The sequence below is a fragment of the Topomyia yanbarensis genome, chromosome 3 (assembly GCF_030247195.1).
Source record: "Topomyia yanbarensis strain Yona2022 chromosome 3, ASM3024719v1, whole genome shotgun sequence".
NCBI classification, from domain to species: Eukaryota; Metazoa; Arthropoda; class Insecta; order Diptera; family Culicidae; genus Topomyia; species Topomyia yanbarensis.
In genome coordinates, this window is record NC_080672.1 from 70732560 (window position 1) to 71309275 (window position 576716).

Consider the following 576716-nt stretch of genomic DNA (forward strand, 5'->3'; position numbering starts at 1 on the left):
ATCGTCAAACAGATCGTTTCATTTGCTACAGTTGTGGTCGAAGAGGCCATATTCAAAATAGCAGTGAGTGCCCAGCAAAGCGCACTAAATGTGCCAGTTGTGGAAGACCTGGCCACTGGGCCAAGAGATGCTACTCTCGTGTTGACACCCAGAAACGACGCCAACAATCACCTGGAAGAGGACCACCCCCGAAACGCATTCGTGCGATTGCCGAAGAAGTGAATAAACAGGGAACTACGAACTACATTTTTTACGCCATGGGTCGAAACGTATTCATGTTTAAAGTGGGTGGAGTTGATATACCGATGACTATAGACTCAGGGGCCGACGCGAACGTGATTACATACGACATTTGGGAACAGATGAAAGAAGCTGGAGTGGATGTTTTCGAGATGAAAAGAGAAGTTGACCGAACTCTTATTGCGTACGCATCAAACCAACCGATGAAGATAATGGGTATGTTCCATGCCGAGATCGAAGCAGGAGATCGACGAACTTGCTCGAAATTTTACGTCGTGGAAAATGGTCAACAGTGTTTGTTAGGTGACAAAACTGCAAAAGAACTACAAGTATTGAAGATCGGTTTCAATGTGAATTCAGTACATGCTAAACCAGTGCGTCCTTTTCCGAAAATTCGAGGCGTTACCGTCGAAATCCCGATTGACAACAACATTCAGCCTGTCCAGCAGCCCTACCGGCGCCCACCGATCGCTATGGGGGAAGGCATTGGAATGAAGCTTCGCACATTACTGGAACAAGATATTATTGAACGTGTTACAGAACCATCACCCTGGGTCTCACCAATGGTACCGGTGACAAAAGATTCAGGCGAAATACGCCTATGTATCGACATGCGCCAGGCAAACAAAGCAGTAGTACGCGAGACCCATCCTTTGCCGCTAATTGAAGAGCTTCTGGGGTCGGTAAATGGCGCCGTGCGATTTTCTAAGATAGACATAAAGGAAGCCTACCACCAGGTGGAAATTTCAGAGAGATCCCGTCCGATTACTACATTTATTACCAAATACGGACTTTTCAGGTAATATGGAACGGTTTATACAAGTTAAATTTTCACTTTTCAAAATGAATTGGATTTTGTTTTAGTTTTAAATAGAAGAACTTTTACCAAACCACTTTCGCTTATTTTGTTCTGTTTTTCTTTCTTTTTTTAAATACTATTATAATTTATTATACCAGATACAAACGTCTTATGTTTGGTGTAAGGTGCGCGCCAGAGCTATTCCAGAAAGTCATGGAATCAATTCTGGCAGGCCTAGAAGGAGTCGTTGTATATCTCGACGACGTGATGGTTTTTGGTACAAATCAAAACGAGCACGATAGAAGGTTGGCGGATACACTGAAAAGATTAACTGAATACGACATTATGCTAAACGATCAAAAGTGCGTCTATAACGTTGAATCACTAGAATTTCTTGGACATGTGCTATCTGCCAACGGTGTTCGACCGAAGGAAAGCAGGCTGGTTGCTATTCAACAGTTCCGGGAACCTCAAAACATATCGGAGCTGCGTAGCTTTTTGGGACTGGTATGTTACGTAGGTAGATTCATACCACACCTAGCTACCAAAACGAATTGTTTGAGACAATTGCTTCGTTCAGTAGTACCCTTCAAGTGGACGGAGAAAGAAAGTATGGCGTTTCAGTCAATAAAGTCGGCTATTTGCAAGATTGAAAATCTGGGATTTTTTAATCCAAAAGATCTCACGAAACCTGTAACAGATGCAAGTCCAACTGGTTTAGGAGCTGTGCTTCTACAAGTTGATAAGAACGGACATACAAGGGTAATTGCTCTTGCGAGTAAAGCCATGACGGACCTTGAAAGAAAGTACTTCCAGACCGAAAGGGAAGCGCTCTCTCTTGTATGGGGAGTCGAAAAGTTTCGACTATATCTACAAGGCACAAAATTCGTATTAATGACTGATTGTAAGGCACTTAAGTTTCTATTTAGCACCAGATCGAAACCCTGCGCAAGAATTGAGCGATGGGTCCTCCGATTACAAGCTTACACTTATGACGTGGAACACATTCCTGGAAGTGCCAATATCGCAGATGCAATCTCGAGACTGTCTACGTCTTCTGCTCAAGCCTTTGATCAGTCCACCGATATGTGCGTTCGACTTGTCGCTGAAAGTTCGGCACCAGTTGCAATAAAATATGACAAAATTATAGAGGAAACCAATAACGATGCGGTTATTCAAAAAGTTTTGACGAACTTACAATCAATGTCGATTGATGAGATCCCCAAAGAATTCAAACCATTTACAAATGAACTTTGTGGCCTTGATGGGGTTCTGCTTAGAGGAAATAAACTGGTGATTCCCTCATCTCTTCGAGAACGAGTTCTCGAATTAGCACACGAAGCACATCCTGGGATAGCTGCTATGAAACGAAGATTACGGCAAAAAGTGTGGTGGACAGGTATCGATAAAAATGCTGAAGATTTCGTGAAAAATTGCAAGCAATGTATATTGGTTGGTTCACTTGGAGTACCAGAGCCACTTCGTCGGACGAAAATGCCGGAAAAGCCGTGGACAGACATTGCAGTTGATTTTATGGGACCACTTACCTCCGGTCACTCAATATTTGTCATGGTCGACTACTACAGTAGGTTCACAGAGGCAGTAGTGATGAAGCAAACGACTACAAAACTAATGATTGAGGCACTACATGAAACCTTTTGTAGGTTCGGTATACCGGAAACTATTCGGTCTGACAATGGTCCACAATTTATAAGCGAAGAACTAAAATCATTTTGCGACCAATACGGCATAGAATTATTAAAAACGACACCATATTGGCCACAGGCAAATGGTGAGGTAGAGAGAGCGAACCGAACCATACTCAAACGTCTAAAAATCAGTAAATCTTCAGGATCTGCAGATTGGTTATGGGACTTGCGATCATTTCTTCTCATGTATAATTCGACTCCACATGCAACCACAGGCGTACCACCATCTCAACTGATGTTTGGCCGCATTTTGCGGGATAAGATTCCAGTTTTTAGAGAAAAGGCGGGACGCGTTGATGAAGAGGAAATACGAGACCGCGACTGGTCAAATAAGATTAAAGGAGCGGAATATACGGACACACGACGGAGAGCAAAACAATCTGTTTTCAAGGTAGGTGATATAGTTGTTTCAAAGCGCATGATAAAGGACAATAAGCTGTCCAGCACCTACGAACCTGAGGAATATGAGATTGTGAGTTTGGACGGTTCAGAAGCATCTTTGCGAGCTCTGAAAACAGGTAGAACTGCTAAACGAAACGTCGCTCATTTGAAAATTTTCCCCCACATTAAACAAGCAGAAGCAGCAATCACCAGTAACGGAAACGTTACGATAGAAAATATAACTCCTGGACAACTAGAGCAAACTGATCCAGATACTGTGCAGGACCGGCCAATACGCACTCACCGAAAGCCTATGTATCTAAACGAATATCGTACGTAAAAAGTGTTGTAGGATAGTAAAGTCAAGGGGGGATGTAGAGTCCTCAAAATTCATACGCCCTTTGCATTCGTTAGGAGTGGTAGCTTGATAGGTTGGCAACGCTGATGACAGGCCGGCTAGTAGAGATCCGTGTAGAGTTTTCGGTAGAGAGAAGACAAGCGAGAAGAGTGAGTGAACAGTGTGTTGAGCATCAGGAGGAACATAAACGGACTTGTAAATAAGAAAACGATATTTTGATTTGGATTCCGAAACCAGACTTTACACCGCCAAAGCGCATAGTCATGCAATTTCGAACAAAACATGAAATTCATTAACCGAGCGCATCGTTCTATCGACTCTCTCTCTCTACTTGTGGCGAGGTCCGAGTGCCGATAGCATGCAGCGCGAAAGGATCAAATTACAAGCCAAGCGCCTGGCTTAAAGTAAAACAACCCATAAGCTATTTATCACTCCAGTTATCTCATCTAAATATTAGGTATATTTGTATTGAACCATTACTATTGTATTGAATTCTTGAAGTGTATAAAAGGGAACGATGTTCAATGAATAAACATTTCTAATACTTCAGCCGATTAGATCACTCCTCTATTGGCTATCGACAAAGGTTGAAGACTCCCATATGTGATCCTAATGGTAATCTACTAGTCAGGCTATCACTATAACTATAGCTACAACGTGCGAGTATAGTGAAGATCGGCGAAGATGGTTTAATGTTATAATTATAATATCTCGCAAAGTATTTTAATATCCACTCCAAAATTTTCATGCAATCTTTTAGCCTGATTCTTAATACTTACTGGAAAAAAAAATAAAGAAAAATTTTAGTCCTAACTTAAAAAAATCAATTTGTTTATAAAAATGGCAGAATGCATAAGTTATATAACAAACAAAACTTCTTTCGTAGAGTTTTCCGGTAAAGTCAAGCAAAACGCAACTTTCTATTTAAAAAATTTTCATGCATCGAATAGTTTCCGAGTTATCACTAATTGAGAAATGTTCATTTTTATAAACTTCATAAAGTTCAAAAACTCATCACTTGAGAAATATCACGTTCAGCCAAGACAAAACATACGTGTCTATTATTTTTAGCTAAAGAATGCAAGAAGGAATTAAAATTTTGGTTGTAAATTTGACGTGGAATGACCCATTCATGATTGAGAAAGGCACAATTGCACCGCTAGGTGGATTAAAACAGATTTTTTAAGACTGCTCATACCGAGACGAAATTTTCGCCACTCTAACACGTGTTTTTTCAAAGCAAATCGCTATCACAAAATCCCCAATCCAAATACTAGATGTGCAGATACACAATAAAGAATGTGACGGTTAAAACCCCGAACAGACTATATAATTTTTTTGGTAAAAAAGCTTGTTAATAACTTTGCTGACACTGGAAGGAAATGATCAATTAAAATGATTGAAAAGTTACTTTCTCTCGGAATAAACTCGATCAGCAAAATGTTGAAAACTGTCTAGGTTTGAGACTAAAATGAAAGAAATTTGAGCTTAACTAAAGGACGCTTCCCTGAATCGTCGAAATTAAGCAGAGTGCGAAACATACCGTGAAGTGGTCTAGTAATTCCATATTTACTTTAGAAGCATAGGCCCGTACGCAAGGGGAGGGTTTTAGGAGTTCAAACCCCTCCCATGGGGTTTTGAATTACTTTCAAAATATTATAAACTTCCTGTTCAGGGATGAAATTATACAGCGAGCCGTGTCATTCAAGTTCGGTCACTCTAGAAACAAGTCGTTGAAAAAACCAAGGAAGAAACCTCGCGAAGCTGGCTGGTAAGGGGTGTAAGTTATGTTGGTCGGCATCTCTGGATCGGCTCATGTTTCGGCATGTTTCGATATTAGCACTAGTTGTGAGTAGATCAGCTTCACAGCAAAGGTCGGTCAGCGAACTAGCAAAGTGATCTACGGAAAAAGCATGATGTCAGAGAAAATCAAGATATCGTTATTATTATTTATTGCCGATGATCTCTCCATTGGAGTGACTGACAGCTAAATGGCCCGCGAAAATGGTCTTCGGTGTCGGGAGGAATACCGCCGCCGAAAAATTCTCAGCAGCAGCTAGCAAATAAATAGGAACGACTAACGCCAATAAGGATAAGAAACCCTGCGAAGGTGGTTGTAAAGAGATGTAAATCATTATGGTCGACATCTCTAGATCGGTTCATATCTTAACAGATGACGACATTTGCAGCAGATCTGAGCAGGGCAGATATACCGAGAAGGTTGGACAGCAAACAAGAAAAACCATCAATGGAAAAAAACATGAACGATTAACACAAAATTAAAAGAGCATGAGTACAACCCGAGCAAATATTCATGGGTTCAAAAACCACACAGCCCCTTCAAAAGACCTTAAACATGGTCCGTACAAAAATTTCCAACCATCAAGACACCATAAAATGGTCTCAATAACTCATAAATACACCGACATATGGTATTTTATATTGGATCTACCGGACCATGGTAATGGTGTTTTCATGGGTTGAACCCATTTCAAACACCCATGTCAAGCCCCATGAGCATGGGGGTATTATGAACTTTCCGTTTGCTTGAGAATCCCCACTGAAGTAGTGCCTACACGGAAAAAAATCCGATCATAAATCCATAAAAAAATTATCGCTATTCCGTGAACTGAACGATTTACGGAAACCGTGACCAAGTGCCTGAAATTTGGGGTAATAAACCTCGTATCCATGAAACAATTTGTGTTTCCACAAAACTAGATCGTCCCGACTATATACATGGCGTTACATTCAAATGTTTGGTTGGTTTACTGTTGTTCGCTGGACATGTTTAGATTATGTTATGAGTCTTGTTCATAATTTGGGAATACACATCCGATAGTCAAGCGATTTTGATGATTTGCGGAGCTAATCCCCGATTTTTGTGATTTCGTATGACGTTACCGTGCTATTTTATTCATGAGTTTACTATCCGATTTTTATGCCAGGGTAGCGAGATCTATGTCCATGATTTCATGTTCTTTGTCGCGATTTTTGTAATTTCTATTCACGTTATCGTGAGATTTCAGTCATGAGTAAAGTGATTCATGCTGATAATTTCAGGATCCTAGTAATGATTTTGAATATTTCATTAGCGAGTAATGGATTGATGTCCATGACTGCAGGAACTTTGTCATGGTTTTCATAATTTCTGTTCATATTGTCGTAATATTTTAGTCACGAGAAGGGATTCATTTGTATTTATGTTCATGATTTCAGGATCTTAGTGACAATATTTTTGTCACGAGTTGTGTGATTTATGGTTATAATTTCAAGACCTTAGTCACAATTTTTGTAATTTCTGTTTATCTTATCGTGATATTTTATTCTAGAGCTTACTTTCAAATTTGACACGTGGAGTAATGTGACATGATATCAGCAGTTTCATCGTGGTATTCGTAATTTCTTTTCGCTTTGTCTCGATCTGTTATTTTTTGGTTACTACCGGTTTTTTTACTCGTTGTAACGTGATACGGTGAACTGGATCATAAAAGTGTGACTGGCTCGCGGTATCTTGTTCTGTCATATATATTACGAACACGATTTGTGCGCTCAGCGCAGTTTTTGCTTTCTCTCCAGACATCAAACTGAACCGTATCAAATGAATAACGATGTTCGAGGTCCTAATATTTTTTGTATCTACAGCTTGTATCTATTCTTGGTCGCTAGCAGCTAGATATTTCATGAAAAGTGTGCGGAACAAGAATAATTCCACGACTAATACTCCAAATTTTGTGAAATTAGTTCACGTAAAAATTTCATTATACTAGAAAGCATGAACCAGTTCACTTATACATGAGTAATATGTAATGAACTTGGGACCCATTTCACGAGCACGGATATTGGATCGTGAGCAATATATTAGGAATCATGAACCTGTTTCCGATTACATGAATAATATTTGATGGATTTGTGAACTATTTCACAAGCACGAATGGTAACTTGTGACTATTATACTAGATAAAATGAACTAGTTCACGACATGAATAACATTTTATAATTTTGTGATTTATTTCACGGGTACACATGGTCAGTCGTAACTATTATACCAAGAATCACGAAAGAGTTCTCGAATACATGAATCATATTTCATGGTATTTTGAACTGTTTCAGGAGCACGAATGGTAAGTCTTGACTAATATATTAGGCACCACGAATTAGTAGACGAGGATTGAATGGATTCATGAATAAAATTCCGAGTTCCGCGAAATAGATCACGAGAAAATGTTCACAATGTTTTGATTTTTCGAACTAATGTGCCTAAATCTATGAATAACATCTTGAGTCAACTGAGTTTAATGATCATAATGTTGTGGACTAGCTCACGTACGGAAAATCGATTTGGTAATGACAAGGAAACCGTGACTGAATTTCACGAAACAAAAGCAAATATTTCCACTATTTCCGCGTTATGAGGGCATGATTTTTGGTTATAGTAGAAAAGTAAACGTAAAAACGTGAATATTACAGAATTCATGGTACTTTATTCACGATTTTAGGAACAATGTTTATACGGTTTAGCGGTGGCCCCGGATGGATGAGGATGGCAAGATACAGGAGGTTGTTTAATCGGTAGGATTAACTACTTCAAACCAATCAGACACTACCGCTAACCAGATAGCGATCATTTGCCAATCGTTGTTTCAATTAACAGTGAATTAGGCCTTACGAATTCAATCAATGTTCCTTATGACTTAACACGAAATATTGATTGGAAAACATACGAAACATTAATTTCCACTTCTCTTGCTTCGACAGAAGAGCTACCCCCTACCGAAGAATATGAATTCTTAGTGGGTTTAATTATTGAAGCAGCAGAACAAGCCCAAACGAAATGCAATCCTGGAATGACAATAAATAGACGACCCCCTAACCCTTGGTGGGACAAAGAGTGCTCTGATGCATATGAAGCTAAACAAGTTGCCTACAAAGAAATTATGAAACAGAAAGGGGGTATACGTGAGAACTTTGAAAATTATTTCATTTTGCAAAACAAATTTGACAGTATACGTCGTGCCAAAAAATCTAGTTATTGGAGACACTTCGTTAATGGCTTGTCAAGAGAAACATCAATGAGTACTCTTTGGAACACAGCCAGAAGAATGAGGAATCGAAACGTGACTAATGAAAGCGAAGATTTTTCGAATCGTTGGATATTTAATTTTGCCAAGAAAATTTGTCCCGATTCTGCTCCTGCGCAGAAAATCACTCGCGATGCTCCCACAAGTAACGATTTCATAGATTCGCCTTTGACAATGATGGAATTCTCAATTGCACTCCTCTCATGCAACAATAATGCTCCGGGACTAGACAGAATTAAATTCAACTTGGTGAAGAATCTGCCTGACCTAGCAAAAAGACGCTTGTTGAATTTATTCAATAAGCTTCTTGAGCAGAACATTGTCCCGCACGACTGGAAACAAGTGAGAGTTATCGCAATTCCAAAACCGGGAAAACCAGCCTCCGATCATAACTCGTATCGACCGATTGCAATGCTATCCTGCATCAGGAAATTGTTTGAAAAAATTATCCTACGACGTCTCGACAATTGGGTTGAGGCGAACGGCTTGCTATCAGATACCCAGTTTGGTTTTCGGAAGAGAAAGGGAACGAATGATTGTCTGGCGCTACTTTCGTCAGAAATCCAACTCGCTTACGCAAAAAAAGAACAAATGGCGTCTGTGTTCTTCGACATAAAAGGAGCATTCGACTCAGTCTCCATTGATGTTCTCTCGGAGAAGCTACATCAATGTGGTCTTTCACCGATATTAAATAATTATTTATACAATTTATTGTCAGAAAAGCACATGCATTTTTCATATGGCGATTTGGCGACACTCAGAATAAGTTACATGGGCCTCCCACAAGGCTCTTGTCTAAGCCCCCTTCTCTATAATTTTTACGTGAATGACATTGATAATTGTATTGTCAGCCCATGCACTTTAAGACAACTTGCAGATGATGGCGTGGTTTCTGTTACAGGACCAAAAGCTATAAATTTACAACAACCATTGCAAGATAGCTTGGATAATTTATCAATTTGGGCTTTAAAGCTGGGCATCGATTTCTCTACGGAGAAAACAGAGTTGGTCGTTTTCTCAAGGAAGCGTGATCCAGCTCAGCTTCAGCTTCAGTTGGTTGGTAGAACGATAGCCCAAGTCATGACCTTTAAATATCTCGGAATTTGGTTCGATTCTAAAGGTACATGGGGAGGCCACATTAGGTATCTGATAAAGAAGTGCCAACAAAGGATAAATTTTCTGCGAACAATAACTGGATCATGGTGGGGTTCTCATCCAAGTGACATGATAAGATTGTATCAAACAACAATACTTTCAGTAATGGAATATGGGTGCATCTGTTTCCGTTCAGCTGCGAACACTCACATTATTAAACTGGAACGGATACAGTATCGTTGTTTACGAATCGCCTTAGGTTGCATGCAGTCGACCCATACGATGAGTCTTGAAGTACTAGCGGGAGTTCTTCCTTTAAAAGACCGACTCTGGGATCTCTCCTCTCGTTTACTTATTCGATGTGAGGTTATGAACCCACTGGTAATTGAAAATTTTGAAAGACTTGTCGAGCTTCAACCCCAAACCAGATTCATGACAGTGTATTTCAATCACATGTCACAAGAAATAACGCCTGCTAGGTATGTTCCCACATACGTCAATATACTAGATATTCCTGAATCCACTTTATTCTTCGACACGTCCATGCAAGCAGAGATTCGTGGAATTCCGGATCAACTACGCTCGCGGGAGATCCCTAAAATATTCACAAGTAAATATCAACACATAGACTGCCTTAAAATGTTTTACACTGATGGGTCACGAATCAGTGAGGCCACTGGTTTCGGTATTTTCAACAATAATTTTTCAATTTCTCTCAAACTTGCAGAACCCGCCTCTGTTTATATAGCGGAACTAGCAGCAGTTCACTATAGTTTTCAAATAATTAATACTTTACCCCCGAACCATTACTTTATCCTCACTGATAGTCTCAGCACAATTGCAGCTCTACGCTCAAAGAGGATTGATAACCACGATCCATTCTTTTTGGGGAAGATACGAGAATCTCCGAGTAACCTGACAAGAAAATGTTATAAATTTACCCTAGTGTGGCTCCCCGCCCATTGCTCTATTGCGGGCAATGAGAAAGCTGATAATTTAGCCAAGATTGGTGCACTAGATGGTGAAATATATGAAAGACCCATCGCTTACAATGAATTTTATAGCGCTTCTCGACAGAGGACACTTGCTAGTTGGCAAACATCTTGGGACAATGGAGATATGGGACGATGGCTACACTCAATTATCCCTAAAGTATCAACGAAGGCATGGTTCAAAGAATTGGATGTAAGTCGGGACTTCATCCGTGTGATGTCTAGGCTCATGTCCAATCATTATACTTTAGATGCGCATCTCCGTCGTATTGGGCTCGCTGAGGGTAATCATTGTGCTTGTGGAGAAGGTTACCATGACATTGAGCATGTTGTTTGGTCCTGCACTGAATATCGTGAAGCCAGATCACAATTAGTAGATTCTTTACAAGTCCGAGGAAGACCAATCCATGTTCCTGTTAGAGACATCCTGGCGTATCGCGATCCTCTATACATGGAACTTATCTATCATTTTCTAAAAACAGCATCTGTCAAAATTTAATTAAATTCATCTCCTCATACTCTCATCCATGGCTAATCATTCACCAATTAAAGTGTCCTAGAATATTTAGTTTTTAAATTTAGACAATAACAGAAAAAAAGTAAATAAATACACCCGAAAATACTAGATCATTATGAAATACAACAATGTAAGGAAAAAAGCAAACAATAAAGTGATTTCAGTGTTAGTTTTAGACAAAGTACTAGTATAGTTAAAATTAGTCTTAAGGATTTTTGTAACGTGCTATGTAAAAAAAGAAACTGGCGTAAAAAGCTTTTGCAAATGCCGTGTCAAATAAACGTATGGAAAAAAAAACTACCGCTAACCAAATCCATTCCTTCTCGTTAATAGACATTTACCCAATTTGTTGAGTTGAGTCGATTGGTACACAATACTCGCCTTTCCAGGTCTCATTAAAAATCGTCATAGTTTACCCTTTCTTTTATAGGAAACGTAGAAAAATCAAAACCCTCCCCATGAGCATTTTCTGCGCAAGGGCCTGTGTCGCAATAACGGATATCCTGCATGCTACTACCTACACCTCTGACTTTAACACTACTACACAAAATTTACTTTACCTTCTTTTTATAGCGAAGATGCTACTTCAGAGTTTGGTTATCGAACTACGTCAAAAAAAATTTTTTTCACGATGAACCAAAATCAGAAACTTGACAATTGCATGCGCTCGATGATTTTTGTCTAATTTATCACATTTGCATTTCATAATACATGGTTATTCGTAATTTTAATTTTAGAGTGCATACACATAAATTTTCTTGATACGTTAATAGTTATATGTCTAAAATAACCATGCGTCCGTCTCCCAACTCCCGTCTTATCTACATATGCTCGCATTAATAAGGACCCTTCACTTTATTCCACTCCAGGGTCCTTGTGAAAGATGGCCTCGAAACAAATTTGAAAGCTGTCAATCTTAGACCTTTTTTGCCTCAATGATACCAACAGTGGCAAATTAGTTTAGTGAACGTCACAGCTCTCCAGGATTGAACATCATTCTCCACCATACAAACCACCAACGGTTTTTTCTTTGTCCCTCAGCAGGAATCATTCGGGAATCTCGAGCGGAACCAAACGCTTCCAGGCATCGCCAGCTAACCAACGACACAGGGTCTTCTCATTGCTTCATCAAAATTCATTAGCCTCCAGGAAGCGGCAATCGTCCCATTAGTCAACTATTTGTTTTGGTCGCCATCGCCGGTGACCTTTTCCATTGATTTGTACTTTTTTGTGTCTTCTTTCACGGAAGGGTCCCAAATCAAACACAAACTTTTAATTAAAAATCAACTTCTGTGTTAACCATCAGAAGCAACAACAGGCCGAACAACCAAAATCCGTTGCATGTTTTCCTACCTGATGCCGGCTAGGTAGATCTCTGGACATGGTTTTTTCACTCCATTCTGGCCGGACAAGACACAAGGGTCCTTTTCGGGGTCTCCGCACTGTATTTGCATTGCTGCGGCTGTCAAAAATTATTCCTGACATTGTCTTGTCACTCTGTCTTCAATGGTTTTTCCTTCCGCTCCGGTTGATAAATGAATCCACTGACTGACTGACTGACTGCGGAGAAACTGGAAGCGAGTCTTACCGGTCTCAGGTAACAAGGTGACCAAGTCACAGAGGACATGGCGACTCATTTGCATCCCAACCACTTCATGGATCATGTCCCGGGGAGGAATGATGTTTATTTGTTTGCTTAACTTTTGTGTGCACGCATGCAAACCAGCAGCGCTGGGAAATCAATCCGGTTCCGGGGCACACATCTGCGGACTTCAATGAAAACAAGAAATTAATCAAGTCGTTAGGCAGAATAATGGACACCGAAGTGTATTAGTTTCAATTCGGATGCCGAGGTCATCTATTCTTTTTTACGCGCCGGTAAAAAAGGGCTACGGGTCAAACGAGGTCCATTCATGGACGAAGGATCAGAGCAGATTATTGGTAATGGAGAAGGAGCGTGTGTGGATTTGTGGGAAATTGCGCCTCGTCATGGCTAATAAATTCCGTTGAATTTAGTATGAAATTTAAAAGGTTGTAATGCTCCCGTTAATGAATCATTAGGCAGTTCGTAAATAAGGTACGGCAGTCACATAAATTGCGATTCCTAAAAGGATGCGCTTCTTTGCAATAAGCCTTTCGCCTTCTTTGCACGATCGTTACTTTCTCGGAACCGGGTGATGCCCGTATCCTAATAAATTAGAAACAAAACAACTACCATTCAATTTGTGAGAATACGGAACTTCCTAGGAACCGAATGTGAAATAGTTATTATTTACGACGCACCTAAATTACACGCTAGGATGGAGAAAGCATCTGACTGCGCAAGCGAGAGTAATGTAGAGCAAACGAAAAAAAAAATCAGAGCCTGACCTGATCCTCGGCTATAATTAAATTAGGCTCAAACAAAGTACTAAAACAGTGAAGCTGTGAAAAAAATCTATTTTACACAAGGGTTGCAGCTCACACTTTAAAAACGAGGGATTGAGGGAAAACAAAAAAAAAATATAAAAACGACGCGTTCAAGTTTTTGATCCTCATCATCCTGATTTGCTACGGGTGTCTTAATGCATGCAACTATTACCTAGATTTCGCATTTGATGTGTTGTGTTTTTTTCGCGTCGAGGAAAATGTGAATTAGAAACACACCCAACTGTTTATTTGGCCATTATAGGGGATTTAGGAAATTGATTTGTTTTTTCTTGCGTTTACTGTGAGCTTCAGGTTGGTTTGGATACGGTTATATTGAGTATTAATCTGCTTTCTACCTTACTCGCTCTCATTCTGTAGATGCTATGAACTTCTCGCAGAATTATATTTGATGTCAAAAATATGCGAACTTCTGTGTTTGCCTTTCGGTCAAGCCAGTAGTTTAGGTTCTTGTGAGACAAATGAACTTTTGGATTTAGCGTCTAACTAGCACATATTTTTGCGATAGTTTAAATTTAGCATCTAACTGGTACCAAGAAGGTCCTAATTACTGATTAAGAGAATCTGAAACGCTAAATAGTAATGTCAAGGACGGGCTTAGGAGTAATTCAATTACAGCAAATTTTTCATAATAAAAATGAGTTTATCGGTGACGCGTGAAATGTGTGCTCACTTAATTTAAAAAATAATATATCGTAAGTCATCCTGAGGTTAAAACTGACTTCCAGCAAAAAAGGACAGAAGTTTGACATGAAAAAATATAAGTTTAAATGATGACGTTTTCAAAAAAAGAAAACTTCGAAATTCGCACAGGAATATACCATTTAGCAGGCAATCTGCACCTGTAGAAAGCAAAGGGATTTTTCATCACAACAGGCTCTTATGAATACTGATAACTGCGTACCAATCCATAATTGATCCAATATATTTTGAATGTTTTAATTTAATTTAGTGTATCAAAATACCTTGAACATTTGGTTTTCAGCCAACACAGGCCTAGTTTCTTTGTAGGTACGTGAATCTTTCACGTTTGCTAACAGTCAGTGAGTGAGGGGTCTGCTCTAAAGTCGCCGATTACTTCTAGGTTCTCTGCTGAACTTTACTGTAGCTGGTCCTTTTCCGGGTTTCGCGCTTCATGGCCAACCTATTTGGTTTGAGAAAATCGGTTCAGTCGTCGAAGAATCGATGTGACCGTAACTGGAGAATATGCCCGAAAACTTCCGGAATTGTAGACAGAGGGAAATATAATCAAAGAGTGAATGATTGGCAATCAGTGATCTAAACCTGCGAATCGATGTGATTTGGTAACCATTCCAATAGACTCTGACGTATTACGATTGTATCGTAAGTCAAAACCGAATGAAATTCAATAGCAGTTAATGAGATGTATCTTTCATTTAAAATAAAGTTTGTGAAAATCGATCTAGAACTCGCTGGGAAATAGGTGTGACATTAGTTTAGAAACTTGGCGAGTTCTTCGGGGGCATCAAGAACCGTTATAGGTGACCAATGTGTTCAAAGCTACTTTGATTGGTTATAAGTGATATGAATCTGTAAATCCAAGTAATGTTGCACCCGTTTTAATATGTATTACATCATTTAGGCATCACGATGTTACCAGTTCATATGGGAATTTGCTGCGTGACCGCGCTCTTCAACCCGTAACTCCAAAACTGGATCAACTAACAATTCAATAGCAGCATTTGAAACTAAGTTTGTGCAAATCGGTTCAGCCATCTCTGAGAAAAGTGTGTGAGTTTAAATGACACATACGCATACACATACACGCACACCCACACACATACACACTTTTTGGGGGCAGCAGGGGTAGGAAAGCAGTGTGTGGACGTGCAAGAGACACTGGAACACGTTGTATTTGAATGCTCTAGGTTCAAAGAAGTTCGTAGGAGTATGTCTGGAGTGACAGTGGACAATATCGTCGAAGAGATGTGCCACGACGAGCATATCTGGGACACTGTCAACAGAGGGATTAGAAATATACTCTCCGAGCTGCAGAGGCAGTGGCGAAGAGACCAACAAAGTAGCGCCATTTGCTAGAATGCCGCCGGGAAACCACAAATCGGGTTTCGGGAGAAATTCCGCCGCCAGGGAACTCTCCGATGGTGTAGACTAGGTCCATCGCCGGGGACCAGTTGAGTAGTACGCGACATAGCACCAGACTTGGGTCGTCGGGGCGCCAGTGAACCGGACGTCAGGCTTCACCGGAATCGTTGGATCGACCTCGAAACCCTACCGGGTAGCTCGTGAGTAGGCTAGATCTACCGCCGGGGATTGGACCGATTAGACCGTGTCGAAAAGCTAGCAGTGGGTCGTTGGGGCACCAGTGAACCAGAAGCTACCCTCCAATCGCTGGACGGACCTCAGCACATACTGGCTGGCCCGTTGAGTAGGCTAGGTCCACCTCCAGGGACTAGACCGTGTAGACGGAGCGGGGAGCTAAATGGCGCACAGAAAGATACATCGGTATCGGGAGCAATCTACCACCTGGGAACGCACGGTAGGGTAGATTCGCCGCCGTTGACTACCCGACAGAATCGTGATAAAAAGGGGAGCTAATTGGCTCACGAAACAAACATCGGTACCGAGAGAAACCCCGTTTGCCGGGGAACTCTCAGTCAGAGTAGGATAATATCCGAGTTGATCTCGATAAAGCTGTGAGCTAAATGGCTCAAGGAAGCGGGCATCGGTGTCAGGCGAAATTCCTCCGTCGGGGAACTATCGGTCGGAGTAGGGTGAGTTCGCCGTTAGGGACTATCCATGCAGATCGTGATAAAGCCGGGAGCTGAATGACTCACGGAAACATAAGCTAAATGTCTCAAGGAATTGGTACCTAATGGATGAAGACAAGAAGCGAGACAGGAGTCGAGAGTTGAATCAAAGCTCATAGGTCGAGCCACTCCATGAACCAAGTGAGGCTCCGAGATAGAGCAGAAGAAAGAAATGCGACGAAAGCACAACGATCCCCCCACGAAGTAATACCTTGTCGTAGTTCCGTGGAGAAGAAGTGCGTAAAAAGTAAGGATTGGGAGTCCCACACAGTGCCAATACATTACAGGCCAGGCTTTTGAAGCTTTTATAAGAAAAGGGTAGGAAGAACAGGGTCTAGGGGCTTAACTAACCCCCCCCCCCCCGGCTCTACTGCGCGTTGGGGAGTCTTGCTAGGATATGGTGGGGTTTGGATGAGCTCTGCTAAACCTCTGAAAAAGCCATAACTCCGAAAGCAGTTGCGATGAAGCGGGTCTGTGCTGCTTCTGCTAAGAACCTAAGATTCCAGTAATCTAAGATCTTAGCAATCAAAGCACCCTAGCCGAACCGGAGTACCAACCGGCACATCAGGATTGACAGCAGTAACATCCTGATAACGGCATACTGGCCATGGCAAACGTCAACGGACAGGACTCTGATTACGAATTGGACGACGGACTTTGGGCTGACAGGTGTGCTGTTCTACTCCCTGAGTAAGGAAGGATGATAACTACTTGAAATGACAAGTGGGCCACGCCAGTTTTCGTGACTCCTAAGTGGACAAGAACTTCGCCAGGAGACGGAAAGCCAGGCGGGCCCAAGAGGCAGACGCTTGTTGCCAAAGGAAAGGTCGTCACCCAACAGGGAGAAAGCTGGAGTACCGTTGTAGGTCGGAAGAAGAAACACGGGAAATAGCAAAAGCAGAAGGAAGAGCAAAAAGTACAACAGATGAGAAAAGTAAAACCTTCGGCTCGTCAGAAGGCGACAATAAGAGAAGCCGTGCTCGTCAAAGCCATTGGCCATTGACTCGACGACGTATGCAGCACTACTAGAGAAGGTTAGAGAGAACCCGGAACTGAAAGATTTAGAGGAACACGTGGTAAGAATCAGGCGTACCCAAAAAGGCGAGATACTCTTCGAGTTGATGAAGGATCCCACAACTATAGCTAGACCTTTCAGGAGACTATTACCAAATCGATGAGTGAAAAGGCAGAAGTTAAAGCCCTAAACCCGGAGATGGTGAGATGCCCATTGAGAGCCGCCCACGAGTAAATTAACAAGCGAAGAAATGTTTCAAGTGGTTGGGCTTTGGACATCTTGCAGGGGCGTGCAAGGGCCCGGATAGATCCGGGACATGCTGGAAATGCGGGGAGACGGGTGCGAGAGACTGCACGAGAGGGCCGATAATCCCTGGGGTGACGCGTATCGAGTCGTGAAGGCGAAAATGAAGGGCTCGCGACGCCAGCCGAAATGTGCCCGATTAAGCTGAAGATATTCGTCGAGGGTCGCTTCCCGAAGAACAAACACAGACGATGGGTAAGTGACTAAGGATGAGCTCGCGGAAAAGTCGAAGCGCCTGAAATCATAAAAAGCCCCCGGTCCGGATGGAATACCAAACAGGCAGACGAAATGCACGGAGGCGGAGCGCGGATTGTCCAAGATGTAGTTCGGATTTCGCAAATGAGTGTCAACAGTGGAGGCAATTCAGACAGGTAGACGCGAAGAGGAGATACTGCGCTGTGGTCACGATAGATGTGAAGAATGTATTTTACAGCTGGAACCCATCGCTGCGGTGCTGCAAAGAATCAGGGTTTTCGCCAATCTATGCCAGATCCTGAAGAGTTACTTCCAGAGCAGAGTGCTGCTGTTCGAGACGAGCGAAGGGTCAAAGCCATTGCGAGACACAGTAAGTGTTCTTTAGGGCTTCATTCTCGGTCTAACTCTTTGGAACGGGATGTACGATGGGGTCTTAACATTGCGGCTGTCCTGGAAAGTGAAAATCGTGGGTTTCGCGGACGGCGTGTCACTAACGGTGATGGGTGAGACACTTCAAGAAGTGGAGGTGTCGGTGACGGAGACAACAGACGCGATCGAGAGCTGGATGGGTGGGGTCAAGCTTGAAAAAGCTTACCACAAGACGGAGCTGTTTCTGGTCAGTACCATGTGATTGCATCGAAGCGTGAACTGAAGCAACTGGGTGTGATAATCGACGAAGACAACCAACGCAATAGCGAGAATCATGCCAAACATCGGCGTTCCGAGAAGCAGCATGAGCAGCATGGGGTGCGGCACTGAAACCAAGCGGAACCGCGAAAAGCTGTACAGAACGTTCCAGCTGGTGGTCGTACGATTGCGGACAAAATAATATCTTCGGAGGCAGTATGTGTTATCGCCGGTATGATCCCCATTTGCATCACCCCGGCGGAGTATATCGAGTGCTACAATCGGAGAAATACGAAAAGCGTGAGGAAGATGGTGATCGATTCGATGGCTAAGGAGCAGCAGAAATGGGACAGAACAGAAAATAGAAGAAAGACCAATGTTCATCCCAAATCTGTCGATGTGGGTCAATAGAAAGCACGAAAAGGTGAACTTTCACTTGACACAGCTCCTGTCGGGCCACGGCTGCTTCAGGAAGTATCTTCACCGGTTTGGGCACGCAGACATGCAGAGAGATGCTCGAAACATCAACCCGAATAATATTGTTTACAAAATGACAAGCGACCTGAACAAGTGAAACGCGGTCAACAGGGTGGTGGCGCAGATAATTACTGTCTTAGAGCAGAAAGTACGCGATGAGCAGCGAGTAACGGTTTCAGTAGAGCAATCACCAACGGGAAACTTTCCGCCAGAGTAGGCTAAATTCACTGCCGAAAAATAGTCGAGTAGACCGCGATAAAGCGTCGTGTATGTGTCGTCAGGGTGCCAGTGAACCGAACGCCACGCTCTACCCAGAATCGCTGGATCGACCACGTCACCCTACTGGTTGACCCGAGCGAAATATAACCTAAACCCAGAAGAATCAGATCGGGAGAACTTCTTTTGTCGAGAAACTCTCCGTCGGCGTAAGCTAGATTCACCGCAGGAGACTAGACTGAGAAGATCGCGACGGGACACCACCAGTATCGGGTACTAGCAAACCGGACGCTCTGCTCCACAGGAATCGCCGAACTGACCTCGACACCTGGTTGATTGGCTCGGTTTCAGGAGAACTTCTCTCGCCGGGGAATTCCCAGTCGAAGTAGGCTAGGTCCATCGTCGGGGACTAGACTGAGTAGTTCTCGAACAGGTCGGGGCACAAGAACTCCGTTAATTCGACAATCTGAAGTATACCGCCCAGATTGTCTTCCTAGGGGAAGAGTACTAAGTCTCATCCCAAAGCTAACTTTTCGACTACCATGTAGAAACTGCCAGTCTGTTTGGATGGTCGAGAACTGGTGGTGTGCCGAGGAATGGTGCTGTAACCCTACTGAAGGAGCTAACTATCAAGTAGTTGGATTAGTTGCTATGCACATAAAAATATCCCTCCTCGAAGTAATGCCGTAAGATAGTGCCAGGGAGGAAACAGGTTCTGGCCAAGATCAGTTGTTTTAGCAGATCGGGTGGCAACCCAAATCCGTTCCCTGAGACATTGCTTTTTAAACATTTTTTCCTGCTCAGGGCATTTTTGAAAGTTTTTCTGCTCTTAAAAACATACACACCTACTAATATACACAAACATTTTCCGATCTCGATGAACTGAGTCGAATGGTATATGACAATCCGCCCTCCGGGCCGGGATTACGTTAGCGATGTTCTGAGTGATTGCATAACCTTTCTAGATGAGAAAGGCAAAAGGTGAGTATTTTCGGAACAGAATTGACGAGTAGATGACGATAATCGTTATCTGAAGCCATTTTGTAATCCAAGATGGAGACATCCGGTTTAGATAAATTGTCTATAACCTCAACAACATGGGTATTTTCGGAATGGGGTTGACGAGTTGATGACGCAAATCGATGTCTGGAGTTATTTTCAAATTCAAAATGGCGACTTCCGGTTTGGAAAAATTTTCTGTAACCTCAACAAAGTGGATATTTTCGGAATGGGGTTGACAAGTAGATGACAAAAATGAATCTTTGAAGCCATTTTGAAGTCTAAGATTTGGTACTTCGGTTAAGATATCTCTATAATCTAAAAAATATTGGCATTTTCGAAATAAGATGATAATAGAGATAGGTATAATGATTAGTGGTGCGGATGACATGGTTAAAGAAAAATTTTCTCAACCGGAAGACGTTTTCTTGGCCTTTAAAATGGTGTCACTCATCGGTTTCTGTTATCTACTCGTCAAGCCTATTTCAAAATACGCTTATGGTTAGTGTTCTACAGAAATTGTCCGAAAAAAGTGCCAAGCTACCATTTCTATCATCTACTCGTCAAGTCAGTTCCAAAATTACTCATATTGTTAGTTATCGAGAATATTTTTCAACCGAAAGTCGCCATCTTGGATTTCGATATGTCACCAATCATCCATTTTTTATCCGCTCCTCATGAAGCTCGTTCCAAAGATACCCATATTTTTAGGGTTATCAAGAATATTGTTTACCTGGAAGTCACGTCTAACAAGTTATCGAGAATATTGTTCAATCGGAAGTCGCCAACGGATTTCGAAAAGGCGTCTAACATCCATTTTTATCTCCTACTCGTCAAATCCGTTCCAAAGATGCCCATATTGTTAGGGTTGTCGAGAATATTACTCAATAAAATGTAAAGCGAAGTGTATGTACTACTTCAAAGTATATGAAAGTACTTAATCCAATTAGAACAATTATTGTATTTGATTGATCATTTAATGAACTACAATAAACCAATGAATATTACAATAATACATTTGTTCTTCATGCTGATATGACTGCCGTGATTTCGTAACTGGTTGTCGATTCTTCTCGCGAATTGCCTATTCTCAATCCTCATACATGATTAATAAGTCATCATTCCACTCAGACAAGACCATGCGTATTCCCTATACAAACTAAATACCCAGTGGATTGGATTAATTCCCTAGTTGGCCAAATAAACACTAAACAAACAAAGAAATCAGTTTGCTCAGTCCAAAGAAATGTCTGCTCGATTTGCATAACCGGCAGATATGTGTTTTCTTACAGTGCCATCAAATCAATGAACATTTAAAATTACATAAGATATGTGCAATTCTGAATATAATAAATTGAAGGCTACTTAGTTATTAACAATAACAAAAGATCGGAAAACAGTTGCTTAACTAAAGATGACACTGTTGTTGCACTTAATAAAATTAGGTAATAAGGGACGGAGAAGAGAATGTGTCCACCACCAACACCAAATTGGCTTCGGAAATAGTTCGACTGAAAAATTCAAAATTTGCGAAATTACTTACAGGCCTGAATCTGTTTGGTTTATGGATGTAGTCATGTATCGGATTTCATAATCCTTCTAAATATTCCATTGCTGTGCAATGCTGTAGACTGAAGCAGTTTTGCAGCAAGATAGCATTTCCTCTTGCAATAAAAAGTATTTCCCAGCTTTGACCATAAAACACATTTATTTTCTGTAATACAACAATTAGGTATAGCATTGTGTCATAAATCTTATGGTTTGTAACATTTCAAAATAATGCTGAAAGCTAGGAATGTTTTAAAGAAACATGATAGGATTCGTTTATTTCTTTTATTTGTTTGTATTTTTTCTATTTTGATTATAGAGGTTTTTAACCTGAAGGTCATTCGCCTCTTCGAGTTAGAAAAATTTCTTAAGAAAAATCAATAACCCTATGTGCGAGGTTCGGACTCGAACCCAGGTGAGCTGTGTACTAGGCAATCGATTTACCAACTACGCTATGCCGACCCCATTATCTGTATTTGTATTTATATACTTATGAAGTTGAGATAAATCATTTTTAATTTCCACAACTGTGTGACTTATAATATTAAAATGTAAATTCTAATTCCCTCTGTTAATGCAGTCCATGCATTTTTCACGATAAATATGTAAAGTGCGAATACTTTTTATACCGACAGGTAGCTTATTTGTTTAAACGATTAATAAAAAATTAATATAGAACTTCCATTGAAAATTTTGAAGACGTATAGGCAGTATTATTTTAATTTGAGAAACGCACTAGAGTGCGCGTGAGTTTGACGAGATTTCATATTGTCGTTTTCCGTATAAACCATGCAAATAATTTTGTATGAGCTTAATTATTCAAAATTTATGGAACTTGGCCACAAATCCGATTTTTTCCCGATTTTGGAAATCGGTTGACATGTTTCAATTCTGTAGTTCATAAACCTTAGCTCCTAATTGAATAAAACCTCCTTACCATTATTATATATGAAAAGTATTTTTTCTGGCAAACGATACGTGACAGTTTCGAACTGTTAAACTTGAACAGGTAAAACATGACATCGTTCACCTCCAAAACAGTACGATCTAAACCCGTTACCGGGGTTGTTTGCATCAGAGAGTTACAAAAGCAATTCTCTGACATGGTTTACAACAAGCACACAACTATCCGAAACGGAGTAACAATAAAGTAATAATGAAATGAAACAATGATTCATGGATTCCCGCTGATCCTGCATTCTTATGCATCTCTTCCTCGTAAGACCATAAAATCAGCAAAAGAATCGAACCAAAATCAATTTTGTGGGAAAATATATATTTTTTTAGAAGTTCTTCTTGTTTCCATCAAGCAATCCCTTTTTTAAGCAAAAGAAAAAAAAACTTTATTGCTGTACAAATTTTGGTTCCCTTTCATGCTCGGCTCACGGACTCTTTATCTTTAATGGTGCAGTATTTATTTTTGGAAGTCCATCATTCCGAACACTGAAGAGGATATTTCATTCCTTCTGTTTAAACAAAGGGATCCGTTTCGGGAGGAAATGCATTTTTTCCGTTTCTATACCTTGAAACTTTGACCCTAAGTCCGAGGCTGAGGTGTTGTTTGACCATTCACAAGTTTTTTTACGCTCATACTAGACTACCTGACCAGAACGGACCCCGAAGGTGATCCCTCACCCGACAACTATGACGACGACTACGGCAACGAAGAGGTTAAACGGTAAGTTTCCTGCTGCTATCTCACTCGCTCCAGTGTACAGTGAGTGGGATCGTTTCACGTCAGGGTTTAGCCACAGCGGAGACGACACTTTGCATGTCTACGGGCTAGACATTGTGTCTGGACCGGGCCAGACTGCTTGTCGCCGATATCCCGCTGGGAGCCGAAAACCCATTTTCTCCAAATTCTCTTCGAGTGTTGGTCTTCGGGTCCAGTGTAGTGCTTTGTATTGGACAAAATAGATAGATTTCTCGCTTCATGGTATCGCCATTATTTAGGGCTGTTGTGGGTCCGTATATGGATGTCCAGTACTAAAGTGACTGGATAGTGGGATATGTGATGGAACGTGGTGGTCATGATTCTCATGGATTGCTAGCCTAGGTCTGAGAATTTTAAAATTGGAAAAACAATTCGTCGAATGAGTCGAAAAATAATCAAACAACAGAAACCAAACCATATCATTTTCTTTCACTGTGCAAAAATCGAAAAACATTTTTTCAACAGAATAGCTTTGTTTCCAGTCTACGCACTCAATAAAACGATTAGAAAGGAAGATTAAAAAAAACGACTTCAGATCAATACCTAGTACATACACACATACCTGAGCGTGAAAAAAGAGCGAACCTTTATGATTCGGCCAGCAGAAGAATGAGCAAAGGAATTTAATCGTCTTTAGTCCGGAACACAGGGCCAGGGTGACATACTCGCAGGCAGACAGCCGACGACTCACGCACGGCCAAAAAATCGATAGAAAGAGAAAGGCATTTGATCTTTGGAACTTTGAACAGAGATCAAAATCGTTTTTGTCATTTCCTACATAATCTAATGCCTCCATTCAGGGCCAAGATATCATCTATTATGGTGAGATTGTCATCCGATTGTTCCGATGGGGGTCCGCCTGTTGAGGGTGAGATGAAAAGCAGCACAAAGGCGGACTTATTTCACGGTTCATTTTCTTCGGGTAAGCTTTCGAACCAATTTATGCAAATCGCTGCAAACTGTTTTGTTAGATTTTTTTTTGGTTTTGAAAAAAGTTTCTGGAAACAGATTTTGCATTAGCAGTGTGTAACCATAGCAATCAATAATCTTATTGAAGTTCCGAACCGTTCGAACAATTCTGAAATATTAATCATGCTCGGTACATGCACCTAACCTCAATTTGGTGACAGCACAACCGATCCTCTCCCAGGGGAATCTTTTGCATGTCACCATTGATGAACGCAAATTTAATTTAAACTTAATCTACCGTGTAACTCAATTAAAATGTAAAACATGCTTCTTAAGAACGGTTCCGGGAAAGGGTCCCGCAAAGAAAAGCATCCTTCGCAAGAAAGCCTCAAACAATAATGTCACATAATCGGATCCCATTTTTTAACTGCTGCCGTCGCAAAAAAAACTGCAACTAACCCTTTGCCAATCACTGTGCTGGCATCCGAGAGCAAACAAATTGATTGATTTCCGAGATTAGCTGCGTCGTGAAGATCGGATCGATTGATCCTTGCTTGGGAGAAAAGTTCGCAACCCAGCTCGACTCGATTGAGCATAACGGATGAGTTTCACATTTTTTGTTGTTGTCGGCTGCCGTCGATACATCTTGAGATATGCAAAAATAATGAAAGGCGGGAGAAAGTGTTGTCGCCGAATTGCGGGTTCATGGAAATTAAATTTAATTAAGTTACATGTCAAGTCGATCCCCTGGTTGTTGAAATTTAAGATGTTTGTTCGAGAAATTGCATTTGCATTTGTCATTTTCCCCCTTCAGGATTGGCACTAGGTTGCATTCTATGGGATTGAAATCTAACCCTGTGAAAGGAATTTGACAAAGATAGCTAGGAAAATGGCGATTTACTACATGAGAAAATCATTGTACTGAAGAAGCAATTGTTATGTAACGCACTCTGTATGATGATAAATATTTTTGGAGCAAATAGATTAACTTGTTACGAATTATGAATGAGCATTTTTTTTTGTAATTTTACATATTTAGTGAACATGCATGAAAGTTATCATCGATGACGAAACTATTTTTCGTGAATGAAACGTACACACCAAAATATGGTTGTCGTTTTCAGCAATATTTTGCCGAATTTTCATCAGCTGAAAGTTTCAGTAATTTAATATGCTGAAACTTCAGCAATTTGAATTTAATCTTTGCTGAAAATTCAGAAATTCAAATTGTCAACTTGATAGCGCTAGTACCGAATTTGCAGTAATCCAGCCTGAAATACTGAGAAGTTGGTGATTGTGCTGCCAATTTGACAATCTCACTTGCTGATATTCGGGAAAGTGAATCTGTCAAATGGATTCAATACAAATCGCTGAACTTTCGACATCTCAGATTACCGAATCATTCAGCTGATGAAAATTCAACAAAAATCAAATGAAGCTTTTGAGGTTTTCAATTCCGGATTTGATATGAGTTTTACTGTTCATATTTATAGTTTGGAGTATTTTTGATCTGTCACTATAAAAGCAATTTCAAACTACAGGTCAGATTCAATTATTCACGAATATCCGGGTGTTTCGAAAACTTTTTTAACTTGAATCAGAGTTAACAGAAACTTTAACAGATATGTGACATCACTACCCAAGCAACAGATTTCGCATTGAAAAAAAAAAAAAATAACAACTAATTATAAAACCAAATTTTGAATTTGTTTGAATTTTTCATTTTTACGCTTATATTTTCAATGCGCCCTCAAATAAAATCAGAAATGGATGAAAATAGAACAATTAGATAGATGACGCAGTTTTCGATTTCGCCTACCAATATGCAATTCGAATATGGTGCAAAAATTTATGAAAGCATCATGGCTGCCTTCTCGTTGTGGCTGATTCGTTGATAGAAGCAAAACAACGAATACAGATGCATCGATGATGCCTTCTCGTTGTTGCAAATTTGTTTTGTTAAAGTGTCGGCAAGTATTTCACAAGTTTGCAAGTATTTTGTTCTTTATATGATACTTATTGCAAACAAAAACTGACAGCTGCTATTCACTATTGAGTTACTTTCCACCAAATACAAATTATTTGTATTAACATATTTGTATTTGCTTTCCACTAACAGTTATCAAACATAATAGGCTCCGCCTACTAATTATCATTTAGAGTCGGTGTTGTTAATTCGGAAATAATCCTTTTAGTCAACAAAACCACGTTTTACGGTTCGAGAAGCAGCAAAAAATTTGTTTGTGGTCTATTAGCAACAAACCATGGTCTGAAAAATGCTTTTATGCTTTGCTACAACTAATATTCAACCAAATAGGTAGAACAGTTTTCTTAGACTTGTTACATATGTTGCTTGGGATACTTAAATCAAACGGAAGCCAAGGAAAAGATGACCCCCAGCTTACTTACTTACATTTACTTATTTTTTCTAGAATAAGAATATGTAATCGAATCATTTACCCTGGAAAATTGAAGTTCCGCCTAATCTAGTTTGACCTAGTTAGCTCACAAAAATTATATTAATGATTATGTGCGCCTAGGTGCATCGCGAAGTACCGAAAGTTTTCAGAATCGCATTAAAATATAGTTTTTTTTAATTGCTCGATTTTTTTGGTAAAGCATGTATTGGTTGAATAGTTGGGACCTTTTAGAAGGCATTCTGATCATGAACACGGTCATCTCTAATTTCTAGAAATGGGAGTACCCCCTTAAGAAAAGTTAAAGTTCTAGCCGATTTATGAGCGGAATCAAGTTTCATGAAACTCAGCTGACGACACTTAATCACGAAAACATCAGAGGGATTAGATTCGAACGAAACTTTGCAGGTGTGTTCGGTGTATGAATCTCCATGATATGCTCTGGCAATTGGAATATTTTGATACAAGAGCAATTTTTCAAAAGGACGTAGACGTTTCTACGTGTACAAATTTCAATTTTTTTTTGTTCGTTCACTGTATTTTATACAGCAAAAGTTTCTGAGAACGAGTTACAGGGTATAAACACTTCTATCCAAAAAAAATATACACTGAAAAAAATGTTGTGTCATTTTCCAAAAAAACTAAAATTTATGTTAAAAATTTAAATTGCGAAAAAACCCATTTTTTAAATTTTTATATTTTGTTTGCGAAAACCTAAAGAGAAAAGAAACATTTTGAATGTGCTGCATGATGGAGAACTTATCGGTAAAAAAGTTTTTCTAACAATAACTTCATACATGTTTTAAAATTTCATACTAATTGACATACAAAATTGTAATTTTATCACAGAATATAATTCTAAGAATCATTTAAAATCAAAATGTATTTAACAAAAATCTTCCAAAATCCGATAGTTTTCGAGATATTTGGAATTTTGCCCCATCAAAAACAATTAACAATGTAATTATGCTCTTTTCAAAAGTTATTCGCGTTACCCCATCATAAAATGTCAAAAATCTAATGTTTATCGTTTTAAAGACGTAAAAGCAAATTTTTTAGTGTATTTGGAGCATGGAGAAGCTTTCAATAAAAAAGTTTTCTTAACAACAACTTTTGACATATTTTTATGATTCATACTATTTGCAGTCAAAAATACAATTTTCTTGTTGAATATGATTCTAAACGCCTTTTTAAATCGAAATGCTAATAACAAAAATTTTCTGTAATGTATTTCTCACGATATTTTAACTTTTGTTTTAACAACACAATTATTTTGTTTTATTACGACCTTTTCATAAGTTATTCGCGTTTCTCCATCAACAATATTAGGTTTTTCAAAAGGCCCATAAACTTTCCTATAACTTTTCCTTTGACATCAAGGCGATATTGTAAACCATTTGAAAGCTACATGAAAGTAACCAAAATATTATTTAACCATAGGGTCTGATGATTAAACTATATAGTTGAATCATATTTTGGTTGCTTTCATGTAACCTTCAAAAGATTTAAAATATCGCCTTGATGTCAAAGAAAAAATTGCATGAAAGTTTATGGGCCTTTTTAAAAACCTATTATTGTCGATGGAGAAACGCGAATAACTTATGAAAAGGTCGTAATAAAACAAAATAATTGTGTTGTTAGAACAAAAGTTAAAATATCTCGAGAACTACTACATTTCAGAAATTTTTTGTTATGAGCATTTAGATTTAAAATGGCGTATAGAACCATATTCAAAAAGAAAATTGTATTTTTGACTGCAAATAGTATAAATTATAAAAATATGTCAAAAGTTGTTGTTAGGAAATCCATGATCCAAATACACTGAAAAAGTTGCATTTACGTTTTTAAAACGGTAAACATTAGATTGTTGAGATTTTATGATTGGGTAACGCGTATAACTTTTAAAAAGAGCATAATTACACGAATTAATTGTTTTTGATGGAGCAAAATTCCAAATATCTCGAAAAATATCACATTTTGGAAGATTTTTGTTAAATTCACTTTGATTTTAAATTATGCTTATAATTATATTCTGTAATAAAATTACAGTTTTGTATGTCAATTAGTAGGAAATGTAAAAACATGTTTGAAGTTATTGTTAGAAAAACTTTTTTATCGATAAGTTCTCCATCATGCAATCACCTTCGAAATGTTTCCTTTCTCTTTAGGTTTTTGTTGACAAAATATAAAAATTTAAAAAATGGTTTTTTTCGCAATTTAATTTTTTAACAGAAATTTTTATTTTGTTGAAAAATGACACAACATTTTTTTCAGTATATATTTTTTTCGGACAGAAGTATTCATTCCCTGTAACTCGTTCTCAGATAGTTTTGCTGTATAAAATACGGTAATCGAACAAAAAAATTGAAATTCATACACGTGGGAACGTTTACGCCCTTTTGAAAAGATGCTCTTGAGTCAAAATAATCTTATTACCTGTAGAAAATGTTTAGTCTTCCATGCCGGTGAAATGTGTAAAGTTTCATCGGAATCTAAGATGGTCGGTCACGATTTTAAAGATTTTCGAACGGGTCTTCGTGGAATTCCTCATCAATGAGAACTAAAACATATTTTTGTTCATCATGTTTCAGTTTGGGAACACGGTGCGGCGTTTCACTCACACATGCGGCATCTCTTCAATGACCTTTTTTTGAAATGTTCGTGGAAATTTGATGATTTTTTTCATGTCAAAAACATTTCAGTGTATTTTAGATACTTGTCGTAATAGATTAAAACGATTGTATCAATTATTGTAGGGTTTACTTTGATGTAGGATTGTTTTTTAGAAATGTGTGGCATCTCTCCCCAAATTACCGTCCCGTAGGAAAACAAAGCGGGAGTAGGATTCGAGCGAACCACATTCATCTGAAAAATCGACCTGTCGTGATGCAGAATAATAATGTACATTTAAACTTTCTAACCAGTTTCAAAATATCGGCCAGCAAGGTAGCGTTAAAAATTTAACGTTAGTAAACCCCATTGTACAGAAAATAGTTCAAAATAATACTATGATTGGTTTCCGTTTTTTAATGTGTTTCAACAATGGTAACTTGTGGCAATAGTTAGGTCTATGTTTTATTTTTATGTTATATCTTTATCTATAAAAGAACGAACACCGACTTGAGTAGCTCTCCATTTTGGATTTGGAAGGTGAACGAATCGCATCGAATGAAGTGACATCGTCATGTGCTGTTAAGCGGGAAAGGTAAGAGCCACCAAAAAACTAAGATATATACAAAAATATAATGGAAAAATAAAATCGAAAAATCGCGAAGGAGCCGAGCAGGCAAGCTGTGCTCCTACATAAAACCGCTATAATAATTGCGCTATATTTAAATGTATTCGATTGGTGGTATAAGTGAAGCCCTAATTTATAACAAAGAATTTGTATCTAAAGTAACTGCGTTTTACTGACATACTTATATTTGTTATATACAGTAGGCTTTCGTGCATCTAGCAGCTCTCGTAAGTCACGGCGCTAAAAAAGGTGTATGATTCGAAGATATCTACTGAAAGGTGAGATCCAACATGGTTCGTTGACCAGAAAAGGGTTTGGGCATAATTTTGAAACTTCTTTTCCACTACAACGAGTTTCTTACTATTTGGAGAAAATATCTTCGTGTATTAGTACTTTACCGATATTATTGGTACTGAGGGGCTCAGTACCGCTGTACTGGTTCTCGCTAGAAAGAGGCGGTACTAATAACCCTAACTTACCCTTACTGGGGGCCAGTTAATCGCTTAATCCAAACAATCACAGGACTTGCGAGTGAATTCGGTGGTTTCAAGATGTTCTAAGTGTGTGATCTCATGCAAAATTTATCCCCTATAGGAAGTAAGTTGTGTATAGTGCTGGGTGCTTGATAACCAAGCTACTAACTAGAGTTTTTTTGCTTTCTCATCAGCTAATTGCTTTAGGCGTTCACATAAATTGTGTGAACTGTTTGTATTTAGTGTCTAACTGCTAGGTGCTTATCTGGCATGGTTGATGAACATGACTTTAAACACATTATAGAACACGAAGAATTATTTGGTATTTTGAGCAATGAAGCTCGAATAGTAAATTTTTATTTATTTAGTTACCCTTTGAACTACGCCTGGAAGTTGTCATTATTTGAGAGATAAGTTAGTACCATTCGAAGTACATATACAGGACATATACTGCTTCCAATGCTACCTGACGGAGTAACGCTGCATGCTGATGGAATAACGCAAGATACTTGATGATCAAACAGATTTGAAATCGTGTCGAAGCTTTGATGCAAACGTGTCGAAGCTTTCATGCAGTAGGTGTTGAAGTTGTAGAGATTGATAACATGTTCTCCACACCGGGTTTGAAGTGCGAAGACCTGTTGAAGTACGGGATTGACTGTTACAAGGTGAAGATTTTTGAATGCAAACAATTGTATTCAGCGAAAACTTCGGGGAATAAGACTAAAGGGTGCACCGAATCAAATCGCTGTAATTTTTTTTCAGTAGGCATTTTTATTGAAATTCAGGTTGTAATTAGTTCAATGTTTAATGTTTCCATTGCATATGAAATTGTGTAACCGTACAATGGCCGGAGGCCGGACAAAACATTTATTTCAAGTATTGATATTTTTTTATTTTTCCTAACTTTCTTATGTATTGAATAACATTTTCTCCAAATTTTGTGACCACTGAATGAGAATTAGATTTTGAATAGCAATTTAAACATTGTTGTGTCAGACAACTCTAATGAAATTCATTTTCAAAATCACAGTATCGAGCTTCACTTCAAAAACATGTTGCTCTGTCACTATCGATCCGATTTGAGCACAAATAGTTTCATTTTACATGGCATTTAAAGAACATTGTTGATCATTTCAACATGTTTGCCAAATTTGAATCTAACTATGTTTAATTATTACAAATATATCAATCTACTGCAAGCTGCATTTTTAAATGGTACGTTTGACCGTCGATAGGAAGGAAAAAACAGGCCAAAATAGATCCTGTATAGAGTAAACGATCAAAAGTAGTTTGTCAATGCTTTCAAGTTGAATCCCAATAGTTCGGTGAGAGAAGTTGCGAAAAAACTACATTTAAGCAACACTTTAGAAAAGCTAGTGAAAAGCTTGATAAAAGCCCAAAAGGCAGTTATTGGCACCGGTTCGTTGAAAGGTTAAAGTAAGAAATATTGATTAGCATTCTTTAAGGCGCGGTTTGACATATGAGAAATCGAGTCCTAACGAGAGCATGGAATATTCAAACCGCCAAGACGGTTTTCCCGGATTCCGCTCCGGACCAGAAGATCCACCGCACCGCGTCTCCTCACGACACCGCGAACGACCTACCGTTTCCTTCCTTTTTTAATGGTGAAGTGCTCACCTGCTCTGTTATCATGCACTCCAGGGTTGGACAGTATAAAGTTCAACTTGTTGAGGAATCTGCCTGACTCTGCGCACGGTGGACAAAACCTCAAAATTAGTTTAAAATGGCTGAAAATATCATCTAAGGGTAATTTTGGTGCGCTGAACTTGATTTTGATTAAATTAGGTTGCTAAAATGAAAATTTGACAGGCTAAGGTGTTTTAATTTCGCAAAATTTAACTTTATAAACTTTTCAAAACACCTTCTTCGTAAGTGAACAGAAACATTTTGATTTCCTAGGGTAGTCCTTAGTAATGATTTAGCTAGGGTGGTTCCTATTTATCGAAATCCGGTGAATAAAAATGTTGTACTTTTATACATTTGTTTGTAGATCTTCAGTCCGGTCTGAATACCATCGTTAAAAAAAATCATTTCTTCATAGCTCTTTAAGAGATAATCCTCATGTACTATTTTATGAACGTATGCGTTCAGAATATTTATTAAAGATAGCATATCTTAAGGTGTTTGATAGAATGCCTTAAATTCATGTTTTATTGGTTTATTTATTTACAGTTATTGATGACAGGTTTATTTTATTTTGATCACGGTAAGATATAATAATAGTTCCAGTTAGTTTGCATCGTTGGCTTCTATTTATTTGAATTTTTCTATACTGCAGATAACTGTGAAAATGTGGAAACACGTGCCATAGTTGCAAGGGGATAAGGCATACTTATATTTGAAACAAGTAAATCGCCCCAAACCCTGAATTTACAGGCAGCGTTCAGAAGAAGAAATCCACCAGTGAATAAAAATGCAAAACTTCATGAAACAAAAAAAACCATGCGTCTCCATGACTAGTTTTACCAATGATCAAATATCAACCTTCGGCGCAAAACGGCGCAAAATGAAACTATGATTTTTGAAAAATCGATATAATTCTACGTCAGTTGTACTAGATGGGGTCCTTCAACACGCTTTTACCGATAAAGAGATGACACTCTGAATGTAAATAAGTCCGCGTCAAACAACTTAGTTATATTGATTTCTGTTGGATTTTCGTCGGAGGAATAAGAACTTTCCAAGTATTTAAAGCCTTTATTGCAGTTGAATGGAAAGGTTTAGAAACTTCCTAAAACGGTCGAAAATTCATAGTATAGATTTAAGTTTTAGGTTATGTTCAATTTCACTTACGTTTAGTTTTCTTATTCCTTAATTCTTTTAACTTTGATCCAACTAAATGTTCCTTTTAGATTTACCATGTCTCTACAATTAGTCAAATAAGAATTCAGTTAGCCTTTTTTAGGCATTTTACGTTAGTCTTACCGGTAGGCGGAGATTAGCGTAAGCCACAACGAAACCTACACGTTCAGCAATCGCCTATCTTCCTAACCTGACTTTGCTGTAAACTATGGGTCGAATTCAGTATTTGTACAGCTAGTTACATTACATACATATACATTTACAGTATACTTTGTATTTCAAATACTTTAGGTTCACTGGGAAGGTGAGAAAATTTCGCATTGAGTGATGCCCTCACATGATTCAGCTAATGAGTTTAAGTAGCCTTTTCAAAGTAATTTAGTGAAAATTAAACAATTTTTATCGATTTTTCGTTCATTTCTTGAAAATCCTAATAGTTAACCTCATCATTTTTATAATCCAGATTGTTAGTCTTGAAGAGCTGCATAATTCGTTCTTTGACATGATACAGTTACCTTTTCTTATTTTCATGAGTTCAGGTTATTCAACTTGGATATTTTTATCTCATTTTCACTAATACCAGCTCTAATTGAAAAAGTATGGCACTTATTGTACTTTTTTTTCTTTTTATTCGAAAGCCAGGAAAATTTTAAAGAGAAAAATGTATTAATACCTTTCAGTTAAGTGAATTTAGTATTCTTTTAGAAGTAAATTAGTTTAGAGTTAGTGCTATTATTAGCACTTTCGTTAATTTTCTTAAAATAGTAAATAATAAACATCACCATTATTATCATGGAAATAGTGCATCTCAGCATGTTCTCCAGTTCTTTCTTTGACTCCATCCAATTATCTCTTTTGGTTTCGACGCAAAATCGTTTTTATCACATCGTTTCATATGCAAAAATAACGATTTCGAACCCACTAAATTTGTGGCGAACTCATGCTGTGTTAACTATTAAATAGCAGCAAAATGAAAAGAGATATAGACAAAGTGTCAAATAAAAAGATATAGAGAACGTTAAGGGGCATCAAATGAACAATAGTAACGAAAAATTTTGTTGATTAATAATTAGAATAATTAAAAAACTCTCCAAATAACACAAATTTTGAGTTATTTCGTTAGTAAAAAATCATTTAGTACACTTAACTAAAAGATATTTGTACATTCACTTATAAGACATTTTATCAGCTTTCCAATAAAATCTTGTAAATAACGATATAAAGCATATTTTCAGATTAGAGCCTTTTAAGCACTTGCAAGCCGGTTACAGGAAAAGTATAGTAATGAAATTACAAAGAATTGGGAAGAGATAGGAATATGTCGTTCAAGAACAAATTATGAATCGTCCTAAAACCCAAATTTTGGATAATGAACATTGCTATAATCATACTTCATTATTTCGAGAAAATTAGCAGAAAACTCCTCAAAAACACTAACTTTTAACTACAGCCTAAAGGTAATTAAAACTAATTAACTAAAAGATATGAGAACACCATTGAATAGGAAATTTTCTCACCTTTCGAATTGAACTAAAAGATTTAAAATACAAAGTATACTTTTAAAGTTAGAGGTATTTTAAGACAAATAAGTTTTTTACGCAAAAAGTTCAATAACTCTGTATCGGTTGAGATTTGATGGTATGTGTAGAACGATTTTTTTCTCCAAATAGGACAGTCTATCACCCCCCGAGAGGTTCTTAACCATGAACCAAACACCCTATATATACGCCAATATGGAAAATCGATGATGTTAAATGGGAAATATTTCTAGCCTAGCCTTGTCTGTTCTCCTTCAGTAACGATTGCTGTCATCAAATCGGGTTACCTACCAGTAACTGTTCTTTCAGTCTGTGGGGCCTCGCAAGGCGCGCGACCAAGGGGTCGCAACAATTTCATTGGTAACTTTTTTAAATATCATTATTTCTCAAATCAAAATACACCATGAATTCCTGAGATGATTTTCTATTAGAAACGCCTATATGTGTTGTTAAATTATCATTGTAGTACCTATTAGAGCGAGATGAATTAGAATGAACAAAATCTTTTCATCACAAATTTCCAAAACCTTGAACGGTTTAAAATATGTAGCACTTATATTTTTCAATCGATTGACTCAAAAATTTGGCGAATACAGCTTTAGGTATGGTACATTAAGGGAAAAAAATATAAAAGGTTCTGTTCGGCCTGGCCCCACTGTGCTGCGAAGAGGCGTTTATTAAATTTATTTAACAAGTTCCTTGAGGGCTATTGGCGACAAGTGAAGGTCATCACCCTCTCAAAACTATGGAAACCAGTCTCCGATCACAACTCGTATCGGCCGATAGTATGCTGTTCTGTATCCGGAAGTTATTCGAGGAAATGATCCAATTCATTACCTCTTGGGACGCGAACCGATCCGGAGATACAGACCATTATGACTTATGTCTTTACAAGATGGACTTCTATTATATTTGCAGGATTTCTTATCCTATTAATCTGCTAGTTGGTGCTGAGTTCCCAGGCACCAGAATATCTCCCGACACGGATGTCCGTTTTTAGCTCTAAGCCACTCTGACGGGGATCACCGGCGGTCAAATTTCTCTAGACAATTTTATCACGATTGTGTCCGACTGTATGTTGTTCTTTTTTATTTTTTAAAGATATTCAATCAGCTAGAGATTACTGGATAGGGAAAGTTCTGAAAATTTAGATCCACAGTAATCAAGTGAGAGCAAGGATGTGATGTATGCAGATCGGAAAACTAGAAGGCTTCATATCCTACAGGCTAGTCTTTTGTCTTCTGTTGGCAGGGGTCGAGCTTAGGCTGGGTAGTCGCTGTAGACACAACCACCACCTTACACAATGTAGCAAACCACCTACGACTGTAAGCGAAATGGCAATAGTCTAATAAAAATCTATCCCGGCATTCGAAAGGCAAACAAAGGTGAACAGTAGCAGTTTCATTGATGCTAATCGTCGACAGGTGTTCAGTAGTGATCTTACGTGTCTTTTCTTTTGCTGGTCCTCACGGTAAATAGGACCAAGTTTGTCTTTACCAGGAGGTATGTAGACTTGAGTGATTCATAGTTACGCTGCGTAAGCTCGACCCCTGCCAACAGAAGACAAAAGACTAGCCTGCAGTCTTTCTCTCCAGAAATTTCTTTCTGGATCCGCTTCTGGTAATAAACTTTGAAAATATTTCCCCAGTCGATCTTCTTCTAGGTTTATGGTGAACAAACCACCGAGAGAATATCGATGTGAGTTTCGGTACCAGAAGGGAATGAACGCATAATGCGGTCTCGAGTTCATAACTTTGCCAAGCTTTGATTAGTACTAAATAGATATAATAATAAATTCCGACAGGTGTCCAACAAAAGGTAGATGAATATGTTGAAATGAAAGGAAGTAATCATCTCATAATAACGATAACAATCAGCTCTCATGCACAAACCCGAAAAACAACTTGTTCCACATACGGTACGGACACACCTAATTAAGAGAGTGTTTCCTCCACCTAGCATACATACGATTTTAGATTGTTCGCCGTCATTGTGCACCGTCCAACTATCGGAGCAAATATGTGTAATTGTAGTGCACTTTACCGGAGCAAACCAATGCGTGCAGACAATGGTAGAATTATAAAACTGAAAAATAGACCCATATTGTTGCAAACAAAACAAAAAATAAACGCCGCTTCACGCCCACGCTGACCGGGAACTGAAAGGAACGGTAGGCTACTGCTGAATTGACTGATTCGGTCATCATCTGGTCGAACAATCCAAATTACATAGGCACAGGAGGCAAACATATTTAATTTTCTGTTGTTTGCGCATAGACATAAAAGTATCGAAATGCCGACAATAGAAGCAACAATAGGCACCGAACAATGACCGGCAAATTTATCGGATGAAACCGTTCATAATATTGTATAGGAAGAATCGGATGAATAAATGTTCTGGCAGCTCATGATGTGGAATTAGAGCTGTTGTAGAAGTGCTGGCGCAAACATGCGTGGCAAGCAGAATAAAAAATCGTTCCGCTACAGTAACAAAATATCACAATTTGGTTCTCTGCGTTGGTTGCATTAATCGCAAATAAAAAATGAGCCAATTCCCGACTTCCGGTATTAGATCAATTTCCGCTGTGGACGATTCAACACAACACAGATTCGCCAAAATTGTTTACGTTTACCTTGAAATAGAAAATTTAACCTGGAACTGAAAACCATGCCAAGAGGTGACCTCGAACAAAGACCGCTCGTCACTTGAGCTAAATTAAAAACACTTCACAAACTGCTCTCGAAGTAATCAGCCCTGCAGCGGCTAATTTCCAAAAAGTCCTCTCGAAAACCGAACTTATCCTTTATAGTTCCCGCCGAGGCAAACAGATTGGCCCACTGCTGGAACCCGACCGGTCTGAAGCTGCGCTCTACACCTAAATCAGACGAGAACAATACAGATCAGACTCATCCGGGGTGAAATTGTTCGAATCGGTTTCCTCCGTTGCTGAGGCTGCCGATAGGAAAAGGGTTTGGGATGAGCATTCTTGTACAATCGCAAAAAAAAATCGCATCTAATCAAAATCACTCCAGAAAAAGATACTCTCCCGGGTTCTGTCAGGATCACGACAGCGACGGCAGGGGCAAGACGACGCAACAGACAGAAATAATCATAGAACAATGGGAAAACTAGAACACTCGCTTTGCGAGGAGGGAAAATCAACCCTACTGCACCCGGACTGAATCGGGATCGGAATCTCTCGAACAATTGAACCCCTTTTGTGACCTCTTTTGTGGCGTATGGTGGCGCGCGGGGAAACTGCTAGCCAGGCAGGGGTTCCGAAGATTGTGCGTCAAATACACACAACACATTTTGGCTTGTTGTTGTTATTATTTGCTTGCGGATGATCGCTTTTGATGAGTTTTTTCTCTTTTCATTCGTTGTTTTCTGTCCCTCTTACTCCAAATCGGCGATTCGCATTATATGATCTGTTTAATAGATTATTACCTCCGAGTTCAATTTTTGCACTGGTGAAACTGTGCTTCGTCGTGCAGTGAACTGAACTTGATTACCTGTCGATTGGGAAAACGACGGGATTCGATTGATGTTTAGGGTGGTTGTATGTCCAATAAAGAATGTTTCAACCGTGGTTTAGTATTATTTAGAAAATTTATAATTTTTCTCGCGCATCTATCTATTACTGACTGGTAATGCGTTCATGAAAAAAGTTTGGACTTATTTATTGAAATATTTGTTTTTGATTATAGATCTAAACATTTTAGCTCTGGAGATGAGAGGTGTTAGCTCTACAGTGTATGAAATGACCCATTTCAAGAATGCCTTTTTAGAATCGTAAATTCTGAGGTAGCCTTCTTGTTTTTTTTGTGATGTATGGTAACAGTTCCCTAACTTAGTACCTCTGTTCATCCTACCTACCACTATTCAGCGTATTAGCTTGAATGGATGAATAAGAGTGCGTTGTATTCGACTTTTCACTTCGCTCAAGCGCGAGAATTTACATTTTCTAGGCCTGCTTAGTCATTGTATTGCTTGTTAGGAACGAAGCCTAGATGTTTAAACCTTTTTAAGCGCAATCTAGTGATAGTTGGCCGAGTTATCATCGAAATAGTGTGACATCTTGACTAATGTGATGAATGAGGGCTACCCTATATACTGGGTATTGAAATTTGGCCCAACACGGGCGATTGATTTCGGTTGGAAATACTTCGTTCGTAATATCCTTCTATTTATTTTTTTTGTATTCCGAGCAAATAGACTTCTGGAATTTTAGACCTTGAAGCTTCTTACATCGCAGTTCTTGCAAAAGAGTACCATTGCTGACTATTACTGGACAAAAAAGTTGTATAAATACCCCAAAATTTATTTTCAGATTGAAATAAAATGAATCATATATTTAAAATTAATCAAAGATTTACACATACTCACACACATACACGGGGTCAGCAGGGACAGAACTTCAGGGACTCCCTCTTCTGAGCTTACGGGAGTTGGGGAGTTTTGCTAGGATATAGTGAGGTATTGGCAGCATTGGGCTCTGTTAAACCACTATTCCGAACGCAGTCACAGAAGCTACCTAGCCTACCCGAAATGCCAACCGGTACATTAGGATCGACGCTAGTAACATTTCGATATGCCGGCATATTGGTCATAGCGAATGGACAGGACACCTATCACGAATTGGACGGCGACTTTGGGCTGACAGACGTGCTTTTCTACTTTCTGAAGGATGACACCGACTTGAAACGGTAAGTGACCTAACATCACGGCTACCTCTGTCCCCTTAAACCCTCGGCAGGTCTTCGAGTACGTTGAAAACTCGTTACCAATAGTTGGTGGTACTAGGTTCCGATGGATCATTCCTGATTTTACGTTGATCCGGATCTGAACGCTACTGGATAGTGTCAACTCTAGCATGACTTCCGTGCTTTCATCGATAACCATGGGTTCACAAGAGGCGACTACGTACAACGAGTGGAGAGAGCGGCCCAGAGTTGGTACCCAATAAAATGGAGAAAGAGCAAGAAACCCTCACATATGAGTAGGGGCGGCGAATTCCTTAGCCAAAAGTGGTTTAACACGGTCGCCACCTCGGCAAAGCCAACCAGTGTAACAACACGATTACGAGAAACAGAAGCAGCAGCTTCAACAACAGGAGCAGCCTCAACAGTAGTAGTGGCCGCACCTGCAGTTTCAACAGATGCAACTTCAACAGCAGAAGCTTCAACACAAGCTACCAAAGCAGGCGGACAGCGCCTAGTTGAAAGTACCGAGTTTGCCCACTAAAATAGCACTAAAAAACTGGAGGACTAACTGCGCAACTTTGTCGACAAAAAGAGTAATGTGTACAAGGACATCAAGACACTGGTCCTGAAGATGCAAGGAAACCTCGGATTGGCCGTTAAGGAGTGGAGGACCCTGGAGTAGACAGCGGAGTTATCCGAAAAGGAGTCGTCGGTGGCCATGAAGTCTTTGGAAATGGAAATTTACGTAGCGATAGATAAACCTCAGGCAACGGAAACCACGTCCTCCTCTACGCCGAACAGGCCAAGAGATGTGAGACCAGAAGGTTCCAAGAAACACAGGGAGGCACCGTGGTATGCGTTGCGAACGAAGTAGCCACTAACGTGGGTAAATGCACCCAATGGGAAGTCATTGGCAGCACTAAACTGAAGGCGAACAACAAGTATAGGTCCGAAAAGCGAAATCTCTTCAAGGGACAAAACAACGCAACCATAGTTAAAGCTGTGCGGATAAACCCGACACTCAAGGAGCTGGGCTCAGATATTCAAAAACCAGGCGCACCTGCACCGAAATCCAACAGCTCTGTTAATAAAGAGCTCACCGATAAAGCTATGGGCGACGCGGTGGAAGTGAGAGCCTTGTGCCCGGAGGTAGCCATCCAATGTAAGGACCTAAATGAAGTATCCTCGGAAGAAGAGTTAAGAGAAGCTCTGAAAGAACAGTGCAAGCTTGGAGAAGTGCAGAAGACGATCCAAATGAGCAAGGGACCTATCGGCATGCAAACGACTTCGGTTAGGCTTCCAGTCGAAGCAGTAAACAATTCGCTAGAAATCGGGAAGATCAAAGTAGGCTGGTCGGTATATCCACTGAGTGTCTCTCAACGACCGGAAGTGTGCTTCAATTGTTAAGAGCTCGGCCACCTGGCTAGAAACTGCAGTGGACATGACAGGAGCAAATTATGCAGAAGGGGCAGGGAAGAAGACCACAAGGCAAAAGACTGCCGACAGATGCCAAGATGTCTGCTCTGTGTAAATAAGGAAGATAACAACCACGTTGCGAGAGGCTCACGATGTCCAGCATTCAAACAAGCGACTGCAATGAAGTCACAATGCAAATCAAGTTTAACCACTGCCAAAGAGCACACGACGGGAAGTTATCCATTCCAGGATGTGGTTTATCGCGTAGATGAAGGTTTTGTAATCAATAGAGTTTTCTTCTGCAGCTATTACCAGTCCAGTCGCCGGGAATTTTAACGCTTGGGTAGTAGAATGGGCCAGCCACTCCATCAACTCAAGGGAGAGCAGTCTACTCGAGGCATTTGCAAAGCTGAATTTAGATGTTACAAATTATGGTACAACCAGTACTTACCACCACGAAGTTCGAGAATCAGTTATTGACGTTACCTTCAGCAGCCCCGCGCTTGCAGGAAGTTTGAATTGGAGAGTGTGCGAGGAGTACACCCACAGCGTCCACCAAGTGATCCGCTCCACTATCGAAAGCAATAAACAGTCGGAGGCGCATGTGGCTCAATCAAACGAGCGGACGTGGAACACAACGAAGTTTGACAAGAGAGTTTTTGTTGAAGCGTTGAAGCGAAGTTTGACAAGAGAGTCTTCGTTGAAGCGTTGCAATTACCTGTACATCAGTGCTGAAGAGTAAAATGCAGAGAGTTCACCACATCGCTGAAAGTGCAGCTCTAAGACCAGCGTATAAGGCGGCAAGAGCCGCACTTAACAGGGAAATGAAACTCAGTAAGAAAGCCTGTCTAGGGGAGCTTTACCGCAACGTCTGAAAGGAGAGAATCGAAAGCCTACTTGGAGTCAAGAAAACGAGACGTAGCTCTCTTATATCTTATGCCGTGAAAGCGAACGCATCGTTTTACCAACCAAGTCAAAGTTTTGCGCTAAGTACTTATTAGGGACGGCTAGATAGGCTGAGTGCCCCCTTCACCCTGCACTGGTAATCGTGGAGTTTAGTGAACACCGGATAAAGAGACTTCTCGCCATAATCGTGCTTTGTGTCGGAACGGCTAATACGAAAAGGAGACCGTCGTCGCAGGTCCCGGTGGTCAATTCCGCCACAACTTCCGCCTGCTAATCGCCAAGGACGAGGCGGTCTGCGGACCGCGGTAGACTGTGTCCCGGAAGTCGTTCAGAGCTCCGGAGGCCTACGAAGAAGAAGCTCGAGTAACCAACGAGGAGCTGATAGTGGTGGCAAAGCCTTGAGAACCAACATATCCCCGGGACCAGATGGTATCCCCAATCTGGCAATCCTAACGAGCTCTGATATGTTAAGGATATCGTTGGGAAAGTGTATCGACGATGGTAACTTCCCCGATATCTGAAAGCGACAAAAGCCCGGCAAGCCCCGTGGAGATCCTTCAGCACGCAGGTCGATATGCCTGTTGGATACAGTCGACTAAAAAGAGTAATCCTTCACAGGTTTCCAACATACACTTGACGAGTCCATAAGCGAACCCGATTTAATACCTTAAGCAAGTGGCAACATCAGTGGCTAACTCTGTAAACGGTACATGGATCAATCGACTAATTCCATGCCTATTGGTGTGGGCGAACAGAGTTTACGGCGAACTGAACTTCCACATGACGCATTTCTTGTGTGGTCGTGTATGTTTACAGAAGTATCTGAACAGGTTCGGTCAGGCGAGATCACCGTTCTGCATCGCGTGCGGTGATGCAAAGCGAACGCCCGAACACGTGGTCTTCGAATGTTCACGATTCGAGCACGAGCGAAACAAAATGAGAACCATTATCGGTAGGAGGTAAACATGAACAATAGCATTCCTAAAATGTGTACCGCTGAAGAAAAATGGAACGAGGTGAACAAAACAGTCGTCTGGATCATGTCAGCGTTACAACGAAGATGGCGAGAGGAGCAACGACTAGCAACGTTTCAGTACAGGGCTTTTGGGTCGTTGAAGTACCGATGAACCGGTAGTCACACTTCATCCGGAATCGACCGAGACACTCGACAACTCAGTCTACTGAAAAGAAATAAACCACCACCGGAGACTAAACTAAGCGTCACGAATCATCGACGATTGGTGGACGAATGAGAAATTGAAGTCATCCTCCACCTGGAATCACAGGTCTGACCTCGGCATCTGACCGACTAGCATCGAGATACCGATTTTGAGAGAACTTTCGAAGTCAGAAAATTTCTCCGTCGGGGTTTGCCCATAACCGAGGACTCCTTTGAGTAGATCGTGAAGTAGCGCCGGAAAATGGTCGTCGGAGCGCCTGTGAACTGGAAGTCACCGTCCACTCAAAATTGCTGTTCGATCTCAACATCTACACGGGTAGCATCGGTTTCGGAAAATCTTCCACTGCCGGGGAACAATTCGTCGGAGCAGGAAAGATGCACCGTCGTAGACTTTTCCGAGTATTTCGCAGTAAATCGCCGGCTTGAATCGTCGTGGTATATGAGAACCACAAGTCATTCTCGGCACTCTGTCGGAAGTATCTATGCAAGAATAACACGTCCGTCAACGTCAACGGATTCGAGAGACATTCTTTGTTCGGGGAACTCTCTGCCGAGGCAAGCTAGCTTCACCGTCTGAGACTGTGCCGAATAGCACCGAACATTGCCGTTGCAGATCCAGCGATTCCAGTTGGAGGGTGACTTTCGATTCACTGGTGTCCCGTTGGCCCAATACTGGTAGTTTGTCGTAAACTACCTGTATAGGGTAGTCGGGCCATCAGTGATGCGGAAGTCACCCTTCAATCGGGATCGCAAGATCACCAACGACATCCAATTAGTCAACGCAGAAAGGAGTGCATGTACAATATCATTCCGAATCAGCAGTGCAGCAGTAGTACTGATGGGGCGGTGAAAAGACCAGCAAACTAGTATGTCCAGCTAGATCTGGAATCAAGCAAAGTGCATTAACACCACACCGCCCCTCCCCCCCCCCCCCCCCCCCCGAAGCAGCCACTTCAAATGGAATGATGCAAATGTACGACTCTTGGTGGAGAAGTAGGGTTCAGAGTTATCTACTTTCTTCAGAATCCCTCACTATGGCACACTGTGAACGAAATCGGTAGTACGATCTATCTACTGAACTGTTGGAGCAGCCGTTCGTCGACAAGGCTGCATCGAGTCTGTGGCTCGAGCGAGGTGAACTCTCTTCAGTGATCGAGGTCGACATGATAGCCACCTAGGACCCAGGGTAATGCCGAACAAGGAATTGCAGGATGTATGTTTGGCACCGATACGTCCAGGATATATACCGGGTGTATCAATAGCCACACGAGCCACCTACCTTATGGCAATCTGCCGCGTTATAGCTAACGCAGCCTACATCGAGTGCCATAACAGCGTTGCTAAGATTTTGAACCAGCAAGAGTCGCTACAACGTGGTCTTTTTGAGGAGATTGTGGCGAACTACCGTTACCTTCCTGTAACTGGTCAAAAAATGCCCGCCTAGATATATTGGTATATGACAGGGGTCGACGCCAAGTCCCCATAATAGACGTCGCCGTTTCACTGGATTACAATTTAGTAAATACTCACGGTGTGCCAGATATCGTCCAATGATCGTAGAATTTAAATAAACGTGAAGATTGGACGAGGTTCCGAGAATTGCTCCTGTTGTGCATTCGACGACTGAAGTCGTTCTGAAGAAGCTATTAGAAGTATTGAAGGAGCTGAAGTCGGTGAAGGAGCTTGCTGCTGTCAGTGATACTCAGCACCTTCGCGATCGGCCGATTGAAGCTAGCATCGTTCTAATTACGGCATACTGGTAATGGCGAACGTCAACGGACGGGACACGGATCACGAATTGGACAGTGAATGAATAAGAAACGATGACACCAACTTGAAACGGCGAGTGGGCCAAAGGTGCGATTGCCTCCGTCCCGGTAAAACCCTGGCAGGTATTTAGGTATCTTCGAAGCTCTCCACCAGACCCAGTAGTAGTAGGATCAGCTCTAATATTCCAGATCTGGCTTTGGTCCCGATCCCCAATAAGGACCGTGTCCAACCCTCGACTGACTTCAATGCTTCTATAGACAACCAATGGATCACAATGGATAACTTACAACGGAGTGTTAACACTGGAACTCCCCAGAGGATCATGTCGAACATTGGAAGAACGAGATGCTGCAAGGGACGTACTCTAGCGGGTGTCTCATCCGCAATACTGAGGTATGGCGTTCCGGTCTGGCTTACTGCGTTAAATTCAAAGTGGAGCCGGGCGAAGCTAACGAGTATGTTTCGCCTAATGGTTGTTTGTGAAGAGAGTGCGTCCAGCACAATATCGTCGGAGTCAGTTTGCGTCGTTGCCAGGATGATTCCTATCTGCATAACTCTGTTGGAGGTGGAGTGCTACCAGCGGAGAAGTACACGGAGACTGGTCAGAACGTACTCGTTGGCTACGTGGCAGTACAATTGGGACAACGCGGTGAAAGGAAGGAACCGACTCATCCCAAATGAGTCATCGTGGGTGTATAAGAAGCATGGAGACGCAGTTTTGTCCACGTATGGATGCTTTCGAAAGTACTTGCAACAGTTTGGACATGCTTCGTCACTTCGTCAGAATAGTCACGCGGATACTCTCCAAACTACAGAGGAAATGATGAAGGAATCAGCAAAGTTGCGTCGACGGCTGGAAAGTCGCCGTGAAGCAACAAATTTGGTTGCGGAGCAATTTCATCGCTGGTGAATTCTCCGTCGGCGTAGACTAGATCCTCCGCCTGGAACCAGTTGAGCACTATGCGAGGTAGCACCGGTTTCGAATCGTCGAGGCGCCAGCAAACCGGAGGCCAGGCTCCACGAGAATCATCTGGCCTTCTTCGACAATCTACCGGTCGGCTCTTAGAGGATTCTACAGAGCAGCGAGGTATCGGTTTTGAGAGAACTTCCACCGCCAGTGAGCTCTTCGTCAGTGTAATCTAAGTCCATCGCCGGGAACTTGTTCGGTGGTTGCGTTGCGTTACGTTGTGACGATGATTTTGGCGGATTGCACACTGACTTCATCATGTATGACTGCTGATTATCTAATAAGAGTTGCTTAGGAAGTGATAAGTGGGAATTCATACCAATCCGACCCATATTAAAACCTCAACACATGATAGCCATCATTGCCGGCCGCCGCGGAGTTGGTGGTTTGGAAGGGTATAAGGTCTAGGATTCGCTCCAAGCTAGCGATGCGACCTGTAAAGAATATTTTATTATGTACTTGTTTAGTTAGTCTTCGAGTAAATGATCACTCGAAAAAGTAAAGATCTTGTTTAGTTTTTGGTTCTTTTTAAACTCTGGGCAGCCGGCTACCGAGAATATCCTTTGTTTCCTAAACAAAAGCAATTTGTACTCCACACAGCAAACCGTGGGAGTATTACCTAGAAAAGCTAATCTTATCTGCGTAATGGGCCAGATCACTATCTATTGTTACAGTATTTAGACGGAATTTGCTAGCGCGAGATGTTATAAATCAAGGTATGTATTTCCTATTTTACGTATCGGATGATTTGTAAAATACACGTATACGAGTGATAATAACGACCATTGAAGAGAAATACAAAAAAATTCCTGAAACACGGGCTGGTCAGCAATAACGGAACTTGAAATTAGATTCATAAAAAACAGACGCGGCGAATTTTCAGTACGTATTGACCCGCGATCATCGTTACTAGTCAGATTAAAGTTTTGTTGCGGCTGATTTCGATCAGATATTCATTTTTACGGTAGTGTTTCCTTGATTAGATCTGTTCGCACCCTCTCATTCTGCTACTATCGGCAGAAGGCTGATAGCACCCAGTCGTCGCCGGTCTAAGGACCAAATGTCATCAATAGACATAGACTCGCGTGGCGGCATGAGATAGGAGACTTGTGAGATCTAAAGAGATTAAAAAAAAAAACAAAGAAACGACGAATCCAAACTCAGCTATAAGCGGAACATGGCGTCTCCTTGCCATTCTAATCCCTTTAGTGAAGACTATGTTATCTCCACCGTTTGACGACCTCGGGGAACTTGTTCGGTGGTGTGAGAAGAAGTAGTGGTTTCGGATCGTCGGGATGCCGCAAGTTACGCTCCACATGGCATCGCCGTACTTACCTCGGCATCCTACCGGGAAGAGCGGAGTTTCAGGATAACAACGGACATCGTGCTGCAAGGACGAATGCGTTGGAGTTCTAGCAGGGCCCCGGTGAATAGAGTTACTCGCCTCAAGCGGTACAATGAGATGCCTTCAGGATGCTGTCTCCGTCGAGGTGAGTACAGCGAATGAGCGGCATTCGCTAGAGATTAGTACAAACGATGTGCAGGAGCACAGTACAGTTACGAGCTGGAAGGAAATCAGTGAGCTAGCAGCGATAGCTCGAGACTGAGTGTTGTCTCGGATGCTTCAGGAAGTATCCTTATCGCTCGCACCCTCACTCTGCTGTCTCTGCAGTGCAATGATGTGAAGGAATCGCTAGAGCACGTGGTCATTACCCCAAATTCGAGGAAGTGCGGAGCGAGTTGCCGGATCTATGCGCAGAGAATGTCGAGACAAGAGATATGTACAGAAGGACGGTCGTGGAATACCGTAAGTAGAGTGGTCATGCAGATATAAGTAGAGCTACAGGGAAACTGAAGAAGAGTGGTCTAGTCCAGTGTACCCTACCGATCGCCGTAACATAGGCTAGATCCAACTCCAACTTCAATTAGTTCACGTCGAAGCACCAGTTGTCAGTTGCCGCGGAGCCCGTGTACCAGACGCCACGATCAATCCGGAATCGCTGGACAGACCTCGACGCAGTACCGGGTAGCTCGTGATTAGGCTAGATTCACAGCTGGAAACTATAGCGAGTAGATCGCATCGAACAGCGAACGACGGGTCGTTGGAGCATCAGTTAGCCGGAGGCCACACTCCATCCGGGATCTCCGGGCAGCTCTTGGCCTGTACCGGTTGGCCCGTTGAGGAGACTAGGTTAATTGCCGAGGACTAGATCGAATAGATCGTGCCGAAGCAGGGAACTAATTAGTTCACGAAACAGACGTCGGTAGCGATTTACCGCTGGGGAATATTGGAGGGGAGTTCGGAGCTAAATGGGGAGGTATGCAGAGAATCTAAGCGGCGTAATAGATGGAGAGAATGTCGGAAAGCATAATGCGTACAAAATTTATTCACGCGTTTCCAATGAGTGTGACCAATACTTCCATCTTTGCCGCAACCAAACACACAACAAGGTCTACACTTTGAGGAGAAACTGTATAAAATTTGGTTAACTGTTATCCACTGAAGGAAAAAAAATTCTTTTAAAGTGCTAATCTTCAAACCAATCGATGCAATATACAACAACTAAATTCATGTTTTCCGATTCTATAAAACGTGGATAACACAACTAGTGCAACCATCTGAAAAACAATTTGCCGACCACCCTAGGTCCCAGTCACAATTTGCAATCAACAAACGCGCCAGCCACCGAAATAAATGCCTCTCTTTAGGGTCGTTTTAAAGGTTAGTTTAATTTTAAAACACCGCACGATCAGCCGTACCGGAAGGGAATGTCATCGTACTAACACATAAACGGACATACACATACACACCTAACGTTGGCACACCCATACTGGCGCGTAACCTGTATGACATCTCGCACAAAAAAGGTATTGAATACATTAGAATTGTTGGGTTGAACTCTTCCACCTTTTATTCAGGTTCCCACTTTCTGGCGTTGTTTTTGTACATTTTCTGTTTTTAGTTTTTTTTGTTGTTGCTGCAAGGTAGGTATTTCCTCTGTCAGTTCGTTCGTCGGCGAAATCAACTCATGTTGGCACGTAAACATAATTGCGAAATTCATTCATCAAAGCGGTCCCTTTCAGAACGACACAAAGAAAGGGGGAAATGATTTATATACTTTCAACTCTTTTCGATTCTGTTTTTTTTCATGCACAATATCTGTCGTAATTCCGCAAAAATAAAAGTCCACGGGCAGGTGAGACACGGTTCTGGCGTAAATTGCATGTGACATACGGCGTAGAAGCTAGCAATGATCGACCCAGTTTCGAATGTTTATAGCTAATACAGTATGGCGCTTGGCTTTTCTTCTTCGGGTGCGAGATGCTTCCGTTTTTTCAAGGTGATCAACTTCATTCTTTCTTTTTAGTGTTCTGCGTTTCGTTTTGCACGAAAAGCTTTTGTTACGCATTGGACAATCCTTTTCAATCGAGATGGTTTATTGTTTGAACACAATTGGTTGCACGATTAGTTATATAGTGGAAATATGGTTTGAAAATTTGTTTCAGCTGGAATTCGCCAGATTTAAAACGGGGCCACCATGAATATCACACTGTACCAACATTGGAAAAATTATTGCTCATTTTAATTAGATGGTTAAAAGGACAGGGAAGTTTAATTAATCCGTCAATGAAAATTTACGGTTTCTCATGATACCCTCCGAAAATCGCCTAGTGCATATCGTAATGAAATTCAGGCGAGCTCGTCATTAGAGTTTTAGGCGATCGCCTAAATGTAGAGACAACGTTCAACAGGTGGTTCCCCAGATAAATAATAACATAATATTTTCCACATCGCCAAAGTTTGTCTGTTATTTGGCGTTCATAGCATAGAATGTAAATCAAGTCCATAACACTGTATTCGACAAAGATTGACATTTTATTTTCGCTATTATGCGAGACTCACGTATGTGAAAATGTTTATGCATGAATATTGTCAGTGGCGGCGCCAGGGCAGGGCTAAATACTTCTGTCCCATCCCAGAAACCTAGGACCATATGAGTGACATTAACCCTCTTAGCAAAGTCACTCCCAACGATTTATCAAACCCCCATCAAATTGAAACGGTTGTGTAAGGTTGTCCACGTTTCTTCCTTATTCAAGGTTCAAAATAATCCGTTGATTAAATTATTCATTGAATGAATAATTTGATTGCCGTATTATTTTGAATCATCTTTATTTTGTACGCTGCACAGTTGGCCTGGCCGCTTTAATGCTTGTGTCATATTCAATATGTGCCACAAACATTAATAATGACAAGAAAAATTGTGGACGAACGTCTGCAATTTTCCAGGATTCCTACATGTATTGGCTGTGTGTAGACTAGACTAGACTAGAATATTGTCAGTGGCGGCGCGAGGTATTTTGCCGCCCGAGAAAGACTATTTAATTTGCTACGAACGCATTCAAAGAGTTTGATTATTTCTCACCTATTCATGTGTAACAAATATAAAGAACGGGTGCCTTTTAGCCAAATGCCGATTGACCGATTGCTGATTGACCAAACGCCATTTTGATGAATGAGTAATTAGGCTGAATACTATATAATTTATTCTTGTATTTTCAATATTTGTAGCTGTTGAATGCTAGGTGGATATTTTCCTTCCTTTCAACATGAGCTGTTCTTTTCATATATTCCTATAATACATGTCTAAAAGAAAATTGTGAAAATAGAGCTCGATAAAGCCTAATTTTGGCCACATTGTAGCGATTACATAACTTTTCTACACGAGAACGGCAAATTAAAAATAAAAAAACATCAATTTTTCGACAGCCGGGTCCACGCAGTTTGACAACTCACGCAATAAACATTTATCCCGGTTCGCTTCGGTTCCACGCGGAATCATGAAACCAGGTGAAATGAAAAAATAATACGACCCCACCACGCTAATATGCTGCATTATTATAGGTGTCAGAGTAGGGCATTCCAGTTTCGGAAATCGAAAAACATCAGAACCGCTGTTCAAGCTCATAAAGACTGTCCGAATTATGTATGGGCCAATCAACGCTGTTGCAAGGAAGCGCAAGGTAGAACTTGAACAATAGCCCACAGTCACTCGGGAGGAAATGAACGAAAGCATTCCGAAAGCCGCCTGGTCATGATAGTCTCTGAGGCCTCGTGGCGAGAGAGAAAAAAAAGAAAAGTTCAAAATCACGCTGTCCATTAGACAACAACATTCCTAATCGAGAGGTACCGCCTTGTAGTGTTTTTGGGCGGTTTCTTTCACACTCTCTCTCCGGACGGACGAACGGACGAAATGGACACCGGGTGGCTCCGTGCTGTCTGATAGATCTGGACGATCAGGAATTCCTCCCGGTTCGGAATTTACGTTTCATTCAGATTGAATTGAATTAGGGATAAAAAAGAGAGTTCTTATAATGTAAATAATATTGACAGCTTTTCTTTTGACCTGCTAAGTGCCCGTGAGTCATGATTTGAATGATTGTGGGCATTCTTCTATGACATGTGATTGTTGAGGGGGACCATTTCCGAGGATGTTGTATTTGAAACTTGTAACATGTTGCAGCTGGACAGTGTATTGAATCAGTTTTAGCAAGTTAATAATTTATGGTTTAATTTAGTGTGAACTTTTTTAGACGCTCACCTCTTTCATCTGAGTGACGTGACATCGTCCTAGTAACGTTACCCTTTCCGACTGCAACCTCTATTGTTGGCTGTTCGAGAACGGCAAAGTTTCTACATAATAAGTTCCCGTCCTCTCCGTATTGTCTCATCATCTCCGGCACCGACTGGTTCTGCATTTATGTTCATAATAGGCAAAAGGAGCACATTTTTGCACGCATAAAGCAGCATGGTGTAGAGTAGCACTTTTCCCTTGTCACATTGTGTCTTCCTGCTGAAACTATGCGGACCTTTTGCCGTTGTTTCCCACATTGTTTTGCGTTCAAGGTAAAAGTTCTGAACTTCTTTCATGGTGTCACGATACAAAGTTGCTCTGCTTTTGTTCGACACCGGTTCCGCGTGTCACTTTTTAAAAAGAACTAGTTCCAACTGCAATCTATGTTTTCGAGGAAAAAAGAAGATAAAGAAGTGTATGAGATACGCGTTTTGGAAAAGAAGGCAAACTGTCGTTATCATTTTGTCAGTACAGGGTAAGGAAGGACACGAGTACGATAACCCCATTTATTGACCATTGTCCGTAAATATTGCGTAAATTCTAAAGATGACACCAAACCAGGCTACTTTGTATAATATTTATTTATGGGGAACCTCAGCAATGCACTTTTAAAACGTGTTTTAATCCACCTAGTGGTGCAATCGTGCCTTTCACATTTCTCCGAATTATGATTCCATGGCTGGTTAAGTTCAATATAATTGTGGAAATGTCTATTACATTCTTAATTACATACTTCCCGCTAATTTATTTACGCATGCGGGGATGGGTGTGAGGAGGGTGAAAAACTCACGAACGAACCACTCAATAGCTGGATTTGGTATGCCTTGTGATGTAGTGGCGGTATAATGAAGATGGGGTTAGTAAAAACATGATGAGGGGGGGGGGGTATGAGAGATGGATGGGGTGGTGGTTTGTGGAGCTGTGTAAAGAGGGGTGATCTAAGGGAGGTTTAAAGAGGAGGAGGGTACCTCCTTTCCGTCCACCCTTAGCTACGCCCTTATCAAAATTCAGAAAACCTATGCCAGTTGTAAAAATTAGGGGGTTAGGATTAAGTTGACGATTTTCAGAGTGATTGCATAACCTTTCTATATGAGAAAGGCAAGAAGGTGCCAGAATCTAAAATTCGTTGTATTATTTTCGAGATTGCATGAAATCTCGACGTTCCACGCATTATTGGCGTCAAAAATAAAAATTAGTTGTGGGATACTATCGGCTAAATCAGTCATAAAAATCATCGAAAACGACAGTTTCGGTGACTTTATTTCACCTTTATGATATAAAGTCACTGAAACTGTCGGATAAAGAGACAACAAGTCGTTTTTGTTTATTTTTATAACAGATTTAGCCGATAACATCCCAAAATTAAAGTTCTACAGTCGTCAAATAGCTAAAAATAAAAATTAGGTTTGAACATTATTTAGTTCCTGGTTCCTAGGTGGCCCATGCGCTCAAAGCAACTTGGTTTGTCATTATTGATCTAGACTGACAAATCCAAGTGATTTTGCACCCTTTTTAAACATTTTGCCTCATGTTGATATCATAGTGGTTATAGATCGACACAAAATTCAATAGCAGCCGAGATGGGAAGGTTGTACCTTTAATTTAAGATTAAGTATGGGCAAATCGGTCCTGTCATCTATGAGAAAAATGAATGACCTTTTTGACAAAAATACACAGTCACGTGTGGTTACGAGTATAATTTCCGAGCTGCAAAGGAGGTGGCGAAGGGACCAACAAAGTAGAGTCATTTGCTAGAACCATATATCGGGTCTCGGGAGAAATTCCGCTGAGTGGCTCACGAAACAAACACCGGTACCGAGAGAAATTCCGTTGCCGGGGAACTCGCAGTCGGAGTAGGATAATCTCTAAGTTGATCTCGATAAAGCTGGGAGATAAATGGCTCAAGGAAGCGGCTTTCGGTGTCGGGCGAAATTTCTCCGTCGGGCAACTATTGGTCGGAGGATGGTGAGTTCACCGTTGGGGATTATCCAAGTAGATCGTGATAAGGCCGGGGGCTGAATGAGGCACGGAAACGTAAGCTAAACAACTCAAGGAATCAGCACCTAAACGGCTCACGTGGACGAGAGCTAAAAGATGACGTAATAGATGGAGACAAGAAGCAAGAGAAGAGATGAGAGTTAAATCAAAACTCATAGGTCGAGCCACTCCATGAACCAAGTGAGGCTCCGAGATAGAGTAAGTAAGGATTAGTTTAGAAGTAAGGATTGTTTTAGTAGTTAGGCACGAACGTCAGTCGTGAGTCCCACACAGCGCCAATACACTACAGGCCAGGCTTTTGAAGCTTTTTAAAACTAACTATAAAAACCAGATATTTTCCGATCTCGACGAACTGAGTCGAATGGTATAAGATATTGGGCCCTTAGGGTTAAAAAGACGGAATTCCGACCGATTGCATAACCTTTCTATATGAGAAAGACAAAACTGTGAATGGATTCATGGTTATTACTGATATTAAATTTGAATTATCACTTTATAGTTAGAATAATGACACAAATATATACACAACGTTCAAATAGCATTGAGACCATGATCTACGAGAGTTTTACTACTGATCAATAGTGGAGGAGCCGAGTGGAAAGTATGGTTTTTTGATGGTGAAGGAATTCAGAATGTTTAAAATTCAGTGAACAATTTTAACCTTTTATATGTCATTAAATGTTTGTGGAACAATTTTTTGATAAATTACGCAATAACTGTCAAATTGAGTGAACACAGTTGAGTTCCAGTCATTTATTTTTTATGTAAGATAAGTAACTTAAAAACAGACTAGCGAAAAAAAATTCGTGATCCATCCTGTTGATTAGTGAATGTAATGAATCATTCCGCTAAGACGCTCAAAATTTTTGTTTTAAAAATTAAAGAAAACGTAGTTTTCATATCAAGTAACCCAATAATGAATTTAATGTTCTAAATTAGTCAAAATCATCTTATTTGAACCGTACAAACTAAATTTCTGAAGCACCATAATGTGATGAGAATCAATTCGTTTCAATAATACTAAAATTACTGTTGAAATTATCGTGCTCAAAGACAAAATACTTACTTTTGAGCCACCTTAATAGATAGAAAGTAAATATTCCTTTAACAAAATTATGATCCAAAATAATTATTTTTGAGCCACCCTAATGTATAATGAAGGTTCTTTTTCGTGTTAACAATTCTGACGTTAGCGCCAATAGGAATATTTTTCAGGAAACCAATTTTTGTGTTTCGTGATGTTTTCAAAAGCTCGAATAATGTTTCAACTATCTGTTCTGTACAAAATGTGTAGTGGAAGTCCTAGTGAATACGGAATGCGCTACCCATGTTTGTGAAACATTTATACTTGAAGATACCTGCTATGCGGCACATTAACGATGGTCTGCAGACATGTAAAGTCATCCGGAAACACGCAGAAACTTTACAATTCATTCGGTGATTCCGGATTCCTTTTCAACAGACGAGTTTTTAAGTGAATATTCCTGTCACGCGGCACATCAAGGTGCACCAGCTCGGTTTTCTACGAACAATGCTATCACATGTGAAGTCTTCCGGGATGAAACGTTTTTGTTAAACATTTCTGTCATGCGACATATCAAATAATATCAACCCTATAATTTATGGACAGTGCAAATTCAATGTCAAATAGGGACACTTTATTAACAATTCTGGAACATGGAGGACCAAACAATTCTAGTAATTATTTCTGTCACGCGGCACATCAAATTCTGTGATCTGTGAAAAATATAATCCGATTTGAATTTTACAGTGTTCCACTTAACGACTGGTCGCGGTAATTTCGGTGTCCCGCTTCTTTGGAATTTTTTTAGTGAATATTCCTGATACACGGCACATCAAAATACATCATACAGGTTGTCTATAAACTATTCAAGCACATTTGAAGTCTTCCTAGCATACGGTTATTCTGGAGTTGGTCTTAATCTGATTGCATTTTTAGTAGATCAAGCGTTTCGAATAACAGGTGTATTCAGGTACAAACGTTTCACAGGTATGGGTTACTCATTTTGAATCCACAAAGTCTCTCAGATGGTTTCAAAATTAACTTAGAGCCTTTATATATACAATTTGTTAAGGTTCATGTTATATTAATACCAGTTTTCTTGCTATACTTTGAAAAATTAATGAAACTGGCTTAACATTGCCTCGGACTGACCCAATGAAATTTTAGAAGAAATTTGGAGCCGGATATGTCAACAGTTCAACTCACGGTTTTTTGAGACTTGAATAAATTCCATTTCATTTGCAGGTGTTTTGGTTGGAATTGGTTTTGAAATTTGGTTGGGTACCAATTGCTCACTAAAATGATGAAATTTAGAACAGCTGTCAAGGTTTTTAACAAAAGTTTTCACCAAGATACATTCGTACATTATTGTGGTATGAAAAATCCATGTTGAAAAAGACTAAGCTTGCTGCTTTAAAGAAACATTCGAACTTGCACAGGAGACTTCTTTATAAAATATAAATGGATAAAAAAAATATCGTGCTAAAAACTAATTTGAATACCACCCTAATTATAACACCACCCTGTCGCTGATCTCCCATTTGCGCGAAAGCTGCAAGTTTTACTCTTCTTTCCCTGTCACCATGTACGCCTTCTCTCCCTGCCCTTGATACAACTGCTGCTACACTGATGTGGAAATAAGCCCCCTTCTGAATATCTTGACCAAGTATAAGTCTTCGTCAAAAAAAATCAAATTTGTATTCTGTATTCCTAGTTTTAAGATAGCTGTAATTTTTACTCTTTATTGAAACTCTTGTCCTCCATCTTGTAAATAGAATTGTATCCCTAATCTGTAAAATTTCTTATAAATATTTGTTCCCCCTTTTGTGTACTAAACTATATTGTTAGTTTTAAGATAACTGTAAAATATTTCGTAGAATACTATTACTCCCCCTCTTGTATATCTAACTTAATTAAAAATCTTTTGGCCCTCTCTTGTATATAGAATCTTATTTCTAGTCTTAAGATAGCTGTACTTTTTTTTTTGTAAAAAAAAATATTTCAACATTGTAACCTCCTAGTTTTAAGATATCCAAAATGTAAAAACAAAAGAATTTGGCACCGCCAAGCTAACGCATTTGTGCCTATCAAATAAACGAAATGAATAAAAAAAACACCACCCTAGCCATTTAAATCACAAAATGGTGCTTATCTAGCTCCCAACATTACTTATGATATAACAGCTTAAGAATAAATTGTTTTTCCTTTGGCCCTATTCTGCGCGGCGTGCGACGGCTAATTTCACCTCACTCTATGTGACTTTTCTCACCCAATTCTGAAGAGTCACTTCGGGTGACGTGAGACGCCCATTTAACCGCAATGGTGAATCTCATCTCACCCGAGTCGACTCTTTGAATATGGTGAAAAAAGTCACGTAGAGTGAGGTGAGTTTAGTCACCTCACGTCAAGCGCCGCGCAAAAATAGGTCACTTGTTAAATATACCTTCAATACTATATTGCACCGGTACGTCACTTTGGTAAAAAATGGCGTCTACGTCACTTTGTTTTTCTCGTTTTAAAAGGCCATTTTGCATAATTTTGTAAAGACAATTATACTGAAAGACGTGCATTTTTGTGGAGAACTCAGAAATATGAAAAAATGAAATTTGACCTAAGTGGCGCTTACGTCACTTTTGCATACAAGGGCAGTTAATATCAAAAACGATTTAGCGCACCAAAATTAATATACAACATTTGTAAGAAGAATTTCAATGAAAGATATTTTTGAGACACTCTAATGAATAGTAAATGTTTACTTTCAATATGTTTTAATATCAAAATCAGTGTTCCAAAATTACATAAAACCGTCTTTTTGAACCGATTCGACCAAGTTTTGACTTTAGTCCATTTTTTGTTCTATGTCGTGCCACTGTGAATTGGCGCTAGTTAAACACTAAATTCCAAAAAGTCACGTCTTCCGTGAACACTGAACCACTGGCCAGTATCAAGTGATGTCTCGATAGCAAGCACAGAGGTTCTGTTTGCCGACGAGGAATGTGAATCGAAGTCGTCTTTTGCTTTTAGTACCATGCGCCTGAAACTATGCACATGCAGAGGTTTGATGACAATATACTTATTTGGAATAAGTCGAGGAGGATTTGGAAAGAGTTTAATTCAAAATTCTTCAATTTGTTTGTTTAACAGAATTCTGACAGAGAATCTATCATATATTATGAAACAAGCCCTAGAAAAAATGGAATCGAGTCGGTTCAATGATCAACTTATTGAACCGACTCAAGAATCTCAAAAATGCCATTTCTACAAAAAAATAATAACTCAAAAACTCGTGAACAGAAATTTTATTGGATTTGAAAAATTCGTTATTTAAACAGCGAATCATTCACCAACAATATCTATATAATAAGATAAAGTACTTGTGGACCATTTTTAAAAGCATGAAGGGTAGTATGAAGCAAATATAACTATCCTTCAAGCATTTCTTAGAGCAGTGAATTAGTGTAAGGAGGAATATATTTTTTTAAATTACTGACGAATATGAGTATTAACATTTTCCGTCCAATATTTACCATAAATTTTGAACCGCTTGTATTCAATATCTATTGATGAGTTTTCAACGTTAAAACTAAACTAAATCATTATATATTAAAATGGAGTACCGGTTATTAATACTAAACTGACACCATGTCTAATGTTTGCATCTATAGAGTAAAACCACAATATTTTTTTGTTTAAATGAAACCAATCTGTTAAATTTTTAATTGTAACTTTTGACGTTGTCAAAAAGTGCGCATATAAAATCTTATGAATCAATTGAAGAGTAATTTATGCAGTTTTTATCTAGTTATATAGCAGTTCGAAGTGGTTGTCAAAACTATCATACAGGGAAAAGGTTTTATATTTATGGTTCTAACAATTACGCGCGGAACGTAATATAACAATAATAAAACCATTACTCCTATGATGGTTGGCATATGAGGTTTTAATGATTGCAATAAATCGGGGTCACTTATCCATAACATGGTTTTAAAAGCAAGCCTCGGGAGGTTAATAGCACTATGCAGTTGTCAGATAAAGTTTTATGAATTGGTTTCATTGACTGCATTAAAGCTCCAATAAATCATTTTCTAACCCTTTCTTTTTCGCCAGAAATTCCAAAGATCGGTCGTCGATACTGTAAAAATACTGTTGTATTTTCTATGTTATCGACTTGGTTCTCAAATCATTCCAGCAAACTCTATATCTCTTTACCACACTGGGTAATTATCAATAGCAAATTTTTGAGTTTCAGCTCTCTGTACATAGGTTCATCTATATATGAAGAACCAAAAATCCGAATACGCAATTACATCACTGCTGGGCAGTTGCGTATCAAATAATATGAAGTTTCGTAATCGGATTCACAAAGATCACGCAAAAAAACTCAGCACGCTGAATAGTAGTCATGTGATGATTGAGTTTGCAATGTCTAGTCAGTGCCCTGGGAATTCAGCAAATTTTTTGACAATTTCGGAAAGCGAATCTTGTGCTTTATCCAACTTATCGACACTGGTGGAACTGGTTCTGGACCAACGAAGTCAGTCGCAGCACCAGCTCTAGCGAATTCGTCCGTCCATTCATTTACAGTAATACCGGAATTACTGGGTACCCATAGAACGTAGATAGCATTTCGAATGCTAAGTTCTTCGACTTGAGTTCGACGTGCGATTACTAATTTCGATCTTCCAAACTAAGTGCTTTCAGGGAAGCCTGACTGTCAGAGCCAAAAAATATTCTTTCACCGCAAATCAAACAGAAACCCATGGATTTCTACTTGAAATACGGTACAGTATCTACCACGCGAATCGGATTAGTCTAATTTCATTTCACGACAATAGACACCAGCACCGGCTAGCTCTCCAACAAAAAACCGCCACTGTAACAAACTACGTATTCTTCAAGTTCTCGCTCCATCCAGCCAGACAGCCATTCCTCGCGTGGGAAAATTCGTTCACTCGTGCGACTGTTGCCAACTGTGAATCACACAGTAGCCAACATTTTATGCTCACCAATTAACCAAGAACAATAGGGTATTTACCGCATCCATACCGCAAAATGAGCTTTTACCGCACGGTATTACCGTAACAGCACTTCAAATAATGGAGAAAGACTCACGTCTGCTTTAAAAAGTGGATTGAAACGAAAGCTTTTACCATTTGAGAAGGGCGCAACTAGATTTATTTCCTTAGCGATGCTTAGCAATTGCATTTTTACGAAAATCCCCCTGTCAGAACGTTCGAGTTTTACTTTTCACCCTACATTGTATTTCCAAAATTTCTATGCACTTGCTAATGATTTCAGAAGAAGTCCAAATATAACCTGCATTCGACCTATCGGTACTTGATTTTTTACATTTTTGTTATTCTAACGTGATAAACATACTACTGTTAAGAAAAACAATCTAGCTGTGTTAAAAATTGGGCAGTATTATTATTACGACATATATTGGACACTATTTATTTTATGCTTTCAAGTTAAACTTTTCAAAAAACCAAATACATAAAATGCATAATCCAAATAGAGACTTATTATTAGATCATTTAAAACAGTTAAATTGTACTATTAAATCCAATTTAAAAATGCATCACTTCTCCCGATTACCCTTGGCAATCGTGGAATTATGAATCGTTTTCGATGTCATTTATTTAACTGTAAATTTTGATTAATTTGAAGCACTTAGAGATGAACTAATGATGCTGAGACTTAAAAACAACCCAAAGAATGCAATTAGCCTCATCATACCAAATAGATTTGAAGGAATCGGCAAAAAAGGAAATGAAAATATGAAAAGCGTTCAAAATAAGGAGGGGTCGTTATTAGGCTGATTACCCTATCACTCGTTCTTCAAAATCATATTTCTATCTCTTATGATTTCTATGTAAATTCATTGTGAGTTTTTCAATTGTCCGTTTTATAAATCTCTTTTCCAAAAAAAAAATGCTACATAACTTTTTTTTGCGCACTCCCATTGGAAAGCTGCGAACATTTTCTACGAAATTAAGTCCTAATACTTTTCAGTTAAGTTTATTTTGTGACTTTGTTGAAATAAAGTTCGGAATCGTAGCGCTGCAGGAGGTGTGTTGGACAGGATCCATGGTGCGAACGTTTAGAGGTAATCATACCATCTACCAGAGCAGCGGCAACACACATGAGCTAGGGACAGCTTTTATTGTGATGGGCGATATTCAAAGGCGCGTGATCGGTTGGTGGCCAATCGACGAAAGAATGTGCAGGTTGAGGATCAAGAGCCGTTTCTTCAACATCAGCATAATAAACGTGCACAGCCTTCACTCCGGGAGCACCGATGATGACAAAGACGGTTTCTACGCGCAGCACAAACGAGAATACGATCGCTGGCCAAGCTACGACGTCAAGATCATCATTGGGGACTTAAACGCTCAGGTAGGCCAGGAGGAGGAATTCAGACCGACGATTGGAAAGTTCAGCGCTCACCAGCTGACGAATGAGAACGGCCTTCGACTCATTGATTTCGCCACAGCCTCCCTTATCGTTAGACCTGGAGATCACCTCTACAGACGGAATCGTTAATCGACCTCGTCCTGATCGATGGACGGCACTTCTCCGACATTATCGACGTCAGGACCTATCGCGGCGCTAACATAAACTCTGACCACTACCTGGTGATGGTTAAATTGCGCCCAAAACTATCCGTCATTAATCATGTACGGTATCAACGGCCACCTCAGTACGATCTGGAGCGACTGAAGCAACCAGATGTCGCCACTGCAGTGGACGAGGGAGAGCTCGACGTGGCCCCTCTAGAGGACTGCTGGAGAACAGTAAAAGCAGCCATCAACAACGTAGCTGAGGACATTGTCGGGTGCGAGAAACGGAGATGACGGAACGATTGGTTTGACGAGGAGTGCAGAGCGGTTTTGGAGGAGAAGAATGTAGCGCGAGCGGTCATGCTGCAGCATGGAACCCGACAGAATGTGGAACGATACAAACAGAAGCGGATGCAGCAGACACGCCTCTTCCGGGAGAAAAAACGCCGCCTGGAAGAAGCGGAGTGCGAGGAAATGGAACTGTTGTGCCGTTCTCAAGATACACGGAAGTTCTAGCAGAAGCTCTACGCATCCCGCAAAGGTTTCGTGCCGCAAGCCGAAATATGCAGGGATAAGGACGGGAGCCTGCTGACGGACAACCGTGAGGTGATCGAAAGGTCGAAGCAGCACTTCGACGAGCACCTGAACGACGAGGTGAATGTAGGTACAGATGACCTAGGCAACGGAGGATTTGACTACGTCAGTGCAGTTGAGGACGGGAATGAACCAACTCCCACGTTGAGGGAAGTTAAGGATGCCATCCAACAGCTCAAGAACAACAAAGCGGCTGGCAAAGATGGTATCGCAGCAGAATTCATCAAGTTGGGCCCGGAAAAGTTGGCCACTTGTCTGCACCGGATAGTAGTCAGGATTTGGGAAACCGAACAGCTACCAGAGGAGTGGAAAGAAGGGGTTATCTGCCCCATTCACAAGAAAGGCGACCATTTGGAGTATGAGAACTTCCGAGCGAGCACCATTTTGAATGTCGCCTACAAAGTGCAATCCCGGATCATCTTCCGACGTCTATCAGCTAAAGTAAATGAGTTCGTGAGAAGTTATCAAGCCGGCTTCATCGATGGTGGGTCGACAACGGACCAGATTTTCACCGTATGGCAAATCCTCCAGAAATGCCGTGAATACCAAGTCCCAACGCATCACCTGTTCATCGACTTCAAGGCGGCATATGACAGTATCGACCGCGTAGAACTATGGAAAATCATGGACGAAAACAGCTTTCCCGGGAAGCTGACTCGACTGATCATAGCAACCATGGGCTGGGCGGTGTACAAAACAGCGTAAGGATTTCGGGTGAACTTTCCAGTCCATTCGAATCTCGATGGGGACTGAGACAAGGTGATGGACTCTCGTGTCTACTATTCAACATCGCTCTGGAAGGTGTGATGCGATGAGCCGGGCTCAACAGCCGGGGCACGATCTTCACGAAATCCGGCCAATTTGTATGCTTCGCGGACGACATGGACATTATCGCCCGAACATTTGGAACGGTGGCAGACCTGTACACCCGCCTGAAACGCGAAGCAGCGAAGGTCGGACTGGTGGTAAATGCGTCCAAAACAAAGGATATGCTGGTAGGCGGAACCGAAAACGACAGGATCCGGCTAGGAAACAGCGTTACGATGGACGGTGATACCTTCGAGGTAGTGGAGGATTTTGTCTACCTAGGATCCTTATTAACGGCTGACAATAACGTGAGCCGTGAAATCCGAAGACGCATCATCAGTGGAAGTCGGGCCTACTAAGATTCACCCCCGCACCAAATGCACCATGTACAAAACGCTTATAAGACCGGTGGTTATCTACGGGCACGAGACTTGGACCATGCTCGAGGAGGACCTGCAAGCGCTAGGAGTTTTCGAGCGACGGGTGTTAAGGACGATCTTCGGCGGCGTGCAAGAGAACGGTGTGTGGCAGCGAAGGTTGAACAACGAGCTCGCTGAACTCTATGGCGAACCCAGTATCCAAAAGGTGGCCAAAGCTGGAAGGATACGGTGGGCAGGGCATGTTGCAAGAATGCCGAACAACAATCCTGCAAAGATGGTGTTCGCTAATGATCCGGTTGGTACAAGAAGGCGAGGAGCGCAGAGAGCACAATGGGCGGACCAGGTGGAACGTGATTTGGCGAGTGTTGGGCGTAACCGACGTTGGAGAGTTGCAGCTGCAAGTCGAGTATTATGGAGGCAAATTGTTGATTCAGTGTTATCATGAAATTGATGTTGAACTAAATAAATGAAATGTATTTGGGTTTGAGTCCCCAAGATTTGCCAAAAGTCGGCAAAAGGCCATGCAGGTTTTCTAGAACCTGAAATCGATGCGAGATGATCAGTTAAGTTTTGAATTAAGAATTACTCTAACGTACTTAACTTGATTTACGATAATAATTTCAGAGTCAAAGCAACGGACGAGCTCCGGTTGTAATCCTTCGTTGCGTGAAAAGTTGCAATTTACCAACATGAAGACACCATTGCTCAACAACACATAAGGCTGCTTGTTGCATCAAATAAAAAAATGTGTTAATGCAAATGCCATTATATTATATCAATCGGTGAAACCATATGTCGGAAGGCCAAGCTAAGTTTCTTCAACAAGCCATCGGTGACACGGTTCTATATAGAAGTGGTGACAGCACATCATTTTGAGTACATCCACAGACACTCAGTTTCCTAAACGCTACAGATGCTCGTTGCTAAGCATTGCGTGTATCTAGTTCATGACATATAAAGGTACTCCATGACCTCGTGTTGCTTCCAAAATGGATTCGAAAGACACGCTGTCAAAAGCTTTTGCGAGAAAGACAGGTAGACAACATTGTGCAACAGGTTGAAAGTAGCTTTATTGATGACTCTCTAATTCTATTCGTGACAGTATCGGTTACAGCACAATCAAAGGACTTTTAACACCTGATGTTTAGATAAATTTATTTACTTTGCTAACTCAATTAAATTATTTCGATCATTCAGTGCAGTCCACCACAGCCATTGCCATTTATGCCACAAACTTCGACCGAATGATTAATAACTACCAAACCTAAAGCACACGAGCAAAACATTCCCCATTACATGTACATGTGTGGCTTCACGAATTATCTCACAAAGCGCTAAATCTTTCTCGACTACAATCAACCGAGATTGACAACGAAAATGGCACAGATGCTGGATTTGTCAAGCTTCCCGCGGCTGAAGTTGGCAACGGTTTCTCAATTAATCCGTTGCGTTTTCTCACGGCACCTAATTCGGCTGACTTCTTTTCCGTTAATTAAAAATTCATATCTTGCAAGCCAGGTTTGGCAGGAATACGCATAAATCGCAAAAAAAAATTAAATGAAAGCAAAAGAATTTGGATCACCCCTTTCCGCTCTGAATGTCATTGATTTCTTACAATTTTCATTTATGAAATCCGTTTCTTTCGATCCATTATTGTGATTGTACCAAAAATTCCGGGTGGAGGGAAAGAGGAATGTCACTTGGCTGGGTTCGAAACATAAAAAAAATCGCAGAAAACGGCAAAGGAGTAAGGGGCTGCATCTCGGGGCGCTTTGCGTGAGTGCAAATTCGAATGACAATCGAATCAAGATTAAGATTCAATTTGAAAGGAATTGTTCATTTCGTTACAGTTATTTTTTATGTGTCGCTTCAGGTCCGTGAAGTGAAGGGAGTTGGTCCCGGAATTTGCTACAGATTCAACATATTTTTTCCACCAACTTCCCAACCATTAAACGATCTATCGATCCTAATGGGGTGAAAATGTCTCTTCGCTGGTGAAAGCAATTGCGAACAAAACACAAATTTAAATTATTTATGATGTTTCCGAACGGGGTTTCACCTTTTTAAATCAATATTTTTATGCTAACATTTATGAGGGTCCGCAAAAAAAAGAAACGGAACACTGGCTGAAATCGAACGACATTTCTTGACTTCTGTGCGTGACGATGAGTTGAATTGAAATAGAAAGGTGGAACGAGCCAACATAAAAACTGCATTTGAACGCCCAGCAAAAAAAAAACCGAGTCGAACATTTTGGGAGGCGTTTCGCGAACCTTTGCAATAGTTCGGTTGCAACAGCGGGAGAAAGTCGCAAAAAGGGGTTAAATTTAATATCACATATGCTAATTTATAAATCAATCCTTTGTTGTCCCACTGAAATCAGTTCGATCCGTTTTGGTGTACAGAATAGTTTCACCGATGGTTGTGGCACAATTGCATACTTTTAGAACCCTTTCTCGGGGTGAAATCATAACGCGAATTAGGACACTGCCAACAGTGGGATTAGTTTTGTAAATTCGGGGCGTTGACTGATTTTATGGTTTCCGGCGCCGAATTTTATTCGAGTTTTTGGGATCATTTTTCATCGGTAAATTGAGTTGTTAAAATGCGCTAATAGGTTTAAAATTAATTTGGCAACATTTAATGTGCTGCACAACTGTTCGTGTTTTATATTTGCGAAAGGCTGAAGATCATTATTACTGGTTAAAAAATAAACTTTAGACTCTGCAAAGCGAGGTATAAAGGGCAGTCGTTCAATTTGCACCTAAACTAGAATCAACGGTGATCTGTATCCAGTTTTTAATGATCTTTCTTTCGATTCGAACACCCCCCAGTCCAGCGCTGCCGGGGACAAATGGTCACACCGGAATCAAAATAAACTATTCTCGCGAGCAATTTTCTCCAGTCTGTCATCCTTTTCAACGTGTAAATTCCACTTTATGTTATTCCCTCCAACAACCGCCGAAGGGATACTGTTTTCTTTCTCTGGTCAGGATTTATTAAAACGATGCCTTCTCTCGTCACACGTTACCATAGCTCGGATATCGCCTCGCCAGTCCGACAACCGGTCCGATGGAAAAAGGATGGCGGAAAGAGTTCGCCACCCATCAGGCTAATTCCAATTTATGGGCTAATATTACAGTTTTATTTTATTGACTTGATGGCCCATAGAAACATTGTTATATATCTTATTCACTTGTCGGATTAAGAAAATTGAGTATGGTTTATGTTCGGTCCAACGTTCGTCCAGTCACTTGGCTGGTTCACCGTCAATCCGTGTGTCCATCTTGTGGTCCAGCTCGTTGCCGCACTGACTGAAGCTGACTGGGGCAGATCAATATCATCGATATACGATTTGATTCGATACCTACCCGAGCAAATAGGATTAAGTCACCCTCTCGTGCTGGAGATGGCAGTCGCTTGATGTGGAAACCCGTAAGATGAAACATAAAAAAATCATAATTTTATTGTGTTTACGATTGTTGTTTCTATCATGATGAGTATTTTTATTTGCCCGATATTGATGTTCAACTGAAGTCTGTGCCATAATACGGTAACAAATTGCCGGCCGACAAACAAACAACCAGACTCTGTCTCTCGCATGTGCGTATATGGGAATGCAGCCTTATTCCTGTGGGGTCCAAAATGAAAGTCCTTTAGGGCAATGTACCATGGTGTTCGGCCCGGCAGGCAAGAAACAACTCGGTGTGTGTATGGCTGGAGAAATTAAGTGCACATAAGCCAGTTGCCAAACAAATCACTAATTTGTTGGGTCGATAATCTACCTTTGCGCTTTTGAAGGTCTGCTTTAGGCTGAAAGCAGAGCTTCGGAATGATCCCTCGAAGTTATTTTTTGAGCATGAAAATCGCCAATATTGAGGACTTGCTTACTTTGTTGTGGGAGAAATTGAGAAAACTTTGGATTTTTATAAAGGTATGTAGCAATGATTATGTGACATCAAAGTTATAGTGTTTCGATAGTTCATTTTTCAATGAAAAATTTTTTTTCTGAAAAAATATCGATATTTTATGAAATGCTGTCTCTTTCTCCAAAACTCTCTTTTTCGAAGAAGCTTGCAGTGATCAATATCAAGAATTTGATTAGTAATTGGGACACTCGTAGATATTTTTTTTCGGGCCTTGCCCTATTGGAACTGTAGAGCTAAGCTCTCGGAAGAGCTCCCCGTCTGAATTACACACTACAATTGCAGACGAGACGGGAAATATCACCCACTAAAACACTGCTTAACCCTTTGCAGTGGGACGTATACTTCTCCTATGTTTTTATTGGATTTCTAGTTAGCGTAGCCATATAAATACGAATTCTTCCTTTTAATCAACTCTTAGGGAGGAGTACAACTAGCACAAAAGATAATGTGAATTTGTTAATTACTTATTAGTTATAAACTATTCAAACTCGAAAATCTCGTTTTTTTACAATAAAGTCGGGTGTGTCTGAACTAAAAGTCCTAAAGATCTGAAACTTGTTTTGCAGGTATCTCAAACATTGAACTAAATAGCAGATTTTTTGCAGATTTTTTCGTAGGTCAGTTTTTTCGAAAAAAATTAACAAAATATGCAAAAATGGAGTTTAGTATTATGTTGGTCTATAAAAGGTTCTAAGAGACAGGGATAACTTCTCAGCTAGCATGTGGTTTTTGAGGTCGCTGATTACGATTCTGATGTCAGAAAACTCCATTTTGAGTGGTAACCATTTTGCACGAAATTGGCAAATTTGGTTACAGTCAGTATAAAACTAATAAAGTCGCTATATTGGATTAGCTATCACGAAATTTGCAGTTTTAACGTCATCATCGTGATCAGCGATCTCAAAAAACCCGCTAGTAGACGTTATAGGTCAATATAAAAACATGAAATTTAGCCAGACCCGCCGCCATATTAGATCCGCCATTTTTAATTTAACGATTCTAAAGTCAGAATCAAAATTAGCGACCCCGAAAACCCCCTTGTAAGACGTTTTGAGCCAATATAAAAACATGAAATTTAGCCAAGCATAGTCGCCATATTGGGTACGCCATTTTGAATTTTTAATTTTCAACGTCAGAATCAGGATCAGTGACCCCGAAAACCGCGTTACAAGACGTTTTAGGCCAATATAAAAAACATGAAATTTAACCAAGCACAGTCGCCATATTGGATCCGCCATTTTGAATTTTACATTTTCCACGTCAGAATCAAAATGACCCCGAAAAACCCCTTGTAAAACGTTTTGAGCCAATATAAAAAGCATGAAATTTAGCCAAGCACAGTCGCCATATTGGATCCGCCATTTTTAATTTTACATTTTTGACGTCAGAATCAGAATCAGTCACTCCGAAAACCCCCTTATAAGACGTTTATGGCCAATATAAAAAGCATAAAATTTAGCCAAGCACAGTCCTAGTAACAATTGAAGTTTTATGGTACTCTTGATACCTTCCATAAAACTTAGATTGCACTTGGAACGTGCAATAAAACTAGAAATGCTACTTGGGAGCCGCCATATTGGATCCGCTATTTTTAATGTTACATTTTTGACGTCAGAATCAGAAGCAATGACTCCGAAAACTCCCTTGTAAGACGCTTTAGGTCAATGTAAAAAAATGAAATTTAGACAAGAAAAATCGCCATATTGGATACGCTATTTTGAATTTTACATTTTCGACGTCCATAAAGAAGAAGAATCAATGACTCCGAAAATCTATAAACAGCTAAAAATAACAGTATTAACAATGAAAAAAAATCGCTTCGCAAAAGGTTAAGGCCATTGTACGGTTCAGACGTGTGCGAGCGCAGGGACTTCCCAATCGCGTGTATCATCGCGAAGGGCTCGAGCGTTTGTACGTTACCGTGTTCGATCGCGTGTGCGTTTGTATGTCGCGTGCGCCAACGTGTACGTAACTTTGGCTTTCAATCTGATACTTAATTTTTGGTGCACGGTTCAGATGCTAGAAGAGAGTTCTATCATATCACCAGCGTTGAATATGTGAATATGAGTGTAATTTTTTATTAGTCTATCTGAAGGCATGGACCTAGGCTACTAAGTCCGACGAAAGAGATTTCCAGACATGGCCAATGCATTATCGCGTAAACATGGGCGTTTGTAGGTTCCCGCTTGAGACCGCGTTGATAAGATTATTAGTGCTAAAACATTCACTTAATCACCGGGGTGTTTTCATGGTTGCGAGATCACGAGCTTTGGTGTGCGTAGCTGATCGCGAATGTCTTAAACGTTTGTATGTTAACGTGCTGAATGCTATAAGAGAGTGAAATTCCCCATATCACTAAAGTTCCCGGTCATGCAACGAGTTGTTTAGTGCAGTGATTCTCAACCTGGGGTCCGCGGACCCCTAGGGAGCCGTGAAGTCGTTGCTGGGGGTCCGCGAAGAAAAATATATTTTCCAAGCGCAGATTGAAATGTTAAGTCTTGTTTCCTACCAAACTAAAAATAACATATTGATAGCACACGAAATCAATGTTTATCCGTAGGGGTCCGATGCAACCCAGGGTCCTGTCCTGAGGGGTCCGTGGTATGAAGAAGGTTGAGAACCGCTGGTTTAGTGGATATGAGCGTCATTTTATAGATTGACTCAACTGAAGGCATGGACCAATGCTACTAGGGTAAGGAATTTTTGAGAGCGATTCACGATCGCGCGAACACATGTGTTTGTAGGTTAGCGCTTGAGACCGCGTTTATGAGTTTATAAGTGCTAAATCGATCACTTTATCAGCGGGGTGTGTTGATGTTTGTGAGATCGCGGGTTTAGTTGCGCATAGACGAAGCTCAAGCGTTCGTATGTTAACGTGCTTGTCGCGTCTGCTGGTGTGTATGTAACTTTGTGTGGGTAAATTCGATTTTATAATCGTGTGGTCATTCGCGTATGTTCTTGAATGATCGCGGAGATCGTAACTCTGATGCCTAATTTTCACTATACGGTTCAGATACTAGAAGCAAGTTCCCTACCTCACTACTGCTTCCGGTCATGTTCTCTAGACAACACGTTGGTTAAGTCTGAGTTAATGCTTGAGATCGCGTTTGTAAATTTATAAATGCGAAAACTTTCACTTAGCTACTGGAGTGTTTTATTGTTGACATGAACGCGGGCATAAGTATGTGTGAATGATTGCTATTTCATGTCCGCATTTGTGATCAGGTTTGTGTTATCGCGAAGGCCACGAGCATTTGCAGGTTTGTAATGGGAGAGGAGAATATGTATAAGAGAATATGTAACTGATTGTGTGAAGAGTTGGGGTAAAACGGGTACACCAGCTCTGTGCGGTCATTTTAACTATCTTCAATCGATTCTCCAGATTTTTTAACATAAGAAATACTACTTTTGATCACCCACATTCAGCCTTTTTCTGAAATGTTGAGCCAGGATTAACTTTACACTTGAGTTATGTGAGGAATCGGGGTAAAACTGCTGCAAACGTTTCGGGTGGTCAATCTAATTATATTCAAACGATAACCTGGACTTCTATACATAAAAATTTTGATCGGCCGCTTATAGCCGAATTCGCGAAGAATTGGGGTATAATGGGTGTATACGTTTCTTGATTTTCGTGCCGCTGATCAAAAGTAGTGTTTCTTATGCAAAAAAGTCCAAGGAAACGAGAATGACCGTGCGGAACAGATGAACTCCTTTTACGCCAATTTTCCTTAAAACTCTACATGGCAATATATTTACGAAAAAGTTATGTAATAAGGTCTAGGGAATCAGGTATATGGTCAAGGCTCCGAAAATGGCAACCACAGGCGAAATTTTTGTAACAAATTTTGCGTCAAACTGTTTGTTTTCCGTATGTATATAACCTCTAATATTAAAAAATATGAATGGTAAGCACAGAAAAAAATTCCATGTCTGTCATTTATAAAAGTTTGTTGATGCTACTTGCATGACCTGAAAATGACTAAAAGACCGTAAGGAGATAAAAATGTACACAAAATCCATATTTTCAATTTTTTGCTTGGAACCACATTTTTCCATCGCAGTCTAATTTAAATTTGATGATATTACTTTAAAAATGGATAAATGCTTATTTTCAATTGTGAAGTAATGGAAACCATATAACTTGTAACGTGACAGATCAAAAATTCGAAAAAGTTTTGTGGACCACACTAAAAGCATGCATACAATGTCTAACCTATATTTTTTATTACTACTTTGAGTCTACCTTTTGAAATTGTATTGTGAAAACCTTAAAGTTTTATTCATTTTTGAGAAAACACAGTTGATCTTATGGAACGTTTTGTGCTGTGAAGCAATTCCATCAAGTTTGATTCAAGTACGTCAAAATTGGTGACCATCTTCGATTCTGATGAAACCTTTTACGTTTCATCTTTATGGGAGACTAAGTATTTTGCATTATTAAACAAACAATTTTTATTCAAGAGTAATATTTGAAAAGGGCGTATCAGATCTGAATGCACTACTTTCAAAATATATTGTTCGAAATTCGCCATTAGTGCAGCAAAACTATATGATAGCAAGTTCTAGGGAATCAATTCTTCCTTGTTAATATTTTTTGTGAAATTTTTCAATAAGAAAACAACAAAATGTTAAAAAATGCAATTACAAAAAAACAATGATTTTTTTGTTAACGAAAACCTAAAAACTGAAGAAACTGTAATTACATTATTAGGAAGTTACAAGTAAGGAAGCATTTTTAACTTCAAGTATGCTTCAAAATTTCTTAGTATTGGCCAGTCATAAATATACTTTTCTTATACAATACTAATACTAAATATAATTTCAAAGCAAAATGCTCTTGAGAAAAATTTTTCGTTATTTTTTTTTTCTTCAACAAAAATATCTAGTAGTGAAAATACGCCCTTTTAAACATAACACGTTTAAAATTTAATTTCAAATTAAAAACGTTTAAAATATAATTGTATTGTGGTGAAAATAACAATAAAAGGTTTTAACATATTTCATAAATTCTTTTAATTTTTAATTTTTAATTTTTATATTTTAAACAATTTTTTTTCTTGAAATAATTTAGTTATAAAATGTATTTCAAAATGGTTTTTCAATTCAAAATTCTCATGAAAAATTGTGCTTCAAAATGCAGATGTTTTTAAGTTATTTTAGATTTTTTTCGATATAATATATTACTTCGTGAAATTACGACCTTTTCATAAATTATTCACGTTTCTTCATCAAAACCAATATGCTTTTCTAAATAAACATGAAATTTACCGTTAATACTCAGTTTCCAGATCAAGCATGATTTGTGCACGACTGTCTCGATATGCTTGCTTTAATAAAAATATAGAACTGTAACGTGACAGATTCTGGTTGTAACGTGACAGATCATTGAGAATGCTCCATAAAATCGAAAACAAAGTTTTTATGCAGGAAAACTATATTTCAAACTCTTCCTTGTTTTCCAAGCTTCAACTTAAAACTGTGTTCATGCAAATTTGGGAGCCAACGGAACAGACTTTTTTAATTTAGTCGGACAACCTCCAAACTCACTGCGAAAATTGTGTAACGTGACAGACGTATTAAAATGACAATAACACAAAAACCGTTCATGAGTAGTAGTAACCGTAACCGTAATAATGTGCAGTTGGGATAGAATCTGATTTCATTGTTTTTGCTGACATATCTTATGAAATATGCGTAAAAATGTAACGTGACAGACAGAAGCCTTGACCATATACGTTTCGGGATATTTGATATTTGCTAAGAGTGTCTGTTGGCTCTCTGTGGACCCCAGTATCGATTTTAGTTGGCAATTTCTACTACTGAAAACAAGATCCATACCAAACATTTTTAATTAGGTTCTGAGTGGATAAGTCATATTTTTTGTTGAAATCTACTGTTATCCTTTTTAAACTTTCAGTTGTTGGGGTAAAGGTTGTGGGAGCTTGCTTGTTAAACATATTGTTTTACATTTCTTATAAAAGAAATGTATAGAATTCGCTCAAACTTTCAAGATTTTTTCCGAGGCCCGGAGGGCCGAGTCTTATACACCAATCGACTCAGCTCGATTTGGGACAATGTCTGTGTGTGTGTGTGTGTGTCTGTGTGTGTGTGTATGTAACGGACAAATTCTCATTCGTGTTTCTCAGCAATGGCTGAACCGATCTTATCCAAACTAATTTTAAATGAAAGAACTAAAAAACAGTATGAACGCTATTAATTTGTTTTTGATTCTGATGTTTAGTTTTTAAGATATGAATGTTTGAATGCGTAAAAATGGCGTTTTTTGCAGTTTTTTTAAATTATCTGCCGGAATTGACAATATAGACTAACAATTTATATGTTTTTAGACAGCTTAAATGAATACCTTTCGAACAAGCTATAGATTGTTGAAATCGGACTATTATCAAAAGAGATATTTAATATTAAATGCGGACGAAAGATTTCTATCATTTCCCATTGCCAGAAATATGACCAAAAACATGTAATCTATTATTAACGCCAAAACGGCTTATTTTAGGTCAATAGTATATTCGGAGAATTTAATAGAGGTAATATGCTCTCTCTTTTGGTATTGTGCTTTTGCTGATTAATCCCCCTATGAGTGAGATATTTTCACAAATTTTCTTGGAAGTGATTATAACGAAATGATGCCTTCAGCAAATTTGTAGCTCTTACTTTTGCGAATAACTTTACTGAAGACTTCAAATATCTATTTTGAATACTTTAAAAGTTATGGCTTGTTGTTTGTGGATTACTCTTCGTCGCCTATTTATTGTTCAATATAGTAATAATCCATTGAAATAAGCCAAACATTATTTCGATAAATCGAATTTTGTATTTCATTTTTCTATCTACAACGGCTAGAAATAATCACCGAACACTTCCAAGTTGTCTGGAAGGAACTTGATAACTTGCAAATCAAAATCAGTGCAAAAATGTTCATTTGTGCGAACCTTCTGACTGCAATTTTTCTAACTTATGACCATCGGATTGATCTGAAACCTTTCGGAAAATGAAAAGCGAAATAAATAACTCCAAGCAACGGCGTAGCCAAGAGAAGGTTTTAACACCATACAGCCCCCCCCCCACCACACAAAGAAAAATATTGGATTGGAGTTGAAAATTTATTGATGCAAACTGATTTAATTCAATATTACAATAACATTATCTGATCCGTAGATTGATAACCTGTTGTTGTAAACATCATGAGGACTTTTGATAAATTGTCGGAATGGGGTCCTGATATGTAACTGATCTATTGGTCTTGATTTCACAGTTTTCTAAATTAGACAACTGTGAAATCAAGACTATTATTAAATAGCATCAATATCAAATTCATGCCTGAAAACATTCCAATAGAAAATTCCAGAGTTCTGTAATCAATCATAATCCTCAGATTTCTTTTCAAATTCTCAGCTTTTTTCCTACACAATATTACGAAAGCTTATTACCCAATTTTTCCTAATAGGTTTGTGAAAATTATAAACTATTTGAAATTTTATTTTTATTATTTATTTTATTTTTTATTTAACCGTGATTTTTTAATAAATAGTGATCATCGCTTCACAACGTAGTCTATTTTTCATGGTTTGCGGTGAGCACGATCTCTCGAATTGCTGAACAGAAAATTATGGAATAGAAATTAATTTTTAGTATTCTTTACAGACCCGCTGGTGCCCTAAGACGATTTCGCTAGAGTTTTAGAGCACTGTGCACCCAGTGCATTAACGCAAGTGACGGAAGGTTATCGAAAAGTTTCGTGAAAATGAAAGTTCCAGTAATGATGATGATTTTCCCAAACGGTTCGTTTTCGTGAGGTTTTTATTTATTCTTTGGCATTAGGATTAGCGATAATAATTCAAATCAAGAATACTACTGGGAAGTCACCTTTAGAAAAAGTCGATGTGGAAGTAAAATTTGAAACTATGCACGCATGTACTTCAGAGATAGCGTGATACCAGGAGCTGCGATTTTATTTCAACGCTTTTTTTGTGAAAAGGGCGATACTTACAAATGTAAACATAGGGCTTTTTTCTTACATGCGAATGAGGGCTTTGAAACGTAACAAATTAACCTAAAAATTTTGATTCTACGATATTGCTTTCTTAAACTACAGCAAAAAATACAATGGGCGAAACTGTATTTTTGTTTGTTTATTTAAAGTTTCGCCCTCCACTCTCCATGCAAACAAACAGGGCGATACTTTTTTGCTAGCAGTTTAGAGGCGAAACTGTTATTTTCGTATTTTTTAGGATTATCAGACTGATACCAGCTGTAAATAGTAACAATGATCTCTATTGAAAAAACCCGGACGAAATCGGTGGTGTAAAACGGTAGTTATTGTAAAAAAACGTAAGGGCGATACTTCAATGCTGATAGATGGGACCGAAAAAGTAAACAATCGCCAAAGGGGCGATACTATCATTTTGTCAATTTCAATAGCAAAAACAAATTTTAATTTAATAATTTCAAATACTTTATGAAGTTTTGGGTTTCGATCACTGAATCATGCAAGCTAGGATGTCAAAAAACACAATAGTTCTTAAATAGGAAATAAAACCAAGTCTGGAAATATTCACTGTTGATTTTCTTTGAATGGTATCACTGCTAGTATCGCCCTTTTCAAGAAAAAGCGTTGATTTCTTAGTTCTCAGTCGCGTTGGAAATTTGAGTAAAATATAAACTTCAAATCGATTAAAAAAAACGTTTTTTTTGTTTCAGTACAATATATAACCCCTTTAGGAAAATTCAGTTTTCCCACCACAATATAGATATTTTATTAACAGAGTGTTAGCAATAATTCGTTGGTATGTCTATTTTATGGGCCATTTTTTCGCTTTCCCATTGATTTTGTTTGAGATTTCTAGCACTGATGTTGTCCTATGCTGATTTGAGCGATTCTCTGAGTCCTGCCACTATCCCATGTAGTATATGTTATCAAAAACATCGCGAAGCATCAAGTTCTAAATGCTCTCAAACGATATAATATCCGAAGAGAGTGATAAGAGTTATAAGAAATGTCTCATCACACTGTTAGGTGGATTAAACACGTTTTTTTTTGTGAATTATTGATTGGATGGTTCGCTCTGGATACCCGTTGAGCCTGCCTATTTTTAAAATAATTTCTTTAATTTTGACTTCTTCCCCTGAAGCCAAACTGCGTACGAACTATATGATGAAAAGCGGTTATTTATGCTGGTAAGAATGGTTTGAATTATTTGGTATAATTGTTTCAGTATTCGTATGTTTCCTATATATATTTTGAAAGTCAAGGATCCTCCCTCTCTCTCTCTACCAGGACATTCAGAAAGGGCAATTTGTTATCTTTCTCTTCCTCATGTGTTACCTTGATATTACAGGTTTAACTTCTTATCTAACTAAACGAAACCGACTCGCCTCCTGAAGTAACTTTACGGTCGTACTGGAATCAGTTAAACTTTTGAAGGGAAAACTACCCAATTTGCATATTCCTAAACATAATTCATGTTTTTCTTTCATTTTATGAGCACCTTTGTAGTATGGATCGGATCAATTCCCTTACAACTAGCACAGTTTCAATCGACTGACATTGTAACTAGGGTTCGTCGCGGTTGCGGTAATTACCGCAACCGCGCGGTATTTACCGCACCCGCACCGCAAAAACTGCGGTGCGGAGAGTCACTTTTTCCCGCGGTTGCGGTGCGGGAAATGAGCTTTCACCGCGCGGTATTACCGCAACCGCACTTCAAAAAATAAATGAAAAAGTCTGCATGAAAAAGTGAATTAAAACTATGACTTTTACCATTTGAGAAGGACGCAACTAGATTTATTTTCTTAACGAATGCTTAGCAATGTCATTATTAGGAAAATCTCTCTGTCAGAACGTTCTACTTTTACTTATTACCCTACAATAGAGAAACGTGATAAACATTTGATTGCTCTAATTTCCATAGACTTGACAATGATTTGAAAAGAAATCCGAATACAATCTGTATTAGACCTATCGCTACTTGATTTTTTACATTTTGGTTATGTATTTGTGTTTGTTACTGTTCCTAAGAAATGAAATCTATAAGCTGTGTCCAATATAATTTCCACCATTATTTTTACGACATATTTTGAACACTATTTATTTTATATTTTTAATTTTTTTTATTTTTGACTACAGAGGTTTTAACCTTAGGGTCATTCGCCTCTTTTCGGGATAGAGAAAACTCTTTTGGAAAATCTCTAACCCTATGTGCGGGGTTAGGAAAGAAACACAGGTGGGCTCCGTACAAGGCAATCGATTTACCAACTACACTATGCCCGTCCCCCTATTATTTTATACTTCAAAGTAACACTTTACTAACGAATCTTTTCAATTACATAAAACGCACAATCCAATCATTGAAAAAACAATTGAATTGTACTGTCAAATCCAATTAAAAATGCCTCATTTCTCCCGATTTTTCTAGGCAATTGTAGAATTATGAATCTTTTTTGTGACATCTTCTCAACTGTAAATTTCGATTAATTTGGATAACTTAAAGATAAACTTATAATACTGCGACTTAAAAACAACCCAAAGAATGTAATAATCATCATCAAATCAAACGAATTTGGAGGAATTGGCAGTAAAGGAGATAAAAGTATGAAAAGCGTCCAAAATAAGGAGGGGTCCAAATTAGGCCTATTACCTTATTATTCGTTAATCAACACCGTATTTGTATCTCTTTTGATTTCTGTGTAAATTCGCAATGAATTTTTCTGCAGTCCGTTTTATAAGACTCCTTCTCAAAAAGTATTCTACATAACTTTTTTTTCGCGTACGTCCATTGTGCGTCCAACTGGGGATATTTTCTACCGAATTAACAATGAATATTTTTCAGTTAGGAAGTAGTTTTGTAACTTTTTGAAAGTAAACTTTCGATGTTAGTAGGGTATTGCGATTTTTATTTTTCTCAAGTGCCAAAGTTAGCCCAGATAGCAAATTTTGCACAGTTTGGACAATTTTTGACCCCTGCCAACTTCAATTGAAGTTCTTGCCGTTTCTTGAAAAATGCGAAATTAGGTTTTTGGGGTATTTTGTTCCTAAAATCTCCTATTTGTAATAATATTTCTGCTGTATGCTGTAAATCATACATCTTTTGCAGGTTTTTTTAAAGGTTCGACAACTCTATACCGGTTGAGATGAGATGGATTCCTGATTTTTTGTCAAATATGGCGACGTTCTTATTGATGAAATTCAACATGTTTTATATCACTGTATTGGGATAATATATAGAAGTACTGGTGTTTTTCCTTGAATTTTTTGTGAATTTCTTTTAAGAGTTAATACGAAAAACGTTCATTTCATTTTCATGTGGCAAAGTCATTGAAAATATAAAAATTAAAAGAAAAAAATATACAACTTTATTATTCCATTTTTTCAAATAACTAGAAGGATATAATATAAAAGCTTTTCTATTAATTGCTGCGGAAGAACAGTTTTGAATGAATAATGATGCAATACAGCTACATTTCATAGGACTTCAGTGCCATGCTAATAATTAGAGAAATGAGAATGTTTACCCTGTTTCGAAAGTATTTGTCTAAACATGTACGGCATTTTATTAATAAAACTTGCAAATTTGAATTTTTTCATAAATGTTACATTCTGAGGAGTCCATCAAAATTAATTTTCGTGTAAATAAGAATAACATTTTATTATATATGCTTATACAAAATAAATGAATAATTTTTTAACACAATTTTTAAAAAACATTATATTTACCGCATTTACCGCATTACCGCGCGGTGCGGTGCGGTAAATGCAGTGCGGTTGCGGTAAGCGGTGCGGTTTTATTATTTTTTTGCGGTTGCGGTGCGGACTATCCATTTACCGCCCACATCCGCACCGCGACGAACCCTAATTGTAACAGAAAAGTATCGATTTCAAAAAATAAAAATTAAAATAAAAATTAAAAGTCTGCTAGTCCATCGCGGCCGCATCGGCAATTTTCGTTCCCTTCCAGCTTTAACTCAAACGTGTTTCCCAATTGTTATCTCAATTGATTCCAACCCTTTGCACAAAACTCAAGACGCTCGCTCGACTGATCCAGTTCCCATAAATCTTAGATTTGCATTTCGCTATCGTAGTGCGCAACGAAAATTAGCCAGGGTGCAGGGGAAACGGAACTAAATATCAACGTTTGCCACTCTTGGAGATCCTCGATAAATCCAATTGAGCGAATTTTCTAGCCATCCATTGAACATTAAGACTGATAATGAGGAAAGCAAATCTTATGATTCGAACGCAAACACACGCGTGATATTTTCCTCTTGATTGGGAAAGTGATTTTAGAAAACTTCTGGAAACGGAATTTTAATTCGATTAATTCCTTGAGCTTGTTCAGCTTAGAAAAGCCGTTTCTTAAGGCAATTAATTGTAATTAAGGAATAAAAGAAAAGCAATTCTGATGTTAGCACGTAACCAAAATAGATACACTATGTGTGAACAGAGATGCATGTATCTGACTTCAAAGAATGACGTTAGTATAAAATACTATCGAAAATGTACCATTTCCATAAAAAAAATTCTGTTTGATATTAGTTCCGTTCTGGGAGTTTAGCAGAAAACCGACTAACATCAACCGCGAGCAGCTCTAATTGGTCTAATTGCTTGATTTTTAAATTACAACAAGTGCACTTCTCATTCAATTTCATGACCTTTTGAGCATTATTGCTTTTCTTCTCTGAAAAAATAGCCCCGCTCGTTTGTTCCTTGGCATTCACACACACACGACCCCATTATTTGATGTTTATTGTCGACGACTGTTTGTCAAAGCTCCGCAAGGAAAAAAAAACTTTAGAATCTCACATAGAGAAGGTTTTTCATTTTTCCCTACTGACGTCTTCAGAACCGGCGGTAGTCCTTTATATTTGAACGTTTGCGTCTTTGTTGCGTGCTCATTTAGCGGAAACGAATCGGCATTATTTGCATGCATAGAGCGCGTACTGGCTAAAGCTGGCGAAAAATGCTTTGTTAGTGTCAGCGGAAAAAAGTGAAAAAAAAGAAATGCCACCTTGCTGCTCGCGCCGCCACGTTGGATTCCGGAATGACGTTCCCGATTTTCGGAAGCATTCCGGTATCTTGGATACACTCATGCACGCGTACGCAATGGCGCTTTTATTGCCTCTTCTCAGCCGCACTCCAACAATGACTTCAAAGTCTTCTTTGTGCGATTCGAAATCTTTCGGTAATGCTTCTTAGGAATCAAAAAAAGGAATCAATGTTCGAAATTGTTCGGTATAAGTATTATGGGGTTCGCGGCTACGAAAGAGCTAAGTTACTTGATCGATTCTTAAAGAGTTATTGGTGAACACGTTGGGACGGTTCCAGAATATTGTTTTAATTGAGAATGGAGCGCTGTAATAAAAAATACATATACCACACCAAAGCAACACACAGACTTCACAGACATCTTCAGTTGAATCACAATCTATTGCTCAACCAGTAACGAAAGATTCATTAATATCGACTACTTCCAGTATCTTCGAAGTACCAACCAGCATCACCATACTTCAGAGTTGAAAGAAGAATATTTTTTTCAGATCACTAATATTTTCGAGCGTTGCTTGTAGCTGTACAATAATTTCAGATTGGTTCTGAATTATGCAAAAATACAATTTTTCATGCAAATTAACCCCACCAAGCGTTTTTCAACCCGGTCTACAACTACAGTTATCAAACAATGCAAAATGTGACTCACACAAAAAAAAATCTAGCAAATGAAAATGAAATATTAACGCCAATAAATTTGTATTATCAATTCGCAGGTGACAAAATATTATAAACTGCTTTTGTTGGCTACATATACATACCACCAGTTACGATGCACGTAGGTACCCATGGGTGTATCGAAATTCCCGAAGAACTGCCCATTGCGCTGCCGTTTTCGGTCAATTGAATCCTGGTGCCCCGTTTTTCACACTGCTGCGGCTGCTGCTGTTGCTGCCAGCCAACGTCGACAAACCGACGTTCAAATTGGTCAAGACTCGAAGAAATTTATTACACGTTGTAATGTGCCGTTCGGTTCCGTTCCTCCGCCGAACGCACGGGCGCGAGTTGGCCTTCCCGCGAGCTGATTTCAGTTAGCGTACGATTATTTATCTGTTTGCAATTTTCCCTGATTATCCTTTGCCGTTGAGTTAACTTACCTTTCTTACGGGCAATTATTTGTTTGTAACTGAATGGAAATACAAAATAGGAAGTAAAATGTCTGGTAAGTGATTCAATCACGATCCCGCGCTCGAACGAGGGGGAGCTGCGTTGCGTGAAAATATTTGTTTTTCATACACTGCAAAGTGAGCATAATTCGCATTTATTTACGTTCGAATGTTATGATTTGTGGCGGTGAACTCGCTCGTTTGTTGACCCTCGCTTCTTTCGCCCCTTAAAGATGGGCAAATCGGTCCGTGTGCGGGCTTTCGTCTTACCAATGCATGGTTACCCGGTCAGCTCGGATGGGGCTGAGGCGAACGGGGTTTGATATTTCACCTAATTGGAAGATAATCGGTTGAGAATGCAGAATGGAATTTTTAACTTCCCCCGCCTAATGGCAGATGCGTTTTTCACTCTTAATCTCTTAACAATGTGGCGTAGTCGACTGGAATCAGCCACATTCGCGTGGTCGGAACGGCCAAAGTGGTAATTTTTGTTGGTTATCGAAATTATTTTGTGCATAATTTCAGATCTGCGACTCGCTTGAGACAACGGCAAATCGGATGTTGAGCGGGATGCCAGATAACGAGAAAGGATAGTAAATTGACTTAATCCGGAACATCTAGCGGATGATTTTGTGCTTGATATCAAACAAATTAGTGGAATACACTTGATACACTTGATTGGACATAACTGCCTGAACAAAACAGAAAGATGGTGTCTTCAACAAAGTTGTAGAACGGGTTATTTTAAGTATAAATTTTGAAGATACGGACTTTGTAGGTCCTACAGATTGTAGGTATATATTTGGTAGATTTCTTAGAGTAATATTTTTTCTCAAAACATGCTTATTTTTAATCTAATATTATTTAAATTCTTAGCGTATTTCTTCGCTATGTCCTTATTCAGCAGTTTTCAATTAAACTAAATTAGTTAACACTACAGACACTTTATACGCAGACTAGCGAAGTGACAAAAAGTACTGCCAAACGAGCATGAGTGTTTTGGGAGAGGAAGTAGAGGAGAAAGTCCATGCAAAGCTTATGCGATCTTCCATGATACCAGTTTAGATCCATGGTTGCTAGGTTTACTGTTTTTGTCTTCGCAAGTTAGTGTCTATAGTTGACTTTAATCTGTTCTTTACCGTCATTACTGTTTATTTTTAATTAGTTCAAGTTTTTTTTCAATCACCATCAAGATTGGAAGAGATGCAAGACTTCATGAAGAAAGCTGCACTCCAAAAAAATCTGAATTTTATCGTTGACGCAATTCCAAACTTGCCAGGGCCGGCGTTACACTTTTAGCCCGAGTGGGTAGTAAGCATAGGGTGAGGGTAATAGAATAGGGATTTGTCTCATTTTCGCAATACACATGCTTGCATTACCTTTACATTAAATCACTTGCGGTGCGATTGTGCAAATGGAATTGCCGTACATCGATATTTTCAAATGTGTGCCCGAGATACTTACGTGGCAGATTTCAAATTTATGAAAAAGTCCAAAATTTCGAGTGGGTAATTACCCACTCGGTTATTTTCGAGTGGGTAGTACTACCCACGCTACCCGCCGGCCCTGAAACTTGCAACAATCTAACAAACCGTAATTCTCGAAATGACGAAATATAACAGTGTTCTGCTTAATTTTTCATGGAAGATGTACTTTCCATACGCAGTGCCATAAAATTACACTCTTCAAAATTTTAAACAAAAGCCATATGTTAAGTAAAATTACGTGACTCGCAGAATTCAACGACATGTAAAATAAAAATCAAACGTAAAACTGTGTCATTTTTGATGCTCGTATATGTCATGGTAAGGAGACGTAAATTTACACTATTTTTTTCTAGGTGTGTGTAATGCTTTTTTATTACAGGTTTGTTTTACCAAAATTTGGGAAACAATTTCAATTAAAGTTGTTGCACTTAACGTTGAACATTATGCGGGCAACGAAGACGTAAACTGCATTAAAAAATGCCATTTTATTGAAACCGAATTCAACCGAACAAAAAACAGCCCAAGAAACTGCCATATACTGAAGACATAAAATCGAAATTATTGGACTCTAAAATTCAGCCAGTCCCAACGTTTTAGTCGCAATAGTGTTTTAATACGAAACAAATTCCTCGCCTGAAGATGAAATTAAGTGCCAATGAGAAAATGATATTGCATTAGAATGACGCGAAAATAAAAACTGTCGTTTCGACTTTATCGTTTTCAGTAAATTGAAATATTTTTTTGCCGAATATGCTTGAATGTGATGACTAGTATTTATACTAAAAGTATAGAGTGCACAGGCTTAATAAAGAAATTCAAATTGGGTACAAGTCAAACACTTGTCATTTAAATTTAAAATAGAGTTGGTAATCTCGAGTACTACATCTGAGTTTTGTTAGTTTTGTCACCTGCAATGAAGTGTTCACTTTTGCAGAGTTTTAGTGCTCAGTCGTCCCTAAAACTTCTTCTACTTTTTTTTTAAATTATTCGGAGCAGTAGTTCTTTTATCTATTTCTATCTATTTCCAACAATAAAAATAATAAAACGAGTTTTAATGGTTGTCCAGCAGATCTCGCCTAAGCTCTGCACCCTGGTTGCTTCCTTTATGTTCGTGAACATCTGATTTCTTCCTTGCTTGTTGCCTTTACATGTGTTAATTTCGTCAATGATTGTGCTGGCTGTAGATTTTGAGATACTTGACGCAGATTTTTCTGTTGTCAATATTACCTGAACAGGTGCCAGAAATTTGGTAGTTATTTGTTTTCAGCTGTTTCTGATCAGGGTATACCGTAATGTGTCTTTTTTCACAGAACTGAAACGTACTAGTTTGTCCTTGATATGTGCCAAGAATACTATGTGTAATTGTAATATCGCATTATGTTTTGGACTGCATTTCTCCCAAATGTGACATGTATCTGAAAGTAAGCGGTATACGATCTTATAATTCAACATTCTCTCGCCGTCTATTTATATGAAGCTCTTAATTATAGCATTGACACACGCAACTATACGTTTTAAATTATTCAAAATGAATGGTTTCGCATGGTTTGTATAGTATAGGAGACAAATATATGAAAAGCGTCCTAAGCATGGAAGGGTCCAAATTAGGCTGATTACTCTATCATTCGTTCTTCAACATCGTGATTCTATTAATTTGGATTTCTGTGATAACTCATTGTGAATTTTTCTGCAGCCCATTTTATAAGATTCTATATCAAAAAGTATACTACATAACGTTTTTTTTTCACGGACTTCTATAGCTGGGAAAACTTTCTACCAAATTAATCCCTATTATTTTTCAGTTAAGAGTATTTTGTGACTTTTTTTTACGTAACGACATTTGAAGTGATTTTATGGTATAGGGCATAGCGGCATTTTGTAATTCTCAAAGTCCCCTTCGTATTGTGACAAGTGTCAAAGTTAACTCAAATGCCAAATTTCATATAGTTTGGAAAATGTTTGACTCCCGCTCACTTCAGTTGAAATTTTTGCTATGGGAGCTATGGGAAATTATTGGGGAAAATATATTAAATGCTAGAATTTTCGAACTAGTGTTTAGAAAATCACTGTTCATACATTTTTTAAATCTTAGTATTCGATTGAGGAAAATTTCATATATTGAAAAATACGGAAGCTGGTGTTTTGGGATATTTTGTCCTTAAAATCTTCTATTTTTAAAAACATTTCTGCTGTATGCCACAAATATTACATTTTTTGCAATTCTTCTAATGTTCAAGAACTCTGTACTGGTGGAGATAGGATAGATTCCAGATTAGATGTTAGGTGTTATTTTTTTCGTCAAATATGGCGTTGTTCATATTGATGAAATTCAACTTGTTTTTCAACATCACTGTACTGCCCATGATCGCAAATCAGTCCCATAAAGATAGGAAATCACATAGAAAACGGGACAAATATGTTATCATGGGCAGTGTATTGGGATATATGCGCTACTATACAAAAGTGCCTTTGTTTCACCCGTATTTTTTTTAGTTAAATTACTTTAAGAATGAAAGGTGATTTTCACTACGCAAATGCTGGAAATATCCATTTCTTTTTCATGTGTCAAAATCATTGAAAATGTTAAAAGTCAAAGAAAAATATTCATATTCATTACTCATTAAACTCCTTAAACTTTTTATGCCTTTTTTTCAATTACTCGGACAGAAGCGTAAATCACAGTTTTGTGACCATTATTTTTGGTAGTAGGAAATATCTTTTTCTCAATAATTTGGTAACACAAAACGAGCCACAAAATTACGCTGATAATTACGTTTCTTTTTAAATTTAGTTTTAAAAATTTCGGAGGGGCCTCAGTCCCCTAGCTTGGTTTTTTTCGATTTTGGCACATTTTTGCGGTTCTCATACAGAAAGGTTATGCGATCACTTTGTAAATCATCAACCTAATCCTGGCCAATTTTTTTAAGCAACTAAAATAGGGCTTTTAACAGGAACAAAGCTAGGGGTGTACGCTGAGACTTCAAATGTTTCAACGTCGTCACTTGGCTCATCCAGTTCGTGGTATAATACAGTGGCGTAGCCAAGGGGGGGTTTTGGGGGTTAAAACCCCCTCCAAACCAAAATATTTGAATTAAAGAAAAAAAAGTTTGATGCTGATTAGTTTATTAAATATTCAAATAATAATTTTGGAAGTTTATTATCTATTCATTACATTGAGAACCTAATGTTTCAAACGTTATTGGGACTTTTTGTAAATTGTGAGAATGGGATCTTGTAACTAATATTTTAGTGAGGATCCTATAGTTGATAAATCATGTAAATATCAAGCAAAATAGCTCAAGGAAAACGCCTACATAGAAACTGATGAAAATGGCGTTTTAAGCTTGTCTCTATCAGGTCGGAATCGGTTTTTATGTGCATTTATATAAAGTGTCACTAGCTAAAATTGGAAATAAAAAAATTGAAAAAATTTCACGTTTTTCGCTATTTATGATGTACATTTGGGTATCGAATTTAATGGTGCAAAGATTCCATAATTTGGAAATCCTCAGCTTTTGGAGGTTTAGTATTTAGCAGCATAATTTTTTTGATTAATTTTTCCAGTTGGATGCATTACTAATTCCAATCAAATTTAGGTCGAGACTTAGTGTCTTCAGCAAAGTTTTCAAGAATGTTATTGCAAATAGCTTGGTTGAAGATATGAATGCAACCCGTGTTTGTGCATTATAGGCCATATTGCACTACGAATTCCTTTACTAACGGTTATAGGCGGGGAGAACACCTTGTAGATGACGTTTACTATCCTAGTATGTAAAAGTGACTTCAACGCCACTTTGGTAAAATTTAACTTTTTCGTATTTTTAAGTTCACTACAAAAATTCGCATCTTTTAGTGCAAACGACTTCAAATGAAAATAAAAAGTTACCTGTTGAAATGCGAAAAGCAAAGTGGCGAAAGCATGCTTTTACCCGCACTATGCAATATTTGAAAATTGATTTCCTGAAAAATATACTGGATGGCGTTTACGTCACCTTTGCATTCAAGGGCAGTTCAGTAATGTGATTAATCGGTAATTAGTTGCAAAAATCCCGCTTAACACCATTTTTATAGATGGAACATACTATTCCCTACCTCCTATACTTCGGTGAAATCTCCTCCTTCCAGATCTTCAAAAGCACACAGTGGAGTGCTCTAGCCAATTCCTCTACTCTGTGTTTGAGCAGCTCACATGACAGTTGATCATTGTCAGCGGTTCAACCGTCCTATTTTTTCATGAATATTAGGCAGATCCGGAATCTGTCGTCGACTGCGCGCGTCTCCAAGCTGGTTCTTGCAATACTCTTGTCGTCTACTGCTTCGCTATTTAGGTGTTCGTCATAATATACTTATCAATCGTGAGAATTTCTGCACATTATTTATAAAGTGTACAGACTATCCTATGCGATAACCGGTTTATACAACACCCCCGACCTATCAGGATGTTTATGTCACCGATGACGAGCTTAACATTCCGCCATAGGCAGCTATCATAGACATGCTCCAGCTACGCATAAAATGTATCTTTCTCGGCTTCATGAGGTCAGTGCACATTGATAATGCTCTAGTCGAAGAAATGGCCTTTGATCCACACTACACACATCCATTCGCTGATCGTCTGCCACTTGATCACGCGTTGGTGCATTTTGCTCAGCTCTTGCGCCGTCGCTCGATCCCCGCATTTCCACACCTTCTGCCCGTCTATCAAAGCTCCTCCAATGCTACGGTTTCGAAGTAGCGAGTTTTCAGCTCATGCTTTTGTTAGTAAAGTGGTGTTTTGGGCCACTCGTTGAACTTGACCTAACCTGTCTCGTAGTCCGCCACCCAACATAACTGACACCTGCGACAGGTATTTAGTTCTGCCTACGGTAGGGTTATAGCGCCCATGCCCGCGCACACCGTCCCATTTCGCTATTACTGCAGAACACGGTAGTACCCAGTCGATCGCGGCCTACAGATTAAATGTCATCAATAGACCAGCCAACATTTTTGAAAAATCTAAGATTTTCGTCAAAACCCCCTCCAAACCAAATTTCTGGCTACGCCACTGGTATAGTAAGAATGTAATAGACATTTCCACAATTATATTGAACATGGTATCACAGTATGGAGAAATGAGAAAGGCGCAATTGCATCAGTAGGTGGAATAAATCAGTTTTTTTCAATTTTCTTCGCAATGTAATTTTTTTGTTCTCCATTCATCAGTTCTGAAATTAGTGCTTTTCTTTTGTATGGATTTTTTTTTCAATATTCTCTCATTTTTCTATATTCTTATGTTTCATTACCTTTTGCATTTTCCATTTTTACCAAATTATAAAATTTTGAATTTCCCAATATTTAATTTTGATCTTTTTGCGTTTTGTGCATATTTTCTGTTTTCAATTTCATCGATTTTTAAATTTTGTTCATGGTTATTTTATATGGATTTATTTATTACTTAACTCATCTATTTTTTTAATTTTCTCTTATTTTTCTTTATTAGGGAAGATTCTATTTCTTGCATGTCTTCGAGCATTTTCATTTTTACAAATTTAAACCATTTTGATTTCATATTTATTTGTTTTTGGGCTCTTTCCGCTTGTTCCTGTTTTCATTTTTTTTCTTCAAACTATCCGTCCAATTGTTCCAATTTATTTCTATTTCTTTTATACCATTCCACTTATTCAATTCTCAATTAATTCATTTAGATAACACGGTACTTTGAAATTAAAAAGAAAAAATTGAATGTACTTTTGAAGTGGTCTGTTAAAGTTTGTAGATCTCTTCAAATACAACACGTTTGATTAATTCAATATTCCCATAAAATCTTGATTCATAGCAAGAAAACACAATTTTCAGCACGAAAAGTTTTTTGCCATTTTTGAACCGATTTTGTGCTAACTTATGACAAGCACCATTTAGCACATTTCGAGAAAAACAGTTTTTAAAGTTTGAGTTTAAATATCTTGAAACTAATAAATAGTACAAACCATTTAAAGAAGACAATTGATGCTTCTATCTATTCTGCATAAATCTCAAAAGTGCAAGTTGCACTTACACGTGTCATAGGGGTGTATTGATAACAAAATTTGTATGACGTGTCATAATCGTGCATGAAAAATTTTCCATAGAAAAAAAAAATTAAGGGTTGTGTACATGACACGACCACGATGACATTAAAAATGCAGCCAGTTTTATGAGCAAGCAATATTATCCGTGGCCAAATTAAAACCCCTTAATGCCATCGACTGTTTCAGAACTACACACAGGCATGCTATTCCTCACTAGAGATAATTGTTGAATTTTTAAATTAAAATCGATAACCTGTAGTGTGACAAATTCAAGTTTTAAAAAAGTTTTATTCAAATCCACGAAATGGGAACATAAATTAATGATGCTCACAAACAAAATCTTACTTCTATCTTTAAATGCCTGCTAGCAAATTAAATGTTTGCAAGCACGATAGAAAAATAACTGGTCATAACTCAAACTATTCGTAATCGAAGAAAGTTTAACATATGTATCTTTATATGATCGGTGGTTTAATTAACATTAACTCTGAAATGTTCTATATTTGGAGTCCATTGCACAGTGGTTCCATTCCGTAATAGAGGCGGTCATAAATATATTTAATGCAAATTTTGATACAAAACTGCATTTCTATGGTAAATTTGGGTCACAGAATTCAAATTTCGCAATAAAAAGTCGGTTATATCCACCTAACAGTGTAATACGGCTTTTCTTATTACATTAAGATTCACATTTACTTTTTTTTGTTCCAGAATTTTTTTTAGTATCGAATAGTACAAGTTGTGCTGCGCTGGTAAAAAAGGAATAGTTAATCATTGAAAGTTCTCTAAATTGTAGCTTCTGCACTTGAACGCAAATATTATGATATCGTCTTCGGTGAGCATAATATCTCGAATTTTAAATAAATCGTGTATTTTTTTCCTTTAAAATGATGGTTTTCGTGAACAACCAATGTGTTTTCTACAATAAAAATTATCTCATAATAAAAAAAAACGCCGAGTACCAGCTATTTTAAAATGGAGAAATACTACTTGTACTTGAGAACGTAGTTGTAATACGAAGTGGAGTGAGACATTTGCCTCGTACATCAAATATTCCGTAGTGACATGTGTTTCAAAGAGAAGCGTCAAATAAATCGATATAACTCAAGTTCCAATGATTTGATCGATAAGAAATTTTGGGAAAATAAAGAAGCTATATAGTTTCGAGATCAGTAGTAATTATTATCGTTATATAATTTGACAATCTGATATAAAGTTTTTCGTCTTGCATTATCCCGTTAAACATGTACAACATCTTAGATTTTCTAGGCATTCTGGGCGCAGAGATGCGCAGCTGAAACCTAGTTTAAGTGGAAGTGGAACGTCTGACGACCATTTTGAAAAGAATTTCGGGAAGGATATCGAGGACAAAGTTAGTTAAAGTCATATTGACAATTTTTAGGTTAATTTTTCTATTACATATACAAATAAACTCTAATTTCTGCTCTCCTTACACTCCAAAAACAGAAAATTATCATTTAATACAAAGTTAATAGTAGTGTTATTTGAAAAAAAAATTGAATATAAAAAATTACAGATCGACAAAAACATTTTTCTGGCTAGCTATAGATTATCGATATTATTTACATTATCGGTAAATAACGAGCCACCCTATGCATTCTTCTATATACTAAGAAAACCAATTCAGTATTGACAAAATTAATTATGAAACTATAAAATATACATACAGAACGATGTAATCGCAAGATAAAAACACGCCGTAATATTTTTTTGTATTATTGGCCTATGGGGGGACCACTGTGCATTGGTGGAATCCTGAAATCGACTATTTGTGGAATCCACAAACACGTGTGCTATGGAATGAAAAGTACTAACTAAGGGCTTTTGATTTAACAAAAATAACATGCAAAATGGAACAATTAGTCAGCTGCAAAACAAGGTCTGCCTTCTCACGCTACTTACATCAGATAAATATTTCGAGATAAAAAGAAACAACCTTTCCCGTCAGAATCTAATATGAAATACTGATAGCTTGAAACGTGACATCGGCTTTTATCACTTTCACACTGATGATGGAAGGACTACCTTCATGCAGAATAACGAAAAAATATTTGCGGATTTTTCACATCCTCTGATTTCTATACTATTGCAGACTTTTGGATTTGGTTTGATTTTCGCCAATTTCAGCATGGCAATATACTTTTAAATAACTGTACATTTTTGTATTGTTTTGGAAGGATAATTTTAAACAAATCACAGATTGTTGTAAATTTCAGATTGTCAATGTACGCGCAAGGAACAAGTAACGAATATAAACGGCGGAATTAGGTTATCGTTGTCATTGTCAAGATTTTTTCAAATTTGTTCTTCATTGTTGGTTATAGCCCTAAAAAGGGCTTTTAATTTACAAAAATAACATGCGAAATGGAACAATCAGTCAGCCGCAACAACGGTTTGCCGTCTTTTCCAGCCGCGCGCTACTTACATCCGATAAATAATTAAAATTGGAAAGAAACAAACAACCTTCCCCTTCAACAGATAATTTGAAATACAGATAGTTTGAAACGTGACATAGGCTTTCATCACTTTCGCATTGTTGATGGAAGGACTGCCTTCATGCAGAATAACGAACAAAAATTTGCGGATTCTTTTTGTTACGGCTTTCGCTAGTTGGCAGTGTTGCCACATCCTCCAATTTTCTGAAACATGGCAGAATTTTGGATTATGTTTCCGAAAGATTATTTTTAATAAATCACAGGTTTTCACCAATTTCAGCCTGGAAATATGCTTTAAGTAGCCGCACATTTTTGTATCGTTTCGGAAGGATAAATTTAAACAAATAACAGATTGTTGCAAATTTTAGATTGCTTGCGGGTATGCAAGTAACAAATAACGAATATAAACTGCACAATTGGATTATCGCTGTTAATGATTGGAAATATTCAAATTTTTTCTTCATTGTTTGTTATAGCCCTAAAAAGGGATTTTAATTTAACAATAACATGCAGAATGGAACAATTAGCCAACTTCAACCAAAGTTTGCCAACTCTTCCAGCCGTGCGCTATTTACATCGGATCACCCCCAGCGGTAGCAGTGATCAAATGCAGCACGCATCGCAGCGCATTGTCAACATGCATGATTGGTACTGCTGTTCTTTACGGCCAGACGTTCGACGGGACGCTCGCTTTTTTAACTTAAATTTCATTTATTCATGTTTAGTTCTTACATTTTTGTATAATATTACAGTTTAAGTGATTTAGCATGTGCTTTTCATCTTTGATGAGTTTCGTTGGTGGATGGTTTCATGTTCTGTTTGTGACTGATAGTGTATGAACTATAGTACACGTTGGTCTAATGCGTTTTTGAATGAATTGTACCTCAAATTTAGCACATTCAGCAAGCAACTTCAAAATCGAACACTTCTTCGAAAAGGGCCACAAACTCCTCTGAATTTGAGACAAAGAAAATTGTTTAACAGTTATGTGTCCAACAAAAAACACCTTTAACAGGCCAACGAGGGTACCCGGGTATCTACAAATTGAAATGATCGTAATAGTTTGCTTTAACTGATTTGAGCACTTTTAGATGTTTTGAATTCAGAAACTCGTCCACTTTTGATTCTGTAAAATAGAACCGGACGAGCGGATCTGATTCTTGGTAATCCGGATTTTCCGGAGTAGTGTTCCAGTACTAGGTTATGATTTGTAAATTTTAATAATGTCCTAGCAATATGAGTATCAAAACACTTAAAAGTATCAAAATCGGTCAAAAATTACCTTAGTTATTGGAATTTCTGTTTTGTTCAACAATAATATTAACCGAAAAGCACTCAGTGAAGTTCTAAGGTGTCACAAAGTTTCAATTTCTAGCTATGGATAAAACATGAAAATTTCATTAATTGAAACCCAAAAAGGAACCCGGGTACCGCGTGGGACACATAACGGTTAGGAATTCCAAAATTAGGTTACTTATTTTTAACGCATACGCCGTAAAATTCCTAATCCTTCAATATCTTTAAAACAATCACTACCTAGAAATCTTTCCTCCAGACTGCATCTTTAGACAACTTCTGTCACCAGGCATTGAATTTGACACGCAAAATCAGGTTTCGCAATCGCATGCAATCTCTTCGCTTGTGAAGTAATCCATTTCCTATTATATTTCGATCCTAATCCGCTCCGGGACAGGGATAACAAAAAAGGACACCTTTTTCTTCCTTCGGAACAAACGGAGAAGCAACAACCGCTTGAATAGGATAGAACTCCGTTACTTTTTCTCGGAAGTAGTACAGCTTCTTTTTCCCACCATCATCACCACCAGCACCCAAATGTACCGTAAAACCAGCTTATTGATCGAAATCTAACCCGAAAAATTGCGCCAAATAGAACTCCCATGGTTAGTGTGTTGTAGTTTGCGCCAAGAGTCTACGCCTATTTGCATACCACCCGTAATAAAGATCCACCATTCAGGTTGAACCATTCCAAATTATGCGTATCAATTGAATTGCTCTGTTCGCGAAAGGATCGAACCGATATATAGTTTGCCTTTTGCTCAGATCAGACAGTATACCAGAAATGTAAATTAATCTATTCTAACTTGTTTTTCATACTTATACAAGCACCTTCCGGAAAGGAAGAAGATTGTCCATGTAATCCGGCGTGTAATAGAGAATTGAACCATCAGCGGCGCGCGTTTCCCCATCTGCCGGCCGCGATTAAACGTGTGCGAAATAGAAAGACCGAAAAACATTCCCATTCTCAGGTGGGAACCGTTCATCAATATTTATTACGAGCTACAGTTTTGAGTTGATTTCGGTGCAGAACGCGGGAACTTTAACAATTCTATTTCGGCTATTGATCGAACTTGCTTTGTGCTTTAATCGACTGTTACAAAATCCGTTTTTTCTTTCATCTCGTTTCGGGGGCTCCGTACAAGTCAATAAAATTGGCGTGTAATAAATGAATTAACTGTATCGATTTGCATATGTTCAGAATCGAGTGAGATGAGCGAATATGCGTAAGGGTTCTGGGCGCCGAAAAAATAAACTGTATCGATTTCATGTTAAATATGGGAAGGGCATGTGTCTGCAGATTGGTGTAGCGGCAGATGTAGAAAGTGATTGTTGCAACATCCGTCCGTTAAGTGTCTTCTGTAGGCATAAAGAGTAGTTTTAACGAAATTTGATTATATTTAGAATGGGCGAGAAAAAACCATTTTTATTCCCATTCAGATTAGACATACAACTAAATGCATCCCTGGTTTTGAAGAAATGACTGGATTCGACAGACTTTTTTAAGATCCTTCGAGAGACCTTTTTACTTAATCCTCCAATTATCACGACCTTTTAAAGACTGTTGAAACATCATGGAAATTAAATTCCGCTTATGGCAACATTTTTTAGTTTGTTACTATGTTTTAATTGCCGCAAGGTTCTACTGTATCGATTTTGTTGGCTATTTTCGGCAAATTTAAGACTAAGAGAAACGAAAGCAATGAAATCGGAAGACGGATTGGTGTTCTAGAGCGAATCAGTTACAAACTTATTTGTTTTGTTAACGAGTTTCGGCTAAGCTGTGAATAAAAACAGCAAAAACAACGTATATGCTCAATGACCACGAAACCTTGATGGTTGTTTTCGGCAAATTTATGACGAAGAAAATCGAATGATTTGAAAATTGAAAGACGGATAGGTATATAAAAGGTATTTTATAGGCATTTTTAGGTTATAAAATTAGAACGGAAAACAAGAGTTAAACAGGCTCATATGGTTATGTGAAGAATCTTTTGCTTCCTGCTTCTACAAGGAGGGTTAGACTGCCCAGAAAAATTGTGAATTTTTGACAACTCAATCGAACCACACCTGAGTCCATTTCTAGTCCCGCCAGGAGTACTTGCTCCAGATTTGAAGCGAATCGGACAAGTCTAGCTTTATGGAATTGTCGACAATTTAAATGGAGGAAACCCACTAGCTCGCTATATCACCGCTAGATGGCACTGTATGCATCGTATTATCACTGTAAGTGAAAACAAGAAAGATTCAATTCAATTCCCTACAACTTTGTCTAAAATAGCTAGTCAATTCGGCTTTGTTGAAAAAAGTTATTAAATTTTTAACGAAGTGAAGTCTGAGTCAGGACTAGCAGTGCATGGTTGTGTATCAGTATTCGATTTCCACGAACTAAACATTTTTATGAAATAATGGTTAGATTTAGCTCAACAGCACCTTCAGAAGAATTATAGTAAATAATACGAGTCATGTTTTGGTTAGAACATTCTAGTTCCACATGTTATCGCATAGATGGTGCCGGCCCTAACTTTTCTACGGAGGGAAATAGAATCTTCATCGTATTACGGTCCATAACTAGGTTTGCCTTCTCTTGCATTACTGTTCACGTTCATGTCTTGATCGATATAGCTTTCAAGATGTTCGAAGTTCTTATTTGTTTCTTGCTTTTTCGGGTCGCTGTCGTAAACCTGTGTTTGTCGGCACTTATTGTGCTGGTTGTTGATTTGGAGAAACTAGACCAATCGTTGTCGGTACAGAAAGTTAGTTATTGGCCAAATGATTGTGTTTTATAAACATCTGTTGAAAACTGTTTTTGGTGATGGTTGTAGTTAGTTGATTTTTCTTGGCGACAGCATTGTTTACCGTAATGTGCCTTCTGGTTACAAAACTGACCAGAGTAGGTGCACAGTGTTATTTGCCAACCGCATTTTAACAACACGAACGCCGTTGGGATCCCTCAAGTGAGGGATTTCAATTCTCCGAATTTTGTAACAGATTCCACTGCTCCGTATTTTGATGTAAATCTTTCAATGTGTTCTGGTCTAATGCGCGGCGCTAGGTCGAGTACCCGATCAGAATGAAATAACAAGATTATAACAGAACACAATTTTTGTAACATATTGTGTTGTAAATTTGGTCTCGTTAGTAGTTAAAATAACAGAAATTTATAACAAGTAACAACGTAAGATAAATTTTTGAAATATTTCTGTTATGTGTTTCTGATCGGGTAGGCGCACCTCGATGTTATCGTCATCCATATATTCAGGATCTTGGTTTCAAAGTTGTCATAGGCGATGCCGTGATGAATGTTGTTCTTCGCAATGAAATTTTCTGCTAGGCCAAACTTCAAACGCTATCCATACACAGTTTCTCACGTAGTGCAACTGTATACATGTCACTTCCTTGATATTGAGATCTGTTTTCATTTTTAGTAACAATTGAACAGTACATGACTGTAGGTCGAAGAGTATTTTAAGTCAATCGAAATTATATTTACCCTCTTTACAGGCACTTTTATTTTTTGTGGCTGATCGCGCTGGATCTTAATATTGCCGGTTTCCCAAAGGTTTTTCTTAGTGCCTATAGCTTGCAGCGAATCAGAGCTATGGTTCACTTGGGCAACAAAGTATTTACGCAGGTGTCAACACTTTCGCGGATTTTACAGCAACTTCACCACTCTATAAGCTGCATGGATCGAGAAACTGATAGCGGGATCACGGGTCTTCGGAGAGAAAGTTATACACACTATTTCGGCATCGAACTAATCTGCGGGTTTCGCGGTTGTTGCCTTTTCCTTGCTTCCCGTTGGATTCTTTATTAGTACTGATTTTGCTTACATTACTAGGATACACAATGATACTTTACATTTAGATTAGGGTGACTCAAAACATACGGTTTAAAAATACACTCAAGAATTAGGACAAAATACATTTAGGTTGAATTCAGAAAATTTAAAGAATTTGGCGCAAACATTCCGGCCACCTTGAAACAGTTGTTTCAACGAATCTTCATCATCTCGACGATCACCGATTCCTCCTTGGCAACGAGTAAAACCACATATATACTGTTGTAGATGATTATATCGTTGCACCAGGAACACACGGACGGTAATAGAGCTGATAGCTTTTTCCTTTCCTATTGAGCATCGAGCAGTTGGAATGCAGCTCTACATGGGGTGTTGGAGGGTGCTTTCAGAGAAATTGTTGTATCGAAGACTAGGAGGCGATTCCATTGGTGAATAGTAGGTTATGAAATTTTCTCGGTGAGGACGATTGAAAAGCATTTCGTGGTTGCAAAGGACACTGCGTGGTATTCGATACTCTTTAACCTTCGACCTAACGGTATGTGGATGACACGAAAGAGGCGGAACGTACGCAGTGGTGGTGGAGCATAACGGAACGAATAGTGGTACGACAGTACGAGCAGTATCGGTGTTAGCAATCGTATCATATTCCTGGAGAGATATTTGCATAGAAGTGTTCGTCGCAGATACTAAACATGCTGGATTATTTTCAGCGACTGCGTTGTTCATTCCTCCAGAAACAGTCCATCCAAGCAAAGTTTCGACGAGCATTGGAAGACCGTCTCCTAAGGACAGTCTCCGTCCTGTGTGCAAACTCTGGTATAATTCACTACCAATTATGAGATCGATTCCACCAGGTGTATGGAATTGCGGGTCTGCTAATGTTACTTCTGGAATCTTCCATGCTGCGACGTCTACCGGAACGCTGGGCAACTTCAAACTTGGTTGTGCAACAAGCAAAAAATTGAGTGTCGTGGAGAACGGCAGTGAAACGGCTTTTATTGTTACGGTAAGCTGTCGGTTGATATTAATTACATGCCCAACTCCTGCAACAGCAATTTCTATAGGGGAGCTTGGTCCCAGTCGGTCTGCTAGGCTGTAGGATATAAAGTTCGATGTTGATCCTGAGTCCAGCAGAGCCCGTGCGATATGTACCTTTCCGAAATGATCAACAACGTGACGGGTAACAGTTTCTAGGAAAATGCAACCGTTTCTGCGGGGATCCACGGTGCTCAGTCCAGAGGATGTGGACGGTTGAGGGTGTATCTCAGATGATCCTTCAACAGAAGCAACGAGGTTGGTATCGGAAGTATGGAGCAGTGAGTGGTGCCTTTCGTTACAATGGCGACAAGAAAACTTGGAATTACACCTTCTGCTTATATGTCCCGGAGACAGGCAGTTCCAGCATAGTCTTCGTGTGGACACCAATTCGCAACGCTGAGCAACGGACATTTGATAAAACGCTGAGCATTGGTAGATAGAATGTCGTTCGGAGCAGACGACACATCCTACATCATTATTCTGCGTGTCTTGACCACTTACAAGAGCTGGTTGGATGGAAACAGCAGCATTTGAAGCCATTTTTGAAAGTTGCAGTTTGCCAGCCCCCGTTGAACAGGGCTGAATACGGTGGTGCATATCTGAAGCGACAGATTCCAAAATTCGGACTCGTTGGTATAAGAATTCTACGAGCTCTTCATACGTTACTTTTTCTTTATTGCACATTTTCTCTTCAAAACACTGCAGGGTTGTGGAATCCAGTTTGTAGGACAAAATGCTAGTGAGTGGAGTGTCCCACTGATTAACGGGTTCGCCTAGCTTAGCAAGTGCCTTGACATGTCGATGGAAGTCATCAGCCAATGTATGCAGGTCTTGTGCAGACTCCGAATGCAAGGAGGGAAGATCGTACAAAGCGCGAAACAGTTGGCGCTTTAACAATCTGCGATTGTCGTATCGTCTCAGGAGCGTCTCCCAAGCTATACCATAGTTATCGGCTATAACATCAGTGCTCTCGAATGGCTTTTTAGCTTCTCCTTCTAATGATTGCAGTAAGTACTGGAGCTTGACAACTGCGGGAATCTCAGCGTTAACGTGGATCATCGATTGGAACGTGTCTCGGTAGGTCATCCAACGGGAAGAGTCACCATTAAATTTTGGGAGATCAATCTTCGGTAGACGTAAGTGATGGTTTGCAGCAGGTGGTACGATATTGGAATTTGCAGAACTGTTGAGTGCTAACTCATGAGCATCAACAGAACGTTTCGACAGAAGAAACCCTTTGGCAACACAATATCGTTCTTCGAAATCTATACTTTCCATGAAGCGGGCGTCCAACGATTCTTGTTTTTCATTTTTCTCTATTTCAGCCTGAGCCTCCAAGAAATTTTGATATGCGCGGTCCAGAACATCGATGCGCACTGAGATCTGGACCTGGTCTCGATCACCTAAGTACTCGTTGATAAATTTCTCCACCAACTCATAACAACCTTTGCGTTGTATAACTCTTTCGCAGACATTGTAATTCTCTCTCACTCACGCGAAAAAAAGCTTATCCGATGTCCAACTTTTCCGAGATAAGATGAATCGCAAAATTCTCCGTCTCCACAAATAGCATGAGAATGATTTTCCGGATAAAATTTATTTGACTTTTTCCTTCTCACCGGAGAAGATGATAAAATTTTAATTTCGTGGAAATCAATAAAAACTTAAAAAAATACACTTAATTACAAAGAAAAGCGGCAAAGAAAAATGATAGATTTGTTTTTTCGTGTTTTGGAATAACGGCAGGAAAGCAGCGAGCGAAGAAAAGATACCGTGAAAAACTCATTCACTCATTCTCCGGCTGTTTTATTTATCCGGAGAAATAACACGTTGTATTTATCCGGAGAAGTTGTGTGAGCGCCAATAACTTTTCGTGTGAAAATGTGAGTTTTTATTGTCGCAGTAGCAAACTATCCGGGCGCATTTACTCATATGAGCGATAAATGCAATGCCTGCTCTTTCGACTACAATTTTCTCGCCTTTGGACATTCTGATTAAATACTGGGTCGAAAAACAAACACGACGCAGATGCAACACTTGTCACAAACCTCACCGATGATTCAACTGGCTTTCATGAACGGAAGATTATATTTTGACCACTTGCTTCGCGATTTATCCAAACGTGCATTCGCTCACCGCAATTATATCTCATGAATCATCTCAATACTAGCACGTTTTACTGCCTAATCGACTGGAGCACATCACACATAGATAATTTGCGTTATCTTCTACACTTTGCCGCTTCGCACTAGGGAACGTTGCTGTTCAACTATCACACGTACTTGTTGCACAGAAAGATGCCGTCTTTTATCATAGGAGCACCGTTCAGTTTTGTCCCAAAGCAATGCAGTGTAACAATCAATCTGTTTATCGATTGATACGCCAAATACACACTCACAACTCTGACTCAGGATATCCTTGGCATCTGGCTCGAAGGACCAAATGATCGCGCTGGATCTTAATATTGCCGGTTTCCCAAAGGTTTTTCTTAGTGCCTATAGCTTGCAGCGAATCAGAGCTATGGTTCACTTGGGCAACAAAGTATTTACGCAGGTGTCAACACTTTCGCGGATTTTACAGCAACTTCACCACTCTATAAGCTGCATGGATCGAGAAACTGATAGCGGGATCACGGGTCTTCGGAGAGAAAGTTATACACATTATTTCGGTATCGAACTAATCTCGGGTTTCGCGGTTGTTGCCTTTTGCTTGCTTCCCGTTGGATTCTTTATTAGTACTGATTTTGCTTACATTACTAGGATACACAATGATACTTTACATTTAGATTAGGGTGACTCAAAACATACGGTTTAAAAATACACTCAAGAATTAGGACAAAATACATTTAGGTTGAATTCAGAAAATTTAAAGAATTTGGCGCAAACAGTGGCTTTATTCGATATAATACTGTTTGCGAAAATCGTTTGTTGCGAAAGAAGCTGTAAACTTCAATATCCAACCGGAAAAGTTATCCATCTTCGCGGACCCCTATTAACCTTTTCACGACCCCTAGGGGTCCGCGGACCCCAGGTTGAGAATCACTAATCGATGGTAAAGAATTCCCAGATGCTGATGATATCAGAGAGACTTATCCGCTCAACATATTAAGATTCTTTAGTATCCTTCACGAATGATTTAGCATTGTCCAATGCACACCTAGGGGATTAATAAGCTGACCAACCGTACGGAATTTGGGAGGACTGTACGGATTTTCCGACGCATGTCCGGAAAAAATACCTGTACGGATTTGTCCGGAATTTGTGCGGAATTTCCGAGCTTAGTGGAAGTAGATGTACTCCCGGAAAAATGCAAATTCTTACACAAACAACAAAATAATGTTAATGCATTGGGTCGGAATCTCAAAGGTTGCGAGTTCGAATCTCGTCTCTGGGGGAATTTTTTTCACATGATTGCTTAGCTTCACTCACCATTTTCGATCGTTTTTCCCCGTTAGATACCTCCAGTCCTAAATATGGTCGCGAACTAGTTTAGCAGGATCTAAACTGCGATTTTGGTGGTAATAAGCAACCAGTAAATGAGTGTAAAAAAATCGAAATTTGAGTTTTTTTTTCTGAGCTCTGGGAACAAGTATATTTTTTGAATTGTCCCTAACACAGATAAATAAATGAACAGTTATCTGTCTAACTATCCGTCCCGACCAGTCATTTAAACCATTCACGCAAGTTGGGTTATATTTTTTGAATTTGGATAGCTGGCTCGAAGTCGAAGGTTCCTAGAAATCCGTTTTGTGAGAATCGGTGCCATGGTACTGAAGCCCTCAGTATCGATGATATTCTTGTTTTCGAAGAATGCGAGAAACTATCTCTTTCTTTTTAGCGACATAATTCAGCGCAATTCATTTCATTCGATTATCATTTGCCTGGTTCTTTCATTTGAACCACATGTCTCTTTAATTATGTACCAAATATGCCAAATCGGTGTACGTTCTTTTATCGATGAAGATTGAGCAACACACCAAAAACAAACGTGACGCCACAAACTAATTACATCGGCACACAGCGAATAATGGAAATTAAGCGAAACTTCGCTTATGAAACATTCTAAAAAATCATGCTTTTCGTTACATACTGTTCCTTGACAATACTTTAAAATTTGACACAAAATCTATTTAATTATTTTGACCAAATAGTTAGAATATGCCTTTCGCTACGATAAGAATTAATACCATTATTCTCATGATGCCATCTTGCAGGTCAATGTTTTGAAATGGGCTTCTATTTTAAAAGGTTTGATCAGGGGTGAAATAGGTTAAAGAGTGAAACTGTACGGTAACGTTTTTTGAAAGTATATGTTTACGCTTGAGACTGCGTTTATAAATTTGGAAGTGCAAAACGTTCACTTAATCACCGGGATATTTTTCATGTTTGCGAGATCGCTGGTGTAACAGTGTGTGGATGATCGCAAAGGATCCGAGTGTTTGTATGTTAACGTATTTGATAGCGTAGGCGTTTGTTTGTCGCATATGTTAATGAGTATGTAACTTCGCGTGTAATTTCGATTGCAAAACCGTATGGTCATTTGGATATACGCGTGAGCTCTTGAATGTTCACGCAAACCGCGAGTCTGACGTTTAATTTAGAATTACGGTTTAGATGCAAGAAGAGATTAAGTTCCGTCATATTACTAGAATGGCCGGTTTTGTCGCCTTGAAACTTGTTGTCTAGTGTATATTGGGACTTTAACCTCGATAGGTCATTCGCCCTCGCGGGCATAGGTTTGCATAGATGATCGCAATTGTATGTTCGCGTTTGTGACGAGAGTTGTATTATTGCGCAGGGCTCAAACGTTTGCAGTTTAACGGTTTTGAAGCGTGAGCTTCTGTGTGCCGCGTGTATAATTTTTTTTTGAACAACCGTGTAAATTCTTGCATTTTTGCGTAGGCTATTGAATGTTTGTACGAAGCGCGATTTTAAGTGTACGCTTTTTATCTAGGGATCAGTTCCCCCATATCACTGGAGTATCCGGCGATAACGCCCTGAGATTACTAGTGCATTTGAATTTTTTGAGACCAAGATGGAAGGCATGGATCTAGGCTGCTAGGAATTAAGGGAGGGGTTTGCGCGAATGATGGCGATTCCATGTTCACGTGCGTTACTAGATTTAAATTACCGTGAAGGCTACAAGCGTTTTTATGTTAACGTGTTTGATCGCGCGGGTGTGTGTATAGCTTCACGTATTTGAATTCGTTTATATAACCTTGTAGCCGTTTACGTGCGGCTTTCGAATGTTTACGCGGCCCGTCATACTGTGGTATGATTTTAGGCGCACGGTTCAGATGAAAAAAGAAAGTGAGCTCCCCCATCTCACTGAAGTCTTTAACTATGGCACCTTGAGACTTGTTGTCTAGTGTATATAGGTTTCGTATTTCAAAGTGGGAACTCCCGGACGAGTACGATTCAAGATTGCGTTTGTGTGTTGGCGCTTGAGATATCGTTCATAAATCCGTACATTTTTATTATTACGAGATCGTGGACATAAGAATGCTACAATTATGTTCAAGGGCCATTTTTCTAGTTGAATTATATTTTTTAAAGTAATATCAAAAGCTACAGCTGTGGGTTTTTTCGCTTTGGTACTTGCCAGGTGGAACATTTTCCAAGAGTTTTCATAGCCAAGCCTTTCGAAAATCATCTCCTTCCAATTCCATCATATCATTCAGTTCATTTTGATTACTTGATATGGAAAATATTAAATAGAAAACATTTTTCCTGAATTGTTCAAAAGCTTCCGATGTCGTGGAATGATCGAGCTAGGTTTTGACGGCAAACTAATCATATTTAAATAACAATTTACTTAATGTGCTCCATCACTCACACTGAATCCAGAAAATATTTTGTAAAAATGCAATTGCCTGAGGTAAAATATAGGGAACGTGAGAACTACGAAACAGCCCAATAAATCAACTTTTGTGTTCTCAATTTTGAGCTGAAAACTGTACGGATTTTTCCAAGCCTACAGTTGGTCAGCTTAGGTATGCTTATATCCTTATCCTCATGGTTTCGTTGGAAGGCTGAGAATTATGAACAAATATCTTTTAGTAAAGAGCACTAAATGACTTTTTACTAGTAAAATTGCTTTAAATCAGTGATTTGAAAGAAGTTTTGTAATTATTTTATTTATTAAGATACAAAATTTATCGTAGTGATTGTTCATTTGATGCCTCCTAATATTCTCTATAATTTGTTATTTTATCTTTTTTTCATTTCAAGTTAATAGTGAACACAGCAGGACGTCACCAAAGATGCAGTTGGTTCGAACTCGTTATTTTTGCATATGGAATGATGTGCTAAAAATTGGGGTCGAAACAAAAAGAAATAATTGTATAGAGTCAAGTCAAGATTTGTAAAACTTACTGAGACGCATTATTTCGATGATAATAATGGTGATGTTTATTATTTACTTTTTTGAGAAAATTATTATCGTTAATAATCACTAATAATAACACTAACTTTAAACTATTTTATTTCTAAAAGAACACTAAATCTACTCAACTGAAGGGTATTAATAGATTTTTCTCTTGGAGATTATCTTGACTTTCCATTGCAAACAAAAAAATGCAATAAGTGCATCATATTGCAATTAGAGTTAGTATTAAAGAAAAGAACATAAAAGTATTCAATTTCAATAACCCAAACACTCGAGAATAAGAAAAAAATAGTGTATCAAGTCAAAGAACAAATTATTCAGCTCTTCTAGGCGAACAATTTAAATTATTAAAATGATGAGATTAACTATTGAGATTTCCGAAAAATGAACGAAAAATCCATAAAAATGTGAACTTTTAAATAAATTAGTTCTAAAAGATTACTTAACCTCTTTAACTGAAACAAGTGAGGACACCATTCAATAGGAAATTGTCTCACCTTTCTAATGGAACCAAAATATTTAAAACACGAAGTACACTTTTTGAATTAGAGGTATTTAAAGATGGACTAGTTATTTTTAAAAAAAAGTTCAATAACTCTGTAACGATTGAGCTTTGATGGTACCTGTAGAACGATTTTTTCCCCAAATACGATGCTCTATCACCCCTCGAGAGATTCTTAATCATGACACCCTGTATATTTTGTTATGAACTAATTATATTTTCATCACCTATAAAATTTGCTGGCATTATAAAATGTTTTCAAGATTATCATAATAAAGAGCATGTTTGTTCGTATTTGTTTAGTAATTTCAAAATATTTTTTGGTAATGCTACTCAAAAATTTTCCAGCCACTCCTGAGAAACACGCAATGTTTTAAGAGTATTACATACACCTTCAAACATTGTCGATATTCGTTGGACTGCGGCGGTTTTATGTATAAGACTCGGTTCTCCGGCTTTAGGAAAAATATAGTTCGAGCGGTCCCTATATTTTTTCATACGAATAATGAAACATAGCCATCCTGATTACTTATTTTTTTGTTTTAATCGTTTTTGTGCATTTGATGGTATTTTCAAAACTCATTCCTCGCTTCGTATTTTTCCCCGAAGCGTGCAAACTCACAATGGTAATCCTAATGAATGCATGCATATAAACAAAGCACTGGAAAATTGAGCTGAGGGTTCCTGGACGTGCCAGTATGTGCTAGGTACCTCTACACGGATACCGACCACCTGTTTGAAGATTTGCGCATCCATGTGACGAACCCCATGTGACTGACCACAATCCAAGTCATCAGAGATAGCATACCGACCGGTTCGACTTAGCAGCGATTACATTTGGCTAATCGGTTCGGTCTTGCTCTCGCAAATGTCCACCGCTGGTATTGTCCTTCGTGGCGGGTGGTTCTGATGAAGCCGAAATAAAGGGAAGGATTATCGATGACAGTTTGGGAATTATTTGTTTTTAATTAGGTTCTCCCCATTCTCGATGCTTGCGAGAGTCGCTTTGTCCATTCAGGTTGCCTTTGAAAGAATGGCCCAAATCCGCTCATCCACTCTTTCCGTTCGCTCTCGTGTGATTATTTATTTTCATTTTCCATTATCGTTATTCTGCTGCTGCTTTTTGTGTTTGCTATTTCACCAAACGACCCGAGCTGTGCTTTCTACCTCTACCAAGGAAGGCTAAATAATCCTTTCGCCATTGTTAGTTGCAGAGTTCTTTCAGAGCAGATTTTTCTTTCTGCTCTGCTCGAAAGTGATTGCTGTTATTTTTATTTTGGCTTCATTATTTATCACTTGTAATCCTTTAGTTTGAAGATTAGGCTCATAGTAGTTGTGCTGCTTTGGAGGAGGCTGCAGCAATGAACGCATCTGTAGCTACACACCCCTGCAATTTCATATAGGTAGTGTGATCCGATTCCAAGCACCGCCGAGAGGAATGCACACGAACCACCACTCGTTAATCGTCTTGTAATCTGCTTCAGTGATCGAGAAAGGCTTACGCACCTTCGGCAGCTTATCTGATTCTGGCGAACTTTGGCCATCTGGGGAAACGAAATGGTTTGGTCAGGCAGCTACGTTCGGTTTTGTAGGTTGCCGGATTTCGCGCCACAATTGGTTCAGGTTCGAAAGCCGATCATGCAAATGAGGAACGGGCTTCCGAAGCAGGTAGCAGAATCTTGACCGGACCTGACCGAACCGACCAGACAGTCTGTCGCCAGCGTGTTTTGTTTTGGGATGAACTTACCTGTTGCTAAGCTGTAAAAACGAATGATAAAGATCTAACTTTGAAGCCAAACTGTGATTGTTCGATATATTCTCGCTGTTTCGTTACACTACAGTCTTGATTCAATATCATAGTAAAGGCTCCTTTCTGATTGACAGTTCTCTATATTATCACAGAAGGTTGGTGCTTTCCCACTTGAACGATGTGAAAATTTCACCAATCCGCAGAGCAAATGTGGTCTAAGGCACTAGGGTTCGCAGTACCGACCCTTTTTGGCGAGAACCGATACAACGGTACTGAAGCCCTCAGTACCGGTAGTACCGGTAAAGTACCGGTACTCGAATATTTTTTTAAAAAAATCGAAAAAAGCTTCAAACTGAAATTGAATGCTCAAACTGATGATCTTATTCTCAGATGAGTGATTTTTGCTGATCAAAAACATGTTTATTGTTTTTAATTGCTTCGGAATGGCAAGACTCATTTCACAGAAGATATTTGTCGTATAGGGCACCTTCTTTTATTTCGAAATCTAGGCCACTTTGAAAACAATAACTGCTAATGGGTGCGACTTTCGTCGACTTGAACAGATGGTAAATGTATGAAACCCTATTAACAACAGTAAATCAAAGCGAAAATGGCAGTAAATCCAAGCAGGTTAATCGCATTTCCTCTCTTGCTTTTCTGAAAATTGGTTTCGACCTTTATGTCGTTTGCCTACTATTCTCTAACGCATATCCAGGCTCTTTGCTTTCCTGTAATCTGTGGAGTTTTGCTGAATTTTCCGATCACCAATAATTACAAATCGCCCCATTTGAAGCAGTTCAGCAAGTCTATAACTGTTAGCTACTAAATCGCTGTTCGTTCTATTATAGATAAAGGTTTAAGAGCAAACCAAATACAGACATGACTTAGACCATAGTCTTATTACGTGCCACCCAGTGAATAATGGAAACCAATCAGAATGTCGCCAATAAAACTTTAACTTCTAGAATTATTATGATGATGGCTCCACCTCATTCCCACACAAAGGTGTTACCTCAACGATTTATCTAGACTACAAATTAATATAATTAAACGTTATCTTGCAGACCGATATTTTGAAACAGATCCCCCTGCAGAGTTAACATATTTGTCATAAAAAATTGTATAGTACCGAAAATACCGGTACTGGCTTTTGCTCAGTACCGGTATTACGGTACCAAAAATGGGTCGGTAGTCCCGGGATTTTCGGTACCGGTATTACCGGTACCACAACCCTATTAGGCACTAAATAAAATTATACGTCCTACAGAATAAATTTTTTCTGAATTTTAGAAAAGAGCACAAATCGAAAAAACGTAATTTAAGGTTAGAAACCACTTTAAAACGTCAGTATAAAGTCATAAAAATAGTTAAGCAATCTAATGAAGTTCTATGAAGGATATTTCTAACATCCAGTAAATCATATTGTATGTTTGCGAGAAAATAAGTGGTTAGCATGGTAAATAAGATACAAATAATTGGTATTATTAGCAGTAACTTCGAAAAACAAGTGAATTTCGAAATGTTTGTTTGGATGATTACTGAAAATCTTTAATTGACCCAACCTAATTTGAGGTGCTAATTGAAGTACTTCATCTCGTGAAAGGCTACTTTTTTGACAATCACAAACTGATCAAGCGTTCAACCACAGAATGCTACATTAGTTAAACTTACTATCATTCTGATGTAAACCTTCAAAGAACAGCATAATTCCATCGCCATTCCATTTGCTATAGTTTGAAAGGATACCCCGAAATAGGAAAGGCAAAGCTACTGTGCAACTCTACGCAGCAACAGTGCGGCGGCAGGCTAGACAATGAAACTCAATTAAAACTTATCTTCCAATCGGAATACAATCAAAACAGAAGCTGCTTCGTTGTGCTCCGGCGGCGGCTTCCGTCGGTTCTGTGTGTGTGTATGTGCTGTCGGAACATCAGATCAGAACCCGCTGCTGCTTAGTGGATCGGATCTTTTTCTGTTGCCCTCGAAATTGTTGTTGAGTTGGACCAGACAAAGAACAAAAAAACAACGCACCAGAAGGTTTTTCGTTCGAAGGAAATTACTTTCCGTGATTGTGTGATTCCTTCGGATCGATACGCAGTGGGGAAGGAAAAATCAACAACTGTTTTGAACAGAAGTTTCGGGTCCATTGTTGAAAAAAAAAACTCTGACTTTGTATCAGTTGTGTAACTTTTGCAAAGTCATTCCAACAGGTTGAAGGCGGTGTTCGTCAAATGGAAAAATCGGATGGTAAACCTTTTTCGATCAGCGACAGAACTTGAAAGTTTATGAAGTATGGCCTAAATACCGATATGAAACCGAAACAAGTGCAAGAAATGTATCAATACGACTCTGACGAACTATAAATCTAGTTTTAATACAATCTAGTTTTTCAATATTCATAAAAATAGCCATAGATTTGTAAAGAGCGAAAATGTAATGGTTACAATACGATCATGTACTAGCAAATCGGTTGAATTCATCGAAAATAAAAAACAAATTTGTAGAGAAGTTTTGTACATGTATTAAACAGAGTTTGATTAAGGGGTAACCCCTGTAGAAATTTGAAACAATCGATTTTTTATTTATTAGTCTAAATGTGCTGATGATATCCAAAAACATGAAAGACGAAAACAATGCATAAATGCTAAAATTTTCATTTCTGCCGCAACGCCTCTTGGCCTCTATTCTCACAGTAACGTACCTAGTGACTAGAAGAAAATTTCCTTCCAGTCACTAGGTGACGTGACTGTGAGAATAGGACCTTTATGTATACCCCGTGTGTAATGAAAACTTTAACCGCGTTTTTCCCGAAACCAATTTTTTTGAGCTGGCCGGAAACGTAACACGAACGAAGGATTTTTTATCGCTGTGAAAATTTCACAGTATATTCAAAATTGATTTCTCCAGCGACGTACGTACGATTTTATTTTTTTTATTGCTTAACTTGTTTTTAATTAACAATTTGGTGTCGATTTTTATGTCATTTTCGGCGTTTTTTCACTCAAAAGTGCGTCATTTCGTGTAAAATCAAAATATCGAAAATATTCTACGCACGACGCTTGCTATTGACATGTGGAATCAGAAAAGCTTTAGTTTTTGGTTCTAGGTCAAAAATTATGGGAGATAGTTTTCCGACCGTGGACCCCTTCCAAAAAACGCTCATGGCGAAAAATGCTGCAGAGCCGCTATCTTGTGATGAAATTACTCAAAAAATTATTTTGTATGATTCATTACTTATGTTATACACTGCGCTTAACAAGGTCTCGATACACCTCTTTATTGCGTCAAAAAAAAATTGCCGAAATATCCCTATGTTTCGTGCTCTACAGTGGTGTAACCCCTTAAATCAATATTAGTGGTTGCTTGGTAAAATTTTTGATGCTTTATCACCCTTTGGGTAGCAGAGCGGTGTACCGTTTTTACTACACCGAAAATCTGACTGGTATGTTTGTATTATTTTTAAGCAAGATTATATTGTCTTTTTGGTAACAGACAACGCAATTGCGCATTGCGGTATTAAAGCCATGTAACCGCAAAGGTAATAAACGGTAAAATGACGAATTTCGGTAGCTGTTGTGCATCACACAACCAAACACTTTTTCAATATGTGTAACCTTGGCTCTGTTCGTATTGAAGACAATTCGGTCGATTTCTATGATAGTATAAGTATCGAGTCATACCAACCAGAATTGTAGCGGATTTCTGCGGAATTCAGGCTGGAATCTGCCAAAATATTGGCGGAAACCAGCCGAAATTACGGATTTTTTTACCGGTAGGTTGGATAGTGAAATAAAAATTTTAGGCTGTTCTCGGATTCGGATCAGTTCCCGGATCCGGACAAGTTCCCGGATCCGGACCAGTTCCCGGATCCGGATACAGTGGAATGGGATTGAGAAATCTTATTTCACGTCAACAGATACCAGCACCGGCTTGACTTACCAACAGAGAACCGTCAGTGTAAAAACTATGTTGTTTTCAAGTTGTCGCTCCATACAACCAGACAACCATTCCTCGTGAGGAGAAATTCTCAAGTTTTAAAAGAATGCTACATGTGAGTGTAAGGTCACTGGGAGCAAGTTAGAAATGGTCGGGTTTCAATTTTTTCGAACCCGCACCCGACCCGAACCCGACAGCATGAACATTTAAAAACCCGAACCCGACCTGAGCCCGAAATTATAAAATTTGAAAAACCCGAACCCGACCCGTACCCGAGAATGAAAATTTCGTAAAACTCGAACCCGACCAGAGCCGAGAATATTAAAATTTGAGAACCCGAACCTGACCCGAACCGAAAATTTAAGATTTGAGAAACCCGATCCGATTCCAACTTGCTAACATGGAGAATCAACCAAAGATCTCGAAGATTTTTAATTCTAGGCACCCGAGCTGGACCCTATGCTCATCCAAGAATAGTAGAATCACTCGAATCTGAAGTAGCACCATACGCATTGAGTTATATCTGCATATGGCAAAACAAATCACTGCCGAGTAGAATCCGCATTTATATTTACTATTATTGAACGACGAATTTGTAATGTTCGGAGAATCTTATAAAACGTCGATATTTTAACCGAAAATTAAGTTAAATCGGCGGCTAACTCATGGGGAAACTGAAAGCTTAATGGTCACAGTTTCCAACAACCTTAACCAAAATTTCTACACTGAAGTTTTTTTTTATGCGGGGGATACGTACCGCATAAAAAGAATTCGCATAAAAAACCGCATAACTTTGAAAATCCGCATAAAATAAAACCGCATAACTTTGAAAATCCGTATAAAAAACTGCATAATTTTGAAAATCCGCATAAAAACACATAAGGTGTGAAATATTTTTCAATATTAAGAGCCATAGTACTCAAGGAAGAGCAAGGATTTGAAGTAAGAAAGTTTAGAGAAAAGCGTGGAGTAGGGTCATATGAGCAAGCTTAGAGTTTCCCGGCTACTGAACTCTTTTTCTTCTGCAACGTAGGAGTCAGGATCTTTTGGCATTAAATACGAATCACCTGAGTCTGCGACATGTACAAACAAGCGTATAGTCACTTAATGACTTATGCTGTCGGAACCGTGACTCCCCGGAATCGCAAGACTGATCTCGGCACCTAACCGACCAGCATCGAGATAACGATTTCGAGAGAAATTTCAACGTCGGGAAATCTCTCCGTCGGAGTAGACTAGGCCCACCGCCGGGGATTAGTTCGAATAGATCGGGAAGTAGCTTCGGCAGATGCTCGTCGGGGCGCCTGTCAACTGGAAGTCACCCTCCACCCAGAATCGTAGGACCGACCTCGGCATCTGCCCGGGTAGTATCGGTTTCGGAAGATCTTCCGCTGCCAAGGAACTCTTCGTCGGAGTAGGAAAGATCCACCGTCGGGGACTATTCGGAGTCCGTAGCAAATCGCCGGCTTGAATCATCGAGGCGCCAGTGAACCGGACGCAATCCTCCACCGGGAATCGCTGGACTGACCTCGGCATTCTGCAGGACTGCATCTAAGGAAGAATAACGTATCCGTCAATAGTTGCAGGAGACATTCTTTCGTCGGGGAACTCTCCGCCGAGGTAGGCTAGCTCCACCGTCGGGAACTACGCCGAGTAGCACCAAACGCGACAGACCCTGGTCGCTGGGGCACCAGTGAACCGGAAGCCACCCTCCAACCGGAATCGCCACATCGACCACGGCATCCAACTGGTCAACGTAGACAGGAAGGCATGTAGAATATCATGCCGTGCAAGGCTGATATGGCAGTTAATAAACAAGCGAAATCTAGCACGACCAGCTAGACCTGGAATCAAGTGAAGTGCATTAGCAAGCCTCCCCCCAAAGTAGTCATTTCAAATGGAATCCGAGGGATCAGGCAAATGTCGGATTTCTTGGTGGAGTTTAGAGGAATAGGGTTCAGAGTTATCTTCTCTGTTCAGAGTCCCTCACTCTGTCACACGATGGACGAAATCGGTAGTATGGTCTAACTACTGAACGTGTGCCGGGACGACGTAAAAGCTGTATCACCAAGTAAAAAAAATACACGCTCAGAAACTTTTTTCCGATCTCGCCGAACTGAGTCGAATCGTATGAGAGATTCGGCTCTGCGGGCCTCGGTTATAAAGTCGAAATTCCGACCGATTGCATAAGTTTTATTATGAGAAATGTACGAAGGTATTCAGTCATTTTCTGTTTTTATTTTCACTGCATCAAGAATGCTTCTCATATCCTTAACCCAAAGACTAGTAATTTATAACCTGAAATAAAAATATGAACATTTTATGTCTTTTGTTTAAGCATGCGCATTCACGAGGATCTATCTTTCGATAAAAGTCGCTTCAGGTGATGCCCTAGAAATTAAAAGGAAGCTGCATAAAAAGAATCGCATAACTTTGAAAATCCGCATTAAAAAAAAAACGCATAACTTTGAAAATCCGAATAAAAAATTTTGCCAATTCGTATTCGACAGTTTACATGACGTCACCCACGTTACTGGCTAGAACGATCAAACCTGTATCGAAGGGCATCAATCAAGATTTTCTGACGTGTTCTTGATGTCCCATCATTAGCGTTAGGGCGATCTATGATTGGGTATGAAGGAATCCGGATCATGCAACAGCTCAGCCCGGGAACAATCTGACTGAAAGTGCTTGTTTCATATATGTACCACTGATTTGATAGTGGTGCTATTATACCATCACCATATGAGTGTCATGAACAACGAAACCTGTTGGAAGTGAAGCTAGGTTTAGGTCTGATGAAACAAATAATCTGCTTTTAAAAAAATAATGTGCCCTTTTTAAATTTGAACCGCCATAATGACACCAATGTACCACCAAATTTTTGAGTTCAAATCCTTATTTTTACGTTACAGTTTATTTTAATTGCAAGCAATCTTTATCGTAAACCAATTTGATTATTAAACTTCCGTTAAAGCAGGTGCAACCTACTAGTTTCATTTGACCAACTTAACAGTACTCGCTTAAAGTTTGTATGGGGTACAAATGTACCCCACAAAACAGTTTGCGTTAGTGTTTTGTCATGTGCACATAATTCAAAAAAATTATTACATCTTTTTTTAACAGCAACATATCGATACATAGTAAGCGAGAAACTTGTGTAAAATTGTATTAGTTCCAACTCTGCCGAATAATAGTATCTGTTATTTTATATAACAAAGCACTATAGCAAAGTAACTAGAAAATGCGTTTGGATCGGTATCGTAATTTTTGCTTTTGCGGATGAAAGAGTCAAAACACATTCGTAAATATGATTTGTATATAGTATGCAAGACCTGCATCATTCGATTCGTTATCTTCTGCAGCCCAGGCTCTGGAACATACTTACTTTATATACACAACACGTACAATGCACCGGCTCTACCTGTTCCTTCGACGCTTTCCTGTTTCATCTCCGTTACTGCATATTGTCCAAATATTGTATTTTTAACGTTTGTTTTGGCGTTTGGTTTTCAAAAAAGCGTCGGAATAAATATAATTTGTGCGGTTTTTGAAAAAAATGTTCAAAAGGAAATTTAATAATCTATACAACGTCGTATAAATGGTTAAAATCGATTTGAAACTACCGGAGTTACAGCAATATGAAGAAAAAAGGGAATTTTGAAGTATTTTAAAGATTTCTGCTATACAAAATGAAATATTACATCATTAGTCAAAACACGAATATTTTTAAACAGGTTACTTTACGAATGATTTTGGAATAAAACTATCCAATTTAATTATAAATTTAATAAAAATAGACGTATTAGAGCGATTTTAGTTCTGGGGTACGAATGTAACCCACAAAACCGTTTACATAGAGAAAAAGTCGCCTCGGCCTAAGTATCGGTTTTGAGGTACCTGTCGAAATTTATATTCCATTATAGAAAGTTGAACCAAATTTTCCGATAAATTCCTGTTGGCTTGGTTTATTACTAATTAAAATGAAAAATAAATCGCAAAGAGATTTTACATGTGAATCACGTATTGTTGAATGCTCATTCATGAATGTTCGTTTAAAAAATTAAATACTTCAGGCAGTTTGCGAATCTGAAGAGACAGAATTTTATGCAAAAATGAAAAAATAAAATATTTGAGCACCAGAAAATACGACGAATTCTAGCGATTCAGAGGTGCTAACATTTGGTACGGTTATATGTGTCATCCATTCGTATCACGAAGTATAATTCACTACTACAAAAAAGACTGCGATTTGTGTATAGACGCAAACAGTGTCATGAAATGGTTGGGTCGTTTTGTTCAAAACCCGAACCCGACCCGACCCCGATAATTTGTAATTTAAAAACCCGAACCCGACCCGAGACCGAAAGTTCATAATTTCAAAAACCCGGACTCGACCCGAGTCCGAGAATTTCAAATTTGAAAACCCGACCGGAACCCGAGAAGCGTAAATTTATAGAACCCGAACCCGACCCGAAACCCGTCGGGTTCGGGTCGGGTCCGGGTTTCGGGTCCAAAAACCCGAACCCGATCATCTCTAGAGCAAGTATATACTCATCTTAAGCTCGAAGAAAATTCGAAAAAAAAATCATCGCCCACGGCATACACGGTATACGCGACATCTGCTGAACACATTACACAAAATGTGATTCTGGCAACCACGGGAAATAATTTTTTTAACGCTTCAAGTCCTAGCAACAGTGCCCACACCGCTTGTCAACTGCAAGCTAGTAGATGAAAGGAAGGAGCATTGTTGCTGTTATTAAATTTGAAGGGCATAGAAAAATCGCTTATGTCACTTCAAGTACTTCAATTTCCATGGAATAATGATTGCAATTGACAAACTTTAAGAATGCGGAGCTACGACTGCATTTTTAAAACTCAACACAACCATGTATTGTTACGGGAAATTAAGCAACGCCCAAATTGTTTTTCTTTTCGTGCGAAGAAATCAATTCTTATCGTTATTTGGTTGTATGATTGATTTTTGTCTCTATTTACTCTTCTTTGCCGTCGCTCTTTTGAAACCCCTGATGCATCAGGTACTCTTTATTTTATTTTCCAGGCTGGCGTTTACTGTTAGCTATAAGAATACAGAAAGCTATTTAGCCTATTGTTAAAGAGTCGGCTGTGCTATCGAGGTCATCATTGGATCCAGATCGCGGAAACAACACACTTAAAATTTCCTAGCCAATATCAGAATCAATTCGCATCAACGATTTCAGTTTTAATGTTTTCCGTAAGTGAAAACTGATCATGTAGGCTATGCGAGAACTTAATCCGATTAGATTCGTTACACCGAACCAGATAAATTGGCAAGATCCTAAAATGTATCTGCTGACCGATCGACATCGTGCAGGAAACTACGAAATGATTTTGAACAATTCTTACTTTGGACACTTCGGCAGGAAATCATTTCACATTCCTGTTTATTTTGGTTTGCATAAAATGAAAATAGCGGTAATGTTTTCGGGCAAGACGGTACAGGTGGCCACATCGTTCTAAGTATAAGTACTGTTGTCATTTTTCTTCGAACAAAACCGATAAAATAAACGGATTTGAAGAAAAAAAAACATAAACAAATAACGTAGTGGGCTTTTCTGTGGCCTCAGGTTTTAATTCGGTTCAGTCATAATTATTTTTATTGGTAGTTTCGAGATAAAAATGTCCCTAAGTGTTCGAATCGGTAGATCTGTCGTGAAGTTCGGCCTTTTCTCTCTTTTTCTCGTGCGTCAAAGAATCAGGATGTTCGTTCGGATCTTTATGTTTACTTATTTTAAGTGTCGGGGACGCCATGTTCAAATTGAAATGTATAAAACTTATACACTCAAAAGTGACAAATGTTCCCACCTTTCTTTCCCTTCATCTTTGCGGTAACGAAGTAACGCATTATGGCTATGTGTAAAAATCGCTTCACAAGCGCCACGCTCGGTGAGATGACGCATTTTTTATAATTTAAATCGACCGTTTTTTCTGTGGGCGCTGAAAATTTATCTCGTGTTACGTCTGTTTGTCTGTTTACTGCAGCAACAGTGAGTGAAATGTAAATCGATGAGATCTTGGTTCGCTTATTGAAGATTTTTTTCGGGTTTCTTATGTTTGATAGTATAGTCAGACAAAAAAGTATATACTTCTAAATATTTTATGAATAAAGGAAATCAGATCAATAGAACAAACCCTGTTGTTGACGTTAGAAGAAGAAAAAATGGTTTTGAGAAAAACGCCGTTTTGAAGCCGCCTTGAATTCTCGAAAAAATAAATCATTTTCTGATTATCGATAAATGACGAATTAAAGATGAAAAACAGAAGTTCGTATGTCTTTTAATTTTTCCACAAAAAATATTCTCAAATATTGCTTTGATTTTCCGCTGAATCCAGGAGAAGATCCCCTTAAGTTTCCTCAACAAGCTATAGGAAACAAGGCGCCATAGAAGTGGTGACAGTACAATACTTTGAGGGCATCTACAGATAATCAGTTTCCGTAAATTTATTTACCTTAATGATGAGCAAAGATGTCGGTTGTTAAGTATTGCGTGTATCCAGTTCGTGATATAAAAAGGTACTCCACGATATCGTGCTGCTTCCAAAATGGATTCAAAAGACACGTTGTCAGAAGCAGTTTCAATATCAGAAAAAAACTCACAAGTTCGATTACTTTCGTGATAAAGCTTTTTCAATGTAGACAACATTGTGTAGCAGTGTGGTAGTAAACTTCCCCCGCTGATATGCATGTTGCATTGCATGCAGCGGGTGCGCATCAAATTTCGAATTCACCACGCAATTGCGATGCGGTAAATGCTCTGCGATATGTTTATGCGGAGTATTGATTTACCGCGCGCATCTGCACTATGACGAGCCGCAGTTCTGAAATTCGTACAACCGAAATGTACGGGCCTTTTTTTCTTTTGTTTATTTGGCACGGCTCAGTGCATTAGCATAACTGAGTCGATGATCTTTTATAACTTTTACAATATGTAAAAATAAGGAACACGAAAATTTACTTTTATATTCGTCGCGTCTTGTTGATGCAGCTTGCTGCTGTGTGTTGAGATTCTTTTTATTGGCGGTGAAGTATTGTCTGCGTCGTTTGCCGCATCTTGGGGGTCATTTGGTCCACCTCCTCTCACGTTGTCGTACTCGCCCATTTCTTATCTGTACTACATTCGTGCTGTTCACGTTCTCGAAAGTTTCTCATTCTTATGGGTCGCTATAAGGAATCCATCTTCTTCGGCATACCCTTCAGTGTTGTCGGTTGGTTGGTTGTTGGTTTAGAGACATTGGGTGCGATCGTTAGTAAGTGTATATTTTTTACTGTCTGATCCGAAGAGGTTCGTTTTGTAGCTGTTTGTGTTTTATCGTGACTTTGTGCTGGTTTTGGTCAGATTAGTCGGATTTTGCTTAACAGTTTCTGCTCAAATTTTTTCAGAGTCGTAGTGTTTTAATACAGAACTAGCACGTAGAGATCTGTCCTGGATAGGTGACCAAAGGAGGCCGGTGTGATAAGCCAATAAGAAGAGAGTTCTAGTTTAACGATGGTCCAGCAACGTGCGGCGCGTTTCAGTTCCAGTTAAGTCATAGATTTATAGTCGCTCGGCGAAAGACTAGCGCGACAATTTTGAATAAGATTAGTCCGCAGCGGGACTAATTTTTGTTCATCATCGAACTCTTCACTTTTTCGCATAGTAGGTAGAGGCTCTTGTTATGTGTATCTACCGCTTGTGGAATAGGCAGCGACAGATGTGTAGATAAAATTGACTGTTTCACTTGTATTTCTAGGGGATCGATTTTTAGCTTCGTCTCAGGGTTAGATTAGAAGTTGAACTGATGGCCATGATTAAGCTAGAACTCAGAAAAAATAAGCAGAAAGTAAAGAATGCAATTTATATGCATAGCAAGGGGATACAAATTAAGCAAAATTTACCAAAAACTTGACCGGATACGATTTGCAATATCCTATGGGTGACGTAAAAAGAAAGTGTCGAGAATTTTATCAAACTACCTCTAAAAATATTTAATTTGTGCATATTTCTCTGTAAATTGGACTTTTATTCAATAAATACGAGAGATTTGGTTCAATACACATGACACTTAAAATTTTATGCCCAAACCAGATTCAAAAAGTTCAACAGTTTTCGCATTGTAGCCCAACATCACTTACAATGATACTATTCCAAGTTCTTTTGTTTGCTTGATCAGGAAATATAATGCCCAGGTCGTCACACAAAGCTGCATTCCGTTCAAACCGAACAAAGAGCCTCCTTTTCATACTCAAATTGTGCTGATCAATCATTCGTCATACGAAGATTACTGCACCGCGCACCGTAATAACACCTTGCTCTTCCCCGCGCTTGTCTTGGTCCAGCTGCGACTTAGTTATTCAATGCTCTCCGAACTCCGCCAAATCATCACGAACCGTGTCTTTGCTGAAGCGAAAAATATGTCTTAATCGTATCGTATCACACAACGAAACGAAGGCGAACTACACCACGAGATCGATCGCGCATCCTTCAAGTGTCGGTGGCGGCGGCGGCGCGACTTCAAGTCTACGGGTTCGCGCAATACAAAGTGTTCGTAATGACCATCAGCGGGACCACCTTTTTTCAAAGAGATTCCCTCATCATCGCACTAATCACACACAAACCTTGCCAACAGAGTCAATTCCTCAGTATCATCAACAATTTATTTGTTTTATCATTTTTTTTTTCAACATGTCAAACTACATTATAGCGGCTATTGTTGGTGCGATGAATTAGTGAGGTGATAAATCATGGCCCTCGAGGCGGCGGCGGCGGCGGCTTTTGCGGTGGATCATTTTTCTTCTGCTCTATTCCACAAGTAGGCCTCCACTTCGTGAATGGGCGATAGTGATCATCATATTCAAAGCAGTATCTGGACTACAATGTTTACTGCTGCAACAGAGAGTAAAATGTAAATCGATGAGATCTTGGTTCGCTTATTGAAGATTTTTTTCTGGTTTCTTATGTTTGATAGTATTTTTATCTGATGACAAAGCCTGGTAATTCTCGAATGACAATTGCAGCTTTCTCATAATGCGAACACACATCCAACTCCAACAACAGGCCCGATTCCAATTATTTCGCCATTCTTCACAGAAACAAAAATAATCTTAAGAAGAAATCTGTCACTGACACAAAAAAAATGAAAGACAATTTCATACTCCATCAATATTCAATTTCTCTGCACTTTTGTCACTGCTATGGCTCGGTGCAGTACATATTCTCCCAGCTATTATTACAGTTAGGTTTCGGAAAGTTGATTATACGGCATTTGCTTTCGTTTGTTATGGAAATCTGCATCAGTTCTTGGGAGACAAAGTCCCTAATCCACCCTCTGTCATCTCCAATAGAGGAGGGCTTTCTTTGGCTGCACTCTTGTTTCCTCTATAGCCTCATTGTGATCGTGTCACCCGGTGTGGCTGTGTGAGTATGAGCGGAAAATAAGATTACGATATTGTCTCCAGCATCGGAGATTGGGTTCTCACATGTCACAACCGATTCCGAGAGGTACTTATATCGTTCCACGTGTGTGGAAATCTGCAAAACTGATCATAATGGAAATAAAAGTGCATTCGGAACAAAACCGGGGACAATGTGACGAAGAGAATTGAGAACCAAACAATCAGCAGACAACACACAAATGAAGGGAAAATGTCCTCCTCCTATTCGAGGCACCTTTTGACGGGGTTTCGAATTTCTTCGCATGAGCTCCGGCAAGATTGGCGAAAGAAAGAGGACGCTTTCTTTCTACTGTCCCTGGATGAGAGGCTAATCTAGCTGGGCTAATCTGCAGAATCGTGTTCTGTGTTTTTGGCAGTTTGTAGAATTTGATGTTGCGTCTGGTTGCATGAAGGGATTGTGGATTTATGAGTTTTCTAGGATTCAACTTTCATAGTTCACTCGTTAATTCTTGTCACAATTTTCTTTCAAAATCGGAATTGTTACACAATTTGATGCGATAAATATATTCCCTGATTTAATTGTACTTTTCTTGCCCTTACAAACTACTGATTCCATGGCTTGTTATGCTCAATATAAACTGAACACTAATAATATTATTATTCATACCCAGTCATACCCAACAAATATTTCGTGGTTTATAAACATTTATAAATAGTTGCTTTATTCAGCTTTAGCTGAACATTGGAGGTATACATGCAGGGCCGTCGACAGCCGCGTCGGGCCCCAAGGCTTGTATTACTGCCGGGCCCTTTACAACATAAGCCCTCTAGTTCAGTATGAGTTAGTACCTCTTCAGCCATGGGAAACTCGTGAGTCCGTAGTTTCTATTAGTCTTTGGTTGACTCATATTGCCACATCCACAGATAGCGTGCCAGACAGATGAATTTCGACAGCTTCCTGTTCCTATTAGCTACGAGTTTTTCAATTTGCATGTACTCAGGAAACAGAAATCAGTAGCCTCTAGCTCAAATAGCACGTTCCCCATGTTGATCGGAGATTTGTGCCTTGCCATGAATCGTTTTTTCATGATTTTCCTGATGGGAAGGATTGGGGAAGCGGTAAGGTTAGTGGTAAGGAATATACCCAAAAGACCACGAAGCATTATTTAATGGCTTTAGATATGTTCTATATTCGCATACAAAACATATTCATTGCGGCTTCAAAATTCTATAAAGCTCATTAAAGCACACTTAGTGTCGAAAAAAAGACGAAAGAATGTGCCAGAATAGAGCTAATTCAGAAGCACCTTAATGGCTATCAGCAATGTTAAAATAGAGCTGCGTTTTTTAAAATAATTTCGCTTCTTTATCGACACAGCAAAAGAAAAAATTCCCTTTCGATAACGTACCCACCCTTCTTCTTTTCTTTTCTTTCTTTTGTTTGACATGCCGACTGATTAAATTGACGATTTAGTGCCTGGGATGGGATTCCATCCGTAGTCGAAAACCTCGTCTCAATTTGGTATACACGTTTGATCACCCAAGTAACCATAAGAACTAATTTACAGCTCTAAATTGACTCTGAGTTAGCATTCCTATTGCTAACTAGCCGTATACAAATATTTTTAATGCTTCAATGCACCTAAAATTTGAAGCATTAAATCTAGCACTATATCGACATACAGAACATACACATCGCACTAAAAAGCATTTGAAGATAAATGCTATGAAACTTTTATAGAAAACTCAAAGTGCAAATATGTAATCTTCTTATAGTGCTTTGAGACACCGAACAATAACAAATATACCTATGCATTCCAATAATCACCTAAAGTCGTATGCATTCCAGTCAATAAAAATCAAGAACACTCGTTGCTCTCTTTCTCCAACGTTTCGGTCCTTATTGGACCTTTTTCAAGGAAACGAGAATTTTTGTGTGCTCTGTTGTCGTTTTGTTCATGCCAAAAAATCTAGCTGTCACACTATCATTTATCAGTAGGGCTGTTAGACCCACTCGTTGTAATTAACGTTTAAATTAAACATTTAGAATTGGACTAAGATTGGCGTCACTGCACTATTTTATCAAAATCTCCGTTCACTCTCATTTTGTATCTGTAAAAAATACGTTAATAACGTAAAATCAAAATGCAAATTCTGCACGATTCTTCGAAAAAAATTCAACTAAACGTCTAGGTAGAGTTTGGAATAAACCGAATATATAAGCAAATCTTCGCACAGATCAGTGATCAAACGCGTATACCACATTGAGACGAGCTTTTTGACTGGGGATTGAACCCCATTTCTATAGGCACTAAATCGTCAATTTAAATAGTCGGCACATCAAACGAAAGAAGAGCGGAAGGGTGAGTGTGTTATCGAAAGTTTATATTTTCTTTTGCTGTATCGATAAAGAAAGAAAAGTTATTTTTAAACGGCTCTTTATTAACATTGACAGCCATTAAGGTGCTTCTGAACTAGCTCTATTCTGGCACACTAAGTTTTGTATGAAAATTTAGAACATATCTAAAGCCATTACATAATGCTTCGTGGTTACTTGGGCGAGGCCTAAAATCACCGTTTTTTCTCAACACAATGCACTTTTAGAAGAAAATTCCTTGAACGTGCTATAAAAATACAACAATTATCCATTTCAATCACCGGTTAATTAAGGTCAGTCTACCTTCTCATCCCGCCCAGAGTAGAAACTAAAAATCGTTCCGCTATAGATGCACGGCAAAATCCAACTTTTTCATACGTAACCATTTTATGCGGATCAACCGAAAATGGGACGTTTCATCAGACAATACAGGTTATGCAACCATGGTAGATTCCTATGCGCGAATTCTACAAAAAGACACTGCACCACGGAAAACTTTGTGCAAAACCAGCTAAGAACAGCCCACCTATTATAACCGTAAACAGCACACCGTTATCTTATGCCAAACCACAAACGGCTACAAAACCAATATCTATGGATCTGACACGAACAAATATTCACTCAAAAACAATCACGACCAGTGTCTCTAAGCCAACAACCGGCACCACCAGCAAAGAAGCGAACGTAGAAGAAGACGGATGCGTTTGTCCGTACGCTCGCATTTTTGTTTGACGCTCTTTTGCTTTCTTCGAAAATACTTTGAATTAGTTTTTCAATATTTTGTAGTGTATTCCATCAATTCAAGCAATAAAACTCGTTTTTTAACTTGTACACAAAGTAGGCAAATCCTTCAAAACGTTTGTTTTAACAAATGTCAACTATCAAATAAAGTTTGCATTTTTTATAATTTTATCATATAACAATTTAATAAAGCGAATGATTATGAAGAAATTACTACAGAGGAGACCCGATTTTATCAGCACCCAATTTTATCAGGCCACGATTTTATCTACCCATGATTTTATCAGCTTTTTGACCCGATTTTATCAGCTTCATATGAAAATTGATAGTTGGTAGTTTGATCAACTCTAGCAGACGAACCAAGTGTAATTCGAGTAAATCCTTTCTTGGGCATATATTTCTTATCTTGAGATCCGAAATATGGAAAAATAAAAATGTCAATTTTTTTTTAAATTTTGCGCTGTCAGACCCCGTTAAAGGGAACTTAAAGAAAATAATCAGAAAAGATTGCGAGTCTATATCTAAGAACCAAATATTTTAAGAGCTTCGGTTTATTAAAATGACAGGAAAATATGTGTCCCGATTTTATCAATGTCCCTAATTTATCAGCTTAAAATTCGCCAAGGGGCTGATAAAAACGGGTCTTCACTCCTTCTTCCTTCTTCCGGGTCAAACCGCGGGCCCCCAAATACGACCCGGGCCCCAGGGCAATTGCTCTGGCTGCCTCCCCCTCTCATCGGGCCTGATTATACATGTAATCATATATCGTTTATTCCACCCTTAAACATCCGCGATTTGGAGAATTTATTCAGCTTGGCTGAATAATAATTCTTCAGCATGTATACAGCCTGAATAAAACCACAGTTCAGCTTTATCAATACATTTTTTCGTTACCCCTATACAGCTGAGAAAATTATCATAGAAATATTATTAAAAAAGACATTTATTTCGAGTTACACACGCCATCAATCTCTTTAGAAGCCAAATACTTTTATTAGTGTTACGTTACAATTAGAGAAAAATTGTATTACCTTGTTGGATATCATATCACGTACCTGGATCCGAACCAGCAACCTGTTGAAAACTAATCACTTACCTTATTGTCTGCACCAATCTTGTATACATCGAATGCTTAAGATTTCACCGATGTACCGAAAAGTCTAGGCTGCTGAATAGAGTCTGTACATAGACTACACTAGCCTTTTATAGATTTTTTAGTGAACCTAGTTGGCTTGGGTTCGAATCCCAGCCTACGATAATTTGTTATGCGATAATTATTAGAACATTCGGAAATTTTAAATTAGACAATTTACTAATTTTAAAAAACTAATGATTGTAGACGTTTTTCTATCCAAGATGAGGACTTAGGGATGTCACAAAACTTTTAGACAAGTAAAAATGAGTGTAATATGAAACTGGTGGTAACTGAATGATGGCTTCATTATAATTTTAACATGGCAATATCCTCGATTTATTTACCATTCCCTGCCAAATGGTCCATGGTAACAATTCTGGTGTGTCAAAAATTTACAGCATCGTTCGAACAAAAATTTTCTCTTGTGTTCAGTAAGTAAACCGACCATTTTGAATTAAAAGGTAAATTTACATAAACAAGGGCGCGTATGATTTGGCAAGCTTTTACATTGAAAAAACTGTAAATCGTTGGTTTCACATGCTGAAAACTCAGTAGATATAAAACAACAAAATAAAGTTGCTATTGTTATTGCTTCTAAACCGTAATATATGAAAACATCTCGATTGAAATATACCGAAACACTTAGAAAATATACTGTTTTCTCACTTGAAAGATTTACCAGTACAGTTGCCGCCAATGTAATAATCATATGTTATTCCAGAGACTTTATATTTCACAGATAGGCTCTTACTTCGAAATAGGAATGGTCGATGTCGAAACGAATTTTTCAAAATCGATGTTGTTTACTTAAAAAAATTGATTTGGTAAAATCGAATTTTATTTCAAAATCGTTATTGAAAAAGATACGATTTTCTTACAATCGATCTTTTTGTCTCGAAAAATCGAGAATTTTCCGAGATATCAGTATAAAACATTACTTATTACTCGACTGTGCGGGGATTTGGCTGGGTTCAATTAAGTGCGTATGTATATGCAAGTCCTTGGTATGAATTATTTTTTTGGTTTACTAATGCATCGAACCAACTTGATAGTTTCTTTTTGTCAGCAGACATTTTTTCAGGACAAAATTGAAATTGCAAATTAACTGCATGAAATTGTAAAAAAACACTGTGTAAATGTTACAAGAGCAAACCGTTCAAGCAACAAATAGAATAAGAAAAGGGTTTTAAATGAGAAGTATTTCACTTAAAAGTAAAAAAATGTGCGTGTAATGGGACTCGAACCCAGGTCGGTTCCCATTCGTGATGGTTCACTAACCGTGTCAATTTTTGGAGTAGGTACAATTACCTTTGTTAAACACATAATTCAGCTAAAAGTCAAAAGGTGGTAAAAGGGCAAATGTATAGGTAGAAACAACCTTTTGAAGACATGTAGTGCAGCTTAATGATTAAAGGTTATAGTATTGGTAACAGCATCATTTATTCAACTCGTAATTCAGTCTAATTAAGATGGTTGAATAAAAGCAATAATATTGCAGCTACTACATTTGTTAGTAGTATAGTTCAGCCTAGTTTGAGCTGGCGAATACTGGAGTTTAAGTAGGCTGAATAAACTGTTAATGTTTAAATAGTTCAGCGAAAGTATTATTCAGCTTAAATAGCCGTTAATCTGCTTTTAATCATTAAGTAGTCTTATAGTTCAGCTCCTAATGTTTGTTGGATATTTCTTCTTAGTTGAGAAAAATGCAGGTAAACACTATGTATCCACAAATTGTCTTGAAACCTATCACTAAGTTAGTGTCGGTTTTTATGAGAGAAACTCGAAACACATCTCGATAACTAATTGAGCTTATATATGATGATCATTGGAGAATTCAATTACATTCCTGCTTTTGAAAAGCTTTACAGAATTCTACTTACAGATTCAAAATTAATAGTAACAATTTGAATACAATACACTCGAAATTTTATTTACGATGATGTTTTGTCACTGTAATAAGCAAGGGTACAAGCCTGAGGCATAACCCACTAGCAAATGAGTGTTTGGGACGGTGTATAAAAGTTAGAATTAGTATTCTGGGTAAATTGGTGGATCGATGATTTTGGCAAGATTTTTTGAATAAATTTCCTTATAATGCCAAGTCTGTTAGTTTGTGGTGCTAGTCACAACGAGATATTAGCTAGATTTTACCAAATGCGAACATGGTTCTAAAACGAAACAAGGAAAAATAAAATTTGTAATACTAGTTATCGCCTTGACCGAGACGTGGCTCGACAACCGCACTCTGTCTCGCCAGGTCTTGTATTCGCTGGTAACTTAGGAGTGAATTTTGAGGACATCTCAAAATCTATCGTCTACGATTTTAAAAACGCTGACTACCACAGCATCGTTAGCACGATGTTGGATATAAACTGGGACGAAAATCTTAACAATGACGACGCGAACGAAGCAGCGATGACGTTTTCTAGTATTCTTAACTACCTTACCGACCGCCATGTGCCAAAACGAACAATTATTACCGATCAACACCCTCCGTGGCAATCAACCGTCCTTAGACAATTAAAATCTGCCAAAAGAGCTGCATTTACAAAATTCTCGAAGCATAAGACACTTGCATTACGAAATCACTATTTTTAACTCAACCACGAATACAAACAGCAAAGCAGACTGGCCTTTTTTAGACACCAGCAAAACGTCGAGCGTCAACTGAAGTCCATGCCCAAGTCGTTCTGGAAGTATGTTAACGAGCAGCGAAAAGAATCCGGTTTACCATCTTGTATGTCGTTTAATGGAGTTTTAGGCACCGATATTAAGGAAATATGCCAACTGTTCTCCGACAAATTTTCAAGCGTTTTTTTCAACGAGTGCCTTCCACCACAACAAGTCTCTGCCGCCGCCAATTTAACTCCTTCTCTAGGACAAGCCATCAACCGAATTTATGTTGATAATGCTGCCATTTTTGCAGCAAATGCCAAACTGAAAGCATCTTGTACCCCGGGTCCAGATGGCTTCTTGAACCACTTCGGCGAGTCTTCGAGCTATCACTCACTACTGGTACATTCCCTTCCTGCTGGAAAGCAGCGCACATGTTTCCAGTTCATAAAAAAGGAAACAAATCGAACGTTGACAATTATTGGGGAATCTCATGTTTAAGTGCCGTATCAAAACTATTCGAGCTGGTTGTTTTAACCCCTATTTTCTTTCACCGCAAACACTACATTGCAGATGACCAACACGATTTTATGCCTAAACGATCGACAACGACAAACTTGCTCTCGTTCACAACATATGTAATGGATGGATAGATATCGCAATAGCGATGCTGGACAAACTCGGCATTCATGAACAACTTCTGCGCTGGTTTCGTTCCTACCTCGATGGAAGGCAACTCCAAATTAGCATCAAGGACTGTCTATCTGCACCATTCTCGCTACATCCGGCATCCCACAAGCAAGCCATCTCGGTCCAGTGATATTCCTCCTCTACTTTAATGACGTCAATATAAAATTACAAGGCCTTTCTTTCGCCGACAACATGAATTTTTTTCGATAAATACGGGATAAAACCGATGCCAGTGTTTTCAGAGGGAACTGGACAGCTTTAGTATGTGGTGTGATCTAAACAGAATGGTTTGAAACCCGAGCAAATGCTCAATCGTTACGTTCACGCAGAAACGCCATCCGACTCAGTTTGACTATGATTTCTTCGGCTCGAGCATTCCAAGATACTCTCACATCAAGGATCTCGGAGTCATCATGGATTGGATAACGTTCAAACCACACACTTCATACATCGTGGATAAGGCGTCACGACAGCTTGGGTTTATCTTCCGAATAGCGAAAAACTTCAAAATATCCTACATCAACTTGAATCACGGAAAAACGCTGTAGAAAATTAGCTAGTGGACCGATCCTTTTCAAACTTTCAGGTAATAAAATATAACTCATTAGTAAGCTTTTGGCATATTTATTTCCCTCAACTTTAATACCATAATCGTACGCTCGCTCCTTACGCTTAACTCCATTCATTAGGCTCTGTACAACTGGCTGCAGCTTCTTCTGCATGGAAACCCGCTTTTTCTTCATATCTTCTTCCGATTTGACCTCATTCGGATGCTTCCGTAGTGCCTGCTTCATAATTGCCCAGAATTTTTCGATGGGTTTTAGTTCCGGTGCGTTGGGGGGTTCATGTCCTTGAGTTCAAAAGTGACTCCGTTGGCTGCATGCCACTTCAGGACGACGTTTGAATAATGATACGAAACTAGATTCGGCAGAAGTCGTAGGGTCCTCGTACTGCTTCCACAGAGGAAGCAGACGCTTTCTTAAACACTCCTTGGGGTAGATCTCCCCGTTTACAGTCCAGGTAGTGGCAGATCACTTGCCGAATCATGTATTTATTGGCAAACTTTGAAAGTTTCTGCTTCCTTACTACCTCCGAAACAAAAACCTTGTGCTGGGCGGTGAAGGGCGGAAACTGCCGGAAGGCCGCCCTGTCGTAAGTCTCATCATCCATGATGAGGCAATGATGCTTCGTCAGCAACTGGGTGCACAGTTTCCGGGTCTGTGACTTTCACACCCTATTTTGCCGTTCGTCACGATTTGGAGCCCTCCATATTTTGCACGTATGCAACCTCTCCCGCTCATTTGCCTTTTGAACGAAAGACAAGGACAGATTCAACTTTTTGGCCACATCCTTAACCGAAGCATTGGGATGCCGCTTAAATGCTTTCACTACACGCTTGTGAACCTGATCACTAATAGAACATCCATTCTGACCGCATTAATCCTTCCGTTCGAGGCTCACAGTTTGGTAGTAACGTTTAATCACACGACTCACCGTTGACCGCACGATTCCGAGCTCTTTTCCACTGCCCGATGAAAGAGTTGAGGAATTTCCAGGTGCTTGTGCAAAATCAATTCGCGACGTTGCTTTTCGGGAATGCAATTTTTTTTACAATTTTTGGAAAACTGACAGCGATCAAAATACAGCGTAAACAACACTCTAAACTATTTCTACCCAAATTTTCAAGAGAAAATACCTTTATGGTTATTTTCTACAGTATTTTTCCGTGGGATGTGGGACACTCTTTAACATCTATTCCTATTACGTGAAATTGACTTTACTACAACAAAGCAACTAAAATTAAAATTTCAAATACCCGATCCCGATCCGAATCCGTGAATTTCTAATTCGAAAACCCGATACTCGACCCAAACCCGAAAATGTTGGCTTTATAGAGCCCGAACCCGACCCAAAACCCGTCGGATTTGGGCCGGGTCTGGGTTTCGGGTTCAAAAACCCAATCCCGACCATCTCTGAATTCGGATTATCACGAACGACATTCTGGCTGCCTGCAGCTCTGCCTGTCAGACCCACAGAAATGGCGGTCCCCTTTCGAATGTTTTGCGTGTTTACTTGCATATTATGGTCACCCTATCTTAACTCACAGCTTATGTGCAATTTACCAGGAATGCCGTTATGGACGAGTTGAATCTGCAATTTAACCTTCATGTATCTGTCTCTGTCCGCTTTCCCCTACATTAAGGAAATATCAATTGGATCACTAAAATAAATATGAAACAGTTCCAAACATCAGGTGGAGCGAAAAAGCCATCCGCTTCGATACTGCATTCAGCCGTACCAACAATGACAACATCGAAAGTGTAAACTGTGGGTGTGCATTCTTTACGGGTCTTAAATTCTTAAAACATCCCAGCGAGAAGAAAAAAAGTATTCAATGAAACTAGACCGAACAAAGACACCGCGGGGTTTTGTGTTTAGAATGATATATGACTCCTTTTGCTTCCAATTCCTTTTGTCCCCTGTGTTTAGGTGTAGGGACTGGTGCTCTTTTCTGGTCATCTTTCTAATCGACGAAAACCTTCAATTCTCAGGTGGCACACAGCCGCCCTTTTCAATAGAGGCATGAATGAATGAATGACTGAATGCACATCTTATGATGGGTTGTCCTTTTTCCCCGATTCCCGGGGACACAAAAGCCATGCAACTGAGATGGTGTGAAAAGATACGCATCCGCTAACCCAGCAGGAAAAGGTCGAAATGACGTTGCCAAAATCAAAATAGGTACTTTCTATTCACAGTCCGAAGAAAAAAAAAATTAAACTCCAAATCACTATCATGAAAGAATCCCTGGTCAATTAAGCCCTAATGGAAGGAAGGAATCGCTCGCTTGAATTCGATTTGCATTCGGTCACTCTTTATCCGGCGGTTTCTTTCAAAGCAAATATTGACCTTCCTGATTCGAATGGACGAGAGAGAGAAAAAACTGCTTTGTAACCACTTTGCTTCCTTTCATGAGCTTCAGAAATCAATCAGATCCACTCCCGGACTGGGCAAAGCTGTGAAATTGAATTAACATTTAGATTTATCCTCTTATCAGAAGGAGATTCTTGCATGAAACCGAAGCATAGTGATTACAAACAGAGCAAAAAAAGTTGCCACTGAATGACCATCGCAGATTTGCTTTCTTCCCTCGCATTTTGGTCTTTTTTATCATCGCTTATCGAGATTTCTCCAACCCCGACCGAGTATATGGCAGCGCCCTTTCCAAAAAATCGCCACTAACAGGGACGGTAACCGGTAAAGAAAACATATTAGCGTGAAGTATGGTCCACTTGAATCTGTCCACTTAGTCCTACAAGAAAAGCAGTATTATCCTGGTTCTTTTTTGCTCGGCTACTGGTTTGGCTATCAAAAGAAAGAATTTCATAAATCTCCCCTTTTTGCTGTCCGTCACCACCGCAGCAGCAGCAGTAGTTGGCAGGCATTGATAGGATCTGATGCGTGAAATGGTCAAAGTGAATCATATTTTGATAAATGTATTTGGCGCTTCCTGTGAGAGGGAGCCCAGTACTTAACTTGTACCGATCAAAGGATATGAGTCCTGTTGCTAATTCGATATAAATAACATACATGAAGAATTAAGTAAAATTGCATTTTTATTAGGGATTGCTCGGTACCTCGTATCTCTTGCTCTAAATCCTAATTTTGAACCTGAAATTTAGACAACACTATCTGTGTTGTCTAAATTTCAGGTTGAATATTAGGATTTAGAGCATAAAGATCGCGCCAAATGATCACAAACGGGTTACCTTTTAATTACCCCAGTAACAGCCAAAAACTTCACAGTCTACAGATTCCGAAACCTAGCCGAGAACAATAATCATTGATGTGAAATGCTCCACGATTGCCAAAGTCCATTCACAACAATTCCGTGCGATAATTAATTACACGAGACTCATTTCCCCATTTCATTTTCTCCGCAATAATTGCCAGCTAAAGCCCATGAAACGCTCACTTGAGGTATGTATGAATAATTAATTAATTAAAAACATGGCACATAAAATATTTCACCCCAACCCCTTGTCCCGACTTGTCCCAGTTTCTATTCAAATCACCAAAGCAAAACGTGTCGCCATTTGGATCATGTTTCCTAGCATGTCCCTGCAACCCTTGTTCAGCCCTTATCAGCAGTAGTAACACCACCACCACCACTCCCGATACCCTGTAGAAAGCGGGAAGCCACGCGAGGATCTTTGTGCTCTAGGCACCATTTCATCACTCGTCGAGTGTGTTCTTTCATTCTACTCAATGCACGACATTTTTCTGTCGTTGTTTTTTTTTTGTTTTAGCGCCTTTCATTTGGGAAATGACAAATTACCCAACTTCGTTGACTTTGTTCATTAATTCATGCCCGGCTCCGCTTGATGTATGCACGTACGCTCGAAGCCACGTCCCCCTCTCTCCGCTTCCACAATTAATTTGCTCTTCCAGCTTCACGTTTTCTGTATGGCTTTCCCTCGTTCAACAAAGTGGCTCGAAACAAGTCTTCTCCATAGTATATAGGCACCATATAGTCTTTGAAGCCTATCACAAACCCGTCCACAAAGTGTTTCGTCGCCTGGCAGATTTGTGGATTTCTAGGTAATCTATAGGTACACGTGTGGGCCACAGTTTAGTCGTGATAAAGCTATTAACACATTTTCCGTCGTGCGTCGTCGTGGGTTGGCGCCTGACCGCAAATGCTTGGTTTGTCGAGGTGGCATTCAGCTGGAAAATTGTTTGTGCCGTGGGCTAATGTGAGCTCTGGTGGACACGAAAATCTTGTGTGCAAAATCATTAAATACCGGTGCTGGTATAATGGGATAGTTTCAGAAACAGTTTATTTATTCGTTTGGTAATTTTAGGATCAGGGAAAAGTTTTCTGGGGTTGAGATTCTTTTATCCTCAATCTCCAGAAGAACTAGGAATCAATTTTTTCTGCGACCGACACGAATGATTGCGTTTTACTATCTGTTTATTGTATTTTTTTGTGTACATTTGCCTATGTGTGTTTATGCTGCGGCTGTTTGACAGCTATGTTATGGTGTGTGGGCTGATTGTGCGAATCGTACGGTAATTGCATTTTGTTTCTAAAATTCTATGATTAGTTCACTTTTTCTTAGGGCTAGGTAAGTATCAACAGGTATGTACAATGCATAAAATTTCATTTCATTACAGGTTCATGTTGTGGTGGATTAAAGGTGAGTATTGAACATTTCGGCCGCCGAAGAAATTTTAAGGAATTCAACGGGCATTAGCGGTGGAAGTTCGAGCTTCTTGCGATGACTGACGTTCAACGGGATATGGAGATTTTGATTCTTCGTCTTGCTGGTACAGGCCTTCTTACAGCTTCCAGGATGATTTTTCGGGGTGCGTCGGGTCCGACTGCAGGATACTGTCCGGGAGTGGTGTGCTGTAAAGGAGGAACATCTGTACGCGAACTGTTGCTTTGACAAATTAGGAATGAGCACTTGAGGAATGAGTCAAGTCCCAGCCGGGGGTTCTAGGAACCCACACGGCGAGGCTTGGTTCTTTACAGGTGAACCACGAACCGCTCGATACCCCCGAGCTTGGACCAGGATCTCGTCTGGCGACTCATTTTCCCGAGAAGGGGCCGGGAACTCGTCCGGCGGCTCTGTTCCCTGAGCAAGGGCCTTCGTCGGGTGTTGTTGACACTCTGCTACTAGTCGGTGCGGGATTCGGTGCTGCGCTGGGTAGCCTAACTTCAACCGGAAGTAAGCAGAGCTTCGGGATGGCGCGTTGAACGATACCGAAGGTCGACTTCACTATGGCGACACGAACAAGGCCGTCAGGGCCGGGATGAACGCTGAGCACTCGCCCCAGGGGCCATTTCAACGGCGGTGTTCTCTCATCTTTGAGAGCGACGATGGAACCAACGGCAAGGGTGTCCATGGCTTTTGTCCAGCGGTAGCGATTTTGCATGGTGGCGAGATACTCCTTGTGCCAACGACTCCAGAAGTGCTGAGTCAGCTGTTGTACTCGTTCCCATGGAGACAACCTGGATTTAGGAACTTCACGGCAATCTGGATCAGATACTGCATTCAACGGACGACAAATCAGGAAATATCCTGGGGTCAGAGCAAGCTCATCGGATGGATTGTCCGGCAACGGTGTGATTGGGCGAGAGTTTAGCATTGACTCGACCTGAATCAATGCGGTTTGTAGCTCGGATTCGGTTAGGTGAGCATTTCCGAGAATTTTGCGAAGCAGGGTCTTCACGGACTTCACGCAGGCTTCACAGATTCCACCGAATGTGGGAGAGTGAGGTGGAATGAAGTGGAACTGTATTCCGTTGTCTGCGCATTCGTTTGCTACGGCATCTTGGTGAACTTGAGTTCGGAAAAGCTTCCGCAGTTCTTTCAGTTCTCGCTGTGCTCCAACAAAGTTCGTGGCGTTATCGCAGTTGATATGCGCAGGCTTTCCTCTAAGGCCGGCGAATCTTCGCAGGCTCGCAATGAATGTGCCAGTGGTCAGATCTGACACAAGGTCCAAGTGCACAGCTTTGGTAGCCATGCATGCGTATACGGTGATGTACGCTTTGAAGAATGGCGTTCTCTTATTTCGGAGTGACGTTCTCACGTACATTGGCCCAGCCAAGTCAACGCCAACATTCTGAATCGGGTACGCCTGGTTGACCCGAACAGATGGCAGATCCCCCATCAGCTGCTGCAACGGTTTGGGTTTGGCACGTACGCATACCATGCAGCCGTGGACAATGTTGCGAACCAAGTTCCGTCCGTCTTGTGGTGTTCTCTCGTGGCGATCATCTCGGTGAGACTCATTTGTTATCGAGCACTCAGTCGGGATAGAAGTCTTTTGTTGTCGATCCGTACACTCTATAGCCACAAATAGTGCTAATCTGCTTTCAAGGGGTTATTTCGCACACTCTACGCCTAGTCGAGGTTTCAGTATTTTTTCCCTTCTTTTGTGTTTCTGTTTCTGAGTACCGTTAGCCGGTCAGTGACCAGTGAAGCAGCGTTCTTCTAGTAAGCCGTCTGGATATCGTTACATATACAAGTTAAGTATTAGTTTACGTTTCCCCTTCTTGGTTCTTTTACTAACGTGCACTAGGTAATAGGCCCGTGCAAAAATGACTTCCCTTGACGGCGGTTCATCTCAAGGTGAGATGGACCTCGTACCAAAATCAGCTCCTCGGCTCGGCCACCGTGCCTTTCGTGATCTTCCGGACCAAAGAAAAAAAGTGTTTGAATCTGTTGCAGATTTCTCGGGTTCTGGTGGATCGGTATTCGGCCGTGACAGATATATCGAAAATTCGCCCTGATAAGCTTCGGGTGGTTGTTAACAGCTTGACTCAGGCAAAAAATATTGCTGGCTACGGGTCCTTTACGAAGGAGTACAGGGTGTATATTCCAGCTAGCAGGGTTGAAGTCAGTGGGGTCGTTTCCGATTAGAGTCTGAATTGCGAGGACCTGCTAAAATATGGGACTGGCTGTTTCAAGGACCCCATGCTTAAGCCAGTGAAGATACTGGAATGCAAACGTTAGCATTCAGCATCAGTCCGCAGCTGACGGCAAGAAAATATACGTCAACTCAGACTCTTATCGGGTGACCTTCGCCGGTTCTACTCTACCCAACTACCTCCTCTTTGACAAGGTTCGTCTACCTGTTCGCCTCTTTGTGCCGCCGGTCATGAACTGTACTAATTGCAAACAATTGGGACACACAGCCTCCCATTGTAGCAATAAAGCCCGTTGTGGGAAATGCGGTGGGAATCAGGCGGATGATTCCTGTGGTAGAGATGTCGAAAAGTGTCTCTACTGTTGGGGAAACCCACATGATCTCCCTTCATGTCCCGCGTACAAACAGCGCGAGGAGAATCTTAAGCGTTCCCTTCAGGGACGCTCTAACCGATCTTTTGCAGAAATGCTTAAGATAGCTACGCCACCTGTCTCTACGAACATCTTTACCAACTTGTCTACTGACGAAGGCGACTGTGATGAACCCCAGGAGGGAACATCTTCTGCTGTGCCTTGAAGTAGTAGAAAAAGGAAGAACATTTCCTCTTCCAAGCTTCGTCGTAAAGGCCAGAAGGTGTCTCTTCATGGTCCCCCTAAAATAACTACTCAAGGAAGTACTGGTGCAAAACCGAAGCAAGTCGCTCCCGGTCTCAGTAACCTGAGCTCAGAAAAGGAGTTCCCAGCACTTCCAGGAACATCAAAAACCCCAAGTGTTCCCATATCTCAGCCAGAGAAAGAAAACAGTGCTGGCTTAATAAATTTCTCTGACATTGTGGACCGTATTCTTACAGCGTTGAACATTTCTGACCCCCTTAAAAGTATCTTGATAAGCTTTCTCCCCGCAGTAAAAACATTTTTGATGCAGTTCACTGCGAAATGGCCCCTCCTTTCAGCGATTGTATCCTTCGATGGCTAATTCATCGAACGAGGTCACGGATTTAATCACTGTTCTACAGTGGAATTGCAGAAGCATTATCCCGAAAATCGATTCGTTTAAAATCTTACTAAATAATTTGAAATGCGATGCATTTGCCCTATGCGAGACATGGCTCACTTCAGAAATAAATCTACACTTCCACGATTTTAATATTATTCGCTTGGAGCGAGAAGACTTACGGAGGAGTACTTTTAGGGATCAAAAAGTGCTATTCATTCAATCGAATCGACCTCCCCTCGACACCAGGTATTGAAGTTGCATTGCTTCCACCTACATCCCCCCTAGAGCCTCAGTTAGCCACCGACGGCTTTGCGATATTGTGTAACTCCTCCCCGCACCGAGGCTAATGTGACTTCAACTCTCACGGTACGGCATGGGGTTGCCTTCATGACGATAATCGATCTACCTTACTCCATGAGCTTTGCGACAACTTCAATATGACTATTTTGAATACGGGTGAAATGACACGGATTCCTGCCCTTCCAGCGCGTTCGAGCGCCTGTCCCTCTGCTAAACATCGCTGCGGTTAGATTGCATGTCGAAGGTAGTCTCTGATCCTCACGGCAGCGACCATCTGCCAATCGTAATTAATATTGCTAACGGTTCAGGACCACCGATTACAATCAATGTTTCGAATGGCCTCACAGGAAATATTGATTGGAAGAGCCACGCGTCCGCGTGCGACAAAATCAAGTCTACTCCGATATCCGACAAAATCAAGTCTACTCAAGAGCTTCCTACGCAGGAAGAGTACTGGTTCCTGGCTGGCTTGATTCTCGATACCGCGATTCAAGCTCAGACTAAACGCGTACCAGACGCGAACTCACGCGGGCGTCCTCCCAACTCATGGTGGGACAAAGAGTGCTCAGACGTGTACGCGGATAATTCCACCGCGTATAAGACCTTCCGGGACGACGGGCTGGCAGCTAGCTAACGACAGTACGCGATGACAGAAACGCGCATGAAAAGTTTGATAAGAGCCAAAAAACGTAGCTACTGGCGCCGGTTCGTTGACGGGCTAACGAGAGAAACATCGATGAGCATACTTTGTGGCACGGCCCGGCGCTTACAAAACCGAAATACTACTAACGAGAGCGTGGAATATTCAAACCGTAGGATATTCGATTTTGCCATGAAGGATTGTTCGGATTCCGCCCCGGTACAGAAGATCTACCGCACCGCATACACTCACGATAACGCGAACGAAACACCTTTTTCGATGGTGGAGTTCTCACTTGCTCTCTTGTCGTGTAACAATAAAGCCCCAGGGCTAGATAGAATCAAATTTAACTTGTTAAAAAATCTGCCAGACTCTTCCAAGAGTCGCTTGTTGAATTTATTAAATAAGTTTCTCGAGGGTAATATTGTCCCTCAAGACTGGATGCAAGTGAAGGTATTCGCCATCCAAAAACCAGGAAAACCAGCCTCCGACCACAATTCGTATCGACCGATCGCAATGCTATCCTGTATCCGGAAGTTGTACGAGAAAATGATGCTATTCCGCCTTGACAAGTGGGTCGAACCAAATGGCTTACTGTCAGATACACAATTTTACTTTCGCAAAGGAAAAGGGACGAACGATTGTCTTGCGTTGCTCTCAACCGAAATTCAAATGGCCTATGCTAGCAAAGAGCAGATGGCATCAGTGTTCTTAGATATTAAGGGGGTTTTTGATTCAGTTTCGATCAACATTATTTCAGAGAAGCTGCACCAACATGGTCTTTCAGCGACTTTAAACAACTTTTTACTGAACTTGTTGTCGGAAAAGCACATGCATTTTTCGCATGATGAGTTATCGACATCACTATTTAGTAACATGGGCCTTCCCCAGGGTTCAAAGCTCCCTGTTATACAATTTCTCTGTCCACGACATTGATGAACGTCTTGACAATTCCTGCACGTTAAGGCAACTTGCAAACGATGGCGTGGTTTCTGTAACGGGACTCAAATCTGTCAATTTACAAGAACCGTACCATGGACAATTTGTCTGCTTGGGTTATTAAGCTGGGTATCGAATTCTCCATGGAGAAAACCGAGCTAGTTGTATTTTCTAGGAAGTGTAAACCAGCACAACTACAGCTTCTTTTAATGGGTCAAATTATCGCTCAAGTCTTCACAGTAAAATATCTAGGGTCTGGTTCGACTCGAAAGGTACTTGGGGATGCGACATTAGGTATTTGAAACATAAATGCCAACAAAGGATCAACTTTTTTCCTACAATAACCGGAACATGGTGGGGTGCCCACCCAGGAGACCTAATTAGGTTGTACCAAACAACGATACTGTCGGTAATGGAATACGGATGCTTCTGCTTTCGCTCCGCTGCGAACATACATTTCATCAAACTCGAAAGAATTCAATATCGTTGTTTGTGTATCGCCTTCCGGTGCATTCAGTCGACCCATACGATGAGTCTCGAAGTCCTGTCGGGCGTTCTCTTGCTGAAAACTAGATTTTGGGAATTCTCATATCATTGCTCATTGCTCATCTTGAACCTGGTGGTAATTGAAAATTTCGAAAGACTTATCGAGCTCAATTCTTAAACCCGTTTCATGTCCCTGTACTTTAGCCACCGTAAACCGGGGGGTGACTTTGATCACTTGATCACTTGAAACTTTTTTCGTAGATCGCTTATTAAACCAGAATAGTCTACAGAATCATTTTAATTTGAAAGGATTTTTACCCTAAACTTATAAAATACCGATTTGTTATACTTTTTGAGTATATTGTTCGGTTTTTGGGTACAAGAACTACAAAAACCGAAATTTGACTTTACCTTATTTTTACGAAGCTTCGTAAAGTGTCTACTTTTTATAAAACAAATAAATTTTAGATTTGAGCAAGAGTAATAAATTACAAGCGAGTTTTTATTTTCCTTTAGGATGGGATGTGTCAAATTTACTTTTAAGAGTTTGTTTATTTTAAATACATTTTTTGTGAAACTAGTTGGCAATTATTTCAAACTATTTTAAGCTAAAATTCGCAACATTTTTTCATTGTTCAATATTCCAACGTGTTAAAATGGATAAAGCACTGAAATAAAACAATTTTAGCAGTTTTAAAGGTTTTCAGAATCTCTTATTCTAGTTGAACATAAATTTTGCGAATTTTGGTTATTAGAATTTTACAGTTTATTGAAATACTTTGTATAATACCAATTAACATCTATTTAACAATTAGTATCGTTCCAGAATTAGTTTAAACAAACATTTGAATGAAAAACATCGACATCAATAACTTAATGTGGGTGAACATGCAGGTCACCTCGGAATACGAAAACGGACTCCAACTTGAAATCCTTTTTGGAAAAATAGCTGTAAGCGGACAATTTTAGGTAAAACCATCCATACATCAGTACATGGTTTGCAAATATTAAACTTGAAAAAAAAATGTGTTGCGTCTAAAAATATGTAATGATTAATGCGAAAAGTGAGCAATGTCACCCCGTTTTACGGTACATGACGCAGAATATTAATCCTTTTTCTTACAATCTCAACCGTGTGCATTTCAAAAATACTTCTGAATCTACTGTTTTCTTCGAATCATCTATGAAAAACATGCGCCCAAAAGAGGTTCCAAACATTTTTTATAATAAATTCCGAGAAGTCGACTGCTCTAAGATGTTTTCTACCGGGGGTGGGCGTAGCGTAGTTGGTAAATCGATTACCTTGTACGCAGCGCACCTGGGTTCGAGTCCCGACCCCGCACATAGGGTTTGAAATTTTTCATAAGAGATTTTTCTAACCCGAAGAGGCGAAGACCTTAAGGTTCAAATCTCTATAATCGAAATAAAAAAAAATGTTTTCTACTGACGGATCAAACCACGAAGGGTCCACTGGCTTCGGTATTTTCAATCAAAAGTTCACCGCCTCCTACAAACTCAGTGACCCTGCTTCAGCTTACGCCCCAGAACTAGCTGCTATTCAGTACACCCTTGGACTCTTTGACACATTACCCGCAGATCATTACTTCACCGTTTCGGATAGCCTCAGTTCCATTGACGCTATTCGCTCGATGAAACATGGAAAGCACTCCTCGTATTTTTTGGGGAAAATACGGGAGCTACTGAGTGCTTTATCTGACAACTCTTTCCAGATTACCTTGGTATGGGTCCCTTCTCATTGCTCCATTCCAGGCAACGAGAAGGCGAACTCTTTAGCTAAGGCGGGTGCTTTAGAAAGTGATATTTATGAAAGACCAATTAGCTTCCACGAATTTTTCAGTATTACTCATCAGAGAACTCTCGAATGTTGGCAAACATCGTGGAGCAATGGTGAACTAGGAAGGTGGCTACATTCGATAGTCCCAAAGGTATCGACGAAACCTTGGTTCAAGGGGATGGATGTGGGTCGTGACATCATTCGTGTGATGTCCCGACTCATGGCAAACCATTACACGCTGGATGCACATCTCCGGCGTATTGGGCTCGTGGATAGTGGTATCTGCGCTTGTGGCAACGGCTATCACTATGTCGTTGTATGAGCGTGCACCGACTACAGTTCCGCCAGGTCTCAGCTAATGGATACCCTCCGGACCCGAGGACGACCAACCAACGTCCCGGTTCGAGATGTACTGGCAAGCCACGATCTCCTCTATATGTTCCTCGTATACACCATGAGCCGTACTGCGAAATAGTCCGGAGGAACCCTTGCCGACTCGAGGAGGACCAACCGGCGCAGTAAGAAAATTTTTCGTGGGGATATGAATATTTGTTGTATATATATACAATATATGTTTTTAGAGAGCAGAAAAAAATGTTCTAAAACAATCCGAGCAGGAATAAAATGTTCAAAAACCAACAACTCAGGGAACGGGTTTGGGTAGCCACCCGACCCGCTAATTCAACTACCCGCCATTACTTCGGGAAGAGGTTTTTTATGTGCTTAGCACACACTCCTATCCAACTGCTTAGTACTTAGTTCTTTTAGTAGGGTTACAGCACCCATCTTTGACACACTACCAGTTTTCGACCATCCACACAACGTGCCAATATCTGTATGGTATTAGGAAAGCTAGCTGTGGGTCGAGAATTAGTGCTCTTCCCCTACGAGCGAGGACAATCTGAGCGGCAAACTTAAGACTGTCTAATTTACTGAGCCCTTGTGCCATTTAGTACCACTTCCTCGTTGAGCTTCCGACTGGTTCGCGAACTACTCGGTCTAGTCCCTGACGATGGATCTAGCCTACTCCGACGAAGAGTTTCCCGGCGAAAAAAGTTTGAAAGCGAGCCAACCAGCCAGGTGCCGAGGCCAGTTCGGTTCGATTGAGTAGAGCGTCTGGTTTGTTGGAGCTCCGGCGCAACTGGTGGTGTCTCGTCGCGGTCTGCTCAGTATAGTTTCCAGCGGTGAATCTGACAGTACGTTGACGGAGAGTTCCCCGGCGAAAGAAGTTTTCCTGATACCGATTTTTCTTTGATTTCAATACCAAAACTACTTCAGCGCTTTGGCTCCGTGTCGGGTGCCATTTAGCACCGCAACTCCTTTAAGCCCTTTAGTTCTTTTCTTGTTCCATTTGGCACTACTTACTTGATGAGTCATTCAAATCCCCGACTTGTTCGCGAACTTCTCGGTTTAGTTCCCGACGATGGACCTAACCTACTCCGATGGAGAGTTACCCGGAAAGAAAAGTTCTCCCGAAAGCGAGCGAATCAGCTAGGTTCCGAGGTCAGTTCGGTGCTTCCGATGAAGCAGGGTGTCCGGTTCACCTATCTCGCTGCGGTCTACTCAGTCTAGTCCCCAGCGGTGAATCTTGCTTACTATGACGGAGAGTTCCCTGACGAATGAAGTTCTGCAATACCGATTCTTCTTTGTTGTTTTTTTCGTTATATTGCTATCAGAATAACCGGTGGTGTGCCATGGTTGATCTGGTGATTCCGGGTGGAGAGTGGCGTCTGGTTCGCTGGCGTTTCGACGACCTATGCTCGGTGCTCTGTTGCAGTCTACTCGACTATGTTCTACATCTATTGACTGCATTCTACGTCTGTACATCGCTTGTTATTAAGTAGGCTTCATTATCCGGGTTGAAGCCCAGTCCTCCCGTTTTAAGTAGCTCCCTGCGCGTCGCTTCAAACCTCGGACATTCAAAGACCACATGCTCACAAGGGACAAGGGACCATTCATAAATTACGTGACGCTTTTAGGGGGGGGGGGGCTACGACAAGTTGTGACAAGTTATGACGTAGGGGAGGGGGGTGTAACGATCTAGACGTAAAATGTTTTCAACGAAGAACAATTTTTTTTAGGAATTTGTTTCGTAACAGGGGAGGGGGGATGAAGAAATTTGTGACAATTTGTTACATAGGGGGGGGGGAGTTAATTTTGGGCAATTTTTGTGTTACGTAATTTATGAATGGACCCAATGGTGACGTTGCGTATCTGAACCGATAAACATACTTGTTAAATCAGTACTCTACTTTGGAAGTAGCTCTTCACGATCTGCATCATTCTTCTGTGCAGCGCTGCGGCATTGGCATATACGAGACTGGATCGCAGGGTGACTTCCCTGACTTTGGCAGCAACACCAGCTTCTGTACATTCTACAATTCGCGAAATTTTCATTATCTAAACACTTCTACAGTAGCATACTGAACATGTCCGGATATGCCAGGATCGCAGCTTTCAGCGCCACTCGTCGTTAGTCGCTTGCCACTCGGCTGTGTTTGCTCTTTCTTCTTTGCCGTACGATGTCGGTGACCAGGTAGCTGTTTCGTGCTTCGGGAAGAGACTCAACTCTTTAGCTTACCCGGGGATACTTCAGCTTCGTCAGGACGACTAAGTACTCATTCCCCAGGGATTGACGTCTACTTCTCAACACAGCTACCTGAAACGTCGCTTGCGCTCCTCTCTCACTCTCCGATCTTGCTCTCTGAGACCGCCTTCTGGCTCTAAGACAAGCAGCGTGTTTCGTACTGAGCTACTCATTTAAGGCTCAAGTTACCTTTTTTGAGCATGTGTTAGAATTGAACGCTTGATAGTAGGCGTAGGAAAAAAAGTGTTCAGCTTTGTCGCCGATTTATCCTTATAAAGCAGTCATTAAACTCAAAAAGAAGAAAATCAGTCGATTTATTAGATTATCAGGATTCAAATCATGCAAAGTAGTTGGTGGAAAAATAATTTACCGGGCGGGATGATGCTTTTGAAAAAGTGGCCTTGGTTGTTTCACTACGCAGTTGTGTTGCGTGCCCCGGGACATGGTGGTGTGACGAAAAATCACCGCCACTTTTTCAAAAGCACCATTGCACCCGGTCAATTGTTTTTCCACCAACTATTTTGCATGATTTGAATCGTGATAATCTAATAAATCGACTGATATTCTTCTTTTAGCGTTTAATAAATGCTTTGTATGGATAAACCGCTGACAAAGTTGAACGCATTTTTCCCACGCATACTATCAAGCGTTCAATTCGTGTAGACGCTCATTGAAAGTTCTTTGAACCTTAACCAGTAAGCAGCACGCCGTCTACTGCATGGCTCCAGTTCTCGTGGCATTGTAACGTCACAAGCCGTCACAATCTTTCTTGTTAGATTAGCCGCATCAACGTACTTGATTCTGCTGTTCGCCGAAGTGACTCAATAAAGAGGTTTTTGTTAAAGACTTTCGTCTTCCACTATAGCCTGCCGGTCGTCCTTCTCTGTGCTGCAGTATGGTACCATTGGCAGATGCGGTAGCGAATCGCCTGGTGGTCGCTATGGGGATGCTTCTGGCACAGTCCATGTTCGCTGTCAGTCAAGGACTACAGAATGTGGCGGAATTTCTTTCGGTACCGATGTCCGTTTCGTGAACCAATAAGCTCCCAGTTTTGTGACGATACCAGGAGCCATTTAGCTCCCAGCTTCGCCGCGATCTACTCGTTGTAATCCTCGGCGGTAGACCTCGCCTCCACAACGAGCCGACCGGTAGGTGTCGAGATCTGTAACTAATTTTCACTACAAGGAAGTATTCTCGCAAGATAGCTTTTGCAAATGAAACTTTGAGAACTCCATTTAAACTATTAGGCATATTTTTGTTGAACATATTTAATTTTTTTTCAAATTTCTTCAAAATATTTGGGGTGGGGAGCGTTGACACCAATCCCTCTCTGCTACGCTACTGACCCGAAATCCCAGTACATAATTCTTCCTGATGAAGGCCACCCGAGTCTGTAACCTATGACGTTAATCTCCCGATGCCTGAAACTGAAAGCTTATAATTTTCTCCCCCTGGCATCTTTGATCACCCTCCCTTCCCTGACACTTATACCAAGAAGTATCACCCCCAAATAACATCCCAAATCATTTTACTCTTCCTGTCTCTTCTAGTTTTAACTCTAATTTTACATAATCTCGTTGAAAATGCCCAACTCTACTACTACTCATAAAAATAGCTATAGTTAATCTCTCCGAATTCTTACAAAATTCAATGACGCCCTCTAGTTATAAAATTGTCCCTTTAAGTTAAAAATTATTTGCTACAATAATCGCTCTATTAAAAATGTCAGTCCGTACTACCATAAAAACTAAAAGACCCTTTACGAAAATAATAGTACCCCCTCGTGTATATGTATAAGATAGCTATAAAATTTTCCTTAGTTTCATTTAAAAAAAATCATTGTGTAACCCCTGGTTTTAAGAAATTTAAAATGTAGAACAAAACAAAATTGGCACCTTTAAGCTAACGCAAACGTGCCTTATCAAATAAACGATCGAGAAAAAACAGGGAATGCGTTTTTAAGGAGATTAACTGTTAAATTTCGTTGACAGAATATATTGTCATTCATAGTGCGTCTATCTGCAAAATTTCAGATCGATCCTATGCTTGGAAGTTGGATTAGACAACTGCCAGACGGTTCAGTAAAATACCATTTTTTGCACTGATAGGGCATTAGGTTTATGCCTAACGGATGCCATTTTGATTATGGATAGAAATTGTGTTAAATCGTAACAAATTGTAATTAATACAGATACACCGAATCACAACAAATTCACCCGCACAATGATCGGCAGCCATTATCAAAATCTCAAAACGAATCAACTGAACTAAAATGAATGGACGACGTTGAAAAAGAAACACAGCTTTTCTTTTGAAACCAAATTACTTTATTCCTTCGTCGCCATTTGACTGGATTTCCTCCATTCATACCAATTTAGTCAAACTGTCGCGCAACGAATCGTCTCAAAAAGAGTATCGAAGAATGGGCAGTCAAAAAGACGCTGCCAACTGGCCTGAAACAGAGAGGAAAATAACGGCACACAATTGGCACCTGCCACCACTGCTGAGTGTCCCTCCACTTTTACATGCTCCGATCGTCTTAATTCGATTATTTACAACACACAAAATGAACGCGGGACAAACAGAAGAAGTGACTCGTCGAGGTCGCGTTTCGCTACACATTTCCACCAGTAGGTACAAAAACCAGAAAGAATCAACCCAATCCCGACCGACGGTTCTTTCTTCGCACTGACTCACGGTGGAACAAAGGACACCCCGATTGTTGCGGGGGAAGAAATTAGATGAACTGTGAGCTAGTTGTTTCTACCGAAACTGGATGTGGTTCGTTCGTGTCCAATTCACGGATGATTTCCGCCGAAAATTCGAGCGCAATGTTCGAGCCGGCTGTTTTGAGTTTGAGGCTTTGTTTCGGTGAAAAAAAAAGAAACACGGAAAACGGTTCCGAAAAATAGCAGTTTGAAAGAAGTCAACTCCATTGTCCGCGCCCGGCTGGGTTGGGTTTTTCGGCCTTTCAGTTTGCCTTTCAGCGGTTCAACCCGTCGCGAATCAGGACACAAAATGGCGAATGTATCGTTTCGAAACGGCGAACTGGCTTTTGTGGCCTTTTCAGTGGTCCGCCGTCGCCGCGTTAGGTAATGGAATAATGTCCGCTTTTGACAAGTCGAGGGGTTTTCAGTCATGATTCGACATTACGAACAGGGTTGAATTGATATATTTGATTTTATCTAGCCAGCGGATCAATTGTACGTACGAATAAAGGCCAATGCTTGAAAGTTATACCTCAGATAAGAGTTAGGATTGATTTGTCTTCCTCGATTTAAAATTTATGATTTCTTGTTCACGCTACGTCCGAGTTGACCAGCTGTATGCGCCTCCTCATCGTGTACAAAAAAGCTACTACGTTCTAACATTTGAACCGCAACCCAACCATTCTCACCTGCTTCACGGCACATGTAGACCGACGGCCCACGTGTCTCCACTCGAGCCGACCGATCGACCGACTAACGAAGGCATTGCCCGTTTGTTCCCGGCCAAAATCACAATAGCACAACAAAGCCTTATTGTAACTCAATGCCACAAGGAATGCACCACCTATGGTAACAAAACCAAATAATTCGAAATAATGGCTAACAATCGTCAATAGAAGGGAAAAAGGTTTACTGAGGCCTGAAAAGCAGAACTCCGCTCGTGTCACTTCCTCCCTATTTTCAGCGACAGCACTCGAAAATGCGCGCTTCTGTTACAATTAACCAATTTGCATATTGTTGATATTTGTTGCATTACGTCGACAAATATATTACGCTCCGGTAATATCGAAACCCGGGAGCACTCCGTGGGTAGAATGCAGTTGTGTCCTTCCCCTCTCTCACTCTGGCATCCTGCGTCGAACCCACTCTCACCCATTCACTTCCAGTAAGGCGATGCTGATTTGAGGCTTTTCAAATGTCAACCCCTTTTTCTCGCTTCCAAGCCTGAGCTCTCTCTTGCTGGAAAGACTGTTGGCACTGGCTGTTCCCAGTTCTTCCGATGGATTTGAATTTGAAATCGGTAACAATGTAGGAATGGTGGCATCAGAATGGGGCACACTTCGGTGCCATTCAGGCCGAATATTTAATATTCAAATTAGTTTGATTTATGAGCGACATTGCCGGCGGCGGCGGTAGAAAAGCCAAGTGTTCGAGACGGCAAATCATGTTCGGCTGACACCTTCGGAGATGATTGGAATGTAGTTTGAATGTTTATGCATACTTTGTACCGCGTTGACACTCGTATATTTTCAAGTCATTAGCTGTTTAGATGAAAGCAAGATCTTTTTCGGGGGAAATAAGTTATCGTTCTTCGTCAGAACATCGTTTGCCTACGATGAGTGGGTCTGTAGTACTGTGGGTTAGTGTGGTAAGAAAAATTTCCGCCTCTATACGCTATATCCAACGTCTTTTTCAAATATCCTATTTTTCGTTTATTGAGCATTGCCATGAGCATGAGCAATAAGCATAATGATTATACAATTCGCAGTTGTTAACTTTTTGAAGTCAAAATATCGATTTTACAGTATTGATTCTTTCAACAAAAAGTTCTATTTTAGTGATACCTACAAGTTTGTAGAACATAATAAATTAATTAATTAAGGTTTTAACATGGAAAAGTCGAAAAACTGATATGATTATTTTCAAAAAACAACAATTTCGCCTCGAACGCAACGTTCGCATAGGCTGCTATTGAATTTCATTTAATTCCGACTGCCGGAACCAGCATGGTATCTAAGAGAAGCAAAACTTCAGAAAATGTGTTCTAAATTGTTTGGATTTCGGCGGAAGCGGAAGCTTCAGGAAAGTAGAAAAGTTTCTGAATTGAATCCGCATCTGCTCTCAGAAATGTCTGACTCGGTTTTCTCAAATTTAGTCTCAAGTAAAAACTATAGCATCCCTATTAACTGTTATTAGATTCATTGGAATTGGAGTTCTGGTTCCTGTGTTACGGGTTGAAGTATGTGGCTATTAAATCTCAACCCGATCTGACTTTCAATTCCGGAAATACAGGTTGGTTAGTGCGGTCACATATGAATTTCACATATACCTGTACCATCATAATATTTACTTTTTGCCTCATATAGAAAGGTTTTACCATTACTCTGAAACCGTCAACCTAATCCAAGTCAATTTTTTGACTTAAGGGACCACTTCAATGGAAAAACTCGGTTGATAGAGAAAATATCCTTGGAACACAACACATCACTTTGACAAAAAGTACCAAGCAAAAATCTAGCGTTTCATTTGAAAAAGTCGTTTTTCACAAATGTGTATAACATATTACAACACAACAGCATTGCTCACCAACAAACATGGAGTGCAAAAATAGGATTATATCCTCTAATTTGAGTAGTGCGTTGCTGACATTGGTTGAAGCATCATCTGGCTTATTCATTATGAGTGACCATATCAGGTGAGTCCAGGACGATCGAAGGAGAAACCACCCCAACCCCCTCGGTTACTTTAGCTCTGCCAGAATGCCATTAGAATTTTTGCTACACCCCAGGCAGCAAAGTTTTCAAACTATTGTTGGAGATATTTGCAATCCTCAATGGAAAGGATGAAACGAAGTCTTCGGCACTAAATATACGTCCTTGAAGTAAAACAGTAACATCAACGGTCTCAAGTATTTTTCCTGAGCTATTCCTGACGTAGAAGTAAATATGAGTGCCTTACAATCATCTCAATCGCAATTATCTATTGATCTGTGGTGGCGGTCAACCGGTGAATTATTCATAAATTTAAGTAGACTATGCACAGTAAAAAATGACAGATGTATCATTTTGTTTATGGCAACCATAGCGAAAGTAGTGAAGCAACTGCGTTCGATAGTTTGTGATCACCGCCGGCTTCATCCCGAAACGAAGTCCACCAGTGACGCACGGATAAGTCGAACACTCATATCGTGACGCTCCTGAAAAAGGGAGAGATCACAAGCCAAGCGTTCAACGATTTTGTGTGGCCAAAAGGTGTAGTAAGCACTGAAGTGAAAAACAGAAGGTAAAGCTATGATATTCTTCCGCGATTTGAGCCGGGAGGTTGGTGCGACAGCCTAGGCGGTCATTGAGACAATTTTATGATGTAAAATTCGGCACGGACCATATTTATAACCTTTTCACGCAGGTCTCATTTTTGGCGAAATCATGAATTGATACAGGAAATAATTAAAATATGTTTTGTTTTTTCAGTCTTTCCACGATGTCGCATTTATTTCCATTTTTATGGACTGAAAACATGTTTGCGGACTTTCCAGCAAATGGAGCAATCCTTTGGCAAGAGATGATTAAAAATTGTTAAGCAGCCGAGTCGCAAACGTGCCAGGGGGAATCTGTTGGGCCCTGGATTGCAAGACGATAAAGTATATTAGACTTTTTTCCTCGTACTCCGTTAGAGTGTGAGTTAGCGTTGCAGTTGTTGTGGCTATCGACCGTAACTGCAAATTGGACCAGAGTAGATAAACATCAAAGAAAACAAATGTTCTAGGATTACTGAAAAAAACCAGGAAAAATCAATCTTTTTCCCCGACATCCCAGAACACCAGGACATTCATTGGAAAACCACTACATGTCCTGGGAAACCAAGACGTATGGTCACCCTGATTATGATCGTAATTATGGTCTAGTTTATTCATTGTGATGGTCCATTGATTTGATATTTATATTCTCGGATTTGAACAAGGCAAAGTAATAGGTAACGGTATACTGAAACGAGACAAAACTAGACTGGTTCGGATTATATAAGTCAATCTCAGTCTAACAGCAGGGTAGAAAAGTAAACGTATCTCATCATTATATATTTACCGACGCCTTCAAAATATTCTTCACAAACCATCGCCAGTTCTTTGATTGAAAGTAGAAAATGTATGTTCCTTGTTGGATAGTATTACAAATTTAGGCAACCCGACTGGCTACATTGCGAATGTCTTTTCGGGACAAATGATATCTGCATCTGCTATACGTTCTAATTATATGCTATCTTTAGTATCCTTATTCACTATTGCATATCGAGTTTTAATATAATCGTAACTGTCGACTAATGTAATTTTCCTTTTTTGTCGCTTCGATTCCAAAAAAATTATATAGTCCCTTTTCAGTTGGCTCACTAGCTAAAATGTTTGACAGCAATGAAAATGATAACATTAGTGTCAACAAATAAGCGAAACTATGGGTAGATGGCCATGGGATATAATTTTATGCAACGAGCTTTCACACTGTAACAAACGAACCATTATGAATGGCCAATTATCTCGACATATTTCACTCATTTGTTGGACATAAATAAAAGGAAATTAGAATCAAAATTGTTTTTTCGTATCAAAACGTACTATTGATGCGTTGGTTCATGTATGTGCATAATAATCTTTCAATATTTATGTCTCAAAACATTCAATATTGAATTTTGACCACAATGCAACAAAATGCACACAGTGCACAGTAACTGTTTCAAATTCCCTGGTGTTGCCGATTTGAATGTAAACAAAAGTTTACTTTCACAAAATTTTTGAAAAGGATTTTTGGATCGTTTGGCTGAATTCTGTTCCAACGAAAAGCTTCCCTTGGGTGTTCCAAAGGGATCAAGGTGAGTTGAATACTATCTTTTCGGTAGAGGCTTAGATAAACTATCCAGAAAGCTGCAACGTCAGAAAACGCCGCGGTGATCCAATCTGTACTAGGCCTTTGGTTCTCTGTACAGGATATCTTTGCTAAGAATGAATACAATAATTTCACATTCATTCTAAAATATTATCTATGCTTTGTTTTAGGTATTGAAGCAAATTGAATGCAGGCTGGGCAGTATGTATGATGGAAAAAATCATTATATGTAGTAAATAAATATTCATAGTTTATTGTGAAGTGGTCCGTTAAACAAATTTTCTGGATTTAAACAGGAGTGTTTGGCGAGAGTTACTAAACCACATATCGCACAACCTTTACAGCGCTCCTCCCCTCCGCCCATCAAATCCCTTCAGATCCCTCTCCATCACCCCCCCCCCCCTCAGACTACCACCCTATCCCACCTCTTACAAACCATAACTCTCATCCACATCGCCGTCACCCACCAGGCATATCAAAATAAGCCGGGGGTGATGCCTCAAAATAAGTTAGCAAAAAGACACCATTGAACTAATGCTGATTAAGCTATCTATGATATACCTTTTTTGTTTTAAGTGTTTTTCCGTCGACATGTAGTTTATTAAGCTCGTACAAGGCGAGCCATTGTATATAGGTACAAGATGTACTAAGAATGCAATAGATATTTCCACAATTTGATTGAACATAACAAGCTATGGAATAAGAGCTTGGAGAAATGAGGAAGGCACAATTGCAGCACTAAGTGGATTACGGCCACTTTGCATCCCTTCCTGATACCGCGAACGAAACACCTTTTTCGATGATGGAGTTCTCACTTACCCTCTTACCGTGTAATAATAAAGTCCCAGGGCAAAACAGAGTCAAATTTAACTTTGTGAAGAATCTGCCAGACTGTGCAAGGAGATGCTTGTTGAATTTATTTAATAGGTTTCTTGAAGGTAACACTGTCCTACACGTTTGGAGATAAGTGAGAATCATTGTAATCCAAAAACCAGAAAAATCAGCCTCCGATGACAACTTACATCGACCGATTGCAATGCTGTTCTGTATCCAGATGTCGTTCGAGAAATAGATCCTGTTCCGTCTCGATAATAGGGTTGAAGCAAATGGCTTACTGTCAGATACACAATTTGGTTTCCACAAAGGCAAAGAGACGGATGATTACCTTGCGTTGCTCTCAACAGAAATTCGAATGACCTATGCCAATAAAGAGCAGATGGCATCAGTGTTCTTAGTTATTCAGCAGGCTTTTGATTAAGTTTCTATTAACACTTTTAAAAGATGTTTAACCCGCATGGTCTTTCACCGATTTTAAACAACTTTTTGCTAAACTTTTCGGAAAAGCATATACAATTTTTGCATGGTAATTTATCGATAACACGATTTGGTTACAGAGGATCTCCCTAGGGCTCTTATCTAAGTCATACCCCCTACAATTGTTACGAAGTTTATGAATTGACGCTACTTTTGAGTACATGAATGTGTCAGTGTCATTATGAAGGTAGTTGACAGAAAGTGAATCAGAAAAAGGAATTAAAGTGCCCAGAAACATTATCATCAAATGGATCAACCGATCCATGTCACAAAAAAGCAAACATTTCATTCAATCTTAATCAATCTTAAAATACACAGTAAATCAAAAGTAGGCAATAATGCAGGCTCGAAAGCCCATATGCGGTCATAGAAAATACTCGAAAATTACTTCATTAGGCAAAACGTTGAATGATGGCTCGAGCCCGACCATGATATTGCAAAATTTAGGTCTTGAATACAAAATATTGTTCCTAAAAAACCCATAAAAAGCATGGTTGTCCATCTAAAACTTGCATTGTTGGTTTTGGTGAACGGTCAAAGAATTTTTTGGGCTTTAATTGATCAAGACAACAGATTACTCATAGGAGTAACCATTATATGTTTGTTTTCAAAAAAAGTGTGCAACAATGAAAGATTTTTGAAAATTTTTAGAATTAGCCAAGTTATTTGAGTTAACCAATCCTTCTACAGTATTCGTTTTCAATAACAAAATGTGGGAAATGTTCTTTGTTGTGTGTAAGTTAGTACCACTTGGTATGCTGAACACTTTGCTGTACGACACCCCCAACATCTCAAAACTCAACTTAATGAGTTCCAGATCCGATGGAGCCATCCAATTCTTTTAATTAAACACCCTAACTCAAAACGCCCAGTCCCCTTCCCCACTCCGCACGAAAATCCCCGTTCACTATTCAAAACATTCCCGCAAACAAAGCAACCCGCCATTCATTTGGTTCGCTCAAAGCAGGGAAAATTGCGCCAGTGTAGTTGGAAATCGGCGCTCCTTTCACTCACTCTCGGGCCCGATTGTTGTTCGGGGGCCTGAATGCGCGGCGCAAAAAGCACCATTCAGTATTGCGCGTTATCATCGCCGTCATTATTATCACTTTTTGTTACATCGCACCCGCAGCAAAAACAGCCTCGGCAGCAGAAATACCGACCGGCGCGATATGACGGGAATGGTTTTTCGTCCTGAAAGAGCTGGAAAGAGAGAGATAGCTAGCAAAGAATCTGTTTTTCATTTCCACCCCTTCCCATGGGATGGATAGATGGTTGGGTCGGTTGGGGGGAGGGGGACTCAGACAAAACACTTTTCACCGAAAACCAGTCAGCAGACATTGTGAGAGTGGTATTATTATATGCTTGAAAATAATGATATTGAAGTTTTTTTTCTTCTCATTTTTGCTTCTGATTCGCTTTTTCCGTTCAAGCAAAAAGACGCAAATAATAATGGATGCCGGCAACTCTACCGCAGCCGCAGCCGAAAGTGGATTGGATGTGGGCGAGAAAATGATTTTTCTTTTCTCGTGTGAAAAATTGGAGTTCCAAGCCCGGACTTGGACTTGGCAGGCAGCAGCCTAGATAGTGTAGGTACCTATCAGTAGCGAATGGGGATGTATGGTTGCTTGTTTGGAATGGGGTTGGGGTAGCAGGAAAGCGCACACCGCACAATGCTCAATGAAATGCAGGAGAAAAAAAACGACGGTATTGTGAGTGGGAAAGAAAAATGAATCGAGTAGGAAAATGGAAAAGTTTTATTTGCAATTGTTGTGTTGTTGAGTGCTTGTGCTGTGATAATGGGAAAATGAAAAAAAGAAACGAATAAAATGTTGAAATGTGAAGGATGCTTTTCTGTATTTGGTTCGTTCATTTTTTTGTTCGTGGTTGTTGTTCTTATTATTGTTGTTGCATTTGTGCTCTGCTAGTGCTAGCTAAGAAAGATATTGCTTTTAATACTTAACTGAAACCAAATATGAAAAAGCTGGAGGATGTTGGGGTACAAGAACTCGGAAAAAAAAAACCCATAACTCTCCGAGCTCTCGATCGAAGCAGTTCGTTTTCTGGTGCTGTGCATAAAGTGAACAAGAATAAATTGTCAGTGAAGGTCAACCATTGTTCGAGGCAGTCTTTGTTCGCCGGTGCCCAGGCTGGTGAAGTGAATACCAGAATAGCCGGAATCGCCGCTATATAAGCTAAGTATTTTTTTTTCTTTCATTTCCCTTTCCCCGATCGGTCTCTACTTCTGCCCTTTCCCCTGAATATAAGTTTCATCTCTCGTTTACACCACGTGTTATCCTCGTGCCTAAATGGCCGAGGGCGAAGTAACATTGGATGGGAATGATATTCCCATGGATATACCGGATAAACCCGAAATTACTCCCTCCCCTGATTCCCCCAGTCCTCCCCGTATTAAAACATACCCAGCCAGTTCGACTGGACCCTGGGTGGTGTATTTCCGGCCCAACACGAAATCGCCCAATATTCTAGAAATCTCACGGGAGCTGACTGCCAACTACCCGTCCGTGGCTCAGATAACACGTGTTCGAGCTAATAAGATACGCGTTATAGTAAATGACCTCGACCAGGCAAACCAGATTGCTCGCAGCGAGCGTTTTACGAAGCAATTCAAAGTGTATGTGCCTTGTAGAGTTGTGGAGATCGATGGGGTCGTCGCCGAACCGGGTCTAAAGTGCGAAGACCTGTTGAAGTACGGGGTTGGCTGCTTTAAGGACCCTTCACTTCAAAAGGTGAAAATTCTGGAATGCAAGCAATTGTATTCCGCAAAAACTGAAGATGATAAGACAACTTATTCTCCGTCAGACTCGATTCGGGTGACTTTCTCCGGATCTGCTCTTCCCAACTATGTCCTCCTGGATAAGGTTCGCCTACCTGTTCGCCTATTTGTACCGCGGGTAATGAACTGCAGCAATTGCAAGCAACTGGGCCACACAGCCACTTATTGTGGCAATAAAAAACGGTGCGGCAAATGCGAGGGAGAGCATGAGGATGACGCTTGCGGTGGAGAAACTGAGAAGTGTATTTACTGCGGGGGCCCTCCGCATGCTCTTAAGTCATGCCCGGCGTACAAGCAGCGCGGGGATAAAATTAAGCGCTCCCTTAAGGATCGCTCGAGGCACTCTTATGCAGAAATGCTAAAGAATGCTTCGCCATCTGTCGCTTCCGAAAATTCCTTTGCTCTTTTGGCTGGCGTTGAGCAAGAATCTGACGACCCACAAGAGGGAACATCATTGGTTAACCCAGGGGAATCCAGGAAGAGGAGAAATCTAGCCTCCCCTACATTGCCTCGTAAGGGTGCCAAGGTGTCGTCCACTCAGAGTGCGCCAACCGCAATCAATAAATCCAACGGAAGTGATGCACAAAAGCCGAAGCAATTTGCTCCAGGACTTGGAAATATTAATTCTAACAAGGAGTACCCACCACTTCCAGGGACACCAAAAACCCCAAGTGTCCCCTTTTTTCAAACAGATACTCAGTCCAGTAGCGGACTAATGAAATTTTCTGACATAGTGGACTTAATTTTCACAGCTTTCAATGTTACTGATCCTCTTAAAAGCCTTCTGATACGTTTTCTCCCTATAGTGCAAACATTTTTGAAGCAGTTGACTACTAAATGGCCCCTCCTTGCAGCGATCGTATCCTTCGATGGCTAAGTCATCGAACGAGGTCACCGATTCGATCACTGTTCTACAGTGGAACAGCAGAAGTATCCTCCCGAAAATCGATTCCTTTAAATTTTTACTAAATAGTTTAAAATGTGATGCTTTCGCATTATGTGAAACTTGGTTAACTTCCGATATAAATCTCAACTTCCACGACTTTAATATAATTCGTCTGGATCGAGAAAACCCCTATGGAGGAGTACTTTTGGGGATCAAAAAGTGCTATTCTTTCAACCGAATTAACCTCCCTTCGACACCAGGCATTGAAATTGTCGCTTGTCAAGTTTTAATCAAAGGTAAAGACCTTTGCATTGCTTCCATCTACATTCCTCCTAGAGCCTCGGTAGGGCACCGAACGCTTTGTAATATCACGGAATCCTTACCGGCACCGCGGCTAGTTCTGGGAGACTTTAACTCGCACGGTACGGTATGGGGCTGCCTTCATGATGATAATAGATCAACATTAATCCAAGATCTTTGCGATAATTTCAACATGACCATCTTAAACACGGGAGAAATGACGCGGATTCCTACACCACCAGCACGCGCAAGCGCGTTGGATTTATCTCTATGCTCGACTTCGCTACAGTTAGATTGCATGTGGAAGGTGATCCCTGATCCCCACGGTAGCGATCATTTGCCTATCGTGATTTCAATTGCTAACGGTTCAAGACCATCGGAAACAATCAATGTATCGTATGACCTCACACGGAACATTGATTGGAAGAGTTACGCGACCGCGATATCCGTTAAAATCGAATCCACTCAAGAACTTCCTCCGGAGGAAGAGTACAGGTTTTTGGCTGGCTTGATTCTCGACAGTGCGAATCAAGCTCAGACTAAACCAGTACCCAGCGCGAATACCCATGGACGGTCTCCCACCCTGTGGTGGGATAAAGAGTGCTCAGAGCTGTACGCGGAAAAGTCCACTGCATATAAGGCCTTCCGGGAAGACGGGTTACCCGCTAGCTATCAACAGTACGCGTCGCTAGAAAGGCGAATGAAGAGTTTAATGAAAGCCAAAAAACGCAGTTATTGTCGCCGGTTCGTCGACGGGTTAACGAGAGAAACAGCGATGAGCACTCTTTGGGGTACGGCTCGACGTATGCGTAACCGAAACAGTACCAACGAGAACGTGGAATATTCAAACCGTTGGATATTTGCTTTCGCCAAGAAGATCTGTCCGGACTCTGTCCCGGTACAGAAAACGTACCGCGCCGCGTCTCCTCACGATACCGCGAACGAAACACCGTTTTCGATGGTGGAGTTTTCACTTGCTCTCTTATCATGCAACAATAACGCCCCAGGGTTAGACAGAATCAAATTCAACTTGCTGAAGAATCTACCTGACACTGCAAAAAGGCGCTTGTTGAATTTATTTAACAAGTTTCTTGAGGGTAACATTGTCCCTCATGACTGGAGGCAAGTGAAGGTCATCGCCATCCAAAAACCAGGAAAACCAGCCTCCGACCACAACTCATATCGGCCGATTGCAATGCTGTCCTGTATTCGGAAGTTGTTCGAGAAAATGATCTTGTTTCGCCTCGACAATTGGGTTGAAGCAAATGGCTTACTGTCAGATACACAATTTGGCTTCCGCAAAGGCAAAGGGACGAACGATTGCCTTGCGTTGCTTTCTACAGAAATCCAAATGGCCTATGCTAACAAAGAGCAGATGGCATCAGTCTTCTTGGATATTAAGGGGGCTTTTGACTCAGTTTCTATCAACATTCTGTCAGAGAAGCTGCACCAGCATGGTCTTTCGCCAATTTTAAATAACTTTTTGCTAAACCTGTTGTCTGAAAAGCACATGCACTTTTCGCATGGCGATTTAACAACATCGCGATTTAGCTACATGGGTCTTCCCCAGGGCTCATGTCTAAGTCCCCTGCTCTACAATTTCTACGTGAATGACATTGACGATTGTCTTGCCAATTCATGCACGCTAAGGCAACTTGCAGACGACGGCGTGGTCTCTGTTACAGGGCCCAAAGCTGCCGACTTGCAAGGACCATTACAAAATACCTTGGACAATTTGTCTGCTTGGGCTCTTCAGCTGGGTATTGAGTTCTCCACGGAGAAAACTGAGTTGGTTATTTTTTCTAGGAAGCGTGAGCCGGCGCAACTCCAGCTTCTATTAATGGGTGCAACGATCAACCAGGTTTTCACATTTAAATATCTCGGGGTCTGGTTCGACTCTAAAGGTACCTGGGGATGTCACATTAGGTATCTGAAACAGAAATGCCAACAAAGGATCAATTTTCTCCGAACAATAACTGGAACATGGTGGGGTGCTCACCCAGGAGACCTGATCAGGTTATACCAAACAACGATATTGTCGGTGATGGAGTACGGGTGCTTCTGTTTCCGCTCCGCTGCGAACATACACTTCATCAAACTGGAGAGAATCCAGTATCGTTGCTTGCGCGTTGCCTTGGGTTGCATGCACTCGACCCATACGATGAGTCTCGAAGTGCTGGCGGGCGTTCTTCCGCTAAAAAATCGATTTTGGGAACTCTCATATCGATTGCTCATCCGATGCGACATTCTGAACCCGTTGGTGATTGAAAACTTCGAGAGGCTCGTCGAGCTTAATTCTCAAACCCGATTTATGGCCTTGTACTTCGACTACATGGCACAGAGCATTAATCCTTCTTCATATACTCCCAGCCGTGTTCGTTTCCTAGATACTTCTGATTCTACTGTATTCTTCGACACATCCATGAAGGAAGAGATTCGTGGAATCCCGGACCATATACGCCCGCAAGTGATCCCCAATATATTTTATAATAAATTCCGAGAAGTCGACTGTGACAAAATGTTCTACACTGACGGATCAAATCTCAATGGGTCCACTGGCTTCGGTATCTTCAACAATACTATCACCGCTTCATTCAAGCTCAATGATCCCGCTTCAGTTTACGTCGCAGAGTTAGCTGCAATTCAGTACACCCTTGGGATCATCGACACTCTGCCCACAGATCACTACTTCATCATTTCGGACAGCCTCAGCTCCATCGAGGCTCTTCGTGCGATGAAGCCCAAAAAGCAATTCCCATATTTCCTGGGGAAGATACGGGAGTCCTTGTGTACGTTATCTGAAAAATCTTATCAAATTACCTTTGTTTGGGTCCCCTCTCATTGCTCTATCTCGGGCAATGAAAAGGCCGACTCATTAGCAAAGGTGGGCGCATTAAATGGTGACATATACGAAAGACCAATCTGCTTCAACGAATTTTTTAGTATTTGTCGTCAGAGGACACTCAACAGTTGGCAAACCTCGTGGAGCAATGGTGAACTTGGACGATGGCTACATTCCATTATCCCAAAGGTATCAACGAAGCCTTGGTTCAGGGGGATGGATGTGGGTCGGGATTTTATTCGTGTAATGTCCCGACTTATGTCCAACCACTACACCTTGGATGCGCATCTGCGGCGTATTGGGCTTGCGGAGAGTAGTCTGTGCGCTTGTGACGAGGGCTATCACGACATCGAGCACGTTGTCTGGGTATGCGCCGGGTACTTGGACGCCAGGTCTCAGTTAAAGGATTCCCTTCAGGCCCGAGGTAGACCACCCAATGTCCCAGTCCGAGATATACTGGCAAATCGTGATTTCCCCTATATGTCCCTTATTTATACTTTCATAAAAACGACAAATATCCCAATTTAGCCCCTTTCTTTTTATTTCTCGTTTTAGAAGCTTTCTCTTGCCTTGTGGGACCGATCAGCTCCAGACTGCAACTATGTAACCGCCGTCGCACTTACCACTACGGAAACTGAAGCGAGAGCGACTCAAGGTCCGATGACTTTTGAAGGATTCCCCGCGGGTCCGAAGAATACCATCCGCCAATCCGACCTACTAGACTGAGGCGGTAATCTTTCGCTGATCTCCCGTTTGAGCGAAAGTTGCAAGTTTTGCTCTTCTCTCCCGGTCACCATCTACGCTTTCTCTCCCCTGTCCTTGATACAACTGCTTCTACAGCCCCCCTCTGAATATCTTGACCAAGCATAAGTCTCCGCTAAAAAAGTTCAAATTTGTATTCTGTATTCCTAGTTTTAAGATAGTTGTAATTTTACCTCTTTGTTAAAACTATTGTCCCCCATCTTGTAAATAGAATTGTATCCCTAGTCTTAAAACACATGCGAATTTTCTCATAAATATTTGTTCCCCCTTTTGTGTACCAAACTATATTGTTAGTTTTAAGATAAGTGTAAATATTTCCTAAAAATTATTACTATTGAATTCCTTGTTTTAAAATTTTTTCATAAAAAAAATCTTTCGCCCCCTCTCTTGTATATAGAATCTTATTTCTAGTCTTAAGATAGCTGTAAATTTTTTCTTTTTTAAAAAAATATTTCAACATTGTAACCTCCTAGTTTTAAAATATACAAAATGTAAAAACAAAAGAATTTGGCACCGCCAAGCTAACGCATTTGTGCCTATCAAATAAACGAAATGAATAAAAAAAAAAAAACTCGGAAAAATTCTGTTTCTATTTCGTAATTTGTTAAAGCACATAGCTAAACACTCATACAATAACAAAGAAGTATCAAATAGAACAAGTTTTCGTTACTTTGTTGATGAAATATTACGAGAACAAACCAGAGCTGCTGTCCCGAAACGACATTTTTTTGTGTGTTAGCGACGAACACAACAAACCGATCGACCAATTTTTCAGGAGTGTTTTTTACTCTAAAAGCAAAAGAGGAACTTAAATTTGGATGAAAATTCTTTTTCATGCTCGAAAAACTCATGTTTGACACCAAAATTACTGTCAACGAATATTGGAGAAGGGGCCTTGGTCAGGCGTACGATGCAACTTAGCCGCGATGCTCTCACAAGAGCGCTGGACAGCACTGACGCCCATCTACCGAATACAATTCCGAATCCTGGTGGTCAACTGCTTCGTACCCTTGGCCTGCCAATTATTTTTGTCCTCTAGGACACTGAGAGAGCCGAAAAAATCCTGAATGGAACGGCACTGGGGCATGTTGGTCGGGTTACTTTCTATCGGCACGTACGGTATCTTTTTCTGCTCAAGATACTCCAGCGTCTTCTTGGCGTAATGGGAAGTACGTCTTCTGGCCAGACAAGGCATGATCACCCTTTTAAGAAGGGCAGAAGAATTTTCTCATGATACTCCTCCTCCCAAGCAGCACCGCTTGTTGAATAGCAGTTTCTACAACAAAATTCGTTGAAAAGAAGCGTACATAAACCATTATTCAACTGATTTAGCAACTTAAAAAGCGCACTAGCAAAAGTTTATGGTTATGCAACAAACCGCGGCCATTACATGTTGCAAGTGTTGCCTGAGCTGAGCCACGGCTTTGAAAACCCCTTGTCCGATATGGTGATGTATAGCATAACTTTTTACATTTCTTATAAAAGAAATGTATAGAATTCGCTCAAACTTTCAAGATTTTTTCCGAGGCCCGGAGGGCCGAGTCTTATATACCAATCGACTCAGCTCGACGATTTGGGACAATGTCTCTGTGTGTGTGTGTCTGTGTGTGTATGTAACGGACAAATTCTCATTCGTGTTTCTCAGCAATGGCTGAACCGATCTTATCCAAACCAATTTTAAATGAAAGAACTAAAAAACAGTATGAACGCTAATTATTTGTTTTTGATTCTGATGTTTAGTTTCCAAGATATGAATGTTTGAATGCGCAAAAATGGCGTTTTTTGCAGTTTTTTTTAAATTATCTGCCGAAATTGACAATGTAGATTAACAATTTATATGTTTTTAGACAGCTTTAACGAATACCTTTCGAACAAGCTATAGATTGTTGAAATCGTACTATTATCAAAAGAGATATTTAACATTAAATGCGGACGAAAGATTTTTATCATTTCCCATAGCCAGAAATATGACCAAAAACATGTAATCTATTATTAACGCCAAAACGGCTTATTTTAGGTCAATAGTATCTTCGGAGAATTTAATGGAGGCAATATGCCCTTTCTTTTGGTATTGTGCTTTTGCTGATTAATCCCCCTATGAGTGAGATATTTTCACAATTTTTTTTGGAAGTGATTATATCGAAATGAGGCCTTCAGCAAATTTGTAGCTCTTACTTTTGCGAATGACTTTACTGAAGAATTCAAATATCTATTTTGAATACTTTAAAAGTTATGGCTTGTTGTTTGTGGATTACTCTTTGTCGCTTATTCATTGTTCAATATAGTAATAATCCATTGAAATAAGCCAAACATTATTTCGATAAAACGAATTTTGTATTTCATTTTACTATCTACAACCGCTAGAAATAATCACCGAACACTTCCAAGTTATCTGGAAGGAACTTGATAACTTATCAGTACAAAAATGTTCATTTATGCGAACTTTCTGACTGCAATTTTGCTAACTTATAACCATCGGATCGATCTGAAACATATCGGAAAATGAGAAGCGAAATAAATAACTCCAAGCAACGGCGTAGCCAAGAGAAGGTTTTGGGGTTTAACACCATACAACCCCCCCCCCCCCCCCCCCACAACACCCAAAAAAAATTGGATTGAAGTTGAAAATTTATTGATGCAGACTGATTTAATTCAATATTACAATAACAATTATCTGATCCGTAGATTGATAACCTGTTGTTGTAAACATCATGAGGACTTTTGATAAATTGTCGGAATGGGGTCCTGATATGTAACTGATCTCTTGGTCTTGATTTCACAGTTGTCTAATAGCATCAATATCAAATTCCTGTCTGAAAACATTCCAATAGAAAATTCCAGAGTTCTGTAATCAATCATAATCCTCAGATTTATTTTCAAATTGATCTCGTTTTTGTAGAGATGTACTGTAATAAAGGTCTTTATTTAATAGGAAGCGAAGTTAAAATTGATTTAATTCTATGAAACATAGAACTGCTCAACAAAAAATGCATAAATTTCAACAATTGCTTAAAATGTTTTTGCCTTTCTCATTCACTCTAAAATTCGTCGATCTAATCCCGACCGGGAGGACCGAGTGTCATATGCTAATCGACTCAGTTCGTCGAGATCGGAAAATGTCTGTGTGTATGTATGTCTGTATGTATGTGTGTGTATGTGTGTGTATGTGTGTATGTGGAAAAAATGTGACCTCTGTTAATCAGAGATGGCTGGATCGATTTGCACAAAGTTAGTATCAACTGAAAGGTACAATCTTCCCATCGGCTGCTATTGAATTTTTTATTGATTGGACTTCCGGTTCCGGAGTTACGAGTTGAAGAGTGCAATCACACAACAAATTCCCATATAAACTGAAATGAAAAAATTTCAAAATCAGATTTGTATTTTTGATGCCAAATGACATTATAATGCATGAAACATTGAGATTTGATGTAAACTCGAAAAAATAACGTTTGACAAAAATTGATTTTTTTGGACTTTGGTACTTATTTGCTCTGTTACTATTTTCTGAAAAATTAATTCTGCATAATTTTAAAACTTCAAAAATTACGGTTTCGGAATTATGCCGTTTAGACATTAAGATCGATTTTCACCAAACCCCCACCAATTGTAAAATTGGTATTGTAAAAAAACGTAAGGGCGATACTTCAATGCTGATAGGTGGGACCGAAAAAGTAAACAATCGCCAAAGGGACTATATACTATATATACAATCATTTTGTCAATTTCAATAGCAAACACAAATTTTAATTTAATAATTTCAAATACTTCATGAAGTTTTGGGTTTCGATCACTGAATCATGCAATCTAGGATGTAAAAAACACAATAGTTCTAAATTGGAAATAAAACCAAGTCTGGAAATATGCACTGTTGATTTTCTTTGAATGCACTATGAGTCACAAGGGCGATTTTTCGGTACAAAAATCAATAACTCCCAAACCGTTCATTTTAGAGAAATTATGTCTGAGAGAATATTTTTGGGGATTAAATTCGCTTTCTTTTAAAGTAAAATGTAGCTAGGGTGGTCCTCTCAAACATTCTTTTCGAAAAATTATTTTTCGAACAAAATGGTATAGCAAGGTACTTACTTCAGCAAAGTTGTAGAAAAATGTTTTTCAGTTAACATTTTCAAATGAATTAAAGTTATAGCACTATCGGTTTTTATGTTATAATTATTTTTATTCTTTAACTTAGGGTGTTTCTGAAAAAGTCAGTTTTTTAACTATAACTTTTTAAATAGTTAGTCTACCTTCATACTCTCTATAAAGCAATTTTAGTACTTTTCATTGCGCATATTTCTGCTGAAGAATGTGAATCGATATCATTTTTCGTTATCGAGTTACGATCATTTTTTTTTAAATAAAAATGATAGTTTTCAATGTCCTCTAACTCAGAAGGTTGCAAAAACTAGCAGTTAAATTTGTACTCTTTTGAAAGTGCATCAAAAATACTATAAAATATTTCAAAATCAAAGTCAGCATTTTTGCCCTTCGATGTCAAATATAAACAACAACACCACGAGTCGTGACAGTTTAATTGGTATCAATCTCATTCATGAATCGAATCGCAGTAGCCAACGACTGCTTTGATCAACGCGTGTAGTGCTTTGTATTATTAGTGCTGTTAAAATGGATAGAATAAAGTTGTTCGATCTCTGGAAAGTGGCCAAAGGTGAAAATAAAAATAAAATAAAAGTTGTGTTTGAGGAAATAATGAGATAATTTGATGTGGGACAAAATGAAAAAAATAAGTTCACTCAGAATGCAAAAGCTGTAACAATTAAAACATGTAAAAGGTTTGATCAATTTTGGAAAGACAGTAATCGAATTGAGACGAAAGTGCTCGATAAAAATTCGAAATATTTTGAGAAGCCGTTAACAGTTCCTACAAAAGATTCAAACTTCACTTCCTCCCAAACCAGCATTCACAGAAATTCGTCGCTTACTTAGAACAGAATGAAGGGTAATCCTTAATTCATTTGCTTTTTAAGGCAAAATGCGCTACATTTTATATTATGTCAACACTTCCATTACCAACAAGTTTCATGAGCGAACAAGGAGCTGAGGCTCGGAACGATCGACTGAGTCACGGTAGAAATTGTTCAAGAGTCGCGAACATGGAAGATGTTTTCTTTAGAGCAATGGACTCGTCTAATCCGGTTCTTGCAGTTAGAAGATCCCGATACAGTCAACGCACTGAAATAAGTTTAATATTAAATGAGTTAGCACTTTGAGAAAAGAGACACGATTCAGATAACTATAACGACGACGATGCTGATGATGTTGATGATTGTGATTATAATAATTATGAGGATGACGATGATAAAATAAATATCTGTCTGAGCCTAACGTTTTCAATATTTGTGTACATATATTTGACAAGCTCAAAAAATCATTTAACAACTCGACTTTTTGATCTAGTAAAGCAGGTTCTAAATGGCAATGACCAGACCCTTAAAAACAGCCGGATGCTGAAGTCATTTAATCATAATGTTGATGTCAACATTTTTCGCTGAATGACAAAAAAGCAAAAGTTGATTTTGAGATATTTTACAGTATTTTTGATGCCCTTTCGAAAGAGTACAAATTTAGCTGCTAGTTTTTGCAACATTCTGAGTTAGAGGTCATTGAAAACTATCATTTTTATTTAAAAAAATGATCGTAATTCGATAACGAAAAATGATATCGATTCACATTCTTCAGCAGAAATATGCGCAATGAAAAGTACTAAAATTGCTTCATAGAGAGTATGAAGATAGACTAACTATTTAAAAAGTTATAGTTAAAAAACTGACTTTTTCCGAAACACTAAAATGACACCCTAAGATAAAGAAGAAAAATAATTATAACATGAAAACCGATAATGCTATAATGCTATAACTTTGATGCATTAGAAAATGTTACTTGAAAAACATTTTTCTACAACTTTGCTGAAGTAAGTACCTTGCTACACCATTTAGTTCTAAACATAATTTTTCGAAAATAATGTTTGAGAGGACCACCCTAGCTACATTTTACTTTAAAAGTAAGAAAATTTAATTTCCAAAAATATTCTCTCAGACATAATTTCTCTAAAATGAACGGTTTGGAAGTTATTGATTTTTGTACCGAAAAATCGCCCTTGTGACCCATAGTGGAATGGTGGGTTTTTTAAAGAAAAAGCGTTGATTTCTTAATTCTCAGTCGCGTTGGAAATTTGAGTAAAGTATAAACTTCAAATCGATTAAAAAAAATTGATTTTTTTTTTGGCTCAGTACAATATACATAACCCCTTTAGAAAAATCAGTTTTCCCACCACAATGCATTGATTGAGGAATTTAGATATTTTATTAACAGAGCATTAGCAATAATTCGTTTGTATGTCTATTTTATGGGCCATTTTTTCGCCTTCCCATTGATTTGGTTTGAGATTTCTAGCACTGATGTTGTCCTATGCTGATTTGAGTGATTCTCTGAGTCCTGCCACTATCCCATGTAGTATGTGTTATCAAAAACATCGCGAAGCATCAAGTTCTAAATGTTCTCAAACGATATAATATCCGAAGAGAGTGATAAGAGTTATAAGAAATGTCTCATCACACTGTTAGGTGGATTAAAAGCGTTTTTTAAATTCATAAACATTTACTATTTTACTTCGGGGGTATGGCCGACTTGTCGCTGGAATAGTAGCCGTCATTTCCTGCAATGTGGGTCTTCGAGAGCGGAAAGTGACTTTCGTCGTCCAGCACGAGTGACGTCCCGCGGTAGTTCTTCGTCATCCACCGGGTTCGATTTCACGATCGTTATCTGCTTGTCCGTGTAGGGGAACATGGGGAGACTTGACCAAGCGCAAAATTCTATTTTCGGCTATGGCGTCTTCTATTCGATTCTTAAATTGTTTTCAAAAATATTTTTATGCTTGTTTCGATCCCTTAAGGTAATTTTAAAAGTTTGGAGTGAAAAATCCTTTCCTTGCAGAAAATATTACGTGATTAATAAATTTGCATTAAATGATGTAATTTTATCAAACTTTGTATGCATATATCTACTCGACTACTAATTACTATTAATATACCATCTTAATCCTTGTGAAGCAGTGAAATGATTTAACATAAACTGGAACATTGGAATAGTTATTACTAGAATTTACATGATGTTGAACGCAATAACTAATGTTGGGGAGACTTGACCAAGACTTGACCAAGCAGCGATCAGCTGAAGAAAGATACAAAATTCCTAATATTTATTATGCTTTGGTATCTACTGTTAATGTTAATCACGCCATAAAAAAATCCCACCCCAAACATAAGTCTTAATATTTTAATATTTGTAAACAAAGTTAGCAACAGTAGAACTGATTTCGTGACGTGTGAACATGCAATGCAAGCAGTACAGTTAATCCTTAAAAAGAAATGCATTAAAAAAAATTAAAATTTATCAAGTGCAACTCTTTTATATTTTTTACTGCTACCTAAGGATCTCGACAATAGGAAAAAAATAATTACAGTATGTTTTATGCCATTATTTTTTGTTATGATTTTTCAAAATTCTCTTGGTCAAGTCTCCCCACGCCTTGGTCAAGTCTCCCCGCAATGGGGAGACTTGACCAGAAAAAACGATCACAGAAAAACTTTGGTAACTTTTCAAAAATTAAATTAAAAATTCTGCAAAAATCATGAAGACGCGCAATAGCTTTGCGCATTATATCTGAATGACTTTTGAGGGATTGAAGGCTTTTTTAGAGATTTATGTAGTTTTAGCTGAAAACCTGGTCAAGTCTCCCCATGTTCCCCTACTTGGGGGACAGAGTCTCCTTCCAATAGATGATCTCCATCTTTAGGGTTCGGTGAATCAAGATATGAGAGCAGTAATATTTTCGGCCGGCGTTACACAAACTCGTTCCGTCCTTGTTGTCGAACAGCTTTTTCAACGCTTCCTTCTTCTTCTTCGCATATATCTTTGCCGGACGGCCGCTACCGACCTCAGAGATGCCAGGATCTGGTAAACTGTACTCACGGACACGTTTTCGTCTCAAAAATGGGCTACCATTAACGATGACCATGCGTTACGTAAAACCGTACAATACGCTCGAGGAGTATTTGCTGTTTCGTCGCCATCTTCGATTGAACTGACAGCACCCAAGCTAAAAGAAACAAAAAATTTTTGGAGAAAAAAACACACTTTACTGTAATTACAGAAAGGTATTGAAATCATTCTAATTTTTTATTGAACACCCGTTAGCCAAACCATGCAGCGATTTAAATATGAAGTCATCTGCAATCAGAACATTTTAATTGCCTGGCATCTTCCGTGACCAATTATTTGCTTGCAAACGCAAATATTTTTTGTTTAGGATTTAGTGTCTATGAGAATGGCCAAGTCAGTCTATAAGATGCTAATGAGACGAAGTTGAAACGCAAATCCATAACTTCCTAAATGTTAAAATTAATACTGCTTACGGTTTTTGCGAGACTTTAACTATGTATCTGAAAATATTTACCGAGTGGAGTATATAAGGAAAAGGCACGCCGTATGGTTCGAACAGTCCGAAAGGCTGTGATAGTATTGTGCGTATTGTTGATAAGAAGTGCCAATATTGTCTTAATTGAGTGCAGGTATGCTTGACCCGATGACAAATGAGACCCATTCGTGTTACTAATATGCGGTGATTCTATAAATTTATAAACAATATTGAGTTTGTGGCTGAGGCAGCGATGGATCTTTTCAGTCGAATAATAAGTAGCTTCCATTACCTTAGTTTTGTCATATTCCAGCGGTGCTTAAGAAGAACAATGGATCAAACGCATTTTATGTGCGAAGAACACAAAACTAATAGAGTTTGTAAGTCGAGGATTTGCGTTATGACTCTTATTTGGAGTGTTAGTAAGATCGTGATACTCGTCCTGAAATTCTCGTGTATAACTAGAAGTAGTTGCGGTTTTTGTAGAAACAGAAAACAAAACGTTCTCAATGAAACACGGAACTTTTTGATTTGGAAATTGAAGTTTCCATATTGGGACTTGCACTTGGGATTTTGAATTTTAGAACTGGTACTTGGAACTCTGGACTTGGGACATGCGATATCTATAATTTATGCAAGTTAACTGGCTTGGGATTTACGACTTGGAACTTGGGACTTGGGACTTGAGAGTTGGGGTTCGGGGCTTGAGACTGGGGATTTAATTCTAAAGCAGCTCTCCAAGACATCTTCAAAATCTGTTAATAATAGAATTAGTATAAACTGTGCTTTGTTCCATGTACACTAGGGTGGGACAAAAATTAGATTCCAGCTCCGAGCAACTTTTTAGGTAGCATTTGGGTCCTAGAACAACTGTGCAAATTCTTAGCTCGATCGGTGAAACTATATTTTTGCGCCCACTGTTTAAAGTTTACATGGGATTTTGTATGGGAAAATTAACTTTTACAAAATAATTCCTCCAGGAGTCGCCCATTACTTCCTAAAAATAAATCATTATTTGGCTTTTATAGGAAATTTAACAAAGAAACAAAGTCTCGAAAACTACGAAACGATCTGACGCTTGAGAAAAAAGTTATTAAGCAGAAACCGATTGATGCTCTGATGATTCATAAAATATTCATTTTTTCTAGCACCACTGCTGTTGGTTATCCAATTATACGCAATTTTGATTTAATCCTTTCTTAATGTGTCTAAATCGTTTATCTATACTATTTGGCCACTTCTCAAGGTTTTGAGGGATAAATTGAGGCTTCTTTTGTACATATTAAGAGGATGTTAAAATTTTTGTATATAATTAGACCGTCAGAAGCAGTGATGCTAAGAAAAGTGAAATTTTCATCAATCTTCAGGGCATCAATCGGTTTTTGCTTAATAACTTTTTCCAAAATCATCAGAACGTTTTGCAATCTTCTAGACTTTGTTTCCTTGACAAATTTCCTATAAAAATCAGCCATCTACTTATTTTTAGGAGATAACGGGCGACTCTTGGAAGAATTAATTTCCAAAAGACAATTTAGCCCTACCAAATCCCATGTAAACTTTAAACCGTGGGCGCAAAAATATAGTTTCACCGATCGAGTTAAAAATTTGCAGAGTTGTTCTGGGAGCTAATTTGGACCCGAAAAGTTACTCGGAGCCAAATTTTATTTTTTTCATATAACCATGTCCCACTCTAATGTACACTCGCTAAGTTGTTATAAACAAATAACTGTGATGACAACCAGGTACGCTTGTGCGCTCGAAGACAACGACAACATTGTTCAACACACGCTCGGGGAGCAGAACGAAAAAAAAATGGCGAAAGTTTGGTGTCCCAGGAAACCCTTGGTGAAGAAATTTCTGAAAAAATTGGAACGAGGCTTCACAGCTTAAAAACAAAGTTTGTATGGAGAACTAGGGGTGTTCAAGAGGAAAGATATCAATGAAAATGGTCATCTTAAATTTTCGCATAAAGTCTTACATGAAATGTTTATTACATCGAAAAAGTAATCTATGAAATTTTTTAGCACAATCGGACATCATTAAGCGGGTGCGACGTTTGAATATTGATTTTACAATATAAGAAAAAATCCAAAGAGGGGAGTATATGAAATGTTGAAAATCGAATTTTGTTTTTTGTCGAAATATGTCTAAAAATAGCATGAAACATCAGCACCTAGTGTCGAAACAAACGAAAACCGCTAAAAATAAATTTAAAATTTTTTTAGTCCCATGGACTTATAAATTCTTGAGAAAAATTCGAATGTTAAAAATGTCTATAAAATATCAACTTCCTTGTTTTCCGTTCTAAGTTTATAACTGATTCGCTCTAGAATACCTATCCGTCTTTCAATTCCATTGCTTTCGTTTTTCTTAGTCTCAAATTTGCCGAAAATAGTCAACAAAATCGATACAGTAGAACCTTGCGGCAATTAAAACATAGTAACACAAAACATTAACTTGCTCACCGAAAACTAGCACACATTTCAACATTTGCTGAAAATGATGGTTTTTATGAGCATTTAGTTGTTGTTGTATTATCAATTATATGAATAGCCGCTAATTCATTGTCAAGTTGTGAGCTTGAATAGTGAAGAAAAGTAAAATAAATGCTCGAAAAATATTTTACGATCGTGCCCACATTTATTCGATGTCAAGTATCATTGAACAATTTTACAACATATAACAGCACATCTTTTGATAAAAAAATTTACCAGGTAATCCTCCTAGAAGTAATTATAGAGAATATAATCTTCAAGCAACTTTGCTGGAGACTTAGTGTCTTCAACAAAGTTTTCGAAAGTGCTATTTGAGACAAATTTGTTGAAGACATGAATACTAGGGTGGGGCAAACTGATCGTTTTTTCAGCACAGCAGTTTTTTGGTTCCTTTTGGGGTCCCAAACAACTGTGCAAAATTTGGGGTCGATTGGTGTTGACCCGGCGTAGCGCATTGTGTTTGAAATTTGTATGGAGATTAGTATGGGAAAACCTACATTTTTGCGTTTTAAATTCTACAGACTACAATTCTTCCTGTAGTATGGCAACAAATAGATAGAAGTGTAGTCCAGGATATGCCGAACAACTTTGCCGAAGGATGTAAGGTGTTAGAATGTCTCTAAACCGAGTTATAGCTGTTCAAAGTTCAATACATCGAATTAAATGCCAAAAATCCTTTTTATTGCCAACACTGCGGGTGTACCAATGAAATTTCATATAGAATTCCTAAATAACATTATTTATTTTAGATTTACCACATTGGTATGTTTGGATGAATTATTGAAAAGCCTTAGCTCAATTTCATGAGGTAGTTGAGCAATAGGGCGTAGTGAGGGGTAATGGGGGGGGGGACTTTAATATTTAGAAATTCAAACTGAAATGTTGTCGAGTTGGAATGTTCAGATGAATTATTTCAAAACATTTACACATTGTCCTACGCATAATAGTTACGATGAAATAAAACATACTGTATCCATTTGCCTTGACTTTTATCAATAGAAGTTATATTACAGACTGAATCAAATGATGTCGAGTTGATATGTCAGAGGATTATATTTCGGTATAATACGCATGATTTGATAGCATGCTCATTTCTATGCTGTTCGATCACGAGGCGTGAAGCTAATTTCTGGATTTCAACATGAAATCCACCAGATCGTTACATCAATTTTTGCTTCAGGTGAACGAACAGCATCGAAATGAGTATCCCATCAAATCATAGTGCGTATTAAACTGAAATATAATCAATGCAATCCTCTGACATATCAACTCGACATCAGTTGATTCAGTCTGTAACGTAACTTCTATTGATAAAAGTCAAGCCAAAGGATACAGTATGTTTTATTTCAACGTTACTATTATGCGTAGGATATTGTGTAAATGTTTTGAAATAATTCGTCTGAACATTCCAACTCGACAACATTTCAGCTCGAATTTCTACACATTAAAGTCCCCCCCCCCTCACCCCTCACTACGCCCTATTGCTCAACTACCTACGCTCATGAAATTGTGCTAAGGCTTTTGAATAATTCATCTAAACATACCAATGTGCTAAATCTAAAACATATAATGTTATTTTGGAATGCTATATGAAATACCATTGGTACACCCGCAGTGTTGGCAATAAAAAGGATTTTTGGCATTTAATTCGATGTATCGAATTTTGAACAGCTATAACTTGGCTTAGAGACATTCTAACACCTTACATCCTTCGGCAAAGTTGGTCAGCATATCCTGGACTAGACTTTCATCTATTTGTTGACATACTACAAGAAGAATTGTCGTCAGTAGAATTAAAAATGCAAAAATATAGGTTTTCCCATACTAATCTCCATACAAATTTCAAACGCAATGCGCCACGCCGGGTCAACACCAATGGATCCCAAATTTTGCACAGTTGTTTGGGACCCCAAAAGGTACCAAAAAAGTGCTGTGCTCGGTTGATGTGGCTATGATTACGTTTTTACATTTCTTATAAAAGAAATGTATAGAATTCGCTCAAACTTTCAAGATTTTTTCCGAGGCCCGGAGGGCCGAGTCTTATATACCAATCGACTCAGCTCGACGATTTGGGACAATGTCTGTGTGTGTGTGTGTGTGTCTGTGTGTGTGTGTATGTAACGGACAAATTCTCATTCGTGTTTCTCAGCAATGGCTGAACCGATCTTATCCAAACCAATTTTAAATGAAAGAACTAAAAAACAGTATGAACGCTATTAATTTGTTTTTGATTCTGATGTTTAGTTTCCAAGATATGAATGTTTGGATGCGTAAAAATGGCGTTTTTTGCTGTTTTTTTGAATTATCTGCCGAAATTGACAATATAGATTAACAAATTATATGTTTTAAGACAGATTTAACGAATACCTTTCGAACAAGCTATAGATTGTTGAAATCGGACTATTATCAAAAGAGATATTTAACATTAAATGCGGACGAAAGATTTTTATCATTTCCCATTGCCAGACATATGACCAAAAACATGTAATCTATTATTAACGCCAAAACGGCTTATTTTAGGTCAATTGTATCTTCGGAGAATTTAATAGAGGCAATACGCCCGTTCTTTTGGTATTGTGCTTTTGCTGATTAATCCCCCTATGAGTGAGATATTTTCACAAATTTTCTTGAAAGTGATTATATCGAAATGATGCCTTCAGCAAATTTGTAGCTCTTACTTTTACGAATAACTTTACTGAAGACTTCAAATATCTATTTTGAATACTTTAAAAGTTATGGCTTGTTGTTTGTGGATTACTCTTTGTCGCATATTTATTGTTCAATATAGTAATAATCCATTGAAAAATGCCAAACATTATTTCGATAAATCCAATTTTGTATTTCATTTTTCTATCTACAACCGGTAGAAATAATCACCGAACACTTCCAAGTTGTCTGGAAGGAACTTGATAACTTATCAGTGCAAAAATGTTCATTTGTGCGAATCTTCTGACTGCAATTTCTCTAACTTATGACCATCAGATCGATCTGAAACATATCGGAAAATGAAAAGCGAAATAAATAACTCCAAGCAATGGCGTAGCCAAGAGAAGGTTTTGGGGCTTAACACAATACAACCCCCCCACCCCCCACCCAAAAAAAAATTGGATTGAAGTTGAAAATTTATTGATGCAGACAGATTTAATTCAATATTACAATAACAATTATCTGATCCGTAGATTGATAACCTGTTGTTGTAAACATCATGAGGACTTTTGATAAATTGTCGGAATGGGGTCCGGATATGTAGCTGATCTATTGGTCTTGATTTCACAGTTGTCTAATAGCATCAATATCAAATTCCTGCCTGAAAACATTCCAATAGAAAATTTCAGAGTTCAATCATAATCCTCAGATTTCTTTTCAAATTGAGCTCGCTTTTGTAGAGATGTGCTGTAATAAAGGTCTTTATTTAATAGGAGGCGAAGTTAAAATTGATTTAATGTCTATGAAACATAGAACTGCTCACCAAAAAATGCATAACTTTCAACATTTGCTAAAAATGTTTTTGCCTTTCTCATTCACTCTAAAATTCGTCAATCTAATCCTGACCCGGAGAGCCGTGTGTCATATGCCAATCGACTGAGTTCGTCGAGATCGGAAAATGTCTGTGTGTGTATGTATGTGTGTGTATGTGTGTATGTGGAAAAAAATGTGACCTCTCTTTCTCAGAGATGGCTGAACCGATTTGCACAAAGTTAGTTTCAAATGAAAGGTACAACCTTCCCATCGGCTGCTATTGAATTTTTTAGTGATTGGACTTCCGGTTCCGGAGTTACGAGTTGAAGAGTGCAATCACACAGCAAATTCCCATATAAACTGAAATGAAAAATTTTCAAAATCAAATTTGTATTTTTGATGCCAAAAGCATGAAACGCTGAGATGTTTAACAAAAATTGACTTCTTTGGACTTTGGTACATTTTTGCCTTTATCATATAGAAAGGTTATGCAATCACTCTAAAAATCGTCAATCATACCGGCCCGAGGGAGGTATGCAGTGAGGGGTTGCTACTTTAAAATTAAAACTAGTTTCTTAACAAGTTGAAAAATTTCGGCAGGACCTGGACCTCCCGGATCTTTCTCCATGATCCGCCGCTGGTTTCAAGCGATGTTTCAGTATCACATAGTATCTCAAGATCGTGGCTGTCGATCCATTGTATGTATGTGCAAATCGTACTGAACATGTAATATTCATTTCCACCATTGTATTGAACATAACCAGCCATGGAATCGTAGTTTGGACAAATGAGAAAAGCACAATTGCACCACTAGGTGGAACAAAACAGGTTTTTATTTTGGGAATGCGTCGAGTTGAGACGAAAACGTAATATGATTAATAACGAGGATAACACTTTCCGAATGTAGAGAGAAATTTATGAAAAATGACGATTTCCATTCGACTCTAGCAGGTTCTGATCAATTTTGATTTTTGTTGTATGACCAATGATATGTATAGGTCAAATGTTTAAAAACAGTAATTCAAGGTCAAGATAGCATCATTTTGAAATCGCCAATTTCGGAGGTTTAGTATCTTCGATGAGTTTTACAAACGTTAAACAGCGCATCATTTGAAAAAATAATTTTGACGGTATATCGTCCAAGAAGTATTTATGGTGAATTTTCTCAGGTTAATATTCATGACTACAAGAAAGTCTCAACAAATTCGCTAAAGACACGAATTCTGTTACTATTTTCTGAAAAATTAATTCTGCATAATTTTAAAACTTCAAAAATTACGGTTTCGGAATTATGCCGTTTGGACAGTATGATCGATTTTCACCAAACCGAATTTCTGGCTACGCCGCAGATTTCAAGTAAGTAGAAACAAAGTCGTTCTACACTCGTTCAAAAGAAACTTCTTCGAATGCTGAATATCTATTAAAATACATTGAAACCCCGATTTTATCAGCCAAATATGAACATATGTTTGATGGGCTCTAGCAGACGAACAAGACTGAATTCGAGTAAATCTTTTCTTGAGCATGTTTTCCTTATCATGAAGATGGAAATATGCAAAAATGAAAAGTTCATCATAATCAGAAATAGTTATCAGACTACATCAAGGGACGAGAAGAATATTTTAACAGCTTCAGTTTATTATAAAGAAAAAAAAATTGCCCAATTTAGTCAATGTCCCCATTTTGTCACCCTAAAATACACCATGAGGCTGATAAAAATGGGTCTTTATTGTATGTATTTCACATTAATAGGTACATTTCATTTTTGGAGATTTTTTTATTGCATCGAACTACAACAATTTTTAGGTAGCTTTCAAGGGGTTATTTTATAGACTTCTTCCAAAATTTGGCGAACCTATTCCAATTCGTATATCAATTAATTGGTATACTTGAGGGTTTATATGTTGCAGATAGAGAAAATACTGAAATTTTCAGCTTTTTTCCAACACAATATTATGAAAGCTTATTAAACAATTTTTCCTAATAAGTTTGTGAAAATTATAAACTATTTGAAAATTTTTAATAGTTTTATTTTTTATTTAACCGTGATTTTTTAATAAATAGTGACCATCGCTTCACAACGTAGTCTATTTTTCATGGCTTGCGGTGAGCACGATCTCTCGAATTGCTGAACTGAAAATTATGGAATAGAAATTATTTTTTAGTATTCTTTACAGATTTAATTCGCCGCGCAGATAGCTCTGAATTAGACCCGCTGGTGCCCTAAGACGATTTCGCTAGATTTTCAGAGCACTGTGCACCCAGTGCATTAACGCAAGTGACGGAAGGTTATCGAAAAGTTTCGTGAAAATGAAAATTCCAGTAATGATGATGATTTTCCCAAACGGTTCGTTTTCGTGAGGTTTTTATTTGTTCTTTGGCATTAGGATTAGCGATAATAATTCAAATCAAGGATACTACTGGGAAGTCACCTTTAGAAAAAGTCGATGTCGAAGTAAAATTTGAAACTATGCGCGCATGCACTTCAGAGATAGCGTGATATCAGGAGCTGCGATTTCATTCCAACGCTTTTTTTGTGAAAAGGGCGATACTTACAAATGTAAACATAGGGCTTTTTTCATACATGCGAATGAGGGCTTTGAAACGCAACAAATTAACCTAAAAATTTTGATTCTACGATATTGCTTTCTTAAACTACAGCAAAAAATACAACGGGCGAAACTGTAATTTTGTTTGTTTATTTAAAGTTTCGCCCGCGATACTTCAATGCTGATAGGTGAGACCGAAAAACTAAACAATCGCCAAAGGGGCGATACTATCATTTTGTCAATTTCAATAGCAAAAACTAATTTTAATTTAATAATTTCAAATACTTTATGAAGTTTTGGGTTTCGATCACTGAATCATGCAATCTAGAATGTAAAAAACAATAGTTCTTAAATAGGAAATAAAACCAAGTCTGGAAATATTCACTGTTAATTTTCTTTGAATGGTATCACTGCTAGTATCGCCCTTTTCAAGAAAAAGCGTTGATTTCCTAGTTCTCAGTCGCGTTGGAAATTTGAGTAAAGTATAAACATCAAATCGATTCAAAAAAAATCGATTTTTTCTGGCTCAGTACAATATATAACCCCTCTAGGAAAATTCAGTTTTTCCACCACAATTTAGATATTTTATTAACAGAGCATTAACAATAATTCGTTGATATGTCTATTTTATGGGCCATTTTTCGCTTTCCCATTGATTTGGTTTGAGATTTCTAACACTGATGTTGTCCTATGATGATTTGAGCGATTCTCTGAGTCCTGCCACTATCCCATAGAGTATGTGTTATCAAAAACATCGCGAAGCATCAAGTTCTAAATGTTCTCAAACGATATAATATCCGAAGAGTGATAAGAGTTATAAGTAATGTCTCATCACACTGTTAGGTGGATTAAACACGTTTTTCATATAACAATGCCCCACCCTAATGAATACTGCATATATTCAAAGTATCGACAGACTATGTGTAAAAGGAAACCTTTTAAACAAGTTATTTTAATATTACTGTATTTGATAAATCTCTGTGGTTCTGTGGTTTCTAAGCAATAAAAATCACATTGCATTCAAAGTATGAGTCTCTGAAGCTTACAAGAAAAAGTTAGGGAGAAATGGCCCAATTCGGACCGCTGGCCAATTCGGACCCCCAGGTGTTTCTCAGCCATCGTAGTATTATGAAAAGCGTATATATCATTTACATGGCATGAGTAGCTCTGTTTTTTCTCACAAAGTTTTACGGTTCTCAGTTTTCGTTAGGGGCGAATGTTGATTGAAGCGCTTTTTGGAAAAATGTGTAAGCCAAAAAACAAGATTTTTGTTGGCAACAAGTCAACATTAAGTCAAATGCATTATCGTGATTTCGGATCTGCCGAATAATATCTTTTATTTAAAATCTTGTTTTGAGCGAGACTATCAACTGTTTTCGCTTAATCGGTGTGTGAATAATAGAATATGGATTGGTTGAATTCTGACCTTTTGCCGTATATACGATCTGATGCGCGATCGCGTAAATTCCTTTGAGAGGAAAATGTGCGCAGTCAGTCCAGCTTTTAGGAAAACATAGGTTTTCGCAAATCGGTTGACAGATTTTTGCGTTATAGCTCATAATCTTTTTTTAGGTAATTTGGGCCAGATCTTACTTTTTATTGTATATTTACTGCCAAGTTTTATATATCGAAGAAAACTTTACTTTTCACAATTCGAAATTTAGTGAAGATCAAATAGGAATAACTTAGGTCGAAATAGGATTTCATTTCTATTACAAAAAATTGATAAGAAATGGGTAATCCGAATTGGAACAGGGTTGGGGTAATTCGGACCTTTCATGTACTTTTACGCAGAACCGTTTATACACAATACGGTAAAAGATCGGAAAAATGTGCGCAATTGATCAGGCTTTCAGGAAAAATATTGATTTGTGAATCGGTTGACACGTTCCAGTTCTATAGCTCAGAAACCCTTACTTTAAAAAATTTGCTAAATTCTATTTAATGTTTGTTTCCATAATTACTTATAGAAAAATTTGTACAACAAACTTGCGCATTTCCGACAAATTGCGTACCATTACGTACCCTTTTCTGAAACCGGCTTACCACCATAATCCTGTTAGAAAAGACAAAATGATTTTCAGATTGCATTTGACTAAAAATCCAATGAATGGACTACATATCTTGTTTCTGGACCCTCTCAGCCAGCGTCTTAATTCTTGACACAATGAAACAAAAGGAAGAAAAAATCGGCAGGAATGTTAGAATAACAAGTTTGAATTTATCCCGCCCGCATAATATACCTTTCACAGCAGCCTGAATTCACTCCCGGCTGAAAACCACTGCATTATCTGATGGACTCAATTTTCTCGATTCTCTCAATTCGTTTGCATTAATAAATTTTCATAGCAATCTAAGTACTCCCAATTCTTTCGCTTCTCTCAATTCTCTATATTATATCAATCTCTCAGTTCTTTCAATTCCACCAATTCTTACTATTCTCTCGGTTTTCTCTATCGTCTTAATTTTTGCACGACCCGAAATTCGAAAGTTTCTCGATGTTTATCATTATTTCAGTTCTCTCAACCCAATTCTCCCCTCTCTGCATTTTTACAATTCGATAAATTAAAATAAGAAAAACATTAAGTGGAAAATATTACAAAACAAAACATAAACTGTGACCTGTGTTTCGTTGGTCCCAATAAATCCGTGGTCACTGGGCCAGCTTAATATAGACCCCTAGAAATTTTGTTATATTTGTAAATATTGTCAGTAAATGTCTAAATGTGAAATAAATGTCATAGCTTCCATGTTTACATGTTTGAAGGATGCTTATTTCATGTTTAGTAGTCTTCGGTTGGTGCCCGTCAGTATTTATTTATTTATTTATTTATTTATTTATTTATTTATTTATTTATTTATTTATTTATTTATTTATTTATTTATTTATTTATTTATTTATTTATTTATTTATTTATTTATTTATTTATTTATTTATTTATTTATTTATTTATTTATTTATTTATTTATTTATTTATTTATTTATTTATTTATTTATTTATTTATTTATTTATTTACTCAATTATTTATATTATATGTCAGATAGTTTATTTACATTTTTTGTTCATTTGTTTTGTGAAAATTATACAATGTAAAGGTTATGCATGAAACCAATCCGATCTAAAAATTCAAACAAACTTTTTATCGGGGCACCAACCCATACATGTTTGTAAATAATGTTTTGCTTTTGCTACGCGATATACGAGAAGAGGTCATCGATCGCGAGTGGAGATCGTTTCCGGGGGCACGGGGAAATAAAAAGGGCTTCCCGCGCCGAAAACGGGATCAGTTAGTAAAAGTTCGGTCCGAGGAGTGATGACCCGCGGCAGCGGAGTCCCTTCGTGATACTGGGATAGTGCGTTTCACTAGTGATACAGTAAATTGTAGTGGGATCTGAAAGATCCGAAGCACGATCCGCCAGAATCACTACACGATTGTTAATTTCTGGCCGGATCAATCGAGTGGGGTCAAAGTGTAGTGTTCCGCTGGCAAAGGCCTAGGAAAAACTTTTCCCCAAGTGCGAGTGCGACATTGTGGTCAAATGACGCCATTACGGGAGACGGCTGATGCGAAGTTTATATTAAACCAGCTGTAAACCCAACTCGATAGTGCAAAGACGCGCGCGAAAAAATTGTGTGCACAGTGTACCACTCCCGGACCATCTTTCGGAAACGCAGGCCACCGTTACACGGCCGAGTTGCCGCCACAACTGGATCTTGACCGACGGAAGTACCCGGTCTAAATACCCTGTCAGCTGTACTTGGTCCTGTTCCCGATCGTCACCCAGTCCCCGGAAAGCCAGAAGCAGCAAGTCGACCAACGTTCGTCCCGGCCGCAACGATTTTCTGCACGTTAAGAAGAATAAAAGTTTACTATGCGCAAGTATTTTTGTTTTCTGTTTAAATAAATGTAAGGTCTTGTCTATATAAGCTGTTTTCTATAATTATGTGATGTCTTTGAGTGAATTTAGTCCGCTAGTTTGTTTTTATAAATTTGCCCAGAGACCACGTATTGAGGGAAGAAAGTCCACTGAGTGAAATTCTCCTGGAGACCGCAGAAAACGACCCAAATGCTCGTGTTGAAGTGTACCGTAAACCGTAGTTAAAGTGTGAGTCCGCGTAGAAGTCGTAAAGCAAAGTGTAACAAAACATGACAAATGAAACATTGAAAAAATAATCATCACAAGCAATCCAAATATAAGTGAAAAGTAGGAATAAATCACTAAACACCACAATTTGGGCCAGAAATACATCAGGCCAAACCAATTAAAATCAAGATAGAGTGAACACAATTACTGAAACCATACCCTTATGATGTCCACGTGGATTTTTCCGAATTTTTGTCGGGCATGTTCTGCTGCTTCATGTTGTTTTTTTCGGATTTTTTTTATGTATTGTCTATCTCGAGATAATCTAGCGTTTTGTCCAGTTGTTGCTATATAGAAAACACTCGAGAGTGAATGAAACAAAAATAAACACCAAATCGCTTTCACACTCGCACTGATGCAAATTGAATGGGCGCGTAATTTGACGCAAGGCCCGGTGACGCACGGCTGAAAAGGCGCAAAGTGGATTTAAGAAAAGATTCCCAATATAGGACTACTTTAATGCTGAAGGACTGCATGAAAATCGTTCATACTTTGTATATAATGCTGGTTTCCTAACACCTTTGTGAAGATTTTGTAGAAAAATCACATTTCTGAACAAAATTTCGTTTTGGTTATGTCTAAAAACCTTTCCCTTCAATTATCATAAAAACACAATTGAAATATCCGAAATAGCTCATAGGATATCAGCAACAATAGGCTACCCAAACCTTGAATAGTGCTGTGTTTCAGGGAGCAAAATTATGCTGGTGGCAGTTGCAAATGAAATTTCCGTTTTACTACAATGAATGTACGCGTTAAGCTAAAAATTTTGAAAAGTAAAAACAACAGTTGAAGCCAATGTTTTATTTTATTTTAAATGATAAAAAAAATATTAGTGCTTATGAACATGCCCCTCTCCGTGGACAAACGTGAAATTGTTCATTCCTTCTAAATCTCTTTATTTAATTTTCAAGATAGCGCCGTCTAAGTAAGTACACATTGAATTTTACAGTGCAACTAATCTAAAACATGCTCCAGAGCAACAAAAACGCAAACACAATTCAAAATTTTCGGTGAAATTTATAGTCAGGAGTGTCTAAAAATGATTATAACCATTTTTGAAAAATCATGCAGTTTAAACGTTGTTCTGGCCAGATTTAGCCAGCTTACATCACGCTACGCACACCATTGCATGATATGAACAGATTCTTATTACTTATGTTCATAAGGATTGTCATTTACCTAACTGTCCAACTCTATATTCGATTGAAGCATACTGGTCGATTGTAAAGGAAAACTTTATGGGTAGGCAGGGGCGGATCCAGAAAAAAATTTCGGAGGGGGTCCGAAATTTCGATTTTGAAATGTTCATTATATAATACGTAATATGTAATTAAATTAAATTTAGTTTTGGTGGTCGAATTTCGTTTGGAATGATTTGGAAGTCAGAACGAATACAATTAAAAAACTATTTTAAAATTCCTCAACAAGTTAAAAAATTTCGGGGAGGGGGGGGGTCCGGACCCCCAGGACCCTCCCCCAGGATCCGCCACTGCGGGTAGGTATCATCGATCCCAGAATTTCGATGAAAGTTGCAAAGGACACTATGCAAAGCCTTATGGAATACATAAAAAAAGTTACTATTTTGTATATACGAATTTTGGTGTGAGCGTCTTTCGGTTTGTGATATCACTTCCTCTTATTTCTATTCCGCCGGGTTGTTTCGGATTTTATATGAATAATCCAAAGACTACAAAATACTTAAATGAGAGAGAATTATTAGTGTTTCTGACAAAGTTTTCGGTACAAATCTGAAAGAACCAAATCATCACGTGACAATGTAAAAAAAAACTTTCTTTTATGAACTAAAATAGCTGTTATCAATCAAAATTTTATGTATTTAGTTATATGTACTTGCCCCCGAAAAGTAAACGTTGAAATGAATCTGAGTCCCTAATACATAGAAAGTTCGTGTAGTATCAAACATTCTTGCCATCGTGAGTGAAATTGCCGAAGAAGCTCTGCTCCGACCAAACGCCGCGGTCGTTAACATTATATTTTGTTCTATACGACCGAGTTTTCGTGAATCGGAGTATCATCTGAAGGTGCAAATGGGGCTTAGGCTTACGGAAGTCAGCATCATCTCCACAGTGCTGTATAGATATCATTCAACACGTAAGCCCAACCTACAAGAAACATGACTATATCGAGGCTACATGACCTATCACCGTGTACCCTCACCATAATTGAAAAATGCATGTTGCAATACGAAAAAGTAGATACCGTTACACCTGATACGTGGAGAAATTTCTTCCAGGGTATTCGCAAAGGTGTTTTAGTTCCAGGGATACAAGTCGAAAGACCTATTTCCTCCTATTTTGCTATAGAACTCAAAACTCATGGGGGGGGGGGGCAAACTATTACGTACAAGTACTGTAGTCAGACAGCTCACTATGAACAATCTTGCGCGGAACATGCAGAGGAGAATGCATCTCAACCATCTACGGCAAACCAACCTAAATCACAGTTTTCAATACCAATACTTTAATCACAGACGGTCGCAAAATTTGTGGCAGCTACTCAGGCCATAACGACAACCACAAAAGGTAAATCTAACACTCCAACATTAACTGAAAACAACATCAGTAAGGAACTTAATTACAATGACGACGGGTTCACGCTGGTCACCCGTAAGTGGCAGAAGCAAGGAAGAACATCCGATCGTGGGCACCAAGGCAGCTTTAACGACGAAGACCTGGACATGAAATAAACAAGAGAATTAAATGACCCCCCCTATGATGCAGTAGGTGGCAAATTAAATTATCTCCACGGCGCAGTAGACAAACGTTTTCCCACCCCGAAAAAAGGTCTCCGCGCGCAATACAAATTTGTGTGCAGATACCAAGGGTTATTAATAATATTTATTTCATTTATTTTACTGCATATTGTAAAAACATCAAAGATCCAGCGCTCCGTTAAGTTACTGCTGTGTCGAATTAAAAAAATGTAGCGTCAAACAGAGAACTGAAAAAGACTTAAAATCCTATGATTGCCAATGAAATTTTTATTTTACTAATTCAAACAAATGCAGAGAATTCATTCAAAATTGTTTTCCTTCATAAAATTCTTGCCCAAACTGTGTGATGAACAAAGCTATTTTTTTATACGAAAATGAGTTCCGTACAAAGAAGAACCTTTTGTCACACTTTCAATCATTGAACCTCGTTTATTTGCATTCGATTCGATATTAAGTGAATTCTTCCTGACAACGCCCGAGAGCGGTAGTTCTCAATAGGTAGGTATTGCTTCAATTCATTGCCAAAAAAGCGGAATATCCCTGCACAATGATCCGACAGAGGAGCTGTGTGCTCCATGGAACTGAACAAACGCCCCCCTCCCCGTTCCCAACCAATCCAAACTAGGTACATAGTTTCCTACATCATCGTCACAAAACAGCACTACTGCAAAGAGAAGAGCCCAGTAGAATATCCTTTTACGGAGTTTCGCACAAAAGCGCCCATAGCTGTGCGGCACTGTGCCGAGTTCGTTGCTAAAGAAAGAGGAGTATTTCCGAGTGATAAAAGGCCAAAAGGCGAATAGCCGAAGAAAAGAGCTGAAATGTTTCTCTCAGCACTGAAAGAACACCGTTCCATAGAGCGGACACAAAAAGGAGAATCAAAAGAAAGCACAAGAAAAGAGAGAATACCTTTCACAACACGCACACAATGCGGGACTCGCATAACCGGGCTAAAATGTAGCTATTCCCTTTTATCCAATTAGAATTCATCGTTTGTTACACTGACACAGCCAGCCAAAGTGTGCCTGCGGGCTGAACCCAGGTCGCCGCCGCCGTCGTCGTCGTCGGTAGGAGTCTTCCCTTGGCAAACGAGCAGCCAGACCACGGCACGGGTGAGAGAGATGGAACATCTTGGAAAGAAACTCCGAACAAAGGAAAACATATGATACCACCCTTTTGTTCCGACGACGGCACCATGTTGCCACGTTTTCTTCACTACATTTTCCCATTCGATTTTCCCCTCCTGTTGCTGGCTAAAGGCTAGCTCACACAAACATATGCACCTCCGGCTGGCACTTGTTCAGTTATCAGGAACACGTGTCTCACTCCCGCAACAGTAGACAAACTCTAAATAATCAACTTATACGTTCGCTAGAGTTGTCTCTTTTCATCCCAAGCAAGGGCCGCCATGTGGATCCGAAAGCCAACGCCTTCTTAGAGCTTGGTAACGTGAGCATGGAAAGACACTACACATACCGCTGCAAATGGGCGGCCACGCATGCTCGAGTTCTCCCCTGTTATGTGGCTCTTGATCGACCTGCTGGGGATGTAGCGGAGGGTATGTCCTCCGGGGAGCGCGAGCGCGCACGCGATTTCCTTGGCTTCTCTCGACTCAACCTGTGTACGGATGCCTAAAACAGGTTTTTCTCTCTCTATTTGTCGGTTCGGATGGATTCCCCCCGCGATCCCATCGATACTGCCCACCACCACCGCCACCATCGGAAGACCATTCGACCACGGGGTTCACTGTAGTGGTTGTTGTTGTTGTAAACAAGTATCGTTAAATGTCAGTAACGTCGAAGGTTTTTGCAAGTTTGGATGTTTTATTATCAATTATACAAACATATAGTGGCACAAGGGAATTTTGCAGCTGTGCGGTTAAATATAATGAATAAATCAATTAGCATTCCGATTCATTGGCCGCCGGGTGTGAAGTAGTAGAATGTCGCGTCAAGTGCAATCGCCATTGTGACAGTTTTGACAAGCGTTGGAGATTTTTCTGCGGTACCGTAGGTCAAACACAGAAACCAACCCCTTTTGCATTTTTCCGCGAGGTAAACGCGTCAAGTGCAGAAAAATTGTCCGACCGACGCTCAGAATTTGTGTCGCGTGCAGTGTGAAACCGGAAAGGAAGAAGAAGTAGAATAAAAGTTTTGTGACAAGCCCATTGTACCGGTCACAACGGTACGAGTGCTATTCCCCTAACCTAAAAAGTGCAGTGGTGTGTCCTTTGAAAAGGGAAGCAAAAAATATTACTGATTTGTGTAGAAACGACACCGCAAGATATAATTTGCTAATCAATATCACACAGAGTAGGTGGCACCCCCTTGTCCGCAAGCTGTCAAATCGGATCGGAGCAGCGACATCTCTAGCACAAAGGCAACAACGAAAATGTAGGCAATTCTTAAAACTCTATCGTCAAACATGTGTGTAAATCGGTGGGTTTCGGCTCATGATGGATGCCCAATAGCCATGCCGACGCGACGCGACTGGCTGTAGCTGTTGCTGTTGTTGTCGTCGTCTTCTGCCGCCGACTGACTGGTTTGATTGCATTTGTGTATACATATAGAAAGGCTAATTTGCATATTTTTTGTGATCCCAGCCGTTCGGGGTGCTTCCTTTCCTTCCAATGACAGTCGTATCTAAGAATAATGATGAAGAAGTAAACTGTCGGAGCTTCTGGTCGGTGAACGATTGCTTCCTTGAGAATCGCTTACCATCTTACCACCGCCCAGGGAAGGGGTTTATAATTCGAATGTTTATTCATAATTTCGGGGTAGGCTTTTTTATGGAGTAAACAGATTGTCAAAATAACTGCGAGACGATTGATAAGTGTGGTTTTAGTGGTATTAATATGAAGAGAGTTCGGTCTAATTAAATGTGTGGCACAACGTCGCGTCATGTATTAGATTCTTCGTTGAAAACCTATTAAAAGTTATCGTATAATAACTTAATGTAATGAGAAACACTTTTTTCATTAAAAGATTTGTTGAAACACCTGCCATTATTTCGTGTTGATTTTATTAACACTGTGTTTTATTTATTTCATTTACAACCAGCATGAATTGGAATAAAATTGAAGTGATGAATTCTCGTCAAAATGTCAAGATATTTACTTTCATGTATATGACAGTTATAATCGAGCTGAATATATTGTACAATATTTCCCAAATATTTTGATATTACAAAATGATATTTATTTGTGTTGTCACCATTTCTTACCTCAAATTTCAATATCATTTGATAAATCAGTGTCCCAGGAAGTGAATCAAGAGTAAAATTGCTGCCACTTTCTGCCATATTGTGTTTAATAGGCATTTTACAAAACGATGTATTATTCAGTTTCATACCAGCGCAAACAATTTTACTGCTTTTTCAGTTTCTTAAATCGATTAGTCAACCTACAGAGAACATCTGTGCAAAATTTGAGCGTTTTTTTCAGAATATTGTAAGAGATACAGCGTTTTGAACTAAACAGACGGGACACGAATCACGCACAGCAAAGCGTTCTTTTTTCTCGGAACGACGCTTTCGAATCATTCAGGCACTGTTACAGCACGTTACAACCGCACTTTAAACTTTTGAGACACACATTTACACTGGTTTCCATTCTTAGCTGTACAGAAAATGGAAGAAGATGTCAAAATTCGGAACACAATTCTTGTTTGGCAAGCGATCCGCGCATGTGGTAAATTTTCATTTTTTCATCACATCAGGAATTTTGAATGGACAAATCTACATGAAAACCTCTAAAAATGACTCCTAGATTCTTTGATGATACTTTCGCGGCCAGATTAGGCATTTTCCACTATGCCGTCGTAGTCTCGTACAGAACGAATTATGATATTTTTGTACGACACTTCGCTTTATCAAAAATATTTTGGGCCGTCGGAATGAGGAATCAGAATATGCTGGCTAAAATGAAACGTATCCCATAGGTAGTCGAGGATTGAAATGAATTTTTTTTAACTTAAATTTTTATTTGTTTATGTTTGGGCTTACATTTTGTATAATATTGCAGACTTATTATGAATTATGAATGATGAATACTTTCGATAGTTAAATGGCTAATTATTGTTATTATTTAATATTTTTTTCCTTTGGTCTCATTCTGAACTGAGTGTTTATCACCGACGCCAGAGCGGTGACTCTTCCACCAAAACCCTGGACCACTTAACTACCGGCGTCGTTTTTGAGATAATAATTAGTTGAATATGAAAATGTTAATGTTACTTGCATAGCGGTAAGCTTGAAGCTAGCTGGTACCGTCACACGGTATTATCTTTCGTTTTAAGCCTGACTTTAGTCCGGTTTAAGACGTTAGTACCTGTCATTGCAGAAATGGCTGCATCCTGAAGCCAAACGAAAACAGTGTAAAGGCCGACACGTTCCTCTTGCATACAAATTGTGCAAATTTTGGTACCGATCGTTTGTGTCCAAAAATTTCAAATTTTATATGAAAATTAGTATGGAAAATCGGTTAAGATTGAAAATAAATTCTTAAAAAATCACCTCATCAATCAATTCATGAGAACACTGTATATTTCTAAAGGTATTCTTCAACTGAACACATTCGTGGAACATTTTAAGTTTGTAAAAATTCGCTGAGAAAAGTTATTAACTAAAGAAGCAGCATGACATCAAAACAAGTGGATTTTATTATTAATCATAGCAACCCTGTTTTAATAGCTCCATTGCTATACAACTGTAAACTAGGCTTACCACCAACCGCTCCCGTATGGCAGATGCTGTTATTCAAACAGGGTTGCTATGATTAATAATAAAATTCACTTGTTTTGATGTCATGCTGTTTATTTAATTAATAACTTCTCTCAGCAAATTTTCACAAACTTACAATGTTCCACGAATGTGTTCAGTTGAAGAATACCTTTCGAAATATATAGTGTTCTCATGAATTGATTGATAAGGTGATTTTTTAAGAATTTATTTTCAATTTTAACCGATTTTTCATACTAATTTCCATATAAACTTTGAAATTTTTGGAGGGTCCGTACGAAAAACAGGTGTAATTGCCATTTTTTTTATATTTTTTTTTACTTCGATTATAGAGGTTTTAACCATAAGGTCATTCGCCTCTTCGGGTTAGAAAAATCTCTTATGAAAAACTTCCAACCCTGTGTGCGGGGTCGGGACTCGAACCCAGATGCTCTGCATGCAAGGCAATCGATTTACCAACTACGCTACGCCCACTCCCTTTTTATATTCTTTATCGTCCTATCTAGAAGGTGCTACACGCTCATTTCAAAATGCCACATCGAAGAGTTATATTACAGGTTAGCAAAAGTCGAATCATTTTGAAACAAACCGTCGAATGAATTCTTATAATTGGATACAAAGCTGCATGAAATTGTTTTCGTTTGTTAGTTTACTTATGGTTATCAAAATAATTGAAACTCTTTAATTTGCCCATAATTTTTTAGTTATTTTAACAAGAGGAATCAAAAGAAAAGAATAAGTAATTACAATTACTACCCTTTATCCGGTTATATCTTTGCACAAAGAACACAATTAGCAAGTGGAAATTTATTTATATTTTTACTACCTTCGAAAGAGTTCAAAACCAAAATTAAATAAAATATTGTAAATGAAGCCATGCCATACAACCTAAGAAACCTTTAACCTTTACCGATTTGCATTTCCACTGTTGAGCAAATTGTCGCTTAATTCTTAATGATAGAACAGATATGCACAGGGTATGGAAGAATTGTGTAAGTTGAAACTGGACAAATGACTTGTCAAAATGACGCAAAAAGTTGAATACGGAAGAATGTCCGAAATCGTGTCGGAACTTAAGGGGGCTGTGTAAGATGTTATCGGCTAAAAAGCATGGTTTCTTAATTTTTTTTCGATGCAAGGATTGTTTATCAGGCATGTTATTTGCACACACAAAGTGCCACAAAGAGCGAAATTCACCGATGAAAAAAGAGCAGCATAAAAACACTACGATGTGCAGAACGACCGCACAAAGAGAAACTTGAAAACGAAAAAGAGAAAGATCTGTGCACCAAGAACTGCACAATTTCGTTCAAAGAGTCACCTTGAAGAGTCACTTTTTTGTGCCTCCCCTCACTGGCAAGCAGGTAGGAAGGCGAATCAAACTGCAATTCAGATAAAGTTTGTCCGGAAGAATGTTTTTAAAATCTAGAGAAAATTTCCAATAGGACGTAAGTAACATTGAGAGCCTCTCTTTGTTTACTTTCTCTTTCGTTTATTACGACGTCATTACAACACTTTGCACTAATTTTCCAGTACATATCGAAAGCCGACGGTTTTTACTAGAATATTATGCAAAGAGTAGAGTAGCAAATGTTGAAATGGCCGAGTAATGAACAGAAGAGAAGTTGGTAAATCGATTGCCTTGTACGTAGCGCACCTGGGTTTGAGTCCCGACTTCGCACATAGGATTGGAAATTTTTCATAAGAGATTTATCTAACCCTAAGAGACGAATGACCTTAAGGTTAAAACCTCTATAATCGAAATAAAAAAACAGAAGAGAAAGCCCCCAAAGAGAATCTCTCATTGTTACTTACGTCCTATTGAAAATTTTCTCTAGAAATGTTTTTAGGTTGCCTTCTCTGCTTCTGTGCGCGTGGGACCAACATCCACACTAAAGAGCCTCTTTATTTCTACTCTTTGAGATGCGCAGCCAAGAAGTAGAATGCACGTAAGGGAGCAACACACATCGGAGTTAAAAGGTTTATTTTGAAAGAGAAGAGCGGTGGTTCGCATGAAAAGTGCAAAGAGCGTTTTTTTATTCTTCTCTTTATTTGATCTAAGGCGCATTACATCCCTGTCAGGCGCCACGTCGAAAAATTGTTTTGCGGTGTACATCATAACTCAAAATGTACTGGACCAATCGTTGTGACATTTGCACAGTTGTTTTACATGTCATTCCACAAGTGACTACACGAGCTTTTATTTTTTGGTCGATTTTCGAATTTTTCGTGGCACTTTGAATCCAAAGTCCGATTTTTGCCAAAAGCGATAACATGTGTTATTGAAAAAATGCCAATACTAAGCATTTTGCAAAAAGCTCTGATAGTTGCCTAGGCAATGATGTGTAGAAGAACTGTGTAAAATTTTAGAACGATTGGTCCAGGAAATTTTGAGTTATGGTTTATACCGCATTTTGTCGAGGTGCCTTCTGAAGATTCACTATCAACATCCAGTGTCAGGTTAAATGTTTAAAGTTATAATTGTCAATTCATTATCAGACAGATCGCAGACTGTAAGAAGTAAACCATAATGAAAGAGTTATTTTGCAAACGGGATTTGACGCTTTCTCAATTTTTGCATGACATCAGTCAAAATTTGTTGAACTGAACGTTTGAACAAGCCAAAATGTTGAAAGCTCAGCAATTTGGATTCAACGCGTTTGACAGGTTTACTTCGCTGAAAATCAACTACTGAAATTGTCAAATTCTCAGCTCAGTTTCTGAACTTTTGGTAATTAAGGCTTGATTGTGCTGATAATTTGAATTACTACATTTTCAGCAAAATAGGTCTGTCTAATTCTATATGCATATTTGGTAGAGTAGTTGGGTAGGATAGTATAATAAGCTTCACCGGGCCAAAATGTCACTTCTCTATTCCAAGGATCACATAATTACCTGAAGAATATAAATAATTGTATTCGGCATTTTTTATGTGATGCAAAACAGCAATTTATACAAACATTTTAAAAGAGGTAGGTTTACACCATTTTTCTATAGGCATTTGATTTAATTTGAAACAAACTGAACTGTCTAACTACTAAATATAATTTTGGAGAAACTCTCTCAGGCTAGCGACTAAGTGTACATTTAGAATTATATATGTTTTCACAAAAACTCATTACCGAACAATACACCCCATAACATTTTCAATTGTATGCACCATTGTTAGCAAAACAGCAAAATAACGTTTCAGCCAATTATGAATCCTAAAGAATTCTAATGATAAGTACATCAGACTATTAAATGGCATAAAAAGTGAACTTTCAATTAACTTCATTGAACGGTTTTTTAACATTACCGTGTATTTTTTACGTTTTAACGACATTCAATTAGCTAGAGATTACTGGGTAGGGAAAGTTATGAAACTTAGAGCCATAGTACTCAAGTGAGAGCAACCGTGTATTGCCGATCAGAACGCAGTAATGCAAATGGCAGCATCATGTTACCAGAAGAAGACAAATATCTTGAGCGTTTTTTTTTTCAAAAATACATATGAAGACTTTTTTCAATAGGTCCAATCTACAAAAGAGAGCCTTTCTTTGTTTACTTTCTCTTCCGCGAATTACTCGATCACCTTACTGATTTCACTTCAACTATTTGCGTAATAAGCTAGTAAAAACCTTGGTCTTTCGAAACGTACCGATAAATGTTTAAAAAGCTTTATTGTTTTGCAGTAATAAGTGAAAGAGAAAGCGAAAAAAGAGGGCTCTCATTTGCAGATTGGACCTATTGACAAAAAAGTCTTCATATATGCAATGAGTTACTCTCTTTGTTTACTTTCTCTTTCGATTTCGTCGCTATAACACTTTTCATTTATTTTACAGTACAGATCGAAAAAGGGAGGTTTTAACTAGAATATTATGCAAAGAGTTGAGGAATAAATGTTAACGTGACCGAATTATTAACAGAAGAGAAAGTAAACAAAGAGAGTAACTCATTGCAGATATGTCTTTTTGAAAAAACGCTCATGATATATGTAAAAAAATGTCATGCTCCTCTTGCGCACATTTCTTTAGGCCCGTGCGCAGGGGGGAGGGGCTTGGGGGTTCAAACCCCCCTCCATGAGCGTTTTGAATTGCTTTTAAAAATTTATTATCTTCCTGTTCAGGAAAAAAATATACTGCAAACCGTTTGGACACATAAAATGTCATTTGAGTTCGGTCACTCTAGAAACAAGTCAATGAAGAAACCAAGGACGAAACTTTGCGAGGGTGGTTGGAAAGGGATGTATGTTAAGTTGGACGGCTTCTCTGAAGGATCGGTTAACGTTTCGACAAGCTTCGATATTGGCAAAAGTAGTGCGTAGACAGCAGATGTCGGTCAGCGGGCTAGCAACGGCAGTTATGTAGGAAAAACACGAAGTTGGAGAAAATCAGGATAACGTTGTCTAGATAAATTTAACCGCCGTTGAATATTCCGTTAGAGTGGCAGCGGAATGGATCGCAAAAATGGGCATCGGTATAGGGTGAAATACTGCCGCCAAGAAGTTCTCAGCACCAGCTAGCAGATAAATAGGAAAACTAGCACCAAGAAGGATAAGAAACCCGGCGAAGGTGGTTGTAAACAGATGTAAATCCTTATGGTCGACACCCCCGGATCGGTTCATGTACCAACAGGGTACGATATTCGCAGCAGACCTGGGCAGGTGAGATATATCGCGAAGGTTTGACAGCAAGAAAAGAAATGTAGCTAATGATAAAAACATGACGATTAACACAAAACACAATAAGCAAGAACACAATCCTTACTAAAGCAGTACTTAACGGTTGCCCCGGATGGACGAGGATTACGAGATACAAGAGGTTTAAGTTTATTCGGATGGCTTAACAACTACTACAAACCAATTCGAATCCACCACGAGCCAGTAGGCAACGCACAGTGGTCGGAAATGCCAAAAACGTCACTAGAGGCCAAATTATTGAATATATTCATAGGGTATCATTGGAGGAATTGTTCGTAAGAATATTCCCCACAACCTGATAAAAATTAAATTGAGGCATGGTTTACTATGATTGAACTAGAAAAAAATATTTTTTTATACTGACGAGGTAGAAAGTTGGTGTCTTCGACAAAGTTTTAGGAATGCTCATAATGAAGAAATTTGTTGAACAACTTGAGCTTGTAAGACTTAATGTTATCGACTTATAAAGCGTTTTCTAAGCGTTTTCCTTAAATTTAGCTTTGAATATAGCTTTTGTCGCTGTGACTTTTCGTGCAAACGATGTTCCAGACAAATGTTGCGGTATTAAAACCACATAATATTGTTGAAGACTGCAAGTAAAAATTAAATTATTGTTGAAGACTGCATGTAAAAGTGTTACTGAACACTGCATATAAAAATTTCACCTGAAATCGGCGGTGCGGCGCACACCTCTTGTAAAAATACTCATTCGTTTTAGAGTTATTGAAGAATTTTAAACTTTTTTACACCAACTTCAACTGCGTATAACAGAGAAAGGTGCAAACCAAGAGAGACGAGCAGGCACTATTTTCAATGTCCAGACTACGCATAATAAAGGTAAGAAGGTTTTAAGTTCATTTTGTAATGTTTTTATTTGGGTATTTTTACTAACAGTCTTCAACAATATTATGTGGTTTTAATGCCTCCATATTTGTCTGGAGCATGGTTTGCACGAAAGGTCACAGTGGAAAAAGTTATATTAAAAAAACTAAATTTAAGGGTTTTGCCATTGAAAACGCTTTACAAATCGATAACATTAAATCCTACAAGTTCAACTAGTTCAATAAAATTCTTTATTACTAGCATTTCTAAAACTTTGTCGAAGACACCAACTTTTCACCTCGTTAGCATAAAAAGTTATTTTTTAAATTTGATCGTAGTAAGCCATGCCTAATTTTAATTTTTATCAGGTTGTGGGGAATATTCTTATGACGAATTCGTCCAAAGATACCTTGTAAATATATTCGATGGTTTGGCCTCTAGTGAATTAAGTTCACGTTTTTGGGGTTTCCGACCACTATGCAGCGGTGTCTTTTGATGACTCCTTCTCGATAACAAACATTTACCCTATTTGTTGAGCAGAGTTGTCCGGTTCACAAGACTAGGTCCAGGCCTCTGAAAAAATCTTCAAAGTTTGAGGGTTTCTGTACGTTTCTTTTAAAATAAACGTTAAAAAATCAATCCCCCTCCCCCCTTGAGAATTTTCTGCGCACGGGCCTGCTTTATTTACAGTCCTCTCTTCGGCTTTCTTCTGGATATATATGGCTCTCTTTGCTCGCAATAGAGATGACAATGAATAAGCCAGTTTTATCAGGTAGGAAAGACAATCACCATCGAACTTCATCTACCCGCACTTTCGATTTCCTCGTTCTTTCCTTCTCTCCACACGCTTGATTCCGATTGCTCAACGAAGGGTTTCAAGAGAGCACATTTGGATAAACCGAATCGATTATCGCATGTTCAGATCAAAGTTGTTTTTTCAAATTAGAATTGCCTATCTATCTGTCGTATCTCACATCAAAGAAAGTGAATAACGAAAGAAAATTAGTTTTTTCCATGGATAGATCCAAATAAATGACAATCGAATACAGATCGTTAAATGCAGTATTTTATAAATTTTCTTATTTACACTCCCAGTTTACAAATTGAATCTTTAACTGCTTACAAATTAACTCCATAAATACCCTAAGCAAAGATTAAATAACAGATTTAAAATATACGCATTGAATAAACTCACATAAAACATTTAAATACAAAATATTTTGAAATTGATTGCGTGCGTAACGGTGATCAAAATATTTGATTCGATTTTTGGCATATGCTTCAATAGTTCCGAAGCACCGGTACATATATACTTATCCAAAATATACAAATCCGAAAATAATACGACATAAGTTTTGAATACGAACCGGTCAGATTAAAATATTGATTAACTGTATAAATAATTTAACAGGTATAAGATTCTGTCAATTGTTGTAATGATTACAAGTTATTATTTAAATGGGAATTGTGTATAAATGGCCAAAATAATTACATGGTGCTTACAAAAATATATTGCTAGGATACTTAAAATTCTCACTTCAGTTTGAATGTACTTACTCTGTTATTCATAAAATGGTAGAAATTTTGTTAGTAGATAAAATCGTTTATTTTATTTTTATTTAAGGCTCGCTGAAAAATCATGTACAATTTTAATTCGCAGAGTATTATTTAACCTATATTTATAATTGACATTTATTTCAAACTTGTGGAAATTCCCTTGTAATGAATATTAATATTCTCCCCCCGCACGTCGCGGCATCATGTTCAATTAGAATGACATTCACAGTTCATTTTGAATTCAAATTGGAATGTTTCAACTAATTTTTTATCAAAGTTTAAAGAAACTATCATGGCACTAGTCACAACCGATGATGCAACCACCCCAAACTCAGCGAGCGCGTATTCAAACTACATGAAAATATGCATATGTATTAGGGTGTCCCAAAATGACATCATGTTAAAAAAGTCATCGGGCTCACTTCTTAAATGAAAGGTTAGGGTATTGGGACCACTTTCTTCTTCGGAGTGAGTTTGCTAAAACGCTTCCTACTGGTGGCGACTTTTGATTTTTTGAAAAAATGGGCCGATTTTGGATAAAATTTCAAATTTATGCCTGTTGAAGTGGTCCTGAACTGTCTTAGATTATTTTTCAGCATTTTTTATTTTTCTGGAGATCCAAACGGAGAAGTTTGGTTAGTTAGTTTGTACAAATTTGCAATTATAAGAGCGGCAGGGCCATTAAATCTTAGTAAAAAGTGAAATTTTTTGTGTTTTTCAGTATTTTTTCTTCAAAACTGGGTATCTACAAAATTTTAAAAGTACAGAAAACACTTTATATAGTTGAGCCGAATTCAGGGGCGTAATTTTGCTGAAGAAAGTGTATAGCTATGGCCAATGGGGTATAAGTTATTTACGTTTTTGTTAAATAACCTTTTGACATTTTATGATATTCATAAAAAATAACACTGTTCTACAAAATAAAACAACTTAGGTGGGCTTAGTCCGCATATTATTTTTCGGAAAATAGAAGGAAAATGATGAAAAATGGCGTTTTTCGCTTGTCTCTAGTGCATCAGAATCGGTTTTTATGAGCATATGACGATTTTTTTTAAAAATATTTTCTATGCTAATAGCCACCTAGCGGGTTTGAAAATCACTAAAATTAAACAAATATGTCGAGTTAATGGCAAGTTATGGCGTATATTTGAAGGCTGAATTGATTAACGTACTTACATTTTGTATATAAAGTCTTATTTTCATGTTAGGAACTTTGAAGTGGAGAAAAATGCGGAAGAGTGAGGTGAGTGTTGAAAAACTGATATTTACTGTTTAGATCACATAATTCCGAAATAGTCAAATTTGGGGCAAATATCCTCGAAAATTTTTACAACAGAATACAGCGCATCTTCTGACACAATCGTTTTGTTGAAGATGCCTCCTAGAAGTAATTATGGAGGATTAACTCTTCAAAAAATAATTAGAGACTTGGCGTCATTATCAAAGTTATTATTTTTATAGTTTAAGTTACAAAAAAAATCATTAGATGCTCATTAAACCTCGTCCTGACATACTAAAAACGTACAGAAAACGTCATTTTTCATGATTTTTCTTCTATTTTTCGAAAAAAAATGTGTGGTCAAAGCACATTTGAACTGATTTACTTTTTGGAACAGCATTATTTTTGATAAATTGCTAAAAATGTCAAAGGTTATCTAACAAAAACTTAAATAACTCATACCCCATTAGCCATAGCTATACACTTTCTTCCGTAAAATTACACCCCTGAATTCGGCTCAACTATAAAAAGTGTTTTCCGTACTTTTAAAATTTTGTAGATACCCAGTTTTGAAGAAAAAATACTGAAAAACAACAAAAAATTCACTTTTTACTAAGTTTTAATGGCCCTGCCGCTCTTATAATTCCAAATTTGTACAAACTAACTAACCAAACTTCTCCGTTTGGATCTCCAGAAAAATAAAAAATGCTGAAAAAAAATCTAAGACAGTTCAGGACCACTTCAACAGGCATAAATTTGAAATTTTATCCAAAATCGGCCCATTTTTTCAAAAAATCAAAAGTCGCCACCAGTAGGAAGCGTTTTAGCAAACTCACTCCGAAGAAGAAAGTGGTCCCAATACCCTAACCTTTCATTTAAGAAGTGAGCCCGATGACTTTTTTAACATGATGTCATTGTGGGACACCCTAATATGTATACTAATTTATTTCCTTTTATGCATTGCATATTATGTCACTACAAAATGCTGTTCATCATCGGCAAAGTTGACAAAAGTGTTCCCATTCGCTATGTAACGAAACATATTACGAAGAAATGCTGTTTTAATGTAAGAAACTATCGGAATGAAAAATAATTCACCATGTTGTCTAATATACTCATTTTCTTTAACTTGAATTTGGTGTTTTTTAACATTGTCGTGTATCGCAGATCAGAACGCAGCCATATAAATGACAGCATCGTTTCGTTAAAGCTTACCAAATATTTTAGGCCGGTTTAAAAGTTAGTACGGTTTAAAAACAGTTAGTACGCCTTTGAGCTTAGAGCTATAATAGCCGTAAGCACAAAGCCGTACTAACTGTTTTTAAACCGGACTAACTTTTAAACCGGCCTAAAATATTTGGTAAGCTTTAATCAAACGATGCTGTCATTTATATGGCTGCGTTCTGATCTGCGTTACACGTCAATGTTAAAAAACAACAAATTCAAGTTAAAGAAAATGAGTAAATTCATTCCGATATTTTCTTGCAGTAAAATAGCTTTTCTTCTTCAAATATCTCGTTCCATAGGGCCTGAGAACAATTTTGTCAACTTGTTGCCGATATATTTCTGAACATAGAACTTTAACGTGTTGGATAGTTGAAAGTTGGCCGATGATGTGCAGTACTTTGTAGTGACATAATATGCACAAAAGAAAATAAGTTGATATACATATGCATGTTTTTATTCAGTTTGAATAGGCGCTCGTCGAGTTAGAGGTGGCTAAACCATCGGTTGTAATTGGTGCCATGATAGTTATTTCTCGACAAAAATATGATTACTGGTTAAAACCCAACTGTCAAAATTCTCTTTGAAAAGGAAATTCCGGACAAACCGTTGCTGGATAAACACAGTTCATAGCAGTTAATGGAAGAGAAAATTTTTCTCTTTTGTTTACTGCCAACATCTGTGATTGGCGAGTAACGGTTTGTCCGGAATTCCCTTTCAAAGAGAATTTTGACAGTTGGCTTTTAAGCCGGAATTATTTGTTTGTCGAGATTTCATACTTTGATTAAAAAATTGGTTAAAATATATCAATTTGAATTTAAAATGAACTGTGAGTGTCATTCTAATTGAACATGGTACCTATCGACGTGGGGGAGAACATTTATTTTCGTTTCAAGTGAATTTTCACAAGTTTGGAATAAAGATCAATTATCAATGAAGGTCTGCGAATTGAAATTATACACGTTTTTCAGCGAGGTTTAAATAAAAATTAAACAAAGATCAAACAGAAAATTAAACTTTGACAGAATGATCATTTATATTCACGAGCGTTATATTTAATTTTTTTGCACTGCGGCAGACAGAATATAGATATATTTCTATAATGCATCAATGCAAATTGGAACGATTTATGCCAAAAATCGAAATAAATATATTGATCACCGTTGTGTTCACAATAAATTTCAAAACATTTTGTATTCAGAAGTTTTATGTGATGTTATTCTTATTGGAACATTGCACATGTTTAAAATCAATTATTTACTCTTAGCTTAGGGTATTTGTGGAGCTAATTTCTAAGCTGTTAACATTCTAATTCAATTTGCTACCGACCAGTGTAAGTAAATTCATAAAATATTGTATTTTACGATCTATATCCAATTGTCATTTGTTTGGTTCTATCCCCTAAAAACAATAATTTTCTTCCGTTATTTACTTTCTTTGATGTGTGATACAATAGATATATGGGCAATCATTCGTGAAAATATGTTATCGATTTATATTAACGAATTAAATGGTACCGCTTATTCTCTTAGCGATAAGCAAAAAGAAAAGAATCAAAACAATTCTTATTGTAGTTCTGTTTCTAATTCACAAAAACAACTTAGATCTGAATTGATTGAATAGATCTCAATTTATCCAAACGTGCTCTACTGTAACCCTTCGATGTGCAATTGGAATCAAGCGTGTAGAGAGAAGGAAAGAACGAGGAAATAAAAAAAAATGCGGGTAGATAGGGTTAATGTGCTAGTAATGGACCCCGCAGTAGACGGTGCTAACAATTTCAAAGAATTTGGATAAATCCAGTTGTACTTTTAATGTAATATTCTATCAATTGATGATACCAAGTCTTTCAAACTATATAATGCAAATTTAAAGCATTTCAACTTGATTCCTTTAGTAAAATTCGATATTTCGAACTGGAATCCATATCCCTATAATGGACCCGTTTTCCTATTATGGACCCAGGGTCGAATATGCGCATTATGGACCCGGGTCCATTATACGCATATCCAACAATTAATACATAAAATTGTGTTTTTTCAGTTTTCTGGTAATATCAAGAGTCATTTTAGCACAGCAATTTAAGAAAAATATAAAATATGAAAAATAACAAAATCTTGTTATTCTTTCCTTTCATTAAATATTTCAATGGCACTTGAAACCTTTGACTAATGAATTAAATTTTTAATTGATCTGATGCTGATTTCAAAGACAAACATGACTTTTATATAAAGCAATGTGATTTTATGACGCTTATGAGTAAAGTGATGAGGTCTGCATTATAGAAAGTCTTACACAAGTTTGCGAAAATTGTAATTGACAATTGTCTGAATTGATTGGTGGTCGAATTACGACAATCCATCAACAATACCGTGGAGTAAAGCATTTGCAATATTAACGAGTCGGCTCTAAACATGTTCAGCGTCTAAAGGCAACGAATATTGTTATTTAATAATATTTAAAGATACCAAATACAAATTAAAAACGACACAACTTCGTGCATCATTTTGATCAGTTCATACAATTGCTTCTACATTCATGTATAGCTATATCTGAAGCGTTTTGAAGAAACCGCAAGTATTTTAGCTGACAGGGCCCATGATTTACATGATTTAATCCCCAACTATTTAATTTCTACCATTTTCCTGAAAAAGTTCGATAAAAGTACTTTGTATCTTTAGTTTTGTTTTATTTTGGGGCGTAACAATAATGGACATGAAATTGCCTGAATATATGCAATGTATACAAGATTTCGAACTATATTATCTTATTTTAAAAATGAAATTAATTACAGCTCGTTGATTTCGATTTCGAGTTATTCGAAACAGTAATCAATGCTTCATTTTACAGTATTTATTTTAGTATTCCGTATAATCAAATTTTAGTAAAGCTTCTTGAACGTTTAGCACCACCTTTTTTCTAAATCAATATATTTATTATATTACTTTTCAATAGAAGGATATTAGTGAATAAGTTGCAATCATTCTGCAAACCTGTGCACGACGAACTTGCTAAAGTATTACTCCAGAATTTAATATTTCGTGGTTATTAGGTAATCTTTTCGGGCTATCCATGTCACTATTTTATTTTCTTCTATGGTGGAAAGCGTGGACCTTTTCTTGTTTCTTCAGGCCAGTTTTTCCATATACTCTGCGATACTTCACAGTAGAGCGTGATACATCAAATTGCCTGCACGCTTTTTTTTTGACAGAACATGGTTCTAGTCGTTCGAATGAACTTTCGAATAGCAGCCTTCATGTATTTGTACCTACTGTTATTAGTTTTTATCTATTTATTGATGCAGAAACCATAATTTTTGTTGATCCAATACTGAGAAGCTGCAAAATTTTCAATTCGATGGTTTCAATTAATTTTATACTGAATCCTCAGAATGTTGATAACTCTTTTTAATTCTATTAGTTGATATTACAAGTTTCTAGTTATATTAATGTGTCAGGGGTCCATAATGCGCAGATACCTAGTTTCACTTGTTCCCATAATGGACCCCCAGAATTTCAATATAAATTTTAAATTATCTTAGTTTGTTAGATCTACATCGCAAAAGATTGTGTTAGTGTTAGGTATTAACCAGTAAAACAATATCTTTTTCATGCGTAGTTTATTTACATCAGAGCGAAGTATTCTTTTTATAGTAGTAAAACAATTACTTACAAACCCTGTGTCATGCTGCACTGGATTGAAATTAAGTGCGAATATTAATTTTGAAATGAATTATGGTGAAAAAACACATTCTAATTTCTGTCTAAGTCTTAAAGCTGTCCTGTAACCAACAGTATACGTTAAAAACAGTGATTAATGAGGAATAATTGACAAAAAAGCGTCAGGGGGTCCATAATACGCAAAGGGTCCATTATAGGCATACAAACCCTAAACACGGTAAAAAACTTTACCCATTTTATAAGCTGTCAAAAAATGGGTATTTTATTGCTTATAACAATTGGTGCTTTTTATTCATTTCACAACTACTCGATGAGATAATGTCAATGGATATACTGATCTTAATAATGAGTGAAAAGTCATTAAGAATTATTTTAAGCTAGTTAACCTGCAAACTAAGGTTCGTAGCGGAAGCTGCAAATTACCAACCTGCATCTAAGTACGTGGCGGAAACGGAACATTTCGGCAATACTCATAAAAAAACGGCTGTTTAAACTACTGAGGATGTTGCAAATATGCGTTTGGCATTTTTAGAGCAGCCAAAAGATCCAGCCATTAAAAATATATCCAGTTGGCGGTTTTATTTTGTTAAGTAGTTAAGGAGACAATAATGTGAAATGAATGTTATTTTATGTTTTTTTAATTCAGAAATAATTCTATTGGCAGTATTTTTCATTCTGGCGCGATTTTCATGACTGGATATTTTTCACGCGTTTTGTTGTAACAGTTCTGCGGGTAAGGGTAAAACATACCCAGATTGACGTACAAGAGCTGTATTCATTTATGAATAACCCACTTAATGGGTTATTCCACTTTTATTGAAAATGCGTAGTTTTCGACGCATTAATTGATATTTTATTTTATTAGTGTAGTTCGACAGTGCTTGTCTTTCCTACCTGATAAACTGGCTTATTTATTGCCATCTTTATTGCGAGCAAAGGGAGCCATATTTATCCAGAAGAAAGCCGAAGAGAGGATTGAAAACAACGAAATGTATGCAAGAGAAGCATGACAAATTTTTGCATATTTTTGTCTTCTTCCGGTAACATGATGCTGCCATTTGCATTGCTGCGTTCTGATCAGCAATACACGGCTATGTTAAAAAACTGTACAATAAAGTTAATTTAAAATTCACTGTTTATGCCATTTAATAGTCTGATTATTTCGAGAATTTGTTTATTGCTCAATAAAATGGTGAATCGACATCTTGTTGCATGGGATTTATAACATAAGTATTGTATCAAATAAAATAATTTTTTCGAGCAATTTCATCACAAGATCATTTTCACCTCATGCGCGTTTTTTTGGAAGGGGTCCACAATCGGAAATCTATCTCCCGTGATTTTTGGACTAGCGCTAAAAACTAAAGTTTTTCTGATTCCTTATGTCAATAGCGATGTACGTAGGATTTTTTTCGATATTTTGATTTTAAGCGAAATGGTGCAGTTTTGAGTGAAAAAACTTAGAGAATGTCATAAAAATCTACACAAAATCGTTAATCAATAAAAAGGTAAGCAATCAAAAATTTAATCCTGCGTACGTGACTATAAAAATCAATTTTGAATATACTGTGAAAATTTCAAAGCGACCAAAAATCATTTGCTCGAGTTACATTTCCGGCCAGTGGTTTCGAGAAAAACGCGGTTAAAGTTTGCAGTACACATGGGTTATACATAAGAAGCGTTGCGGCAAAATTGAAAATTATATTTTTGAATTGTTTTCGTTCTCCATGTTTTGGGATATCATTTTTTACATCCTAAAGCACATTTTAGACTAATAAATAAAAAATCGATTGTTTTAAAAGTCTACAGTGGAGTAACCGCTTAAGCAATTTATTATTTAACATCCATAATTGACTAACACGTTATTTTGCTAATAATGGTACATACTATCGAGAACTTTATAGAGTTGTATTGTTAGGCGCTAGCCACTCCAAGGGCTTGAAGAGCTTCTCTAACATTACACTTAGTAGTTTGTCAATTCAGCCAAATCTGACTGTTCCAAATTAAATCAAATGCTTATAGAAAGAGAGTGGAAGCTTACATCTTTTGAAAAGTTTGTATCAGTTGCTGTTCTGCAACCAATGAAAAATGCCATAAAAATTATTTATTTGCTTCAGATAATTATGTCGTCCATGGAATGGAAATCTGAAATTTTAGCCTGGTGGGGCTTATTATACCATCCTACCCAACTAGTCTACTAACCATGCATATAGAATTTGGCAGACCTACTTTGCTGAAAATGAAGTAATTCAAATTATCAGCACGATTATCCAATCATGCCTGAAATACCAAAAGTCCAGTAATTTTAATTAATAAAAATTATAATTAGTTACTTCCTATAGTCTGCCATCTGTCTGATAATGAATTGACAATTATAAATTTACAAATTGAACCTAATACTGGATGCAGACAAAATTTCTTGGAGCAATCGTTCTGAATTTTACACAATTATTCTTCTTCACATCATTGCCCAGGCAACTACAAGAGCTTTTTGCAAACTGCTAAATATGATTATTTTACAATAACATGTTAATCGTTGTTTTAGCATTAATCGGACTTTGGTTTCAAAGTGCTACGAAAAAATCGAAAATCGACCAAAAAATAAAAGCTCCCTTAATTACTTGTGAAATGCTGTGCAAATGTCTCAACGTTTGTCCAGTAGATTTTGAGTTATGGTGTATACCGCAAAACAAGATTTCGATGTGGCGCCTGACTGAAAAGACAAAGAATCTTTGCATCGAAAAAAATAAAGTATCCAATTTTTTGCCGATAATACCTTACACAACTCTCCTTAAGTTCCGATTTAAGCGATTTTTCCGTATTCAACTTTTTGCGTCATTTTGCCAAGTCATCTGTCTAGTCTCAGCTTTCACAGTTCTTTCATACCCTGTGCAAATCTGTTCTATCATAAAGAATTAAACGAAAATTTGTACTACAGCAGAAATGCAAATCGTTCAAGATATGCTAGAAAATTATAAATTACAAAACATTACAAGCAAGCTCCGATAACATTTAAAAAACGATCAATATGAGAATATTTGTAACAGTTTGTTTGCCGCCATATTTAAAAGTGTTACTTAGGCTATATAGCATGACTTCATTTACAATTTTTTTATTCAATCTTAGTTTTGAACTCTTTCAAAAGCAGTAAAATATAAATAAACTTCCACTTGCTTATGGTGTTCTTTGTGAGAAGATACAACTAGGAAAGGGAACAAATTGTGATTATATATTCTTTTCCTCATGTAAAAATAACTAAAAAATTGTGAGCAAATTAAATTTCACTCATTTTGATAGCCATAGGTAAACTAACGAACGAAAACAATTTTCATCTCTGAATCCAATTATAAAATTTCGTTCGACAGTTTGTTTCAATATGATTCGACTTCTGCTAACCTGCAATATAACTCTTCGACGTGGCGTTTTGAAATGAGCGTGTAGCACCTTCTAGATATAGGACGATAAAGAATATTTAAAAAAATGCATTTAAAATTCGATTACACCTGTTTTTCGTACGGGATAAAACTTGCTTACTTGCCCTCATATGGTTTGTGTGCAACATGGGCCATAATATTGCACATAAAGTTGATTCAAATTATTGAGATGTATGCAAGAGGAACATGGCGGCCTTTTACACTGTTTTCATTTGGCTTCAGGATGCAGCCATTTCTCCAATGACAGGTACTAACGTCTTAGGCCGGACTAAACTCAGGCCTAAAATCAAAGATAGTACCGTGTGGCGGTACCAACTAGATTCAAGCTTACCGCTATAAATGTACTAAGAAAATAAATATTTTACATTAAGTAGTATAGTCCTACGTCTATAGTTCGTGCAATCCCATAGGGCTGCCCCTTGTAGATTTTTTCAAGGAATTTGTCACGATATATAGGAGGAGGGGAAGAGAAATTTTGCGACAATTTGTTACAATGAGGGAGGGAGATAATATCAGACAATTTTTGCGCTACGTTATTTATGAATAGTCCCTTATGCCTCAATTTTTATTTCACTCAAGTTTGCAACTAAAAAAAAATGAAAATAAACGAAACGCAATCCATGACTTACTAAGGCGTAGTTACTTTGCCCTTGCTGAACCCAATTTTCTTCCTTTGGGAGCATAGTTTTTATCCAAATGTAAATGTTGAGCTTAGCTCCAGCTTGTATGTTGGAAAGTTAAATACCGATAATTAATAATTTAATTGTTATTTAGGATACATCAGTCCATTAAATAAAATTATATGCTCATTTTCAGTTGATTCCAATTGCGATGCATGGATATTAGGGTGGGACAAAAATTAGATTCCTGCTCCGAGCAACTTTTTAGGTTCCATTTAGGTCCTAGAACAACTGTGTAAATTCTTAGCTCGATCAGTGAAACTATATTTTTGCGCCCACCGTTCAAAGTTTATATGGGATTTTATATGGGAAAATTAACTTTCACAAAATAATTCCTCCAGGAGTCTCCCATTGCTTCCTAAAAATAAACCGTTATGTGCTTTTTATGGGAAATTTAACAGAGAAACAAAGTCTCGAAGACCACAAAACGATCTGACGCTTGAGAAAAAAGTTATTAAGTAGAAACTGATTGATGTTCTGACGATTGATAAAATATTCTTTTTTTCTAGCACCACTGCTATTGGTTGTCCAATTATATGCAATTTCGTTTTGATCTTCTCTTAATGTGTCTAAAATAATTATCTGTACTGTTTGGCCACTTCACAAAATTTTTAAAGGATAAATTGAAGCTTTTTTTGTACATAAAAAAATAAAGTTAAAAAATTTGTATATAATTTGACCGCCAGCAGCAGTGATGCTATGAAAAGTGAAAGTTTCATCAATCTTCAGGGCATCAATCGGTTTTTGCTTAATAACTTATTCCACGAGCATCAGATCGTTTCGCAGTCTTCTAGACTTTGTTTCCTTGATAAATTTCCTATAAAAATCAGCCATCTGTATATTTTTAGGAGGTAACAGGCGACTCTTGGAAGAATTATTTTGCAAAAGATGATTTCCCCATACGAAATCCCATGTAATCTTTAAACAGCGGGCGCAAAAATATAGTTTCACCGATCGAGCTTAAAATTTGCAGAGTTCCTCTGGGAGCTAAATGCGACACAAAAAGTTACTCGGAGCAAAATTTTATTTTTTTCATATAACCGTGTCCCACTCTATTGGATATAGCGTTTAAACATGTTTTCGTTTCCTCCAACCAACAACACCTTCCTTAACCATCCCCGATGATGGTCTCCATCAACACAACTCCTCGAACTCACCACCTAACCTGCACTGGAGAGCGCCAATCACTCGGTGCGATGTTGTCAAATCTGCTCCGCCGCTGATTGATTGATACATCGGCAAACAATCGACGCCAAATTGAGACAACATCCAGAAACCACCATGCGCCCCCACTCAATCAATTGACAGCCGGCGGCGGCGGCGGCCGCCCATCTTCGGTGGGCACTTCGCTCATTGTTAGCGCTTATTTATTTTTCTTTCATCAGCCTCATCAACACACTTTCGAGCGAAGACTGACTGAACCCCCGAACGGACGAGGGCTAGAGACAAAACCGAGCTTTCTTCTCTGTAATAAATCTCGTCTCGACCCTCTCGACTGGACTTCGACTTGACTCCGCACGTTGAATGTTCGATGGAGCAAGCAACTCCCCTTCAATCGAAAGCACGAACCCAAACAGAGATATCATCCTTCAACAAATATTACAATTATGATTGATAAGAATAACAAAACCGTAACAAGGAGACTGGAGGACTCTCAACGATTCGAATGGGGGAAAACTATTTCAAGTGCGGCTACAAGACTGAATGGTTTAGGTAAAGGGTTGGAAGGTCCCGGGGGGACCGCCCCGGTTGTTGAGTCTCTTCTCGACCATGTTATGACTCCATTTGGTCCGAGTAGCGTGCGTTTGGTAATTAGAATATATATCGCATAGCTGAGATGGCATCGCCTTGAAATAATCGTTTATTGTGCTGCGCTGCCGAGAAGGGCTCTTCTTTGAACGTGTATTGCTGCTAAATGTTGTGTCGAGTGTTTTGCTTCAAGTGAGCCAAAAGGTGGAGTTTAGCTCCGAGATCGACCCAAGTGTCATTGAGTGGGATAGGTGTAGATCGAAATGGCCTTTGAAGGTGGTAAGGCTTCAGCATGGTTAACTAACCATCCTGCTCGAATTAGGATGATCGAATTGAACAAGCAAAAAACAGTAACTAAGTAGCAAAAACAGGCCATCGTCGTCGTAACTAATTGATTAATTGTGTTAATTAAAAGGAAACTTTTGCTTTTCATTGTCACAAACAGACCGTGAACCGTGGATTGACCTGGGACAATCTTTGCGACGTTCTTTTCTCGGTAAAAGTTGAAAGTTTTCCCATTATGCAGTTCTTAGCTTTGACTGGAAAAGTTGTCAGGATTCAAAAGAACAAAGGCATGCCCTTTTCGAGAATGAAAAGAATAATTAATTCAAAATTCAAATCATTAGTCAACAGGCGATGTTACAGGTCTGGTTTGCTCTAACTCCAACGGCATAGAAAAAGGACACAACTGTTGAACTTTTATAGAGAATTGAAGCTATTATGAAAAATAATTGCTATCCAGAATGGGTCATGAGTTGAACTAATTTTTTGTTGACTTAACCACATAGTAATTTAATAATTATGCGCTAGAAGAAACTTTAATTTAGCTATAAATTTTCATATAAGTTTACTATTATTTCGGTCAAACTGTTCAGCAGTAGATGCCGACAAGCATCATATTTCTCTATACATTATTTGTAAATCTGAGGAAAATAATAGGCAAGGCTAGTTATTTGGTCCAATACATCCCTTTCTGTAGTGACATTTCCAGTGCCACGAAATGTCCCCAATTTGTTCGCAATTCGTCGGTAACTGCTCTTAAAAATTCATGCGACCACGACGAAAAAAAAGTTCAAGTGACGAGGGAGCAACCAAAACGATCGAAATAATAATGAGAAAGAAAAAAACTTGTTATCAGCAGCACCGAATCGTCGAGTTTTTCAGACTAGTAGGCTGTACAGTACATACTTTCCACACAGTAACTCACATCATTATTTCGGTTGTGAAGGAACAGGCGCGTGCTCGCCATAAGCACTCATTGCTCATTCCGTTTTGTCGGCGGCGTGGCTGCGATGGCGTTGGTAGGCGTACGGGCGGGCAGGCGGGCGGTCGGTCTGTTAGTCTGCCGGTGGAACGGCGAACGACCCCAGTTTCGAGATTTGTATTTACAAAAATGTGCACGCATAATGAGGACCATCAAGTTTCAATATCTGGAGTGGCTGTTGCCACATTTAGAGTGAGCTTCAGAAAGGAACAAAAAAGGAATACCGGGAGAGTCAAGTTTTGAAGGACGTCCCCATCCCGTGTGGTGGAACTGCGATCATAAATATATATGTTATAAATCGCGTGGTAATAGGTCACATGAAGTGTGTGTGTTGTTTTATTTCGATTTCCTGATATTTTAATAATCATAGTGCCGAGTAGACCAACGGTTTTGGAAGTGATTTGTTGACTAAAAACACAAATTGTTTCAAGTTTGCTTATTGGAATCTTTTGATGTGATTAGGGCACCTCCAACGCTAATCCAAATTTACTATAAATCCAAATATTCATAACAAATTTAGATCTTCTCAACTCCACCGCGCTGATCTAAATTCTATTTTATACCAGTTTCAGATCTAAATTTTCTAATCTGGCTTTTCGCTTGTTCCAAAATTTGCACATTTTGGAGCAGAAGATGAATCTGAATATAATTGACGTTGACAGTATTTATAAAATTATTATAAAATAAAATCACATTCATGAAATGCATAGGTAATAAAAGAAAATCAAAATACAAAAAGTCTGTTTGGCTTAATATAACCGCTAGCCACAACCATTTCTCGGTTGCAACACTACTTTAGCGCATGAGGCGAAGCCAGTGTGATGCGGCCTAGCCGCATAGCCGAGGTCAAGGATCCGAAGCGGCGTAAAGCCGCTGAGGATCCGCTGGACGAGGTGGCCGCCGATACGTTGGCCGGCCCCTCGAAAGCAAACCTGTGTTCCACTCATTTGCCCGGATTACTCAAACATAGGGGCTTACATGAGTTTAAGTCTGACAGAGCGGAGCGATGTCGGACAGCACTTGTCATGGAGCGATGCGGCGTAGTAACATTAGGCGTCGCTGTTGTTTATTTATTCCATTACAGCGGCAAATATGCAACGAGAAAGGTGTTGTAAATATTCCAAACATTATTATTGTAATTATTTCAAAAAATCTTATATTATATTAATCTTATATTATTATTGTAAGTTTTAAAAGCATCGTAAAAAATAACCCTTCAATGAAAGTTTTCAGTTCCAATCGCTCTACACATTTATCATTCTCTTTGGTCGCTAAATTTCCCATTCGGCCTAATGATAGCCAAATAGTCTTCTGCTTAATGACTCCTTCGGCCTAAGGGAAATCGGCCGAACGACATTCGGCGTACCGGCTATCGGTCTAATGACCCAGCACCGCTAAAACCTCACAGCCTACAGACGCACACAAAACTTGCTCCATACAAATCGGTGACACTACGAGTTTCTCTGTACGGCCATGAAGCATTGGCGTTAAAGTAACCAGACTATCTTAGCATACTTAAAACTTGAAACTTGCAACTTGCAACTTGCAACTTGAAACTTGCAACTTGCAACTTGAAACTTGAAACTTGAAACTTGAAACTTGAAACTTGAAACTTGAAACTTGAAACTTGAAACTCGAAACTTGAAACTTGAAACTTGAAACTTGAAACTTGAAACTTGAAACTTGAAACTTGAAACTTGAAACTTGAAACTTGAAACTTGAAACTTGAAACTTGAAACTTGAAACTTGAAACTTGAAACTTGAAACTTGAAACTTGAAACTTGAAACTTGAAACTTGAAACTTGAAACTTGAAACTTGAAACTTGAAACTTGAAACTTGAAACTTGAAACTTGAAACTTGAAACTTGAAACTTGAAACTTGAAACTTGAAACTTGAAACTTGAAACTTGAAACTTGAAACTTGAAACTTGAAACTTGAAACTTGAAACTTGAAACTTGAAACTTGAAACTTGAAACTTGAAACTTGAAACTTGAAACTTGAAACTTGAAACTTGAAACTTGAAACTTGAAACTTGAAACTTGAAACTTGAAACTTGAAACTTGAAACTTGAAACTTGAAACTTGAAACTTGAAACTTGAAACTTGAAACTTGAAACTTGAAACTTGAAACTTGAAACTTGAAACTTGAAACTTGAAACTTGAAACTTGAAACTTGAAACTTGAAACTTGAAACTTGAAACTTGAAACTTGAAACTTGAAACTTGAAACTTGAAACTTGAAACTTGAAACTTGAAACTTGAAACTTGAAACTTGAAACTTGAAACTTGAAACTTGAAACTTGAAACTTGAAACTTGAAACTTGAAACTTGAAACTTGAAACTTGAAACTTGAAACTTGAAACTTGAAACTTGAAACTTGAAACTTGAAACTTGAAACTTGAAACTTGAAACTTGAAACTTGAAACTTGAAACTTGAAACTTGAAACTTGAAACTTGAAACTTGAAACTTGAAACTTGAAACTTGAAACTTGAAACTTGAAACTTGAAACTTGAAACTTGAAACTTGAAACTTGAAACTTGAAACTTGAAACTTGAAACTTGAAACTTGAAACTTGAAACTTGAAACTTGAAACTTGAAACTTGAAACTTGAAACTTGAAACTTGAAACTTGAAACTTGAAACTTGAAACTTGAAACTTGAAACTTGAAACTTGAAACTTGAAACTTGAAACTTGAAACTTGAAACTTGAAACTTGAAACTTGAAACTTGAAACTTGAAACTTGAAACTTGAAACTTGAAACTTGAAACTTGAAACTTGAAACTTGAAACTTGAAACTTGAAACTTGAAACTTGAAACTTGAAACTTGAAACTTGAAACTTGAAACTTGAAACTTGAAACTTGAAACTTGAAACTTGAAACTTGAAACTTGAAACTTGAAACTTGAAACTTGAAACTTGAAACTTGAAACTTGAAACTTGAAACTTGAAACTTGAAACTTGAAACTTGAAACTTGAAACTTGAAACTTGAAACTTGAAACTTGAAACTTGAAACTTGAAACTTGAAACTTGAAACTTGAAACTTGAAACTTGAAACTTGAAACTTGAAACTTGAAACTTGAAACTTGAAACTTGAAACTTGAAACTTGAAACTTGAAACTTGAAACTTGAAACTTGAAACTTGAAACTTGAAACTTGAAACTTGAAACTTGAAACTTGAAACTTGAAACTTGAAACTTGAAACTTGAAACTTGAAACTTGAAACTTGAAACTTGAAACTTGAAACTTGAAACTTGAAACTTGAAACTTGAAACTTGAAACTTGAAACTTGAAACTTGAAACTTGAAACTTGAAACTTGAAACTTGAAACTTGAAACTTGAAACTTGAAACTTGAAACTTGAAACTTGAAACTTGAAACTTGAAACTTGAAACTTGAAACTTGAAACTTGAAACTTGAAACTTGAAACTTGAAACTTGAAACTTGAAACTTGAAACTTGAAACTTGAAACTTGAAACTTGAAACTTGAAACTTGAAACTTGAAACTTGAAACTTGAAACTTGAAACTTGAAACTTGAAACATGAAACTTGAAACTTGAAACTTGAAACTTGAAACTTGAAACTTGAAACTTGAAACTTGAAACTTGAAACTTGAAACTTGAAACTTGAAACTTGAAACTTGAAACTTGAAACTTGAAACTTGAAACTTGAAACTTGAAACTTGAAACTTGAAACTTGAAACTTGAAACTTGAAACTTGAAACTTGAAACTTGAAACTTGAAACTTGAAACTTGAAACTTGAAACTTGAAACTTGAAACTTGAAACTTGAAACTTGAAACTTGAAACTTGAAACTTGAAACTTGAAACTTGAAACTTGAAACTTGAAACTTGAAACTTGAAACTTGAAACTTGAAACTTGAAACTTGAAACTTGAAACTTGAAACTTGAAACTTGAAACTTGAAACATGAAACTTGAAACTTGAAACTTGAAACTTGAAACTTGAAACTTGAAACTTGAAACTTGAAACTTGAAACTTGAAAATTGAAACTTGAAATTTCAAATTTTAAATTTCAAATTCCTTTTTGAAATTTCATGTTTGTACAATTTGAAAGCTTACCATTTGAAATTGAAATGAGAATTTAAAATTGGAAATCGGATATTAGAAATCGGAAATTGGAAATTAGAAATTGGAAATTGGACATCCCTTACCTCCTCGTGGTGCCAACCGGGGTATAGGCCAGCTTTTACCATTTTCGCTTAAACTTGGGACTGGGTTCTATCCCCAACCGCTGTCAGTTCGTTCACTTCGACAAGTTGACGGATTGGAGCTTTCATTTCGAGCGGGAGTGGCATTAGTGAAGATCGGCTAGGATATGTGGTCGTGCGCTGACAGGGAAGGGGGACAAATGACGAGTGCGTGAAACTGCTTGTGTGTCCGTCTTACAGAGTGAACCTTTCGGTTCCGTTTGTATACAAACATAGATTAATATTTTTCTCAATAAATAGTTGTTCGGAAATAAGCCGGCTCGATTTTATTATTCTTACGTGTACTTCACAAACAATCCAATAAAACAGGAAATTCTTGCCTTGATTCATAACATCTCGAGCGAATATCTGAATACTGTCTCAATAGTGATTCAGTCCATTATGCAGATAAGATTAGCTTTTCTAGGCAATACTAGTTCCGGAGTTACGGGTTGAAGAGTACGATCACACAGCAAATTCCCATATAAACTGGTATCACTATGATGTCCAAATGATGCAATACATTACTTGCATTTGCGTGTCTAGATCTTTAATGAGTCATCGAAGCCACCTTGACCACATTTGCCACCTATGACGGTTCTTGATGCCCCCGGGGAACTTTTGTTAATAATTCACCGATTTTAACAAACTTGGTCTCAAATGAAAAATCCAACGCTCCCATCAGCTACTATTGAATTTCTTACTGATCCGACTTTCGGTTCTGGAAGTACAGGGTGATGAATAAGAACACACAGCAAATCCCGATTTCAACGTATACTGCGATGAATGTAAAAAGGTGAACATTTTTCAAAAATGTGACCACAATTGCTTGGATTTGTAGTTCTAGGTCACTAATAGTCATTCAAAGTCTCTTTGGTAACATTGGCCACCATCGACGGTTCCGGAAGCCCCGGTGGAAATATCCAAATTCAGTTGGTTATCGATTTGATCAAACTTAGTCTCAAATGAACGGTGTTTCGTCCCCAAAAATTGCTATTAAAGGCCATTTCGATCCAACTTCCGGTTGCGAAGTTACGGGTTATGGAGTGTGGTCACCGGGAAAACTCCTATTCAAGCCGATACCGCGATGAATAAAAAAGGGGATTTTTGTTTTGCTAAAATGTGAGCCAAACATGCTAAGCTATGCTATGCTATGCTATGCTAAAATGTGAGCCAAACATTTTGCATTTGTAGTTCTAGGTTACTGACACCCCAGCGAAGTCGTGTTGACCACATTGACCACCATAGACGTTCTCGGGAAAAATTACCATCTTTCAAAGTTAAGGCAGGCGTGGGTAAAAAACGAATTCTTTTTTATTCGCTTTTGTCAGTATTGAACCTCTAGAATAGTCTTCCACAATCTCTGTTGCCACGCTGAACTTTTGTTTCAAACAACCATGCGTTCCTCGCGCGTATTTGCTGTAATACATGCAAATTGCAATCTATTGGCAACTATTAGCGTTTCTCTCGAAACCCATTTATTCAAATTGTCGGACACGATAACTCAAAAACTCTTCAACGGATTGACTAGTTTTTTACGACTGATAAATATGTGTAGCCAAGGGCATTGCAAACATTTTTTTTTTAATTCTCAAAGGCTGATGATAAAATTTAATATGAATGACAAAAGGCCTGACACCCCCAACTTCTCGTATTCGGACAAAGGTCAAAAGGGTTCCGCTCGATTTCTGAGATTTTTCCACATTAGAAAAACCGCAAAATATGTATGATTTGTATGACGGAGCAGAAAAATTATTAAAAATATGGGATTTTGGGGTTATTTTTGTAGAAACAGGAATACCTCCATTCAAATACTAAGATTATTTCCTTTTAAAAGAAATATAAATTGTAATTTTCTAATTGCTACTTCAAAAGTTATAGCATTTAATATATTTTTCCCATAGTACCAATTTCAAAAATTTCAAGCGAAGTGGGCGGGAGTCTAGAATTGTCCAAATGATGTGAAATTTGGCATCTGAGCTTACTTTGACATTGGTCACAATATGAGAGGGGGGGTTTTGAGAACACAAGAAAAAAATTTTTGCTATGCCCTAGTGTAGCCAACCGATGAACCACGGGAAACTGAATAATAAAAAGTTTCTCTCCATTATAGTGAGCGAATTCTACACTGAAATATTATATTTTTCGGGTTTCATGAAGCCATTGTTCGAAATTCAGAGTTTTTTTTTTCTATTTTTTGGATCATCGAGTAACTACAAGTCCAAGCTTTAAAAATCTTACTGAATTTCCTATTTCAGACAATTGTATCAAGAGTTATAATGTCCGCCGTTGCGCTCCTTGACGTGGAAATGGTTGGACATCTACTCTTGGCACGCTCGTATGTGTGGCTAATCGTCGCTGTTGTGCTATCTTATGACAAATGCCATTTTTGGGGTAAACTGAGTTAGATATGCCACATTACTTGTTTGAAAAATCTCCACAAAGTGGCGTTTTTAGAATTTTGAAATTCTACTTGGTTATTTAGATATAGCGAGAAACATGATGAGAAATTGTAAGTTTTTTGCTTCAAATCACTGTATCTAGGGATTTGCTCAAGTTATATTGAAGTTTTAGATGTTTTTATGTGTGAAAATGTCTGAGGAACACAATGGCGAGTTGTGAGAAAAACACAGTTTTAGTTTTAAACTGGAAATAAAGGATGTTTGGCAACACTGTAACCAAACATAATAATATTTTCTAGATTCCCTGACTCATTTCCTTCAAAATGCATTTCATCGATTGTTTATAGACCATATGAACGCAAAGATATGAATAAAAGTTAAAAATTGATGATTTTTTCTATGGAAAATGTTCTATGCACGATTATGCCACGTCATACAATTTTTGTCATCAATACACGCCTATGACACGTGTGAGTGCGACTTTTGTTTACATTCATAGTAAAAACTCGCAACATAGTCAACCGATCTTCGTAATATTTGAGAGATTAATGCAGAATAGATAGAAGCACCAATTGTCTTCTTTGGATTGTTTATAGCATTTACAAGTCTCAAGATATTCAATCTCAAACTTTAAAAATCGTTTTTCTCGAAATGTGCTAAATGGCGCTTGTCATAAGATAGCACAACAGCGACGTAATACTAATTCGTACACGTTAAATGTATAAATGAATCCTTGCATTACACAATTACATTTTTTTTTTTATTCATTTCGTTTATTTGATAGGCACAAATGCGTTAGCTTGGCGGTGCCGAATTCTTTTGTTTTTACATTTTGAATATCTTAAAACTAGGAGGTTACAATGTTGAAATATTTTTTTTATAAAAGAGAAAAAATTTACAGCTATCTTAAGACTAGAAAAAAAAAAAATTCTATATATAAGAGAGGGGGCAAAAGATTTTTTTTTATGAAAAATTATAAAACAAGGAATTCAATAGTAATAGTTTTTTAGGAAATATTTACAGTTATCTTAAAACTAACAATATAGTTTGGTACACAAAAGGGGGAACAAATATTTATGAAAAATTTCACAGATGTTTTAAAACTAGGGATACAATTCTATTTACAAGATGGGGGACAATAGTTTTAACAAAGAATAGAAATTACAACTATCTTAAAACTAGGAATACGGAATACAAATTTGATTTTTTATCGGATACTTATGCTTGGTCATTTCCAAAATCGGTGTAGAAGTAGTTGTATCAAGGACAGGGGAGAGAAGGCGTAGATGGTGACCGGTAGAGAAGAGCAAAACTTGCAACTTTTGGGCAAACGGGAGATCAGCGAAACAAATTTGCGCCTCAGTCTAGTAGGTCGGATTGGCGGATGGTATTCTTCGGACCCGCGGGGAATCCTTCAAAGGGAATCCTTCGGACCTCGAGTCGCTCTCGCTTCAGATTCCGTAGTGATAAGGGCGACGGCGGTTACATAGTGGCAGTCTGAAGCTTATCGGTTCCACACGGCAAGAGGAAACTTCTAAAAACGAGAAATAAAAAGAGAGGGGCTAAATTGGGATATTTATCGTTTTTATGAAAGTATAAATAAGGGACATATAGGGGAAATCACGCTTTGCCAGCATATCTCGGACTGGGACATTGGGTGGTCTACCTCGGGCCCGAAGGGAATCCTTTAACTGAGACCTGGCGTCCAAATACCCGGCGCATACCCAGACAACGTGCTCGATGTCATGATAGCCCTCGTCACAAGCGCACAGACTACTCTCCGCAAGCCCAATACGCCGCAAATGTGCATCTAAGGTGTAGTGGTTGGACATAAGTCGGGACATTACACGAATAAAATCCCGACCCACATCCATCCCCCTGAACCAAGGCTTCGTTGATACCTTTGGGATAATGGAATGTAGCCATCGTCCAAGTTCACCATTGCTCCACGAGGTTTGCCAACTGTTGAGTGTCCTCTGACGACAAATACTAAAAAATTCGTTGAAGCAGATTGGTCTTTCGTATATGTCACCATTTAATGCGCCCACCTTTGCTAATGAGTCGGCCTTTTCATTGCCCGGGATAGAACAATGAGAGGGGACCCAAACAAAGGTAATCTGATAAGATTTTTCAGATAACGTACACAAGGACTCCTGTATCTTCCCCAGAAAATACGGGAATTGCTTTTTAGGCTTCACCGCACGAAGAGCCTCGATAGAGCTGAGGCTGTCCGAAATGATGAAGTAGTGATCTGTGGGCAGAGTGTCGATGATCCCAAGGGTGTACTGAATTGCAGCTAACTCTGCGACGTAAACTGAAGCGGGATCATTGAGCTTGAATGAAGCGGTGATAGTATTGTTGAAGATACCGAAGCCAGTGGACCCATCGAGATTTGATCCGTCAGTGTAGAACATTTTGTCACAGTCGACTTCTCGGAATTTATTATAAAATATATTGGGGATCACTTGAGGGCGTATATGGTCCGGGATTCCACGAATCTCTTCCTTCATGGATGTGTCGAAGAATACAGTAGAATCAGAAGTATCTAGGAAACGAACACGGTTGGGAGTATACGTAGAAGGATTAATGCTCTGTGCCATGTAGTCGAAGTACAAGGACATAAATCGGGTTTGAGAATTAAGCTCGACGAGCCTCTCGAAGTTATCAATCACCAACGGGTTCAGAATATCGCATCGGATGAGCAATCGATATGAGAGTTCCCAAAATCGATTTTTTAGCGGAAGAACGCCCGCCAGCACTTCGAGACTCATCGTATGGGTCGAATGCATGCAACCCAAGGCAATGCGCAAGCAACGATACTGGATTCTCTCCAGTTTGATGAAGTGTATGTTCGCAGCGGAGCGGAAACAGAAACACCCGTACTCCATCACCGACAATATCGTTGTTTTGTACAACCTGATCAGGTCTCCTGGGTGAGCACCCCACCATGTTCCAGTTATTGTTCGGAGAAAATTGATCCTTTGTTGGCATTTCTGTTTCAGATACCTAATGTGACATCCCCAGGTACCTTTAGAGTCGAACCAGACCCCGAGATATTTAAATGTGAAAACCTGGTTGATCGTTACACCCATTAATAGAAGCTGGAGTTGCGCCGGCTCACGCTTCCTAGAAAAAACAACCAACTCAGTTTTCTCCGTGGAGAACTCAATACCCAGCTGAAGAGCCCAAGCAGACAAATTGTCCAAGGTATTTTGTAATGGTCCTTGCAAGTCGGCAGCTTTGGGCCCTGTAACAGAGACCACCCCGTCGTCTGCAAGTTGCCTTAGCGTGCATGAATTGGCAAGACAATCGTCAATGTCATTCACGTAAAAATTGTAGAGCAGGGGACTTAGACATGAGCCCTGGGGAAGACCCATGTAGCTAAATCGCGATGTTGTCAAATTGCCATGCGAAAAGTGCATGTGCTTTTCACACAACAGGTTTAGCAAAAAGTTATTTAAAATTGGTGAAAGACCATGCTGGTGCAGCTTCTCTGACAGAATGTTGATAGAAACTGAGTCAAAAGCCCCCTTAATATCCAAGAAGACTGATGCCATCTGCTCTTTGTTAGCATAGGCCATTTGGATTTCTGTAGAAAGCAACGCAAGGCAATCGTTCGTCCCTTTGCCTTTGCGGAAGCCAAATTGTGTATCTGACAGTAAGCCATTTGCTTCAACCCAATTGTCGAGGCGAAACAAGATCATTTTTTCGAACAACTTCCGAATACAGGACAGCATTGCAATCGGCCGATACGAGTTGTGGTCGGAGGCTGGTTTTCCTGGTTTTTGAATGGCGATGACCTTCACTTGCCTCCAGTCATGAGGGACAATGTTATCCTCAAGAAACTTGTTAAATAAGTTCAGCAAGCGCCTTTTTGCAGTGTCAGGCAGATTCTTGAGCAAGTTGAATTTGATTCTGTCTAACCCTGGGGCGTTATTGTTGCATGATAAGAGAGCAAGTGAAAACTCCACCATCGAAAACGGTGTTTCGTTCGCGGTATCGGGAGGAGACGCGGCGCGGCACGTTTTCTGTACCGGGACAGAGTCCGGACAGATCTTCTTGGCGAAAGCGAATATCCAACGGTTTGAATATTCCACGCTCTCGTTGGTACTATTACGGTTACGCATACGTCGAGCCGTACCCCAAAGAGTGCTCATCGCTGTTTCTCTCGTTAACCCGTCGACGAACCGGCGCCAATAACTGCGTTTTTTGGCTTTCATTAGACTCTTCATTCGCTTTTCTAACGACGCGTACTGTTGATAGCTAGCGGGTAACCCGTCTTCCCGGAAGGCCTTATATGCAGTGGACTTCTCCGCGTACAGCTCTGAGCACTCTTTATCCCACCACAGGGTGGGAGACCGTCCATGGGTATTCGCGCTGGGTACTGGTTTAGTCTGAGCTTGATTCGCACTGTCGAGAATCAAGCCAGCCAAAAACCTGTACTCTTCCTCCGGAGGAAGTTCTTGAGTGGATTCGATTTTAACGGATATCGCGGTCGCGTAACTCTTCCAATCAATGTTCCGTGTGAGGTCATACGAGGCATTAATTGTTTTCGATGGTCTTGAACCGTTAGCAATTGAAATCACGATAGGCAAATGATCGCTACCGTGGGGATCAGGGATCACCTTCCACATGCAATCTAACTGTAGCGATGTCGAGCAAAGCGATAAATCCAACGCGCTTGCGCGTGCTGGTGGTGTAGGAATCCGCGTCATTTCTCCCGTGTTTAAGATGGTCATGTTGAAATTGTCGCAAAGATCTTGGATTAATGTTGATCTATTATCATCATGAAGACAACCCCATACCGTACCGTGCGAGTTAAAGTCTCCCAGAACTAGCCGCGGTGCCGGTAAGGATTCCGTGATATTACAAAGCGTTCGGTGCCCTACCGAGGCTCTAGGAGGAATGTAGATGGAAGCAATGCAAAGGTCTTTACCTTTGATTAAAACTTGACAAGCGACAATTTCAATGCCTGGTGTCGAAGGGAGGTTAATTCGGTTGAAAGAATAGCACTTTTTGATCCCCAAAAGTACTCCTCCATAAGGGTTTTCTCGATCCAGACGGATTATATTAAAGTCGTGGAAGTTGAGATTTATATCAGAAGTTAACCAGGTTTCACATAATGCGAAAGCATCACATTTTAAACTGTTTAGTAAGAATTTGAAGGAATCGATTTTCGGGAGGATACTTCTGCAATTCCACTGTAGAACAGTGATCGAATCGGTGACCTCGTTCGATGACTTAGCCATCGAAGGATACGATCGCTGCAAGGAGGGGCCATTTAGTAGTCAACTGCTTCAAAAATGTTTGCACTATAGGGAGAAAACGTATCAGAAGGCTTTTAAGAGGATCAGTAACATTGAAAGCTGTGAAAATTAAGTCCACTATGTCAGAAAATTTCATTAGTCCGTTACTGGACTGAGTATCTGTTTGAAAAACGGGGACACTTGGGGTTTTTGGTGTCCCTGGAAGTGGTGGGTACTCCTTGTTAGAATTAATATTTCCAAGTCCTGGAGCAAATTGCTTCGGCTTTTGTGCATCACTTCCGTTGGATTTATTGGTTGTAGATGGCGCACTCTGAGTGGACGACACCTTGGCACCCTTACGAGGCAATGTAGGGGAGGCTAGATTTCTCCTCTTCCTGGATTCCCCTGGGTTAACCAATGATGTTCCCTCTTGTGGGTCGTCAGATTCTTGCTCAACGCCAGCCAAAAGAGCAAAGGAATTTTCGGAAGGGACAGATGGCGAAGCATTCTTTAGCATTTCTGCATAAGAGTGCCTCGAGCGATCCTTAAGGGAGCGCTTAATTTTATCCCCGCGCTGCTTGTACACCGGGCATGACTTAAGAGCATGCGGAGGGCCCCCGCAGTAAATACACTTCTCAGTTTCTCCACCGCAAGCGTCATCCTCATGCTCTCCCTCGCATTTGCCGCACCGTTTTTTATTGCCACAATAAGTGGCTGTGTGGCCCAGTTGCTTGCAATTGCTGCAGTTCATTACCCGCGGTACAAACAGGCGAACGGGTAAGCGAACCCTATCCAGGAGGACATAGTTGGGAAGAGCAGACCCGGAGAAAGTCACCCGAATCGAGTCTGACGGAGAATAAGTTGTCTTATCATTTTCTGTTTTTGCGGAATACAATTACTTGCATTCCAGAATCTTCACCTTTTGAAGTGAAGGGTCCTTAAAGCAGCCAACCCCGTACTTCAACAGGTCTTCGCATTTTAGACCCGGTTCGGCGACTATTCCATCGATCTCCACTGCCCTACAAGGCACATACACTTTGAATTGCTTCGTAAAACGCTCGCTGCGAGCAATCTGGTTCGCCTGATCGAGGTCATTTACTATAACGCGTATCTTATTAGCTCGAACACGTGTTATCTGAGCTACGGCCGGGTAGTTAGCAGTCAGCTCCCGTGATATTTCTAGAATATTGGGCGATTTCGTGTTGGGCCGGAAATACACCACCCAGGGTCCATTTGAATTGGCTGGGTATGTTTTAATACGGGGAGGACTGGGGGAATCAGGGGAGGGAGTAATATCGGGTTTATCCGGTAAATCCATGGGAATATCATTCCCATCCAATGTTCCTTCGCCCTCGGCCATTTAGGCACGAGGATAGCACGTGGTGTAAACGAGAGATGAAACTTGTATTCAGGGGAAAGGGAAAAGTAGACCGATCGGGGAAAGGGAAACGAAAGAAAGAAAAATAATACTTAGCTTATATAGCGGCGTGTCCGGCAATTCTCGTATTCACTTCACCAGCCTGGGCACCGGCGAACAAAGACTGCCTCAAACAATAGTTGACCTTCACTGACAATATATATTTTTGTTCACTTTATGCACAGCACCAGAAAACGAACTGCTTCGATCGAGAGCTCGGAGAGTTATGTACACAATTACATTGTTGCCTTATCTTCAAAATCGTTAAACAAAATTACTTTCGGTTTGTCTAGTCTAGTCTAGTCTACACCTACACGGCCAATACATGTAGAGGTCCTGGAAAATTGCAGACGTTCGCCTACAATTTTTCTTGTAAATATTAATGTTTGTGGCACATGCGGTATGTGATACAATCATTGAAGCGGCTAGGCCAACTGTGCAGCGTACAAAATGAAGATGATTCAAAATTATACGGCAATCAAATTATGTATTTAATGAAGAATTTAATTATTTAATAAATTATTTTGAACCTTGAATAAGGAAGAAACGTGAACAACCGTACCGACCGGTTCAATTTGATGGGGGTTTGATAATTCGTTGTAAGTGACTTGGCTAAGAGAGTTAGTGTCACTCCTTTCTTCCTTGCCTAAAACAAAATTACTTACGGATTGAGCACTTAACAGACGCCCCCTCAACAAACTCACATTAGATTCTCGGAGATGGTTGGGCAGATTTTCACAAATTTAGTCTCAAATGATTATCTACATTATGTACATTATCTCGACAGACTGCTATGAAATGTCGTATGCATCGGCTAAATGGTTCCGGAAATATAGAATGAATCATCCGGTCACATAAGAAGTCCTCATATAAGCCGGAACTAAAATTTCCGAAACGTGAAATTGCTGAAACCGATTTCGTATTTTTGATGCCAAATTTCTTTAAAATGCATGAAACGTCGAGATTTTATGTTATCCCGAAAAAATAATTTGACAATCGACTTTTTGGGACTTTTTGGAAAGGTTATGCATTCGATCGAAACTTCGACTAGACTTAATCGAGGCCCGCAAGGCCGATTCTCTTATACCATTCGATTCACTTCGTCGAGATCGCAAAATATGTGTGTGTATATATGTTTGTGTGTGTCAAATAATGTCACTCAATTTTCTCAAAGCTGGCTGAACCATTTTGCACAGTTTCAAATGAACGGTATACCGCTCACATAAGCTGCTATTGATTTTTTTAGTTGATCCGTCTTCCGGTTCCGGAGCTACGGGTTGAAAAGTACGGTCACACAGCAAATTCCCATGAAAACTGGTAACACCATGGTGTCCGAATGATGTAATGCATATATAAATGAATTCAACACTACTTGGATTAGCAGGTCTAGATCAGTATTGACCACACCCGCATTAGCTTCATCCACCTGTATACCAAAATACGTTAGGTTGTTCCCGACGTATCCTCCCTCTCCCACTAATTGTTCCTCACTTCCTCACCACCCCGCATTTCAAAATATGTTAACATGAAGACAACGTTGAACTCACGCTGATTAAGCTAATTAAATTTTATATTTTATTTTGTTTCAAGTGTGTCAGCGTCGATATGTTATTCATCAGGTTCGTGGCAGTCGTGCACTTACATATACTTTCCAAGTTTAATAAGAATGTAATAGATATTTTCACAATATTATATTGAACGTACCCAGCTATTAAATCATATCTCGTCGCTGTTGTGCTATCTTATGACAAACGCCATTTTGGAGTAAACTGAGTTAGATATGCCACATTACTCGTCCAAAAAATCACTACAAAGTAGCGTTTTCAGAATTTTGACATTCTGCTTGATTACTGAGATATAGCAAGAAATATGCTGAGAAATTTTCATTTTTTTCCTTCAGATGACTGTGTCTGGGGATTGGCTCAAATTATCGTGATGCATAAGATGTTTTTATGGGTAAAACTATCTGAGGAGCATAATGGCATAAAAATTTTCAAAACAAAAATACACGAATTGCGAGAAAAATGAAGTTTTTGTTTTAAACTGGAATTATAGCATATTTGGCAACCCTGTAGCCAAAAATAACTATTTTTCTAGATTCCTTGACTAATTTCCCTTAAAATGCATCTCACCGATTGTTTATAGGCCTAATAAAGCCAAAGATATGAATAAAAGTAAAAAAATGATGGCTTTTTTCTATGGAAAATTTTCCATGCACGATTATGACACGTCATACAAATTTTGTCATCAATACACATCTATGACACGTGTGAGTGCGACTTTTGTTTACATTTTTAGTAAATACTCGCAACATAGTCAACTAATCTTCGTAATATTTGAGAGATTAACACAGAATAGATAGAAGCATCAATTGTTTTCTTTGAATTGTTTACATCATTTATAAGTATCAAGATATTCAATCTCAAACTTTAAAAATCGTCTTTCTCGAAATGTGCTAAATGGCGCTTGTCATAAGATAGCACAACAGCGACGATCTATGATGAATGAGAATGGAACAATTGCACCACTAGGTGGATTAAAACAGGTTTTTGAATCCTGTTATTGGGCAAATTTCTTTCACTTGCATTAAAACTGTAAACAAACCTTATCTTCAAATAACATGAGAAACGTGTCAATTACGCAAACCAATAAACAAATAATGATCTCGACTGTGTTAGCTTTTGTTCTATCTCAAATGAATCAATTACGTCTTCGACCGTTTCATTACATGGAAAAAGCAAACGTCCCTCATTAATCAATCCTCTACTGCCAAGTGACCGCCTTGATTTCAACGCCACACAATGTGCAAGTTTATTTATACCCATTTTCACACCCTTCTTTCCATGACATTCTCAACCTCGCCAAGCTGCTCCCCCATTGGCCACCACTGTCCATACACTTCCAGTACCATACAATTAACCTATCATTAAAATCACCTTGCCTGGCATCGTGTTTTTTTCTTTTCCACTTACATTTTTTTCGCTCAATTCCTCGCCACAACTCATCAAGTCTGATTTTTCAATCATCATCATTATCGGCCCCAATCGCCTCCGGTGGAACTCTTACCATCCGTAGTGGTGGTGTTGCTGTTGTAAGGGGAACGAGGGAATAATCGACCTTATTACAGGATCATACGTCGCACACAAGTGTACATATGTATGACTTTCCAGCACAATTTTCGATCGTTGTCGAACCAGACTATAATTACAGGTCTTATTTTGAAAAATTATTCAAAAATTAATTATGACAAAATTAATTAATTTTTTCCCTCTGCCATCAACCCCGCATCCATAGGCATACAGTTTGCTTCATCGACGTGATTGACTGGCTGACTGACTTCTGGCCATGGCTCGGCTCTGCTGGAGGTTGGAAATGATTTCTCAATTGAGCTGCCTACCAGAAGAGAGCGCTGATGTTCATTAAGTGGGGTTCACATAATTATCGAGAGACCGTGCGATAATTGCACATGTGGTAGCGCGCTTCAGACTGGTGAAGTGGTTTCACTGGGGCTTGATAATTTGCCATTATGTTGACGGAGTTGACAAGTGAATTCGATGAGGTTGTTTTTTTGTTGGATGACAAGCAGTATATTCAAGGTTACATGTTTGGGAGTCTATAGTTTGTCACTCCAGGGTCCAGATTAGACTTTGTTTATATTCGACAAGTTTTAAGTCGAGCGAACAGAATCCACTCCCTACACAATCCAAGGTAAATCTATTTCTAACTATTCGTATAAGTGAGACAGTTAATAATGCTTGAATGGGACTTCCAAATCAATACGAGAGGAAAAGCTCATCCCCCTCATCAACTTGCCAAACAAAAACTGATAAACAGAACCAACATATTGCCACTTACAGGTGCCACTACAAGACATGACTATACCAATCAAAGCAAAATCCCGCTAAGTAGCCGAATGACAGTGGAACAAACGAGCTCTATCACTATCTCGAAACTGGAAAACGAATCGGATTGGGGCACTTTGCTTTTTTCGCCAATCGATTCCGCCAACTTCCGAAAGCCCATTCATGCGGCTGCCAACCGAAGTGACAGGCAAACAGCACATTCCGCAGTAAGCTTCTTAGCACGTTTTTCTTCACCTCCGAAAGCAAGAAGTTCCCCTCACCGGAACGAAGCCACTTATGACACCCATAATTCCCCAATTATCTTTGTCTTCTCCCCAGTCAGTGCTTGGCTGGTGTTAAGCTGATTGCTAGCCAGGATCCCGCACGAAGAAACAATTCAGAATCACTCGGAAAGCAGAACCGTACACAGAACAGAGATGGGGGAAACCGAATGTCGGTCGAAGAATGGCGTATCGAATTCAAGTGGGGAAACAAGCACCGAAATCATATTTTAATGAGGGTTGAGCTGAGCCCACCGCACACCGGTCCATCGTCGTAGGCTGGACGGGATCCAGCCGCTTTTGTGGCTGTAGGAGGGAAGAACGAGGTTGGAATTCTTGAAATTCCACAGGGGTGATGAAGGCAGCTCCTGGTGTCGGATTTGTCAGTCGTGCGAAAGAAGGTAGAAATTGTTGTTTGACGTTTGATGTTGTGCATATACTGAATTAACTGCTTTGCTAATCACAGTTATCTCGGTGTTCCGACATGTTCAGACGATTGGTATATAATCTGTAAGATGGTGGCTGAATTGTGAAGATTGTTAGTCTTAGTTGCTGGTAAAGAGCAAGACTTTACTGTTTCCTATGAAGAGTAATTATAGAGAAAACAAAAAAACTGCACATAGAAGGTTATTTCGAATCTACAACAAATAGGAAACGTTGAATATCAACTTGAAGAAAATAATATCCCAGTCATTGCCTCTGGTTCCGCAGAACAAATCATTAAAAGATCTTTATCCGTAAATGAGTCGATTCAAAGCTTCACCAATCAAGTCACGCCACGCGCGTTGGGTTCCTGGCTGCCACTCTGTCTGGCCCGATTAAGATCGCTATCGCGAATCTCACTTCCATCAAGATTGACACCATCATACGAGGTGCCCACTAGTCTCCGTATGGGGAACGTCACGACTCAGGATTCATCCTCACATGCCCTTCTGACGGGTAAGCTTTTTTTTCGATCGTTCCAAAACCATTTAGCATCCCATCTGTATTCCGTCTGACCGGCATGCCGTCGCTCCGGCCAACCAACCCGGCGCGCAAATGCTGGGTGGCCCGTATAACCTGGACGGCTTTCGTTATTTTCCATATCAGATCGCTGCGCATCAGCTGGCGGCTGTGACACGGCCGGCGACGGTGATTGATATCTTTTATTTGCTTCAACTGGTTGCTGCACCAAGGCTTGTTGAACCGGCTTAGAAAGTTTCAGCGTTGTACCAAATAACGAAGAGTGAAGACGTTTCCTCGATATATGGGTCAGTTAAAAGATTTGATGCTTCATTACAAGAAGTACCACCAGAAAAGATTCTTGTTAGGAGGATCTCTAACGGTACTAGCCCTTCAATTGTTTTGGACGGCTGCGGCAGCGAAGTAGGTCGAAGCAAATGGTCAGATTTCGGATAGTAATATAGTACCAATACTTTGTTTGAAAACGTTCCACATAATAACATGTTGTAATCGTCGCTCCAATCTTCTTCAGAAACTGACGTGAGCTTGATTCTATTCCGAGATCTGTTGAGTGTAGTGATTTTTACCTGTTCTTGAATCGAAGGAGCGTTTTGTTGCATTGGTGTTGTGGCTTCACAAGGATTGAGTAATTGAGCTAGTTTTCAGTTAAAAATATATTTATTTACTTTGGATTGGCACTTAACCGTACATACCTTTGAACAGGTGGAGATTTCTGGCGTCGTCTATGATGAACTACATCTTGTACAAAAAGTACAGAGTCGAGACAAAGGCCAATCAAACGAACTAACCTTCCGACAGTTCAAGTCCTAGAGTGCGAGCCCCTTACAGTTGAATCTCAAAGTTACATTTTCAGGTACAGCGATATCCGACTTTCTTATTGTAGATAACCGATGTTTCTGGAACGCAAGAACTTTTTTGCCAAAATGTGATAATGCGTTGTAAACTCAGTTACACTGAATTGATACTTTAAACTATAGGCAAAACCATCACCTCGAATTATTACGATTCCGTCATTAATATTGACGAGAACATATGGCAATCGGATCACAGTACGCAAACTATCATCTGGAGTAGAGCGCTTTTTCCCCTTTCAGTTTTCTGCTGTGCATTTTTATTGAATAAACCGACGTAATCCACCAAGCAGTGAGATGAGATATTTCTTACATATATCGCTGTTGTATCATTTTTTTAGTTTACAGTGCTCATGTAAAGTAGGCACTAGGGTTCGTCGCGGTTGCGGTAATTACCGCAACCGCGCGGTATTTACCGCACCCGCAAAAACTGCGGTGCGGTGAGACACTTTTTCTCGCGGATGCGGTACGGGAAATGAGTTTTTACCGCGCGGTATTACCGCAACCGCACTTAAAAAAATAATTGATAAAGTCTGCATTAAAAAGTGAATTAAAACTTTGACTTTTAGCATTTAAGAACGACGCAAATTATTACCTTACAATAGGGAAACATTATAAACATTTAATTGCTCTAATTTACATGGACTTTACAAAGATTTGAAAAGGAATCCGAATATAATCTGTATTCGACCCATCGTTACTTGATTTTTTACAATTCGTTTATTCTAATATGATAAAACAATTTGCTACTAAGAAATAAAATCTATAAGCTGTGTCCAATATAATTTGGCACCATTATATTTACGACATATTTTGAACACTTTGAAAAATTTAGCGAACCTTTTCAAATATATAAAATGCACAATCCAATCATTGAAAAACAATTGAATTGTACTGTCAAATCCAATTTAAAAAAGTCTCATTTCTCCCGATTCCTCTTGGCAATCGTGAAATTATGAATTGTTTACCATGGCGTTTTCTCAACTGTAAATTTTGATTAATTTGCAGAACTTAAAGATGAAATTAAAAAAGTCTTAAGACTTAAAAACAACCCAAAGAATGAAATTATCATCATAAAAACAAACGAATTGGGAGGAATCAGCAGTAAGGGAGACAAATGTTTGAAGAGCGTCCAAAATAAGCAGGGGTCCAAATCAGGCTGATAACTTTATTATTTGTTATTCAACATCGTATTAATATCTCTGTTGTTTTCTGTGTAAATTCGCAATGAATTTTCCTGCAGTTCGTTTTTAAGACTCCTTCTACATAACTTTTTTTTGCATACGTCCATTGTTCGTCCAACTGAGAATATTTTCTACCAATTTGACAACTAATATTTTTCAGTTAGGAGTATTTTGTAACTTTTTGAAATTAAAGCTTTCGAAGTTAGTATCGGGTATTTCGATTTTTTTGTGTTTATCAAAGCCTCTTTTCATATTGTGACAAGTGTCAAAGTTAGCCCAGATACCAAATTTTGCACAGGACAATTTTCGACCCCTACCAACTTCAATTGAAGTTTTCGCATTGGCATTATGGAAAAAAATAGAAAAATACATAAGACACATTCCGCGGGCTTGTACACCAGAAGGATGTTTTTGTTTTGTCTTATTTTGGTATCACAAATTTTTTTTCTCGTTTCGGTAGTGTTTAAACCATTGAAAAATTATGTAATCAAATTTTTGACATTTCTACAAATAGTTGAAAAATATATAGAGAAGTAAGTTGAATTTCACGGAAAAATGGTTTCTGAATGATTGACTTCTAAAAAAAGTTCTATTTCACTAAACTATTATTGAAATTTTAATCTGTTTAAAGGAATTTGTTCGTTATTGAGTGTAGAATAATAAAACTAGAAAGATTTTCACTCATATTTGACTACTAATTTTTTTTTGAACTAATAGAAGTTTTGATTGTTTCTGTGTTGTAACGTCACGAAAAATGCATATTTATTCAGTTTATCAAAAAATTACAAATTTGTTCAAATTTATATTCCGGATTCTCTTTGTATTCAAAAATACTTTTCCAAAAAGCCTCCAACTTCTTTTATTGGATATGCAGAACAAAAGTTACAACAGGATACACTTTGCGTTGTAACGTCACGTAAATCAACTTTTATAAGACGCTTAAATGATTTTTCAGATATAGTGTTAAAGCTTACTTCGAATGGTTTATTAAAACGCTTCCAAGTTGTTTCATAAACAGGAAACTACACTAGCGTGATATTTATAAATTCAGAATGTACACCCTTAAGTGCTTAAGGGGTTACATACCATCAACACACGCGACGTTACAACGATTTGACCTTTATTCTATAGATCTGTTATAACTTTTTCAAATGAAATCTTTCATCAAACCTAATTATAGATTCAGAAAATAAACAAATTTTTATATAAAATTCGATCTACAAAACTCGAATGCACTGGGCGAGGTATTTTTAATAAACAATTGTACAACGTCACATTATATTTCATTAACCCTCTGGCACTCGCGCGAATGGCTCCCCGAATGAGCAACCGCTGGTGCTGGAAGAAGATTTCGCTAGAGTTTCGGAAGGTGTTGCACAAAATACAACGGCGTGAGTGTCAGAGGGTTAAAGTTCACCTCCGCTGTATTCGCCTCGATGCTGGCTGGTCATATGATACGTTTCGATGCAATCGCGCTAAGAGCAACGTAGTCCAGGACATGCGTTGAAAGGCTGTGAGGGAATTTCCGAGTTTTGCACTTGGGGTAGTATTTAGGCATGAATATTAATTCGTTCCCTGAATACTTCTTTCCTCCCAGCATTCAACCATTTCACACTTCGCTATCTTCGACGAGCCGCCTGTTATAAGGTTGTCCGCGACCACAGTTGTAGTCGCATGTGCTGTCAGTCAGGTATCAACCAATTCTTCCGTTACAAACCGAAATACATCGTTGAAGCAGCTACATCATCGAACTGCCTGTGGTATTAAATCCGTTATGGACGATTATCTATTCTATTATTATATTTATAAAAAGGTAGAACTTTCGAACTAGCTATTAGAAAATTACAACTCATACAATTTTAAGGGTGCAATCTTAGTATTTGAATAAGAATACATCCATTTCTTGAAAAATACGAAGTAAGTGTTTTAACGTATTTTGTTCCTTAAATCCCCTATTTGTATAAACATTTCTGCTGTATGCTGTAGATCATACATCTTTTGCAGTTTTTCAAATGTCCTTCAACAACTCTGTACCGGTTGAGATGGGATGGATACCTGATCTGATATTAATTAAAAGTTTTGCAGCTGAAGAACGTTTTTGTATGTATAATGATGAAATAAAGCTACATTCCATAGGACTTCAGTGCTATGCTAATATTTACCTTGTTTCGAAAGTATTTATCTCAAGATGTACGGCATTTTATTAATAAAACTTGCAAAGTTGAGATTTTTTAATAAATTTTTCATTCTGAAGAGTCCGTCAAAGTTAATGTTCATGTAAATAGGAAATTATATATAGTTATACAAATAAATTAATATTTTTTCAACACACTTTTGAAAAATACAGAATTTTACCGCATTTACCGCATTACCGCGCGGTGCGGTGCGGTAAATGCAGTGCGGTTGCGGTAAGCGGTGCGGTTGCGGTAAGCGGTGCGGTTTTATTATTTTCTTGCGGTTGTGGTGCAGACTATCCATTTACCGCCCACATCCGCACCGCGACGAACCCTAGTAGGCACCCAACTAACGGTGGCACATTCGTTTTCGAGCGCTCGGTCGAGACGCAAGTGTTTTATTGCCAGTCCGTGCATTCTATAGCGACAAAGACGCCCTCTCCGCCTCGTCGAGGTTGCAGTATTTTTCCTCTCTTTTGTGTTTCTGTTTCTGAGTACCGTTAGCCGGCCAGTGACCAGTGAAGCAGTGTTCTTCTAGTAAGCCGTCTGGATACTGTTACAAACACAAGTTAAGTATTATTTTACGTTTGCCCTTCTTGATTCACCTACTAACACGCACTGAGCAATAGGCCCGTGCAAAAAAGATTTCCCGTGACGGCGGCAAGATGGACATCGAAACAAAATCGGCTCCACAGCTCAAAGTATATTCAAGCGCGGCCACCGGGCAATTCGTGATCTTCTTTCGTACCAAAGACAAAAAGTATTCGGCCGTGACAGAAATATCGAAAATTCGCCCTGATAAGCTTCGGGTGGTTGTGAACAGTTTAAATCAGGCAAATGATATTGCTGGCAACGGGCCATTCACGAAGGAATACAGAATGTATATTCCAGCTAACAGGGTTGAAGTCTGTGGGGTCGTTTCCGAAACCGGTCTGAGTTGCGAGGACCTGCTGAAATATGGGACTGGCTGTTTCGAAGACCCCACGCTTAAGCCAGTTAAGATACTGGAGTGCATTTCATTCACCACCAGTCGCAGCTGACGGAAAGGAAACATACGTCAACTCAGACTATTATCAGGTGATCTGCGCTGGTTCTGCTCTACCCAACTACCTCCTATTTGACAAGGATTGTCTACCTGGTCACCTCTTTGTGCCGCGGGTCATGAACTGTACTAATTGCACACAATTGGGACACACAGCCTCCCATTGTAGCAATAAAGCCCGTTGTGGGAAATGCGGTAGGAACGATTCCTGTGGAAGGGATGCCGAAAAGTGTCTCTACTGTGGGGAAAACCCACATGATCTCTCAGCATGTCCCGCGTAAAAACAGCGCGAGGATAATCTTAAGCGTTCCCTTCAGGGACGCTCTAAGCGATTTTCTACAGAAATGTTTATGATCGCTACGTCACCGGTCTCTAAGAACATTTATACCAACTTGTCTGCTGACGAAGGCGACTGTGATGAACCCCAGGAGGGAACATCTTCTGCTGTGCCTAGAAGCAATAGAAAAAGGAGAAACATTTCCTCTCCCAAGCTTCGTCGTAAAGGCCAGAAGGTGTCTCTTCATGCCCCTCTAAAATAACTGCTCAAGGAAGTACTGGTGCAAACCGAAAAAAATCGCTCCCGGTCTCAGAAACCTGACTTCAGAAAGGGAGTTCCCAGAACTTCCAGGAACATCAAAAACCCCAAGTGTTCCCATATCACAATCGGAAAAAGAAATCAGCGCTGGCTTAATAAATTGCTGTGACATTCTGGCCCGTATTATTACCGCACTGAATATTTCTGATCCTCTTAAAAGCATCTTGGTAAGCTTTCTCTCCGCAGTAACAACATTTTTGATGCAGTTCACTGCGAAATGGTCCCTCCTTTCAACAATTGTTTCCTTCGATGGCTCTGATTTAATCACTGTTTTCCCGAGGAATTGTAGAAGCATTATCCCGAAAATTGATTCTCTTAAAATCTTATAAAATAACTTGAAATGCCCTGCATTTGCACTATGCGAGACATGGTTTACTTCAGAAATAGACATACACTTCCACGATTTTAACATTATTCGCTTGGATCGAGAAGACTCTTACGGAGGAGTACTTTTGGCGATCAAAAAGTGCTATCGACCTTTCCTCGACACCAGGCATTGAAGTTGTCGCTTACCAAACCAGAATTAAAGGCAAAAATCTTTGCATTGTTTCCACCTACATCCTCCCTAGAGCCTCAGTTATCCACCGGCCGGCTTTGCGATATTTCGGAACTCCTCCCGCACCGAGGCTAGTTTTAGGTGACTTCAACTCCCACGGTACGGCATGGGGTTGTCTTCATGACTAAAATCGATTTACCCTATTTCATGAGCTTTGCGACAACTTCAATATGACCATTTTTAACAAGGGTGAAATTACACGGATTTTTGCCCCTCCAGCGCGTCCGAGCACCTTAGACCTGTCCCTCTGCTCGACATCGCTGCGGTTAGATTGCATGTGGAAGGTAGTCTCTGATCCCCGCGGCAGCGACCATCTGCCAATCGTAATTAATATTGCTAACTTGAGTCCACTCAAGAGCTTCCTCCGGAGGAAGAGTACGGGTTCCTGGCTGGCTTGATTCTCAATACCGCGATTCAAGCTCAGACTAAACGCGTACCAGACGCGAGTCCTCGTGGGCGTCCTCCCAATCCATTGTGGGACAAAGAGTGCTCAGACGTGTACGCGGAGAAGACCGCCGCGAATAAGACCTTCCGGGATAACGGGCTGCCAGCTAGCTACCGACAGGGCGCGATGGCGTTTGATGAAAGCCAAAAATCGTAGCTGCTGGCGCCGGTTCGTCGACGGACTAACGAGAGAAACATCGATGAGCACTCTTTGTAATACAGCCCGGCGCTTACGAACCCGAAGCAGTACTAACGAGAGCGTGGAATATTCAAACCGTTGGATATTTGATTTTGACATGAAGGTTTGTCTGGATTCCGTCCCGGCACAGAAAATCTACCGCGCCGCGTCCCCTCACGATAACGCGAACGAAACACCGTTTTCGATCGTCGAGTTCTCACTTGCTCTCTGTTATGTAACAATAAAGCCCCAAGGCCAGACAGAAATCAATTTAACTTGTTAAAGAATCTGCCAGACTCTGTCAAGAGACGCTCGTTGAATTTATTTAAAAAGTTTCTTGAGGGTAATATGGTCGGTGTTAGGTCAGACCGGACTAAGTGACACTGCTTTGATTTCGAGAAAAACGCGTTTAAAGTTTGAATCGCAGCATCCTTTACATTATAATTGGAAATTAATTTTTGCTATAATTCTTGTTCATTGTTCCATATTTCAAATCTGGTAAAATTGGAATGTAGATGAAGAAATTCTTTATCCAGTGCTATCATTAACTCATTTTTTGATGTTTTGCGACTTGGTCCGGTCTGACTTAACACCGACCATATAGTCCCTCATGACTGGAGGCAAATGAAGGTCATTGCCATTCAAAAACCAGGAAAACCAGCCTCCGACCACAATTCGTATCGACCGATTGCGATACTGTCCTGTATCCGAAAGTTGTTCGAGAAAATAATCTCGTTTCGACTCGACAATTGGGTTGAAGCAAATGGATTACTGTCAGATACACAATTTGGTTACCGCAAAGGCAAAGGGTCAAACGATTGTCAAATAGTTTAAGCTAGCAAAGAGCAAATGGCATTAGTTTTCCTAGCTATAAAGGGGGCTTTTGATTGAGTTTCTATCAAAATTCTTTCTGAGAAGCTGCACCAGCATGGTCTTTCACCGATTTTTAATAACTTTTTGCTAAACATGTTGCCTGAAAAGCACATGCACTTTTCGCACGACATCGCGATTTAGTTACACGGGTTTTCCCCAGGGCTCATGTCTTAGCCTCCTACTCTACAACGTTTACGTGAATGACATTAACGAATGTCTTTTCAATTCCTGCACACTAAGGCAACTTGCAGATGACGGTGTGGTCTATGTTACAGGTCCCAAAGCCGTCGATTTGCAAGGACCATTGCAAGATAGCTTGGACAATTTGTCTGCTTGGGCTCTCATGCTTGGTATCGAGTTGTCCACGGAGAAAACTGAGCTAGTTGTATTTTCAAGGAAGCGTGAACCAGCGCAACTACAGCTTCAATTAATGGGTCAAACTATTGCTCAAGTTTTCAAATATCTCGGGGTCTGGTTCGACTCTAAAGGAACCTGGGGATGTCACATTACCCAAGCAACACGGTATGTTGATAAGCTGTTTTTACAACACCAATGTCACACATTAATTTGTGAAAATATTACTGCAGCACGCGTTATTCAACTGTTATGCAATTAAAAAAGCGCAAGAGGTGGAGCTTATAGGCAACATGTTCATTTGATCCGAATGATGTACCAAGAATCATAACAACAACAAAGATTGTTGCAATAATGCTAGCGATTGCTTTGAAAACAACTTTGTCGAAATGAAATGAAACTTAATGTGTTTCATGAAATTGTTATGCAAACAAAGTATAAATATGTTCACATTCAAATATGACAATATCATTAATGTGGGTGAAAATGTATAACCAACAAAATTGAATCGAGTAATTTTTGAAAATACTTTTATATTTTTAAAGGGCCTTAAAACAATGTTGATATAAACTCAATAAATTTTATACTTATTTTGTAAATTATTTATCGTACGCAAAGAACTGTGCTCAAATATGCTTTTTTCGAGAGTAATAAAAAATTGAAGCATATTAAGGTTGGACGGAGATTCCTTACACGACGAGAATTGGTATGTGTCAAACCAATAGTCTGCTGTACTAATACTAATTCAACCTTATGTTCAGACGAAGTAGTATTGTTATCGTTTGGAATCAAATTTAACTTTTTTTAATTAAACAAAATATTTTTTTAATATATAATTGTTCTAATGTTCAATTTGGAATAAGGTGATGCACATATTTTCGCATTTTTTAAGGGTTACGAATCATTTCGTTAATTCGTCGGAATGTGATTTATGTGTTTGAGCGAAACCAAAAATGAGCGCTTCAATTTCCACCCGGTAATTGGAGAATAAAACTCTTCCTTTATTACCTAAATCGCGAGAGCTCGATTAGCCACATAGGTTAGTATCTGACAGTTAATCCACCAAAAGGATAGGGGCAAGGTGATTGAATGGAAGGTAAGGTCTTAATTAATTAAAATCTTTAAAATATAAAAAACTACGTGGCTTATTGACCCAGTTTAAACTAATGACAGCTATAAAAATGGCAGTAACTGTTGGTTGAAACGTGGATAAGTTGATAAAAGAAAACCCCATTATTTTCACGAGATATGATGCTCGCTGCAAGAGATGAAAAACTATGTTTTTAACGAAGGTCATAGCCCCGTTTGTGAAAACATTTCATTAAAAATGTTTATTGAAACTTCACAACCCAGTTATGACAAATTGCTTAATGAAATTGTAGTGTCTTGGTTAGAGAAAACGATGAACATGCTCTCGATCCGCAACAGATATAATTTCTTACAAACAGTAATTTAGTAAATCATGGATTTAGAGTGAACCTCGATTGATCGTTGTTAAATCAAACCGGACTAAATGACATTTAATTGAGAAAAACGTGTTTAAAATTTGAATCGCAGCATACTTTACGTTATAATTCTAAATAAAGTTTTGCCATATTTCCTTCTTACTATAACATGTTTAAAATCTTGCAAAAGTAAAATATATCTGAAGAAATTCATTACCCAGTGCTATAATTATCTCACTTTTCAAGATTTTGCGACCTAGTCTGGTTTGACTTTACATCGACCTTTACATCGACCAATTAAGATAGTAAGGGTTCAGCGTACGATTCAGGGTAATCAATTGGATCTACAACAACCTCATTTAATCCACCTAGTGGTGAAATAACCTTGCTATATGAGAAAGGCATAAAGGTATGAGTAATCAAAGCCATTCCGGTTTAAGATGGTTAATTATGGCTGAAATTATACCTTAATAGCCATAAAATTCTGAACATATTTGGATGAACAATAACGTTCCGTCACTTCTTGGGCCTTGTTTTCATATTTAAATGACGTCAATAAAAGTAAGAGTAGAATTTAAATAAATCTATAATCAACCTTCACACTGTGTATCCATTAGCATGTCACAAGAAAAATCTGTTTCTTCCAAAGGCACGGTCATATCTCTCAGATGCGAAGTAGTTGATGGGTCAAATGTTTGCCATACATCCTCTTCAAAACTAATTTCCGTATCAATTCACTTTTTGCAATAAGTCATGTACAAATTGAACGAATAGCATTCGAATGAATGCCTTTGATTTCGCTGGTAACAGTGCTGCCAATATCGCAGTCATTCTTGAGTGTGCATATTGTCGGAAGTGAATATTAATAAACTTTGTTCAAAACAAGGATGTTATATTAATCATCATCAAAAGTTAGTAATAATAAAAGTCAAAACTTGCTTTGCTTTGAAATTTTATACCGTATACACCGGCTTTTAAAATTGGTGCGATAATATAACGAAAATGCACTCTGGCAGTTTGGCACCAAGCTTGGCTTGTGGTAGTGTGTGCGCCTCTCTGTGAAAAGGCTTCCAAATCTGGATAAAGATAAACAAAAAAGCAGTTTATTTTTTTTCTCGCGCATATTTGTTGCTTATTTTATTTTATAAAAAAAAGTAGTATATCATATTGTGGTAGTGATTTGTTTTTCCTGCTATATTTTGCGGTCCAAGGCTGTGCTAAAATTAAAAGGATTTTTCGCACGCCAACCGTCGCAGCATCTTTATAAGTGTTAGTGAATGAGCAAAAAAAATGTGCTAGGATAAGAAAAGCAGTTTTTGTGAAGCATCTTTGGAATAGAAAGGAATTTATTTGGTAATTAGAAACTTTCTATATCTAGAAATCACTATATTTCTAGATATAGAAAGTTTCTATATCTAGAAATATAGTGAAAGTTTAGTTTTTGTAATCCAACTGTGAGTGCAGTGCGAGCAATCAGTCATAATGTATCAAAGGTAAGATTCACTAACACTACTAAATAAAACGCCATTTTGTTGGAAACTCTGTCCAACTTTAATGATGAAAATTTTGGGTTCCGATCAAAAAATCTATGCATTTTAACTGTTCGTCAGCAACTTTTATCGAGAAAGAATTCATTCTATCAATAAATATGGCGGTTGTTTTTATTTCTACTATGTTACAAACTGAAGTTGAGTAAAAGTTTTATAAGTGTATCCGGAATCAAATTTGCTGACAAGTTGAATAATAATGTCATCTCTAGTTTTGGCGATGATGCTTGCAACAAAATTGTTTTAGCTGTGCAGTAGAGTCACAAACACGTTGCAAAAAACATCAATAATATGTGTCAAAGTTGATTGTTTCAGAAAACATTAGCACCACAAATAAATAACTAAGATGTAACGTGCAGCAGCTGTGTTTCACACATGCAACAGTCATGTTTTTTGCAATTCTGTTGTCATTGTAATACAACATATAACTTTTGTTGTTTTTCTAGAACATGTTGCAAGTGCTGCTTGGGTAGGTATCTGAAACAGAAGTGCCAACAAAGGATCAACTTTCTCCGTACAATAACCGGCACATGGTGGGGTGCCCACCCAGGAGGCCTGATCAGGCTGTACCAAACAACGATATTGACGGTGATGGAGTACAGGAGTTTCTGTTTCCGCTCGGCTGCGAACATACATTTCATCAAACTAGAGAGAATCCAATATTGTTGTTTACGTATTGCTTTGAGTTGCATGCACTCGACACACGATGAGTCTAGAAGTGCGGGTAGGCGTCCTTCCGCTGAAAAATCGATTTTGAGACCTTTCATATCGATTGCTCATCCGATGCGATATCTTCAACCCGTTAGTAATTGCAAATTTCGAAAGGCTTGTCTAGCTCAATTCTCAAACCCGGTTTATGATCTTGTACTTCGATTACATGGCACAAAATATCAATCCTTCTTCATATTATCCAAACCGTGTCAATCTCCTTCATGTTTCTGATTCAACTGTATTCTTCGACACATCCATGAAAGATTCGTAGAATCCCGGATCGCATACGTCCGCAAGTGATCCCAAGCATCTTTCATAGTAAATTTCGAGAAGTCGACTGCAACAAGATGTTTTACACCAACGGGTCAAGCCTCGACGGCTCCATTGGCTTCGGTATATTCAATCAATACCTCACTGCCTCATTTAAACTCAATGATCTTGCTTCAGTTTACGTCGCAGAACTTGCTGATATTATGTATACCCTTGGGATTATTAGTACTTTATCCACTGATCATTACTTTATTGTCTCGGATATCCTCAGCTCAATAGAAGCTCTCCGTTCAATGAAACCTAGAAAGTACATTCCATATTTTCTGGGAGAAATCTGGAATCTCCTGTGTGCTTTGTCAGTAAGATTGTACAATATTACCTTAGTTTGGGTTCCCTCGCATTGCTCTATTCTAGGTAATGAAGAAACGGACTATTTAGTTTAGGCGGACGCTTCAGAAGGCGACATATATGAAAGACCAATTTGCTTCAGCGAATTTTTCTGTATTACTCATCAGAGAACCCTCGAAAGTTGACAAACTTCATGGAGCAACGGTGAACTGGGAAGGTGGCTGCATTCGCTAATCCCTAAGGTATCGACGAAACCTTGGTTCAAGGGGATGGATGTGGGTCGGGATTTCATTCGTGTGATGTCTCGGCTCATGTCCAATCACTACGCGCTGGACGCTCATCTCCGATGAATTAGGCTTAAAAATAGCGGTATCTGCGCCTGTGGCACCGGTTATCACGATATTGAATATATTGTCTGGGCATGCGCCGAGTACTGTTCTGCCAGATCTCAACTATTGGATTTCTTTCGGGCCCGAGGAAGATCACCCAATTTCTCGGTTCGAGATGTACTGGCAAGCCGCGATCTCCTCTATATGTTCTTCGTATACACATTCCTAAAAACCATCAATATTCAGATTTAACTGTCCCTATTATTTTTTTATCATTCTCAGAAGTGTTCCTTTCTGCTCACCGTACCCCAACGATGGTTTGATGCGACTCCAAAACAAAACAAAACATCTCTGTCGATCCCCATCTGAGTCGTACTACGAAATCGTCTGGAGGAACCCCTGCCGGCTCCAGGAAGTCCGCCCAGCGTCCCAATACATGATGCATCCGTCGGAATCTGTAATCCTTACCGTTGATTCCCGATGCCGGAAACTGAAGGTTAATATCTTCCGCTCTCCCCCCTGTCAGCTTTGTCCACCCTCTCTCCCCTGTCTCTGATACACAGATGTAGGATTTCACCCCCCCCCCCCCCCCCTCCTACCTCTTGAATATCTTCCAAAACTTATGTGCCCCCTATCTTCTAGTTTTAGTTGATCAATATTTAATCTCGTTAAGAAATGCCCAACAGTACCACTACTTAAAAATAGCCCTAATTAATCCCCTCTAATCTTAATAAAATTGAACCACTCTCTCTAGTTATTTCTAGTTAATAAGCTTGTAAAATGTTCCGCTTAATGAATAATGAATTGCTCCAACAATCTCCCTTCTAAAAATTCTGAAATACATTACTATACAAAGAACACGCAACATGACCCGCCCGCTAATTTTACGAATACTATACTATCCCCTCTTGTATATGTATAAGTGAGCTGTGCACGATAACTTTCGTTCATCAAGCGGCCATTACTTCAAACCACAATCCTTCTAGTCCTCAATAGAGGTGAGTAGGTTGAAATAAAATCGATTTTGCCAGATCGATCCTTCTAGTTAATTTTTTTTCATATTTCGAAGACCGTATTTCTTCGTACAGCAGTGTATTGGTATTGGGTAAGATCGGAAATCCAAGTCAGCTTAAGAGGGTCTCCTCCTCAGTCAGCTTAAAAAAAGAGTTTTTCTACATTTGCCTCAATCATCAGAATTATTATCTGAGAATATTATTTCAAAGTTTCAAGGTATAGCTGATTAACATCCCATACCTGAAATTTTTCTTTAATTAGATTTTTCTTCCTTCTAATAATCCATTTGCAGTCAATTTTATGAAAACTATTTTTTTGAAAACGACTACAAAAAACTATAAAAGCTATGTATACAAATATAACACTGTTTTTTTTAGAGAATTTAGTTGTGCACAGACTGAACTAAAAAGTCTTAAGAATCTTATATTTCACCGTTATTAACACACTTGCTGCAAAAAAATGCGGAACAAAAACCTAAAATAGTCCATCTGTGCAGAAAAACCTTCCGAATAAGGAAGTATGTATTCCACTTTTTTGTTTCAGGTAAAAATTACCTGAATCGTACGCTGAGTTTGAGTTGTCCGCGGCGAGCTGCCGCGCGTGATTTATTGACAATCAAAAAACTTTTTTTTGTTGAATAAAAATATATTCAAAAATACGTAACAGATAATAACAAGAGAAACTGTTGTTTTCATCTTCAAAAAGTCCTCAAAATCATATTTTTTATGAACCACTGATGAGAAAGTCCCATTAAAAATCAAAATTACTGAGTAACCAGCTTATAGTGTTTATGGATATTGTCGAACAAAACAATTAATAATATTTTACAAGACAAGGTTAAATTATAAGAGGAGATAAACTTTCGCTGAATCTTTCAATTCAGCAACATTGGCTTCAAATGCAAAAAGTAACCCAAGTGATCTAATTTATCGATTGAAAATTAAGCTCTTAGTTAGTCACTTTTCTAACAAATTTTCCTTCCAACACAGCACCTTATTCAGCCCTAAATGTCAATATCGACCTGATCATAACTACTGAAACTGCACCTTCGACGCCACAACGTCTGCCGTGGCCCATACCCTGGCTATGGAGTCTTAAACCTGCCCTCGGAAGTAAACCCGAAGGTCTCCCTAAGGAATCCACTGGTTGCACCATCACGAAGCCCAAAACGAGCCCAAACGTAGCATCGGAAAGAAGAAAAAAACGCCGATCGCATTCCAAAGTGACAGATTTAAACACCTCACGCACAGCTGGGGAGCATTTCTACCAATTTCTTTGCCGACCGAAGACGCGACTCGGCGGAAGAAGTGTCCCGCTGGTTAGAGGAAAGAACACAGACCCCGTATACAACCAGCTTTTGTTTTGCTCGATTCTTCAGAGCCTGATCCCGGTCAAGGGGGCCGAAATAATAAGAAGAAAATTAACGAATGATTTGAACTCAGCGTGAAATTTTTATCATTTTCACACTTTAAACGTTTTTTTTCGTCCTACAGCGGCGGCTGTGTGTTCCGACCGGTCAATTCCTGTGGGAGGAGATGGGGCCATGGCTGCGGCTCACAAGTCAACCTCGAGAACGGGGGCCGCTGTGAATAAATTCATCTTTTATTTTTAGAGGGATTAAAATTAATATGCTTTGAGTTTGGAGATTATTTTCGGCCGTTCCTTCTGGTTCTCGTTCATTAATAAAATGAAATTATTATTTATGGTAGTTACCGAATTCTTTTCCTGCCTCTTACTGGAGCTTTTAATTCTGCCTTTGTGTTCGGTGTACACGGTTATTGTGTGGTTTGTTGTTTTTCTCTTCACGGTTGATTTTGGTCCGAGGCGATTCCGAGCTTTCCGTGGGATTGCAAGTGATTGGACCAAATATTTTGAAACGTTTAGCCTTTTGATAGTTGTGTTTTCGATTTTAGATGAACTTATGTATGATAAGCAGGATAATTACAATAAATTTATTTGATTGACTTTAACTCATCTCTTTTAGTTGAATCTATTCTTTCTTATTCATTTGACTTTAAATCATTCATTTTAACATTTCAAATATCTATCGCTAGTTCTTTGTACGATTTGTAAGCAACATTCCATAGCAATCCTACTTGTTAGACACATTTGAAATATTGCTCGAGTATGAATAAATCGCGCAAGTGCACAATCGAATGGTTGAATCAACCAAAAAACAAGTCAATGAATCGCACATTCATCAACATTTGATTGATCGTCCGAATCGGAGGCCGCACAAAGCAATGGACTCCCATCGAAGCAATGAATAGCCTTTCACCTCTCGTTAGTCACAATCTTTACCCGACACACCTGTCCGAACATACGCACCATCACCCCCTACGCGCCAAAGATCTATCTGTTTTTTCGCCCTCGTTCAAAACACGTCTGTTTTACTCGTCGTGAAGACCTACCAATATGCAGCTTAACCGTTTGTGGTCGTGGCGTGGTGATAAAAATCATCAAAAGAAGTGACCGCATATGAATTCGCTTTCAATATTGGCCGATGGTCTTCGTATCGCCAGCTCTCTCCCCATCGCTCGCATCGCAGCCCAGCACGATCTGGTGATGTTTGATGCCACATGTTCCGTCGGCTTTTGTGGTCAGTGTTAGTAATGTGTCAATTAAGGTTCTATGTAGCCACGAAAAAGCCAACAGCAATCCCATGTCAGTCATCTTTTTTTTTGAGGCCAAACAAACTTGCATTTGTCAAGTCGGTCGTCATATGATTTAGTTGGCTTTAGTTAGTTTAGATTCCACAATTAGGGTTTCAGCTCAATTAGCGGAAAGCCAGTTGGTTGAATACGGTTTGGCCAAATGGGTCATTGAGTCAAATGCCGTTAGGTCTAATGTCATTTGACCGAAAGGGCCGTTTGGCTGGAAACTGTTAGGCCGAAAGAATCATTTGACCGAATGCCATTTAGCCGAATACCGTTTGGCCGAATGCCATTTGGCTGAACAGTAGTTGTTTTTTATGTTTTTAACGACATTCAATTAGCAAGGGACTGGAAAATGAAGGATATTTTTTCAATATTAAGAGCCATAGTACTCAAGGGAGAGCAACAGGGTTGAAGGAAGAAAGTTTTAAAAAAGCGTGGAAAGGGTCATATGAGCAAGCTTAGAGTTTACCGGCAACTTAACCCTTTGTCTGCTACCATCAGTGCCGCCGAGAAGGGAGGGGGAACGGGGTGTTCCCCTCCGGGCCCGGGAGGGGGCCCAGACTTTGAACAGAAGGAATTATTCTGTCAAATACTTTTTCAATAACACTTTAGTTGAAAATTCAATTAGAGTTTCAACGATTTAATTTCCGAGCAAAAAAACAAGATCTTTTTTGTGAATTGTGTTTTAAAAGAATGAAATTAATTTTCTATTTCAAACTTTACTACAACTATCTCATGGTTTTGACCAACTATTTAAAAAATTAAGTTAGTTAAAGTTGAAAGTTCTGGGCTCTCGAAATTGATTTTGATTCGTAATTTACTAATTATTTCGAAACTTTCAATCTGTCTATGGGTTTCAAGAAAACAGTGTTTTTAATGATTAGTATAATTGCGATTTTTTTTATTTTTTCTGGACGCCATGTGACTTCTATTTCTACTTATTTCAATCCATCGTGGCTGCTTAATGAATCACAAAATAATCTATTAGAAATAAGAAGAAAACTCAGCAACCTTCTTTTAAAATCTCGGCTGGTCAAATACGATTTGTGAAACTAATTCTGAATAACTATACAAATCAAGAAAGAACATGAAAATCCACGAAGAAAACGATCCACAGTAATTTTTCGTATTTTTGTTTAAATACGAGAATCCGTTTGTTTCCTTTTCCATTTCATCCAGGTTTTGTATTCTTTCTATTTTCTTCACTCAATTTTATTTTACTTTTTTATATATTTTGCCCCATATTTTTCTTTTTATATTTTTACCATTTTTATGTCTTTCTTAAAATCTGTCTGTTTTTCACTATCATCTTTTCATGTTTTTTTTTTATTTTTGCATTTTATCTATCATTTTATTCTTTTGTATTCGTTTGTTTAATTGATTTCATTGATTTGATTTATTTAACTCAACTTTTATTTTCCATCATTTCTTTGTATTTTTTCATATCTAGAATACAGATATACTAAAATAAACTTATTTTAGTATATCTGTATCCTCCTTTGTTGCACATTTTTCATTATAGGTTTCTCGCATTTGCTTATTTTTTTTCTATTTTTTCGTTTTAATTTTTTTCGTGTTGTGAAATTTTCTGTTCTTGAACTTTATGCTTTTCTTTTGCATAAATTTTTCCAATGTTCACCCATTTTTGTTTATTGGTTTTATTCATTTCACTTTGCCTTTTTTTACCCATTTAAACAATTTTTAATTTTACGTTTCCTATTGTGTTACGTTTTCATGTGGATATTTTTCCTATAACTTTATTTTGATCTTTTTATGTTTTGTGCATGTTTTCGGTTTTCCATTTCATCAAATTTTATTTTTTCCGCTTTTACCTTTTAAAGATTTATTTATTTTTTTAATTTTTTCCTTGTTTTTCTTCACGATAATACTCCTGTTTTTTTCAATTTCATCTAGGGTTTTCATTTCTACCCATTTAAACAATTTAGATTTTACATGTTTTCTATGATTTCACTATTGTCTGTTTTTGGGCTATTTCCACTTGTTCCTATTTTCTATTTTTTCTTCAATCTATTCCCATTTATTTTTATTTTTAATTCTTCTTTGAAAATTTTTCATATTTATTTTTCTTTCATTCCATTCATGCACTTTAGCATCTCTTCTGTTTTGAAACCTTTTGAACATTTTCTTATTTTCTTTTTTTTATGCTTTCAATTTTTTAATGTGGTACTAATTTTTATATTTCAAACATTTTGTATAATTGTTATTTTTACGACTATCTCATTGGATCTATTTCGTTCATTTCTATGTTTATTATTGTAGTTTTGTTTTTATATTTTTGCTGTATTCATTTTGCTTCCTTTTTTAATTTTTAATGTTTTCCATGTTCATGATATTTTAGTTTCGATTTCGTTATTTACCCGTTTTTCACTATTTTACCACATTTTGCAATATTTTTCTATTTCTGCAAAGCTTGTCAAATTTTCTTTTTCATTTCCTTCGTTTAATTTGATTGTTTTAATTATGCATTCGGTTTTATTTTGCTATTTATTCAAATTGTTTTCACACAGGCATTTTTTTTTAAATTTTTTCATTGTGTAATTTTGTCCCTTTTCTGTTGTTTCTCTGTTTTGGATCCTTTTCTTTATTTGATATTGGCTGGTTTTGTCTATTTGCATATTTTTAATCTTTTTCCATTATTTTAATGTCATTTTGTAGCTTTTTCTTTTATTTCATTGTATCTATTTATTAGTTTTTTTTCGTTTGTTCCTTTTTTATTTTTCTCTCTTTTAATTCTATTTCCATCCTACTATTTTCGCAATTTCTGCAAAGTTTTAATTATGAGTTCTTCAATAATATTGCACCAAATATATAAATAAAGAACTCGCAAAAATCACTTGAATCAGTTTTCCGTGAAACCAAAAAAATCAGCAACACAGCCGAACAAATGAGAAGTTGTATTTTCAGAAACTAGTAATGTTGTAACGCACCAACTTGATCGAATGTGTTGTTTCTTTAACGAATTCTAGGTGGAACCAGACAAGGATTCGAAAAAATCCATACAATGCCGACTTCTGGATAAATATTAAAATATTGATAAATCGGCTACTTTCAAAGCCACTCCAAATTTCGTAAAGATTTCTCGACAAACATATGATTACGGCCTAAAAGCCAACTGTCAAAATCCACTTTGAATGGGAATTCCGGACAAACCGTTACTAGTCGAACACAGTTCACAACAGTTTATGAAAGAGAAAACTTTTCTCTTTCGTTTACTACCAACATCTGTGATTGGCGCGTAACGGTTTGTCCGGAATTTCCATTCAAAGTGAATTTTGACAGTTGGCTTTTAGGCCGTAATCATATGTTTGTCGAGATTTTTAAAAGGATTTACGATAAAAATTTGGTTGACTTAAACTTGACGGATTTCTTTGCATGAAATTCAACAAATTCGCAAAATCCTCATTTGCCTTCGTGCAGACTTTTATATTTGACATTTGCAGTTTCGTTCAAGCAAGAGAAGAAACACAGGGAAATTTTGCTCGCGTATTGCCTGAATTCGAAGTACTTGCACGCCAAGTTAGTGAAACCGTTAAAAGTGACCAAATCAACTGTCACCTGCGTAATGGCAACCGGGAGGAACAGCGGCCGATATTGTCAAGCATATGAAGCAGTCGAAGATCACACAGAAATAGCTGATTCGGCAGGCTTTCTGTATCTGTGGTTTGATGCGACATTTTCATTGCAACCGAGCCCGTCAACAAGGAAATGTATGTGAAAAAGTGCATGAAAATAACGTTTTTCATGAAGCAACACGATTATTCCACGCTGTTTTGTCCGGATTTTGAATACTGCCATTACGGAAAAAATGACATGTAGTGGTATAACGCCTACAAGGATCTGGTGGCACCCAAGGACAAGAAGTCTCCCAACACACATCGTCAAGCGGAACCTGAAGAAGACTTAAAACTGTCAAAGTACCCAAGTAACAATTAAAGTTTTATAGCACGCTACAAGTGCAATCTAAGTTTTGTCAGTGGCTACAAAACTATCATAAAACCACGATTGTTACTAGGGTAAACTGTATGTGGCGAACAAATGTGTGGTTGTTCAGAATTTGATGACAGCCCGGTCAAAAAAATGCGGACGAACTCAACTCGCTAATTAAATAACGCTCAACCGAAAGCATAGCTGAATATTTTTCTATATTTTATGCTATTTGAACTTAATCATTGTTGTTTGACACAACTTTGATCATAGACGACGCCGGTGGTTGAGTGGTAAGCGTGACCGCTGCTCAGTCCAAAATTCAAAAGAGAAGTAGAGTCGGTCCCAATGTAGATTAACTGATTTTGGAGTCACCTCTCTGGTGTCAGTGATAGGCACACAGTGCGGCCAGAGACCGACGGAAAATAAACAAAAAAATGGATCGTGCCACCCTTTGAAATGATAAAAGTCATTGAAATTAACAGAACTATTCTCCCATGGTCTCCATAAAATACATAATAGCTGATATTTATTTTTCAGATTTCGAACTGAACAGTTTCTGTGTTCGAAAAATCTACAATGATGGAGGGGTCCTTATGCTGGCCCGTAATTTCTCTTTACAGCCCTGGCTACCGCAGGAGTCAGAATCTTTTGGAATTAGAAATGCGAATCACCTGAGTATACGGCATGTCCGGACGAGCGTAAAGTAACTTGTTACTTCATGCTGTCGGAACCGACGAAAAGTTAAGTCGCGGTAAACTTCCACACTAAGCTTTTTTACGACATTCTTATAGAATTTCATTTCGTAAAATCAGTTTAAAAAATTAGCGATTTTGAGGTTCATGATATAATATCCAATATAGTATGAAGTTCAACGGATGTCACAGGTCAAATAAAGCCGTCTTTTAGCACAGGTCTAAAGATCTACATGCATAACCACTGTAAATAATAGTAGATAAAATGAATCGATCGAAACGCAAGTGAATGGAGATATTTTCACAACTGGAGGTCATGACGGATATTGGATATCTTTAAAACATTATTTTTAAATCCAAGATGGCGACTTCCGATTGGGCAGAACTTTTCAAAACCTTTACAATATGGGTATTTTTGGAACGGGCACGACAAGTAGATGACAGAAATCGATCAGTGACATCCTTTCGAAATCCAAGATGGCGACTTTCGGTTGAGCAAAACTTTTTAAAACATCAACAATATGGGATTTTTAAAAACCGGGCGCGACAAGTAGATGACGGAAATCGATGATTAACGTCATTTTGTAATCTAAGACGGCAACTTCCGGTCGAACAAAATTTGGTAAATCTCTCACAATACGAGTATTTTTGGAACGGGTTTATCGAGTAGAAAGCAATTGAAAGCCGTCATTTTAAATTTTTAAGCTGTATCTTATGTTGACTTGCAGATTCCAGAATCTACTCAACTAGTTTAAAAATACCCACAATGTCAGGGCATAGAAAATTTTGCTTTACCAGATGACGCTTTTCAAATTGTAAGATGGCCGAAAATCGCTTTCTGACATTAATTCTTGCACCCCATTTCGAAAATACTAATAATGTTAGGCACATCAATAATTTTTCTCAACCGGAAGTTGTTATCAGATAACAATACATTGTAACGTATTTAATGCATCGACTTCTGTCATTTATTCGTTAACTTTCTTCTTAAAATCTCCAATTTGTTTGTTTTATATAGAATTGTTGCAATACAGTAAAGATCCGATTTTATCAGTCCGATTCAGGGATGTCCGATTTTTCAAATTAATCGATTAATCAGTAATCGATTTTTTTTTCATTCATCGATAACCTCGATTATTTAGCAACACAAGAACTGGTTAATAAATAGTTAGTAATAGTTTCAAGGTTTGAACCATTCGTCTTTGCTGGATATAACATAAATTCAAGAAACCATATATTATTGCTGTCATCTATTCTGGGCCCCTTTTTTCCGCTGCTCATATTATGTTTTTCTTGGGGGTGAGCAATGCACAGTGGGACGAGCCCGAACTTAAGTCCATACATGAAGCTTGTGCGATATTCTCACTAGTATTATTCTCCTGTCAGCTGAGCCATCAGAGACATTTTCGTGAGATTTTGGGTGATTTAAACGTAAAATGAATTTTTAACAGCTTTTTGAAGGGGCAGAACTCATATGTTTTTTGCATTATTTGACCATAGGACCTACATACGGTTATTTTCGTTTTTCAAAGAAACGGTGGTTATTATGCATTGCATTTCTTCACCAAAACTATCCGTGTGATTAAATTACATCGTAAAATCGCCAAAAATAAGTCACTAGTTGGTTTAGTTAGTGTTTAGATAACTGTTTGTCATAAATTTTTATTGAATGTGAACTTCTAATGCGATAACAACAGCGACGCCCGTGAATGTCCGCGATCACACTATACTCATTCGAAAGCCTTTAATTTTCTCTTTAAAAGTCTATGCTAGTTTTGCAAAAAAAATGAAAAAAATTAATATAAGAGACAAAAGGCCCTATAACCCCAACTTCTCGTACTCGGACAAAGGTCTAAAAGGTTCCGTTCGATTGCTGAGGTTTTTTCACATTAGAAAATCTGCAAAATATGTATGGTTTGCACCACGGAGCAGAAAAATTTAAACAATAGGGCATTTCGGAGCCAAAATGACCCAGTACCTCACAATCCCGTGTTTTCTAGGAACAGGAATATCTCCATTCCAATACTAAGGTTATTTCCTTTAAAAAGATATATAAATTGTAATTTTCTGATTGCTACTTCAAAAGTTATAGCATTTAAAATATTTTTCCTGCACATTTTCCCATAGCACCAATTTGAAAAATTTCAAACAAAGTGGGCGGGGGTCTAGAATTGTCCAAATGATGTGAAATTTGGCATCTGAGCTGACTTTGTCACAATTTGAGAGAATGGGCCTTTGAGAATTCCAAAAAAAAATTTTTTTGCGATGCCCTAACCACCAGGTACGGATCGTCAGGGCAACAGCGAACTGGATGCTCTGCTCCACTGCAATCGCTGAACTGAACCTGATTGGTCGGCTCGGTTTCGGGAGATTTTCTCTCGCCGGAAAATTCTCTGTCGGAGTAGGCTAGGTCCATCGTCGGATACTAGAAAGAGTAGTTCGCGAACGATTCGGGAGCTCAACGAGTAAGTGGTAGCCGAAGGATTCGGTAAATTAGACAATGTGGAGTTTGCCGCCCAGATTATCTTCGTAGGGGAAGAGCACTAAAATCATGATGCCAGTCAAATAAAATTATTCTTAATGCTACGTCGCACAATTTCTGACCCTACCCATCCCTTCGTCACACTTCATCACAAATTTGGTATACACCCCCCGCCCTCCTCGCACAAAATGCTACGTCATTTATGCATGGCCCTAAAATAATCCTGAATAGTGGTCGCCGTGGCTAAGTTTCCCCCACCAAAATATCCTTCAAAGAATCACGTACATTAATGCAAGAATCTCTTGTAAACCATGCAAATAGTTGAATAAGGGCACAACCACTTGCAATCAATGTATGTAACCTTCTTACATGAAATGCAAGAAAATAAAAGTATTAGACCCAATCGAACCGATTTCGGATCAATATTAGATCACGGTCGGGCTAATGCCGGACTAAGAGATTTCAGTCTTAGGTGCATAAACTAAAAATCAACAGCCATAAGTAAATAGTTAAAGTTGAAAGTCAAAGGCTCCTAAAGCAAAAGACAAATGTCAAAAGTAAAAAGCTATAAACCTAAAGCCAAAAACCAAAATTCAAAAACACTAAAAAGCAAAAACCAAAGAGACCTCCTGACATCAGCTTGAAGCGCATCAATATACCTTTCGGACAGCTTCTGGGCGTTGACTGCGTGGTGCTTCCAGTCTCCAGTATTTCGTTGAGACAACCGCCGGATCCTATTTTTCATAATTCCTCATTTAATTACAGAAATTCCGAAAAGACAATAAAAATGTGTTGGAAAACCAATTTTTAACAGCCTAATTTGAATATAAAATGATTTCGCTGCTATTTCGCCTCGGCAGAAATAAAAACCGGGAGGATTAACTCCTCGGCCCGCCGAATAGCCACCACCCTTCCGTGTCAGTCTGTCCCTGCATGTTTCCACGATTGATCAATTTCCGTACAGTTCATAAATAGTGTTTTCTTTTTTTTGTTGCTGCCTGATGGCCCCTCCAACAAAGGCGAGAACGAAATTCTTATGAATTCATAATCAGCGAATGATAAATTCGGTTCCTAATTTCGGCACCCCCTGCTGTGGCGGGGCGGGCACGGTTCTCGGTGGTCACACCGAACGATATCGATTTCTGTCACAGTGTCGGATGGCCGGGGGCGGTGGAAGCAGCAGCAGCATCGATTTTCGTCTATTGTTTCTGACAAATATTCAAATCGAAACGGCTACTTTTCGAACCCACTCGGGGACTGTTTATCGTTTTACGGTGCACGTTCCGTTTTGGTGTTGCCGTGGTAAACTGATACAGTGATGTGAGAGGCCTTTCCAAATTAGCATCCGTATGTCATGATTCATGTGGGGCCAACGTGTGGGTGGAATTATGACTTCATATCTGTTCTTAAGAAAAGCCGTTGAGAAGTTAGAAAATGAATAATAAAAATGTTCTTCATGCAACATAATCAAGAGATATGTAAAAGAATCGTTCACAAGCTGTCAACTAATCCACTGCCAGATATCGATTTTCACACCCATCGAGTTCTAGAAACCCCTTTGTCGTTACTTTCAATGCCAGTAGATTTCGATTTTTCCCGAGTCACACTACAATGATTGACAACTGTCAACTTAATCCAGTATAGTTCCGATTGAACGCAAAACTACCCTCTGCCGGCTACTCGTTTGGCAGCAATATTGGATTGGGGACACTGCCATCATCATCATCATCACCAGACTGTGCCGAAGAAGGTAAGTAACAGACGAGACGAGTTTTCCGACATCCATCCCATTTCCATACCATCAACAAGTTTTCTGTCCCCAACCAACCAACCAACGGTTCCAATTTCCACTTTAAATAATTACGAGCGCTGTCGTCGTTGTCGTCATCGTCATCTGATTCGGTTGGTGCGAACCACCCGGAAATGGTCGTCGGGTGGAGTGGAAACCATTTTCATTAATTTCCAAATGCGGGTGGATGGGGGCCTGTTCAGGCAAGCGTTCAGTGAACAGGGGACAGCAATAATGAGTGCGGGATTGTTTTGACTCAGTTCGGTGTAATTTTTTCCCCCTTCTGTGTGTGTGTGTCGTCTGCCTGATGACGAGTTGGTTGTACCTTTTTTTCTCTCTCTCTTAGTCGTTCTCCTTCATTGGAAAATTGAAATGAAATAATGAAGTGTAGTTGACAAACAGCAAAGGGATTGAATGGGAATGTCAGGAAGTGGTTGGAGTCAGTGTTTTAATTTTGCTTATGTATTTAATGAAGCTCTCGGAAACTCGAAGCGCGAGTGACGGTTTCTTAATGGAATAATTATGTGCCAGTAAACTCTGTAGAATTGATTTAATTAAGCAGCGATCGATTTCAAGTAGCGGCGAAGAAGGTGGTTTTTTCCATTAATTGGAGAGATTTCGTTTTTTAGTTAAATGGCGACGATATTTTTGGACGAATTTTCCATGAGTTATCGTGAGATCCTCGCGAAAATGCTTAAACAATCAAATTTAATGTTATTAGCTGCTCTGAAACTTGGAGTAACACGAACGAATATAAAGGGTTTGAAATAATTTGTAGATTTAGAAATTCGGTTTTAAGTTAATATGCCTATTATGGTAGTAGAGCCTATTGTGACTCTATTTCGCACTTCTTGGTTTTGAACCAAGCATATGAGATCATGACAATATCTATTTGGCAAAAAACCTTCTTGAAATATCTCCAAATTTGCCTCATTCACATAGTAAGCCGAAACAGGGTGCAATGGCGCTTAACAAAACACAACATTCGAGCCGTGAAAAACCATCTCATTTAATTTTGCTCCGCCACTAATGTATTAAACATTGCATTGAGGTATACCTTTATTTTAGTTGGAGAATCCATTTATGATTAATGCACCGTAAAGGCACTCGTTAAACGCTAGGACAAGTCTAGTGCTATAATTCGAGATTCAAAAAATACGATGGTACTAATTTTCGCCTCTAGATACACTAGCACAATCAGAACAATCTTTCTGCATCAAGCACACAGGAAAGAATCAACAGTGCGGCCAAACTAAAACACAAACTCGACAATGTAGTACAATGCAATTTCAGTTATATAAATAATCAATTACTGCAAATTATCGGCTCGGGACAATGCAATGTTTGATGTAAAACTAGTCATTACCAGTTGTTAGTCGTTGCATGATTATTTCCTGCGGTCGCAATTCTGGGAGCTTTACTTCTAACAGTTGATGAAGTGCTTTCAGGTATGTGATGTTTATGTTTGTTGTGGTCGGGTGAAAAAGGTAGAATGATTCGTTTTACAAATCATGCGATGGTGTCCATGATCTGGCCACCAAGTTATGAATTTTTAGACGCAATGCAATATAAGACATTGGGTTTTTCATGCAATTTTTTTCGGTGCACAGAATGGAACATTTATTTTCATTTATGCTGAAAATTGAGACAATTCTACTAAATATGAATTATTTGGATTTTCAAGAAACAAATATACTTTATTTGGAGAATGGTTCTAGATAATAGCTTCATTTAAAAGTTATTGAAAAAATAGTTCGGCCCTCTCGTTAATAATGCCAATATAGGCGCATTATCCTACGTGCGTGCGCTGCCTATTTTGTTATTATAGTTAAATTAGAATGGTTCTTGAGGTTAGGGTGTATCAACTTTTTAGATATGTCGAATTAAACTACGTGATGTTTTACAAAGTTGAAAAACAAATAAATTGAAGCAATTTTTCTCACTATACATACTATATAGCTATCTCTTATGTTTCTATCTAATGATTTTTTAAATATTTAGGATAGGGTGGCTCTTAAAAAATTGGTTTTCTTCTAATATTTTTTTTTTAAATTATTTTTCGCAAAGGCTTTCTTTTAGAGATTTTTAGAACTTTTCTATTGTATATTTTTCAACAAAAGTCGTGCATAACTTTTCAAATAGATGAGCTAACAATTTGTTACTTCAGCCAAAATTTATCCCATATAAAGCTTTGAGCAAAGTATGTACGACAAATCAATGTATGACAAATAAAAACCGGCTTAATCCTCCTAGCAGTGAGATGAGACACTTCTTACACATATCACTGTTGGATCATTCATTGGTTTGCAGAACTTATGCGAATTAGATACCCAACTTGAGGTTGGATGAACACAATTTCAAGCCCACTTATAAACTCAAAACGAAACAAATGAAATTAAAAAATCAATAACGCAAAAAAATAAAAATCAAAATAAAATAAATAAACCTAATTAATTTAGCTCAATGAGGGCGCTAAAAAAAATGGCGCTATTTTAAAATAATAAAATAATAGAATGAATTAAATTGACTCAAACTATGATATTGGATGATATGAATAAAATAAATGACTGAACATGATATGAACAAAATGGTATCGAGGACGGGCATAGCGTAGTTGGTAAATCGATTGCTTCGTACCCAGCTCACTTGGGTTCCATTCCCAACCTCGCGCATATGGTGTGAGATCTTCTTAAATAGATTTTTCCAACTCAAAAAAGAGGCGAATGACCCTAAGGTTAAAACCTCTATAATCGAAATAAAATAAAAACATAAAATAAAAACCAGTTTCAATCCACCTAGAGGTGCAATTTTGACTTTCTCAATGATGAACACGAGAATTTTTGCGTTGTTCATATTCATTAAAAGATTTCAAATATATATGGGTCATTCCATGCGAAGTGATCAAGGCACGTGTAATCGACCTCCACGGATTTGAACAAAATTTAGAGGAATTGTTCATCTAGGGCCAATATATAAAAACCCAAATTTTTGTGACAATTGAACCACCCCTCGGGTCATGGGAGCACCCCCCGTTTTGGCAAATTGCCAAAACCCTTGATTTTCTTTTGATCATATCTCCGGTTCTATTTATTCTAGAGGCAAACCACAAGATGGTTTTTGAAGAAAATTGTTCAAGGAGTCTATAAAAAATATAATTTTTTGCCGACAGTGTTGCCAACTATGCAATTTTTTTAGTTAAATATTAAAAGTTAATTTTTCTCTCAATACGTATATTTTAATTTTGAAAATTTTAATGCCATCGCGTTTCTCAGACTTTTTTACATAAAAAACACTTATCATCCCAATATAATATGAGCGAATCCTGAGATACACCGTTTTGAAGAGAAAAAACCGCAATTTTCCATATAAAATCGCAAGCGCACAACACTAAAAAACCAACTTGAGTATTCTGAGTTCAAACATAATTTTTCGTGAAGTAGACGAAAAATTATGAAAAACTACGTATTTGGTTTGCTTCTAGCAGATCAGGGTCGATTTTTATGGCAGTTTGAAGATTTTCTCAATTTTGGCCAATAAAAATGGATTTTTATATGAGAAAATCGGAGTTTTTCCTTTCAAAACGGTATATCTCAGGATGCGTTCATATTATATTGGGACGATATGTGTTTTTATGTAAAAATGTCTGAGGAACGCGATGGCATTAAAATTTTCAAAATTAAAATATACGTATTGAGAGTAAAATTAACTTTTAATATTTGACTGAAAAAATTGCATAGTTGGCAACACTGTCGGCAAAAAATAATATTTTTTATAGACTCCTTGAACAATTTTCTTCAAAAGCCATCTTGTGGTTTGATTCTAGAGTGAATAGAACCGGAGATATGATCAAAAGAAAATCAAGGGTTTTGGCAATTTTCCAAAACGGGGGGTGCTCCCATGACACGAGGGGTGGTTCAATTGACACAAAAATTTGGGTTTTTATATATTGGCCCTAGATGAACAATTCCTCCAAATTTTGTTCAAATCCGTGAAGGTCGATTTCAAGTTTGCATCTTTTTTGATCACTTCGCGTGGAATGACCCATATATTACATTTTTATCATACACGACATGACAGTTGTACAAAAGAAGAAATCATTATTCGAGTTCTAAAATTTATATTAAATTGAAAACCCGATGTGACTGTTATTTTGAATTTGGATATTTCCGCCGGGGCTTCCGGAATCGATGATGGTGGCCAATGTGGCCAAAGAGACTTTGAATGGCTGTTAGTAACCTAGTACTACAAATCCAAGCAGATGTGGCCACTTTTTGGAAAAAATTTCACTTTTATACATTCATTGCAGAATTTATTAAAATCGATATCTTGGCTGGCTGAAGGATGGTGTCTTCAAAACAAGCAATAACGTGTTTCAGCAGATCCGCGCTATTCAAACTCGACTTGGAAACCACACCATCGATTTCAACCTGGTAGGCGTTATGTACACTCTATAATTTTTCGTAAAAGGCCGGCAGCCAGAAATATCAATTGGCTGCTTTAAATTATTCACCACTACGCTAAGTTTTCAGGGTGAATCTTCAATATTTCTGTCACGGCAAAATCTCGTTCCAGCAGAACTCGAGAAATTACCAATAAATACCAACAGGTTTTCGGTTTCAGTCGAGGAGTCCATCTCAACATCATAAGATGCTGAAAGTACTAGCTTTTTACTCCCCGATTGTTATATTCAAAGCAAAATACCGTCGCAAAATGAAACATTCGAATGCACTGCGACAAGCCGCTCTATCGTTTCATGGTACATTACATAGAACACATTCATAATGTATGGTTTTTATTTCAAAGATCGAAGCAGAAGTTTAAATGTGTTGAATAATGTTAATATTTTCTTTTTAAATTCTAGATCATGTAGTTCAGTGTTTACTCTCAATGATGACAGAGTGTTTTCATAAATTATAATAAATAGTTTATTAAAATATCTAAGAGAACGTGTTAAAATTTTCTGTCCCGAATGATACTGCTTAGTTGGACTAAGTCTTCATAAATGTCAAGAAGGACATAAATAAATTCCAAAACACTAATAAAAATCCACTGATTAGTTAAATTTCACTATGCACGCTTCTCAAACACCCAATTGGCCACGCTCCGTTTTTGGGTCTTGTATGTGATCAAAAATTTATTTTCTTCTTTTGCGCTTACTATATCAACGATTAATGTGTTCTATGTAATTTACCATGAGGAGATGAAGCTACATGTCGTAGTGAACTTAACACTTCGGGAAAATCGAGTCGACAAACAAGTCAGCCACTCTGTGAAAGTAAAAAGCTAGTTCTTTCAGCATCTTATGATGTTGTTTGCTCCTTTTTGCTCCTTAACGGATTATTTAAGGTGGAAGTAATCCTAAAAATATCTCAAAATTTGTAGAATCATTTTAAATACAACATATAGGAAGTCACTTTGTTCCGCAAAAATATGTAATTCGACACCGCAAATAACTTTGTAGAAGATTCCAACGACATAGGTGAATGCCAGGCCCGTAGCCAGGATTTTGTTTCGGGAGGGGCTTAAAAAATTTGCATAAAGCTTTTAATTCTGACAATTTGATATAGTCACTAGAAACTAAATTAAATTTTGAAAAGTTCATAATGAAATCAATTCCAAATCAAAGACAATCCTAAAAATATGTTCATTGTCACTAGAAAGGTTATAGTACTTACTCTCGTTACAACAAAGTATATTCTAGAGTTCACAGTATTTATGCGCTAACCGAATATGACAATGCTTGACGGTGCTGGAAAACACTAGGTGTTCCAAGCTACACCTTTAAAAGGCGTAGAAGATGCTAAACCGAAATGAGTAGAAAAATATCCATAAAATGTTCGAACGAAGAGAATGTCGAAATTCGTACAAAATCTTCTGATTTAGCAAGCGATTTGTAGATGCGCAGAGACGGTTCAACTTCTATTTTCTTTGTCTGGTGTTCTGCGAGTATTACCAGTTCCAAGGCATCATGCTAACACAATTTTTTGATATATTCTATTTAAATGAAACTATTTTCAAGACTAGCCTTGGTCGGGTAGATTAGAACCCCAGTTAGGAAGGATTTTTGGTAATCAATAGGATCAAAATATAAATTTAAATGATTAAATCAACTGAAGGAAACTGCCCACAATTTAATTGATTAAAGAAAATTGTCTACAAATCGAATGAAAACACTGATTACTAATATCTTCTAATTTTCCTTCAAATCGCCAGTCGCCGTGCATGTGTCGTTCACCGTGCAGTTTCAAAATCACGAAATTTAAAGAACTAGCTCCCTAAATCCATCGGAGAGATCCAGATCCCAAATCCTTTCGTTTCATCGTTTTATTGAAACATTCCAACTAAAGTTGAATCAAAATTTTAAATACACCGTAAGTTGATCATATAACGTGCACTGGTGCCAAACAAATGTCCTCAACTACTTATTCTCGTTTTGTTGGTAATAGTTTTATATTATTTCTAAATTGTGACGTATTTAGATAGGTATTTTTACGGTGACTATGAGGGCGGTTTTCATTTTGATAAAAAAAAACAGGATTTGAAGTCACGTCAAATCCACCTAAACGCACGGTAACTGGGGACTTGACGGTACGTGAAATTTGTTAAATGTATTACCAAAAGAACTAGAAGGTCTACCTTCTGATGTCGCAAAAAGCAGAAGCAAAAAAAATTGCTACGCTATAGCAGGCTACAGGCACCAGTGAATCAAGCTAGCTATTGTTCTATATCAGTGCACATACAAATTGTATCGTTGCTCCCGGCTGCGGAGTAAAATGAGTTTGCCAAACGAAGCAAAAGTGCCTGTGCTACGGGATAACACGAACAGTTAAGGAAGTGGAACAATTAGTTAAAGTGAAAATGGAGCTTAATCTCGCTGAAGTTACCTACATTCAGCTACATCACGTAAAAACTGTGTTTTGATCACGTTTAGAAGCTTAGCACAGGCCGAAAACTTTATTGCAAAGAACAACATGCAACACGAGGTCGAATTTAATAACACCAGAATCAAGATCCCGGGCATATGGAAAACGACATGGTGGACGTGCGTATCCATGATTTGGCCCCGCGCACGAAGGAGGATTTCATCAAACAAATCATGTCGCAATATGGAGAAGTAGAATCTATTACGAATGACACCTGGAGAAATTTTTTCTCCGGCATTCCCAATGGCGTTCGTATTGTGAGAATGCGAGTGACTAAACCAATACCTTCTTACATGACTATCGAATGCAAATCACCGAAGGATGGCGTGACCTATAAGCAAACAACGCTAATTACATATCCCGGGCAGACCCCAACATGCCAATTCTGTAACTATACAGCCTACTACGGAAAAACATGCGCCGAAGCAACTAGTCAAAACTCATCTACTACAGCCAACTCTAACAAGCAGCCACCGATACCTTCAGATAAACCTAAAACAACGATCCAATTACCCAATAATGCAGGTACAACGACCACGACAACCGCTCCCAAACCAACAACTAGCATCGCCAATAAAGAAGCAAATACCGATGAAGACGGATATACAACAGCGACCCATAAGAACAAGAAACAAATAAGAACCTCTGATCGTGAACAGCAAGAAAGCAGTACCGATGACGACATGGACGGGAACGATAACGCGAGAGAAGGCAGACTGAATGACCCCCAAGCGGCCTCACCACCAAGGAAGAAGATCTCAACACGCAGCAGCAAACTGCGTCAACAAGATCTGGCAGACCGACATTCTTAGATTTTTTTTTAATTTTTACTTATTGACCCACGGCTCAGTTGTGCTAACGCATTGAGCCGTTTCAAATAAAACTTTAGATTGGAAAAAAGAACTAGATATTATTAATATGAACAAGCTCAATAATTTCAGCATCTTTTTATTCCGACACATGGACGGGTATACATCGCACTTACTTCACCTCTGCCGAAGAGTAACGTAAGGCCAACTTTCTTTGATGATTTCTGTTGTTCTGTAGTTGAGTGCCCAGAAAATATAGAACAGCTGCTCTTGGGTCGATTTCAATTTATTTATTATTTTTTCTCTCTTTTTCTTCGTGATCTCTGCTCATCTCTCTCATTTTATTCCATAACGAACACAAATAAAACGAAAACATGAAATCGAAACATTAATCCCAATTTATTGACTGTAGACTCAACTAGTTACAACATTTTAGTCGCTCTCCGTGATAGGCTACTGATGTTTGTTCACTGTATCGTCACGTCGTTTTTAGACTTACATGGACATTAATTGGAAACCATCGAAAGAGACAGAAATGCTGCTGCTTACAACATTAAGTTTATTATGATTGATTGACTAATATGTGGTTTAACATCTATTGACATCCGTTGAAAAGTAAGGATAAAATCACAACAGATAGTCCTACCGCTACTATGTACGTTTCTGTATGTGAACAACATTAGTAATATACGACGGTATACAATTCTTGGGTTGATGAACACCTCAGAAAAACCGCTGTTTTACCACTTTTTGGCTTGTTTATTTTTTGGCATTTTTCTTGCTTATTGTTCGATTGTTTAAAATATCACTACTTTGCGGACTAATAATGTTTAAATACGGACCGCATTCTCCGCATAAAATGAAATTGAGTGTCAACAGAAATACTATTGCATTAAAATGACGCGAAAACAAAAACTGTCTTCTCGACTATATTGTCATCAACTAACGGAAATGTTTTTGTCTAGCACGCTTGAGTGAGATGCCTGTTGTTTCTACTAAGCGTACAGTGCACTAACCTATTACAGAAATTCAATCTGCTTATGCTTTAACTAACTTTATTCTGGCTAATATATAACATAATATCTGAGTTTTGTTAGACACAACCACTAGCGATAAAGTTCTCATTTTGGGACAGTTTTTGAGCTCACTTTTCTATAAAACTTCTGCAATTTTATTATATATTTCGTTTATTTTATTCGGTTCAATGCATTAGCTAAATGAAGCCTTGTGCCTTCAATATATTTCCATGATGTGAACAATGAAAGTGATAAAACGTAAATGGTTGTCCTACAGATCTCGTGCGAACAACTAGCGATTGCATGTGGAGAACTATTTACTAGGCTGAGAAATATTTTTCCTAACCAACAGTGTCGCGGTGGTGTTCATTTCTATCTCGTACACTTCCTTATCATCATAGTGGTTACTGCCATGTCCATGTTCGCGAATTTCTGACGGGTCACGAGTGTCGACTTCCTCAATGATGGTGCCGACTGTTGATTTTGAGATACTAGACGCAGTTTTTGCCGTCAATATTATCCGAACAGCAGCCAAAATTTGGCAAATGTTTGTTTTTCAGGAAATGGTTTTGGAGACTATGTATATGCAAAGATATAATGTGTAAAATAATACTATCGCATTCAGTTTTTACGTGCAGGGTCAGGTTGGAGGAAATATGTCTGTTCACCTAGATTTTCACCACAAAAACACCATTTAATATACTTCCTAGATGTGTCCTTTATAATGAATACCATTTTTTCCAAATGTGACAGGAATCTTTTAATAGCCACGGTGCAAGTAAGTGGTATCAGATCTTGTAGCCGAGCATTGATTTTCTCATCGTCCATATATATGAGGATCAACCACATGTTACAAGTTGTTATGCAAAATGACTGGTTTCGCCTGGGCTAATTTGTTAAATGGCATCAGCACTGAACGCCTGACATGGTTAAACTCGTTAAAGGCGATGTTCGTAAGCATAACCTCCATAATCACCTTCAGCAAATATTTCACATCATTAATGTTGCTCCAGCCAAATACGGAGGCTATTGACTTCAGGTCTTTTCGCATAAGATCGATCTTATGCGAAAAGACCTGAAGTCAATAGCCTCCGTATTTGGCTGGAGCACTACTTCTTGCTTCTGCGACTCAATCATTCGACAGATCCCCACAGCAAGAATTAAAGTAACAGTTTCGTTTGTCTTCCGACGAGTCACACAATATGAAGGGAACTGTTTTATCACACTCAGCATACTGAGTAGATATCCTGACCGCTGTCTTCGGTGGTTCGAAATAGCAATCTTCCTCACAATTCTCGCATTAATTTGTTGAAACCAAACAAGATACAATTTTTTTAAGAGTCACCGAAAAACATGTTGTTTCTTAAATTTATTTTTGAAAATTTTCGAGGGGGGCCTTAGCCCCCTAGCCCCCCCTCTGGCTACGTGCCTGGTGAATGCGTAAAAAGGATATAATGGAAAAAACTAATTTTAAGAGGTCTTCCACATAACATGTTCCATTACTCGAAATTTATTTAAGTTGGATATATGGTGTCTTCGACAATTTTTTTTGTAGTAATAGTTTCTACAATTTTTCCGAAACACACAGTTTCTATTTAAATTCGTTCAGGAAATTAATTTCGTATATCACTTATATATTCCTGAAGATGCTCCTAATGATGACGGTTTAGAAGCTATTAATTTTGAGCACGAAAACAGTGATCCAGAATGCAAATTTAGCAGGAATTTTAATTTTTTTGTTAAAATTAAATGACTTAAAGGGCGAACGCGAAATTATTGCGACACATTCAACAGGCCATAACTTTTTTACCATTGGGTAAAAATCAACCAAATTTTGCACACTTTCTCATTGATGTGTATTGTTTACATGCTGTCAAACTCGAAGTCGTGTTTTTCGATTCAACGAAAATGGAGGTAAACCAACGCGAGTCGAGAGAACAAATTCTTTTCAAACATCTGGAATTTCCTGACCTGTCGCACCGGCAGTTGGGAAAAATGTTGTACATTCGCCATTCAACCGTTTCCAGAGTGTTGAAGCGGTTCCAGGAGCGGTTGACGTTGGACCACGGCAAAGGAGCTGGATTTGATTTAGCTAAAAAGATCGGCATGTCGCAGAGCTACGTCCAGAATGCAAAGAAGAGAGTTGGACTACATACATACAAGGTACAGAACTTCCCAAACCGCGATGAGCGGCAACAATCGACGGCTAAAACTCGGGCACGTAAGCTCTACGAGAGGATGCTGACAAAATATATAAATAAATATATAAAAGCCGATTTAAAGCAAATTCCGGGAATGGAGCTTTTCACCGGCAAGAGCAAGTTCTATGTGGGCGACAAATTTAAGAAGAAGAAAATGTCGAAGTTCGCCTCCAAATATCTCATTTGGCAGGCCATCTGCTCTTGCGGACTGAGGAGTGAGCCTTTCGTGACAAAGAGCACAGTAAATGGCGAGATCTACAAATCTGAGTGCCTCGAGAAGCGCCTTTTGCCGTTCTTGCAGCAGCACGACGAAGCTCCGCTATTTTGGCCAGATTTGGCATCATGCCACTATTCTAAAAGTGTCCTGGAGTGGTATGAGGCCAATTCTGTCTATTTTGTTCCAAAGGACATGAATCCGCCAAACTGTCCGGAGCTGCGCCCGGTGGAGCAGTACTGGGCAATGATGAAGCGGGAACTTTGGAAGAGCAAGAAGACAGTCAAAGACGAGAAGGACATGTTAAGAAAATGGAAAAAAAACTGAGAAACTGGTACCGGATGACACTGTAAAGGCATCAAGCGAAAATACGTTCAATTTTACACTCAAGGCTCCATCGATTAACTTTTCTTTTGATTTTTGAAGTAAATATATGTATAAAACTACCCTAAAATTTTGGTTTGATTTTAAACATCATAAGAAAATTGGCATGATATTTTCGGTGTCGCAATAATTTCGTGTTCGCCCTTTAGCCTTGCAATATGTTTGGCAAAGTAGTTGTACTTTGCAAGCCCCTTCTTTTGGTTTAAACAGAAGCAAGGGTGGTTCTGATTTAAGCAATATTTAAAATTGTACTTTTTAACGTTTCGAGATAGAGCTTGACTGTCTTCGATGAAGATATAGATTAACATTTTAGACAAATTTGCTGAAGACACGCAAGCTATAGCTTTTATACATTCCATTGCGCGACAAATCAAAATGTAATTTTTTTCTAGTATAACTTTTTTAAACAGCATCTTCGATTAGGGCACTTAACATTGAATACCATTGCTGTCGTATGAAATAGCATGATTTGTAGAATAGATCATAAAAAATGGCAAATACGGTATTTTTTATATCTTGCAATATTTACCCATGAAATAGTTTATTTTTAGTAAAAAGTGTGTACAATTTTCTAACTAGAGTAGCTATAGGTTCGGTATATTGAGACAAATTGTTCCTCTTCAAAAGATCTGAAAGTATTTCTTAAGTCATCTTAATGAAAAACGAAAACTGCAAAAGTTATATAAAGAATACTATTTTTAAAGAAAACATCCTTTTTTGGAAAACTTCTTGTAAAATGAAAAGTACAAAACCTTGAGTTCTAGAGTCTTTGACATAGCTTTTTAAATTTTTATTTTCCACAATTTTTTCGAAGACAACGGAACTCTATCTCCATCCATTAAAATGCTATTTTCTTATTTTAAAAAATTTAGAAATTTATCATGAAAACGAAATTGTATTTTTATGATGTCCTCCGTGAAAGTAATTTAAACATATTACAAACGGGTCAATTCATGAAAACCCAAAATTTTAATACAACTTTCTTTGTTTTCATTTTTTTTCAATCTATCCTACAGATGTTTTTCAGAGTTTTCAAACATTTTCTTCTAACACATCAAAACGAATATGAGTACATATAATATCAGAAATAGATTTTTTGAAGACAATTTTATGAAATTTTCAAAAATAGTAAATACGATACTATTTTTTGCTCAACTATAACTCTAATCATAACCTTAGTTATAGTTGAAAAAGAATTATCTTTTGTTTGCCCCAATTACTCGCCTTAAAACAATCTTAAAGTTGTCCGAAGACTACTTCAGTTTCAAATCAATACCGCAAAGTTATTTGAATAAATCAGTTTTTTCTAAGAAACACAAAGAAACACCCTAACCTTCGATTTTAAATTTATTGTAAAATGAAAAGTATCACAGACAGAGCTTATATGTATTCAGCAAACTTTTTCAAAATTTATCGTTCTACAACTTTGCTGAAGATCGTTTGGCTCTAGCTAGGTTAATGTAAAAGTTAAAATTTTGATCGTGGTAAAATTAGAACCTTCCCAAATCTTGTTTTTATCAAAAAGAAGAGGTTACATACTACGAAAACTTCTCCAAAGACTGTGGCTAAGTTGTTTAGTTTTAGTAAAATTTCAAAATCCTGCTAAATTTGCCATCTGGACCACTCTGCACTGTGGAAAGGGAGGGTAATATAAAAGTGGTACTGAACATTGTTCCAAGATACCCAGTAGGTGGCTCACACAGAAAAGCAGTACTGCTACTCGTATATCAATTATTCACACATAAAATAAAATAAAAACACAAAAGTTTCTAAATGGCGGAGAACAAAAAGCATATCCTTGAAAGCGGATTAGCATACTTTACACTATAAGCTATAACGTTACATTGCACGAACTAAGAAGAGCGTCTAAGCGATCAGAGAGTCACCGTACGAATGGATATGAGATTGCATCACGTTATATTATCGAAATTTCTATCGTTTTTGCTTTCTGTATGATACAATAAATGACTAAAAAACTGCAGTTCAACCTTGAAAATCAATATTTTTACAGACTAAAATTATAAAAGGGCAGCTCGAAGTCCAAAAATCTTCATTATAATAAAATATAATTCCTAAAAGAAATATATCGAAATCCAGTATTTTATAGATTTCTAACTACACTCCTAAGGATAAGAATGATTCATTACTCTCGTTGTGGAGCTACAATTATATATTTTTCAAGGGGGTGCACACCCACAGTTACTTCCAAACCTTAAAAAAGTTATAAACCTAGGTAAACAAACTAATAGTACTACTAGAGATTCTTCATATTTCCTTTCGATCATGTCCCTATGAGCCTGTCTAGTCCCAGTTTGGCATTCTAAGTTTATAACTTTAACGTTTGTTCTACAGCCGACAAAATCAATACAGTACAAACTTTAATAATTCTTCTACTGGAGAGTGAAATTCTTCTAACAAATTAATTGCCATCACCACCCTTTCACAGATTTAAGGATTCAACGAACTGGTACAAGCAAGTATGTAAACTTTCTCGACTGTCAAGAATCTATTCGATTTCAGAGAACCGCTACATTAATTTTGCACAGAAAGAATTTTATAACTAAATTTCCGTATATTCATTAAGACTATTGATTGCCGGATGAATTAAAGTAAAAATAATGATAAATAATAAATAATAAATAATAAATAATAAATAATAAATAATAAATAATAAATAATAAATAATAAATAATAAATAATAAATAATAAATAATAAATAATAAATAATAAATAATAAATAATAAATAATAAATAATAAATAATAAATAATAAATAATAAATAATAAATAATAAATAATAAATAATAAATAATAAATAATATGGGAACCTGGGACTATTAAGACAGGGGGGGGTGGCACCCTTCGATTTCTCAGAAAATCGCAAGACTTTCTGACTGTCGTACATATTCCTGGAACCACTATTCTAAAACATTAATTTTGAGAGCTGAATTTAATTCTTTGTTTTTTTTTGTAGAAAGGAGACACAACGTGTTTCAATTTTTTGCCATCCTCAAAACAAAAATCATTATAATGGTAAAATCGTGATTAAAGCAACAAATAAAAGTGAAAAAATAAAAGATAAGTGTTTTGGAAAGCTTGAGGGTTCTATTTAATGGAATGATTTTTGTTTGGGTGAAACCACAGATATTTTCAAGACACTCACCACTTTTGTGCGAAATGAACGTACGGGGCTATTCGGACCCCCTATTCCATCAACCACCGTTCAGCGGCTTACGGCTATGCACACCATTGGACACGCCACAGCAAAGAAAATACGTGATGCGCCGATCGATAGCTGTGACTAACCAGATTATATTTTTCTAACGCAATTTTTTTTTTCGAAAGGAGTTCCTCTTATGAATATATTTCATGGATATATTTAATTCCATTGTAAAAAAATTAAAAAAAATCACGGGTGGAATTGCTTCGTAGGGAGGTCCGAATTACCCCTACATTGTAAAAGGATTGGAAAACGTAGAGGTTTGTAAATCGTCGCCTAGCGCTCCGATGGAGTGGTGAAAATGAACCACTTATGTCACCAAAATGTAGCTGAGGTTTCAAACTAACAATTAGGATTTTTGACCACTAATTTTTTTCACATCTATCCTCATAAAAGTGTAATTTGCTTAGATAGGTCTGAGTAGCCCCGGGTTCCCCTAAATAATAAATAATAAATAATAAATAATAAATAATAAATAATAAATAATTAATAATAAATAATAAATAATAAATAATAAATAATAAATAATAAATAATAAATAATAAATAATAAATAATAAATAATAAATAATAAATAATAAATAATAAATAATAAAAAATAAATAATAAATAATGAATATTAAATAATATTAATAATATTTTAAGTTGAAAATTCATTTATAATAATATACCCATCTTTTCTGTGAAATTCTTCCAGGGATAAAATGAAATTTCATAAAAACTCTTCAACGAGTATTTTTTTTCAAAATTGTGCATTTTCGGCTAAAAAAAAATATTCACAGTAAAACGAGATGACGACTAAATATATACACCTTCCTCCACCACCCGGTGCTGTGTTTACCACACAAGACATGCTTGGAACATAATACAAATTGTTATAAAAGAACTGGCTGGTAGAATAAAGAATGATTTCAGTCAAACAACATTTTGATCATTTTCAAAAGCCCTCACAGTAGATGAGTGCCGTTTCTATTCAGTGGAGTGGAATTATCCCAAACACAATTCTAAACCGATGTCATCATGACCATGTGTTTTCCACACACAGGCATAACACAAAACTTTATACCATCCCTCGGAGTTCACAAATGGGAAACACAAGTAGCAGCGACTATGAAAGACCCCCCGGTGGCAACAATTTAAATCCCCATTTTCGGCGCAAATCAAAAAGCGGCAATAGATCTTCAGGCAACAGCAACAACAACAGCAGCAGCAGCAGCTACATCAGCAGGAGTAGCCACCGAGATAATCAACCATTTCTGTGAGCCATGCTGTTCGGTAAAATTGCTCTTTTCGTACGGCTGTGCTGTGTATTGTTGTTTCCGGCGTCGGCAACGCCGATTCTATTTCTCGCCCATCATCCGTCCTCTCGCTGCGGGTCTTAAAAATCTATCATTCAATCCCGCTGTTCCGCACAATCTAAATACATCAAAAATTCCCATCTACTTTTCATCTTTTCAGAAAGTTTACAACCGCGAAAGAATAATCTGCCGATCCAGCGGCAGACTCGGTGGTAAATCAAACTCCGCGCGAGCACTGCGAGCCGGACAACACGCTTCCAAACATGATGGATCGGATACCGTCACTGTCGATACCGGGCTTATCGTTGTCCCATCCGCTGTCGATACCGACCTCGCAGAATCTCACGAATCAATCATCACACGCCGCACTGAACTCACTTAATCTGCACACCCAGAATCTGCATGCGGCGTCATCTGTGAATGCGCTGCACAGTTCCCAGAGTGGTTCGACGACGGCACATGCCGTTGCGGCGGCCGCCAACCTGCACCAGAACGTGGGAGGACTGCTGAACGGAACCGGTAACAGCAACGGGTGAGTTGAGTTCCGGAGACATCGCACCTTTCCCAACTTTGTTGAACCCCCTTTTTTGACCATCCGTTTTGATCCCGAAAAGGAACAAGCAGCCCTACGTAACAGTCCAAAGTTCTCCCTACTATTACAGCCTGCTGGGGCAAACGATGATGAAGAAGCCCGCCGAGGAGCACATCAAACGCCCGATGAATGCCTTCATGGTGTGGTCCCGGCTGCAGCGGCGAAAGATCGCCCAGGACAACCCAAAAATGCACAACTCGGAGATCTCCAAACGACTCGGTAAGTCCCTAGCTTTAAAACCTGTACAAGGAATCGATTTTCCTCGTTACCCTGTAGCCAGCCAACACAATAGAAATCGGTTACAATATTTTTCTTCGATTCGGCGGCTTCTAATCCATATTGTCGAGAGGGTGCACTCACAAAAGGTACAAAAACCTAGAAGTTTTGTACTATTTTTTCTCCACCGGATTCAGCCTTTGCCAAGTGGAGCGGAGAAAATCGAAAATTTCGATTCTGCTCGAGATATCCATTGTTGTGCGGATATGTAAAGCACCAGCATATTCCCTCGTCAATATTTCGCTCGCACTGCCAGGTTTTATTCCTTCTATTTTGGGGTGGTGGAAAACGAGGTGGTATTGCTCAGTCAGCTACCGTTCACTCTCGATTTCGCCCACGCCCGGTTCAATTATTTGTTTGGCTCGCACAATACACCGGGCTGTCATTTCAATACACGACCGTCGTCGTCGTTGTTGTTGGTCGGTCGGTAGCATGGGACGGGACAAAAATATACATAATCCATTCTGAAGGTGAAAACATACAAAATTGATGTTGTTGGTGATGATGATGATGTAAATATACGAACGTTTTTGCTTCCCCTCGGATGGTCGAGTTTTGTAAAATTTATGTTGCGTTCGACAGAAAACAACAATCGAATTTGAGCCACGGAAAAGTTAGTAGAAAATCGATAGTCGTGATTTATAGAGTGGATTCCGTATTTTTGGGTTTGATATAAATTGGGTTCTTGATTTGGGTGCCATTCATTATGAGCTGATAGTTACCTAAAGTGATTTGGCCAGAGGTGAATAGGTTTTTTTTTTTCTTATTCTGGAGAGTTAGCAGAAGGTTCAAGCCTATTAAAAGTATTCGGTATTTTAACCCTCAAAAAGACAAGCTGAAATTGTGACTTCAAGAACCGTCGCTCCTAAGACTCAATTATATAAAAAACCTATATTTTGTTGTTTTATCAATGAGACAGTGGCGTAGCCAGAAATTTGGTTTGGAGGGGGTTTTGATGAAAATCGCAAATTTTTTGAAAAAACGCTAATATTAAAGAGTTTGATAAATTATTGAAAACTCAAAAACATAAGTAGTCAAACAGATGTCATTCCAGTCTACAAACAAGAAGGATCAACATGGAACAGTTTCCAAACCTCTATAGATTATTTTCTTGTATAATATGTCAATGGAGTCAAAAACTACGATCTTTTAAAGTGGGATAAATGATCTAAAAAATTTTCAACGTTCAAGATCACCTAATATAATAATCCTTGACTTTGAAGGTTTGACAACTTCGGGAAGTTATCAACATAAAACAGCGCCTGCTTTGATATAGAAATTTTAGTGATTAACTCTCATAGAGGTAATTATGGTGAATTAATTTTTCAAAAATATTAAGAGACATGGTGCCTTCAGCAAAGTTTTTGATAATGTCATTTCAAACAATTTTGTTGAAAATATGAAGGCTACATGAATTCAACATATAGGGATTTAAATGGACTGGGCCTGCTATATTTCTTCTTAGTGAAGAAAAATTTAGGTGAAAACTATTTTTTTCTGCGCTACGGATAAAATTGTTTGAAACAATTATTGCGAGTTGAGAACACAAAACCTATAACTAAATTATGGATGGATGGAACTGAAACTTGCGTTTCGACTTCATCTCATCAGAATCCGACACTAACTTGGTGGGCGGACTAAGCTTGCGCCGAATTGATGCTGGAAAATGGAATCACTCTTTGTGTTTTTGAGTCCTTTTAATATCTGGGAATTATTTGTTTTATATCCAGTTCCCTAATTTTTTTTGTAAGCTTCAAAGGCACCTTGAACGCAATGTGAATTTATTATTTAATTACCGCAGAAGAGATTTATCAAATACAGTAATTTCAGAATAGCTTGTTGTAAAGGTTTCCTACTACTATATTTCGATACTCTGAATATGTGGGATATTTATGTCTTTGACAAAGTTGTTTGAAATAGCACTTTCGAAAACTTTGCTGGAGACATTAAGTCTCGACCCAAATTTGGTTGAAGAGTAATTCTTGTCTATAATTACTTCTAGGAGGATTAACCGTCAAAATTATTCTATCAGCAGATGAACAGTTTTACGTTTTGAAATTCTTCAATGTTACTTAACATCGAAATTTGGCAGTTTCGAATGAATGTGATCGTGACCGTTAAAAATTTATCGAGCATTAATTTTACTTTTCTTCATTAGTCAATCTCACAACTTGCAGTACTAGTACGTAGCACACAAAATTTTAGTACACCATTCATTGCATCCTGCTAAGAGGCTATTCATATAGTTGATAATACATCAAAAATCCAATGCTCATAAAACCGATCCTGACCTGCTAGAGACAAAATTACATCAGCTTTCAACTAGTTTCTGAAATGTTATTCTTGTTGTTAACCATATTGAATTGTTGTCTAAACTCTACACAATCTAAAAAAATACATTTTCAGCAAATTTGAAATATATGTAAGTTTTCGGTAAACAAGCTTATGTTTTATATGCAATCAACCTATTCAAATTTAGATTCCCATTCGAAAAATTGTCTCTAATCCATATTTTGAAGTATCTTTCCAAAAATGAGCTCATAATAATTCAGACAGTTATTTTATTTTACATTGAAGTAATTTGACAACTATGGGATTTTGGCTAAGAGATAAGTTACAAGATCCCCTTCCCATAATTTTCCAAAAGTTCTCATGACGCTTTAAACACAGTTCTCAATGTAGTGATCAGAGAATATTTTTCCAAAAATATTTTGTGGAATATTAAATTAAATTCGTCAGCATCAATTTTTTTTCAATCCAATTAATTTTGGTTTGGGGGGGTTTTAACCCCCAAACCCCCCCCTCCCCCTCCCTGGCTACGCCACTGCAATGAGAGAATCGAAAGCTCGAAAACGCTCGATCATTTGTATTTCAAATTACAAGTTCACTGAAACTAGATAACTGTAAGTAGTCGGTCCTCTGAAGCCCCTAGCATTTTTAGGGTTAAAAGTCATCATGCTTTATAGAACACAAACTAATTAAAACAAACATATTCGTTTTACGCGAGACTCAACAAGATACTCACTCGGTGGACATCAATGCATATTAAAATAATAAAACTAAAGCGGAACATTTTTTTAAAAGATATAAACAAATTAATGGTCGCGCAAAGTTTTGACATGTTTTCTGTAAGCAAAAAAATATGGTTTCAGGAATCAGAATATATTGGCACGTTCTCCGTATGTGGTCGGGGATTTGTGCCTTACCGTGTCTGCTCATTGTTTTTCTGAGTGGAAGAAAAGGTCAAGGAGGAAGGGGAAGTAGAGTTAGAAGGGTGGGAAATTTAACAGCACAAAAAACAGCAGTTAAGTTAAACGCACAAATAGTTCAAATCGACTACGAATAAGCCTAAAGCTCCTTTACCGCACTGGATTTTACTAAAATTTACTAAAATTTTTAGTATGTTACTAAGCATTAGTCCCCAAATACAGTTTTGTCTATGTAAGGACAGCTGCAAATTCGAAATCGCAATTGCGTTACTGCTTGGCAGTTGCATATCAGATGATATGAAATTCCGAAGTCAGATTCGCAAAGATCACATGAAAATGACTAAAGTAGCCACATTGTAATTGAGTTCCAAGTGGCCGGTTAAAGACCTGATCAGAAAGCCACAGTGTTGTTACAAAAAGTGTAAGAGGTTTTTCGAAATAACTGGGCACCGTTTTTCCAAAAAAAGCTTTTGATTGACGACAAATTTGTGGATTGCGCCAATAGTTGCAATGCTCGGTTGAAACCCAAGAATGCATCGTTTCCTTTATCAGACTTGTTGAAATTGGCAAATCAGGCGCAGGACCAACAAAGTCAACATCTGCGCCTGCTCTGGTCAATTCGCTGGTCCATTCATTACTAGTAATACCGGTATATCCGGGCACCGAAACGAGTTTTTTTTGTAGGAGACGAATCACTGCGACCAGAATTTAGATCTATTCTGGTATGTACCTTTTTACATTTCTTATAAAAGAAATGTATAGAATTCGCTCAAACTTTCAAGATATTTTCCGAGGCCCGGAGGGTCGAGTCTTATATACCAATCGACTCAGCTCGACGATTTGGGACAGTGTCTGTGTGTGTCTGTGTGTGTACGTAACGGACAAACTCTCATTCGTGTTTCTCAGCAATGGCTGAACCGATCTTATCCAAACCAATTTTAAATGAAAGAACTAAAAATAGTAAAAACGATACTAATTTGTTTTTGATTCTGATGTTTAGTTTCCAAGATATGAATGTTTGATTGTGTAAAAATGGCGTTTTTTGCAGTTTTTTTTTAAATTTTCTGCCGAAATTGACAATATAGATTAACAATTTATATGTTTTTAGACAGCTTTAACGAATACCTTTCGAACACGCTATAGCTTGTTGAAATCGAGTTATTTCGCCGAGCCGATTACGCTTTCGCCGAGCCGATTACGCCACATTGAATGCTATGTTATCTATCATCAATTGGCACTTCATTGAATCGTCTACCTGCATTGATGAGGCAGTAGAACATTTCAGCGCCATTGTGGAGAATGCTGTCTTAAGTGTTGTTCCAGCTAAACCACCCCCGCAAAAACCACCGTGGTCGAATCGACGATTACGTGCGCTCAAGCGAGCACGATCGGCTGCCCTTCGGAAATATTGCAGTTCTCGTTCACCCTATTTTAAACAACAGTTGAACATCACAAGCAACCGGTATCGTCACTACAACCACTACCTCTACAATCGACATGTGAAGCGTACAGAAGACAACCTTCGTCGTAACCCCAAACTGTTTTGGTCGTTCGTCAACTCAAAGCGAAAGGAAACTGGCCTGCCTCGCTCCATGTTTTTGGAAAATGCAACTGCCTGCAACGAAAGCGAAAAGTGCAATTTGTTCGCAGAACATTTTAAGCAGGTATTCCACGATAGTTCCGCCACCTCGATGCAGATTGAAGAAGCTATTCGGGAAATGCCACGTGACGTGTTTGACTACAGTATTCCGCATATAACTGAAAGCATGGTATCGACTGCCATGCAAAAATTGAAGTTATCCTTTGCTGCTGGCCCTGATGGTATACCGTCATCCGTGCTAAAGCGATGTGCACTCACTCTCTGTAATCCGCTGGCTATGCTGTTTAATCTCTCGGTTCAGCAATGTGAGTTCCCTGCACGCTGGAAATTTTCCCACTTATTTCCAGTTCTAAAAAAAGGTGACAAACGCAATGTTTCTAATTATCGTGGAATTACTTCTTTGTGTGCCTGCTCAAAGTTATTCGAAATAATCGTGAACGACACTCTGTTCGCCAGCTGTAAAAGTTATATTGATAGTGAACAACATGGCTTTTACCCAAAGCGCTCCGTATCCACTAACCTTATGCAGTTTACCTCGAACTGTTTGCGGAACATGGATGCTGGGTGGCAAATAGATACGGCGTATATGGATCTTAAAGCAGCATTCGATCGAGTGGATCATGGAATACTCCTAGGAAAATTGCAGCGACTCGGCATCTCAGCGTTTAGTGTTGCTTGGTTCAGATCATATCTGACAAACCGTTCTGTACAGGTCCGAATCGGCTCGACAACTTCTGAATCGTTCACAAACCGGTCGGGAGTTCCACAAGGCAGCAACCTCGGTCCGCTACTGTTTTCAATTTTTATAAACGATGTCGCATCGCTACTACCATCGGACTGTCGTCTGTTTTATGCAGACGATACGAAAATCTTTAAAATAATTAAATGCCTTCTCGACTGCCTGGAGTTACAAAGAATGTTGCATCTGTTTGAGGAATGGTGCACAAAAAACTTTATGGGCTTAAGTATTGCAAAATGCAGCATAATTTCCTTCCATCGGAAAACTCTGCCCATTATTTATGATTACCAAATCTGTGGCTGCTCTCTTACTAGGACAGAATGTGTTAAGGATCTTGGCGTTTCTTTAGATCGTGAAATGACCTTCAGACTCCACTATGACGATATCCTGTCAAAAGCCAACCGACAATTGGGTTTCATCTTTAAAATTGCTAGGGAGTTTCGTGATCCATTTTGTTTAAAATCATTGTACTGCTCGCTTGTACGCTCATTGCTGGAATCCAATGCCGTAATATGGAGCCCTTACCATGCAAACTGGATCGCCAGGATTGAAGGTGTTCAACGAAAATTCGTAAAGTACGCTTTGCGGTTTCTGCCGTGGCGTGACCCAATTAACTTGCCGCCATACGAGGAACGCTGCCGTCTGTTAGACATCGAGTCGCTGGAGGTACGAAGGATCACCTCACAGGGATTATTCGCTGCAAAGCTACTCACAGGCGATATTGACAGCTCTGCTCTGCTTACTCGGCTTAATTTGTACGCTCCTGAGAGACAACTTCGTCGTCGTAACTTCTTGTTCCTGGAGTCACGAAATACACAGTACGGACAGCACGACCCACTTCGATTCGTTTGCTCGAGATTCAACGAACTTGCTGATCTCTTTGATTTTAATGTGTCGACTAATGTGTTTCGTCAACGAGTACTTGATAATTTTCGTGTTGTTCGTAATGTTTAAATTTTTGATTAGTTTTAACCTTTAGTTTTAAGTTTTCATTAAGACAATCTATGTCAGATGAAATTATACCAAACAAATAAACAAATAAACAAATAAACAAATTATCAAAAGAGATATTTAACATTAAATGCGGACGAAAGATTTTTATCATTTCCCATTACCAGAAATATGACCAAAAACATGTAATCTATTATTAACGTCAAAACGTCTTATTTTAGGTCAATAGTATCTTCGGAGAATTTAATGGAGGCAATATGCCCTTTCTTTTGGTATTGTGCTTTTGCTGCTTAATCCTCCTATGAGTGAGATATTTTCACAAATTTTCGTGGAAGTGATTATATCGAAATGATGTCTTCAGCAAATTTGTAGCTCTTACTTTTGCGAATAACTTTACTGAAGACTTCAAATATCTGTTTTGAATACTTTAAAAGTTATGGCTTGTTGTTGTTGTACAGTCACCGAACACTTCCAAGTTGTGTGGAAGGAACTTGATAACTTATCAGTGCAAAAATGTTCATTTGTACGAACCTTCTGACTGCAATTTTTCTAACTTATAACCATCTGATCGATCTGAAACATATCGAAAAATGAAAGCGAAGTAAATAACTCCAAGCAACGGCGTAGCCAAGAGAAGGTTTTGGGGTTTAACACCATAAAACTCCTCCCCCCCCACCATACAAAAAAAATGGATTGAAGTTGAAAATTTATTGATACTGACTGATTTAATTCAATATTACAATAACAATTATCTGATCCGTACATTGATAACCTGTTGTAAACATCATGAGGACTTTTGATAAATTGTCGGAATAGGGTCCTGATATGTAACTGATCTATTGGTCTTGATTTCACAGTTGTCTAATAGCATCAATATCAAATTCCTGCCAGAAAACATTCCAATAGAAAATTCCAGAGTTCTGTAATCAATCATAATCCTCAGATTTCTTTTCAAATTGAGGTTGCTTTTGTAGAGATGTACTGTAATAAGGGTCTTTATTTAATAGAAAGCGAAGTTAAAATTGATTTAATGTCTATGAAACATAGAACTGCTCGGTTTTGTCTTCACATCTCGCCCTGAGCAGAAGCAAAAAATCGTCCCGCGCAAGTGAAGCGGCCAATTCTACCTAAAAATCAATCGGTGCCTATCACACAAGCAGTCCATATAACAATAGCCTATACCTACTGTGCGATTTAGTGATGAGTGACGGTGCCCAGCAAAAAGCAACCCAGATACGGCCGAACTGTGTTGCTGTTGATTTTTCGAAATGCCCCATAAGACCAGCCATTCGGGAAGTGGAACAGTTATTAAAAGTGCAGATGAAACTCAATCTGGCTGAAGTGAAAACCCTACAAATGCATCATATCAAACATTGCGTGCTGATTTCGTTCAATAACATTAACCAAGCTGAGTCATTCACCTCGCGAAACAACATGCAGCACACCGCCGAATGCGGCAATGTTAAATATAGCATTCCCGTATACATCGAGAACGGCGCTGTAGAAGTTCGTGTCCATGATTTGGCTACGCGTACCCCTGACAGCGCGATTAAAAAATGCTTGCAAAAATACGGAGAAGTAGACTCCGTTACACATGAGACTTGGAAGAATTTTTTCCCGGGCATCCCTGACGGTGTTCGTGTGGTGAGAATGCGTGTGACCAAGCCAATTCCCTCATACATAACCGTCACAGCGTTAGGAAGTGACGATGTTCTCATTCATCAAACATCACTAGTCACGTACCCAGGGCAAATTCCTACGTGCCAGTTCTGCACGAAGAAGGTGCACCTCGGAAAACCTTGCGTAGAAACTGTTAAGGAAAACTTAACCAATCCAACTGAAATCAGCCCAGAACCATCTTACGCTAAACCACTAACAGCTGCAAAACCAACATCTTCGGATCAAGCACCAACAACCAGCAACAACAACAACGAAACGAATGCCGATAACGAACATACTAAAACGACCCTTAAGAGTAAAACACAAACTGGAACATCCGACTGCGAGCAGCAGGAAAGTAGTACGGATGAGGACGTGAACGATAACGCGAAAGAAGACAAACGAAATGAACCTCAACTTGCAGTGGACAACATTGGCAATATTTCGCCACCTAGAAAAAGGATCTCAACACGCAGCAGAAAGCTGCGCCTGAACGAGACCAAAAATTTAATGTAGCTGTTTTTTTTTATTCATTGTAAAAAAACAAACAATCGGCCTCGTCGAGCTACCGCATTTGGGCCTAAATAAATTTATCAATTATAAAAAAAAAAATAGAACTGCTCACCAAAAAAATGCATAAATTTCAACATTTGCTAAAAATGTTTTTGCCTTTCTCATTCACTCTAACATTCGTCAATCTAATCCCGACCGGGAGGGCCGAGTGTCATATGCCAATCGATTCAGTTCGTCGAGATCGGAAAATGTCTGTGTGTGTATGTATGTGTGTATGTGGAAAAAATGTGACCTCTGTTAATCAGAGATGGCTGGATCGATTTGCACAAAGTTAGTCTCAAATGAAAGATACAACCTTCCCATCGGCTGCTATTGATTTTTTTATTGATTGGACTTCCGGTTCTGAAGTTACGAGTTGAAGAGTGCAATCACACAGCAAATTCCCATATAAACTGAAATGAAAAAAATTCAAAATCAAATTTGTATTTTTGATGTCAAATGACTTTAAAATGCATGAAACATTGAGATTTGATGTAAACTCGAAAAAATAATGTTTGACAAAAAATGATTTTTTTGGACTTTGGTACATTTTTGCCTTTCTCATATAGAAAGGTTATGCAATCACTCCAAAAATCGTCAATCATACCGGCCCGGAGGGAGTATGCAGTGAGGGGTTGCTACTTTAAAATTAAAACTAGTTTAAAATTTCTTAACAAGTTGAAAATTTTCGGCAGGACCCGGAACTCCCGGATCTTTCTTCATGATCCGCCGCTGGTTTCAAGCGATGTTTCAGTATCACATAATATCTCAAGATCGTGGCTGTCGATCCATTGTACGCATGTACAAATCGTACTGAACATGTAATGTTCATTTCCACCATTGTATTGAACATGGAATCGTCGCCTGGAAAAATGAGAAAAGCACAATTGCACCACTAGGTGGATTAAAACAGGTTTTTATTTTGGGAATGCGTCGAGTTGAGACGAAAACGTAATATGTTCAATAACGAGGATAACACTTTCCGAATGTAGAGAGAAATTTATGAAAAATGACGATTTCCATTCGACTCTAGCAGGTCCTGATCGATTTTGATGAGAATTTGATTTTTGTTGTATGACCAACTGTATGTATAGGTCAAATGTTCAAAAACAGTAATTTAAGGTCAAGATAACATCATTTTGAAACCGCCAATTTCGGAGGTTTAGTATCTCCGATGAGTTTAACAAACGTTAAACAGCGCATCATTTGATAAAATAATTTTGACTGTATATCGTCCAAGAAGTATTTATGGTGAATTTTCTCAGGTTAATATTCATGATTACAGTAAAGTCTCAACAAATTCGCTAAAGACACGAACTCTGTTACTATTTTCTGAAAAATTAATTCTGCATAATTTTAAAACTTCAAAAATTACGGTTTCGGACTTATGCCGTTTGGACAGTAAGATCGATTTTCACCAAACCCCCACCAATTGTAAAATTGGTATTGTAAAAAAAACGTAAGGGCGATACTTCAATGCTGATAGGTGGGACCGAAAAAGTAAACAATCGCCAAAGGGACTATATACTATATATACTACCATTTTGTCAATTTCAATAGCAAACACAAATTTTAATTTAATAATTTCACATACTTCATGAAGTTTTGGGTTTCGATCACTGAATCATGCAATCTAGGATGTAAAAACACAATAGTTCTTTAATAGGAAATAAAACCAAGTCTTTTTTTTTTCAAGAAAAAGCGTTGATTACTTAGTTCTCAGTCGCGTTGGAAATTTGAGTAAAGTATAAACTTCAAATCGATTCAAAAAAACAAAATTCGATTTTTTTGGCTCAGTACAATATACATAACCCCTTTAGGAAAATTCAGTTTTCCCACCACACTTGATTGAGGAATTTAGATATTTTATTAACAGAACATTAGCAATAATTCGTTTGTATGTCTATTTTATGGGCCATTTTTTCGCTTTCCCATTGATTTGGTTTGAGATTTCTAGCACTGATGTTGTCCTATGCTGATTTGAGCGATTCTCTGAGTCCTGCCACTATCCCATGTAGTATCTGTTATCAAAAACATCGCGAAGCATCAAGTTCTAAATGTTCTCAAACGATATAATATCCGAAGAGTGATAAGAGTTATAAGAAATGTCACACTGTTAGGTGGATTAAAAGCGTTTTTAATCTAAGCGTTCTATCTACTGTGATAAATCGCTATTCATGATTGATTATCATTATTGAGATTCACACTTTTCCCAGTTAGGCGCACCACTTCGTATGAAGTTTACTACCTAGTTGGGATTTGCAGTTCAAAAGACTCCACTGTACCTTTATTGAGGACTCTTAGCCTGCGTTGTATCAATGCACTGCATTTGCAGAGCGGATGCTTTGGTGTTTCACTTTCACTTTCAGCTTACCAATTTCCCTAAGACTATATTTACGCGGACCTTGTCCAGTAGTCCTGTCATGATCCATTGATTTTTTTAGTCTGAGCAACTCCAGGCTTTATTTTCGTTGGGTGGGATAAATTTCTTTGATTGTCGTAGTTCAGCTATGACACTCCAATTGTTGTTATAGTCTTCAATTTCTACTTTTTCAGTTCTATTTTGAGATCCCACCTAATGATTCTGGTCCGACAAAATAAGCGCTTGCTATCTCATCGGCTTTTTCGTTTCGTGCAACTTCACAATGGCCTGGAACCCAGTATAAATTGACATGATGTTTCTCGGCTAATTGTCGGAGTGCAAGAATACACATCCATACTAGTTTTAATCGACATAAAGAAAACCTTAATAGGGTAGTCACATTCTAACTTCTATGCACGTGCGCGAATCTAGTCGCCAAAATGCGCCCATTCGTTCGCGTAGCGCCATCTTAAAATGACTAGTAGATGCATCGATTTCACTGGTTAATGATGGAAGAGATTTCATCCACCCTAATTTATTGAGAGCAAGAGCTGGTGAGATTATTTTATGTTATTTTTTAATGTTTATATATTTTATTCAAATATTTTTCTTATTGTAAATATGTGCCAGCCTCAAAAAATATATTTTTACTGAACGCAACCTCAGAATGCACATGTGTGAACAGGCACTCTTTGAATGGGTCTGCTCCAAGGCTAACATGTGTACATTAGAGTGGCTCGAATATGACGTTTTTCAGCACAGCACTTTTTGAGTTCCTTTTGTGGTCCCAAATGCCTGTGCAAAGTTTGGGAGCGGCCGGTTGCTTCCCGGGTTTGCGCATTGCGTTCAAAGTTTGTATGGAATTTTATATGGGGAAACCAATTATTTTGCATTTACGTTAATAAAGATCGCTATTTCATTCAATATGAAAAACCAGCTTTATAAAACTATAAACCTTGGTTAACAACTTTGTCGAAACCGGTAACTAGCTACGAGTTTAAAAAAAATAGTTATAACGATTTTAAAACTTATGGTTCAATCCAAATGCAGAAATTCATTATTTCTTCTAACACTGTCAGTACACCACGACACCGATACTTTAAACTTAAATAAATGAGAATATAGTCCACGCAGACACTTGGTATCTTTGAATGAAATTTTCAGAATAAACTGCTGAATAACATAGACGTCATGAAATAAAAAGAAGAGGGAGGCTTGTGTACTCCCCAGTTCCCTTTTAGATAGTTTAGTATAACATAAGGAGCACATCTTCAACGCAGGTTTATACCGCGGAATTAAAAAAAATAATCTTGCGTGTTTGAGTGCTACAATTTAAGGACTCTGTTATCTGTTATCTCATTTAAAATGGAACAACAGTTTATAAGTTTTACATATTTTGAAACCCTATTTCTTAGCCGTTCAGAGTCAGAATTTAAAAAAAAAAATGCATATCCTTAGATTCCTTGAAGTCTCGGAATTGCTTCTACTGACATTTTCGTTTGAGAATCTAGGAAGGAAACCAGGATAGTTACTTCAAACAAGCGTTTTTTGATGAAATTGAGTTGGGTTCACGCAAAACAGAGGTAATGTTGGCGAACCAGAAATATACTTCAGGTTAAAATCCAACCTGAGTTAGTTTTTGCCACAAGCAATTTCCAGACCTGAGTTAGTTTTTGCCTCAAGCAAAAACAACACATAAATTTGTAGGTGTAAATCCTAAATATTGTAAATGTTTTTTTAAGTTTTTAATGTCTATGTCGGTGGTGCACCGGCAGTGTTGGAAAACGTAATCAATTTCTGCATTTGGATTTTACCATAAGTTTTAAAATCGTTATAACTATTTTTGGAAACTTGTAGCTAGTTACCGTCTCCGACAAAGTTGTTAACCAAGGTTTGACCTATAGTTTTATACAGCTGGTTTTACATATTCAGTGAAATATCTATATTAACGTAAATGCAAAATAATTGATTTTCCCATATAAAATCCCATACAAACTTTGAACGCAATGCGCAAACCCGGGAAACAACCAACCGCTACCATATTTTGCACAGGCATTTGGGACCACAAAAGGTACTCAAAAAGTGCTGTGCCCGCTAATTTAAATCATTTTGAAGTTTTCCCATACAACCGCGAGCCACTCTAGTCTACATCTCTGGATAATACCAAATACATCATTAAATAGATGCAGACAGGTTTCTTCCATAAAATCACTGCCGGTCAGTGGGAGATGGATTGTATACACACATTTGTATCTTTTCTTATAATTTATTTGCTGAGGACATGCCAGTAGCTAATATTTCGCTTCGGGAGGGGCTTTAAAAATTATTTCATAAATCTTTGCTTTCCAATGACTTGAGATAGTCATTAAAACTGAATGAAGTTTCGAAAAGTTCTTAATGACAACTATTTCAAATCTTAGACAATAGAATCTAAAAATCCTAAAGACACGTTCTTTGTCACAAGAAAGGCTAAAGTTTAATGAAAAATTATTGATATTGAATTTGATTTTTATTGTTTATTCACAAGTTACAATTACTCTCGCTAAAACAATGAATAGTTTAGATATAAAAATGTTTATGCGCCAGCCGAATGTGACAATCCTTGACGGTGCTACAATATGCTACACAGATAAAAATATTTTGTAATTTTAAGTTTATTTTCATGCACATATTTGGAGCATGAATATAAATGTAAAATTGAGTTCCACCACAAATACACACGACTTGTCGTGCTTTCTTCAACGAATTTTATTATAATTTTACACGTGGATTGAAAATTACAGTTTCTTTAAACGGAAAGCCAATGCACTTCAATGTATTATTACTCGAATATTGTTGTAAAATAAATTACATGTAATATTACACAAACGAAAGTGTAAAATTGTATGCTGTTTGATGCTCCAATTGATTTTTACGTAATTTTCAATCAAATTTTGGATTCAATCGTTGTATGTTTACATTCGTATTGATTTACATGTCGTTTAAATTTCATTATTTTTTGGTGTGTAGGTTTTAAGTGCTAAATCGAAATGAGTAAAAAAATGTCTATAAAATGTTCGAACGAAGAGGATGTCGAAATTTGCACCAAACTCTGCTGATTTCGCCAGCGATTCGTAGAACGTTACACTTACTTTTTCCACCTTAGAACGTACCACACGCGTTTGATCGCAATTTTAGCAGGTAGAAATGCGAACAAAAGAAATGTATAATATATCATTTTCTTCGTTTTGCCTTACTCATATAAAGAAAGGCTATGCAATCACTGAAAAAATCGACTTTTCAACCGAGGCCCGGAGGGCCGAGTGTCGTATACCATTCGATTCAGTTCGTCGATCGGTATTTTTACGAACTTGATTTCAAATGAAATATATAGTAATGCCATTGACTGCTGCTGAATTTCATTCGGTTCTGACTCTTGCTTCCGGAGTTACAGGGGTGTTAGTAAGCATACACTGGAATTTCCCATATAAATCGGTACAATCGTAACACCGCAGACGCTAAAAGCTATTGAAATGGTCACCAAATTACTTCGATTCGCACGCCTAGATCACTGATTGCCAATCAAACATTCTTTGGATATATTGTCTACTATCGACGATTCCGGAAGTCCCGGATTCCAGGCATATTCCACAATTTAAGTCATATCGGTTCTTCGGTGATGACTGAACCGATGTTCTCAAACCAAGTCTCAAATGAAGGCAACATTTGCGGTTGAGTACTGTGTCGCCAATCAACACCCCCCCCCCCACGCTTGCCTTCACACCACGCTCCTTCATCACTCCTCTCCCTTTGGGTCACCCTCACATCCGCATTTCCTTCATCCACCCCGTATACCGAAATAAGATGAAGGATATCTGACGCATCCTACACTTCCACTCTACTAAACCCCCACCCGCTCCAAACTCCGCTAGCGAATGACGGATCCCAATAGTAGCATGTCTGTAATAACATACGTACATGGAACTATTGAGAACCAGAGCTACAGGTCCAAAGCCCTGGTAAAGGAGGATGGTTGTGATGATCCGGGCCGAGATCACCACGTAAAGCAAGGTAGGGCATAACCCCAATTCCAAGGCGTGAAGCGACCCGTGCCGAGGGATGAGTGATCGAGGGGGTGAAAAAGATGCTCGATCGTTAACGGAGCCTGTGGGGTACCAGGGCAACCCCCACAGTAAGCGTCCCTTACCACGCTAATGCGGAGCTCTGGCGTGGCGGACATATATTTCTCGCGCTACTCGTGGGACTATACATGGAGATAAACAAAAATAAAAACAAACAGACGGAGGAGCCAAACCCCTTCGCAAGAGGTGGTTTGGCGAGGTCTCCCCCCCGTGGGGAGGGTAGTGGAGCGATGAGTGCTGCATCCGAAAGCACCAGTGACCCCCCAGCGGCGGTAGGCAATAACCCTACCAATGCATCGGAGGGGCCAATATCTGCGATGCGCAAAGTAGCGAAGCAACTCGATTCTATAATCGACTTCGCTAGCGGAAAGCAGAATATAGCCAAGGAGTTGAAGTTGAGCCTCCTGGAGCTCCGGAAAGCTGTTCGTGTCGCAAGACAGGAACAGCAGGCATATGTTGAGAGGGTGGAATGTCGGGAGTGGCCCGACAGAGAAACCCAAACAGTGGCCTCCAATAGGGAGGAAAGAGAGAAGGTCGATAGAGGTTCACAGACAGTGGCCTTTACCTTCTACGGAGCAGCCACGTCGATCGGAGCGGCGACCGAGTTCCCCTCGAAGGGAAAAGAAAAGGGCAATCGCAAGACGGCATCGAATGCGAAGCGCCCTAGGAAGTCGCCAGGCGAGGGTGCCAAAACCGACACCACTCGGCGTGCAACCGTCAAGGTCAAACGCCGCCTGGGTGAGGTAAGCGAGGGCGAGAGTGACCTCGCTGTGGAGAGCGATGGTACCAGCAACCCGGCACGACCGGGGCAGGGGGGCTCAAACCCCTGGACGCTGGTCACCAAGAAAAAGCCGGCACCGAAACCGGAGGTACCGCGGCCTGCGAGGAAGGCCAAGGACAGAGGCGAAGCCTTGTGGTTAAAAACCGACAAGGACAAATACGCCGATGTTCTTAAATCGATGAAGGCGGCCGAAAGCCTCTCGGCCCTTGGGCAGGATGTGCGTAGCGTAAGACGCACCAACACGGGAGAGATGCTCCTGGTGCTGAAGCGAGGCGCACAATCAAGTGCAGTATATAAGGCCTTGGCCCAAGAGGTCCTTGGTGAGGGCGCCCAAATCAGGTCGCTAGGTGCGGAAACAACTCTCCAGTGCAAGCACTTGGACGAGTTCACGACCGCAGAAGACGTCGTCGCAGCCGTCAAGGAGCACTGCGGCGTCACGATCGAGCGGGCCTCTGTGCGATTGAGGGACGGACCCTCTGGCACCCAAGTAGCCTACCTCAGGCTACTGAATGCGGATGCCAAAAAGGTAACCGAGAAAGGGAAGCTGAAGATCGGCTGGTCGGTATGCCCTATTAGTATACCCCAGCCGCCTTCAGTGGACAGGTGCTATCGGTGCCCCATAAAGCATACGAATGCAAAGGCATTGATAGGAGCAAGCTATGTCGTCGCTGCGGCGAGGAGGGGCATAAAGAGCGGGGGTGCACTAAGGCATATAAGTGCCTTATCTGCACCGCTAAGAAGCAAGCCCATAAACATGCTATGGGCGGACCTTCGTGTCCCTTCGGCGAGTTAAATAAGAAGAAGCCGTGAGAGTCACACAGCTAAATCTTAACCATTGTGCAGCAGCCCACTGCTGTGGCAGTCGGTCTCGGAGTCGAGGACAGATGTCGCCCTCTTATCAGACCCGTACAGCATCCCTGCCGGCAACGGCAATTGGGTGTCGGACGGGTCTGGAATGGTGGCAATCTGTACAACGGGAAGGTTCCCGGTTCAAGAGGTAATACACCCCTCCGCCGAGGGTGTGGCGATTGCCAAGATCAATGGTGTGTTCTATTGCAGCTGCTACGCCCCACCAAGGTGGCCAATAGAACAGTTCTACCAGATGATCGACAGGCTCTCGTCAGACCTCGTGGGCCGGAAACCGGTAGTAATAGCGGGAGACTTCAACGCTTGGGCAGTGGAGTGGGGCAGCCGCTGTACAAATAGCAGGGGTCAAGCGCTAATGGAAGCGTTTGCGAAACTCGATACTGTGCTAGCTAATGATGGCTCCGCTAGTACATTCCGTAGAAACGGAGTGGAGGCGTGGATTGATTTGACCTTTGCCAGCCCGAGTCTGGCTCCAGGCATGGAATGGAGGGTAGACGAAGGCTACACCCATAGCGATCATTTAGCAATCCGCTTTAAGATCAACTATGGTGTGCAGCATCCGAGGGCGATAGATCCCTGTCAGGTACGCGGGTGGAAGTCCAATCACTTTGACAGCGAAGCTTTCACCGCGGCCCTGGGACTGGAGGCCAACACCGACAGTCTAAGCGGGGATGCGCTGGTAGCTGTTCTATCACGCGCGTGCGACGCCACTATGCCGAGAAAAACACTGCCAAGAAACGGTAGATGCCCGGTATACTGGTGGAGTGCCGAGATTGCAGCTCTACGGTCAGCCTGCCTCAGAGCTAGACGTAGGATGCAAAGAGCTCGCACCGAGGATGCAAGAGAGAACCGCCGTGAAGTGTTTCGAGCTGCGAAATTAGCCCTTAACAAGGCTATTAAAAGCAGCAAGAGAGCGTGTTTCGACAACCTGTGTGAGAGTGCCAACGCGAATCCGTGGGGTGACGCCTACCGGATTGTGATGGCCAAGACCAAAGGGGGCTCCTCACCCCCAGAACGGTCTCCGGACCGGTTGGCAACGATTATCGAAGTACTCTTCCCGTCTCGAGCCACAAGCCCCTGGCCACTTGCACTACGAGACAGTGCGGGCACGGTCGAAATGGTGGCTCCAGTGACGAACGAAGAACTACTCGCAGTGGCTAAATCCCTAGCAATGAACAAAGCTCCAGGGCCGGATGGAGTTCCAAACAACGCTCTCAAGGCAGCGATCATAGCGAACCCGAACATGTTCAGGCTAGCTATGCAGAGATGCCTTGACGAGTGCCGTTTCCCCGATAGATGGAAAAGGCAGAAATTGGTGCTGTTGCCGAAGCCCGGGAAGCCGCCAGGCGACCCATCGGCGTACAGACCAATCTGTCTGATAGACACGACTGGCAAACTGCTTGAGAGGATCATCCTCAACAGGCTCACCCCGTACGCGGAAGGTACGGACGGTCTGTCAAGCAACCAGTTTGGCTTTCGGAAGGGTAAGTCCACAGTGGACGCTCTCAACTCAGTGATAAATACTGCCGAGATAGCGATCCAACGAAAAAGGCGAGGTATTCGATACTGTGCGTTAGTGACACTTGACGTGAAGAACGCATTTAACAGCGCAAGCTGGGATGCCATCGCGCTCTCGTTACACCGGCTTAGCCTACCGGTGGGTCTGTACCGGATCCTGGAAAGTTACTTCCAAAACCGCGTACTGATATACGAGACCGATGCCGGTCAGAAAAGGGTTCCGATTACCGCCGGAGTCCCGCAGGGCTCGATCCTAGGCCCGGTGCTATGGAACCTCATGTATGACGGGGTTCTGAGACTGAAGTTCCCTCCTGGGGTCAAGATCGTCGGCTTTGCTGACGATGTAACCTTGGAGGTCTACGGGGAGTCAATTCCTGAGGTAGAACTAACCGCAGAACACGCGATTAGCACGGTGGAGGAATGGATGAGCGCGAGAGGCCTGGAGCTCGCTCATCATAAGACGGAGGTAGTTATCGTCAACAACCGCAAGTCGGCACAACATGCAGTTATCCATGTGGGAGAAGTCGCGATCACTTCACAGCGAAGTCTGAAGTCTCTCGGAGTCATTATAGACGACAAGCTGACCTTCGGCAGCCATGTCGACTATACGTGCAAGAGAGCGTCGACTGCTGTTGCGGCACTATCGAGAATGATGTCCAACAGCTCAAAGGTGTGCGCCAGTAGACGTAGGTTACTGGCAGGCGTTGCTGTATCTATCCTCAGGTACGGCGGCCCGTCATGGTCAAGAGCACTGAGGGTAACCAGTTACCTACAGAAACTGGAGAGCACCTACCGCGTGATGTGCCTCAGAGTGATATCTGCCTACCGCACGGTATCACACGATGCATCCTGCGTGATAGCGAGCATGATGCCAGTCGGGCTGGTCATTCGGGAAGATGAGGAGTGCTTTGAGCTAGGTGGAAATACGGGAGCCCGCGAGCGCACCAGGGTGACCTCGGTCGCCAGATGGCAGCGTGAGTGGGACAACTCCTCGAAAGGTAGGTGGACCCACCGGCTGATACCTAGCATATCGAGCTGGTTGGGAAGACCCCATGGGGAAGTTCACTTCCACCTGACACAATTCCTGTCAGGCCATGGCTGTTTCCGTCAGTACCTCCACAGGTTCGGGCACGCGGAGGTCCCAGTCTGCCCGGACTGCCCAGGTGTAGATGAAACTGCCGAACACATACTGTTCGTATGTCATCGGTTCGACGTCGAAAGAAGAGTAATGCTTGACGTCTGTGGCTGGGACACAACCCCGGATACCCTTATTCAGCGGATGTGTCAAACGGTGGAGAAGTGGAACGCAGTCTCGGCTGCTACCATCCAGATTGCCAGTAGGCTACAGGTAATCTGGCGAACCGAGCAACAGACGGCGGGCACGGCTAACTAGTGATTGGTTAGCTGGAGCGAACAAGGCCAAGCGCAAAATAAGAGAGTGAATGGTCTGTTCATGCCGAGGTAGGTTGGCGCAGCGAATGGCAACCGCGTAAGGGGTAAACCCAGCCACCCCGAAGCAAGACAGAAGAGTGAGTGTATAGGCGTATAAGTGGACTGCCTCATGCCAAGACGGGAGGGTCGTAGCGTAGTATGTTGGAACTAAGCTATCGATGCCTCATGGCGTGGCACAGGAGTGAAAGGGTGAGCATCCAAGTCAGTCTCACATTGCATGTTAAGGGTGAGCATAAAAGTCAGCCTCACAGGTTGGTAGAGGCTAGCACAAAAGTCAGCCTAGCAAGGAATGAGTAAGGTGAGCACACAAGTCAGCCTCGCATGGAACGTAAAAGGTGAGCACAAAAGTCAGCCTCATGTGGGAGTGTTTGAGAGTGAATCAAAGTGTGATTGAGAGAGCACCCAAGTAAGCCTCATACAGGATGTATGATCGCGTGAGTGAGAGTGAATGAGTACATTTAGTACAGCCATCCCCCCAGAAGTAATACCGAGAGGTAGTTCCTGGGAGGAATGATGGCGGAGCCCAATGGAGTTTAGTCGGTATTAATGGCTGGTCACCATTCGAGTCCGACACGCCCCAGTGCACCCCGTGTGGTAGATTGGACCCTACCGTTAGCACGTGTACTGGGCTAGGACATAAAGGTCTTCTCCATTGTAAAAAAAAAAAAAAACCCCACCCGCTCCACTTCCAAACCCATTCCACCAACATTTCAAAATATAATCACATGAACATTGAACTCATGTCCGGGGCTAGTTGGTTGTTGGGGTAAGTTGGCGGAATCTCTTTGTCTTCGTTTCTATTAGGCATATAGAGTTGCCTCTCATTGTGTAGCTCAAGTTATGTGAAACCCATCATCCAATGTGGTTTTTTAAGCATTTTGTTTTGTAAAAGTTGTGGGCGATATTGTGTTTTCGAGCATACCAAGCAATTTTTTTAAATTTTAAACACTTTGTTTTATTTAGGGTGATTTTAAATCTATTTCCCAATTGCTTTAATTTTGCTATAGTGCGTAAAAAGAGCTTTCAGTATCCGTATAGATATTAAATCTATCCATGAATTAAAGTTATTTTTTAAATAGATTTTTTTTAAATATGCGGTTGGAGTAAGTTGGCGGTGACGCACGCGGGGCAAGTTTGCGCTACTATTTATAGTGCAAATATAATCATCAAACATTTTTATTTTTAGAATTCACTCCAAAGTAAAACTTTGTGTATCTCGTCAATGCAGGAGATATATACTTCGGCCAATCGCCTGAAGAATTTCGAAAATATGCTTTTGAATACGGAATACGCGTTAAAGTAAAATGCCGAGGTATTGAGACTGAAATATATTGGCAATTGTAGATTAATATACAATTTTATTGAAAAGACATTCAGCACGAACCTTTGATATAATAGAATCTCCTTTGTCTGACGTATTCATACGCACCGCCAACTTACCCCGGGGCTGGGGTAAATTGGTGGGTTTCCGCGTCACACATTTTTGTCTATAAAAACAAAGACAAAGATAAAATTCAGGCAACAGCCACATGTTCTATTTTGCAAGATCTATCTATATCAAAGCGGCAAAAAATTGAAACTAAAGACACCGCAAACTAGCCCCGGTCTCCCCTATAGTTTTTTTGTTTAAAGTGTCTACTTTCGTGGTAGTCGTGGGATACGTGATAAGAAAAATAAGAATGTAATTGGCATTTCCACAATTACATTGAACATAACCAGTTATTGAATCATAGTTTGGATAAATGAGAAAGGCACAATTGCACCGATAGGTGGATTAAAACAGGTTTTTTTTTAAATAAGAGTAATATCGTTTACATATAAAATGAAAAGAAGAGATCCTAAGTGTGAAGCTTGAGGAACCCCGATGTAACTTTAATTATATCGGATTTCATCTCATAGGATTTTAATATTTGCTGGCGACAGAGCCGTAGCAACCTAAGGGGCAAGGGGGGGCTTTTCCCCCTCACGCTTTTTCGGTCGCACCATGCATTTCTCTCATACTTGAAATATATAGTAGAAAGAAAAGAAATCAAGGAATAATTAAATAAAAAGCAATAAAGTGATCTATTTGTATAGTTTATACTGTGCTAATTAATACCTGCCCAAAATTTCACTGCAGCAAATGATCACAACACAACATGATCCTGCGCATGTATGTGTTAGCGGTTTATTACCTAGTAACCGACCAGCGGGAGATGTCTGGCAATTTTTCCATCGTTAGTATCTGTCAGATTGTGGTCCAGTGGAACGGCGATGTCGAGGCTGCCCAGTTTCAAAATTTTTTGAAACCTCAGTCGGCCCCTCCTGAGTCGATTCCTAGTTCGATCTTCGATACTTACAACTTTGCCGAAGACTGCAAATCAATTAAAATTCCTTAGGAGAAATTATAAAACGTTTAATGAAATGCTGTCTGAGTCAGTTTTACATGGGGCCTAGTAGCACATGGTGGTGAATGATTAGTTGATTCACACGAACTATTAATTTTTGAAATAATAGTTGAGTTTAACTGAATAGTATGTTTGGAACTATTTTAGTACATGATATGAGTCGTCTTTTGACCACAAAATTTCAGTTGCATATTTTACCACATAGAGGGCTCCAACACTAAATTTTAAAAGAAAAGAGATATAATGTGGACATGTTAACAAGAATACCTGGAAAAGATTTGTTCTACAACTTTAAAGAAGATACCTGATTTCTATCTCTTTCCCATTAAGTAGTTAGCGTTGGTGCCCTCTAGGTGGTGAAATGTAGAACTAAAAATTGCTAGTTAAAAGATGACGCATAGTATGTTTTCAAATTCTTTTAAAAATAGGGTGATGAGCCTATTTTCACCATACTAAGCAAGATGCCTCACTAATTCGGTCATTTCTTGCCTTACAATCAATGAAATGCGTAAAAATGGACATTAACCGCTTCGCTTCGTTGTTAAGAACCAATATAATAACACAAATGCGTTGAAAACAGTAAAATTCTCGTGTTTGAGCACAATGAAAACTCGAATCGAGTGCCCCTATTGTTGCGCTACCATTTGACTCAATGCGTTGAACAAAGATGGCAGACACTGCTCTAGCCAACGGCTTCAAATGGGTAGGGTGATAATAGAAACATGGCGCAAATAGGCTCATCACCCTACTATTTAGCTAAACCCAACCAGTATTTCGTAATAAAAAGTGGAAATCGACTACTGATACCATGTGCTGATAGGTCTCATGCAAAACTAACTCAGACATAACTTGTGTTGTAGACAATAAAATTATCTTTCTTATTATCATTTTCAGTGGTAAACTGATTCCAACAGTGCTACCTAGCGGTGGAAACGGCAGTTAGTGGTCTTTCTCCATGTAAATTTATCCGATTTGGACCAAATTTGGAGCAGACACTCCCAGTGGGACTAGGAATCGCCTCAGGGGTGGCCCGAAGGGGTTTTTTTTTTCTTATCACTCTAGTGGGCACCGCGCTTTCTGCTTCCACTCTACAGTCTTCTCCTCCGCAGTCTGCAGATTGCAGTTAAGGTTGTGGTTCGCTTACGTTAGGTGAAAAGCGCTGTAGTTGCGGTCCGCAACACAAACTATTTGATGTAGTCCATGTCAGTTTGCACTTTCCACAAAGTAGCACCTGCGCTACGCATAGTGCCTGGATGACGACTATTCCTTGTCGTTTCGCAATGTGAGTCTCGGATGACGCATTCCCGCTTGTTAAACGCCTACCTCAATTTTCTCTCAAGGTATTCCAGGTCAGTCCGGCTCCATTTTATGATACCGAAGCTGTAGGTCAACGCGGGGGCAGCAAACGCGTTAATTGCTCTGACCTTATTTCCCGCGTTCAGAAAAGAACTATGTCCCGAATCATCACGCCTTCGTTGATCTCGCAGCCTCCAGTGTGGACTAATCGCCATGGTAGTATCTAATCAGATCGAAATTTATCTAGGCCAAACGTCATGCTGATGTCGTCGCTAATCCTTTCGACTAGTTTGATGACTACACCCAGTCGTTCCGTCGAGTCATCATATATCTTAAAATCGTCCATGTGGAAGGTATGGGTAATCTCTTCCGGCGAGTTTTCTTCATACCTTATCTGATAGCAATGCCCGATTCAATTAAGTTTCTTACTGAACGTTGTAGACTGCAATACGTCTTTCCCACTTCTGAACTGCAGAGTAGTCGTCTTCCTCTCTATCGCCTGCCGCAGGAACCTCACGGTTACAGGTTTAACTTTATATATCTCCAATACCTTGATGAGGAACGAGTTCGGTATGGAGTCGTATACTTTCTTGTACATATTCGATTTAGGCCATACTAAGGTTCCGTTGGTTACACACTACTTATTCAACAATGATTGGATCGATGATGGCGTGATCTTTGAAGTCATGTGTGTTTTTCTTATATCCCTTGTGCTCCTATGCTCCATACGTATGTGGTGATGAAGGTGCTCATTATTTAATGCGGACGGACTTGGTCTGTACTTTGATGGGTTGGACGTGTTGCTGTCCTTGGGGAGATGAATTGTAGTACCACGGGAGATTGAAACGGGTAATAAGCATGGTTCGCGTACATACTTAATTTTTCTGCCGAATCTCAGATTTTTGCGCATCTTTTGACGAAATCTCAACAACTGAGATCTCAGTAAACAATTTTTTGTTGAGATCTCAGTAAAAGTGACGTTTCATAGCTGAGACTCGGAAAATATTTCACTGAAAATCAGCATTTGTACTTTAGTGAGATATCAGTTTCTAAATTGATTGGCTATACGGCTGATGGGAAATTGCCGAACCGAATTTAGTATGTTCAGCGCCTTGTTGAAAGTGTAGCCATCGTGGGATGTACAACGGTCAGCTTCATGTACCAAAGGTCGTCATCTCGTAAATATCTTAACCTGTTCATTCCTCCTCGCACATTAGCCGCGGTTGCCGTTCGCGATGTTGAACGAGGGTCTCCCAAATAGTGGCTCAAAACCTAGTGACATCGCCGATATCCGGTAGACCTTCGCTTCGGGCTTCTCATGGCTAATTTGGTCATAGAAGTGTATCGCCTCGGCCATTTTGATAAGACACTCTATTGCTGTTCTAGTGTGTCGAGTTTTTCCGTCAGCTGGTGAGCTCTCCACACGCGAAGCTCAGTAAGTGCAATGATCACAGCCACATGACGACATAATTTCGCCGATCTTTTGCCGCCTCTGTACGCCAATAACCTTTCAATAGCGCCACGTGTGTTCGAGATCCCGGTGATATTGAAGCGGGTCGCCTCTACGTGTAAGTCGGTATCTTCCGGACACCACTGCAGCACAGAATACTATGGGCTGCAGATCTTCCAGACTCTGCACAAATTCCAAGTACATCGGAAGAAGGTTAGCATTCATGATCTGAACTTCACAGATGAACTTAAAAGAATACTGCAGCTTCGGGATCCTGGGGTGCCTCGATACTGCGCAACCGCTTCGTCGATATTGAAGACCAAATCGCGTAGTAGCTGCTGATCAAGGGGTGGTTCTTCTTGTAATGATTCTCTTTCTGTTCCTTTTTATTACCGACTAAGAATGAGTCAATTTTTGTTGCGGTAACGAGCGAAACGGTGAAGGAATAATGTTTAGAAAAGCGTGGAATAGGGTAATATGAGCAAGATCAGAATTTCATTAAGACTTAACCCTTTGTCTTCTACTGCAGAAGTCAAGACCGTTTCGCTTTTCCTTAACTACTATTGCTCTTAATATTAAAAAAAAATAATTCTTGTCTTCCAGTCCCTTGCTAAATGATCGTCATTGCAACATAAAAAGTTTAAATAAACATAAATTTTAGGGGAAAAAATTGTGCCCCCTCACGCAAAGCAGGATTGCTACGGCTCTGGCTGGCGATCTGTTAAATACGACTTAATCCATTTGTGGAGTTTGAAAACTAACATGGGAATGTCAAGTTTAACGAACGCTTTGCTGAAGTCAGTGTAAAGAGCTTGTATGTGATTTCCTTTTTCCATGGCATTTAACGAGTAATCAAAAAAGTCAAGAAGGTTCGTACTTGTTGAACGGCCTTTAAAAACCTATGTTGTGCATTTGTTATTTTATGTTTAATTTGGTTGAAAATGTTTTTATTTATGATGGATTCGAAAGGTTTAGGAAAGCAAGACAGAATGGCAATCCCACGATAATTACGAATACCGGATTTTTTACCCGATTTATAAATAGGTATTAAAAAAAAATTCTTTTGGGAAATTACCAGATTCAAGTGACTTATTGAACAGCCAGAATAAAGGTAACGTGAGCTCAGTTGCTAAATTCTTTATGAAAGCAGGTGGAATTCCGTCAGGTCCTGAGCCTTTAGTGACATCTAGATCCTCAATGATCTTGAACATTAATGTGACTGACACTAACATCTCTTGAATAATCAGTAAAATAAGAATAATATTCAAAGTCACGATCATTATCCGAAAAGTTAGAATAAGTTTCTTAAAAAAAATGTTGCGAAGAGATTACAAATATCTTTTGAAGTTTCACCCTCTTTTCCATCCAAAGACATTTTTGATGGAAAGTTGCATAAATTCTTAAACTTAGTCTTGATGTAATTAAAAAAGATGGGTGGGTAATGTCAGAGACATAACCGGAGTGAAGTAGAATACACTTTAGACCGGTAAATTCTGCTCTGGAATAAGCAATTTCTATGCGATTTTGTCGACTTTAGCACATTCATAGTTTATTTGGAGTATTTTTGGAATTATCAAGTTGACAATTTGCAACATTCTTTGAAAATATTGTTGAACTTTTATGAATGAAGGCACGCAAACGAGCGTTTGACCGTCGTCCTACTACCAGCATCAGAGAAGTAGCAGATCAGCATTTTTCGCCACATGACCTGTACCAAACAAACCGTAAGTCCACCGGAGGAAAGGCTCCCCGCAAGCAGTTGGCAACAACTCCCTGGCAACCCTATACCATCATATGGAGTTTGACAGCGACCGACATATATGGGGCGTTATAGCTATAAAGCCCCAATGAATTATGTTCGGCACTATGCTCGATATTCAAGCATTTCACACGACGTTTTGCTTCTTGTGGGATGATTTAATAATTTAATTTAATCGACATTTTGTAACTAAATACAGCTTCTAATCATTCGGCTCAAAATCAATGTTTTGCCTTTCATGGCAGTGATGCTGGCTGTACAGAGACGTCGTCCTTGACAGGGGCTGGTTGGCAACGAAGGCCGTGTAAAAGTGCCCCAGTCACGGTTAGCGTTAAGAAGCCCCATCGCTACCGAACAGAAACAGTCGCCCTGCGAGAAATTCACAGCTATCAGAAATCGAGCGGGCCTAAATTGTGACCCAAAATAAACCACAAACCAACAAGTTGCTTTCAGGACCAGCCAATTATAAAGTATTATTATTATAAATGAAATTTTCCATTACCTTACAACCTCCCACCCCCTTTCCTACCCGGCTTGAATAACTATCAATCTTGATGATGCTGTGCGGCGGGGGCACTAGTTTTTATTATAGTGGAAAATTTAGGTTTACGCGTTTTTCCCTAAAGTTTTTTAGCTGTGCTGTTTTCAAGGAAGTTGTAGTTGAATTCAAAATAAAATAGTTTATTTCTGTTGTCAGAGATGGACCTTCCAACGAAAACTAGTCTGGCTCGCTTGGAATCGAATTGTATGGATCAACCACTGCTTTCACAAAATCTGTTATTTTCAGTAATTGTACATTCTACAGAATTAGTCACAACTATTTCCAATCAGCGCAAAAATCGAAGATTTTCATTCAGTACAATAGCAGATTTTCACTTTTAGAAAAACAGGCAACATTCTGGCCGAAAATTTTGAAACGGAGCACCTATATCGAAATGTTAGAAAACGTTCGATTTTTGTAAATTGAATCATTACACTAACCTGTCTACAAATCACACAAATAACTTTTTTATTTTGTGCCATTCTACTTGAAAGCGACGATATTGTTCACAAGTGGCTCACTTACCATCCAACGCTCTTGGCAAGCCACTTTCTGATGCTTGTAATAAAATTTCAATTCGATTCTTTGTCGATAAATTGATGGCCCTGAAAAGGGCCTTTTCTTTGGGCAGTTTTCGAAATTTACTTGGTGCTGGTGTATATGGTAACAGTTTTGGTGCCATCGAAGACGGCGTGCTTGGCCAACTCTTCTGACAGCAGCAAATGGACGGTGGTTTGAATTTTGCGGGAGATGCTGCAAACGAACTGCTGCATGCTGATGCTGCAAACGAACTGATCGTGAACAACAGCATGCTGAGTTTTTATACCTGACTACAGCACAATGTAAGCTCGTCCTTTTTTGTGTTGTCCTCAATATGTGTTCGTCGTAGCTCCACCCCTTAGTTGGTCGACCACATATTTTTGATAAAGAACAAAATTGAAATTGTGTTTCCAATACGGAGGTTATCGAACACTCAGGGTAAAAAGAGTAATGTAATATGGCACCTTGGTAAAATGTTTGAGAATTGAAACCTTTTTTGAATGCGCCTAGTAAACACGAAACTGTAAACAAACACACAAATGATAACTTTTTATTTTATGTCATTCTACGTGAAATCTACGATATTGTTCACAAGTAGCTCACTTGCCATCGAACGCTCTTGGCAAGCTACTTTCGGATGCTTGTAATAACAAAATTTCAATTCGATTCTTTGTTGATAAATGGCCCGTACCAAACATACCGCTCGTAAGTCCACCGGAGGAAAGCCTCCCCGCAAGCAGTAAGCAACGAAGGCCGTGTAAAAGTGCCCCAGTCACGGTTGGCGTTAGGAAGCCTCATCACTACTGAACAGAAACTGTCGCCCTGCGAGAAATTCACAGCTATCAGCAATCGAGCAGGCCTAAATTGTGACCCAAAATAAACCACAAACCAACAAGTTCTTTTCAGGACCAGCCAATTATATTCCAGTAAGATATAAATGAAATTTTCGTTTTTCATTGCCTTACAACCTCTTTCCTCCCGGCTTGAATTACTATCAATCTTGATGATGCTGTGCGGCTGGGCACAGGCAGTTTCCATTATAGTGAAAAATTTAGGTTTGCGCGGTTTTCCCAAAAGTTTTTTAGCTGTGCTGTTTTCAAGGAAGTTGTAGTTGAATTCATAGTAAAATAGTTTACTTCTATTGTCAGAGGTGGACCTTCCAACGAAAACTAGTCTGGCTTGGAATCGAATTGTATGGACCAACCACTGCTTTCACAAAATCCGTTATTTTCAGTAATTGTACATTCTACAGAATTAGTCACAACTATTTCCAATCAGCGCAAAAATCGAAGGTTTTCATGCAATACAACAGCAGATTTTCACGTTTGAAAAAACAGGCAGCATTCTGGCCGAAAATTTTGAAACGGAGCCCCTATATCGAAACGTTCGATTTTTGTAAATTGAATCATTACACTAAAATGTCTATAAATCACAAATAACTTTTCATTTTGTGCCATTCTCGTGAAAGCGACGGTATTGTTCACAAGTGGCTCACTTACCATCCAACGCTCTTGACAAGCTGATGCTTGTAATAACAAAACTTCAATTTCATTCTTTGTCGATAAATTGATGGCCCTGAAAAGGGCCTTTTCTTTGGGCAGTTTTCGAAATTTACTTGGTGCTGGTGTATATGGTAACAGTTTTGGTGCCATCGAAGACGGCGTGCTTGGCCAACTCTTCTGTGACAGCAGCAAATGGACGGTGGTTTGAATTTTGCGGGAGATGCTGCAAACGAACTGCTGCATGCTGATGCTGGAAACGAACTGAGCGTAAGCAACAGCATGCTGAGTTTTTATACCTGACTACAGCACAACGTAAGCTCGTCCTTTTTTGTGTTGTCCTCAATGTGTTCGTCGTAGCTCCACCCCTTGGTTGGTCGACCACATATTTTTGATAAAGAACAAAATTGAAATTGTGTTTCCACTACGGAGATTATCGAACACTAAGGGTAAAGAGAGTAATGTAATACGGCACCTTTGTAAAATGTTTGAGAATTGAATCCTTTTTTGAATGCGCCTAGTAAAAATTCACTTCACTCCAGTTTGTTTCTGACCATATTTGCAATTTGCGTACTGAAATAAATCATAATTTAGGGTTTAACCCAAATAGCTCTCCAGGGAGAAACAGTCCATGAAACAGAAAATGCAAACTCATTCTTTGAAATGATTTTGGTGGCTCTGAAAAGGGCCTTTTTTATAATGATACAAGTGAGTTCTACCTTTTCAACTTCCAAATCCATACAAAGTGCGTCCCTGCCGCTTCAGAGTATAGACGACATTCATTGCGGTTTTGCGCTTGGCGTGTTCAGTGTAGGTCACGGCATCTCGGATGACATTTTTCTGCACACCATCAGCATTCGTAGATTAAATTGGAGATGCATTTTACATCACCACGACGAGCCAGACGCCGACTGGCAGATTTGGTGATTCCCTGGATTTTATCACGAAGAACCTGGCGATGACGCTTGGTACCGGAACGCAAACATGATACCGCTCATTGTACCGTCCGGACGAGCATGTTGCTCGTGTGGTAAGCGAGCACCCACTGATACAAAACAAGCTCGCGTGACCTGTATATATAACATTCCCGTATGTAATGAAACGCTTACATGCTCCTTTTTGACGGCTCTGCGTGGGATATGCTGACAAATTGCGCATTTTCCTCGCTGTTTCCGAAGGATTTTCTGAAAATCCTTGTTTTGGTTTATTTATAGTAGTCGCAGTAATTCCGAAATTTAATACGATATACGTGCACAAATTTCCGATCAGATAGAGCAAAAATATTGCGATTTCGTCCAGTAGAACGGAAGATACTCGCATTTCAAACCTGGGAAAATTTCTCAACTGAAATTTTTGAAACGGGACCCCATATTGAAACGTTAGAAGTATTCTACTTCAAAAGTTTTTCGTGATTTCGAATATAGTGGAACGATCTATTATACACAAATACAAGGTGTTGCAATCATTTAAAATACGTCGAATAACCTAACCGATTCGAACTAACAGACCGACATGGAAGCAGTTCCCAACTCCAACTGTTGATTTTGAGCGAATGCATAAAGTATCACCAAACTCGAAATTACATTAAGGCTCAAGTTACCTCAAGGCTTGGTAGTATGCGTAAAAAAATTGTGTTCAGCTTTGCCACCAGATTATCCATTTAAACCTTTTCAAAACTCTAAAAGAAGAATATCAGTCGATTTATTAGATCATCACGATTCAATTCATGCAAAATACCTGCTGGAAAAACCATCGGATTAGCTGGATGGTGCTTTTGAAAAAGTGGCTGTGATTTTTTATCACACTACCACACCGAGCTGGGGTACGAAACACAACTGCGCAATTAAAAAACCACAGCCACTTTTTCAAAAGCACCATTTAGTTAAGCCGATGGTTTTTCCAGCAGGTATTTTGCATGAATTGAATCGTGATGATCTAATAAATCGACTGATATTCTTCTTTTAGAGTTTTAAAAAGGTTTAAATGGATAATCCGGTGGCAAAGCTGAACACAAATTTTCCTACGCACACTACCAAGCGTTCAATTCTAACACATGCTTAAAAAAGGTAACTTGAACCTTAATAAACTAACTTTCGCTCTCAAAAGAGCTACAGCCGATAACGGGCTTCTGGAAATGCTGCTGCGTCGTGTTTGATTATGACAGTCCCAAAAAGTTCATCTGAACGCTAAAAATCCGCAAATTAACGCAAGAACCGTCTAGCCAATAGAGCATTTTTTTTTTCCTGGTAAGGTCACCCAAAACAAAAATCTCTTGCAATAATTACAAGCGACAATCACTTGCAAATCATGTTAGCATCGCTTGCAATTTTGCAGTCAAAGCCGCTTGCAATTGCTGCAAGCACATAAAATCATTTCATCTCTCGGTATACGTACATACGTTTCTTCAACACACCATCAAAGCATTACCACCACATTCACGTGCCTATGCTGGTTGGTATAGCAACGCGCGGCGATTTTTTATTTTCCGTCTACTTTTTAATCATTCCTCACCAACATCATCAAACGCAGTTTTGTGGCTTATTCATTACACACGAGACGGCATCAAATTGCGGATGAGATGACTGTACGAATTTTAACGTCCTGTTCTTATGTGTAAGGACAGATCAGTGCTCAAAGTTAGCGTTATGATGCACAAGGGCCTGAGTTCAAATCTGGATGCGTGTGTTACTTTTTCCATTAATCGTGAAATCATCGAAGTGTTTATATATGACTTTTATCTACTTATAGCTATCTGATAGCATGGTTGGGTGGATAAAGTATTGCTTAGTGGCCTGTTTGTGCAGGGTTCATTTTTCAATGCCAACAGTCTTTTTTTCTAACGCATATCGGTCACCAATACAAATACATCGCTAATACATAAGCAAAATTCGTTTTTTCTGTTTCTTGTGTTGCATGCAAGGAAGCTTCTTGCAATTTTCACACATTACCAGAATGCTTGCAATTTTCGCTCGTATTTATTGCATTAATGTAAGCGAATCTTACCGGGTACGTTTTAGGTGGCATTACGGCTTAATTTGGAGTGTCCCATATATGGCCGTTCATAATGATAACGTTCAATAAATTATCCGAACAAAAAAGAATGGAATGGAATTGGAAAGAATGAAATACAATCACAAATAGTATATTGCTACTTAAAGATCCTATTTTTCATATATTTTCACATACAGACTTGAAAATTCTTGTGAGTGAATTAGAGTTTTCTAAAAAAGCTCATATTTGACAAGTGGTATGTGAAGTCAATTACCGTTTGATTTAACAGTGTTCCGAAAAAAAGTCAAAATTGTTGCCGGTCTAGTATATGTACAATATGACACAATCAAAGTATGACTACACGATCTATACGTGACGAATAAAATATCCTTTAAAGTCATGTAAATAAAAACAAACAATCAAATAACTACACGATCTGACATAGCGTTATTCCGGATAGAATATTGCAATTTCCTTGCCGAAATACGAATAGTTTGAAGTATCTCAAATGAAATATTAATAAACTTCTTTCCAAACAATTCAAACCGAATTTGTGTGGTGAGCATGTGGTTAATACGTCTTATTCCTTCCTTTTACAATCCCATGTATATTTGGGGCCCTAACCATAATCCGATAACGCTATGCACCTATCCAGATCAGGTTAGTACGTGCCAGTTCTGTAAAGTGCGTGCACGAGATGATCGGAAATTCATTTTTATATCATTCACGTCAAGCACTACGCTTCAGTCATACCAAAACATTGAACTCTATTAATTCAAAGAAGGAGAAAATGCGCACAGTTTGGAATTGCCTATTTCATTATATTACTAAATAAGAAGTGTCACCTCTTTGTTACCAAGAACTCCTCTTTCTCTTAATTCTGTCACTAAGCTTACACAATTAGATTGCATTACCTAATATTTTATCCGTTGTGTAACTGATTGAATACAGGAGTGAATCATTTCTTATTCGGGGATTTCATTCGTCAAATTCATTATATCGATTTTCGCAAACCATTCTTCACCCTTTCCCCTGCGAATCGCTCCTGAACGAGAATAAACAATACAGGATGGGAGGGGGTCGCAGCTGAGCGGACATTTTGTAGAAAGTACAAATGTGACAAAACAAAAACCCACTCATTTCCTCATTTTGAGCGAAAGTATGTGCACATGTAAGTATATTTATGTTCGTGATTGCATATGCGAACCATAGGTCTCACAAAGCGGGATATGGCAACACATGTTTCCTTCCATCAGTTTTTCCCAGTGTTTCGGGAAATTCAGCACACAATCGGGGGACAAAAACTTTGAACAGTGGAGCTCTAATGGTGGCGTCTGGGAAACACATACACCCACACACTCACAAACCGGTTGCGACCCACTACTCCAACCAGCCGGTGGCCTGCTGTACCCACCTGCCACAACCAGGAAATCCGAGGCCGAGCTCAACTGTGCTCCCCAGCTGAGCTACGGTGTGTTACGTTACGACTGAGTGTGTTCCACGTTTTGCCAACGCTTCTGGCAATGTGCTCGTGTGGGTGGATCGGTACGTGTCCTTCTCAATCCGGAGGCGCTTGTTTGAAGCACAAGAGAACAATGTATCTCTTCTGCTTTCACGAGATTCGTGTTCACTATCCAAAAACCCCTCCCCATCATTCTCCTCACAACGACCCTGTCATTACCGTTGCATTGGGTGCATGTTTGAATGCACACAGAGCAGCACACTGTCCGCATTATTGTGATTGTAAACGTGCTGAAGCTTGAAGCACAACCCACGGATGGCACAATTCTATTCGTCCGTCTGTGTGTCTGTGTGGGGCATTATGGCTGGATAATGTTTTAAAATTCGAAACAATAGCCGACTCTGTACGGGCCGCCATTGTAGGCCGGGCAGACAATGCGCGTTGGACACAATACCCGGACGTTTTGTGCCGATCTGGAACACTCAATGCTGGGGCTGTGTTCGTGTGCCCACCAGATGGATGGATGGATGGATGGAATTGAAAATGGCGCTGCTGGAAAATGTGACAGATTATGACTTGGACGAATGAAAGACGAAAGCAATGCATTGCTTGTTGCATTGTTGCCCGTTCTACAGTAGGGTGGGAAGTGCAGCAGTTTGAAGCGTATGGAAATGTGTTCAAAAGTGGGGAAATCGAGGGCAGTAAATGTTTTGTCGGAGATACTAGTAATATATCATATATAAATTTATACGAATAACAAACGAAGTTGAGTAAATATGGATTCATAAAACGAATTGTTTTTACTTTTTGTTCATTGGATAATGAGTCACTTTCTTATCAATGTGACATAAAACAAAAATCGAACTTCAACTATCATCACAACATATATTGCAACAGTGACTTTCGATTTTGAAAACTCCAAATCATGCAGCAAATCTTCTCGTGAAAGACACGTGTGACGTCCCACTGTCACAGATCTGCAGCATCACCTCCGCCGTTCTCCAGTTCGATTCCAACCCGAAAATAAAACCCTACCGGCGCGTGACGTCGTTTTGTTTTGATTGGTATCGAGTTGAGTATTCAATTAAAACCGATTTCGATTAAATGATGTGTTGAGAAGAGGGTTAATCTCGGTCACGTGGCGTTCACAGTCCACGTTCAGCCCCCGTCACAAGTGCTATCTCCTCTCCGTCAGCCAGTTTATACGCCGACACGCACGGTTGGGAATCTTCATATTTCAACCATATGAATGGAAGGGAATGGAGATGAGTTCTGCACACTAGTTACTCGACTCGACCCGACTGCGGACTGGTGCCACGGATCTTTTTACTCGCCGAGTAGGGAAGGCAACAACACAATCCGATTGTTGGCAAATATTTAACTTCACCCTCTTGAAAATATGATAATTTAGATTAGTTTTGTTTGAATTTATTATCTATGGGCTTAGGCTGGGATGTGTGTCTGGTGCCGCTACCAACCGTTCTCTGGGCGGTGGCTGAAACGGTTCGCGGTTGTGAATGGCGAGGATCGTTCTGACACGCAATATTTGGGTGGCGGTGTTAGCTAACATGTCAGAAACAGATTAGAGCTGTCATGCTGAGGTGACGGAGATTGGATTTCCCACAAGTATTTATTGCGTCATGATTTAGATTGAAGGATGTTCCCACGTTACTTTTTAAGATGTGGTAATACTTAAGCAGGAAACAAAATTCTAAAGGTTGGACTATTTAGGAATTAAGCACTTTGAAACCTGCTTTCAATCGAAAAACTTTCTAAGTATGAAACAATGGCAATACCAATATATATCATGAAAATAAATTAACTAAATTATTTATCGTTATCTCAGAGAAATTCTCGTACTTCTTTGTTGATGCCGCTTATCAACAAACATACCTTCTTCAGCCATAGTCGTCACACCTTCTTCCGCCAATTCTTCATCCGTTCAATATCGTTTGTGATTGTTCACTTCATCTTAAATTTCTCTTTGTTGTCGCCCAGTGCTTCAAAGTAGACGAAAGTGGGTTCAATTCAGTGGACTCAGTTCTTTAAGGATGAACAAAAGATCCTTGCTGTAATAGCAGCTGGGTAGATCTGGCCAAAACTCATGTGACAAACTTCGTTTGTTGAAGAACTCTTTATTGTCTACTTCCAAAACCAAAATATTATCCATCACTACAACGTTGTTTTGAAGTAGAATACCCAGTATTGAATGGGGTTCCGTTTCAAAAATTTCTACTGAGAAAATTTCCGAGTGTTTAAATGCGAATAATTTTGGTTCTACTAAACGAAATAGCAATATTATTGCACTATTTGATCGAAAATATGTTCAAGTATTTTGTATTCAATTTCGCAAAATGTGCGACTACTATAAATAAACCAAAACAGATGTTTAGATAATCTATCGACAACAATGGGGGCAATGTGGAATTTGCAAGCCTATTTTAGGCAGAGCCGTCGAAACGGAACATCTATGCGGTGCCGCGCGTCTGCTTTAATCATTCATCGCTCGAATATTAAACAAGCAACATCATGGCTATAGCTTTCGGACGGTACAATCGCTCGTGTGCATGTAGGGTTTTGGCGGATCCAGGGGGGGGGGGGGTCCTGGGAGTCCGGACCCATCCCGAAATATCTTAACTTGTTGAGAAATTTTAAAATAGTTTCTATTTTAATTCATTCTGAACTGAAAATCATTCCAAACCAGGATCGATCATCAAAAATGATTTTAATTAAATAAGGTTATTGCATATTATTGTACAATGAACATTCCAACATCGAAATTTCGGACCCCCTCCGAATTTTTTTTCTGGATCCGCCCCTGGTGCGAGATGATGCCGTCGCTGCCGAAAATACATAGCGTCTACCTCTACTATTGCTGATTCTATGTTGAAAACGTTCACAGATAGCGCTAGATTTGTTCTTGATTTCATTTTGTTCTGTCATAGTGGATATATTTTCTGAAAAACTTTTAAGCAACATATAATCTTTCAATTTGTGGTAATTGCTTGCGAAAACAAAGGAATATTATCATTTTATACGATGGCGAGTAAACCAACTTGCGAAACTGGTATAAAAAGGGTGATTTCTAATATTATTCGCAGAGTTACAAACTGAAACGTGTGCGTAGTACCTCCTAAGTTAAACAAAACCTTCATGAAACTCTCCTGATCTGGATAGGATATAATATAATAGACTAATTGGAAAGCAAGGTTGTATAATTTTCATTCGCCTGAATGCGAAATGAATTCATCTACCGAATGGCTTCAGGTGCTAGATTTATCGGAAGGCAATACTTGAAAGAACCATAGCACAGATTGAAAACGAGAGCCGAAATCAAGCTCGAGGGAGTGAGAGCTTCGGGAGAGAGAGAGTATAAACAAACTCACAGCATTGGTTCATTCAAATGCCATTCTCTTCAATACATTTTTGTTTAGGCTGTGAGTCCACACTCGCACGAATTTTCGGAGTCTAGAATCATGAGAATGAAATTCGCAATAATTGAGAGAATCGCATTCACATCAGGCATTGCATTTATCGCTCATATGAGTAAATGCGCCCGGATAGTTTGCTACTGCGACAATAAAAACTCACATTTTCACACGAAAAGTTATTGACACTCACACAACTTCTCCGGATAAATACAACGTGTTATTTCTCCGGATAAATAAAACAGCCGGAGAATGAGTGAATGAGTTTATCACGGTATCCTTTTTGCGTTCGCTGCTTTGCTGTCGTTATTCCAAAACACGATAAAACAAGTCCATCATACTTCTTTGCCCCTTTTCTTTGTAATTAAGTGTATTTTTTGAAGTTTTTATTGATTTCCACGAAATTAAAATTTTATCACCTTCTCCGGTGAGAAGGAAAAAGTCAAATAAATTTTATCCGGAAAATCATTCTCACGCTATTTGTGGAGACGGAGAATTTAGCGACCCATCTTATCTCGGAAAAGTTGGACATCGGATAAGCTACTTCTCGCGTGAGTGAGAGAGAATTACAATCCCTGATTCGCATGAATGCCGTTCTTGAGCGCCATTTCGATGCCGGTGCTGCTGCTATTCGTGTGCGCGTTGGTTGTAGATTCTAATTGAATCGGAATACTGCTAGTGGCTGGTGCCTATAATGTGTTCTGCCTTCGTTCCATGAGCAGGAACGAACTAATTTTGGTGGGCGGCTGCTGTCTCCGGGAATTAAAATACTGCGTGCAAAATTACCCGATATACTAAATGAAAGCGCGCACTTCTGTCGTGAAATGGAGCGCAGTATTCAAGGCATACCAATAACATAAATCATAAATTAATTTGGTGAAAAAAAACCTATTTTAATCCACCTAGCGGTGCAATTGTGCCTTTCTCAATCATGAATCACGAGAATGTGTGCGTTGTTTATATTCATTAAAAACTTTTAAATGCATATATTACATTTTATTATTATACATCACATGACAACTATATTCAGGAAAATAAATCATTATTCGAGTTGTAAAATTTTGAAAAAGAAAAAACAGCCACGGTAATATTGAACTGAAAAAAGGTGCGAAATCGGCAAAGTCCCAAAAAGTCGATCTTTATAAAAAAATTTTTTCGAGATAACATAAAATCTCGACGTTTCATGCATTTTAAAGATGTTTGGCATCAAAAATACGAATTCGATTTCTGAAATTTCATGGGGTCCCCCCTTTGAAAAAAAATTTTGAGTTCCGGCTTGTATGGGAATTTCATATGTGACCGGAAGGTTTAGTCTATATTTCCGGACTCATATAAGCGATCCGTAAGAAATTTTATTGACATCTGTGGGGATAATATAGCTATCATTTGGGACTAAGTTTGTGAAAATCGACTTAACCATTTCCGAGAAACTGATGTGAGTTCGTAAATTTTGAAAGATGGCCGCTTTTCCCGGGCACTTCCGGAACTATCTATGGTGGTCAATGTAGTCAACGAAAGTTTGGTTGGCCGTCGGTGACCTAGAACAGCAAATTTAAGTTGTTTGAGAGACATTTTAGCGAAATTTTTACCTTTTTTGCTTTCATCGGAGTATCGGTTTGAATCAATTTTGCTATGTGATCGCACGCCACAACCCGTAACTCCGGAACCGGAAGTCGGTTGGGGATAAAATTTAATAGCCATTTACGGGGACGCAATACCTTTCATTTGAGACCAAGTTTAGCCGAATCGGTCTAGCCATCTCCGAGAAACCGATGTGACTATTATTCTGAATTTGGATACTTCCGCCGGGGCTTCCGGAACCGATGATGGTGGCCAATGTGACCAAAGAGACTTTGAATGGCTGTTAATGACCTAGTACTACAAATCGAAGCAGTTGTGGTCACATTTTGGAAAATTTTTCACCATTATACATTCATTGCAGAATTTCTTAAAATCGACATTTTCTGCGTGATCGTACTCATCACCCTGTAATTCCGGAACCGGAAGTCGGATCCATTAGAAATTCAATAGCAGCCTATGGGAACGTTGCACCTTTCATTTGGGACTAAGTTTGTAAAAATCGGTTCATCCATCTCTGAGAAAAGTGAGTGAGATTGTGTTCGCGTACACACACAGACGCACATACACACACACACACATACATACACACACACATACATACACACACACAGACATTTGCCGAACTCGACGAACTGAATCGAATGGTATATGTCACTCGGCCCTCCGGGCCTCCGTTAAAAAGTCGGTTTTCAGAGCAATTGCAATACCTTTCTATTGAGAAAGGCAAAACATCGCATGGAGATACACCACTGTGGAGCGCGAAAAAGAGGCATATTTCGGTAATTTTTCGTAGCGCAATAAATAGATTAATTGAGAATGTAAGTAATGAATAACAAAAAAATTTCGAGTAATTTCATCACAAGTTTTCAGTACACTCGAAGTGTACATAAGAGACTAACCAGGGCTAAACATAAACTAAAACAAAGTATTAGTAAATAGGCGCAAGCAAGTTTTTGTCCATAAAAACACTGCCGGTCAGTGGGGGATGGCTTGAATACACACACTCGAAGTGTACATAAGAGACGTTACAGCAGAATTGAATATTTAAATTTTTATATATTGCTTTCGTCTTCCATTTTTTCTTTTGGACGTAAATAAGTTAAATCATCACATACAAAACATACAAAAGCACACAAAGTATATGTACTTCCCATCAACAATCTCTATCTAAGAAAAGCGTTTCGTATGGAGCACAAAGTAGCCAAAGCGACAATTGGGTAATCTAAATTTTGTTTCTCGCGAAAACTTGATTCTTCCGCAGAAAAATCAAGTTTTCGCGAGAAACAAAATTTAGATTATTTTTTTTTATTTTTTTGCAAAGTCGTTCTGTAAAAAAAGTCTTTAAATGTACCTAGTAAAGTTCAGTCGGAAATGAGCCGGCTGGTTCTAATTCATACTCCTACACAACCGATTCAAGTTGTGTCACTGGAGCCGGAATACGAATTAGAACCAGCCAGCATTCTGGCTCATTTTCCGGTTTAACATAACTGGGTAGAGTTCTGGAGTATAAACTTCTTTAGGGGAGGTCATTTTTTCTTTTGGACGTAAATGAGGTAAAGTTTGTTATTTTTTGTGGAATAATTTAAAGACCTTTAGGTATTGATGGTTAAATACGCTTATTATTCAAGATTTCGCAAAAATTAGTATCCGAATGAAATCGAAAATGGCGATTTCCCTCTGCCCACCCGCGCGAAGCCTAGTCCAAAACCTACGAGCTTGAAGTTTCTTGCATAGTAAACCAAAATCTAAGATCATTACAATTTCTTAAAGGTCTATATTTTCTAATGAAATTCTGTATGAATTATACCTAAAACTAGTATCAATAATTATTTATTTATAATTTTTCAACGTGATTCAACTGAAAAAGGTTACATAAGGGGCCATGCATAAATGACGTAGCATTTTGTGGGGTAGGGAGGGTATACCAAATTTGTGACGAAGTGTGACGAGGGGGAGGGTAGGGTCAGAAATTGTGCGACGTAGCATTAAGTTTTATTAATTTTCTCTTCGGATTCAAGCAAACAAAATTTAGTAATTTAGATGAACGTATGCTTCTTAGAATCATTGGCAGCTGCAGGATTGTGAACCAAGAGAACTTTTCTTCATGCTCCCCTTGACATATAAAATTCAAAACAACACTATCATCACTATATTTGTCATGAAATGGGCTTATTTTGTAAGCAATTTGCTATTATAATGAAAATGTTGATAAAAGTCGTCAAACATTTTGAAAGGAGATGTATTTAAAATAATTGTAATTCTTTTTCATCCCCCGGCCGCGTTACACAGGATGAGAGGGGGAGTAGGTAAATGCTACGTTATTTACGAGGGAGAGGTTGGAATTTTGTGACCAAATGCTACGAGGGGGAGGGAGTTGTGAAAAATCGCCGAAAAAAGATACGTCATTTGTGTACGGCCCCTAAAACTGTATTTAATAATTCAAACATTTGTTATGCAATCACTTCATCGTCAAAATTCATTCCAATTAGGTATAAGTCGAGCAAAATTTCAGCAATTTAAGGAAATTACAATGATTTTAGATGTTAGTTTACTACAAGAGGCTGCAGACTCGTAATTTTCGGACCATGTTTCGCTAGTAGTGGCTGATGGAATTCGCCATATTGAAGTCGGCAATTTGAATTTCACCCAGATACTGATTTTTACGAAGTCTGAACGTATTTAATCAGCAAAACCGAAAGATTTTTTTAGCTATTTTACAATAAAAACAAACTTTTCTTTATTTTCTTCCAAAAGGAAAAGTACCTCCCCTTAAAAGTAAATCTTTGCGTTCTCATTTATCTGTATAACAATTATTCGGCAAAATTATAGCATATTTCCCATGTTTTCTAGAAATTTGTATTTTTTTAACGAAATACTTTTCAATAATTAATTTCAAATATCTCACTCAGGTGAATTTCTTTGTTTGCATATAATTTAAGCATTAAAAATTTTGTTTCTATCGCTCTATTTATTGTGTATTTTAAAATTTTCCAATCTATAAAATCTGATCTGATAAAATGATATGATGATTTTGCATAGGCGGTCCAGGGTTAGAGTAATTCGAACTTCTGATCAGAGTTAAAAATATTCAAATTCATTGAATGAAAATTGATCATAATCAGCCGCATTCATTTTCAATATTCAGTGACGTTGCTGAAAATGTCAAACGAACAAACCGCCCATTCATCGATGCAGATTTTCATTCGTCTCCGATTATTACACGAAGCGACCGTGCAGCAACGAATCAAACGCATCAAAGTAGGCCCTGGCACAATGTAAGCGATGATGATTGTTGTTTCATATGCTTTACCGGAATTTGAAACCATTTTCCTAGATAATTAGTGAAATGAATATATTGCACGATATTCAACTGAATGAATAACATGGATATTTGAATGAATATTTTTTCTATTCACCGCGAGTCGCATCAGGTTCATTTTCAGCCGTCAAAAAAGAGCTTCGATTATTTTTAACTCTGCTTCTGATGTACTTTTGCGCTTAAGCGTTTATACACAATAAAAGTAAGAGATCGATCGAAAAAGCCGTATCAGCAAAAATGTGCGCAATTGATCAGCCTTCCCAGGAAAAAATAAGTACAGCTAGTTGGTGAACACATTTCAGATCTATAGCTCATAAACCCTTACTAGGTCCAAATTGACCCAGGTCCCCCTAAGCCTTTCTCATTGACCGACTGGATATTATATCGTTCTCATTTGCACATCGATCTTTTGAATAAGTTTGCTAGATGTATAACCCAACTTACGAAAACAGCATAGTAATAAAATTCTGTTAATTCATTTTGATCGGATATGGGTATGAAAGGTTGTAAATGTTAAACTTATGTAATACCCAGAACTGTGCTTATATATGACCTATTTGATCAGATAAAATGCCAGTTTAAATATAATTTACAATATTGCAAATTATCCGGTTCATCAAAGTCAACGCATTCTAAAATATGGTTCTTCTACATTGAAGAACCCGTATTGCAACGTAGAATTTATACTAAACACTCATTTCAAACAGATTAATACTTTATGTAACTATATAGTATATTATATATTAACACAATCAATTTCTATTTGCGACTCCTCACTTGCAAGGATAGTTTGCATTAAACCTGTAGACTCGATTTCCGAATAACCCTATCTTAAGCTGTGCCAAATATTTGATAAAGAGAAAAGTTTTGATGAACATTAGCAGTTTAAAATCACTATAGCATTGTGTAGTCATAAGTTTGCAGAGAACAAAATATATTTCCTTACCATATTGTTATAGAGTGAAAGATTACGATAATTTCATTCCTGTCACCCATATCCCTTTTTGACTCTTCAAGCAATGGCTCGTGATTATGGTTAGTGGGTAATGCTTGACTCTTCATCCTGCAGCCAAACGCAACACACACTCTTACAAAAAAATTCTCACGAGTGGCGAAAATCGCATTCGCATGAAAATGCTGCCTCCAGATTCAGTGAGCGTGGCATTCGAGAGAATTTACTTCATCCATCGAACGAAATGCTGTGTGAGCAATTCTAAGCTAGATTGTGCCAGCCTTTACTCAACAACGCCATTCATCAGGTATTGTATTCATCGCATGAACAGATAGGGTAGACGAGCCCTTATTCATCTCATTAGTCAGGATATCACACTATTTCGTTGATAACTCGACTTAGAGTTAGTGGATTGCGCTTAAATAGGTATCATCATCTTTGCTTCGTTCCTAAGAAGCAGTACAGTTTAAAAAATTTTCCTGGGAAATGTAAAATACTCGCGTTTGAGCGAAGCGAAAAGTCGAGCACAACGTATCCTTATTCATCCTACCATTTGAGCTAATGCGTTGAATAGAGATAGCAGATACTGCTCTAACTAATGTGTTCAAATGGGTGAGATGAATAGAGGTGCTAAGATGAATTAGTGAGCAGTTACCCTAGCTGGGGATGAACAAACCATTATAAGATTCGACGCGTGCATCATCACAGCACAAAGCGAAACGGGAAAAAATCGACGTTCACTCAGCAATCAACAAGCTTGTTGGAAAGCATTAATGAGAAGTAGACTACCCATGATCGCATAGTTGTCCCGTTTTCTATGGGATTTCCTGTCTTTATGGGACTGATATGCGATCATGGGCAGTAGACGAGTTGATAATTGTAAACAGCAAAGCCTACTAACTCTTTTGCGCCCCATGAAGCATCTTTCTCTGTTTTTGGAATTCTCCATGCTTGTTTGGTGTCAGTGCAAGACACTAAGACAAATATTCTGTTTGTTAAGAACTAAGTAAAATATGTGTACCACCAAAATACCACGATGACATTTCGAAAAAAAAAATATGAGCCGAATAGATTCAATGTGCTGTATTTTCAGAATAATTGCAAATTATATTAAATTTCTTACTCATTTCGTACATATTTTGGCACTGGTAAGGTTTTTCCGAGAATAAAATAAAGTTTATGTTAGAAGCTACGACTCGCTTGCGAGCGAAAAAAACAAACTGCACCACTTTGTCTGTTCATGAGCTGAATCATAGGTGTCGCATGACTAAGTTTAGTTTTGCCGCAAATCGGGGTTTCGGCAGTGCCACAGTGGTCCAGATCGCTAATTTAGGAGGAATTTTTACTTTCTGACAAACCTGTATAATTTAGCCGTATCATGTCTTAGGATGAATTTGTGTACTTTAGAAGATGCTTCTTTTTATTGGAATAGTTATTAGGGTGGTTCTAATTTATCTAAAATACGAAAATAAACTTTTTACTGATGAAAGATAGAGCTCCACAGTCTTCCACAAAGTTGTAAAGTAACTTATTTTGAATAAATTTGTTGAACATATTAAAGCTCTATCTCTTTTAGTTTTTGTTATACAAGAAATTTAAAAAAAAAGATTAGGGTGTTCCTGAAAAAAACGTTTTTTTAGTATAACTTTCGTATCTTTTACTTTTTGTTAACACAACCTTTGAACAGCTTATTGAAAACTTCAAGCCGAGTATTTTTCTCCAAGACACCGAAGGTCTAACTTTTTTCTTTAAAAAGTTATGGACACTTTTCGTTAAAAAAATAGCCTATTTCAAGGCTCAATATCGCTGATGCGGGCACCTAAAATTGAATTCTGTTTCCACCACATGAAAGACCATACTTATTAGTATATTTGAGCAAAAATTGGCGAATACGATATTTTTTTAAAATTTGCAATTTAGATTTAAAGTTTGTAGTTTTGCAGGTTCAACGCATTAAAGCATTCACACACATATCGTTGTATTATGAAAAAAGCCACTTTCAAATATCATTCTCTCATCGCAGCAAGCTTTGCATAAGTGAAACGACTGTCAAAAAAGGTTTCTGATTTTATTCGTTTTAAATAAAACTAGTAAATATGGATATTAGTCGAAGAGAGTTGGCGAATTTGCTTATTGCTGGTAAAAAGACAGATGAACTGCTTAAGTTCATTACAAGTAGTAATCCAAATGTAAAATTGAGACTTGTTAATGTTCGAAAGAAATTTTATATTTTGTTAAAACAACCTTTGAACAGCTTTTAGAAAACTTCAATCCACGTTTTTTCATAACTCTGAAAGTCTAACTTTATACTTTCAAAAGTTATGGAAACTTTTCGCTCATAAATAGCCCTTTTTCAAATGTCATTATCTCTGATTGGGGCAAATAAAAGTAAGTTCGGATTGAACCATAGAAAAGAACATACTTTTAAGTATATTTGAGCAAAAATTGGAAAATATTATTTTTTTTAAGCATGTAATTTTAAATTTACTAACCAAAGTTTTAAATTTTATCGCATAGCGACATAATAGAAATTGCCTAAAGCCTTTGTATTTCCTTTTCTGTTTTGCTTACATATCAACAATACAGAATGTGTTCATTAAAAATAATTTGGCTATGACAACAATTTATGATTTATATAAGGAGAATTTATTCAATGCCAATTAATTCAAAAGTAGATGCATTGCATTTTCAGGTATATCCAGCGGTGCTCGTTGAATTCGACGTTTACATTTAAGAGAAATTATAGGATCTGATGAAACAAGAAGTCTCTTGAAAACGTCATCAAGATTGACGAGTCGATCGAATTTGCGTGCGTGGAATTCTCGGAATCTGCGAATACTTTTATTCCTGGTTTCTTGAACTTCTTCACTGCACATACCTACTGGCAGCATGTTATGTTGAATAATGCTTCCTCCATGGACCAGGAGTTTATGCACGGTTGGTGAGAGAGCGTACCAACCATACAGGCGTACATAAAGCAATCGTGTATCTTCGGCGTAACTCCGGTAAGCATCCGCGTTAATTCCCAATTTGCTGTTGATGATTGTTAATAGCACATACATACGTTCTAGCAACATTTCGTCCAACCCGGTTTCTTCTGCAACGACATCTCGGTTTCTGAAAATTTTTCGAGCTGTGTTACCATCGTTAGAATTTCCGCCACCTGGCAAAGGTTCGCTAATACGAAGACCTAAACGGTCACGTAACGCTTGTCGAATTTTTATTTGTCGTTCCTCAAGCTCGCTGGTATTTTTGCCTACGCGCCAACGCGGTTTTGCTAGAGCTAAACGGTAAGCAATATTCAATAGTAACTCCATTGCTCGTATTAATGCATGTAAAGGTGAAAAAACATATAAACTATCCGGTGGATCGCTGGCTTCCAGTAAAGGATCATTCAATCGCTTTCCGGAGCGTTTGCATATATAACACGCTTGAGACGGTGTGCCTGTTACGTCATTCACTACCTTCGTATCAACCATGGAAAATATGAAGCTTGAACTAATCGGAATCTTGCGCATATTAACATTTACTATAGTCGGGACTAATTCATCGATTTGCTTGTTCATCGCGGCAACTTCATCCTTTGTTAGTTCAGGATTTTCCTTCTTGAAAATTAATTTTACTGGTCGGCACAGGGATACTGAAGATGGAAAATCATTATTCCAAAGAATGCAATCTCTTGACTCATCTTTCCGGCGACTAACTACACGTAAAGGTACTATAGATAGAGCAAATATATGCGAATCGTTATACTCGAATAGTTCTCCATTTTCATCTTCGTCAACGCACATTTGCTTGTATCTATGTTCAAGTGGAAAAGAGACTGTCAGTCAAAGTTTAGAAGAAAAATAATGTTGCCTACCGGGAATGGTTGCTGCTTCCATCGCAGCCCCACTTAAAGATAACAAACGTATTATCCTCAGGATGCAGTGGTAGAACTCCAATATTCAGAAACGAGATGAGTCGTTCCACGGTATGGTTAACAAGAGCTTGAAGGGGAACATACGCACAAGAAGGCTGAACAGAAATTCCTGAAAAAAATTGTTGATTCAGGGACGAATCTTTGAGAATAGTACATACCGATCGGATAGCATAGTTTCTTTTCTTCTACTATTTTATTATACGCGGGATAAATGTCCAAACCCTTCTGCATAACTGAGCTGCGTATGTTTTGGTACTGCGCCTTAGAAAAATCATTTTCACAAATAAATCTAAGTGCCTCCTCCGCAGTAAACGCTTCTGCAATCGGGACAGCCATAGATCCTAAATTCTCTACGGTAGATCTGACGGGACTTTTCGACAATCGTTCGATTTGTCTGCCAACTAAACGGAAACCAGTAGAATTAGCGTTGACGGCTGACGCTAAACCAAGTTCTTCCGTGGAATACTTATCGCGCAACTTTCCTAATCTTTTTATTTTGGCTCTGCGACATATTTCGGAAAATGGTTTCCTCTTTCGGCCTTTACCTTTACCTTCGACTTCGAATCTTAGCTTTCCTTCAAGCCACACAAAATTTTCCAGCTCAAACCGAATTTGCGTGCGCTTACTCCGAATCCACAACCTTCTAAATTCCAACATGAAGATTTTTATTTTCTTCCGAGCACTAACAAGTCTCAATTTTACATTTGGATTACTACTTGTAATGAACTTAAGCAGTTCATCTGTCTTTTTACCAGCAATAAGCAAATTCGCCAACTCTCTTCGACTAATATCCATATTTACTAGTTTTATTTAAAACGAATAAAATCAGAAACCTTTTTTGACAGTCGTTTCACTTATGCAAAGCTTGCTGCGATGAGAGAATGATATTTGAAAGTGGCTTTTTTCATAATACAACGATATGTGTGTAAATGCTTTAATGCGTTGAACCTGCAAAACTACAAACTTTAAATCTAAATTGCAAATTTTAAAAAAATATCGTATTCGCCAATTTTTGCTCAAATATACTAATAAGTATGGTCTTTCATGTGGTGGAAACAGAATTCAATTTTAGGTGCCCGCATCAGCGATATTGAGCCTTGAAATAGGCTATTTTTTTAACGAAAAGTGTCCATAACTTTTTAAAGAAAAAAGTTAGACCTTCGGTGTCTTGGAGAAAAATACTCGGCTTGAAGTTTTCAATAAGCTGTTCAAAGGTTGTGTTAACAAAAAGTAAAAGATACGAAAGTTATACTAAAAAAACGTTTTTTTCAGGAACACCCTAATCTTTTTTTTTAAATTTCTTGTATAACAAAAACTAAAAGAGATAGAGCTTTAATATGTTCAACAAATTTATTCAAAATAAGTTACTTTACAACTTTGTGGAAGACTGTGGAGCTCTATCTTTCATCAGTAAAAAGTTTATTTTCGTATTTTAGATAAATTAGAACCACCCTAATAACTATTCCAATAAAAAGAAGCATCTTCTAAAGTACACAAATTCATCCTAAGACATGATACGGCTAAATTATACAGGTTTATCAGAAAGTAAAAATTCCTCCTAAATTAGCGATCTGGACCACTGTGCAGTGGTGGCATTGACTCGTGCACAGTTGAACCGTATGGGGCTTGCATGTTTTTGATTTGCAATGCTTTTTGGATTGAGTTCAACACTGCGTGGTGCGACATGTACGTGTTGTTTGCAAGTTGCGTTGGGATAAATTAATCTAGTTTTCTGCTTGTGTGTGCGTTGGGTTGATACATGTTTTCAGCGGTTTGTAGGCAATAAGCCTATTAACACTCACGTTTCATTTTTCGTATATGTGTGATGCCTTTTTTTAATCACTGAGGCATAGGTAAGTAGATTTTAGTTGGCGAGAATATATAACTATGCTGGAGCAGTTTCAGTTTGTTTCAAAAAGTTTCAAAACTAATTTGTATCAGAATAAGTATTTTAATTCTTCGAAAAGCCAGTGGCCATTGAAAGTGTCCCTAGATTGCTTTTGAGTCACGAACATTCTTGAAATTACAAGTCGTATTTTTTCGCAATTAAATATGCTTTTAGTCACATTGATCATGAAAAATGTATGGGGTTTTCAGTACAACTCAGTGTCAGTTTTTACACAGCAACATGTATGGCAAAAATTCAGTGGATCAACTATCTGTCCAATGCATAAACTCTGATCGTAGTCCTCGCTAATTTACGTGTGGAATACGGAGCACTCAAACGAAACGTCTACTGAATTATCCAATGCCTCTCTACTAATTCTACTATTGAAGTTTCAACTAAAACTTTCTCAGCATAAGGCAAATTTTGGTAATTGAAACCATCACTATAATTTTCTCACAATACAAGTATTTTGCAAATTTTGCCAGGACTACAAATGCGACAAGTAAGGTAAATGATGGTTAGTGCTGTGACATTATTTTTGTACATAGGGCAAAATTTTGATTCCTTGCATCTGTAAGATAAAAATAAATCTCAAAAGGCCTGAGGAGATTTCTAGTTGGTGCTACTTGCACACCCCTCTACTAGCTAGTCAAGTTCTGTAGTCTGTGTTAAAAATCATCGCCCAGTCTACTACTACTTATCGAATGCGAAAAGCAGTCATTCGTTGTGAGTCGTCTGCCGATCGAGACATAGTTGAAAAAAAGCTGGGACTTGGCTATTTCAGTAATTTAATTTTTACCGTGCATTAATATAAAAGTTTACACATCTTTGTTATATAATGCAACTGATAATTTTTATGCCATTATTAGTATAACATAAATCTTGCAAAATAAGATTGATTTTCATTAGAATTTTGTTATTCAAAAATACAGTCGATCTCGGTGATGCTACGATAATATGAATATGAATAATGTTAGAAAACTATTTTCTCACTACCAAGTAATCCACCTGGTGATCTGTGCTTTCATATACTATCCAATGTCTATCTCACGACTGAACGCAATGCTTAATCCAAAGGGTAAATACATTAACTCTGTCTTGTCTTGTCTTTGAAGTGAATTTGCGTATTAAGTTTTGAGAAATAGTTAATTAATTATAAAGTAAATTCACAAAATGCTTTCGGAATCGAATTTCTTGAATCACGCAGATGTGATTTATCTACAATCTATATGGAGAAAACTCACTAGCACGCTAAGTGGCACTGTATGCATCGTATTATCACTGTAAGTGAAAATACGATAGATAATTTAATTGTCTTTAACTTTGCCTAAGGCTGCTAGTCAATCCGACTTTGTTAAAAGAAGTTATTAAACTTTTAGCGAAGTGATGTCTGAGTCAGTGTTGTATGGGGCCTAGCAGTGCATGGTTGTGTATCAGTACTCGATTCCCACGAACTATACACTTTTGTGAAATAATGGTTAGATTTAGTTCAATAGTATGTTCAGAAAAATTGTAGTACATAATACGAGTTATATTTTAATTAAAAAAAATTAGTTCTGCCTATGACCGCAAAGAGGGCGCCAACACTAATTTTTCAACGGAGAGAGATAGAAATTAGGTTTGACTAGCAGCATTCGGCAAAGTTATAAACAATTAAATTATCTATCTTATTTTCACTTACAGTGATAATACGATGCATACAGTGCCACTTAGCGTCGAAAATGCGAGCTAGTGGGTTTTCTCCATATAAATTGTCGACAAATCTCATACTAGACTTCTTTGATTTCCTTAAAATTTGGTGAAAGTACTCCTGGTGGAACTAGAAATCGACTAAGGGATAGGCCGATTGAGTTTTCAAAAATTCATTAGTCTGCATAAATACATCAAACTGAATTGACTAGTATGTTGACCAGAGCTCTCTTTAAATTCCTTTTATAATTAGTAATACGAGAATAACAAAAAATCAGAGTCTAGTAGACTTTCGATAAAATCGCCTTTCCATCCTCGTAGACAAACGTAGACTTTTGCTAGACCCCTCCCCGTTCTCCTCATGAGTCTACGTGGTTTATGAACGGCCCCTTTCAATCTTGAACATCACGAAATATGGATGCTTTTGCGAACGATTTAGGTATTTATTTTTAACCTATTTTCATATTGGAGGTTTATCCTTGCCGAGTTTTGCGGGTGAACATTTTTTGAGGGGGGGGGGGGGTGCGTCTGGTGTAAAGTATTCAAACCGAAGGTTATTTTCGTTTACGATTTTGAATGCAAGGTAGCAATGGATTTTTCTTGTAATATTCAGATTTATTTATAGATTCATTGTGCACGAAAAAAAAAATATTTTCTGTCACGCAGAGCCACACATACGAGCGTTCCAAGCGTAGACGTCCAACTATTTCTGCGTCGTGGAGCACCGCGACGAACACGATAACTCTCGATAAAATTGTTTGATGCGATAAATTCAATATGTTTTGTATAAGCTTTACTTGTAGTTAGTCGATGAACCACAAAACAATAGAGAAAAGATCGAGTTTAGGGCTGGCTTCACAAAAACCAAAAAATCTTTACTGTACTTTACTTTTACTGTAAAGTTCGCTCACTTTTCTTCATACTTATGGGGAGAAAATATTTTTTTATTCAGCTTTCTGTGGTTCATCGACCGGCTTGTGACATATTGTGCATTCTCATAGAAAAAATCAAGTCAATTCGTTGATTAGTTTTTGAGTTATGCTCGCCAATTTGAAAAGACGCGGTTTCGAGAAAAACGTAGTTAAAGGGTATCCCACATCAAATTGCACCACGAAAAAAAAAACGCTGTAGAAAATGATCCATTTTCTTGTGAAAATTTGGATGGAAGTAGTAATGTATTGTTTACACTGTATTTTTATCGCTGTCAGTTTTTCGAAAATTGCGTTGCCGATAGATTGGATTATGCGTGTGTTTCAGCAAATACGCGCGAGGAATGCATGGCTGTTTAAAACCAAAGTAGTTCAGCGTGGCCACCGAGATTGCGGGAGACTATGCTAGAGGTTCAATACTAATTGTTAGTATAAGATAAGAAAGAAGTCATTTTTTTGCCCACTACGCCTGACACCCCCCGTAACTGAAACTACGTTATTCTACCTTATTTCAAAAGTATTTCTCTTAAAATTACGGAATTTTATTAATAAAAAATTGCAAATCTTGATTTTTTTCATAAACATTACACACTGAAGAGTCCGCCAAAGTTAAATTTCGTGTGAAGAAAGATAACATTTTATTATGAATAGTTATATAAAATGCATGACTAAATTTTCAACATCAGTTTTAAAAAGACATCAATTGTACCGCAATTACCGCATTACCGCGCGGTGCGGATAATCCATTAACCGCCCGCATCCGCACCGCAACGAACACTAATTCTGACAGCAATCTACGAAAAAGTTTCAACTGATCAAAGTCACTCTGGTTTACGGTATCACTTGGTCGGTGTTAGATCAGACTGGACTAAGTCGCAAAACATCAAAAAATGAGATAATGATAGTAATGGATAAAGAATTTCTTCAGCTACATTCGACTTGTGCCAGATTTGAAATATGTAACAATAAACAAGAATTATGGCAAAAATTAATTTCCAATTATAATGTAAAGGATGTTGCGATTCAAACTTTAAACTCGTTTTTCTTGAAATCAATATATTGTCACTTAGTTGGGTCTGACTTAACACCGACCATTTATTAGTCTTACTTGTTTTTGTGAGCAAATCTTGCCTAAACCAAAAGTTATAGCTTGTCGAGATGGATCAACTATGGTCTTAGTCAGTCGACGACTCCAATAAAAAAAAAACAAAGTTATAGCTGTTCAAAAACGTTGATGTTTGTAAACAACATGAACATGAATGGTTTAAGTTTTGTTATAAAAACGAATCACTGACTAGATCCAAACAGCAACAGCAAACTCTGCACCACAAAATCGAAAACAGGAACAGGAAACCAAAATTTCACGTCACATTCGAACATCATCGCATCATACAACCAGTTGACGTTTGTTTAATTTAAAGATTGACCCAGATTAGAGCAGCACGCCACGTGCCACCTGTCAGTGGATAATAGCTATGACGCCTCCCTCCGTATTGCGTGGACGACCGAACGGAGCTTCCTCACATCTATCACATTTCCTATCCGCGCCATCCTATTGTTTGACCCTAAAGAGAAGAATCTGTTCTGAAAGATTTCACTCCCGGTGAATAGAGATGCGCAATTGTAATTTTCTAAATTGAAGGCGTTGCGCTACTTCCAACGTCGGTCGGCCAAATTCAACCGAAGGGTTGACGAGAAAGGAACATGCTTTGACAGCTCTGCTATTGTGTTCGGATGTACTACGCTTTCATGGAGTAGAGTGTGGCGTACAGATATGCAGACCTAGGTAGGTTGGTTGGTGTAGCTTTTTGAAACACAAACTACCGCCACTGAGTCGAAACGCTTTGTGTCGGGTGAACAATGTCAAGTGAGTCGTTTTTCTGCGTAATGAAGCGCCAACAATGGGAAATAGATTGAGGAGTGAAAAACAATTACTTAAGTATGGCATCAAATGACTTCGGCCGGTGTATTGGCATTGAAGCTGCTGTCGTGAAATGCAATTTGCTTGATTGACAATTTAACGAACGATTGACAGGTCTTTCTGCGTTCGGCATGGTGCATTATATTTAATGAAGCTTGAAAAGTGATTGGTGAATAAATTCAAAAGACAGGTCGTTTAAAATTTCAAACAAATCTTGCGATTCGAGACCATTTTATCTAATTTACAATATTTGGAATCTAATTTCCCCAAGTTCAGCAATTTCCTGCTTTTATTTCGTGACAGTAACCGCACTCGTAGATCAACAGATAGCATTATTCGGAAATTTATTTTTTTTTGTAATAATCGTGGTCGCAAAAATCTATCCCCTGAAAAGATACATTTCAGCAACAGTTTTCAGTCGGTCCCTTATCTGATTCAACGTCATGTCTCATGTCTGGATAGGAGTGAGTACCCTTCTTCGCTTCGAATACCTTTCGACGAACTCCTTTTCAATTTACACTCAACCGGTGGTGGGTGACTGTTTCTGTGTGCCGTATAACACTGGAAACTGATTCCATTTTGGCTAACTTTTGTTCGTCAGTTTATTTTGCTCAGTTAGTCAAAAGCCAATAGATGATAGCAGGACTTTATATTTTGAACCATACTGGACGGACTAGGAATTCAATAGTCAGAGACTGGTAGCTGAAGGGAGTGAATGCCATTTTTTCGGCGAAAATTTATGTTGAACAAACAAACCGTCGACATTCACAAAGGTAAGAGAAAATGTGCACGAAGTTAGTTGGACTAACGGTAGCGAGCACCAGGAAAAATCACAGACAATAGGAAAATGTTTAGTTACACTACCAGCAGCTGGTCGTGTTACAGTTCCAGTGAACCCTCGAGATGGATGTATAGAAATTCAATTGAGCATATCGATGGCCTTGCTGGCAGGCTTTTATATTCGAACTGCTTGTCGCCAGTTGATTTGTGAACGGTTCGCCGGAGCCGATGGCGAACTTCTTGTTATGCAAATTTGGTCAATCGATCAATCGGTTTGGGGGTTGTTTGAACTGTTCGTAATAAAGAATGCAGGCTGTCGGACTCTGAATTCATTGTTATTGATAAGTCGGAACTATAACACTTGCCGTTTCATGTTGTTTATTTTACTATTTCTTTTGGCCCTTTTGTTGACAGGATTTGGCTATTGAGTAAGTGTGTGAGTAGGTGATGATGTATTATCGACAATTTTATGCGACCTTTCTTATATCCCGAATCATATTTTTTTACTTTTGCACATGCATTTTATCGCATAAAGGCTGCACATTGAAATTAATGCTCGCTTGCTACCCAGTCGACGTGGGTTCGATTCCTATCCGTTGGGTATGGGTTTAGATTATTCTAATCCAAAAAAAAAACAAAAGGCGTATCCAGGAATCAGGTATCAGAACATAATGAAATGGTACGTTCCCTATGTTTATCTGAGTTTGGTGCATTGACATACAACGTCTTCTCATCATTTCTTTGACGAGGAGGAGATAGTAAGGGTACAAAAACGATACTTTCATTACCGGATGTATGAGAAATACAGCTTAACTTACAACGAAAATATTAATACCCCCTAGATGGTATTGCCATAGAAAAGTTGAACTTGAGCGTTTCGTGTTCCACTCATCAGTAACTGATACCAACTTGCTGCCAATTAGACAATATTTCCACACTAACTGCAGATTGGCGTCAATTAGACACTAAATCCAAGCAATTCGCATGACATATCGTCGCTGTTGTGCTATCTTATGACAAGCGCCATTTAGCACATTTCGAGAAAAACTATTTTTAAAGTTTGAGATTGAACATCTTGAGACTTATAAATGGTATAAACAATCCAAAGAAGACAATTGATGCTTCTATCTATTCTGCATTAATCTTTCAAATATTACGAAGATCGGTTGACTATGTTGCAAGTTTTTACTATGAATGTAAACAAAAGTCGCACTCATACGTGTTATAGGCGTGTATTGATGACAAAATTTGTATGACGTGTCATAACCATGCATGGAAAATTTTCCACAGAAAAGAATCATCAATTTTTAACTTTTATTCATATCTTTGCGCTCATATAGGCTATAAACAATCGGTGAAATGCATTTTGAAGGAAATGAGTCAGGGAATGTAGAAAAAATAGTTATTTTTGGTTACAGTGTTGCCAAATATTCTTTATTTCCAGTTTAAAACTAAAACTGTGTTTTTCTCACAACTCGTGCAATTTTCTTTTGAAAATGTTCATGCCATTGTGTTCCCTCAGACATTTTCACACATAAAAACATCTAAAACTTCAATATAACTTGAGCAAATCCATAGATACGGTGATTTGAGGCAAAAAACTCACAATTTCTCATCATGTTTCTCGCTGTATTCAAGTAACCAAGTAGAATTTCAAAATTCTGAAAACGCCACTTTGAAGAGATTTTTCAAACAAGTAATGTGGCATATCTAACTCAGTTTACCTCAAAATGGCGTTTGTCATAAGATAGCACAACAGCGACGATATGTGAACACTTCAAGCAAAATGATGCCAAGTTGGTGTTAGTTTGGATATATCGCCTAACTGGCAGCAATTTGGTGTTAGTTACTAATGAGTGGAACACGAAACATTCAAATCTAACTTTTCTAAGTTAGGTGTTATGCCCTCATGCGCAAATTGTGTCATCCAGTTTTTTCCTTTGGTGGGAAAAAAATAATGTTGCATAACGTTGATATGCTCGCATTATAGCATTATTCGGAAATTTATTTTTTTTTGTAATAATCGTGGTCGCAAAAATCTATCCCCTGAAAAGATACATTTCAGCAACAGTTTTCAGTCGGTCCCTTATCTGATTCAACGTCATGTCTCATGTCTGGATAGGAGTGAGTACCCTTCTTCGCTTCGAATACCTTTCGACGAACTCCTTTTCAATTTACACTCAACCGGTGGTGGGTGACTGTTTCTGTGCGCCGTATAACACTGGAAACTGATTCCATTTTGGCTAACTTTTGTTCGTCAGTTTATTTTGCTCAGTTAGTCAAAAGCCAATAGATGATAGCAGGACTATATTTTGAACCATACTGGACGGACTAGGAATTCAATAGTCAGAGACTGGTAGCTGAAGGGAGTGAATGCCATTTTTTCGGCGATAATTTATGTTGAACAAACAAACCGTCGACATTCACAAAGGTAAGAGAAAATGTGCACGAAGTTAGTTGGACTAACGCTAGCGAGCACCAGGAAAAATCACAGACAATAGGAAAATGTTTAGTTACACTGCCAGCAGCTGGTCGTGTTACAATTCCAGTAAACCCTCGAGATGGATGTATAGACATTCAATTGAGCATATCGATGGCCTTGCTGGCAGGCTTTTATATTCGAACTGCTTGTCGCCAGTTGATTTGTGAACGGTTCGCCGGAGCCGATGGCGAACTTCTTGTTATGCAAATTTGGTCAATCGATCAATCGGTTTGGGGGTTGTTTGAACTGTTCGTAATAAAGAATGCAGGCTGTCGGTCTCTGAATTCATTGTTATTGATAAGTCGGAACTATAACACTTGCCGTTTCATGTTGTTTATTTTACTATTTCTTTTGGCCCTTTTGTTGACAGAATTTGGCTATTGAGTAAGTATGTAAGTGATGATGTACAATCGACAATTTTATGCGACCTTTCTTATATCACGAATCATATTTTTTTTACTTTTGCACATGCATGTTATCGCATAAAGGCTGCACATTGAAATTAATGCTCGCTTGCTACCCAGTCGACGTGGGTTCGATTCCTATCCGTTGTGTATGGGTTTAGATTATTCTAATCCAAAAAAAACCAAAAGGCGTATCCAGGAATCAGGTATCAGAACATAATGAAATGGTACGTTCCCTATGTTTATCTGAGTTTGGTGTATTGACATACAACGTCTTCTCATCATTTCTTTGACGAGAAGGGGATAGTAAGGGTACAAAAACAGTACTTTCATTACCGAATGTATGAGAAATACAGCTTAACTTACAACGAAAATATTAATACCCCCTAGATGGTATTGCCATAGAAAAGTTGAACTTGAGCGTTTCGTGTTCCACTCATCAGTAACTGATACCAACTTGCTGCCAATTAGACAATATTTCCACACTAACTGCAGATTGGCGTCAATTAGACACTAAATCCAAGCAATTCGCATGACATATCGTCGCTGTTGTGCTGTCTTATGACAAGCGCCATTTAGCACATTTCGAGAAAAACGATTTTTAAAGTTTGAGATTGAACATCTTGAGACTTATAAATGGTATAAACAATCCAAAGAAGACAATTACGAAGATCGGTTGACTATGTTGCGAGTTTTTACTATGAATGTAAACAAAAGTCGCACTCATACGTGTCATAGGCGTGTATTGATGACAAAATTTATATGACGTGTCATACCCGTGCATGGAAAATTTTCCACAGAAAAAAATCATCAATTTTTAACTTTTATTCATATCTTTGCGGTCATATAGGCTATAAAGAATCGGTGAAATGCATTTTGAAGGAAATGAGTCAGGGAATGTAGAAAAAATAGTTATTTTTGGTTACAGTGTTGCCAAATATCCTATATTTCCAATTTAAAACTAAAACTGTGTTTTTCTCACAACTCGTGTAATTTTCTTTTGAAAATGTTCATGCCATCGTGTTCCTCAGACATTTTCACACATAAAAACATCTAAAACTTCAATATAACTTGAGAAAATCCATAGATACAGTGATTTGAGGCAAAAAACTCACAATATCTCATCATGTTTCTCGCTGTATTCAAGTAACCAAGTAGAATTTCAAAATTCTGAAAACGCCACTTTGAAGAGATTTTTCAAACAAGTAATGTGGCATATCTAACTCAGTTTACCTCAAAATGGCGTTTGTCATAAGATAGCACAACAGCGACGATATGTGAACACTTCAAGCAAAATGATGCCAAGTTGGTGTTAGTTTGGATATATCGCCTAACTGGCAGCAATTTGGTGTTAGTTACTAATGAGTGGAACACGAAACATTCAAATCTAACTTTTCTAAGTTAGGTGTTATGCCCTCATGCGCAAATTGTGTCATCCATTTTTTTCCTTTGGTGGGAAAAAATTAATGTTGCATAACGTTGATATGCTCGCTTTGATTGTTAAAACATTAATTTCACAAATAAAGCACCAACACCCCTCGTTTTTCTCGCTGTTGGCCAATTGGTTCGCAGAACATCTCAATAAATTAAACAGCCCCCTAAAATCAGTGGTGATCGTATACTTGACTTCTCACAAAATACAAAGCAACAATTATGTTAACTGAGGCTGCAGAATCTGGTTTTCGGAAGTCAGATTCACTCACAACAATTGCAGATCAGAATTGTCACCCACTGAAACACTGCTTAAGGCCAATTGCAGCGGACCTTAATTCCGATTGTGATATTGAGTGTACTGTTCAGATGTAAGAACGTAGAGACTTAAGATCGCGTTGATCAAATTATAAGTGCTATAGCGTTTACTTAATCATCGGGACGTTTTTGTGTTTTGTAAAATCTTTCGCGTCGATATGCTTGGATGATAGCATGTGCGTCTTTGTGTATCATTGTGAAGGGCTCGAGCGTTTGTACGTTAACGTGTTCGATCGCATGCTAGCGTGTGTGTAACTTCATCCGTAAATGCTTGATTCTATACCCGTATGGTCATTCGAATGTTAGCGTGTGTTCTTGAATGATCGCGCAGACCATGAATCTGATACTTAATTTTCAATTAACTGTTCAGATGCTAGAAGAGAATCAGTTCCCCATATTACTAGAGTGCCCGGTCATGTCGTCATGTAACATGTTATATAGTGTATATCAGCGTCATTTTTTTCCTATTTTATTATATTGCGCCAACTGAAAGCCTATATCTAAGCTGCTACGATTGAGAGTAGAGATTTCCAGACGTGCCCGATTCATGATCGCGCGAACACGAGTGTTTGTAGGTCCGTGCTTGAGACCGCGTTTCTAGTTTTATAAATGCTAAAACGTTCACTTAATCAGCGCGTTTTCAGATCGCGATCGCGAGCCTAGTTGTGCAAGGATGATAGCGAAAGTTTCGAGCGATTGAATGTTTACGTATTTGATTGCGCGGGTGTTTGTATGTCGTGTGTGCTAGTGGATATGTAACTTCGCGTGTATAATTCTATTGTATAATTGTATTATCATTTCCATATTCGCGTCGATTCTTGAATATTCGCGCGAACCACAGGTCTGACGTGATCGATTCATGAGTGCATGGGAACGCGGGTTTATAAAATCGCACTTGATATTGTGTTCTGTATGTTTATGTTTGCCAGATGACGAGCATGATCGCTATTGCATGGGCGAGTTTGCGACCAGCGCTGTATAATAACGCAGGACTCGAACGTTTGTATGACAACGAGTTTGATCTCGCGGGCGCGTGTATCGCGTGTATGTATGTGTATCGCGTGTAAAAAATCGTTTGAATACCCTTGTAACCGTTTACATATTCGCGTTGAATGATCGTGCGAATTTGAATGGACGGTTCAGATCTAAAAGGATGTGAATTGCCCTATATGACTTGAATATTCGGCCTTGGTCCTGAGACTTTTGGTGTACACAGTGGCGTAGCCAGAGGGCGGGGGGGATGGAGGTTTAAACACATTAAAGAAAAAATACGGATCAATTTTTTTTTACCGTCACGATCACATTATTTCGAAACTGTCAACTTAGTTTGTTTAGTATCTTTGAAGTATATTACAACGTAAAGCAGCGCATCTTGTAACGAAATAATTTTGAAGGTCCTAGAATTAAGAATAAAAGATTTATTCTTCAAACAAATTTTGTTCGAAATTTAATGTCTTCGGCTTAGTTTTCAAAAATGCTATTTCAAACAGCTTTCTTAATTGGATTGGGTAAAGCATAGTTGGTAAATCGATTGTATTGTATGCGGATTCCCAACCCTCTCACATAAGGTTAGAAATTTTTCTAATCTCAAAAAGAGCCGAAAGAGACTAGGGTAAAAGCCTGCATAATCAAAATGAAAAAAAAACTTTGTTGAAGACATTCCATAACTAATTTTGAAAAAGAAATGAATACTCCGTGTGTTCAGAATATCGAAATATACCGGACTATATGTGAAAGAAAATCTTTAAAACAAGTTGTGCTGATATTACTGTATTTGATAAATCTCTTCTGCCGTGTATAAACAATAAAATTCACATTATCAAGATAGTCTCAAAAGTCTAGTTTTATTCAAAAGAACTGGCTTTAAGAAAATTTCTTAAATATTGTTTTGTATCTTGAAATATCGATGGTCGCCTTCATATTTTCCACAAAAATTTTCAAATTGACATTATCAATAACTTTGCTGAAGACACCATGTGTCTTACAATTTTGGAAGAATTCCTTCTCCATAATTACTTCTAAGAGATTTCATCACCAAAATTCGCATTTAAAATACCAAAAGATCCTGACTCCTGCTTGCAGAAAACATCGTCGGAAAACTCTAAGCTTGCTCATATAACCCAATTCCACGCTTTTCTAAAGTTTCTTCCTTCAACTTATTGCTCTTCTTTGAGTAACATGATTTTTAATATTGAAAAATATTTAACACCTTTCAGTCCCTTGCTAATTAAATGTTGTTACAATAAAAAAAAATCCAAATTTTTTTCAAAATAAGCGTTTTTGAACATTTATTCCACTTTAAAACTGCACTTTGAATTTGCATTCTTTGACTTTATTTACATATTATAAAAGTCATCTGTTGGACTAATTTTGTTTCTGATCTTCCACTGATTTATCAAAGTTACATTGAATTTTGGTGTTCTTTTTTGAAAAATCAAGGATTTTCATCAGAACCCCCCCCCCCAACCAACTATCTGGCTACGCCACTGAGTGTATATGAGTTTGTTCTTTGAGACCACGATTTAAGGCATGGACCTAGGCTGCTAAGACCGAAGGTGCAGGCTTCCGGACGTGACGTGCGTGGAAACGAGCGTTGGTATAACCGCACTTGAGACGGTGTTTATAAATTCGTATGTGCTAAGATATTGACTTGATCGCTGCGAGATCGCGGCCGTAGAGGTGCGCATATAATCACGATGAAATTGGCGCAAGCGTGATCAGATTTGTATTATCACGAAGGACACGGGCGTTTCTATGTTAACATGGTTGATCGAGTGGGTGTTTTTATGTTGCATATGCTAGCCTATTTATAACTTTGCGGGTTTGAATTCGTTTATATAACCGTGTAGCCATTTGCATATTCGCGGTGGCTTTTGAATGTTCGCGAAAATTTGGGTAGAAGCAGTTCAGAGTGTATTGTTTTCACTGTATTTTTATCGCTGTCAGTTTTTTGAAAATTCGAAAAAATGGCGTCACCCGAAAAGCAACGTCACGAATTGATTTTGCGCATGCACCTGGAAAACTCTCAACCCTTTCATTGGGACATCGGAAAACAACTCGGAATCGTGTAGTCAACGGTGAGTCGTTACTACCAAACTCTGAGCATCGAACGGAAGAAATGCGATCAGAATGTGCTCTATCAGGACCACAAGCGTGTAGTGAAAGCGTTTAAGCCGAAACCCAATGCTTCGGTTAGGGATTAGTCAAAGAGTTGAATCTGTCCAAATTTTTCGTATAGAGATCGAAGGACCGGAAGGGACGTACAAAGTACGTACTAAGTGCAGAAGTCTCCAAATCGTGACGAACAAGTTTGATGTTCCGGAATAAATAAGTAAGGAAGCTGAAACTTTCAAAGTTTGCCAATAAATACATGATTTGACAAGCGATCTGCTCATGTGACAAATGGAGTGCACCGTTCGTTACTACCGGGACTATAAACGGGGAGATCTACGTCAAGAAGTGTCTACAGAAGTATCTGTTTTTTCTGTTGATGCAACACGAGAGCCATACGATCTTCTGGCCGAATCTAGCTTTGGCCCACTATTCAAATGTTATCCTAGAATGGTAAGAAGCCAACGAGCTCACTTTCGTACCCAAGGATATTAAACTCCCCCCAACACACCAGTACTAAGGCCCATCGAAGAATACTGCGCAATTAGGAATCAGGCGCTACGGAAGCATCTCAAGGAGGTCATATCTGAGGAAGACATGAAGAAGAAGTGGGTTTCCGTACAGAATAAGCTGCAGTCAGATATTGTACAGAATCTAATGAGTGTAGTTAAGCGTAAGGTGCGAGTGTACGGTAATAGTATTGAAGTATAAATACGACAATAGCTTATCAAAGGGTTGCATTTTATTGTTTGAAAGTTTGATAAGCATGGGTCGACTAGGTAATTTTCATTTCAGTATTTTTCCGGGATGCATTTTGATGTGGGGCACCCGAAAAATCACTACAATGCTGAAATGTTTGTTAATTGTCTCAGGTACTCCAATCCACACTGTCTGCTCAGAATCGTATGTAGACAAAGGATGAGGATCGACATGCACTTTGTATGGCTAATATTGCGATCGGAGCGCCAATTGGAAACGATAATAGACTCACATACGGCCAATGTAATCATTGCGTCACATCAGGGAATCTTTGAGAACTTGAGCAGAGAAAGAATAAGCAGTTTGAACAGTTATGTGTGTGGCCAAACATTCCTTTGTAGCATATAGTTGTCATTTCGCAGGTTACGAACATACCCAAGCAACAATTGAAGTTTTATAGCACGCTACAAGTACAATCTAAGTTTTATCAGTGGCTACAAAACTATCATAAAACCACGATTGTTACTAGGGTATTGCACTCCTGATCAAACCCATTACCCTTTAATGTCCAACTTTTTTCAAGCGCATGTAAAGTTTCAAAAATATTTTTCCTTGCAAATGGTGAGATCAAGAAATACGAAAAGTGTTTTTTCATAAAGATAGGTGCTACCCTCGCAGTGCTAGAAGCTGCTCTATTTTTACCTTCCAATGCTCAATATAATTCTCATAGAATAGTCCAATTGCGTGGAAAACGTAGATAAAGGCAATGGCAGCACTGCCGTTGGAATCCAATCAGACTGATTGCAATAACTTCCGTTCTAGAGCTAATACTTGTAACTGTTAGTACTCAAATGAAAGATAATAGTCACATGTATTAGCCTTACTTGTTTTTGTGAATAAATCTCCACAAACAATATGAGGTTAATAGGGACTTGTTCCAAAACTCTTTCGATCAGCAACGTACTGAAATAAACATTTTAGCTATTTGATCGAAAATAAATAAAGCGAGTGCCCAAATAATTAATTTGTGGCTTAAGTCATGACTGAATTTGGTTTGCTGTTTAATCATCAGCTATAAAAGAACGAACACCGATTTAGTACCTAACCATTTGTGTTGGCAAGCGCGTGAATTGTTTCGAATGTCGTGATTTGTTATTAGCTGGCGGAATAAATAGGCGTCAGCTAGCAAGACATATTATATATTACTAAATACAATTTTTACTTACAGTAAATGTTCCGCCTCGTGAATAGTCGGTTTAATACCTAATAGTTACTTCAAATAAATCGTACCAAAACTATTATTGGAATATGTGGTCATATTTTTTTTACATAATTAGGTTCATAATGATTCCATACGTACTCTATACAAACAATTCATAATTCAATAAACCAACACGCCATAACTTACCGACTGCTACGAGATAAGCATCCACTGGTACAACAAAAGGGGTAAAGATATTTCAATTATATCCCCCTTTGATTGTTCCTGCTTCAATCTAATTCCACTCGTGGAAACCGCCACCGCCGACGTGTACGACGACAACAATATCATCTTCGGCCGGGAATACACATTTTCCGCCTCATACAGACATTTCCTTTCCCCCCGCCCACCTCATCAATCGTGCCGTGTCAACGCATCCCAGCACCGGCATGCAAGAAAGGATATCGACGACTATTCCGACAGATGCTTTCCACCATCATCACCGGGACCGAACAATATCGATAGGATTGATATTACACAAAATTGAATGAAGAATGAAGGGTGGGGCGGTGGTTCGCAATTGATGCTGATGATGATTATGTGATAATTGTTTGTCATACAAAACAAGCCCTTCCCCAGGCTGCAAGAGTGCGAGTTTGGTTGTAGAACAAGCCGAAGGGATGCTAACAACACCCCGGTAAATAATCACTGTGTTCTGAGTAGGTTTGTGTGTGCCGGTGGAAGACACAGGGGAAACTGATTGAAGGAGGAAGCTCCCAAGGAAACGGCTGCGAACGAAGCGGAAAACGGTGAGGGAAGATATCAACCGGATTGGATTTGGTGGTTTTGCACTACTGGGAGATTTTCTCGACTAACAGGCACAGCTAGTACGTACACGTCTGTCAATAGGCACTCGGCTAAATATGATGGATCCTGTTTGTTCTGGTTATCTTCGGTGGGGGAGCATCCGATGACACAGAGAGATTGAGGTTAAGTAAGTGGCTGTCTTTTATATTAAATAAGTTTCTTCGTATTTTCCCCATTACTGGACGATGTCAGCGGAGGAATGGTGCTTTTGATTAAGTCAATCAGTGGCTTGCAAAAGTGCACTAGACTGTTTGCGAGGACATCCGGCCGACAATGGAAGAATAGAAGGAAAGTTTTACTTTCATTTAGACCATTCTTGTGAAAGGTAATTGGACGATGTATTGGAATTTTCTTTTGTGAAGATTTATCTGAGTTTGAGTCTTTTTTGTTAGTAGTCAACAAATAACTAGTTTAGGCTGCTTACTTTCAGCTTACAAATCTTCTTTACATAATTGAGTAATTTTAGTATTAATTATATTTGGAGGAGATTGTTTGAGTTAAAGCAATATTATGACGATTGAGATAGTTTCACTCCAACAATTAAAAATACACCAGTCCCTCGTACACAAGTAGAACACTGCTAAAATTATTCATCAGAAAAACAAGCTTCCAGTTGAACAATTTTTAAATTCATGCACCATAATTGTCGAAAAAAAATTCAACCAGCAACCTACACCCCGGCAGTCGGAACACAAGAGATCATAACACATGATTGCCCATACGGTTAGCGAATTTTGCCCAATTCAGACGAATCGGCTTTCCCCAAATTGAAAAAAAAAATCGCATCACCACCAAACGCGAAGCATATTTACCGAAATGAAACACCCAGGAGCAAGGGGTTGAATGGTGGCACAAAACTCATTCACTCGTGGATAATGAAGCAATCAGATGTGAAAACAATACGACAACACGGAACAAAAAGTATTCATCGGAACCCAAAATAAAAAATTATTTCGAAAAACCTGTTTTGTTTGCGCTTTGTTCAATCAATTGAGGCAGCAAACAGTGCACCGTGGAATTTCACGGCGAGAGGACTAGAATTAAGGATCCCTGTCCCGTCCCACACCCGTTTGCAATTATGGTGCCCGGAACGGGAATCCGCCGCCGAAGAGATGGATGCATTTGTGGGTGGGTGGCTTTTGTTGCAGCGTCATTGTGAACTGTTGTTCACAGTATAATCCTGCAGTGTGTATGTAGGTAAACAGTAGGGAATAGAAACCAGTCGGTGGGTAGCCCTCGCCAGGCGACATCACCGGAAGCTTGTTTTCAGATCGAACGAGCAAATGTTTGTCGATTTCGGATAAAGGAAATCTTCCCATTCGATTGAACCGTCCATCGCTAAGCGTTCAATAGAATAGGAACCATTCGTTGGATAAACACAAAATCATTAGTCCGAATCTACCCTCGCGCTATTTTGTCGAGTGAATCAGATGCGGTGTACATGGATGTGATATGAGATGGGATGGCATTAGTTTACAGTTCGCTATTATTGTTGCAACCGCGAAGGACAATTTTTGATATATTCAGGATTCCGAATAAAATAAGACAGACGTAAGAGACGAATGACCCTAAAGTTAATACCTCTATAATTAAAAAGTAATAAGACCAAATTTATGAAGAGAAGATTTGTTCCCTGGAGATGCTGCGAATCATGCATCGAAACGTCGGAGTAATCGAAACCTAAATTGCTTCAATAATACAAGGTCTACTTAGTGGAAATAATTCCAGTTGTACATTAAACACAGTTGAAATCTCATTATCAAAACTAAAATATTTTTTAAGTTCCTTTGGCGAATCAGATACTTCAAAATGGAAAACAATTGGAATACATATTATATATCCAGTATGAATGTATAATGAAATTGCCTTTAAAGCACCAACTTTTCTGCATCTATTTATTTGCATATGCTTTAAAGGCAAACATTAATAGCTCTGGAGACGGAAGGTGATAGCTCTACTGTAAATCAAAGCAGCTATTTAATACGTACAATGCACTATGGTCCCAAAGCTGTATTTAGGAAGACAAAACTGTTTGCGCCTAAACCGTTAGTTTTAGATATATAGTATCTTCGGCAAACTTTCTTGGAACTTTTTTGCAATTTTTTTATATTAGTTGAATTAGGGTGGTCCTTGTGGTTAGGGTGTTCAAAGTATCAACTTCTTAGATATGTAAAATTCAGCTACATAATGTTCTACAAAGTTATAAATCAATCAAATTGACGCAACTTTTCTGAAGAAACTTTATAGCTATCTCTAATGGTTCATGTGCTATGAATTTTGCAATATTTAAGGTAGGGTGGTTCTTGAAAAATTGGTTTTCTATTAATATCTTCTTATGTGTGAATTTCTCGCTAATACTTTGTTCTAGAGGTTGTTAGAACTTTCGTAAATACACATTTTTACGGAAGCAATGAAGTTTCTATATCTTTTGTTTGCATAGTTACAGGCGATTTTCAAAACAAAAATGGGTTTTTTCAAAGCTATACATCTTCCAACATTGCAAATGAATTTTCAATCTTTTAATTTCATTTGAAAGATCGGAGCTTTTCTAGTTTTTGATGAAAAAACTACGGGAGCGTTATTTCTGTAAAAAGATTAATTAATTTTTAAAAATGGTGTATTTTACAACAAAAATCGTTCATAACTTTTCAAATAGACGAGATAATAACTTTGTTACTTCAGCAAAAATATGCGTCATAAAAAGTTCTAAAAGTGCTTCCAACAAAGTATTAACGTTAAATCAATGTATGAAGTGACAAATGAGAAATAGTGATATTAAGTTGTCATGTTTTCATCGCTCAATCTCTTATGGTCAAATCAACTGAGAAATAGTCAATGTGTGTGATAATGCCGAAAGTCATGGCAATTCTATTGGATCTGTAAACGTTTTTGAAAAAAACAGTCTACCGTACATCTAAATGGTTGCGTGGATTTACAGTAGTGTTAGTTACAAACTATCGTTAATTCTAAATTGGCCAACAAAAGTTAGCTATGCTCACTTAGGTAAATCCTTTTTGGTTTGGACTAGTGCTCAAAACGAGTGCTAGAAAGAAAATGCTTTAGTTCACGTCTTGTTATCTTAAAATAAAAGCTTGAAACGAGTTTGTTATTCATAGCAGCGGAAATCATTGTATGCTTTTACAGCATTTATGCAATGTTTGAAAGTATAAATTAAATATCGACTATAATGACGGCTGTCGGCAAGGTAAGGAAAGATTCTCAATTCTTTGTTACTTCAAAACAAATAAAAGTAAGAGGTCTGAAAATCGCTAACAGCGAAACGGTAAAATAACTCATAAAGCATAATTCCCTAGCATCTATATAATACATGATGACGGTAATTGCTGTATTGGCCAAGTAATAGATAACTTTTATTTAGAGTTTACTATAGGCCAATTTCGTATTGAAAATCGCCTGTAACTATGCAAACAAAAGAGATGGAAACTTCATTTCTTCGGCAAAAATGTGTATTAAAAACCTCTAGAACAAAGTATTAGCGAGAAATTAACACATAAAAAAATATTAAAAGAAAACCAATTTTATATAAGATTTTATGGTCACCGCAACATATTTATTTCATGGACTTGTTGACTTTTCTCGGTGAAAATGAAAACTCCAAATTTTCCCATTACCACACGTAACGTTTCGGCTTACTGCTCTTCAGCCATCGTCGGACGCCTACAAACATTTATTTAGCATTAACGTTAACATCAATTTGTTCACAAAAAATTACAAAGCTAGCATTCACAAATTAAACACAATTTACAATTAACTCACATAAACTTATATCACGCATCTCCATTCACTCTCGTTCACTCTCCACCGCTAGGCGGGCGATCACTCTTCGACTGTCTGCGTTCCTCGCTATTCAAACACTGTCGAAGCTTGGTGACCAGACCGTCGTATGTTGTGCAGAACGTTCCACATTCTCTTTGTAGGTTCACCGTTTTTTCCTCGCCGAGAATTTTGATGTGAAACATCTCTGCAGTTAGTCTGCTCTCCTGGTTTTCGATTCGTTCCAGTATCCGGGTGTTGTCGAAATCGAAGATGTGTCCTTCTTGCAATGTGTGTTGGGCTAAACCAGTTCTCGCATCTTTTTTCTTCGCGTCGTTCTTGTGTTCCGCTACTCTCGTTTCCAGCCTTCTCCCCGTTTGTCCTACATACGTTTTGCCATCGCCTGTTCCACACGGAATCGAATACACCACGTTCTTCTGTTTCCCTGGTGGGATCGGGTCTTTCAGTTTGGAGAAAATTCTGTTTTTTATTTTATCTTTTGGCTTGAAAGCAAGTTTTGTATCGTGTTTTCTCAGAATTTTCTCTAGTTTTTCACTGAGTCCCGGGACGTATGGTACAGCTACATATGCTATTTCAGCAGTCGCATCTTTATTCTGCTGTAGGCCATTATAGTGTTTATGGACCCGATCTTTCAGAATTTTGCGAACAAACCAGTAGGGGTAATGGTTTATTCGCAATATCTTTTTGGCTGTTTCGATTGCCGCTGGTCGGTTTTTACAGTCGGAGAGCTTAACTGCTCGATCTACGAGTGCAATTGCCGTGTTGCATTTATGCGAATAGGGACTCTCTGAATTGAAATCCAGATATCTACCATCCGCTTGTTTGGGTAGCCAAACTCTTTCGATGCGATCATGGTTTCTGGTTAGCATCATGTCAAGAAATCTCAATTTCCCGTTGTCCTCCTCTTCAATGGTGAACTGGAGTTTACTGTGGAAATTATTGAACGAGTCTAAGATTTCTTGAATGTGCTCCCTTTTGCCCACACAGAAGCAATCGTCTACGTACCGACGGTACATCATTAGAGGTATTTGTTTTCTCTCTAATGATGCTATGCACTTCTGTTCCAATCGCTCCATCACCACATTCGCAATGACTGGTGAGAGTGGAGAGCCCATAGGGACGCCGAAAGTTTGTGCATATATTACACCCCGATGTACGAAAAACGTCGATTCCAACACAAGCTTGACCGCCTCCATGAAACTGTGTTGATCGATGCTTGTGTGTTTCTCCACCTCTTCCCATCTCTCGTTCAAGCAGTCCAGGGCAAAATCAACAGGCACGTTCGTGTACAACGACGTCACATCCAGAGAGAAAAGAACTACATCTTCGGTGATCTGTGTTCCTGTTATTTGATCAGCGAACTCAAAACTATTTTTAATGTGGTACTCAGTTTTTCCTACTATATTTCCAATCACTCCAGATAGGAATTGGGCCACATTGTACGTTGCTGATCCAATCGTCGAAACCACCGGGCGGAGAGGTCTGTCCTGTTTGTGTATTTTTGGCAAACCATAGACTCTTGGTGGATTACAACTGGATATTTTTATCTTCCGGTGTGTGCGCGCGTCGATGTACTTGCTATCGCGCCACCCATCCACCAATACACCGATTTTCTTCAGAACTTTCGATGTGGGGTCCGATTTCAGTTGTTTGTACGTGCTTTCATCACTCAGAAGGTCCTCCATTTTCTGTTCGTACTCCTCAGATGCAATGATGACGGTTTTGTTTCCCTTGTCCGCTTTGGTGATAACCAGATTGGGGTTTTCTGCCAAGAATTTCTTACTCCTGCATATGTCCTTGCTTATCCATTCATTTTCGCAGGAGTAAGAAATTCTTGGCAGAAAACCCCAATCTGGTTATCACCAAAGCGGACAAGGGAAACAAAACCGTCATCATTGCATCTGAGGAGTACGAACAGAAAATGGAGGACCTTCTGAGTGATGAAAGCACGTACAAACAACTGAAATCGGACCCCACATCGAAAGTTCTGAAGAAAATCGGTGTATTGGTGGATGGGTGGCGCGATAGCAAGTACATCGACGCGCGCACACACCGGAAGATAAAAATATCCAGTTGTAATCCACCAAGAGTCTATGGTTTGCCAAAAATACACAAACAGGACAGACCTCTCCGCCCGGTGGTTTCGACGATTGGATCAGCAACGTACAATGTGGCCCAATTCCTATCTGGAGTGATTGGAAATATAGTAGGAAAAACTGAGTACCACATTAAAAATAGTTTTGAGTTCGCTGATCAAATAACAGGAACACAGATCACCGAAGATGTAGTTCTTTTCTCTCTGGATGTGACGTCGTTGTACACGAACGTGCCTGTTGATTTTGCCCTGGACTGCTTGAACGAGAGATGGGAAGAGGTGGAGAAACACACAAGCATCGATCAACACAGTTTCATGGAGGCGGTCAAGCTTGTGTTGGAATCGACGTTTTTCGTACATCGGGGTGTAATATATGCACAAACTTTCGGCGTCCCTATGGGCTCTCCACTCTCACCAGTCATTGCGAATGTGGTGATGGAGCGATTGGAACAGAAGTGCATAGCATCATTAGAGAGAAAACAAATACCTCTAATGATGTACCGTCGGTACGTAGACGATTGCTTCTGTGTGGGCAAAAGGGAGCACATTCAAGAAATCTTAGACTCGTTCAATAATTTCCACAGTAAACTCCAGTTCACCATTGAAGAGGAGGACAACGGGAAATTGAGATTTCTTGACATGATGCTAACCAGAAACCATGATCGCATCGAAAGAGTTTGGCTACCCAAACAAGCGGATGGTAGATATCTGGATTTCAATTCAGAGAGTCCCTATTCGCATAAATGCAACACGGCAATTGCACTCGTAGATCGAGCAGTTAAGCTCTCCGACTGTAAAAACCGACCAGCGGCAATCGAAACAGCCAAAAAGATATTGCGAATAAACCATTACCCCTACTGGTTTGTTCGCAAAATTCTGAAAGATCGGGTCCATAAACACTATAATGGCCTACAGCAGAATAAAGATGCGACTGCTGAAATAGCATATGTAGCTGTACCATACGTCCCGGGACTCAGTGAAAAACTAGAGAAAATTCTGAGAAAACACGATACAAAACTTGCTTTCAAGCCAAAAGATAAAATAAAAAACAGAATTTTCTCCAAACTGAAAGACCCGATCCCACCAGGGAAACAGAAGAACGTGGTGTATTCGATTCCGTGTGGAACAGGCGATGGCAAAACGTATGTAGGACAAACGGGGAGAAGGCTGGAAACGAGAGTAGCGGAACACAAGAACGACGCGAAGAAAAAAGATGCGAGAACTGGTTTAGCCCAACACACATTGCAAGAAGGACACATCTTCGATTTCGACAACACCCGGATACTGGAACGAATCGAAAACCAGGAGAGCAGACTAACTGCAGAGATGTTTCACATCAAAATTCTCGGCGAGGAAAAAACGGTGAACCTACAAAGAGAATGTGGAACGTTCTGCACAACATACGACGGTCTGGTCACCAAGCTTCGACAGTGTTTGAATAGCGAGGAACGCAGACAGTCGAAGAGTGATCGCCCGCCTAGCGGTGGAGAGTGAACGAGAGTGAATGGAGATGCGTGATATAAGTTTATGTGAGTTAATTGTAAATTGTGTTTAATTTGTGAATGCTAGCTTTGTAATTTTTTGTGAACAAATTGATGTTAACGTTAATGCTAAATAAATGTTTGTAGGCGTCCGACGATGGCTGAAGAGCAGTAAGCCGAAACGTTACGTGTGGTAATGGGAAAATTTGGAGTTTTCATTTTCACCGAGAAAAGTCAACAAGTCCATGAAAGAAAACCAATTTTTCAAGAACCACCCTACCTTAAATATTGCAAAAATCATAACACATGAACCATTAGAGATAGCCATAAAGTTTCTTTAGAAAAGTTGCGTCGATTTGATTTATTTATAACTTTTTAGAATACAATATAGCTGAATTTTACATATCTAAGAAGTTGCTACTTTAAACACCCTAACCACAAGACCCACCCTAATTCAACTAATATAAAAAATTTGGTAAGAAAGTTCTAAGAAAGTTTGCCGAAGATACTATCTAAAACCAACGGTTTAGGCGCAAACAGTTTTGTCTTCCTAAATACAGCTTTGGGACCATAGTGCAATGTATTCCTTCTGCTACAAATGGAATTTTTAGTTCATTTGCGTAAATAGATAGGGTAAGGTGGGGCAAATCCGACCTAGTAAATGGTTTTGGCTGTAAAATGCTCACTTTACATCGGATCAAGTCGTTTTATATACCAAATTAAAGGTTAGACTTTTGGGCATCCATATATAGCATTTTATCCAAATCTTGGGAAATTTTGAGCTACAAGCGTTTTACGAAAACGTTCATTTTTGCTGTTTTCAAAAATGGTGGGGTAAACCCGACCGCCTATGTTTTTGGTTGATTTAGTACAGATATTTCCCAAATTTTATGGTTTTTCAATGATAAATAAAATTATTGAATTGTAACATGAAGAAAATGGATGTCCAAGTCAATCGTGGAATGCCAAAATCACGAGCATTAGCACGTAACAATATTCCAATTTGCAACGAAGCAATTGCTCGACGAATACTATATTCATCACGTTTTTGTGTCTTTCGTTTGTAATTATGTAACTTTAATCAAAGAATCTAAATTCACTTACATTTTTTATGCAATCACTTTAACAATCAGAAATATCCTGTAGTCAATGATGCACAAAAATCAAATCAAAAGTTGTAAAAACACACTTATTGTCATTTGAGCATCTTAATGTAGACTAATAAAATGCTGTCATACATTACGATTATTTTTGAAGCTCTACACGACAACATTGATATTGGTTGGCGTAGTGCTTCCGATTTTTGATAACAGAGGGGGGGGTCGGGTTTACCCAACGGTCTGATTTGCCCCACCTTACCCTACAATGATAACAAGAATTCTAACAATCCCAGTAACGTTTATCGTTTCCTGGAAATTTCTGCAAGTGTTGTGGCTATCTTAGGGCTTGGACCTGATTAAACGCGAAACTTTCTACGTTAAAAATACCTAATCCCTACGTTGAGTTTTCGAAATAAATTTTCAATTAAGGAGATGTTTTATTCATTTTAAATGAAAAAAATCTATTTTACACGAAAATTCCGCTTTTTTATGACTAAACACCCCCTTAATCGAAAATTATATCAAAAACTCAACGTAGGGATTAGGTATTTTTAAGGTAGAATGTGTATACAAAGTTTGAAAGAAATCGGTCAAGTAGTTTTGGCAGGTAACACCGCAAATCATGGTTTTTCCAGAGACGTTCTATAAAAAGCTTCATCAACTAGTCGTTTGTCGATAGTTTCAATCAATTCGAAGTTTTAATTGAATCATTGACGATTTAATACGCGTTATTAGAAGCTTGATTACTGGACTACACAAAATAGAGAACTTGACGTTACACACTTCGAGACAAACACGCGCAAAATTTATTCCTCCTCCCGAGGACCGGTGTTTTGACAGTTGCTAATTCGTACGAATTTGCAAATTTTGTCTAGCGGGACGGACCGAGATCCCCTAAGCTATAAACTGCAGTCCTATCAGCCCGCTAAAAAAAATAAACCAGGGAGCTCTATCATACACAGGGTTTTTTTTATTATAGATGTTTTAACCTTAGAATCATTCGCCTATTTTCGGGTTAGAGAAATCTTTTTTGAAAAAATTTGTAACCCTGTGTGCGGGGTTGGGAATCGAACCCAGGTGAGCTGCGTAAAAGGCCGATTTACCAACTACGCTATGTCCCCTACATATACAGGGTGTTTGGTTCATGGTTAAGAATCTCTCGAGGGGTGATATTTGGGGAAAAATCGATGATATACAACGGAATCATGTTAGATTGGGGAATTTTTAAATGATTCTTTATGATAGTTATGGTTAAAATATTAAATCTCCTTCGCCAACTATTTGCTTCCTTTTCATATCTGCAACATTCTTTGAAAATAGTCTAGAAATGTTATTGATGAAAAACTGAAAATGCGTTTGTCAACACTTGCACTAAATGGATGGTGGGGTAGACACATATTCGTTTTGGTTATGCTAGCATTAGCAGCAGAAAGGAATCAAAAGGAGTTAATATGTATTTTTTAGTAATTTCGCATTTTCTTATTTTCATATAATTTTAAAATTTATTAATTTTGCACTTATATTTCATACTTTTTTATATTTGGGATAATTATAACTAATATCCTATATTTTATAGAGGGTGTACCACTAGTTGCAAACCAAACGAAAAATGGCCTCTTCTTGCTCAAACAAGCAATTTTTACGCACCAATTATTACCATAATTGAAGGCCAAGAGCGCTGAGCGAACATGTGAACGGAGTCGTAGCGTAACCTTTCGCGTGAAAAGTAATGCACAACTCTACGGACAGGTTTAATTTGTCAATTCGGAATGCGTTGTACTCGGTCAGTTTCAAGTTGATAGAAAAGACAAACAAAATGTCGCCCTTTTATTTGACCCATGGGGCCCGGTTGATTAATTTTTTCCTACATTTTCGTTTCTGCATCAAGACAAATTCTAAGAGATCAATTTCAGGTAAGTTTAACTGATTTCCACCAAAATGGGTTTATGATGGAAACAATTAGCCGAAAAGAGGTCAGTCGATTGCCCTGAACATAGTCCACTTAGGTTCGAGCCCCAACCCCGCACATAATGGTTTTTATTTTTGAAAGAGGCGAATGACCCTAAAGTTAAAACCTCCATAATGACATTAGAAAAAAAAACTGAAAATATGTAAACAATGCAGCTGTGTTTGCATGAAGGGTGAAAGATTTAATTTTGAAATTTAATAATATATGAACAATTTAAGGCTTTTCAATGAATATTGACAATAAAATATGAAACAGTTCATTTTTATACAGACATTCTCTAATACTTTTATCATATTTATTTAATATTAATAAGTGGGAAATACTCGAACTCTTTCGAAAAGTCATTATAAAAGGGGCGGCAAAACGCCTCGCGCCGCCGCTTGTTCAACAAGATTTCGATGGGCCGTCAGTAACCTAGAACTGCAAATGCAAGATGTTTGGCTCCTATTTTAGCAAAAAAAAAATCCTTTTTGCATTCATCGGTATCGGTTTGAATAGGAGTTGGCTCAGTGATCACACCACAATCCGTAGGTTCCGCAACCGGAAGTCGGACCGAAATAAAATTTAATAACAGTTTTTGGGGACGCAATACCGTTCATTTGAGACTAAGGTTGGTCAAATCGGTCCAGTCGTTTGTGAGAAATAGATGTAACTGTTATTCTGAATTTGGATAATCCACCGAGGCGAAAGAGACTTTGAATGAGTGTTAGTGACCTAGAGCTACAAATCCAAGCAGTTGTGGTCACATTATGGAAAAAACACCTTTTTACATTCATCGCCGTATACGTTGAAATCGGGATTTTCGTATTAATCACCCCGTAATTCCGCAATAGAAAGTTGGATCAATTAGAAATTCTAACAGCTAATAACAATACAGTACTTTTCATTTGAGACCAAGTTTGTAAAAATCGGTAAAGAATTTGCTGAGAAATGGGTATGACATTAACTTCGGAACTTGGCAAGTTCCTTGGGGGCATCAAGAACCGACATAGGTTGCCATGTTGTCAAAGCGAATTCGATGGATCATTAATGATGTAGGCATGCAAATCTAAATATTCTTGCACACATTTTAATATGTATTGCTTCATTTGGACATAACAGTGGTACCAGTTCATATGGGAAATTGCTGTGTGATCGTGCTCTTCAACCCGTAACTCCGGAACCGGAAGTCGGATAAATAAACAAGAATCAATAGCGACCGATGGGAAGGTTGTATCTTTTATTTGAGATTACGCGGAAAAAAATTGTTCCCAAAAACATGAATGAAGTGCCATGAATTCTGGAACAATCACGTTTTTGCGTTACGACATTGAACAAAAATCGTGTGTTTTATAATTATGTTCCATTTTTAATTAGTAGCGCCTAAATAACGCTTTAATTTGTAAAGATATTTGTTTTTGTTTTGTGAACTTTAGTCACGGTTTCCGCCATACCATTACTAAATCGATTTTCGGTTCGTGAACTAGTTTGCAATTTTGTGGACATCATTCATAAAACCAAAGGTTGAATTGTGATTTTATTCATAGGTTTTGGAAAATTTATTCGTGAATTATTTCACGAAACCTGGAATATTATTCATAAATCGTTTTTATCATCGTGAATTAGTTCATGATTCCAAATATAGTCACGATTCAATATACGCGCTAGTGAAATAGTTTACAAAATCACAATGTTATTCATGTATACGTGAACTTATTCCTGATTTCTAGCGAATTAGTCACAACTCACCATTCATGATCATAAACTAGTTAACAAAACCATGAAATAATTTGCATGTATTCGTGAACTAGCTCTTGATTTCTGGTATAATAATCACGCCTTACCATTCGAGCTCGTGCGATATGTCACAAAATCGATAAATAATAATCATGCATACGTGAACTGATTTATGATTTCGTGCTTTTGAAATAGTTCACAAAATCATGAAATCTTATTCATAGAAACGTGAAGTGATTCATGATTTCTAATATAAAAGTCACACCTGACCATGTGCGGCCGTGAAACACAAAAACAAAAAAAAAACATCGTTCATGTGCTTGTGAGCTGGTTCATGATTCCTAGAATAATTTTCACGACTGACCATTCGTGCTCGCGAAATAGTTCACAAAATCATAAAATATTATTCATGGATTTATGAACTGGTTCATGCCTCGTAGTACTTGATTCACGATCTATCTTGAGTGCTTGTGATATTTAGAAGACATCCGTAATCATTTTCTATTTCATACAGCTCTGCACATGGTCTTAAAATTTTCACGTGAACTATTTCACAAAATTTGGGTTTTTTCGTGAAATGTCATATATTTGTGTACAGCCTATAGCGACTAGTAATAGGAAAACTATTAGGACGTCGAACATAATTATTTAGTAATGAAACATGAACAGTAGTCACATTACTGCAGGTGTCAAATTCGAACGTGAACTAAAATATAAATTACGAAAAACGTGACTAAGATCCTGAAATCATGAACATAAATTACACTACTCGTGATTAAAATATCAAAAATCGGTACCATGATCCTGAAATCAAGAACACAAATCACTCTACGTGTGACTAAAATATCACGAAATTACACAAATCGTAACTGAGACCCTGAAATCATGAACTCTGTTAGAAAAATTCAACACGAAACTCGTGGACAAAATATCATGAAAACGTGAATATTAATTACGAATATTATGACTAAAGACCTGAAATCATGAACATAAATCGTGTCACACCGCTGATAAAATTCGATATAACGTGACTTATGAAGAAAATATCACAGTGAAAATCGTGACTATGCTTCGGAAATATGACCATCGTTTTAGTTGATATACTACAAACCAGTGTATTTCCAAAGTATGAACAAGAATCGTAACAAAAACTTTAAAAAAATTACAAACCCTGCATCCCTTTCAGCGAGAAGTCATTTTGATGTGAACCAATTTCAATGATTACAGTGTTTGTTTTTATTTTTATTTATTTTTATTTATTGATTTATTATTATCTGCCTCCTATTTACTAATGTATGCTTCCTACTTACATGTAGGAAGATTAACCTTGTGAATTTGCGATCAATGCACTAAATATTACTATATTTTGCCTTACAAATGCTACGATATAGAAAACGTTACAATTTTTCGCATCTTCAAAGTTGGGAAAATATTTAAATTAATTTTTTATTTAAATTTATTTATTTTAAATAATTGAATTCTCGGGCCAACATAGGGTTTAAACCTGTTATAATCTTTTTAGGATTTCTTCAAATCCGCAAAACAATACCCTTTTGTTTATATTTTATGATAACAGAATTTTTTTGCTTGGGATTCCTTTCCAACCCTCGTTTCGTTCAAAATTATATCATTTTTGGAATTCTCAGAACATTTCACCTTTATTTCATGTCTTTAGATCCATTGTTTCGTTGACTACTCAAATCAAAATACTTGATAAAGTGCACTTTAAAATTTCAATTTTCCCATATTTGCTATAATAGAATTGCTACTTTGAACCAATAAACAATCTCTAAACACCCTACTGCTTTCAAACATTTTCTCGCCTCCTCCAAATCAGATAATATGAAATGATTTTGCGGAAAATATAATTTTCTGCTAAAATGTGGACCACTGATCCTATGTGTTTTTAAAGGGAGAGCCTGTCAATCGTGTTTAAACTCGTAATTTTCAAGGAAACAAAAAACTAAAACAAATCAAATTGAGCTAAAATTGTTCGAAGAAACCATAGAACAATGATAGAATTTTGAATGTTACATTAGTTACAAAGAAACCCTGAGCAAAAATATATTCCAAAAAAAATAAATTTAAAGAAGCGATTTGTTTTAAAAATTTCAAGACCCCTTAATACCAATGCGAAGCTGGCTAAATGGTGTCTTCGAAGCATTTCATTAACGTTACAAGTCCGTTCCTCTGACAGTGTGTGCTCACTGATTTAACTTCCCAAAAGGGAGATGTAAGCTTTGAGTAACTCATTGAAAAATTACCTAAAAATTCATCGAAAATGTTGAAAAAAAAAAATAAATGTTCTAGACCCCCCGATAGTACATTTCAAAGTTATGCTCAGATGAAAGAGGAGCATCCAAGCTTTCGATTAGTGAGTATTTTGGCGATACTGATTTTTTTGTTTAAATATTTTCTACCAGAAACACCGTGGGGAATTTACTGTGTGACCACACTCTTCAACCCGTAACTTCGGAACCGGAAGTCGGATCAACTAAAAATTCAATAGCAGCTAATGGAAGCGTTATACCTTTCAGATGAAATTAAGTTTGTGTAAAGCGGTCCAGCCATCTCCGATAAAATTGTGTGAATTTAAATGACACACATACATACACATATTATATTGTATTGTCTTCGATTAAAAAAAAAGATGGGTGGGTAATGTCAGAGACATAACCGGAGTGAAGTAGAATACACTATTTATATGAATATGTAGGTTATCAATGGAATTTTTCGGAAAAAGGAAAGACTTCTAATTAATTCTTCATTAAAATAATGGTGGTCCTGAAAAAGACCGTTTATGTTCGCTTTGGCGAATGATGCGCTGGATCGATTCTCGTTGGATGCTGCTGAATTCTGCTCTCTATTTCCGGATAGAACTGTTGTCCATGGGTGCGATACTGATATGATTGGTGCAGCAGTAGCGTTATAAACCGTTTATGATTTCTTTCTGCATCGAATAATGAAAATGTTAAATTGCTGGATCAGTTAAAGAAAGATAGCGTTTAGTCACGGGTTTCTTACATTAATATTTTATTGCGTCTATCACCTGCGTTTCAAAGGTCTATATCTTCATCTCCAGGGCAAAAAAACAATTTTACCGACTTTGTGTGGGTTTTGATGAGAAACACCGATTCTTTCCCTCTTAAAATTTGTAAAGTTTCGTTTCGTGGTATTAAAAAATAGGGAACAGAAACTACTAAAAACCAGTAATATTCTCGCTCGCGCCGGTCGAGCGGTAGACGATCAATCAAGGCTCAGATTGACGCTTTCACTAAATCGTTTCTTTTTCATTGTACATTTTAGCGAAGCATATATTTGATAGTTACGTCTTTGAATAATCTGGTTAGTTGAAGAGTAATCAAGAATTCTATTTAAACTTATGGAATTTTAAAACAATATTCTCGACATGATGCTTCTGATTTTCATGTCAGTGGGTTTACGAAAGTATTTCGATCATTACCCAATCCAATTGAATTGATTGACTGATTTTCAGGACAAGTAAATAACAACAAGCTGCATTGTACAACATGGAATCCATCCTCTGAGATTCTATTTCTAAAACAATATTTACCATAGGAAAGATTTCAAATTTTTACTTTATCACAAATATGTGGTCGTCCTGAAAAAGACGTTTGTACAAGGGTTGGTTTAATGCTCAATTTAGGCCTTCTTTTCAGTGCAGCCAGATAGACGAGTATTGCAACTCCAACACATTCGGCGTAGTTTCCTTTCTTCAGCAGAGGATGAATTCGGCCCACAGGAAATTGAACACGTGCTTCGAGTGGGGTGAATATTTGTTTTAACGCACTTTTCGAAAATTATTGACAGATTTTTATATTTTATGCGAACACAAGCAGAATTTTGATACGCCAACGAAAATTCGAATCATACAATTCTAACCCAATATGCTCACTAAAGAGAAACATCTTGTGGAACAGAAAACGTAAACTAATTCCTCTAATAGATTTGTGGCCCTGAAAAGGGCCTTTTTCATATTGATCCAAAAGCAATTTAGCTTTTCACCTCTAAATCCGAAAAGAAGTGCGTCATTTCAGTATACACATATTCATTGCGGTGACGGTTTTGCACTTGCCATGTTCACTATACGTCACAGCGTCAAAAATGATTTCCAGGAACACCTTCAGCACGCCACCGTTTTTTGCGTAAATCAAAACAGATATGCGCTTCACTCCTCCACGATGACGCTTCGCAGCTTTTCAAACTCCGAGATGCGCTTTAAGCCAAATTTACACCTTACCGACCCGATTCAGTGACGGTTCAGTACCGTGCACGGACGCCAATATTCTTTCATACAAAACAAATGCGAGCATTCACACGTGTTCGGCACGGCACCGTCCAGGACAAGTGTGAATGCTCGCATTTGAATTGTATGAAAGAATACTGGCGTCCGTGCACGGTACTGAACCGTCACTGAATCGGGTCGGTAAGGTGTAAATAGTGCTTTAGTCCTCCACGGTAGGCAGCTCTTCCAAGTCCTTTCCTCCTTTACCGCGACCAGTCCGACTGAAAATGAAACATGCCTTTTTCCGCTATATAGTATTTATATAGTTGAGGAGAGGGTAAGTTTTTCGTCACTCTTTTCTGAATGGTTGTTCAGTGCGAGCCAAGCTAGTATGAAGAGGGATACTGTATCTGAGCGTTTTATTGTGTTTTACCTTCATCGTGCTCATTTCTCTGGAAATCGTCTACCAACGAACACGTTCGTACTAAGCAGACTGCTCGTTAATCAACTGGATGGAAGGCTCCTCGAAAGCAGCTGGCAACGAAGGCTGCGCGTAAAAGTGCACCGATTAGTCGTGGAGTGAACAAAACTTATCGTTATCAACCGGGAACAGTCGCTCTTCGTGAGATCCGTCGTTACCAGGATTGTTGGAAGAACTAATCTGTGCCATTCACGTCAAGCGAGTCACCGTGAAAAACGTGTTTAAGGCTACAGCTTTTATTAGATTATCTAAAGAATCCAAAGGCCCTTTTCAAGGCCACCCAATTAATAGTTTAAGAATTAGAATTTTCTATGATTATTGCAAATTTCGCTCTAGAAACAAATGTTCGAACGTTTGATCATAAAGAGATTAGCTATGGAATTTCGATTTCGACTTGGTATCAGCAGATTCCAATTTTAACTTGACTCGACCTGTTAGGGAATCTTTAAATTCAATTCTTTACCAGGATTTGTTTTGGTGGCTCTGAAAAGGGCCGAGTGTGGGGTGTGGGTGGCAGCTGGCGAGAACTTACTTCGAGCTGGTATACTTGATAAAGGCATTTGGGGTACCTTACGATACGGTATGTTTGGTCAGCTCATCCAGCAACAGCAAAAGAAAAGCAATCTGTACCTCGCGCTAGACGAGAAACTGAGATTCGGCCGACAGAACGTGCTGTTGTAGCCAGTACGAGTGTAACACACGAATGATGCCGTACTTGCATACGACCCCCGGTTTTATACTTGATACAGTTTATGTTCGAAGCCAAAGGGGCCGGCCGTCGAACAAAAAAGTTAACTTTCATCGACAGAGAGGAGGAGCTAGTCTGGCTCGCTTGTAATCGAATTGTACGAACCAATCATAAAACAGATCATACCTGCTTTCACAAAATCAAATATTTCCGTTATTTTCAGTAATTGTACATTAGAGTGGGACATGGTTATATGAAAAAAATAAAATTTCGCTACGAGTAACTTTTTGGGTCCCATTTAGCTCCCAGAACAACTCTGCAAATTTTTAGTTCGATCGGTGAAACTATATTTTTGCGCCCACGGTTTAAAGTTTACATGGGATTTCGTATGGGGAAAACGTCTTTTGCAAATTAATTCTTCCAAGAGTCACCCGTTACCTCCTAAAAATAAATGGATATCTGATTTTTATAGGAAATTTATCATGGAAATAAAGTCTAGAAGACTGCAAAACAATCTGATGCTTGTGGAAAAAGTTATTAAGCAAAAGCCGATTGATGCCCTGAAGAATGATGAAAATTTTACTTTTCATAGCATCACTGCTGCTGACGGTCGAATTATATGCAAAATTTTTAATTTTCTCTTTTTATATACAAAAGAAGACTCAATTTATCCCTCAAAACTCTTGCGAAGTGGCCAAACAGTGTGGGAAAATGATTTAGACATATTAAGAGAATATCAAAACACAATTGCATACAATTGGACAACCAACAACAGTGGTGCTAGAAAAAATGAATATTTTATCAATCGTCAGAGCATCAATTGGTTTCAGCTTAATAACTTTTTTCTTAAGCGTCAGATCGTTTCGTAGTTTTCGAGACTTTGTTTCTGTGTTAAATTTCCTACAAAAACCACATAACGGTTTATTTTTAGGAAGCAATGGACTCCTGGAGGAATTATTTTGTGAAAGTTAATTTTTCCATATAAAATCCCATGTAAACTTTGAACAGTGGGCGCTAAAATATAGTTTCAGGGATCAAGCTAAGAATTTGCACAGATGTTCTAGGACCCAAATGGTACCCAAAAAGTTGCTCGGAGCTGGAATCTATTTTTTGTCCCACCCTATTGTACATTCTACAAAATTAGTTACAAAATTGTTGCACATATTTCCTATCAGATTGTGCAAAAATCTAAAGTTTCCTTTCAGTACAACACCAGATATTTGCGTTCAAAGTCTCGGGTAAAATACCGGCCAAAAATTTTGAAACGGGGCCCCTATATTGAAACGTTAGAAGTATTCTACTTCAAAAGTTACATCGCACAGACTTTGACTAAACATTAACTTAAACCTATTTTTAATTTAAACAATTCTTTACTAATATTAAAATCAAATAAATGATAGACACTGTTCAAGATAGGGTTCGTCGCGGTGCGGATGTGGGCGGTAAATGGATTGTCCGCACCGCAACCGCAAAAAAATATTAAAACCGCACCGCTTACCGCAATCGCACTTTATTTACCGCACCGCACCGCGCGGTAATGCGGTAAATGCGGTAAAATTTTTATATTTTTAAAAATAGTGTTGTTCATTTGTATAACTATATATAATAAAATGTTATTCTTATTCACACGAATTTTAACTTTAAGAGACTCCTCAGAATGTAATGTTTATAAAAAAAATCAACTTCTGCATTTCTATTTATAAAATTACGTACATTTTAAGCAAACAATATACATTCAGAAACGTTCTACTGCAGTAATGCGAAAACTTTTATTTTAGTAACCCTTCAGTTAATCGAAAAAATGGAATAAAAAAACCTGTTTTAATCCACCTAGCGGTGCAATTGTGCCTTTCTCATTTCTCTAAACTATGGCACGGAGGCTTTTTATGTTCAACATAATTGTGGAAATGTCCATTACATTCTTAGTACACTTTGCACTTATACACAATGGCATGCCAGCCACGAACTTGATGAGCTACGTGTCGACGGTGAAACACTTGAAACAAAAAAATATCATACTCCATTAGCCTAATCAGCATTAGATCAATGTTATCTGCTTGCTAACTCATTTTGTCATGCGGTGATGGGTATGTGAGGAGGGCGAAAGTCCCATGAACGAACGACTCCCCAGCTTAAATTGGTATGCTTTGTAATATAGTGGTAGTTTAAAGATGATGGGGTTGAAAGGGAGGGGTATGAGGTGGTGGTCTGAGGGGTGATTTAAGGAGATTTTTAAAGGAGGGGAGTGAACAGTAGAGGGGGGGGGTGTAACCCCTCTCCGTAAACCATCAACTACGCCCCTGTTAAAATCCAGAAACCTTATGCGAGTCGAAAAAAAATTGGGATTAGGTTGACGTTTTTCAGAGTGCTTGCATAACCTTTCTATATGAGAAAGGCAAAAATGTGCAAAATCCAAAAAAGTGAATCTTCGTCAAATTTTTTTCGTGTTTGCATCAAATCTCGACGTTTTATGCACCTTGAATACATTTAGCATCAAAAATAAAAATTCTATTTTTAATTTTTCCTATAGTTTTTATGAGAAATTTCTGTGTGGCCGCACTCTGAAACCCGTAATTCCGGAACCAGAATTCCGATCGATACAAAATTCAATAGCAGCCGATGGGAAGGTTGCACCTTTCATTTGAGACTAAGTTTGGGCAAATCGGTCCAGCCATCTCTGAGAAAAATGAGTGACATTATTTGACACATTCGCACATACACACACACATACACACACACACACATAGACACACATAGACACACACATACATACACACATACACACACACATACAAACTTTTTCCGATCTCGACGAACTGAGTCGAATGGGATATGACACTCGGCCCTCCGGGCCGGGATTAGGTTGACGTTTTTCAGAGTGATTGCATAACCTTTCTATATGAGAAAGGCAAAAATGTGCAAAATCCAAAAAAGTGAATCTTCGTCAAATTTTTTTCGTGTTTGCATCAAATCTCGACGTTTTATGCACCTTGAATACATTTAGCATCAAAAATAAAAATTCTATTTTTAATTTTTCCTATAGTTTTTATGAGAAATTTCTGTGTGGCCGCACTCTGAAACCCGTAATTCCGGAACCAGAATTCCGATCGATACAAAATTCAATAGCAGCCGATGGGAAGGTTGCACCTTTCATTTGAGACTAAGTTTGGGCAAATCGGTCCAGCCATCTCTGAGAAAAATGAGTGACATTATTTGACACATACGCACATACACACACACATACACACACATAGACACACATAGACACACACATACATACACACATACACACACACACATACATACTTTTTCCGATCTCGACGAACTGAGTCGAATGGGATATGACACTCGGCCCTCCGGGCCGGGATTAGGTTGACGTTTTTCAGAGTGATTGCATAACCTTTCTATATGAGAAAGGCAAAAATGTACAAAATCCAAAAAAGTGAATCTTCGTCAAATTTTTTTCGTGTTTGCATCAAATCTCGACGTTTTATGCACCTTGAATACATTTAGCATCAAAAATAAAAATTCTATTTTTAATTTTTCCTATAGTTTTTATGAGAAATTTCTGTGTGGCCGCACTCTGAAACCCGTAATTCCGGAACCAGAATTCCGATCGATACAAAATTCAATAGCAGCCGATGGGAAGGTTGCACCTTTCATTTGAGACTAAGTTTGGGCAAATCGGTCCAGCCATCTCTGAGAAAAATGAGTGACATTATTTGACACATACGCACATACATACACACACACACACATACACACACATACATACACACATACACACACACATACAGACTTTTTCCGATCTCGACGAACTGAGTCGAATGGGATATGACACTCGGCCCTCCGGGCCGGGATTAGGTTGACGTTTTTCGGAGTGATTGCATAACCTTTCTATATGAGAAAGGCAAAAATGTAATAAGAAATGAAATTGCATATTTTTTCTTTAAATTTTCATATTTTCAATGTTTTTGACATATGAAAATGAAATGGATGATTTTCACCTTTACCACCTGTCATTCTTAAAGTAATTTCATGAAAAAATTAAAGTCGAAATACCAGTACTTCTATATAGTTGCGCATATATTACAATACAGTGAAATAAAAACATATTGTATTACATCAATAAGCACATTTGACGAAAAAAATATTTCTATATAGAATACATCTAATTAGGAGTCCGGTCTCAACTGGTACAGAATTATTGAACATTAGAAAAACTGCAAAAAATGTATGATTTGTAGCATACAGCAGAAATGTTATTAAAAATAGGGGGTTTTATGGACTAAATATCCTAAAACCCACATTTTCCGCTTTTTGCAAGAAACAGATGTATTCTCATTCAAAAACTAAGATTGCTCCCTTTAAAAATGTATGAAGTGTAGTTTTCTAAAGGCTAGTTCGAAAGTTCTGTATGTAATGTATTTTCCTCTAATATTTGCCCAAAGAGCCAATAGCAAAAACTTCAATTGAAGTGGACGGGAGTCAAACTGTGTGGTATTTGGCAAAAAAGCTTCAAAAAAGTTACAAAATAGGCTTAACTGAAAAATGTAAGGACTTAATTTTGTAGAAAATTATCGTAAATTTTGATAGAAGTACGCGAAAAAAAGTTATATAGCATACTTTTTGAGAAAGAATCCAATTGACTGCCGAAAAATTCACATTGTTAGATAGATAGAAATACGATGTTGATGAACGAATGATAGAATAATCAGCCTAATTTGAACGCTTTTCATACATTTACTTAGAAGTATAAAATAACTAGTGTCCAAACTATGTCGTAAAAATTATTTTTACGTCAACATATTTCGAACACGGCTAGATTTTCTTTCGTAATAGCAGTCTGTTTATCAATTTAGAATAATCCAAATTATCACTTCATCAAATATTTTTTTGCGGTGCGGTTGCGGTAAAACCGCGCGGTAAAAGCTCTTTCCCGCACCGCATCTGCGGGAAAAAGTGTCTCACCGCACCGCAGATTTTGCGGTGCTGGTGCGGTAAATACCGCGCGGTTGCGGTAGTTACGAACCCTAGTTCAAGAGTTGACAGCAAACATCCAAAGGATTATTCTGGCCGTACTGCGTGCGATGTGTTGAGCGTCGGAAAAAAATCAGTTCTCCGGAAAGATCTTCCCGGAACGTTGAAGTCAAGTTTTGCTAGAAGCGCAGAAGAGTCTAAGTAGTCTGTCAGAAAGTCGAAAATGAAAAGTCGTTGCAGAAAGATCCGACTGAAGCTGGAAACGATTTTGCCAGGGTATCCGACGAAGTGCAAACCTGATAAACTTCTTCTGTACCCGTTCGATACGATTAATGTGTATGGTGCGATACGGAGCCCAAATAGTAACGCCATATTCTAGAATACTGCGTACCAGTGTAATGTATAGTGTTTTTAGACAATACACATCATTGAAATCATTGTTGAGTCCAAGTACAGCGTAGGATTTAGCTATAACGGAAGAGTAATGTGCGGTAAAGCGTAGCTTACAGTCGAGAATGACACCAAAGTCCTTGACGGATACGATTCGTTCTACGGGAGCAGAACACACTGAGTATTCGAACTTAAGGTTCAAGTTACCGTTTTTAAGCATGTGTTAGAATTGAACGCTTGGTAGTGTGCGTAGGAAAAATTGTGTTCAGCTTTGCCACCGGATTATCCATTTAAACCTGGTACAGAATTATTGAACATTAGAAAAACTGCAAACTCTAAAATAAGAATATCAGTCGATTTATTAGATCATCACGATTCAATTCATGCAAAATACCTGCCGGAAAAACCATCGGCTTAGCTAAATGGTGCTTTTGAAAAAGTAGCTGTGGTTTTTTCATTGCGCAGTTGTATTGCGTACCCCAGCTCGGTGTGGTAGTGTGATAAAAATCACAGCCACTTTTTCAAAAGCACCATCCAGCTAAGCCGATGGTTTTTCCAGCAGGTATTTTGCATGAATTGAATCGTGATGATCTAAAAAATCAACTGATATTCTTCTTTTAGAGTTTTGAAAAGGTTTAAATGGATAATCTGGTGGCAAAGCTGAACACAATTTTTCTTACGCATACTACCAAGCCTTGAGGTAACTTGAGCCTTAATTGGAGTATGTACTCGTGTAAAAGTGATTGTTCTGCATCTTTGAATATTCACACTCATTCCGTTTCTGTCACTCCAGTCAATGATCCTATCAACGTCCATTTGCAATGCACAACAGTCTACCATAGTTGATATGACACGGTAAATTTTCAGATCATCAGCATACAGTTTATAATTCTAATATCTCGCATAGTATTTTGAGATCCATTTCCAAATTTTTACACAATCTTGCTGACATAATTCTTATAATATTTATAGAAAATAATGGGCAAAAAAAATTGTTCAACTTTTAAAAAATTAAATTTATTTCTAATAATTGCAGATTTTCTAAGTAATATAAAAAAGAAATGAGCAAACGCAACTTTTATATTTTTACCATACATCGAATAATTGCCGAGTTATTACTGATTGAAAAATGTTCAATTTCATAAACGTCTAACGTTCAAAAACGAATAACTTGGAAAAATATCGTATTCAGCCAAAACAAAAATTACGTGTCAATTATTTTTAGCTAAAGAATGCAAGAAATTTTTTTGGAAGGAACCCATCCCGAATGCTCGATCTTATGCGTAAACGCCGGATGTCAATAACCACCGCATGTGTCTCGAGCTCCACTTCTTGCTTCTGCGACTCACTCATCTCGAATTCTCGTCAGATCACGGCAAGAATTCAAATAACAGTTTCTTTTGTTCAGACATACAATATAAAAATAACTGTTCTTGTCGTTCGCTTCGCACTGGCTCGTGCCCAATGAGTATCGTGACCGTTGCTTTGGTTGTTCGAAATAGCAATATTCAGCAACATTTTTATTTATTTGTTCAAAACATTTTCATCAATTTGTTCATAAAAATATTTTAAAAGTGGCTGAAAAACGTAAAGTTTGATTTAAAACTGAAATGATTTAGATTTTTTTATTCTGTATTTTCAGATAAATTTTTCAAGAACATTTGGTTATTTCATAGGCGGAAACTAAATTTTAAACAGGAATAATCTTAATGTTACACTCCTCAATAACAGTTTGCAGGTAACGTTTGTGATCATCCAGTCTAATGAGGATTTTTACATAGGGTATTGGCCTATTATAGAAGTAAAACTCACTTTTACTTATATCGCACTTATAGATTTTGAACGCAAAATAAATGAATTACAATATATTATGCGTTCAATATTAATGTTCCTAACAGAGTAAAGCCATGTCAAGTGATCCTCGAATTTTTCGCAAAATCACCGATCTTCATGAGGTATATTTTATTGTATAGGGACTATGGTGATTAGCTTTTGGTATAAATATTTCGTTACAATTCCTTTTTTTCTTTAAGATATTAACCCTTAAACTTTATTGCATGATAAAATTGAAAATTTTATATCTCAAAAACTACTGAAGATAATTCAATGAATTTTTGCACACTTATGGAATGATATTTGCACTATCTTATAAAAATATTTTTACTTTATAATTGTGTGAATAACGGTACTTTGCATCTATTTAAAATTTTCAATTGTATTTTTTCTTGTGTTCTTCACGCTAAAAATTTTCAAAACGTATGTCAAATTATGCGGCAATCTTTCACCTTCAATAATCTGTATTGATAATTTTTCATTTTTGTTCCTATCGAGAGTTATGGAGGAATTTGTAACAGTGCGTTCTTTCAACGCACGGCCCACTTTGATGCAACCCGCGAGAACGTACATATTGGCAACGCCGCACGTCGCAACGTCCTAATGCGCATCGCTTTGAAGGAGCGTATCTCATGTTCAAAATTGGCATCTCTGAGATTAAAGCAAAAAGACAAGGTTTTCTTTATGGATAATTGAAAGTGATGTTTTCTAAGTAATTTGCATGCTCTTTAGCGTTATTATATTGTTCAGGAGTTATTTAATTTTCTGTCACTCAATACCTCGGACAAGCGCGCTCGGATGTTGCCAGCCGATGAGCAAAGTTGAGCAGTGGGCATGTTTAAACCTGAGTTGACAAATTTTTCGCAAATTGACATACTTCACCACGTTTTATTTTCAGTTGGTTCTGTCTGAGAGGTAGCACAGAATATTGCGAATCTTTTCTTAAATCCACATAGCGACTTTTCAGCCATGCGCCATCGGGTCGTGCGTTAAATTACGCGCTCATTTAATTTTCATCAGTTCTAGTGAGAAAACTTTTTTACGTTTGTTTTTGTTTCGATCGCATTTGGGTGTTTTTTTTCCATATAGAGACAACTCGACGAAATACTATATTATCTCAAGTTAGACAATATTTGCTCAAAAAAAAAATTCGATTGTTTTATGTTATAAATATGAGTCGATCACACGAATGATGCATTCCGTTAAAAAAAAATCATAAATATGTTCGTCGTATATTGTTTTTGTGGCATCCATGTGGAGTGATAAATTTTAAAATTATATTGGTCAACACATGTGAAGCATATGTCGTAATGGGCGCAAAAAATACAACGAAAATAAATATGGACATGAACAAAACAAATTTTTTGTTGAATTTTCATTTTTAGATCCCATGTTTATAGTAATGGGTTCCTCTAAAACGCGTTTAAAATATAAGAAAATTTACACGTTTAATTTTTCTTCTTATAGTGTTTTCCAAAGTAATGGAACTTGAATATTCGATGACTCAACAGGTACATGCGGAAAACTGTAACGATTAATTTGAAATAAAGATCGTTGATGATTAATTGACATTCGACAAAAATAAATAATATCTTACCAGAACATGGAGAACCACTAATTAACAGAATTAACAGGAAGCAATAGTAATAAAAACACCTCAACATCAATGCAACAGATTTTATGTAAACTTTTTTCAAAAGACATATCGTTGTTTAAAGGTAATATCACTCGGTGAAAATAAAAACGTGAAATAAAATTTTGTTGGACTAAGATTTTCCATTTTCATATATTAATGTTGTAGACTAAAAAAGAATTTGGATATAACGTAGATGTATTTTGACTAACAAAAGTGTATTTAAAGGTGTTAATTGTTAGTAACGTTAAATTATAATAATAAAAAATATATTAAACAACTATAATTTTTGTTGCGCACTTCGGTAAAAAAAATTAACGCATCTCAAAATATCCGGAAAAAATCACCTTCGATAATCCGTATTGAAAAGTTTGCCCTTTTGCGCTAATCGAGAGATGTGGTTTCTTTTAGTCATGCGATGCGCATTTCCCACGCGATGCGCATTCTGACGTAGCAACGTGCGACGTTGCCAATATGAACGTTCTTGCGGGCTGCATCAAAGTGGGCCGTGCGTTGAAAGAGCGCACTGTTACAAAATCCTCCATAACTCTCGATAGGAACAAAAATGAAAAATTATCAATACAGATTATTGAAGGTGAAAGATTGCCGCATAATTTGACATACGTTTTGAAAATTTTTAGCGTGAAGAACACAAGAAAAAATACAATTGAAAATTTTTAAGAGATGCAAAGTACCGTTATTCACACAATTATATAGTAAAAAAGTTTTTATAAGATAGTGCAAATATCATTCCGTAAGTGTGCAAAAATTCATTGAATTATCTTCAGTAGTTTTTGAGATATAAAATTATCAATTTTATCATGCAATAAAGTTTAAGGGTTAATATCTTAAAGAAAAAAAGGAATTTTAACTAAATATTTATACCAAAAGCTATTCACCATAATCCCTATACAATAAAATATACCTCATGAAGATCGGTGATTTTGCGAAAAATTCGAGGATCACTTGACATGGCTTTACTCAACATAGATGCGCTATGATATGATCACGGTATATTTCGTTCAGAAATATCAATTGAATCCTACTATTAGTTAAAATAAAACTTAACCCAGTAATCTCTAGCTATTTGAATGTCGTTGAAATGTAAAAAAATGTGACTAACATAGTCGAAATAAAAAAATAAAAAAAAACAACTTTCTTGAAAAATTCGCTACATTAACCAGCACACTCCACTGTTCGATATCCGTATGCTTCGTAGTGATTAACTTTACCACGCATAACATCCCTGTCTGGCGAGTAGACGTCACCTTTCCACAAAACCATTAGGTAACTTCTCAAGAAGTGAAAAACAAACCGTTAGAAGAGGAGAATAGCAGAGTATTATGATAACCCCATACTCCTCCTTCTAACAATGCCTGCCGAGATTCGAGAACAATACTACCTGCTGGAAGGAAATTAGAGGAAGTGTGCTTGAGTTTCCGGGATTACCGAGTTGTCTTTTCAGCTACCCGACGTGTAATCATGGCATATGTATGAGTTCTACGGAGATTGGACGGTGAGGGTAGTGAGGGCAGTGCTTGGCAATGTTATAAAACACTTGTATGAAGGATTGTTTTCAGTTTTAGATTCGAAAGGCATTTATAATGTATAATTAAAAATCTGACATTAAAGTTGATTTGTTGTTGTTCTTTACATTTGATTTAATTATAGATTGAATAGTGCATTTTTCCTAATAGCTATGGCCATTTTGGTCCCTTTAGTTACGGTATGGGATTACATCGTTTATTTAACAATCGATTCAAGGAGCGTACTGCATTACTCAATCCTTCAATGGATGCCTCTTAATTAGTATCAAAAGTTTTAATTCGTTCCTAAAATCCAGTAGACAAACTAAAATGGCCTGAAACTGGTGAAGCCTCGAAACGAATGCTCTTATTTTCACCCTAATACCATGTTCACACTACAGAGTTAAAACATGTTATAATAATTAGCAAAACGAAAAATGTCATCAAGATAGCGTTAAAACATGTTTTAACTCGTAGTGTGAACGTAGTATAACATTCGAACCATTGATTTGAACAAAGATGGCAGAAGCTACTCAAACCGACGTCTTCATTTGGTTAGGATGACTATAGGCTCATTACTCTATCATGTTGAAACACTGTCTATTTCACATTTTTTAGGAATAAAAAAAACTAATATCCTATTGCATATTATCCGTACCGAAAATGCCGTTACGGAGAGATGGGTTATAGAGTACTCATAAAAACCACATAAACATGATTAGATCGATCCCAAATATATTTAATTCACTTTGTGGTATGTATGAGATATTGAGACCATTGCGAAGTTTTTTGATGCTTATGATATCATGAATATTTGCGGACTATTATTACAGTCTTTTTAAGGGACCAGACAGTGTTTGAGGCTAAGAAAATTTGCTCGATTATAACTTTGATTTAAAACTTATAGCAGTAATTTGCAAGTTTAGATAACTGAAGACCAAACAAGTATGGTCAAATAAGTTCAGTAAAATTGTACTTGTATTTAAATTAATCTCCAATTCACTTCGATCACAAGTCACCCTGCTTTATTAATTTTGAAATCAACAGACGTACAATCAATTCTATATCATTCTCAATATTAATCTTAAAGTTGAAATTGTAACACTATACGAAACAGCTACCGACCGTAGGTTCGTTTCTATCAACCCCTTCCAAAGTCTGAACACGTTCCACCTCGCTGATCATTCCACGTGGTTGGTTGGTTAGTTATTTGGTTGGGAACGTCATGACATCGGCATCAAGGACGACAACGTATCGCAGCAGGCGGGCGTGCGCGCCTTTCGAGAGCGACATATAAGCCCATTCCAGACCAGTCAGTGCAGTGGCTGACTGACTGACTGACTGACTGTGTTGCCAATGGAAACAAACATCCATCCGTCAGAGAATAGCTGATAGCTGGCTGATGTTGGTCGGATGATCTGAGCTGCTGAAAGGTCCCATCGTCACATTGTCTCCCTTTCGCGCGGCATTGGGAGTGGCGCTGGGGGTACAGAGGGAGCGGAATTCATCGCACAGCCGGAGTTCGGCGCAGGTTATAACGAAGCAAAAATAAAGACCCGTTGAATTGAAGTTGCAAGTCAGCGAATTGTAATTTACAAAATGGGTACAAACTGTGGGGGAGATGAAAAATGAGCAAGAAAAACGACATGTTGTTTGGCGTCGGGATGTTCTGTGAAGCGGGATTTGGTTCGGGCTTCCGGATGTTTTCATGCCGGACTGTTGGTGCTGTTCGAGCTCGAAGAAAGAACCATCAATGGGGAGAACAATGCCAGCGGAGAGCGGCATTCACCGAAAAATAGTTCTATTTCTCATTTCCATTTTATTCCCATTCCGGAAAGGAAACAAAAATCGAAGAAAAATAGTTGCTGAAATAACAGAATCATCCGCCACTGGGGAATGTTCTTTTCCTCGCTCTATTGTAACTGTAGGTACGGTACACAAATTTGTTTTAATTCCGTGACTCTGTTTCTTTTTTGTTCCCATCATCCATCCCGCTATTCAGGAGCCGAATGGAAGCTGCTGACCGAGGACGAAAAACGACCATTCATCGACGAAGCGAAAAGGCTCCGGGCGATGCACATGAAGGAACACCCGGACTATAAGTACCGGCCGAGGAGGAAACCGAAACCGATCCGACGTGACGGGTATCCCTATCCGATGACGTATCCCTCCGTGCCGGTCGACGCTCTGCGGGCAGGTTAGTGTGTTTGACTATTTTATGATAAAACAAAAATTCAGATCAGATCGGGATTATTGCCATGACATAGACACCAGGGTATGTTTAAAACATCTCGAAGTGCCTCTTATCCTCCACAACGTAATAAATACTAAACTAATGGTATTTTCGTTTTTGACACTACATTGGTGTAGTCGATGCTACACTCATTCAAACTTGGGTGTAATCAGTCTATCAGTCTAGCACTACACCGGTGTAGCACCAAGAAAAAACGAAAACGCTATAAGCTCGAACATATTATTATAAAGTTATTATAATATTTCCTTATGAATAGGTATTGAGCCTATTTGGAAACTTTTAAGTTTTTCGTGCTAGAATTATACAAAGTTTTAAAAATTTTGGAGCATGTTGAAAAGTTTTGATAACGATGCAAAAAATACATGTTTTGCTTTTCTCATATAGAAAGGTTATGCAATCACTCCGAAAATAGACAACTTAATCCCGGCCCGGCCCAGGCCCAGTGTCATATCCCATTCAATTCAGTTCGTCAAGATCGGAAAAGTCTGTATGTGCGTGCATGTTTGTTTTTTACTTGGCGGTAAAGCTTTTACGGCAACCCAGCACACGTTCAGTAGTTGATCATACTGCCGATTTCGTACATCGCATGCCAGAGTGATAAACTCTGAACAGAAAAGAAAACTCCGAACCCTACTCCTCTAAACTCCACCAAGGAGTCCGACATTTTCCTGATCCCCCGGATTCCATTTGAAATGACAACTTGGGGAGAGTGCACTCGTGCACTGCGCTTGATTCCAGGTCAAGCTGATCGCGCTAGTTCGCTAGTCTCATAACCGCCATTTCCGTCCTGCACGGTATCCAGCGATTCCGATTGGAGGGTGGCTTCCGGTTCACTGGGTCCCGACGACCCTATACTGGTGGTTTGTTGCGTTCGGTGCTACTCGGCGTAGTCCCCGGCTGTGGAGCTAGCCTACCTCGTCGGAGAGTTTCCCGACGAAAGAATGTTTCAAAATGAAATGCCGAGATCGATCCTGCGATTCTGGATGGAGGGTAACTTCCAGTTCACAGGTGCCCTGACAACCATTTGCCGATGCTACTTCACTGTCTACTCGAGCTAGTTTCTAGTGGTGAAGCTAACCTACTCCGACGGAGAAATTTTCCGAAAGGAAATAAAAATCGTACCGAGGTCAGTCCAGTGATTCCGAGGGGCGAATGACTTCCGGTTCTCAGGAGCTCCGACGACCTATCGTCGACGGTGCGTGCGCTCAATCTAGTTCACGGCGGTTGATTTAGCCTACTCCAGTCGCTCCCGTTGGTCTACTTTATCTCTTTCGTGCAGACGGACTTGTCGAGTGCCAAGGTCGGTCCGGCGATTCCTGTTGGAGTGTAACTTCCAGCTCATCGGTGCCTCGACGACCCAAAGCCGTGTACTGCTGCATTGCTGGTCGTTGCTCCTCTCGCCATCTTCGTTACAACGCTGACATGGTCTGAACGACCACTCTGTTCACCGCGTTCCATTTTCCTTTTTTCTCGCAAATCTATTGGACAATAATATTCATGTTAACGTCCTCACCGATAATGTTTCTCATTTCGTTATGCTCGTGCTCGATTGGCGGGTATCCGGAGACCACGTGCTCAGGCGTATCATCCGCATCATCGCACGCGATGCAAAACGGCGATCTCGCGTAGCCGAACCTGATCCGATACTTCTTGAAACAGCCATGACCAGACAAGACTTGTGTCATGTGGAAGTTCACTTCGCCGTGCGCTCTGTTAACCCACACCAACAGGTATGGAATTAGTCGATAGGTTCATCTGCAGTTTACAGCATCGCACTTGCTTAAGGTATCAGCTCGTTTACGGACTTCTCGCGTACCTCGATTCCTATAACACTCACTATCTTCTTAGCGCAAAAGGTTTATGGGAATCGTTCCAGCTATCGTGCTATTCAGCCGAGATGTGTTCCTCTTCGTCTGCAGTGCCGTCACCCAAGCAGGTCCTGCGTATCTGAGCACCGATGTGGAGACACTCGCCAGTAGTCGCTTTTTGTTGCTGATGATCGCCGAGTTTTTGGGCATGATCCAAGATAGTGCCGACATCACTTTCACAGCCCTCCCGCATGTGTGGTCGATGTGCCTATAAAAGCTTAGTCGGTCGTCTATCATCACTCCCAGTTGTCTAACTTCCCGCTTTGAGTCGATGATACACTCTCCGACCGAAATTCTTGCCTGCTTTTTGGTTGCCAACCATCTCGGTTTTGTGGTGAGCTAACTTCAGCTTCTTCTCGCGTATCCAATCTTCCACAACATCTACCGCCTCCGTTGTGAGTACTTTTACTTCTTCTAGTGATTCACCGATCACAAGGAATACCAAATCGTCCGCAAAACCGACAATCTTCACGCCCCTGGGGAGACTCAGCTTCAGCACTCCATCGTACATAGCATTCCAAAAAGTTGGGCCGAGCATGGAACCCTGTGGAACCTGCGGAGTTGCCGGTTCTTGAAGCACCTGTTGTTCAACGTTGCGTTAGAAGGTGTTATAAGGAGAGCGGGGATAGACACGAGAGGCACGATCTTCAGGAAGTCCGTTCAGCTTCTTGGCTTCGCCGAACACTTTGACATAAAGGCACGGAACTTTGAGGCGATGTCGGAAACGTACATCAGACTGAAAGCTGAAGCCAATAGGATTGGACTTGCCATCAACGTTTCGAAGACAAAATACATGAGAGGAAGAGGTTCTAGAGACGACAATGTGAACCTCCCATCCCGAGTTTAGATTGACGGTGACGAAATCGAGATGGTCGACGAATTGGTGTATTTGGGCTCACTGGTAATCGCCGACAATGATACCAGCAAAGAAATTCAGAGACGCATCTTGGCGGGAAATCGTGGCTACTTTGGACTCCGGAGGACGCTCCGGTCGAACAAAATTCACCGCCGCACGAAGTAGATTATCTACAAAACGCTGATTAGACCGGTGGTCCTCTACGGCCACGAGACCTGGACTATGCTCGTAGAGGATCAACGCGCCCTTGAAGTTTTCGAACGAAAGGTGTTGCGTACCATCTATGGTGGCGTGCAGATGGAAGACGGAACGTGGCGCAGGTAACCACTCCGCAGTAACGGTTTTCGCTTCTCTTTTGCTTCAGCGCATATTGGATAGACCATTCTCTCCCTCCGTGTATGTTGTAAACCTGTTAAGGATGACTCTTTCAAGCACCTTGCCGACTGTATTCAACAGGCATATCGGATTGTATTCTGAAAGATCTCCAGAGGACTTACCTGGCTTCGGCAACAGCACTAGCTTTTGAAGCTTCCAGAGGTTGGGGAAGTTATCATCGTCGATAGATTTTTGCAACGCGGTCCTAAACATATCCGGGTTCGTTAGGATTGCTGTTTTCAGAGCCACGTTGAGAATACTGTCTGTTCCCGGGGCCTTCTTGGTTCTCAAGCTTTTTGTCACCACTATCAGCTCCTCGTTGGTTACCTGAGCTTCGTAGTCATACTGAGTCCCGTATGGCGTGGGCGGCCAGGAGATCGGCTCATGCAGTGGAAATAGCGCTTCTACGATGACTCTCATCCTCTCCGGGCACCTATCCGGCGGTACTGCCGGTCCTCTTATCTTCGCCATGCCAACTCTATAGACTTTCCCCCACGGATTTGAATTGACGTTGCGGTAAAGCTCCTCTAGGCAGGCTTTCTTACAGAGCTAAATGTCCTTGTTAAATGCGGCTCTTGCCGCCTTATAAGCTTTAGATTTTAGAGCAGCTCTTTCAGCGACGTTTTGGGCTCTCTGAATTTTCCTCCGGGCTCGGTGGCAACATGTACGTAGATCAGCAATCACCGAGTTCTACCAAAAGGCCGGGCGGCGACCTTGGTTTATCTTCACTTGGCATGGTTGCGTCGGACGCCCTTGCTAATGCCGTTATCACTTTATCTGTACTGAAGTGCAGGTGATTACAGTCACGTCTTAACGCTTCAACGAAGACTGTCTTGTCGAACTTAGTTGTTTTCCTCCTCCGCTCGTTTGATTGGGTCACACGTGCTTCAGACTGTCTATTGCATCCGATAGTGTACCGGATCGCTTGGTGGTTACTGTGGGTGTACCCTCGCACACTCTTCAATTCAAACTTCTAACCCGATAACTGATTCTCGAGCTCCTCGACGATAGGTGCTGGTTGTACCGTCGTTTGCATCTACGTTCAGCTTTGCAAAGGCCTCAAGTAGACTACTCCCCCTTAAGTTGGTGAAGCGGCTGTCCCTTTTTACTGCAGAAGAAGACTCCATTGATTTTGGCGATTACAAAGTCTTCATCTACGCGATAAACCACTTCCTGAAATGGAAATCTTTCCGTCGTCCAAATCGCCACTGATTTTGTGTTATCTGCTATCCAGTTTCTCTCGCCGACCAGGATACGGTATGGCTCCGAAATAATAGCTACATCGCATTCAGACTCCGCTACAGATTGTCGCAGCAAGTGTTGTGCTGTATCGCAGTGGTTGAGGTTGATTTTCGTTACCTCGACTATGACTTGGTTGCAGTTGTTACCTTCATCGTTTGCATAGATCAGATATCTCGGAGCCTGTCGACAGTTTTTTTCCTTGTGACCTTCTTTCCCGCACCTTCTGCATAATTTGCTCCTGTCAGGTCCACTGAAGTTTCTCGCCAGATGGCAGAACTCTTAACACTTGAAGCACACTTACGGTCTCTGAGAGACACTCAATGGACATACTGACCAGCCAACTTTGATGTTCCCAATTTTCAATGCCTTGTTTGCTGCTTCGACTGAAAGACTAATGCTGTTTTCGGTTTTAGAATCGAGTCGCCCTAGGTTCGCTCTAATGTTTACAGTTTCCATACAAAAGTGACAGCTTCGAGCGAACCTAGAGCAACTCTGATCTAAAAACGAAATCAGCATAACTGAAGCCGCTTGCGTGCCGAAAGGTCCCTTTCTCATTTGGATCGTCATCTGTACCTAACCAAGCTCGCACTGTTCTTTCAGAGCTTCTCTTAGCTCTTCTTCCGAAGATATTTCATTCAGGTCCTTACATTGGATTGTTGCCTCTGGGCAAAAGGCTCTCACTTCCACCGCTTCGCCCACAACTTTCTCGGTGAGCTCTTTATAAGTGGAGCTGTTTAACTTCGGATCCTTTTTCAGTTCCAGGGTCATCTCTCCGGTGCCTAATTTTCTTAAAGTTTGAGCCCATCTCCTTGAGTACCGGGTTTATTGGCATTGCGCGCAGTACCTTCTCGTACGAGTCATCGCTAGTTTTGACTATGAGTGCTTCACCTTTGTTTCGTTCCTTGAAGAGCTTTCTCTTTTCGGCCCTATCCTTGTTGTTCTCCTTCCATTGCTGCCAACGACTTCCCATGTGGTGTTTTTACCCACGTTAGTGGCTGCTTCGTTCGTTACGCGTACCACTACGCCGGGAGCCTCTTTGTGTTTTTTGGAGTCTCCTTATCTCGCTTCACCTGGTGAAGCTCTTGACCTCGCCGGTGTAGAGAGGGAGACGGTTTCCGTTCCCTGGGTTTTCGTCTTTCGCCTCGTAAGTTTCCCTCACTTTCAGTCATGCCATTGTTTGCCTTATTTCCAAAGACTTCTGGGCCAACAACAACTCCTGGCCGGTTAGCTCCGCTTTCTGCTCCAAGGTTCTCCATTCCTTGACGGCCAATTCGAGGATTCCAAACCTTTTGTCAACAAAGTTGTGCAGTTCATCCTCTAGTTTTTAGCAACTGCTATACTCGGAAAGCTTGGTATTTTCAACCAGGCACTGCCTTCCTGCTTTTACTGCTTCACTTGAAGCTGCGGCTGCGGCTACGGCTGCTGGTGCTGTTGAGGCTGCTCCTGGTGTTGAAGCTAGGCCTGCTGTTTCTTCTGGTCGTGCTGTTATTGCACTGGTTGGCTTTGCCGAGGTGGTGACCTCGTTGAACAACTTTTGACGAAGGGATTTGCCCTGTCTACTTCATAGGTGTAGGTTTCTTGCTCCATTTTGTTGGGTCTCTACTCCGGGCCGCTATCTCCATTCGTTGTACATAATCGCCTCTCGTGATCCCAGGATTATCTATACAAACAACAGGGAGGTCTTGCTAGGCTTGACACATGAGGAATAGTGTTCAAACCCAAATCGGTGTAAAATAGGAAATGCTCCACCCGAACCTAGTACGGCCAACTAAATGGTGACGAGTTTTGAACGTACCCGGAGACCTGCTACCTGGGTTTTGTCGGGACGGAGGCTCAGGGAGTAGAGCAGCACGCCTGTCAGCTGTCCGTAGACGTTCACAAAAGCCGGTATGCTGTAGTCAGAATGTTACTGGCGTCGATCCTGATGTGCCGGTTAACATTCCGGTTGTCTATCTGTGTGTGTACGTAACGGACAAACTATCACTAGGCTTTCGAAGCAATAGCTGAATTGATCTTATCCAAACCAATTTCAAATGAAAAGCCCAACACTCCGACAGAATTAATTAATTTGTTTTTGATTCTGTGACCTTTCGTTCACTTTTCGCAGGTTCACTGTTCTTTATCGTGACCTTACGGATTAAATTAAATATATATGGGGAAAAATCACTTAATATTATTTAGCTAGATAGGATTAAAATAAATATTAAAACGAACTATTAGATTTAAAAGTCAAATATAAAATCAATTATAATAAAATAAATTAAAAATTAACATGCATAAAATTCATATAATAAAATTGCTTTAGCTAGATAGACGGCACAACGATCAAATTGAAAAACTCTACACAAACTAGGATTTATATTCAGCTCATGCAACACTACACGCCACAAACACCCACCAATACCCATACTCCAGAGAACTGAAGTTGATTTGGTAACCACGGCTGATCAATGGAAAATCGGAGGCAAGGTTCCGGGAAACTCGGCAACCGACTCGATCGTCACTTGGACTTGGAACAGCAAACCATCCACACGGCTTTTGGAGAAACTTATTAAAGTAATCAATGCGAAGTTAAGAAAAATTATAAAAAGTTTATATTACAAATATCAACCTTGAAATCGTGGAAACCATCATCTTGAACGAGCGTTTGCCGTAACAACCGTAGCACAATTCCGGGTCGCATATCGAATTGCGGTTTTCCGGAGGTAAAGCAACCGATCCACGTGCTTCAGAGTTTCAGCGAGACGACAAGTTCGAGAGAGAAGCGCACGAGTTCCCGAACCAGCCTGTTACCACCAAAAAGGCCATCAGGGCTCCGGAAGAGGATCGCCTTGGTCTGAGTTGGAGTCATCGGAACCAGAACCAAAAGAGGACGACGGCAACGGCAGGTGCGCAACGGGCCCACACACTCCACACCTACACAATCCCTGTAAGTAATCATTTGTACCAAAGTAGGGCATTAGGGACGTTAGGGACCTTGAGGATAGAGTGCCAAATAAAACGACGGTTAGGATCAAAAAAGTGATTTTCCCCCTTTAAACCTTGAGAAACCGCACGGCGAGGATTGTGCCGACCCTGGGGTTAGGGTAGAGTTCCGTGCGACTGAGCGGGCGGTAACGAAGGAAGTTACATTTTGGCGACCAACGAAAAATATTCCCTATTTTTCGAGGTTAAGCGAGGGGGGGATAACGATAGTGACCATCGTTTTCGCCGGTGTTACTGGTAATTGATCCCAGATTCAGCAAAAATTGATAGATAACGCCATTTCAAATCTAGCGCGAAGTGGATTTAAAGAATATATAATAATCGAACAGATTCCGACGAAGTGTAGACCACGTGTTTGAATCGTGACTAAATACGGAGAAAGTAGCTATTAGTTCCAAGCTTCTAGCCTATTTAAAGAACACACAGATTTTTCAACCAAACGATTGAAATAAAACACCATATAAAACGATAAATTTATTTAGATTAACAAATTTGATGAAAATTGTACACGTGCTCAGTATCAGTGAAAACCCGATTATTCCTTCTGGGAAATTACTTTTTTTTCTCTTAGTGTAAACATAGAAAATACTGTATAATGGACCGTTTCATCATTCAGTACTACTGTTTGAACGTGTCGCATTTGTTGGCTGATGAACTGACGTATGAGTTGGTCATCCGTAAAATCGAAGCACATTCCGAACCACGAGGTGTGCAGGAAAGAAAATGTAGAGCTGAGCTGAACGGAGAAAAACAAGAGAAGGCAACAGAAATCGAATACGAGAAAGGTTGGGAATCTCTATTAGATGAACTTGAAACGTGTGCGAATAGGATAGCAGAAATTAGGCATGTGTTAGAAAACAGGCAAGCAAAAAAAGTACCGGATCAAAGACTTAAATCCAGACTTCTGCATTTTCTCTTCCGCACGCTGCGAATCAAAGCGCATGCGATTGAAGAGCCTGATCAAAATACCGTCTCTGATTTAGCAGGACAGTGTGTGAGACTTTTGAATGACTACTATTCAATTTCGTCTCCTTACCCTGAAGTTCGAAGAGCAGAAAGCGATTTGGTAAATAATAGCATACTCAGAATGCAACACGCTCACCCAGAAAGCGAAAATTTAACAGAACCCACTAATCAAAACGAACAAAACGATACCCAACATCCCGACAACCCCGTTGATCTTGAAATTCAGGAAAATGACGAATGGGAATACGAAAATGAACCACCCGAATCACCACCCCACCGGGAGGCGGATGAACTAAGCAGTGACGATGAAGAGGCCGGTGCGTCCGGTATGCAACCCGTAGAGAATGAGAATACTAAATTGCAAGAAGAGAACAGACAGTTGCGGGAAATGGTAGAACAGTTATTGTCTCGAATGGAGCTTATGGAAGCCGATAAAAATAAGAAAACAAATCCAGAACAATCGAAAAACAGTACTCAATTGAACAAAACTTTGGGACATGACCAATCAAATGAATCGAATCTTTCCGGTCAACCAAAACCAAAGTTCTCTTATAAAGAATTCTTAGATTGGTTGGCTAAGGACCAAAAATTTCCAAACAAGATTTCTGCCAATAAGATAAAAACCAACTTATTACCACCTTCAAAACCACTCAAAGGTGAACCTATCGACCGAGAGTATTCAGCTCGAGATAGTACAAATAAGCGACTTCCTATACACAAATGGAAAATTCGTTACGATGGTACAGACGGTGGACGTAGGTTAAATGAATTTCTTAAAGAAGTTGAGTTCAATGCGAGATCTGAAGGTTACACAGAAGAAGAACTTTACAACTCTGCTTACCATTTGTTCCTTGGTAAGGCAAGATCATGGTATATGGAGGTGAATGAACATAATGAACTCCAAACATGGGCAAATCTAGTGGATGAATTCAAGCGTGAGTTCCTTCCTCCAGATTTGGATTATCAGTACGAACGCCAAGCACATATGCGAAAGCAAGGTGCAAGGGAACGATTTCAAGATTACTACTTGGACATGACTCGTATATTTCGTAGTATGACAACTTCTTTGGATGAATCGAAGAGATTTCAAATTCTCTTTCGCAATCTCCGCTCCGAATATAAAAGTGCAATGCTTGCTGCTAATATTACCACGATCGTCCGAATGAGAGAGTTCGGAAAAAGTTTCGACTCGATTAACTGGCAGTGGTATATTAGAAATGACAAAGACAGCGGTAGAGGTTTAAGAGGAGGTGATAGGCAAGTGAATGAGATAGAGACAGATAAAAGACCACAGGGCAAGAATAATTACCGACAATGGAAAAAGGGAGAGAATTTTTCAAGGGAATTCAGAAATTCAAATAGACCTTCTAATTTTCGAAACGATTCATCGGATCAAAAACAAAATTATAAACAGCAGTCTACAGATAGAAAACCTACGGATCAAAAACCCGATAGTAATCAAAGAAAAACAGACGATAGTAAACCTGGCCCAAGTAAAAATTTCAACTCACTAGAAAAGGTGTTGAAAGCATATGTTCCAGTAAAAAACGGAACGTGTTTCAATTGCCACGATTTTGGGCATAATTTTCGCCAATGCAAGCAGGAGAAGCAAACCTTTTGTGAAGTTTGTGGTTTTCCTGGGTTTATTCAAAAAGATTGCCCGTATTGTCCAACAAAAAACGCAGAAAAGACTGCTCACTGAGGCAGAGTAGTCAAGGTGCTTTACCTGTAAGTCCTCCTATCAACGAAATTGTAGCTACCCACGACATTCTCACTCAGCTTGGTTACCAACGAATTGCTCATTCACGATGTGAGGAGGAGGTTAACACTATATTTCTCCACCCACATGGAGATAATAGGCCATTCGTTCGAATCGAACTGCTCGGAATTAAGCTGGTAGCGTTGTTGGACAGTGGGACGAATCGAAATATTCTAGGAAAAGGTTCAGAACGCTTAGTGGCGAACCTAAACCTGAAATGTTCGCCATCCGACTTGACATTGATAACTGCTGAAGGCAATCCAGTAGCTGTGTCAGGAGAAATAGAAATTCCAGTATCATTTAACGGATTAACGAAATTCGTTTCTTTTGTTGTCGCTCCTTCTCTAAATCGGCAGTGCTATCTCGGTATGTCTTTTTGGGATCAATTCGGAATTTACCCTTCACTTCGTGATTCGTTTATCGAAACAATAGATGAGCCCGAAGAGTCTGGGGACGATCAACCGAACCTGTCTCCCGAAGAACAAGAAGAGTTAGACAAAGTCAAAATGTTATTTCTTATTCCTGAACCTGGCGACATTGGTCGTACCCATCTTCTATCGCACACCATCGAAATTAAAGAAGAGTATCGTGATCACGCTCCGATACGTAAGAACCCATACCCCTGGAGTCCACAAATCCAGCAGAAAATTTACAATGCGTTAGATAACATGATTCGCGACGATATTGTAGAAACATCGCGATCTGCATGGGCGCAGCCCGTTGTGCCAGTTTCCAAAAGGGACAGCGATGCTGTTCGTTTATGTCTTGACGCGAGGAAACTTAATGAGCGCACTAAGCGTGACGCTTATCCACTCCCGCATCAAAATCGCATCCTTAGTAGATTAGGGTCATTTAAATATTTAACGACAATCGATTTAAGTCAAGCATTCTTGCAAATCCCTTTAAGTCCTGAATCGCGACATTTCACCGCTTTTTCCATTCCTGGTAGAGGGTTATTTCAGTTCAAGCGTTTACCTTTTGGGCTGGTGAATAGTCCGGCGACGCTGAGTAAATTAATGGACATTGTGCTGGGATTTGGAGAGCTAGAACCTTATATATTTGTATATTTAGACGACATTGTTGTCGCGAGCAAAACTTTTAAAGAACATGTTGAAAAACTGAAAGAATTAGCTAAAAGATTGCGGGAAGCTAATTTGCGAATCAACCTGATAAAATCAAAATTTTGTGTGCCGGAATTACCTTATTTAGGCTATATTTTATCAAAAGATGGACTGAGGCCCAATCCGGATCGCGTCCATGCGATTGTCGCGTATGAGGTGCCAAAGTCTGTTCGTGCGTTGCGTAGATACCTCGGTATGGTAAATTATTACCGACGGTTTATTGACCAATTCAGCGCACTCACAGCCCCTCTAACAGATCTGCTGCGAAACCGACCCAAATCGGTGCAGTGGACCAAAGAGGCTGATGTGGCATTCCGAGCAATAAAAGAAAGGTTGATTAGCGCTCCCGTAATGGCGAACCCAGACTTTACTCTCCCATTCACAGTGCAGACCGATGCGAGCGACCACGCAATAGCTGGCGTTCTAACGCAGGTCCAACAAGGTGATGAGAAAGTAATCTCTTATCACTCAGAGAAATTGAAAGGCGCTGAACTTAATTATCACGCCGCAGAAAAAGAGGGTTTAGCAGCACTCAGGTGCATCGAGAAGTTCAGGTGTTATATCGAGGGAACCCAATTTATGTTGGTCACCGATTCCTCAGCGCTGACCTTCATAATGCGGTCTAAATGGAGAACCTCATCTAGATTATCTCGCTGGAGTATCGAACTGCAACAGTACGATATGGTACTGAAACATCGAAAAGGGAAAGATAACATCGTACCAGATGCTTTATCACGGTCGATGGAGATATCTGCAATTGAAGCCAAATCTGAATGGTATTCACGATTATTCTTAGCAATTCAGAGCGAACCTGAAAAATATATGGATTTTAAAATCGATAATAACAAAATCTATAAATATGTGTCTTCGCAAACCGATATGTTAGACTACGTTTTTGATTGGAAATTATGTGTTCCTGAGTCGAAACGAATTGAAATCCTTATCAAAGAACACGATAATTCCTTTCACATTGGGTACGAGAAAACCGTCGAGAAAATTAAAAAACGGTATTATTGGCCTCGAATGACGGCCGACATTGAACGGTACGTTTCGAATTGCGAAACTTGCAAAAGGATCAAACACTCAACTACTTCGGTAGTGCCGGAAATGGGAAACCAGCGTGTCACCACCAAGCCATTCCAGATCCTCACGATGGACTACATCCAATCTCTTCCAAGAAGTTCTCGAGGTAACGCGCATCTACTGGTCCTTATGGATGTGTTCTCGAAATTTTGTCTCTTGACTCCTGTTCGGAAGATTTCCTCAGCTAGTGTTTGTGAGATTCTAGAACAGCTTTGGTTTAGACGACTGGCTGTTCCCCAGTACATAATTTCCGATAATGCGACAACTTTCCTTTCGAAAGAGTTCCAAGGACTACTTTCCAAATATGAAGTGCAACACTGGGCAAGTGCAAGGCATCATAGCCAAGCTAATCCCACAGAAAGACTGAATCGAACGATCAACTCGATGATCAGAAGCTATGTGCGAGAAAATCAGAAATTATGGGATACACGAATCTCGGAAGTAGAGTTTGTTTTGAATAATACAATTCACTCTACTATTAAATATACTCCTTACCGAGTGATCTTCGGTCACGAAATACCAACAAAGGGTTCGGATCATCGACTCCAACCGGTCGATGAACTTTCAGAAGAAGATAGAATGGGACGGATGAAGAATATAAGTCGAGCAGTTTACGAAAGGGTAGTCGATCATCTTCAGAAAGCGCACGAAGACACGAAGAGGAAGTACGATCTAAGGCACAAAAGATACTCCCCGACATTTAGTATCGGTCAGAGAGTGTTCAAACGTACGTTCCGGCAGTCATCAGCTGTCGATAATTTTAATGCCAAGTTGGGCGAAGTCTACGAACCATGTGTGATAATAACAAAAAAGGGAACGTGTTCTTACGAAGTCAGCGATTTGAAAGGGAAAAGCCTCGGTGTGTTTTCCGCTGGCGATTTAAAAGTCTAAAATAAAAAGAATAGTGCATTAGTATTATACGGCGGCGAATTTTGTGATAATTTAACGTGCGATCTTTGTTACGTGTCATCTAGAGATCGATACGTTGGCAGTTTTCCAAGTTTTATTCCGCTATGCGAGCACTGTGCACGATTAAAGTTTGTTTCCCGGGAGCAATGAAATGAAAGCTTGAGGTGAGCAATATTTTTACGCTTACAATAGGTACCTAAATAGAAAAAAATAATACAATTGTTGAATGATTAATCATTACGATTTCACTATGTGGATATTATTTACCGCTAGATACAAGATCGTAGACTTTTTTTGATCTTGTTGAAGCAAGTGTTAAATATCGACCAGTGAAATGATGCTCAGCGTTCTCACAGGTTACGATCGAGAGGATTAAACTTTTGATGCACATGGACACTATTATAAAGAAAATCATCTTATATCCCTGTTGGATCAACATCTTCCCTAATTAATTTAAATACTGTTAATTACACGCACAATTTTCATCAAATTTGATTGGCTTCGGTTTAAGAACCAGCCAAACGCACGATCGACGACATTTACCCGTAAAAGTGATCATTGGCCAATTGTTCTCAACGTGATAGTGTTCGTCTTCTTTGCCGGCAAAGCAGGCTGTTCTTAAACCCAACCGAATCGAACCCACCATACCGCTGATCAATATTTTCTTTTGTTATATCAGTTAATTATATATGTGTTTGCTGTGAGTTCATATAAGTCTATCTCACGATCGATCATTCGTGATCAGTGAACGTACCCCGCGCGCGATTATTAGTGTTAGATTTGTCGGAGTGCAAATCGATTGCATCCACTGAATGTATCAATTTACATGACTTTTGTGTTGTGAATAATGTTCCGGAACTGTAAATAGTTATTTTCTTTGTTTTTTTGTTTATTTATAGTTAAAATCGAATAAATTAATAATAAGAATACAGTGATGTTTGATAATCGTTAAAACTGTTGAATTAAATGTTAAATCCACTTTATGGTATTTGTTATGTTTGTTCGGTCAATATTTGCTGAGTAATTGGGTACAGGTGCGGCATTACGCTGTGTTTCTAGAAGTTTTCCTTCAAAAAATTATTAATTACATTAATAATTTTTTCCCCGAGCGATCTGGTAGTGTGACCTTTCGTTCACTTTTCGCAGGTTCACTGTTCTTTATCATGACCTTACGGATTAAATTAAATATATATGGGGAAAAATCACTTAATATTATTTAGCTAGATAGGATTAAAATAAATATTAAAACGAACTATTAGATTTAAAAGTCAAATATAAAATCAATTATAATAAAATAAATTAAAAATTAACATGCATAAAATTCATATAATAAAATTGCTTTAGCTAGATAGACGGCACAACGATCAAATTGAAAAACTCTACACAAACTAGGATTTATATTCAGCTCATGCAACACTACACGCCACAAACACCCACCAATACCCATACTCCAGAGAACTGAAGTTGATTTGGTAACCACGGCTGATCAATGGGAAATCGGAGGCAAGGTTCCGGGAAACTCGGCAACCGACTCGATCGTCACTTGGACTTGGAACAGCAAACCATCCACACGGCTTTTGGAGAAACTTATTAAAGTAATCAATGCGAAGTTAAGAAAAATTATAAAAAGTTTATATTACAAATATCAACCTTGAAATCGTGGAAACCATCATCTTGAACGAGCGTTTGCCGTAACAACCGTAGCACAATTCCGGGTCGCATATCGAATTGCGGTTTTCCGGAGGTAAAGCAACCGATCCACGTGCTTCAGAGTTTCAGCGAGACGACAAGTTCGAGAGAGAAGCGCACGAGTTCCCGAACCAGCCTGTTACCACCAAAAAGGCCATCAGGGCTCCGGAAGAGGATCGCCTTGGTCTGAGTTGGAGTCATCGGAACCAGAACCAAAAGAGGACGACGGCAACGGCAGGTGCGCAACGGGCCCACACACTCCACACCTACACAATCCCTGTAAGTAATCATTTGTACCAAAGTAGGGCATTAGGGACGTTAGGGACCTTGAGGATAGAGTGCCAAATAAAACGACGGTTAGGATCAAAAAAGTGATTTTCCCCCTTTAAACCTTGAGAAACCGCACGGCGAGGATTGTGCCGACCCTGGGGTTAGGGTAGAGTTCCGTGCGACTGAGCGGGCGGTAACGAAGGAAGTTACAATTCCGATATTTAGTTTTCAAGATATGGATGTTTGATTGTGTAAAAACTGATTTAATCCACCTATCTTACACATATCACTATGGGATCATTATGATTAGTGTTGGAGAATACATGTGAAGTAGGCACCCAACTAGTAGAAGGATGAACACGGTTTCGAATTCAGCACGAATAATACAACGAAAACAATTTATAAATTATAGAAAATCAATTAAACAAATTATATCAAAAAATATTTAAGCGAGCGAATGAATCAAATTGATTCAGCTCATTGAGTCAAATATTAGACAATTTAAAAAAAATTAAAATTGATCGAATAAATCAAATTGATTCATACTAACAAGTTGGATGGAATGAATAAAAAGAAGAACTGAAAGGAATAAAAAATAATAAAACGAAGAAACCGAATAGAATGAATGAACTGGGAAAAATAATAGAATTAATAAATTTAATGAAACAATAAAATTAAAAAAATTAAAATTAATGAAATGTTTAAACTGAATGTATGGGATAAATAAAATGAGCAAAATAACTAAAATGAATAAATTTAACAAAATAAATAAAATAAATAGAATAAATAAAATAATTAAAATAAATAATATTAATAAAATAAATAAAGCAAATAAAATAAATAAAATATTTAAAATAAATAAAATAATTAAAATAAGCAAAATAAATAAAATTAAATAGCTAAAATAAATAAAACATAAAAAACGATATGGATTAAATTATTAAAATCTATTAAATGAAAGAAATATACAAAATAAATAGAATTGGTAGAATGAAAGAAGAAGAAAAAGAACCAGAATAAATTGCATTCAATGATTAATCTGGAAAACAAAGCAATATTAAACAATTCGATGTTTACGTGAGGAAATTTAACCTCAACGTTATAACTGTTCGAAAACGTTTTTATAAACATCATAGACATGCAGGGGTTATAAAAATAAGTATAATGAATTGAATGAATAAAATAAACAAAACGAAAGATAATGATCAAGAGAATTAATAAAATAATAATGACAATAAAATAATTAAAATGAAAAATTAAACGATCTCAAAAAGTTATAAAATTAACAGAATAAATTAATTTGTGTCAAATTAATTACTTGGATTCGAATAAACTGAACGATTGAAAAAAGTAGTCCGACTATAAAAATTAAAAAACTATGAATTGCATGATCTGGAAAAAATAAATAAAATGCATAAAATGAAAACAGTAAATAAAATAAGTAAAATAAATAATATGAATAAAATGCACGAAATGTAAAAACTGATCAGAATGAATTCAAAGGATGAAACGAATAAAATAGATGAAATGAACTCAAATGAACAAAATGAATAAAAAGAATGCTGAATCAAATAAATCCATCGAATGAATATACTGAAGCACGAAATTTAAAAAAAAACTTAAATATAGTTAATGAATAAAATTAATTGTACGAATTTGAGAACCATTGATTCAGAAAGATCGGAAATATTTGGTAAAATCCCATTGTTTCAAAAATTACAATGCACTTTCTAGTGTTTCCATTTTTTTCTGTTTTCACATTTTCGTTTTTTCTTTTTTCGACGATGTCGTTTAAGATTATCTGGTATTTTTATTTTATTTATACACTTGTATTAGTATGCAGGATATTGGAGCGTTCAATTTGTTTTTAGATTTCAAAGGTGTCTTTTTGGTCACAGATTTCTTACAAAAGTATTTTGTGCAGTATAAAATTTTCAGGTCCAGTATATTATCGCGTAATTGGAAATAGTTAACTAAGATAAGGTCACATGTGCTTTCAAACACCTTATAAAAAGAGCGACAGAGAAATAATGCTGGTTCCCATTCACAGTAAATATTTCAAAGTATTCACTTGCATTGAAGTATATAGATGGGAGTATGTAGGCTATGTTGGCGATTATATTATTATCACAAAAGCTGTGCATTCAGTCGATAACAATGCAGTCTGTTTCCAATCACACTTATAGCTTGCGAATTAATTCATTCGGAATTCAAGTTCCGGAGATTCGATTAATGAGTTCGATAAAATGAATACCACGAAAAAGACTACTAATTGTGTCTGCCATTGAAACTCCCTCTGAAGCGTTCTCAGCATAGAGCAAATATGGGCAACCGAAACCTTCGCTATAAGTTAGAAGAACCATTAAACCTGCGTCCCCTATCAAGAGCTCAAGGGGTCTTTAGAAGACTTTTTTCGGATCTAATTCGTAGATATTTTCGGACTTTGATCCATTATTTTTCACAAAAGTTCATACCAATACAGTATATAGGTATATTCAATATTATCAAAACAATACATCTTAGTTTTCAGATGACATGTTTGAATGCATGTTTTATTCAAAATTAAAAAGATATACGAAATGTTTAAAAAACGCACGTGAAATTCATGTTTTAAAATTTTTTATCTTCAAACATCCATATTACCCAGTTAAGCCGAATATTTTTCTGAGATTCCCAATGATTTTCTTGATTATAGCGTATATAAACACTTACTATAGAATTAAATTGAATTGGAGTTGATGTAGTTTTTCGATTTTTTGGTCACATATCTTCCCATAGTGCAACGTTTCGAAGGGGAATCCCTACATCTTCAGGGGAAAGCAGAGTTTGAACATAAATTAGGTACAGTTTTCTCATCATACAAGCAATTTGCAAATTGTCGCAGGACTACAAATATTTTCTTTTCCAAGTAAGATGTAATATTAATTTTGTTCCCATTCGTGACTCTGTTGTATACATCAATGCAAAAAACTATTCCCTAGAAAGAGCGGACAAAAACTAGTTTTGTCTTCCCCAACCTTGGACAGTAAAATTATATAATGCTACTGGAATTTTTTTCACCAGGACCAGATTATTGAAATAAGGAAACAATAAAATGTATGAACTGGAAAAAAAGAATAGAGAGCATAAAAAGAAAACAGTGAATAAAATAAGTTAAATGAATGATATGAATAAAATGTATGAAAAGAATAAAATGATAAAATAAAATTGATTAAACGAACTCAAATGAATAAAACGAATGCTGTTAATATTGTTGTTAGAACCATAAAAAAGCTATATGCAGATTATTGTGATATTTTCTTCCGATTTATCCATTGATGTATGCATATAAATCGAATTTTTCGATTTTCTATAGCAGGTGATAAACGATTCATTAAATTTACAACTTCAATATTTTATTCGCAAAGCAATAGTAATAAGTCGACTGTCCACCTTTTCAAAAAGCACTTTTTCGCATTATCTTTGATTTGATTTGCCTTTCGAAATTTCTCGCAATAATGTTGTCCAATGCTAATTTGATCGAAATAATATGCGAATAGGGAGTTCTAAGAATTATAAGAAATGTTTAATCACTCTGTTAGGTGGATTAAAAGCGTTTTTTCTAATTATAGTATGGAAAGTGATTCAGATAAAAACAAACACCATATTTACAAGAATTAGTGGCTATTAAACAGAATCAAGTCAAATGAAAACCGAGTTACTTTCAGTTCTGTTGATTTTTCTGTTCAAGTTGACTTTCCGTGTAGACAATGTAAGCGATCTGAATTTTTTCCAAACTAAATAGTTCATCTCAACGCTCAACCTTTTCGCCGTGACTCATCAACACCATTCACCAGCTTATTTCGTTGATTCCGCAGGCATCTCACCCAGCTACTTCGCACCAGGTGCTCCGTACCACTTAGGAAGTCATTTGTCACAAGCTAGTCCTCCCACGACCCAGGTAAGTGCAATTATCTTGACTCTTCCTTTCCTGCTACCTAGTTGCCATTAAGAACCACACGCCTATGACTGAGACACGTCTAACGACGTTTCACAATTTCCTAAAACGATTTGTTTCGGCCCCCAAACCGTTCCGTAGGATTCTGTCGTTTCTCACGCCACTCGATTTGTGGCGTTGTGATCCCGTCCGGTTGCTTGGGTGGATGAGTAGAGTGCCTCAGATAATCTAGATCCTAAATTGAATTGTCAGCTCGACAGGATCGACACTCAACACACCACTTGACGCTGAGCCTTGATTGTGTTCGCACACAATAGGTCGAGCGTTGTGTCTCGAGAGCATAATTGGACTCACTTTCGAAGGTGGGAAGAGTACACATTTTTGACTGACGACTTGTCCTGATGTTAGGAATTACGATTTCTTAAAAACAACCTGAAATTACCTTTATCCCGTTTTGTTTGATTCAAAGAATCACAACAAACCAAAGAGTTGACGGGGAAACGAAGACGCGACAATGATTACGGCCAAGCCTACGCTAGATTTTGATCTTGAGCTGACGATTTGTCATCTCTGTCGGAGTTGGTACAACAGTTTTCTTCCCCCCCGCACCAACTGATGGCTGAAGTCTGTCACACGGGAATAATAAGTGATTTGTCATTGTGCTGCTCTCCACACGTTTCATTCACTGGCAGTCATTGGCGCAGGGAAGACATAATCGTTTAGTTTTCAATTCGTTATTACTATTTTAAAGGTATGACAAAAATACAATAGGTCTAATAATTGATTTCTTATTCCTATTTTTAATTAATATTGTTTTAATTCTAAAGAACTCGAATAGGACTAAGTATTAATTTGATGCATCCCTAATGGACAGTTAACACGGTTTCTGGCCATTCGTTAGAATAAACCATCCCGGACCTGACCCACCAATTTATACATCGACCATCAGCCGATCGTATCGAAACAGGCACAAATTGATCAATTTATCCAGCGGACCGCGCACTTCCAACCAACTATTTATCAGTAGGCTCTTCCCCCCGATCAGTCATCAATCCACGGCGAGTGGGAATCCGGCAGCAGCGAACCCGTCGAAGATTACCGCGTCCAAAACGGTTAAAGTGTTAAATCATCAAATTAATCTTGTAATCTTTTTAAAAGTATCTCCCGGCTCCCGTCTCCCCTCATCCCATCCACTAGCACGATCGATTGATGTCTTCATCGTCGTCGTTCTCTTCACGTGTGTGTTTGCAACCGAATCGGGCGCGCGATGATGGTGAAGCGTCTACTGTTTTAACCTTCGCTGATCGCTACTCGGTGCGGTGGAGGAACCGCATTGGTGGGGCAGGGGTTTTGGGATCGGAACGCCAGAAGGTGATCGGCTGTTTAATGAGTAGGTGAGAAAAAAGCAACCAGATGAAATAAAAATCTTCATCATAATCGGTTCCAATTACAGCTGATTTCACAGTCAAATCGTTTTCTATGGCAACGGACCCCGGGGCGCGAGAGAAAGAACGGGGAAACTGTTTGTTAGTCTCGGTTGTTTTCGCTTGGCCGTGTTATTTTTTTCACGAGCGTATACCTAGGTATTTGATTTGTGTTCGCAGTTGGCGAGAGTCGCTTACTGAAGAGGTGAATTAAAATGCAATTACGCTAATTAGGAAAATTCAGCAGCGTTGGTAGGAACACGCTGGTTGACAATTTCTTGGCGTTTAAATCATAAAACGCATTCATTACAACGGGGTCTGTACTGTTAATGAGAATGGGACCTATCGAGATAATCCGAGCCAACATAGTATGACCCAAGCATTTTTAATTTTTTATTTCAATGCGAAGATAAAGGATGTTTGGGACCAAATTGCATCACAAGCAAAAGTTCGTCAAAATTCACCCTTCAGTCGACCGTTTTTCGGGAAACAAAACAAAACATATGATTAAACTTTCTTCGTGTTTGTTTCATTCAGTTTAACCATATTCTCAGAGCCGCCCTAAAACTACAAGCCCCAAAAATTGAACAGGTAAAACAGCTAAAGAGCAAGAATGATAAAAAATGATTCCCAGCATTACATTTCTACTGCATACCAACCTGGTGCTCAATTTAAAATTTAAGCCCAATCAGTGAAACGTATTAAATTTATTTAGAAAAAAGTGGGGTTTCAAATATATGGAGAACAAAGACTTTTTCAGATTTCCACAGCCAGGTGTCCTTGCTGATGTCCAAGTACCGTCGAAAAACGCAAGCTGCTCTGAGAAGTTTTTTAAAAATTATTTATTTTTTGCCTTTCTCATATAGAAAGGTTATGCAATCACTCTGAAAAACGCCAACCTAATCCCGGCCCGGAGGGCCGAGTGTCATATCCCATTCGACTCAGTTCGTCGAGATCGGAAAAAGTCTGCATGTGTGTATGTGTGTGTATGTGTGTGTGTATGTGTGTATGTATGTATGTGCGTATGTGTCAAATAATGTCACTCATTTTTCTCAGAGATGGCTGTACCGATTTGCCCAAACTTAGTCTCAAATAAAAGGTGCAACCTTCCCATCGGCTGCTATTGAATTTTGGATCGATCGGAATTCTGGTTACGGAATTACGGGTTTCAGAGTGCGGCCACACAGAAATTTCTCATATAAACTATAGGAAAAATTAAAAATAGAATTTTTATTTTTGATGCTAAATGTGTTCAAGGTGCATGAAACGTCGAGATTTGATGCAAACTCGAAATAAAATTTGACGACGATTCACTTTTTTGGATTTTGGCACATTTTTGCCTTTCTCATATAGAAAGGTTATGCAATCACTCTGAAAAACGTCAACCTAATCCCAGTTTTTCGACTCGCATAGGGTTTCTGGATTTTAACAGGGGCGTAGTTGATGGTTTACGGAGAGGGGTTACACCCCCCCTCTACTGTTCACTCCCCTCCTTTAAAAATCTCCCTAAATCACCCCTCAGACCACCACCCCATCCAGCCCTCATACCCCTCCCTTTCAACCCCATCATCTTTAAACCAACACTATATCACAAAGCATACCAATTTAAGCTGGGGAGTCGTTCGTTCATGGGACTTTCGCCCTCTTCACATACCCACCCCCGCATGACAAAATGAGTTAGCAAGCAGATAACATTGATCTAATGCTGATTAGGCTAATGGAGTATAATATTTTTTTGTTTCAAGTGTTTCACCGTCGACACGTAGCTCATCTTGTTCGTGGCTGGCATGCCATTGTGTAAAAGTGCAAAGTGTACTAAGAATGTAATGGACATTTCCACAATTATGTTGAACATAAAAAGCCTCCGTGCCATAGTTTAGAGAAATGAGAAAGGCACAATTACACCGCTAGGTGGATTAAAACAGGTTTTTTTCTGACTGTTAGTGGAAAACGGCCCAACACACTGCATGCGGTGATGGGAGTTCGAACTCAGGTGAGCTGCGTATTGTGTAATGTGCTTACCAACTACGGTATAGTCTTCCCAGGCGGTGAAATCTGACCTTCATAGTTGTAAGACGTTGTTTGAGGATTGAGAGTGCCTCCATCAAGAAAAAGGAATGTTGAAGTAGGGTGGATTAAATAGCCATTTTTGAAGCTTGGTTCAGAGTAGCACTACCGTTTATAATTTCTGGATAAGTTGATTTAGTTTGTACATGTTTAGTTACATTGTTTCGTTAGGTGTTGCTCCTTACATGGCAGCTTCTTGGTGTTTCTGATATGATGAAACTGAACAGAGTCGACTTTCGACTTTGAAAAAAGCTAATTTTTCTTCTTTCAAACAATATACCATTTCGGTTACAGATGGCAAACATTGAAATCAATCGATATTATTTTGAGTCGCAGCGGGCAAATCGCTTTGAGATCCGTTTGTTTACATTGTTTTCTTCCGGAAAAGAAGTTCTTTGAAATATTGTCTCTTTTTGCAGGAAGTGATTTTTTTTATATATTCTGTTCAGACAGACGTTTTTTGCATTCGGGTAATTGTTACCGATTTGGGAATTTTAAGTAATAATAATAGTATCTCTACTCAACAAATTGGTGTTTCGAAGACACCCATTAACATGTTCATTATTCGATACCTTAGTACCTTAGTTGCCACGTTAAGTTTGTTGAAAATTACTTTCAAAACGAAACATTTACTCGAATCTACCAATACGAGCGGTACAATTCGTTTCAATACCAGTAATGTAAAATAGTCTTTGTAAGCGTAGTATACCAAACGTTTCATTGTTGTTGTTAAAAATAAATTGAAATTTGATTCAAAATGCTGATGTCAATGAAGTCAAAAATTGCGATCTTTTGAAGTGGGATAAATGCTCGAAAACTTTTTCAACGTTCAAGATCACCTAATTTCATAATCCTTTACTTTGAAGGTTTGACAACTTCCAGAAGTTTTTCAACATAAACAGCGCATGCTTTGATATAAAAATTTTAGTGATTAATTCTCATAGAGGTAATTATGGAGAATAAACCCTTCAAAAATATTTATAGACATGGTGCCTTCAGCAAAGTTTTTAATAATATCATTTTAAACAGTTTTGTTGAAAATATGAAGGCTACATGAATTCAGCATATCGACATATAAATGAACATGCTATATTTCTCCTTAGTAACGAAAAATGTAGGCAAAAACTTTTTTTTCGGTACTACGAAGAATATTGTTTGAAACAATCATTGCGAGCTGAGAACACAAAACCTATAACTAAATTAGTTATGGAACTTGCGTTTCGACTTCATCTCATCAAAATCCGACACTAACTTAGTGACAGGAATAAGCTAGCGCCAAATTGGTGCTAGCTCCAAAAAACGGAAATACTCTTTGTGTTTCTGGGCCAACCCCTAGTCCTTTTAATATTTGGGAATTTTTTAAGCCAGTTCTATTAAATATATATATTTTTGTAAGCTTCACAGACTCATACCTTGAATGCAATGTGAATTTATTGTTCGATTACCGCAGAAGAGATTTATCAAATACAGTAATTTCAGATTTTCCACTACTATATAGCTTACAAGTAAAAATACTTTGAATATGTGGGATACACCAGGAGCGGATCCAGAAAAAAATTTCGGAGGGGGTCCGAAATTACCATTTTGAAATGTTTATTGTATAATACGTAATATGTAATACCCTCACTTTAAATCAATTTTGGTTGTCGAATCTGGTTTAGAACGAATTTAAAAAAAAAAGTATTTTAAGATTTCTCAAGAAGTTAAAAATTTTCGGGGGGGGGGGCTCGGACCCCCAGGACCCTCTCCCTGTATCCGCCACTGGTATACACTGAAACCTCCATTTACGAACTTGTTTTTACGTAATATTCGATTTACGTAACTTTTTTAAGAACTAAATTCGAAATAACGAACTGTTTTTTCACGAACTAAGTTCGTAAAAAAAGTTTGAGGTGGTACAGTACAGTATTCACGTATTCTTAGCTAACTGTTACTAATCAAAGTTGGGTATTTTCGGAATGGGGTTGACGAATGCATGACAGAAATAGATATATTGAGCCATTTCGTAATCCAAGATGACGGCTTCCGGTTTTGATAAATTCTCTATAACCTCCACAATATGGGTATTTTCGGAATGGAGTTGACGAATGCATGACGGAAATCGATATTTTGAGCCATTTTGTAATGCAAGATGGCGACTTCCGGTTTGGATAAATTTTCTATAACCTAAACAACATGGGCATTTTCGGATTTGGATAATTATAGAGTAGATATAGATATAGTAATTAGTGATGATATGTTTATAGAAACTCTTGCTGAGCCGGTAGCTGATATTGGCCTTCAAAATCACGTCATTCCTCGATTTCCGTCATTTCCTTGTCAAGCCTGTTCCAAACATAGCTACAGTGAAAACTCTTTTTTAACAATTCCTTGGTGAATTTTAGGCTGATAAAACGGGGCACACCTCGACTGATTTTAAGAAGAAATGCAAAAGTTAGAAAATTGTCTATTTTCATCATCTGCTTGTCAATCCCATTCCAAAAATATTCACATTGTTAGGGTAAACGAGAATTTTTCTCTGCTGGAGGTCGCCATCTTGGATTTCAAAAAGGTTCCAATTGTTCATTTTCATGTTAAACCTGTTCCAACAATTTCCCAAAAATTAGGGTTATCGAGAATTTTTCTCCACCGTCACCATCTTGGGTCTCAAAATGTTCCAATTGTCCATTTTCATTATCTACTTGTCAAGGCCGTTCCAAAAATACCCATATTGTTATGGTTATCGAGAACTTTTCTCAACCGGAAGTCGGCATCTTGGATTTTTAAAAGGTTCCATTTGTCCATTTTCTTCTCAAGCCCGTTCCAAAAATACCCATAATGTTATAGCTATCGAGAATTTTTTTCAACCGAGAATCGCCATCTTGAATTTCAAAAAGGTTCCTATTATTCATTTTCAGCATCTAATTGTCAAGCCCGTTGCCAAAACTACTCATACTGTTATGGTTATCGAGGACATGGCTCAACCAACGAATTTTAATAAGAATGTGGAGAAAACTTTTTTTACGAACTAAATCCCAAGTAACGAACACTTTTTATACGAACTAATTCAATTTACGAACCACCGGTTTGGTTCGTAAATGGAACCTCCTGTATTCATGTCTTTGACAAAGTTGTTTGAACTAGTATTTTCGAAAACTTTGCTGGAGACATTAAGTCTCAACCGAAATCTGCTTGAAGAGTAAATTCTCTATAATTACTTCTAGGAGGATTAACCGCCAACATTACTCAAATATACACCATTAATAGCCACTAACTTGAAATATATTGAAATATTTATTAATTCCAAGCCTGCTTAGAGTCTATTCATATAGTTGATAATACAACGAAAATCATCCTGACCTGCTCGAGACAAACTGTAAACGTCATTTATCATCAACTTCCAACTGGTTTCCGAAATGTTACTCTTGTTATTGACCATACCGAACTTTTGTCTAAACGCTGCGTAATCTAAAAAAATACATTTTCAGCAGTTGAAATGTATGCAAGTTTTCGGTGAGCTAGTTAATCAACCTATTTAAACTTAGCTTCCCATTCGAAAAATTGTCTCTAATCCATATTTTGAAGCATCTTTCCAAAAATGAGCTCATAATAATTCGGACAGTTATTTTATTTTACATTGAAGTAATTTGACGACCAAGGGATTTCGGCTAAGGGATAAGTTACAAGATCCCCTTCCCACAATTTTCCAAAAGTCCTCATTACGCTTTAAACACGGTTTTCAATGTAGTGATCAGAGAATATTTTTCCAAAAATATTTAGTAGAATATGGAAATTTTGGCCACTTTTTTCCTTCATATCAACGGTCAAACGTTCGTTGTGCCGCTTCAAAACACGACTTACCGTAGATTGAACCGTTCCTAGATTTTCTCGGTACGTGCACAAAATTTGTTCAAGTCGTTGATGTTCTTCCATTTTCGCAACGTTTGCACAATTCCTTATGAAATCCATTGAACTAATTTCATCAACATTTCAACAGAAAATACGTAATGGAAAAAAAGATACAGCAATTCTAAAGCGATGTAATTGGATTCCGTGCGCCCTTTAATTACAGCCTCTGCTTGATTCATAGGGTAAACAGCTTTATGGACCTGAAAGAGGAAAGGTGGCGTAGATTTCCAAGCCCATTAAACTGCCGAAGTTCGCACAGAAATATCTCGTGTGGCAGGCCATCTGTTCCTGTGCTTGCAGAGCGACATTTACAACGCAACTTAAACCATCAACCAGAAAATATAGAAGTGCCTAAAAACGCCCTGCACCGTTTCTCAAGCAACACAATTGTTCGGTTCTGTTTTCGCCGGATTTGGCTCATACCATTATGGACAAAAGACTGGCGGAACATCAAGAAGATGCGAGAGACAGTTGTCAGTCAGAAACTGCTCAAAACTGTCGTTCTTCGGAAAACAAATATCTCGATGGCTTCTAGCAAACTTGCGTTGCGCGAGCTTTATAGAAAATAATGAGAAAATGTAGAAGAAAATTTTTAGAAGTAAAACTCTTCAAAAATCAGTACTACCTTGATGGTGACTGTCAAGTTTAACGAAATTCGGATCTAGTGCTTAATCAGATACTCAGTAATATTTAAATTATAATCGATTCTAGTGACGAAAGCGTTCGATGGTATCATTTTGGACAAAATAATGTTCGTTATTTAAATGAAAACGTTTTGAAATGTACTTATATAATTCATATTTCTGTTGTAAGCCAGCGTCCTGTGCTTTCACATCATCACAAGGAGACGTGATCGGCCAAAATGACATTCCTATTTTAGCGACCATTCATAAACTACGTAACGCAAAATTGCCCAGAATTGACTTCTCCTTCCCCCATCTAAAAAATTGTTACAAATTTCTTTAACCCCACTAGTAGCGGATACAGGGAGAGGCTCCTGGAGGTTCGAACCCCATCTCGAAATTTTTTAACTCGTTCAGAACTCGTTCGTTCCAAGCTCAAAATCATTCCAAACCAAATTCGATCACTAAATCTGCTTTTAATTCAATGAGGCTATTACATATTACGTATTGTACAAAGAACATTTCAAAATAATTACGCACTAAATCGATGTACGTTCTTTCATAGATAAAGATTAAACAGGAAACCGTCAGTCTACTTTCTGCTTCTGCCCAAGTCAGACGTATAATCGAACCAAGTGAACAGCAACTAGCAACCTCTCGATCTAGTGTGCATTGTCTCGAGAACAAAGGAACCATTTCATTTATTCTTGTCATCATGAGTAAAGTTGACGAAACAGCTCAGCTCCGACCCAACACAGCGGTCATTGACTTTAAATTCTGTTCAATATGACCGTGAAGTGGAATACCTGCTGAAGGTGAAGATGCAGCTTAGGCTTATGGAGGTTATCTATCTTCGGTATCATCATTTTCGCAATGCGGTATTGATTTCATTCAATACGTTAGCCCTAGCCGAACGTTTCGTTTTGCAGAACACTTGAAGCACGTGGCTGGAAGTGAAAAAATTCAAATTAAGATTCCCGTGAGAAATTTTTTTCCCGGGTACACCTTCAAATTGTGGGGGATCGAAAAACCTATCCCATCCCACTTGACTATAAAACTCAAAACCCACGACGCTACTATTAATCAAACTACGTTATGCACCCTCGAGGGACAAACTCCTACGTGCAAGTATTGTAATCAGACAGCGCACCACGGACACCCTTGCGCGGACGATACAAAGGAAAATGCATCTCTACCGAAACCTGAACCACAAACGGTTGCCAAATTTGTGGCAGCTGTTCATTTCATATTGACAACCGCAAAAGCAGCATCCATCACCCCAAAAACAATTTTAGCTAGCTTCGTCCTTGAAAAGGTTTTGAGGCTCCGCCCAATTCAAACTCGAATTGATGCACACGCCGTGAATCTCAACTTCACGTGTGGGCACGTAAACCCGATACACTACACCGTTGTGAAAGGTCTAGCAATATCATTTGCCGTGCATGAAAATGATTTTAACTATTAGACCTTAACGGGAGTATTTGTCTAGGAAATTCATTTATGCAAGCGGCTTAGAGCCAGGGTTGCCACTATTTTTGAAACAAAATCTGGCAGTGGAACTAAAAATATCTGGCAGATTTTTGTCACTTGACAGCAGCATCAAAGTCATGAAAATTTGACATACATTTCAGTCTTCATACAACGTGCATCAAACGATTTTTGCTAAATTTGGGATAATATTACTCAAATTTTCGAAAATTGTGCCCTATAATTTAAAAATTTGGCAGAATGAGAGGTTTGTCTTTTGTCTGGAAAAAGCTAAAAACTCTGGCTGCGCCAGATTAGTCTGACTTAATGGCATCCCTGCCTAGAGCCCAGTGCACAGTGGGTAAATAAGAAGAGTTTAGTGTATCTTTGTTCCATGGAATCTGAGCGGGTCACAAGATCTTTTCTACTGTTCGAACAATGGCTGATGAAAAATCTTGAAAGGAGAAAAGCAAACATTGTACAGTATGGTATAGAATTATCCTGCACCACCTGAGAAAACCTGAGAAAGGTTCGGCGTCTATTGCTGCTAGTGATGTCCTACGTTGGTAACTAAATTTAAGTCATAGTTTTACCGCCACTGTTAGTAATTGAAGTTTGATTCTGATTTCCAGAAACAGTAAGTGAATATTTTCATAACATAAGAAATAATAGTTCATGCTCATTATTATGTTGTAATTTATTGCTGATCGTATGGTTCGTGTGTTTTGAGATTTGTCTCGACTGAGAATTTCTCCTGCTTTGGTACGTGGTGAAGATCTTAGGAACTAGATTACTCTCTCAGTATTCCAGATTCGAGCGGTTCTTTATCAAAACTGTAATTTTTTGACTTGGTATGTTAATATAAACCTCGAGATCATGGGACATACCTAACATCCACACTACAAAGCCAAAAATAACATAAGCATCCGTTAGCTGAGGTTCAAATTAAAAATATCAGTAATCTTCTCGAAATGATCTATTGTTGCATGCCTTGGTTTAAAGAATGTTACGTCAAAAAATTGGTCAAACAAGAATGTGTGTAACTTATTGTTAAAAAAATCAAATAATATTTCATTTACAAGTTCAATTCATACAGAATAAAGAAAAAAATGTTCACTCAACCTTTCTTTTTAGCGAATGCGAATCTTTCCATCAAGTTTTGTACATCCTCATTGGTCACTTTACTCGCCACAGACCGCTAGTTTGCCTTGAACTGCATCCAGCTGACAACTGGTCGCAGTTGTGCAACCTTTCGACTAACACCATTTCGGAGTAAACTGAGTTAGATATACCACATTCCTTGTACATCTCTACAAGGTGGCGTTTTCATAATTTTGAATTTCTTTGGTTACTGAGATATTCAAATATTCAAATAACTGTATTGGCTCAAGTTATATCAACGACACGACTAGACACTGGCATTCCAAAAGTGTATCGAAAATCTGACTACCCCTCAGTGACTCAGGTAACTGGTACTGTCAAAATTGGCATTTGTTTAGAAAATGTATAAAACTAGCAACGCTGATGAATCTGTTGTTATTTTTACAAACAGCATACCCTTTCATCCCATGGTTACGGTTTATTGTAACGATAAGTTGGGCAAAAAAGTGAAATATTTTTCTCCTTGTTTCGTTGGACGATGTTCGCCAAGATTTCCAAAATTTGATGAACTACTGCACAGGAAATGTAAAGGCCACAAGTGATTTAACCAATTTTTAATCTTCTTACCGAGATATCCTACTTGGTGTAGTAATCTAGGCACGGTAAGTGTACTTGACTTTTCGAACTAGAATCGTTGTATCATTTTTGCTATCTATTAAAATCGACACTGCAGATCAGCCCGGAAACGTTCGCAGAAAAAACTTCGATGTCCCGTCTAAAGAAGTGGAGATAAACATCAGCCGAAAGCTAAGATCAAACGCCAAATGGTGGCCTTAATATGAAATAAACAGAACATCGTCCTTATGGTAATGCTGCTGCAATCCAAATCGCCACCATAAAGCAAAGTTAATAAGAAATGGTTATGAGATGAAGTCAACGAACTACGGGAAATTATTTTACCCGTCCTGTTTTATTTTAAAGAAACAGTGGTATTATATGTAGGTTAGAAAAGTGCCATCTCATCTGGCCTGGAGTGCGATGATTATTTCAGAGAAGTACTAGTAGTAAGCGTAGTCAAACTTAAATATATATGATGGTCAAGATAGAATAATCACTGCTGCAGGTCGATTATTCACATAAGTATTCGGTTCGGGAGAGTCGATTTTACTCGTCTTGTATTAATGAAGCGATCATACATTCTACTTAACAATATATACAACTGAAATAGTTCTTTGTTCAAGAAAGCTCGTTCCACATTAATGTATTCAATTTAACATGTCTGAGATATGTAGCATGGATATGGAAGAAAAACGCCTCTCTGTTCCCATAACGCTCATATGAAGTCAGTTTTTTGGTAATAACCTTAACATTAAAGCTATGTAAATAACGATAGGCTATCGACTTGTGCACATAGGTTTGTTGAGGCATATCGACCGCACACTGAAAAATTTAAAAAAAAGGATACCCAGGTAACCAATAAGCAAGCTAAATGCATCTTAACGGCTACTTGATAAGCACTTAAGTCATATTAAATGCTATTTAAAAGTCGCCTTTGGCAAAATATACGGCTAAATTACTGCTGTGCCATGAAAATGCTTTTTTACTGCTGTTGTGCATTCAGAATGCTGCTTAGTGGCAAGAAGTTTTTAAACAGTTTTTCGGATGCTGATTAACAACAGTTATGCATAACGAATGCTAGCATACGGCAAGAAGCATCCGAAATGCAAATTTTACGCTACTTTACTGCATACACTAATGCTTGTTGGTTACCTGGGTATGCTTTCTAGTGAATAGACGTGGATTTATTTAACCTTCCGGCAGTCGCGCTAGTGCACGCTGCTCTGAAAATCTAGCGAAATCGTCTTAGGGCACTAGCGGCTGCTCGATCAGTGGGCCATAAGCGCGATTTCCGGAGGGTTAACGAGTGAATACACGTGATTCAAATTTGTTTTATTACAGGGGAACGGGTGGACAATTTTATTTTTGAATCTTGTACATTTACGTATGCTTTTTAATCATGGGTGAACAATCCGGATGTTTCTAATCGTGGCCGAATATATAACCGAATTCCAAATTGTTTCAACCGTCACTTCCATTTTCACCACATATGTATACTGCCCCTAAAAGTATAAGAGTCCCATAATGGAAAACAGCAAGCCGAGGAAAACGTTGTCCAAGATTTACATTTCCATTGAGCCTTATGGATGGGACAATCATGATTTTATGGGCAGTATATTCCTCGTCGATCCCCATAATGATCAACCTCGGTCGAACTTTACAATATTGTATAGTATCAAATGAATATTCTTTCATTTTAAAATTTATTATTTAGAATAGACACGCTTTTTCATTATTTGATTAACTGTGTGCGGCAACACGAATTCCCACTGGAACTGACACGGTTCATTACAATCGACAACTATTTAATTTGTGCTACATCCAGACACTCGAGTCCCTGTGGAGGTAGGTATGGTTACGGAGTTCGCACCAGAAAATTGAATGACTCGCTGACTCCCATTGCCGCTTCTTGCTGGTAGTTGTCAGTACTAATAATTGGTATTGAGCTTATTCGTAATGGAGTTAGTGACGACCACAAGTTGTTGCACGGCGATTCCATCAGGCTTCTGCACACGTACGCCCTAGGTGAATCTTATCGACTGTACTCGAAAACATCCTGTTTAGCAGGGCCTTTTAAGGTGAGAAATGCTTCCGCTTTTACTGAATGGTAGTTTCACGATTGTCTAGCTCAACTTACTTGCTTGAGTTTTCCTCCGAGTCGGTAGTGATATACATTTGATCCTGCATCTGGGTATTAGATTAACGAACGCGCTGCTTCCGCTTAATTTTGGCCCGATGAAATAATGACCATTAGGTTCAAATTGCCGTAATATTACCACTATCATAAAGCCGAGCATTTTTGTAATGATTGCATCGATGGTGTGGTGCATCTTTCTCTTCTACGGGAGTGCCGATAGTGACTGAAAATACTGCTGTACTCAAAAAGTAAATGCGATGGAATGAAAGTGATTACCGTGAAAACATTTCCTGGCATTCTCGGGCGTTGAAAGAGGAGGAGGCACGAAACAGCTAACGTTGATTGCACAATTCATTGCATTTTACCTCATTGATTCCTACATTTACTCTCTATTTAACAAATTGCACCACCTCTCAATATTTCGCAGAATTATTTTATACTTTCCAAAAAGTTTTGTTTATTTTCATTAAACTATCGATTACCTGGGATACGAAAGTTGAAGCAGTGTTGCGTGAGAAATTCATTTTTCATAATTACCGAGGGGTGACTCGATATATTGGTAACTGGCGGCAAATGAATTGGACACTTTTTCTTCGGATTATTTCATTGAGTTTCTGGTCGTGTCGTTGGTTATATTCAAGTTTTATATGGTTTTTATGTAAAAATATTTGAGGAACACAATATCATAATCATTTTAAAATGGAAAAATACATATTTTGCGAGAAAAATGCATTTTTAGTCTTAAGCTGGAAATATTGTATGTTTGGCAGCACTGTAACCAAAAATTATAATTTTTTCTAGATTCCTTGACCCTTTAAAATGCATCTTACCGATTGTTTCTAGACCAAATAAACCCGAAGATATGAATAAAAGTTAATAAATGATGCTTTATTTGTATAGAAAATTTTCTATGCGCAATTATGACAAGTCATACAAATGACACGTGTAAGTACGACTTTTATTAACATTTGCCGCTAAAATTCTCAATATAGTCAACCGATCTTCGTAGTATTTGAAGGATCAATACGGAATAGATAGAAGCATAAGTTGTCTTCTCTGAATTGTTTCTACCATATATAAGTTTCAAGATATTCATCCTCAAATTTTAAAAATCGTTTTTCTCGAAATGAGTCAAATGGCGCTTGTCATAAGATAGCACAACAGTGACGAACTATCATTTGCGGTGTTTTGGGGTTTCGCTTGACGATTACGCAATATTTTTCTATTGGGCGTAGCTCAGGAGTGTTAGGAGGGTTCATGTCGTTAGATCTCACCTGGACGTTGTTCGCGGCATACCACTCCATGGCCTTTTTTTCTGTAATGGCGAAATGGCAAATCCGACGAAAACAGAACGGAACAATTGAGTTGCTTGAATAAAGGTAACAGACATTTTTTCCAGGTATCCCTGCACATGAATTTTTTGGTTGATAGTCCTGGTTACGATGTAAATGTCGCTCTTCAAACCACATCATCAGATGGTCTGCCCCACGAGATATTTATGAATTTGAAAAACCCTCTTCCAGTCGACAAATTCCTGTCCAGGAATCTGTTTACCGTAGGTTTCATCATCCTGTACCATCCAATCAAACTTCTTCATGTATAAGCTGACCAACTCTGACGAAAAAATCCGTACACGATGTGAACTGTTTGCCTGAGCGTGGTGAATGATTACGCTGCGTTGCGGAAAGGTGTACGGATTTTTTCGTCAGAGTTGGTCAGCTTATTCATGTAGGAGACGGTGGGGAGTTGTGAACATAGTTTTGTTTTCGGGGCATAACTACCATAAGCATTGATCGATTTTCAATATTTGAACTGGTATTTCTAAAGGACACCCTAATGCATCTACAGGCTGACGCAATTTAAAATAATTGTTAACTTGTTTGAGATGTGGCAGAAATCGTGAAAAGCGTGGAATCGGTTTTTTTAGTTTGGTGGAGAGTTGTGAACCATCGCAAAAAGTAGGAGAAATGGAATATTTTGGGTGATTTATTTATATTAGAACTATAGAAACTATAGAAGATACATTTTAAGATATTTCTAAACTAATGGTGAGATGAAAAAGTGATCAAATTCGCAATGAGCAGGTGACAACAGGTTAGGGGTTCCGCTTGAACAAGCTGGTTATTCTATTTGTCGTTTTTGTGGCTTCGTGACTGATGAAAAACGTTTTCCGAACACTTTTATTATGTTGGTGACAGTTCACTTGGCCACATTCTACGATTTCGACCGTAGCAACATTTCGCGTGTAAGTAGTTCGGATTTTCGCGATGCACGAGCAAAATTTTATTCCGATTCTCCTCTTGATTCGATGCCATTTTCACAACTAAAGACCAAATGGTTGGTGTTAGGTCAGACCGAACTAAGTCGCAAACTCTTAAAATTGAGATAATGATGGTACTGGATAAAGAATTTTTTCGGCTACATTCGACTTTTGCCAGATTTAAAATATGTTGTAATAAGCAAGAATGATCGCGAAAATCAATTTCAAATTAAAACGTAAAGGATGCTGTGATTCAAACTTTTAACTCGCTTTTCTCGAAATTAACAGAATATCACTTAGTCCGGTCTCACTTAACACCGACCAAATGTCAAAATTAAGCAGTATGCATGATGACACATACATTTTTAAAACGATGTGTGTAAGGTTTTTTTTGATTCACGATGAAAAAAATGCTTTAAGTTTCAGTTGAAATTTAACACCTAACACCCTTTATGCTTGAAAAATGTTTTTTTCTTGTTTTGTATCCCTCGGTTGAAAACAGAATATAATACCATGTAGAAGAAAAATACTACTTTGTATGGAATAAAAACAAAACGTTCTGGTGACGTTTTTAAGTGAAAATCACCAACAAAGAACAATACTGTTGCATTCAATCAATTTTCACGCAGAGAGCCATCTCGAACATCGCATCGTGGCTCATCCATTTCGCATTTTTTTTAAGCAGAGGATAAATACATTTGTAAAGTCCATCAGTACATCGATCCATTTTGGTGTTCCACACAATCGATGCTTTCTTGAGACGCTAGCTGTCGTGCGGTTGAGATTCATCATCATCAGAGGTAAAAAAAAACCACAGCCTGCCGCGAACCAAAAAAAGGCACGGTCGTGTATCATCAAAAGTTTGCCGCATTCCCGACCAAACATGCCGTCCGTCATAACCAAGGCAGAAGGATCGGACGGCTTGTGCGTGCTGGGTGTGCTGGGACGCGTGGAAATGACAGAAAAAATGACAAAAAGATGACATCCAGACAATAGCCGTCTTAACGAGAGAGCCCCAAGATCTCCTTTGTCACGCGGAGTGGCAAAGCAGGAAAAAAATATGACGAATAATGCAAAGAATTGAACGCGATCAGAGAAGGACAGCAATAATAATTTCCATTCATTTGGTTTATTATTTATTGAAAGTTATTTATTATTTCTTGTTATTTAAATTTATACATTCTTTTTTCGCTCTTGTTTCTTGTTTCGCTTTGTTTGGAGCTGGTTGGCGTTTCTTCGTGCCGGTGTTGTTTATTTTTTTGCCGTTTTCACCTAGGCGAGGGGCGCGAAGGGGTGGAAAAACAAAGGCAGGCAACAAGCTGTCTGTGGGTGGATAAGACAAAGCGTTTGGTGCTTCGAATGACAAATAGTTCAGCTAATAGGGTTTTGTGGTTTTACCCTTTTCTTTAAGTTCGCTGTATCAGGCCTGAATATAAAAGAAGCGGTTTTCTTGTATGATTCCCACTTTTAAGACCATCTGTTGATAATTTCAATTCGTATCGATTTTGTTGGCTATTTTCGGCAAATTTGAGACTAAGAAAAACGAAAACAATGAAATTGAAAGACGGATAGGTATTCTAGAGCGAATCAGTTATAAACTTAGAACGGAAAACTAGAACTAGGCAGGCTCATATGGGCATGATCGAAAGGAAATGTGAAGAATTCTTTGCCTTCTGCAGAGTAGGAGTTGGGCGGTAAAACGGCCGGTGCCGGCGTCGGCGGTAAAACATGATGATGAGTTATGTTCTACCATAGACCATGCGGTAGACTTGGGTGCAACGCCCAACTCCTACTCTGCAGAAGGCAAAGAATTCTTCACATTTCCTTTCGATCATGCCCATATGAGCCTGCCTAGTTCTAGTTTTCCGTTCTAAGTTTATAACTGATTCGCTCTAGAATACCTATCCGTCTTTCAATTTCATTGCTTTCGTTTCTCTTAGTCTCAAATTTGCCGAAAATAGCCAACAAAATCGATACAGTAGAACCTTGCGGCAATTAAAAAACATAGTAAAATTTCAATTCGTGTTTCCAAATATTTAGCAGTTATTTATTCTAGGCATTCAATGCCAGAACCTACGTCTTAAAAATCGTTAGATATATGTAAACACAAATAAGCAGAAATCGCAACACCATCCGGTATCCGAAGATAGATCTTAATTCACTGGAAAACCCCCTTTTCAATTTCCGTCAACGCTTAACCGTTAACACTCAACTATTTCCATGATAATAAAAGTACACAAAACGAATCGATCACACCGCACAGCACTCATATCAGCAACATATGCCGAAACGGGAAATGGAACGGGCCTCCATCGATCAAGCAGGACGCAAAGAGTAAAAAATGCAAGGTGGAAATCTACTTCATCGCGAAACAGTACCGGGAACGTAAAGTAAATACCCACATTTCCACCCACCTATCGCTACCGTACCAGCGTAGTTTGTTCTTGACCATTCGCAAAGAGAGTGTGAGTAAGGGACCTGTATACAAAACGGTAGCAGCTTCTGCAGGGCAGAAAAATGTGCCACGGTGCAAAGAAAACACGAAACGAAAACGATGCCGAAAAATTCTGAAAAGTCCATTGTGGGAACCTTGTGTTCGGTCCAGTGCGAGAATAAAAAACGTCCGAAAATGGGCGAGGTTTGTGAGAAAAGGCCAAAAGCGAAAATAAAAGGTTGATTTGTATAAGGAAACATAATAACATGGTTGTAAGAACAATGTGTTAAAAACATAATTACACGGTGAGTTCATTTTAGTTAGTTTACTTTTGACGCTTTCCTTCGCGCCTTTCGGCAAGGTGAGAGGAATCAATCTGACTCGCGTACCACCGCCTCCTCTTGTTGCCGGGTCTGACCTTTGGAAGCTCGGGCCAGTTAGCCGGTTGAGAATATCGCAGAAGGGTTTTTTTGTTCTCTCTTCTTTTAATGATGACGTGAACAGTGTGAAGTTTTAGGGAGGGAGGAGCAGCTCCACAAAAACACACATAAAAATATTTCCCAAACAACAATGTACCTCCGAGAGACCGTGAACAAATGCGCGATGATGAAATTTTAATGGTGTGTTATTGAAATAAATGATGCGATAAATATAATGTTTTTCGTCCCGGGTACCTTGGCTGGGGAAGCGTTCGGGAGATTCCTTTTGTTGGGATTTTCACTGCTTGGGAAAAATCAGAGGAGCCAAGTGTTGTAATGAATTCAATTTTGATAAAATTTTAATCATTAGCAATTTCTCTACAAGTTCCATTCGCTTCATGTGTATATGGGCTTGCTAAACATAATGTCAGTCAAATGTTTCAAGATAATTAGCACCAAGCGACGAACACGCACACGGAAAAAAATTGTTCCCAAAATCATGAATAAAGTGCCATTAATTTTGAATAATTTTTTACGTTATGAAAACAGTGAACAAAAATCATGTGTTTTATAATTATGTTCAATTTCCCTTCAGTAACACTCTCATAACACTTTTATTAGTGGAAATATTTCTTTTTGTTTTGTAAACTTCAGTCACGGCTTCCACCAAGTCATTTCAAATTCGATTCTCAGTACGCGAACTAGTTCACAACTTTATAAACATTGTTCATAAAACCAAAGGTTGACTTATTTTTTTATAAATATGGAAACTTTAGTTCACAATATCAAAATATTCTAGATATTTTCTCGTGATCCATTTCTCGATATTCGGCTGATGATATTTAGAAAATATCCATAATCATTTACAACTTCATGCAACATGGTAATGAAATTTTCACGTAAACTTTGGAATATTATTCGACGAATTTCGCGGAAAATCGTATTCAGAGTTGGCAGCACTCTCTCAGATTTTAATGAAACTTTCCTCACACGAAGACTTTGTCGCAAAAAGCCACTTTGCATACTTTGTTTTTCAAAAAATGATCTAGAATGTCTTTTGAAATGGGTCAAACTTTTTTTACCATTTTTTTTTTTCAAATGGTTGTAGTCTAAAAATGACAAATCCTACAAAAAAATTTGCAGGAGTGATTTTCACAAAATTAGTCAAATGTTTGAATAAAAATATTGCAAAAAAATTCTACATCGACTCATACACTGCAAATATCGATTTTAAAAATTTAAAGTCGATTTACCAAAAAAAAACATCTTTGATTTGGATGAAATCTTGTTCCAATATAGGTAATTATGTTCCCTACCTACCGTCAAAAATTCAAGTGGAGCACTTTCAAGGAAAAAAGTTATTTGAAAAAAACTTTTCCTTGTCCAAACAGAATTTTTTTTTCAGTGTATTTTTATTCAGGGTCCATAGCCCAGAACCCAGAATCCCGAGGAGAGGACCCAGTCCCCAGATTCCATAGCCCAGAGGCCAGAGTCCCGAGGAGAGAGACCAGAATCCAGAGTCGCGAGTCCTTAACCCAAAATACTGAGGTGAGTTTAGAGTGCAGAATCCAGAGTTCAGTGTCGAGAATGCATAGTCCAGAGTTCATAGCGTAGCGATCAGAACCCAGACAGAATTCGAAGACAGAGCTCAGAGTCCAGAATACGGAGTCTAGAATTCTTATCCCAAAATACTGAGCCCTGAGCAGAGTTCAGAGCCCAGAGTTCAGAGTTCAGATGCAAGAGCCCAGAGCTCAGAGTCCAGAGCCCAGAGACCAGAAACTAGAGTCTAGAGTTCTTATCCCAAAATACTGAGCCCAGTGTCCTCAGCACATAATCTAGTGCCCAGAGTCCAAAGTCCAGAGCCCCCAACCCAAAATAGTGAGACCAGAGTTTAAAGTCCAGATTCCAGAGCTCAGAGTCCAGAATCCAGAGTTCAGGTTCGATAATCCAGAGTTTAGATTCCATAGCTCAGCGACCAGCACCCAGAGTCCCGAAGAGAGAGCCCAGAGTCTGGAGTCCAGAGTCCCGAGTTCATAGCACAGGATCTCGAGGCGATAGCTAAGAATCTAGAATTAAGAATGCAGAGTGCAGAGAACAGAATCGGGAATCCTGGGTCCAGAATCCAGAGCCCAGAGTCCTCAACCCAAATTTCAGTGGCCAGAGTCCAGAGCTCTGAGACCAGAATCCAAAACCTGAAGTACATAACCCAAAATACTGAGGCAAGAGCTCAGAATCCAGAGCACAGAGCCCAGAACCCGGAGGCCAGAATCCAGAATCCATAACACAGAATCTCGACGCCTAAGTTCAGAGTCCAGAACCCAGCGTGAAAAGTGCAACATGCACAGTTCAAAGTCCAGAATCTTGAGCTCAGAGTCCAGAGACGAGAATCCTGAGACCAGAGTTCAGAGACCTCAACCCAAAATACTGAGCCCAGTGTCCCGAGTTCGGAGCCCAGAGTACAGAACTCAGAGACCAGAATCCAAAGACCCGAGTGCGAGCCTAAATTTCAGAGTCCAGAGTGAAGGATACCTCAGATACAAGAGCCCATGGTTCAGAGCCCAGAGTGCGTAGTACAGAAATTCGAGGCCAGCGCGAAGAATTCATCATCCAACGATGACAGTGAAGAGTCCAGTATCTAAAGTTCAGTGTCCATAGTCCAGAGACCAGAACACAGCCGGTATGCAGAATCCGGCGTGAGAGTGCAGAGTCCAGAGTTCATAGTCCAGAATCTAAACTGACTGGGTATTTTCGGAATGGCCTTGACGAGTAGGTGCCAGAATTTTATGTCTAATGTCATGTTGAAATCCAAGATGGCGACTTCCGGAAGTAAATTGTTACGATTACACGTCGGATTGTTCATCTTTGCACAGCACTTGATACTGTTTAACTTTGATTTATACAATTGATCCATAATGATAATTTTACTAGAACTGCTCTGCACAACTGTTGTTACTAGACTGTTTTAAGGCTTTAGTTTTATATTTAGTACTGTTATTTGGTGAAATGAGTATTGCTGCAGGTAAGGTACAGGTAACCAGGGTAATATGCCAATCGAATACCAAATTCTTTACTGATACTCTTTGAATGTATCAGGCAACTAGCAGTTGGGAAATTGAATTCTGAGATGATTATAACTTTCATTGGTTTAGTTTTCGATAAAAAATACGCTGAAAAAAATTCAGTTTGGACAAGGCAAAGTTTTTTTCAAATAACTTTTGTCCTTGAAAGTGCCCAACTTGACGGTAGATAAGGAACAAAGGGATTTGTCATTTTTAGACTATAGCCATTTGAAAAAATATGGTAAAAAATATTTGACCATTTTCAAAAGAGAGTCTAGATCATTTTTGGAAAAACAAAGTATGCAAAGTGGCTTTTTGTGACACTCATGTACAGAAAGTTTGATTTAAATCTGAGAGAGTGTTGCCAACATTTGTTCGAGTTGGCGCGAAATTCGTCATTCGTAGAATCATTTTTGTTCCATGATCTTCTTTATGAAAAGCCCAGCTGCTAGCGACCAGTAATAGGTACGAGCAGTAGATATAAAAAAACTATTAGGACCTCGAACATTCATTTGATAAGGTTCATTGTTAGCTGGACTGAGAACCCCAAATAGTGCGCGTGATATAGTTCACTGAAAAAGATATTACGAATCAATCAGTCACATTTTTATGAACCAGTTATTCCGAGTAAAATCACGATCACGATAAGGTGAATAGAATTCACGAATACCACGATAAAAGTGATGATATCATGAACATTAGTCGCATTACTTTTCGTGATAAATTTAAAAGTAAGCTCTAAAATAAAATATCATGAACCGAAACTACGAAAATCGTGACAAAGATCCTGAAATCATAAACACAAATCACACCACTCGTGACAACATACAACTGGTAAATTCATGGATAAAATAGCACGGCAACGTGATGAGAAATCACAAGAATTGCGAATGAGCTCTTGAGATCATGAACAACGTTTGACTGTCGATTCCCAAATCATGAACAAGAATCGCAACAAAAACTAAACGTGCCTAAATAACAACAATAACATTCTAGTTTTTTTGAAAACACAAATAGTTTCATGAATACTAGGTTTATTATTCATAATTTCAGGAATTTGGTCACGGTTTTCATAAATCGTTCAGTTCACGAAATCGTGACCTTTTGTTCATGAATTTATGAACGGATTATTTCCGTGCAATGATGTAAACTGGAATCTGTATGTATGTATGTATGTTGCAAGAAGCCACCATCAGTTAATGGCATTAACCCATTCATGTCCATGTTGTTTGTGGACAACAACGTTTTTAAACAGCTATAACTTTTGATTGAGGCAAGATTTGCTCACAAAAACAAGTGAGGCTAATAAATGTGACTATTGGCTTTCATTTGAGTATTAACAGTTATAAGGATCAGCTCTAGAACTGAAGTTATTGCAATTAGTCTGATTGAACTCCGATGGAGAAGTGCTGCCAGGGACCGTTTACGTTTACGACGGAAAATGAATTTTTCATATAACTTCGTTATGTTGTAATATTAGTGAAAACTGATAAAACTTATCAATTTAGACTATTTTTGGCTACGTTTTCCACGCAGTTGGACTATTGTAAATACTCTAGGAGAATTGTAGTCAGCATTGGAAGGTAAAAATTGAGCAGCTTCTAGCACTGCAAGGAAAGCACCTACCTTTATGAAACAAAAAGGTTTTTGAGTTTCTTGACCCCATCGTTTTCAAGGAAAAATATTTTTGAAACCCTACATGCACTAGAAAAAAGTTGGACATGAAACGGTTAACTTTCATCTTATTGCCGTTAACGAAGGGCCAAAATAGAGTTGGGCGCAACCGTAAACAGAGGCACTTCCACGCATGCCGCGGGAAAACGAGGATTGTTCTAACAATAACATCCGACACCATTATAATTTCGCAATACCAGCTTCAACCTGCCTGATTGTTAGAAAGCAGCATCTAACTAATTTCAGACCTTCAGGAGGAAACAGGAAACGCTAATTAATTAGCACAAAAACAAACAGCAAACAGTTAAACTCACAAGTAGTTCAAATCGTCTGCAAGTAAGCCTAAAGCTCTTTACCGCATTGGATATGTAACTTTAGTATGTCTCTGAATTTCAGTGGTCCAGACACGGTGTTGTAAGGACAGCCGAAAACTCGAAATCACAATTGCGTTACTGCTGGGCAGTTGCATATCACATGATATGAAGTTCCGAAAGGGGATTCACAAGGATCACATCAAAATGACTCAGCGCGCTGAATAGCTGTCATGTGATTATTGAGTCAGCGGTAGCCGGGTAAAACTCTGGTCAATTACTTGTTCTAGAAACGCCTTCGGTTGGCGACACGTTTGCAGATTTCTCCAATAATTGCGATGCTCGGACGAAGCCCAGGTACGCATTTTTTCTCTTATCCAACTTGTCGAAATTGGCAGGACGAGCTCAGGTCCAACGAAGTCAATTGCTGCACCTGCCAATTCGTCAGCCAATTTATATCCAGTAATACCGGAATGTCCGGGTACCCAGACAAGGTAAGAGAGTATTGACAATGCTTAGTTCTTCGGTTTGGGTTTGGCACGCGATCACTAGTTGGGATCGTAATTAATCTGAGCTAAGGGTCTTGATTGCAGCCTGACTGTCGGAGTAGAAGTTTATAGCTTTGCCGGACAAATTCTGTTGAAGGGCCGATTGTTCCAATCTTATTTCACGACAGTAGACACCAGCACGTCTCTACATCAGAGAACCGTCAGTATAACAGACCACTTGCGTTTGTTGTTGTCGTCTATGATTGGTAACAACATCAACAGAGTTACTGTTCCAAAGACTAGTAACCTGCAGTCTGTATGCACATGACAGCGCTTTTTGTTTAAGATGTGTGCGTAATAATTTGAAATTTAGAAGGGCCTCAAGGACAGCAGTCGGAGTTGTGGTTAAGGTAAAGCAACACAATGAGCACAATTATTTGCAAATGGTTTAGCTTTGACTGGACTTTGACGCCATCACCTCTCCCCCTGCCACCACACAAGGCATCCGTATGACAGTATTGGACGTACAATCTTCGTGTAAATCCAATAGATGTATTTGGGTTTGAGACCCCAGGTCTTTTCAAAAGTTCGTCTGCACTGCCCGAAGGCCTTTTACGCTTTCTCGACTCTGAACTCAATGTGAGCAAACCAATTCAGTTTGGAATCCAATATAACTCCAGCGTATTTGATTTGATCTGCACGCAGTAGCTCAGAATCAAAGAACTGTAAGAGTCATTCGCTTCTTCGTGAAAAGAATCCTTAAAATTTCGTTTGGATTACCCGATAATTTAACTTGTCGATACCACTGTTCGACTGCTATTAATGCTTGTTACAATAAGTCAAAGGTTGTTCCGATGCAAATTCCAGTAATTAGTATTTGCTAATCGCCAGCAAACCATTAGGTTGGAAATCTAGGCTCATTGAGTTTCTGCAACAAGCCGTCGGCAACCTGGTCCCATAGCAAAAGGGACAGAACGCCACCCTGAAGATAGGCGCAATTACTCAATTTCCTTATCTCTGCCTGTCTAAGTGACGAGCAAAGAATGTGGTTACTAAGCATTGCGTTTATCCAACCCGAGAAACATGCAGATATCCCTTGACCGCGCGTCGCTTCCAGAATTGACTGGAAGGACACTTTATCAAAAGCACCCTCAATATCTAGGTATACATCCAAGGTAGATTGGTTGAGCGAGAAGGCCTTTTCAATGTTGTAAACAACATCGCGAAGCAGAGTGATCGTGGACTTCCCACACTGATATGCATGTTGCATTTTGTGCAGTGGATATTCAACTAAACCACAGATAACAGACGCTTAGGCTAGAATAAAATTTCTTCAAAAACCTGTGTAAACTTTCAAATTGATAAACGTTGGAAATCCGTGTTTCACTATTGCCATCTGCGCAACTGTTTGCTACACGTGTTTGACAGCTGCACTCTAACTGCATTGTATCGATCACTGCGCCATCTACAAACGTTTGCCAAACGTGTTTCAGACGTCTGATTTATTCGGAATTTCAGTAGCGGGTACTTACACACGATTCAAATCGAGCCTAAACATCTGTTATCTGTGACTAAACTAACGTTCCTGATGTGATATTCGATTATCCGTTCCAAAGCTTTTAGAAGAAAGGAACTTAATCTGATAGGCCTAAAACTCTTGGCTTATTCATAGTATGAGCACCCCTCCTTTGGGAATAAATGTTAATTCCCGTTTGCAGTAGCCCGGGAAAGATTCGATCTTTTCCACGCGATTTGTATGGAGCAAAGCTGACCACTTGACCTATTCAGTGGTAACCAATGTGTGTGCTAACGCCCACGAGTCCGAATCACCAGAATGAGATCTGTGATCTTTGTTCAGCTCCGGATCGATACAATCTGGAAAGTGTTCGTTGAAGAGATAATTAAGAACATCTTTTTTCGTTCACCACAATAACACCATCTCTGGTTTTTTATCAGTTCATCTGAAAATCATTCGATTTTGAGAGAACTTTATTTAATCTGTTAGCTTTTCATCTTCAAACTTCCATATTACCCAGCTGAGTTAAAGATTTGCTGGTATAGCCATGAATTCCTTAATTATAGTGTATATAAAAGCTCTGAATAGAACGGAATTAAAGTAGAGTTGATGTGGTTTTCGATTTTTAGTCACCTGTCTATCCATAGTTCAACGTTTCGGAGGGCTACACCTCTCATCTTGAGAGTGTGAATATTTGAAAATAGTTATAGTTTTCTCATAGCATTTTTCAAATTTTCTCACGACTACAAATATTCGATTTACCAAGTAGGACTCATTATTAAACTTGTTTTCATGAGTGGCACTCTTCTACACTAAAGTGCAAAAAACTATTTACAGAGTAACGGCAGACAAAAATAGTTTTGTCTTCTCAAACCTCCACAATTACATCGCACACATGATTGGACATTAATTAATATTTCAGATTAGCAGAAGATCTCACCCGACCAGGGGAAAATAACCGGCTAATAACCCGAACATACTATTCTTTGATATCGTACCAAAACCTGGTATTAATTGAATATTAATACCTCATTGAAGTATTAAGAAGGTATTGAAGAAACACTTTTCAATTCCTGCTTAAGGGGTTATATATGTTGAGGTCGGCCAAAAAATCGAATTTCTTTTATTCTTCTATCGTAAAGCTCAGGTTCTTAAGAATGTAACCTCAAATTTTTATAGAGATCGAATCAGTGGACGCAAAGTTATAGCGTTTTTCATTTTGCTCCCTTATGGAGGTGTTGCGTATACTTGAAACTTTAAACGCGATTATCTCGAAATCATGTTTCCCAAAAGCGTCTTTGCGGTGATTGCGGTTGCCGGAAAAGTTTTCAACCGCTCTCAAAACTTTTTTTTTTACTTGTTCGTTATTTAACTGCCGTGTCCTTGAACGATTCCATTTTTTCGTCAAAATTTTCATATTATTGTTATGAATTTTTTAATAATTTTTTTCAGGTGATAATAGTGATTTTTTTGGAAAAATCGTTCCCGTTTCCAAAAAGAAGAATTTTTTTTTTATTAATTCGATCGTTCAAGGACGTATACCAATGAATTTTTTTTTAGTTTGATGGTTTCTGTTGAGCTGTTGAACTGGAATCGTAGTTACGCCAAACCTGTTTGAAAAAAAACGCGTTTTGCGGAAATTGCTATAGCTTCGACAATTATTAATATTTTTTTATTTTCCCAAGTGGATTTTGCAAATTGGACATTGCACTACGCTAAACGTATAACAAGTATTTCATAAAAATATGGCTACATACCTTTATAAAAATTCAAACTTTTCACTTTTTTCCCGCATCTCAACATATATAACCCCTTAAAACTTCAATGAGGTATAATACTTTATTTTAGTATTATTCATGTATTTCAGTGACTTTTACAAATACTAAATCAATATCTTATTGAATACAGTGAATTTTGTTATAGGAAGGTTGAAAAGGTTTTATTATTATTCAGGTATTATAATAACTCGTTTCATTATCAACCAGTTATTCGTAGTACATGTCTCAGTTATTAATTCAGGTATTTTACCTCTTTTGCAAGGCTCCTTAATACCTTATGGTGGTGTTCAAGTAATGGGTACAGTATGCCTGAATTTAGTATTCTGAAGTTATCTTCTTCTGCTCGGGTAGCACACAACTTAGAAATGGATAGAGAAACAGCAAGAATGATGAGAATCGTGACAGTTGCCACGGACACGAAGGAAGAAGGAGACAGAGAGAGAGAATGAGAGAGTATGTGAGATTGAAGGAGGGGCGGGGGGGGTCGGGCGAGAAATGGCAAATGATGGTTAATGCCGTGACCTTGTATTTATAGGTATATTATGCGATATATTTATTTCTGTACACCCCATTATAAATAACGCAATTAGTAATTTTTGCGCCATGGCCTGTATAACCTAAATCTTACCAAAATAGCCAAATTTTAGCTAGAATTTTGGGATTCAAAAATACAGTTGCTCATTTACAGTATAATTACAGGAGAAATCTATTATCTTACCACTACACCTCGGCGGAGAGTTCCCCGACGAAAGAATGTCTCCCGCAACCGTTGGCGGACGCGTTATTCTTCCTTAGATGCAGTCCGGCAGAATGCTGAGGTCAGTCCAGCGATTCCCGGTGAAGGATTGTGTCCGCTTCACTGGTGCCCCGATGATTCAAGCCGGCGATTCGCTTCGGACTACTCGGAATAGTCCCCGACGGTGGATTTTTTTTATCTCGATGCTGGTCGGTCAGGTGCCGAGGTCAGTCTTGCGATTCCGTGGAGTCACGGTTCCGACAGCATAAGTCATTAAGTGACTTTACGCTTGTCTGGACATGCCGCAGACTCAGGTGATTCGCATTTAATGCCAAATGATCCTGACTCCTGCGTTGCAGAAGACAAAGTGTTAAGTAGCTGGGAAACTCTAAGTTTGCTCATATGACCCTACTCAACGCTTTTCTAAACTTACTTCAAATCCTTGCTCTTCCTTGAGTACTATGGCTCTTAATATTGAAAAATATTTCGCACCTTATGTGTTTTTTATGCGGATTTTCCAAGTTTTTTATGCGGTTTTTTATTCTGTACATACGTACCCCGCATAAAAAAACTTCAGTGTAGTATGAAGTTTAAATTGCTGCAGTAAAGATGTGCAAAACTAATGTAGTGTTTCATCCTAAGCAGAGCCGTAGCGTAGTCGAGGACTTAGTTTTGCGTCCCATTAATTTTAGCTTTGGCTTTCTTTTTCAGTTAAGACTTTTGGACAATGCATAGTGGTCCAGTATGCAAATTTAGCAGGAATTTTGAAATTTTACTAAAACTAAACAACTTAGCCTCATTAAGTCTTTGGCGAAGTTTTCGTAGTTTGTGAGCCCTTTCTTTTTGTTAAAACAACAGTCAGGGTGGTTCTAATTTTACCATGATCAAAAAATTAACTTTTTAATCATTCCAGCAACAGCCAAACGACCTTCAGCGAAGTTGTAGAACGATAATTTTTTCAAAAGTTTGTTGAAGATATATCATACTTTTCATTTTACAACAAGTTTAAAATCGAAGGTTAGGTTGTTTCTTAGAAAAACTGTTTTATTTTAATAACTTTTGCGGTATTGATTTAAAACAGAAGTAGTCTTCAGACAGCTTTGACTGTTCGGCCATCCATGGAAGCTGTCCTTCAATGTCTGCTTCTTTCTCCGAACAGCCTAGATAAGCCGTGTAGTGTCGGTAGTGGTTGTTTCAACCGGTTAAGAATTACATAGTTATGGACTACCTGTTCCGGTGGTAAAAACCCACCAAACAGGGAACCCCAATTCCATAGTGTCCTGTAACCCGTGCTATGTATGTATGATGCATTACGCAGCAGAACGTTCACTCTACGAAGTTTTTTCGCCCCTAAAACACCAGTGAAGCAATACTCTGTATGTAACGGTCTGATTTTTAGTCAGCAGAAATTGGTAAGCGAAGAATAAAAATATAAAATGTTTAATATCTCCGCCGCTTGTGAACGGATTTTGACAATCTAGCTGCTTGTTAGAAAGGTATTTTTATAAGTTTTCTATTGCTACGTTGACGACGTGATCGCTTCGTTCGAAAGTTATTTGCTTAAAACATGTTTTGTTTTGACAAAATCACCCATATCTCAGAAAATAAACAACATATCGAAAAACAAAAATAATAGTGTCGAATTGTCACGTTAAGCCTTTCGTTTGAAACTAGTTTCAATAAAATCGGCTAAACCATTACTGAGATGATTACGTGGCATTCTTGTACATGCACACATACATACAGATATTGTCCCAATTTGTCAAGCTGAGTCGATTGGTATATAAGATTCGGCCCTCCGAGCTTCGGAAAAAGTTTTCAAAGTTTGAGCGAATCCTATACATTTCTTTTAAGTTAAGTTCTACAAGATGACAACACGAATGAACTCATGATGAATGATGTTCGTCGTTTGACAATTCTCGGTGGTTTGTTTACTTTGTCAGTTGCGTGAGTTCGAGTGCAACGTGTACTCATCTGTCACATTCGAACTCACGCAACTCCTATGTAAAAAAAACCACCGAGAATTATCAAACGAAGTTCATCCGGCTCATTTTGTGGGGTTATGTCGGTTGGTGTAAAACCTAATACCCGAACCACAAATGGTTGTCAAATTTGTGGCAGCTGTCCATATTGACCACCGCAAAAGAATCGCATCCAGCACCCCAAAACCTACTGAAAGCAACATCGGCGAGGAAGTTAATAACAGTGACGACGGGTTTACGCAGGTCACCCGTAAGTATAAGAAGCAGGGAAAAACAAGACAGTTTTACGATGAAGACCTTTACATGAAAGTTACGCGAGATTTGAGAGGCCCTGATGAGGCAATAGTCGAGCAGACGAACGTCTCCTCGCCGCGTTTGTTGTGTTTATAGCGTACCAGAAAAAATCCAAGTAAGTTAAAAAAAGTGTTTATTTAGTACGACACGAAAATATCAGAAATTTGATTATTACTCTCCTCCATTGCAGCGATTTATCACTCTAAATACACCCCACTAATAGCAGAATAAAAATGCTAACGCATTCGGCACACTGCTGTAAACAAAGAAAATGGATCGATTATTTACCGATAAAATCACTTACTTCGTTCGAACTTGAGGATGTGCGAAAACTCCTGGCTGAAATTGCACAGAGAATCAATAATGCCCGAGAGTGCGAACCGATCTTCAATGCACCATTCCTGTTAATCCCAAAACATTCGTTGAGAGAGAGAGAGAGAGAGAGAGAGAGAGAGAGAGAGAGAGAGAGAGAGATCCGAACATAAATCGCGTAAGGTAGATGAAGGAATATTAATCCGACATTTTTTGCTAGATGTTGAAACTGAATGCTCTACAAATATCACGATCAGGATCATCAGGAGTCGATCAAAGTATTAAATCTTGAATCGCGATTTTCGGAACATCTACAGCCGATCAACAAGAGAATCACAAGTGCCTGAATAACCGTTCCAGTAAAACGCCGAGTAGCGCGAAATGTCTAGCAAAATACTTACTAAGTTCATTTATAACAGAAGTTGAAATTGATAAAGGAAAAGCGACTGACAATTGGTCGGGCTAAGTGACATTGTATTGATTTCGAGAAAATGAGTTTAAAGTTTGAATCACAGCATCCATTACGGATTTATTTTTGCGCTAAATCTTGCTAATTATAACATATTTCAAATCCGGCAAAAGTCGGATGTAGCCAAAGAATTTCTTTATCCAGTGATATCATTATTTCATGTTTTAAGATTATGCGACTTAGTCCGGTCTGACTTAATACCTACCAATTTTGAGACAGGCATGATTTCAACTCAGCCTCACGATTGGGATTTTGTTCAATCCACGATCGTGCAAGGCTCCAAATGCCGAGGCAGTTATTGTGAACAAGTTGTTTAATGAACGACTTGTTTACCTTACATGAATAACAGTAACAGTATACAACTCAAAGCTTCAGGTGACGAACAATCGAACCAGCCGGGAAAAATTTCGTTCTGGCCCATAAAACTCGTTCGAAACTATTTCCGGCCATAATCCAATGGGCACTATAGAAAAAATGACCGTTGTCAATGGAATGAAGAAAAAATAAAAGAAACACAGCGAAATAGAGGAGAAAAACTAATTTAGTCGAATGGTGAATAGTTTTGGCATAATAAAAAAACGAGGGGCTGCTTAATCCGCCACAAATCATTCGTTACGATCAAGAAGAATCGATTAGAGCCATCAAAGAGACAGCGACACGGCAAACGGAAGAAACGCGTCGCGTTCAAACGAAGGAGGAGCGGCATCGCACAGATCCAAGATCCAATCGCGTGAAAGGTCGCACGTGAGAGGTGTCAAAGACAAAGAACGGTGCGGCATTCGTGTCCCCTCGGATTCAGGGAGCAGACAGCAGACAGGAACCCTCGAATCGAGCTGCCGACCTGGTCTACTGGATTTCGATTGCGGATCCGAGGAACCGACGACCAGCAAACCGCCAGAAAACACATTATTATTGTTAATCAATAAAAATATAAATGAATAAAAAATGTATTCCCCGATAGCTCTATACCGTGAAAAGGGGCACGACAACAATGGCAGAAGCAGCAGTGGTTGGAAATAGAAGCTACCTTCTGAATACGCCAACTCATTTCGATATATTGGACGCGAAAACGATGAAGAAAAAAAGAATAATAAACGCGGGAAAGAATCGCTGGATAACGACAACAACAATAAACAGAGAAAAGAGCAAAAGAAATAAAAGCCGCGGTTGAATAACTTTATGATTAGCGCGCATTTCTTTTGCTGACGCGCAAGTGTGAAGCGCACGCGACGGGGGTTCGAGTTCGAGCCAGAAGACCTCGAACACCATCAGCAAATTAAAAACGATATACGCGGCTGGTTGGGGTTCCAATTCTTGCTTCCAGCTCACGGATATATGTATGCATGTATTATAGTTCCAAGGCAAGGTATAAAAATTTCGTTAATCCCCTAAAACAAGAAGCTAAAATATGATACCCTTCTGGTGTTCTGCTCCGAGCGCTGAGGCTGCTGCTGGCCAGGTTTCACCGAGGCTGTCAGTTTGCCTGTCCAACTGTCGGATCCGCGAAGAGACCTCATCAGTATCAGCTCGGCTAGTCGATGTCGTCGTTGGTAAGCGAGGCTCGGGCTAAAAATCGCAGCAAGTTGCGGGTGCTGGTGGTAGCATTTCTTTTTTTATTATTTAAATGAGTTTCTGCCTCCAGTTTGCGAATCTTGGGGTGTAAATTTTTGCCCGGGTCGTGCTGTTTTCGAATCAATAAAATTGCATCATAAATGCCCCCTGGATGGTTAGTTACCGGCTAGGTGGTTCTGATGGCAGCCAGCGTCATAACCCGCCGGTGCCAGTTGGTGGTGCACCGAAGGCAGCTGTGCGCTAATGTGTGTAAACGGGGTGCTATACCGAAATGTGAGATGCTAGATTCAGTAGCGTTATGGTTTCGGTTTTCCAACGGGTTAAAAATAATTAGTTTGTAATGCATCGCGTTCTCTGCCTCATACAGCGTTTAACTGAAGGCATAATCATTTCCACCAAATGGATTGGGGTAAGATTTTTGACGTCGGATCAGGTGGAAATGTTTTAACTGACGGTTGTAAAACTTGTTTTTGTTGGACGTCGAGGTAACATTTGAGTAACGGATCCTACAACAGGTTTAGTTAAAGAAATCATATTCGCTGATGAAGTGGACTACAAAACATGGTTCTTGAGTACGGTAGTCGTTTCCCAGTCGCTTTTACTTGTATGTTGTAAATTTTATTCTAAAAGAAGATTGTATAAAATAATAAACATTTCGTTACAATAAATTAACCAGATGTTTTCAGGATGCGCTCAAGGAACTTGTCAAAGATGCACGTTTCCCAAATATTTGCACAACTTGTTTAAGACGAGGAAGTTTTCGTAAGGATTTATGATCTGGGCCATGTTGTCAAAAGTTGCTGTTAGGAAAACTTTTTTATTTAAAGCTTCTCCGTGATCCAAATACACTGAAAAAGCTTCTTTTATGTCTGCACCCAAATCAAAAATCTCTTGCAATAATTGCAAGCGACAATCACTTGCAAATAATGTTAGCATCGCTTGCAATTTTGCAGTGAAAGCCGCTTGCAATTGTTGCAAGCATATAAAATCACTTCATCTCTTGCTATACGTACATAAGTTTCTTCAACACACTATCAAAGTATTACCACCACATTTACGTGCCTATGTTGGGTGTTATAGCAACGCACGGCGAGTTTTTATTTTCCATCTACTTTTTATTCATTTCTCGCCAACATCATCAAACGCAGTTTTGCGGCTTATTCATTACACACGAGACGGCATCAAATTGCGGATGTGCTGATTGTACGAGTTTTAACGCTCTGTCAACATGTGCAAAAATAGAGCAGTGCCTATAGTCAGTACTAAGATGCGCAAGGAAGTGAGTTCACATCTGAGTGTGTCCTTATTTTTCCATTAATCGTGAAATGATCCAAGTATATAAATACGACTTTTATCCACTCATAATTATCTGGTAACATGGTTGGATGGATAGAGTATTGGTTAGTGATCTGCCCGTATGGGGCTCATTTTTCAATGCCAGAAGTCTTTTTATCTAACGCATATTGGTCACCAATACACATACATCGCTTATACATAGGAAAACATCGTTTTTTTCTGTTTCTTGCAATACATGCAAGGAAGCTTCTTGCAATTTTTGCACATTACCAAAACGCTTGCAATTTTTGCTCGTATTTATTGCATTAATGTAAGCGAATCTTACCTGGTACGTTTTGGGTGTGTAAAACGATAAATATTAGACTTTTGACAATTTATGATGGGGTAACGCGAATAACTTTTAAAAAGGACATAATTACAAGAATTAATTGTTCTTGTTGGAGCAAAATTCCAAATATTTCGAAAACTATCGCATTTTGGAAGATATTTGTTAAACGCATATTGAATTAAAATGATACTTAGAATTATATTCTGTAATAAAATTACAGTTTTGTATGTCAATTAGTATGAAATTTAAAAACATGTATAAAGTTATTGTTAGGAAAACTTTTTTGCTGATAATTTCTCCATCATGAAATCGCATTCAAAATGCTTCTTTTCTCCTTAGATTTTTGTTAACAAAATGTAAAAAATTAGAAAAAATGGTTTTTTTTGAAATTTGAAATTTTATCATAAATTTTTGTTTTTGTGAAAAATGACACAAAAATTTTTTCAGTGTATATTTTTTTCTTGCAGAAGTATTCATTCCCTGTAACTCGTTCTCAGATAGTTTTACTGTATAAAATAGTGTAATCGAACAAAATTATTGCACGTAGAAACGTGTACGCTAGGGTGGCCCAAAATGACATCATGTTAAAAAAAAGTCATCGGGCTCACTTCTTAAATGAAAGGTTTCAGGAGCACTTTCTTCTTCGGAGTGAATTTGCTAAAATGCTCCCTACTGGTGGCGAATTTTGATTTTTTTGAAAAATGGGCCGATGTTGGGTAAAATTTCAAATGCGTGCCTCTTGAAGTGCTCCTGAACGACCTTAGATTTATTTCAGTATTTTTTTCTATTTTCTGAATGTCCTAATGGAGAAGTTGGGTTAGTTAGTTTGTACAAATTTTGAATTAGAAAAGCGACAGAGCCATTAAAACTTAGTAAAAAGTGAAATTTTTGTTGTTTTTCAGTAGTTTTTCTTTAAAACTGGGTATCTACAAAATTTTAAAACTAAAAAAACACTTTATATAGTTGAGCCAAATACAGGGGCGTAATTTTGCTGAAGAAAGTATATAGCTACGGCCAATGGGGTATGAGTTATTTAAGTTTTTGTTAAATACCCTTTTGACATTTTATGATAATCATTAAAAATAACTCTGTTCTACGAAATAAAACAACTGAAGTGTGCTTAATCCGCATATTGTTTTTCGGAAACTGAAAGGAAAATGATAAAAAATGGCGTTTTTCGCTTGTCGCTTGTTTCGGTTTTTATGAGCACATGACGAATTTTTTTAAAATTATTTTGTATACTAATAGCAACCTAGCGGGTTTGAAAATCACTAAAATTAAACAAATATGTCGAGTTAATTGCAAGTTATGGCGTATAATTGATGGCTGAATTGATTGGCGTATTCACATTTTATATACAAGGTCTTATTTCCATGTTAGGAACTTTAAAGTGGAGAAAAATGCAGAAGAGTGAGGTGAGTGTTGAAAAACTGATATTTACTGTCACAGATCACATAATTCCGAAATAGTCGAATTTCGGACAAATATCCTCGAAAAAGTTTTACAACAGAATACAGCGCATCTTCTGACACAATTATTTTGTTGAAGATGCCTCCTGGAAGTAATTATGGAGAATTATATCTTCAAAAAATAATTAGAGACGTATAATACAAAAAAATCATCAGATGCTCATTAAACCTCGTCCTGGCATACTAAAGGCGTACAAAAAACGTCATTTTTCATAATTTTCCTTCTATTTTCCGAAAAACAATGTGTGGTCAAAGCACATCTGAACTGATTTATTTTTTGGAACAACATTATTTTTGATGAATTGCTAAAAATGTCAAAGGTTATCTAACAAAAACTTAAATAACTCATGCCCCATTAGCCCCTGTATTTGGCTCAACTATATAAAGTGTTTTCTATACTTTTAAAATTTTGTGGATACCCAGTTTTGAAGAAATAATACTAAAAAAAAAAAAATTTCACTTTTTGCTAAGTTTTAATGGCTCTGCCGCTCTTATAATTCTAGATTTGTACAAACTAACTAACCCAACTTCTCCATTTGGATCTCCAGAAAAATAAAAATAAAATGCTGAAAGAAATCTAAGACAGTTCGGGACCACTTCAACAGGCATAAATTTGAAATTTTATCCAAAATCGGCCCATTTTTCAAAAAATCAAAATTCGCCACTAGTAGGAAGCGTTTTATCAGATTCTCCGAAGAAGAAAGTGGTCCTAATACCCTAACCTTTCATTTAAGAAGTGAGCCCGATGACTTTTTTAACATGATGTCTTTTTGGGACACCCTAGTCTACGCCCTTTTGAAAAATTGCCCATATATTAGAATATTGCAATTGCCAGAGAAAATCATGAATATTCATAAACGGAGCACAAATGTTAAGTTCCGTTCGAATCGACGAAGGTCATATTTTGCGATCGCACAGAGGAGTAACTAGAACAAATTCTTGGCCAAAAACCAAAATATTTTTTTTTGTTTCGTTATATGTTTTTACATACCTAAGAACCCACTGTATAACGTGGCAAAATTAGGAGTATATCAAAAATTGTTAAAGAATTTTTGCATGTATGCCCAATGGTGATATTTTAAGGGATATTTTAATCGTTTTCGTTATATATTCAGCAAAATCGCTTTCTAGTGATGATGACTGTATCAAACAAGACAATATTATTACAAATCTAGTTCAACACAACCGTTTGTTTAACTTCAGCTTAAAACTAACTAAAAAAGTAGACTTGCTGTGTATTGCACCAACTTTAAAAAAAATACCTTTTTTAAACATTTCATTCCAAATTAGAATGATAAAAAAGTTACATTATACGGCAAAGTTGCTGAAGCAGTATTACAAAACAAGATTTCAGCTATACAAAAAATATACGAACTCTTCCAATCCTGTCCGATCCACCAATCCCAAGCGGTTTGAAAATATTGAAATTTTTACTAATTTGAGGTACACCGAAATGCTGTAGGGCCAAATATTATGTTTGCCAAAATGTTTCTCTATGAAAATAAAAAAAAATGCGTCCCTTTTCTTCTCCCTTTCCCACTGATCAAATGTTTATGCAACTGGAAAAACAAATATATTCACAAAGATCACCTAGAAATTACTAGTATTCGAAAGGATATAGAAAATTGGCCTCTGCACTGGTAGGTGGGTAGATGCCAAATTGTTCCAAAAACTAGTAATTGTCTATTTTTAGTTCATATTAAGGCATAATAACAACAATTGCAGCAGCAAATAATTTTGGCCAGGATTCGACCCCAATTACTCCTCTGTGGATCGGCCGGTTTCTCATGGAATCCCTCATATGAGATGAATAGAGTGACTGAGGTGAATTAGGAAGCGTCTACCTTATTTCCAATAAATTATTCTAAGCCTTAGCGTAAATCGAAACTGACTCATTTCCGAGAGTACCTTCGCTGTTGTGCTGGAATCAGTTTATAGTTTGAAGAGATAACTGCCCGATTTGCATATTTCTAAACATAATTCATGATTTTCTTTCATTTTATGAGCACCTTTGTAGTAGATATCGGATCAATTCCCTTACTACTAGAACAGATCTTACAATCGACTGACAGGGTAACAAATAGTATCCATTTCAAAAAAAAAATTAAGATGATAAAAGCAAGACGATTCTGCTAGTCCATCGCGGTCGCATAATCAATTTTCGTTCCCTTTCCGCTTTACCTCGAACATGCTTCCCAATTGTTATCTCAATTGACTCCAACCCTTTGCTCAAAACCCAAGACGGTTGATCCAGTTCCCATAAATCTTAGATTTGCACTTCGCTATCGTTGTGCGAAACGTAAATTAGCCAAGGTGCAGGGGAAACCGAACTAAATATCAACGTTTGCCGCTTTTAGAGATCCTCGATGAATCCAAGTGAACGAGTTCTCTACACCCAAAATCCGACGGGTATGTTTCTATTACTTTTGGGTAAGATTCTATTGTCTTTTCGGTAACAGATCACGCAATTGCGCATTGCGGTATTAAACTCAAAGGTAGTAAACGGTGGAATGACGAATTTCGGTTGCTGTTCATGTATGCGCATCACACAAACACTTTTGCAGTATGTGTCAACCTCGGCTCTGTTCGGATGTAGGATAATTCGGTCGATTGCTATGATACTATTAGTACCGAGTCAAACCAACCGAAATCCTGGCGGATCTCTGACCAAATTCAGGCTGGAATCTGCCCCAATATTGGCAGAACCCAGCCAGAATTACGGATTTTTACTGGGTAGGTTGGATAGTGGAATAAAAAGTTTAGGCGGTTTCCGGATCTGGCAGCTAGGTCCCCAAATCCGGACCTCCTGGATCCAGACCAGTGCACAGATCCGAACCAGTTCCCAGATCTGGACCAGTAGCCGGATCCGGACCAGTACCCGAATCTAGTCCATCCCCTTTTCCCCTTACCAAGTCCGGACCTGAACCAGACCTGATTCTGAGATCCAGACAAGTAACTGGATCCGAACCCTCGGTTCGGATACGTGGATCCAAACCATAGGTCTTGCTTCCCGTACATGACGGGAAGGACTGTTCACGTTTTGTGCAGTCGCTACCTTGCTGTTAACGTCCGTGATAGAAAAGAAATTTCAATTTAATACCAGCCGAAATATCCCATCACTATTCCGAGTCTTTTTTCTGACTGTGCTTTGAAGCTAGCCGAGTGTGAGCCGATCTTCAAATACGGAATGTGTCGTGTAGAGAAAATCGTATCTCGTCTTTGTCCACATAGCGTTCACTTCACTTGATGCGCAATACAATGACAAGCGAAGTGCTACACACTTCCAGACAATCCGACGCGATAATATTTATTGAAAAAGAATTGATGAAACATGAGTACGACGCAGAGAAGATTTGAATGTGTTGGTATTACCGTTTGAGGAATTCTTTGTTGTCACCGTTTTAACATGAAACGTCTTGCTATTAGATCATTTTTTCTTATTACCGTAAAGGTATTACAGCCAAGTTTTGGGTTTAGAGGCCGTATATACACTGCGTACTCCACAAATATCACGGGAAAAGGAGATATTGGTTAGTAAGTATAAAAGTTAGATTTTACATCTTCTGTACCGACGCCAGAGAGTTAACTCCACTATCTGGACTAGATATCGATCCATCAACTCATGTACCGAGGACCAACGACTTTACTTCCCTTGCCAAGGGAGACGACAAATTTTTTCACCCTAGAAAAATCTCAACGATCTCGGTTGGGATTAAACCCAGACCAACTGGAATGAGTGGCAGTCACGCTTACCACTCAACCACCGACGCCGTCAATAGATCGTGAATAATGTACTATGAATGAAAACCCAGTTCACGTATTTATGATTAATATTTTTTTATTTTTCGAACTATTTCAAGAGTACGGATAATTGAATCGAGACCAATATATAATAAATAATGACTTACTTCACGAGAGATGGAAGAATTCATGAATAACAATAGTTAACGATCAAATGTCCAATTTTGGTTTTATGGACTACTTTGCAATCATGAAAACTAGGTCTAATCCAGATTTAATAAATCATGTATCACTTCACGTCGTATAGTTGGACTCTGAATTATGTTCCTAAGTTTATTATTAGAATAATGAATCAACATTTGGTTTATGAATAACGTTCACAAAGTTTTGAATTAGTACACGCACAGAAAATAGATTTGGTAATGAGGTAGCAGAAACCGTGAGCCGTTGTTCATGGTTCGGTTTTAGTAAAAATGAAAAAGTAATTCCCATAGTAATGTGCGTTTTCGAAAATTCTTTCAATTTTGTACAACATATTTTCCTATGTTTATCGTATTTATTCATTGTTACATTAACTCCAGCTAACTTCAAATTATTATTGATTGTTATTATTGAGAAGTTTATGAAGTTCACTTCATAATAACCCACAATTTTTCAGTAGGAATAAATCACACAGTGTCGCCTAGCTGGACAAAACCTATATTGGATTTTTAATGATTTGACAATTTTTTCGGTTTATAAACAGGTTCAATAGAGTCTTCTCAAAATATTAAGTCTCAAAGACGAAAGATTGATTTTTTACAGAACTTCAAAGGTGAAAAGATACCAACTCTGGAAAAAAAAATTGGTCAAACCTATGTTATTCAAATGAATATATCTTTTTAGTTAAGATTCCGATTAGGGTCGAACTAGTTTCATTTGAAATATTATTCGCTGGACTTATACTTAGACTTATACTTGCCATTCCATTTAGTCTCGCTCAGACATGAAGAACAAATAATAAATCGTGCATTAAATTAAAATTATAATGTTCAAAGTGGCTGTACTTTTTTTGGAAACAGTTCGGAAAGATCGCTTGTAATTAACGACACTTGAAAATTGGTGTACTTTCCGAAAAGCCTTGTCTTGTGTCTTGTTTTGCCACTTTCTGCCCCGAGGTATGAAAAAGGTGATTTTTCATAATATGTCTGAAGAAGAGGCATGGTAGTGTTTGATTGCCCATGGTTCGTAATATAATTTATAAATGGCTCTCAGTGTTATCAACCATTGAACATGTGTATATTCTGCTAAAAATTCACCAGACTAAATTTTTTTTGAAAAGAATTTTCTGATAAAGTAGGGGAGACCGGGGCCCGTTGGCGGTGTTTTCAATTTTTTTATCGCTTTGATTTTTGTAGATCTTTCAAAATTGAACACTTTCCATGAAAGAGCAGACTGTTAGCAACATCTCTGAATTTTATTGAAATGTTTGATACACAGTCTCCATTTTTAGAGCCAAAATATGTGACTCGGAAAACCCGCCAACTTACCCCAGCCCCGGGGTAAGTTGGCGGTATGAATAGGGTAAGTTGGCGGAATGCCAGAAAATAAGCAATCGAATAAAAATTCGATTACATCAGTGGTTCTTATGGAATGTACTAATTATCATTTCAATAAAACTGTATATTATTCGACAGTTGCCATCAAATTTCAGTATCAATACCCCGGTATTTCGACTTCGACGCATACTCCATATTCAAAAACAAATTTTCCAAATTTTTCAGGCGATTGGCCGAATAAATGTTCCCCTGCATTGACGAGACAAAACACCAAATGATTCTCATACTTTGGAGTGAATTCCAGAAATGAAAATAAATGAAAATGATGAAGACTTTTTTTGCACTGTAAATAGTACCGCCAACTTGCCCCACGTGCGTCACCGGCAACTTACCCCAACTGCATATTTTATAAAAAAAGGAGTTAAAAAATAACTTTTGATTGTGGATAGGTGTAATATCTATACGGATACTGAAGGCTATTTTCACGCACTATCGAAAAATATAATCATTCGGCAAATAGATTGAAAGTTACCCAAATAATACAAAATATTTAAAATTAAGAAAATTTACAACGAATCCTCAAAAACACAATATCGCCTACAAAATGTTTTGCAATAAAATCACATTGGATAATGTGTTTCACATTACTTGAGATACACAACGAAAGGTAGCGCTATATGTCTAATGGCAACGGAGAAAAGGTGATCCGCTATCTTACCCCAACCGCCAACTAGCCCCGGGCTCCCCTACACTTTATATTCGCAATTCGTTGAATTTTCAAACCACACTAAGTGCCAAAACTTTGAGGCAAAAAAGAATAAAAAATTAACATCAAATATGTATTTAGCACTACAAAATTACCCCAATGTAAAGTTTTCATCAAATTCAGGCCACTTTTGAGTGTTTTGTAGATCAATTCTGTGGGTCGAAAATCGGCCAGCATATACCGGTTTCAAAGCAATGCAGTACTTGCCTGATAGAGTATTTTGGATCTATCACCGAAATCAGAAGTGGGACAGGTATTTAGATACTATGCGACAAGTTACTGGACTTATTCAGGAGGACAAGAGACTTCGATACTGACATGCGTCCCGATGGATGGTGGTAGAATTATTCTGTCCTTGTCGGTTGTACTACTGATGATGAGGCAAACCGACGGTTATCGGCTAGAATTGGTGGTTGATCCAGTTTCGGAGAAAAGAGGCTTCCAAACATCTCCGGTTGAAGCGGTACGATTTTTCTTGTACTCGCGTAAAAGAATTCCTTCGCACCAATTTGATACAGATAGGGCTCGCGTCGTGAGCTCAGGTTTGATTGTAACTTTGAACGAAATGAAATTCCTAGTGCCTAACAAGTGCCTCTGCAACGAATTTTTCATTATAAACTATGAACACTTCACATACAAACGAATGTATGAACCGCACAACATGTGGTGCAAGCACCTGACAATAATCAAAATAAATCCTTTTTCTCACCAGATATTTCCAGTTCCATATGCATGAGTGGGAAAAACAAACAAAATCCTAAGCGCAACAATGTCACCCCTAAAGTCCTCTAACAATTTAATAGAACCTACAAACGCTACTGTCATCTAAGCAAACAAACCTCACTTTCCAATGATTTTTGTTTGTTTTGGGGGTTCCGGTCCGGTTCCATTTCGCGTCGCGTCGTTTACACAAATTAAAAGTACCACGTTGCGTATCTTGTTGTGGACATTTTTCTTTCCTTTCCCAAATTAGAAAAAAAAACGGGGACATCGCATCGTGATTGAAGATTCGGTTATATTTGCCGGATTGCATCGTTTGAACGTGGAAAATGACACCCTCGTCGGTTTTTTTTTATTTCCAAAGATGAGGTCGCATTTTTTCCTACTGCGAAGAGATTTTCCAATACAAACTTTCCCTCTATTTGTAAGTGGGTGCTACTGTTTACCACTTCAATTGTAAAAAGTGTGGAATTGAATCGAAACTGTAATTTAAAATGTAAAATGTTTTTCTTTCCTGCAACTCAATTGGACTGAGAAAGAAAACAACCTCAATCACCTCCGCAAAATAAACGGAACGAACGCGTTCATGGGAAATGGGTTCAGACGATCTCGGTTTAAATCGGTTCGCACCGATTAATGGAAGCTTCCGAGAACTTGGGTCCATATCGGATGGGTTAAATCGATTCCGCGCCACCGTTCGAACTGATTAAGATGCTCTACTCGAGAAGCTCCGGATAACGTGCCATGAAAATCGATCCCGATTTTCAGCTCAAAACGGTCGAGGAATTAGGCGTGCAATTAAATGATGTTTCAATTTTATCCCGCTCTTTTAGAATGATCGAAATGATCTATTCTGGCTTCGGATAGGAAACTGCTCCGGTGCGCTCTGATGGTTGCCGGATGAGAGCAGACGGCAGTCGTGTGGGATTCGGAAATCATCGAATTTAAGTGGATTTAAACGTGCAGTTTAACACGTTTCCGAGCTGTTTTCTCGAGAGGGTTGTCGAAACAGATTTTCTGCGGGTGCGTGAGTCAGGAAAAACTTGCTCTAATCGGCGGCTTCTGGAGTTAAGATCGGCTAAACGAGCGTGTTCTCTGGAGACTACGGAATGGCTAGTTTTCGGTGGAAGCTAATTTCAGAAGTAGACAGACGGAATAATTCATTCTTGTTATGTGTTACGAGAGGATGCCATTAGTGAGCTGAACGAAAAATTGATCAATTGTTAAGCTATACGTCCAAGTGACTTTTAATTATGTAACTAGAAGAGTGGTTATTTTGCTAGCAATCTGACGCTAGTTTCCTCTAAGTTAGTGTCGGATTGTGATGAGATGAAGTTGAAACGCAAATTCCACAACTAATTTAGTTATAGGTTTTGTGCCCTTCACGCGTTATAGGTTTTGTGCCCTTTCTCTCTTTAGTGGAGAAAAATTGTTTTTACCAATTTTTTCTCCACTAAGGAGAAATATAGCATAATACAGTTTTGTACTTCTTTTAAATTCCAATAAAGTTTAAGGTGGTTAAACTTTGACCAATACATTTTAAAAAGAATAATGGAAAGTTTTGGAATGTTTTTGTGAGTTTAATGAATTTCAAAAGTTATGCATTTTTTCCACACAAAAACTCTTTTAAACATGATCAGTATTGCACACATTCATTGCATTCAAACAGAAATCAAGGTAAATTTATATTTGAAGCCTCACTGTTTTAAGTGGCATAAGTAAAAATCATTATTATAGTGTTTAAATTGTTCATAGAGCCTACGTGTGATTCAGTTTCCATTATCATATGCCCAGACAGGTCCAATTTCAAAGAACACAAAGGCAAATTGCAACTGCAACCAGTCTTTCTTCTGCATCACCAGCAACCAGCTGGACTCAATTCCAGTAACCATTGAATGAGCAAGTGGCAGATATCCCTTGCTTCCTCATTCTGCGCTGGACCAACAACAGAAGCATCTCATCTTCTCGTCTTAATAAACTCGTTATACTACAAAAAGCCAGCGAAAAAAAGGACGCGTCCATTTTGATACGATAATTGCGGTGATGTCAACCTTCTCGCTTGCAGCCAGCATCGAAGACGTTCTGCTTCCTTCTTCCTTACTTGCGACCATCACCAACGAACCGCGTGGATTGAAGCGCCTTCTTCAACAAAGCTTTTGTGCCTACAAGTAGATACTGCAAACTTGACTCGGTCAATCACAGGCCGTTCAGTGCTACACAGTGTCTACAGTTACACGGGCGCTTTGTTTGACCAAACAAGCCAAATAATAGTCCCTTTCTTTCGGACACATTCGCGTTTGTTCTCACGTCATCAATACGTCGCGTCCGTCGGTGGAATGTGCTACTGCGCTCGATTATTGTAGGGTAAAGTGCCTATTTTCATCATACTAAGCAGGGTGCCTCACTAATTCATTAATTTCTCGGCCTATAATCAATGGAATGCGTAAAAATTGACATCAACAGCTTTGCTTCGTTGTTAAGAATCAATATAATAAGACAAATGCGTTGAAAACAGTGGAATTCTCGCGTTTGAGCGCAACGAAAACTCGAATCGAGTGCCCCTATTGTTGTACTACCATTTGACTCAATGCGTTGAACAAAGATGGCAGACACTGCTCTAACCAACGGCTTCAAATGGGTATGGTGGTAATAGAAACATGGCGTAAATAGGCTCATCACCCTAGGCTTCTTTCAGTCAGAAACGTCTCTATTATTACTGCCAATAGTCGAGCACCACCGTCCGGTTGATCGGAATGCTGACCATATTTCAATTATTGGGATCCCAGAGTATAAAGACTAGTCCCTTAGTTGAGAAGGGCTAGCAGTCTTTTTTAATGATGGGCATTTGATAGATGTGTTAGACCGCTAATATCAGTTCATGAATTTTTTTCTAGATTAGAAGTCAGGTTCAGTTTTTATGTTTATCGGCTAATAAGTCGGAATCGGTTTTTATGAGTAATAGAGTGGCTCGGCATATGCAATTTTCTAGCATAGTACTGTAACTTGCTGATAATTTTTATTAAAAAATTATTACGAATTTAAGATAGAAGGGTGAAATTAATCGCAGAAATTAATTAATTCTGTCAACACTGCAAATGTATCACCAACACCTACGTTTCAATTATAAATATCTCTGAATATGTTCATCGTAACGACTTGAAGTCTTGGACAAAATTTTTCAGAATAGTTTTTTGATTCTCCTGAATTTAGTTGGGAAATCAAAAACTGAATCAATTCCCCTAAAAATGAGACTTGTGTGCTTACTTCGCAAGAGTTCTGCAAACTAATAAATGATCCAACAGTGATATGTGTAATAAATGTCTCATCTCACTGCTAGGTGGATTAAGTTGGTTTTGAGTTTTATAATCAAGGAGGAGGGAATCATGGAGGAGGGAATGGGTCTTTCGACACGCATGCTCACTACAAGAACACTGTTAGGAATACCAGGGAAGAAGTTTCTGCAAGCATCAAGTGTGACGGGTTCTACTTCTCCGTATTGCGACATACATTTTGCAATTAGCTCAAGAGGGTTACGCGGCATAACTCTCCGAGCTCTCGATCGAAGCAGTTCGTTTTCTGGTGCTGTGCATAAAGTGAACAAGAATATATATTGTCAGTGAAGGTCAACTATTGTTTGAGGCAGTCTTTGTTCGCCGGTGCCCAGGCTGGTGAAGTGAATACCAGAATTGCCGGACACGACGCTATATAAGGTAAGTATTATTTTTCTTTCTTTCGTTTCCCTTTCCCCGATCGGTCTACTTTTCCCTTTCCCCTGAATACAAGTTTCATCTCTCGTTTACACCACGTGCTATCCTCGTGCCTAAATGGCCGAGGGCGAAGGAACATTGGATGGGAATGATATTCCCATGGATTTACCGGATAAACCCGATATTACTCCCTCCCCTGATTCCCCCAGTCCACCCCGTATTAAAACATACCCAGCCAGTTCAAATGGACCCTGGGTGGTGTATTTCCGGCCCAACACGAAATCGCCCAATATTCTAGAAATATCACGGGAGCTGACTGCTAACTACCCGGCCGTAGCTCAGATAACACGTGTTCGAGCCAATAAGATACGCATTATAGTAAATGACCTCGATCAGGCAAACCAGATTGCTCGCAGCGAGCGTTTTACGAAACAATTCAGAGTGTATGTGCCTTGTAGGGCAGTGGAGATCGATGGAATAGTCGCCGAACCGGGTCTAAAGTGCGAAGACCTGTTGAAGTACGGGGTTGGCTGCTTTAAGGACCCTTCACTTCAAAAGGTGAAGATTCTGGAATGCAAGTAATTGTATTCCGCAAAAACAGAAAATGATAAGACAATTTATTCTCCGTCAGACTCGATTCGGGTGACTTTCTCCGGGTCTGCTCTTCCCAACTATGTCCTCCTGGATAGGGTTCGCTTACCCGTTCGCCTGTTTGTACCGCGGGTACCCAGCAAACCAGCAATCGTATATGAAAGTTTACAATAAATTACAAATAATGACAGACTAAATCAAAATTACAAATAGTGCAAGCAAAAATTATGTTTTGTTGTAAAAAGTTCACATAACATGCAAATCTATGATCGAAATACAATGTTGACTTGAAGTTATTTATTAGTCCACTACAACTTAAAACAGAATTGTTAATCCGGAATATTAATGACAATTTTGAAACATTGAATAAGAATCAGTTTGCAATTTGATTAAACTGCAAAATTGGTTAAAAAAACGGTCACCTCTTTACAGCTCTTCACAAATTCTCTGCTAAACTCGTTCAATATTTGAGTAATAAAAAATGTACCCATTACTTATTAACTCTCCGGAAGTCGCGCAAATGGCCCATTGAGCGAGCAGCCGCTGGTGCGCTAAGACGATTTCGCTAGATTTTCAGAGCACTAGCGCGACTTCCGGAAGGTTAAAAAATGGGTTGTGTAAAGAATGTCGGTTGTGATTTGACAGGTATAGAAGGCATCATTGGAGTACCATATTTAGATTGGATTATGGTATTTCTAGATCGTAATCACAAAGAGATAAAAATGATTAAAAATAATCGTTGCTTGACAGTGTATAGATAGATGAGTACATAGCGGCTATGCTGGGAATACGAAGTTCTCAGGTTCGAAACTGAAAGTAAATGGTAGCAGGTAATTTTAATAATTAATTGCAACCTCACCCATGAAAAACATCTATCAGTGTGCTTGGGCGTAAGTGTCTAACAGAGAATTATGGAAATTCCATCCTGATTTTTTATTTACATAATACTCTTTATTATCACATGCTATATGAATGCAACTCACTTTATAAATCATTGAAGACATTAAGCTGTATAAACCTTCATATGTGATTGTAAAGTTGATCATATATAAACTCAAAATGAAAAGCTAGATGATTGTATAATGCTTCTGATGAGATCAAAATTCGTCGTAAATCACATAGTTCTACTATACCGATTTGTTGTACGTATTTGGCCTCCACTTTTGTTCACATAGAAGGGATCTATGCATTTTATACAATCAATTTATATCGTTTAAGAGTATAGTTAATCAAATTGCAACTTACTAAAGTGAATCAAAATGTTGGCTGGGTAATGAACTGCAGCAATTGCAAGCAACTGGGCCACACAGCCACTTATTGTGGCAATAAAAAACGGTGCGGCAAATGCGAGGGAGAGCATGAGGATGACGCTTGCGGTGGAGAAACTGAGAAGTGTATTTACTGCGGGGGCCCTCCGCATGCTCTTAAGTCATGCCCGGCGTACAAGCAGCGCGGGGATAAAATTAAGCGCTCCCTTAAGGATCGCTCGAGGCACTCTTATGCAGAAATGCTAAAGAATGCTTCGCCATCTGTCCCTTCCGAAAATTCCTTTGCTCTTTTGGCTGGCGTTAAGCAAGAATCTGACGACCCACGAGAGGGAACATCATTGGTTAACCCAGGGGAATCCAGGAAGAGGAGAAATCTAGCCTCCCCTAAATTGCCTCGTAAGGGTGCCAAGGTGTCGTCCCCTCAGAGTGCGCCAACTACAATCAATAAATCCAACGGAAGCGATGCACTACAGCCGAAGCAATTTGCTCCAGGACTTGGAAATATTAATTCTAACAAGGAGTACCCACCACTTCCAGGGACACCAAAAACCCCAAGTGTCCCCTTTTTTCAAACAGATACTCAGTCCAGTAGCGGACTAATGAAATTTTCTGACATAGTGGACTTAATTTTCACAGCTTTCAATGTTACTGATCCTCTTAAAAGCCTTCTGATACGTTTTCTCCCTATAGTGCAAACATTTTTGAAGCAGTTGACTACTAAATGGCCCCTCCTTGCAGCGATCGTATCCTTCGATGGCTAAGTCATCGAACGAGGTCACCGATTCGATCACTGTTCTACAGTGGAACAGCAGAAGTATCCTCCCGAAAATCGATTCCTTTAAATTTTTACTAAATAGTTTAAAATGTGATGCTTTCGCATTATGTGAAACTTGGTTAACTTCCGATATAAATCTCAACTTCCACGACTTTAATATAATTCGTCTGGATCGAGAAAACCCCTATGGAGGAGTACTTTTGGGGATCAAAAAGTGCTATTCTTTCAACCGAATTAACCTCCCTTCAACACCAGGCATTGAAATTGTCGCTTGTCAAGTTTTAATCAAAGGTAAAGACCTTTGCATTGCTTCCATTTACATTCCTCCTAGAGCCTCGGTAGGGCACCGAACGCTTTGTAATATCACGGAATCCTTACCGGCACCGCGGCTAGTTCTGGGAGACTTTAACTCGCACGGTACGGTATGGGGTTGTCTTCATGATGATAATAGATCAACATTAATCCAAGATCTTTGCGACAATTTCAACATGACCATCTTAAACACGGGAGAAATGACGCGGATTCCTACACCACCAGAACGCGCAAGCGCGTTGGATTTATCGCTTTGCTCGACATCGCTACAGTTAGATTGCATGTGGAAGGTGATCCCTGATCCCCACGGTAGCGATCATTTGCCTATCGTGATTTCAATTGCTAACGGTTCAAGACCATAGAAAACAATCAATGCCTCGTATGACCTCACACGGAACATTGATTGGAAGAGTTACGCGACCGCGATATCCGTTAAAATCGAATCCACTCAAGAACTTCCTCCGGAGGAAGAGTACAGGTTTTTGGCTGGCTTGATTCTCGACAGTGCGAATCAAGCTCAGACTAAACCAGTACCCAGCGCGAATACCCATGGACGGTCTCCCACACTGTGGTGGGATAAAGAGTGCTCAGAGCTGTACGCGGAGAAGTCCACTGCATATAAGGCCTTCCGGGAAGACGGGTTACCCGCTAGCTATCAACAGTACGAGTCGCTAGAAAGGCGAATGAAGAGTTTAATGAAAGCCAAAAAACGCAGTTATTGTCGCCGGTTCGTCGACGGGTTAACGAGAGAAACAGCGATGAGCACTCTTTGGGGTACGGCTCGACGTATGCGTAACCGTAATAGTGCCAACGAGAACGTGGAATATTCAAACCGTTGGATATTCGCTTTCGCCAAGAAGATCTGTCCGGACTCTGTCCCGGTACAGAAAACGTGCCGCGCCGCGTCTCCTCCCGATACCGCGAACGAAACACCGTTTTCGATGGTGGAGTTTTCACTTGCTCTCTTGTCATGCAACAATAACGCCCCAGGGTTAGACAGAATCAAATTCAACTTGCTGAAGAATCTGCCTGACACTGCAAAAAGGCGCTTGCTGAACTTATTTAACAAGTTTCTTGAGGGTAACATTGTCCCTCATGACTGGAGGCAAGTGAAGGTCATCGCCATTCAAAAACCAGCAAAACCAGCCTCCGACCACAACTCGTATCGGCCGATTGCAATGCTGTCCTGTATTCGGAAGTTGTTCGTGAAAATGATCTTGTTTCGCCTCGACAATTGGGTTGAAGCAAATGGCTTACTGTCAGATACACAATTTGGCTTCCGCAAAGGCAAAGAGACGAACGATTGCCTTGCGTTGCTTTCTACAGAAATCCAAATGGCCTATGCTAACAAAGAGCAGATGGCATCAGTCTTCTTGGATATTAAGGGGGCTTTTGACTCAGTTTCTATCAACATTCTGTCAGAGAAGCTGCACCAGCATGGTCTTTCACCAATTTTAAATAACTTTTTGCTAAACCTGTTGTCTGAAAAGCACATGCACTTTTCGCATGGCGATTTAACAACATCGCGATTTAGCTACATGGGTCTTCCCCAGGGCTCATGTCTAAGTCCCCTGCTCTACAATTTCTACGTGAATGACATTGACGATTGTCTTGCCAATTCATGCACGCTAAGGCAACTTGCAGACGACGGGGTGGTCTCTGTTACAGGGCCCAAAGCTGCCGACTTGCAAGGACCATTACAAAATACCTTGGACAATTTGTCTGCTTGGGCTCTTCAGCTGGGTATTGAGTTCTCCACGGAGAAAACTGAGTTGGTTGTTTTTTCTAGGAAGCGTGAGCCGGCGCAACTCCAGCTTCTATTAATGGGTGCAACGATCAACCAGGTTTTCACATTTAAATATCTCGGGGTCTGGTTCGACTCTAAAGGTACCTGGGGATGTCACATTAGGTATCTGAAACAGAAATGCCAACAAAGGATCAATTTTCTCCGAACAATAACTGGAACATGGTGGGGTGCTCACCCAGGAGACCTGATCAGGTTGTACCAAACAACGATATTGTCGGTGATGGAGTACGGGTGTTTCTGTTTCCGCTCCGCTGCGAACATACACTTCATCAAACTGGAGAGAATCCAGTATCGTTGCTTGCGCATTGCCTTGGGTTGCATGCATTCGACCCATACGATGAGTCTCGAAGTGCTGGCGGGCGTTCTTCCGCTAAAAAATCGATTTTGAGAACTCTCATATCGACTGCTCATCCGATGCGACATTCTGAACCCGTTGGTAATTGAAAACTTCGAGAGGCTCGTCGAGCTTAATTCTCAAACCCGATTTATGTCCTTGTACTTCGACTACATGGCACAGAGCATTAATCCTTCTACGTATACTCCCAACCGTGTTCGTTTCCTAGATACTTCCGATTCTACTGTATTCTTCGACACATCCATGAAGGAAGAGATTCGTGGAATCCCGGACCATATACGCCCTCAAGTGATCCCCAATATATTTTATAATAAATTCCGAGAAGTCGACTGTGACAAAATGTTCTACACTGACGGATCAAATCTCGATGGGTCCACTGGCTTCGGTATCTTCAACAATACTATCACCGCTTCATTCAAGCTCAATGATTCTGCTTCAGTTTACGTCGCAGAGTTAGCTGCAATTCAGTACACCCTTGGGATCATCGACACTCTGCCCACAGATCACTACTTCATCATTTCGGACAGCCTCAGCTCTATCGAGGCTCTTCGTGCGGTGAAGCCTAAAAAGCAATTCCCGTATTTTCTGGGGAAGATACAGGAGTCCTTGTGTACGTTATCTGAAAAATCTTATCAGATTACCTTTGTTTGGGTCCCCTCTCATTGTTCTATCCCGGGCAATGAAAAGGCCGACTCATTAGCAAAGGTGGGCGCATTAAATGGTGACATATACGAAAGACCAATCTGCTTCAACGAATTTTTTAGTATTTGTCGTCAGAGGACACTCAACAGTTGGCAAACCTCGTGGAGCAATGGTGAACTTGGACGATGGCTACATTCGATTATCCCAAAGGTATCAACGAAGCCTTGGTTCAGGGGGATGGATGTGGGTCGGGATTTTATTCGTGTAATGTCCCGACTTATGTCCAACCACTACACCTTAGATGCACATTTGCGGCGTATTGCGGAGAGTAGTCTGTGCGCTTGTGACGAGGGCTATCATGACATCGAGCACGTTGTCTGGGTATGCGCCGGGTATTTGGACGCCAGGTCTCAGTTTAAGGATTCCCTTCGGGCCCGAGGTAGACCACCCAATGTCCCAGTCCGAGATATGCTGGCAAATCGTGATTTCCCCTATATGTCCCTTATTTATACTTTCATAAAAACGATAAATATCCCAATTTAGCCCCTCTCTTTTTATTTCTCGTTTTTAGAAGTTTCCTCTTGCCGTGTGGAACCGATAAGCTTCAGACTGCCACTATGTAACCGCCGTCGCCCTTATCACTACGGAATCTGAAGCGAGAGCGACTCGAGGTCCGAAGGATTCCCCGCGGGTCCGAAGAATACCATCCGCCAATCCGACCTACTAGACTGAGGCGCAAATTTGTTTCGCTGATCTCCCGTTTGCCCGAAAGTTGCAAGTTTTGCTCTTCTCCACCGGTCACCATATACGCCTTCTCTCCCCTGTCCTTGATACAACTACTTCTACACCGATTTTGGAAATGACCAAGCATAAGTATCCGATAAAAAATCAAATTTGTATTCCGTATTCCTAGTTTTAAGATAGTTGTAATTTCTACTCTTTGTTAAAACTATTGTTCCCATCTTGTAAATAGAATTGTATCCCTAGTTTTAAAACATCTGTGAAATTTTTCATAAATATTTGTTCCCCCTTTTGTGTACCAAACTATATTGTTAGTTTTAAGATAACTGTAAATATTTCCTAAAAAACTATTACTATTGAATTCCTTGTTTTAAAATTTTTCATAAAAAAAATCTTTTGCCCCCTCTCTTATATATAGAATTTTTTTTTTCTAGTCTTAAGATAGCTGTAAATTTTTTCTCTTTTATAAAAAAAATATTTCAACATTGTAACCTCCTAGTTTTAAGATATTCAAAATGTAAAAACAAAAGAATTCGGCACCGCCAAGCTAACGCATTTGTGCCTATCAAATAAACGAAATGAATAAAAAAAGAGGGTTACGCGGTGAAAGGTCTAGTAGCCTCACTATATAAATAGTCATTTTCTATACACACGGGAATCTTAATTCTATTTTTCATCACTTTCAACCACGTGTTTCAAGTTGTTTTACGAAACAAATCGCTTGGCTTGCGCTAACGTATTGAATGGTAGTAATACTGCATTGCGGAGATGATGGTACTGATAGTGCGCGACTTCCGCAAGCCTAAGCTGCATTTTCACCTTCAGAAGATATTCCACTTCACAAAAACTCGGTCATATTAAACAAAATTTAAAGTCAATAACCGGCGGATCGAAGTAGAGCTTTTTCATCGACTTTACTCATGGTGGCAAGAAGAAACACAATGTTTCCTTTGTTCTCGAGATAATTCGCTCTAGATCGAAAGACTGCTAGTTGTTGTTCACTTGGCTTGATTGTAGGTCTGACTCCGGCAGAGGTAGAAAGTAGACTGGAACTCCATATTGTTTGAAATGCAACTGCAATGCAGTAATGCATTGCGTATCCAGTGTGGTAAAGAACTATCGGCTTTATCAGTAGGGTTCATTATTCCTTCGAGAGTGAAGAATTCAGTTTTCTGATTTTTGTTATGATTGTATTGTGTTTTCATTTTCAATAACCCTATCTTTTTCTTCAACCTTTATGTTCCTTGCCATCAGAAAAGTGATGAGACGACATGGCAAGGAATAACATAGGGAACGTTTCTATTTCAACCATAGGGTCTGTTGATTAAACTATATAGCTGAATCATATGTTGGTTGTTTTCATGTAACTTTAAAATGTTTCACAATATCGTCTTGATGTCAAAGAGAAAGTTGCAGGAAAGTTTACAGGCCTTTTGAAAAACCTATTATTGTTGATGGAGAAACGCGACTAACTTATGAAAAGGTCGTAATAAAACAAAATAATTGTGTTGTTGAAACAAAAGTTAAAATATCTCGAGAACTACTACATTTTAGAAATTTTTTGTTAAGAGCATTTCGATTTAAAATGGCGTTTAGAATCATATTCAAAAAGAAAATTGTATTTTTGACTGCAAATAGTAAGAATTATAAAAAAATGTCAAAAGTTGTTGTTAGGAAAACTTTTTTATTGAAAGCTTCTCCAGGATGCAAATACACTAAAAAGTTGCTTTTACGTCTTTAAAACGATAAACATTAAATTTTTGACATTTTTGATGGGGTAACGCGAACCACTTTTAAAAAGAGCATAATTACACGAATTAATTGTTTTTGAAGGAGCAAAATTTCAAATATCTCGAAAACTATCGCATTTTGGAAGATTTTTGTTAAATGCATTTTGATTTTAAATGGTGCTTAGAATTATATTCTGTAATAGAATTACAATTTTGTATGTCTATTAGTATGAAATTTAAAAACATGTACGAAGTTATTGTTAGGAAAACTTTTTACCGATTTTTTCTCCATCATGAAATCACATTCAAAATGTTTCTTTTCTCTTTGGGTTTTTGGTAACAAAATATAAAAAATTTAAAAAAATGGGTTTTTTCGCAATTTAAATTTTTATCATAAATTTTTGTTTTTTTGAAAAATGACGCAACATTTTTTTCAGTGTATATTTTTTTCAGACAGAAGTATTCATTCCCTGTAACTCGTTCTGAGATAGTTTTGCTGTATAAAATACAGTAATCGAACAAAAAAATTTGAAATTCATACACGTAGAAATGTTTACGCCCTTTTGAAAAGTTGCTCTTGAGTCAAAATAATCTTATTACCTGTGGAAAATATTTAGTCTTGCATGACGGCGAAACGTGTAAAGTTTCATTGGAATCTAAGATGGTCGGTCACGATTTTAAAGATTTTCGGACGGATCTTCGTGGAATTCCTTAGTTGGATTATCCACTAGAGGTGTGTGCCGCGCCGCCGACAGCTCATGCACAAGCATAGTGTTTATGAGGGAGTTCCTCCGTTCAGTGGCATAGCCAGAAATTGAGTTTGGAGAAGTTTTAGTGTCATTCGTCGTAATTCTCAGAATATGCTCAAACATTATAAAAACCCGAAGTTTAAACCCACAACTTCTCTTTAGTCCAAACAAAACAATCACCTTTTCTAATATTAGGTAGTCAAAAAAGTTTTGAGAGTTTTTGTCATATAAAATGAACACTGATTTTTCAATTCACTGAAAAATTGGTTGAAAAACAAGTATCCACCGTTTTGTTCGACTACCTTTTCTTAGTCCAATTGTATAAAATGAATATTCCCCTACTATCAATTATGAAATTTCTGATAAAATCATTGCTCTGAATGAGACTTGAAGTCGTCTATGGAGAGGATTTCTTTTTTATTGAGAATTATAGTATTGTAGGGAACGAAACAAATGATAATCTGATGGCACTATATCCGGGCCATACGCAGGATTCAACAGTTCTTCCCAATCAGAGTCCTTCAATTTGTTTCGGATAGCAATTCAAAACAAATGAGTGCCCATATACCATTGAAAAATAAACACTTAAATCGTATTTTGCTCAGAATAATGTTAAATTTTTTAGTTAGGACATTTTTTTCCCTCAAATGGTAGTCGAACAAAATGGTAAACACTATGTCGAATTAAGTTTTGCAGTAATTGAAACATGTGTCTTCGTTTAGTATGAGAAACCCTTAAAACGTTTTTGACTACCTAATATGTTAATTAACTTATAAAACATGTTCCCATATGACACTCGGAGGTAATGAAATATTATACAGCAAATGATGTTTCACGTCCAAAAAGAAGATTTTGTGTCCAAGCAACATATCAACAATATTCCTGCTTCGTTCCAGCGAAAACAACAGTCACAAAAAGCAGCAACAGAGTACAGTTATGTTCGTTCAAACAGTATTGGTTGTATTGATACCTTCAGTGACTGAAAAGAGTTCTCTCTGTGGCGTATCTGAACGACTATTGTTAACTTTAGGAACTGCAAAATTAGACCTCTTGCTGGGGAAGCGGAGCGCTTATTGAAACATAAAATGTGCAAGGACGAATATAACTCTGGTGTTTTATTTGACTCCAGTGGTAGAATAAAAAGCGTTAAGTCGTCGAGAAACCATAAGCTTGTTTATATGACTCTATTGTACGGTTTCCTATATACTATCTTCCAAACCCTTGCTCTAAATTCACTACAATGACTCGAAATAATCCTCCTAAAAAACTGTTTTCAATTATAAAGTTACTGATAGGATCCAACGGTAGAGTCGTAACAGAAACATTTGTTTTAAGTCGAAGTTCGACTGCACGATCTGTCTCCGCAAACATGCGATATCGGAATTATCAACTATATCTCGCAATATGGAGAGATTATCTTCGTCAAGCTGCAATGGATCATTTTTTCTCAGCAATTCTCAACGGAGTATGAGTGGTTAGAATGTTGTTGAAACACCGCATTCCTCCCTTCGTGACCCTACAGCATGGATCTTTCTATTCTCATGCCACAAAATGTACTTATGACGATTAGTCTCTCGCATATCAATGTAAATAATCACTAAACGGAAAACCTTATGCGTCGGTATCCAACACTAAAACATCTACCACAACGAAAACAAATTCAGAAACTCCAGAATAAAGCATTGTTAAACCATCAGTAAACGCTAAATTAGCGATGTCATCATCCGCCGCTTTATAAAAGGAGCTACCAGCACCACCATCTCGAAGATAGAAAACAAAGAAAAGGTTTTTTTCGGGAGTTTAAGTGAAAACGATAGGAAAGCCGAGAAAAAAATCATCGGCGTAAGCAACGTGGGTACGATTAAAAGATACTTAGCAAAGGAACGCGTCACTAGAAAGGACGTGTGAAAGTTTTATAACACGTTGACAGAACGAATAACAATAACTGACAGGTGGAAGGAACACATTGAGTTATTATTGAACAAAGTACGAGTAAAGATAGCACTAATAGAATAGAGATTAAGAACTGCGATGTGATCACATTTTTTTTAAATGTGGACATTTGAAAAATAGCCCTGTATCTCTGTGTGGACCAACTCATGCTAGATGATATTCGAAACGTTATTCGATAGCTAAATAACGGTAAATCTGTGTGAAGAACGAAATTCTTGACGAACGTCTAAAAGTGAAATGACCGGCTGTCCGAAGTAATCAACTGCATGATCGAGATGATTTCGGTGGAATAAGAAATGCCTTCAAATTTGTTAGATGGCTTTCTGCCCTATCCACAGAAAAAAAACAACAGAATAACTGGACAGGTATCAGCCGTTAGATCGACTAAATCCACCAGATGCACTTTGACCTTTGTTGTACACCGTAAAGGGTGAGTCGATAATTATTGTGACACTTTTGCAAACTTGCTTCATACGTGACCAAACATAACCAAATTGCTTACATTTTTTCTTAACTATTACCTTTGGCTTTTGGAAATTTTCTTATATCTTAATCACTTAATCACTTAATTCTTACTATGCTATATTTCACCCTAAGGAGGAAAATTTGGTAAAAACCAAAATTTCTCACTAGGGTGAAAATTTGTTGGTAAAAACCAGTCTTTGTACAGGAGGGCACAAATCCTTATTTCATACTATGTTGCGTTTCGGCTTCGCCTCATCAGAAACCGACACTAACTTATTGTCGGAATAGATTAGCGCCGGCTTGACGCAAATCCCTTAAAACTAAAACACACTATGTGTTTCAATCCCGTTCGAGCAGAAGTTCTGTTTATGCCGATGAGACACACCTAGTGAGAAATGTTGGTTTTTACCAAATTTTCCTCCTTAGGGTGAAATATAGCATAGTGCTTTCGCATAGGCCTGCTAAGCCAAGACAAGTTTCGGCTTCACTGTGTCTCATCGGCATAAACAGAACTTTTGCTCGAACGGGATGTTTGATCAGTCGTTAGATTGAAACACATAGTGTGTTTTAGTTTTAAGGGATTTGCGTCAAGCCGGCGCTAATCTATTCCGACAATAAGTTAGTGTCGGTTTCTGATGAGGCGAAGCCGAAACGCAACATAGTATGAAATGATGACACTTAATTTTTGTCCCTCCAGCCGAATTCTCTATGCTGTTACTTTGTGCCGGGTTCTGGGCCTGAGCATAAATGGCCTCTATCGAGAAAGACTCACCGCATGGTGAAATGGATGTCGAACACAATTCGTCAAGAAAGAATCTGATACCACTTTTAAAGTCCTACCCATTGTACGCGACTCCAGTTCACCGTATGAGATATTTTTCCGCCCTGCTAAATTTTCTAAAGGTTTCGAAAAAACTAACGCAACGAAATTCGGCCATTACCGAAATTTCTATAGTTCCCATAGATAAACTCAGGGTTGTGACTTCCGATCTAAAGCAAATAAATGAAATTGCTGGATACCAGATTTCTACGACAGAGTTCCGTGTCTACCGACCAGCCCACAAGAAGGAGATAAATGGCGTAGCCATCGACTCGAGTCTGACATACCTGGATAAACTGCGGCACGGGGTTTCCTGTTTCAACGACCTCCTACTCTAGCCAGTAATGATTTTTGGTTGCAAGCGATCGCATTCAGAATCAGTCCCACAGGACGGGGAAATCCTTTTCCCGATTAGACTCGTGTCGGTTGACATTCGCCGGTTCTTCTTTGCTTTACCAAATACGTCCTCTTGGACAAGGTTCATCTAACTGTTCGCCTTTTTGTACCGCGGGTCATTAATTGTACTAAATTTATGCAATTGGGTAATTATAGCAGTACGGCCCGATGTGCATAGTGCGGAGAGAATCATGGTGACAATTCTTGCAGTGGGAATATTGAAAAGGGTTGTACAGCAAAACTGCCCCAACTACCTCATTGCAAATCTCAAAATAAAATGAAAAGTAATCACGATATTTTCAAGTTTCCAGGAAAAGTTTATTGCTAAGCGCTCATTTCGATCTCCGATCGATTATATACAGACAAAGATTTGAACCTTTATTGCACGAGATTAAACTTGAACGTTGTAAAGACCAGAAGAAATTTATCCTTTTCCTTACCAAATTTTTTTATCGATTCCCGAACAAATGCTGCATAACATTTTTGATCGCTTTTGCTCAAATTTGTATTGAGCTCCTGCATATTCCCAGTTGCATTATCGATCTGTTTTGAAGACCACCTTTAAAATAGCCCACTAAATTTCGACTGGCCGCAACTGAGGGCAATTTAATTCTCAATCTATACCCTTTTCCGTGAGCCAATTGTCTTGTCGCAGTGCAGCAACGTTAAATTTGGCCAATACAGCAGAAGAATACTGTGCTTCTCATATAATGGCAGCGACCTCTTTTGCAGACACTCTGATCGATATTTTTTTTAATTCCGGTAGTGTAAAAAACGGTAGACTTCAAACCACAGCAACATATTGCTTGCCATACTAGCACTTTACGACCAACTTTCTCAACCTAAATGGTCCTGTATGCATCGCTTACATTCTACCCTAACACGACAGTATAATGTTGTGATCCTGGATGAATTGTTGAGTTCTCTTTTCAATAGGTTTCGTAGTCCATCAAAATGTATGCAATTGGACGCTCTTCTGAATTAGAGATACAACTTTTTGGTCCAGTTTCAGAATGCAAGACCTGGTTTTCTTCTAAGAATTGTGTTCCCCAAACTTGTTTATGATAGATACACATATACACGCGTGGTAAATTGCAAAGGGTGTTGCTTTTTTCGCACAGTTATACCGTTTTCACTTAGCCATGTACCCCGAACCTTCAATTTCAATGGACGAAATTAGGAGAATGAATTTAAGTCGTATAAAAGAGTAAACAAACGATAGATTGCAGTCAAAATAGATGCCAGATACATTTTTAAAATGTCTGCAATAAAAATGTTAATGGTCTGTGAATTACCAAAACTGACAGCGACTCTATTTTTCATTAAAAAGGTCTTATAAATGATGTGCTAAAACAAAAGGAAATAGTGCATTTATACTTTGAATTGAACAGAGTAAGTAGAGAGAAAGAGTTTATGGCAAAAAATTGAAACAAGATAAAGCTATAATTTAAAACCAGTGCCATTAGTTTGAAAATCTTAAAAAGTCTGTAAATATCTGTGACCTAAATACAGTGAAAACCCGTTTTTATCAGCCCCTTGGTGAATTTTTGGCTGATAAAACGGGGACACTGATAAAATCGGGACATATATTTTTCTTTCTTTTTAGGAAGCCGAAGATCTTAAAATATTCTTCTTTAGTCCCTAGATATAGCCTCATAACTTTTCCTGATTATTTAGCATAAATTTCCGTCAAGAGGGTCTGACAGTCCAAAATAAAAAAAATATTTTTTTTTTGCATATTTCTGATCTTCAAGAACAGAAAAATATGCTCAAGAAAAGATTTACTCGAATTCAACTGGGTTCGTCTGCTAGAGCCCATCAAACTACCTACTATCAATTTTCACGTGAAGCTGATAAAATCGGGTCAAAAAGCTGTTAAAATCGGGGGTAGATAAAATCGGGGGCTGATAAAATCGGGTGCTGGTAAAATCGGGTGCTCATAAAATCGGGTCTTCACTGTATCAAAAAAGGCTGCGCATTTACAGACATGTCTGCAAATCTGTCATCTCTGAGTCAAACGCGCAGCATGCTGTGAGGAGCACATTAAAATCATCAAATATGTACGTACGCACAATACAAATGTATATAATGTAATGTGGATAGCTTATTCTCGATGCTCTCCTTACTCTAAAACTCCAAACTTTCGAAAATCAAAAAAATATTGAGAATCGAGGACTCTTATAGAAAAATTCAACCAAACTAGAATTTCAGACAATCTAAATCATCGTAATTATGTGTACCATTCGTTTCTAACTTCTAACAGAGTTTGAATATACGTTAAATGAGCCTAATTTGATTGGAAATAATATGAACAGATAAGTCACAGGGAAAAGCAAAAGCTACATCGCTATCGAAAACACGGTAAATACCAAATTTTGGCCCCATTAGGGAGGGTGCTGCATTATTCTATTAATTACGCAGCCTACAACCGACAAAATGCGCATACATTTGCATCATTATCCTTGATTCGTTCCCAAGAACCAATATATGTAATAACAAAATGTCCTGAGAATGATGAAATACTTCTGTTTGAGCGCAACGAAAACTCGAATCGATTGCTGCAATTGTCGCACTACCATTTGAGACAATGCGTTGAACAAAGATGGCAGACGCTACTCTAACTAACGGCTTCAAATGGGTAGGGCGATAATAGAAACAGGGCGGAAATAGGCTACGTCGAGGCACTACCTTCTTAGACTATTTCGTATGCATTGAGAATTTAAAGTCTGATTTAGAATCTCATCTTTGTCTTTTTCTTCTTCTCTCGTTTGCAGTCCTCAATCTCGTCCCAGATGGACGTCTCCAAATTTGCCCTGGATCGTAGCGCCTACTTGAACACGGCGGCTGCCGGCGCCCTGTACGATACCTCCAAATCGCAGACAAACCCATACAGCGCCTACCTCGATCCGACGACCGTCCTAACAAAGGCATACTTCGATTCGAAAATGTACCAGGATCGGGCCACAGCCGCCGCAAATTACGCTTTTGACATCTCCAAAATCTACGGCTCCCAGCAGCAGCAACAGCAGCAACAACAACAACAGGCTCATTCTCAGGCACAACAGCAAGCTCATCAACAGCAGCACCAGCAGCAACACCAACTGCACCATCAACATCAGCTGAATGGCGATGACCGTGAATCGACTCCGCAGCTAAGTGATGTCAATGTGGACATCAAACCGCAACTCGGTGAACAAATGGACAGTTCACCGTTGCACAGCAACAGTTACGGCGCGAACAATCTCCTCGGTGGAAGTGCTGCCGGCTTGTACCAGTATGCCGGTGTAGGACAGTCTAGCGGCAGCGGCGTTGGCGGTTCCGGGGCCGGTGGTGGTGGAGGAGCCGGAGATTATAGGCGCCCGCTGACGGTTATATTTTGACCAAACTCCGAGGTGATGGACGACAGAGATTATTAAAAGTGTAGACATTAAGCATACAAACAATAGATCAACGATCACAATTGCTGTTTAGATTACTATAGGTGTTATATTTTTAACCAACCGGCTGTTTAGCCTGGTTGCATTGATTATTCATCCGTACTGCGTTGGAAACGAATCCTAGATTAAACGAGACGTGTCCTTTCGGCATGTTTTAACGAAAAAAGTACATCTTAGCTCACAACCCGATTCCAGTCACGGTGTGTACATTCCAAGCAACCGATCAGAGTAAGCGTAGACGCAAACATTTTAAACATGTGTATACCAGTTAGTTTGTAGCGAACTTTTTAGACCAGTTAGGGTTGCAAGCTTGCATGGAACGATTCTCTCATGAAACAGCAAAGCACGTGATTTATGCTAAGGAAAGTGGAACACAACTGTAAAAAGCTTCATGACATAAATTATTATTACATATTTTACATATTTTATGTCATTATTCATGACATAAATTATCATATGGTAAGAGAAGCACACACGTCTTTAAAATAAAACTCTAGCAAAAATTATAGTTTAAGTACCATTTCACATTTTCAAATATTTTAACGAAAAATAATGTACTCTAAAATGGATATACTCGTTACGAAAAAAAAATCTTTGGAACATCCATTTCAAAGAGTGACGTGGATTGTATATGAAGCTGTTAAATTATTTCTTCTCTCTTGTAAGGGTTTTGAAGATTCTGGTACCAGAAGGATTCATGCCAATTATTATAATATCAGCATAATGGGCGAAGGAACGAATATTGATTGATCAAAATAAAATTAACATAATCACACAAAAAAGCATCGAACTGTCTTGTGACCAAATTCGAAACTGTCCTACAGAGAATCCCTCTTCAGGCAAGCACTGGTATCAGGAGCTCGCGCTATGCAACGCTAGTTGCTGCTTCATACGCTTCATGCGTACAACAGCCTATCGGTGTGTAGCGTAGTCCAGTAAAGCTTCCGACACCTAGCGGGCGATGGCTAAAATTACAAATTGTATCGGGCTGTTCCAGCTTGCGTGCAAGTAACTGTTAGAAATGAACGGAAAAGAAATTAATAAAAAAAATTCAATCCTCTGTTTCTTTTCTTTTTGGTTAGCGTGACTGCTTCTCACCCCGTGGATTCCTTTGGCAGGTAAATAAGGTAGATGATCTCATTCATGTGTTGAGCAGTTAATATCTAGAGGCCAAATGGAGGGACCTCTGACTCTCTGGCGTCAATGATTGGCACTATTTAATAATTCAATATTTCACTACTTTGCTGCTTCACACCTTTACTACTTTTTTACTTACATAGTTACTGCTCTATTTTACAATTTTATAACTCTACAACTTTACTATTTATTATTTTACTACTTTACTATTTTAGTACTTTGCCACTTTACTGCTTTACTACTTTACTTATTTACTACTTACTACTGCAATACTTAATGAAGTCAAAATCTCTCCATTTCTTCTGTCATAAGTTTAACAATGCGTGAAATTTCAAATCTTTCCATTGGAATATTATAACCCACCGGAGTGCATTCCCCAAGATAACAACCCACACTCAAATGCTCATCCCGGCAATCAAAAGAAGCAGTCACCAATCATAAAACAATCAACCTACTCCACCAACTAATCCTTACAATTTGTCGTCATAATGGTTTTACATTCTCCACCCGCACAAAACCGCAATCATAAAAGCTTGAGCATTCTCCAACGAACTGACAAAACACCGAAAAACTAAGCATGAAGTCCCTTGTAGGAAAATAAACTGCTTGCTCTACCGTGGAACCGTACCGTACCGCCCCACTTCCATTCACATTCAGGAAAAACTTTTTGGCATAAAGAAGATTTGTCGCATCGCATTCGCACCCCAATGAGTGTTTCAAGTACCGACCGACTGCTGAATAGCAAGCACCACCTTTGGAGGCCGATCCGAGCAAATAGCCACCCATCCCCCGCCAACCCGCCTCACACGCACGTACCAATAATAACCATGCTGACAGGGTAAGGCTGAAGATAGCCTCCTGTCTCGTCTGTATGCAGATGCCATAAAAAAGCATAATAGAGGAATAATGTCCATTATTCGGAAACAAATGGCTTCACTGTGTTATTCTGATAACAAAAACATTGTCCCAGTCTTCGGTGATGCTCCGATTCAACGCACTCCGTCGTACGTCGTTCGTTTGTGCTGCCCGGAGACGCTTTCGTCCTGGTGGTGCGGTCTTTGCTGGTGAAACGGATTTGGCGAGGTTCATGGGAAATTTTGTGGATCGTTTTTATGCATTCAAGAGAGATGTTCGCAGATGCCATTGGTGTCATATTGTTTGATTGTGCTATGTCAGGATTTTAAACGATTCTCGAAGAGAATTTATTTGAACATTTGAACATTCGATTTATTATAGCACTTACGCCTCCCTTCTTACTTCTCGGTGCACACAAATGTTTCCTCTTCTGCTAAAGTTTTGTGAAATTCACTGCAGATTTGTCAGCAATAACATTCAAAGTCAGGAGTTTGAAGGTGACTGATGGTCCATTTTTGCGGGATAATTTGTGAAGTCAGTTTACGGTAGGTGAAGGCAACGAATGGATCATTTTTCCGGGAAACTGTGCGTGCAGATTAGTTGTTGGAGCAAACTATTTATTAGAAAAATTCAGACGCCTTTATCATACAACAATTCGAAGAATTTATTTCAATATTTGTTTCTTCACCAACCTCTAAATTTATTTCCTCTGGTGCGAAACTTGTAAAAAAAACAGCGGAAATTTCTTTTCCTAATGATTCGATGAAACTCGTTCGTGTTTGACTGTCGCTCATTTCAAGTAAATCATATGTAAATATTTAACTATGTTTTCGTGAACCGCGTCTACATGCCCGTTCACATAGTTGAGATCGACTGTGTGGTCACCGAGTTGAGCTGGTCATGCGTGTGGTGGAACTATTTTGTACACGGAATAAAAATTGTAAATTTCAATCGCACAGAACAGGGCAAAATTGTATGTCTCTTCAAACTCGTATACGGTGACCTGCTTAGCTAATTAAACCAGGACACTCCTTCACGGTACAAATAGCCAAAAAAGCAAACGCTCCTTCTGCATGGTTTGCACTAAATACAAGCAAATGGACCTTTGAAACGATAATGATCGCTGTGGCAAGTGCGCAGAGAATCATGGGGATGATATCCCTTAACAGACGCTCTGATCACTTTTTTTTTTATAGAAATACTGAAAAGACCTTCTCCTCTAGACTGCCCAGAAAAATAATGAATTTTTGAAAACTCAATCGACCCACACCTGAATCGATCCCTAATCCCACTGGGAGTGTTTTCTCCAAATTTGAAGCGAATTGGACAAGTCAAGCTACAGGACCAACGCACCTGAAGTTTGTATGGGGGCTTTTCAACAATTTACATTGAGAAACCCCACTAGTTCACATTTTCGCTGCTACGTGGCACTGTATGCATCAGATTATTACTGCAAGTGAAAATACCTTAATTCATTCGTGCAGTGATCCCCGTTGCGTTCGAACGTATAGAGCGTATGGTACTCATATCTTCCCCTATCTTTACACATTCCTTATTGTCTTCTAGAGATGGTCGGGTTTCAATTTTTTCGAACCCGAACCCGAAAGCTTAAAAATTAAAAAACCCGAACCCGACCCGAGCCCGAAATTTTAAAATTTGCAAACCCGAACCCGACCCGAGCCCGAAGATTTTATAATTACAAAACCCGAACCCGACCCGAGCCCGAGAATGAAAATTTTGTAAAACCCGAGCCCGACCTGAACCCGATAATTTCAAAATTTAAAAACCCGAACCCGACCGGTACCAGAAAATTTATAATTTGAGAAATCCGATCTGAACCGGGCTTATTAAAACCCGATCTGATCCAAGGCTAATCTAAGAATTTTATATAATCACTAGAGCCAGAAGTAGCACCATACGCGTTTAGTTATATCTGACTATGGCAAAACGATTTACTGGCAAGAGGAAGTAACATTTATATATACTATTATTAAACGTCTAATTTGGAATGTTCTCTCATGAGTGCTCGTTTAAAAAATATAATAATTCAGGCAGTTTGCGAATCTGAAGAAGTTTGCGGATTTTATACATGAATAAAAAATACAATATTTGAGCATCAGAAAATATGACGAATTGTAGCGTTTCAATTGTGGTAAAATTTAGTACGCTTATATGTGTCATCCATTCGTATCATGAAGTAAAGTTAAATACTACAAAAAGAGACTGGGTGTAGTGTATAGACGTAAACAGCGTCAATAAATGGTTCGGTATTATCTGTTCAAAGCCCGAACCCGACCCGACTCCGAAAATTTCAAATTCGAAAAACCCGAACCCGACCCGAGCCCGAAAGTTTAAAATTTCAAAAACCGGGATCCGACCCGAACCCGAAAAATTCAAATTTGAAAACCCGGTACCCGACCCGAACCCGAGAAGTTTAAATTTACAGAACCCGAACCCGATCCGAAACCCGTTGGGTTCGGGTCGGGTCCAGGTTTCGGGTCCAAAAACCCGAACCCGACCATCACTATTGTCTTCCTATCTGCGCGTGGTGTTAAACCCGGCCTGGTATCAATCCCTCAATACCAGATTCCCCAGCTCCTGATAATAACATGAATGCCGAAGAAGATTCGACTCCAATACCAATGGTCCTTGCGTTGTTTTCTTTCGTACCAAAAATAAACCATTAAACAAATTACATATCTTGCAACATCTGACGAAACAGTTCTCGGCTGTAATTGTAATTAAAAAAGTCCGTAGTGATAACCTTAAAGTTGTGGTAATCAGCTCAAAGCAAGCAAATGAGATTGCTTCTTCCGACCTCTTTATAAAGTAATATTTTGCCTATTTGCCTGCTAATTGAGTAGAAATAGATGGCGTCGTCCACGATGAAAATTTGACATGCGAACAGCTGTTGAATTACGGGGCTTGCTGCTTCAGGGACCCCTTACTTCAGCCGGTGAAAATACTGAATTGCAGATGTTTGAATTCGGTATTGATCACGGGGGAAATTGGTAGGAAAGTATACCCCCAATCAAATTCTTATCGGGTGACTTGGGCCACACAGCCACCTATTATAGCAATAAGACCACCTGTGAAAAATGCGACCAGAATAACCTAGATGGCTCTTCTAGTAAGAAAGCTAAAAGTTTTCTTACTGTGCGGAGAGTTTTCATGATATCTCGACATGTCATGCGTAGGATCGCGGTGAAAAGCTAAAACTGTCTCTCTTTTGGTCTGTTCCAAGCGATCTTTCGCAGAAATGCCACCCTTAACAAACATTTATGATCTCTTGCCACCTAACGAGGGCGAGGTTGATGCCCCACAAGAGAGATCATCTATTGCGGTGCCTAGAAGTTATGAGGAAAGTTTCCTCTCCTAAACTTTCCTGTAAAGGCCAGAAGGAATCCCTTGCGGGGGGTTCCAAAAATAACATCTCTTGGAAGTGTTGCAACAGAACCGAAGCAAACGGTTCCTGGTTTCGGAGGACTAAGATCAGACATGTAGTTCCCAGAACTTCCTGGAACATCGAAAACCCCAAGTGTTTTCTTGTTCCGGTTTGAGAACGTTCGTTATGCTGAATTTATTAAATTCATTGACATTGTGGTCTGGATAATACACACTGTAAATATTACAAATCCCATTAAAAGTCTACTGTTAACATTTCAACCTAAATTAAGAACATGTTTAGTGATTTATGAAATTCAACGTCATGTAAAACTAAAATCAAACTTAAAAGTAAGTCATCTTTGATGCTCGTATATGTCAGGGTCAGGAGATGTGAATTTACACGATTTTTTCTAGGTGTGTATGTGATAACTTCAATTGGACTATTTTAAACCCGGGTGAACCGACACGAGCTCCTTCTCCACCAACACGTCCAAGTGCTCTAGACTTATCCCTCTGCTCGACTTCGCTACAGTTAGATTGTACGTGCAAGGTAATCCCTGATCCCCATGGTAATGACCATCTACCGAAAGTATTCTCAATCATCAACGACTCAGGGCCATTGGAAACAATCAATGTTTCGAATGATCTAACACGAAACATCGACTGGAAGAGCTACGCAGCTGCGATGTCCGAAACTATCGACTCGACACAAGTACGTCCTTCAAAAAAAGAGTACAAGCTCTTGTCCAACTTGATTCTTGATACCACGATTCAAGCTCAGACGAAACAAGCACCCGGTGCGGACATCCGAAACCGTTCCCCCAATTCGTGGTGGAACAAAGAGTGCTCAGAGATATACGCAGGGAAGGCTACCGCGTATAACGCCTACCGCTACGACGGATTACCCGCTAGCTATCGACAGTACGCGACAATGGAAACTCATGAAACGTGGTTACTGGTGTCGGTTCGTTGACGGACTAACGAGAGAAACAGCGATGAGCACTCTTTGGGGCACGGCCTGGCGTATGCGAAACCGAAACACTACTAACGAGAACGAGGAATACTCAAACCGTTGGATATTCGATTTCGCCAAGATGGTTTGTCCGGATTCCGCCTCGGCACAGAAGATCTACTGCTCCACGTCCCTCCCGATTCAGCGAATGAATTTCGATTATGGAGTTCTCACTTGCCCTCTTCTCATATAACAATAAAGCACCAGGGCCAGATAGAATTAAATTAAACTTATTGAAGATCCTGCCAAAAGACGCATGAGCTTATTAAATAAGTTTCTTGAGGGTAACATTATCCCTCGTGACTGGAGGTAAGTGAGGGTCATCGCCACCCAAAAACCAGGAAAACCTGCCTCCGATCACAACACGTATCGACCGATTGCAATTGAGTCGAAGCAAATGGCTTACTCTCAGATACACAATCTGGCTTCCGCAAATGCAAACGGCCGAACAATTGCCTTGCGTTGCTCTAGTATCCCGGGGTCTGGTTCGACTTGAAAAGCACCTGGGGTTGCCATATCAGATATCTGAAACAGAAATGCCAATAAAGCATCAATTTTTTTCGCACAATAACCGGAACATGGTGGAGCGCCCACTCAGGAGACCTAATTAGGTTGTAATGGCATACGAATGATTCTGCTTTCGCTCCGCTGCGCACATACATTTTATCAAACTCGAATGAATACAGTATCGTTGTTTGCGTATCGCCTTAGAAAGCATGCACTTAGCTCAAATTTAGTCCGTGAAAAAAGTTACGCAAATCAAATATGACGTAAAAAAGAGTTGGTAACTGAATGTTTCAGTGTGTTAACGAAATTTTATTTCATTCATTTTGTTTTCGATGTACGGATCACATTCTGACAGGGAGTGAGTTATCCCATATCACTAGAATTCCCGGTCATGTCGCCATGGAACGTTTTGTCTAGTGGATATGGTGGATTATTTTTTCTTAATTTTTCAATTTTATTTTTTTATTAATTAACATGGACCTAGATTGTTGGTACCGAGGATAGAGATTTCCGGACGATCCCGACTCATGATGGTGCGAGCGCGGACATTTGTAGGTTGACGCTTGGGATCGCGTTGGTAAGCTTATGAGTGCTGAGACGTTCACCTTATTACCGGAGTGTTATCATTTTTGCGAGTTCGTGGGCGTAGGTTGCTTGGATAACCGCGAGGGGCTCTAATGGTTGTATGCTGACATGATTTTGTAACATATTTGCGTTTTGCCTTTCTCAATAGAAAGGTATTGCAATTGCTCTGAAAAACGACTTTTTAACGGAGGCCCGAGTGACATATACCATTCGATTCAGTTCGTCGAGTTCGGCAAATGTCTGTGTGTGTATGTATGTGTGTGTATGTATGTGTGTGTGTATGTGCGTCTGTGTGTGTGTACGCGAACACAATCTCACTCACTTTTCTCAGAGATGGATGAACCGATTTTTACAAACTTAGTCCCAAATGAAAGGTGCAACGTTCCCATAGGCTGCTATTGAATTTCTAATGGATCTGACTTCCGGTTCCGGAATTACAGGGTGATGAGTACGATCACGCAGAAAATGTCGATTTTAAGAAATTCTGCAATGAATGTATAATGGTGAAAATTTTTCCAAAATGTGACCAAAACTATTTCGATTTGTAGTACTAGGTCATTAACAGCCATTCAAAGTCTCTTTGGTCACATTGGCCACCATCATCGGTTCCGGAAGCCCCGGCGGAAGTATCCAAATTCAGACTAACAGTCACATCGGTTTCTCGGAGGTGGCTAGACCGAATCAACCAAACTTAGTCTCAAATGAAAGATGTTGCGTCCTCGTAAATGGCTATTAAATTTTATCCCCAACCGACTTCCGGTTCCGGAGTTACGGGTTGTGGCGTGCGATCACATAGCAAATTGTGATTCAAACCGATACTCCGATGGAAGCAAAACCTGGTTTAATCCACCTAGCGGTGCAATTGTGCCTTTCTCATTTCTCTAAACTATGGCAGGCTTTTTATGTTCAACATAATTGTGGAAATGTCCATTACATTCTTAGTACACTTTGCACTTATACACAATGGCATGCCAGCCACGAACTTGATGAGCTACGTGTCGACGGTGAAACACTTGAAACAAAAAAATATCATACTTCATTAGCCTAATCAGCATTAGATCAATGTTATCTGCTTGCTAACTCATTTTGTCATGCGGGGGTGGGTATGTGAGGAGGGCGAAAGTCCCATGAACGAACGACTCCCCAGCTTAAATTGGTATGCTTTGTGATATAGTGGTGGTTTAAAGATGATGGGGTTGAAAGGGAGGGGTATGAGGGCTGGATGGGGTGGTGGTCTGAGGGGTGATTTAAGGAGATTTTTAAAGGAGGGGCGCGAACAGTAGAGGGGGGATGTAACCCCTCTCCGTAAACCATCAACTACGCCCCTGTTAAAATCCAGAAACCCTAAACGAGTCGAAAAAAAAATTTGGCCGGGATTAGGTTGACGTTTTTCAGAGTGATTGCATAACCTTTCTATATGAGAAAGGCAAAAATGTGCAAAATCCAAAAACGTGAATCTTCGTCAAATTTTTTTCGTGTTTGCATCAAATCTCGACGTTTTATGCACCTTGAATACATTTAGCATCAAAAATAAAAATTCTATTTTTAATTTTTCCTATAGTTTTTATGCGAAATTTCTGTGTGGCCGCACTCTGAAACCCGTAATTCCGGAACCAGAATTCCGATCGATCCAAAATTCAATAGCAGCCGATGGGAAGGTTGCACCTTTCATTTGAGACTAAGTTTGGGCAAATCGGTCCAGCCATCTCTGAGAAAAATGAGTGACATTATTTGACACATACGCACATACATACACACACACACATACACACACACATACACACACACATACACACACATACACACACATACACACACACATACATACATACACACACACATACAGACTTTTTCCGATCTCGACGAACTGAGTCGAATGGGATATGACACTCGGCCCTCCGGGCCGGGATTAGGTTGACGTTTTTCAGAGTGATTGCATAACCTTTCTATATGAGAAAGGCAAAAAAGGTAAAAATTTCGCTAAAATGTCTCTCAAATAACTTAACTTTGCAGTTCTAGGTCACCGACGGCCAAACAAACTTTCGTTGACTACATTGACCACCATAGACGGTTCCGGAAGTGCCCGGGAAAAGCGGCCATCTTTCATAACTAGCAAACTCATATCAGTTTCTCGGAAATGGTTGGGCCGATTTTCACAAACTTAGTCCCAAATGATAGCTATATTATCCCCACAGATGTCTGTAAAATTTCGCACGGACCGCTTGTATGGTTCCGGAAATATAGACTGAGCGGACGGTCACACATGAAATTCCCATATAAGCCGGAACTCTAATTTTTTTTCAAAGGGGGAACCCCATGAAATTTCAGAAATCGAATTCGTATTTTTGATTCCAAACATCTTTAAAATGCATGAAACGTCGAGATTTTATGTTATCTCGAAAAAATTTTTTTTATAAAAATCGACTTTTTGGGACTTTGCCGATTTCGCACCTTTTTGCCTTTCTCAATAGAAAGGTATTGCAATTGCTCGGAAAACCGACTTTTTAACGGAGGCCCGGAGGGCCGAGTGACATATACCATTCGATTCAGTTCGTCGACTCGGCAAATGTCTGTGTGTATGTATGTGTGTATGTATGTATGTGTGTGTATGTGTGTGTATGTGACCAAAAATTTCACTCATTTTTCTCAAAGATGGCTGAACCGATTTTGACAAACTTAGTCTCAAATGAAAGGTGCAACGTTCCCATAGGCTGCTATTGAATTTCTAATGGATCCGACTTCCGGTTCCGGAATTACAGGGTGATAAGTACGAACACGCAGAAAATGTCGATTTTAATAAATTCTGCAATGAATGTATAAAGGTGAAAATTTTTCCAAAATATGACCACAATTGCTTCGATTTGTAGTGTTAGGTCACTAACATCCATTCAAAGTCTATTTGGCCACATTGGCCACCATCCTCGGTTCCGGAAGCCCCGGCGGAAGTATCTAAATTCAGAATAACAGTCACATCGGTTTCTCGGAGATGGCTAGACCGATTCGACTAAACTTGGCCTCAAATGAAAGGAATTGCATCCCCGTAAATGGCTATTTAATTTCATCCCGATCCGACTTCCGGTTCCGGAGTTACAGGTTGTGGCGTGCGATCACATAGCAAATTGTGATTCAAACCGATACTCCGATGAAAGCAGAAAAGGTAAAAAGGTAAAAATTTCGCTAAAATGTCTCTCAAACAACTTAAATTTGCTGTTCTAGGTCACCGACGGCCAACCAAACTTTCGTTGACTACATTGACCACCATAGACGGTTCCGGAAGTGCCCGGGAAATGCAGCCATCTTTCAAAATTTACGAACTCACATCAGTTTCCCGGAAACTTAGTCCCAAATGATAGCTATATTATCCCCACAGATGTCTGTAAAATTTCGCACGGACCGCTTGTATGGTTCCGGAAATATAGACTGAACGGTCCGGTCACACATGAAATTCCCATATTAGCCGGAACTCAAATTTTTTTTTTAAAGGGGGGACCTCATGAAATTTCAGAAATCAAATTCGTATTTTTGATGCCAAACATCTTTAAAATGCATGAAACGTCGAGATTTTATGTTATCTCGAAAAAAATTTTTTTTTTATAAAGATCGACTTTTTGGGACTTTGCCGATTTTGCACCTTTTTTCAGTTCAATATTACCGAGGCTGTTTTTTCTTTTTCAAAATTTTAGAACTCGAATAATGATTTATTTTCCTGTATATAGTTGTCATGTGATGTATAATAATAAAATGTAATATATGCATTTAAAAGCTTTTAATGAATATAAACAACGCACACATTCTCGTGATTCATGATTGAGAAAGGCACAATTGCACCGCTAGGTGGATTAAAATAGGTTTTTTCTTGAATAGTTGCGTAAACCGTGAGTTTGATATTAAATTTTCGGTGTGCAGTTAACTGTTATGTGTCCAACAAAAAAACACCTTTAACAGGCTAACGAGGGTACCCGGGTACCCACAAATTGAAATGCTCATAACTATGGTTTCCTTTAACCGATTTGGACACTTTTAGATGTTTTGGATTCAGAAACTCGTCCACTTTTCGATACTGCAAAATTGAACCGGATGAATCGATCTGGTTCTTGGTAATCGGGATTTTCCGTAGTAATGTTCCGATACTAGGGTATGATTTGTAAATTTTAATTATGTCCTAACAATATGAGTATCAAAACTCTTCAAATTGTCTCGGAAGTCTGTTATTTATGGTAACGAGCCCCTAAGGCAACTTGAAAAGTGAAATTGGAATGGAATGGCCACTCACGACCCCACGGGAACCTACTCCGGAATGCCCGTTCCGGGGTCAAGTCATCAAATGGTTCCAAAACCACGAGATACAGCCTACTGATGCAATTCCAAGAATTTTGACACCCATATTGCTAGTATTCCATTGAAATTCATAAATAGTATCCCAGCACTGGAACATGCTTCCGAAAATCCGGATTCCCGGGAACCGAACGAAGTAACCCGACTCATTTTTACCAAGTCTAAATGTAGATGAGTTCCCGAATCCAAAACATCCAAACGTATCAAATCGGTTTACCTTGATTATTGGCAATTCGCGTCGGCCTGTTATGTAGTAAAAAAATTCCGGGAACCCGTCTTCACTCACCCCTTACTATATCAACAATATTATTAACCCAAAATCTTGACTTAGTGAAGTTCTAAGATGTCACAAAGTTTCAATTTCCAGCCATGTATAAAACATGGGAATTTCATTAATTGAAACCTAAAAAGGTACCCGGATACCGTGTCGGACACATAACGGTTAAAATTCTGGCAGAGAGTGGGATCCCTGATATCGATAGGGTTCTCGGTCATGTCGCCATGAGACGTGTTGTCTAATAGGTATGAGCGTATTTTCATAATTGGTCCAACTGAAGGCATGGACCTAGGCTTCTAAGATCAAGGATAGACTTCTGGACGTGACCGATTCGTAATCGCGTGCGCGAGGGCATTTTTGTACTCGAAAAGAAGAAATAAAAGACAGTATATGAGAGACATGATGTAATAGATTAGACAGGTACAAGATACAGCTGATATTATGATCATCACATGAAAGACATACATTAGTACTTCAAACATTCCTAATACTTGAATAGCCAACCACCACACATAGCACATCTATTTGTAACTGGTTGATTGTTGGTTATGAGCGGGTAAATAGAGGAAAGGTATAGAACAAAAAAAGACTCACTGTAATCAACATCTTGAAGCGGGCTTCTTATATAAATCAAATCCTGAGTAGTCATAATGATTGGTGGATTATTAACAATAGAAACTAAAAAGAGCGAAGGTCCTTATATTTAAATAACTCTATTGAATCTATTGTGGCTTGATGATGTTTACAATACCGTCAATCCCATCAACCTGCGAGAGGTAATATGTTACAATTTGCATGAATTATGATAAAAATTAATTTCGAATTATAATGTAAAGGATGCTGCGATTCAAACTTTAAACTCGTTTTTTCTCAAAATCAATCCAATGTCCGGTCTGACTTAACAACGACCATTTGGGCCTCAGTCAGAACGAATTCTAATTGACCAGTAGGATCGTAGCACAAACCCGACTATGGTGCTTCGGGTTTGTGCTACGATAAGAATCGGTTGGCGCAGTCCATCGAAACAGAAGGTCAAGCTCCGCAACAGAATATAGTACCAAGTCAAAGCCTTTGCTCTTTGGTTCGACAAAAACTGATCACATCGTACTAGTTTTCAATAGTGATGCAGCGCAACAAACGGTTAATACAATCGACTATAGCTACGCGCGGTCGAGCTACAGCAGATTGTTACCATTATTTGTCAATCCCAGAAGCAACAAAATGCTAGACCCAACCCCAAACAGGATACGGAACATAACACAGAGAATCTAATATAGTTGTCACCCGGGGCTGCAAATAAAAGATTATTTCGAAAATATTGATGTTTTTCTTATAAGGGCTATTGACTCGCTCAATGGAGCTGATCGACGTCGCTGCCGGGCTGGTGAATGCAGCGGTTGTTATTGTTGTGTTACTCGTGCGCTGAATGAATCAAGAATAGAGAATCGGGGAGGGTGTTGGCTGTTGATTGAGCGGTTGATTGTCTCTCGACTGGGTGGAGAAGTCAATCCTTACCGGGAGGGTAGATATGTGGGAGTTTTGCTGCTCGTGAATAGCATGGCATCCAGTGATGGTTATAACCGAAAACAGGAACTAGAACAAACGAAAGTTAATTAAAATTCAAATATCTCAAATGACGAAGAAGGTTACATAAACAATACAAATTGAGTAACTTTCAGGAGTACAATATGTGAATTGAAAAGGATAGCAACAATTCAAATTCAAATATGACCAGATATACTTAGATAAAAGAACCGAAAATGTTCGAACTAATTCCTGCCACACTTTCCCAATTGAAAACCGTTCCCACTCTGATCCCTTTGCCACCCGTTGCTAATTCGTGCCATTCTTCTCGGTAAATCCCTCCAATATCGGTGAAGATAAAGACATATTTATGTGAATAATAATAAGCGTAGCGGGGTAAACAATAAACATAAACGCCTGCCCGATATAATCATCACCGTTGTCGGCGGGTTATGCTTCCTATATCACAATCATTCCTGATGGCAAGCGTGTTGGGCAAGGGAAGCAACCCTCAGTGCCGGTACTCGATATGAAAAATTGAATACAATGTAAAAGCTATGAAATTCTCGCCAAGTCGAGGAGGACGCACAGAATCAACATGGGATCGCTGCAGTGGAAGTGTTCCACGCGTTGATTTAAGATATTGGCAAGCGCGGATACTTTCAAATGCTACTTCCGTTCTATTTATGTTGGTAGAATGTAGTCGCCTAGAGATACTCAAATCATTATTATCAAGTTTTTAGGATAATATTTTCATGAATTATCTAGAAAACTATTGATTTTATGATTCTTGGTAATGAGTGAACTGAACAGTAAACTTCAGGACTCTGGGATTTAACTATGTCGAAATATTAGTGAAATACACTTTGCGACATGGACAGTTTATTTTTTAACTGTACCTAACCACTAGAAAAGTTCTCGCCGGGGTTATATAAGTTAAATTGTTACACATTTCCGTATTAGTTTTCAACACCTCTACGTACCGTGTGTATATTTTGCACACACACTTACCGTTCCATTCATGCATGCGATGCGATTTGGACAGATAAAGCCCCGTGTAATAAAATTCAATAATCCTGACTGAAGGACGGATTAAAACTACCATAACAATAAGTTGCATGCTTAGAGGCATAGCACTGCCACAATTGTACCCTATTCCTGCACTGCGGAGCGTGCAGTTGGATTGATTTAATTTTATTGTTTAGGATCTATGACCACTCACTGTTCCTCACCAAAGCGATAGTAGACCTCGCTATGAACAAACGAAATTGGTCACGCTTGCCGTGTGAGCTTTATACTCATAATTCAAAACGAGAGAAGAAAAACCGAAAGGATTGTCAATTTCCGAAATTGAAAAATCAAAATCTCAGGAGAATTCAGTCCCCCGATATTGCCGCACCATACAATGTGCAAAGCCAGGCGCCACTTTGGACCAGGGAGCAATAAATGTGGCTTACTTATTGCCAGATAAAAGAGGCACGCTTTGGCTTTTCTCGGGCTTTTGTGAAAATATGTACCACAGTCGGTCAAAGGGAAAGAAAAAAGAAACGCGCTATCCGAAGGAAAAGTGGTCCAGTTTAAATGGCAAAGCACAGTACCGGGTGAAAATAAACCGATTTGTATACCGACCAGGACACACACGATCCGGTCTTCTTTTTTTGCTCTTCTTGAGGGAAGAAAAATAGAATCGATGAAATTTATTGCGGTTTATTTGATCTAACTGTGGTGTGGTGGTGGTCGTCTTTTTATGTGCTAAACACGTGCAAATGAGACTGGCGAAGGGGATTCTTTTTCTATTTTCCCATCACTGGCGGGAGGGTTTCCTTCGGTCTATTGATAAGAAGATAAATGGAGGACAAATAAACCGATTCTGTATTGATGATTTCGTTTGGAAGTTATGTCGAAGGAATGGCCAGTTCTGAGCCGATCAGGAGACTGTTACTTACGGAATGTTTGCTGTTGAAATTGGTTTGTAGTTCGTACCATCGGCTGTGCGCTATATTAGTATGGTTGCACTGAAATCCTTATAAATTTCTTTTAAGAAGAGGTGCGCTGCTTCTTTATGTGTAATGACAACGCGTCATTCAGCTAAATATAGGTAATGTGACATAAAAATTTAAGTAAACGCTGAAAAAAATATTTTGCAATATTAAGTTTATTTTCATGCACATATTTGGAGCATGAATATAAATGTAAAATTAAGTTCCTACACACGACTTGTCGTGCTTTCTTCAACGAATTGTATTATACTTTTACACGTAGATTGAAAATTGCAGTTTCTTTAAACTGAAAACCATTGCTCTTCAGTGTATTTTTATTCGAATATTGCTGTAAAATGTTAGACATGTAATATTACACGAATGAAAGTGTAAAATTGTATGCTTTTTGATGCTCCAATTGAGTGCATTGATTTTAACGTAATTTTCAATCAAATTTCTGATTCAATCCTTGTATGCTTACATTCGTATTGATTTACACTGCCGTTCTACGCATAATTGTCCCATATATATAGGGAATACCATAGAACATGGGACAAATATGCTTATAACGGCGGTACATGTCGTTTAAATTTCATTATTTTTTGGTGTGTAGAGTGCACCATCGAGACCTTCATTATTTCAACATAACCTCAATTCCATTGACAGCATTCGCTCGATAAAACATGGAAAGCAATCCTCGTATTTAGCGGACTCCTTAGCTAAGCTGACATTTATGGAAAACCAAATTGCTTCAATAAATTTTTCAGTATTACTCATCAGAGAACCCTCCGCAAACTTCGTGAAACAATGGTGAACTAGGAAGGTGGCTACATTCGATAGTCCCGAAAGTATCGACGAAGCCATGGTTCAAGAGGATGGATGTTTATTGTGACATCATTCGTGTGATATCCCGACTCATGGCAAACCATTACACGCTGCATGCACATCTTTGGCGCATTGAGCTCGTGGAGAATGGTGACTACGCATGTGGCGACGGCTATCACGATATCGAACACATTGTCTGGGGGTGCGCCGAGTGTAGATCCGATAGATATCAGCTAATGCATACCCTGCGGGATCGAGGAATACCATCCAACGTCCCAGTTCAACTTGTTATGGCAAGCCACGATCTCCCTTAAAGGGCGAACATGAAATTATTGCGACACATTCACCAGGGCATAACTTTTTTACCATTGGGTAAAAATCAACCAAATTTTTCACACTTTCTCATTGATGTGTATTGTTTACATGCTGTCAAACTCGAAGTCGTGTTTTTCGATTCAACGAAAATGGAGGTGAACCAACGCGAGCCGAGAGAACAAATTCTTTCCAAACACCTGGAATTTCCTGACCTGCCGCACCGGCAGTTGGGAAAAATGTTGAACATTCACCATTCAACCGTCTCTAGAGTGTTGAAGCGGTTCCAGGAGCGGTTGACGTTGGACTACGGCAAAGGAGCTGGAAGAAAACCGGGACCGGAGAACAAAAGACGGAGGGAAAGGTGAAGCGGATGATTAACCCTTAAAGGCGCAAACCAATTTTTTTCAAAGTTTCTGAAAATTGTCACACAGCTTTAATACACCACCATGATAATTTTGAGATGGTTTTCGCAATGTTGTTTTAAAACAACACTGCGCATTTAAGGGTTAAAGCAAATCCAAACGTTTCAAGCCGTGATTTGGCTAAAAAGATCGGCATGTCGCAGAGCTACGCCCAGAATGCAAAGAAGAGAGCAGGACTACATACATACAAGGTACAGAGCTTCCCAAACCGCGATGAGCGGCAAGAATCGACGGCTAAAACTCGGGCACGGAAGCTCTACGAGAAGATGCTGACAAAATATGGCTGCTGTGTGATGGACGACGAAACGTATATAAAAGCCGATTTAAGGCAAATTCCGGGGTTGGAGTTTTTCACCGGCAAGAGCAAGTTCTATGTGGACGACAAATTTAAGAAGAAGAAAATGTCGAAGTTCGTCTCCAAATATCTCATTTGGCAGGCCATCTGCTCTTGCGGACTGAGGAGTGAGCCTTTCGTCACAAAGGGCACAGTAAATGGCGAGATCTACAAATCTGAGTGCCTCGAGAAGCGCCTTTTGCCGTTCTTGCAGCAGCACGACGAAGCTCCGCTATTTTGGCCAGATTTGGCATCATGCCACTATTCTAAAAGTGTCCTGGAGTGGTATGAGGCCAATTCTGTCCATTTTGTTCCAAAGGACATGAATCCGCCAAACTGTGCGGAGCTGCGCCCGGTGGAGCAGTACTGGGCAATGATGAAGCGGGAACTTCGGAAGAGCAAGAAGACAGTCAAAGACGAGAAGGACATGTTAAAAAAATGGAAAAAAAACTGAGAAACAGGTACAGGATGACACTGTAAAGACTTTGATGGAGGGCATCAAGCGAAAATGCGTTCAATTTTACACTCAAGGCTCCATCGATTAACTTTTCTTTTGATTTTTGAAGTAAATATGTGTAGAAAACTACCCTAAAATTTTGGTTTGATTTTAAACATTATAAGAAAATTGGCATGACATTTTCGGTATCGCAAAAATTTCGTGTTCGCCCTTTATATACCTAAATTCAATCAATATAAGAGTTTAGCCCCTCTTTTTCTGCCTTTCATTCTAAGAGGTCCTTAGTACTACTTTTGTGACGCCTAGAGCGCTACTACGTGATCGTCTTTACTCACTAATTTGCTTACATAAACCAAAATTGGAGACGAAATCGACTCAAAGCTCTGACTTATCTGAAGTAATCCTTACGGATCCGACGAGGAGCACCCGACGTCCCGCTGGGTGCTGACTTGGTGTCCCAAGGCTGTCATAACCGTTGACAATTTGCCACAAACTTGATGTTCTTCTCTTCTCGGTTACTGTTATCCACTCTCTCTGTATCTGATATTGCTGTTACTACAATGTTGAAATCACCCTCCTTCTGAAAATGTCATTCTGAAGCAAATAGACCTTTGTCTTAAAACAAACTGAATTTGAATCTGCCACTATGTTTTAATTGCCGCAAGGTTCTACTGTATCGATTTTGTTGGCTATTTTCGGCAACTTTGAGACTAAGAGAAACGAAAGCAATGAAATTGAAAGACGGATAGGTATAGAGCGAATCAGTTATAAACTTAGAACGGAAAACTAGGACTAGACAGGCTCATATGGGCATGATCGAAAGGAAATGTGAAGAGTCTTTTACATTCTGCTAAGTAGGAGTTGGGCGTTTTACCCAACTCTACCGCATGGTCATTAGAGTGGGACATGCTTATATAAAAAAAAAAAAAATTAGGCTCCGAGTAACTTTTTGGGTCCCATTTAGCTCCCAGAACAACTCTGAAAATTTTTAGCTCGATCGGTGAAACTATATTTTTGCGCCCACGCACAGTGGTCGCAATGGTACCAAAACGTGCGTTTAATTAATGGTTCTCTAGGAGTTGATATTAGCGATTTGGTGTGTTAGAAACACTTTTTCAGAATGTAACCCCCCTTCTTTTGATGTATACTGAATTGTGATTAATCCATCTAAAAGTGAGATAGAAAATTTATTTCCACTAACTTTCAAGATAGAGGCACGATGTCTATGACAAAGTTCTAGTAAATTTTACTGCGAGAAAACTTGTTGAACATGTAAACTCTCCAAAATGTAATGGTGTTGAGATAAAGCACGTTGTTTGTGGGAGTCACCCAAAAAATCATTTTTTCATTATAACTTTTTTCTGAGATTTTTGCAATTCTTCACATGTTCTATGAAGTTGTTGAAATTAAGAAATTGCAGATATTTGTCGAAGACGACAACATTTTTTATTTCAAAACTTAAGAGTTATTAAATAAAGTGGGTTTAAAATACCGCCATTTTGAATGACAATTACTAAGAGATGTGGAAATATGTGGAAGACATTTCGATTCTATGAGAAAGACAGTGACAAGTACTATAAGAAAAAATATTACTTACAACGGGCATCCACCGGCCTGTATACAAAAAATACTTTCCGGCAATGTATGTTTTGCTTTTTGTAACAATATAAGTACGACTTTTTCAGCATAAATTTTTTAGCGATTTTTTTTTCTACGTGTCGAATATTCTAAAAAATCATTGAGAGTAATAAATACACATATAAATCGTGAACTTTGAATTTTTGTTATCTGAAACTATTCATAAATTAACACGATTTGAAAAGTGAACACTAGAGACCTCTAAAAAGGTTTACTGTATTTTCATGAGTATGGACCGTAGCAAAGAGTATTAGATATCATTTTCACGAAACGACTGTGTATTCAGAGTTGCTACTTAGGATCCGACTTGCCAGAAAATCTTTAGAAAAATATTTTTACCTATATATTACATTTCTGTCAAATTTTAACCCTCAAAAAGGCAAGGGGTCTCAGAGGCTCGGCTAGTTACAGTTCCCTAGTTTCAATGAATTTGTAATTCGAAATACAAATGATCGAACGTTTTCGGGCTTTCGATTCTCTCACTGGTAAAACGACAAAAAAGAGGCTCATGGTTTCATTGGGTCTTAGAAGCGATGCTTTATGAAGTCACAATTTTCGCTTGCCTTTTTGGGGGTAATTTCAAATATTTAATCATTCAATGCGTGCTTGCAAAAGAATTATTGACAATTCCGGCCACGTAATCGTTTCATGAAAACGGCATATAGGGTAGACGAGCCCTTATCCATCTCATTAGTCGGGATGTCACAATATTTCGTTGATAACTCGACTTAGAGTGATTGGATTGCGCTTAAGTAAGTATCACCATCTTTCCTTCGTTCCTAAGAAGCAGTACAGTTAGACTTTTTGAGCTAATGAGTTGAATAGAGATAGCAAATACTTCTCTAACTAATGAGTTCCAATGGGTGGGATGAATAGAGGAGCTAAGATGAATTAGGGCGCAGTAACCCTAATACTGTTTGTAATGGTTTTTATTCTTGTAAAGACAGCCAAAAATTTTTGCGCATTTTTTAGTTGATCACTTTTGTTGTTAAGCTAGTTTAGGAATAATTCGTAAGTTGGAGACTACAGAGCTGAGAGTTTTGGATTCATATGTGTACTTTGACATTTCCAAAGATTTTTTAGAATATTCGTAGAATAGATTAACACATAGAAACAATTGCTATAAAAAGTTATGCTTAAAATGTCGTAATTATTTTGTTACAAAATGAAAAACATGCATTGCCGGAAAGTATTTTTTTATACAGGCCGGTGGATGCCCGTTGTGAGCAGTATTTTTGCTTATAGTACTTTTCACTGTCTTTCTCATAGAATCGAAATGTCTTCCACATATTTCCACATCTCTTAGTAATTGTCATTCAAAATGGCGGTATTTTTAACCCACTTTATTAATTAACTCTTAAGTTTTGAAATAAAAAATGTTGACGTCTTCGACAAATATCTGAAATTTCTTAATTTCAACAACTTCATAGAACATTTGAAGAATTGAAAAAATCTCAGAAAAAAGTTACAATGAAAAAATGATTTTTTGGGTGCCTCCCACAAACAACGTGCTTTATCTCAACACCATTACATTTTGGAGAGTTTACATGTTCAACAAGTTTTCTCGCAGTAAAATTTGCTATAACTTTGTCATAGACATCGTGCCTCTATCTTGAAAGTTAGTGGAAATAAATTTTCTATCTCACTTTTAGATGGATTAATCACAATTCAGTATATATCAAAAGAAGGGGTGTTCCATTCTGAAAAAGTGTTTCTAACACACCAAATCGCTAAAATCAACTCCTAAAACACCATTAATTAAACGCACGTTTTGGTACCATTGCGACCACTGTGCCACGGTTTAAAGTTTACATGGGATTTCGTATGGTAAAATTGTCTTTTGCAAATTAATTCTGCCAAATTATGTCCTAAAAGTAAACAGATGTTTATAGGAAATTTGTCAATGAAACAAAGTATAGAAGACTGCAAAACGATCTGATGCTTGTGGAAAAAGTTATTAGGAAAAAACCGATTAATGCCCTGAAGATTGATGAAAATTTCACTTTTCATAGCATCACTGCTTCTGGCGGTTTAATTATGTACAAAATTTTTAACTTTCTCTTATTATGTACAAAAGAAGCCTGAATTTATCCCTCAAAACCTTGCGAAGTGGCCAAATAGTATAGATAAACGAATTAGATACGTTAAGAGAGGATTAAAACAAAATTGCGTATAATTGGTGAACCAACAGCAGTGGTGCTAGAAAAAATTAATATTTTATCAATCGTCAGAGCATCAATCGGTTTCTGCATAATAACTTTTTCCCCAAGCGTCAGATCGTTTCGTGGTTTTCGAGACTTTGTTTCTTTGTTAAATTTCCTATACAAGCCACATAACGATTTATTTTTAGGAAGTGATGGGCGACTCCTGGAGGAATTATTTTCTAAAAGTTAACTTTCCCATACAAAATCCCATGTAAACTTTAAACAGTGGGCGCACAAATATAGTTTCACCTATCGAGCTAAGAATTTGCACAGTTGTTCTAGGATCCAAATGGTACCTAAAAAGTTGCTTGGAGCTGGAATCTATTTTCCCACCCTAATAATCATTGATAGAACATAACTCATCATCATGTTTTACCGCCGACGTCGGCTAGTAGTATTTATATTCATTTTCCCACCTTCTAGTCTTAATAATTGATTCCTCGTCTTTTTTGAACTGTTTTCCTAGTTTAGTACAGTCTAAAAAAATTGAAACTCATCTTAGGACAGTCTAAACATTGCTCCTTAGATTTTTAATGAAATTTTAAAAATTCCTACAGTCCTTCAGACTGTAATGGTACCGTGCCTTCTCGTCTAACAGTACCATTTTATTAAGCTACAGGGCACAGTAGTCTAGAATGTAAATTTAGTGGGAATTTTTACTTTTTGCTAAAATTAAATGACTTGGGGGTAGATCGGATATGCAAAAGCTCTTTGAAGCAACCTCATTTTTAGTGCAGCACCTCAAAGCTGAAAATATTTTATTTTTTAATTACATGTATAAGGTGATATAAAGGTTCCATGTTTACTTACATTAAATCTTCCCTTCGTATCGAAATGTTCGAAAACTATCCGTCTATCTTCCTATAAATAGTGGTGTCTATCCACCACGAAATAGTTTTCTTCTAGAAGTAAATTTTTCACAAGTAAATTTCAATTATCTTAGAGTGCGGAATAATCTACCTTCTAGCTTTCAGCCAACGTAATTTAGTTGTGGTTTTGTACTTTCACAACTTCTTCCAGGACGATTTCCAAACTCCTATTGGCTGAAGTTGAGCCACCCTAATCGTTATCGTAGGCACTCTACTAATTCGTCTGAACCTGACTACAGAAATGTGCGCTTAATTATATTCCTAACCTAAGACTGTGAAAGTTGACATGCTCACCAATCTGTATACACAAGTTGATTACTTAAAATCCTTCTATTTTCCTCGTAGACGGTGAAAATGCAGTATACCCAGTGGATGAAAATCAGAGGGGGAAGAACTTGACAGCTCCTATACAAATCGTTGAAACCACTTTTTTAGGTCTGTGGGTCTAAAATGGCGGATCAAACTTTATTCAAGACCAATTTCTAAAAAAAAGAACCATCTTCACCGGGTCGTCGTCCGACATTCTTCTTCTCCAGCCCACCGCAAACGTCCTATGTTTGCGGTATGAGCGATGGATGGTTCTTCCAACAGCTGATGCAACTCATGGTTCATTCGCCTGCACCACATTCCGTCTTCCATCTGCACGCCACCATAGATGATACGCAATACTTTTCGTTCGAAAACTCCAAGGGCGCGTTGGTCCTCCACGAGCATAGTCCAGGTCTCGTGGCCGTAGAGGACCACCGGTCTAATCAGCGTCTTCTAGATAATCAACTTCGTGCGGCGGCGAATTTTGTTCGACCGGAGCGTCCTCCGGAGTCCAAAGTAGGCACGATTTCCCGCCAAGATCCTTCTCTGAATCTCTCTGCTGGTATGACTGTCGGCGGTTACCAGTGAGCCCAAATCCACGTATTCGTCGACCATCTCGATTTTGTCACCGTCAATCCGAACTCGGGATGGAAGGTTCACATTGTCTTCCCTAGAACTTCTTCCTCTCGTGTATTTTGTCTTCGAAACGTTAATGGCAAGTTCAATCCTGCTGGCTTCAGCCTCCTGAAGATCGTGCCACTCGTGTCTATCCCCGCTCTCCTTATTACACCTTCCAACGCAACGTTGAACAGTAGGCACGATAGACCATCACCGTGCCGTAACCCTCTTCGATATTCAAAGGGACTCGAGAGTGTCCCTTTGAATCTCGAACAACGCACATCACCCGATCCATCGTCGCTTTGATTAATCGTGTTAGCTTATCCGGAAAACCGTACTCGTGCATTATCTGCCATAGCTGATCTCAATCGATTGTGTCATATGCCGATTTGAAATCGATGAACAAATGATGTGTGGGCACGTTGTATTTGCGGCACTCCTGCACAACCTGCCGCATCGCGAATATTTGGTCCGTGGTGGCGCGGGAACCCATGAATCCCGCTTGGTAGTGCCCCACGAACTCCCTTGCAAATGGTGACAATCGGCGGCAAAGAATTTGGGCGAGGACCTTGTAGGCGGTGCTGAATAGTGTGATCGCGCGGTAGTTGCAGCAATCCAACTTGTCACCCTTTTTGTAGATTGGACAAACGACACCCTCGATCCACTCCTCCGGAAGAATCGCCTCCTCCCAAATTTTGGCGATTACCCAGTGCAGCGCTCTAGCCAGTGTTTCACCACCGTATTTTAATAGCTCGCTGGGTAGTTGATCTACACGCCACCATGGACCAAATATTCGCGATTCGGCAGGTTGTACAGGAGTGCCGTAAATACAACGTGCCCACACATCTATTCATCGATTTCAAATCGGCACATGACATAATCGATCGAGATCAGCTTTGGCAGATAATGCACGAGCTTTGTTTTTCAGCCGACTGATCTCCTCTTTGACTTCTTGGAGATCAGGGGCCGGTAGCCTATCGTCTTCTGCGCGTGCTCCAAGATCCGTTGCCATACCGCCTTCGTCCTCTGCTGCTTCACCGTTGATGTGCTCGTCATAGTACTGCTTCCACCTCTCAATTACCTCACACTCGTTCGTAAGAAGGCTGCCGTCTAAGTCCCTGCACATATCGGCTTGTGGAACGTAGCCTTTGCGCGAACTGTTCAGCTTCTCGTAGAACTTCCGTGTGTCGTTTACGCGGTACAGTTGCTCCATCGCTTCGCGATCTCGTTCCTCCTGTTTGCGCTTCTTTCTTCGGAGGACCGAGGTTTACCTGTTCCGTGCTTGTTTGTGTCGCTCCACATTCTGTTTCGTTCCGTGCTGCGGCATCCTCGCCCGTGCTGCATTCTTCTTCTCTATTAACTGCTTACATTCGCCATCGAACTAGTCGATTCCTCGATTCGGAATCGGAATCGCGCCGCTATAGCAGTACTTCCTATGGCGTAACGGATCTCCCTCCAGCCATTTTCAAGAGTAGCCGCTATCAGCTGTTCTTCCGTGGGTAGTGCTGCTTCCAGCCGCTATGCATAGTCTTGGGCAACCCCGGCGTCTCGAAGTTGCGCGATGTTGGGCCTTGGCATACTGCAACTAGGTAATGGTCCGAATCTATATTCGCACTGCGGTAGGTACGAACGTTGGTGATATCAGAGAAGAATCGCCCGTCGATTAGAACGTGATCTATTTCAAAACTTCTGTGCTTACTATCGAGACATCACTCGGTATAATCCACTTGTGTAGTGTCCACGCAAGACGTGTGACTTTTTGAATTTTAGTGTCTAACTAGTGCTAATTTGGGTACTAGTTTAGATACATCGTCTAACTAGACACCCAGTTGGTGCTAGTTACTGCGAGGAGAATCCGAAACACTAAAATAATAAACCATACTTTATGTAAAGTCTTGTGTCTTTATGCACAAAAATTTGGTCTTATCCAAAAAAATTCCCATTTGGGAATTTTGCATAGTGATCGATTTCGGTTTTCGGTGCGTTGGTCAGGTGATCTCCAGGTGGCTTTGTGGATATCTTTGCGGGGAAAGAAGGTACTTCGAACTACCATGCCACGGGAGGCGGCGAAGTTCACGCATCGTTGGCCGTTGTCATTCGATGTGGTGTACAAGATGTTTGGCCCGATTACCCGTTTAAACATTACCTCCCGTCCTACCTGAGCGTTCATATCACCGATGACGATTTTCACGTCCCGTTGCGAACAGCCGTCGTACACTTCCTTCGGCTTCGCATAGAATGCTTCCTTCTCGTCGTCGGGTCTCCCATCGTGTGGGCAGTGTACGCTGATAATGCTGTAGTTAAAGAAACGGCCTTCGATTCTCTCGGAGTCCATCCATTCACGCGTTGACGCATCCTACCCAGCACTACAAAGCCGATTCCCAACTCGTTGGTGGTGCCACAGCTCTGATAGAAAGTAACCGCCCGATGCCCGCTTTTCCATACCTTTTGTCCTGTCTCGCCGTAGGACCATCGTGTCAGCTCTGTTTAGAGTCCCACGAGTCCCACGTTCCACGCTGACACAAGGACGATACATCAGCCGCCCCTTACATGGGGAACAAACGCTCGGATGGACTCACCCTTCGAAAAGAGGAGCCCCCTTCCCTGTAAGCATACGACCATGGTCTCACCGGGCTCGCTTACCCGATCTTTCCTATGGTTACTCGTACCCCAGCTGGTACCGCGGGGAGGTAGGGAAAGGAGTTGGTGGACAAGAGGCTAAGGACCACTGCGGCGAATCACCGGGTCTATATTACCAACCCTTTTTTTTGGAATCATCGGTATACAAACAAACGGTGCGCATACCAACTGGATAATACTTTCATGTAGTTTTTAAGATATTATGGTAGTCATATTTGTATTGCAATGTAAACAAGACACACAATGATACAGTCCATGTTTTTCTCCCTCTACGATAAAAAACGAGCTGTCATCACTTCTGAAATTCGTGGTAATCTTTCCACCATAAATGTCACAGCGCCTATCAGTTAGATGATATGCTGTCAGAAATACAAACAATCGACGTCAATTCTGCCTTTGTCAAATGCGAAGTAAAAAATGACAATCGCAAAACTAAATGTATTTAAGGATTAACGACAAAGGAATTGTAATATGCGAAAGATATTTCAAGGGCGACGGGCTCACACTAGAAGCGCACTCAAATCAAATCATGTATTCTGCATTTTACATTCGGCACTATTCGTAATCATTCTATGAAACACTGAAATGACGAATTAACTTGTTTATATGTACAATAAATTATTACGCTATTTTGAAATGATTATCTTGATTATCTCGTCCGAATGTAAATAAAGAAAAAAAAATTCGTAATAGGCGTCACGAAATTATTTTCTCTCATAGAAATTTACTGTAGGGGAATTATGGTTAAAACCGACACCTTAAGCTTAACACTTTTTCTAAGTTGCCACAAAACCAATAAAATTATAATTTTTATGCAGAATTCTTCTTCAGAAAATTCTTAACAAGACTTAATTTTTTCAGCACTTCAAAAAATTAATTTCATTAAAAAATATTGGTTGTAAAACTTGGAAAACAAAGTGACTTTTTGTAAGCACTGCGGGTAAAACCGACACCCCATAGGGGTAAGATCGACACCCCCTTTAATTTATTTTCTCTCCACTTTATTAAAATCTTTATCTTTATTAAACATGAGATATATGCTTGATTAATAAAGTGTGAGTATGTATGATGCAAATATGTGCTTTTTATTGCTTTATCATGTAGTGAGGGGAAGAAAGTTCGAAAGCGTAGTACTATAAATAAGAGTATTTTATGCTATAGGATTATTTATTGATATGAGTATTTCCAAATAATCCTTGCGCACATCATTGCAACCTCCAGTGTCATTTTATTTCATAAGAGAAGATTTTCAAGCGTTCTACGTTCTGCTAATTGGATTCATTCACTTGTGAGTGACACACACACTTCTTAGTAAAACTATCTTTTTCAGATTTGATTTTTCAGACTCTGATCATCAACGATCTATTGGAGTATACATAATATCATTGTCTCATTGTGATAAAATTCGTCTATGACAAACCAAGAGAACACTATAAATTCGGTTTGATGACCTTTTTGCAGAAATAGCAAAAGCTTCGTTAGAATCAGATAAGCAAAAATTCCAATTTTTGATTTTTAAAGAGACTTACAAGAAATAAACACAATAAAAGTATTTCTGTGTGTTTCTGCTAATACTATAGTGTTCTAATAGGCTAATTGAAGTGTCACAAAGATCCCCAGTATTTTGAAATGAATCGCAACTATACACAACCATCTTAACAGGGTGTCGGTTTTACCCTAACCATAGGGTGTCGGTTTTACCCCAACAGCGCACATTTTTTTATAAAAGCAATTAAAAATATTGAATTTTTCAAACTCGTCTTCAATGCACCTAGTTGATCATAGGACAGGCCGATAATAATAGGTACTGAAAAATGGGGTGATTTGAAAAGCTTTCGTTCGGTTAAAACCTTTAAATCTACCAACGAAATTTTACATCCAGACGAGTATGAGCGCTGCTGTCGAATGTTTTGTTAATTTTTATGACATTCGGCGCACTAACGTAAATCCAATTTTTCTTCAAATGCTTTAAATAAACGTACTAATAATATTGTATCATTATGAAATGAATAAAAATTTGATTTCTAGAAAAAGTTGTGGGGTGTCGGTTTTACCCACAGTGTCGGTTTTTCCCACAATTCCCCTATCACATTTATTGGACGGCACTCTACTGTAGCGACATCATCCCAAACATGATGGTTTCAAGCAACTTAGGTTAAATGTCAAATTGTGGGAGGGTTGAGTATACTTCATATCAAGACCAGTATACTATGGAGACAATTTTTTAAAAAGCTGTGACCTGGTAGGTGGATTGTTGATACGCTGCATAACACTAGAATTTTTTATTTCGATTATAGAGTTCTCAACCCTAGAATCAATCGCCTTTTTCCGAGGTGGAAAAATTTCTTTGAAAAAATCTTTGACCCTATGTGCGGAGTTGGAAATCGAATCAAGGTGAGCTGTGTTCAAGGCCATCGACTCACCAACTGCGCTATGCCCAGTCACTATCATTAGATTTTATTTACCAGTCCAAATGTCGTCACGACATTCTTTTTGCACAAGAGAGTAAAACAAAGTTTCTTTTATGATCTACTGCTGATGAAGGTTTTTACACACTCTTTTTGCCATTTGCTATCGGTTTCGCTATTAGCAATTAGTAGCAGCCAGCCATACATCGAGAAAAGATAGATGATCACATTTTTACTATATTGTCGCCTGACTTATCTTTCCCTTTCTTACATCTCACGTAATTTATGTCTCCTCCTTCGCATTCTTAAAGTTTTCATTTTGTCTAAAATGGATGTCGAACAAGATACGTCTTCGAATACTATGACTTCCTATTGAAAATCATGCAAATTGAACTCAGTTGGACCCTATCTGATCTTCTTTCGAATCAAAGATAGACCACAAAGTATTCTAAAGATTTCAAAAGAACTGATGAAGAAAATTCAACCAAGACGAATATTTTGAAAGTTCATCCAGATAAGCTCAGCATTGTAATATCCTGTCTAAAGCAAACAAATGACATAACTGTGGATAAGTATTTGATAAGTATTTCATTAACGTACTATCGCGTATATATGCCCACCCACAAAGTACAGATCGACGGAGATGTTACCGATTCGAGTTTGCCAGATGTAGATGTTCTGAAGCACGGATTTGGCTGTTTCAAAGGCCTTTTAACCAGTGAGTGAAGATTTTGAATGGCAAACGCTCGGTGTGGCAAGCGCACAAACAATCTTTAGGATGACTCTTACATTAGGAATGTTGAAAAGGCTCCCTACTAATATATTACCATTCTCAGCAAGAAAACAGTGCCTCAGAATCTAAAATGTTCACTTAAAAGACACTTTAAGCACTCTTTTGTGCAAAAACTACAGAAAACTACACAAAATTGCCTCAAGAAGAGTCGCACCTATAATGAGATGATTTGATTTAAAGCCTAAACAAACAGCCTGTGATCTTAACAATTCAAAGTCGAACCAGGAATTTCCAGCGCCCCCAGTAACACCAAAAATCTGAAGTGGTTCATCATTTCAACAAAAAATTTAACATGACTGGGTGTGCTTAGGTTGAGCACTGGGTACGTTGGGTTATTGCGAAGACTTTAATTCTCAAAGTACGGCATAGAGTTATCTTCTCCTATTTTTTTATTTTAAATTTTAATCTTAGGGTATTTGCCCCTTTTACCAGCTAAAAAGATTCTGTAGTAAAATCTCCAACCCCATGTACGGGCATGGGAAAATACACTATGCTCGCCTCGTTCCTTTACGACGAAGTTGAATAGGCGATCTATTTACTGCCCTTGAATGTGGTCTATCCGATTTATGTTTCTATGAACCTAAGAAAACGAGCGATAAATTTTGCAGTAATTTCCGCTATTTTTTTCAAAACTTCAATTGCATTTGAAATGATTGTGTCGCGCAACTCAAATACATTCGTTATTATATTTGATCTACTTTACATTTGAGAATATCATTTATCGTGGATAAATCTGAATGGGACTCACAGGACCGTAACTTGGTTTTCTGGCACATTTGGTGGAGTTTCGGTTTTGCGCTTCTTTGGTGTTTTACATTAGCTTTCTTTTGTACTTCGACATTCAAAGAATAATTTGGTGTGTACTTGGAAATGACACACTGATTTTGCTTTTTTATAACTTATTCCTATCATTTTACAAAGTTTCGGGTCTGCCAATAGTGCGTGACAATGTCCCCTTAAGAGTTCATAAGAGGAAGTTTCTAATTAAGAAAAAAAATAATAACTACCATTTTTCAACCAATTTTGATGATAAATAGGTTAAATTATATTAGTTATTAGAGGCGTTTCGAGTTCCTCTCATCAGAATCCGACACTAAATTAAGTTGCATCAAACCTTTCGCCGTCAAACATGAAAACATGTTCAATCATCCGAAAATTATGTTCCATTGCTACAATGACGAAAATCTTCAATTTATTCCCATTGATGATGGGCAATACCGTTTCCATCTGAAATAATAATACCTACATACACGCACTCCTTATATTGGGCATACAATCGAAACAAGCTCTCATGCGCTCGCGAAAGGATTTCTCCTCCTGTTGCTTCTGCTGCTGCTTCAGCGAACTGAAGCCGGTAGCCGCAAATCGTTTTGCTTTCACCCTATGAAGCGTATCGCTATTTTCGCAACAATCAAAAATGTGTTCACCGTTCACACGACCACGACACATCGCCGCATTTAAGAATAAGAGATTGTTCGAATCAACTCCGGACCAGGCAGTGCGTGGCAGCGTGTGAGGTTGCTTCGTGTAGGCGTCAATAATCGAGGCACGGTATTTTAGGCCAATTTTCAATAACAGCAGCAGGGGCTCGTGTTGTCGGTTGACAACTCGCGCGTATGGAAATTGTTACGGGGGTAAAGGCGTTTATTATTCGAAATGATAGATCAAATCTTCTCGCTTCATAGAAGACTGTTTTGTGAGTCGTTCTCAATGACGTGATTTCATTCAAAGTGGAATATTATTGGGAAACATTGGCGGTTATAAAAATAACAGAGCCATGACGCTGTCACATATCGAACACCGAAGGAACGCATATTTTGAAGTGTGAATTGAGTTATGAAACCATTTGATGGTGCACGAATCGGGACAGATTTGGTTGCAATTCAGAATTTTTTTTTATTTTAAATTTTTTTATGAAAGAAATGTATAGGATTCACTTGTTTTTCGATTTTAGCTTTTTCGCTGGCTGATCATTTTGATGTACTAGACGTCATGTATGTATGTATGTATGTATGTATGTTTCCAACTGTATGGCCCAGCGTTATCGAATTATGGATAATACTTTCAAGTTTGCCTGTGATGGTGATGGAATGGGCTTTGCCAGCCTCTTTCTCACCATTCAAACCCTGTTGGAAATAAATAGTAAGAAGTTTCTCCAAGTATCATTCGTAACAGATGCCACCTCTCCATGTTTTGCCAAGTTCGGTGATACATGGTGCCAGGTTGTACAGCGAGACTTCGATTGAGTTATCGTCCATATGTACGGTGAACTTGTTTCTAACGTTGTGATGTTCGAAGGAATGGTGCAGGTTGTACCTAAAGCTTTCTACCCCATCTAACGCAATGAATTTTATCAAAACTGCACCGTGCACATGGTGGAACTGTAGTTGGGATCCGATAGTGTTCACATTTAATAGCTGTTCTACCTTAATAATCGTAAGTCTTAATAAGGCTTGTTCAAAGTTGATCCAGTCGGTCCAAATGGTCTTCTACCACAAGACTTTCATTTGTGATACACTTATTTTCACTACACAACTAGGAACAACGAGACTATACTGATTGTACGGTGAGTACATGGCAGTAGAGTAATATCGGGAGAAAACACCCCTCCGTATTAGTGTTCTCGATCCAACCGAATAATGTTAAAATCGTGAAAGTTGAGGTTTATATTAGAAGTAATCCATATTTCACGTAAGGAAAATGCATCACAATTATTATAATTTAGCAAGTGTTCTAATGAATCAATTTTGAGGATACTACTTCTGAAAATCCACTGCAAAACAGTGACCAGATCCGTGATTTTGTTTAATAACTTAGCCATTGAATGATACGATCGCTACAAGGAGGGACCATTGTTCATTTAACTGTTCCAAAAATGTTCTTATTGTTAATAGAATAGCAACCAGCAAGCTTTTAGGAGGATTGCCAATGTTGAAAGCTGTGAATATTCAGTCCACCATGTCAGAAAATTTACAGAATCCCGTTTTAGGTTGTTTCTGACTGTAAAATAGGAGCACTTTGGAGGTTTAGTGCCCAGGGAACTCCTAGTTGTATCTCAATTCCCCAAAACCAGGAGGTATTACCGTCGGATTTGTAGCAACACTTCTAGTTGATGAATGATTTTTATTTCATACCCCTTTTTAGTTCAACCTAGGGCATTTACGAGGAATTTCTGGTGATTTTGGATTAGGTCTTTTCCTATAGTTTCCAAGCGGAGCCAAAGAATGCCCCTCGCAAGGGTCGTTAGAGGCGTTATCGTCAGTGGGCGAAAGTACGTGCGGGTTTCGGAGATTGGTGGAGAAGCTCTTTTAAGCTTTTCTTCATTAGATCGTCTGGAGCGATCTTTGGCGGATCGCTACAGTTTATCCGCGGGAAGTTTTTACGTTAGGTATGTCAAAAGTGAATGCGGATTCTCCTAACAGTAAACACACTTTTCAGCGGACCTCCTGCTTATTGCTATAGTAGGTGACCGTATGACCTAACTGCTTATAATTGGAACAATTCATTTCCCGTGGTACAAACATACGCACAGGTTGACGAGCTCCTTCTCCGTTTCAACGAAGCTCGGAAGTGCAGATCTGGCGAAAGTCACGTGAAACGAATCTGATGGATAGTACTTCCCATCCTCGATGGACATTTAGGACAATGGCTGGCACTACAAAATCTTAACTGATTGAAGGTTAGGGTTCTTAAAGCGGCCAACCCCATCATTCACAGCACTTAAAACACCGTCAATCTCCACATTTCAAGAAGGGATGTAGACGCGATACTTTATCGTGAAGAGACTGTTGCTAGCAATCTCGTTAACCTATTTCAAATCATTCACGACTACGCGTAATTTATCTGGCTGGATTTTTTAATCTCAGTCATGGCCGAAGAACGTTTCGTCAGCTCCCGCGCAACAATTATGCTGTTTGGCGGTTTATTTTTGACTTTAAAAATGTCTTACTCCACTATCTGAGGCTAGGTGTCATTCTAAAATCTAAACTATCTCCCATGTAACGAAACTATGTAAGGTTTGCACGCTTATAACTCCGATATTACTAGATGGATTTTAATCATTCATACACCAACCGATTCAGAAACACCTAACTTAAATATTGGTAATAATTTAATATCTCACCAATAAAAGTAGACTTTTAAAAATTGGTAAAATTAAAAAGTTCACGAAAAACGGGAAAATTACCATTCGTGAGGCAGATTTCTCAGACACAGCCGTCATTAGAGGGTAGGTTAGTGGCTCAATCACACACGAAAAGTCATAAATAGAAGCAACGCATGTCCGTTTAAATCAGTTGTTGCTCTTATCCCACACGAGCAACATCTTCTCCGGGCGATGCAATAAGCGCTATCGATTTTCGGCAACGTTGGCATTCGCACACACTCGCACCTAAGTGACTAAACCATATACGGTTAGTTTATAAATAGAGGTGACGCGTACCCGTTTGAATCAGTTTTTGTTCTTCTGTCGAACGGGTAAGATCATGGCTGCAGTGTCTGGGCACTACAATAAGCGGTAGACGCTATGCATTTTCGGCAGCGGTGGTCGTGTGCGGATTTTTCGGGTACCAGCACGGTGTCACAGAATGATTTGCAAAGTGGGTGGGTGGGGTGGTTTGGATTTAATTCAATACGGTGTGTGCTGCTTAAGAGTGTTGCGTTTGAAAAAAATATATTTATTTTTATGCATGCGTGTGTGTTGTAACTTGTTAATCCATGTTTACGGCGCTTTGTAGCTTCGTAGGGTAAAGAGCCTATTGGTTTTCATGTTTCATATTTCGGTTATATGTTTTTTATGAGTAAGGCATCTGACAACGTGCTTCTGTAGTTATTGCACTGTTCAGCAGCGTAGTATTTTATATAGGAGAGCACACTCAGGTTTTATTACGCGGATTTTGAAATTTACGCGGTTTTCAATAACGCGTTTTTTTTTTAAATTTACGCGGTTTTCATTTACACGGCCTGTATCCCCTGCGTGAAAAATCTGAGTGTAATTGCATCGGAGACAATCACATTCCCAGCAGAACTTTTTGTTTTCTAATTTCAAATACTTTTGTTTCGTACTGCACACAACGGAAAATTTTAAAACAGAACTTACCCAGCAGCAGTTTAAGCGGGTGTTCTTTTTCGATTCAAATTGAAGCTATGTCTTAAGCGTTACTGGACTTAAAATTGTTTTCCCAGTTTATCCAGTCAGAATATCTATCCTACCCTATGTATTTAAAACACAGTTCTAATTGCATTTTAAAGTATACAACAAATAGAACGGTTGGGTATACTAATTTAAATTTTAAAATAAATCTGTTTTAAATTATGAAACAAACCGCTGTACTGAAGATATAATTATGTCAGTCCTATTACCACATAAAACACCTATATAACATAAAACGCTGCAGAATTGGTTTAATAATACAATGTTTTCACTACAGAGTTATAACACGTTTTAATAATTAGCAACAAGAAAAATGTCACCAAGATAGCATAAAAACCCGTTTTAACTGGTAGTGCGAACGTTGTATAACAATGATGTAATTTATCAAATATTTTAATTGGTTCAACCACTAATCGATCAAGAAATACTTAACCTTAAGATTGTTTACTTAAGTTCATTAGTACATTATTGAAAATTTAAATGGAAAATGAAATTTCATATTTCATGGAGAATCTGTATATTTCCGTTGGCGGGCGTGGGCTTCCTCATCACAGCTCTCAATATGGAACTTTTCTTTTGAATATATTTTCTGGACAGACCAGCCTATTTTTACTAGATGGATCAGCCAAATAATGCCAATCACCTAGTGAGATACTTGAATAATTAATAGATTACCGTTAAAAGACCTTCAATAAATTATGTTTTGATGGGGAGGGTATATAGCAAATTGTGACATATGAAAACAGGCGAGTGAACAAGAACGTGAGTCGATATGTGTGATAGATAAAATTCATTTGCACGCTCTTGAAAAAAGCTACATTTTTAATGTCACCGTGGTCGTGTCCTGTACACAACCCTTTAATTTTTTATACCACCCAAAGACCAGCAGATCCATTTTGGTAAACCTTTACTCGAGGGGCTACAAGATATTAGGGGGAAATGGGGTAGGTGGGTCAGAGATAATATATACTGTCTTCGAAAGATCCAGACGTTCCTCTTCCCCATGAAATTCATCTTTGGGGTATCCCCCGTCTTGATCCATTTTGTTGTGATAGCAACACGCTCAAACGCATCACCAACTTTGGAAAACCATCAGGTAAAAAATAAAAAAAGTCAGAAAACAAAAAGATAAAATACTTAACTGGAAATCTTAAGCGATCTAGTAGGTGGATTACTCCTCGCCGTCCACTGTGTGTATGTTGTGTGACCTTGAGGAGGTTGGGTTTTGTTGCTTCGCCCAGACAGCCAGACGAAACCGATGTCGAATGGCCTGTGTTTCGTGGAATAGGAAATCGCAATAACAATTTGAGTTCCTACTCCTTACAGGTAAATTACACGGGACTGTTTATTTATATTTTGCTACAACAGCACCTTTGTACTGCCGAAAAAATTGAAACACAAAGGAGAGAACAAAACGCACTTGTTTCTCTGTACAACGTTCGGCTACGAATGACCAAGGTATTTTAATGTTGGTGAAATCACTGGCGTAAGTATGTGTGGATGGTTGCAATCGCATGTTCGCGTTTGTGACCAGGTTTGTGTTATCGCGAAGGTCACGTGCGTTGGTACGTATGGAATAAGAGAGATTGTGAGTGTACATGAGAGAATATGAAACTGATTGTGTTAGTAGTTTGATTTAAGATCTAGTTGAAAAAGAAAAATACTATTCCGAATAAAGTTGAAAAATATGCAAAGACATTAACTAGCAGTGTATAAATTGAGCGATATTATTTTTGGTATACGTGAGTAGTTGAAAAACTAACTAAAACAAACTAATAGAAATCTAATCAACAAAACCAGACAAGATAGGTAGAAGAAACGAACACATGTAATATGCAATTAAACTACGTAAACTCGTACAGTTGCCAGGCGATGATATTTACTTAACATTAAGGGAAGGTTCTCATTCAAATGACCAAAAAGTAAGCACAACTTGAATTTTTGTGGGCCAATGAAAGAAACATATAAGGAAACAGTTTTAGGATTCAGAAGGCTTATATTCTCGTCTTCATTTGCAACTTTTTTCAAGACGAAAAAAACAAAATGGCGCCCATGGTGACGTACTGTCTAGGATTAGGTGCGCGTGGAATTCCAAAACTGCATATAGCCTGCTGCCTCAGGATCGATCTGTAACACAAAACTAATAATGAGTCTCTAAAGTAAACTAAATTTATCGGAGGAATAACCTAAGAACGGACAAAAACTTCAAATTTGACGTAATGGTGCAATCTTAAACTTTGAGATCGATTTTTTAGCCCTTTTCCACTTTAGGGCTTCACTAAAAATAGTGAATACAAAGAATGTGTAGATTTTATAGGTCATTCCTCGAATGAAGGTTTCCTTTCGAGAAGTCAAAAGAAGTCTTTAAATTGAAGTTGTTTTGAGATTAACACGTTTAAAGTTTTGAGAACACTTTCGATGAATTATTTGTGGAAGAATGTCAATATTTTCTAATAATTACATGGAATTATGGTTTCGAATTTCAAAACGGCCGATCCAATATGGCGGACCCTCACTAAAAAACTAAGTGGTATTTTAGCTAAAAACGAGAAAAAATGGTTTTCTGATTGATATACACGAATTTGAGTTAATATGTATCAAAATAAGATTTCAAAATTTTCGGTTTTCGACGTTTTCTGTGATTGTTTGATAACTCACGATTAGTCTGCGATGCCTCTACAGATTAAGCCGAGAAAACGTTCTTGAGACCTGTACACATGTACAGTGCAACGCAAAGCATTCTGGGAACGTGCATAATGCCATGAAAAGGTTTCTACCTGAGGCGCGTGTCTGAAGCCGAGAGCGTCTTATGGTGGCCAGGACGCCGCCTCGAATGGCCTTTAGAAATCCGTTTAACACTTTTACCTCTCAAAAAATGCAAAGAAAAAAATCAAATTTTAAATGAGAACCTCCTCTTAACGACAATTGCATTCTATTAGAATTTTGTCATACTGTGCTGACCGGGAGTGGATGATTGTCGTGCGTCGATAAATTAATCGTGCCTTAGTTTGGCAAATCCGATTTTCACGAATGAATCGATCCGAATGCTGGAATTGAACACCGGAATAAAATGACCAACGAATCCTAGGAAAGAAAAAATTCCACTTGGTACAATAAATTACCCACAATTCTATCATATACGCCAGTTCTGCTTCCATTCCCTGACCCAGCTGTCAGAAATGCTCATAACAATTATACACAAATACTAAAAACTACAATTATTACTACACTAACTCTAATAGACTTCCACTATTACACTTCTTTAATGGTTGATCTTTAGCTTAGACTGGAGCAAAATATGATAAACAAAATATTCATAGCCCATAAGCCCTCTCGGTCTCGTCGAATGCACCATTATCAAGGCGTAATGTAAAACCATAGTAAAGCAACTATATGTTAGAGGTTCTTTAAAACTAATGCACAAAATATGCTAGATGATGTTTGAAATACCGTCAAACCCATCAACCTAGGGAAAGGTAAATTGGCATGCGTTAATAGAGTTCTTTTTATATAATTGTGAAAAAGGACCGAATGTTTGATAATTTTTTTTGAAGAAGTAAAATGTTTAATAAGGTTTCATCTATAAAATAAAAATTATCGAGTGTAAGGTGTCAAAAATGGCGGCTCCAGCAAAAGGTGTTTTCAAAACCGACCTCATCTGCGGGCTCACCCTAGTGAGAAATTTTGGTTTTTACCAAATTTTCCTCCTTAGGGTGAAATATAGCATAGTGCTTTCGCATAGGCCTGCTAAGCCAAGACAAGTTTCGGCTTCACTTGTGTCTCATCGGCATAAACAGAACTTCTGCTCGAACGGGACATCACGTTTGATCAGTCGTTTGATTGAAACACATAGTGTGTTTTAGTTTTAAGGGATTTGCGTTAAGCCGGCGCTAATCTATTCCGACAATGTGTTAGTGTCGGTTTCTGATGAGGCGAAGCCGAAACGCAACATAGTATGAAATAAGGATTTGTGCCCTCCTGTACAAAGACTGGTTTTTACCAACAAATTTTCACCCTAGTGAGAAATTTTGGTTTTTACCAAATTTTCCTCCTTAGGGTGAAATATAGCATAGTGCTTTCGCATAGGCCTGCTAAGCCAAGACAAGTTTCGGCTTCACTTGTGTCTCATCGGCATAAACAGAACTTCTGCTCGAACGGGACATCACGTTTGATCAGTCGTTTGATTGAAACACATAGTGTGTTTTAGTTTTAAGGGATTTGCGTCAAGCCGGCGCTAATCTATTCCGACAATGTGTTAGTGTCGGTTTCTGATGAGGCGAAGCCGAAACGCAACATAGTACGATATAGGTCGCAATTCGTCCTCTACAAGCAGAAAACCAAAACGATCTTGAAGATTACATTCCGTAGAGGCGCCTTAACCTAAAACATGAAAAAATCGATATAGAAACAAAATGGCGGCCACTTGAAAATAAAGTGTCGTTTTTTCGCATGATTTTTCCACTTTGGCCGGCTGTAAAAAATCGTTGTTGATCCAAACATTGCGATTTTGTAGGTTACAGCGCCCGAGAATGTTGTCTTCTTTTAGGCGGGCAAAACCCGAAGTTGATTGGTTGAATGGTTCAAAAACGAGAATGCCGGCAGATTAGAAAAATCTTGTTCCGAGGAAGCTACAATTTTGGAGCTATTTATGAACACTTGAAAATTTTTATTTTATAGATGAAACCTTAATAAACATTTTGCAGAATACCGCACATGTCTAAGTCATTTTATAGCTTCAAAAAAGATTATTAAACATTAGATACTATTTGCCACAATTATATAAGAGGACCCCCTTAAGCCAAACTGAACTGAGCGGTATAAATTTTGTCTGCTATTTTTCAGGCCAAAATAATTTTTTCGCCAGCTTACAGATAAAATAGAAAGTTGAAGGACTCGAATTTGCTTTTGATTACTGTTTGAGCTTTAAAAAATATATTGATGCTGGTGTATCTAGCGTTACATTGAGTGAGATAGCATTTTCCAGACAGGTATCTCAAAATGGCGCTTGGTATCCTTTGGCTTAACACACGCCAGTCGTGCCAAAAATTTCTGAATAGCATGGAGAACGTACCAATTTAGCCAATCTATTATGGTTCCTGTGTCTACTATTTATGTGCTTCTCTCTCTCTTTTCTGTATCACAAACAGTTTTGATGCTTGCTATTTTTTGTCAGAAAAGAAGCTAACCTTAATTCGTAGTACAACAAATTTATTAAAGATTATATTGTTTTTAAAAAAAATCCCTTTTCTAAAATATTATGTTAAATATTTTTGTCGAACGAATTGTAATTATTTTTGTATAAAAACAAATAAAAATCAGATTGATATGTGTGTTAATAGTGCAACAATTGATGCAGTAAGTTAAAAAATAAACAGGGAGTGATAAAATCAGTTTTTTCCACACCTCGTGCAAATTATTAAGCATATTTAGTATAGGTACTGCTAATTGATTTTCATGAAGATTCAGAAAACGGAAACGGAAAAAAATAAGAAATGTAAAAATTGTTTTTTCGCTTTTGATTTTCGTACCATTCACCGTTCAACTTTAACACAGGCTAGATGCTTATGAATGATAATCTTAACTCCAAGCAAGATCTTTGGCAAATATAATAGAGAAATGCATTCATAGTGCTAAGCAAAATAATAGAGAAATGTATCATACATTCATAGTACTAAGCAATTCATACCATTACATTCGCAAAAAAGATAAACCTAAAATACCACGTGTTGCTACTACCAGCCAATATTCATACAATACTGATAACAGTTTGTCTCACACACAAATACCCGTTCCCGTCCAGAACAACAACCGGTACAACACTTTTTTAATACACTCACAAACCGTCGAGCGAACCCCATCGAACCACCAAACAATCACCACCCACCCACTCACCCACCGACGGCCAGCAGCGAGAGGGAATGAATAAAATCGGGAAAATAAAGCGCCGCCATTGTTGTCGACGAGTCTTTGCTGCTTCAAATTCACCCCATCTAGCGCTCCCCGCTTTTGTTCGCATGTGCACGTGGGCATCCCATCGTAGTTCACCGGCACGGCACACAATAGCCGTTCTTTCTCTCTTTCGCGCTCCCAGGTCCCATTATAGCCGAGCGCTCACAAAAGCGGGGGAGAAAGATTAATAGCGGAAAAACCACACCCGCTAATTTTCTTATTGGCTGGGGAAGATTTTTCTTGTGTCTGCTTTTGATGGTGCTGATAAAACAATGTATTCCTGCTATTCGTGTTCTGTGCACAACATCAAAGACTGTATTTTACGGGTACGATAAGGTTTTTGTCAATTCTCACTTGAGAAGGCACCCGGTTATCGATTGTTTACGCAGCACAATAAACATGCAGAGGAGAAAAAAAGGTGCGCTTGTTATTCGAACCGTTGAATGCACGAAGAAGTTATTCAATTTACTTTCTGATAAATGACAGACTTACGATTCCCCGAAAAAGAGGATGAATGGAGGACGGCATGATCACTGATAAACAAATCCTAAACAAATGAGGTAATGAGGCAATGATGTTATTCCTGCTGGGAATAGTAATTTCGAAAAGAAAAAAAAGTATTTGAAAAGCAAGATAACGCATTGCACTGGCACGAAACATCCCCTTTCGTTGCGGCATAGTGTTTCTGGTTACGAAACAGTTGGTAAATTAAAGTACAACTGGTCAAAAAAGGATTTAGATTCAAATACAGTGAAGACCTGTTATGTCAGTTTCTTGGTGTATTTCATGTTGGAAAAAGGAGAACATTGACCAAATAAGGCTCACTGTTTCCTTTCTTTTCAATAAATCGAAGCTGTTAAAATATTTTACTTTAGTTTCTAGACATAGTCTCATAAATGTTTAATATAAATTTCCCATTGTGGAGTCTTCCAGGGTAAAATTGAAAAAAAAACAAATTTTTCTTTTTGCAAATTTTGTTATGTTTAAGAATTTGGCTTGATGCGTCCGCTAAATTCCATCAATTGGTTTTTCATGTGAGGCTGATCAAATCGGAGGAGGACAAAATCGCGGGCTGCTAAAATCGGGTCTTCACTGTAAACGTAATTTATAATCAAAGGTTTTAGATATATAGTATCTTAAACCGAAAATACCAGCAAATATAATTAAATATAATATATAATTCAAATCACAAAACCCACTGTCCTAGTGTCTTTTGTAATCCTCCCTTTTCAGAATTCCCTCACATCGAAATGTTTTATTTTCTATGCGCGGGCGCATACAAAAAAAAAGACAACCACTAGCAATGTGGAGGTGTTGTTAGAAAATCAAACCTCGCTCCGCGGTCGTAAACAGGAGAAAACAGACGCAACGCCGATGGGTGACTGTTTTTCCTTCTATCAACAATTGGTATAGAGAAAACTCATGAAAATGCAGAACAAAGCCGTTGCGCTGAGATTTTGGTACGTTCCGACTCTCTTCGTTCTGTATACTTTCATATTATTCTCTGTTTACTATCGCTTCACACGTTGGACTGATTTTCCTTCCAGAGAATTTCCTTTTGGTGTGTAGATACACGCACTGAGAGTAATGCACGATATTCTCTCTGTCTCTTTGGAACAAGTTACTAAAACTACCACATTGCTCCGGACAAACAGACGTAATCGTAAACATTTCATTTTTTTCCAGTAGAAACTCGAAGGAAATGAAACACCATTAGATGTAATGGTTTAGATCTTTTGCTTCAAATCACGTTTTCTTTGCTGCATTTTCCAGCTTGCAGCTCGACTCACCTCGCATCGGCCGGAACATGTGCACATTATAAAGTTTCGGTTAAATCGTAAATGGTATTCGAAATAAATATTTCAGCTTTAGATATCGAAAGAATAGAATTTCAATGCGAATCAGGAATCAAAATATATTGGCCCGATTGGCACGTTCCGCATGTTATTCGGAAATTTGTGCCTTACCACGTCGTCACATCACTCTCCTGATCGGAAGGGAAACGAAACGAAATGGCAAATGACATCACAACACAATAACAAAACAAAACAATAAACATTCTGGCTTTTTCTCTCCCGAAGGGATAATGGGCCTACTGATAAAGCCTATAGCTTCTACCACACTGGGTTTGGAACACTCCTTGGGTTTTAGATCCCTGTACTTAGGTTCATCTATGTAAGGAGAACCAAAAAATCCGGTTACGCAATTGCGGGGCAAATATATATCAAACAAAATGCGGTACCGTTATCGAGTTCACAAAGATCACACGAATAATTCTCAACATGCTGAATAGTAGCCATGTTATAGTTGACTTTGCAATGTCCAGTCAATGTCTTGACTAGAATATGGCGATTGTGCTTGAAAAAATGCAACAAATTCATTGATATTTTGCGGACTCACATCCGGAAGAAAAATTTTTGCTTGAAAGCAGTTTGCAAGCTACCCCAATGGTTGGCATGTTCGGATGCAGCCCAAAAGCGAAGCTTGTGCTTCATCTAACTCAGCGACAGTGTTAGAACTGGTTCTGTTGCAACAAAGTCAGTGGCAGCGCCAGTTCTAGCCAATTGTCCCGCCCATTCATTCCTACTAATGCCAGAATTACCGGGTACCCCCAAAAGGTAGATAGCTTTTGAAACACTAAGTTCCTTGATTTGAGTTCAACATGCTATTACTAATTTCGATTTCGAAATTGCCGATTTAAATACGTTTATGGTAACCTGGGTGTCAGAGAAAAAATCAATTTTTTTGCCGAGTATTCCAAGTTGAAGTGTCGACTGTTCGCCACACAGAATCGCGAAGAATACAGTAGAATGTCTACTAATCGCATTTTCCTCGCGAGAAGGAATTCTCAGATTAAAAGTTTTAAAACCGAAATTCCATGTAGTGTAAGGTCATGAGTTTTGAGTCAAGACGTATTTAACTTGATTTTCGATAGTAGGCGAGGTCTCTTTCGAGACAGTTCTGTTTTTTCCGTCAGTTTTTTTATCTGCACTATTTTGCTGCAGTTTCAGAAGTTTTACTAGTTGGACCACTTCAGACGAATTCTCGGTGGTGGAACACGGAATGCTATACGGTGAATAGCTAATTCAGCGCTCCCGGAACGATTTTGGCGTCATTGTGCTGCTCGTGCAATCGGAACGTTGGCCAGGCCTACCGCTGCTGACTGTGTTCGGAAGTGACATTAGCGGTCATCGTACAGGAGACACTACTGGATGGCGGTGAGCTGTTTGCTTCATAGGTCGTCGTACAATGAGAGCAAAATCAACGCCACCGATAGACCTCAGCCTGCAATATGCATCGCGGCTAGCATGTTCCAGCAGCAAAACTGACACTGCCGACGTCCGAATATATTGCGTTGTCTTCATCATCGTCATCAGAAGCAAAACATCATTCCACAACCTACGCCGACAGGACCACAATGCAGTGTGATGTACCTGCAATTACCGGTGAGATCGTTCTGATTATATTGTTTCTACTTTCAAATTGTTATGTCAATTTTTCGATAGTGGTAGGTGATTTTATTCCTTCTAAATATTTCATTACTTTTTATTTTCACTGTCTATCTGTAAGGTTCGTTATATGCATTTAATCCATGACATTTATTTCAATATTTGGGCAGGATGGGTGCATCAGGGCATTATACGAACTATGACATGGATTAGGGTATATAAATCGCCTGTCTCTAGTCAAAAGATAATAATGTCCCCACTTACTTCCTAATTGTTCGGAATTATGTAGTTACTGTTAATATTTTTATCTGACACGGCACGATAAGTTTGAGAGCGAGTGAAGGCGCTTTAACCTAGGCTTATTAGCCAGGGCAAGGTGTAAATACCTCTGTCCCATCCCAAAGGACCAAAGGAGTGACATTAACCTTCTTAGCCTAGTCACTCCCAACGATTTATTATATTCCCTTTAAACTGAAACGGTCGGTACGGTTGTCTTCGTTTCGTCCTCCTTTAAGATTCAAAACAATTCGTTAATTAAATTATTCACTAAATGAAGAATTTAATTGCTGTCTAATTTTGAAACATCTTCAAACCGAACTCTGCACAGTAGGCCTGGCCGTTTTAATTTTTGCGACATATGAAATTATGCTTCAAATATTAATGTTGACAAGAAAAACACTACAGACTAACTGTGGTGTTTTCCAGGATGCTTTTCAATACTGGCTGTGTAAGGGTTAGAATAGAATAGAATAGAATAGAATAAGACGTATTTAACTTGATTTTCGATAACAATTTCAGAATCAAAGCGGACGAGATTCGGTTGAAGCCTTTCGTTGCTTGAAAAGTACTATTGTTTAACTAATATAAAAACACTATTGCTCAACATCATATGACTTGTTGCATCAAATCAAAAAGTGTTTTCATGCAAATACCGGTGATCATTCTATGATCACCATAATCATCATCATCATAATCATCGAATAAACCACATGCTCGAAAAACCCAGCTCATTAAATTTCCTCAACAAGCCATCGGCGATAAGATTCCACAGAAGTGGTGACAGCACACCACTTTGAAAGCATCCGCAAACGTTCAATTTTCTTATCACTACTCGTCTTAGTGATGCGCACAGATGTCGGTTGCTAAGCATTGCGTGCATTCCGTTTCGTGCTCCGACAGCAAAGTCATTAAATTGACTTGACGCTTGTCCGAACATGCCGCAGACTCAGGTGATTCGCATTTAATACCAAAAGATCCTGACTCCTGCGTTGCAGAAGACAAAGAGTTAAGTAACCGGGAAACTCTAAGTTTGTTCCCTGGCTCTACTCCACGCTTTTCTAAACCTTCTTACTTCAAACCCTTGCTTGCCCTTGAGTACTATGGCTCTTAATATTTGAAAAATACTTCACCTTCCAGTCCCTTGCTAATTACATGTCGTTACAATGTAATATATAAAGGTACTCCATGACCTTGCGCTGCTTCTATAATAGGTTCGAAGGACACGCTGTCGAAGCATCTTCAACATCAAGAAAAACGCCAAAATGTGTTTGCTTTTGTTAAAAAGCTTTTTAATATAGTTAACAACGTTTTGTATCAGGGTGGTAGTAGACTTACTCCGTTGTTATGCATGTTGCATTGCATGCAGCGGGTGCTCAATCAAGCTAGCACCCCGAATGTTGTGGTCGATTAGACGTTCCACTGATTGGAGAATGAAGGAGGTCAGACTGATCGGTCTAAAGCTCTTTGCCTCCTCATAGGTAACGCGTTTATCTTAGGGAATGAATTTTACAATTATTACCCGTTACACTAATGGAATGAATTCTATTGCCAGACTACGAGTAAGAGCATTTTTCGAAATATGCTTGAAGTGTTCACATCCGTTTTTGAAGTAGAACTGGAGTTATTCCACCTTTTCACGGAGACTTATACGGCGCGAAACTTTCAATTGCCCATTTGATCGATTCGATTGTCACAATTCCACGAGCAAATGCCCAAAAATCCGAACAACCTAAAAAGAAATCAGGGGCAGTCGTCGCTGATGGCTCTGTACAATCTGGAAAGTGTGTGTCAAAAAGACAGTAGAGTACTACATCTTCGTCAGATGAGTATTCACCAGTAGCAGTTCTAATCTAACTGACGTGAAAATATTTCAATTTCGAATGTAACTTATTTAATCTACTAGTCTCGTTGAGACGTGAGCAATTTGTGCAGAGGCTTTTCCAACCTTCGCTCAGAGGATCGAACGGCATTTCTGTATGCTTGCTAACTTAAATACCCATGAAACGCTCTTCGTAGAGGTTCTAGTTCGTAGATTTGGGATTACGATATGTGACGATATCTAGCGAGACGGTTAAATGATCAATCTGGTATAAAGACTCATCATATCTGTCGTTTGTTTGCCATTTCAATAGAGAACTAGACCTATCAAAATCACACTCCGACCGAATAAAATCTCTTCTAATTCTTCTCGAACAAGGGTAATTGTCAGGTCTCGTGCTCGATTGGGCACACACAGATGAATGGTAAACAAATGAATGGTAAACAAATGAACAAATGATAGAGATGATGTCGTTAATCAAAATCTTCAACTAACACTCGTGTTACAGTAGGCGCAAATTCTGTTCAGTCCGCCCGTGGTTAAGAAATACCTACAGAAGTATGTCATCAGATACCATAGTGATAAAAACGCATCACCACGAGTATCCGAAATATGAAATTTAGGTACCAATAGGCTCAGCCCACATCAGTGGTGTAGCCAGGGGGGGGGGGGGGGGAGGTAAGTGGATGTTAAAACCCACCAAAACAAAATTCATTTGATTGAAAAAATTCAATTGATGCTGACTAATTTAATTAAATATTGTCTAAAATATTTCTGGAAGAATACTGTTTGATTACTACATTGAGAACCTATTGTTTTAAGCGTCATGACGACTTTTAGAAAATAGTGGGAAGGGATTCTTGTAACTTATCTCTTAGCCGACATCCTATAATTGTCAAATTACATCAATATAAAATAAAATAATTGTCTGAATTATTATGAGCTTTTTTGGAGAAATGTTCTAAACTGTGGATTAGGGACGATTTTTCGAATGGGAAGCTAGGTTTTAATAGGTCTTTAAAACATAAACTTGCTCACCAAAAACGTGCATACATTTCAACATTTGCTGGAAATGTATTTTTTTGAGATTGCGTAGAGTTGAGACAAAAAATTAATATGATTATGAACAAGAATAACATATCGGAAAGTAGATGGAAGATAATGAAAAATTACGTTCAAAATTTGTCTCCAACAGGTAAGCATCGGTTTTTATGAGTATTTCATTGTTGTTGTACTATCAATTATATGAATAGCCGCTAAGTAGGATTGGAGTTAATAATTTTTTTTATATATTAGCGCTTTTGCCCAAAATGTCACGCGGCACCGATCCCAATCGAAAGGAACGACCGCGCTTCATGAAACACCGCACTTAGTCGATCTGTCATAATATCACAAATTTGCATAACGAAGGGGCGAATGAGAACACAATTTATTCAAAAAATCAGCCCTGCGTTGTGCAACGTTTTGTTGCGTTGCGTTGCGTTGCGTTGCGTAAGCACGGTATACTTCGTAGATTGCAGACTGATGACTCTCATTTCCAGCCAGACTACTTGAGGAGCATTGTTTGGGAATAACAATTGATCCAGTCCAAGAGAGATTTTCGCCTGAGAGCCACCATTGCGGGCCACGACCATCTTTACCGTAACTTGGGAAAGGAAGTGTTGATGTGGTACTGACTTAACGGAGGGCCCGACTCAGTGACACTTCCATAAGTACCACGGATTGGGTAGTGGGTGGGTTGTTAGTCAGGATTCGCTTCAAGCAAGCGATGCGACTGAGACTATATTTTCGTGCATGTTTGAATAGTTTATTGACTGTAGGATACATAAATTTTCTAGGCGTTAAAATCTGGCCCCTGCGTTGTGCAACGTTTTGTGCAGATTAAATAAAACAGATTCAAGTGGTGCCAAATTCACCACATTCAGTAAAATTCGAAAATTCTTTTTGGATTACAGAATTGATAAAATTGGTTTAATGTGTTTATCACATAAATTCTGTTTTAAAAATTGTCCTTGCGATTAAACCAAAAATGGGAAGTTTATTATTACCGCAAATAGCAAATACAAGTACTACTTACACCAAAATCTAGCAACTTTGAAGCGGGCTGTAGTAATCAGTTTTGGTGCGGCGTGTACGTTTCGGTGAATGTCTCAATATCACTGCGAAACAAAATTTTAAAAAAATGGGATATCAATGAAAACGGTCATCTCAAATTTTCCATATTCGATCGGCTATTTTGAATTTCAAAAAACTGACGATCGTAATCAGCGATGTCCAAAACCCATAATCTCATGTAATTGTTACAAAATATTGACATTCTACCACGAATAATTCAACGTAAGTATTCTCAAAACTTAAAACGCGTTTAAATTTTGAGAATTTTTTTTAAGCATGATTTTTCAAAATTGCATACAACCTCATTTAAAAACAATTGAATTTAAAGACTTCATCTTTTGACTTCTCGAAAGAAAACGAAGAATCACCTGTAAAATCTAGAAATTCTTTGTATTCACCATTTTTAGTAAAACCTTAAAGGACTAAAAAATCGATCTCAAAGTTTGAGATCACACCATTACGTACTCTATACTAGCAATTTTAAAGCTATTTCCCATTCTTAGGTCATTCCACCAATAAATTTTATTTACGACGAATTTCGCGCCAACTCGAACAAATGTTGGCAGCACCCTCTCAGATTTTAATGAAACTTTCTGTACATGAGAACCTTGTCACAAAAATCCACCTTGCGTACATTGTTTTTCGAAAAATGATCTAGACTGTCTTTTGAAAAGGGTAAATCTTTTTTTACCAATTTTCTTCAAATGGCTATAGTCTAAAAATAACCATTCTTAAAAAAAAAGATTGTGGGAGTGATTTTCACAAAATTAGTCAAATTTTTAAATAAAAATATTGAAAAAAATTAAAGTCGATTTACAAAAAACCCACCTTTGATTTGGATGAAATTTTGTTCCAAGACAGGTAATTATGTTCCCTACCTACCGTCAAAAATTCAAGTTGAGCACTTTCAAAGAAAAAAGTTATTTGAAAAAAAACTTTCATTGTCCAAACTGATTTTTTTTCAGTATATTTTTATCAAAATTTAGTATAGCATCTCGGACTGGACTGGAACGAGGCCGAAGGGATTCATTTAACGGAGATCTAGTAATAGAACACTTAGCGCACGACCAGACAACATGTTTATTATCGCGATAACCGCCACTACAAGCGCAGAGACCGCTCTTCACGACCCCAATACGCCGGAGATGGGAATTCTACGTACGTGTACATCTTGAACTAAACTTTCATCGCTCCACGAAATTGGTCAATTTTCGAGCGTCCTCTGAGAATAAATATTTAAAAACTTGTTTAAGCTACGCGATCTTTCATAAATATAACCTTCCAATGCCTAAGTGTTCATCTTCTCATTATCATTCTAATCCAAGTGTCCGCCTTCTCATTACCCGAGATGGAACACTGAGAAAGAACTCAAACTAAGGTAATCTGCTGATTTTTCAGATAAAGTACTCAAAAACTCCCATGTTTTCTCTAGGAAATACAAATAGTGCTTTCCATGCTCCATCAAACAGAGAACACCCTGTAACTGTTATGATGTGTGCATGGACGTTGATAGGTAAATATAAAAAAACAACGTGCCATTTGAGCCAATATATTCTGATTCCTGATCCGTCCGTTAATCCGTCGACAGACCGGTGCCAATAGTCGCCTTTTTCAGCTTTCATCAAGTTTTTCATTTGCATTTGTAGCGTCGCGTATATTGGGAAAAATTCAGGCGATCAGACGTTCAAAAGTCCCTTTTGCGTACAATTCTAAAGGCCCCTGTTGGAGACTACACCATCAATCTCTACTTCCCGGGCGGGTACATAGACAAGATACTTCTTCGTACACGGCCAAGTGGTATTTAGTTAAATTTCGCATATATCGATGATGTTAAATGGCTAATCTTTACCCTCATTAAAGTTTGTTATATCAAACTTGTTACTCATACTTTTTGCATGTATCAGGCAACTGGCAGTTGGGAAATTGGATTCTGAGATGATTATGACTTTCATGGGTTTAGTTTTCGTTAAAAATACACTAACAACAAAAATCGTCACCTTGTGTATTTTTCAAATAACTTTTTTTCTTGAAAGTGCCCAACTTGAGTTTTTGACGGTGGGTGGGGATTACCTATTTTGGAAAAAAAGTCATCCAAATCGAAGATGGCGTTTTTTTGTAAATCGACTTTAAATTTTTAAAAACGCTTTTCAGTGTAGGAGTCGATGAAGAATTTTTTCAATAGTTTTATTCAAAAATTTGACTAATTTTATGAAAATTACTCTTACAACATTTTGTTTTGTAGGATGTCATTTTTAGACTATAGCCATTTGAAGAAAATTGGTAAAAAAGATTGACCCTTTTCAAGAGACAGTCTAGATTATTTTTAGAAAAAAAGTATGCATAGTGTCTTCATGTACAGAAAGTATCATTAAAATCTGAGAGGGTGCTGCCAACGCAGAATACGATTTAGCGCGAAATTCGCATATTATTTCATGAACACATCGAACATTGAATGTCGTAGTAATACATTGAAAGTTGTCAGAATAGAGGACGCCAACTAACATCTCGCGAAGACAGTAAGAGTTTATAAAAAATGAACACATTTCAATGCACAAAACAAAAACCAATCGCGCTATTCTCACACACAAATAAAGATAGGTAGGATATTTCTTCGAGGACGATGAAATCTGGAGTGGGTGGAAAAGTAAACATAATACAACTCCGTGTGATGTGACAGTGGATACCACACTTCTGGTCCCTCGATACAAGCAAACATTCCTATCTACACGTACCTATAGTGAGGACAAATCACCGACACGACCGCGACGCATAAACAGTCACCGTGTCTCTCCGAGCGGCTACTAAACAGTTGCACATGTGCGCGCTCTCGACGATCTGCATATGCTCGCTACGTATTATCAACAGAAAGAGCACCGGCTCAACTCAACCATAGCAGGCGAAGTCAAAGGAAAAACGCGCTTTCCCCGTCTCCCACTGTCTGCTGGTATTGTTGGCGGATGGTGTGCAGCTCGAAAGAGAGGGAAAATTCGGCGCGCATCTTTTTCGAGCGCGCGTGGAAAAAAGGATATCTGTTTTCTATTTTGTTTCTTTTTCCACCCGGCAGTGTTTTTCTCGGGTGCTCGCCACGTTTCTCGTTGTCTTTTTTGTTGTGTTTGTTAAATGTTCAGAAATGTGTGTATGGTTTTCTTTTCATTTTCCTCCTTGCACCGTGAACGGGACTCGGTGGACTGATTTTTCGTGCCGCCGTTGTCGTTGTCATCGCTGTCGGTTCCACCGCACCAGTATGAATCGAATCGAGCTTCTTCGGGTCGCATTTGGTTGTTGGTCTTTTATCAAAATATCAACAGTGGAACAGATTATGATGGAACCATTATGTGTTTAGAATCCGACCTGAAAACATCGTGATATCGGTTTTATTCTGGCCAGGGCAAAGCAACTGATAAGAACTCATCCAGGTGTTGGCAGCTCTATTTTTGGCCACACTCGCAAACGTGTTTTGGGACATAAAGGACGGCATACGATATTTCAGGATAAGCTTGGAAACGATCGCCGGAAAAAATGCATGGGTGACCTGGTAGTTTGGAAAAGGTGGAATCGTTACAAAACTCCACGCGGCATTGAATGCAAAGCTGATAAGTGGAAAGCAATTTTGCACTGTTTTGTGTCTGCTTGATAAGGTGTTGTTGCAATAGATAACTGAAGAATTGATTGTGTCATACAAATTAGTGTTCGCGAAATATCTGATGAAAGGCAGTCGCAAACCAAAAAGTGATATAACAAAGAAAAATTGAGGCAGCCCAGACGCGAATTACCGGCGAGTTATCAGTGCTTGCGGAAGAATAGTACCGTTCCGGGAAGCGACCTAATTTGTGAATTGCATTTTTTTTTCAAATCAACCACACGATGGACATGACAATCTCATCTAAACTACACAACAGCAGTGGAATCAGTAGTAGTGGCAGTAATTGCAGTTCCAGTGCGGGTGGCGTTGGGAGCCCCGGTGAACACATCAAGCGGCCAATGAATGCCTTCATGGTGTGGTCCCGGGGACAGCGGCGGAAAATGGCACAGGACAATCCGAAGATGCACAACTCGGAAATATCGAAGAACCTAGGAGCGCAGTGGAAGCTGCTGACCGAGGGCGAGAAGCGACCGTTCATCGATGAGGCGAAACGGTTGAGGTGAGTATTGCTCCGGGGGTATGATCCGACGGAGGACGATACATTAGCGATTCTTGATTTTTTGGAAACAACAAAATGACCAAAAGAAAATGAGCTTTTCAGCTAAACTCTTCTTTAGTCAAACACCGTTAACCGGATGTTATCTCCATTGGTTTTGGTTCTATTTTTAGTGAAAGATTATTTCTTACCTTGGTTGCTGGCTTCGTATATTTTTGGAGAAGTCCGATACATTTTATGCGAAATTTACTAAAATCTACATGCGAAGATTCATTGAAGTACATTTGGATAATTTCGTGAAGCGGACACGAAAATCGTTTTCACCAACAAATATACAATACTAAATTATATCTAGGCGTCAAGATCCAATTCCAGTAGTTCATTCCACGTTTTGCTAGGAGAAACATTGCAATATATAATTTTAAATTCTACAGGAACAAATTTCACCAGTAAGACGACATTTTTTGTTTTTAAGTGTTCAGTAATTGGCAATTTTTTGGACTAGAGCCGCACACCGTATTTAATTAAAACTTTTCAGAAAAAAATAAGACAGAAAACACAATTTGAAAAAGTATATAGCTTGGCAAGTAATTTGTAGTTGAATACGCAAAATTCGATAAAAATGAAACTGTAGATAAAATTTCTAAAAAAAATTAAAAAGTAATCGATCGATTTCGAGAAACGAATGTAAATTTTTTAAACACTTTACCAAAACATTTTTTGAATATTTTCTTCTTTTAATCATGCTCATCTGGCTCATCGATATTCTGGCTATGTAATGGACCTGTACACAAAGTATGTACTGCAAAGGCTGTCAAACAATGCTATTAGAACTATAACATCACCCAATGGATTAAAGTAACGTTTTAGATAAGAAGTAGTAGGAAGTTCTTTTGGTAGTGCTTTGTATCATTTTTTTTAAAGCGCAAATTATTAACATTACAATTCTTATTATTAAAAAGACGGGTTCCAAGACGATGCATTATTCGTTCTTGAAACTCATATTTTCAAATTAATAATGAAATTTCAAAGAAATGGTTTTCATAATTCCATTATTAACTTTTACAAATTTTTATGTTAGAGACATTTCAAGTCAAACAACACAACAACAAAAAACAGTTCAATAACTCTGTAAAGATAAACATTTGATGATATATGTCAATCAATTTTTCCCCAAAATATGATCCTCTGTGTCTCCTCGAGATATTCCCAGCCAAAAAACAAACACTGCATAGGGATTGAGTATAGAATTTTAAAAACATATTGTGTTTGGCCATTTTTTGTCGCCATCTCCATCGATCACAGAGAATGATTAAGAAAGTGTGCATCACGTACATTGAAAAAAATCTGTTCAGAAATCCGCGAACAAAATATTACGATTTCGTGAACTGAACGATTTACGAAAATCGTTACCCAGTTTCTGAAATTATGGATAATAAAGCTCGTATTCATGAAACTATTCGTGTATTTGTGTTTTGTGTCACCAACAAGGAAACATTCCTTCATAAATCCATGAACAAAAAAATCACGATTTACGAAAATCGTGATCGATGTCCTGAAATTATAGATAATGAACCTCGTATTCTAGAAACTAGTCATGTATATTTTTGGCGCAAAACTAGTTTGCGCCAAAAATATACATGACGATACATTCCAATGTTTAATTGGGTTACTGTGGTTGTTCGCTGGCAGGGATGTTAGGTCATATTTCTTGAAATCTATGCGCAGCCTTTGTAAAAATCTGCGCAAACCTGTGTTAAGGAAAACGTGGATTTTTGTTCTTAAAACAAGAAGTGGCAACCTTTTTTCAGTTGTAGCTCGTGGTAGAAATTGAGCGCGAGATCAAAAATTGAGAAATCTGTGCTAGTCTGTGCATTTTAACAGAAAACTGTAGAGAACATTTAAAATCATTGAGTGTGCCTGATATTCCTGTTCGCTAAACATGTATAGCGTTTGTTATAAATCTTGTTCTGGTTTGAATTAAGTATATCAATTAACCGACGTTTCAACGATGATCATGATTACAGGAGCCTTGTCGCGATTTTCGTAATTTCTCATCACGCTACCTTGATGTTTTATTCATGGGCTTACTTTCGAATTTTTCTGGCAGAGTAGCGCGATTCATATTCATAATTTCAGGGCCTTAGTCACGATTTTCGTAATTCAGGGTAGAGTAGAGAGAATAGTATTCATGATTCCAGGATCTCAGTCACAATGTTTGATATTTAATTAACGAGTTTTGTGATTTATGTTCTTGATTCAGGAACTTATATACGATTTTCGTAAATTGTACTCGCGTTATCGTGATATTTTATTCTTTAGCCCACTTTTGAATTTGACACGTGGAATAATGTGGCTCATGTTTATGTTTGATTACTATCGGATACTCGGATTAACATGACAATATAAACTGGATCATAAAAGTGTGATTGATTCACGGTATCTTTTGTGTACTATATCACGAACACGATTTGTGGCTCTATAATGTATTTTTGGTGGTCAACGTAGCGTTTTCTGTCCGGACATCACATTGAACCGCATGAAATAAATAACGATGTTCGCTACTAATAGTTTTCTTGAATCTACTGCTCACGCCTACTACAAGAAGCTAGAAGCCGAACATAACTATATGATATTTCATGAAAAATTTAAGTTTTGTGAAATAACTCACATGAAAATTTCCAAACCATGTGCAGAATCGCATGAAATTGAAAATGGTTACGGATATCTTCTAAGTATCACAGACACTCAAGATAGATCGTCATTCATTTACTACGAATCATGAACCAGTTTACGAATACATGAATATTTTATAATTTGGGAACTATTTCACAAGCAAGAATAGTTAGTGGATAGGAATCATGAATCAGTTTGCGTATATATGAATAAAAATTTTCGATTTTGTGAACTATTGCGCGAGCTCGAATGGTTAGTCGTGGCCATTATACTAGGAATCATGAACTAGTTCACGAATACATCACGAATTATTTCATGATTTTGTGTACTTTTTCGCGTGCACATATGGACAGTTGTGACTATTTTATTAGGGATCATGAATCAGTTCACGCTTCCATGAATAACATTTCATAATTTGAACCATTTCACGAGCACGATAGGTCAGTCGCTAGGAGTCATGAATCAGTACACGTATTCATGAATAATAATTTTTGAATTTGTCAACTATTACATGAGCTCGAATAGTAAGTCATGACTATTATACTAGGAATCATGAACTAGTTCACGAATACATGAACATTATTTCATGGTTTTGTGAACTATTTCATGAGCATGAACAGTGAGTTGTGATCAGTTCGCTAAAAAATATGAGTCAGTTAACGAATACATGATCAACATTTTGTGATTTTCTGAACAATTCGACAAGTACAGATATTGAGTTGTGACTAATATATTAGGAATCACGAAATAGTTCACGATGGTCCGTGTATCGTTAAATAGTTCACGAGACCATGTTTTGATTTTATGATCATGAACCAATTCACACTGCGTAGTCTGAATATTTTTTCAAAGGCTATGAATAAAATCACGATTAAACCTTGGTTTTGTGAATAATGTTCTTAAGGTTGTGTAATAATCTAGTAATCGATTTGTTAATAGTGACTGAAGTGCACAAAACAAAAACAAATATCTCCATTAATAAAAGCGTTATATGGACGTTACTGAACGGAATTAGAACATAATTATAAACCACATGATTTTTGCTCTAAGTTGTTGTTCTCGTAACGTGAAAACGCGATTATTCCAGAATTTATGGCACTTTATTAACGATTTTTCGAACAACTTTATTCCGCGTGCTTAACAATATAATCCAACAGATAACTCAATTTTAATAAAGATGCACCTGGGGCTGTTATCCTGGGCATATTCTCGTATGCTCAAATACCTTGCAACCCCTTTTAAAAATACCAAGAATAGTGTCCAGGCCAAATTTTTTCATCATCATTCTACAATTAAAAATACCGGACCATAGTAATAGTACTTTCACAGGTTGAACACATATCAAATCAACCACTAGCAAAGCACCAGTCAGTGGGTTGAATTTGGACCATGAACATGGGATATCATGGGTTTTTGCCTTTCTCATATAGAAAGATTATGCAATCGCTCTAAAAATCGTCAACCTAATCCCGGCCACTAATGCTGAGAGCCAAAAATTTTTTGGCTTATATAAGCTTAGGTAGGAGTATGCAGTAAGGGGTTGCTACTTTAAAATTATAACTAGTTAAAAACTTCTTAACGGATCTTCCTCCTTGATTCGCCGCTGGTTTCAAGCGATGGTTCAGTTTCGACACATAGTATCTCAAGATCGTGACTGTCGATTCATTGTGTGTACTATGTGCAAATCGTACTGAATATGTAATATACATTTCCACCATTGTGTTGAACATAATGAGCCATGGAATAGTAGTTTGGACAAATGAGAAAGGCATAATTGCACCACTAGGTGGATTAAAACAAGTTTTTGTTTACTCGGGTTGCTTTCATTGACAGAATACTGGTTCCGAGAATCTCGACCCATTGTTGGTAACGAAATATCGGTACTAAATAAAACATGTATCAGTATTTTTGGTACTATGAGAAATATATGATTTTTTAGTACAGAGTAGCGTTTTAAAAGATCGGATAACAAGGGGTCCCCACCATAACGATACTCTATACTACTATTACTGCTGCCGTTGTACTGCACGAAATATTTTAGTTCAAACTAGTTTGAACTATAACAAATAACGCAAATATTGCTTTTAACAAGCGGTGATCTGATTGATTTGCATTATTCGCTATGTGCCACCATAATTACATAGTTTGTGGCCTAAGTTGCTTCTGTATTGGGTGTAAAATCTTTCTCGATAAAAGAACAAACATCAACTTAGAAGCGAATTTGAATTCACGTTTTGCTTCGAATTTAGCGATTTCTAATTTTCAGACGATCGAATTAAGAAGGAGCCAGCAAGACGTCAAGGTTTACAAGAGATGAAGAAGTGCAACGAAGTGGAGCATGGGCTCAATTTTGCTCGAGACGTGGTAGAAGAAATAAATCTATTTAAAGCAATAATGCCAAGAATAAATGCGATAATACCGATCGACTTTTATTAAGATCTTTGCTTTAATTTACTGTTAAAAATAGTGTATCTCCCGCTCCCAGCTATCACAGCCGAAGAAAATCAAGCCACTAAAGTGATATTTGATCCAAAAGACGTTAGACCTCAAAATCAAACATATTGGAAGAACTTAGCGCAAGTTTTAGATGCGTGTTTCCATATCGTCAGCAGTATCTTCCAAAGACTGAGAATGAAAAGTATCATACAAAAGTGATAATCAATAAAGTGATCGTTCTACAAAAATCATGCCTAAAATCGACGGCCTGTAAAAATCATCGGCGCGGAACACAACTCTAGTAGGAATATGGATTCGAATGAAAGTTGTAACGAAATTCGCGCGCAATTCAAAAGTCTCTTGGGCGTCCAGTCACCATGGGACTAGATAGAGTAAAGTGCTAATTTTCACCCCATTATGGAGAGTGGCGCATTAATTCATTAATAACTCGGCCTACAATCGATGAGATGCATACAAATTGGCATCAACAGCTTTGCTTCGTTGTTAAGAACCAAGATATAAACACAAATGCACTGAAAATGGCGAAAACAAAGAAACGAGTGCCCCTATCGTTGCTCTGTCATGTGTCTCCATGCGTTGAACAAAGATGGCAGACGCTGCTCTAACCAACGGCTTCAAATGGGTGGGTGATAACTTTTGAGTGTACTCCTCGATCAGAAATACATAACAAAAATCTTTCAAAACTATATCTCGAATTGTTACTTGTTAAAAACACAATTTTTGAAACATATTGTGTTATAAATTAGGTCTCGTTAGTAGTTAAAATAACAGAAATTTATAACAAGTAACAATGCGAGATATAGTTTTGAAATATTTCTGTTATGTGTTTTTGATCGGGTCGTCACACAGTTTTGCACCCCCTCCATCGTCGCTTTAGTTATGAGCTTCCCGGGGAACCCACGATCGTTCATAATTTTTCATAGCTCAGGGCTATTGGCACTATCGTATGTCGTCTTGAAATCGACGAAGAAATGATGCGTTGGAACCTGGTATTCATGTCTTATCTGGAGGATTTGCCGCACGCTGAAGATCTGGTCTGTTGTCGAGCGCCCGTTGATAAAACCGGCCTGATTTCCATGAACTCAATAAGGTTGGACAGAGAATGGGCAAAAATCGAAAACGAAAAAAGCAGTTTTTTCCACACTGTGTGGTAGATCTTCATAAAAACCAATCAGCTTATATAGAATGTTGTTACAATACTGCTGATTGATTTTTATGAAGTTCTAACACACGGTGTGGAAAAAACTGCTTTTTTCGTTTTCGATTTTAGCGCTTTCTCTGTTCAACCTTAATAATAGGTGATAGCCGTCGAAAGATAACCTGGGATAACACTTTGTAGGTGGCATTCAGGATGATGATCGCTCTATAGTTCACACATTCTAGCTTGTCGCCCTTTTTATATATGAGGCAAATAACCCCTTGCATCCACTCCTCGGTAGCTATTCGGATTCCCAGATTCTGACTATCAGTGTGTGCAGACAAATGGCCAGCCTTTCTTGGACCATTTGAATGAGTTCATTCGGCAACGCTGCCTCCAGATTCTGTGCGTATGTTGTGGCGACTTCTGTTTGGCTCAGTAGACCGAGATAATTCCGAAACGGTCATCGGTATCGTACATTGATAATTACGGAGAGTTTTGGGCGCAGTTTTACCATTACCAGGTAGTGGCCCGAGTCAATGTTAGCGCCACGATAGGTTCTGACGTCGATAATGTCAAAGAAGTGCCGTCCAGCGATCAAAACGTGGTCGATTTGTGATTCAGTCGGTTGTGATGACCTCCAGGTGTACTTATACGGGAGGCTGTGCTGGAAATAGGTATTACGTATGACGTATGACGTGAAATCGATCAGTCGTAGGCCGCTGTTATTCGTCAACTGGTGTGCGCTAAACTTCCCAGTAGCCGGTCTAAATTCCTCCTCCTGACCAACCTGAGCGTTTAAATCTCCTATAATGATTTTGACGTCGTAGCTTGAGCAGCTGTCACATTCGTGCTTAAACTGCGCGTAGAATGCGTCCTTATCATCATCAGTGCTTCCGGAGTGTGGGCTGAGCACGTTAATTATGTTAAAGTTGAATTGTTCCAAAAATCTTGAATAAAGTGCTTTGAGTTCTAGAACAACCACGTTTTTACGTTAGGAAAACAGGATTATGAACAAGAATCATAGCTTTAATAATTACGTTCAATTTCTTTTCAGTAACGCCCGCGTAACGCTTTTATTTGTGAAAATATTTGAATTTGTTTTGTGAAATTAAGTCATGTTTTCCGCCATGTCATTGCTAAATCGATTTTCTGTACGTGAACCAGTACACAACTTTAAGAACATTATTCATAAAACCAAAGGTTGGCTTATGATGTTATTCATAGATCTAGGAAGATTAGTTCACAAAATCGAAATAGTCTGGATACTTTCTCGTGATCTATTTCACGAAACTCGGAATTTTATTCATGAATCCATACAATCCTCGTGAACTCAATATATTAGTAACGATCCAATATCTGTGCTCCAGAAAATCATCAAATATTATTCATGTATTTGTGAACTAGTACAATTGTCACGACTGACCATTCGTGCACGTAAAATATTAAACAAAATTATGAAATATTATTCATGGGTTCGTGAACTAGCATGATTCCTCATACTTGACCTAGGATCTATCTTACGTTTTCATTTTTAATTTCATGCAGCATGGTTATGAAATTTTCACGGGAACTATTTCAAAAAAGTTAGAGTAGGGGAACCAGGTATTATTAAGACAGTACGGACACCCTCGATTTCTCGGAAAATAGCGACACTTTCTGACTATCGTACATATTCGTGGGAGCGCTATTCTGAAACATGAATTTTGAGAGCTGAATTTGATTCTTTGCTCTTTGCAAGAAGGAGATACGTGCATCGTTTTTTTGCCCTTCTTAAAACAAAATCAATATAATGGAAAAATCGTGATAAAACAACAAATAAAAGTGAATAAATAAATAGTAAGTTTTTTGGTAAGCTTGAGGCTTCTATTTTATGGAATGATTTTTGTTAGGGTGAAAACACAGATATTTTCGAAACGCTCACCACTTTTGTGCGAATGGGCCGCTAATCCACAGCTGTGACATACCAGATTAAGTTTTTGTAAATAAAATTACTTATTTTGGCTTCTTGGAGTGTCTCTTATAAATATTTGGTTTGGTAAACATAATTCCATTGTTAAAAATTTAAGAAAAATGGTCTGAATTGCCCCTACATTGTAAAAGGATGGAAAAACGTAGAGGTGCCATTGAATGGTGCAAATGAACGTTTTATGGCACCAAAATGTAGCTGAGGTTTCCAACTAACAATTAGGACCTTTGACCGGCAACTTTTTTCACATCTATCCACCTAAAAGGACGATTTGCTTAAGTAGGTCCGAATAGCCCCGGGTTCCCCTATTACTCGTATTATTATTTTTGTTCCATGCACTATTCCGTGAAATTTCATATATGTCCAGCTACTAGCAATCAGCAAGACGCACGAGCAATAGATATAAAAAAAACTATTACGACCTAGAACATCGTCTCGACAGAAAAAGAAAACTGCCATGAGCACCAAAAATACATTAGAGAGCCACAAATCGTGCTCGCGATATAGTTCATGGAACAAGAACTCGCTTATTAGTCACACATTTATGTTCCTGTTTATATTGTCGCGATACCTCGAGTACAAAAACCGATAATAACCAAAAATAACAGATCGCGATCAGGCGAAGAGAAATTACGAATAAAGCTGCTGATGCCGTGAACATCAGTCACATCACTCCACGTGTAAAATTCGAAAGTCAGCTCTAGAATAAAATATCATAACATGCAAATAAATTACGAAAATCGTGACTAAGATCCCAAAATCAAGAACATAAATCATACTATTCATGACAAAAATATCAAAAATCGTGACTAAAATCCTGAAATCATGAAATTAATCACTCTACTCGTAACTAAAATATCAAGTGCGAATAAACATTACGAAAATCGAGAATAAGATCCCGAAATCATTAATACAAGGCATATTACTCGTGATTAAAATATCAAAAATCGTGACTAAGATCCTGAATTCATGAACATAAATCACTCTACTCGTGATTAAAATATCACGATAACGTGAATAGAAATTATGAATATCTTGAAAAAGATCCTGAAATGATGAATATAAATCACATTACTCACACAAAAATCGTGACTAGTATTCTGAAATCATGAGCATGAATACCTCTACTCATTACCAAAATACCCCGAAATAGAAATTACGAAAATCATGACTAAGATCCTGCAATGATGAACATAAATCACGCTACTCTGACAGAAAAATCTGATAGTAAACTCATGAATAAAATATCACGGTAACTTGACGAGAAATCACAAAAACCACGAATAAGCTCCTGCAGTCATGAACATCGTTAAACTGTCGGCTGCGTATTTCCAAATTGTGAACAAGGATCATAACAAAAACTAAAAATGCCCAGAGAACAAGCACAGTAAGCCTACCAAACGTTCTATTGTTACACCATGTATATATTCGACGCGAACTAGTTGTTTGGAAACACAAATCGTTCCATGAATACGATGTTTATTATCCATGTTCATGAAATTGTGATTTTTTTCACGAATTTTTGAACGGATTTTTTTTTTCGTGCGATGAAAACTGTTCCCAACTCTGGTAAATGGTGTGATTACCTCTAAACGTTCGCACCATTGATCCTATCTAGCAAACCTCCTGCAACGCTACTATGCCGAACTCGCGATCCTTAAATGCATCGGAAAGTATGCGGGTGCTTCCGATGAAGTTGAGAGACCTACACTTCCACGTCCCGAGTTTCGGTAGTCGGTAGTCCTTATTCTTTGCCTTGGTCTTTGCCAATAGTGCCGCGGTCCGCAAAATCTCGTTGATTGTTCGTTGATTAGTTTTTTATGGCTGGCTTACAAGGCTGACACCAACCCCCTAAATTTCCGGGGACCATGGCGCATAGTTTAGCTTAGAGTCCCTCACTAGCACGCGGACGATGATCAACCGCCCCTAACGTGGGTAACAGACGCTCCGCTCCAGGTTTGCCGAAGCAAACCCCCCCCCCCCCCCTTCCCTGTCTGCATACGACCATAGTCTTCACCGGAGGTTGGTTACCCAATCTCCAGTATAGTTGCTCGTACCCCGACCAGTACCACGTGGAGGTAGGGATAGAAGTTGCATGGGCGTAAGCTAAGGACGACGCGTAGGGTCTATTTTATTCATTCAGATACGCAATACCCATCCATTTATCAGCCACCTACGGCCTATAGACTATGTTTTTCTAGTGAAAGATAAAAGACTTATCAAACTACTAGTGTAAATCAGAAATACAGTGAAGACCCGTTTTTATCAGCCCCTTGGTGAATTTTAGGTTGATAAAACTGGGACATTGATAAAATCGGGACATATTTTTTTTTTATTTTTAAGAAACCAAAGCTCTTAAAATATTCTTTTTTGGTCCCTAGATATAGCCTCATAACCTTTCCTGATTATTTAGCTTAAACTTCCCTTAAAGGGGTCTGACAGCGCAAAATTAAAAATAAAATAAATTTTTTCTTGCATATTTCGGATAAGAAAAATATGCTCAAGAAAGGATTTACTCGAATTTAACTTGGTTCGTCTGCTAGATCCCATCAAACTACCAACTATCAATTTTCATATGAAGCTGGTAAAATCGGGTCAAAAGCTGATAAAATGGGGGGCCGATAAAATCGGGTGGTGATAAAATCCGGTCTTCACTGTATAAAAATAAAAATGTTGATGGTGAAGTATGATTGTGTAACTTAATTAAAGATGAATAGTCTTTGAGCAAGAGGCGAATGACCCTAAGGTTAAAACCTCTATAATCAAAATTTTAGAAATTTAAAAAAATTAAATAAAAAAAAGTTTTTGAGCATTTTCACTCGATTGGCTATACAGAGCAATCTGTTCAGTTCATGCTAAAATGGTCTATCATAAAACAAACAATCTGTAAAAATTCTCCGAACACAGAACACTTAAGCGTTGCCAGTGTCCGCGTCTCACGAAAATGTGATCACAATGCAACTGTTCAAACGCGTAACAACACTTCAACCTCGGAAGGTATCACATGCATGGCATTTTGTGCTAACCGAGTGCAACAATGCTGTACAAAAAGTCAATGTCAGAGAGCACCACATGTGTAGATAATTTACTCCCAGCGAACAAAAAAAAGCAAACGAAGATAATCCCCGATTATGCTTTCCTTTCTTCGTACACTATCTACGGGTTGGAAAATGCTATTTCCTTTTGTGACCGGCCGTTGTTTCTGCTGAGAATGGGAAAACAAAGGACGGCTCACAAAAGGCGCTCAGCGTGTCGTCTAATGACTTTTGTCAATATTTGCCATCTGAAGTGTTCAACTTTTTTTTCTTCTCTCTACAATAAACGATGGCACTGCTGGAGAGCAATTTCCGGTAGCCACTTGTAAAGTATAATTAGCGTAACGTTTTGACGCTTTGAGATTGGCGTAATCGGCCGAATCAAGTGAAGAGCGTTTGGATTTTGCTTACCATGTTGAAAAGTGCTCACTATTGAATAACCTGTGCTGGGTAGGGTTTTTCAAGGATCGTTAAAAACGTGTTCTTTTCTGCTGGTTTGATCGAACGTTACGAATTGTGATATGATAACGAATAAGAAAATATCAACACCCACTAACCTAATAAAATACTTTAGCTTCACCAAAATTCCTATTCATAATTTACTACAAAAAATATGTCTTTTTTTTCTACTCATATGTCCAATTACATGATTCAGAGACACTCATAATTCGTTTCATCCGCCCAACGGAGCAGTAACGGGACAGATGTTCCTTGTCTGCCATATCTTAGTACCTTCGACTGTGTTTTGTTGTTTTTTCTCTCTTCATTATTCTTCTTTGTTCCAGCGAACAAATGCGAAGAAACAAAACCACAATTCATAAACCATATAGACAAAAAAATGTAAATGAGATCCAGCAGAACAAGAAGACTCGAGCTGTTCGACAGCCTGATGGCAGTTAATTTATTGACTGTCGCTCGCCGAAAGGAAGTCCCTTACTCGTAAATATCCTTTTTCGAAACACGCACACACGCACACATTTGATGCTTATTTGTTTACTTCATGGGAATGTTACGAGAACCAGACCGCTTTATCTTGGCTGCCTCGAGCGGCAATAAACTGTGAAATCAGTGCTGCCAGCATCGGGCTGCCTTTTGTTGGAAAATCCCGGCCCAATTTGTCGCGTCCCCTTGCGCCGCATTATGTACCCCTAGATGCAAGGGACTCTTTTTGTTCATATTTGAAAACCTCGTCCTGTTCGCTAGGATGAAAGTGGTGTATGTTTTGTGTATCGATTGGGCGAAACAATAGGCTTAAATTCGGAAACGCAACAAGCAACACAATTGTTTACAAGACAACAATGGCGAGAAAGCGATGGTGTTGATTCGAACGGGCATCATCCGGAAAATCCTTTCTGCAATAAGAGGAAGTCAGTATGATGCGAGTGCGGCATTTGTTTTATGTTGTGAAATGTGGAAATTTAGCGGGATTCTACCGTGAGGGGGAGTTACGTTGAAATCTCGCGTTTTTCTTTTTTTGGAAAAAGACCAATAAGCCAACTATCCAAATACACTTTGAGGAGAAATTTTTTGACAGTTGGTTTAAAGCAACATTAACTATCACTGGATAGATGTTATTTATTCCTCATCATCTTGTATAAACATCGAGGGTTGTTAAATCGCATTCACAGCAAATAGGCCCACGAATTACAAATTGACGCTGCTCCACAGTTATTTGTGAGTTCTCTGCATCTCTACTCGAGGGAGGAACAATAGTCGTATTAAATTTGATACAAAACAAATAATCGAATCATTTTATCGATGCTCTTGAACTGTTCAGCCATTCTGGCACTGAAAAATTCCAGCGGGTGACACTTTGTTAGTGCAACGTACGTCTGTTTCTGCGAAAGGGTGGCAGTGCCCCATATTTGCTACGAAATTAATTGCTCCTTTCATCGCCCCGACTGTCGTTATGGTTATGTTTGTAGAGTTGAACACATTTTTAGATACAATGAAGCAACTGATGTGATTGCGGTATTGAGCTTCGCAGCACAAAAACGCAAACGAACACCATACGGAACTAGGGTAGACGAGCCCTTATTCATCTCATTAGTCGGGATGTCACACTATTTCGTTGATAACTCGACTTAGAGTGGCTAGATTGCACTTAAATAGGTATCATTATCTTTGCTTCGCTCCTAAGAAGTAGTGCAGTTAAAATTTTTACTCGAAAAATCTAAAATGCCCACGCTAGAGCGAAGCGAAAAGTCGAGTACAACGTATCCTTATTCATCCTACCATTTGAGCTAATGCGTTGAATAAAGATAGCAGATACTGCTCTAACTAATGTGTTCAAATGGGTGGGATGAACAGAGGAGCTAAGATGAATTAGGGAGCAGTAACCCTATAAGAATATGTATTTGTTTGCATTATAAGTTTTTTATTGTCCCCTCCACATGGATTCTGACAATGCTGCGCCGTTAAACGTGAAGCCGGTTTGCCTTGTGGATGTGATAACATTTTGCAGGGCACTAGTTTGCTAATAACTTTCATACTAAGGAAATGACCAAAGGGCCAAATTAATTATGCTTTCCCTTAGCTACAGCACACTCGGATCGTTTGACCAAAGGATACAGTAATTAAGCTGGTTCACGTCCTAACGAAAACCGGATGTCCTATAATGGTTATTGCGTTCGGATGGCTGTTTATTTTGTCTCCGCTGCACAGTGACACCTCTCTGCAAATAGATGTGACAAATTATTAAAATTGGTTCAGATGGTTAACTATCGAGTTCTAAATTTAGGCTTACTGAATTAATTTCATAAGTCACCTGTTATCATTTTAACATTTTAGCACTAGTAAAATTATCAATATTTCAACGATACGTATCTATTGCGACACAAATTTGTATAATCAATTACGAGCATCAGAGCGTCGCCATAAGAGCATTTTCATAAATATGCATTCAAAGTTTTTGTCGCAAGAAGGGGCCTGAATATGTTGAAACTACACTAAACTCAAAGCCAAACCAATTTGAATATTATAAGTCGTATAAACGATAATTGCTAATATAACATTTAATTTCTCCAACGTTTTTTGTCTTGACCAACAACTTACCTTTCAATATAGTGGCGCTTTTTTGAAAAATCAGAAGGAAAGTCGAGTAAGGTTTGGAACGCTTACATCTATTGCCACACTACATGCATTCAATCAATTTCTATGCCATTTTGTCGAAAACATGTTCAGCAATGTTGTATTGAATTTTGGAGTATGTATGACATGCATTAATAACGAAAAATTGTTTCGAAAAATCTTTTGTGAAATTACTTGTAAATGGTGAAAATTTTCCGCTCATCTCGCTCAGAGCCGTCAATATGGTGCACCAACCGAACACTGAAATTATGAAAAGTTTAATATATACAGGTTCGCTGCAGATTTGTTGCATTATTAATTGTATTGAGGTGTTTAGAGCGTACATGACGTCTCCTCAGAAGGCTGTACAAAACCGAGAAGAAAATATTGTGAGCTGTACATGGCTACTGGATGAATCAGTTTGTATCGTTACATACTACTACACTGAAAATAATTTACATGATAAAACAATATGCAATTAAACTTCACTTTCATGTGCGCTTTCATGCTAAAAAGAAAAACAAATGGTTTTCCTGTGAATTTCACACGGAAATTAAAATTAAAACACATGTCATGTGCTGTATCAAAGTATGGCTCAAGAAACCTTTTTTGAACATGTGTATGAATAGACTGCTCAATAGTATGCGTTGTGTTCAGCTTTGCCACCAGTTCACCCATATAAAACATTTTCAAAATTCTAATAGAAGAATATCAGTCCATTTATTAGATTATCACGATTCAAATTATACCAAATAGTTGGTGGAAAAATAATTGACCGATCGGAATGGTGCTTTTTAAAAAGTGGCTGTGGTTTTATTCATTAAGCAATTGTGTGGCGTACTCCAGCTCAGTGGGTAGTGTGAGAAAAAATCACAGCCATTTTTTCAAAAGAACCATTCCGATCGGTCAATTGTGTTTTCCACCAACTATTTGGTATAATTTGAATCGTGATGATCTAATAAATCGACTGATGTTCTTCTTTTAAAATTTGGATAAACTGGTGACATTTTTTTTCTAAGCATACTACTGAGCTGTCAATTTTTACGCATTAAGGCATCGCAAAAAAAATGTTAATACTCGAATCTTTTTTAATATTGTGGCAAATGTCAAAGTAAGGTCAGATGCCAAATCTCACATCATTTGGACAATTCTAGACCCCCGCCCACTTCGCTTTTTCGAAATTGGTACTATGGGAAAATACGGAGGAAAAATATACTAAATGTTACAACTTTTGAAGTAGCACTCAGAAAATTACGATTCATACCTCTTTTTAAAGGAAATAACATTAGTATTTGTATGGAGATATATCTGTCCCTCGAAAAATATGGGAAAATGGGGTACTGGGTCGTTTTATCCCTAAAATCCCCTGTTTTTAATAATTTTTCTGCTCCGTGATGCAAATTATATATAATTTGCAGTTTTTATATGTGAAAAAATCTCGGAAATCGAACGGAACCTTTTTGATCTTTGTCCGAATACGAGAAGTTGGGTTTAAAGGACCATTTGTCATTCATATTATATTTAATAATTTTCTCGTGCATATATCTCTATTATTCTTCAATCAATTTTCATAAAATGAAACTTGTTGAACGTGGAAAATTCTTAGGAACACAACAAAAATAGATTCTTTACGAAGTTTGGTAGTCAAGCTTACCAAACTTTTTTTGTTTGTGTTTTTCACACAATGCTCGCATGAATTCCATTTAAAAACCATATTTCCCATACTCGATTAGATATTGAAATAGCAACCGTGTGCATTTCATGTGTTTGAGGATTAAATAGTTTTACACATTATGTTAACGTGTTTAGTTTTTTCATTGTAGCAAAGGCAATTATTTGCATTTCTGATGGTTAGAAAGTAGCGTACACAATGAAAACCGTATTTTAAAACACCCGACCGAAGCCAGTTCGTGATCGGTTACCGCTGATTTACTGATCGATTACCGCTAAAATCGCGTGCCTCAAATCTTGAACAGAAAGAATTGTGATTTTAGTTGGTTTCTATTAGTCAACCTTGTTGAATAGCCGGAGACTACATTTCCACATCGGTAGAGAAGGTGACTATTAGGATTCAACCGATTCCATGGACTGACTGTAATAGGGTAATTTCGGGGGAGATGTTGCGTCGGGTGAGATGCCGCACTCTCAACATCGTGTATATACAGTCACTTTAGTACGGTAATGTGGTATTGCGAGTTTGTCTTTCGGAGAATTACAAAACTGAAGATGTAAAATAATCCTTCTTATTAACCCACAAAAAGATTATTAATGATTATGTGCGGGCAGTTGCGACAAAGAGTACCGAATATTTCATTTTTTTACTAAATCATGTATCAATTGAATAGTTGGAACCTTTTAGAAGGCATTGTGATCATGAACATGGTCATCTATAATTTCAAAGGAAAATATCGTCGTGCAACATCTCTCCCCTCCAATTAAGATAGATGACGCAGTAAAATTGCGAATGAGATGCAGCATTCGATGGCGAAGGATGCATAGTTAAATTGTATTTTTTTTACATCGGAATTCCATTAAATGAACATTTGTGACAGGTTAGGTTCATAATAAGGTATATCCACAAGCTAGTGGACTTAACACCATTATGAGTCCATTTAGCTATAAATTCAAATGGGCGATATGTATCTAGGTATTGATTATTTCGGATTATTCTTTAATGTTTCAGGCAATAACTTTCGTGAACGCATTAATTCGAATTGATGTCAATTTTAGGCTAAAAACGAATTCAACAAATTAACACTTTTTCAAATGAAACTTCCAAGAATAAACCTAATTGATATAAATTCATTATACTTAAAAACGGCCAAAGAACTGCTTTTAAGGAACCCCTACCAACATATAGATATATATTAGACTGGTTCAATTTTTGACTTTTAGCTCCACCATGCTCTACTGATTCCTTTTATGGCCCTTAGTAATTGTGCAAATTTTGGTACCGATCGGTTGTGTCCACGGACCCTTCGAAAAATTCAAAGTTTATATGGAAGTTTGTATGGAAAATCGGTTAACATTGAAAATACATTCATAAAAAATCACCTCATCAATCAATTAATCATAACACTATATATTTCTAAAGGTATTCATCTACTGAATACATTCGGGGAACATTGTAAGTGTATGAAAATTCGTTGAGAAAAGTTATCTAAAGAAGCAGAATGACTTCAAAACAAGTGGATTTTATTATTAATCATAGCAACTCTGCTTGAAAAGCTCCAACGTTATACCAGTGTAAACTAGACTTGTCACCCACCGCTCGCGTAGGGTAGATTCAAACAGGGTTGCTATGATTAATAATAAAATCCACTTGTTTTGAAGTCATGCTGCTTCTGTAGTTAATAACTTTTCTCAGCGAATTTTCATACACTTAAAATGTTCCACGAATGTGTTCAGTAGAAGAATACCTTTAGAAATATATAGCGTTATGATTAATTGATTGATGAGGTGATTTTTTATGAATTTTTTTTCAATGTTAACCGATTTTCCATATAATCTTCCATATAAACTTTGAATTTTTTGGAAGGTCCGTAAAAACAACCGCTCGGTACCAAAATTTGAACAATTACTAAGGCCAATAAAAGGAATCAGTAGAGCCTGGTGGAGCTAAAAGTCAAAAATTGAACCAGTCTAAATCGCACGTAAAAACATATAGAATAACAGCATCCTTAATAAAGTTACTCCAACTTAACTATTACACAAGGTTGCAAAAGGAAAATATTGTTATATTGTTGGATAAAAACATGTTTCTAGATGTTCCTTAAGAAAAGTGAAGGTGCCAGCCGTAATCAAGCTTCATGAAACTTAACTAAAGACACCTAATCACAAAAACCTCAAAGAGAGTTCAAAAATATTTTTTGTTCACCGATTTTCAGTTTAGGACAAGATGCCGCGTCTCATCCCCACTTACGGCATCTTACCCTAATTGGCCTTTTTTAAATGTTCGTGGAAATTTGATGGATTTCTTTTCATAAAAAAAATCATTTCAATGTGTTTTTGATACTTGTCGCAATTGATAAAAATGATTTCATCATATATTGTATCGTTTACTCTGATGCAGGATCTCTACCGAAATTTTCTAAATTAGTTTGTACAGCTCAATGCTAGTAACGGGGGCCAATCGGAACAAAACTCTCCCACTCAAAGAGCAATTTCTTTGGAAAACAAATTAGCCCTTATCAGCGCTATCAAACTATCAACCAAAAAAAAATGAAAACACGTTCCTTCACCAACTATTATTTTTACTTCCGACTGGTCGATATTAGCATACAGAAACGGCAAAACCCGATTTTAACACATCTGTCTGAAGCTCGTTCCTGATTGGTTCCCACTAATTACATGCACCGAGCCGCAAATCTTGAACAGTTTTTGTTCGAAGTTCCACCTCTTTGCCGATGGAAGTAAACTGATATAATTCAGCCTGATTCAGCCCATTTGGTTTCGAATGCAAACTGAACCAAGTACAAAACCCGAGGCTATGTGGCATCATTCGTGTGTTACATTCGTCCTGGCTGCACCACACATACGCTCGCTATGTTTGGATGCCGTAAAGGAGGAAAGTTGAAGCGAAAATCAAAAATTCGCTCGTTTCGTACAGGTCTCCAGTTTCCTGTCAGCCGAATCCACCGTTTGCTAAGAAAGGGCTACAAGGCCGAGCGTGTCGGTGCATGAGCATCCGTCTAGTCTTGATGACGGCAGTAATGGAATATATCGCCGTTGAAATATTGGAGAAAACGCAGCCTACGGAATCAAAAAGACCAGGTGTCGTCCGGCGTCACCATTGCCCAGGATGCAGCGCTACCTAACCTCCATACCATTCTGCTGTCAAATAAGACCGAAAAGAATTAAGGGGCCGCCACAACGCAGTATCAGTATTTAAGTGGGGCAAACGAGAAGGGCTTGTTTTGTAATACAATGTGCGACCGTAATTCCGGGGGAGAGGGGGAGTTACTTCTCTAATCTTCCGGCAATCATATCACATGATTTGGTATTCTTAGTATGTACGTATAACAAACATAAAGATGCTGTAAACATATTACTAAGGGGTCGTTCAGAAATGATGTCGCGTATTGCTAGTTGGAAAGTACCGTGACTTAACATGAATTACCGAGATAAAAAAAAACTAAAATAAATTTGGACGTATTAGTGGAGCGGGGATAAAAAAATACCAACAACAATTTGCAATATGCTTGGAGGACTAGTATTTTCGACTATTTTTTTTCTGTGAGACATAGTTTATGAGTGCCCTCAAACAATTAATATTTCATAACGGATATCACGTAACATCGATGACAGAGTAGTGGAATTAAGGCCAAGTTCCCCCTGGGTCGTACAAAACTGAGAAGCAACATCGATTTAGGCACAGAGAATAGATGTAACACTCAAGCGTAAAAGTTGAGTAAAAAGTTTATGATAATTTAAAGGTAATTGTGGTTCTGTCGCCATTCCGTTTTGTGTTTGAGTTTAACTGAATTGATAGTGAATCACACAATTGATGTCAAAGCGTTTAAATGAAGGCAACTTTTCACAACTCCTGGAAAGAATCATCTTTAACAGGTTGACGAAATGCATGGAGGGTGAGCACGGACTGTCCCAGATGCAGTTCGAATTTCGCAAGGGAGTATCGGCAGTGGAGGCAATCCGGACAGTGCTCGAGAGTGCGGAGAATGTATCTAAACAGAAGATAGATGTGAAGAATACGTTTAACATCGCCAGGTGCAAAGTCATCGCTCCCACGCCATCTATTCCAAATTCCAAAGAGCTACTTCCAGAGCAGAGTGCTGATGTACGAGACGAATGAAGGGCACAAGTCAATACGAGTCACAGCGGGCGTTCCTCAGAGCTCCATTCTCCAACTCTTTGGAACGGGATATACGATGAGGTCTTAACACACCGGCTGCCCAGGAAAGTGAAAATCATGGGTTCTGCAGACGATGTATCACTAACGGCTAGCGGTAAGACACTTGAAGAAGTGGAGGTGTCGGACGGAGAGAATAGACGCGATCGAAAACTGGATAAACGGGGTCAAGCTGCTTATAGCTCACCACAAGACGGAGATGCTGTTAATAAGCAACTTTAAAGCAGTTCAGCGGATGTAGATCGACGTCGGAGGGTACATGATTGCATCGAAGCGTGCACTGAAGTAATTTGGAGTGATAATCGACGACCGGTTGAGCTTCAACAACCACGTCGATTACGCCTGCGCGCGAAAATCAAAGGTCGGCGGTCCGAGAAGCAGCACGAGACGTCCACTATCTACTGTTTCGTCATCAATACTCCAATATGGGGTTACTACCTGGGGTGCTGTCCCTAAAATCCAAGCAGAACCGTGAAAAGCTGGACAGGACAACCCGGCGTATGGCCGTACGAGTCGCGAGTGCTTACAGAACAACATCGTTGGAGGCGGTATGCGTTATCGCCGGGATGATCCCCATCTGCATCACCCTGGCGGAGAATACCAAGTGCCACAATCGGAGAAACACCAGAAACGTGGGGAAGATAGTAAGAATTGATGGCGAGGTGGCGGCAGGAAATGGACAGTACAGAGAAAGGAATGTGGACCTACCGGCTCATCCCAAACCTGTCGACGTGAGTAAGCACAGCTCATGGGGCTACCGCTGCTTCAGGAAGTATCTTTATCGGTTCGGGCACTCAAGGTCACAGTTGTACCTGGAGTGTGAGAACGTCGAGGAGACACCGGAGTATGTGCTATTTGAATGTCCGAGGTTCGAAGCGACATGCAGGGAGATGCTCGCAACGGAAGGGCCGGCCGTCCATCCGGATAATGTCGTCTACAGAATGACAAGCGATGTAAACACGTGGAACGCGGTCAGCAGAGTGGTGACGAAGATCATGACCGACTTATAGCGGAAATGTCAAGATGAACAGTGAGAGCAATCACCGAGGAGGAAACTCTCCGACAGAGAAAGCTTGATTCATCGCCGGGGACTAGTCGAGTGCGCCAGCGAACCAAACGCAACATTCCACCTGGGATCGCAGAAATGACCACGGCACCCTACCGTTTAACCCGAAAGGAATATAGCGAAAACCAAAAAGAATCGAATCGGGAGAACTTCCGTCGCCAGGGGACTCTCCGTCAGCGTAAGCTAGATTCAGCACCGGGGACTAGACTGAGTAAATCTCGACGAGACACCACCATTCGTCGACGCAACAGTGAACCGGACGCCCTACTACAACGCAATCGCCGACCTGACCTCGACACCTGATTGGTTGACTCGGTTTCGGAAGAACTTCTGTTGCCGGGGAATTCTCCATCGGAGTAGGTTATGGCCATCATCGGGAACTAGTCAGGAGCTCAACGAGTAAGTGGTGCTGAATGGTACGAGAAGGGATTTGCTATGCTGAATGGCACAAGAGATCCGAGAGGCTAGGTAAATTAGACAATCTGAAGTTTGCCGCCCATATTGTCTTCGTAGGGGAAAAGCACTACATCTCAACTCACAGCTAGCTTTTCGACTGCCATGCAGAAACTTTCAGCACACAGGCTGATGGTCAAGAAAAAGTGGTGTGTCGAGGAGTGGTACTGTAACTCTACTGAAGGAACTAACTACTAAGTAGTTGGATTTGAGTGGGTGCCGTAAGCTAGTGCCGGGGAGTTTTCAGACTCTGAGCAAGAACAGATGTTTTAGCGGCTCGGGTGGCAGACCAAACCCGTTCTCTGAAATGTTGGTTTTTGAACATTTTTTACTGCTCAGAGTTCTCGAAAAACACACACATACAGACTTTTTCCGATCTCGACAAACTGAGTCGAATGGAGGACACTCGGCCCTCCGGGCCGAGAGTAGGTTGTTGATTTTCAGAGTGATTGCATAACCTTTCTATATGAGAAAAGCAAAAATTTCAATCATGAAAAGCCTAAAATACGTATGAAGTAATTTTATACACAGAAGGTGTTAAATAAAATGAAAATTACGAAAATCAGGCGATTTAAAAATCAGAAGTTAGGAAGGTGAGCGATTTGTAAAAGAATTCACCGAGTACCCGTTTTTATCAGCCCCTTTGGTGTATCTTTGGTTGACAAAATTGGGGCAATGACAAATATTCATTTATTTTGTTCTATAAATCAAAGCTGTTAAAATATTCAACATTAGTCTATATACATAGCCTCATAACCCTGGTTTGATAACTAAATCGGGTCGAAAAGCTAACAAAATTAGAGGCTGATAAAAACGGGTTTTCACTGTATCACTTTTTGAACGCCCATACATAATTCTCAAAATAAAATCCCATTTAGCTTTACATCGACATCGATATATATTATGAAGAAAGAAGAAATCATTACAAATAAGGACAAAAAAATACCATAAAACATGTCGCAACACCGATCGCAAGGAACGCTCCATTTCGAATTGGTTGTGAGCGTGGATAATCCGGCAACCTTTGTTTCGGCCACTCATTGCTCATTCATCGCACACCATTCTGCTCTTTCAATGGAACAATTGCGAAATTAATTTGATCCTGTTTTTTTTTATTTCAATATTTCATCGGCTTTTTGATTCGTTTATTATTCCGTTTTATTTCCGTCCCCCACTATACTAGACTGTGTGTACTGCCAGAGCGGAATATTAAACTGCGCTTCGTTGTTTGGTAAGCGCCACGATTTTCGCCACGGAAATGGAGCGTCACATTGTTTAAATAATGGGTCCCATTCATTCGAACCGGCGATGTGCTCAGGGTGTATAGCGATGACACAACATCATCGTACCAATGGAATAACAGCATGAGGATTTTTCTTTATCAGTTCGGTCAGCAAATAGCAAACCTAACTGAAAATTGTTCATTTGGTTTTCTCTACACTCGGGTAAAAAGCAGCACCATCTTTCCTTCCTTCCTTCTGACGAAGCGATGATGGGGTTTGTCTTTCATATCACAACCGGGTGGTGTTTTACCGGGCCACGTGCAAACATCAGCGTGTATGAATAGACGAATGTCACAAAGATTGGCTGCTTGCTGCTTTATACGATCTGAATCACATTGAATTTCGATGATCCCGAGTGACTTTTGCTTGTTTCTCCCTTTGGCGTTGCTGGATGTGTATCAACACAAAACACGGTATCAAAGTGGTTTTTGTTCGATCAATGATAAGTTTTATGGTATTTGAACAATAATTGATATTATGTGGACTCGGTACAGCCGGACCGATGATGGGACGCACCTCTTGTTTACTTTATCGGAATGAAAAGAAAACACTTTTCAAAGCTATGGGAAATGTCAATCGGCATCATGGAAGAAATAACAAAAAAAAGTTGGTAAGCGATAGTTTTTGATTCGATTCATAGAAGAGAACAGTATATCGCAGTGTAAACAGAGAATGAAAAGATATGATTCGAACGCATTGATGACAGTTTGCTTATTCTGATACCGGCTTTGTCATCGAAGTACAAACAAAGGTGACTTCATTGATAACTTAATGCTGTAACAAGAACGTGTTGTTGGTGTTTTTCATGAATTCAATCGCGTTCCAATTTATCAAAAAATAATCAAGCGAGTTAATGGGGGCGCATGGTTGAAAGTTGGGTCCTCTATTGACCAGTGTGATGGAAGAAGACAATGCTGAGTTCATTGTCTTCATGTATTGTATCAAACTACTGGAATCTGAACCTTGCCTGGGCAATGATGTGAAAAATTGTGCAAATTTGCATAATTGGTTCAGAAGATTTTGAGCCATCGTGTACAACGCATTTTGCGAGGGGCCTCCTATTTCCGATTTTTATATTTCGATATATTTGAGATGAGTTTTACGAAGCATGTTCTGTCCCTTGCGACTTTTATTTTCGGTCGCTCAATTATAATCAAATCTTTCGGCTCAATTCAAGATTTCAATTAGGTCCGAATTTTGCTCTTCCAAAGAACGTGGCACTTTGGTGTTTTTGCTTTTTTGATTTGCGCCGAGAAGATTCGTTATGACCAACGGGCTTCTGTTTCCTCGAAAGTTCCAAAAACCGTACAGGGCTTGGATACGCACTCTATAGTTCTGAAATTTCACAATATCACCAAACAATTATTACATCACTTTTATCCCAGAAGACTTAGATTTGTTTCCAGCGGTTTGCAGTTGAATTTTGACAGCTCAAAACAATGGGACGGACCGTTTCAATAAGCCACCCTGTATATCTCATTTTGTATGAGCAAGCCATGTTATCTTGGAAAGAATAGATAAAATCAACAGGTGGCACAAGCTCGTTGAAATTACAGACTTAACATACAAGAGTACTACGGGTGACAATTTCATTTCTTGTTTTTACTAAAAAGTATAATAAAAATTATAATTATAATGATTCATGTAATCAGCAAAGGCATATATCGCACTAAAACTTGAACGAGGTTTCAATGTTCTGATATAAGAATGTATTATATTAAAATCGTCAATAAGAGATATGCAATATTTTATATTTTTCGCTTTCAACTTCGATCCAAAACTATTTGATTTAAGGGGTTACACCACCGTAGAATTTAAAAAAAATCAATTTTCTATTTATTACTCTAAAATGTGCTTTAGGATGCTAAAAATTATATCCCTAAACATGGAAGACGAAAACAATACATAAATGTTCAAATTTTCAATTCTGCCGCAACCCCTCTTATGTATATCCCGTGTGTAGTGAAAATTGTAACCGCATTTTTCTCGAAACTACTTTTATAATAATATCATAGGAAAACTATTGGAATTTGATAGACGTTATGCATTTGGATAACAACTGATTCTACGTTTATCGATATCTAAAAAACTGTCAATGTTTCGACGTGTAGCTATACTTTTCCTATACTATGAGAATTATCAAGACATAACGCTTCTCAATATTACTTATACCCTACTCTTCCGTGTTCTGTTTAGCAGACAACATCCATTGACAGAACAATTTGTCAGTGAATACCACAGCGGGTTACGAGAAGACGAACGACGGATCATTATCCTATGACAATACTATCATTATGTCGCTATGTTATCGACGTTTGCCAATAAAGATGTTGCTTATAAAAATGTTGCTTTGAAGGCACTAGGTGCAATCGTTGTTTTCGCTCAGTTGGTACTGGCAGCGGGTTTGAAACGGGAGAGCTTCAGCGGTTCTTACATATGGGTCATTCCACGCGAAGTGATCAAAAAGATGCAAACTTGAAATCGACCTTCACGGATTTGAACCAAATTTGGTGGAATTGTTCATCTAGGGCCAATATAGAAAAACCCAAATTTATTTCTCAGACATTTTTACATAATAAACACTTACAATCTCAATATAATTTGAGCGCATCCTGAGATACACCGTTTTGAAGAGAAAAACATCGCATTTTCTAATATAAAAATCCATTTTTATTGGCCGAAATTGAGAAAATCTTCAAACGGTCATAGAAAATCGACCCTGATCTGCTAGAAGCAAACCAAAAACATAGTTTTTCATCATTTCTACTTCACGAAAAATCACGTTTGAACTCAGAATACTCATGTTGGTTTTTCAGTGTTGTTCGCTTGCGATTTTATATGGGAAATTGCGATTTTTGGAACCAGAGATCAAAATAAAATCAAGAGTTTTGGCAATTTGTCTAAACGGAGGGTGCTTCCATGACCAAAGGGGTGCAGAGAGGAGTGTCTAGAACAAAATCTTGGCCAAAAACCAAAATATTTTTTTTTCGATTTTTTTGTTTCGTTATATTTTTTTACATACCTAAGAACCTACTGTATAACGTGGCAAAATTAGGAGTATATCGAAAATTGTTAAAGAATTTTTGCATGTATGCCCAATGGTGATATTTTAAGGGATGTTTAAGACACATTCCAGCGTTAGGGGACAACGTTTGCACGCATCATGCAACTGTTAACAGCTCGTCGTTTGAAAAATCCTACGATGTACGCTCAAAAAACTTAATTGAATACTGTAAAAGTCTTAACAAAACGTTAATGTTATAGGTTTGATGTTTTTCAGGTTGTCCTTTCATTCTGAGAGGTGAAAATGTCGCGTTAGGGGACAACAGCGCAAAAAATTGATTTTCCAACCTACACTTGTATTTATCAAAAAACCTGCTCTGTATCAAACTTTGGAGCATCTATTTGTTCTAGAAATTTGATCATCGATAGTCACAGAACAATACTGTATGCTTAGATTTTCGAGTTTTTAGGAAATTTTTTTCACGACCGCTGCGAACACTGCGTTAGGGGACAACACCAAAATGAACACAAACGGTCGCATATGAAGTGTTGTCCCCTAACGCAACTGAAGAATTTGTTGAAACTCAAACAAAGCGATGTATATTACCTCTGAACCTGTAAATAACTCAAAATAAAGATTTGAAACGCCAAACCAGATGTATTTCTAGTTTCACCTTCATGTGTTTTATTAAGAAATCAAATTAATATGAAATGAGAACAGGACACAACGCATACCGCAGTGCGGCGCGGTATAGAAGAGATTGTAGACCACAATCGTCACTTTCTAATGGGTCGAAAAAGGTGGTTTCAAGTAGTTTTGGTAAGTTTAATATATTATTGACAGCAGTGGCGGATCCAGGGGGAGGGTCTTGGGGGTCCGCACTCCCCCCCCCCCCCCCCAAAATTTTTAACATCTTGCGAATTTTCAAAAAAGTTTCTTTTTAAATTCATTCTAAGTTCAAAATCTTTGCAAACCAGATTCGATTACCAAAACTGAGTTTAATTAAATGAGGGTAATACATACTACGTATTGTACAATGAACATTTTAAAGTCGAAATTTTGGACCCCCTCCGAAATTTTTTTCTGGATCCGCTCCTGATTGACATAGGAAAATATATGAAAAAAAATTAACTGTTTCTTAGAGTGACACAATTTTTTTTTTATTTTGTTCACCAACTAAGTTTTTTTCATGTAAGTTTAGTGCACTGACTTTGTTTTTTGATCTTATAAAATCTTAAAAATAGAATTGACTGGTGATTAGGGCAGATAAAATACGTCATAGGGTTGTTCAACATTTATTTTCTTGCTACGTTACAAATACACAAATGTGACTCTGAAGCAATTCAACAAAGGAAAGACTGTCAAACGATTATACTCAGTCGAGCAGTTATTATATTTACATATTGTATATAATGTTGTCGCGAAATACGAGTAAAACGGTTGAAAAAAAATTTCGAAAGAGAATATCGCCCTTCCAGTTCATCCTCTGGCGTTTGCGCAACTGTTTCTACTCATAGATCTGCAAGATTGCGGAAATTAATCAAAATGTAGCCGTTTTACGCAATTCCAGCTTTTTGAAAATTTTGATATATTAGAGTACAAAAAAAATCGTTAAGAAATTTCACACAATAGGGATCTTTAATTTGGAAAAATTGTGCCAGTTTTTCATATGTATTGGTAGCGGGTGTCCTTACGAGTACACTCATATCATTCTTAAACCTTAATTATTCTTTTATGATTTTTAAATTTAAAAAAACCAAATTAAACTCAACCAGCAAACTGACAGTTGTCCTACTAAATGACGTATCTGCAAATATCTCGTTCGCCTCATTGTAAACCGGGACAGCACCCCACACAGCATGATCTGGTACTTTGTCAATCCGCTAGCAACCTGCCATCTCAAGTTTCATCTGCAAACTATGGTAGATCTGATAAGGCAACCTATAGGGTCGTGCAAGTCGCATGGGTTTGGATGTGTTATTGTCCTAAAAGGAAACAAACTAAAAAATGTTTTTTTCAATAGTTTCGGGCCAAAAAATTGAAAAAGGACTGAGATATTAACTCACGGTACTAATCTGCATCAGAATATGCCTTAACCCGCACACCCCTAAAGATCCCTATTGCGGTCTTATGGCTCAGATGGCTGGCTTGTCATTGAATTATCTAAATAATAGAAAACTGGAGAATTTCGTAAAATTGTATCTTTTATTAGCGAATTCTAAGAAATGCGTATCCTCAGGTTAACAATTTGAATTTAAAGTGCTATAAAACTTCAAAAAACTGCATTAAACTTCGATGTTTGGTTCATGGTGAAGAAAATCTATTCCGAAAAGACAAACCGGGTTAGTTCCAAGTGGTCAATAATTATCCCGCTAATTTGGAAGAATGTGACGACGAGTGAGTGTTATTCCCTATGACCAAATTGTTCCGCGCGCTCTCATGCTTATTTGGTATTCTAATGCGATCCATTCTATATCTTTGAAATCACTTCGAACTCTGTTCTGAAATTGTTGATATATCCATAGACAGTTTATTTACTGATATATGTAATAAAAAACTTGATAATTTTTCGATATTATAAGACCTCCCCCTTAATGGAACCCCGCCCCTGAGACCACCCATGACACTGCATGGCTGCGGTATTGCTGAAATAGGTTGGTTATATCTTTTATGTTCATATACTGTTCTGTAGACTCTCAAAGTAACTCTGCAGAAGGATTTATCGTATTGCAACGGAAAGTGTTAGGAGACAACACTTCAGTGCACCCCTCTGAAAGAACGATTCCAAAGCTTGTTATATACAAATAGCATATTTTTAGAAAGGTATTGATGAGTACTAATAGCTTCTGAAAAAATCATAGATAGCGTGCTTCGTTCTCGTGAAAAATTGAAAAAACATGATATTTGCGTTAGGGGACAACGCAAAAATGGTCAATTTTTGCCCCCCTTTTATCCGACGATCAATTCACTCAGTAAATCTGCGTCCGAAGATGAAATCTTTGTACAATATGTGAACAATTAAATGGAATTTAAGCTTATTCCAAATAAATTTTATTACAAACCTGTCGGTGTGGTACGGACAAATCAATTGAATTATTAAAAACGAGTCAAAAATGCATTACTGGTTTTCATCGACGACCGTCATAAAATTCTTTTAAAAAATTTCTATATATCTATGATTTGGGAGCCTTAAACCTATACCAACATATTTCAGAACAACTTTTACTTATATTAGCAGATTTATTTTTATGAGGTAAGCGATACAAGTGCGTGGAATGTGTCTTAATCGTTTTCGTAATATATTCAGCAAAATCGCTTTCTAGTGATGATGACTGTATTAAATAAGACAATATTATTACAAATGTAGTTCAACACAGCCGTTTGTTTAACTTCAGCTTAAAACTAATTAGAAAAGTAGACTTGCTGTGTATTGTACCAACTTTAAAAAATACCCTTTTTTAAACATTTTATTCCAAATTTTAACGATAAAAAAGTTACATTATACGGCTAGATCCGGCAAAGTTGCTGAAGCAGTATTACAAAACAAAATTTCAGCTATACAAAAAATATTCGAACTCTTCCGATCTTGTCCGATCCACCCATCCCAAGCGATTTGAAATTATTGAAATTTTTACTGATTTGAGGTACACCGAAATGCTGTAGGGCCAAATATTATGTTTGCCAAAATGTATCTCTATGAAAATATGCACAGGCGTCCCTTTTCTTTTCCCTCTTCCCACTGATCAAATGTTTACGCTACTGGAAAAACAAATGTATTCACAAAGATCACCTAGAAATTACTAGTATTCGAAAAGATATAGAAAATTGGCCTCTATAATTGTCTATTTTTAGTTCATATTAAGGCATAATAACAACAATTGCAGCAGCAAATAATTTTGGCCAGGATTCGACCCCAATTACTCCTCTGTGGGGTGGTGCAATTGACACAAAAATTTGGGTTTTTATATATTGGCCCTAGATGAACAATTCCTCCACATTTGGTTCAAATCCGTGAAGGTCGATTAGACGTGCCTTGATCACTTCGCGTGGAGTGACCCATATTCATTTCGGCTGCGAGAAAAATGCATGGAACGTCTTGTATACGATGGTTTGCAGATTGAAATTGCTTCAGTTCAGTATATTTATCTCCATACAATAAGGTCGATTTGTTTGAAATTTCCAGTGAATGTTTTTGAAAAATTTAATTTTTTGGAAATGTACAATAATCCATATTTTCAAAATTTCTGCTTGGCACTAGTTCGGTTTGCGCACTCAGTCCTATTTGTCTACGTGAAGCTTGATAACAACAGCTGAAGCTTTGTCTATCGTTCGAATTTCGACGACGCCGGTGGTTCAGTAGTTAGCGTGATCACTTCTAACCCCAGTGGGACTGGGTTCAATCCTGACCGCGGTCGTTGGCAGTTTCTGAGGTGAAAAATCTGTGATCACGTCTTCCTTTGGAAAAGAAGTAATGCCGTTAGTTCCGGTCCATGCGTTGATGGGCCGATATCTAGGGTTCAGGTGGTAAAGTCGCCGCTCTGGCGTCGGTGATAGGCATTCAGTGCGGACAGAGGTCGACGGAAACCAGAATAGTATTAAAAATAAAATAACTGTTTTGGTATCGAAAACTCGACCGAAAATCTAACTGGTAATAAAGGCTTTACAAAACTGGAAAAAAATTGAACTGTTAGCCCCCAAATAGAAAAGGCTGCGCACGCCTATGGGTACCGATAACAATGAAATCTTTCGGCTCTTCCTCGTAAAGTTAGCACGTCTTTTCAATGCTGAAATTTTATATACTAAGCATGTTTCTGCCGTCGTCCCTTTACAAACACAGACTTTTGGTCAAATGTATGTGCACGTTGCAATGATTACTTCGTCACCTTTTCCAACTGTCTTCATCGAAGAAAGTTTTTCCCTCATGCTGGATATGCTTCCAGTAATTATAAAATGTATGCTTAGACCGGCAATGCTATATGCAGTGCCAATCTGGGCAAGTTGTTGTGCTACTAGGAAGAAAGCGCTTCAAAGGATTCAGAATAAAATTCTGAAAATGATTTTGAAGCGTCCTCCCTAGTTTAGCACAAATGAGTTGCACAGACTCGCAAACATAGAAACATTAGAAATTATGACGAACAGTATTATAAGCAACTTCCGACAAAAATCGTTGCAATCTTCAATTGCAACGATTAGCTCTCTTTATAGTTTATAAGTTAGTTTATAAGATTTGTTGAGTGATTCACAAGACAAGTAGGTTTAAAAAATCCTGCTGTAAAAAAAAATTTAACTGCGAAAGCATATTATATCTTAATGATAATTAACTGAATCATGTAAACAATAGGGATGAAAAGTCAGCACTTGTAGCTAAACACCCAATATACTAAATTAGAAATGTAATGCAAACAAAACAATATAATCAAAAAGTTTTAAATACTGGGGGAAGTTGAAATCGGTCGCGTCCCCCGCATTGAGGATCTTGGAATTGTCCTGGATGTCCAACTCACATTCAACCAAAACGTCTCGTTCATCGTCAGTAAAAGATTTATAGAGCCTCTACATGGGCAGTTAACAATCTTCTAACATATTCTGTATTTTCGCAATTATTTCTGGTGTGTACGTGCTTTTTGGCAGTCTTCCCAAATGAACATCGAACATCATGTTTGCTCTAGTTCTGTGCTCATCTTATACCCACGTTTCGTGTACGAACTCGAACGCGCTATTGCGTACTAAAACACGTGCACGTGTTCGTCTGCACATCCGAATCCCATGTACGTACGCGGTGTTCGTACACACAGTATCTTGACACTAGTTTTCTCTTTCTCTCACTCATCATCACTACACCCAAAACAATTTCCCAATGCAAAAAAGGCATTACATCCTTTCATGCATATTCCGAATTAGAATCATGCTTTCTTCGCATTGTAGACCAAGCATAGCTACGGCATTATACCAACACCGCTTGATTTATAATGAAATAAATTGATTGAGAATACACGCTACCATATTATCTGCCCGCATGTAAAAGTATTAGTTGGTTTTGCTTGCTGAGTCTGCCAAAAAGGTGGTGTATTCTATACATGAATACCTCTGTGGTGTTTGTAAGAACTTCTGTCTTCATACACAGATACGCTTTTTTGTCTGCGAACAGCTCAATTCCAACCACACCAAACGCGTGAACAGTTTACGTTCACGAGAGTGTGTGATATACGCGTTGTTATTTTCCCATAGCGAATGGTTTTTGCAGTAAAATCATCGCTCTCTCATTCTGTGCTTCAGAGAAGAGAGGAAGAAAATGATTTGTGCTCAGATTGATTTGCGATGATCGTTGCCCAGGGCGATGATGTGCGCTGGATTCGCATGTTAGGAAAATAATATAAACTGAAATTAACTGCCAGTGCCACTGCTGCTCAAAAGTGCAAAACCATGTCATCACTGCCCTTATAGTTAATGATACTTTAAATTTAGATACTTTTACTGCGAAATACTGATATGATATCACCTGAAAGTACTGTTGGTATGAGGAATGCCAGAAATGATTGGCGGACGGCTTCTATCCGACAAATGTTGAATTAACTTGTTAACCCAATGTTCATTATCCAATCAATTATTATCAATCATTACCCAATCATTAATCATTATTTATGAACCTATCTAGTGGCTAGAACTCGCATATCGCTGGTAAATTTAGGGTTTATAGAACGCCAAAAGCTCAACATATTATCCAAACAAAATCATCACCCACACCCCACCAATTTGATGATGCTATAAACTGTTCTCTCCAATATGCAGCATGTGATCAGTAGAAAGGCGAAATGAAAACTGGTCTTTGAGCGTGCATTAGTATTTTCAGAGCGCACATGTATCCGAGTGTAGATGTCCTTTACATGTGTATTAGTGCGGAGTCATTTTAATACTAATACTCCGATATCGTTAAATTCACTAATACATTCCCAACTGTGGGTTTGTGTAAGTTTCTGTGGTGTAATCGCCTTAATGCATTTTTGTCCCGGACCAATATCGCTTTATATGCATTATACCAGTTACAATGCAAAATTCTCATTAGAATCATGCTTATTCGCATGTAATTCATGCGGTTCGCGTTTTGGGTGTAGCGTGTTTAAACCTAAGTTTGCACATCGTTCGCTTGGGTTCGGTGTTTGATGAAAACCTGTACACAAAGGCAAAGCATGTTTGCGGTTGAACGCGTGCACGAAATTTTGTACACAGGTGCAAACTTGTCGATGTTTTTGGACAACATAACTTGACAGATAGTGCTTGTTTCAAATATGTACCACCGATTTGATGGTGGCGCTAGTATACCTTCTCTATACGAGTACCACGAACAACGAAACGAAAAATTTAACGGAAATGTGTGTTTCGTTACGTGTGTTATGAACGCCGTCAATGCGACTAGAACAACATTTAGAAAAAGCATATTCCAAAATGTGGATAAAGAAAACTATTATTAGGAAATAAATTTATCCCTAACTGAAAAACGTCAGCAAAGTTACATAAATCTTATCATAAATTTAGCCTTAAATCGAAGACTACATATTAAGAAGACTTTACCCGCAAGTGGCGCTGCTGTTCTGTTTCCAGATTCTGGACGGAGTTTCCAATCTTCTTTATATGCAGTCATCGCTTAAATCGGCTCTCTTCCTTCCTGAAAATATGTTGGTTTTCTTGCTGTGTGAAGTTTGTAGGTGCTTTTTTCTCGAGAAATATAAATGAAAAACATTTTGGCCAATGAAAGTAAATCACCAAGCTTAACCATTCGTAAACCTACGACATCTTGTTTCAAGTTCATTAAGAACGTCAAGAATTCTAGTACATATTTTGCTCGGGAAAGTAAACAATATATGTAGAATTTTCTACCTATTTAGCACAATTAGTTTTAAATAGAATTTGTGTGCTTTTATCAGAATTCTGGCAGTAAACCGGTAGTGCTTGGTTTCAGCAAGAATGCTGCCAGGAATGTACAAATTTGTTCTACTCCTGCCAGAGTTTTGTTCGACTTTTGCAATAATTCTGTCCGGAAGATATTGCGATGGTTTTTACTCGGCTCTAGTCTGATAAAAACCTAGGAGGATTTCATGCCTGGGGAGATGTTGATTCGATCCGGAAAATTTTCGGAAATTCCAATATAAGTGGATTTTGGATTTTTTAAATTCAAAATGGAATCTATGTTTCTATTTAGGTATGACGGAATGAGGACAGCTTTTAATTTGGTCAGAGAAATAAATTTGTTGATAGAAATGCTTAAATTCTCGACAAACATATGATTACGGTCAAAAAGCCAACTGTCAAAATCCACTTTGAATGGAAATTCCGGACAAACCGTTACACTCCAATCACAGATGTTGGTAGTAAACGAAAGAGAAAAGTTTTCTCTTTCATAAACTGTTGTGAACTGTGTTCGACTAGTAACGGTTTGTCTGGAATTTCCATTCAAAGTGGATTTTGACAGTTGGCTTTTGAGCGTATTCATATGTTTGTCGAGAATTGTTTATTTTTTACAGATATGGAAAATATTAAATGGGATGCGCCTTTTCCAAATTATGCTCTATTCGAGCCGCCATGACGGCACCAAATCACCGCAAAAATTGCTTATGAGTTCAATATATGGGAGCTGTAAAGTTGTCCCCGGGCTGTTTTTGGATGCCCTTAATGTGTAACGTCTTTATGACTTGAAAGGCTACTTCAGAATAAAGTAGCCCATCCCTATTTACAAATCATTGTTGTTGAAGAAGCACAACTGCATATGGCCTGCCAAATCAGGTACTGCGCGGCGACTATCGACAGCTTCTTCCGTTTAAAACGGTCATACGTTTACCCGTGAAATATTCCTCTCCGCAGGACTGCTTTAAATCCACTTCGATGTAGCGTTCGTCTCGATTAAGGAGAATAAGCACCTTTGTACGAAACTTTGCGAAACATTACATTTTTTGGTAAAGCCCCGCGTCAAAACGTTCGGATTCTACCTGAAATGAGCAATTAGCGCAATCTCAGTTTGTTTGGACGTTGTTCTCGGTTTTCATCCAACTCTTGGTTTGTGGTTCACTCTCATCCATTCTTCGAACATTTGGAGAGCCATTGAGATGGCCGAATGATACATATTCATAAGTTTTCTTAAGGAGCAACCCAGGATTTTGCATCATTTCGCGAACGATTTCTTCCCAATTGACCGGAATCTCACTGACAACTGTAAATTCTTAAACACTTTGAAAACTTAACTTGGATTGGATATCTATAATCAATGGATTTTATAAACGAGGCTTAGTTATAATTTTTTTCTGTGCGATTTATGACGAAAAGAGGGCGAGACTTGGATGTATAATCGATTTCGTACTATTTTCTTGCTACGTGAAGGGAAAAATACCTCTGTTGAAATAATGCGTACAGCTTCGAAAAAGCTTGTCATCGAATCAGCTTTCTCACGCCAAAACACTGCTAAGTCTTATCGCAACTGTCATTGATACTTTCCCGCGAAGTTCCCCTTCCGCTTTACACTCGCGATACCGCAACAACAGAACCCGATAAACTGATTTTTATTTTCCGAATCCTCCCACCACCACCCATTTCTGGATTCTTTTCGCAGACTAGTGATAGGTGCTAAGGTACAGCACCTATCACTCGTCTCAGAATGTTACCTATTGTTCTGGTTCTGCGACACAAGTCCTCGATTCGCTCCCAAAAACTATACTATAATCAAGTGTGAAAATATTCCCTACACCCTACCTAGCCGTGCGTTGTGGAAAATCAGTACCACAGCGAAGCACGTTGGAAACGGCTTTCCCCGCTTGCTTATCTTTATCGGTCTACGCGCTGCTGGTGGAGTCCCATCGCAGCCGATCCGGTTTGAGTTTTTTATTGTTATTCATTCCTGCCACGGCCAACTGATTAGGGAACAATTTGAGCGTCATTGTTGACACTTTTGCAACTGGAAACTGTGGAATAACTGAACTGAAGGGGTTCTCGGTCGAACAATGTGACACGGATAATAGAGGAAGGCGTTGCACACCAAGGGAGAAAGATTGTTAGACACAATTGTTTGGGCTGGTTGAGGTTTGATTTTTCGTAATTTACATCATAATTTAATTTAGGGTGTTTGTTTTAAATTCAATTTGCTGAAGGATGCAGTGTAAGGCACTAGAAAATAAGAGGGTTATAAAAAGGGAGAAAAAGTAAGATAAGAATGTTTATGGTGCTTCATTTCCTAACTGTTGTTGACTCTTGCTTTGTTAACTGCGCCAGTAGAAACTGTTTTATGTTTAATAGCACCACATTGTTTGGTATGCTCCAGTGAAAACGAGCCGCCTAATGTGTAAGCCAATGAAACCAAACAAACGTTTTATAGCATGAGTCTACCGAGCATCTCCGAGAGTATGTAAATACAACTGCACAGATGAAAAAAAGTTCCGATAAGTGGCTCAGTTATGTTGGGAACTAGAATGTTTTTTCTTCTTTGCTACTCCGTTTACTCGGGAGGTGGCTTCGGAGCTGCCAGCATTTGTTTTTAGAAGAAAGCGGAGAACGATTATCGTGAAATTATGAACTAAATAAACGCATTTGTTCACTAACTCATGTTCATTATTGATGTGCTGGTCTCTATTTCATAGCACATCATATGGTTTGTTTTTCCGTAAACAATGGTTGAGTAGTTGAAGAATTTTTTTTCCGAAATTTGAAATGACTTGAGGTGAATCGATAATTATAAGGACACCTTCAAACTTGTGTAACTTTTTTCATACTTAACCCAAGTGAACCCAAGTTTGTCCAGTTTCTCCTTAGAGTATTTTGTTAACATCCGCTAAGATGTACAGAAGAAGTATAAAAATTGCTTTAAAATATCAGAAAGTATATAGCTTGCCGCTAACCGGTTCCATGATTGGCCAGCTGTCTTCCAGCAATCGGTATACGGAACTTTTATGCAAACTTGGTTATTCAAGTATGCGAAATTGACTGCTATGGTGACTTGTAACGTATTTTTATTCGAATGTTTCGAATATCCGTGATCATAACCTCCGGGACATTATGACGCTTCAGACTGAGTCATAACATTCGAAAACTAATTTACGTCATAAAGCTGTAAGCTTCGCGACGCACATTCATTTGCGGGTCTTCCGCGCACCCTTTGTGCATCATAATGTCCCGGACTTTATGACGTACAATCATTTTCGGATATTATGTCGCAGCAGATATCCTTAGATAGCTGATCCGTTGATTACAATAACATCAGAAAATAAATTTGCCAAGTATTAAATAAACATTCTCATACACTTTTCTAACATCCAAACCATTTTTCTTTCCCTCAACAGAGCACTGCACATGAAGGAACACCCCGACTACAAGTACCGACCGCGAAGGAAGCCCAAAACCTTGGTCAAATCGCCGGCACCCGCCAACTCAGCCAGCTGCTCGTCGTCACAGTCATCCGGCAAGGAACCGCTTCGATCACACTCACCCCAAAGCAAGTCACCCTACAACCCATCCCCGTTGACCACACCCATTGGAATCCCGCCGGGAATCTTTCCCTCCTATCACTTTGCATACGACCTGCATCAGAAGGCGTTCTGGAACCTATATGCGCCCCACCTTTTCTCCTCGATGGTTCCCTCGTACAGTGTTCCCCCGCACTCACCCCATCCGCTTGCTTACATAAAACCCTCGAAATCATCACCCCCATCTCCGATCGCTCCTCCCTCCCCGATACCGTCGAGCAATGTCATCTGACCAACACCGCTGCGGTACAGTGCTGAGCATAGTGTCTAAATTGCCAAAGACCTATTGGGCGACCGGCTTACCCCAGACACATACACACACACCCAACACTCTCTTACCAAGCTTTCGTTAATTTGCGAAGGAAAAACCGCGTGTTAATATAGGATTGAAAATGACAGAATCCATATCAGTAAACATACACCGTTACTCATTGTTTACAAACGGTATGGCACGTATTTTGTGATAAGCATCGAAACCGCGAACACGTCAGATTATATCGCATTGGATCATATCAAGCTAGATAGCGCAAGCAAAGCGTCTATTACAATCCGAGTCCCAGTTCTGATACATACCTACTAGTAAGAAGAGGCATTTGACGTTAGGATTAGAAAAGAAGCAACAGGAAGCTAAACGTTTGTTCATTGATTTTGCAATGAATTATTTTCCGTAAACTTTGCTAACAACGTCTAGCAACGTGACAAAAGATCAAAATTGTTATTAAGGTAAAAGATTAGTTGAATTTATTTTTTCCAAAAATTAGTCACTTGATGGCATTTTAGCACTTCTAGCGGTTTATTTTAGTTTTTTATTTAATTTTAAGAGTGCAATAGTTGACATATATGTACTAATAAAATAAGTTACTTACTTCAAGGCGAAGAATTTCAGCACACGGCTAATCGGTGGTGTAAATAGTTCACATATCGAAACAAAAGTCCTGACATAAGGTCTCAAAACAAAGTACGTTATAATATTTGGTAGTTGTTTCAGCCCAAACCTCGTTGCTGTGGTGATAGAAACACCACAACTCATGAATACTACTAAACACAAACACATACGTACATTACATTATCTACACGCTGAATATATGTAATTGTGAACTCTCGGTGGGTCGATTTCTCATTGAATTTTACTTTAATAATAAAACTTATGTCTGAAACCAGCCTGTGAAGTTTACTTTTTTGTATCCGAACTAGTACTCGAACTTCGATTACGACCCCGCATCCATTGCCATATCGCTGAAGGCTATAGACTATGTCAACTTCCGTCGCTGACTGCGCCAGGGCAACCAGTTGTTTTATATTTGAAATTTCTTAAAAACAAAAGGTTTAAAGTTTCAAATATTTTTTTTACTTTTTGAACAATGGGGAACAATTGTGCAGCTATCTTAAGTCGTAGGGAGAGGTCCACTGTAGATATTTTTTTGACTAGTAATACAGTTTGACGTTTTAACGTCAATCCACTAACATGTTGTGTTATGTTATGAATAGTGGTTAGGTTTTTAACGCATATAATGCCGGATCAGGAATTTGAAGCGACTAGCTCAAATGCACCGGAGATTTGTACCTTACCGTGGTTTATCTTTTCGTCATTTTATTTATAGCTGTATTTTCTCTGTAATCGACTTGGCTCTCAGAACTTCCCAGGAAACTCTATAGCTCTTAACCACACTGAGTTAGATAGCTCTCTATACATGGGTTCATCAATATATGGAGAACCAAAAATCCTGATAAGCAATTGCCTTACTGCAGGGCAGTGACATATCAAATGTTATGAAGTTCCATTGACCACCAAGGAATCGATGGTAACGAAGTGGCCGACGAATTAGCCAGGCGTGGTTCATCAAACATGTTTGCTGAACTAGAACCATTTCTAGATATAGCTACCTGTGCCATCAAACTAGAACTGTCGATTTGGGTAAGATACCAATTATTAAACACCTGGCGTAATGTAGAAGGCCGAGTGCCAGGCCAAGAAACTCATACATCCAGATACAACGAGAGCCAAAAAACTAATGGATCTAAAACGAAAAACATTACGTATAATCACAGGTTAATTTACGGGACACTGTCCTGCTAAGTATCATCTGAAAAAATTGACAAAAATCAAGATGACATTTGTCGATTCTGTAACTACGAGCCCGAGAGCTTGGAATATGGAATTGTCTGCCATTGTGCAGCACTATTTCTTCGAAGGGAGCGATACTTCGGAAAGCATCTTATGACGCCTCACGAGGTATGGCTTACCTGTCCCAAACCGATCCTCAGCTACATTAATAATGTACTACCCGTTTGGGAAGACACATGTGGACTATCAAACAACTCGCTTGCAACTACATTGGATTCGGGCAATTTGTAACATGTAGAGCAAGCAGGATGTAACGAGTACGTTAATTGTAAATGATTAAATGTATATAGATTTGTAAATATTAGTACGTATGCGTATTATTTTTTAATGTAGAATACATTTAAGGTTTCAATATAGGGGTCCCGTTTCAAAATATCGGCTGCGGCGCCGCGTCAGATTTTGAACGTTAATAACTTTTATCATACTTAACAGAATGATTTGATTTTTAGACCAATTTGTTGCAAATATGTTCCTCTATGCTGTATTAAAATTTGAAGTATGTATAACATGTACTAATAACAAAAAAATGTGTTTTGAAAAATCTTTCGAAAACGACTCGGAAAAGTGAAAATTTTCAGCCCATCCCGCACAGAGCCGTCGTTATGGTAGACCAACCGAACAATAAAATAATGAAAAGTTTATATATAGGTCCATTACATGTTTGTTCGTATGGTTATTCGCATTGGGTTGCTTGACGAGAGCACTTGGTGGGGGAAAGACGGCATATTCCTTTGGTTAGGCCATTAGAAGCCGGACGGAAAGGAAAGGCTCATGCACGGCACGAGAACGAGCGAGAAAGCGATAGTAGTGCATATTAGCGCGATTATATAAATATCTGTCGGTCGGTTTTTCTCATCATTCGTATTCGTTCAAGCACTAGCAAGCAGCCAGTCCACCGAAGAAAAGCAGTCGGCGATGACGACGGCGGAAAAAGTGCCCCAGCTACTGGTGACTCATCGCAACCCGATCAGGAACTGTCGCCCTGCAAGAATTTCGCCCCAACTAAAGGGCAACAGAGTAGGCTATCGTTCCAGCGTCTGGGTCGTGAGATTGTGCAGGACTGCAAAGTCGAGCTACGCTTACAAAGCTCAGTCGTAATGATGCCCCGAGAAGCCAACGATGCCTACTTGGTCGGTTTGTTCGAGAATGCAAAATAGTGCTTTCTAGCTCACCGTGTCCGCGGGGAGTGCGCCTGAATTATGCTCCCGCAATAAAACAATAAACGGTTCTTTACAGGACCAATTAATTGTGTTCTAATAAGAGTTAAACTGAAATTTACATTTTATGGTGTATAACAAATAATTTTCAGAAAGCAATATAAGAAATACGATGTGTGGAAAGAAAGAAAGAGAATTTAAATTATCTTCTCTCGCTCGTTTTCGTGCACTGCTTTTCCATTCCTTTCTGCTGCTACTACCATCATAACTAAAACGAATGTGCGTGTTCCCCCACCATCTCATGGCCAGTGTTGCCACAATTGCATGTCGCTATAACAATTTGAATTATTTTATTGATCCTCTCTAGTATTGATAAAATATAGAACATGCAAAGTACACTAGTCGCATGCTTTTATTCGAACTTTTTGGCAGCCTCCATTGATTAACTGCATAAATCGATTTGTTTGTGCAGCTCCTTGCTAGTAGCAAACTAAATAGCCTTTATCAGCGCTAACAAATAAAACAAAAGAATTTAAGTTTGTGAAAATCTTCTCCTTCCTTCTTTTCAAATCTGCAACATTCTTTGAAAATATTGTTGGAATGTTGTTATTGAAAAACTGAACATGCAAGTTTGCTAGCACTGGCCACTAGATTGAAGGCGATGGAAAGACAGAATATTCGTTTTGGTTATGCTAGTATTGGTAGCCGAACGGAAAGGAAAGGCACAGGAATGGCACGAAAACGAGCGGGAGAGCGATAGTAGTGATTTCTTGTGTTTTCATATATGAATATTGGTCGGTCGGTTTTTCTCATCATTCGTATTCGTTCAAGCACTAGCAAGCAGCCAGTCCACCGGAGGAAAGCAGTTGGCGATGATGACGGTCCGCAAAAGTGCCCAGCTACTGGTGGCCCATCGCAACCAACTACCGATCAGGGACTGTCGCCATGCTAGTATTTCGCCCCAACTAAAGGGCAACGGAGCAACTAATCCGCTGGCTAACATTCCAGCGTCTGGTTCGTAAGGTTGTGTATTACTTCAAAGTCGAGCTACGCTTACAAAACTCAGCCGTAATGAAGCCACTGATGCCTACTTGGTCGGTTTGTGGGAGTGGGCGTAAATTACAATAAAAGCAACGGTTCTTTTCAGGACCAATCAATTGTGTTCTAGTGAGAGTTAAACTGAAACTTTTATTTTAAGGTGTGTAGCAAATTTTCAACAAGCAACATAATACGTTGGGTGGAAAGAAGTAGCTTGCACACGGAACAAAAATTTAAATTATCCTCTCGCTCGTTTCGTGCACTGCTTTTCCATTCCTTTCTACTGTTATTATCAGTATTACCAAAACGAATGTGTTGTTGCATGTGTTTAAGAGAAACGTTGAAGTCGCATGCTTCTATTCAAGCTTTTTGGCAGCCCCCGTGAACTAACTGCATTAAATGATTTTTTGTGCAGCTCCGTGCTAGTAGCAAACAAAATGGCCCTACCAGTGTCTGATTCGTGAGATTGTGCAGGATTTCAAAGTCGAGCTAAGCTTATAAAGTTCAGCCGTAATGGTACCCGAAGAAGCCAGTCTTGTCGTTTTGTTCGAGGCTACAAAACAGTTCGCCAGGCACGTAACTATCATGCCAAAAATATCCAACGATCCAGCGCATCACCATCAACACCAACGCCGATACCAAAGGTTCTTTTCAGAACCACCATTATTACCATAGAGAATTATTTGAAAGTTTCCCATTCAAACGTGATTCTGTTGAATATTATTAGTTTTAAATTAACGTCTCGAATTGAAATCACGACGCTCCGGTTATGTGACAGACATTACCCACCCATCTTTTTTTATTGTGACCACGACACCCCATTTCAATATTTCTGAATGAACAGAAGGTCGAGTTTGGAAAGTTTGTAACTTTCATTGTACTTAACCAAATTACACAATGTTCGCACTAATGATTCAGAAATATGATCAGGAATCTTCTGTTAGATTTGTAAGTATGTATAATTTACATGAATAAAGAAAAATTGATTTTCAGGAATCAATTATTATCTGTTCTTCCATTGGCCAGTACTACGCGACTTCCTCATGCTAACAATTAATTTCATCGTTAGCCATCTCCCTCACCAAGGCCAACAACGCCAACAAAACCGGTCCTTTTCAGGACCACCATCATTTTTGTAAAGAATAATTTGAAATATTCCTCGCCCAAATCAGCTTTTGTCCGAAAATCCTAATGAGTATCAACATATTTGAAGAACGTGTTCCTTATGTATTCTACATCTCTCCGGTTATGTCGCAGACATTACCCACCCATCTTTTTTTTAAATTGTTTATTATGCATGGTATGCATATTATCAATTTAAACCATGGAGAAATGTTCGCAAAATCGAGTTGCTACGGTAGCGCGAGAGAGACCCACAGTTCTTCGCAAGTGCCCATTACTAATTTACTGGTCTAGCGAGGGATTGGGGAGGGATTGGGCTGTCGAAAAAGGCCATCGACCCTTGGTCAATTTCAAGAATATTTGCACTGATGGGAGAGCGTTTTGTTGTTTGGACAGGCAGCAGCCGTGCATGGTAGAAGCCGTCCGCAGAAATGAGATGCGGTCATGAAACTGAGGAAGTTCGAGATGATCAATATGATATTAGAAATGTCGCTATTGTCCACTTCGTGGAAATTGCGTCAGATCCGCTGACGAAGATCTCCAAATCGCAGTTATTCTAAGGATTTCCAGAGCCCAATAAACCACTTTGATCGTTTCAGTGGAAGAGCCAAGAGTGGTTCAATTTTATTCGCGCCGTGATGTGTTTAGTGTGGTAAATTGACTCGACTTTAATTGTTTCACCAAATTCTTAATACGACTCCCTCCCCGATAGAAAAGCATTGCAAAGTATAGCAATAAGTAGCTTGGCGACTCTAGTGTGTGCACCGTTAGCAAAATATAAGGTAAACTCGTAATTTAGGGTTACCACAAAATGTTCGCGTGCTTATTTGTCTCCGTGCAACGGCAATTTACTTCACAGGTTCGTGGCAGCCGTCGAAAGTCCGACACATCACACCTCTTCGTTAGCGACCGCTCTTGACCCCACGATTCGGCTCAAGGTTGATCCCGGCGGTACACGTGGCCGGAAGAAGGCAGCGTCCGTCAAATCACGCCTTGGCAGGACCGTTCTAAGACAGCAAATGCAACATCAACAGCAATCTACACTTTCCGGCGAGGTCCGGAAGTTTCGACGGAAGTACCCCGTCTGCGTAAGTTCCACGAATCGGCGGTGAAGACCATCGTCGTCAGTCCAGTTCGATCAAGGGTGATCGCACGTGGTGTCACCCTACCGTCAGATTTTGCCAGCCGTGGCTCGAAGTAAAATTGCAAATTAAATAGCACCGCACGGTATCAAACAATACGCACGCCGAGAGCACGCACAATGTGCTCTGTATAACGCCACACTAGAAGATAGGGGAACTGAGAGGGGCAAATGCGACTAGCTAGGCACGAACAAGAAAAATCAGAGAATTATGAATAAGAATAAATGTTTTGGTTTTGGTGAAGTCTTTGGGGTCTAGTTTATTTCGGTCGGTATTCTTTTCTCGTCTTTTTTGTATTTTGCTGGGGAGGTTGGCCCCGATATCAACCGGAATCACTCTCGAATCGAACACTAGTTCGTCAGTTGGTCAGATTGGACTCTGCCAGTAATGAAAAACCCCCGCGACCAGAATTTTTGCTTCGGAACTAGTTCGTATTGATCATTTCGGATATTTCTCGTGTACATTATACGCGCAGCTCGGACGGTTGTGATCAGCTAGCTTGCTTCCTTTCTACATTGAGGAAAACCAGAACCTTCTCCTGAAGGGTCTCACAAGGCCGGGTAGCTCTAAACCAGGTGGGTGGTCTCTCAACTGAGAGTGGCGCGTAAACCACCCACTTACTTACCTCGGAAGCTCGTTAGGCTGGCCAGTTACAAGGAGCAGCCACAAAAGATAACCTGAATATAGTCGCAGTGGCAAAGTTTCCCCTAACAAAAAAAAATATGTTCCATAATCGAATTCACAAAGATCACACTAATACTACTCAGCACGCTCAATAGTAGCCATGTGATAATTGAGTTTGCAAGGTCCAGTCAGTGCCCTGACTAGAATACAGCAGTTGTGCTTGGAAAAATGCAACAAATTCTTTGAAATTTTTGGACTCACATCCGGCAGAAAAGTTTTCGTTTGAAGGCAACTTTGCAAGCTACGCCAATGGTTGGCATGTTCTAATGCAGCCCAAGAACGAATCTAGTGCTTTATCCAACTTATCGACAGTGGTTGAACTGGTTCTGGATTATCGAAGTCAGTCATAGCGCCAGCCCTAGTCAATTCGTCCGCCCCTTCATTTCCAGTAATATCGGAATGAACGGGTACCCACACACCAAAAAATTAAGAATTTTATCGTTGACGTAATTCCAAACTTGCCACTTGTGTTCTGTTTAATTTTACATGGAAGATGTACTTTCCATGCGCAGTGCCATAAAATTACACTCTTCAACATTTTAAGCAAATGCCATACGTAAAGTAAAATTACGTGACTCGCAAAATTCAACGACATGTAAAATCTAAATCAAACATAAAACTATGTTATTTTTGATGCTCGTATATGTCATGGTCAGGAGACGTAAATTTACACGATTTTTTCTAGGTGTGCATACAAGGTAGATATCATTTGAAATACTAAATTTTTCGATTTGAATCCGCATACGATTAATAATTTCGATCTCGAATCTGACCAACTAAGTGCTTTCAGGGCAGTCTGACTGTCAAAGCAAAAAAGATTCTTTTACTGCAAATTCCCTGTTGAAGTGCTGATTTGACGCCAAACAGAATCGCGAAGATTGCTGCTTGGAATACAGTACAGTATCCAGGGCCACAGCGTGGTCTTCTGGCGCCCTTGATGAGGAATCAAATTTGCGCCCCTTTGATCTTTACTTTTGCTTCCTTTAGTGTGGACCTAAAAATGACGCACTTATCCTGACTTTTTTGTGACTTATCCTTCACCGACTCTTACAGTTATTCTCGATTATTTGTTAAAAGGTCGAAAAAGCCGATTTACAAGAGATTCGACCAAAGTTCGTTCGTGTTTGATTATCGCTCATATTATGTAATTTCCAGCTGCAAATCAGGAATTGGTTAATTGTTTATTATAGCGCATCAGAGCTGATAAAAATTGACATCCCCGAGTGAGCTTGAACGAAATTTAATTCATGCCCGTTGCACTGAAGGGAATGTTTCAGAAATTTGTCTTGTCCCTCATTAAGTGGTGGATCCAAGGGAAGGGTCCTAGGGGTCCGGACCTCCTCCGAAATTGTTTTACTTGTAGAAAAATGTTAACTCAGCTTCAGGTTTATATTAGTTTCAAACTAAAAATCGCTAAGTGCGCTAAGTTCGTGATTTTTTTAAAGGGTTATATGGAATTTGTCATTTGAAAAAGCGAAATCAATCTGTTGGTAGTATTGTCGAAGACAATAAAAACAAGTTGTTAAAAAAAATATTGAAGATTGTAGTTATGGCTCCTCCCTCGAAACGCATTTTTTCGAAAAACCTTGCGGTGAACACTCTCCCAGATGAACCGCTTAACTTGTATATCAATAAAGTAAAATAAATAAATTTAGGCAAAAATTCATTGCTAAGTATAAAAAATTTTTGGATGATAAATGAACCATTCAAGTACAAGAGAAAGTAAGATTTAAAAATAAAAATTTTGAAAATTGTTTGAGTAGTTTTTGAGATATCACGTTCACCGCTACGGTCCTTTTGGAGAAACTCCGTTCCGAGATAATCGTGTTCAAAGTTTTGTGTTCACTTCATTCGTGGATAGAACAAGCGTGCTACAAACGGCTGTGGTTTTAAATCTAGTGTTCCGATCTAGATGAAATTTCGCCACAGATATTTCCGAAAGCATGTACTTTCAGAATATGTAATAACTTTTTTTTTCGATTTTTTGAGCATCAGCTTTGTATATAACCCCTTAAAACACCAATTCAAGTTCCGTCACGATTTTCCGATTATGCATCATACCCATCTTTTTGCACATGCGAATGACACAGATATGCTCTTATAACCTGTTACTGATAACGGTTTTCATTTATTCTTTGAGCCAGTTGCTAAGAAAAAATTCGTCATCAAAGATTCCAATTTCCCGTTTAGAAATACACATTTAACTCGGTCGGATCGTATCCGATTTTCTTTCGGGTCAAAGATGATCCTCTAATATTCTAAAAAATTCTAAAGAACTGACTCAGAAATATTCAGCGGTGACGGATATCTCGCCCAGATAAGCCCAAAATTGTGATATCCTGTCTAAAACAAGCAAAAGATACTACTTGCGGCAAGTCTTTTATAAAGGACTACACCGTGTACATTTCCGCTCACAAAGTTGAAATCGACGGTGTGGTCAAGTTTATCATGGGTGGATCTACTGAATTACAGGGGTGGCTGATTCATGGACCCATTACTATAGTAAGCAAAGATTTTTGAATAGCGAGAGCACTGGACGGGACCCCTCAAACTCGGAACTGCTTTGCCTGAAAACGTCTTCTTCAACAAGGTTGGTATGTTTGTTCGGTTGTTTTTATCGCGTGCCATACTTTGCACATATAAATGCCAGATCAGATGTGGTAAGTGCGCCGAGATTTATGGAAATGCTTCTTGCATGGAGCCTGCGGAAAGATATGTTTATTGTGAGGATTCCACATGCTATCTTACCATGCCCCACATACACGTCGCCCGAAGAATTTGAAGTTTCCTTGTAAAGGCTTATCTTGAGAGGCCGCCAAATATAACAGTTCGAGGAAGCGCTGACATAAAATCGAAGCAAAGAGCTCCTGCTTTTATTTGAAATTTGAATACAAACAAGCAGTTCCTAACGATTCCAGGAACACTAAAAATCCCAAATGATATTTCAAGCAGAGATATAACTTAGCGCAGGACTGGTTGAGTCAAGGTTGGACACCGTCAACTTTGTGATATTTCGGGATCCCTCCTGATACCTAGGATACACCAATTCTCACGTTACGATATAGGGTTGTCTGCTCAATGACAATTGATTGAGCTTACTCCACGATCTTTCCTACAATTTCAAGGATGTGGCCTGCTTTACTGCTCATTACCACATATCTGTCCAATTTGTGCTTCTAGGTAAACTGAGAAAAAAGAAATACAGTTAGGGATAATTTTCGCCATTATCAATTCTTTTATCGATCTTTTAACAACATTTATTCTGAATAATACTGAATGTGGCTGACTGTGGTAGCGTGGTATTCTGGTGCCTTTAGTGGAGTATCAGTTTGGTGCCCCTTTTCAGTTCGAATGTCGAACGATAATTTAGTTATTTAAGCATTTTGTTCCTTTTTTATTTCGACTATGTTGGTCACATTTTCTTTTTTACATTTTAACGACATTCAATGAGCTAGAGATTACCGGATAGGGAAAGTTAGGAAAACTAGAGCCATAGTACCCAAGTAAGAGCAAGGATGCGGAGTATGCAGATCGGAAAACTAGAAGTGGCAGGGTCATTAGAACAGGACCCTGTCTATGCCAGGAGACATGCTGGTGAACTCGGGTGATTCGTAGTTATGCTGCCTAAGCTCGAGTCTTATCAGCAGAAGAAAAAAGTTGTCAGATTCTTTTTTTTAATTTATTTTGATTATAAATTTTAACCTTAAGGTCATTCGCCTCTTCGGGTTAGAAAAATCTTTTATGAAATTTTTTAACCCTATGTGCGGGGTCGGCACTCGAACCCAGATGCGCTGCGTACAAGGCAATCGATTTACCAACTACGCTACGCCTGCCCCCTATCAGATTCTGATTAGACAAAGTCGAAACACAAATTTCATTTAGTTAAAGGTTTTGTGCCTCTCGAGTGCAAAATTGGATACACCCAATATTCTTCTTAGATTTTTTCGTAAATTTTCCAAATGGCATTTTTTCGTAAAAATCGTAAACATCCAAATGGCATACGTATCCTGAAATCTTTTGTGTCTTATCTTCACTTGTGTTATAGAGCAGATTTAGCGGCTCTCTAAGGTCTCTGTCCAAACGCATGCTACGGGTCTGACAGTATCTACCAAGCCAATGAGATGAATTTAATCTTATTTCACGACAATAGACACCGGCATATGCTTTAAACCGGCGCTCCATTTAGCCAGACAACCATTGCTCATGAGAAGGAATTCTCACATTGAATGTTTTAAAAGGAAAACTCAATGTGAGTGTAGGGGTCACTGGGAGTAAGTGTATACTCATCCCAAGTAACCATTATGGACCACATGACCAGTCTTGTGTGGCTAGTTACACGATCTGTCAAGTTACTGCTCCAGAGACCAGTAACCTTAAGACGATATGCACAAGCAAGTGCTTCATGATTCAGAAACACATATAGTGGTTTTATGTTCAAGAGTGCCTCTAGAGCAGCAGTATTTGTTGTCGAGAACGCACCAATCATACCAATCAAAACCATTTTTTGAAGATGATTTAACTTTGATTGGATTGTCAAAACTTCTCCCTTCTGCCACCAAGCAAGCCACCCGTAAGCCAATATTGGTCTGCTTTATTCACGATCTCATCCAAGGCAGTTGGAGATTCAATCGTCAGAAGATACTCATGAAACCTAGTCGCCTAACCCTGTTCGTAGAGGTCCCAGTTCATGGATTTGGGACTACGATATGTGATACGTTTAAATAATCAAAGACGATGTACTTATGATCAGATAACGACGGTTCAAACTTCACCAACTCATGCGTAATACCATCAAAGCAAAGAGTTACATCTAAAACCCCTTCTCTGCCAACTCATGCAAATTTTGGGCGATTTCCTACATTAAGTATGTTCAGGTTTGTATTACTTAAGTATTCTATCAATTCGTTGCCTCTCAAATTGATATCAGAGCTGACCCAAAGTATGTGGTGGGCACTTTAATTACTGCCGATTATGAAGAGAAACTTATTTCTTCCACAGTATGATACAACCCTTTTGAAACCATCAGAAGGTGATGGTTCATTATGCGGCAAATATGACGAACAATAGACGTTTTACTTGTTTATGACATCAACAGTCAAATTGACGTGACACCACAAATATCGCGAGCTGTGAGGTCGGATATAAGGCATGAGTCAATAGCAATATTCGCACGAGGCATCCCACGTGGATTTGACATGCCATGATTTTTGAAAGCTAGAAAGACGGGGTTAAAAAGCGTTCCAACATAGAACGTTCCTTTATGGAAATATGGCTCTTGATCCAAATCCACGGAAGTCTTCCCTTCCTGCACAATACGGGGTATATTTATAGTTACAGCACATTTATGCTGAAGATTAATTTGTGATCATCTAACTATACTCGATCACAGTCTACACATTTCTTTGGAGTCTATCAGATTCGGTTTCTTTAACATAAATGGTTTCATGTATGCTATGGCGGAAACACAACTGAAACCATTTAGATTTGAGAAGCTGGATCCGCTAGACTGCAAAGAAATTTTGAAATTTTTATGGGCGAAATACGGAATAAACAATTTAATTTTGTAGTCCAATTTGGGAAGAATGTTTTCATTGTTTGCTAGTTTGCAATCCAGCTTACATTGATCGATTATTACGCCCACTATGAGCAAATCTTTTTTCGAATCTTTTCGAGCATGCGATTGCTTTCATTCCCATATTGTTCCCTTCGATTTTGATATCGGTTCTGCCTGTACCAATCGATCCTAATTTAGTATTCATAACCCTTTATTCCATTTCTTTGATCCTTTTCTGCTGCAATCATGACAGGAAACACGTCGGAGCAGCTCGAATTTCAATTCACCCGTCGCCGTCACAGCATTCACATAATGATCCCGAGTCCGAAATGGGAGAAAAATAGCACCCATTACCGAGGGGCACACGCTGCTGACCGGAAATAAGAAGATTCGTATCACTGCCAACACCAACACCGCCACAGCCTTTGCCCCAAGAAACTGCAAGTTCGGTGTGCCTCTGGAAAATTGGCATAAGCCAAAAGCATAAATTCACGGAAAATAATGTCCCTTTTTCCTTCATTATTTTGCTCGGGTGCAAGAAGAAAGAACTACCAGCTCTACCAGTATATGCGCGGTTCAGAGAAATAAAAAAAACGAAAGAAATACTGGACCCAACCCGGATATCGAAGGCCAAAATATGAGGTGCCTTTTTGTTGCTCCGAAGCAACCCACCCAAAATAAAACCGAGAAACACTGTGGCGCAAATCTCCCAAAGCACGGAAAAGCGTGTGGAATGGGCGCACACAATTCTGATTTATTGAAACCCTTATTTTCTTATCGGTTTCCTTTTTCTTTCTCGAGACGACAACAAAATGAAATTTTCGACAGAATCAGACGTCTTTTCTTTCTCGATTCAGACGCTGTTTCTCGCCGACCGAAATAAAGACGGAAAAACTTTCAGACAATGCTTGGCTCGATTGGACGAGGGAAAGCAGTCAAGTTCAGGCGTAGATGTCAAACCTTGCCACAGTGGCTCAAATGGAGAATATGTCGTAAGAGAAAAAAAAGTTGTTGGATAATTAGTTTAAAAAATTGATAAATGGCTGCCAAATGAAGCGTCATTCTTTCCAATCGGCCGGAAAAGCCAGTTAAGAAAGCTTCAATAAGCCGAATGCTTATTTCTTTGGCGTGTCTTTCATGAAAAACCATCAGGAGTTTTAAAAACTCCCGCAGTAAATGGCTTCATTATCGCGCTGATTCTTCTTTAGCAATTTTTTTTATAATTTTCATTGCTCCCCTAAATGGAAAGTGTTTTTATACAGCGAGAAATGCTGCGTACGCACAGTAGTCGAAATTAGATACAAAAGAGCGCTTTATTATACCGGGGGCTCATCAGGATGTCGGTGTTTTCTTGAGCATACAAAAGAGTATTTAGCGAAACGGGTGGGTGCGGGTTAACTTTGTTTGACATTGGTGAAGTTTTATGAGTTGCATTTTGGTCGTGTTCTGTGACTGCTGCTATTTACGTTGATGGACAATAATGTACTAAAATAAGCAGCTGTGGTTTACCGATTGGCAATTAAGAACCGATGAAGCAAGTTTTATCGGAGTTGAAAATTACATCTAAAACCTTTTTTATTTCCACCGTTTGAGACATAAGAGTTGTAAGATGTAACTTTCTGCTCCGACACACCAAAAAAACATGAACTTTATCGTTGGTGTAATTTCAACATGACATAATTTAACAAACCGTAATTCCCGAAATTAGATACAAAATATAACCGACTTCCGCCTATTTTACATGAAATACATATTTAAAACAAACGCCATATGTGGAATAAAATTACATGACTTACGAAATTCAACGTAAAATTAGAATTGAACGTAAAACTGTGTAATTTTTAAGTTTGTATATTTCAGGTTCAGGAGACGTAATTTTACACGATTTTTTCTATGTGTGTAACTCAAATCATCGTTATATGTTCACCAATTTTCAATTAGGCATTTGAATGGTTCGTTAGATATCGTTACATATACAGGTATACCTCGATTTAACATACATTTTCCGATTCAATCATGTACGTTAAATCGAATTTTATGTAAAATCGAAACCCAAAAGAAATATTTGTTTTCGAATAGAATTATTTTTTTATTCATCACACGAAATATTTACGAGGACATTACTGATTGTATCCACCTAACAGTGACATAGAAACCACATATTCACAATTAAACAATTAGATTGCTCTTCTGAACATAAACAACATATTTATCTTAACCTTGCCAAGTATTCGCCAATTCTAACAGCTATTCATTTCATAAAGTTCATCGCAAAATTTTCTCAGAATTCAGAATAACTTATAAGAATAGTTAACAAATTTGGATTAACCATTGTGTACATGAAGAGCACAATGCCTAATTTTAGTAAGTAAGAAAATTTGTGTTTCTATTTTGTCTCATCTTTATCTTGGTAGATCAACCTGTCCGTCAGATAATCGCAGAATTCAAAAAGAGAACACTACTTGAGTTCACGAGCAAACGACTAGTCACGAAGTTTTGTAAGCTCAGGAGTTCTACTTGCAGAAAAAACAACCAAATCGAGCCATTGCAGCGCTATAGTTCTCCTTAAGGAAAAGTTGGATTAAATCATTTTGTGCACGACAGATACAATACCTCAGTTTCAAAGTCGAACTCATCAGAATGAATGACATTTTAATTACAATACAAAAATATTTTTAAAAAAAATGTTTAATCCTTATGTACGACCAGGAGGTGGAATTCACTAGAATGTTGATGTCACTATTATCGATCTCCAAAATAGCCGCGTAGCATGTGATCTCTAAAGGCAAGAATTGATCCACTGGTTTCCTGCTCCCACGTTGTAACAGGCGACAAAGACGGAAATCTTCTTTTCATTTTTTTGGATCTATCTCTTTTTTACATATTTTATTAGCTTATTATTTATTGGATCTACATCCTAGATTTCTATTTAAACGTGAACATTTATTATGGTACTCCTGGGGGCCAAGTATCCAGAGTCCTCGATCATCTTAAATCGTACGCAAATGCCAGTACAGTTTATTCGAATCCGAATCTCTACTAACGACCATTCTCTACCCGTTGCAGTTGTTAAGAGTAATATATACAGATATGAATATGAATAATATAATCGCAATCAGTGTCGGACTAACATTGCTTTTGTGTGCTTCTTCTGTTTAGATTAAGTAATGACTGGCACCGGTATTGATAAACAAACACCGTGAGCTTACCAGGAGTCGTACATTGAAGGAAGGCTTGTACCTTCCATCTTTATCGTCTATTGCTTTTTTTTGCAAGAGGAATCGATCCATAATGAAGTTTTTTGTTGAAAAATGTCCACATGCACTGAGAAATTCACCTGTTCAATACAACCTGAGAAAAGATATTATCTTTAGCAAGAATCGAGCTTACGTTCTTTCAAGCTCTAGTTGGGTCCTTTAACATCGCGGAACTGTCATGACTTCATTACAAATTTCCAACAGTTTCGTAATAACTGCTCAACCCCAATGCCTATTAGTGGAACTCACCGTCCGCCAATATCTCGTCACCGCCCTATACCTTCCATCAACCATATCTTTCCAGTTATCTATTTTTAACTTACACATAAAAACCCATAAAACAATTATCAGGAAATAACTTGAACCACAAATTCGTGTATTCATGTTGCTGTGCGGTATCGAAATAAGAAGGTTTTTGTATCTCAGAATCTTAAATATAATCTAGCGAAAAAACGAAAATAAATTATGTTTCCTTAATCATTGGAAGAGGATCATAGAATAAAATTGATATTGATTCTTAACATTTCGTTTTAGTAACATTGACATTAAAATTTTTTTGCATGTATGTTAAATCGAGGTAAAAATTACGTTAAATCGAAATATGTTAAATCAAGGGTATGTTAAATCGTGAGTATGTTAAATCGAGGTATACCTGTAGTCACATTACACAGAAAAAAATCCCAAAATCGTGAATAAAGTGCCATGAATTCTAGAACAATCCCGATTTTACATTATGCAAACAGGACCATGAACAAAATCACGTATTTTATCATCATTTTTAATTTTCTTTCAGTCACGCCTACATAATACTTTTAATAGTGGAGATATTTGATTTTGTTTTGTAAACTTCAGACACGGTTTCCGCCAAATCGATATTCTGTACGTGAACTAGTTCACAAGATTAAGAACATTATTCAAAAAACGGAAGATTGACTAGTGATTTTATTCATAGATTTAGGAATAATATTCAGAGTCCGACTATACGACGTGGATTGATTGATGATTTATTACATCTTGAACATGAACTGGTTTTCTTGGTTGTGAAATAGTTCACCAAATCATGAAATCAAATTCATGAAAACGAGAACTCATTCATAACTCCTAGTATAATAGACACCACTCACCATTCGTGCTTACTCTCCATTACTCTCAAAATCGTAAATTAATTATTAGACCGGCAACAATTTTGACTTTTTTTCGGAACACTGCTAATTCGAATGGTAATTGGTAATGGTAATTATATGAAAAATATGAGCTTTTTCCGATAGCTCTAGGGGTTTCAAGTTTCTGTAGTAATATATATGAAAACTCTAAAATAAAACCTTAAATTCCAATAAAAAATTTCACAGTCAATCTGCGTACCTCAAAACTTACAGTCTCGTGGCTTATTTTACAACGAATAGCTTTGTTGAAGATCGCACATTGATTGGAGGTTCCCCAAAAAGTTATTTAACTTTGAAGACCAACCAATTTTTTTTTTAATTTTCCTATTCTGAGCATGTGCGAGAAAGAGAGGCAACACATTACTTTATATGAAAATATCTTTTTACCGCAATATAGGTTCAATTTGCAGTCTTCGGAAATGTTGATCCTTACAACTTTAGCGACAGATTTTGGGATGCACAAGATGATATTGGCTTTTTGTACTAAATTTTTTGTTTCTATTTCCTATTTTTCATATATTTTCACATACAAACTTGGTAACTCTTGTGAGTGAACTAGAGATTTCGAAAAAAGCTCATATTTGACAAATGGTATATGAAGCCAATTACCATTTGGTTCAACAGTTTTCCGAAAAAAAGTTAAAATTGTTGCCGGTCTACTAATTATCATGTATTCGTGAACTGGTTCATGGTTCCTAGTATATAAGTCACAAATCACCATGCATAGCCATGAAATGGATCACAAAATCATAAAATAATGTTCATGTTTTCGTGAACTGGCTCATGATTCGTAGTATAATATTCTCAACTCGTGAAATCGTTCACAAAATTGGAAAATATTAATGTATACGAGAACTGATTGATGATTCCTAAAGAGTTAGTCAGAAATGACCATTCGCGCTCGTGAAATAATTCACAAAATCATGAAATCAGAATAAATGTTCATGGAAGCGTGAACTGGTTTTTATTCTTAGTATAATAGTGACGTGCTTGTGAATTAGCTCACGAAATCCTAAAATATTATTCATGTATTCGTGAACTGGTGCATGATTCCTAGTACATGATTCGCGATGTATCATTTAAATTTGTGATATTTAGAAGATAGCCCTAATCATTTTGAATTCCATGCCACTCTGCACATGATCTTGAAAATTTCATTTTAAATATTTTATGAAATTTGAGCTTTTTCATGAAATATAATATAGTTATGACCAACTTCTAGCGACTAGTAATGGGTGTGAGCAGCAAACACAAGAAAACTATTAGGACCTCGAACATCGTTATTCATTTGAGAAGGTTTCATGTGATGTCCAGATAGAAAACGAAAACTGCGCTGAGTTACAAAAATACATTATAGAACTACAAATCGTGTTCGTGATATAGTTCACAAAACGAGCTATCGCGAATCAGTCGTGATTATTGTACTAGGCCATCACGAATACATGAATGATATTTTGTGATTTCGTGAACAATTTCTCGAGCACGAATGGTCCATCGTGACTTATACTAGGAATCATGAGCCAGTTCACAGAATACGATTGGTAAGCCGTGTCTATTACACTAGGAATCATGAACCAGTTCACATATACATGAATAATAGTTTACGATTTCAATAACTATTTCTCGAGCACGAATGGCCAGTCGTTACTTATAGTAAGGGTCATGAACCAGTTCACGAGTACATGAATAATATATGATGATTTTTTGAATGTGTTTGTTATGTGAAAATCATGAATTAGATCACGAGGATTGAATAGATTCATGAATAAAATCCCGAGTTTCGTGAAATAGTTCAAGAGAAAATATCCAGACTGTTTCGATTTTGCGAACTAATGATACAAAATCTATGAATAAAATCTTGAATCAACCTTTGGTTTTCTGAATAATGTTCATAAAGTTGAGAACTAGTTCATGTACAGAAAATCGGTTCGGTAATAACAAAATCGTGACTGACGTCCACAAAACAAAATTAAATGTTTCCACTAATAAAAGCGTTATGCGGGCGTTACTGAATGAAAATTGATCATAGTTATAAAGCACATGAATTTGGTTTATAGTTCTGTTTAAGTAACGTAAAATCGTGATTGTTCCAGAATTCATGATACTTTATTCGCAATTTCGGGAACAATTTTTTTTCCCTTGTAACGAATATATCCGAATAGATGATCGTCCAGACTTGTTGATAACTTGGGTTGCAGGATACAACTTGAAAGCATAATTTTGAACCAGTTGACATCCAGTACCAAGCAGTATCTTCTATGAATTGCGTAAACAGAAATGGTCTTAAATTACTTCCTTGTGTCACCTCTATTTTTCCCTAGAAATGCTGAAACTTAAGATCGAAGCTTTGCTCGTAGAACTCTGCAATACAAGTAGTAAGTCATTCAGTCAATAAACATCCGGAATGCATCAAGCTGAAAAAATTTAGTTTCTGATGTCCAATACTCTAATATCCGCTAAAATTGCATATTCTTTGTCTTTATTTAAGAGGTTCGCCTCCTTCAAATTATTATTACGTCTTCGATATATACCGTGCAGATTACACTTAATGTTTTATTGTTCGACAGCATACCGAAAATGAACATTCTTTGCAAGGAAGTGCGGTGAGACTCCAGCGTTAGCAAATCTATACGGCGGAAGACGAATAGGATCGTTCCAAGGCTGTTTTCTGAGAGTAAATCGTACAAAGCTTCTCTGAATGAACACTACGCGGTTACTTTAAACGGCATTATATGGTGCCCTCAGCTGTACAGCATACTCCAAGGCGCGCAGTATTAAGATTTCAGTGAGTAGAAATCCACAAAATCGACTATGCTCCGTTTTAGAAAACCCCCCTTCGTCATTGTTGCAGTGATGTGATCGGCAAAACGAAGTTGTCTGCTGAATAATACGGATAGAATCCTCCCTCTGGGTGACACAGGCTTCTGAAGGGTATAATAATTGCAACGCCTTAGAGTTACAATGCATCCGAAATTTATCACCTTACATTTAACGACGTTGATCTGCATGCCGTTTACAAGCATTATTCCTCTACATTGGCTTTATCGTATTGGAACACAGCAGAGTCAAGTACTGAGGCAATTGAACGAAATATTTTCAGATCATCAGCATTGACATCACGCTTTACTAGGCGTTGGCCCAGGAACACAAATTGTGTCTTCATTTGGCGCTAGCTTAGTCCTGTCACTAAGTTTGTGTCGGATACTGATGAGACGAATTCGAAACGCAAATTTCATAACTAATTAAGTTATAGGTTTTGTGCTCTTCACGCGCAAAGATAGAGTAGTTTTTCAGACTTGATGCGGGTGCAGCGTTCGTTGGTGAATAAAAGAAAAATCAGAGACGATAGGTGACATACTTCAGACCCACCGGTTGGCGTTTCGAAAGCGCTGGAGCGTATGGAACCAATTCTAACGAAAGCGGATCGTTGTGAAAGGTAAGTATGCAGCTATCTTTACTCATCCAGGAAAACCTAGTCGTACCAGTTTCAAAACAGCAATGTTGTGGGGTAATTTGTCGAATGCTTTCGCGAAATCAAAATATATTTCGTCTACTTTTTGACGCTTCTCGACAGCTGTAACCAGAAAACTTGTGAACGCCATCAAATTTGAAGTGGCGGAACGTTTTTTTACAAAACTGTGCTAACATTCGTCAATTATGTTGGAAGATATAGCGCTCATCGCATTTTAGGTAAACTTTTCCAGAGTTTCAGTTAGACAGTTTAATAACGAGATTCCTTTGTAGTTTTCGATATTATGAATATTTCCAGCTTTATGGATGGGAACTATAGCAGCTTCTTTCCATACACTTGGGAAAACATATTCCGAGATTGAGAGCTAGAAAATTATGCTTACGGTTTCAAAGAGAGCTCGGGCACAATGTTTTATAAACGCTGGAGGCAAGCAATCCGACAATGGATAGATAGGAAGGTTAGTAAATACATCTCGGAATTGCTCTGCAAAAAGGTCCGCCGACTGACATTTTCTGGTATACCCTCGGAGCGTCTTCTGGTATTTATAAATATCCAGAATGTCGAGGAATTATTTCGAAGCCTTGTTCAGATATTCATCGAATGTACTGTTACGGGCTGTTTCATATTGCAGTTCCATTTGACGAAGAATTGTTTTGTTGTCGTCGGTCCTACGACGTAAGTATCGCTTTCGTTGTTTCCGGAGTGCGTTGTGTAGGCGACCAAACTCACAACGGAAACTTATAATCTGCTTTTCTGCTGATACGTTTTTAGGAAAATTGCGTTGATTAATCTCATATGTTGTCTCGTAGAATGCCGCAACTGCCTGATCTAAATCGTTTCCATCCAGCATATTACTCCAATTAACTGCACCAATGGCCATTGAGATTTCATCGAGGCTGCATCAACACTGAAAATATAAATTCATAAATTGATCGTTTAATGCATTCATCGACATCTTCATATTCGTCGTTTCCGCAACGAAGTATTTTCGTGCATTGTAAATAGTATGTTTCGATAATTTCATGAACTGAATGGCCGAAAGCTTTCGTAAATTTCACATATTTAGTATACATTGCTCAAATGTTATCGTTGATAACAACATTATTTTTCGTGAATGAAACGAAAGGTTTCGTTTATTTTAATAAATGTTTGTTTATAATACAAACGATTCCGTTGATCGAACGAATTCATTTCGCTCGTCTTAAGGAAGTTTTCGTATTAAATAGCATGTTATTTTGATATTGCGGTAGAATATGGAATGAGCTCGGTTTCTTCGAGAATTATCCCGGAAGGAAGAAAAACTCAAACTTATTCATACAAAACCAACGAACAGTTTGCGATGGCTCAACTGAATCCGACCGAATCCGTACTGCTCCGGATTCTGGATCAACTGGAAGCGACAGAGGTTCCGGAAATCTTCCTGAAACCGGCGGACACGGATAGGGTTACTGAGTAGCCAGACCGAAACCGTCGTGATGATCAAAAATTATCCGACGTATAGCAAAAGGGACTCCATATTTTACCTATATTGAAGCTCTTTTTACGTTGATGGTTTGACGAATGGTGCTCGTAAATACTATAAAGATTTTCGTATATAGGAGCGAACAATTCGTTTGCCTAATGAAGCCTTTTTGTAACAACCCAACGAAGGTCGTTTCGTAGTTTTTACGAAAAATGAACATTGACTGTACGAAAATAATTCGTAGCGATTTACGAATATATACTATCAGTGGAGTAAAGTCAAAGTTGAGATCGTCGTTGATTGTATCAAAAGCGTCACTACCATCAGAACGCGTATCAAATCTTAAAACGAAGGGTTTATGGTGAGGGTTTACCTTCAGTATAGATGTTGGAGGCTCAATCAGTTCGAACATGCCCGTGTCGACGACGAAGGCTTAACCAAGGGTCCGTCCTTTCACGTTGCTAAGAGAGCAAATTTAGAACAAACCACCAGCGACCAGCGTTTCTGTGACAGCCATCTCTTGTTCCGATGTTGCATTTTCAGAAATGTAGTACTTGAAATCGTCATCGAAGATCCATGAAGATGAAGGAGATTGTAGTCGCCTACAACAAATACAGTGTGTTCGGTTGGTCTGCTCAAGAATAATCTGGACCGCAGGGGAGTTAAAGTTATACATGTCAAGATCGCTATTCGGTCTCAGATAAATGCAGCAAACATATAAATATAGGCCTGGCAGTGAAAAGCGTACGACAACTTGTTCCAAATGTTCACATCCAGGTAAATTTAGTACAGTTCCAGCTGGATTTTTGTTTATCGCTATAAGAACACCACCTCCGCGGCTCATATGACTGGTAGAAGAGTTGCGATCGCATCGGTAGATTGCGTAGTTCGTCGATAGCTCAGCGTTTAATTTATCATCACGTAGCCAGGTTTCGGTAAGAACGATAATATCACAGTCGCAGGAAGTGAGAACAAACAAGAAGGCCTGCTTTTTAGTTCTCATTCCGCGAACGTTCTGGTAGTAGACGGCCAGGAAATCATGTGCTGTATGCGACGGTATGCTATGAACAAAATGATTTTCAGAGAGCGGATTATCATTTAAAGCAACATACTCGCCTGAGGAGGGAGTTCGGAAGACCCCCTCACGCAGGGCCGGGACAACTGATCTGGACACTGGCTGGTAGCGCAACTGCGTCGGAGTGTTCGGAAGCTTCCGTAATACTGTATAACTGGATTGGTGATGACCAGTTTAATATAAAAAAAAATAAATATTTAATATTTGAATAAAAATTTTGGAAGTTTATTATCTTATCATTACATTGAGAACTTAATGTTTTAAATACCGGTGGGGTTTCGGTAAATTGTGGGAATGGGATTTTTCAACTGATCTCTTAGTGAGGAGCTTATAATTGACAAATCATGTCAATATCAAATAAAATACCTGCATGGAGACATCCACATAGAAACAGATGCAAAAAGGTATTTTCCTTTGAGCTCTAGTAGCCCAGGATCAGTTTTTATGAGTATTTGATTTTCTTTTATACTATCAATTATTTCAATAGCCACTATGCAAGATTGGAAATGAAGAAAATTTTAAAAAAATGAAGTTAGTGACTATTTATAATGTACATTTGAGTACTGAATTAAATGACGTTATACAATTACGTATACAAGGACTCATTCTTATGTTACGAACTTTAATAACGAAGAAAAGTAAAATAAATGCTCGAAAGTAGTTTTTACGGTCAATACAATATTGCTTCGAAACAGTCAGTTTTAGAGGTTAAGTATTTTCGAAGAATTTTACAACGTAAGACATCTGGAAGAATAATTTTCGTGAATAATCCTCCCAGATGGATGCAATAATTATTCAAACAAATTTAGTCTCGAAAAACCTGGTGCCTTCAATAAAGTTTTCGAGAAATTTATTACAAATAACTTGGTTGAAGACATGAATGCTTCATATATTCAGGGTATCGAGGTATATTTGCTATTTGCGAAAGTGAACCTTCAATATAAATTATTCTGATATTACTGTATATGATCAATCTCTTCTGCTGTTCATAAACAATAAAACAAACATTTTGTCCAAGTAATATGCCTCTGAAGATTACAGTAACATTGAAGAAAGGTGGATTTAAGAACTTTGCTGAAGACATCAAGTCTCTTACTACTTTTTTGAAGAGTTGATTTTCCATTAATATTTCTAGGAGGATTTATCACTAAAATGATTATAACTGAAGTGTTATTTAAAATTGGAAAACTTGTTGCTAAACTTTAACTTAAATAATTTAGTTACCAATCAGTCTAAGGCTGCGTTGTCCTTTTGTGTATCAAGAAGTTGTCTCCAGTTCACTCGATTCATGGCTGTTTGTCTCATCGCAGGGCACGAAAACCGCGCAATCCCGCTTAACACCCTTTTTATAGATGGGACATACTACTTCCTCCATCCAATCCTCCCGTAAGATCTGTTTCTTCAAGATCTTCAAAACCACTCGGTGAGATGCTCTAACCAACGCCTCTCTTCCGTGTTACAGCGGTTCACATGGCAGTTGATCATTGCCAGCGGCTTTATCAGTTCTCAACTGTCTATTTCCTCATAAATTTTAGGTATTTCGATGTTCGTCATAACTTATCGATCAGCTCACACTCGGTCGTGAGAAGGTCTCCATTAGAATTTCTTCATATGTCGGCCTGTGGCACATAACCTTTGCTCGAGCAATGTACCTACTCGTAGAATTTTCGTAACTCTATAGATAATCCAACTTCCTGAAGAGAATCTGAATTTATCTAATCTATCACAGCGGAGGTGCGAACATTTGTGATGTCGAAGAAGAAACTTCAGTTCATTAGAACGTAGTCGATTTAGTTCTCAGTTTGTTACCCAGGTGATCTCAAGGGTGGCGTTCATGTCGCTGATGAGGAGCTTTACATTCTGCCGCGGGCTCCAAATGCGCGTAAAATCCTTCTTTCTCGTTCTCGGATCACGCTTTGTAAGGGCAGTACACGTTGAAGATGCTGCAGTTGTAGAAATGGCCGTCGATCCACACACATCCTTTTGCTGATCGTCTGTTACTTGATTACGCGTTGGCGCATCTTGCCCAGCACTACAAAGCGGATTCCCAACTCGTTTGTTGTGCCGTCGCTCTAATAGAATGTAACCGCTCGATGCCCGCTTTTCCACACATTCTGGTCCGCCAAGCAAAGTTCCTACAATGCTACTGCTTTCAAGTTTTCAGCTCATCGTGTAAGATTCGCTCGAACCCAGGGAAGCAAAGTGACTTGCAGTTCGATGTGACAAGTTTTCAATCATAGTCCTTTTTCGCTACGTAAGTTTTGACCGATTGTTCCGATCCGCCTTTTCTTCCTGATTCTTCGTAACGTGGTATTTCTGGGCGGCTTGTTAGGTTTGACCCAACCTCCTGTCTCGTGGAAGGACAGCCATGCGGGGTTTCTTTGCCACCTCACGTATTCAGTTTTGTCTATGGTACGGTTATAGCGCCCATACCCACTCGCACCCTATCATTTCGCTTCTACTGCAGAAGACGGTAGTACCCAACCGATGCCGGCCTACAGATTAAAAGTCATCAATAGACGCACAGGGAAGCATAAGATACGAGCTTGTGAACACTAGGAAGTATTCACCATTTAACGACCAACCTTCGAAGTTGGTTCTGAAATTATGTGACAGTAAGAAAAGTTGTCGAACATATACACCGGATTCTGTTTTTGCACGCACCTTTTTTGCACGGATTTTTTTTGCACGACTTTTTTGCACGGTTTTGCCAAATAACACGATTTTTATGTATAAAATACCTATTTCGATATACCAGTTTAATGATTTGATCATCCCGTGAAAAAAAACCGTGCAAAAAAAATCCGTGCTATTTCGAGAAACCGTGTAAAAAAATCCGTGTTAATTCGAGAAACCGTGCAAAAAAAATCCGTGTTATTTCGAAAACCGTGCAAAAAAAATATTTTTAATAGGCATTTAGTAACAGCAGCTGAAAATAAATGGCATTTGCAATGCAAATGGGGATGATCCGCCAATGTGTAAAAATCGCGTATTTTTCAATTTTAGGAATTGAGTTGTTATTCAAAATTCAAGTTATGGTAGTTGAAAATCAATAATGTTGGGCAATGGTTTTTATAGGATTGTATGCTTTTTAGATATCATCAAATAATATTCCGGTTCATATATCACATCGCATTGGCAATGGAGCAATTGGTATATGGCCAAGTTCCCCCGGGTAGTGCCACTACACAAAGTATATTAATTTTGCTTGTTCAGTTTGATAAGCTAGAAACTGATAGCGGAGATTTTAACATGCAGGGATACGCAATACGTATTGTTTGGTCTGAGTAGATAACGACTGATGTTTCTTTTTATCAACCAATTAGTGATCTCTGATTAAATAGAGTTTTCAAAGAGTTAGGAACAGGCACAAGTCTATTTTTTTACTGAGATGGGACAAGTTGGTGCTGGACCTGTGGCCTTCGTCTGGTATGATCCATTCTCGTTGGTGCGGATGTGTTCATGACTGGTTTGTAGATGAGTGGTCCTACTTAAAAGCGAATTGATCACTTCGCTTGGGTGGAGATATATGTGACTTCTGCTAGCTATCGAGCTTGGATATGTTAGCTGGTTCCAAGAAGATGTGCAGGACTGGCACCTACGAGAATGTTGATTGTTTCACTCGAGCTTTGATTCTTGGAAATAACAAATCGCTTTCTCGGTGTGATATGCTCGAGTTGAATGCTCAGGGGTTGAAATGTGTTTGGAGGATTGGTGGTCTCCGAGAGCAGATGCGAATAACTCTGAAGTAGCCAATAAAGGGAGATTGTATCTGTGGAACGGAAAAATATTGTCACTACTCTAGCTTATTGGTACATCATAACAACTACCAATATCGACTATTTAGAACAGAGATTTTCAAATTCTGTTATAAGATCGAGAAGAAATATAGCACAGTTGTAGTGAATAAAGTATTTGCGAATAAGGGTCAATACTGCTGGCATCTTTTATCATATTTATTAATAGTCGATTGATCCGCTTCAGACCTAGGAGACGAAAGAAAATAAAAGGAACAAAGGCGGTTCTAATTCTAAATTGGTTTAGTATAGATATAGACGCACTGGCAGGAGAATATTTTTAGAAGTAGACAAATTAGAGGACATCACACTTTTTGAGACACACATGCACAAAACTTTATCGTCCTCCTGAAGATCGGTGTTTAATTGGTAGATAGTCGCAATTTCGTCCGATTTTGCAAAGTTTGCCTCGCGGGACGGACCGATATCCACCAAGGCATAGGTTGCAGTTGTAAAAAAAACTAGATTCGCTAAGTGAAAAATAACGAATTTTTCAACTTTTCAGGAAAGAATTTATAATCAAACATTGCAAAATGGCAAATGTCAACATTGCAAAATGGCAAATGCTGCCTCTTTTCAGGAAAGAGTATTTAATTAAGGAAAAGTCAATCAATAGGCCGTTGAAAATTGGCATTTTCTGACATTTCAATTGCGCAAGAGTCTTTGCATCAAAATTATTTTTTTACTTTTCATGAAAATTTTTTTAATGAGAATATAACCATTTACATGAAAAAATCGCAAAAAAATACAATTTTGATATTGTTGTCCCAGAATCGAACAATGTTTCTTACCAAACTGTATATGACCGCATATTGTTCGAAAGGTCTAGTTTTCTTCGTTCAAAAAATGTTACAAAACCGAAAATCGGCTGAAAATGACAACGTAGCTAATTTTGTTGTGAGGTCCCAAAAAATGTTTTTTTTTTGCTTCAAATTTTCGTGTGTACATTACTTTGTATCGCATTTGTTATACTAGTTCATTTTAAAAGTTTAAAATCACTGTAGCACAGTGTAATCTACAAAAAGTTAACAAACTCTAAATAGTTGAAACATTTTACCATTTTAACTATTGCTTTTCAAAGGACACTAACTTCTTTTAACGAATAAAAAAAACTTACATTTTTCAAAAAAAAACCTCGAAAAATTAAAAAACTTCTACTGGGCACATTGACAGCTTCAACATGTTCAACAGTATTCATTGTAAAATACCATAAGAAAATAGATGTTATTTAAAAAAAAAATCAGATTTTTTTTACACGGTTTCTCAAAATAACACGGATTTTTTTTGCACGGTTTCTCAAAATAGCACGGATTTTTTTTGCACGGTTTCTCGTAATAACATGGATTTTTTTTGCACGGTTTCTCAAAATAACACGGATTTTTTTTGCACAGTTTCTCGAAATAACACGGATTTTTTTACACGTTTTTTTGCACGGAACGCATCCCCCGCGCAAAAAAAAAATTGGTGTATTCCACTTTAAAAGTGTATATCTTTCATTTTATAACATTGAAGAAAGTTAGCTATAAAGTTATCTATAAAGATATGAGAGGTATTCTTTATTATTTTGATCATTTATAGAATGGAATGGTAACTGATGAACTGCTATATTTCTCCCTAAGGAGAAAATTGGTTTAAAACCGTCTTTATGCATGAAGGGCAAAAAACCTAACTGTAATTACTTCTGGTCAAGTGCCGTGGTTCTGAAGAGACGAAGTAGAAACGCAAACACCTGGACTAATTAACTGATGAACTTTTTTTGTTTCTAAACTTTGTATATATTATATCAAATTTATATTATATTGATACATTTTCGAAAAATTAACGATTCTCATCAACCGGGAAAATCGATGCAAAAATCAATTTTTCGAGAAAAAAAGATCGGTTGTGGGAAAAATCGTGTCTTTTTCAACAGGAATTTTGAAAGAAAAATCGATATCACCAAATCGATTTTATTGAATGAATAAAATCGATGTTGTCAAACATCGATCCGAAAAGATCGGATGCGAAAAATCGACTTTTCGAGCTGGAAAAAATGTTCTGTTTTGAAAAAATCGCATCGGCATCGCCCATTTCTAGCTCGAGTTCCCGTAAATTCTAATATCCGCATAAACTAGGGACTTTGCTTTATTGGATTAGGATTCAGAAGGGCCCAATTTAAAGAATATTTTTAATGATAATGAAACTGAAGTGGTTTTTGATATCCAACCCCTGTTGAGAAACGAAAACTATTCGAAAAAAATTATTTCAACGTTTTTTGACATTGCTATATTAAAGCTTCAGAGACTAGAGATTGCTCAGTTATTGACGGATTAATTATTAACACCTCGCTTTCAAAACGACTGCTTATTTCGATTTCAAATTGTTTAAGGTGTTCCTCAAGGAAGCCACTAAGAACCTCTAAAATTTGTTCCATTCATCAATGATATTGGTTCAGTAAAAGCTACAATGTATTAAATAAATAGGGGATCCTTAATGATTTACGTAACGTTTGTAAAGGGGAGGCAATATGCCAAAATGTTAAATTTTTCAGCATATGGGAGAGTAAGCTTGAACATCAAATCAAAGTAAAAAAAATTAACACGGAAGAGTGTATTTCTGAATGGTCTAAACACACCTACAGTGAAGTATTCAATACTTATTCCGTTCATTCAACATAGTTCATTACGGTCGCTTCAAGGAACTGGTGCACACTTTTTATGTATTATTTTATATCATTTTAACTATTTCAACAGAAACAAGGATAGAGAAGCAAACAGCAGTGAAGGTTGAATCTGTCATTATTAGGTCAAACAAAGTGATTTTCATGGTAATACTTTTCTACTCAAAACCACAAACTGACTAGTCAGAAAAACCTGCAATGTAAAAAGTCACCCTCTTTAATCGTCTAATTTGTAGGATTTAATTTCCCGAATCTCTGCTACGTACACGCGGAGCTCGTGAAAGAAAGCATACTTTCCATTTCAACGATATATTCAAATGAGGTTGGCCTGGTGCTGCCAGTCGAAAGTCAATTCACAGTCACACTTTAGTGATAAAATTTGGCCAAAATAATCGAATGTGAAATTGCAGAACACAAAAAATTGTACATATAATAACCAACAGTGGTCTGGAGGGTAGATCGAGCGAAAAAAAAATAAATAACAAATTATTATCGCAACACACTCGTTCCCCTCCTGAAGCTATGGTGCAGTAGCCAACCAACCCTCTTCGGCAACTGTGAAGATTTTGTGCTTGTGAATCAACATCACCACCGTCTAGGGTGTATCGTTCCGCTCATTGCTGCCAGCTAGTTCTTCAGCAGACACGCGCCAAACAATCAAGCGGTAATCACTTCATTGAATATTAAATTGTAAGTGAGAAACAAATGAAGTGAGTGTAATAATAGAGCGCATCTTATCGTAGTGTTTACCCTACACTATGGTGTGAAAGAAAGCGAACAGAGCGGTATGGTGAATAGAGATATCAAGCCGGTTTCAACCGAGCGTCTGATTTGTTAGGGGTTTTGATGGAGGCGCATCGTCTCTCTGGGATCAAAACCGTTGCTTTGTTTCGTCCGATTGCTTGCGGGTGATAATGAAATCTGCCAACGGTTGTTTTTTTTGTTGCAATCTGACAGGGCGTTTATCTTCATTCCCGCTGGCGATAAGAAGCATATTTTTTCTGAGGTTCTCCTGTCATTTTAGAAGAGTTTTTTGCGTCCCATCAGTAATATGATAAAATGTTAAATTGACATGAACCAGAACAATTTCATCACCTTTGCCAGATTGAAGCGGTTTCAGACACAGAAATCCAAATCAAAATTCGACCTCAATCAATCAACCGAGGAAACGGTTTCTGCAGCCGGCAGAGTCGTGAGCCCTGGTTTCGATCATAATGTAAATAATAATAAAAATTTGAATGAGAATGATTTCCACCTCCTGTCTGGTAACTCCGCGAGTCAGGATAAGCCGCCCAGTTTTGTTATTATGGTTCATTGTTATCGGCTACTGTACGTGAGCCCTCATGAGGCGTGTAGCCAGCATCAGTCGATGACGACCGAGTGCGGTTCATCATAATTCCGGCCACTTTTGTCACCTGCTATAAACTGACTGGCAGAATGAAAGCACGGTATTTTATCGTCATCGTCGCCCGCCATGGTACTGTACTGTCGGACAAAGCGACCAACCAACAAAAAGGGTGGAATACAATGGTGGTACACATCAGGTAGTCAGGTCATGCTCCCGAATTGGCACCGGTTCCACACACGAGATGGCTTTTTCGCTCTGGCAGGTGGATCCGGAGTGTGGCCTAAATTTTGTTGTGAAAAAGCCCGAATCGTTTTGTATTCAGCTTTCACCTCAGCGCTGACAAAAGGCGACCTAGGTAGTGACAGTACGGGTACTATTTGGTGAAATCGGAGTGATTTGTGAGAGGAACAATGATTTTTCTCCGTGGTTGGATGCGTGAAATCATTGTCAGGAATTTGCAGTCAAAAAGTTGCAAGGAAATTGCACTAGCTAAATAAATTGCCATAAGAGCATGATGCAAATTTCTTTAATATTAAATGAATGGTCTAAACATATTTGAGTCAAAATCATCCGAAAAACTGAACTTCAAAAAATCCTCCAAGAAACCAACCTCGATATCTCTGAATGAAGATTTGTTTTTTTTTTTTTTTTTTAATTACGAATATTTAGGACAAAACAAACAATGATGAAAATGGTAGGATTTTGTTTTCTCTGATAGATAATTCAAAAAAATTCGACCCGAATCAGATATAATAGTATAAAGAAACCGACCCAAACTCTACTTGATACTCAAATAAAAACTGTAATTCTACCTAAATCACACACAGAACCGAAAACCGCTAAATGCCACTCCTGTCAGACATATTTTCTATATTGTATCTAGAACTTCCTGCAAGAACCAGAATTTCATAGTCTTAAGATGATTAATTTCAGAATTATTCTAAAATGTCATTACACAATTCGAGAAAAGGATTCAACACTACGCTACCGCTTCATACCAGTTTATACCCAAACGAAAATGTTTTGAAAAGTTAAAACTAATGTGACGTAGTAGAACACTTAAAACATGTCAATATTGGGGTCCCGTTTTAAAATGTTTAGCCGATATAGCTTCTGAGTTTTTGAACGTGAATAGCGAGTAATGAAATAACTAGGTTTTCAGAGTATCTAATTGGAAATATGGTCGATAATTTTGTATATAATTTTGTACAATGTTTGATTGCTATAAATAACGAGACTAATTACTTTGTGGACTATTTTTTCAAGTCATTATTTGTTACCTACTTGGCTGTCGACCGGCGAGCGAGCAAAATATTTGCGATGTTAGCACCACCCCTCATTTTTTTTATTTCAGATTTTGTGCTCGTACCGTGCGGACGTCAGTAAATAATGGCCATTAGGAGTACCTGGCCACATGACCTGCTTTTGAAGACTCCGGAAACTTATTTATACAAACATAAAAATTCTTGAAAATACAAATCTTCCTTATGAAAAATAAGCTTGTGTTTAATCACATTGCTAATAAGAAAAGTATCTTAGGGTTTTCAGTACAACTCAGTGCCATATAGTGCTACACAGTAATTTTTCAGCGCAGAAATGCAGGCAGATCAACTATCTTTACAATGCTTATACTCTAATTGTAATGCTCGCGCATTTAATTGTAGAATATGGAGCACTCGAACAAATCATGTAATGCATTATAAACCACTAGTCTACTGATTGCGACTGCCATTGAAACATCAATTGTAGCGTTCTTAGTTTAGGCCAAAAGTGGGCAACAATTTAATGAGGAATAGGTGTGAAAATAATTGTGCAGATCTATGTAATTTAACACCAATTTTAATAAGTTTTGCATCATCTAGGTATCAGGGTGGTTCCAGCTTATATGGTACTTCTCATCCAGTAACTCCGGAACCGGATGTTTCATCAGAAATAAATTCAATAGCAAGCTATGTCTTTCATTTGAGACTAAGTTTGAGAAAATCAGTTCGGTTATCTTCGACTAACCGATGTGCGATTGTCGAATACATAGACACATACACACTCATAAGCATTTGCCGAACTCAACGAATTAAGTTAAACGGTCCATTTTCAGTGGGATTGCATAACCTTTCTATATGAGAGAGGTAAAATGTTTTATATGGGAAATTCACGTGTGATCGGATTCTTTTACTTAACTCTGGAACCAATACCTCGTTCAAATGAAATTCGGTAGCAAACAAAGTGAATACCATACCCTTCATTTAAGACTAAGATTGCGAGAATCGAATCAGCAATATATGAGAAACAGATGTGAATCTAATTTCGAAACTTGGCCATTTCCTCTAATTTCTGGGATCCTCAACAGTTCTCAATGTGGTCAAAGAGATTTTAATTTGCAATTAGTGGTCTGGGCCATCAATTTCAAGCAATTTAGAACTCATTACAATTAGTTTTGCATCATTTAGATAAAATGATTATACCGGTTTGTATAGGAATTTCGCACGTGATCGTATGTTTCAACCCTTAACACGGGAACCAGAACTCCGATTCCAATGAAATTTAATAGTAGTCAATAGGGATGCTGTAGCTTTCATGTGAGACTAAATTTGAGAAAACAGTTTCAGACATTTCTAAGAAGCAGATGTGAATTCACTTCAGGAACTTTGCCACTTTCCCGAAACTTCCCGTTCCGTCGAAGATGTCCAAAGTGGTCAATGTGGGTTGAATTGGGAACCAGTGAAATGAAGCTATAAATCCAAGCAATTTAGAACACATTTTATGAGATTTTGCATCTTTTAGATAACATGCTGATGCCAATTTATATGGGAATTTCATGCGTGATCGCACTCATCAATCCGTTACTCCGGAACCGGAACTCTTGAGACTAAGTTTGGAAAAATCGGTTCGGCTATCTCTGAGTAACCGATGTACATTTTTTTGGTCACATACAAACATACATACATACACACACATACATACGCATACACAGACATTTGCCGAACTCGACGAGCTGAGTCGAATGGTATAAGAGACTAAGCCCTCCGGGCCTCGGTAAAAAGTCGATTTTCTGAGTGGTTGCATTCTGTAGGAGACAGGCAAAAATGCTTGCAAAACAATACATAAATGTTCAGTTTTTAAAATATGAAAAACTTGCAAAAAAAATAATCTTCCCATGAAAAACCGTTTTAACCTGGTTTTCCCAAAATTTCTAAAACCCGATTTGGTACATTATTGGCTCATATAAAATAAAAATGTAATTATAATGAACATAATCTACCCAAGTAGCAATTGCAACTTGTTGAAAGTTTTAAATGTTGCACATCTGCTACACAATATTTTTTATTATTGGATATATTTGAAAAGAATTTCTACGGGTTTTTAAACTGATTGTACAACTATAGAGCAGGCCAATAGTGTTAAGTATGCAAACATCAATAACAGTTGTGAAACTAATCAGAAACTTTGCTAACTTGCACAAACAGTCTAACAAGTTGCAAATGCCTCTTTGTTTGCCATTCCACCCTAAAACAGAACTGTCCAACTACCCAATGCTCGACAAATGGCGCAGCTATTGTTTTCATTATTTTGCTGCATTTAGGAACATGTTGCACAACATACAAACAAAGTGCGCTTTTTCCATAACATAGTTGTTACCAAGAGAGTTACAAATACTACACAGTAACAAAGCGTGCTACTTGGGTAGCATGGGATCCATAAAACGTTCATGATTGAGAAAAGCACAATTGCACCAGTAGGTGCAGGTTGTTGTCATGGTTACCTCATGTTCAAAAATTAGATTTTTTTCCAAATATATATTTAAACACAACATTTCCCGATAATGAAACTCTTGTTTGCATTACGATAACGATATGTCAATAACACATATTCCTTAAACGAATTTCTCTAACAGCAGGAAAGTATAAATTTTCCTTTACCCGCAGGAAGAATTTCATTTCTTATTCTCCCAACGCCTTTCTTCGCCACAACAAAGTGCCTATTATAATGTTCATAAAATGATCTTCTGTTGAGATAACCTTTTTCCTTTATTTCTTTTTGCCGACAAGAAAAAAAAAACCTATCCCAGCGAAACTTCCGCGGTTGCGTTCCCATCTCTACGCCATACCGCATGTTTGCCACTTCCGCTGCCTTTTGCTAATGCGGTTTTCCCTCCCGCATCCAGTGTTTAACCAGAAGTCATATTGCGATATTGGCCGAGAACCCGGGAGCTTTGACAGCGAGACGGCGGGGGTGCGGGTATCGGTAAGCTCCCGAAATCGTTTATTTCTGTGTACCACACCACTCGACACCCTCTAGCTAGGTTATTCTGGGACTTTTTCTTTCTTTCTTTCTAACTTCCACTTCCTCTCATCAGGATGTCAGCGTGGCGATAAGTTAAATGTGTTTATAAGTACAACCCAGCTCACTCCTAGCTTGCCAATCCACCACGCAATGGTGGACTGGGATCCACTGGAAATACCACCCTTTTCCCTTGCCGAGTGATGTAACTGTCGGATCTCAGAAAATTCTGCACGACGGCAAGGAAGATTGAGACAAAAGACAAACAATATTTTGATTTAGTGTTGTTGTGGCTTTTGACAACCGTGGTTCATCAAACTCAAAGTGTTTTGCGATAATCCACTATTCTGAATGTTAATCCAACTCAATTATTTCATACAGCTCCAGCTTTCAATCCACCGTCGAAAGAAGAAATCTCCACCCCCAGCATCGCACACATAAAACTTCCTTTCCATTTTTATGCTCGCTTTGTGTAAGCACTATAATGTCCTTTGTGTGCGCTCGGTTCGGGTTCCTCTCCAGTTTGGGCGGTCGTTGCTTGCAGAGTGTTTTGCATTGGTGTTTGCAATGGCAATGTTTGCAACCATTTGAGCAGACCACCACAGCATCGTCGTCATCGCAAGGCAAATCGAAAGGCGGTCTTTTTTCCTTTCTTTCTGAAGCTTCTGTGCATTGGTAGTTTTATTTGCCAACTGGGTGATAAGAATGGGGACAGGTTTCGCCATTATAGCCCCAAAGATACTTCGAATTTTCCACGTCCACTACTACTACTACTTGGAGAAAAACAACGAGAAGAGCCAATTTTGGGGGACACTTTTGTATGTCTTTTGATGACTCTTTTTACGAGCTTTCTTCATTTCTGCTAGAGCAGGCGTTTTGATATTGCTGGGTGGGTCTTTGTATCGCTGCTGTATAATAGAATAGGAATAGACGTGTGGCTTCGTTGTGGAGGCAGGAGCAAATAATGACGTCGATAGTATCTTTAGTATGACATTTCTCTCAGCCCCGTTTGTTTCCTCTTTGGAAGGGCTCATGCAATTGGTATAGTAAGAAATATTCGCCTTTGTTATTATTTTTGTGTCAGGACCTCCGCGCTAACTTTGACTTTGAGTTTGATGCGGCGTGTCCTATTAGGAAGAGTATCAACAGCTTAAATTATCGAGACTTCTAATGCTGTTTTTGAATGGTGATTATTTCCATATTAAATTTGCAAAAGGGCGAATAAGATTTGTAAACAAACTTTTATTTTGATGATTTCTCTTAATTTACTATAATTTCAAAGCAGAAAACAACTGAAATTACTTCTACGAAGGGTAAAAATTTACATTAACGCATATTTTTCATGAAATTCCACTCTGCAGCAGACCAATGAGCGAAACAAGTTTGTTTACAAAAAACAGTTTCGCCCTTTTGACGAATTAATATTGATTTCTCCAAATGTTGTTTCTCTGAAGGTCATTTTTCCGAACGAGTCGTATCGCCGAGGTCCGTTTCGTCGAATTTTGTTTTAAACAATTCAATGACAGTTTAATAAAAGAGGGATTCCATGAGAAATCGACCGACCATAAAATATGACTATCGTCGATTCGAAAGAAACTTTGAAGTAGTGTTCGGTTTATCATTTTCTCTGACAATTGCAATATTTTGACACAAGAGCAATTTGTCAAAAGAGCGTAAACATTTCTACGAGCCTTAATTAAAAAAAAAATGTTCCATTACTCTATTTTATACAGCATAACTTTCTGAGAACGAGTTTCAGGGATAAATATTTATGTAAAAGAAATAATATACACTGAAAAAAAAAATTTCACAAAAACAAAAGTTTGTGTTAAAAATCTAAATTTCAAAAAAAAATTATATTTTGTCAACGAAAACCTAAAGAGAAAAAAACATTTTGAATGTGATTGTATGATGGAGAACTTATCGGTAAAAAAGGGGTGCGCGACGTTTGGCATAAATACGTTAGGCATACATACGTTAGGCATCAGTACATTAGGCAAAATGGACGTTAGGCATAATGGACAATTGGCATAACATATGTTAGGCCTAATGGACGGTTGGCATAATGTACGTTAGGCATAATGAACGTTACGCATAATTCACAAAAATATAAAAGTAATCGCAAGGCTTTCGTTATTATAGAGATATCAATCCTACACTTGTTTTTGCTGGTTTAACGAGAGACTCCAAAATGAAAAATACCATGCGACATATTTAACCCTTGCAACTGTAGGGTTTTTTTTCTATTTTTTCCGTGGACGAGATGAAGAAAGTATACCTTGATTGAAGTCAACAGTTTGGTACAAGCACATTTCAAGCCTATTATATGTATAACCAATACAGTTGCATCGAAATATTTAAAAAAGCCAAATAATGAACAAACATTAAGTTTTGGAGCCTATGGAAACTTACACTGTTATGTACAGCATCAGCCTTAGGCTACAGATTTTACGTTTGTGACGATACCTTTTTCGTTTCGGTACCTCGTCACAGTACACAAATAAACTCTCTCGTATCAAACAGTTACCGTAGTTCTATTTTGATGGCCTCAAGAATATAATCATTGAACTTAACAATATAGGAGATAATCAATATTGAAGCAGCAATATTCTTATATTCGTTGAATAAATAATAAAATGCATCATTCTTTCTTTCATGAGCTGTTCTTCAAAAGCAGTTATTTTCTTCTAGAACATGCATGAATGCACCATACAAGTATGTAAGAGCTAAACTAAGTTGATGTACGTTATTCATACCCTAAGGGGTTATTTATGTTGAGATGTGGGAAAAACGGGAAAAGTTTGAATTTTTGTAAAGGTATGTAAAAGTTTTGATATCGGTTGAAAACTTTTTCGGCAATGGTGGTCGCCGCAAAGACATTTTGCGGCGACCACCATCAATATCATTTGAGGATAATTGCGTTTAAAATTTCAAGTATAAGCAACGCCTCCGTAAGGGAGTAAGATGAAAAACGCTATAACTTTGCGTCTACTGCTCCAATCTCTATAAAAATTTGAGATAACATTCTTGAGAACCTGAACTTTACGATAGAAGAATAAAAATATATCGATTTTTTGGCCGACCTCAACATATATATACACAAAATTGTGGCGATAAAATGAAGTAAGTTCGTGATTTTTTAGAGGGTTTTCTGCAAATTTTATTTGAAAAAGCAAAAGACAGTTCGTTAGGAGTACTACCAAAGATAGAAAAAAACAAGTTGAACTACATCAAATTCCACTATATTAATAATAATGAAAAACAATTGCTTTTCGCTATCAATCAGATACTAGTATTTCACATATATCTTGTAGTCTTCTTCAGTGTTCATATCAGTCTAAAGCAAATTGCTATGTTAATCATTTGAAATTTATAGGTTGTACAAAGAGAAATTAACGCAAGCTGAATTTCCGCATACCACGCATTCGATCTGCTTCTTTTATTCGAGCTCCGATTTATTCAAGTATATACAGTAGAATAAAATGTTGGTCGAGTTTGATCAGCTTCCAAAGTAATTCTACCACATCCAAAATGTTCAAACATTCACGCTCTTATCATTCTAGGCCATCACCGCCAAAAATTTATTTTCTTGAAGTGATAAAGTCATAAAGTGTCGAAAGTCCATTATGTCAATCGTCCATTATGCATAACGTCCATTATGCCTAACGTATATTATGCCTAACGTCCATTATGCCTAACGTATTTATGCATAACGTCCATTATGCGTAACGTACGTATGCCAAACGTCCGTATGCCTAACGTATTTATGCCTAATGGGGTACACCCGTAAAAAAGTTTTTCTAACAATAACTTTATACATGTTTTTTTAAAATTCATACTAATTGACATACAAAACTGTATTTTAGTACAGAATATAATTCTGTGTATCATTTTAAACCGAAATGCATTTAACAAAAATCTTCCAAAATGCGATAGTTTCCGAGATATTTGGAATTTTTATTCGACAAAAACAGTCAATTCGTGTGATTATGCCCTTTTTGAAAGTTATTCGCGTTACCCCATCATAAAATGTCAAAAATCAAATATTTATCGTTTTAAAAACGTAAAAGAAACTTTTTCAGTGTATTTGGATCATGAAGAAACTTTCAATAAAAAAGTTTGCTTAACAACAATTTTTGACATTTTTTTATAACTCATACTATTTGCAGTCAAAATACCATTTTCTTTTTGAATATGACTCTAAACGCTATTTTAAATTAAAATGTTCATAACAAAATTTTTCTGAAATGTAGTAGTTCTCGAGATATTTTAAATTTTGTTTTAACAGCACAATTCTTTTGTTTTATTGCGACCTTTTGAGCAGATATTCGCGTTTCTCCATCAACAACAATAGGTTTTTTAAAAGTCCCATAACATTTCCTGTAACTTCTCTTTTGATATCAAGGCGATATTATAACCCATTTGAAAGTTACCAAAAATAACCAAAGTATGATCGAACTATTTAGTTTAATCATAAGACCCTATGGTTGAATAATATTTTGATTGTTTTTATATAGCTTTCAAATGGTTCACAATATCACCTTGATATCAAAGAGAAACTCACACGAAATATTATGGGCCTTCTGAAAAACTTATTGTTGTTGATGGAGAAACGCGAATAAATTTTGAAAAGGTCGTAAGAAAACAAAAGAATTGTGTTGTTAAAACAAAATTTAAAATATCTCGAGAACTACTACATTTCAGGAAATTTTTGTTATGAGCATTTTGATTTAAAATAGCGTTTAAAATCATTTTCAAAAAGAAAATGGTATTTTTGACTGCAAATAGTATGAATTATAAAAATATGTCAAAAGTTGTTGTATGTCAAAAGTTTCTCCATGATCCAAATACACTGCAAAAGTTTCTTTTACGTCTTTAAAACGATAAACATTTTATTTTTGACATTTTATGATGGGGAAACGCGAATAACTTTTTAAAAGGGTATAATCACATGAATTGACTGTTTTTGTCGAATAAAAATTCCAAATATCTCGGAAACTATCGCATTTTTGAAGATTTTTGTTAAATGCATTTCGGTTTAAAATGATACATAGAATTATATTCTATAATAAAATTAGAGTTTTGTATGTCAATTAGTATGAAATTTAAGAACATGTATAAAGTAATTGTTAGAAAACTTTTTTTACCGATAAGTCCATCATACAATCACATTCAAAATGTTTCTCTTCTCTTTAGGTTTTTGTTGACAAATATAAAAAATTAGAAAAACGGTTTTTTTGCAATTTAAATTTTTAACACAATTTTTTGTTTTTGTGAAAAACGACACAACATTTTTTTCAGTGTATATTTTTTCATACATAAACATTTATTCCCTGAAACTCGTTCTCAGAAAGTTTTGCTGTATATAATACAAATTAGAAAAAAATGGGTTTTTTGCAATTTAAATTTTTTACACAATTTTTTGTTTTTGTGAAAAACGACACAACATTTTTTTCAGTGTCTATTTTTTTCATACATAAACATTTATTCCCTAAAACTCGTTCTCAGAGTTTTGCTGTATAAAATACAATAATCGAACAAAAAAAATGTAAAATGATGCACGTAGAAATGTTTACGCCCTTTTAAAAAAATACTCCTTAGTCAAAATAATCTTACAGATTGTGGAAAATTTTTAGTCTTCCTTGCCGGAGAAACGTGTAAAGTTTCATAGGAATCTATGATGGTCGGTCACGATTTTAAATATTTTCGGACTGACCTTTGTGGAATTCATTCAGAGATTGCATTAATGAGTATTTGAGAGATTTGCATCACGGAACAGAAAAATTATTAAAAATAGGGGATTTTGTAAACAAAATGACACAGTACCCTCGTACTTTCCCGTATTTTTCGAAAAAAAACATCTCCATTCAAATACTAAGGTTATTTTCTTTAGAAACAGGTATTAATTGTAATTTTCTGATTGCTATTTCGAAAGCATTTAGTTTTAAGTAAGTTATAGCATTCAATATCTTTTTCCTTCATATTTTTCCATAGTACCAATTTCAAAAGTTTTAAGCGAAGTGGGTGGAGGTCTAGAATTGTCCAAATGATGTGAAATTTGGCATCTGAGCTTACTTTCACGTTTGTCACAATATAAGAAGAGGGGCCTTTGGACCTCAAAAAAAAAGTTTTTTTGCGATGCCCAAATGTTCAATTGGTCAGCATTTTCAAGTATATATGAACAATGTGAAGTATGTTCAAAGTACATTTGCGTTAGCAATTTAGTCAGTACCTCAGTAGAGAGATATTCACGGGGCCAATGAAATTGAAAATGAATGGAAAACGATTGAGCGGTGCGGTTTATTGAATGAATGATGCAATTAACAACTGCAGTTTGAACGTAGTAGGGCATGATTTGAGATTTGTCCCTCCTTCAAGCTCCCAGACACCTGTCGAAAATTTGCATTGTAGTGATTGAAGACGGATGGACCTTTGCTCGGAATACTTTGTGAAATCAGATCAGATCGGTTAACTGAGCAGTTGATTTATTGGGGAATTCAACTCGCCTCTATCATAGAAAATCCGAATAGATTTTTTTAAATATTTGTCGCTTCACCAATAAACATAACTATTTCCGATGCTTGGCAACTTGAAAAAACACCGAAAAACCAGATTCCCAGAAAAGCCGATTGTGAAATGGACTGACGCTAGATGTTTGAAGGCAACGGACGGAACATATATTCAGTAGACTTTATATCAAGACCAGTATACTAAGGAGACAATTTCAAGGAACTGTGATCTGGTTGGTCAATTGTTGTTCACGGCGCATAACATTAGAGTTGCTTCACCACTCCAAATTCCATCACTACATTCTTTACACAAGCGAATAAAAATGTTTTTGTAACCTGCAGCTGTCGAATTTTTTTACACATTTTTCTTGCAATTTGCTATCGGTTTTGCTATTTGATATCGGTAGCATCCAACCACACATCGAAAAAAGATAGGTGACCACATTTTCGCTGTAGTATCGTATGATTCGGTTTTCAATATCTTATATCTCTCGTAATTTCTGTTTCTTCAACTTTTCACTATTGCCGGGCTCTAGGACCGTGCCCAAATGAATTAGCCCGAAAAATACCTACTCTAGTGAGCTGACACAAAAATATTCAGTCGCTAGAAAAAATAAGCTCAGCATTGCGATATCCTTTTTAAGGCAAGAAAATGATATTACTGACGACAAGTTTTTTATAAAGGGCTACCGTAACTAAATTCCCGCCTACAAAGTAGAGATCGACGGCGTGATCACCGATTAGTTCTAACTATTATTTCAAAACCACTTTTGACAAAATGTACAACTACATTAGTGTAGTGCCATTAAAGTTCTTTTTACTGCTGTTGTGAATTCAAAATGCTGTTTACTAACAAGAACTTATTAAATAGATTTTTAAACACTGAATAACAACAGTCAAGCAAACAACATGCTAACGCACCCTTTTGAAGAAAAACTGAAGAGAGCTACACCATTCAACATGATAAAATATT

The 576716-nt window shown here is 38.5% G+C and overlaps 4 protein-coding genes across 7 annotated transcripts; 2 read left to right on the plus strand and 2 right to left on the minus strand.

The window, feature by feature from the left end:
- Window positions 1-132198: 132198 nt before the first annotated feature.
- Window positions 132199-133326, minus strand: LOC131686987 (uncharacterized). Its single transcript, XM_058971024.1, has one exon. It carries the CDS (start codon window positions 133324-133326, stop codon window positions 132199-132201), a length of 1128 nt encoding a protein of 375 aa, XP_058827007.1.
- Window positions 133327-183878: 50552 nt separating this feature from the next.
- LOC131693429 (SOX domain-containing protein dichaete) lies at window positions 183879-444454 on the plus strand. Of its 4 annotated transcripts, none has more exons than XM_058981229.1 (6): window positions 183879-184486; window positions 267202-267573; window positions 267656-267852; window positions 362503-362697; window positions 381714-381817; window positions 443387-444454. In XM_058981229.1, the coding sequence occupies exons 2-6, from the start codon at window positions 267305-267307 to the stop codon at window positions 443990-443992; spliced, it is 1371 nt and encodes a 456-aa protein (XP_058837212.1). In that variant the 5' UTR covers window positions 183879-184486; window positions 267202-267304; the 3' UTR covers window positions 443993-444454. The 4 variants fall into 4 exon arrangements, with proteins under 4 accessions (XP_058837212.1, XP_058837213.1, XP_058837214.1 ...); XM_058981230.1 differs by having other exon boundaries at window positions 381735-381817; XM_058981231.1 differs by having other exon boundaries at window positions 267686-267852.
- LOC131693430 (uncharacterized) lies at window positions 375969-376572 on the minus strand. The gene is made up of 3 exons (XM_058981233.1): window positions 376462-376572; window positions 376186-376362; window positions 375969-376114 (listed from the first exon to the last, which is right to left on the minus strand). Exons 1-3 carry the CDS (start codon window positions 376562-376564, stop codon window positions 375969-375971), a joined length of 426 nt encoding a protein of 141 aa, XP_058837216.1. The 5' UTR covers window positions 376565-376572.
- Window positions 444455-495459: 51005 nt separating the features above from the next.
- Window positions 495460-535053, plus strand: LOC131691326 (transcription factor Sox-14). The gene is made up of 2 exons (XM_058977617.1): window positions 495460-496384; window positions 533719-535053. Exons 1-2 carry the CDS (start codon window positions 496107-496109, stop codon window positions 534131-534133), a joined length of 693 nt encoding a protein of 230 aa, XP_058833600.1. The 5' UTR covers window positions 495460-496106; the 3' UTR covers window positions 534134-535053.
- The last annotated feature ends 41663 nt before the right edge of the window (window positions 535054-576716 follow it).

Coding starts and splice junctions, on each gene's coding strand:
- LOC131686987 (XM_058971024.1), bottom strand. CDS start 133,326: ATGGTATGCGTACGTGCCAAACCCAAACCGTTGCAGCAGCTGATGGGG.
- LOC131693429 (XM_058981229.1), top strand. CDS start 267,305: ATGATGGATCGGATACCGTCACTGTCGATACCGGGCTTATCGTTGTCC. Junction 267,574..267,655: donor GGAACCGGTAACAGCAACGG/GTGAGTTGAGTT, acceptor GATCCCGAAAAG/GAACAAGCAGCCCTACGTAA. Junction 362,698..381,713: donor GGTCGACGCTCTGCGGGCAG/GTTAGTGTGTTT, acceptor ACCATTCACCAG/CTTATTTCGTTGATTCCGCA.
- LOC131693430 (XM_058981233.1), bottom strand. CDS start 376,564: ATGGTGGGTTCGATTCGGTTGGGTTTAAGAACAGCCTGCTTTGCCGGC. Junction 376,363..376,461: donor GCCAATGATCACTTTTACGG/GTAAATGTCGTC, acceptor TAAATTAATTAG/GGAAGATGTTGATCCAACAG. Junction 376,115..376,185: donor CTACGATCTTGTATCTAGCG/GTAAATAATATC, acceptor TTTTCTATTTAG/GTACCTATTGTAAGCGTAAA.
- LOC131691326 (XM_058977617.1), top strand. CDS start 496,107: ATGGACATGACAATCTCATCTAAACTACACAACAGCAGTGGAATCAGT. Junction 496,385..533,718: donor GATGAGGCGAAACGGTTGAG/GTGAGTATTGCT, acceptor TTCCCTCAACAG/AGCACTGCACATGAAGGAAC.